This window comes from Pinus tabuliformis, chromosome X (assembly GCF_031772625.1).
Source record: "Pinus tabuliformis cultivar Carrire ecotype Pingquan chromosome X, CPIR1, whole genome shotgun sequence".
NCBI classification, from domain to species: domain Eukaryota; kingdom Viridiplantae; phylum Streptophyta; class Pinopsida; order Pinales; family Pinaceae; genus Pinus; species Pinus tabuliformis.
In genome coordinates, this window is record NC_142308.1 from 164374105 (window position 1) to 164950820 (window position 576716).

The 576716-nt window shown below is 39.2% G+C and overlaps 3 protein-coding genes across 3 annotated transcripts; all 3 read right to left on the bottom strand.

Moving 5' to 3' along the window:
• Positions 1-27687: 27687 nt before the first annotated feature.
• LOC149138970 (Vacuolar sorting protein 39) lies at positions 27688-313909 on the bottom strand. The gene is made up of 14 exons (XM_089446209.1): positions 312285-313909; positions 311588-311869; positions 311104-311309; positions 310628-310769; positions 310078-310350; positions 309907-309979; positions 237796-237844; positions 194757-195114; positions 122543-122598; positions 122229-122297; positions 122031-122142; positions 114092-114181; positions 28525-28695; positions 27688-28325 (listed from the first exon to the last, which is right to left on the bottom strand). The coding sequence occupies exons 1-14, from the start codon at positions 313599-313601 to the stop codon at positions 28209-28211; spliced, it is 3315 nt and encodes a 1104-aa protein (XP_089302335.1). The 5' UTR covers positions 313602-313909; the 3' UTR covers positions 27688-28208.
• Positions 28744-47423, bottom strand: LOC149138971 (uncharacterized). Its single transcript, XM_089448360.1, has 4 exons — positions 46919-47423; positions 46670-46811; positions 46279-46546; positions 28744-28920 (listed from the first exon to the last, which is right to left on the bottom strand). Exons 1-4 carry the CDS (start codon positions 47421-47423, stop codon positions 28744-28746), a joined length of 1092 nt encoding a protein of 363 aa, XP_089304486.1.
• Positions 313910-364340: 50431 nt separating the features above from the next.
• LOC149138972 (uncharacterized) lies at positions 364341-367782 on the bottom strand. Its single transcript, XM_089450537.1, has 2 exons — positions 366480-367782; positions 364341-365890 (listed from the first exon to the last, which is right to left on the bottom strand). Exons 1-2 carry the CDS (start codon positions 367780-367782, stop codon positions 364341-364343), a joined length of 2853 nt encoding a protein of 950 aa, XP_089306663.1.
• Positions 367783-576716: the final 208934 nt, after the last annotated feature.

The following is a 576716-nucleotide window of genomic DNA, read 5'->3' on the forward strand; positions in this document are numbered from 1 at the left end:
GTCTATGCACTTTGCCTTTTGTTCTTTCATAATCTTCTAACAAAATTTGCAGGTCAAGACAATATCTTTCTAAGCTTGATTAACAGATGGAATATTTTGAAGAATGTAGCAAAGCTCAAAGGCAAGAAGAGAGTATGAAAACAATATTTAAATGAGAAGAAGTTTACCTATCTTAGCTAAGAAGAGGAAGTCGTTAGATCCTGAATATATAGAATACTAGAAGTTTCGAAAAAAATCCAGAGAAGTTTATGTTTAAAAGAAAAGATGACATATAAATGACAAAACTATTTGGTAATAAGTAGACGAATTATGATATCATTGTACCAGTAGTTGATTGGTTCAATTGACAATATCAATGTTGATAGAGATACAAATGATGATTGGAAGTTGATATAATTTGTTGGAAAAGTGTGTGAGTAAATTTTTGTTACGAAGGAAGAAGATGTGAAAGGCTTGTGAAATCAGTTGGAAAGAAGTTTGGCTCCATAAGGTGTTTGAAAAACTACTTGATGACATGTTGACTACGTGAAGATTGACTAAGAACCAGGAAAGTCAAAGCTTGTTATGATGTGATGAAGATAGGAGCTAAGAAGCTACAACAAATCTCCACAGAAGAACATGTAGCTGATGCTTTGATAAGTATTTTTTGAGACAAGCTTAGGTTCATGGTTGTTTCTCCCTATTTGAGACTGAGTAAGGATTACCTTCCTAGTTGAGAGGGAGTGATGGTGGACATTGTATTCTCCAAGTCTCATGCACTATGGCCAGGACTAACATTTGTAAGCCTAATGAAGGCATTGGTAGGGAGAATGGAGGATTTGATAAGCATCTAGGACCGATACTTCTTAATAAATGGTGTCCAAGATAGTAGTCCCAAGGATCGATACTCTTTGAGGATAGGGTATCTTGTTGGAAAATCGAGAGACTTATAGATTATAGTTTATTTTCATTACTTGATAATTACTTGTGATATATGTTGGTTTTTTATTACTTATTATTTCTTGTTCATGAGAAATGACCAAAAACATGAATATTACAAAGAGACAAAGTACACAAGAGAAGGCTCCAAGCTAGGGAAAATCCCCTCTAAGGGGAAAACCCAGAAATAATACTTCTCTTCTTATAGAATCAGTTCAAAATTATACTTCCACGACTTAATGACCAAAGCCAAAAATCCTGCCAAGTACCAATTCATCCCACTAAAAATATCTCTTCGAAACAAACTAAAGAGTCTTCCAAAGTTAGCGAAAGTCAAACTTGGTCCAAGCAACTTCAACTTAGAATCTCGGCCTTGGAACTTCCACCCCTGCAACTTACCTAGAAACCCTAGACAACTTTGCATATGTGGATAAAAAAAGGTGTTTAACCAAGATATTTCCTTCCTTAAACTTCTTCCTCTTCTTGCCTTCCTTGCTCTTCTTCCTTCTTCACTATTGTAGATTAAAATTGAGTGAGTTAGTGCTTCAAGTGAGTCAAAGTCCTTATTTATAGCCTTCTTGAGAGGTCGAATAACCTTCTTTAGGCCAACTTCATCATGACTGGGACAACTTGATCTTGGAGGATAAATTGGCTTTCTTGACTCAAACATAATTATTTTCTTTTGTTACAATGAGTCTAAATGGGACTACAATACATGACAAAAATTCTTCTTTGACCTAGAAATCCCTAGAAGCATGAAAAAATGCTTTGACCTAGAATTGAACATGAAGCCCATGCTTTTACAAATATTTTTTTTTTCCCTTTTTTATATACAAAATATACAATGTCATGTTTACAAAGGTCATTATGAAGACCAAAACTAGTTACATTCTCCAGCACTCCCTCTTAACTAGGGAGGTATTCATAATCCCATCATGAAGAACAAGGAATCTCAAACTTGAAGTATTTTCATAAGAAGAGTTAGATTGATAAGCTAACTTTTAAGCATCTATATTACAACCAATATTGTTGACACAACCTTAACTTGACAAGCTAATATTTTATGAGGGCATCATGCTAGGAGGCTGTTGACAGTAGTGGACCTGCCAACATGTCAGGGGATCTCCCTGGTAAGAAGTACCCACTATACCTCATACTGTTTGGAGTAGGAGTCCCAACAATGGGTAGTAAATATATGCCTTGATTGTGATAGCACACAAAGGTAAGCAAGATATCCTTGTCGGAAGCAAGTGTGTGACCTTGTAGCAAGTCATGAGAGATGCATGGGGAGGTTCTGACACATGGAAGGGGAAAATAAGTGTACCCCTTAGAAGCCTGTAATAGTACACAGCTTGATAGGAGCACACGAGCTGAATAACATCACAAGCTAAAAAGCAGAATAGTCGACAATCCAAAGTGATGAGTTAAACCAACAACACACTTCAATAAGATTCATACAATCACATATGGAATAGTCAAATCAATGCGTAAGTAAAACTACATACATTGCTAAAGTAACTAGAATAGTCGAACTACAATAACAACATATTCATGAAACATGTTGGCTCTGTTATTATATATAAAGTGAAAGTTCCATCCATACATACAACCATGACATCCACTAGCCCTAATAGTGTAATGTTACAGTCAACACTGGCTGCTCCTCGAAAGCGATGTGCTTGCTCTGCGTTGTGGAGAAGCCAAGGCTCGTCACAATACTATCCAAGCTCTCTCTAAGCAATGCCTAGCAAAATATTGGCTCCCAAAATCCCCTTCTAAGAGTTATGAGGTTTTATTTATAACAACGGGTGGGGTGACCCTTGACATTCTCCTTGGTGACTCTTGGACTACCCTCATGACTCTTTACATTACATATAAATGTTTTTATTCCACTAATGACACTTGGAATTTAACTTTACATCATGTTTAAACAAATGATACATTTTCCACATATACCCATGTGGGACAAAATTGGCTTGAGTCAGTGAGACAAAACAATGCTAAGACTCAAATGACCGTGGAAAAACCAGCTCATAAAACTTCTCTCAGTGATCCTCAGTGACGAACTGATGCCATTCTTGATAGTGCGCGATGGTGTCCACATATTCTTTGATGATGTCTTTCTGGAAATGAACTCTTGCCTCCATTTCTTTTGGGTATACTGATTTGGAACCTCGGTCCAACTCATCCTATAACATGCACAACTTAAGGTCGGACTGACGATGTACATTTGCATGTTATCTATGCTGACTTGCAAATCTGCGCTAGTGGCCGTGAGCATCAACTGATCAAAGTACACATCGAGATCTAGTTTGACTTGGTTCTTCTATTTGGCCTCGATGAGTGTACCAATTGACAGGGTGCCATACTTCCTCACCACGACATCCAAACTCCTGTACAACCGCGCATACGAAGCCTCAATACTAGTGATGAGAAGCGGGAGTTCCTTAGTTCCAGATTTGACTTCGGATGCGTGCTTTGTCCAACTCCACCTGTGGCTTCAACATCTTGTGTAAGTGAAGCATGGATCCCTTGTACTTAATTGTCCATGTATGTACATGATCGACTGCGGCATGTATGTCTACAAGTGTTTGCGCTATATTGGTGCAGCACTGTTAATGACCATGTAGGTGGATAACTGCCTTGTGCACGGTGACGAACCTATCATACAGTCTCCGTGTGATTGTCTCAAGAGACGATACTTCAACAAGTATGATCATCTTCATCTCTACTCTAAGGGATCCTCTTGATTGTTCCTCTCTATGCCTGGCTACTTGCAACTCCTTAACCATGCGATCATTTTTTGCTATTAAGAACTTAAACTCGAGCTGGTGGCTTTGACATAAGCCTTTGTAACATCAACCAAGGAAACTGGATGTCTCTGTACATATGACACAATCACCTATTATTCTAAGTGCGTAGGTGACGCACTCTCATCCAGGATACACGCTCTACGTGCTTGTACAAATTTGCGTTGTGACTCATCAAAGGCTATGTTGTACACCTCTATTCCCAGATGGTCCCCAAGGAGAGTGGTATCCCCTTGTTCACTTGGGGCTTGCTCTGTTGTTGGAGATGGTGAAGCCTGTGGAGTGAACTCAGTTTCTTTTGGTATGAGGTTAATATCCTAATCCTATTCCGATTGCTCCATCTCCATCTGTTCTACTATTTGTTCATCCTGTAGAGAAAGTTCCTGTTCCTATGGCTGCACACCCTGTTCCTCATCTGCTGCTAGTTCAGAGTCTTCAACATGTATTGGTGCGATTTGTGTTGTCTGTGCACCTTGTACTTCCTCTTTTTCCTGTTCATTCTCATACTGCGCTTCCTTCTCTCTTCTGTGCAACTCTTGTACTCTTGTTCTTCCTTGAGCTTCTGCTGGAATTCCTACAACATCCTCTTTGTATCTTCCAACTTTTACTTCTCTCTATTTCTTTGCGCTATCCTCTTGTTGCGTTGTTGCCTCCTCACATATATCTCCAAATAAACCTTTTCCATAAGTTGGTCTTCCTTAAACTTGAAGCTTTGCTCCGTCTCTGTACTTTCGAAAATCTTCCTCTTGCCTTTGCCTTGCACAGGTTTGCTGCTTGCTGCTACTGTTGTTGCTATTCCCTGTGGTGTTGCTAGCCACTCCACTGCAATGCTGACTGGTTCATTGAGCCTAGAGGAGTTGTAACAATATCTCCATGGGTCTTTCTCTGGCCAATGACATGCCCTGTGGATCCAAGGATAGTACACTCTCGCACAATTGTCCTTGCATAAACCATCTCCGTACTTTCGACAATCTTCCTCTTGCCTTTGCCTTGCACAAGTTTGCTACTTGTTGCTATTGTTGTTGCTTCTCCCTGTGGTGTTGCTATCCACTCCACTGCAATGCTGACTGGTTCATTGAGCCTAGAGGAGTTGTAACAATATCTCCATGGGTCTTCCTCTGGCTAATGACATGCCTTGTGTATCCAAGGATAGTACACTCTCGTACAGTTGTCCCTGGGTCGTATTGGTTGAAACTCCTAGTGTCGAACTTAAACTTCTTGAAGTATTCCACCTCAGCATTCGTTTCTTTCAAACTTCTGATTGTGTACAACCCAGAAGTGTGGGCCATGGTGCCTTCTTACTCCTGTGCAATCGAGTTGACAACCCTATCGAGATGTGGTATGCAGCTTCCTCATGACCAACTTGTCCATGGTGAACCTTGGAAACACATGCAAAACTTTCTCTGCGTTGTACATCTTGATGAAGGTTCCCTCGGGCGAGGTGTACCAATGTCCAATGTTCAGCAATGCCTCCATTACTGCCTAGGACATGCAGGGTGGATCTTGTTCAAAGATCATCGTGTATAGAGGGGAGATGAAATGGTCACATATTCTAGCCATGACTCCTTGGTAGATGCAATCTAAGAGAAACTTGTAATATATGTTCACATCACTCTCTGAAGGTGTCCATGCCCAATGCATTCCAGGAAACTGTTGATGGGCACAGATTGCATCGAGTAGGTAGGAAGACATGAAGAACTTTTCTTGCCGATTCTTGCGCAGACTCTGAGCATTGGATTGATGCACTTTCAACTGGAGAGCCAACATCTCAGACCAGTTAAATGGTTTTCCTTCACTTGCCAGTTGATCTAACATAACAACCCAACTCTGCGGGAAGGTTTCTGTACTCCCTTGGCCATACAAGCAGTATGCGAAGATGACCAAGAATTGATATGATTTCCAGAGTGTCTTCATCCTATATATTTGGTTGGGTGCCATCCTGATCTGGTTGGAGTGTAGAATGGTGCATCGATCCTGGTCAATGGGAATGGAAAATGATATATCTCCTGATAATCCTCCGTCCTTAAGGAAGAAAGCCTTGCTCCACTGACACTGCTCATTATCATTGTCTGAGGATTAGTGTGTGAGACAATCCAGTGGATCATATATGCACAAGGGAACACAAAAAACCTGCATGCAACCTTGTATAGTCATGACTTATGGATGTTCACATAGACCTGTCGATCCTCTAGATTCTCCTCAGAGATGCATGAGAAGATGGTGTTGATGTCTTGCCATGTGATCTTTATGTCCTTCTCGATGAACATGTGTGTGTCTGTGTACACGGGCAAGCTCACCGAACCCTGTTCAACCATGTCCCCAGTACTGATTTCATCTATTTCTTTTGATCCATCTCTCTTGGAGGCCATGATACTTGTACTGCTGAGAAGCTATTCAAAAACCTATTGTACATGGAGATGAAGAAGACACTCATGGCGAGACAATTTCAGCTAAAAACATCAAACAAATTTGGGAAACATTTAGGCAAAAAACTGGTGACTGCTAGGCAAGATTGCGCATCACTGAATTTGGGAAGCTGGGAGACTGTCAACTGGAACTGCGCATCACGCAGTCCCAGCTACCAGTGAGGTTGACTATTGGCTGGATCTGTAGAATGCGCAGTCCAGCGAGGTTGACGGCTGATTGAAGCTACGAAATGCGCAAAACAATCAAGCCAGTGGGCAGGACTGGGCACTGCCTCCTAGGATTGCGCGGAGCATAGCCTGGAGACAGTGTGTGTAATTCTTGGATGCAAGACAAAGCCTTGACTGCCAGGAATTCGCAGAACTTTCTGGGAGACACAAGATCGGGGTCAGCACAACCCAGATTTACCCAATGGCAACCCAAAAACACGAAGGAGTGAATTTGTGTGCGAATCTGTAGATATGCATGAAATAAACATGCATGAGATTAAAGTGAGTGAAAAAACTAGTTAAACAACAAAACCAAGAATCTCATGAAGCGAGTCACCGTAATGACGACTGTGAGTGCAAAAACAGTGTTATGCGTGCAACACTAAGGAAAGGTAATGAAAAACTTGAAACAACACTTCTACAAGCTAAAATCCATTGAAATGCTAGCGATCGTTCAATAAAACGAAGGAAACATCACTCATACAAACCGAAAACTAAAAAGCGATAAAAAAACGACAAAATACATGAAAAGAAAAACTTTCCCGGAAACGCTACGCCGACTGTGCCGTAGGTTCCTAGATGCCTTGGGAATTCTAGAGCTCCAAGATTCAATGTGAATAATGAGCTCTGAGGCATCGCTTAAATATATTTGGTGAAATTAGGGTTTATGACGACCATGCCAAAAATCTAGGAAAAAGTGACACTTGGCAGGAAGTTTATAAAAACGGTTTTGAATGTAACTCTTGCTGCTAAATAGATCCCTTAAATCTAGGGATATTTTTTCACTGTTTGATTTTTTTTCTTTTTCGAGAAAAGATGCCCGACATGCAAGGAAGAATTGCATAGTTCTGGAGGGAATTGGACAACCTGCCGGCACATGCAATGGAAAGTCAGTGAGGGGAAACTTCTGCATTGTTTCTGGATTGAGAGGCCTTGGGTGAGAGGCCTAGCTCTGTGCAATTTTCTAGAGCAGTGATGTTGGGCTGCTCTGTGCATTTTCGGAGGCAAATAATAAAACTAGTTTTTCAACTTATCTCCCTAAGGTTTTACTCAAATTTCGAGCAATATTACTCATTGAATGCGAAATTTGGTTCCTCATCCAAGGAGTACCCATGTTGCATACTTTTGATGGACCCTGATACACCAAAAATGAGAAATACATGAAAAACATGATTGCAATCATGTTTTTCCATGTATTTCTCATTTTTCATGTAGAAGGGTGCATCAAAAGTATGAAACATGGGTACTCCTTGGACGAGGAACTAAATTTCGCATTCAATGAGTAATATTGCTCGAAATTTGAGTAAAACCTTAGGGAGATAAGTTGAAAAACTAGTTTTATTATTTTATTATTTCTTAATATTTTTACTTTTTTACCCCAAAATTGTTGAATCATCCCCCATGGTTGACATCAACATCTTGAATCCTATTGGTTTTTATAAAGTTTATTTTAGTTGTACATTTTTCCTAGGAGGCCCATTTTAGACCTCAAAAGTTCTCTAATGATGCGAACAACCTGCATATCACATAATCCTCACGAGATTCAATGTTTTCACATAGATTGGAAAAGGCAAGACTATGCCTCTCCCATCCTGTTCCGCCTTCACCTTCATATGTGTTCTGTGACAAGAGATTCCAGAACTCCTTCGGGATTTCAAAGTCATCTCCATAAGATAAACATCTCAGAGGACGAAATGTAACATAAGGCATGATAGATGTGTGAAGATTCAATTTTTTTTTTGGGGAGTCAGCTTGTCATCTAGCCCTCCTTCTAGCGCCAGAAATGTTGATGGTGTTGGACCTGCCAACATGTCAGGGGATATCCCAGGTAAGAAATCCCAACTAGACCTCAGACCGTTTGGAGTAGAAGTCCCAACAATGGGTAGTACAGTTATGCCTTGACCGCAATAGCGCATAGAGGAAAGCAAGATATCCTTGTTGAAAGTAGGTGTGTGACCTTGTAGCAAGTCAAGAGAGATGCATGGGGAGGTTCTAACACACGGAAGGGGAAAATAAATGTATCCCTTAGAAGCCTGTAATAGTACGCAAACTGAAAGGAGCACACGAGTTGAATGACATCACAAGTTGGAAAGCAAAATAGTTGACAATCCAAAGTGATGAGTTAAACCAAGGAAACGCTTCAATATGATTCATACAATCACATACAGAATAGTCCATACATCAATGAAACGTGATGGCTCTGTTATATTATATAAAGTGAAATTTCCATCCATACATACAACTATGACAACCACTAGCCCCAATAGTGGAATGTTACAATCAACACTGCTTGATTCTCCAAAGAGATGTGCTTGCTCTACATTGTGGAGAAGCCAAGGCTCGTCGCAATACTATCCAAGCCCTCTCTAAGCAATGCATAGAAAAATCTTGGCTCCAAAGAGCACCTTTATGAGTTATGTGGTTCTATTTATAACAAAGGGTGGGGTGACCCTTGAAATTCCCCTTTGTGACTCTTGGACTACCCTCATGACTCTTTACATTACATATGACTATTTGTATTCCACTAATGACACTTGGAATTTCACTTTACATAATGTTTAAAAAAATGATACATTTTCCACATATACCCATGTGGGACAAAATTGGCTTGAGTCAGCCAAACAAGACAAAACTAAGACTCAGACGGCTGTGGAAAGACCAGCTTATCAACCTTTTCTCTATGATCCTTGGTGATGAACTGATGCCATGCTTTATAGTGCACGATGGTTTCCACGCATTGATGATGTATTTCTAGAAACAAACTCTTGCCTCCATTGCTTCAGGGTATACTTATTTGGAACCTCGGTCCAAATCATCCTGTAACATGCACAACTTAATCCTGAGCAAGGCCAGACCAACGATGTACATCCACATGTTATCTGCGCTGACTTGCAAATTTGCGCCGGTGGCTGTGAGCATCAATTGATCAAAGTACGCATTGAGCTCCAGTCTGAATTGGTTCTTTTCTTTGGCCTTGGTGAGCATACCAATTGATGGGGTGCCATACTTCCTCACCACGACATCCAAACTCCTGTACAACCGTGCATATGAAGCCTCAATACTAGTGATGAGCGGTGGTATTTCCTCATAGTTCTAGATTTGACTCCAGATGCGTGCTTTGTCCAAATCCACCTGCGGATTCATCATCTCGTGTAAGTGAAGCGGGGATCCCTTGTACCTCATTGTCCATGTCTGTACATGATTGAATGCGGCATGTATGTATGCGAGTGTTCGCATTGTCTTGGTGCAGCGCTGCTAATGACCATGTAGGTGGAAAATTGGCTTGTGCACGGTGACAAACCTGTCATACAGTCTCCGCGTGAATGTCTCAAGAGCTGATGCTTCAACAAGTATGGCCATCTTCATCTATGCTCTAGCGGATCCTGTTGATTGTTCCTCTCTATGCTTCGCTGCTTGCAACTCCTTAGCCATGCACTCATTTTATGCTACCAAGAACTTAACACTCGAGTTGGTGTCTTTGGCATAAGCCTTTGTAGCATTAGCCAAGGCAGCTGGATGTTTTCATACATCTAACGCAATCACCCGTTCTTCTAAGTGCGCAGGTGATGCATGCTCATCCAAGGTGTGCGCTCTACATGCTTGTACAACTCTGTGCTGTGACTCATTAAAGGTTATGTTGTACACCTCTGTCCCCAGATGATCCCTAAGGAGAATGGTATTCCCTTGTTCACTCGAGACTTGCTCTACTATTGGAGATGGTGAAGCTTGTGGAGTGACCTCGATTGATTTTGGCATGAGGTTGGTATCCTGATCTTGTTCGTCTACTCTATCTCCACGTCCATTTGTTCTACTATCAGTTCATCTTGCAGAGCAAGTTCCACTTCCTATGACTGCTTGCCTTGTTCCTCATCTGCTGCTGGTTCAGAGTCTTCAACCTGTATTGGTGCAATTTGCGTTGTATGTGCGCCTTGTACTTCCTCCTGTTCCTGTTCATGCTCACGCTGCACTTCCTTCTCTCTTATGTGCATCTCTTATTCTTCTTTGAGATTCTACTGGACTTCCTACAACATCCTCTCTGTATCTTCCAACCTTTCCTTCTATCTATTTCTTTGCGCTATCCTCCTGTCGGTTGTCGCCTCTTCGCATCTATCTCCAAATCTACCTTTTCCACAAGTGGGTCTTCCTTAAACTTGTAGCTTTGCTTTGTCTCTGTGCTTTCGAAAATCTTCCTCTTGCCTTTTTCTTGCATAGGTTTGATGCTTGCTGCTACTATTGTTGTTGATCCCTGTGGTGTTGCTGCCTTGAGTGCTACTAGCCACTCCACTGCAATGCTAACCGGTTCATTGATCCTAGAGGAGTTATAACAATATCTCCATGGGTCTTCCTCTGGCCAATGACACACCCCATGGATCCAAGGATAGTACACTCTCACACAATGGTCCCTGCATAAACCATGTGGGTCATACGGGTTGAAACTCTTGGTGTCGAACTTAAACTTCTTGAAGTCTTCCACCTCGACATCCGCTTCTTTCAAACTCCCAATCACGTACAACCCAATTCACACAGGAAGTGTGGGCCATGGTGCCTTCTTCTTCATGTGCAATCTAGCTGACAACCTTGTCGAGATGTGGTATGCAACCTCTTGCATGACCAACTTGTCCGTGGCGAACCTTGGAAACACATGCAGAGCTTTCTCCGCGCTGTACATCCTGATGAAGGTTCCCTCGGGTGAGGTGTACCAATATGTAATGTTCAAAAACACCTCCATTGCTGCCTATGACATGCAGGCAGATCTTGTTCAAAGATCATCATGTACCGAGGGGCGATGAAGTGGTCACATATTCTAGCCATGACTCCTCGGTAGATGCAATATGAGAGAAACTTGCAATATATGTTCACATCACTCTCTGAAGGTGTCCATGCCCAACCCATGCCAGGAAATTGTTGACGGGCACAAATTGCATCGAGCAGGTAGGCAGACATGAAGAACTTTTCTTGTTGATCCTTGGGCGGACTTCGAGCATTGGATAGATGCACTTTCAACTGGAGAGCCAACATGTTGAACCAGCTGAACGATTTTACTTCACTTGTCAATTGATCCAACATGCCCAACTTTGCGGGAAGATTTCTATACTCCCTTGGCCATACAAGTGGCATGCGAAGATGACCAAGAACTGGTATGCCTTCCAGAATTTCTTCGTCCTATATATCTGGTTGGGTGTCGTCCTGAACTTTGCTAGCTCCTTTACCCAACGCTTCAAGATATCTCTTGTGTTTGTGCTGTCGTTGGGAGTGTAGAATGATGCATCCATACTGCTCATTGGGAATGGAAAATGATACATCTCCTGATAATCCTCTATCCTAAAGGACGCAAGCCTTGCTCCATTGACATGACTCAGTATCATTGCCTCAGGATCATTGTGTGAGCTAGTCCAGTGGATCAAATTTGCGCAAGGAAACATGAGAAACCTACATGCAACCTTGTATAGTCCTAACTCATGGATGTTCAAATAGACCTGTCGATCCTCCAGATTCTCCTCAAAACTGCCCGAGAAGATGGTGTTGATGTCTTGCCATGTGGTCTTTGTGTCCTTCTCGATGAATAGGTGTGTGTATGTGTACATGGGAAATATCATTGACCCCTGTTCAATATTGTCCCCAATACTGCTTTCAACTGTATCTTTTGATCCAGCTCTCTTGGAGGCCATGATACCTGTACTGCTGAGAAGCTGCTAAAAAACCTATGGTACCTGGAGATGGAGAAGACACTCATGGTGAGAAAATGTCAGCTAAAAACATCAAACAACTTCGGGAAACATTCAGGAAAAAATCTGGTGATTGTTGGGCAAGATTGCACAACACTGACTTCGGGAAGCTAGGAGACTGTTAGCTGGAATTGCACAATCCCAACTACCTATGAGGCTGACTGTTGGATCTACGCAATGTGCAGTCCAGTGAGGCTGACTGCTAATTGAAACTGCACAATGCACAGAACAGTTAGGTTGGGTTGCTGGCTAGAACTGCCTCCCAAGATTTCGTAGAGCACAACCTGGAGATAGTGTGGTTAGCCTCTGCACAATTCCTGGAGGCAAGGCAGAGCCTTGATTGCGAAGAATGCGTAGAACTTGTTGGAAGACACAAGATCGGGGCCGAGACAACTTGGATCTACCCAATGGCAACCCAGAAACATGAAGGAGTGAATGTGTGTGCAAAGATGGTGGAGATCTGAGTGAAATAAGCATGCATGTGATTCAAGTGAGTGAAAAAATAAGTTAAATGACAAAACCAAGGAGCTCATGAAGCGAGTCACCGAAACAACAACTGTGAGTGCAAAAATAGTGTTATGCGTGCGACACTAAGGAAAGGTAATGAAAAAATTGAAACAACACTTCTACAAGCTAAAATACATTAAAACGTCAACAATACTTCAATAAAACCAAGGAAACAACACTCATACAAGCCGAAAACTAAAAAGCGACAGCAAAAGCGACAAAAGGCATGAAAATCAAAACTTACCCGAAAAAGTTGTGTCGACTATGCCGAAGGTTATTGGATGCCTCGGGAATGCTAGAGATCCAAGTTCGAATGTGAATAATGAGCTCTGAGGCATCACTTGAATAGATTTAGCGAAATTAGGGTTTATGACGCGCATGCCACAAATGTAAGAAAAAGCGACACTTGGTGGGAAGTTTCTAAAACTGATTTTGCATGTAATTCCTGTTGCTAAAAATAGATCCCTAAAATATAGGGATGATTTTTCGCTTTTTTTTTTTCTTTTTTTCTGGAAAAGTTTCCCGGCATGCAAGGAAGGATTACACATTTCTGTAGGGAGCCAGACAACCTCTCAACAAATGCGATGAATAGTCAGTGAGGGAAAAATTTTGCATTGTTTCTGGACTGAGAGGCCTTGGCTGATTGGCCAGCTCTGCACAATTTTCCAGAGAAGTGATGCTCGACTGCTTTGTGCATTTCTGGAGGCAAGTGTAGCTAGCCAGTTCTGTGCAATTATGGAGAATAGTGCAACTAGCCTAGGCTACTCTGCGCATTTCCGGAGAGCAGTGTAGCTAGGCTAGTTTCTGCGCAATTATGGATGGCAGTACAGTTGGCTGAAATTGCGCATTTCTGGAGAGTAGTGCCGACTGACTTGCTCTATGAAATTTCCAGAGAAAGGTTTCTTGGCCTACTCTTCACAATTTTTGAGTGTAGGGTAGTTGCTGGGCTACTCTGCACATTCTTGGAGGGGAAGACAAGCTGCCCTCCAGGTTTGCATAGTTTTTCCCGACAACCAGTTAACCAGATGTGAACCAAGTGTTGGGTGTGGTTGTGGTTGAACAACAGAACACATGAGTTAAACACAAACTGTGAAATGATATATGAAATCAAATAAGCACAAGTACTTGATCAGTGTAATATAACTGTGATGATTTCGAGGAGGAAGGCTCCAAAACGAAGCGAAGGAAAATTTTTGGAGGGTGGTTGTAGTCACTACAATAGAGGCTTTACGTGAGATACCACACTACCTATAAAGGAACATACCCATCCAGATGTTCACTATGTATGTCCTTTTAGGACTATTCTTATCTTGGATTCCCAATCCTCAAAGAATATTGGTCCTCTTTGACTACTCTTATCTTGGATTCCCTACCCCATCCTCAAAGAGTATTGGTATATAAGTTCACTTCTATCTTGGATTTTCTAATCCTTAAGAAGTTCCAATCTCAGATACTTATCCAATCCTCCAGACCCCATTCTTTCTTTATGGCCTTCACTAAGACTTACGACTGTTAGTCCTGGTCTAGTGCATGACACATAAAGAGAAGAATATACTGTCCATCATCACTCCCTCTCAATTAAGGAAGAGATATCTAACAAACCAAGCTTGCTTCTCAAGTACTCAAGCTTCTTGTTTGGTAATGCCTCTGTTAGAATATCAACTACCTGTTCATCTGTAGGAATATAATGTAGCTCCACGACCCCATTTTGTACTAGGCTTCTAATATAGTGGTACTTATTATTTATAAGATTTGTCCTAGCTTGAAACATAGGGTCTTCTATTAATATTATACAACTTTCATTGTCACAATGTATACATGTAGGGCTTAGTGGTCCTTCAAATAAATCTGATATCAACTTTGTTGATAGTGGATGTTTAAGACACATGACAGGTGACCAAAAGAAGTTTATCTCATTAAATAAGAAGGATGGAAATGTATATTTTGGAAGTGGATTTGCTAAAATTGTGGGAAAATGGATTGTTGCTCTTGTTAATGGAAATGGAAAAGCTCAAAATGCACTACTGGTGGAAGGGCTCAAACACAATATTTTAAGTGTTAGCCAGATTTGTGACCAAGGACATAATGTTGTCTTCAGTACTAAAAGTTGTGAGATAAGGAATTCCTCCTTAGGAGAACTTGTGGCTAAAGGAGTAAGAACACCAGACAATGTATATATTTTGAGTAAAATTCAAGAAGATAAATGCTATATCGAGCATATGAAAACTGGGTATGGCACAAACGACTGGGGCATCTAAACTTTGGTAACTTGGTTAATATCAATAAAACAAATGCAGTAAGGGACATTCCAAAAATTGTCAAGCCAGATCAAGTTGTGTGTGGCCCGTGTCAACATGGAAAGCAAACTAGAACCTGCTTCAAGACTAAGGCGATCTCAACATCAAAACCTTTGGAGATCATACATGCAAATTTATGTGGACCAACGAGAACTCCAAATCTACAAGGCGAAAGGTACTTTGCTCTATTTGTTGATGATTAAACTAGAATGATGTGGGTATTCTTTATAAAGGTTAAATCCAAAGCATTTGAATTTTTTAATAATTTCAAAGCTCTTGTGGAAAATGAAAAAGAATAAAAAATCAACTGTCTTAGAACAAATAGAGGAGGAGAATTTACTTCAAAGGAATTCAATGATTTCTGTGATCTACATGGAATCAAAAGAGAAATTTTTGTACCTAGAACTCCTAAACAAAATGGAGTAGTGGAAAGAAGAAATAGAACTGTGCAAGAAATGGCAAGAACAATGTTACTAGCAGCTGATTTACAAGCCAACTTTTGGAGAGAAACAGTTGGAGTGGCAGTGTATACCTTGAATAGAGACTAACTAAGACCAAAAATGACAAGACCCAATATGAATTATGGAAAGGAAGACCTACTTCGGCAAAATACTTCAAAATTTTTGGAAGTAAATTCTTTATGAAGATCAAGATGACTCACGAGGCAAGTTTGATTCGAGTTGATGAAGGAATATTTCTTGATATTCTACAAGGACCAAAGCATACAAATGCTACAATAATCGACTACGAAAGATAGTAGAAAGCATTGATGTGAAGATTGATGAGGGACTCCCAGAAAAGGAGATTGAAATATGTGAGGAAGATTCTATTCTTGAAGATTCTGGAGAAGATACAAAAAAGGAAGAAAAAGATCAAGAAAATCAAAAGGAACCATCTCAGACTCCATCAAAAGTTAGATTTGTTCAAAAATACCATCTGGAAGAACAAATTATTGGGAATACAGATGATGGAATACAAACTCGAAGAAGGATGACTAATACACCAAGAAAAGATAATGTTGCCTTACTATCCATGATAGAACCAAAAAAATTTGCTCAAGCTAGTAAGGACCCTCATTGGGTGGAAGCAATGGAAGAAGAAACATTGTAATCGAGAAGAATGAAACACGGGAACTTGTACCTCCTCCAAAAGATAAAAATATAGTTGGAACCAAATGGGTGTTTGAAAACAAAATGAATGAAGATGGAAAAATCATCAGAAATAAGGCAAGGCTTGTATGTAAAGCTTATTCACAAATAGAAGGTATCGAATTTAAAAAAGCCTTTGCACCGGTAGCTCAGATGGAGGCTATAAGGGTGTTTTTAGCATTTGCTTGGTCAAAAGGATTCAAAGTTTCTCAAATGGATGTGAAATCAACATTTCTAAATGGTGATCTAAAAGAAGAAGTTTACATGGAGCAACCGAAAGGGTTTGACCTAGCAGTAGGAAAAGACTTTGTATGCAGGTTGAAAAAGACGCTTTATGAATTGAAACAAGTTCCTAGAGCTTGGTACACAAGATTGGGTCATTATCTACAACAAGAAGGCTTGAAAAAGGGAGTGGCAAGAAGCAATCTCTATAAGAAGACAAGAAAAGACAAACTTCTAGTCACTCTTGTATATGTTGATGATCTAATTTTTACCAGAAATGATGATGGAATGAGCCATGAATTTGCTCAAAATATGTAGAAAGAGTTCGAAATGTCGATGATTGGTGAGTTGTATTACTTCCTTGAACTATAAGTAACTAAAATTACAACATGTATGTTCACATCTCAAGCAAAATACCTTAAAGATATGTGTAAAAGATATGGGATGAAAGAATGTGCACCTATGAGCACATTGATGACCACAGATTGCAAATCGAGCAAAGATGATGAATCCCCCTCGGTAGATGCAAATCTTTACAGGTTAATAATTAGAGCTCTCCTATACTTCACTGCTACAAGACCCAATATTATGCAAGAAGTAGGAATGTTGGGAAGATTTCAATTGGATCCTAAGCAATCCCATTTGCTAGCTGTAAAGAGAATTCTCAGATACTTGAAAGGTACTTCCGATTTTGGTCTATGGTATCCCAAAAGCACAACTCATACCATGATAGATTAAAAGGATGTTGATTGGCTTGGAAGTGTAGATGATCGAAAAAGTACCAGCGGAAATACATTCTTCATGGGAGAGTGTCTAATATATTGGCTCAACAATTTTTTTATTTTTATATCTCTCTCCACAACAGAAGCTGAGTATATAGCTATAGCAGATTATTGTACACAAATGCTATGGATGAATGAAGCATTGAAAGATGTCAATATAGAGACTAATCAACCAATCACCATCTATTGTGACAACATCGACGCCATCAATATTTCAAAGAATCCAGTAATGCACTCAAAGACCAAACATATTCCAATCGAATACCACTTTCTCGTGAACAAGTTGCTGAATAGAATATCAAGTTGGAATATGTCAATAAAAAGGATAAAATTGCATATATCTTTACAAAACCCCTTCCACGAGAAGCATTTGAATATATTCGCTAAAAGATGTGGGTCATTGCTCTTGCGTCACATTAAGAGAATACATTGACAAGAGTAGAAGCACCATGACAAAGGGAGCAACTTGATAGGGGGAGTACTTGGGCACCCCATTTGGCATTGATGCCAAAGGGGGAGAGAATACAGAAAGGAGAGGATCAAGGAAAAGGAGTATATTTCCATCAATAACAAAGGGGGAGATTGTTAAGATGTCAGTGTTGTCATTGATGGAGATATGGATTGAATATATATAATATACAGACATAATCCCAAGAAGCATTGGACCCAAGGAGCAAGAGGAGCAGTACCAAAGAGAAGAGCGAGAATTAGTTCAAAGAGAAGCCACCGAGAGCCAAGAGCAGGAGCTAAGACAAGCCAAGGAGGAGAAAATCCATGAGAAGACCGCATATGCCCAAAAGAAAGAGCCAAAAGTGAAGAATAGTGATATCGAAGAAATATCATATCGGTGTTTTTTACTATCACATCTCCAATTTCCTCTCCAATCTTCGATCTGCGATATGGACCTCCTATGCGATGTGGACCTCCGATCTCCGATGTGCGATATGGAGCTCCGATCTCCGATATATGATATGGAACTCCGATCTCTGACCTTCGATATGTGGACCCAATGGGATTTAAGTTAATGATTTAATTATTAAATCACATCTGCCCTTTATCGAAACTTTTGAATGGAACCTCCAATAAGACCCTCCGATTTCTGATTGCCGATATGATTGCGGACCTAATTTGTTTTATTACAACAGTTCTAATATAATATTGCATCTGCCTTGTCAGAACGTTTTTATATCACAAGTCTTGTAGGCCATGTCATGTTAAAACCTCTAGTACAAACCTCCAATATCCATGTGGGGCCAATGTACGAGAATAAAGTGATGATGTGGCATGTGGGACCTCCCGGCATTCATTATAATATGGTTTTGTGTTATTAATTTAACTAAAAGTCGTCCTCTCCTCTAATGAACGTATCTTTTCATTTATTGGTGAAACTCCTATAAATACAAGTCTAAACCTTCATTTCAACTTATCCAATTCGATGATCTATCGCAGAGAGTAAGACACGGTTCACAACTCGTGAAATTTACAATGCCGAGGAAAAGAAGCTAAAGGTCGAGAAGAGGAAGCAAATTTTGATCGTGTTAAATTGATGAAATTATATCTTAGACTTGTGGACAGTCTCACGTGGAGAGATTGAACCTGGACAGTTATCTGTGGAAGCTCATACTTTGAAAGGCTCGGACCAGTAGCAAAGTTGTGTGACATGTTGGACCATTGAAACCTCTGCGCACTCTTGAATAGTGAAGAACTCGAGGCTTGGAACAATGAAGATTTTAGAGTATTGAACAATGAAGAACACTCCTATTCTGATCTTGGATAGTGCACAAAATTAGGAGTTTGTGGTAGTCTTGTGTAGTGACTGTTTGACTCTTGAAGGAGGTCCTAAAGTTTTTTTTTTTTTTAAAGTAAGTCATCCATACATTATGTTTGTTAATTAAGAAGACTGAAGGGTTAGTGCCCTAGAGGTTGGAGCCTCTAAAAAACAGGGTTGGAGCATTGAGAAGAATAGGGTTGGAGCCTCACAAAGTCCAAGTCGGTGCTTGGAAACAGGTTGGAGCCTTGAGAAGAATAGGGTTGGAGCCTCACAAAGTCCAATTTGGTGCTTGGCAACAGGTTGGAGCCTAGAAGACTGAAGGGTTGGTGCCCTCAAACATCATTGTACTCAAATGTTTGTAAAAGAGGATTGGTGTCCTCACTTTTCTATAATAAAATCCTTATTATTTATTTTCTAATTATAATTGTGAACAATTTTAACTGGTAAATATAACATCTGAAAATAAATACTGATTCACCCCCCTCTCAGTATTTCCAACACATCCATGACATCATGGAAGATCCCAAACTAAAGCATCCACCTGTAGTTCTTCTTCCACCCATCTCACTGCCACCCCAATCAAAATATGTATATCCCATGAGCTGGATTTCAATACTAGCATAACGAAGGCAATGATGTATGGTTCCACATAAATATCTTAGGACGTGTTTGGCTACTATCCAATGGTCATTTTTTTAGCTCCATCTGAAATTGACTGAGGACAATTACTACAAAACAAATGTCAGGCCTAGTATTCACAAGATACATTAACGAGCCAATTGATTGTTTGTCGCAAGTAGGATCCACCGGAATAGAATATGGACTCCTCAACTTATTTAGATTAGTAATCATAGGAGTTGTCATTGGATTTCTATCCATCATGCCAAATTTTTGTAGAATATCGATCACAAATTTTTCTTGACCAAGATATATTTCACCTGGTTTCTGCCAAACTTCTAGTCCTAAATAGTAACACATAATCCCAAGATATTTCATGTCAAATTCGACTGCTAACTACTTCTTACATTCCTGAATTCGATGTTCCACACATGTAACAAGTAGATCATCCACATATAATAGTATGATGACTGGTTCATCCTTGACCACTTTGATGTAGAGGTTAGGATCTGTAGATCTCTAGAAAAATCCAAGTCTCAATATGTATGCGTATATTCTAGCATATCATGCTCTTGGTGCTTGCTTTAAGCCATATAGAGCCTTCTTCAATTTGCAGACATGTGACTCCCTCTGATGGACTTCAAATCCTTGAGGTTGCTCGATGTAAACCTCCTCATCAATGGTCCCATTTAGAAAAATTGTTTTAACATCCATTTGATGGATGTTCCATCCCATAATAGCAACCAAAGAGACAAGTGATCTAATTGTTGTATATCTAGTTATAGGAGCAAAGGTTTCTTCATAATTGATACCTTCTTTATGTGAGAAGCCTCTAGCTACAAATCTTGCCTTGTACTTGTCAATACTCCCATCCACAACATGATTTATCATATATATCCATTTCGAAGTGACTATAGATCAGGGAAAATTTTAAGAACCCCCCCTAAATTTATAAATATAATAAATGGGCGAATCTCCATGGTATATAGGAAAAATGAAAGGCGATTTTATCAATAATATAATATGTATATATAATTTTTTGGCGAATCTCTCACCAGCATGGCGAATATTTTACTCAATTATAAAATCTTGTAAGATCTTGGCGAGTCTTTCACTAAATAATAAAACTTTGTAAAGTCCTAGTGAATCTTAGCATAGGCTACATGTTGGTTTAATTCCCCCATTTAAATAGGCTACATTCCAGGTGAATACCATGGGTCAATACCATGTGCCATTTTGGTGAATACCATGGGTCAATACCATGTGCCATTTTTATTTTTATTAATTCTAATATTAGGGTTAATAATGGTTTTTTGCATGGTATTAATAACAATCTAGTCCATGGTATTTGTCCCATAGTATTTTGGCCATAGGTTTCACCTAAATATAACCCATTTTTTGAGTGTTCGTAAATATAAGGTGACTTATGGAGTAAATATAAAAAAATGTTTTATTTGTTTACCATACCTCTCGTTTATTTATATTTTTATTAATTTACCATACCTCTTTTACAAATATGGTATTTGGCCCATAGGATTCACTTAAATAAAACCTCTTTCTTGAGACTTCATAAATAGAACGAGGGTTATGGACTAAATATAAAAAGAGGTTTTATTTATTTACGATACGTCTAGTTTATTTATATTTTTATTTATTTACCATACCTCTTGAGTAAGTATAAAAAGATGTTTTATTTATTTACCATACCTCCACTTTACTTATATTTTTATTTGTTTACACCCTTACATGTATATAAGGTGACTTATGGAGTAAATATAAAAAATGTTTTATTTATTTACCATACCTCTCATTTATTTATATTTTTATTAATTTACCATACCTCTTTTATAAATATGGTATTTGGCCCATAGGATTCACTTAAAGAAAACCTATTCTTGAAAATGGGCGAATGGATTCACTTAAATAAAACCTATTCTTGAAAATGGGCGAATGGAAGGTTGTAAGTCCTAATTTCAAGGGCTAAATTTACCTTTTTTACCCTCTCCCTTAAAATAAGGTGGGCTATTTGAGGTGATTTGTAAAAAAGTACTATGATACAAAATATTGGCCCACTAAAAATTTAAAACCCCTTAATTTCGCCAAAGGGCGAACATTCGCCCCTAAAATTATCCTTGCTATAGATTTGTCACTTGGTCTGAGAACAATTTCCCAAACATCATTCTTCATAATTGACTAGTATTCTTCCCGCATTGCATTCCTCCATTCTTGATGTTTAGTTGCATCTTCATAGGAGGAGGGTTCAACTTCAATGAGCTTGGTCATATAAAATGCATAACAAAAACACCGTTTAGGTATTTTTCTTTCTCTAAAGGTTCCTTTTGTTGTGTGCTCTGTTTCTTATATAGTTGTTGTCAACCAAGCATACCTCTTACAAATTTTAGGAACAACTTGTTGCACAGATTCATTAGGACCTTTAGCATCTTCTTGAATTGATGTAGGATCTTTAACATTGTTGTCCCTAGAGATATCCTAAAAAATGGGCACCTCTTCTGCATCAGAATCAAATGGAATATCTTTGGATCTCTTGTTAGCTACATTTTCATCAAAGATGACACCCCTACTTAGTTCAATACAATGATCCTCTTTATTGTAGATTATGTACGCCTTTGATGAAGCACTATAACCAACAAATACATCTTTTGTACTGGTATGATCTAACTTCTTTCTCTTGTCCTTTGGAATGTGTATGTAAATAAGACATCCAAATATTCGAAGAGGATTCGCACTAGGCTTCTTTCCTATAAATACTTCTTCCATATTCATGTTGTTGAGAATCTTATGAGGACTTTGATTCTGCAAGTACAAAATTGTTACACACACTTCTCCCCATAAGAATTGAGGGAGATCTTGCTCATGCAATATAGCTCTGACACATTCTTCAAATGTTTTGTTCTTCCTCTAGACCACGTCATTTTGTTCAGGATTATAAGGAACAATTAGCTCCCTCTTAATCCTCGCTTCCTTACAAAATGCTATAAGCTCTTTGGAGGTATATTCTCCACCATTATCAGACATTATGGTCTTGATCTTCCTTTCTGTCAAATTTTCCACTGCATTTTTGAATTCTTGAAATTTCTCAAATACCTCACCTTTGATTTTGAGGAGATATAATAATGTTTTCCTTGAGAAATCACCAATTAATATCACATAATATTGATGTCCTCCAGGATATTTAACTACCATACGACCACACACATCATAGTGTATGAGATCTAAGATTTCCTTTGATCTGATATCACTTCTTGCAAATGGATTCTTCACATTCTTGCCTAGAGCACATCCCTTACAATTTCCTTCATGTTCTTCCTTTAATTTGGGGATGCCATTGGCCATTTGATTCAGAGATGATAAAACTTTGTAGTGAAGGTGTCCATACCTTCTATGCCATAGTTTAGAAGGGCTCACATATAGGTGTGCTAGGGCTTAAGGGAAAGGTGTAAGAAGTCTATATAATGTCCCCTCACGAATCTCAATTACCTTAGCATGATCAATACTAGAGCCTTTTACCCAAACCAAAACTTTGTCGTCAATAAAAGAGATCTTATCACCTTTATCCTCTAGACAAGAAATAGAAAGTAATTTTTTCTTCAAACCTGGAACATATAGTATGTTGTTGAGGTGAATACTTCCACCGGTCTCTAACTACAATGAATTAGACCCAATTCCTTTCACTAGATAGCTCTTCTTGTCTCCAAGTTCCACTGGATGAGAAGAGGTTCCTTTTGACAAAGTTTGGAGTTGACTGCATTTGCCTGTCATATGTCTGGAAGAAACACTGTCAATAACCTGTACATTATCATCCTTGAAATTGTTAGAGAGAGCAGAGAAGAAACTTCCATCCATCACTTCTTTTTGCTAGCTTGGAGATGATCTTCAAGATGCATTCTTTGAAAGTTATAATGAGGTTACCAAGAAACTTGAAACCCTTCTTCATAATCCTTGCCATTAAGAAGAAAGTACCAACTAAGATGTGATCTCCACTCTCCTTCCTACACCTATGCTCTGAACCCATGTTGGAAAATGGAGACTTATAAATTATAGTTGATTTTCCTTGCTTGATAATTACTTGTGATATTAGTTGGCCTTTTATTACTTATTATTTCTTGTTCATCGAAATAGGAGAATTTTGAGGTCTAAAATGGGTCTCCTTGCAAATTATAAAATAATAGTAGAAACAATAAAATAAAATTACATTACATCATCAAATTTTAGAGGAAAAAAAGAAAACAATAAAAAAGAAACTATTTTTTCAACTTATCTTCCTATGGGTTTACTCAAATTTCGAGCAAAAACACTTGTTGGATGCAAAACTTGATTCATCATCCAGGGAGTACCCATGTTGCATACTTTTGATGGACCCTGTTATACGAAAAATGATACATGAAAAACGTGATTGCAATAACGTATTTTCATGTATTTTTCATTTTTTGTGTAGCAAAGTCCATCGAAAGTATGCAACATGGGTACTTCTTGGATGATGAATTAAATTTTGCATTTAACGAGTACTCTCGCTTGAAATTTGAGTAAAACCTTACGAAGATAAGTTGAAAGACATAGTTGAAACAATGGTTTTATTATTTTATTATTTTTTAATCCTGTTATTTTTTTGCTCCAAAAATGGTGAATCATCCCTGATGGTTGACATCACAATATTGAATCATATTGGTTCTTATAAAGTGTATTTTGGTTGTACAATTTTCTTAGGAGGCCCATTTTAAATCTCAAAATTCCCCTAATAAAGCAATTACTAAAACCATGAAGATCACAAAGACACAAAGTACACAAGATAGAGGTTCCAAGCTAGGGCAAAACCCCTCCAAGGGAAAAACCCAGAAATAATACTTCTCTTCTTATAGAATCAATTCAAAATGAGACTTCCATGACTTAAAGACCAAAGCCAAAAATCCTCCCAAGCACCAAGTTAGTGCACTAGCAAGATCTCTTCCAAATGAACCAATTTCTTCCAAAGTCAACAAAAGTAAAACTTGGTCCAAGCAACTTCAACTTAAAATCTCGGCCTTGCAACTTGAGTCTACAATTTCGGCTTGTAACCTCAACCCCTGCAACTTGCCGTGAAACCCTAGACAATGTCGCACGTGTGGACAAAAAAAGGGTGTTTAACCAAGAGATCATCCTTCCTTCGACTTCTTCCTCTTCTTCTTACCTTCCTAGCTCTTCTTCCTTCTTCGCTATTGCACATCAAACTTGAGGGAGTGAGTGCTTCAAATGAGTCAAAGTCCTTATTTATAGCCTTTTCGAGGGGTCAAATAGCCTTCTTTAGGATGACTTCATCATGACTGGGCCAACTTGATCTTGGAGGATAAATTAGCTTTCTTGACTCAAATTTTTTTTTTTCTTTTGTTACAAACAGTCCAAATGGGACTATAATACATGACAAAAAAAAATCTTTGACCTAGAAAGCCCTAGAAGCATGAAGAACATGTTTTAACCTAGATGAAACCCAAGCTTTTACAAATAAAAATTCTTTTTCTTTTTATATAAAAAATATACAATGTCATGTTTGCAAAGGTCATTATAAAGACCTAAACTAGTTACATTCTCCAACATATACAAGATAAGAGTAGTCCTGAGGACCAATATTCTTTGAGGATGGGTGATATCCAAGATAATAATAGTCTTGTGAGGGCATACCTAGTGAACATTTGGATGGGGTATGATGTCCAAATTTATGCTTTCCAACATTGTTCTATGATCTAGTGGAGAGATAAAGCTTGTTTTCAAGGCCTTACTATGTTTGACAATGTTGGTCATGATGATTATGATACTTATCAATCCAAAATCTTCTTATGATAGTATTTCAATTTGAGAGTATCCTGGTATCATGTTTAGTCATTATGAATACCTCCCTAGTTAAAAGGGAGTGTTGAAAATGTAATTAGGTTTGGCCTTCATAATTATCATTATACTCGTATCAATATGTAGTTCATGTAAAAATAAATAAAAAATCTTATTCTTATTATTATTAGTCAAAGCATGTTTTTCACGTTTGTAGGGTTATTTGAGTCAAACAAATGTACTTGAGTCAAAGTCTGATTTGGACTATTTGTAAGAAAAAAATGGGTCAAAAAGAGTCATATTGTCACCCACAAAGCCACGTCAACCTTGCCTAAATAAGTCGCTCTAGTAAGACATCTATTCGACGTCTTGGATGTCTATATATAGAGAGCATTCAACCTCATTAGAGCACTCGACACTTCCATTTCTGCGCCAAGAAAAGAAGAATTTCAACGACGAAGTAAAAAAAGAGAGAGATCAAAGTCTAAGGAAAAAGAAATATTTCTGTTTCTGCCTTAATTTATGTTCACATGTGCGAGTTCCTAAGACAACTATGGTATTGCAGGCCCAAAATTTCAGGGGTTGACCAAATTTCTGAGATTTGACAAACATGGAATGATAGACATGGAATGAAGGAGGGCTGACTTGGGCCTTTGTGGCAGTCTTGGTTTTGATCTTGGATCATGGATATCTCACTTTTCCCTGGCTTGGAGCTTACATCTTTGTGTTCTTTGTTTCTTGTGATTTTCATGTTTTGTACTTTTGGTAATTGCTTGATGAAGAAGAAAACATAAATTTTAATAAAAAGACAACAAACATTCACAAGTAATTATCATGAAAGAGAAATCAACCCTAATTTACAAGCATATTGGTTTCTCAACAGTGACTAGGTTTGATCTTGGGCCTCGCCCAAATTACTTCAATGATTTATTGATCTACCATGGTTAAAAGAAAAAAATGGATTGTTTGGTCATTTGTCTATTTTTTATGTATCACTCGGGTATGTTAAAAAAAATAAAGCATTTGTCTATGTATATCTAAAAATCATTTGTACACTCCACAGTTGATGGCTTGGATGACCTTGAGTCGCAGCTACTCAAGACACAAGTTAGGCATGCCATTCATCTCAAGACTCACATAACCTAGCAAACAAAACAAAACAAAATCATTTTTACATTATAGTGAGTTGAACACTAATGAATTGAGCAAGGTAAATATGACAAGAGAGTAATGATGAAGATTCAAAAGTTACACTATAAAGTTATAGTCGAATTGAAGAGTTTTTACAAATGAAATAATAGTGACACACATTTCATAAGAGGGATCAATTAATGATGAAGGGGCGGATGACAGTAGAAATATCTTTATTGATTTATTTAAAGTGAAGCATTCGAATTAGATGTATGTCCTCTCTGTCTTGTATCTCTAATTCAAATTTTATATATTATTAGACTCGGTTTAACGTAATGGGCATATGATTTGTCTTGTATCTCTAATTCAAATTTTATATATTATTAGACTCAGTTTGACGTAATGGGCATATGATTTTGAGAGACTGGATTATGACTTCCAATTATTACTAATATGAAAAGGATTTATGTCCAGATCCAATATTCCATAAAATACATACTCCAATGGTCCTTCCCATTTATGCTCCTTGCCACTCCAAAGATGGTGTTTTTCTTGTGGTTCCACCAGTGTCATTATCCAAGGCAAAACCAAGAAGAGATTTCATGCCTAACCAGGCATGGTCATACCCACTGGTTGGATTTTCCATTACCCATATATTCCCTTTATGCTTCTCCTCAACATAGTAAATAACAACTAATTAGCCATGCATAAAACATTATAAAAACCACCATAAAGTGTATCAATGAGCCCAAATTATGAAAGAAACATAGCATCCACGAAAATCCATGGATAACATATTCAAAAAACTCTTCTTATAGGCAGTATCTGTATGAGATACATATGTTCATGTGTCAGCAGTCCAGGAAAACTAGAGCTCAACATTGGCTATCAATGTACAGCAAATGTTCACTTCAGTTCACAACTTCACTTTCTCCTCAAGTAATGCATCATTGAAGTCCCGCCCTTGACTTTTTCACCTTATGATCTTAAAATCTGTGCTTATTAGGTCCCTTGTGTGCCCTCCTCCATAAAGATAATGTGAACTCCCTTGTCGAAGTTTAAACTTTAGTTTGTGAAATCAAATATCCTGAAATGTTGAGGTTCTAAAAATAATAAAAAATCTCAAGTACTTATTTGAACAAGATTGATCGAGTTCAATAGGAAAATTTAAGTTACATGAAATTACATAGCAACCCAGAAAGAATTAGCATCGCAATGTTCAGTGCTCGAGGAAATATGATACATAAAGAACATTTGACAATGAAATTAATACAATAGACGGTTCTCTTACATATAATACACTGATATTAACTTTGGATACTGAAATAATGAATTAACGAAAAGTCAGTATGTCAATGTCTTTGAACTTACGTCAGTGTCATATCAGTCTCATTACATATTTGCGGCGATCTACACCAAAACACATATTTTCCAAGAGCTCAAAAGGAAAAGAGAGCTTGATTATGGGTGGCATATGCCATAGAATACATTCAACGTGCATCTCGAAGCACGTAAAATTATTTGTACACGTTTGCACTAATGTGCATGGAACATTCAATATGTTTAAATCATAAGAAACCTCGGACATTTATGCGGGGGGCCTGGGCCTCACTACATCAAGTGCGAACCAAAATTTTTCATACGTTTAATGCTTAGCTCCTTTTGATGTTTTCGATAAATCTGTTATAAATTAAATCTCATACAATTGAACTCTAGCCAAAAAAACACCTGCTGTGACAGATTAGCATGAGCATATGTGACCCCAAAGAACTTATCCATTGTCCGGACAATCTGTTGAACTGTTATTTTACCCGGATGAACTATTTCTTCAAATTCCAGAATTGTTTTCATTCATTCTAACAAGCCAACTTGGCTTGAACATGGCATTCTTCTCGAAATCACGGCCAGTGACAGGGCAAATGTGCTCTCCATAACGCTTGAAACACTATCACCCAAACAGCAGGATCAACAGAAAAGAAGAGCAAAATTGAACACAAAAGGACACGCCAAAAACTGACATCAAAACAAAAAAAGACACGCAAAAAGCACAGTAAAATGAGACGAAACTTAGCCGATTTACAAACTGCAAGGACATACTCTTATTTATTCTGAGAAAGGAAGAGAAAAAAGTTCAATGAAGGCACCTTATAACAGACCACTGAATCATTTGGATACATTGCAAATAACTTGGTACCAAGACGAGAGTGGCAACAGTCACAGAGGCTCTCATCATTGATTTGCACTTGTCTTGATCGCTCCTCAAACCTTGACAGCCTTGCATCCAAATTAACAGCTCGGCAAAGGCAGTGCACAATCTGCAAGAAATGTGAAAGGAAATCAGTCCACTTTTTCGGTTAAACATATTATGGCATCTTCCATATCAAGCAATTGACGTTGAGACGTATGATTCCACATTCAAATGAAAGTGTTCCAATATTCAAAAACTGATAGTAATCTCTGAAGTTAAAATCACAGTAATCAAAGGCAGATGCGCTCTGGAAAGCACAAATTTCTCCTATTGTATTGTTTACTTGTGTATGCTGGTAGACATGATTTGATCTATGTTTGCATGAAACGTCTAGGAACCCGATGTTTCGTGCCGTACCAGTACCCGAAATGCCGCCAAAATGCAACTGAAAGCCCCGAGTGGCATTCCCTGATTTGAAAATGCCACCGAAACTCTGCCTAAATGTTTTGGTGGTGTTTCGATCAAAAACTGCCCCATTTCAGCCCAAATTTGCCCTTTTTTCGGTGACTTTTTGCTTCTTAGGGCTCACTCAAGCACCCAAGAAGGTTGTGGGGCTCTTCTATGGCCATTATTATTATTATTTTGTTTTTAATCACTAAATTTTATCTCTAATCACTCCACAAATTAATTTATCTTTAATCAATCCACGCTCTAGTTCTGTTAAAAATCTGCTAAAAAAGAACCTTGCTCTATTTTTGCTAGTGAAGATGAGGACGAGGGTTATAAGATATGTAATTACACTTGTCATTAGCTCCTGTTTTATTTCTTTTTCAGCACATATAGGCATGTATAAAAACTGATTTTGGATGTAAAGTCTCTTGTATAAAGGCCAGTTTTTGAATCTTGGACGTACAGTCTCATCTATAAAGGATAATTTTGGATTTGAATCATGTAATCATCTATGAGAGTTAATATAGACACAGTTTTCCTTCTAAAATGTCATTTATGTGTCACATTATTATTTTTTTCTTGCAAGATAATGCATTATTAACTTATTTGCAAAAAAAATTACACACACATATATATGATGTTTTGCTGTGTTTATTTCCATTCAGACTTCTTCAGCGAATTTGAGTTTCCTCTTAGTAGACTGTTTTGTTATATCAAATTTCAATATGGAAAAGCTTGTTTTTTTAAGATTTCTGTGGTTGGGATTGTCCACTGATATAGGAAGATCCACTGATTTAGGTATTATAGTCGACATTTCGGAACCACCAGTCAGGTCCATTTTCAAGAGTCAACAAAATGTGAAAAGCATGAAGGGTTATAAATATTGAGAAGAATGAAGGATGCTCCATTCAAAAGCTTGGTTTTGATTTTGGCATTATCCTTATTCCACCCATCCAGATGGCCCCCTCTAGGTTCATTTCCTTCTGCCATTATAGAATAAAAGTCTCTTTTGTCTGCTTGAGCCATGAAAGCCAATGGGGCTTATTACTAAAAGCCTAGGTATATATTAAAGTATGTCACAGGTTTCGCCGGACCCGAACCTTGAGGTTCAAAATTCGACAAACCTCAAAAAATTTCATTAAGTTTGTTCAGATTGGTTGATTCAGTTTAACCGTGTGCACCCCCCAACACACATTTTGATCACAAAATTGCTGTCAAAACTAGTTAATATTGTTTGTCCATCGTGTCAGTTTCGATGATGAAAAGTATCAAAATTGCCGTCAAAACTAGTGAAAAGTATCAATAACCCTCAGTGAACAGGTTTGCACAAACCAATTTGGGTTATGGGCCAAGTCACATGCAAGTTAAGGATCTGCATTACAGGTTACGGTTACAGATTCGGGTTACGTGTCCAAATCACATGTGAGTTACAAATTTGTGTTACAAGTTACGGTTCTAAAATCTCACATATAAATTTATAATATATAATTATAAATTAACAAATCTTGTGTGTGTGTGTATATTGGGTTTATCCTAGTGGTTGGGAGGAAGGAATGGAATGCTCCCACCCAAGTTCAATTCCCGCAAGTGACAAGACATATGTTGATAGTGTACGTATATTCCTCATATAGAATATACATTGTTGCATCTGTGAAATATATATATATATATATATATATAATGAAACCAGACTCGTCCCCCTGGCCCATCGTGTCCCGAATCAGGCAAATCGGACAAGATTCGGTTGGATTCGTGTCCTTCTGATCATGTCCCGATTCTGGGACACGAATCTCGAAATTTGGACCTCTGCGCAGTGTTAAAAGGCCGATTTGGCCATTCTAATTTCACATTCACCTTTTTTGTTTGTTGTGGGTGTGTGAGAGCAAAGAGCAAAGGATGTGTGAGTATTTTCAAGGAGATTCAAGCAACAAGTAAGTGCATTTTCTTTCTATTTCGCTTGCATTTTTATTACAACAGTTTGCATGTGCATTTCTTTTACAAATTTGTGCATTTTTTGTTTTTTTGTTTTTACAGCATTCATGGCTCAATCAAAGGCAATAGGGAAGGGGAAAAGGAAGGGGAAGAATGTCCCCATTGGAGATGGCCCTCCTGTCTCAATTTCATCAGGATCTGCTGCAAGTGTTCCCTCTTTTGCAAGTGGGGTTGCAACAACTTCAAATATTGAGGGAAGAAATCCTCCTCAAGATAACAAATATCTCTTGTGGAAAAATGTCACAAGAGAGCAAGGGCCAAGTAGCAAGGTGAAGGGAGGAGGCAATGTGAGTTGGAAATGCAGCGATTGCAACGCTAATTTCACGAGCACATATTACCAATGTTCCACCAAGACTCCAGTGTGGGGAGACGCGGGTGCGGGGAGACGCACAGGGGGGACGTGTGGGAGTACCCTCAAATTTTAGGGAAATTTCGGGGGTGCGGGGAGTCGTCGAGGTGTATATACTATATATATATATATGTAAAATTCAAGTTCATATTCATTGTTCACTATTCAATAATGAAAGCATAAAAATATTAAATAGACAATTGAAATTTGAATCATTGATCGATCCTCATCATTCATTTTGATACATACATCATTCATATGACATACTCAAGTGACAAGTCTCATTATTGAATTAGTTATTATTCATACATACCATGAGATTCAGAAAACAAAAATAAAAATCAATAATAAAATATTCAAATACATTGATCGATATCATTCACCATTCAATGGTTCATCATTCTACAATCTACATTGATTTAAAAACTAAATTCATCATTCATCATTCTAGAATCTAAATTGAAAGCAAAACATACTAGTATATTTTCAAAGTTTGAACACTAAATCTATATAACTCAAAGTTTCAAAGTTCAAACTCAAAAATAGTTAAGAGTGAAATGGAAATGACTTTGGGTTGAAATGAAATGAGCTTTTAACTTTAAGATTTAGGATTTTAAGTTTTAGTTATTTAGTTTTAATTTTAATTTTTTTTTAGACTTTTAAGTTTTAGTTATTTAGTTTAAAAAAAAAAATTAATGGTTTTGATTTTTGAATTTTTTAGTCTTATTAGACAAATTTAAAGGGGGACGCCCAGGCGCACCCTTTTTGGGGAGTCTAGACTCCCACACTGAAGGGGGACGCCCAGAAGCACCCTTTTTGGGGAGTCTAGACTCCCACACTGGGGAAACGCACCCCCTTGCGTCTCCCCCAGACTCCCCAAAAAGGGTGCGTGGGGAAACGCACCCCCAAGAGACTCCCCGTCCCGGGTGCGTGGGGTGCGAGGGGTGCGCGCACCCGACCCTGGGGGACGCGTCCCCGTGGAACACTGCATATTACTGTGTGAAAGCTCATTTGTTGGCTTTACCAAGTTCTGGAATTGCAGCATGTAAAAAGGTGCCTTTACCAAAGAAGAAAGAAATGGAAAGAGAGGCCAATGTTGGTATGGAAAATGTGGCTACAAAATTTAAAAAAAAAACAAGAATGATGACCCCCTTCCATTCTTGAGGAAAAGTAGCGCCAAATTCCCATTTGAGAGTTCTATTGGGGGACAAGTAGCAAAAAGAAAGGTAATTGCACTTGGTCCAACGGACAAGATTTTTTAGAAAGAGAAACGGAAAAAGCTTGATCTCACCATTACATTTTTTTCTATCAAACTTCATATCCTTTAATGTTGCATGCTCACCTCTATTTATTGAGATGTGCCAAGCTCTAATTCAAGGGGCTCCATCAAGTTATGTGCCTCCTGGGTCAGAGAAGTTTAGAACCACATTGTTGACGAAGATAAAAGAAGAGGTGGTAAACATGCTTGAGCCTATTAAAACAACATGGCCAACATCTGGGGTTAGCATTGTTTTTGATAGATGGACAGATCTAGCACGACACCCACTCATCAACTTCATGGTGTATTCCTTGAACGGTCTAGTTTTCTTGAAAACAATGGTTGCACTTGGACAATACAAGGATGCACAATATATGGGTGAGTTGTTTATTAAAGTTATTAAAGATGTAGGTGTTGATTCTTGTGTGCAAATCATTACTGATAATGCACATGTTTGCAAGGCTACTGGCATGATCATGGAAGCTAAACATCCACAAGTGTTTTGGACACCTTGCATTGTCCATTCATTAAACTTAGCACTTAAATCTATTGCTTCTGATGTGCTTTGGATTGGAAGCATTATTAAGGATGCACTGCATATCCGCAACTTTGTACAAAATCATACAAATGCCCTCACTGTCTACAAGGAGTACACCAATCTATCATTGTTGAAGATTGCGGATCTAAGTTGCACGAAACGAGAAAACAGGTACGAGTTTCCGAAACAGGCACGGGTACGAAACGTGACCCCTCAAATTTTGGAAACAAGGAAACACAATATATATATATATATGGAAATTTAAGAAATATGTGCAATCATAAAAGCATATATGATACATTCTAATTTATTACATTACGATTAAATTGTCAATTGTCAATGTATAAACTACAAGTCTCTAAATTTACATCACATTTACTCATGAATGATCACATAATGAAAATAGCAATATCCAAAATCAGCCACGAGAAATTTCTAATTTCTTGTCTCGTGCTTGATTGGGAGTCTCCTCCTACATAGTCGAATGACCTTAGTGCTCTTGATTAAATACAAGTTCCATGCCCTAGTACCCTACGTGCTCTTGATTATTGGGAGTCTCCCTTGCATAGAGGGCTTGGTTCTCTTGATTAAATACAAGTTCCCTACCCTAGTACATGACAAAATCCAATGGAAACATTGCAATCCCCCCAATCCTCAAATCCTGAAAAACAGATAAGTCTGCTAGATTTTGAGTGAGATCTAAAATTCTACTTTCTCCATATGAAGTCAAATGAGGGTGAAACCACTCTCAAACATCCTGAGTCATTTCATGGTAATGTTAAAAATTCAAGTAAAAGGATAAAAATGAAAAATAAAAGAGAATGTCACTTTTACTTTAAGAATTTAACATTACCATGAACTGCATATCAACACTAGGGCCATAGGCTACCCCACTAAAAAAATCCTCTTTTTTATAACTTGAGAGACATCCAGAAGCATCCAAAAGATATTTTAGTCACCCAATAAAAAATTAGAAGCGAAAAATAAAAAAAAATACAAGAAAAAGTCAAGTTAGAAGAGGAAACTCCGTCATACGACCTGGAAACTCGTTTTCGGCCGTACTGGCCACATTTCCTCCTCGAGAAACGAGCTAGTACAACCAGAAACAAGTTTCCAAGCCGTACAGTACGAGTTTCCTCGTTTCTGTTTCGTTTCCGGCCAGAAACAAACCATTTCCTGCAACTTAGTTGCGGATACACGATTTGCCTCTTCATTCATCATGTTGAAGAGGTTGAGGGAGGTCAAGACCGCTCTTGGGGCCATGGTTATTTCAGAGTTTTAGATGATGCTTGGTGGGAGAGGGTAGATCTACTTATTCAGATCATGGAACCTATCATTTCTTTGCTTCGATATGAAAATACAGACCAACCCATCCCAGGAGAGGTTTATGAGGGATGGGATTCCATGATTGAGTCTGTGAGGAGCATTATTTTACAGAGCGAGTGCCCCGAGTATGAGACATCATCAGAGGCCTTCTTCACCACCATACAGGATATTCTTGTCAGTAGATGGGAAAAGAATTGCACACCTTTACATTGTTTGGCTCACTCATTGAACCTAAAATACTACAACCATGAGTGGTTGAATGGTGGACCTTCCCACAGATTCCCTCCTCACATGGATGGTGAAATCTCACAAGGGAGGATAGATGCATTCAGGCGGATTTTTCAGGATAGAGCATCCCTTGATGAGGTGGAGGAGGACTTTGCAGAGTTTTCCACTGGCACTAGTCGATTTGTGGGATATGATGTGATTAGAGATAGTGGGGCTAAAAATCCCTATTCTTAGTGGGGAACTCATGGGGCAACAAGCCCTTGTCTACATCAGTTAGCCATGAGGCTCCTCTCTCAAGTGACTCCATCCTCTTGTTGCGAGAGGAATTGGAGCACATATGGGAATTTGTATAGTGTCAAGAAGAGCAGTCTTGAGTAGTCCAGGGAAAAAACAATGGTGTATGTGCACACCAACCTTCATCTTATTTACAGGCAAAGCGATGAGTGGTTGAAGGGAAAGACAAATATGTGGGATGTCTTTTCTAATGATATGGGTCTGGACAACAGTGTTGAGTTGGCATTGGCCAACTTGGATCTCAATGATCTAGTGCTAGAGCCTGTCACGTTTGATGATGGTGATACTGTAGAGGGGTCATCCTCCACACCAGCAGATGCAGAGATGACTTTGGATACAAGGGAGGAGGATGCAGCAAAGGAGAACAGTGGTGACCATGATGATGAGTACAATGATGCTGATTTTGATGATGAGGATTGATAACTCATAAGCTACCCACTGCCTTGAGGCTTGTACTTGTTTTGTATTTGTTAGTTCTATTTGCCATTGCCATTACACTACCTATGTAACACATTTTGATTTTGATGACTTAATGAGAAAACTACACTATCTTACTATTTTGTCATTCTCCTATTGGATCATTGAATATGTATTATGATTTATCATTTATGTCCTAAGAAATCGGATTCGTTCAAAACCCTTGACGAATCGCGAATCGGTCGAATCGGACACGATTCTATGCGGATTCGTGTCAGGATTGCAGGGCACATCGTGTCCTATTGTGGCACGTCGTGTCCAATAACGTGCCCGAATTTCCAAATCGTGTCTCGACTTTTTATGACGAGTCCTGGTTTTGCGATTCGTTTTGAGGGTTTGCGATTCGTTTTGAGGGTTCGGAACACCTGCTAGGTTAAAAAGGGGTGTCCCTCTCAGCTCATTCAGTCATTCTGCAAGGTGGTTGGCAAAGGAATGCTTTGTTGCAGCGAGGAGCGGACCACCCAACGTCCACAGTCCGCCCAACGTCCAGTTTAAACTTCAGGTAAGTAGGCACAGCCGCACAGGCATCATTAAAATCACCGGTTGAAAAGATAGCATAAGTTTCTATTAGAATAAAACCTCCGGTTACAACCTTCAATCGCCACCATGAAAGCGCACGTTTTGTCATGCTTCTATATAGATGAGTCGATGCTAAATTTAGTTTCTAAAGTTTTAGTATTTGTAATCATTTTGTAAATAAAAAATCCGTGTTCAACATTTAGACCCCTCATTCATATCCAGTTGATACGATTTGCAAAAATTAAAAACCCGTGTGGTTGTAAACAGTCATAATGCTTTGTTGCAGTGAGGAGCGGACCGCAAACATTTTTATGACTGTTTGAGCGGACAATAATTTAACTTTGTTGTGATTATCTTTAAGTTTAGGTAAATAGTTTCGTAATATATTTAGACTTTTCAAAGTTAAATTATAGATTGAGATACATGAAACTGAAGAGTGTTCATTCATGTTGTAATTTTACAGTTAATGGTAGTAATAGTATTATCTCAGGCTTCAACATTGTCTGTATATAGAGCTTATCTCACAGTATATCGATCTACCTCGGTATATATACATGTTTGTGTGTCAGTGTATCGATCTATATCGATCTACAGCAGTTTGTTCATTTTTTTTTACAGGTTGAGGTAACATGGCTCAATCAAAGGCAGCAAGGAAGGGCAAGAATGTCATGGGTAGAGATGCTCTTCCTCCCCCAATATCATCAGAGTCTGCTGCAAGTAATGTTGAGGGAAGAGGACTTCAAGACAATGAAAAATATCCATTGTGGAAATATGTCACAAGAGAGGATGGGCCAAACAACAAGGGAAAGGGAGGAGGCAATGTGCAATGGAAATGCAACTTTTGTAACATTTCTTTCAAAAGCACATATTACCGTGTGAAATCACATTTGTTGGCTATACCTGGTTGTGGGATTGGATCTTGTAAAGTTATTACTTCACAAAAGATAAAAGAATTGGAAAAGGAGGCCAATGTTGGTATGGAACATGTGGCACTGGCTTCAAAATCAAAAGCACCCAAGGGCAAGAATGAAGACCCCCTTCCATTTTTGAGGAAAGCCACCACCAAATTTCCATTTGAGAGTTCTACTTCTACTGGGGGACAAGCATTAAAAAGAAGATCACTTGGTCCAATGGACAGGATTTTCCAAAAAGAGAGACGGGAAGAGCTTGATCTCACCATTGCCTTCTTCTTCTATCAAAACTTCATATCATTTAATGTTGCACGTTCACCTTTATTTGTTGAGATGTGCCGAGCTCTAACTCAAGGGGCTCCAACAGGGTATGTGCCTCCTGGGTCAGAGAAGCTGAGAACCACATTGTTGACGAAGGCAAAAAAAGAGGTGCAAAAAATGCTCGAGCCTATTATGGCATCATGGCCAACATCTGGGGTTAGCATTGTTTCTGATGGATGGACAGATCCAGCACGACACCCAATCATCAACTTCATGGTGTCTTCCTTGAATGGTCCAGTTTTCCTGAAAGCAGTGGATACACTTGGCGAATACAAGGATGCACAATTTATGGGTGAGTTATTTATTAGAGTTGTTGAAGAGGTAGGTGTTGATTCTTGTGTGCAAATCATTACAGATAATGCACCTGTTTGCAAGGCGGCTGGCATGATTGTGGAAGCTAAATATCCACAAGTGTTTTGGACACCTTGCATTGTCCATTCATTGAACTTAGCACTGAAATCCATTGCTTCTGATGTGCTTTGGATTGGAAGCATTATTGAGGATGCAAGACATATCCGTAACTTTGTGCAAAATCATACAAATGCCCTCACTATCTACAAGGAGTACAACAATCTATCATTGTTGAAGATTGCTGATACACAGTTTGCATCTTCATTCATGATGTTGAAGAGGTTGAGGGAGGTCAAGACTGCTCTTGGGTCCATGGTTATTTCTGAGTTTTGGTCTTTTTGGAGAAAGACAGATCAGGCAGCCTCTAAAAGAGTGAAGGACACGGTACTAGATGATGCTTGGTGGGAGAGGGTAGATCTAATTATTCGGATCATGGACCCTATCATCTCTTTGCTTCGAGTTGCAGATACAGACAAACCCATCCTAGGAGAGGTTTATGAGGGATGGGATTCCATGATTGAGTCTGTGAGGAGCATTATTCTACAGAGTGAGTGCCCCCAGTATGAGACATCACCAGAGGCCTTCTGCGATACCATACATGATATTCTTGTCCGCAGATGGGACAAGAATTGTACACCTTTACATTGTTTGGCTCACTCATTGAACCCCAAATACTACAGCCATGAGTGGCTGAATGGTGGACCTTCCCGCAGATTCCCTCCTCACATGGATGGTGAAATCTCACAGGGGAGGAAAGAGGCATTGAAGCGGATTTATCAGGATAGTGCATTGCTTGCTGAGGTGGAAGATGCCTTTGCAGAGTTTTCCACTGGCACTGGTCGATTTGGAGGTTATGATGTGATTAGAGACAGGGGGCTTAAGAAGCCCTACTCTTGGTGGGCAAATCATGGGGCAACAAGCCCTCCTCTTCAGCAGTTAGCCATGAGGCTCCTCTCTCAGGTGACTTCATCGTCTTGTTGCGAGAGGAATTGGAGCACATATGGGAATTTGCATACTGTGAAGAAGAGCAGGCTTGAGCAGTCCAGGGCAGAGACAATGGTGTATGTGCACACCAACCTTCGTCTTATTTACAGGCAGAGGGAAGAGTGGTTGAGGGGAAAGACAAAGATGTGGGATGTCTTTCCTAATGATATGGGTCTGGACACCACTGTTGAGTTGGCATTGGCCAACATGGATCTCGGTGATCCAATGCTAGACCCTATTAGTTTTGATGACTTAGAGGGGTCAACCTCCATACCAGCAGATGCAGAGGCGACTATGGATACAAGGGAGGAGGAGGATGCAGAGGAGAGCAGTGGGGACCATGATGATGGGGACAGTGATGCTGATTCTGATGCTGATTGATGCCTTGAGGCTTGTATACCTATAGTTGTTTTATATTTTCTATTTCTATTTGCCATTGGCATTGCACCAACACTACCTATGTAACAGATTTTGATTTGATGACTTAATGAGAAAACTACAGTTGTCAGTGTGTTTATCTTACTATCTTGTAGTTGTAAGTTGTCTTTCAGTTATGAATTATGAATCATGATTTAAATTTTTAATAGATTTATCATTTATGTGACCAGTACCACTGACATTTATTTGAATTTTGTATGTACTATGCATGCTAATAGCTATAGATGAAGATCTATGTTTGAAATCAATAAATTTGTATCATTAATTAAAATTTGTGTAAGAAATATGCTAATATCTAATTTTTAATATATATATATATATATATATATATATATATATACTTTTAAATATATATTATATATATAAATATTTTTAATAAAATAATATATAACGTGTCCTAATGTGTCCTGTTCCGGGGGTCAGCGTGTCCCGAATCCGACACCACGAATCCCGAATCCTACGTGTCCCGAATCCCCGTGTCAGGTGACTTAGTTTATGTCACAATTGTATTTGTATACATAATGTTACTTTGTAAAACTTACATCTAGATGAAGATCTATGTTTGAATCAATGAATTTGTATCATGAATGAGAATGAGTAAGAAATATCTAATTTTTAATATATATATAACGTATTTAAACGTGTCATGTTCCGTGGGGTTAACGTGTCTGTGTTTGACACTCGAATCCCTGTGTCCTTCGTGTCCCGTGTCCCTGTGTCAGGTGACTTATATATATATATATATATATATATATAAAAATATATATTAATTATAAATAGATATAAACTATAAATTAATATATAATTAATAATTATAAATATTTTTATATAGTTTGAGAATTTGAAATATGTAAATGGACGAATTTAATGGCAAACCTCATCACCAAATTCGAATTCGAATTGAACATCATTGTTGTCGAACTCGAACTCGAACTCAATCCTGAACCATGTGACATTATCAAATTGTTAAACTGTAGCGGAAGGTAAATGCGGTTGACCTGAAAATTGTGATCCTATAATACATGCCCAAGGTTGTGTACCGATGCTTGGACTTGGCCTTATTAGCCCAAATTTAGAACTAAGCTCTTTCTTGGCCGTTGACAAGGTAAAAATACTTAAAAAAATCCAAATTTAAGTCAACTATGTATATGCGAAGAATTTCAATTAGGTTTCTTGAGTCTCCTCTATGCTTCAATGTAACACTACAAAGAGTAGCATAGACCTGTAAAATTGCAAAATGTGACCAAGATATTAACAGAAACATAGTTCACTATTAGCACTCTAGGGAGAGTTGTAGAAGAATTGTGTTGTTAGATAAAAGACATTGAAGTCATGTTACCAGGTGCATCTTCCCAGGGGCCACTCCTACCTCGGAATTGCACTCCGAACAAAAGAAAAGAGGGAGCATGTGGCACTCCGTAAGATGTTGGAGCAAGAAGTGTGCTTACCAAACACTCTCTAGGTGCTTCTCGGATGCTCCATAGGTGCTTCCTAGACACATTGAACCTTTCGATGCATGATATTGTTAAGCATAAATATTATGGATGGATTAATGCATTGTACAAGAAAGGGAAGAAACTCATCAAATTTGTCATTAGACATACAAGGCTCAATTACTTTCTTATGGCACTCAAGGTTCCAACTACTTAAGATTGCAAAGAATAGATTTGCTAGCTATTTCCTCACCTTTAGGTGCCTATTGAGGGTGACATGGCTTATTTTGTAAGCAAAACTATTTGGCCACGTTGACAGCAATGTTATTGAAATTGGACTGAAACCAGTGGAACTGGCTAGTACGACCATTTTGGGGATCAAATTGGTTTTTACCGAATTAGCCAATTCCATACAATTTGACCAAAGACATTCCAAATGTAATTTTATTTTTTAAAAACAAAAAGATTTGAGTGGGGCGGCCTAATATTCAAGCCTATCTTTCATTTTCATCCTTTTACTTCAATTTTTAACATTACCATGGAATCACTAAGGATGTTTTCGGGTGGTTTTGACCTCATTGGATTTCATATGGAGAAAGTAAAATTTTAGATCTCACTCAAAATCCAATAGACTTAACAATTTTTTAGGATTTTTTCAGGATTGGGGGGATTGCAATGTTTCCAGTGGATATTGTCATGTACGAGGGTATGGAACTAGTATTTAATCAAGAGCACCAAGCCCTATATGCACCTTGACGTTAGTGGCATTGATTATTTCAAACTCCTCTATCAGGACCCTACTAAAAATGTACTCATCATTCAAGCAAAATCTTCACTTGACATGCTACGTTTTTTCTATCATATTTAATGTTTAGACAGTGATATTGATAATAAAGATCCCAATTTAGGCAATGATTTTGATGATATGTAGCTATGTGTTATAGCATGATTTGTTTTAGATGCTAGAGGCCATCTAGAGCATGTTTGTTGATGTATTTTCGGTTCAAAGATGGATTGCACTAGATGTTATTTTGGTTATGTGCACCCGTAGATGCTCTATATAGATGATAACTTTTGCTTATGATTGTATAAATGGTTTGGATTCATATGGATGCACTAATCAATGAATGAATTGAATTAATTTACAATGAGTAATGAAGCTCAATAAATAATACAAATGTATTTACAGAAATAGAAACAACAAGTTTCTACTAAAAAATAGAAACAAGAAGTTTCTTCTAAAAAACTGCTAATAAGATCATAGACGATTTTATCCGAATGAGCATTAAACACTAAAATAGCATTATTCTAATACCCTCCCTTAATGCTCAATCTATTTACAACACCTATAGACCCTCTGAATTTTACAAACTTATCAGGACCAAGGGGCTTGGTGAAGATGTCTGCTAGCTGCTTCGTTGTGGGAACATATAGCGACTGAACAGATCCGTCTTCAACAAGATGTCGAATGTAGTGACAATGGGTTTCCACATGCTTTGTTCGTTCATGGAAGACTGGATTCTTGGCAAGTTTGAGCACTCCCTGATTATCACAGAACAAGGGAGTAGGACCTGCCTGGGAAACATGCATATCCACAAGCATACATCGAAGCCAAACTGCCTCACAAGATGCCTTAACAGCTCTCCGATACTCTGCTTCTGTCGAGGAGAGAGCCATTGCCTGCTGCTTCTTACTAGTCTAGGTGACAGCACCAAATCCCAAACTAAACACATACCCAGCTGTAGATTTACGGTCATCAACCGAACCGACCTAGTCAGAATCTGTGTAACCACTGAGTATAGGTTCTGAACTCTGAGTGTACAGAAGTCCATAATCAGGAGTGCCATGCACATAATGTAGCACATGCTTCGCTGCTATCCAATGATCAGCCTTAGGAGCTGACATGAAGTGTGAAATGTAGCTCACTGCAAAACTGATATCAGGTCTGGTGGTAGTAAGGTAGATGAGGCTGCCCACTAATTGCCTGAATAAAGTTTCATCCACAAGTGGTGAAGATGACTGAGCTGAAAGTTTGAGCCCTAGTTCCATAGGAGTCGTGGTCGGTTTGCCATCCTGCATTCTGAACTTGTCCACAAGATTTCTGGCATACTTGGACTGAGAGAGAAAGATGTTGTTCTCAGTCTGCCAGACTTCAACCCCCAAACAGTAATAAAGAAGTCCCAAATCTGTCATATCAAAAGTGCTGCACAAATCCTGTTTGATCCCATGGATCAAATGTGCTGAATTGCCAATAATGATAAGGTCATCCACATAGACAACCACAAAAAGAATATCATCACTAGTATGCTTGATATACAGGTTTGCATCAGATGGACTCCACTGAAAGCCATGATCTGTTAGGTACTGATCAATTTTCATGTACCAAGCTCGAGGAGCTTGTTTCAGACCATAAAGTGCTTTGACTAATCTACAAACTTTCTATTCTTGATCGGCAACCTTGAATCCTGGAGGCTGTGCCATGTAGACTTCTTCCTATAAATCACCATTCAGAAAAGCACTCTTTACATCCATCTGATGGACTTTCCAACTGAACTGAGCTGCTAAGGCAAGGACGAGCCGTATGGTACTCATCTTGGTTGTAGGAGCAAAGGTCTCCTCATAGTCTATGCCTTCCTTCTGTGAGAACCCTCGAGCAACAAGGCGAGCCTTATACTTGTCTAGGGTTCCGTCAGCTTTGTATTTCACTTTATACACCCATTTGCAGCTAATGGGCTTCTTCCTTGTAGGAAGATCAGAAAGGGTCCAAGTGTGATTCTTCTGAAGACTCTGGAATTCAGCTTCCATAGCCTATTCCCACTCAGGTATACCCTTAGCCTCTGAATAGCTTTGAGGCTCAAAAACACTATGTAGGTTAGCCATAAGAGCAAAATTGACTGTAGGTTGTTGTTTGCTCTTATTTCTGGAAGTTCTACCTTCAAGAAGCTCATTATCCCGGAGATCACCAATAGTTTTAGCCCACCATTTAGGCCGGAGAGTAGAAGAACCAATATCAGGAGTAGGTAGAGGAGGCTTAGGAACAACAGGCGCAACAAGAAGAGGATTATTTTCCGGAGGAAGCTCAGGTAGTGCATCATCAAATACTAATGCTACATCATCCCTCCCATCAGGTGGACCTAACGGAAGAAGAACACTATGAGACTGATCCTCAGAGCACTGCTCAGAAAGGAGGAGACTAAAAGAACCCTCTGTCTTCATCAAATACTATGTCCCTACTGAAGCTAAGACGACCAGTGTTTATATCTATCAGCCTATAGGCCTTGTGGTGATCATTGTACCCTGTCATCATGAGTTTCTGGCTTTTGGAATCCAACTTAGAGCGCTTAGCAGCTGGAATCCAAACATATGCAACCGAGCCAAACACTTTGAGGTGACTGATCTTAGGCTTACGGCCAAACCAAACCTCTTCTGGAGTCTTCCCCTTAATAGCCTAAGTAGGTGATTGGTTAAGAAGATAGACAACAGTAAACATTGCTTCAGCCCAAAATTTGTTCAAAACACTCCTATGTTGTAACATGGAACGAGCCATTTCAACAACGTACGGTTGCGACGTTTGACAACACTGTTCTGCTGAGGAGTGTAGGGTGTGGTTAACTAGCGTTTGATGCCATGGGTATCACAGAAGTTGGAGAAAGTAGAAGAACAAAATTCCCCCCCATTATCTATCCTAAGAGTTATGATATTACAGCCAGACTCTTTTTCAACTAAGGACTTAAACTTCTGAAAAATACTAAATACATCAGATTTATTTTTTAGAAAATACACCCACATCTTTCTACTGAAATCATCTACAATAAGCAAGAAATATTTGCAACTAGTAACTGAAGATGTATTCATAGGACCACAAATATCAGCATGAATTCACTGGAGTACCTTAGATGCGCGCCAAGATTCTCCATCCTTGACTGAAGACCGATGTTGCTTGCCAGTTTGACAGGTGTCGCACACTCCCAACTGCTGAGTCTGAATATCAAGTAACCCTGACACAAGTCTCTCCCGAGATAGCTGAGAAAGATACTGAATTTTTAGATGCCCATATCTCTGATGCCACAGAGTGTTGAAAGGAGAGACATGAGCTGCTAGAGCCACTTCTGGAGAATCACTAGTGTTAAGAAGCCTGTATAGACCATGATCCTCTAGGCCAACAACAACCACAAGACGAGTTTCCCTGTTAATAATGGAACACTTGTGCGCACTGAACACTACATCAAGCTGAGGAGAGTTCCTCATAATCTGGCTGACAGACAACAGATTAATTTCCATACCAAGAACATAGTACACATTCAGGAAGATGAGTGTGCGCCCACCAGACTGGATCTGAACTGTACCTCTGCCAACTACTGTGTACTCCTCACCACCATCGAATACCACGAAATCACTAAACGATGAGAAGTCAATAAACTAGTCACGCCTGTGAGAGAAATGACGTGATGCACCAGAGTCAATGTGCCAGGCAGAAGCCGGGACATGATCTGAGGACCTCTGAGCCATAAAGGCATAAAAGGCAAATTCCGTCTGCTCTGAATGTTCTGCAACATTCACTGTCTGATGAGACCCTCGCTACTTCTTCTGTTCAGAAGCAATTCTCTGTCGCTAATCTTTCTTCATGTGGTTGAACTTGTGACAGTAATTACACTGCACATTTTTCTTCCTAGCCGGACTAGAAGGCTGAGAAGAACCTTTCTGCTAAAAGGACTGAGAGGATTGATATTTGGTAGCAAAAGCATTTTCTGAGGAGGCTGATGAAGCACCACTACCAAACTACTGTTTCCAACGATCTTGTTGCATGAATTTGGTGCATAACTCTGGAGGCAATGTTGAGTGTTTCTATGAAGTGCTCATAAGGTTTTGGTAGACTTTTCAGAGTGATGACTACCATATCTTCTTCCTCCATGGTTTGACCAATGGCTTCGAGCTAATCTCGAATGTCTTTAATTGTGTTAAGATGTTCCTGTAAAGACATATGTTCGTCTATCATGATGGAGAACAACTGATTCTTTAGAAAGAAAGCTCTGCTCTTGTCGAATATTTCATGCAATTCCTTCAAATGTTGCCAGATTTCAGCCGCTGTCTTGCCGGAAGGAATTTGTGGTAACTGATCATCAATCACAGAGAGTTTGAGAAGCATAACAGCCTCTCCATTTCGATCATCAAACTTATCTTGATTGACACCAGCTGTACTAGGACAGAGCTCTTTGACCAAAACGAGTTGGTCAAGACCAATGTTGTTAAAAGCGCGAGCGGGATTAAATCGGCGCCGGGAATAAAGCGGAAAAAATCGGCAAAAGCGGGAAAAAAGCGGAAAAAAGCGGGAAAAAAACGTTTGGCACAAAAATATTCATTTTTTTCATTTTTTTTTCAATTTTTTTAATATCTAAACCATCTACAACATAAAATAAATACATTGACACATAAATATGATAAAAAAACTAATATATAAGATGTTTAATATCATTTCTAGCGCTAAAATCACACATAACATTGAATCATGTCCTGAATAGTAAGTCCTGAGTCCCAACTCAGCCTCAAAATATCAACAAAAAATATGGGAATGTATCTCATCATGTCATAATGACATAATGTCATATACAATAAAATGAAAGTCTAATCCTATTGATTTCCTCTGCCCCTCTTGTGAGAAAATGGCACAGCTTTCTCTTTCCCTCTAGATGTAGACGCTGGTGCCTGTGCTGGTGGAAATGGCAGTGGAGTCTGACGTGCTCTAGAATCTGAAGAACTAGTAGTAGTAGCTACAGGAGGCTGAGGTAGACGGAGACCACGTCCTCTACTGGTGGTAGTGGTAGCCCGGGTAGGCGGTGTCACCTCCTCCTCCTGCTCCTCCTCCTCCACCTGCTCCTCCTCCTGCTCCTGCTCCTGCTCCTCCTCCTCCTCCTCCTCCCCCTCATCCTGCACTAACCAATCATCAGTGGGATCCATGAGAGGCCTCTCGGTCTCAACCCTCCATTCAGCAGTGGTGTCAATCCCATCCAATGAGATGGCTTCCATATCAGGTGTCCTCTCTAGTTGCCTCACCCACAATCGAAGATTGTAGTAGACATAGACCATGTCATTAAGTCTATGGGACTCCAACCTGTACAAAGTTCATGAAATAATAATTAATAATTAATATTATAAAAAAAATATTGTTTAAAACTTTAATGAATTCAAAAATTTATTTGGAAATTTGCAATATTTTAAATGTTTAAGTGTTAACCTATTGCGCTTCTTGTTGTGTATTTTTTCAAATACACTCCAATTGCGCTCACATCCTGAGGAGCTGCATGTTTGGCTGAGGATGCGTACGGCAAGCTTTTGCAAAAGGGGTACTCTGCCACCATACATCTTCCACCATGCGTCTACAACAAAATTACAAATAAAATTTTAAATAAACATAAGAAAAAAATGGAATTTGAAGAGACAATGAAATTTGAAACAAAGTTACAAAGTACAAACTAAAAAATACCTGGCATTTTAATCGTCCTATCAGTGACAGCCATCTCAAAGCCAAATGTGCCACCTGACATCTTATATGTCTCAATTTGTCTAGAGATCTCTATACGTTGTTCTGGAGATCTCACCATCTTCTGGACACAGGTTAATAATCCTTCCACGACCTCAGCATCAAAATCAAACCCACATGCATAAGAAAATGCAGGGTTCAGGAAAAGCCCAGCAGCATGAATGGGACGATGGAGTGTGTTGTTCCATCGCTCATCAATCACTTCCCATAGAAGGAGTTGTTTCTGAAACCCATCATCTCCCTTATCATCATAGTAGGACCGAATGGCTTCTTTGGCCCTGTCCATGGCTTCATACAAATAGCCCATTGCGGGCTTCTCACCATCAACCAACCGAAGAACCTTTACCAAAGGTTCAGTAACGGCGCACACCTCCTGCACTCCCGCCCAGAAGTCTTCCTGGTATGAAACTAGTCTGCATACCGCCTCTCCTTCTGGTTTACGGCTCATTGACGAAGCACGCCACTCCTCTGAAAGAAACATTCTCTTCAAATCCCACATAGAATTCAAAAGGGATTGAAGAGATATGAAACTCGTCGCAAACCGTGTAATGGCGGGGCGCACCAACTCTTTGTTGTTGGTGAATCTTCTCATCAAGCTAAGCACAGATGTATGATTATATATAAATTTTGTGATGCTTTTTGATGAGTCAACAATATCTTTGACAAAGGGAATTTTCCCTATGTCCTCTAACATCAAATCAATACAATGGGCAGCACAAGGTGTCCAAAATAAAGTAGGATGCCTGTCCATAAGCATTCTACCAGCAGCAACATAATTTGCAGCATTGTCCGTTATGACTTGGACAACATTTTCTGCACCCACCTCCAAAATAAACACATCCAGCAAATCACATAAAGTTCTTGCATCTTTGATTTGATGAGTTGCATCAATAGATTTGATAAACATAGTCCCCTTGGGACAACTAACCAAGAAGTTATAATTGGTGCCATTCTCTGTTTCCAGATGTTATAATTGGTGCCATTAAAGCGCTGACTGCCTTCCAACATCAGATTGGTTAGCGAGGCCATCTGCACGTTTCCCAAGACACTGAAGACAACAAAGGAGTCTGGCACGACTTTCAATGTAGATGTCGGCTGACTTGAAAAAACAAGGCACGAAAAACGATGCACCCAGAAAATTCTGATGACTACCCAGTGGAGAGATCACAAAACCCACATCAAATCTGTACTCAGAAAAATTTTTCGACAAATGAAAAAATAAAATACCTTGGCCACGAAAAAATTTCTCCATATTGATAGAACGCTGGTCTGTTCCTCGTGCCCACTACACCTGTCTCAATGTGTACAATAGGAATTTGTTGATATTTCCATACTTTGTCTAGTTAATGCACTGCAAAACTAAACTTCAATGGAGGGAATAATTCTCTGGCACGCAGCCATGATCTAGACCCTCAGTCCGATCTCTGTTGAAATGTCACATCCGGTCAGAATTCTTTCAGAACAAATGGGTGAACTGCGGTAAAGCTTGTTTATTCCCGACTGGAACCTGGGCGGATGGAACCCACAATGTTTGGATCGCTTTTTCCATTAACATATTCCGACACATGATAAAGGAGAGAGCAACTGAGCGTCAGCATCCAATACAGCAATAAATTGAGCCACTTTAGGAACGCAGAACAACAACGCCCAATCTATCCCTTGAATCCACGAACAAAAAAAAAAAAATCCACGTGAAAGATAAACGCGGATTTCACAATCGCTCGCTATTAAAAAAAATTCTACACACTTACGCGGGGACTCGCATGGCGATTTGGACGTTTAAACTTGCAGGAGTTGATGACGTCAAAATAAATGTGCTGGAGAGAGAAGTTGCATTGGCCACAGTGACGCACAAAAAGCAGCCAAGAAGCCTAAGGAAATCGCGAAGGAGGCTGCCAATTTGTCGCTGGAAATCGCCATGGAGACTGCTAGGAAATCGCCATGGAGACTGCTAGGAAATCGCCGAGGCCACCAAGAAAGCCGATCAAATCAAGATCGAGGCCTCCAAGTGAGCGGATCAATGGAAAAATACAGCGTCACGGATGAGCACCGAGAATTCGTCAAAGGACTGACTCTCGACACCTTCAAGGACTTTCCACTTTGATAATTCCGTGTCTTCGCAATGTCTGTCACAAGAGGTTGATTTTGTGCAAATATCTCCTCGGCTGATAAATCCAGCGGGGACTGGTTTTCAAATTACGACTTGAGTCCGGATACGACGAAGAAATGGACAGGGTAATGATGAAACCCTAAGCAGAACCCGTCCTCGAATCTTCGTATCAGCAAAAAAAATATTTTCAGACTTCCTCGCACAAAAAAAAATCCACACAGTAAAAATACAGCCAATCGTGGCCAACCTATACATGGAATATTTTGAAAAGAAGGCTTTGGAATCATATCCGTTAAAACCAGCTTGGTGGAAACGTTTCGTCGACGATACCAATATAAAATGGACTCATGGTAAAGCAGAACTTGAAAAGTTTTTAAATAAAATTTACGATGGAGCTTGAAGAAAACATGAGCATTCCTTTTCTATCATCAGGAAGGAGGATGGCTCGCTAGGCCATAAGGTTTTCAGGAAGTCAACCCACACAGAAAGTTACCTCCATGCTGATTCCCACCACCACCCAGCCCAGAAGTTTGGTGTTCTAAACACTCTTGCCATTAGAGCCCTTCGAATTTCCGACTCAGAGCATCTGATCGATGAAAAGAAGCATTTAGTTTCAACTTTTAAGAATATAGGCTACAAAGAGCAAGAAATTAAAAAAGCCATAGAGAAAGCTGAAAGAAGGTTGTCATCTCATGAGCCCAAAGCTCAGGACCAACCTCAGTATGGTAAGGTTTTTCTTCCTTATATCCATGGGGTTACAGACAAAATCGCAAAAATCCTAAGAAAGAAAAACATTATCACTCATTTCTCAGCCCCTGGTACGATCAGGCAAGGTTTGAAGTCTGTAAAAGATGATATTGACAAGCATCAGCTTAAAGGAGTCTATAAAATAGATTGTTCCTGTGGAAAAAGCTACATAGGTGAAACAGGTCGCTCCCTCCAGACAAGGCTCAAGGAACATGGCGCTGATATTAGAAATGGAAGATCTCGTACTTCAGCCTTGGCAGAGCACTCCTCAAAGACTAAACACCATATCTGCCTAGAAAGCGCATCCATTATCGCAAGGGAAGAGCAGCATCAGAGACGAAAGATCAGAGAAGCACTTGAAATTATCAAGCATCCTCAAAATCTAAACAGAGACAATGGTATGGAGATTAGCGGTAGCTGGCTTCCCTTGATCAGGGAAATCAAAAACGCCAAAGACGCCAACACATCCCCAGGTGAAGCATTCAACAGGTAAGTTATCCCTCTCCTTTTCTATTTTATTAGCCTGTACCTTTTATTAATATCAAGGTTAAAAAGTTAGCATAAAATTCTATAATATTTTGATTTCTATATAACTATGAATTGATATATTAATTATTATATTAATTAATTATAAATATTAATTATTTATAATTGTTAATATAATTTAGTTTAATATATTAGTTTTATTTATATAGAAATTGGCATAGGTTTCCCTAATTTAAAAAAAAAAAAAAAATTTAATTAATCTCTTATTATAAGTATTGGCATTTTGTTGCTTTGATATAATAATTTCAATATAACAATTAATTAATATTTTTTGAGAAGAATCTTCGGCGAAAATCACATAGAGATATTTTGTCCATGCGTTTCGAACCAACAGTGTGGACGACCTCTTCCTGACAGGTGATGACCCTCTCATTCATCAATGTAAGAGGGAGCTTGCTGCTGAGTTCGAGATGAAAGACCTAGGACTGATGCACTATTTCCTAGGCCTGGAGGTCTGGCAGAGACCTGGAGAGATTTTCCTTTCTCAAGGAAAGTATATTGTGAAGCTTCTGGAAAGATTTGGGATGGTGGACTGTAAGTCCGTGTCGACACCAATGGAACTCAACTTTAAGAAGTTGAGTGGCAGCGCTGCAGGGCCTATCTTGGCCAATCCTACTGAGTATCGTCAACTCATAGGAGCTTTGATGTTCTTAGTGAACACCCGTCCGGACATATGTTTTGCAGTGAATACTTTGAGTCAACAGATGGTTGAGCCTCATCATTTTCACTGGGTTGGTGCCAAGAATCTTTTGAGATATCTTCGGGGCACGATAAACCATGGGCTGAGATACACTGCCGGGAGTGTGATACTCCGGGGATATACTGATGCCGATTGGGCTGGCAGTGTGGTGGATCGCAAGAGCACATCTGGATGCTGTTTCAATCTTGGTTCTGCTTCGATCTCATGGATGAGCAGGACGCAGAAGTCGGTGGCTTTGAGCACCGCGGAGGCCGAATACATTGCTGCTAGTATGGCCTGTTGTGAAGCAGTTTGGTTGAGGAAGCTCTTTAGTGAGCTGTTCCAACATGTGCTAGATACCACTGTAATACTCTGTGATAATCAGAGTGGGATTCGTATGACTGAGAATCCTGTGTTCCACGACCGATCCAAGCATATTGATATCAGGTACCACTTTATCCGGGATATGGTACAGCGAGGCGCCGTAAGGCTCGATCATATAGGAACTGATGAGCAGGTCACGGATATTCTCACTAAGCCCCTGGGGAAGGTCAAGTTCCTAACCTTCCGTGAGAGTCTTGGTGTCGTGGAAAGACCCTATGATGTGGGTCCTGTTGGACGATGAGCTCTGGGAGCTCTGGGGGGCTTTGGGGATAGCTTCTCGGAGCTATAAGCACTCATAATGCTTCTGCCCCACCCTTGTGATTATTGAGCTGGTTCGCCACTCATTTAATCTATGCCCCGTATGCATCCTACCCATTGAGTTCAGGGCTCATGGGAAGTACCTCTCATTTGGCCAATGAGGTGTGGAAAAGCTAGAGACTATTAGCAAAGACTGATGGACGCATCAGAGATTGCCGTACTCTCTATCTAGGATGGCATGGTCCAACCACTTGATCTGGGATCAAGATTTGTGAGGTCTGGGACCTCTGGACTGATTATGTCAGTCGGGGAATGATGTCTTTGTGACTGACCCACTTCTGTTCTGAAATAAAGAAGCCAGCAAAGCAAGTTTCGGCGGGATGACTCACGATGTTAATTGCACTAATAGATGGAGTTCTCCCTAGTTGAGAGGGAGTGTTAAATTTGGACAACTAGGTCCAAACTCCATGTTCTGATGCTCAGATTAAATGGCTAATATTTTTGTTGGATTCCTCTTTCTAAGAGGTGTAAAATCCATATAAAAATAATCTTAATCCGATGAGCAGAACTTATATTTTGAATTTATTATTCTTAATAAATTATATGTGCAAGGTCAGCCAGTTTTGTAATGTAGGCTCACATGCCCAACAGATGTGTCACACACCCTCATTGATGGATATATATACAGGAAAAGTTGGAGAGAATTTGACACACAACAAAAACTCACATCTTCCTCTCTCATCCTAAAAGTACGAGCTACCTGGAGGACGAATTTCAGCCACACGTGGGAAGGACGAAGAGGATTTTTCTGCTGCTAGGGTTTCTGCTGCTAGGGTTTCGCAGAAGTTTGACCAGCGTTGACTTTGGTCAACGCTTGGTCCAAATAAGCTGAAAACTTGTGGGAGGTTCGATTTTTGAAGGCCTACTACCTGGCACAAAAATCGAGGTCAAAGGGTTGACCGTTTTGCTGCTGCGTTGACTTTTAGCTTGCTGCCCCTGCGTTGACTTTTCAAGACAGCGTTGACTTTTGTAGAACTGACTTGGGTTGACTCATCTTCTGGTTGGAGGGTTGTTGTGACACATGCTGGGCTGGCTGACCAAAGGAGACTTTGCTGGTTGAAGCATCCTGTTGACCGCCGAAACGAACACATACATTTTTCTTGTTTAGGATTTGTCTTCTGTAAGATCTGCTTATATGTTCTATCTGCATTTTGCTTATCTACTTGTATGATTGCTGTGAGAAAAGTGAAATTGCTCTTAGCATAGAACATTGTGCTGACGATGAACCACACTGTTGGTTCGAAACGCATGGACAAAATATCTCTATGTGATTTTCGCCGAAGATTCTTCTCAAAAAATAAAATAAAAATAATTAATATATTAATTATTATATTAACCAATTATAAATATTTATTATTTATAATTGTTAATATAAAGTAGTTTAATATATTAATTTAATTTACATAGAAATTATTATATTAGTCTTATTTTTCTCTTAGGTTAAAAAGTGAGCATAAAATTCTATTATTTATTCATTTCTATATAACTATGAATTGATATATTAATTATTATATTAATTAATTATAAATATCAATTATTTATAATTATTAATATAATTTGGTTTAATATATTAGTTTTATTTATATAGAAATTAGCATAGGTTTCCCATATATTTTTAATTAACCTCTTATTATAAGAATTGGCATTTTAATGCTTTGATATAATAATTTCGATATAACGATTAATTAATATACTAATTATTATATTAACCAATTATAGATATTCATTATTTATAATTGTTAATATAAAGTAGTTTAATATATTGATTTAATTTATATGGAAATTATTATATTTGTCTTATTTTTTCTTTTCCCTAATTTCATCTTTAGGTTTTGTATTAATTTATTAGCCCTTCTATATAAACTTATTAAATTATAAGTAATTTATATAAATAAAAAGTAAAAATTTTAAATTAAAAATTAGAAATTAATAAAAATCAGATTATTATTCCAAGCCGACAGTATGAGGTTCCCTAAAATTTTTTTCCTCATTATTATTTATTCTCAAAAATTGCTCTTCTTCTATCATCATTCTAAATATCCTGATGATGGATCCCATTTGGGATTTGAAACGTTGGTATAAAAATGTTAATACTGTGGATTCTCCGGTTATTGATTCAAAAAAAAAAATTCAAGTTCGAACAACGTCAAACAGCGTGAAAACAGACACTCAAATGAAACAATGGCATCTGCAATGATGCAACAAATTCAAACCCCTAGAGAGCAATTTCGAAATGAAACACAACATTTTTCACACAACGAAAAATTATTTCGAAAAAATATCCTAACTCTGATACCATAATCAATGAATGAATTGAATTAATTTACAATGAGCAATGAAGCTCAATAAATAATACAAATGTATTTACAGAAATAGAAACAACAAGTTTCTACTAAGAAATAGAAACAAGAAGTTTCTTCTAAGAAACTGCTAATAAGATCACAGACGATCTTATCCGAATGAGCATTAAACACTAAAATAGCATTATTCTAATATGCACATGAATATATTTGTTTTTCTTTCAAATTTGAAAATTTATGTATTTTTGATAGATCAATTTTTGGGTCCAATTTTTTTAACAATTCCCAGTTTAGAGGGTTTTCTGGTTCGACCACCAGTTCGGTTCTGATAACATTGGTTGATAGTTGCTACATAACCTATTGTATTCCATAAGTTAATGGTCTATTATTTTATGGCTTAGAAATTTGTATGTTTGTTTGTAATTTCTAGATGGTTGATGCTTGAATGATTTATCATTAATGTATAATGGATGGCACTTCTAGCTTCATAATAATGTAATATTCATATACAAGTAGCATAATGTGCATGTTCTTATATATTATGCAACTAAATTAGCATTTTGCCTATTTTTTTTCCTTTAAAAACGCACACACACACACATAAAACAATCCCAAGATGCTCTACCTCTAAGGCTATTTGGGAAATTGTGATCCTAACGCTCCCACTCTCACTCTCACTCCCAAGCTAGTGTAGACTATCTAGACAAAAGGACAAACAATAAATATGAACATGAGTGAACTAAGGCACCTAGGTTCATGTACCCTAGAGCCTCCTCTTATGTGACAGTCATTTTGGAATTAGGCGTCTTATCAATATTAAGAACAAAACAATCCTTGTACTCAAAGGCTTACTGCTGAGTCCTAAGATTTTTAGAAGGTCCCTAACTATCAAAATCCTTGATTGCTTCTTTGTATAATACACACACATTTACACGCGCACACACATATATAGAGAGAGAGAGAGATGAAAAGACAAAAGCATACAAGTATATACAAGATGAAACATATCTTCTTTCTCAGCATTACTAGTGCTAAAATAAAATCAAGGTAGGCTGAAATATTTGTCTTAGCATCTTGGATTAGAAGATATCCCTTAGCAAGAAGTTGCATACACACCTCCCACCAAACCCAATAAAAAGATTGAAACTAATTGACCTCAATGGCAAAGACATGTTTGTATCTTAACCTCCAAATGACAAATAGTGGACAATGCAATGACTCTTAGGCATGTTCAGAAATCTAGGGGCAGCTAGATTATGTTATTTCTCTTTGATAACTACTTGTGATGTATTTTTGCTTATCTTGATTAGATTCTTTTTCACCTTAATTATTATTGTGTTCTTTTCATCAAACAATTGCCAAACCATAAAGAACAATGAGACAAAAAGGACAAGATATAAGGGATCAACCAAGGCCAAAACCTCTCCACTTGAGAGGAAAACCCACAAGAATTCTTCTCTTCTTATAGAATCTTCAATTGATGAATTTCAAGACCTATGACCCTTGACCAAGACCCTCCAAGACCAAGTCAACCTTCCTTCTTGATTTGCACAGCTTCCAACAACAAACTTTGACCTTCCAACAACTTCTTCTGCAACTTCGACCCTCAGCAACAATTTCTACAACTTTGACCTAGTAGATTCATAGCTTTGACCTTGATGCAGCTTCAAAACTTCATCCTTGCGGCTTCACAACTTCGACTTAGAAGCAACTTCATAGCTTCAACCTAGAAGCAACTTCACATCTTTGACCTTGCAACTTCACAACTTTGACCTAGAAGCAACTTCACAACTTCGACCTTGCAGCTTCAAAATTTCGACCTAGCATCTTCAAAATTTCAACTTGCCCAGAAATTGTAGAAACCCTAACACAAGAGAGAGAGAGAGAGAGGCCCAAAACTTTCGATCTTGCTCTTCTTCTTTTTCGTCCCACTTCCAGCGTCTATCTTGGGAGATCGAACTTGCTTGAGTGCGTCTACAATTGAGGTTGAGTTTCTTCTTATATATAGGCTTTTGAGGGGTATGAATTGTTATCCTTAGGCCAACTTGTCCCCTCATGTAGGCCGACTTGATCTTTGTGCCATGACGAGGTCTTGGCGGGTCTTTTGACTCAAATAAATTTTCTTTACAATATGTAACATGCCCAAAAGGGTCTTTCATACATGACAATGACTCAATTGACTTGTAGACTCAATGACAAACCCTATAAACACTCAATGGGTGCTTAACCTAAAAATAAATTTCCCTTGAGCATGAAACCCATGCCTCAAGAATAACAATAATAAATTTGTTTTTCTCTTTTTATTAAATACATAAAATCATGATTACACGTCATTATGAAGACCGAACCTAGTTACATATTTCAACACTCCCTCTTAATTAGGGAGGTATAAATAATCCATACAAGGTACTTGGACATTCTCAATCTGAAGAATTCTTATAAGAAGAGTCAGACTGGTAAGCATCATATCATCTAGCATTGTCACATAACGAGGCCTTGCCTAATAACTCTATCTCTCCACAAGATCAGAGCATAATGCTGGCGAAAACAATGACTTATAGACATCATCATCATTGTATCTCAAGGTACATACCCCAATCGGGTGTTCACAGAGTATGTTCTTCCAAGACTATTCTTATCTTGGATTCTCAGTCCTCAAAGAATATCGGTCCTCTACGACTACTCTTATCTTGGATGCCCTACCTCATCTTCAAAGAGTATTGAATGCCAGATGCTTACCCAATCCTCCATCCTTTCTTCCCAAAGTGAAAACAAGAATGATGTGTCTATCTCTCCCTCTCAACTAGGGAAAATGTACCCATTCCTATAAAGAAATGTACCCATTCCTACAAAACGAATGTACCCAAGTTCCTCCCATCCCGAAACTTGTCCAAGTTCTCTTTTAACCAGGGACTTGCTTTCAAGCTCCCTCTTAATCAGGGTCTTGTGTTCCAACAACAGTTCTTTGGTGGAGATCATGGCACTATTAGCTGCTAGAAGAGCTCCTCCTTTTGATGTCATGAATTTTATCTTTATCATTATGGTTCCTTCAACTCTTGGGACTTCTTTGTAGGGCATTGACCATCCATCACTTTCATTCACGAACCACATCAGTCATGTCATCCTTTCTTACATCGAAAAGTGATCTACTAGTCCATATCTAGCTTTATTTCATACAACTACCTTTTCCACATCATGTTTCCTTTAGGATCTTCCATCCCTCCACATGAGTACTAGTTGTAGGTGACATTCACAACTCTCCTTCGGTATCCCTATATTAGCCCATCTAGATATTGTTCAAAAATAAAAACTGCACATCAAATCAAAATTACCTTTTGTGATGGTCCTTCATCACGACATCAAATTGTAACAACATCAACATCTTGCATACATATTAACCATAGTTTTAAAAAACGACTGTTTCGAAACGGAAACGACCGAGTTGGTCCGTTCCATTGCCCTTCGGAGTGACTCGGTACAAAAACGGCTCGGTTGGCCGAGTCAGCCATGACTCGGCCGAGTCATGGCTGACTCAGCCAACTCGGCCGTTTCCCGTACTGACTCGGCCGAGTCACAAACTGTGGCCCGTAATCCACTAAAACAACGATTTAACATTATTTTATTGAAATTTTAAGGGGTTTGCTGATTGGTTTGGACTTCAAGGTGTTTTATGAATTAGCTAAATGTTATTTGGGGTCCATTTCCCCCTCCCAAACCTTATTTAACACACTCAAATGCTCTCTACTATTGATATGCTATTCAAATTTCATGGTAAAAGTGACATTCTCCTTAATCTTCATTTTCATCCTTTTACTTAAATTTTTAACATTACCATGAAATGACTCAGGATGTTTGAGAGTGGTTTTGGCCTCATTGGATTTCATATGGAGAAAGTAGAATTTTAGATTTCATTCAAAATCCAGCAAACTTATTAGTTTTTCAGGATTGGAGGATTGCAATGTTTCCATTGAATTTTGTCATGTATTAGGGTATGGAACTCGTATTTAATCAAGAGCACCAATCCCTCTATGTACCTTGATGTTAGTGACATTGGTTGTCGAACTCCTCTGGGATTCGCTCCCAAACCAGGAGCTTCTAAAAATGTCGCTCCCGCTCCCGTTTTCGCTCCTGCTCCCAAGTAACACAAAGAAGAGAAACCGTTTGGATCAAAAACGGTTAAATGATCTAGTTTATGTCCAATACAACCTCCGGCTCAGACGAAACCATTTGCTAAACAAAAGACCTGATTCAGATCCCATTGTGTTGGAAGACATTGATCCAACATCAGATTGGGTAGTGGAGAGTCGTCCAACAGAGTTTGATCTTGATGAGGATCTTGATTTAGATTTAGATATCGAGACATCAGTTGAACTTGAACACGTTGTTCAGTTGAATGTAGATCCCAATCCACCAACCTCAGTCTCACAGCCAGCAAGGGCTCTAGCTGTAGGTGCTTCCTCTGCTCAGCCACGACAGAAGTACAGCCACATATCTACTCTATCTCAGCTTGCATCTGCTGCAGTTGCACAGCCTGCTAGTGGTACCACTTCTACAGCTGCAGTTGGAGATGATGATGATGATGAGGAGCCATGGGGCCCCCTGTCTAACTCTGATGATGATCCAGAGATTGATCGACATGATCTTGGCTCCTCTGGCAGTAGCTACTAGCCAGTAGCTGTAGTACTAGTACTGGAGTTTGGTCACAGTTTACTTTTGTTGTAGAGGCCATTTCTAGCCTCCTTGGTTATGTGTTTTTTGTTTTGAGTCTTTGATCATGTATGACAGTTGACTATGTATTGCCATTGGGTACCATTTTGATATAATGGATTGGTTCATGAGCCTACTTTGATCATATGTTGTCTTCCATCTATATTATAATGCTGTGTGTTTGGAAACATGAATGAAAATCTTTAAAATTATGTTTAAAATTTTTAAAATTATGTTTTTTTATAAAAAAAAAAAAAAATTAACGTATTTTTTACAACAACTGAGTCATTGAAATCAAGTCGGCCGAGTCATTACCATTTCGGAGTCGGAGTAGGAGTCGATCCTCGGCCGAGTCAGAGTCGGAGTCGGAGTTTTAAAACTATGATATTAACACATCTCTAAGATATTCAATGTCAAAGGTCTTTGTTTACAGACCTTATTAGGGTCTTCATGCCTCTCTATGGAGATGTCATGGCCAATTCTTCTAGTTATTGGATGTTGATTTCTTTTTCTATGTGACCACAATTTCATCTTTCACGATCTCCTTTCTTTCTTCACATATTTCTCCCAAGGAACTTCCATCCATAGTTCCTTCATTTTTGTCAACCACCTCACATTCCATATGAGGACATATTATATTGATTTCATCTTTTCAATATGTGAGCCATGCATTTATGCATTTTTCCAAAGGAGGAGATCCTTTTTCTTTGATCATGCTCATGAGATAGAGCATTTACCCATGCAACCATATGATGACATGACTCAATTAAATACATGCATACATACCTCTTTCCTTCTTTTGGTCGTCTAGGTTCCCTTCAATAACTTCCTTTGATTGAGAGTACTTCAACCATCTTGTCATGTTGTATTACCTTGTCATCATACAATCATCCTCCAAAACAATGAATCCCCTACAAGGTGGAATTCTCACGAGACACACTTGCTTCCTTCAAGAGAGGTGAATGAAGATTCCAACAGACAATCTAGATTATCCTCATCTAGTAGAAGATCCTTTCTCATGATGATGTATGATGAATTCCTTCTATCATGCTAGATGAGTTTCTTTCAACCATATGCACTACACATGCTTGCAATGAGGTTACCAAAAGCTACTTCCTTTATATGATGATTGCTACATTCATGTAGGCTTCTACTTCAACTATTCTTTCAAGCTTTTCTAATGATATCATCAGCTCTTGTTTCAACGATATGCTACTATGATGCCATCTCCTAAAATGATGCATCCTATCATGCTTCCAATGTTTCCTACCATGACAACTATACTTTACAAAAAACTGAAAACTAGGTGGAAGAGATTATCTCAATCATAGTAGAGATCTTTTACTTCCTCTTTCTTTGACTTCTTTTCAACTTCTTCCACATTTTCAGTGATAAGGGCCTCTTCACTTACTCTTTTGTTATTGTCCTTCTTGAGTTTAGGGAAATATCCCTTGAAGCGCCCATATTCATGACAACCATAGCATTGAATCTTTGACATATTCTTTTGTTCTTTTTCCGAGGACCAAATTTTCCTTTCTTCCTAGCCATGGAAGCAAATGTTTGAACTTGCTCATTTGATCCTACATCACTTTTTGCATTTAATCGAGTTTCTTCGATCTTACATAATGACCATAGTTCATTAAAAGGGGTAGTTTCCTTCTTTCCATAGATGCTTGATGTAAAGTTGCCCCATTCCTCTAGAAGTGCATTGAGTACCATGGTGGTTATTTCTTTGTTGGACATTATTTCTCCCGACTCTTGTAGTTGGTCCCTTATTTCTGACACCCTCATAAAATATGAGGCCATTCCTTCTTCCTTGGATATTTTCATCTTGTAGGGATCTTGTCTTAATGATATCACTTCTCCAACAGTACTTACAGAGAATAATTCTACTAGTTTATTGTATATTTCTTTTGATGTCTCCAACTTGTATACATAGGGTATGAGGGGATCTTTGATGGATTCTATCAGGATCCTTTGAGCCCTTACTTCCCTTTCATATACTTTGCAAGAGCTTGAGTTTCTTCTGTTGGAGGTTTAGCGATTGAACCCTAAACATGATCAATGACTTCGTTTTCTATGAGGATCAAATATGACCTCTTCTTCCATGCAAGAAAGTTTGTTGACCCAACCAATTTGTTGCTTTCCTTGCAAAATGAAGTCATTTTGATAGATTCAGATGTGGACATAAAGATACTTACTTGTGAAGATACTCCTTGATGACAATATCTTCAACTTGTTGCCTTCTTGATTTTAATGATGATGATAATGATAAAATATGTCTTCTTGATGAAGATGTCTTCCTTCAAAAGTGATCCTTCAAACAGAGGGAGATCACCTTGATTCCTTGACAATGATGACAATGCCTCTTCTTGATTTCTTTGAATGTAGAGACCTTGAGATGCTTCAAAGCAGTGTTGATAATATCGGTATCGACAAAATATTGGCGAAAATATCGGCAAATATCAGCAAGCATTAAAAAATGCATAATATATTCATTTTTTTCTTCAGATTTTTAAACATATAAAGCAATAACAACATGAACTAAACACATTTGACAAATAAATATGAAGAAAGCACTGATATATATGATGTCAAATAGAAATGATACATCAAATTTCAAAGGCGATACCAAATCCTGTTGATCCCTGATAATTGTCCAATCAAGGACTCAAACAAAATAACATCACAAATCCTGCTAATCCCTGATAATTGTCCAATCAAGAACTCAAACAAAATAACATTACATATATAAAAGTATTTCATCATCATGAGTTATAAACTTATATGTAGCAAAACAAATAAAACTAGCAATTATCTTTCTGTCTTGTTCAGCGATTGCTTCAAGAGCTTTTTGTATAACCTCCGCACTAGAAAACATACAAGGCATTAAATTTGTATCATGTGCAAGGAGTCTAGCCAGATGGTATTTCAATCGCATAACCCCTCCCGACATCTTGGTCCCACACAATTTGCATGATATATAAGCCCGATTTGCCCCACCAACACGCTCCCCATACTCCCAAAATGGGTCCAAGGCTTTTGGCATATTTGACATTTGTAGTTAACTAATTCAAACCTAAGGCACAAAAAGAAAACAAAAATTGCATTAAACCCCCCAACACAAAAAATAAGTAATAGCCACCTCATTTTAAAAAAATTACTACATTATTTGTATTTTGCAATGTGAATGAAAAATGGCACTAAGAGGGTGCATAAGAAAGTTGAAAAACAAATGAAGCTTGTTGTCCAAATATGGAAAAAAAACCCTTGCATTGGCTCACGGGCATGAAAATCATAGCAAACGGAAAAAAAACAAAGAAACAAAATGTTGGTAGGCAAAGAGGCAAGCAAGCATAACCCTAAATCTATGAAAAAATCATTAACATAGGGGTTTTTAAGAACATACCTATTAATGGAAGAAATGAAGTTTGTCTCATTATTCTTCAATCTTTGATCCACAAAAAAATCTTACTTGGTGGTGATAATCGTTGTTTGATTCTCAATCCCTCCTTGACAACCACCACAAAACTCTTCCCCTTCCTTCTCCAACACTCAGAAACAAAAATGAAGAAAAAAAAGACGATTTTCCCTTTTTCTAGCCGCGGCATAACCTACCCAACGATATTTTCTATCGTTTCACGATATTTTGCCAAGATATCGGCGATATCTAAGAAATATCGCGATATTTTTGGGGCCAAATATCGCAATATTTCAGCTCGCCAAAAATATCACGATATTTTTGATTATCGGCGATATCTCGCCGATATTATCATCACTACTTCAAAGTGTAGTCCTTCTAGATAGGGTCCTTGAGATCTTCTTTGATGATGATGTGTGAGCTTCCCAACAATGCTTCAAGTGAGAAACCCTTCTTTTGATAAGCTAGGGTTTTGAGGTCTTCTTTACTTATACTTGGTCCTTGTGAATGTCTTCTTGATGGTACGATGTCAATTTTTTTATCTTTATTGTACTACTTTTGATAGTCCTTCTAGCGCTTCGGCCTTTGAGCATCCTTCTTTTAGCTACCTTTCCTTGTCTTGTCATTGATTTGAAAATGAGATCTTAAAACAATATTAAGGTATTACAAACTCGTCCAGGAATGCCTATATTACTTAGTGTAACGGATCGAAAAGATTGCGAATAATATAGACAATCAACAGTTAGAAAAACATAACCGGCACATATATCAACACAACAAATAATCAAGGAGTTCACCAGACTTCCTGGCTACGTCTCCTGGTCCAGCTTTTAGTGGTAACCTCTCTATTATGTCTTCAAGAGCAGATTATTAGAAGTGTGAGCTCAAATCTAGTTTCAACACAACAAGGATATACTTGAAATCCTCAAGTCTACAAGAGTACATAGACTCTCCCTCTCGCTCTCTATCTTCTACTTTCTCTCTGTCTCAGCAACTGCCTGCCCTGTCTCTGACATTGAGTGGCTTGTAAGCCTATTGGCGCTTGTCTGTTCGTCTCCCCTTTCGGGCTCTCTAGCTCAATGTTGCACGAAGCGGGAGCGAAGCGGAAGCGGAAGCGGGAGCGCGGAAGCGTCATTTTCCAAAAATCTAGGAAGCGAAGCGTCCGCGGAAGCGTCTGCTATATATATATATATTTTTATATTTTTTTGCATTTATACTCAAAACAAACATCCCAAATACCAAATTAATTGTAGAAGACATGAAAACATGCATATTTTTGCATAAATCAAGATAGATATGGCATCCATGATTCCATTGTAGTTACTAGTATGTACAACAATCATCTATATTCTAGCTATTACAAACATACATCAAATTTTTAAGCATATTATAAAACATAAAACATTTAAGCATATTATAAAACATAAAACATAGAGCATATTATGATTTATCTAGCAAGTGAGCAACTGTCAACATTTGTCATGTCCAAAATTCAAATAATAATGTTTACAAAATATGTCACTTGGTCACCGCCAAGCCAAAAAGGTTCAAAATTCAAATTCACAAGTCTACAAGTCTAATGAGTAATCTATGACAAAAAGTAGTAGATTGTGAATATATCTACTAATCTCTCCTCCTTCCACCACGAATAGAACGTGATGGCGGGCCTCCACATGGTGGCAATGAAGAAGATGGTCCCTGTGTAAGTCGTGGCACTGAAACTGATGAAGAAGAACCCCCTGCTGTTGGTGTTGAACCATGGAACCTAGGAACCAAGGGACCAGATGGGGGTGGGGGTGGTGGCATATCAACACGGTCATCATCATCCTAGAATCGCTCAAAAAATTCATGCAAAAAAAAAAAAACACTAGTTAACAAAAAAATTAAAAACATAAATTAGAGAAATGCTTTATAAGGGAAAATTGGAAAATTCATACCACAATGGACATACCTGGATAAGAGCATCCTCTAATTGCTCTAGTCGCAACACTCCATCCTCCAAATTGGGCTCCTCTGGATTCTTGTCCCAAATCAACAAGTCTTTATTAGACTTTGCATCTTCACAGTAATGGGACAACAATCGCAAGTTGTAATGAACATAAACCAAGCTCTCTGCCCGGTCTAAATTCAACCTGTTCCTTTTAACACTGTGGATGAAAGAATAAGAGCTCCAACACCTCTCTGCAGAAGAAGTGTTTACCACCTGTGATAGCACCCGCAATGCCAAACTCTGTAGAAGTGGAGTACCCCCTCCATGCATGTTCCACCACTCAAGAGCAGAAAAAGTCTCTCGATCTTGAATTGCATGCATGCTCCCAAATGGACCAGTGTTGAGCGTATAGTTGCTCACCTGTCTCCGTACCAATGCAGCCTCCTCCTCATCAGGGATTAATTTACTCAATGCAGCCATATATTTTTCGTGAACCTCTCTATCTTGGTGTGGTTTTTTCCTGCTTCCCCCCCCAGGTGCTGGTGTTGAAAGCCATGATGGATGATAGTATTTAGGTGTCAAAACATATGCTAATGCATGCAATGGAATATTTAGCATTTCCCATCGGTTTTTGCACCTCTACACGAATATAATTGTACAAGGTGGCATCTCTAGGCTCAACAATGTCTTTAATCTGCCCCAACATGCTATCCATTTGCTCATACACCTCCCCAATTACTGGTCGATCTGAATCTGCAAACTTGATCATGTAATAAATTGGTTTGGTGAATTGCAAAACATATTTAACCTGTGACCAAAAGTAACTGTCAAGAACAGTGTCCTTGACTGCATTAGCACCATCTGTGTCAGTGTTAATTTCATCCCATGTTTCAGCACACACCAGATTAGTTAAAGCTTGTCTCACCCTCACTAGCCGCCTAAAGGTGAGGTAATAACTAGCAAATCTTGTCTTTGCAATTTTAAGCAATTGCAACTTGGAGTAAGTGCCATAGAAGTAGTTTACCCTTGTATGCCCTGTGATGAATTTAATGAGCTGCTTCCCTTTCCTGTAAACCTCAGCAATCCACCCACAATCTTTGTGTTTCACAATATCATGCATCAAAAGGTTCAATGTGTGAACCAGGCACCCAGACCAAAAGATGTGTGGATGAGTACGCTCAATAATTTTTCCTGCTGCCTTACAATTTGCTGCATTATCTGTGATCACTTGAACCACATTATTCGGACCAACATCTTTGATTGATTTCAATAGGAGATCTGCAATGTTTTGTGCAGTTGCACTGATGGAGGAGGAGTCATGACATGCAATAAATACTGCACCACTAGAAGAAACACCAAGAACATTTATCAAATGTTGGTTTCTAATATTTGTCCACCCATCTGATACAATGGATACCCCAGAATCCACCCACTCATGTGTAAAACGTGTCAAAGCTCTTTGAACCTTAGCTTTTTCTCTTTCTAATAACACTGTTCTAGCTTTCTCATAGTTGGGGGCCTTGTATCCTTTTGGGGCTTCATTGATGGCCTTTACCATGTCATGCCAATAGGGAGAGCGAAGCACATTGAATGGTACACCGCAAGCACAAAGAAAACGGACTATCTTTCCATCCACATCATCCCTCCCAGCAACATTAAGGAAATCCCCTATTGTTCTTCTACCTCCAGAGGTTGCAGAAGTACCATGAGGAGATGGGCAACTACCAAATTTAGAGGTTGCACTTGATTCAGAATGAGTTTTTTGTTTCTTGTTTTTTTGTTGTGCAGCCATCTCTATTTGGATGTATTTTCTTCTTTCTTCAGTTGAAATGTTTGGGCAAATTTGTACCCCCACAGAACCCTTTTTTTCATCACTGTCCAGCACCCCACAAAGATGCCTCCTCAGACGGGTATATGAACCACAATATGGTTTTCCTCCATGACAACCATGAGGGCACACAAATTTGTAAGATCCACCACCCTTTCCCCCATCAAGTTTGGTCACATAGTTCCACAAGGGTGTTGATGTACCTTTCCCATCTTGTGCTTCAGTGTCCCCTTCAAGTTCATCCCCTTCCTCTTCAAACCCTTCCTCCTCATCATACATTGGGTCACTACTATTAGGACCAAGTTCATCCCCTTCCTCTTCCCTTCTATTCCTCACCCTTGCCATCATTAAAACCAAGAGTGGAATGATACATAGAAGCCAAAAGAACACCATCTTGGAATATGGATATAGGTGGTGGACAACCTGTAAATAAAGGAGCAAGTAGAAACAATGGGAAAGAGTAGGAGAGGGAGGAGAAAAATACAATTTTTTTTTCAAAAAAACAAGGGAGTTTGGGGTTTGAACTTACCTCTTTAGCTCTTGTAGATGAAGTCCTCCAAGCTCCTCCTCCTTCTCCTAGCTCCTCCTTCTTCACTCCTCCAAGCTCTCCTCTCTTCTCCTCTCCTTTCCTCTCTTCTCTTCTCCTCTCCTCTCTTCTCTTCTCCAACTCTCATAAACTCAAAGTGAGAAAATGAGGAATGAATGGGAGCTTTATGCTTTTCATTCCTCACCCTAAACTCACCCTAACCCACCCCCTCATTGCTAAGTTAAGTTAACTTTAAAAAAAAATTAAAAAAAATGAAGTTTTTTTCCTTGGCCCGCGCGGTTTTTTCGGAAGCGCTCGTGAAGCGTACGCTTCCGGGCCCGAAGCGTGGTGCTTCCGGAGGCCCGAAGCGCCCTCCGAAGCGCGCTTCGGGGCCCACGCTTCTCAAAAACCAGGGAGCGCATAAAAAATTAGGAATCGCGCTTCGGAAAAGTTGGAATCGCGCTTCCTTTGGCGCTTCCGGAACGCTTCCGTACGGGACGCGATTCCGCCCTAGGATCCGGGGGGGGGGGGGGGGGGGGGCGCTTCCTGCAACACTGCTCTAGCTCCTGGCCTCTGTCCATTCAAATCTCCTCTGAGCATTAAACAATCATTGTAAAATGCCTTCAAGTATGGTGGCCACCTGTTTTTAAACGAAAAGGACCACTAGTGAGGTTGAAATTCCCAAAAAGTCGATTCTTTGTCTACACAGAGAAATAAACAGAAAAAACTAAAAAATCCGACAAAACACTTTCTATCGGACCTCAAATAATATTAAATCCGCCTTATAATCCTATCGGGTCTGCGTTTGGTCGCTATCACAAGCCCACCATTGATCTGCATGATCTCCGATCCAACGGTTGATATCCATTTCGGGCGGCTTATGCGTACGGAGATCACCCGCCCAAAAAGGCGATTTTCTCTCTCCAGCGCATCCTTCTTTTAGCTACCTTTCCTTGTCTTGTCATTGATCTGAAAATGAGATCTTAAAACAATATTAAGGTATTACAAACTCGTCCAGGAATGCCTATATTACTTAGTGTAACGGATCGAAAAGATTGCGAATAATATAGACAATCAGCAGTTAGAAAAACATAATCGGCACATATATCAACACAACAAATAATCAAGGAGTTCACCAGACTTCCTGGCTACGTCTCCTGGTCCAGCTTTTAGTGGTAACCTCTCTATTATGTCTTCAAGAGCAGATTATTAGAAGTGTGAGCTCAAATCTAGTTTCAACACAACAATGACAAAACAACAAGGATATACTTGAAATCCTCAAGTCTACAAGAGTACATAGACTCTCCCTCTCGCTCTCTATCTTCTGCTTTCTCTCTGTCTCAGCAACTGCCTGCCCTGTCTCTGACATTGAGTGGCTTGTAAGCCTATTGGCGCTTGTCTGTTCGTCTCCCCTTTCGAGCTCTCTAGCTCCTGGCCTCTGTCCATTCAAATCTCCTCTGAGCATTAAACAATCATTGTAAAATGCCTTCAAGTATGGTGGCCACCTGTTTTTAAACGGAAAGGACGACTAGTGAGGTTGAAATTCCCAAAAAGTCGATTCTTTGTTTACACAGAGAAATAAACAGAAAAAACTAAAAAATCCGACAAAACGCTTTCTATCGGACCTCAAATAATATTAAATCCACCTTATAATCCTATCGGGTCTACCTTTGGTCGCTATCACAAGCCCACCATTGATCTGCATGATCTCCGATCCAACGGTTGATATCCATTTCGGGCGGCTTATGCGTACGGAGATCACCCGCCCAAAAAGGCGATTTTCTCTCTCCAGCGCCAAGCCACATGTCAACCTGTGTATGGGATCGGGCGAAGCCCGTCCAATACCACTTACCGCCTTAGGCCCGCCCAAAATCCTGCTTTCCACGGAACTCAAATAATATAGCGTTGCATTTATAAACCTTTCGGGTCCAGTTTTATCGCTTTGGGCGCATTTCCTTTGTATTTCAGTTTTATAATGAAAATGCGTAAATACATAGAAAAACCCTTTTTACCGGAACTCAAAATATATTACTTCGCATCCATAAACCCCGTCGGGTCCAGCTTATCACAAGTCGCATATTGTATCGGCCCCGCTCCTTTGAATCGCTGCGATGCGATATATCGCAATCGCATATCACATATCGCATGGTCTTCGAGCTTTTGGTAAGTCTTCCCTTGTGTTTTAGCGATGCAATATTGCGATTTGATCTGAGTCGTTGATCTGCGCGCTTTAAATCGTGCTAATCGCTATTGCGATTTCCATAGGGTTGTCTCCGATGTATTCTGCCGACTTCTCCCGATTGCGATATTCTGATTAGATCTGGACCGTTGATCAATCCAATCCGACGACTCCTGGGCATCCTGTTTGAACCTTCCCTTTCCTCTGTTTTTCGCCATTTCTTAATGTTTTTCCATTGCAATAGTGTTTCTGATAGTTAAGTATATGAAGACTTAGAGATTTTTAAGATCCATTTTGGATTACACTTTCCTACTGAAAAGCTTTTGGACCACCAAAAGTTGGTTTTTAGGCATCGATCAAGTGAGGATACAACTCCCTCACTTGTTTAACTTCTATCCATCGTGCTTTGCTTAGATTTTAACCTTTGAGCCCTATTCTCAGGTACTCAACATTCCCTCGACACGTAGTTCTTACCTTCTTGTCCAGAATTGTGTCTTCCTACAACTCATTGAGATATTCAAGCAACAGATCCTCAATAGAAGGCAACTGACTTCGCTCTTCAGGATCTTCAATCATTGATGGTTCATACAATCTCAAGTTTTTTGCATTAATGACTGAATAGATCTGCATATAAGCTGGTAAATCAAGGGGAAAAGCATTTTCACCAATTTTATCAAGTACCTTGAAAGGTCCATACCTTATTAGTTTCAGCTTCTTACCTTCACCTTGCATTCTATCTTTGCTGATGTATAGTCAAACTTGCTCACCAACTTGGAAACTATGCTCAACCCGATGTTTGTCATGTCTTGCCTTCTACTTGGGCTGACTTCTCTCCAGCTGTTCCTGCACTACCTGGTGAATTTCTTGGATTTGTTCAATGAACTTGGTTGCTTTGTTCACATCACTGTGTCCATCAACTGCTATGTCTTTACCAAAGACAAAATCCAAAGGAGACTTTGGTATAAAACCAAAACAAGTCTCAAAAGGAGATCTCTGAGTAGAAGAGTGCTTGGCACGGTTGTAAGGATGTTGCACATGACACAAATGCTCATCCCAAAGCTTGGGATGCTTGCTGCAATAGCCTCTGAGCAACTGGATCACTGTCCTATTGACTACCTCTGTCTGACCATCTGTTTGTGGATGAAATGTTGTGCTCTTCTTCAATCTGGTGTCCATCAACTCCCATAAACTTGACCAAAACTTCCCAACAAATCAAGAAACTCGATCAGATACTATAGAAGTGGATAAACCAAAATGAACCCATACATTCTGAAAGAACAACTTTGTTGTTTGTTCAGCTGTAACCTGCTTGTTACAACATATCAAAATACACATTTCACTGAACCTATCCACAACAACATACAAATAATCATGACCTTTTCTAGATTTTGGCAATCCCCCAACAAAGTCCATGGAAACACTTTCCCAAGAATGAGAAGGAACTGGAAGTGGAGTGTACAAGCCTAATTTTCTATTACTGGGCTTGCTTGTAGCACACATAGTACACCCTTTAATATATCTAGAAATTGTTTCATGCATTCTTGGCCAATAACATAACCTTTGCAATTGTTTTACTTACACCAAAATGACCTGATATGAGAGAAGTATGTGCTTCTTGGATTATGCTAACTCTTTCAGTTTGAAGAGTGCATAATTTTCCCAAATGATATAAGAGTTGGTCCCAATTCTTCTACTTGTTTGCTATGACTTAAAGTTGCATATACATCTTTAAAATCTACATCTTGAGCATATTGTTCAATGTAACTTTCATGCATTATTGAGTTATGCTTAAGTATAGTAGTTGCATTTATGATTGGTCTTGATAACATATCTGCAACCTTACTGTGTATGCCCTTCTTATATCTGATGACAAGATGAAATTGCTGTAGAAAACCCATCCACCTATAATGTCTTGATTGCTGCAATTTAGTTTGTGAGTGCAAATATTGAAGTGGTTGATGGTCTATGTGTATGATTGTTTCCTTCCCCATTAGGTAATGTTTCCACTTTTTCACACTTTGCACTAATGCATACAATTTTTTATCATATGTGGGATAATTAACTACTGCAATAGTAAATATCTCAGAATGATAGCATATGGGTTTACTATGTTGCATCAACACTGCTCCCATGGCATAGTCACTGGCATCTGTTTCAATCTCAAATGGATGTTGAAGATCTGGCAGTGCTAGTATTGGTGTTGTATTAATTTTTTCTTTTAAGGTGTCGAAGGCTTTCTGTTGTTTGCCTCTCCACTGAAACACTTATTTCAATCTTGTTAAAGCATGTAATGGAGCTGCAATCAAAGAAAAGTTAGCAATAAACTTTCTCTAGTATTGTGCTGCTCCTAGGAAACTCCTAACCTCTGTAGCAGATTTGGGTTTAGGCCAGTTCACAATGACTTCAACCTTAGAGGGATCTATCTTCAATTCACCACCCCCTACAATATGACCCAAATAATATAAAGATGTCTTGCCAAATTCACATTTTGACAGCTTCACATAGAGATTTTTTCTTTTTAAAACATCTAAAGTCTGCTTTACATGGTCTTCCCATGTCTTACTAAAAACAAGAATGTCATCTAAATAAACAATTACAACATCATCGATAAAAAGTCTGAGTACATCATTCATAACTCTCATAAACGTAGCAGGAGCATTAGTTAAGCCAAAAGGCATAACCAGCCATTCATACTGCCCTTGCTTTGTCTTGAAAGCAGTGTTCCATGCATCTTGTTCTGTAACTCTGACCTGATGATAGCCACTTCGCAAGTCTAACTTAGAAAAGTAAACTACTTCTTTCAATTGATCTAATAGATCATCAATACGAGGAAGAGGATAACAATTCTCGATCGTTATTTTATTCAGTGCTCTATAATCAATGCACATTCTCCACAAACCATCTTTCTTTCTCACCAGCACGATTAGAGATCCACATGGTGATGTGCTTGGTCTTATGAACCCTTTATCGAGCAACTCCTATACCTGCTTCTTTATCTCTGCATTCTCTAAAGCTGATAACCTGTACATTCCGATGTTAGGTAATGGAGCATCTTGCTACAAATGAATATCATGTACTATTTCCCTTTTGGGTGGCAGACCTTTAGGTTCTTGAAATAGGATATCATATTCTGAAACAACTTTAACTAAATCAGCTTTCTGTTTAGCATCACAACCTTCAAATATATTGGTTTTATCAGGGTTCTTTTCCTTTACAACCATTAGTAAAAATTGCTTACTTGAATTCACAATTCTTTTCATCTGCCCTGAGTTTATGAGATAATAGTTACTTGAGTTTATGAGCTCTTATAATATATTCTATTCCATCTTTCGTGAGTTGATACTTATTTTCAGCTCTTGATCTGAAAATCACTCATGAGTGATCTCAGTTAAATAATTAATGAATGAAGGTATTACAGAGTCATGTGCTAGTGTCTGTCTATGTTATTTTAGGCAACGAATCGATCAGATTGAAAAATACACAGACACTGGAAAATGGAAGACAGCAAGAGAAACATAGTAAGCAAATACAAGAATACAACAAATTAATAAAGAGTTCACCCTATTCTCCAGGGCTACGTCTCTGGTCTAGTTTTAAGTGGTGACCTCCTTTTATTATGTCTTTAAAGCAGGGTTTTTATAGCGAGGAGCTCAACTTGAGTCTCCTGAAACAGATAATGCTTGGTAGGGTGGTTCTTGGATTCCCCAAGCTGTTAGAGTGTACAAACTCTTTCCTTACCAGATCTTGACCTCTATGGTCTTTAATGGGAGGAGCCCAATGTGGTACTCAATTCCCGACAGATCCTCACAGGGATTGCTTGAACCTCTCAAGCCTTTTGTCTGCTCGATGCTGCCTTAGGTCAGTTCGGTTCTCTATTTTCTGCTTCTTGCTTCACTGTCTCTTTCGCCTTTTCTTTTACTGTTTTTCTTCTCTGGTTCTCCCTCTTCATCTCCTGTTCTGTTCTTTGTCTGTTCATGGCTTAAAACCAATTTGTCCTTGATTGTTTGCTTCCTCTTCAGCCCCTTCGGATCGCCTGCTGTTGTTCGCTTGGAGTTCCCTGCCTCTGCATCATCGCTAACGTCTCACAAGGAGGTGGCCACTTGTCCTCTCACGAACTGTGCCATCTCTTCCTCAATGGTTCGGTATTTCAGTTACACTGTGGAATGACTCACCCGCCATCTCAGCGGTCAAATCGGACTTCAAACTTTTATATGTCGCGGCTTAATTCCCCCATCAAATCCGGTTTCCCATCGGGCGCAATCTCCGTCGTCAGATCTGGAGCCCCCAGATCCTATGGTGTTTTCTCCTATCGCGTGGTTGACTTGCTCGACCGTTAGCCCGCGATGAGAGGCGATTTTCTCTCTCATCTGCTGGACACGCGTCGTGCGATGAATGGAATTGCTTGTTCTCTGCCCAAATCCGCTTACCGCCCAATATGCCTCCGATATTCCGCCACTTTTGGAGTGCGAGACCCGCCTTTCGCCTTAGTGCTTTCCCTACGGTTTTCCCGGCTTCCCATGCAACCGAGCGCTGGGGACCTTTCATTCTCGAGGGGTTTTGCCCAGTGATGCGCAGCTAGTGCTAATCGTGCATCAGAAATGGCCTCCGTTTCCCGATCTGGGCTTCCTAACTGCCAGTTTGCCTCCTGCGCAGTCTCCATGGGCCTCGGTCAGCGCGCTTTGACCAAGGTCCGCGTCATTCCTTGCTGGCTGCACACTGCCACTATCCAGAGGTCTTCCTGATAGCGCTTTGTTCATAAATTCGAAGTTTGTCCTGATTCGATACAGTCATGGCACTCTGATAATTTTCATGGATCCAATTCGGATTACGACTTTCCCGCTGAAAAAGCTTTTGGACCACCAAAAGTTGGTTTTCAAGCATTGATTAAGTGAAGGTACAATTGTCTCACTTGTCCAATCTCTATCCACTTTGCACTTCTCGGCTTTGAACCCTTGAGCCCAATTCTGAGGAACTCAATATCTCCCCTGCACGTCGTCCTCACCTTCCTGTCCAAAACTGTGTCTTCCTGCAATTCATTAAGATATTCAGGTAGCAACTCCAATAGAAGGCAATTGACTATGCTCTTCGGGATCTTCAATTAGTGAAGGTTCAAACAGCCTCAAGCAATTTGCATTTACGACTGAGTAGATTTGCATGTAAGCTTGGTAGATCAAGGCGAAAAGCATTCTCACCAATCTTCTCAAGTATCTTGAAGGGTCCATAACTGATAGGCTTTAGCTTTTTACCTTTACCTTGCATCCTGTCCTTGCTGATATACAGCTAGACTTGGTCACCAACTTGGAAACTATGCTCCATCCGATGCTTGTCATGCCTTGCCTTGTATTTGGCTTGGCTCTTTTCGAGTTGTTCCTGTATTGCCTGGTGGATCTCTTGGATTTGTTCAATGAACCTAGTTGCCCTGTCCACATCACTGTGTCCCTCAACTGTGGTGTCTTTACCAAAGACAAAATCCAAACGAGACCTTGGGGTGAAACCAAAACAGGTGTCAAAAGGAGATCTCTGTGTAGAAGAATGTTTTGCTCTAATGTAAGCATGCTGCACATAACATAAATGTTCATCCCAAAGCTTAGGATGCTTGCTGCAATATCCTCTGAGTAACTGGATCATTGTCCTATTAACTACTTCTGTCTGGCCATCAGTTTGTGGATGAAAAGTTGTGCTTTTCTTCAGTTTGGTGTCCATCAGTTCCCACAGACTTGACCAAAACTTCCCCACAAATCGGGTGTCTTGATCAGATACAATGGAAGTGGGTAATCCAAAATGAACCCATACATGTTCAAAGAACAATTTTGCAGTTTGTTCAGCTGTAATCTGTTTATTACAAGGTATCAAAATACACATTTTGCTGAACCTATCCACAACAACATACAGATAATCATGACCTTTCCTAGATTTAGGCAGTCCTCCAACAAAATCCATGGAAACACTTTCCCAAGGGTGAGAAGGAACTGGTAATGGAGTGTACAAGCCTAGTTTTCTATTGTTGGGCTTGCTTTTAGCACACATAGTACACCCTCTTACATATCTAGAAACTATCTCGTTCATTTTTGGCCAATAACAAAATCTTTGCAGTTGTGCAACTATTTTACTTATCCCAAAGTGACCTGATATTAGAGAAGTGTGTGCTTCTCGAATTATCTTCACTCTTTCAGTTTGTGGAATGCATAACTTCCCACAATGGTATAAAAGTCTGTCCGTTACATGATAATCCAATTCTTCTACTCGTTTGCCTTGACTTAAAGTTGCATATACATCTTTAAAGTCTATATCTTGAGCATATTGTTCAATGTAGCTCTCATGTAACACAGAATTATGCTTAAGTATAGTAGATGCACTTATAATGGGTCTAGATAACATATCTGCAACTTTATTATATATGCCCTTTTTATATCTGATGACTAAATGAAAATGTTGTAGAAAACCCATCCATCTATAGTGTCTTGATTGCTGCAACTTAGTTTGTGAGTGTAGATACACAGAATTATGCTTAAGTATAGTAGATGCACTTATAATAGGTCTAAATAACATATCTGCAATTTTATTATGTATGCCCTTTTTATATCTGATGACTAAATGAAACTGTTGTAGAAAACCCATCCATCTATAGTGTCTTGATTGTTGCAACTTAGTTTGGGAGTGTAGATAATGAAGTGGTTGATGATCAGTATGTATCACTGTCTCTTTGCCCATTAAGTAATGTTTCCACTTTTTCACACTCTATACTAGTTCATAAATTCTTTATCAGATGTCGGATAGTTAACTACTGCAGAATTAAATGTCTTAGAATGATAACATATGGGTTTACCGTGCTATGTCAACACTGCTCCCATGGCATAGTCACTGGCATTCGTTTGGATCTCAAATGGTCTTTGAAGATCAGGCAGTGCTAGTACAGGTGTTGTACTAATCTTTTCTTTCAAAGTGTCGAACGTTTTCTACTATTTGCCTCCTCACTGAAACACCTTGTTCAACCTTGTTAAAGCATGTAAGGGAGCTGCAATTAAGGAAAAGTTAAAAATGAAACTTTCTCCAATATTTTGTTGCTCTTAAGAAGCTTCTAACTTCTGTAGCAAATTTGGGTTTAGGCCAGTTTACAATGACTGCCAACTTAGAGAGATCTATCTTCAATTCACCACCCTCTACTATGTGACCCAAATAATTCAAAGATGTTTTGCCAAATTCACATTTTGAGAGTTTAACATAAAGTTTTTCTCTTTTCAAAACATCTAGTGTCTGCTTAACATGCTTTAAGTGTTTTTCCCACGTTTTGCTAAATATCAGAATGTCATCCAGATACACAATAACAAAATCATCAAGAAAAGGTCTGAGTACATCATTCATTAATCTCATGAAAGTAGCAGGAGCATTAGTTAAGCCAAAAGGCATAACCAACCACTCATAAAATCCCTACTTTGTTTTGAAAGCAGTCTTCCATGAATCTTTCTCTTCAACTCTGACCTGATGCAAGTCTAGCTTGGAGAAATAAACAACTTCTTTCAATTGATCTAAAAGATCATCTATGTGAAGAAGGGGATAACGATTTGTGATTGTTATCTTATTTAGTGCTCGGTAATCAATGCACATTCTCCACGAGCCATCTTTCTTTCTCACCAAAACGATTGGTGACCCACATGGTGATGTGCTAGGTCTGATGAACCCTTTCTCGAGCAACTCCTGCACCTGCTTCTTGATTTCAACATTTTCTAAAGCAGGCAACTTGTACATTCCAATGTTAGGCAATGGAGCATCTTGTTGCAAAATAATATCATGCACTATTTCCTTTTTGGGTGGCAAACCTTTAGGTTCTTGAAACAAGATATCATTCTCTGAAACAACCTTTTCTAAATCAGCTTGTTGTTTAGCATTACAGCCTTCAAATACATCGGTTTTATCAGGTTTCTTTTTCTTTACAACCATCAGTAAGAATTGTTTGCATGAATTTATCATTCGTTTCATCTGCCCTGAGTTGATGAGAGTATAATTATTCTTGAGCTTATGAGCTCTTACAAAGTATTCGATTCCATCTTTAACAAGTAGATACTTGTTCTCAACGCTATAGAAAATAGTTTTTCTGTCATACAAGTAAGTACTTCCTAAAACAATTCCACATATATCCAAAAGAATTATGTCTAACTCAACCTCATCTACAAATGCTGACCCAAAAGAAAACTTGAGTTTGCATTGTCTAGTCACTTGTAGTTGTGCTTTATCATTCAACCATCCTAATGGGTATGGTTTCTTGTGAGGTGTAGTTACTAATCCCAACCTCTTTACAATTGCTTCAGAAATTAAATTTACTTGTGAGCCATTATCAAACAAAGTATCAAGCTTTTGATGTTTGGAAATAACTCGAATATGGAAAAGCTCATGTCTTTTTCTCTCATTATCTTCGTCAATAGTAGATTGTGCAGAATTACTAGTAGATGCTTCAAAATTCTTACCTTTTATACCTGTGGCTGCAATGGTTGTTTCTTCTCCTGAGTCTGACCCCAAATCTTTCTAAATAGCTGCAACAGTCTTCTTCTTCTTGCCCTCGAACTTCTTAGGTCTCAGCTCTGGATGCAAAATCCAACAGTGCTCATCATCATGCCCATCCTTTTTACAGTGAGTGCATAAAGCCTTTATTTTCTGTGCAGTGTTAGCCTTCCTTGCTTTCCATTTCTACTTTCTTTTCTCCTTATTCTTGTTTGCAATGGGTTGGGATGATCCCCCAACTTCTGGACTCCCATTCTTTCCTCTACCTTCTAGATGAGTAGCTTGTACAGATACCTCATCTATACTAGTGGGATTAAACATGAAGATAGTGTGCCTCATGTAGCTGTGTAGACCACCAATGTACTTCAACAGTGTCAGGTGAGTCTAATGAGATTCTTAGAATCAATACTCTCTTTCTAAATTCTTGAGTGTACCCTTGCACACTTTGCCCTTTCAACTGTCGAAGAGTTTGCCAACTCATCATGGCTTGCTGCATGTAGGCCAATGGATAGAACTGCTTTTTTATTGCAGAAACAAATTCACTCTAGACAGAGATAGTCTTACCATGTCTTTTCATGTCAGCTTGGGTCCTGCCTTCCCACCAAACCAAGGCAGTGCCTCCAAAGCGTAGGCTTGCCAGCTGAATCTTGCTTTTGTCTGAATCGATATTCTGTACTCTGCAATATACATTAATTTGTCTAATCCAATTGTCTAGCTTTTCTGCATTCAACTCTCCATCATATATAGGTAAATCAAATTTAACATCTAGTTTGATCAAAGATGCTTTCTTTTTATGTTCAAGGCTATTAGGAGGTGTGAGAAAGCTTTCTTCTTTCCCTTTGCCTTTTGAGCGGTCATGGAAGAGAGACTCATCTTCTCCTTTGTCTTGTTTGGAGCCTGATGAATCTTCATCCTTGTGTTTTCTAAAGTCCCTATACATTTCCTCTACCATGGACTTTATGGCTAGGAAACTATCTATGAATTGAGAGTCTAGCCCCATAGGACCCTCCTTTGACATTTTCTTCCGAGGATAGACTCTTCCAATTTAAGGATTAGTTTCGACCAACTCTCATTCTCTTAATTTGAGCTTTGATCTAGTTAGCATTCAACAACTAAATCCAACACAAGCTTGTCTAACCTTAATAGCCTAGAGCTCTAATACCACTTGATCTGAAAATCACTCGTTAGTGATCTCAGTTAAATAATTAATGAATGAAGGTATTACAGACTCATGTGCTGGTGTGTGTCTCTGTTATTTTAGGCAACGGATCGATCAGATTACAAAATACACAGACACTGGAAAATGGAAGACAACAAGAGAAACATAGTAAGCAAATACAAGAACACAACAAATTAATAAGGAGTTCACCCTATTCTCCAGGGCTACGTCTCCGGTCCAACTTTCAATGGTGGCCTTATTTTATTGTGTCTTTAAAGCAGGGTTTTTACAGTGAGGAGCTCAACTTGAGTCTCCTGAAACAGATAATGCTTGGTAGGGTGGTTTTTGGATTCCCCAAGCCACTAGAGTGCACAGACTCTTTCCTTACCAGATCTTGACCTCTCTAGTCTTTAATGGGAGGAGCCCAATGTGGTACTCAATTCCCAACAGATCCTCACAGGGATTGCTTGAACCTCTCAAGCCTTTTGTCTGCTTGATGTTGCCTTAAGTCGGCTTGGCTCTCTGTTTTCTGCTTCTTGCTTCACTGTCTCTTTCGCCTTTTCTTTCACTGCTTTTCTTCTTTGGTTCTCCCTCTTCTTCTCCTGTTCTGTTCTCTCTCTATTCATGGCTTAAAGCCAATTTGTCCTTGATTGTTCGCTTCCTCTTCCACCCCTTCGGATCGCCTGTTGCTAATCGCTTGGAGTTCCCTGCCTCTACGTCATCACCAATGTCTCACAGGGAGGTGGCCACTTGTCCTCTCACGAACTGTGCCAGCTCTTCCTCAACGGTTCGGTATTTTAGTTACGCTGTGGAATGACTCATCCGCCATCTCAGTGGTCAAATCGGACTTCAGACTTTTATATGCCGCAGCTTAATTCCCCCATCAAATCCGGTTTTCCATCAGGCACAATCTCCGTCGTCAGATCTGGAGCCCCCAAATCCTACGGTGCAATGTTGCACGAAGCGGGGACAAAGCAGAGACGTTTTTTGGAAGAGGGAACGCGGAAGCGTCATTTTCCAAAAATCTAGGAAGCAAAGCGTCTGCTATATATATATATATATATATATATATTTTTTTTTTTGCATTTATACTCAAAACAAACATCCCAAATACCAAATTAATTGTAGAAGACATGAAAACATGCATATTTTTGCATAAATCAAGATAGATATAACATCCATTGTACATTAATGATTAATTATTCGAGCATCAACCATTTAGATGCATCAACCATCTAGAATCTAGATTCTTCTCCTCTTGTCTAGCCTTTGCCTCTACCTTGATTGTCTAGGGATATTAGTCAACATTGCCCAATTTTGATCAAACTACCTAATTCAAGACTCGAAATATGGTAGAAAAAGCTTAACATGCTTGATCGATGATTTTGACTTGATTGAAAGATAATTTTTTGCTAAGGGCATGCCGCGTGACAAAGGAGTTCAACAATTAACACCACCAACACTAGGGTACATATAGGGCTTGGTGCTCTTGATTAAATGCTAATCGCATACCTTCATACTTGATATAATCTAATGAAATGCCACAATCCCATTGACCCTGAATTCCTCAAAACTGTTAAGTCTGTTGAATTTTGAATAGGATATGAAATTCTATTTTCCCCATATGAAGTCCAATGAGGCTGGAACCACTCTCAAACATCCTGAGTCATTTCATGGTAATGTTAAAAATTTAAGTAAAAGGATGAAAATGAAAAATAAAGGAGAATGTCACTTTTACTTTAAGAATTTAACATTACCATGAGGGAGCATCTGCTATATTTATATTTTTTGCCTTCATTCCTCACCCTAACCCAAGGTGGACCCACCCCCAACAAGCAAACTCACCTAAAAAAAACCGATTTTCTAAACAGCGCAATGCTTTTCCGAAATCGTACGGGAAGCGTGCGCTTTGCCCTCCGAAGCACCACGCTTCGTACTGCCAAAGCGCCATACGAAGAGCGCTTTGGAGGAAAGCTTCTGAAATTTCCAGGAAGCGTCCAAAACAAGCGGAAGTGCGCTTCCGGGGACGTTGCCTGGACGCATTCGCACGGGATGTGCTTCAGGCCGTGGAACGGGGGGGGACGCTTCCTGCAACATTTCTACGGTGTTCGCTCTTATCGCACGGTTGATTTGCTCGACCGTTAGCCCACGATGAGAGGCGGTTTTCTCTCTCATCTGCCAGACACGCGTAGTGCAATGAATGGAATTGCTCATTCTGTGCCCAAATCCGCTTACCGCCCAATATGCCTCCGATATTCCGTCGGTTTTGGAGCGCAGGACCCGCCTTTCACCTTAGCGTTTTCCCTACGGTTTTCCCGGCTTCCCATGCGACCGAGCACTCGGGGCCATTCCTTCTCGAGGGGTTTTGCCCAGATTGCGCATCAGAAATGGCCTCCGTTTCCCGATCCAGGCTTCCTAACTGCCAATTTGCCTCCTGCGCGGTCTCCATGGGCCCCGGTCAGCGCGCTTTAACCGAGGTCCTCGTCGTTTTTTTCTGGCTGCAAACTTCCACTGTCCAGAGGTCTTCCTGATAGCTCTTTGTTCATAAATTCAAAGTTTGTCTTGATTCAATACAGTCATGGCACTTTCATAATTTTCATCGATCCAATTCGGATCAGCTCTATAGAAAATAGCTTTCCTATCATACAAGTAAGGACTTCCAAAAACAATACCACAAATATCCAATGGAACTATATCTAACTCAACCTCATCTACAAATGTTGACCGAATAGCAAACCTAAGTTTACATTGTTTTGTTACTTGTAGCTTTGTTTTATCACATACCCAACCTAATGGATATGGCTTCTCGTGAGGTTTTGTTAGTAATCCCAACTTCTTTACAATTGTTTCAGAAATCAAGTTTACTTGTGATCCACTATCAAATAAAGTATCAATCTTTTGGTGCTTGGAAATAACTCTAATACGAAAAATCTCATGCCTTTTCCTCTCATTATTTTCATTATCAATAGATTGTGCAGAATTACTTGTGGATGCTTTAGAATTTTTACCTTTTATACCTGTGGTTGTGACTGTTGTTTCATCACCTGAGTTTGACCCCAAGTCTTTCTGAATAGAAGCAACAGTGCTTTTCTTCTTACCACCGAACTTTTTAGGTTTCAGCTCTGGATGCAAAGATCAGCAATGTGCCTCATCGTGTCAGTCCTTCTTGCAATGATTGCATGAAGGTTTGTCCTTTTGTACAGTGTTTGTTTTACTCTCCTTCCATTTCAATTTCTTCTTTTCCTTGTTCTTGCTTACAGAGGGTTTAGATGATCCCCCAACCTCTGGGTTCACATTCTTGCCTCTAGCTTCTAGATGTGTAGCCTGAACTGATACATCATCTAAGCTAGTTGGATTAAACATGAGAATGGTATGCTTCAAATAGCTATGCAAACCACCTACATACTTCAACAAAGTTTCAGGTGAGTCTAGAGATATGCCTAGAGTTAAAGCTCTTTTTCTAAATTCCTGAGTATAACTTTGTACACTTTGACCCTTTAACTGGCGAAGAGTTTGCCAACTCATCATTGCCTACTGCATATAAGCTAAAGGATAGAATTGTTTTTTGATGGTAGAAACAAATTCATTCCAGGTGGAAAGGATTTTACCATATTTTTTTAAATCAGCTTGTGTCTTGCCTTCCCACCACACTAGTGCAATTCCTCCAAGTCAAAGGCTAGCCAGCTGAATCTTTCTCCTTTCTGAATCAATGTTCTGCACCCTGCAATATACATCAATCTGTCTTATCCAGTTATCTAGCTTTTCTGCATTTAGTTCTCCATCATAAATTGGCAAATCAAACTTCACATCTAATTTAATCAAAGAAGTTTTCTTCTTTTTCTTATTAGGGCTAGGAGATGAGGATGATGAAGGTGATGGTGGAGGAGATGAGGGAGGAGGCTTTTCCCCTTTCCCTTTGCCCTCTGGAGGGGCAACTAGAGAAGGTTCCTCTGCTCCTTTGTCTGGTTTGGGTGTTGAAGTGCTTTCACCTCGACCCTTCTTAAATTCCCGATACATCTCTTCCACCATGGCTCGCATGGCCATAAAACTGTCCATGAACTGAGATTCTGATTCCAATGGAGCTTCTTCTGCCATTCTCCTCTGAGAATAGACTCTTCCAATCTCTGGATTAGCCTCAACAAGTTCTCCTTCTCCTAATCTGAGCTTTAATCTAGTTAGCATTCAAAATCCAGCACAAGCTTGTCTAACCTTAACAAAACCTAAAGCTCTGATACCACTTGATCTGAAAATGAGATCTTAAAACAATATTAAGGTATTACAGACTCATGTGTAGGAATGCCTATATTACTTAGTGCAATGGATTGAAAAGATTGCGAATAATATAGACAATGAGCAGTTAGAAAAACATAACAGGCACACACATCAACACAACAAATAATCAAGGAGTTCACCAGACTTCCTGGCTACGTCTCTTGGTCCAACTTTCAGTGGTGACCTCTCTATTATGTCTTCAAGAGCAGATTATTACAAGTGTGAGCTCAAATCGAGTCTCAACACAACAGTGACAAAACAACAGGGATTTACTTGAAATCCTCAAGTCTACAAGAGTACACAAACTCTCCCTCTTGCTCTTTGTCTTCTGCTTTCTCTCTGTCTCAGCAACTGCCTGCCCTGTCTCTGACATTGAGTGGCTTTTAAGCCTATCGACGCTTGTTTGTTCGTCTCCCCTTTCGGGCTCTCTAGCTCCCAACCTCTGTCTGTTCAAATCCCTTTTGAGCGTTAAACAATCATTGTAAAATGCCTTCATGTATGGTGGCCACTTGTTTTTAAACAGAAAGGACCACTGGCATGGTTGAAATCCCCAAAAAGTCGATTCTCTGTTTACACAGAGAAATACAAAGAAAACACAGAAAAATCCGACAAAACGCTTTCTATTGGACCTCAAATAATATTAAATCCACCTTATAATCCTATCGAGTTTGCCTTTGGTCGCTATCGCAAGCCCACCGTTGATCTGTGTGATCTTCGATCCAACAGTTGATATCCATTTCGGGTGGCTTATGCGTACACAGATTACTCGCTCGGAAAGGTGGTTTTCTCTCTTCGGTGCCAAGCCACGTGTTTGCGAGTGTATGGGATCGGGCGAAGCCCGTCCAATACCACTTACCGTCTGAGGCCCGCCCGAAATCCCGCTTTCCATGGAACTCAAATAATATAGCACTGCATTTATAAACCTTTCGGGTCCGGTTTTATCGCTTTGGGCGCACTTCCTTTGTATTTCGGTTTTATATTGGAAATGCGTAAATACATAGAAAAACCCTTTTTACCGAAACTCAAAATATATTAATTCGCATCCATAAACCCTGTCGGGTCCGGCTTATCACAAGTCGCATAGTGTATCGGCCCCGCTCCTTTGTATCGTTGCGATGCGATATATTGCAATTGCATATCGCATGGTCTTCGGGCCTCCGGTAAGTCTTCCCTTGTGTTTTAGCGATGCGATATTGCGATTTGATCTAGGTCGTTGATATGTGCGCTTGATCAACAATCCTCGTTAAATCGCGCTGATCGCTATCGCGATTTCCATAGGGTTGTCTCTGATGTATTCTGTTGACTTCTCCCAATTGCAATATTTTGATTAGATCTGGACCATTGATCGGTCCGATCCGATGGCTCCTGGGCATCCTATTTGAACCTTCGCTTTACTTTGTTTTTCGCCTTTTCTTAATGTTTTTCCATTGCGATAGTATTTCCGATAGTTAAGTATATGAAGACTTAGAGGCTTTTAGGATCCATTTTGGATCAGTCACCTTAGCTCTGATACCATGTTGAGAAATCTAAGGGCAGCTAGATTATGCTATTTCTCTTAATTGATAACTACTTGTGATGTATTTTTGCTTAGCTTGATTAATTTCCTTTTCACCTTAATTATTATTGTGTTCTTTTCATCAAACAGCTACCAAACTATAAAGAACAATGAGACAAAAAGGACACAGGACATACGAGATCAGCCACGGCCAAAACCTCTCCACTAGAGAGGAAAACCCACAAGAATTTTTCTCTTCTTATAAGATCTTCAATTGACGAATTCCAAGACCTATGACCGTTGACCAAGACCATCCAAGACCAAGTCAACCTTCCTTCTTGATTTGCACAGCTTCCAGCAGCAAAGTTCGACCTTCCAACAACTTCTTTTGCAACTTCGACCCCCAACAACAATTTCTACAACTTCGACCTAGAAGATTCACAACTTCGACCTTGATGCAGCTTCACAAGTTCGACCTTGCAGCTTAACAACTTTGACCTAGAAGCAGTGCCACATCTTCGACCTTGCAGCTTCACAACTTTGACCTAGAAGCAGTGCCACATCTTCGACCTTGCACCTTCACAACTTCGACCTTGCAGCTTTAGAATTTCAACCTAGCAACGTTTGAATTTCAACTTGCCCAGAAATTGTAGAAACCCTAACACGAGAGAGAGAGAGGCCCAAAACTTTCGATCTTGCTCTTCTTCTTCTTTTTCGTCCCTTTTCCAACTTCTATCTTAGGAGATCAAACTTGCTTGACTGTGTCTCCAAATGAGGTCGAGTTCCTTCTTATAAGGCTTTTGAGGGGTGCGAATTGCTATCTTTTGGCCGACTTGTCCCTTCATGTAGGCTGACTTGATCTTTGTGCCATGACAAGGTCTTAGAGGGTCTTTTGACTCAAATAAATTTTCTTTACAATATGTAACATGCCCAAAAGGGTCTTTCATACATGAAAAAATGACTCAATTGACTTGTAGACTCAATGAAAATCCCTAGAAGCACTCAATGGGTGTTTAACCTAAAAAATAAATTTCCCTTGAGCATGAAATTTGTGCCTCAAGAATAACAACAATAAATCTATTTTTCTCTTTTCATTAAATACATAAAATCATGATTACATGTGTCATTATGAAGACCAAACCTAGTTACATATTTCAACAAGGCAATGCTAGATTCTTAAAAAAGGAGAAAGCACTAGGTAGCAAAAGTCTATGTTATTAACATAAATATATATAAAATAATATAAATAGTAATTAATTAATAGTTAATTAAGAGACACGTAATGAAAGGGTACTCCCACCTAGTATATATATGGGACCAATCATTGTACAATCAATTATATATCATTTGTACTCAAAACATTTATATATAGTATTCTTCATAATCATGGAAAATTCCATATTTCAAATATTCTGAATATTTTGTGTGAGTGCAAATTTTGTTTGTCCCATTTGGTATTAAAGCATCATCCCTGATCCCAGCCATTGGCCATATAGGCTATTAATCCACATTGAAAACAAATTTAGAGTTTCTTTGGTTGCAATCCTTAACCACCACTAGCCTTTGGCCATCTTTAAATTCCAAATTTTGCGATAACCTTGTATGATTGGCTGATGAAGAAAGATGTAGGGTATGAGCATACTATCTATTAGCCTTTTGCACCGGATCAAATTTAATATTCAATAAAGTTTCTCAAAACAAAAATAAAATTAATTTCTTTAGATCTGAGATTTTATAGCAAGCATACTCTAGCTTCCTAACTCAGTATGCATAGAAAAAATAAACAAACAGTAAACCAAGAAAATAAAAATATTTGATACAATTTGTACACTGGAAATACCAATATGAGAAAAAATAGAAAATTGGGGCTCTTATTCAGCTTCAGAAAATTGATTACAACAAATATTTTCATAGGAATTCACAGTAGCAATTTACCCAAAAAATTTCAGCACTTCGACCCAACAAATTAGTTGTACGGCCCAGTGGAACTTGGCCTATACGGCCCAACCAAATCAATTTGTACAACTCACTAGAAAATCGTCTGAGAAATCGTGAAGTCCTCTCAAACCTAAGATATCATGACAACGGAAATGGCTGCATGGATGGACGACTACAGAGATTTATCAAAAGGACGAGACATAGACCATGACAGAGAGACAAGGTATGGCGGGAGTAGATGAAACAAAAGGCAGTGAAACGGGGGAAGGTAAAATGACAACTAAAACAGAGAGTATGTGCAGCGGCGATCGAAGACTGCAAGTGAATAGGAGGATTTTGTGAAGTGGGTGTGGAGCTGGAATCACGTGGTTATGATACCACTGTTAGAAGCAGAGACACCAATACACAATAGATAATTGTGTGTAGACTGTGTATGTAAATAAGTAATTGTTTTATTGAATAAGAACTAAATGGTGATTACAAGCCTTCGTGGCAGTGTGTCTATATAGGCATTGACTGGCCATGAAGGTGAATGGTCACATTATTTGACCTTTCATAAAATAGTGTTAATAATTAATTATTTAATTCTTTTTATTATTATTTTCATTATTTATTTAATTAATATTTTTATGAATATTTTATTCATAACAAAGACCAACTTGCCTTTTATGCTTTTAATCCACATACCACAAGTAGTGTACCTTTCATAGGTAAAACATCATCTCCTTATGAGAATGTTGGTGTGGGAATACTTAAAGGTTCATCGCTTATAGGAACATTTTCGCTCCCACCACCCAACATTTCTCCCTCAGTCGCTCCAATCAATATTATTTCATCAAGAACTTTTGATTCCCATAAATCATATGATCCTTGGGTAGCACCTAGCCAATCAAAATTTGCAATTTATGGAGATCAAATGCCAATTAGTCCAATTGAGTCAACTTATGAAGCTATTCACTTGGCCTTTGTGGCCACTTTCGAATCAAATGACAGAATGAATGCGGTCTTGAATGAGTACTCTCAATCTTCTTAGTTGATCTCTATTTCATCTCTTGATCCTTTCAATGATGTTTTCCCTACTAATGAGAGCATTGTGGAGACTGTCATTAGAATAAATGCCATGGGACAATAGCCATCATCGTTCCTCCTTTCTTCCAAAACTTGAAACCATTAAGAATAACTTTGACAATTTGTTTCTACCTAAGATATTCGATAACCCTGAAACTCCTATTTCAATTTACAATACTACATCTGAATGGAACTTAGGGAATATATCTACAGCTATTCCAACTGACATCTCAGTAAAACCTGGAATCGTGGAAAACATTCATATAGGTGCCTCTTGCTCTTTTGAAGAAATTTGAACATATAAGGCCCTATTTCAAGAATTTTGTGATATATTTGCTTGGAAATATGAAGAAATGCTTGGAATTGACCCACGGATTGTAATTCATGAAATTAAGACTTATTTGGATGCAAATTTGTTTGGCAAAGACTACGTCTAGTGCATCCGAGAAAAGTTGTCGTTATTAAAGTCGAGGTTGAAAAACTTCTAAAAGTTGGTTTTATTTATCTCGTTCCCTTCACTGACTGGGTTTCCAACATTGTTTTGGTCTCAAAGAAATTGGGTACTATTAGGGTATGTGTTGATTATAGGGACATAAATAGGGCTTGCCCCAAAGATAATTATCCAACCCCATTCATTGACCAAATCGTCGATCACTGTGCCAGGAATGAAATCTTCTCTTTCATGGATGAATTTTCTGGTTATAATCAAATCAACATGCTTCTGGCAGATTGGCATAAAAATGCTTTCATTTGTCCTTGGGGAACCTTCGCTTACTGAAAGCTTCCATTTGGACTCAAGAATGTTGGTGCAACTTTTCAAAGAGCCATGTCTTATGCATTTCATGATATCAAACATATCGTACAACCGTACCTTGACGATTTACCTGCACACCCTATGAGGCGTTAAGATCATCCTATACATTTACGAGCTATCTTTCTACGGTGTAGGCATTACAATATTTCTTTGAATGCACATAAATGTGTTTGTTGTGTGGAATCTGGCCATCTACTACGCTTTATTGTTTCTAAGCAAGGGATTTGAGTCGATCCACTCAAGGTAGAGGTTATTTTGAATCAGCCTCCTCTCAATCTACACCAACTCCAATATTTGCAAGGGAAGGCAAACATTTTACATCGTTTCGTTCCTAACTATGCTAAGCCTACCAAAGGTTTCACTCGAGTATTGAAAAAAAAGGTGTTCCTTTCGTATGGGATGACATCACCTAAAGAGCCTTCATTGCTTTAAAGGATGTGTTGACCCACACGTCTTATCCCGCTAATTATCACTGGGATTACTTCTTGTATCTAGTTGTGTCAGATGGTACTATTGATATGGTACTTGTACAGGAAGACGATTCGAATGATGAACATGTGATCTACTATCTTAGTAGGAATCTTACCACTTCTGAAATCAAGTATTCACATGTGGAAAAATTGGCCTTGGCGATTGTTCAAGTTGTCCACCATTTCCGTCACTACATTTTGTTACACAAAACCACAATGGTTTTTTTGTAACCCCATTCTCACTCAAGAATTACTTGGGGGTAAATATTCCAAATGGATTGTAATTCTTCAAGAATTTGATTTTGAATTCATCGACTCCAAATCTAAGAAATCTTTGGGTATTGCCGAACTAATATGTGATCTTCCCTACATTGATACATAAACGGTGGCAGAAGATTCTATCCCTAATGAATCTTTGTTTTTGATCAGTTCCTCAGATCCATGGTATGGAAATATTATTGTTTATCTCCAGACTCAAAACTTTAGCCCTGATTTACCTTGTACTAAACATCATCCGATCTACCAAACCCAACAATATCTTATTGTCTGCAATACCCTTTATCATTGTGGTGTCAATCTAGTGTTTCGACGATGTTTAACACACAAAGACACTGAAAAAAATTGAATCACTGCCACGCTAGAGCATGTGGTGGTCATATGTTTGGGTATGTCACTACCTAAAAGATTTTGCGTGTCAGATATTTTTGGCCTTCTCTCTTCAAAGATTGCATTGTTGGAAGTCCAAAAATGTCATACTTGTCAGATATACAATCATAAAATGTGCGCACCCCCTACTCCACTCCATCTTGTAGTTACTATTGTCCCTTTTGCAAAATGGGGTTGATTTCATGACACATAACCCTCACTCGACCAGGGGCATGGGTATATTATCATTACAATCGATTATTTTACCAAATGGGTGGAGGTGATGCCTACATCCAATAATGACGAAAAAACTACAACGTTATTCATATTCAACCATGTAATCGCTAGATTAGGTGTCCCTCAAGCCACAAAGTATTCTCTACCATGATTCAATAGATGAGAGGGACTTATAAAATGAATTGGCATCTCATGCTTTTTCGGCATTATGGGCATATCGTGCCTTAGCGAAAATAGCTACCAAATTTACACATTTTCAACTTGTATACGGTTTGAAACTTGTCTTACCAATTGAATGTGAAATTCCTGTTGATTTCTATAGCATCGGATGTGCTCTTGCCTCCAGATTTTGCAGAGAGGCTAAGACACATGCATTCTCAAATACCCATAAATCGCTTGAGAAAATTCCACCTGGAGATGATTTAATTAAATTTTTTAAATGGTTGCCTAAGTCTAAACTTAAGAAATCTAGTTAATTAAAGGGTATTAATTAAATCAAGTGTGAATCATCTAGAAGAAGACGAGGATCAACTCCTAGTTAATTTTAGTCATTGATTATGTTTTAATCTTGGTCGTTGGAGCTCCAATGAGAGATTATAAGGAGTTCGATGGGCACTTGGAGAACACATCGAATGAGAGATCAGAGATCGAATTTCTCAAGAGTAGCAGCGTTGTGTTGCCGGAGTAAGATCGAGTGATCTTCTTGAAGTGAGGGGCAAGGATAGTAGTCCAAAGCAGTGTTGCGAACATCGCGATCGAGATTAAATAGGCGAGGGGAAAAAATCGGCAAAACATCGGCAACATTAAAAAAAAAAAAATAGTTCATTTTTTTCAAATTTTTAAGTATCTAAAGCATCCACGATTTTTTGGCGATTTTTTCAAAATGAAAAAATTGCTGATTAAATCGCCATGCCAAAAAAAGCATGATTTTCGCAACACTGGTCCAAAGGAAAGTTTTCTAGATCTGGAGAGTGCAAGCCAAAGAAGGCAAAGAGTAGTTTAGTGAGGCATCATAGAGCTTCAGAGGGAGTTCAAAATTCACTTGGGAGAGTCGAGATCTGGTGCCAGAAGCTGGGGTGTGAAACTGGAGGAATAGAGGGTCGAATTTCCAAACAACAGGAAATCAGAAGAGGAGGTGACGCAGAGCCCAGCAAGTGAGACAGAGAGTTGCGTAGGATTGGCATAGAAGTTGCGAAGAGGTAGCGTGGGGATAGCAAGCCTGTCCCTGATCAGTATCAGATCTCTCGAATCAGTGTGTAATTTTTCTCACTAACTTTTTGCCAGCATTTCTCTGTATCGGAGAGCTAGTTTGGGCATCCAATGATTTTTACTCAGATTTACTATTGCATAATAATTAAACCCTCAGTTGCTGCTCCCGAGTTGGGTTTTTCCGAGGACATTGTCCAAAAACAACTGTGTTGAATGTGTGTGCTTATTTCTCTCCAGTGCAGTATTAGTTTCTGCAGTATTTTATTTTGTATAGGTTGCAGTGTATGTATTTCAGTATTTACCATAGAAAACTACAGGTAACTTGCTCAAGTAATTTAACAAGTAGGTGAAATATTATCAGTTTGTTGCAGTAGGAATCGGGTAACCAATTCTTCACATGGTATCAGAGGATAGATTGTGAGCAAAAGAGCTCAGTTGCAGAAAGGAAGAGGGAATTCGAAATTACTGCAGAGGCAGCAATTCGAAACCCCAAATCAACACAATCCTTGGACCAAGGAGATCGAAGTTTTGAGGAGAAACCGATTTCTTTGAGTGAGACGACAAAGAAATTTGATCTCCAGATCAAAGCTTTCCAGAGGCAAAAGGGAGCAACGTATTTTCATTACAGAGCAGATCTTCATCTGGGATGCAGATATTTTGCAGCAATTGCTAGCAGAATAGCATCAGAAGGAGAAAAGAGCACATATTTAGGGAATCCCTTCCTCAGAGGGCTTCCAGCCAAGAAGCCGAATTTTTCTAGCAAAGCAGCAGTAGATTTGTGCGATATTTCAAACTCCAGAAGAGAGTTCGGCAGCAGCTGTGCGGAAAAGAAGAGAGAGCAATTTGAATTTTTCTAAGAGATGGCATCCGTTGGGTTGAGAGATCAAGATCAGTTGGAGGGAGCCTCCAACTATGTGATATGCAAGGCTAGGATCTCCTGCCTTCTAGATGAGCATGATCTCAAAGCCTATGTCAATAGTGTGGTACCTGTGCACGTCGATGCAGATCCACTCAAGAAGTACAAGGTAGAGATGGTGAAGACTAAGAGGATCATTCTCGTCAGAGTTCGAGATCATGTAGTATCCCATATAGCTGGCAAGGACACTGCCCGACAAATGTGGAAGCCTTAGCTACACTATACAAAGGATCTTTCGAGCAGCGAAATATGTACTTAGAAGAGAAGTTGAGATGCACAAGGATGTAGAAAGGGGAGCGAATAGACCCCTTCCTTAAGAGGCTTCAGGAAGTCTGGGATCAAATGGCTTCAATTGGGTCAGGGCCCCAACCTACAAAGTTTGTTGGATTAGCAATGAATAGCATTTCTGAAGATTGGCAAGTTTTCGTCCAAAGCATCCTGGGCTGAGAACACCTACCAGATTAGGAACGTGTATGGGTTGATCTACAGCAGAAGGAGATGATGTGTGATTTGGTGAAGGCCACAATCAGTGGCAGAAGCAGCAGTGGGACAAAAGGTGTGAAGGAAGAGGAGAACGTGGCCCTTGCTTCAAAGGGGCAGTAGGAGCAGCGCAGGAGAAAGGATGTTTCAAATATCAAGTGCTTCATGTGTGGTGAGATGGGCCACGACAACACTCAGTGTCCTCTCAGAAAAAGGGACAAGGAGGAGAAGCAAGATCAACAAGCTGCATCCACAGAGATCGACAGGCTATCCTCCAGATTAGACGAAGAATTTGCAATGATTGTCGAGATGCCTACAGGGGTGAGGTGGAGTGATCTAGAGTTGTAGCCTCAGAGAGCTACAGGATGGGTAGGATCCTTGAGGAGTCCACCTCTTGGATCAAGACCTTGCTACGGGAGCCCATAGTCAACAGTAGTAGAATGGACCAGTGTCAGGTGGTGCAGTCAAGTCCCAAATTGACAAATGTAGTGGATAGCAACAATCAGATACAGCGCAACGCAGAGTAGAGTTGGCAGCAGTGCAGTTAGGATAGAGCAAAGTCAGCAGCAGCGCAGAGGCTTTTGTCACAGCGCAGAGGCTAGCAACAGTGAAAACTCGGACGACAGATGCATCATACTGAACACAATTAGTTCAGTATTTTGGATGCTTTTCCATTGCATTTGCAACAACAGCAGATGGAGAGAGGGTTACAGTGCAGATGTAGTAGTTGACAACAGTTCAACAAGGTTAGCAGCAACACAGATGCAGCTCATATCAGAGTTGCGCAGTAGTTGGTGGGCAATAGAGCCAGACATCAGCAGCGCAGCAGGAGATGGTGCAGAGACAAAGTGATGCTTCAACAAGTCACAACACTAGACCTCATTCCTCGCTAAGAGGGAGTATTGATTTTTGTAGCATTGGAAGTGCTCTTGCATCAAGATTTTGCAGAGAGGCTAAGATACATGTATTCTCCAGTACCCAAAAATCGTTTGAGAAAATTCCACCTAGAGATGATTTAATTAAAATAATTAACTTTTTTAAATGGTTCCCTAAGTCTAAACTAGGATAATCTGGCTAATTAAGGAGTATTAATTAAATCACGTGTGAATCTTCTAGAAGAAGACAAGGATCAACTCCTAGTTAATCTTAGTCGTTGATTATGTTTTAATCTTGGCCGTTGGAGCTCCAACGAGAGATTATAAGGAGTTCAATGAGCACTTGGAGAACACATCGAATGAGAGATCAGAGATCGAATTCCTCAAGAGTAGCAGCGTTGTGTTGTCGGAGTAAGATTGAGTGATCTTCTTGCATTGAAGGGCAGGGATAGTAGTCTGGAGGAGAGTTTTCCAAATCCGAAGAGTGCAAGGTAGAGAAGGCAGAGAGCAGTTCAGTGAGGTAGCACAGTGCCACGTAGAGGCAGCGCAAAGCTTCGGAGGGAGTTCAAAATTCAGTTGGGAGAGTCGAGATCTAATGCCAGAAGTCGAGGTGTGAGATCAGAGAGCCAGAGGGTCAAATTTCCAGACAACGGGAGATCAGAAAAGGAGGTGACACAGAGCCCATCAAGTGAGACAAAGAGTTGTGTAGGATTGACGCAGAAGCTGCATAGAGGCAACGTGGGGCCAACCAATATACCCCTGATCACTGTCAGATCTCCTGAATTAGTGTGAGATTTTTCTCACTAACTTTTTGCCAGCATTTCTCTGTGTCAGATAGCCAGTTTGGGCATCCAATGATATGTACTTAGATTTATTACTGCATAATAATTAAAACCCTCAATTGTTGCACCGGTTTTCCCAAGTTGGGTTTTCCCAAGTTGGGTTTTCCTGGGGACATTGTCCAAAAACCACTGTGTTGATGTGTGTGTTTATTTCTCTCCAGTGTAGTAGTCATGCTGAAATATTTACTGTGATTAGAATAGATTCTTGAACAGAAAGTTGGTTCTTGTGCAGAGCTTAGTGCAGCTAATAGTAGACTCACTAAAGTTGTGTGGAGACATTATCAGAGATCATGATGCCTACTGCAGACTCTGTGTGGACAGTATGAAGAGTTGTAAAGACTCCTTCATAAGAAGACTGGTTGCCATTGATGCTGTAGCATGAAAACTACAGTGAAGTTGTAAACAGACAGAACTCAGTAAAGAAGAGTTCTGAGAGCAGAACATTACTATCAAACATGCCTTGATAAGATTGGGTCGGAGCCCTTGGGATTGGTGCCTCAGAAACTGGAAGGATTGGTGTCCTTGGGATTGGTGCCTCAGAAACTGGAAGGATTGGTGTCCTTGAGGTTGGTGCCTCAGAACTGGAAGGATTGGTGTCCTGGGAGTTGGTGCTCCTAAGTCCAAGGTTGGTGCCTTGACAAAACAGAGTTGGTGCTCTGGAGGTTGGATCCTCACAAAAGTCCAAGTTGGTGCTTGGCAACAGATTGGAATTATATATATATATTGTATCTATTTTATTGTAAAGATTATATTAATAAAAGCATTTATTCTTGTTGTTCATCTTGTGTTCTGAATATAAATGTTTTAACTAGTAAAATAACAATTGAAAAAGAAACACTGATTCACCCCCCCAGTATTTCCAACATGGTGAAAGTTTGTAAAGAGCAAGGGACATTGACTGAGGTGATTGTGGTTCTTTGTCCTATTGTTGTCATTTGGTCTACTAGTCGTCCCTTAGGTACCCCTCCTAGGACCCTTGCTAGATTGTGTGGCAACATTTTTGGCACTGGTGTCAGGGAGGAAGCAAGTCTTCCTCCCCTGTTAATCACTGAGGAATTGATTCATTAACGACATTATAAGTATTCCTCTAGTGACTCCATTCATTGTCAAAACCCCTAGTTTGCTTGAAGAAGACACCGTTCCTCCTATAACTATAGTTGTCGCAAGAAGAGGGGAGAGAACTCTGTCACCCGTTAGAACTAATCTTCTCCCTGAGTTTGAAAAGGTTGGTAACATAACTACCAAAATATGGATGCGAATATCAATGCCAACCAAAACCAAAACAAACCCAAGATCCCAAGAAGCAAATGGTTACTTGCTAGTGCCTTTAGACCTTTGATGTTGAGTGACAACCTCGATGCTCTACCCGATAATTATCATGAGTGGTTACCCAAGTTCAAAAGGAGTGTTGATCAAAATGCTCGTAATCATGTTGACGATTACTTTTGGGCACTTTCCCTGAGGGGAATTAAGGATGATGACGTAATTATGATGCTTTTTGCTCCATCATTTAAGGGACATGTGAGGGAATAGTATCTTAGTCTCCCTCCTAGTAGCATAAATGACTTTGACAAATTTGAAGATGCCTTTGTAAAGAGATGGTCATCTAATGCTGAAGGGGCTTTTAACCTTGAGATGTTTTACCACACAGTTAAGGCTAGGGAAGACATTAGGGAGTTTATCCAAAAGTTTGATAAGATTGTGTTGACGGTGCTGGACCTGCCAACATGTCAAGGGGATCTCCCCGGTAAGAAGTCCCAATTAGACCTCAGACCATTTGGTGTAGGAGTCCCATCAGTGGGTCGTAAGTTAATGCCTTGACCACAATGTTGCACAGAGGCAAGTAAGATAACTCTGTCAGTAGCAAGGGTGTGACCGCTGCAGTGAGTTAAGGAAGGTGAATGAGAGGTTCTAACACATGGGGGAGTGAGATGAGTGCACCCCTTAGCAACCTGTAGCAGTACTCCGCTGAGAAGGGAACACACGAGCGAAGATGCATCACAAGATGGAAAGCAGATCATTCGACAATCCAAAGTGATGATTAAACCAACAACACATCTATACAAGATTCATATAATCGCATATAAAGCAGTTCATACACAAATACGTATGTTAAACAACATATATCGCTAAGCAACCGCAGCAGTCCAACTACAATAACAACATATGCATGAATGTGTTGGTTCTTATTATATAAAGAAGTGTAAGTCCTAATCATACAACACATCCATGTAAACCTGCTAGCCCTAACAATGGAACGTTACAGCCACATCCGCCTGCTCCTCCAAAGAGATGAACTAGCTCCATGTAGTGGAGAAGCCAAGGCGCGTCACAATATTGTCCAAGGTTTCTTCAAGAGGCTTGGCTGACCAAAAGCCTTTACAATGAGTTATGAGGGACTATTTATAACAAAGGGTGGAGTGGCCCTTGACATTCCCCTTTGTGACTGTTCAACTACCCTCATGACTCTTCACCTACTCTATGATTGTTACATCCACTATTGACACTTGACTTACACTTGACATGACTCAATGTTACAATGCACATGTATACATGTGAACACAATGGCTTGAGCAGGCCAAACTAGGATCACTCTGACTTAAACAACTATAGAAGTCCAACTGCTCAACATCCTCATGTTTATCAACAGTAACATGTTGATGCCAAGCTTTGTAGTCTTTGAGAGTGTCTGTGTGTTCCACAGTGACATCTGTCTGAAACCTGACCTTCGCCTCCATAGCATCCGGGTACACTACTCGGGCTCCTCTGTCCAACTCGTCTGAAAGCATGTGCATCATTGTCTTCAATGTGGTCGGACCAGCAACATACTTGTGCATGATGTCTGCACTTGATAGGCAAGTCTGGGTTGGTGGCGATGCGCATCAACTTGTCGAAGTATAAGTCAAGCTCTAGTCGGACCTGCTTCTTGGTCTTCGCCTGGGTGAGAGTCCCAAGTGATGGGATCGCATGTGTGCACACCACAACATCCATGCTCTTGAATACTCGTGCATGGGAAGCTTGTATGCTAGTGATGAGTTGCGGGAGGTCCTCATAGTTCTGGATCTGACTCCGGATACGTGCTTTCAACTCGAGCGCATTTGGCCTCATCATCTTTGCCAAGTGAAATGGGGCTCCCTTGTACTTCATTGTCCATGTTTGCATGTCATCAACAACAGCATGTATGTTCGTCAAGATGCGTGCTCTCCTAGCACATCGTCGCTGCCATCAGTTGAGATGGAGAACCGCCTTGTGTTGGAGTACAATGCTCGCATAATTGTGTCAAGGGACAATACTTCATCTATTATTGCCTTCTTTAGTTCCGCTCGGGCAGACATTGTCACCAAGTCTCCTCCTTGCTTGGTTGTTTGTAGTTCCTTTGCCATTCACTCATTCTCGGCTATTAGGAAGCGAACACTTGAGCTAGTGGCTTTGGCATACACTCTGGTTGCATCGGCCAAGGCAATTGGATGTTTGCGCACATCAATCACGATCACTCGTTCTTCAACTTGCGCAGGAGATGTTTGATCCTTCGGAGTTGACACTCTGCGAGACTGCATAACTCTATGTTGGGATTCAACAAACGAGATGTTGTGCATCTCTTCTTCTAGTTGATCACCAAGGATCTCAATGTCTCCTTGGTCATCCGAGACTTTCTCCTCTTCTGGATGTATTGAAGCGGGTGAGTCAACCTCTTTGTGATGAGGCATGAGGTCGGTGTCCTGTTCCAACTCCTGCTGCTCCATGTCTGCATCCAACTGTTGAAGTCTCTGTTCTATCTCATGAGCAAAGTCTTGCCCTTGCGATGGTTCACCCTGTTCGCCTGATGCCAGTTGTTCAGGTGAATCAACTACTTGTACGAGTGTTGCTTCGTCTGTTGGCACATGTTGTGCCCCCTGTTGTATCTATTGTTGTTGCACTTCCCTCTCCTATTTGCGCAACTCTTGTTCCTTTTATAGTTGCTCCCTCAGCTCATGCAACTCCTTCTCTGCTTCTTCCATTCTCTTTTTATCCTTCTGCCTTCGTGTGATTCGCTTGTCGCGTTGGTGCCTCTTTGCCTCTATAGCCATACTTGCTTTCTCTACAAGTGGATCTGCTCGAAACTTGCAGCTTTTCTCCTCCTGCAATCGACAATCTTCCTATTCTCTTTATCGCGCAATGGTATGCTTGACTCTGCTGCCACTGCTGCTACTGCTGGTGTTCTCTGTGATGTTGTTTCACACTGCTTCGCTAGCCACTCCACAGCGAATCTGACCGGTTCATTGGGTCTGGAGAAACTATAACAATATCTCCATGGGTCCTCCTCGGCCCAATGAAATGCCCCTTAGATCCAATTGAACTGAACTCTCGTGCAATGACTCTTCACAATGCAATGTGGGTCATACGGATTATAGCTTCGGAGGTCGAATGGATACTTCTTCATCAGTTCTGCTTCGACATCCGCTTGCTTGATACTCCGGATCTCATATAACCCAATCCGCAACAGAAGAGTGGGCCAAGGTGCCTTCTTATTCCGTTGCAGTCTAGTTGTCAATCCTGTCGAGCTGTGATAGGCTACTTCCTGCATGACCAGTACGTCCAAGGCAAACTTTGGCAGAACATGCAGAGGCTTCTCCGCACTGAACATTTGGATGAAAGTGTCAGGCAGTGAGGCATACCAATCTACAATACCTATTAATGCCTCCATTGTTTCCTTTGACATGTTGGGTGGATCTTGTTCGAATATCATCTTGTACAAAGGGACGACAAAGTGATCGGACAGCCATGTGATTACTCCTTTGAAGTTGCATTCGAACAACAACTTGAAATATGTGTTCATAGTAGTCTCCGCCGATGACCATGCCCACTCCAAGCCTAGGAACTCGTGTCGAGCACAAAATGCATCTGGAATGTATGCAGACCTGTAAATCTCTGCATGCATACCTCTAGGTGACGGTCGAGCCTTCATGACTTGTTCGTTCAACTGATGAGCCAGTGTGCCAGACCAATTACATGGTTTTCCTTCTCTAGCCACTTGGTCCAATGCAACTACCCAACTCTGTGGGAAGGTTTCCGTGCTTGCTTGGCCATACAGTCGACAAGCAAATATGATCAAGTATTGGTACGCCTTCCTCAGTATCTTTGTCTTGTAGACCTGGTTGGGTGTCATCCTGAAACGAGCTGGCTCCTTTACCCAATCCTTCAGAATGTCTCTAGAGTTAGCACTACTGTTGGGTAAGCTGAATGGAGTCTCCATGACAGTCACAGGCTTTGACATCTGATACATCTCATCATAATCATGTTCCCAAAAGGTCGCAAGGTTTGTCCCACTGACACTGCTCAAGGTCATCGTCTTGGGATCAGTGTGAGAGGCAATCCAGTGTATTCTGTCCGCGCATGGGAACACGGGATATCTGCATGCAACCCGGTACAAGTCGGACTTGTGAATGTTCACGTACACCTGATGGTCTTCAAGATGTTCCCCAAAAGTGCCTGCAAATGTTTCATTGACCTCTTGCCACTTCAGCATGATGTCCTTGTCTAGATACAATTTTGTCTTCACATAATGGATAACAGCATAAGTACTCCAATTCCTCTCGGAAGATGAGGAACTAGCTACTTGGAATGTTAGGGAAAACCCATTAAATTAATTAAAAAAATTAAAAATCAAAACTAAAATGAAAATTTAATATAGAAACAGAGAAATAAGATGAGGAACTCGAAACTAGCGACTTGTCCAAATAACTACATGGCAAATTGCTACAACTCGGGAACATCAACACCATGAAGCCACCACCAATCAATTGGATCCTTCTTCTTGCATCTATCAACCAAAGTTGCATGTGAACCAAAGACACCTCGGCCACATGAAAATTAGGCAAATTGAGATCGTATGTCAGAGGCTTCTTTTGTACAACCATAAATTTTCTTGACAATGATCAAGAATCCTTTGAACACCTCTCTATCTTGGGAAGGAGGCCTCCTTCCTGTTGTGGGATCATGCCATTTAGGATTAACTACAGAAGATGCCATATGAAGAGGGGTGTTTAGTTTATTCCACCGCCCATGTATAAACTCTTTCAGTTGTGGACATAAAGTAGGATCCTTCCTATTTGTGATGGTTTAGATTCTCTCACCCATGGAGTCCATGTTCTCATAGACAGTTTGTGTCTGCATGGCGGATCATATCACATATTAGTTCTATAAATTCCACAACAAATTTGGTATCAACCCAAAAATGATCATCCAAAATCAACCTCTTCACCTCCAAAGTTGCATCTGACGTAGATAACCTCCACTAGTCCCACATGTCATGAACAACTATGACAGATAAAGCCTCCTTCATCTCCACAAGCCACCAAAGTAAAATGTGGTAAGTTGCAAATTTGGTATCTTTTGGTTTAAGAAAATCCATTTTGGCATGCTTATGGTAAATGGCTCGTGATTGATATGGTTGCATATAAACATTTAAATTTTGCGCCCATTTTCAATTAATGCTCGAATCCATTCAATTTTCAAAATGTCCTTCAATGCATTATTCAAATAATGCACTGCACATGGTGTCCAAAAAATATGCCTAGGTACATCAAGGACAAAATTAAAATATTAATAAATCAAAATGTTTATTGTTAAAAATTAGAAAACAAATCAAACTTGTAATCAAAATTAAAAATGTAATTCATGTAATTTAAATATAAAATAAATCAAACTTGAAAGTTCAAACTTGTCACTAACCTGTAATCCTAAACCATTGCCCACTTCTTTGCACATTGGAATTGCATCAGTAATAACTTGAACAACATTGGATGGCCCCACCTCTGCAATGGCATCACATAATTGGTCTTTCAATAACATAGTGTTGTTTTTTTTACCAAAACAATCAATGGCCCTAAGAAACTAAGGACCAGACAGGGAAGAGACAATGATGTTTATCAACGGACGATTCTTACAATCAGTCCATCCATCTATGACAATTGAGCATCCACCTACACTCCAATATGCTTTCAAAGGTGCCATTTTCTTCTCAAGGCAAGTTTTCTCCATATCCACCAACACAGTTCAGAGCTTCTCATAATCAGGCACTTTCTACCCTGCAGATCCATAATTAATAGGACAAATCATTTGCTCAAAATAGGGTGAACGAGTTGCATTGAAGGGAATACCACATGCAAGAAAAAATCTTGTTATTACAAGATCAACACCCTCCCTACCTTTCACATCAAACATGTCATAAATGCCACCAAATTTAGGCTTCTTGTGTGCATAACTGGTAGTGTTTTGTGATGCTCTACATGGCACATGGTTATCACCAACTTGAACTTCATCATCAAATGGTAATTCTTCCTCATTGGAGTCATCATCTTCATCAACATTACGACATGGCTTGGTGATTGGCTTTCCAGCCTTACTATCAGCGCCTTTTTTCTCTCTTTGTGCACTAGGGAGTCTAGTGGGATCATCCAAGTCTCCAGTGGAAGGATCACCACCTTTCCTTGTTATCTTGATAAAATATGGTCCTAAATTCCTAATTCCCAACAGGTTCAAGAAACTATAAGCATAATTTTCTTTTTAAGCTGTCAGTGCTCGTGTAATGTGAGAAATGTATTAGTGAATAAGGAAACTTCTTGTTGCATCTTGCAGTTATCAATAGTACAGTACAACATCCATGTGGTTGCTCACATTCTTTATTCATATCTAGCATGGAACATTGTGTAAATGTATTACCTCTTATTATTTGTTGAACTTTTGGATGGTAAAAGGATTCGTGATCATAAACTTGGTGAAGAGAGTGAGCTTGATGTTTGTAAATATTGCATTTATAAGACAGAATACTGTAAAGACTTAGTACTCGTAGACCATCTGGTGGGAATAGGTGAGAAAAGTAGGTAATTTATGTGGAAAAAATTTAGTCGAAATCTGAGATAGCATCAAATTAACCAATTAAATTGGATGAGTTGATAACAGTGAACTTTAGTTACACGGGTGGGTCTTTTAAGTTTTTAACAAGTTTGTAAAGTAGCTAGGGGTTTATGGTTTACCGTGGTGCAAACGATTACTAAGTTCTCCAAAGACCTGTGCAATCACCAAACTTTGCGTTGTCCTGAGAGACGGTAGACCTGTGTGAATGACCAAAACGTTGCCTTCGTGACAAACCTATGTCGATGAAACAATTGCAATATGGGTCGCCGGGTCGGGTTATAAGCCAAAGCAATGATTTTTTAATTAATAAAAAAAACATGTTTTTATTGCCTCTCTCCACCGAAGAACTCGCCACACACCCAAACGCGGGCTTCAATGCGCCCATTTCAATGTAAGAACCCATCGCGTGATTATGGAGTACCGAGTTCTTATGTGAAGAACTCGGTTCTTGAGGGTTCATTTGGGATGTCCACGGGTGGGTTATGTGTAACTCAGTGCAGGAGCAGAGATGTCCCAAACGAACCCTCAAGAACTGGATTATTCTCATAAGAACTTGGTACTCCATAATTGTGTGATGGGTTCTTTCGTTGAAATGGGTGCATTGAACCCCGCGTTTGGGTGCATGGCAGGTTCTTTGGGGGTGGGAGGCAATAAAAAACATTTTTTATTAATTTAAAAATCATTGTTTTGACTTATAACCCAACCCGACGACCCATATTACAATTGTTTCTGTGAAAATTCTATCACTGCAACAACTGATTTACTTATACCACTTATTTCATCATAAGTTATTCATGAAATTACTTCAACAAACATTAAAATAAATACGGCTGCAGATATCACACTGTAATACAGAAACAAACATATGCACACATTGACACAGCTATTTTGGACTAATGTCCCCGGAAAAACCCAATGTACGAAAACCAATGCAGCAAGGGAGAATTTTATTATTCAACAATTTTCTAGTACAACAGGGTGCTAAACTGGCTTACCCATAGATAGATAAGATAAGATAAGATAAGATAATTTTATTAATGTCCAACAAATGACCATAATAGATCAACGGGACTGTTAGTTACAATGATTACATCATGCCAAGTCGGTGGACCAAACGGTCCCCTTTAACATTTCTTAAAAAGCAGAAATACATCTATAATCTAAGTAAATGTAAATGTAGAAGCTAGAAGCTCTCGGCTTTGAAACAAAGCACTGCGATGAAGCAGAGAAGGAGAAGAAGGAGAAAGGGGGAAGGAGTCTCCTGCCCAATTCCTACTCCTAACATCCGAGGTCGAGAGAAGAAAACTGAGAGAAGCTTGTCAAACTTTGTTGTCTTGTGGGCATACTGGGTTGTCGCTGCTGTCGCCTGGAGGTTCTAGGGCGCCTCCCAGGGGTGGATCCAATCCTGGAGCGCTGGTGCAGTCTGGTGGGTCGGCCCCCCCGGGACCGCACTAATCTGGTCTCAATGTCTGTGGGTCAGTCAATGGTTCTTTTGGTGCCCCGCGCTGATGGTAGCGCCCTAAAGAAGTCTGTGATCTTCTGCGTGGTGTCCAATCTAATGGGGGGTTGAAGAAAACGGGCCTGAAATCTTAAGGCCTCCTGGAGATAAAGTGCAAGGCATCTCTGATCAACATATCTAAGGAAGCTAGTCAAAGTCTGAGAAGACCTGAAGAGACAATGGAAACGACCTCGAATCTCGTAGTAAGCAGGGCATCCGAAGATGAAGTGTGTCTCTGTCTCTATCTCCTGTAAGTGACAGAGCTGGCAAATTCTATCTGCCCTATCGATGTGGTGATTTGTCTCCACCCGGAGTCTGTGAGACCCAACTCTGAGTTGCCTGAGGGGGATTCTAAGGGCATGCATCCAATGTTGGAACGTGTACTGGGGTCTGATGATGAGCCCATCCCTGATCTCCAGGCAATGCTCCGCGTAGAAGGCCATTTTTGGACGCAACCCATTGGGAGGATTGGTCCATGTGTTCTGAATGTATCGTCTGTAAATATCCTCCTTAATGATTTTATTCAACTCTTGCTGATTGGGAAGGAGGTGGCCTGGAGCATTCAGAGAGTACTAAAAAGGAGGGGGATGGTCAATCTAGATTCCTGAAGCCTCCAGAAGCTCTGTCACACCGGTGTACCAACATTTGGATCGGCCTGTCTACGTACGGGCGATGTTCTCCGAGGAGCAATATGCTAAATATGGGTATCTGTCACGACCCTTCCTCGTGTCTGCCAGGCCTCGAAGCCTGTGCAGGAGCGACACTACCCTGAATATCACCTCTAGGCGGAAAGGTTGAGCTCCAAACTCTGCTAGAATGATGTGCTGAGGAACTGTCTGCTTGCACCTTATGAAACGGCGCAAAAGGAGGGTCTGGACCTGCTCCGCTAAAGCCCAATCTGACTCTAAGAGAGAGGGACCCCAAATCTCTAAGTCGTAAAGCACTGTGGGGCGAATCAAAGTGTCCATGATGCTCATTTTGGACGAGATGTCCAAGAAATGGTGCCGGAAAAACTGCCTCTCCAGAAGGGCTAGGGAGCCATACCCTTTGTTGATCCGAGGCTGAAGGGCTTGCCGCACGCTGAAGCAAGGCCCTGAAAACTGAACTCCCAAATATGTATAGGTGCCGATAATCTCGATCTCTTCTCCTCTAAATAGGAAGTGGAAGTCCGAGGTTTTCTTGACTCCATTGAAGATAATCACTTTGGTTTTACCCAAGTTCACAGTTAGATGCCTCCGGTCACAAAAAGCTGCAAGAGCATCCAACTGTCTCTGAAGGCCTTCTTCGGAGGAGGCAATAAGGGCAATATCGTCTGCAAAGAGGATGGAAATTAGGACCTGGTGAAGAAGACACCCATCTATATCCTAGATATGCTCCCGGAGGAAAGACTTAAGCTCATCGATATAGATCCCGAGTAAAGTAGGAGAAAGGGGGCATCCTTGCTTGACTCCAATGGTGCTTCGGATGAAATCCAACATTCCACCGACTGTGCGGAGACGGCCAAGGACAACCTCATAGAGGCGCATGGTCGTTGTTAGGAGAGTCAAGGAAAATGCCAATCTCTCTTGGCCTCTGGAAAAGATCTTCCCTCAGGATTGACTCAAAGGCCTTCCGGAAGTCTACAAAGCAGTAGTACACTTTAGAGGATCGATGCCTAGCTTCCTCGATAGACAAATTTCCAGCAATTCTTCTGATCCAGCATAGGCCCTACTAACGTCTATGTTAGCCTCAAACCCTCTGCGTCAGCCTCAAACCTTCTGCATCAGCCTACTGAGGCTCTGCGCAACCTCTTTGGCCTTTTGCATCACTCCTGCAGCCTCTACGTGGATGACGCAGGCCCTTCTGGCTCTACGCAGTCTCTGTTGCCTCTATGTGGCTTCCTCTGGCTCTGCATCTGCCTCTTCTGCCTCTGCGTTGATCTACCATCTCTTTGCTCCGTACTTGTGGCCTCCTGGCTGCTCTCCAGACCACTAGCTCAATTTTTCAACAAACCTCGCTCCATAAATTGAACTGACTAGTCTCCCTCAATGTATTCTCCAAGTTCCCCTCAAGCCTCCTCTTATACTTTTCCTATTGACATCTCAGCGGCCGGGATGAAGTCCCTAATCAACGGCTGAGATTAGATCTGGCTTGATCCATGTCTTTTGGACCACTCTAACACAAGTTTATATTAATACACATTAATATTTTATTTTCCCTGAGTTTAGATTCAGGGACTCCATTAAATATATTTTATTTTATTTTCTCCTGATCTGTTTAGAATCTACCCAAACCATTTCTGGGTATTGAAGATCTTATGTGCCCCAACCTCTCCACCAAATTTCGTGGCTAGAGCACATCCGATGCTACCCCAAATCAACAGTTTCATTGGCACAGGTCTCTCAAGGCGACGCAGTGGCACAGGTCTCTCACAGCGGCAGCGGTTTGGTGATTCACACAGGTCTACTGTCTCTCAACACGACACAGAGTTTGGTGATTGCATAGGTCTTTAGAGAACTCAATAAGCATTTGGACCACGATAAACCATAAACCCCCAAGTGCTTTGCAAACTTGTTAAAAACTTAAAAGATCCACCAGTGTAACTGAAGTTCACTGTTATGAACTCATTCAATTTAATTGGTTGATTTGATGCTATCTCAAATTTCGACTAACTTTTCTCCACAGAAATTACCAACTTTTCCCACTTAGTCCCACCAGATGGTCTACGAGTACTAAGTCTCTAAAGTATTGTCTTTTATCTTGCAATGTTTACAAGCATCAAGCTCATTGTCTTCATCAAGTTCATGATCAGGGTAGGAATGATCACGAATCCTTTTACCATCCAAAAGTTCAACAAATAATAAGAGGCAATACATTTACACAATGTTGCATGCTAGATATGAATAAAAAATGTGAGCAACTGCATGGATGTTGTACAGTGTTGTTGATAACTGCAAGATGCAACAACGGGTTTCCTAATTCACTAACACATTTTTCACATTATACAAGCACTTAAGTTTAAAAAGAAAATTGTGCTTACAGTTTCTCATTTTCTTGACCCTGTTGGGAATTAGGAATTTAGGACCATATTATGCCCTTATTAGCATTGTTGGGACCACTTGCTAAATTTATCCTAGATGTATTGGCAGCTAATTATCCCAGACTCTAATCCAAGTTTATATAATTTTTGATACAGTGAACTGTGTACACTATACATTGCAACATTTTGATTAAATTTTAAGTTTTAACTAATCTTTAAAAAATGAATTTAAATTTTAAACATTCAGTGAACTACATCAATAGAATGTATGCAGCCTGAGTTTACAAGTTTTATGTGGCAGATTTTGTTCATGTTGACAGTTGCAACTTAAGATATATAGCTTTGTGTCTTTCAGATTTTTAATTTTCTAATGTCCTTATTTTGAAATTTTCAGATTTGGCAATTTGGTTAATTTCCAAAATCAAGAATGTCTTCATCAAATCCACAATATCCACTCTAGAAATATGTGGAAAGGCAAAAACCTCCAAAGGGTGTTGGGGGGACAACAACAATAAAATGCAATTTATGTCAGCTTGAATGGAAAGGAAGTTATACCAGAGCTAAAGCTCATTTTATTAAGATACCAAGGAAGAGTGTTGATACTTGCACTGGAGACCCAGATGATCCCACTAGACTCTCTAGTGCACAAAGAGAGCAACAAAGGGTTGATGGTAAGGTAGGCAAGGCAATCTCCAAGCCATATCATAATGTTGATGAAGATGATGACTCCAATGAGGAAGAATTACCATTTGATGATGAAGTTCAAGTTGGTGATGAGCATGTGCCATCTAGAGCATCAAAAAGAACTATCAATCATGCATGCAAGAAATCTAAACTTGATGGCATTTATGACATGTTTGATGTGAAAGGTAGAGAGGGTGTTGATCTTGCAATAACAAAAAATTTCTTACATGTGGCATTCCCTTCAATGCAGCTCATTCACCTTATTTTGAACAAATGGTTCGTGCTATTAATGATAGACCTTCAGGATATAAAATGTCTGGTTATGAGAAGCTCCGAACTGTGTTAGTGGATAAGGAGAAGACAATGGCACCCTTGAAGGCATCTTAGAGTATAAATGGATGCTCAATTGCTATGGGTGAATGGACTGATTATAGGAATCGTCCATTGATAAACACCATTGTCTCTTCCATGTCTGGTCCTTATTTTCTCAAGACCATTGATTGTTCTGGTCAAGAAAAGAACACTATGTTCTTGAAAGACCAATTATGTGATGCCATTGCAAAGGCGAGCTATTCAATGTTGTTCAAGTTATCACTGATGCAGCTCCAGTGTGCAAAGAAGTGGGCAATGGTTTAGGAGTACAGATTAGTGACAAGTTTGAACTTTCAAGTTTGAGTTATTTTATATTTAAATTACATGAATTACATTTTTAATTTTGATTACAAGTTTGATTGTTTTCTAATTTTTTACAATAAACATTTTGATTTATTAATATTTTAATTTTGTCCTCGATGTACCTAGACATATTTTTTTGACACCATGTGCAGTGCATTCTTTGAATAATGCATTGAAAGACGTTGGGAAAATTGAATGGATTCGAGCATTAATTGAAAATGGCCACAAAATTTAAATGTTTATATGCAACCATCATCAATCACAAGCCATTTACCGCAAGCATGCCAAAATGGAGCTTCTTAAACCAAACGATACCAAATTTGCAACTTACAACATTTTACTTAGGCGGCTTCTGAAGATGAAGGAGGTTTTATCTGCCATAGTTGTCAGTAACATGTGTAACCAGTGGAAGTTATTTACCTCAGATGCAGCTTTGGAGGTGAAGAGGTTGATTTCGGATGATCTTTATTTTTCCCGTGGAAAAAGTCGTAATTTTATTCATATGAAAAAATTACATTTTGTAGATGCATTACGCATATGGAGATGGTTGTCCCTGTAATCACAGGAGAACAGAGATTACGATATAGAAAAAAAGAAATACATCTTGGCCTATACTTTCCTGCCCTTCATCTTCTCCACCCTTCGCCAACCTTCAAAGTTGGGAGTGGGTGCAGTTATAGCAAGCTGGTTTTCCATCGTGTTTATTAGTTGTTCTTTGTCAAATTTTGATCCTTCAGATCCATGAGTTCATTTGGTGCCACTTACTTCTAGCTGAAAATCTTGTTGCTATTTCATATTGTCAGGCCCCAAATGTGTATCTGGGGTATTTTCTTCCTGTGTATATTTCTGTCCCATTTGTATGTCAGGTTCTGATTGGTTCCCTGTAGGTTCTGTCTGCATGTCCTCTTCTTCCCACCAATCGGTATGCTGCCATCCTTTGGGCTTTTTTTGTTGTTTCTTATTCCCTTTGGGGTCCTTCCTGGCCAGTGGACAGGTGTTTTGAAGATGCCCTATTTGCATGCAACTACGGCATCTGAATGTTTGTATTTTCATAGTCAAGCGGTTGTGTCCTCATTGAATTATTATAGTTCAATGTAATGTGATCAGGTAGCCCCTGACTCAGGTCCACTTCTACACATATTCTGGCAAATGTGAAAATTCCCTAGTTAACTCTATCTTTATCTATTTTTAGGAATTTCCAATGGCTATTAAAATTTTGTGATGCCAGAAGTGTAGAGGGAGGTTATGTAGTCTCACCCAAACAGGTGTTGTTGAGACTTTCATAGTACTTGCATCAAAATCAGAAAACCAAGGGGTGGTGATGAGGTCGGCATTGCCCCAAAACCAAGGTCCCTGATTGATAATATTGTCACGTTCTTGTTCTGTGTTGAATCTAACTATGAAAAAACCTTTTGAGCATAGGTGAATTTCACAGTCAGGTGACCATGTTGTGAGGATCCATTGATGCAAGGCATCGGATTTCGGCCAGAATCCATTAAATCTACAGATAACAACATTTGTAGATAGATCAGAGTGTAGATTAGTTACCTCCGGCAAAGTTACTTGGATTATTGGAGATTCCAATTGTTGTTCCACAATATAGGGACCTTGTAGCTCTGGTGTTGGTGTTGGTGTTGGTTTCTGTTGTATTTTTTCCTTCCCTTTGTATTTTTTGAATTGGCTCCATTGCATCCGCCATGCAGTCTCAGATTAAGAATGATAGTTGAATCGTTGCTGATACCATATTCCTGAAGTGTATGGATATCCTGTAGACTACGACCTGTATATATCAGATTTTGGTATTTCGTAGGGGTTCCAAATTAAATCTAGATTTCCTTCTTTAATCCTTGAATATTCAGCCCCTTTCTGAGCCGCATACAGTGATGTCCGCCCCCTATCGATTTGATGAAGATTTGTATCCAATCTTCACCCATACTGTTTGGATTTCTCTGTTTCCCACTCCGTTCTATGATCTGGGGTTGTGATCCAGAGCTTGAAGGAGACTTTTTGTTATCAAGCATCCAGATTTGGGTTTGGTGTAGACTGTTCTGTTTATTGAGCATCAAAACCATTTGGCCTGTGGTGGATATGAGGTTCTTCATTGCATTCTGTTTACCATTTTGTTCTTCTTCAGCACATTTGGCTATTTGGGCAATTATATACCCCCAAAATTATGCTGCATGTTGTGATCCATGGCCGAAAGGAGGTTGTTGCCAAGTTATTGATATCAAATGAGATTCAATTAAACCATCTGTCAATTTCTTGTGGAGGCTTCGTTCTATAACATTATAGCCCCATTCTTGGGTTGCCCGTGCTTCTATGACGCCAATCTCTGTTTCAGAAACCCACATAAAGAGGGAAAAATCGTAATCAGGGCAGGGTATTTATCTACATAACTTTGCAGCAGCTTCTTTATCCCCAAAAGGCCAGTGTTTTCGTCTTCATCATTGGCTGCCTCAGAGCCCATTGTCGAGGCCGAGATCCGCAGCCGTCTCAAAGGCAGAGCCAACCTATTTGAGCCGATCGATGCTTTACCAGCTATAAGCTCCGAAAGAGGGGCCATGGCATGCAGCAGAGCCAACCAGTTTTCCACCACCAAGCTTCTTAGAAACCCTATCTTTAGCAAAGAAAAAGAAAACGCTACTCTTGACGGAGCAGCATAAACCAGTGATAGTCGTGTGGATTTAGGCTGTTGGTTTAAGGACTCACCAGAAGTTTTTCAAGCGCAGAAAGATCGGATCGAAGCCATTGTCGTCGCACGTCCTTCAGCCTTGCTCATATCTCCGATAGATCTACCCATCCGCTCTGCTTTAGTCGTTGATTGTTATTATGCAGTGTTTCCTCAGCAAATCATCGATCTTGGATGATCATTTTCAGGTTGATGTCAAATTTGTTATGGAATTTATATAACAAATTTGTGATATGATCCGCTATGCAAACACAGATGGTCCATGTTTACATGAAATTTATGAGAACATGGACTCCATGTGTGAGAGGATCTACATCATCACAGATAGGAAGGATCCTACTTTATGGCCACAACTAAAAGAGTTTATACATGGGTGGTGGAATAAACTGAACAGCCCTCTTCATATGGCAGCTTATGCAATTAATCCCAAATGGTATGATCCCACAACAAGGAGACCTCCTTCCCAAGATAGATAGGAGTTCAAAGGATTCTTGACTATTGTTAAGAGAATTTATGGTTGTAGAAAAGAAGCCTCTGACATACGATCTCAATTTGTCAAATTTTCACGTGGTCGAGGTGTATTTGGTTCACATGAAACTTTGGTCGATAGACGCAAGAAGAAGAATCCAATTGATTGGTGGTGGCTTCATGATGTTGATGCTCCTGAGTTGCAGCAATTTGCCATTTATTTACTTGGACGGGTAGCTAGTTTGGAGTTCCTCATCTTATTTCTCAAATTTTGTATTAAATTTTTCATTTTAGTTTTTTATTTTAAACTTTTAATTAATTTAATGGGCTTCCCCTAACATTCCAGGTAACTAGTTCCTCGTCTTGCGAGAGAAATTGGAGTACTTGTGTCTTTATCCATTCAGTGAAGAGAAATAGGTTGGGCTCAAACAAGGCAGAGAACTTAGTGTACATTATAGCACACTTCGTTTCAAACTCAAAAAGACCCTGGGTACAAGGAGGGTCCTTTCAAGAGATAGGACCAATACACAAATGATGCTATGTGTATGGACGAGGAGATACAACCAGATGTCCTTATTGAGCTACCTCCAATTGCTATGGGTGAGCAAGAGTGTCAAGATGAGAGTGATTCCTACCTAGAGAGCATGTTGACTAAAGATCAAAGTGATGCTGATGACATGGCTTGAGGAAGCCATTGTTCACTATTTTGAAATTTCTTAGTTCATGTTTGGAGATGCCTTAAGGCAAATTTTGAATGTAGTATGACAATGGACATAGATCATGATTCTCATTAATATGTAAACTCAAATTTGCACTTGATATCAAACTAGAAATTTTGAAATTTCAATGTGAATGTTTAATGATGTGCATGTTTAAATCTTTATCATTTAAATCATAAATATTTTATTTTTCTTGTTTGAAGTTGGAAAATATACAAATTCATATATATTATAATTTATAAAATATAATATACCCCCGACAAACCCACACACCCTGTTTCAAAAAGTGACATACCCTTCCCTGAATCCACGTTTCCTGGCAACATAGGTGTAAACTTTGTGTGAGCTTGTGTTATTTCTTCCTTATCAGCTGAAAATTAAATGGAGTAGAATAGTCTTGTATGTTTCGAGTTAATTAGCATTATCAGTTTTTATATCAGCTAACACTTTGGGGCTGTGGGCATTAAACATTATGCTAAGACCTTGAAACTAGGTGGGCTACAAATTTTAAAAAAAATTCTACATCAACTAGCATTTAATCAAGAGCAGCAATCCCTCTATGTATCTTGATGTTAATGGCATTCACTATTGAACTCCTCTATCATGATTCTACTAAAAATGTAGCCTTCGCTCAAACAAAATCTTGAATTTACATGCTAAGCATTTTTTTATCTTATTTTAATGCTTAAAGGGTGAAATTGATGACAAGATCCCAATATAGGCATAGGTTTTGATGATATGTAGGTATTTGTTGTAGCATGAATTTTTTTGGATGCTAAAGGCCATCTAGGTCTTGTTTTTTATGTATTTTTTATTCAAAGATGATTGCACCCAATGTTATTTTTGTTATGTGTAAACTTACATGCTTTATAAATGAGAACTTTTGCTTATTTGTGTATAAATGGGTTTGGATTCATATCAATGCACATGAATATATGTGGTTTTTTTTTAAATCTGAATATTTGTGTGTTTTTGGTTGACCGTTTTTTGGTCTGATTTTTTTATCGATTCCTGGTCCAGGGGGTCTACCAATTCAATGACAGGTCCGGTTCAGATAACATTGCTTTAAACCCCATTGAATAAGGTTCCACCGACATATCAAAAACTTGTCACCTTAAAAATAGAAAACACTTAAAGTCCACACCCTAATATTTGCATGCTAAACAATCTTTTGGGTGTATAATATAGGCATCAATCTCTTAAGAATGGAGTAAAATGAAGGGCCATATGAGGTTCATAGTTTAGTGAATGCCAACATATTTGGGCTCCTAAACAACAATAATAACGGATTTTCCGTTTAAACCTCAAAATAATGTGAAATGGCTCATGATGTTCAATTTTACCTCTTTAATTGAGCAACATCACTTTAGTTAAAGTCTCCCTATAAAAGTACACCTATTTCAGATTTTTTAATTGGTCAATTTTTTTACTAAATCATTTATCTGCAGATATATTCTGTATTAGCCTTTGATAACAACCTATCATCGATATAGTTTGTTTACAATAAAAAATGTGTGTAGTATGGACCCATGGAAAATTATTAAAATTATATCAATTCATCAACAACTATAAATATTTTATATTTATGTAATACGTTTCAAAATAATTTTGTTATGATATTAATATTTTTATAAATATATTATTTTTGTCCAAATATTTAGCGAAGAACATGTCATGCCATGGTGTAAAGCTAATTGAGGCCCCAAATTTTCCTATATGGTTATCTCTAGCAATAAATTTGCAAGATATGACATTTTCAAATTTATTCCATAGTCTATGCCACATTGCATGCACACATGTAGGCAAGAAAGCTATGACATTCCCTAATCTCTCATTGCTTTCTTAATAGAAGTTGTGACAAAATAGACTTAGTTTTAACCTAGGTTACCAATATGGGGAAACATGTACGAATTAGAAATGCAACCCCCCAAAATATGGAACCTGGGAAACACAGCGTTAAAAAATATTAAAAATATAAATATTCCAAAAATTAGCTTCCTTTTAAAAATGGTACATTACATGAAATAAGGAATATAATTTCTAGAAGTTTTGTTGGTTTTTTACTATTGTCATTAATGTCAAATTAGTGTCTAAGCATCATTATCAAAGGTCTAATAAAACATTCAGCTCTTTGAGTGGGTCCCAGTGTTCATTTCCCTCACAGAAATGCAGTTTTTTGGAGGCTGAAACATGGGCCTTAAGAGGACAAACAAATCCAAAATGCCTTGCAGCATTCCCCTTGGCATTTCTAAACCTTGAAACACTAGAGTAAAGGTTTCACCATGCTTCAAGCGCATTTGTCACACATTCCCTAGCATTTTAGGGGGGTCAAACAGCACAGTAATCATATGTTTGCTGCAACATAGGTTTGACCTTACACTAGGGTTTCTACACAAGACAGACTAACTTTAAAAGTTCTTCAATACAATAAAATTAAAAGCCCGTTTGATAATTTTTGTACAGAGATCTCTTTGTTTAAATTAAGAAATGAATCACACAAATATGAAGTTAATTGTGGTCTACTGCTAATTCTCAAGCAGCAGCCTCTGCCTAACAATGAAGGTAGTAGATACTTCAATCTTGCCAAAGCTGTTTCTTCATGTAATTGGCATCATTCACATGGAAACCAATAATCCAAAGTCAGTTACACACTTGCGTTTTGAACGAATAATTTTCCTAGGTTACTAATGTCTCATAATTTATATAGCTGGTTGTTTTATGTGAAAAGCAGATGACTATCGGTCCTCATTTTTTTGGTTACTTGAACATACCAGCCTCAGCTAAGATTGACTAATTTTATCCATCTCTAACTTGGGCATTCTTAAAATCAACCTATGTTAACCTAAAAATAATTCAAAATGGAAAAGATGTGGGTACCTGTCCTTGGCGAAGGTGATGAACCCGAGCCCGTAACATTCTAGAAAGTGTTTCAGATGCAAGTTGAAGAGGCATGTCAGGAGATAGGGCCTGAAGAATCACACAAAAGTTATGAGATTTAATATAAAGATTAAAAAAAACGCCTCGTGCGAAAATAATGTTCAGAAGAAAAAGATTTAGGTTTAGGATAACAAGAAGATGCATCCTCCCACCAAAGGAGCCTCCATGCCTGTGACATTGTAAACCAAAATTCAAATTGCCTAGGAAGCACAAGCAAGAACATATTAACTATTTCTGTGCATACTGCTAAAAAGAATTAATCATTTCAAAAACTAACAGATTTAGCATTGGGTCAGCATAGAAACAAGAAACTTATACCTGCTAACTGTTCATGAAGGATTTTAACCCACAACAGCAAATATAGAGATTTCAGATTCTCAACATCATTGGGAAATGAGAAGGGAGAACATGTTTGAGAAGAAACAGATGGTAAAGAAGCTCTCAGTACAATGTACCAAGACTACTAGAGAAAGATCAAGGAGGGAAGAGTACAAGGCTCTAATATTAACTCATACGAGCCAAGATGCAAACAAGATTTGAAGTACGCAGAATTTAATTTGGAGAAGTGTATGTGTCATAGCCCCAAAAGTACCATGTTATATTTTGTCGTATAATGTATTTTGTCTTTTGTTAACTTACCCGTGGTCAATGACACCATTGTTATATGATACCGATGTAGTTACTTTATTACATACAAGTGGGACATGACCTAAGTCACATGGTTATTATTAAGATACCATTATGAATCCTTGATAGCAATTGATGATTAGTTCAGTAAACAATTGTGCCCTTTAACTGCCGTGTTTGTTGACATCTTTATGTTCCTGAAGAGTCTCCCTATTTTGAATTGGGTAAACATCATAAGACAACAACATTATGTACTGTATCAGACCACCATCTCCGTTGATTAGATGTATAATGTACATATGACTATCTGTTGAATGAAAGGCTTCAATGACATTTACTCTTTTCTCCTGAATAATCTTCTAATTTTTATTTCTTTTGTTGATGATGATAGCTCACACACGTGCTTCTGCATAGCCTAAGTGTCAAGCATGCAGAAGATGTCCAAAATCCTTTTTGGGTATTTGCACATGCTGAGTATGTGACTTTTATGATCTCTTTCCTAAGTCTAACTTAGGAAAAGCACATTGATTAATTTGTTAGTTAATGTTGGCTTATGTTCTAAGGTTTTCCAGTAAAAAGGAAATTAATTTATTTTAGTGAGATAAATCTAATGTCTACCGTTGATCTCAAGTAAGGCTTAGGATCTAATCTTAGCCATCTATCACTTAGGAGATCAAGTTTTAAATCTAGCTCAATGAGAAATTATATAAAAGAAGCCTAAGGGAGAGGTGAAAGCGACATTGATTTCAGTGGGAGAGGAATATCTCAAAAGGAGTGAGAGACTCAAGACTGAAGATAAAGAAAAGTGTGCAGCAAGGAGATTCTACTAAGAAAAATTCTAAGAGGCCAAGATCTTGGAGAGAGGAGGCTGAGATTTGTAACAAAGCAAAGACTTCTAGCTAGAAGTTGTTGAGAAATCTATAGGGCAATGATTAGAGTGATTTTTCTTTTCTTGATAACTGCTTGTGATGTCTTTTTACCTTTTCTTACTTATTAGCTTCTTTACTTATTATTATGTTTGCATATCATCAAACAGCTCCAAAACAAGGAGAACAATAGTACACAAGAACACAAAATGTAGGCTGCAAGCCAGGGCCAAAATCTCTCCACATGAGAGGAAAACTCCTAGAATCTCTTCTCTTCTTATAGATTCTTCAATAGAAGAATTCCAAGACCTCCACATGAGAGGAAAACTCCTAAAATCTCTTCTCTTCTTACAGATTCTTCAATTGACGAATTCCAAGACCTCTAGACGAAGACCAATACCCTCCAAGACCAAGTCTAACCATTGACGAATTCCAAGACCTCTAGACAAAGACCAATACCCTCCAAGACCAAGTCTAACCTTTCTAAGTGATGTGCTTCCCTTGTCCAAGTCAAACCCAGTCAAATCTCTTCCAACAGCACAACTTCGGCTCCTAGCTTCAGAATTTCGTCCTCTACTGCAGGTCTGAAATTGTCAGGCCCCTGCCACTGCTACTGCATCCACGCGTGTGAACCGAATTAGCCTTCCAAGGCCTACCAAAAACATTGCTTGCCTTGCTTCCTTGTCTAGGGCTAGTAGGAGACTTAATAGACCCTTCTTCCAGCATATAGAGAATTTCAACCTTGCAGTTGCAAAACCTAGCTTCTCTTCTTCGCACGTGTGAGAGAGAATTAGCCCAAAAACAAACTGTCTTTGTCCTCTTCCTTCTTCGCTTTCTTGCTCTACTCCTTTGCTTGAATGAGTGAGTTATGAATGTGTCTCAAGGAGGTCGAGTTTCCTCCTCTATATAGGCTCTTCAAGGTGGACATGGCTCCTCAAAATAGGCCGACTTCCAAGCAGCCAGGCCGACTTGGTCTTGAAGGGTATTTTGACATTTTTAATGACAAATAATTTCCTTTACATGTTACAATCTGCTCAATGGGGTCTTCAACTTATGACAATGACTCTTTTGACTTCTTGACCTAGGACGAACCCTAGAAGCACTCAATGGATGCTTGACCTATAAAATAAAAGACCTCGAGCATGAAACCCATGCTCCAAAAATAATAATAATAATTTTCTTTCATTTTGCAATATACAAGAATCAAAAGTACATTTCATATTTATGAAGACCAAACCTAGTTACACATTTTTCAACAAACACTTGCACAAGGGGGGCATATGGCTTAGGCTTAGGTAAAAGGCAAGTTTCTTCCAATGCGCAGGGGGGCATACAGGGCTAGGATAAAGGAGCTGATTTACGAGTTGGAGAAACCAAAATTCCATAGGCTGAGAATTTCTAATGAGCAGAATTTTTCAAGATGCCAAAATTTCTAGGGGCTGAAAATTCCGGTTTCTATTTCACTGTATTTTCAGTGTATTCTCTGAGGGTCATTTTTCCTGATAAGGAGCTTTTAATTTTTCTGAGTAATGAAAGTGAAGGAGAATTTGGACAAAAAAAATGTTTGTGTTTGTGATTGATTTTCTATTTAAGTTTCCGATGCAATTTATTTAAATTTAAATTCCAGTGTATTTTTATTCAGCAGTGTTTTCAGAAAAATAATTTACTGAGTGAATATATTTTGTGGGCATAAAATAAATTGTTAGGAATTTAAATCAGAACTGGTATTATATAATTAACATGGTATCAAAGCAATAAACTCTTAGGAGAAGAAAGATCAATTTTGTCACAAGGGTTTCAGCAAAATAATTATCTTCTAGCAGTTATATATTTCGGGATTGAGTATTTGATATGGAGGTTGTGAGCATGGCCACAGCCTATGTCATGTTTCGGGTTCAAGTTTGGATTTGATAATGATTAGATTAAGTTTGAGTTCGAACTCTTTTACGAGGTTCGTCTATATATATATATATATATATATATATATATATATATATATATATATATATATATATATATATATATATATCCTTTGAAATGAAATATAGCACAAAATAGTAAGATATCAACATCAATAAACATGAAAAATGTTATCATGGACTTGGGAATTGCACAGATAGATTACGAAATTGAGTTGTGACATAACATTATGAGTTTTGAACTATGGACTTGGCCAATGGCTATGAGGTTCGTCGAACCTCATAGCCATATTAGGTTCGCTAAATTTCGAACCTGAAGGTTGAAGTTCTGCACACCTTGTGACATAAGCTACAAATGGGATGAGGTTTGAAGACCGGTTGGAGGGTGCATCCAACTACAGTCCTTGGAATGAGAGGACAGCATTGTTGTTGATGGAGAATGTGATATGGGAGTTGAAGATCACAACTCACCTTTTCTATAGATGCAGCACAATTTGTTGCCCCATAACCAAAAGGACGCGAAAGCCAAGAGGATTATTCTGGATGAAGGATCATGTGATCTCTCATCTTTCTGGAAAGAAAATAACCAAGGAAATGTGGAGGGTCTAACAAATTTGTACCAGTACAATAATCACAATAGGAAAATGGTATTGAGTGATAAGCTTATGAGTAACACGATGTTCAGATCAGTTACAGTGGTGTCTTATCTCACTAGAATTACATAGGGTCATGATGAGTTGGCTGCAGTTAGGGGAGGTCATGCCAGAAGAGGAGTTGGTGAGGACGGCCCCGAATGGCTTCACAAAGCCATGGCTCCCTTTGTCAAGAGTATTGTGACAAGAGACAAGCTTCCAGACTGGCAGAGGTTGTGGGATGATTTCATCCAGGATGAGATCAGGAGGAAGCTCTCCATGGTGGCCAACAAGAAAGTGATGATGTGAACCTTGCAAGGGGAAGACCAACAAGAATTCTGGAGATGTTACCTTAGGAGCTAAAAACAAAGACATGATTAAAGTGATAGGGAGCAGAAAAGGGAACTTGTATATGTCAAAGAGTCAGCCTTTACGTGCCTTGGTTCTGTTGATTTTTTGGTAGCTGAGGTTGGTATTCCCCAGCTACAAGTCAACCCATAAAAAGGAGGGAAAATTAAAATTTTAAATTCAAATTCAAATGGTCCGGTCAGGCCCAAGGTATAGGTCGGCCCAGCACAACGAGACATGCCCCCTTGGGCACCTCATGACCACTATAAATACAAACTCAATCTCCTTCATTTGGCACCAATTCCAGATCATCATCACAACATTTATTCTTATGTTCACATGTGCAAGAGAAGGAAGTCTTCTACAGTTTAACCGAGTTTTTGGAAATCGATTTGACCAGCATTGACTGAGATTCTTCTGATCTATTTGACCGAGTTCTAGGCAATGTTTGACTGCAGGTTTACCAGTTGCAGGAAAGTCGAATTTCGCCCTGTTCGAACGTGGGTTGACTAGTTGCAGGAGGGCCAAATTTTGTACTGTTTGATAGCAGGTTGACCTGTTGTAGGAGGGCTGAATTTCGCCCTGTTTGACCGCAAGTTGACCAGTAGCAGGAGGGTGAGATTTTTCCCTGTTTGACCACAGGTTGACCAGTTGCAGGAGGGCCAAACTTCGCCCTGTTTGACTCAGTTTGATCTGGGTGGATTCTGTGGTCAGTTTCACCAAGTTTGATTGGAAAACCATATTGTACTTTTGCTGAATTGAACAGTTTCTCTAAAGAGAAGATTGTTGGGTTTTTCCCGAGTTTGGATTTTCCTAGGGTAAATTTGTCTCTCTTTTGTGCTTCGTTGTCTCCTTATGATCCTACTGTCATTATTGCATTACTGTTGAGATTTTCTATGTATAATTGCTTAATGATGTATGTGACACAAGTGAAATTGGTTAAAGAAATTATTGGAAAGCAATTATCAGTTTAGAAGATCAGATAGTTTTGTTAGTTATGGCATAGGAGGGTCACTTGCACCACAAAGCCTTACATATATTGATAGAGATTCTCATTGGTCTTTTGGAGTTCAATGTTGAGAAGCAGGGTGTGTGCAAGGGTTTTGCAGAGTGCTAATGATGATAGCTCAGGCAGATGCTTCTGCATAGGCTAGGTGTCAAGCATGCAGAAGATGTCCAAAATCCTCTTTATGTACTTGCTCATGTTGAGAAAGTGACCTTGTGATCTATTTCCTAAGTTTAACATAGGAAAAGCACATCGATTAATTTATTGATTAATGTTGGCTATTTGGCTAAGGTTTTTAAATGAAAAGTAAATTAATTATGAGATCATCACTTAGAAGTTAGGAGATATATTAGGAGATCATCACTTAGGATATCTTAGGAGAAACTCAAGATTGAAGAGAAAAAAAAGTATGGAGCAAGGAGGTTCTGATCAGAAAAATTCGAAGAGGCCGAGACTTACAGCTAAAGCTTTGTGCAAGGGGGGCAGACGACCTAGGTGAAGGGCTAGTTTCTTCCAATGTGCAGGGGATGTGTACAGGGCTAGGATAAAGAAAGCTGATTTACAGGTTGGAGAAGCTGAGTTTATAGAAGCCAAAAATTCCTAAGGGACCGAATTTTTCAGAAGGCTGAAATTTTCAAGGGGCCTAAAATCCCAGTTCTATTTTGCAATATTTTCTGTGTATTCTATGAGGTCATTTTCGCTGTTAAGGGAGCCCATAATTTTCCTAAGTAATAAAAAATGAAGGAGAATTTGGAGGGAGAAATGTTTTCCTGTGTTTGTGGCTGATTTTCTATTTAAGTTTCCTCTGCAAATTATTTAAGTTAAAATACCACTGTACTTTTATTCAGCAGTTTTTACAGGAAATTAATCTGCTCAATGAATATATTTTCTGGGCATAAAATAAATTGCTAGGAATTTAAATAAGAAATGGTATTGGAAAATTAACATCTTTTAGCATCAATTCAAGTCATGTACACAAATATGTTTTCTTAATTAACTTTGATGCATTGTCATTACTGCAAAGCTGTAACTTCATATTGGATTCATGATCATGATAACCATCCACTGAGAAAATTTTGGTTTATTAGAGTGATAAATTAATTAAATAGATTTATCAAGTTGATTCGAGGATTGAATTACTTGGAAATGAAATTTTCAAGTTCCCTCTGATTTTTATGAGTTAACAAGTAATAGAGTTTGGTTCTATTACAAATGTTTCGAAAATTAAATCTAATGTCTTTGTATGTTGGGCATTAAAAAATAAAGTGCTTTTCATCCTTCACAATATTAGTCTCACAGATTTTGCAGATTATTTCATGCCAAGGTGTTTTAGCTTTGGAATTTGACAAGGGAGAATCCCAAATCAGTTAGTTGTGACAATTCAAAATTTCACAATGTCTCAGGTTTGCAGTTCGACAAGGGAGGATCCCAATCTCGCTGGTGATAGCAACCAAGCCAACATAGGCTTTTTGAAAACATGAAAATGCATGTTTGGCCAATTGATAGCTCTTGGAACTAAGGAGATGAATCAAGGAGAAGGGCAAGACATCTACTATTTTAAGCAAGATAGAAGGCACATAACTTCAAGAACATTAGGAAACACTAAACATGGTTGCAAAACGCAGGAATAATTCAAGCGTGTGGTGATGATATTTTCATTGCTTGTTTTCATTTGTTGATGCCTTTCTAGATATGATGATGCAGTAAATCATATGTCCAGAAGGGAAGCCCAGCAAGACAAGGGATCACAAAGTCCAATGTCAAGAAATTCAGCACAGATTACATCACATCAAGGAGTCACGACCTCTGATATTTGAAGGGAAAAAATTTCTGTATGTAATTTGGAGATTGGTTTCCTGTGACTTCTGCTGATTCTTTATTTCCTGTTAAATTTCCAGCAAGCGTATTCTATTCTATGAGCTGTAAAATTCAATCTAAATTAATTTTTCAGTATGGAAATTGTAAGGGATTAATTTACCTAGGATGCTAGAATAGAGATTTCAACTGCTAAATTCTCAACTCAATATTTAAATGCAAGTAACTCGTTGATGACTAATCACCAGTGAACACTAGTCTATAAATATAACTGCTACAAGAAGTGCCTAAATATAGGAAATGAAAGACACAGACGGTTAATGGAGAGCACAGTCGAAACAATATAAAGACTAGCATTTATCAATATATCTTTTGATGTCAATATGTTGTAAACATGCAAAATTAGAAAAGGAAATGCACCATGGCAAACAGCACCAACACACAAGATTTCTGTTTGCTTACAAATGAAATTGAATATCCCAATTTTAGGTCAACCAGCTACTGAGCAGAATGAACACAAAAAAATGCAATAGTGCAATGATTATATAAACTAAATTATGCTATACTATCAGCGCACGTCTACATCAAAGTATCAGATTGTTAATGTGTATCCTCCTTTATGATGCATAATCAAGAAGTGAAAGAAGCCAAGTAATTTGCTAATACCTCTAGTACTTGGAGAGGATCTAAAGATTCTCCATGACAATGGAGCAGGCGTACGGCAGCCTTGTACATGGGTTCTTTGCCATCTCCAGGTTCCAGATACATGTCAAGTAACCTGGAACAAAGGTAACAACAGCTATTACATTCCTGAATTTCTAAAATGATAACTGTCATCCAAGACTCCTAAAACATCAAACTTACTGCATGTAAGCATCAGGTCTACCAAGCTCTGCACAATACTGTTCTGCTGCTTCACTATCTTCCAGCTTCCTGAAATTTGAAGGCATTGGAGGACATAGAACATATTTGAATAACATAATAATAGACTGAAAGATAAAATTCAACAAAGCAACCTCAAAAGTGATTACGATACTAACTGAGAATTTCTCCTTGGAACTTCTTTGCAATTTCAACAATGTGCAAGGCTAACACACATCCATCTGTTAAATCATATACCTACACATATAACTTGGATCTCTATTCATGCATTACAGTCTCGATGGATTTTGACTTACAAGGCTAGTATTTGAAGCACCAAGGTTTCTTCTCCAAGTTTCCGGTACAGTATTGCCTGTTGGATAATAAGAACGAAAATGCTGAAGTTCCAAAATACATACATCACATTCTCAAAAGGCCATAACATAAGTACCAAGCAAATAACTCATATGTTACATAGCACAAAGAAACCAACATAAGGGGTAAATATTGTACAGATATGAGAAAAATATGACTTAGCCTATAAACATTCAGTGCATTTCATCTCTATTGCCAATCAGACCTCCAAAACATTTTGAAAATCTGGATGTGGTTTGGCCATTTAAAGTTTTGGACAGAAAAGTTGTCTTTGATTATAACAAGAATACAAAGTACACAAAAATGGCCTTCACAGAGCAGAGCTTCATCTTGCCGCACAATCAAGGACGGCAGACATGTTGAATTGGGCTGTCATATCAAAAGAAAACATGTACGTCCTAATTAAAAAGCAAGGTAGCCAAGTTGCATTGGTGTGACTATATATGAGTGCAAGTGTGGATAGATGGGGGGGTGCACCAGATTTGAAATCCAGGTGTGCTGGGCTATGTACAGGGATGGTTCATCACATATTATATATGTTGGTGTTACACCAATAATCTTGTCTTGGTGACACTCGTGACCATGTAGTGTTCATTATCCCATTGTGTTGGATTAATCATTAAATTAGTGTCCATCTTCTGTTAGGTTTGGGCTACTTAACACTTACGATAGATAATGTTATGAAGATTTTCACAGTTATTCATACTGTAACAATGAATTTTTGGAAAAGAAACGGTTCGCGAATTTAGCTTGTCGCATTTTCACGCCCTTTCTCATCATCAACCTTCCTATAAATCTGGTCTTCTTAAGACCCTTATTTCTTGAGCCCTTAGAATTCTGATCCTCAGTTCCTTAACAGAGAAAAAGCCCACCTAATGCAAGCCTTCAAATCCAATGGATACACCACCTCTCAAATAAATAGAGTGTTTCATAATGCCAAAAACCCTAAACCTAAAGACTTGGAACCATCTCATTGCTTTACCTTATATTAAAGGGACTACAGATCGGATTGCTAAGACTTTATCTAGGAAAAATATAAAAGTCATCTTTAAACCCTACAAAATCGTTAAACACTTACTCTGGTCAGCCAAGGATAATCAAACCCCTTTCAGTCGTCTCGTGTTTACCAGGTTCCCTATTCCTGCGGTAGATCCTAAATTGCTCAAACTGGTTGATCCTTCCGTGCCCACCTCAAAGAGCACATAGCAGATACTGCCCATAATTGCATCTCGAAGTCAGTGATTGCCGAGCACTCATTTGAAACTCACATCTTAACCTGTTTTGATCAAGCTAAGATTTTAGCATCTGATCCTCATCATAATCCTCGAATCATTCGGGAAGCTCTCGAACTCAAAAAGCACCTTAACAATTTCAATAGGGAAGATGAAGCTTGCTATCCATCGCCTATCCCAATAATTCCTCTCTTTGGTTTGTCGCCCTTTTGTGTGCTCCCTTTATCCAAACCTAGTTAACTTTCTCTTTAATTTCAATTGTTAATCATTTTTCTATTTCCTTTTAACTATTGTATTTATTATATTTCTCCTTTTTGTTCCCTTTTTTATTATTGCTCTCAAAAAAAAATTTCAAAATGTAAATATTTAAATAAATAAATAAAATTTTAGTTCTACTGTCTACATTCTAATTTTAATTGTTAATTTAAAATTTTTATTTTAATTCTACATTCTAATTTTAATTTATCAATTTTAAATTTTTTTAATTCCTGAATTTTGATTCTCTATTTAAATATTTTTAACTTCATTATTATCTCTAATTCATTTTTTTGTTTTTAAATTAATTTAATTGTCAAGTCCCACTAGCACAACTGGTTGAGGATGGGCCTCGTCAGCAAAGCAACCCAAGATCAAACCTCATGGGGGGTGCTTGTGCCCTGTGTTAGGAGGGGGAGTGTTAAAATTGGCAACTAGGGCCAAACTCCACCTAGGTCATCTTATTTATGACAGCTGATATTTTTCTTGGATTCCTCTCTCCAAGAGGTGTAGGATTGATCTAAAGATCATCCGATTCCGACATGTACAAATGAAGTTATGAATTTATTTTGATTGTGATCAAATTATCTAGGTCGGCCTATTCTATATGTCGGCTCACCTAATCCAATAGTCATGTCTCTTGACCCCCACCGATTAGTATATATAGAGGTGCTTTCTCCCTCACTCAAAACACATTCAAGAAGAGCATCAAAACGTTAAGAACACCTCTGCGTTTGAAGTGCAGATCTGAGGCAAGGATGGGGAGAGGGCAGCCAAGTTTAGGGGAGGTTCTTCTCTGCGTTTTGGTGCGGATTTCTCTGTGGAGAAAGTCGCAGCTAGAAGGTACCTAAAGAGACGACTTGTGGGCAGTTTGTGGCATGTCTCCCTTGCTAAACAAAACTACAGATCAGAGGAAAGGTTAAAGGGTTTTCTGTGCTTAATTACAGTGTTTGGGTATTCTGTTTCGGGCCGCAGGTGATGATGTTACAGCAGCACGCGTGGAGGTTTGTTGAGAGGCCGAGAGACCTAGTAAGGGTCCTCTCACCTAGCCGCAGCTCCTAAGGAGGCACCGCAGCCCAGACTGAAGGTGTAAACCCTTGTCTATGTGTCAAACTCTTTTCTGTAACAAATCCGAGATTTGTAGGGTGCCTTGAGGTGGTTTCTTAGGGACATACAACAGTAGATTGGAAGCCTAGAAGGACAGCAAAGGGTGACAAGGGAACACAGTGATTGGAGGACTGTTGTGGTAGATTTTTAGAGGGTTTTTGGATACCCTAACCTGAGATAAATAGCTACAGCAGTAAAGCAGAGAAATCATGACAAGGAGGCAACAGCAAGGTGGTTGTAGATGACTCCTTGGTAATGTTTTGATTGATGGATCAATCAGCGTGGAGGATAGGAGCTTATAAAAAGGAGGCCGCAATAGAACAAGGATTTTCTATGACAGTTATGGCTGGGAAGGAGAGTGAGTTCTCAGATGTGATAAAGGGAAGGAAGCCACATCAAATTATGTAGTGGGCTGCTGTAGGTTTCAGTTGAAGCCCTAACCTGTAATCAAAACTCAGTCCATGAACAACAGTGACAGGTATTCAGAATTGCAGTCTTCAGTCCTTGGTGACAGAATTGCAATTTCATTGAGTCAACTTCATGATTAAGATCTTTGATGTCAGATCTCCTATTTGGCAAGTCAGTATTGACTTTAAATCATTGTACTCTATCTCTCTCTCTCTGCTGAACTATCGAAGAATATATAAGACGATTGATCAAGGGTTTCCCCACATTGGGGTTTGTCCCTGGCTGGTGCCACATCTTGTGTCCTCTTTTCTTGGCTTGTCTTCTACTGTTTATGTTTATGTCCTATCTGCATTTTACTATCATGTTGATGTGATTGCTAATCTGGATATGGATATTGGGTTTATAGAGAAATTGAAATAAAAATGCTCTAAAGCATAGAACATACCATTGTTTCCTAAATTTTACATGGTATCAGAGCTCAGGTGAGGACAAGCCCAAGCATAAGAAATTGCAAACACCAAGAAGCATCTGAGGAAGCCCTCCGTGGTAAATCTGAGTTCAAGAATGACAAATCTGTGACATTCTCTTAAGGTCATGGGCACCAATCTAGGAACTACTCGATTATCACAAGCAAAGGTTGGATGTCATCAAAAATCTTTGAGCATTTGAAGCCAAGTTGTTAAAGGGTATATTGAAGTCAATCCAGTTTGAGCATGAGAACTGGATCTTTGCTGAGAACAGTCATATTCTACTCTAGGCATATACCCTTTGTAGGGTTTATTGACAACTTGGAATATAAGTCTCACCCTTGATTATCCTTTGCGACATAAATTCTGGGAAATCTTTCAGATCAAGGAGCAATATTGGATCAATGACCGAATTGCTCTAACTATTGCAGCAGTCTCTTGGGGATATATGTATATCGACACATCTATCAGTCATAATCCGACAGTTGAGCAAAAGTCTGCGAAGGCACTATGGGAGATGTATTGATCGCTTGATATTTCAAGGCAATATGTCCTTTCTTCTTAATACCAACTCTAAGGTTTTGAGTGACCTTGCCCTGAGCTTGATTTGAATCTTGATCTCTAATGATGATGTAATTCTGGTAACGTTTGATTGGTGGTCTTCAAGAAGGTATCTCAGCTCAGTAAACCCTGACAGCTATATACATCCGTCTGAAAAGAATTCTGGGCTATATATTATTGTTGTTGGTAAGTAAGGCAGCCCATACTCTGTGCTAAGGGTTCAGTGCATTAATTTGAAGTTTAAAGTCCAGCACTCAGAACTTTTCTATTTTGAAATGTGACTCTTGGTTGATAGATCTATTTTGAAATACTGAAATTATTCAAAGTTCAGTTTAGAATGAAACATCTCCATGAGCAAAGTCGAAGGGCAGAGGTATCAGCTTGATGGAAAGTCAGTTTGAAATCATCCACTGAATTAAGCCAGTTTTTCTGGAGATATAGATTTGGGTTGAAAATTGGCTGCTTGCAGAAGTTATCACAGCAACATGATCGCAGAATGTTGCAGTGACCTTGTCAGAGGCTGTGCCTGTATCATTCAGATCAAGAATAGACCTTGCTTCACAGCATAAACAGAATAGGGCAATGTTATACTATTATCTGACGGATAATGCTAAGAAGCCTTGTTTGTATGGACCATGATGATTACCTACCGTATTGGGTAATGTTGGGGTCATCCTGAAAGTATGTAGATCTGTAGCTATCAAGGACAGTATCTTGTGCAGTAAAGTTTCGTGTTTATATGATATCAATGGCACTATCACAGCTCGACATCCTTTATGTTCTCTTGTCAGCCCAACATTTTGTATGATATCATTACAAGAATAGTAGCAACGGTGTCATATTATAGGCACAGCATGTTGATGCCTGTGCGATCATTGGAAAGACTATCCGTTGAATCATCATCTTCTATGAAGAGGCTACAGAGATATTCCAGTAATGAAACTGAATCACCTTTGACTCTGATAAGAGGTGCTGCAACTGAAGCTTTCATTCTTAAGGATCAGAATGGTCTTTGTTGAAATAATCTCAAAGCAAGATGTCTTCTCCTGCTTAAAGAAGAACCTTGTCAATTCTTCAGCATGTTCCTATCTGACCTATATAGGGAGAGCTCAGAAGATTAATCAAAACTAGGCTCCAGTGGGAGTTATAAAATCTCAGGAGTTATAACTGGCTGAAGACAGACTGATGAATATGATTTGAATTAGAAGGAGCTATGATACAACTATCAATAACATCTGTCATCTGTCCAACAGATGTTAACCCTCTCCTTTATCAAAGTAAGAGGGAGCTTTTCTTAAGGTGCAGACCCTCTCACTCAAATGTAAGAGGGAGTTGGCTTCTGAATTTGAGATGAAGGACCTAGAGAGAGTTGGCTTCTAAATTTGAGATGAAGGACCTAGGTCTGATGCACTACTTCCTAGGGTTGGACGTCTAGCAAAAGCCAGGAGAAATTTTCCTATCTCAGTTGGCTTCTAAATTTGAGATGAAGCACCTAGGTCTGATGCACTACTTCCTAGGGTTGGACGTCTAGCAAAAGCCAAGAGAAATTTTCCTATCTCAAGGAAAAATGTTGTAAAGATATTGGAAAGATTTGGATGGTGGACTACAAGCCTATGACTATCCTGTTGGAACTTAACTTCAAGAAGTTATAGTGCTGAATTGGGAAATGCTTCTGAGTATCGTCAACTGGTAGGAGCACTTATGTTCTTGGCGAACTCTCAATTTGTAGTTAATACGTTGAGCCTCATCGTTTACATTGGATTGGTGCCAAGAATCTTCTGAGATATCTTTGAGGCAAATCACTCATGGACTGAGATACACTATCGTAGATGTGAGGCTGCATGGTTATTCGGATGTTGATTGGGTCGGTAATGAGGAGGATCGCAAGAGCACTTCTGGGTGTTATTTCTCTTTGGGTCCTGCTTCGATATCCTTGATGAGCAGGTGGCAGAAGTCGGTTGCCTTGAGCACTGCTGAGGCCGAATACATAGCTGCGAGTATGGCCTCTTGTAAAGTTGTCTGGTTGAGGAAGCTCTTCATTGAGCTGTTTGAACATGTGTTGGATACCACCGTGATCCTCTGAGACAACCAGAGTGGGATCCGGTTATCAGAGAATCTCGTACTTCATGATCACTCCAAGCACATAGATATCAGGTACCACTCTATCCGGGATATGCTACAACGAGGAGCAATAAGGCTCCATCACATTGCGACTAATGAGCAGGTCACCGACATTCTGACAAAGCCCCTCGGAAAGGTCAAATTCTTGACTTTCCGAGAACGACTAGGTGATCCAGGTGGATATTGGTGGCTATGTTGCGGGGGAGCGCCCCCCCGCCCTTCGAACCTGCTACCAATTCGTGCTCCGGGCGGGAGTGGGTCGGGAGCGCGCTCCTGGAAAAAAAAATTCACTCCCTGCCAATTTAGGAAGCGTTGTCGGGAGGGTCGCTCCTGGAGCGAAAATTACAGCCCCGGAGCGATCGCTCCCGACCGCTCCCGAACTATAAATTTTCGCTCCGGGAGCGAATCGAGCGGCACCGGGAGCAATCCGGCAGGAAAAAAATCTGCAGACCCAAAAAAAATCAAATTTATAGAGAAAAAAATTAAAAATAAAAAAATAAAAATTGTTTTAAAAGCCCAATGGGGCTAAAAATATTTCATTATCACTTGAATGAGTTGAGTTAGAGCTGGAGAGCAAGAGCAAAGGAGCGAGGAGAGCGAGGAGCAAGCGCCGAGGAGCAAGGAGCAAGCCTGCAAAGAGGTAAGTAACTTAGTAATTTAGTTAGTTTAGTTAGTTTAGTTTAGTTAGGTAGTAATTTAGTTAGTTTAATCTAGTTTATTTAGTTTATTAATTTTATTTAGTTTAAAAATCATGAATCTAAATTAAATTAATTTGCAGATTCAAAAGCCTACAAATATCAAACGCCATGGACCTAGCTATATTTCTTGGCATTTTCCTCTTCTTGGTCCCTTTTATGGTTATTATGGTGCTGGAGAGTAGGAAACGGAGGGGCCAAAATGAAGAGGGGGATGAAGAAGCTGGAGAAAGTCGAATTGATGAAAACCCCAGTGAGGAGGAGCTGGAGGAGGGTGAACATGACTCTCAAAAAACTAAACAAGACCAAACCCCATTGTGGAAATATGTTAACAGGGCTGAAACAGGGAGAGGGGGTGGAACCACTAAATTTCATTGCCCCCATTGCAACAATGATTACACAGGTTCATACACCCGTGCCAGAAAACACCTCTGCGAGAAAAGGCCATGGGATGGAGACAAACAAATAGGAATCAAAACTTGTCCAGCGGTGTTAGCAATGGATAGAGCCAAATACATAAGGGAAGAGGAGGAAGCCCAATACAAATCAAAAAAATCAAGGGGTTTCTTTGAACCAAGCTCACAACCACAAGCACAAAGAACTTCAGCATCCTCCCAAGGCAATGGATATGGAGGCACAGGGTCATCATCTTTAAGGCGTAGAACCATATCAGATTTCCTTGATGAGGGGTGTAGGAATGATGTGGATTCAAAGGTTTACAGGTTTCTCTATGCATGTGGGATACCATTCAATGTTGTTCGCTCACCCTATTGGCACGAAATGGTTTCTGCCATAAATGATACGCCTAAAGGATACAAGAGCCCTGGGTATGACAAGGCAAGAACCGTTGGACTTGATCATGAAAAAGCAAAAATATCACATTCTTTGAATAGAATGACAAGTTCTTGGACTGACCATGGGGTGTCCATTCTATCTGATGGATGGAAAAATGTAAAAGGCAAGCCATTGATACGTGTTCTTGCTGTGTCTGTTAGTGGTGCCATCTTTCTAACTACACATGATTACTCAGACAAGTTCAGGACTGCCATCAACATTCCAGAAGCATTACTTGAAACAATTGACCGTAATGGGCCATACAATGTCATCCAAGTCATCACTGATAATGCTGCTAATTGTAAGGCAGCGGGAGCAATTATTGAGGATAAATACCCCAACATATTTTGGTCTGGATGTTTGGTTCACACATTGAACCTTCTGATGCATGATATTGTCAAGAACAAAAATGCACAATACAAATAGAATGGTGATTTGTACAAGAAAGGCAAACAAATGATAAAATTTATTACAAATCATAGCAATACCCATGGCCTTTTCCGCAATCACTCGAGATTGGAGTTGTTGAAGATTGCGAAGACCAGATTTGGTAGCTATTACCTCACCTTCAGGCGCCTTTTGAAGGTAAGAGAGTCATTGGCTAGCATGGTATCAAGTCCACATTGGCAGGTATTAAAGGAAAGGGCTACAAATGCAACTGACAGGCGAGGTTTTGAACTGGTGGAGGAGACCGCTCTTGATGGTCAGTTTTGGACAAGTGTGAGGCATGTATTGGATTTCACCAAGCCCATTTATCACATGATTCGGTTTACAGATACAGAGAAACCAGTGATTGGCGAGGTGTATGAGCAGATGGATACCATGTTGGGGCAAATAAAAGATATTGTTCATAATATAGATCCCAACTTCTACAAACTGATTCATGATTGTGTGTGTGAACGGTGGAATAGACTTAATCTTCCACTACATTGTTTGGCTTATATCCTTACGCCAAAATACTACTCTACATCTTGGTTGGGCCAACCTGCACCAGGGGGTGGATTAGGACCAAACCCCATTTAGATCCAGAGGTAACTAGTGGATATTTGCAAGCATTAGAAAAGTTGATACCTGACAGGGAGGAATGTGCAGTTGTGCGCCTTGAAATAGGCAAATACTTCAGTGGCACTGGTTTGTTTGGTAACTTCCATGCAATGGACGATAGAGATAGATTTGATTCTCTCACATGGTGGGAAACATATGGCGGCCAGGGACTTTTGCCAAAATTGGCAAAAAAAGTTCTTTCGCAGGTTGTAAATACTTCTTCTGCAGAGAGGTGTTGGAGCACCTACAGCTACATACATAATGTTAAAAGAAACAGACTCAATGAAAACCGAGCAGAAAGCTTGGTTTATGTGCACTACAACTTGAGGTTGTTGAGTCATTACTGTGATCGGGCTTATGAGGATCCCACATATAAAATTTGGGACAATCACCCAGAGGATGACAATTTGGAGGATGGCATTGTACATCTTGAAGAACTGGAAGAGGAACTTATAAGGGATGAAGATGAAGCAGCTGCAGCAGCCATGCCACCTCCACCTCCACCATCCAGTAGTTGTGCTCGAGGTCCGAGTCTTGTTCCTTTGCTGTCGCCACCTCCATCTACACCCTCACATGGAGGGCATGTGCCTTCTAGTTCTAGTCGTCGGTCTGTGCGGGAAACTCCTAGAAGACCATCACGACCTGCTTATACTCCTGGAGACTCTCGTGGCAAGGGCCACATGTAGTACTTGTCTTTTCTAGTTTCTATTAGACTTTAGTTTTCATAACTGTTGAGTTTTGAGTCCTTGACTCTTGACTCTTTCATATCATAATGATATTTTTTGTAAACAATATATGATTGTGACAATGAAAATTTGAAGTTTGAAGTTGGCAATTATAACTCATTGGTAATGATTGTGAATTATGAATATGATGCTTCGAGAAAGACTAAAGTTGTTTCATTTCATTTCACTATTCATGTTTCATTTTATAACATTTCATTTCATGTTAACAGTTAGAAGTTAGGACTTAGAAATATCTAAGATATTACTTCTTGTAATGGTTAAACTTAGCTTGCAAGTAAAACTTTGGTGATCAATGATGATAAATGTTATATATTGAATTTTCAATTTTGAAAGCTTGAAGTTGAAACTTTAAGATTGAATATGATGAATCATGATTCATGAGACTCAATATGTTGCAGTTGTAACATGTATTTTACTAACTTGTGGACATGGTTGATGAAGATTATAATTTCTAGATGATTGATCATTGATGTGATATGGTTCAATGATCAATCTATGTTTTTTTATGTTTTTTATGTCTAATTCATCATTCTACATGTTTTTGTTGACATATATGTATCAAAAATTAAAAAATATAAAAAATATATATATTTTTACAAAATCGCTCCAGGATTCGCTCCCAAACCGAGAGCTTCTGAAAATGGTCGCTCTCGCCCCCGTTTCTGCTCCCGCTCCCAAGTAACATACATTGGTGGCCACCCGCCAATTCCACTTGGACACCAACCATTGTTTCTTTCAGTTTTTCAATTTCCTTAATTGTAGCACAGTTACTATTTTTAGCAGTTTTTCGGGTCCTGAACTTCCGGAGCCGTTTTGAGGCCCTAAACAACGTTTCTTGGGAAAATTGGGAGCAATATGGGTCCATGGACCGATGTTGCTCTTCCCAAAGTTGTAGTCCTCAAATAGATCTTACTAACGAGGTATTGTGCGCGTCAAACGGAGATCATATGCCAAAGTTATGACCCCAGGAAGTTGATGTACCAATTTACACAAAATAACTTAGTTCAAAGGCATGTAGCCGCCACATCTCTTCTCAGAGATAAGCTTACCATCGCCCTAGCTAGTTTATTTCCATTTTTGTTTGTAAGCGTATTTCTGTATTTTACAGTAATGAAATGAAGTATTATTTTTGCTGCATCTCTATATGTATGGTTATATCTGTAATTTGTTGCATTCTTGTTTAAAGTTGGATCAGTAGTATCAGAGCGGTCTGCTCTTTCTCTATCTTTCTTTGCATGTCCCCAACGAGGTCGGGATATAAGGAGTTAGGGCTTGAACTGGTCAAACCTTTGCAAGAGCAGCCTCACAAATCCCAATGACCTTCCATGGCAGATGAAAATAAAGATGAGGGGCAGGAGGTTGTATCAAAATCTTGCTCGAAGAGGCCCTCGAGTGACAAAGGAACGCGATGATAGACAACTTTGTCCAGATCCTTCAACGGCTACCCAGGGGCGACACATCTACTTCCAATAGCTACTCTGGAAGCACCACACCCTTTAAGGTACAAGTTAACTTTGACATTCCCATATTTGAGGGTTAGATAGATGCAAACGCCATAGATAAATGGTTAAATCTGCTAGAAGGGTATTTTTCTGTTCATGATTTTTCCAGCTGGGAAAAGATTACTTTCGCTCTTCTCAAAGCCGCCCCCCACGTCAAGGACTGGTGGGAAAGCTATTGTGAGCAGAAGGATGAAAGTACGGCCTCACTGTTTTCAACCGCACCCACTTGGAATTCATTCTCGACTACCATCAAGGGGCAGTACTACCCTGTCGGAAGCTATGAGAATCAATACATAAAGTGGACCACGCTACGACAGGGAAGGGACCAAGACGTGCCGAAGTTTACCAATATTTTCCATACCATTCGCACAAAATTGGGTATTAAGGATTCAGAGCAGCATTTTGTACTCAAATACTGCGGCTGTCTGCACAGGTACATCCAGGACGAAAAAGAATTCCTGAACATCTCCTCGCTCGACGCGGCATACTGATATGCCATCAAGATCAAGCAAAAGTTTAAACAGAAGAAGCGAGACTTTGGATCAGCGAATCCGAAGCAAGGGAAAGGTGCCCCCAAACTGCAGAACAAAGAACAGAGCCAAGGCGGGGCATCCCAAGACAACCCGCCAAAGCTGCAAGCAAAGAACAGCGCCACGAAGCCGAAAAAGGACACAGGAAAGTGGTGTGAGTTCCATAAGAGCTCCACTCACAACACAAGCGAGTGTCGAGCCAAGCAGTCACTAGTGGCCGAGCTAAAGGTTTCAGAATCAGATGCATGTTTCGACTCTGAGTCAGAACCCGACAAGGGGAATGACAAAGGGAAGCAAATTATCGATGCAGAGCCTAATGCCATCGCTGCCACCACAAAGATCCAGAAGAAGGAACCCGAAGATCCAGAGGAGGAGGAGCACCTCTTCCACTCACAGATGTAGGTAAAGGGCTCCCCGCTACAGTTCATTGTCGCTAGCGGAAGCCAAAAGAACCACATTTCGGCAAAGGTTGGGAAGCGGCTAGGCTTACCGACCACAGCACATCCACAACTGTACACCATCGGGTGGCTTCACCAAGGACAGGATCTTCGCGTGAGCCAGTAGTGTCACCTTCCATACAACATCAAGCCCTTCACGGATGAGGTATTGTTCTTGATGTTTGTGATGTATTATTAGGCCAACCATACTTGTGGAAGCGACATGTTGTGTATGAATCAAGGCCTTGTGCTGTTATTATTACTTTGGGAGCTAAGTTGTACAGGATACTGGAGGTAGCACCATCTACTGCCATCTCTTTGGTTACTGCAAAACAATGCAGTAAGCTTGTTTCCAAAACCGGGAAATTTGTTTTCCTGATGATATGCCCTCAAGGAAAGAAGAAGACGATGGCCACGACCTCCACACAGGGCCCCTCCGCACAACTGCAGATGGACAAGGTCATGGAGGAGTACGAGGACATCTTCACCTCCTCCACAGGGGTTCCTCTGCACTGTCAGGTCAAGCACTCCATTGATCTGACCCCAGGTGCGCCGCTGCCCAATGGACCAATTTATCGGTTCTCTGTTCTAGAGAACAATGAAATCAAGAGGCAAATTCAGGAGCTGCTGCAGAAAGGTCACATCCATCCGATTTCATCACCCTGTGGGAGCCCAATCGTGTTGGTATAAAGGAAGGATGGGACTTGGAGACTTTGTATTGACTTCGGGCGCTAAACAAGATCACTATCTGAAATAGGTACTCGATCCCACGGATTGATGACCTCCTAGACCAACTAAAGGGAGCAAAATATTTCAACAAGATCAACTTGAAATCAGGATATCACCAGATACCAATCGAACCCTCCGATGTGTGGAAGACTACCTTCAAAGCTAGGGAGGGCCTTTTCAAATGGTTGGCTATGCCTTTCAAGTTGACGAATGCTCCTGCAACCTTCATGAGGCTGATGGATGACATCTTGCGGCCATTCACCAACTCATTTCTAGTGGTATACTTGGATGACATCCCGATCTTCAACCAGAGTTGGGAAGACCACCTCCACCACATCCGACAGGTTCTCCAAACACTGGGGCAACACAAGTTATGTGCCAATTTGGAGAAATGCACTTTTGGCATGACCCAGGTTCAGTATCTGGGATACATTATTGATGAACGGGGGGTGCATGTGGATCCAACTAAGATCCAAGTCATTCGGGATTGGCCATCTCCAACCACTCTAACAGAGCTCCGCAGCTTTCTGGGTCTTCCCAACTTCTACCACAGGTTCGTGTTGGGATTTTCTCATATCACTTGGCCATTGAGTCAAGTCACTAAGGGAAGAGCAAAAGCAAAATTCTTTTGGTCTGAATCTCAACAGAAGGCATTCACAGAGTTGAAACATCGCCTCTACTTGGCACTAGTGCTTGCATTACCAAACTTGCAACAACCATTTGAAGTCGAGACAAACACCTCTGACTATGCTATTGGGGCAGTCCTTACCCAACACGGGCATCCAGTCGCATATCACAGTGAGACACTTTCAAACACAGTCCGGAAGTATCCCACTTATGACAGAGTTGTATTCCATTGTGCAGGCCTGCCGACAATGGAAGCATTACATTTTGGGGAAGGAAACGGTCATCCCCACAGACCACCAACCCCTACAGTTCATATAGACCCAAGGGAAATTGCAAAATGATCGCCATCAGAAGTCCACATACCTGCAACAGTTCCATTTCAATATCAAGTATAAGAAGGGCAGCACCAATAATGTTGCAAATTGCCTCAGTCGACCACCAATCATGGCATTAACCACCGTGCTCGACTCTTGTGGGCACGAGACTTCTGATTGGCCATTTCTCTACAAAAGCGACCCAGAATTCGGCCACACATACCAGACACTCTTGGAGGATCAACATGTTCCAGATTTTCACCTCTAGGATACCCTGCTATGCCACCTGGGTCACCTTTGTGAACCTTCAAGCGAGTGTGCCAAGATAATTTGGGAAGCACACTACAGTCGGGCTGCTGGGCATTTCGGGGTCCAGAAAATGATGGCAGTGCCGCAGAAGTATTTCTATTGGCCGAATCTTCGACAGGATGTCGGGAAGTACATCAGATCATGCACTGCCTGTGCCATTGTCAAAGCAACCATCAAGAAGCAAGGCCTCTATACCCCGCTACCTACCCCTAGTCGACCTTGGGAATCCATCTCCATGGATTACATGTCGAGCCTTCCTTCTACTAAACATGGAAACGACTGTGTTTTTGTGGTCGTCGACAGGTTTTCGAAGATGGCCATTATGGTGACCTGCAAGAAGAATATCACAGCAGAAGCCACTGCTAAACTCTTCTTTGAACGAGTGTGGGTACACTTTGGGATCCCACAGTTTATCATCTCAGATTGGGACAGCAGATTGCTCAGTACATTTTGGTCTAGTCTCTGGTCGATGTTGGACACCAAACTCACTAAGTCCACAGCCTTCCATCCCCAAACTGATGGACAGACAGAGGTTGTCAACAGGATGATCATACACATTCTGCGCATGTACAACTCAAAGCATCCACGCACATGGGATGAGAGCCTCCCCTATGTTCAGCACAGCTATAACCGGGCTCTCCACAGCTCGACTAACCACAGCGCTTTTCAGGTGGGCTTGGGATTCCAACCACTATGTCCCATTGATATGGCAGATTCAGCTCATGTCCAGTCCGAAACAGATAAGGCAAACAACTTCATTGAGCACATCCAACATATTCGCTAGCAAGTCCATGACATTCTGGAGAAATCAAATGCTAAGTACAAGAAGCGACATGATCAACATCGGGTGCCACACAAGTTTCAGGTGGGCGACAAAGTTTGGTTGCATTTCCAAAAGAAACGCCTTACTGGAGCCTATCGGAAACTCAGACCACTCCGATATGGTCCTTACACCATTACCAAGGTTGTGGGAGACAATGCATTTGAACTCACCATTCCCCCATTCCTTGGCCTGCACCCAGTGTTCAATGTGGACTGCCTTCAGCCATACTTTCCACCATTACTAGACACATCCGACATTGCAGAACAACTCACACCCACAGAGTTAAATCCAGATTGCATGGAACAAGCTGCAATTGATCAGATCATGGACACACAGATCAAGCACACTCACCAGCAAAAGATCCAACTTGTATTAAGTTGTCAAAGTAGACTAACTCCTTCACCAGGGCAAGTGGCTCACCAGGGACCAAGTTCAGCAGAAGTTTCCTCATCTCATGGAGGAACTCAACGCAATGGGGACCACTGCTTCCTAAAGGGGGGAGGGGGGGAATGATCCAGGTGGATATTGGTAGCCACCCGCCAATTCCAATTGGACCCCCACCATTGTTTCTTTCAGCTTTTCAGTTTCCTTAATTGTAGCACAATTTACTATTTTTAGCAATTTTTCAGGTACTAATCCGAATTGGATCCATAAAGAATGATTAACAGAACCATGGTTGTACCAGGTCGGGACAAACTTCAAAGAATTTAAAACAGCGATCAAAAACACCTCTAAACCAGTGGCAGTGGCAGCCAGCATGGAACGACGAGGACCTCGGTCAAAGCACGCTGACCGAGGCCCATGGAGACTGCGCGGGAGGCGAAATTAGCCCCTTGGAGCAATGTTGCACGAAGCGGGAGCGAAGCGGAAGCGGAAGCGGAAGCGCGGAAGCGTCATTTTCCAAAAATCTAGGAAGCGAAGCGTCCGCGGAAGCGTCTGCTATATATATATATATATATATTTATATTTTTTTGCATTTATACACAAAACAAACATCCCAAATACCAAATTAATTGTAGAAGACATGAAAACATGCATATTTTTGCATAAATCAAGATAGATATGGCATCCATGATTCCATTGTAGTTACTAGTATGTACAACAATCATCTATATTCTAGCTATTACAAACATACATCAAATTTTTAAGCATATTATAAAACATAAAACATTTAAGCATATTATAAAACATAAAACATAGAGCATATTATGATTTATCTAGCAAGTGAGCAACTGTCAACGTTTGTCATGTCCAACATTCAAATAATAATGTTTACAAAATATGTCACTTGGTCACCGCCAAGCCAAAAAGGTTCAAAATTCAAATTCACAAGTCTACAAGTCTAATGAGTAATCTATGACAAAAAGTAGTAGATTGTGAATATATCTACTAATCTCTCCTCCTTCCACCACGAATAGAACGTGGTGGCGGGCCTCCACGTGGTGGCAATGAAGAAGATGGTGCCTGTGGAAGTCGTGGCACTGAAACTGATGAAGAAGAACCCCCTGCTGTTGGTGTTGAACCATGGAACCTAGGAACCAAGGGACCAGATGGGGGTGGGGGTGGTGGCATATCAACACGATCATCATCATCCTAGAATCGCTCAAAAAATTCATGCAAAAAAAAAACACTAGTTAACAAAAAAATTAAAAACATGAATTAGAGAAATACTTTATAAGGGAAAATTGGAAAATTCATACCACAATGGACATACCTGGATAAGAGCATCCTCTAATTGCTCTAGTCGCAACACTCCATCCTCCAAATTGGGCTCCTCCGGATTCTTGTCCCAAATCAACAAGTCTTTATTAGACTTTGCATCTTCACAGTAATGGGACAACAATCGCCAGTTGTAATGAACATAAACCAAGCTCTCTGCCCGGTCTAAACTCAACCTGTTCCTTTTAACACTGTGGATGAAAGAATAAGAGCTCCAACACCTCTCTGCAGAAGAAGTGTTTACCACCTGTGATAGCACCCGCAATGCCAAACTCTGTAGAAGTGGAGTACCCCCTCCATGCATGTTCCACCACTCAAGAGCAGAAAAAGTCTCTCGATCTTTAATTGCATGCATGCTCCCAAATGGACCAGTGTTGAGCGTATAGTTGCTCACCTATCTCCGTACCAATGCAGCGTCCTCCTCATCAGGGATTAATTTACTCAATGCAGCCATATATTTTTCGTGAACCTCTTTATCTTGGTGTGGTTTTCTCCTGCTTCCCCCCCCAGGTGCTGGTGTTGAAAGCCATGATGGATGATAGTATTTAGGTGTCAAAACATATGCTAATGCATGCAATGGAATATTTAGCATTTCCCATCGGTTTTGCACCTCTACACGAATATAATTGTACAAGGTGGTATCTCTAGGCTCAACAATGTCTTTAATCTGCCCCAACATGCTATCCATTTGCTCATACACCTCCCCAATTACTGGTCGATCTGAATCTGCAAACTTGATCATGTAATAAATTGGTTTGGTGAATTGCAAAACATATTTAACCTGTGACCAAAAGTAACTGTCAAGAACAGTGTCCTTGACTGCATTAGCACCATCTGTGTCAGTGTTAATTTCATCCCATGTTTCAGCACACACCAGATTAGTTAAAGCTTGTCTCACCTTCACTAGCCGCCTAAAGGTGAGGTAATAACTAGGAAATCTTGTCTTTGCAATTTTAAGCAATTGCAACTTGGAGTAAGTGCCATAGAAGTAGTTTACCCTTGTATGCCCTGTGATGAATTTAATGAGCTACTTCCCTTTCCTGTAAACCTCAGCAATCCACCCACATTCTTTGTGTTTCACAATATCATGCATCAAAAGGTTCAATGTGTGAACCAGGCACCCAGACCAAAAGATGTGTGGATGAGTACGCTCAATAATTTTTCCTGCTGCCTTACAATTTGCTGCATTATCTGTGATCACTTGAACCACATTATTCGGACCAACATCTTTGATTGATTTCAATAGGAGATCTGCAATGTTTTGTGCAGATGCAGTGATGGAGGAGGAGTCATGACATGCAATAAATACTGCACCACTAGAAGAAACACCAAGAACATTTATCAAATGTTGGTTTCTAATATTTGTCCACCCATCTGATACAATGGATACCCCAGAATCTACCCACTCATTTGTAAAACGTGTCAAAGCTCTTTGAACCTTAGCTTTTTCTCTTTCTAATAACACTGTTCTAGCTTTCTCATAGTTGGGGGCCTTGTATCCTTTTGGGGCTTCATTGATGGCCTTTACCATTTCATGCCAATAGGGAGAGCGAAGCACATTGAATGGTACACCGCAAGCACAAAGAAAACGGACTATCTTTCCATCCACATCATCCCTCCCAGCAACATTAAGGAAATCCCCTATTGTTCTTCTACCTCCAGAGCTTGCAGAAGTACCATAAGGAGATGAGCAACTACCAAATTTAGAGGTTGCACTTGATTCAGAATGAGTTTCTTGTTTCTTGTTTTTTTGTTGTGCAGCCATCTCTATTTGGATGTATTTTCTTCTTTCTTCAGTTGAAATGTTTGGGCAAATTTGTACCCCCACAGAACCCTTTTTTTCATCACTGTCCAGCACCCCACAAAGATGCCTCCTCAGACGGGTATATGAACCACAATATGGTTTTCCTCCATGACAACCATGAGGGCACACAAATTTGTAAGATCCACCACCCTTTCCCCCATCAAGTTTGGTCACATAGTTCCACAAGGGTGTTGATGTAGCTTTCCCATCTTGTGTTTCAGTGTCCCCTTCAAGTTCATCCCCTTCCTCTTCAAACCCTTCCTCCTCATCATACATTGGGTCACTCATATTGGTACCATCACCACTGCCCTCTTCTGTTTCTTCCCTTCTATTCCTATTCACCTTTGCCATCATTAGAACCAAGAGTGGAATGATACATAGAAGCCAAAAGAACACCATCTTGGAATATGGATATAGGTGGTGGACAACCTGTAAATAAAGGAGCAAGTAGAAACAATGGGAAAGAGTAGGAGAGGGAGGAGAAAAATACAAAAAAATTGTCACAAAAAATAAGGGAGTTTGGGGTTTGAACTTACCTCTTTAGCTCTTGTAGATGAAGTCCTCCAAGCTCTTGCTCCAAGCTCCTCCTCCTTCTCCTTGCTCTTCCTTCTTCACTCCTCCAAGCTCTCCTCTCTTCTCCTCTCTTTTCCTCTCTTCTCTTCTCCTCTCCTCTCTTCTCTTCTCCAACTCTCATAAACTCAAAGTGAGAAAATGAGGAATGAATGGGGGCTTTATTCTTTTCATTCCTCACATTAACCTCACTCTAACCTCACCCTAACCCACCCCCTCAATGCTAACTTAAGTTAACTTTAAAAAAAAATTAAAAAATGAGGTTTTTTTCCCTTGGGCGCGCGGTTTTGGAGGAAGCGCTGCGTGAAGCGCACGCTTCCTGGCCCGAAGCGCTGCGCTTCGGAGGCCCGAAGCGCCATCCGAAGCGCGCTTCGGGGCCGGCGCTTCCTAATTTCCAGGAAGCGCATTAAAAAGGCCGAAGCGCGCTTCGCCATTTTCGGAAGCGCGCTTCCGGGGGCGCTTCTTGGGCGCTTCCGTACGGGGCGCGCTTCGGGCCTAGGATCCGGGGGGAGCGCTTCCTGCAACATTGCCTTGGAGGCCCAGATCGAGAAACAGAGCGAGTTTTTGATGCAATTAGCGCTCGTTGGGCGAAAACCCTCAAAATGGAGAAGCCCTGAGCACTCGGTCGCGTGGGAGCCGAGAAAACTGTGGGACAAAAGGCTAAGCACTAAAGGCAAGACCCACTCCAAAACCAGCGGTATTGATGGAGGGCATCCGTGGGCGGTAAGCAGTTTTGATGAAAAAGGAGCGATTCCACTCAGCACCCGACGTGTGGCAAGCGGAGGAGAGAGAAAACCACCGCTCATCGCGCGCTAATGATCAAGCTAGTCAACCGCGCGGGACGAGCGAATGGCGTCGGATCTGGGGGCTCCAAATCTAACAGCTGAGATCGCGCCCGATGGAGAAGACGGAATTGACGGAGGGTTAAGCCGTGATTTAGAAGAACTTGAGGTCCGCTTTGATCACCAAGGTGGCGGAAGACTCATTCCATGACGTAACCGAAGAATTGAACCAACGAAGCAAGGTGGCACAGTTCGCAAGAGGACAAGTGGCCATCCCTGTGAGTCTAATGATGATGCCGAAAACAGGGAACTCCAAGCGTAGCTACAAGCAGGCGATCTGATGGAGGCGGAAGAGGAAGCGAACCGCCATGAGCTCGAATGGCTTTAAATCCATGTACAGAAAGAGGACAGAGGGCATGAGACAGGAACCGAAAGACGGAACACTGAAGACAGGGGACAGAGAAGAGAAGAACCAGTAAGGCAAAAAGCAAAAAGAGGACAGAGGGCCGAGCTGACCAAAGGCAGTGTCAAGCACCAGAGAGCTTGGGAGACTCAAGCCATCCTTGAGAGGATCTGTCAAACCAGAGAGGTCAAAGAGCTGGCAAAGAAAAGAGTCTGTGTACTCTAGTGGTTTGGGGAATCCAAGAACCACCCTGCCAAGCCAATCTGTTTCAGGAGACTCATATTGAGCTCCTTCATTGTAATTCTCTGCTTCAAGACACAATAAAAAGAAGGCCACCATTGAGAGCTGGACCGAAGATGTAGCCCTGGAGGATAGGGTGAACTCCTTATTAATTTCTTGTGTTCTTGTATTTGCTTATTGTATTTCTCTGTTGTTTTCCATTTCAAGTGTCTGTGTATTTGCAATCTGATCGATCCGTTGCTTAAATAACATAGACACACACCAGCACATGAGTCTATAGTACCTTCATTTAATAATTCTTAACTGAGGTCACTCATAGGGTGATTATCAGATCAAATGGTATCAAAGCTTTAGGCTGTAAGGTTAGACAAGCTTGTGCTGGTTTAGCTGTTGAATGGTCACTAGATCAAAGCTCAAATTAGGAGGAGAGTTGGTCGAAACTAATCCTGAAATTGGAAGAGTCTATCCTCGGAAGACAATGGCATAGGAGGTTCTATGGGGCCAGACCCTCTATTCATAGAGAGTTTCCTAGCTATAAAGTCTATGGTAGAAGAAATGTATAGGGACTTTAGAAAGCATAAGCATGAAGATTCATCAGGTTCTAAACCAGATAAAAAAGAAGGTGAATCTCATTCCCATGACCACTCAAAAGGAAAAGGGAAAGAGGAAAACTTTCTCACACCTCCTAATAGCCTTGTGCATAATAAGAAAGCATCTTTGATCAAGCTAGATGTTAAATTTGACTTGCCTATATATGATGGAGAGTTAAATGCTGAAAAGTTTGACAATTGGATTAGACAAATTGATGTGTATTGCAGAGTACAAAACATCGATTCAGACGAGCAAAATTCCGCTAGCAAGCCTACGCCTAGGAGGCATTGCCTTAGTTTGGTGGGAAGGCAGAACCCAAGCTGACATTAAAAGACATGGTAAGACTATCTCTGTCTGGAGTGAATTTGTTTCTGCCATCAAAAAGCAATTCTATCCATTGGCCTACACGCAACAAGCCATGATGAGTTGGCAAACTCTTCGGCAGTTGAAATGGCAAAGTGTGCAAGGGTACACTCAAGAATTTAGAAAGAGAGCATTGATTCTAGGGATCTCATTAGACTCACCAGAGATCTTTTGAAGTACATTGGTGGTCTACACAGCTACATGAGGCATACCATCCTCATGTTTAATTCCAGTAGTATAGATGAGGTATCTATACAAGCTACTCATCTAAAGGCTAGAGGAAAGAATGGAAATCCAGAAGTTGGGGGACAATCCCAACCCTCTGCAAACAAGAGCAAGGAGAAAAGAAAGCAGAAGTGGAAAGCAAAGAAGGCGAACACTGCACAGAAAAGCAAAGCTTCATGCACTCACTGTAAAAAGGATGGGCATGATGATGAGCATTACTGGATTCTGCATCCAGAGCTGAGACCTAAGAAGTCCGAGGGCAAGAAGAAGAAGACTGTTGCAGCGATTCAGAAAGATTTGGGGTCAAACTCGAGAGATGAAACAATCATTGCAGCCACAGGTGTAAAAGGTAAGAATTTTGAAGCATCTACTAGTAATTCTGCTCAATCTGTTATTGATGAAGAACATGAAAGAAAAAGACATGAGCGTTTCCATATTCGAGTTATTTCCAAACATCAAAAGATTGATACTTTGTTTGATAGTGGCTCACAAGAAAATTTGATTTCTGAAGCAATTGTAAAGAAATTGAGATTAGCAACTACATCTCACAAGAAACCCTACCCATTAGGATGGTTGAATGATAAAACACAACTACAAGTGACTAGACAGTGCAAACTCAAGTTTTCTTTTGGGTCAGCATTTGTAGATGAGGTTGAGTTAGACATAATTCCTTTGGATATATGTGGAATTGTTTTAAGGAGTCCTTACTTGTATGATAGAAAAGCCATTTTCTATAGAGCTGAGGACAAGTATCTACTTGTTAAAGATGGAATCGAACACTTTGTAAGAGCTCACAAACTCAAGAATAATTATACTCTCATAAACTCAGGGCAGATGAAAAGAATGATAAATTCATGCAAACAATTCTTACTAATGGTTGTAAGGGAAAAGAAACCTGATAAAACCAATGTATTTGAGGGATGTAATGCTAAGCAGCACGTTGATATAGAAAAGATTGTTTCAGGGTATGATGTTCTGTTTCAAGAACCTAAAGGTCTGCCACCCAAAAAGGAAATAGTACATGATATTATTTTGCAGCAAGATGTTCCATTGCCTAACATTGGAATGTACAGGTTGTCTGCTTTAAAGAATGTTGAAATCAAGAAGCAGGTGCAGGAGTTGCTCGAGAAGGGGTTTATTAGGCCTAGCACATCACCATGTGGGTCACCAATCGTTTTGGTGAGAAAGAAAGATGGCTCGTGGAGAATGTGCATTGACTACCGAGCACTGAATAAGATAACAATCAAAAATCGTTATCCCCTTCCTCGCATAAATGATCTTTTAGATCAACTGAAGGAAGCTATTTATTTCACCAAGCTGGACTTGCACAGTGGATACCATCAGGTCAGAGTTGCAGAGCAAGATGCATGGAAGACTGCTTTCAAAACAAAGCAGGGATTGTATGAGTGGCTGGTTATGCCTTTTGGCTTGACCAATGCCCCTGCTACTTTCATGAGATTAATGAATGATGTACTCAGACCTTTTCTTGATGATTTTGTTATTGTATATCTGAATGACATTCTAAATTTTGGTAAAACGTGGGAAGAACGCTTAAAGGATGTTGAGCAAACATTAGATGTTTTGTAAAGAGAAAAACTTTATGTTAAACTCTCAAAATGAGAATTTGGCAAAACATCTCTAAATTATTTGGGTCATTTAGTAGGGGGTGGTGAGTTGAAAATAGATCCCTCTAAAGTGGCAGTCATTGTAAACTGGCCTAAACCCAAGTCTGCTACAGAAGTGAGAAGCTTCTTAGGAGCAGCACAATATTGGAGGAAGTTCACCTCTAAATTTTCCTCAATTGCAGCTCCCTTACATGCTTTGACAGGATTGAACAAGGTGTTTCAGTGGAGAGGCAAACATCAGAAAGCCTTCAACACCTTGAAAGAAAAGACTAGTACAGCACCTTTACTAGCACTGCCTGATCTACAAAGACCATTTGAGATCCAAACAGATACCACTGACTATGCCATGGGAGCAGCGTTGACACAGCACGGTAAACCCATATGTTATCATTCTGAGACTTTTAATTCTGCAGTAGTTAACTATCCTACATCTGATAAAGAATTGTATGCATTAGTTCAGAGTGTGAAAAAGTGGAAACATTACTTAATGGGAAAAGAGACAGTAATACATACTGAGCATCAACCACTTCAATATCTACACTCCCAAACTAAGTTGCAGCAATCAAGACATTACAGGTGGATGGGTTTTCTACAACAGTTTCATTTAGTCATCAAATATAAAAAGGGCATACGTAACAAAGTTGCAGACATGTTATCTAGACCCATTATAAATGCATCCACTATACTTAAGCATAATTTTGTACTACATGAAAGCTACACTAAACAATATGCTCAAGATATAGACTTTAAAGATGTATATGCAATTTTGAGTCAAGGCAAAAAGGTACAAGAATTGGATTATCATGTGAAGGACCAACTCTTACATCATTGTGGGAAACTCTGCATTCCACAAACAGAGAGAGTAAAGATAATTAGAGAGGCATACACTTCTCTAATATCAGGTCACTATGGGGTAACTAAAACAGTTGCACAGTTGCAAAGATTTTGTTATTGGCCAAAAATGAATGAGACAGTTCCTAGATATGTGAGAGGGTGTATTATGTGTGCCAAAAACAAGCCCAGCAATAGAAAACTAGGCTTGTACACCCCATCACCAATTCCTTCTCACCCTTGGGAAAGTGTTTCCATGGATTTTGTTGGAGGACTGCCTAAATCTAGGAAAGGTCATGATTATCTGTATGTGGTTGTGGATAGGTTCAGCAAAATGTGCATTTTGATACCTTGTAATCAACAGATTACAGTTGAACGAACTGCAAAACTATTCTTTGAACATTTATGGGTTCATTTTGGATTACCCACTTCTATTGTATCTGATCGAGACACCCAATTTGTGGGGAAGTTTTGGTCAAGTCTGTGGGAGCTGATGGACACCCAACTGAAGAAAAGCACAACTTTTCATCCACAAACCGATGGCCAGACAGAAGTAGTTAACAGGACAGTGATCCAGTTACTCAGAGGATATTGCAGCAAACATCCTAAGCTTTGGGATGAACATTTGTGTTATGTGCAGCATGCTTAGAACAAAGCAAAACAATATTCTACATAGGGATCTCCTTTTGAGGCCTGTTTTGGTTTCATACCAAGGTCTCATTTGGATTTTGTTTTTGGTAAAGATACCACAGTTGATGGACACAGTGATGTGGACAAGACAAATAGGTTCATTGAACAGATCTAGGAGATCCACCAAGCAGTACAGGAACAGCTGGAAAAGAGCGAAGCCAAATACAAGGCAAGGCATGACAAGCATCGGATGGAGCATAGTTTTCAAGTCGGAGACCAGGTTTGGCTGTATATCAGCAAGGACAGGATGCAAGGTGAAGGTAAAATGCTAAAGCCTATCACGTATGGACCTTTTAGGATACTTAAGAAGATTGGTGAAAATGCTTTTCGCCTTGATCTACCAACTTACATGCACATCTACTCAGCCGTAAATGCGGATTGCTTGAGATTGTTTGAACCTTTGATGACTGAGGCTCCTGAAGAGCAAAGTCAATTGCCTTCTATTTATGACCTGCTACCTGAATATCTGAATGAATTGCAGGAAGACACAGTCTTGGACAAGAAGGTGAGGACAACGCGCAGAGGAAACGTTGAGTACCTCAGAATCGGACTCAAAGGTTCGAAGCCGAGCATGGCAAAGTGGATTGAGATTGGGCAAGTGAGACAACAATACCCTCACTTAGTCGATGCTTGAAAGAAAACCAACTTTTGGTGGTCCAAAAGCTTTTCAATGGGAAGGCCATGATTCGAATTGGATCCATAAAGAATGATTAACAGAGCCATGGTTGTACCAGATCGGGACAAATTTCAAACAATTTAAAACAGCGACCAAAAGAACCTCTAAACCAGTGGTAGTGGCAGCCAGCGTGGAACGATGAGGACCTCGGTCAAAGCGCGTTGACCGAGGCCCATGGAGACTGCGCGGGAGGCAAGCAGAGGAGAGAGAAAACCACCGCTCATCGCGCGCTAACGGTCGAGCTAGTCAACTGCACGGGACGAGCAAATGGCATCAGATCTGGGGGCTCCAGATCTAACGACTGAGATCGCGCCCGATGGAGAAGACGGAATTGACGGAGGGTTAAGCCACGATTTAGAAGAACTTGAGGTCCGCTTTGACCGCCAAGGTGGCGGAAGACTCATTCCACGACGTAACCGAAGAATTGAACCGACAAAGCAGGCTGGCGCAATTCGCAGGAGGACAAGTGGCCATCCCTGTGAGTCTGATGATGACGCCGAAAACAGGGAACTCCAAGCGCAGCTGCAAGCTGGCGATCCGACGGAGGCGGAAGAGAAAGCGAACTGCCATGAGCTCGAATGGCTTTAAAGCCATGTACAGAAAGAGGATAGAGGGCATGAGACGGGAACCGAAAGATGGAACACCGAAGACAAAAGACAGAGAAGAGAAGAACCAGTAAGGCAAAAAGCAGAAAGAGGACAAAGGGCCGAGCTGACCAAAGGCAACGTCGAGCACCAGAGAGCTTGAGAGACTCAAGCCATCCCTGAGAGGATCTGTCAGACCAGAGAGGTCAAAGAGCTGGCAAAGAAAAGAGTCTGTGTACTCTAGTGGTTTGGGGAATCCAAGAACCACCTTGCCAAGCCAATCTGTTTCAGGAGACTCATATTGAGCTCCTTCATTGTAATTCTCTGCTTCAAGACACAATATAAAGAAGGCCACCACTAAGAGCTGGACCAGAGATGTAGCCCTGGAGGATAGGGTGAACTCTTTATTAATTTCTTGTGTTCTTGTATTTGCTTACTGTATTTCTCTGTTGTTTTCCATTTCAAGTGTCTGTGTATTTGCAATCTGATCGATCTGTTGCCTAAATAACATAGACACACACCAGCACATGAGTCTATAATACCTTCATTTAATAATTCTTAACTGAGGTCACTCGTGATTATCAGATTAGGTACTAAACTTCCGGAGTCATTTTGAGGCCCTAAACGATGTTTCTTGGGAAAACTGAGAGCAACATGGGTCCATGGACCGATGTTGCTCTTCCAAAAGTTGTAGTCCTCAAATAGATCTTTCTAACAAGGTATTGTGTGCGTCAAACGGAGATCATATGCCAAAGTTACGACCCCGGGAAGTTGATGTACCAATTTACCCAAAACAGGGCCCATAGTTTAGCGCTTCATCTCCTAGGGTTAGGCTTTTGGATGTTTAGAGTTTTCCATTGTTTCTCAACAATAAATAGGCCTTCGAGCCTCATTGTAACTGAGTTCAGAGGCATGTAGCCGCCACATCTCTTCTCAGAGATAAGCTATCATCGCCCTAGCTAGTTTATTTCCATTTATGTTTGTAAGCATATTTCAGTATTTTACAGTAATGAAATGAAGTATTATTTCTGCTACATCTCTGTATGTATGGTTATATATGTAATTTGTTGCGTTCTTGTTTAAATCCGGATTACTAGGAGTCATGGAGAAACCCTCTTATGAGGGTCCTGTATGATATGGACATTGAGATCTGGGAGCTTCGAGGGGCTTGGGGTACTTCTTGGAGCGATGAGCAACCATAGGGTGAGTGGTTCAGCCTTCCCCTAGTGGTTTGCTATGTATAGGGTGAGTGGTTCAGCTTTCCCCTATGATACCCCATGGCGACATGTAGGGAGGATGAGTGGTTCATCCTTCTTCTGTTGAGACATCCTACCCATGCAGTTTGGGACTCACAGGAAGTACCTCTTATCTGGCCAATGAGTAGGGAAATGAGGATAGGGACCATAGTACTACCGAAGGATGTATCATGCACTATTGTACTCCCTATGCTAGGATGATATTGATCTGGGATCAATTGGAACTGACTTCAATTCAGTAAGAGTGGTATGACACTCTCTTTTGATTGGAATTGTCTTCGGGTCAGTAAGAGTGGTATGAGACACTCTTTTATCTAGGACTGACTTCGGGTTAATAGAGAATGGTATGATGCATTCTCGATCACTTCTTCTTCATAGTTCAGCAGAGTAGAGCAGAGCAGAGCAGTGCATTGATGGCAGAGATAGTATTGGTTGGCAGATGAATGCTCATCTAATCCAATAGTCACGTCTCTTGACCCACACCAATTAGTATATATAGAGGTGCTTTCTCCCTCACTCAACACACATTCAAGAAGAGCATCAAAACGTTAAGTACACCTTTACGTTTGAAGTGCAGATCTGAGGCAAGGATAAGGAGAGGGTAGCCAAGTTTAGGAGAGGTTCTTCTCTGCGTTTTGGTGCAGATTTCTCTGTGGAGAAAGTCGCAGCTAGAAGGTACCTAAAGAGCAGACTTGTGGGTAGTTTGTGGCATGTCTCCCTTACTAAACAAAACCGCAGATCAGATGAAAGGTTAAAGGGTTTTTTGTGCTTAATTACAGTGTCTGGGTATTCTGTTTTGGGCCGCAAGTGATGATGTTACAACAACATGTGTGGAGGTTTGTTGAGAGGCCGAGAGACCTAGTAAGGGTCCTCTCACCTAGCCGCAGCTCCTAAGGAGACACCGCAGCCCAAACTGAAGGTGTAAACCCTTGAGGTCCTTTCTTAGGGACATACAACAATGGATTGGAAGCCTAGAAGGACAGCAAAGGGTGACAAGGGAACACAGTGATTGGAGGACTATTGTGGTAGATTTTTGGAGGGTTTTTGGATGCCCTAACCTGAGATAAGAAGCTATAGCACTAAAGCACAGAAATCATGACAAGGAGGCAACAGCAAGGTGGTTGTAGATGACTCCTTGGTAATGTTTTGATTGATAGATCAATCAGCGTGGAGGATAGGAGCTTATAAAAAGGAGACCGCAATAGAAGAAGGATTTTCTGGGATAGTTATGGCTGGGAAGGAGAGTGAGCTCCCAGATGTGACAAAGGGAAGGAAGCCGCATCAAATTATGTAGTGGGTTGTTGTAGGTTTCAGTTGAAGCCCTAACCTAGAATCAAAACTCAGTCCATGAACAACAGTGACATATATTCAGAATTGCAGTCTTCAATCCTTAGTGTCAGAATTGCAATTTCATTGAGTCAATTTCATGATTAAGATCTTTGATGTCAGATCTCCTATTTGGCAAATCAGTGTTGACTTTAAATCATTGTACTCTATCTCTCTCTACTGAACCATCGAAGAATATATAAGACGAATTGCTCAAGGGTTTCCTCACATTGGGGTTTGTCCCTGGCTGGTGACACATCTTATGTCCTCTTGTCTTGGCTTGCCTTCTACTATTTATGTTTATGTTTATGTTATATCTGCATTTTACTATCATGTTGATGTGATTCCTAATCTGGACATGGATATTGGGTTTATAGAGAAAGTGAAGTAAAAATGCTCTAAAGCATAGAACATACCATTGTTTCCTAAATTTAACAAGGAGACATGCTACAAAATACAGTCTGCTAGGTCCTAGTGTGGCTCAGGCAGCGTGCAATCCCCTAGTGACTTTGACGGCTTAGATGCCCCTGGGTCGTGGCTCCTCAAGCCACAGGTCAAGCCTAGAGGATCACAGACAACTTGACAAACAAACAAAAAAAATTAAGAGTTCAATTTTTTTAATTTATAAATCTCTTTAAAATCTTAATTTTAGGACATTTTACCCCACCTTATCGTGTCTTTGATATTTTCTTCTCTTCACCAATTCCTTCCTCCCCTTTGATTTTTGTTTCCTTTCTTCAAGAAATTTAACTCTAATAATTTTTAATAACTAATTCAATTTTTTCATAACAACAAATTTCTTCCCCATTTTATTTATTCTCCTTGCAGGCCCCATTCACATCATCTCAAAACCTTTATGAATTTCAATTCTCTATTTAAATATTTATTCACTATTATTAGCCCCAAAGGTTAGCTCAACCGGTCGAGTCCCTGATGTTAAGTGCCTCACCGATCGGGAGGTCACAGGGTCAATTCTCCTTGACGCCCTTAGGGTTAGGCCCTGATAGTCTGGCCGAAGGGATTTGATTCCCTTGGGGATGGATCTACCCAGATTTTCCTATGTGAAATTAATTCACTATTATTTTCTAATTCTTCTATTTTTAATTAAATTAAAGTTTAATTTTTAATATTTGCAAGTATCTCTATAATCTTAATTTTAGGACCTTTTACCCCACCCTATCATATCTTTAACATTTTGTTCTCCTATAATTCTTGACCAATTCCTTCCTCGTCTTCCTTTGATTTTGTTTTTTTTCCAAGGAATTTAACTCATTTTTAATGATTAATTCAATTTCTTCATAATGGTTCACATCATCTCAAAGCTTTTATGTCCCTGATGATGGGTGGAGTGTTCACCCGAAATGTTGGACAAACCAAATACATCAATACAGTGTTTTTCCAAAAATTCACCTTACAATTTATGATAAAGCCAACCCAAAATTATCTCCCACTCCCAAGACATATATGTTAGTTTTCAATCCTAGGTCTGTTTTATTTTTTTCCACAATTATTTTATACCCAAAAATTATTTATGCTCAAATACTTCTGAAATTGCTGAAAAATAAATACATTGTTATTTATAACTATTGAAGAATGTAACTAGGTTCGGTCTTCATAATTGTATAATGTAATTTATTTGTCAAACAGAAATTTTATAATGACTTATCAAAGCATGGGTTTCATGCTTGGGTCATCATTTTTATAGGTCAAAGCGTCCATTGTAGGCTTTTAGGTTTTATGTTGAGTCAATAGTCATTGTAAATCTTATTAGACCCTTCTTGGGCAAAAGTAAAAGGAATTATTTTTTAGTCAAATAGGTCATTTGACACCTCCACACCAAGTCAACATTATGAAGATGAAATCAGCCTAAATTAGGGCAATTCGACCCCAAAAGAGGCTATATATAGACAAGCAATTCAATCTATTTGCTCACTCACTCAACAAGTTCGATATACAAGAAAGAGGGTTTGAAAAAGGTGCAAAATTCCAAGAGGAGGAAGATTTAAGGAGAAGACAAAGTTGAAGTTTTGGGCCATCTTTTCCTGACACGTGAAGTTACTAAGCAATTGTCAGGGCCGAAATTTTGAAATCCACTGCAGGTTGAAGTTCTGTTGCTCGGGTCGAAGTTTTGTTGTTGGGGTCGAAGTTCTGCTACTGGGGAGGCCGAACTTCTGCTGCTGCCAGGTCAAAGTTGCTATTGGGAGAACATCACTTGAAGAATTAATGGTTGACTTGGTGATTGGAGGAAGTTTGTGTCTAGGTCAAAAGAGCCTTGGACTTTCTCATCTTGTCTTTGAATCTACTGAAGGAAGCGTTCTGATTAGTTTTTCCCCTTATAGGGATTTTTCCAGCGTTGTCTGCCTACATCTTGTGTGTCTTATTCTTGTGATCTTCATATACACATATATTGGTAATTTCTTGATGAAACATAATATAATAAAGAAGTAAAAGAAGCCAACATAATTCACAAGTAATTATCAAAGAAGAGGAATAAAACCCTAATTACTACTAGCATTGATTTCTCAACATGGTATCAGAGCTAAGGTCAAAGAAGGTTGGAGATCACTTTGTTGGCTTAAGAAGAAAGGATACTCCCTCTATGGCAAGTTACTTGAAGATGGGATTCAATATCATAAGAATTGCAAGAAGCTGGATTGGAAGGATCTTCTACAACCTATCTAAGAAGGTCAAAAGTGAAGGACTCCTGGCAAAACGTACATGTACTCTTGATAATGACAATGTATGGATCATTAATAGTGGAGCACCAAGACATATGACAGGAGAAAGCGGACAACGTCATACTCTATCAAAAGAACAATGATCTCATGCAGTGGAGCTAGGAGACAATAACAGCTATGCAGTCAAGGGCCTTGGATCTACATCTTTGAAGCTAGAGAATGGAGCAAAGCTACACCTCAACAATATACCCTATGTTCCAGGATTGAAAAAGAATTTACTTTCAATTTCCTATTTAGAAGATAAAGGAGATAGGGTTGCTTTTGTAGATGGTGAAGTCTTGGTGTGGGGAAAGGATTCAAGCATTGAAAGGGAAAAATTTATTGGAGTTCGTGAAGGAAGACAATATAGAGTTATAACACCATCTCCTTAAGCTCTAGTTCACATGGAAATCAATCCCATCAAACTATGGCATAGAAGATATAGGCATATACACTACAAGATCATTCCTTCTCTCAATCAAATGGTAAATGGCATCCATAACATCAAAGAAAATCATGGAGGAGTATGTAAGGGATGCGCTTTGGGAAAGAATACAAGGAAGCCTTTCACAAGCAATGATACAAGGTCTAAAGAAATATTAGACCTCATTCATTCCGATGTGTGTGGACCTATGTCTAACAAATCACTTGGAGGCCATCTTTATTATGTGACCTTCATTGATGATCACTCTAGAAAGACATGGCTCTACCTTCTCAAGACAAAGGATGAAGTATTTGAAAAATTCAAGGAGTTTAGATCTGAAGTAGAGACCTTAACTGAAAGAAAGATAAAAACCTTGAGATCCAACAATGGTGGGGAATACACTTCAAAAGAATTGGTTGCATATTGTAAAGAAGCAAGGATTAAGAGGGAGCTCATTGTTCCCTACAATCCCAAACAAAATGGAGTTGCAAAAAGGAAAAATAGAACAATTGAAGAATGCATACAAACTATGATATTTGATCAAGATCTTCCAAAGTTTCTATGGGGTGAAGCAGCTATGACAACAGTATATATACAAAATAGAAGTCCTCATAGAATTCTTGAGAATATGACACCTAAAGAAGCATTTACAGGGAAGAATCCATGTGTGGACCATCTTCGAATCTTTGGGTGTCCCGCATACATCCATGTTCCAAAGGACAAACAAAAGAAACTAGATTCTACAAGCATCAAAGGGATCTTCGTTGGCCATAGTCTTTCTTCAAAGGCATATAGAATCTACATAAAGGAAGGAAGACAAATTGAAGTTAGTAGGGATGTTATATTCGATGAGAATCATGCCTACAAGAGATCCAAGGATATTCCAATTGATTTTGATGACGAAGATAAGCCACTATTTGAAGAAGAAAAACATCATGATGAGACAACTCCTAACCAAGAAGAAGAAGATGAAGGACCAAGTGAACCGATTCAACCTATGATCATACCTGAAACAAGGAAGAGGGCAAATTGGTTGAATGCCACTCTTAAAGATGCCGAAGAACATGGAGTTGCTAAAGGTACTTTTAGAGAAAGCAAAAAACCAAAAAGATACTCAGGATATGCAACGTACATAACAATATTGATAAAAGTTGAACCAACTACTTTTGAAGAAGTTTCTCATCAAGAAGAATGGAAGAAAGCAATGCAAGAAGAATATCAATCCATCATGAAGAATGGAGTCTGGGAAATCATTCTTAGGCCAAAGGACAAATCAGTTGTCACTTCAAAATGGATTTACAAAATCAAACATGCAATTGATGGAAGTATAGATAAATACAAAACTAGATTTGTTGCAAGGGGTTTCTCTCAAAAGGAAGGTACAAACTATGAAGAAACCTTTGCACCTACTACTAGGTATACTACTATAATATCTTTCATTTAGCTAGCTGCTACAATGGGATGGAATATTCATCAAATGGACGTAAAACAACTTTTCTGAATGGGGCCATCGATTAAAAAGTATACATTAAACAACCAGAAGGCTTTGAAATAAATAGCAAGGAAAAACATGTTTGTATAATGTAATTTATTTGTCAAAAGGAAATTTTATGACTTCTTAAAGCGTGGGTTTCATGCTTGGGTCATCATGTTTATAGGTCAAAGCTATGTTGCAGGAAACGTGGGGGGGGGGGGGGGGGGCCGTTTCCGGCTGGAAACTGGGACGAAACGCGGAAACGCGTTTGGTACGGCCAGGAAACGCGTTTCCGGCCGTACTGCCACGTTTCCCGAAACAGAAAAGTGGCAGTACGACCGGAAACGCGTTTCCCGGCCGTACAGCCCGCGTTTCCCAATTGAATTGTGTTTTTTTAATTTATTTTTTTTCAAATTTGTTTTTTAATTTTCTAGATGTGTGTCTAAAGTTATAAAAGTGAATTTTTGCCCTAGTGTTGATATGCAGTTCATGGTAATGTTAAATTCTTAAAGTAAAAGTGATATTCTCCTTTATTTTTCATTTTCATCCTTTTACTTAAATTTTTAACATTACCATGAAATGACTCAGGATGTTTGAGAGTGGTTTCGCCCTCATTGGATTTCATATGGAGAAAGTAGAATTTTAGATCTCACTCAAAATCCAGCAGACTTATTTGTTTTTCAGGATTTCAGGATTGGATTATTGCAATGTTTCCATTGGATTTTATCATGTACTAGGGTATGGAACTTGTATTTAATCAAGAGAACCAAGCCCTCTATGCAGGGGAAACTCCCAATAATCAAGATCATGTAGGGTACTAGGGTATGAAACGTGTATTTAATCAAGAGCACTAAGGTCGTTCGACTATGTAGGAGGAGACTCCCAATACAACAGTGGTCCTTCTAAAGAATGGGATGTGGATGCAGAAAATCTTGATTTGGATCTCTCTCTTGCAGCCTTATAGTCTTTATTGTACTTGCAGCCTCATATATTAATATAAATAAAGGCTGATTTTGAGATTTGGATATCTAATAAAGGTTGCTTTTGGATATTCCGATATTTTTATTTTCATTATGTGATCATTCATGAGTAAATGTGATGTAAATTAAATCTTAATGTTTAAGTGTAATAAATAATAATGTATCATTTATGCTTTATGATTGCACACACACACACACACACATATATATATAGATATATTTAAATATTTTCTATATATATATATATATATATATATATATATATATATATATATATATATATATATATATATATATATTTAAATATTTTCTATATATATATATATATATATATATATATTCGCGTTTCCCCGTTTCCAAAATTTGGGGAGGTCGCGTTTCGTATCGCTTCCCGTTTCGGAAACTCGTACCCGTTTCCCCGTTTCGTGCAACTTAGGGTCAAAGCCTCCATTGTAGGCTTCTAGGTTATATGTTGAGTCAACAAAGTCATTGTAAATCTTATTAGACCCTTCATGGGCATTTGTATCATGTAAACAGAATTAGTTTTTAGTCAAATAGGTCATTTGACACCTCCACACCAAGTCGGCCCTATGAAGATCAAGTTGACCTACATTAGGTTAATTCGACCCCCACAAGAGGCTATATATAGACAGGCAGTTTGATCCATTTGCTCATTACTCAACAAGTTCAGGATACAAGGAAGAGAGGCAAAAAAAGGTGTGAAATTCCAAGAGAAGGAAGAAGATTGAAGGAGAAGACAAAGTCAAAGTTTTGGGCCATCTCTCTCTCTCACGTGTGAAGTTACTGAGTTATTGTAAGGGCTAAAATTCCAAAATCTACTGCTTCGCGAAGTTCTGTTGCTAGGGAGGCCGAAATTCTGTTGTTGCCAGGTCGAAGTTGCTATTGGGAGAACATCACTTGAAGAAGAAGGAAGCATTGAATTGGTGTTTGGAGGAAGTCTGTGTCTAGTCAAAAGAGTCTTGAACTATCTCATCTTGTCTTTGAATCTACTGAAGAAAGAGTTTTGACGGCGTTTTCCCCTTATAGGGTTTTACCCTAGCTGTTCGCCTACATCTTGTTTCTCTTGTTCTTGTGATCTTCATGTACACATATATTGGTATTTGCTTGATGAAACATAATATAATAAGGAAGTAAAAGAAGCCAACATAATTCACAAGTAATTATGAAAGAAGAGGAATCAAACTCTAATTACTACTATCATTGATTTCTCAGCAGTAACTTCACAATAAAATATATGCAGTAGAAATTACTAGGAAAATCAACCACAAGACAAGAAATTTTATGCCCAACAAATATTCCTTCACTTTTATTAATCTCGAAAATTAGGGCCTTGACCCAGAGTAAAATACACAGGAATTACAAAAAATAAATTAATCCTGGAAATGGACGTCATTGTCAGCCTAAGGGAAATTTCGCCTCTAGAAATCAGATGCTCTGGAAGATAAATCAGCCACGTCAAATCTTGGCCCTCTACAAAACTCGGCCTCCACACTACCTAGCTAGAAAAACTCAGTCTTCAACCAAAGTCTTGGTCTGCAAAAGAATTTCGGCCTTTCTCCTCCAAGTCCCAACCTCTCTCTCTCTCCAGGAACTCTACCTCCTCTAACTTCCCTTCTGAAAAACCCTTGTTGCACTCTTTTATCTTCTCTTCAGTCCCTGAATCTCTTGCTTCTTGAGAAAAGCACTACCTCAATCACAATGTGTCTTCACCTCTCCCTTAGGCTTGTTTTATAATATCATTAAGCCAAAATCCTTAACCCTAATCTCCTAAATGATTAATGGCTAGGATTAGATCTTAAGCCTCACTTGAGATCAATGGTTGAGATTATATCAAAGTCACTTAAATAATTAAATTATTTATGCTTAGAAACTTGGCTTGCTAGTCAACAATAATTAATTAACTTAATTATTGTACTTTTCCTAAATTAGACTTAGGAAGAAATCATAATAACACTTACTCCTCCCAAACAAGCACCTAAAGAGGCAACTCTTACAACTTCTGCATGCTAGCCAATGTAGAAGCACTTGTTCGAGCTATTACCAACAACACTATATATATGAGGTCCCTTAACCCCATTTTATACATCAATCATCAATCAGATCATATAATAATATCATAGGCATTAGTGTAATGCCTTGGGTTTCGGATTTCTTTGAGTATCAAGTACCCATTCATATTATGTTCTTGGGTTTTGCCATTATTGATACTGATTGACTTGATATCAAAGCAAATGAGCCCTGCCTTGTGATTTTGTTATATTTGTCTATTATTGAGATGATTGTTTATATTTGGAGTAGTGTTTTAAAACTAGGTCGGTCCGAGTCAGATTTGCCCTGGTAGACCGAGCCAGACACCTACCCAGGTCGGCTAGGTAGAAAAAGTGGTCCATTACCGAACCGGTCGAGCTAGATACTGATTCGTCCGGTTCAGTAACAGCTGGCCAGTTCGGCCGAGCCTGTCTTAAATCGATCAAGGTAGTCTGCGGGGAAAAAAGGTGGCAACTCGGACTTCAAACTCGATATTTTTTTGGTTTTTTTTTCCTAATGCTTCTACCCCTCTCCCAAGCCTATATAAGTGACCCACCCCACTCCCATTTACTCAGAGCAATCTCAGTGCATTTTTGTGAGCATTTGTGAGGAGTTTGTGAAGAGTTGAAGTTGGTTTTTGGAGCAGTACTGAGGACGAGCCATGGGTTTCCCCATCTGAATCTGATTCAGAGTCTGAGCCAAATTATCTTGCCTTGTTTAGCAGTAGTGACTAGTGATGTTTTGTTGTAGAGGCCATTTAGATCCTCCTTGGTTCTGTGTATTTGTTCTAATCTCTATATATTACATGTATTGCACAGTGCACTGGGTGTCATTTTGATATAATAGATATATTCATGAACATACTTTGATCATATGTTGTCTTCTCTCTATATATCTTTAAAAATATGTTTTTTCATTAAAAAAAAAAATATATATATATATATATTTAATGTATTTTTTACAACGACCGAGTCATTGAAATCAACTAGGCCGAGTCGATACCGAGTCAGAGTTTTAAAACTATGACTTGGAGGGCAATCCAACAATGTTTCTGAAGGTGTGCATGAGAACCAAATGTAGATGCAGGTGTCTTCCGATTCTTTCAGATCCAACCAACACACAAACCTTTCACTGTCTCTGCAAGATTGACACAGCTTTCATTAGTGAATCCATTGCCCTTACACTCCAGAGGAGTGTGTTTCATAGAGATATTAAGAGTGGTTTTGCGCCTCAGTCTGCCCCACAACCTTGACCTTCCATTTGGAGTGACTCAATATGGTTTGAGCTGTGCATTTCAGACTGTGTTTTCAAATTGCGGCCTTTCAGGCATGTTTAAGGTCTATAGTGATTACAACCTCATTGGTGTGCTGCATGAATCTTTCAGAACTGTCTGGGTTATTATTGAGCTTTCAGACAACCACATCACTCTGATGGTTCACACAGTCTTCATGGTACATGTTTCAGCTTAACCCTCCCATCGACAGGCATTTACAGCAAGTTGGCGCTAGTCTTTCAGGCTAATTGCAACATCTTGAGCCCAAGTGCACCTCTCCTACAATCTTTCATTGAGCCCTAGCGCGATTGTAGAGCACAATTTTCTTGTCGGTGTATTTCTCAGCTTGGCCCTGTAGAAATTAAATGCCCTGCACCCTTAACCCAATTTACTTAGGCCCAACCCATATGTTTTGACATGCTGATATAAATTTCAGAATGCATTTATTGCAAACATAAAAAGTGCTTCTACTCTTTTTCACTTTCCTGACAGCTGATAATTAATGCAAGCATTCACACATATGAGACACTTGTTTTTGGTCAAGCTGACCCCAGAAATCCCCCACAACCTCTTAGGGAAAACCAGTCTTCAAAGTAAGATTATATTGCTTGAGAAAATTACTAATAAGTACATAAAAACACAGTACTTATCTCCCTTTCTGTTGTAGCATTAAATGTACAAATTCTGGAAATTTGTGCCCACTGAACAAATCAGATTTTCACAGATTTTTGTGCCCAGAATTTCTGCATTTTTCCTCTGCTCAGCTCCTCGATTTTAGTGCCCAGAATCTCTTGATTTCTGTGCTGAAATGCTGATTGTGCGGCCTCAAAATTCGTGTCAAAATGCAGTTGAACAGCTCCTCGAAAATTGTGCCTCCTGTAGCTGCTGTCCCAAAATTCATGCCTCGAATTTTGGGCTTGAACAGCATTGTTTCCTCCCTCAAATTTTGTGCCTGCTGCCTCAAAATTCGTGCTGAGTATTTGTTGTTGTTCCCTCAACTTTCATGTTGTTGTTCCCTTGAAATTCATGTTGCTGCTCCTCGATTTTCGTGATGCCTCTTCCTCCTAGAAAATCAAGCTGCTGCTTGTACAGTCTCCTTGGGATTCGAACTCTTTTCTCTTGGTTGCAAATTCTCCTCCTCAAAGATTTCTCCTGATCTCTCTTCTCATGCTCTCTCAAGTGTGAAGTGAAGAATGATTTCCGTTTTCCCTCTTTTGTCTCGTTGGAAAAAAATGAATCCCGAAACCTAGGATCCAATGGTTAAGATTTCATCCTCAAATCTCAAGATGTGTGGTTGAGATCATTTCTCCCAAATGACCCCCTTATACATTGGCCCCATCACTTAAAAGTCTCCTAGTATCTTTTTCAAGTTGTGTACATTTTCTAATTTTTCTCATAAAGTGATTTTTCACCTCACTTTAATATTAGAAAAGTACACTTAGTACATTTCACATAAAGTCACTTTATAAACTACAAGTGACTTTAATAATAGATAAAGTACATGGTACAACAATTCTAAGAACCTTTTCCATCCACGACATTAACATAACTCATAAATGTCACTAAGACGAAAGTAATTAATGTGCTCACTAGGCTAGAAGAGATAAAAACCAAGTAACACCTCTCCTTGGTACTATGTTCAACGCTCCCTCTTACTGAGGAAGGTGTTTCTCACCACTCACTTCCTGTCTTTAAAAAATACATGCTTTCCCCTTGGCAATGATTTGGTGAGAATGTTTGCTACTTGATAATCAATGGATATATACTCAAGCTTCATTGCCCCTCGCTGAACCCAATCCCTAATGAAGTGGTATCTGATCTCTATATGCTTTGACCTATCATGAAATATTGGATTCTTTGAGAGTTTGATACAACTTTGATTATCACTTAAATCATAGTTGGTCTCAATATCTGACCAAATAAACCATAAAGCATCTGGCGAAGCCACAATGCCTCGAACCTTGCTTGACTAGCTGCCATATACTCTGCCTCTGCGCTACTCAATGCCATTGATCTTTGTTTCCTGTTGAACTATGACACAATTGTTGAGCCCAACAAGAAACAACATCTGGAAGTACTATTCCGGTCACTGACACTGTCAGCCCAATCTAAGTCTATGCAATTGATCAATCTAAGTCCATCACATCTGACATAATCCAAACCATAATCCACTGTGCCTCGTAAGTACCTCAACACATGTTTTGCAGCCACCTAGTGTACTCTCTTGGGCTCCATCATAAACTGTGTACTCAATGTGTTGACTGCAAAACAATTATCTAATCTAGTGTTGCCCAGATAAAACAATGAACCAATTAGCTATTGATACAAAGTGGGGTTCACCAACTCGAAATCTAAAGCATGCAACTTCTTCCAGTTGGTGATCATAGGAGTAGCCATAGGCCTGCAACCCTCCATATAGAATCTCCTCAAGATATCACCTAAATACCTGCCCTGACCCAGGAAGATATGCCCATCCTCCTGCCAAACCTCCAACCCGAGAAAATAATGCATCAACCCCATATCAATCATATCAGACTCTGAAGCAAGATCTCTCTGGCAGTGTTGGATGACTCTGTCCTCCCCTGTAATAAACAAGTCATCCATATACAAAACCAGAATGATTGGACCATCGCCTACCAAGATAAAGTATTGGTTCGGATCTGCATCACTCTTCTGGAAACCCATCTGCTGCAAGCAGGCACCTATCCTATCGTAGCATGCCCTTGGTGCCTGCTTCAGTCCATACAAGGCTTTCTTAAGCCTACACACATGAGACTCCCTCCCATGCAACTCAAAGCCCTCAGGCTACTCAATGTACACCTCCTATTGTATAACACCATTAAGAAAGGCCGCCTTCACATCCATCTGGTGAATACTCCAACCCACCTCAGTTGTTATAAATATCACTGCTCTAATGGAAATATAACGAGAAATTGGTGCAAAGGTCTCCTCATAGTCAACTCCCTCTACTTGTGAGAACCCCCGCGCCACAAAAAGAGCTTTGAACTTCTCCACGCTGCCATCTGCAGCATGTTTGATCTTGTAGAGCCACCTGGAAGTCACCATTGACTTCCCCTCAGGACGTGGCACTACCTCCCAGTCATCGTTCTTCATGATAGAGGCATACTCCACCATGGCATCCCTCCAGATCTACAAACTGGCGGCCTCCTCAAAACTAGTTGGCTCTGTCTCCACAACATCTGCCAGAAAGCCACCCAACCTCTCTAGTGGTTTGTTCTCCCTCACTGACCACTTGGGTCTCCCCACTGCCTCCAGAGCATCCTTCAGCGTCTCTCGCAGCCATCTTGGCTTCCTCTTCCCTGCAGTTGTCTCTTGTGGTGGTAAGGAAAAATCCTCAATTGGTGCCTCTCCTCTTGATGAGGAAGGTTGGGCTATAACCAATGGAGATCCTGGACTCTAAGATATTGTGCCTGATGAACCTGCACCAAGTTATCTTGAACCAGGGGAAACTGTACTCGGTGAACTTGTCACCCCTGATGAATGTGAGACTCTTAATCCTAATGTACCACCTGATGCACCTGAAACTTGTAGTGTGGCCTCCTGTTGAGGAGCATGCTGCTCTACCTGATCAACCTCCTGAGACCTCCTCAAAGCACTCTCCTCCTCAAATGTCACATCTTGCCTCAAGGAAATCTTCCCTTGTGTAGGAAGATATATACGATCGGCTCTGTTGGTCTCACTGTAACCCACTAGGATACCCTTCTCTGCAATGGGTTCCAACTTCATCCTCTTCTCCTCATGGACGTGTGAATATGTAAGGCACCCAAATATCCTGATGTGCAGAACTTCCGACTTCTTGTAGGTAAACACCTCCTCAGGAGTCTTGCTCCCCAAGACTCCGCATGGGCTCCTATTCTACAAATAAACAACAATGTTACACGCCTCATCCCACAAGAATAAAGGTAAACTCTGATCATGCAACATCGCTCTAGCTGCACCCACAATGGTCCTATTCTTCCTCTTTGCCACCCCATTCTTTTGATGGTTGTAAGGCACAATGAGCTCCCTCTTGATACCAACACTCCCACAAAATCCTTCATCTCCATGGAAGTATACTCGCCCCCATTGTTTGATCTCAACACCTTGATTTTCCTCCCTGTCTGGTTCTCCACAAGAACCTTAAACTCTTGGAATCTCTAGAAGACCTCATCCTTGGTCTTCAGGAAGTGAATACAGGTCTTCTTAGAGTGGTCATCACTGAAGGTCACAATACTCGTAGCCACACAATGAAACATGGGACATAGGACCACATACGTCAGAATGAATCAAATCAATAATACCAGCAGCTCTGTTGTCACTACTCTGGAAAGGTGTATTGGTGTACTTTCCCAAAGCACACCCCCTGAACACATCATGATGCTCTATGTTGATGTCAGGCAAACCTATAACCATCTCCCTCAACATCCTGAAAGCTCCATGGTGCAAGTGGGTCATCCTCCTGTGCCATAGCTCACATAACTCACTACTACTGGTCTGCGCTATCATAGCTCTCAGAGGCTAAAACATAAGTCTGTATAGTCTCCCACTACGAACACCAATCACACGAGCAGAGTTGATATCGGATCCTCTGGGATATATCAACACTTGTGCCTTTAGGAATAATACCTCAAACCCCCTTTCCTCCAAGCTAGAGACTAATATCAAATTCTTCTTCAACCCTAGAACATAAAGAACATTTGTCACCTTCAGAGGAGGTAATGACTCCCTTTGAAATGAAATTGTCCCCATTCCAGCTGCTTTGAATTTGGAGATGTCTCCAAGCACAACTTCCAAGTCAATATCATCCTCTAAAAAGCTAGTGAAGTGCTCTCTAACTTTTGTCATATGGCAGGATGCTCCACTGTCAATGAACCATGCATGGGAAAATGTGACATGAGTGACCAAATTCACCACCAAAGCACACATTGAATCAAATATAGTCAAAAAAAAATCCACATATGTTGAAACCGCAACTCCCTGTTGCTTCTTATCCTTCTTGTTGGGACAATGAACAGCATAGTGACCCATCTTCCCACAAGCAAAGCATTTCACTTCGCTCATGTCCTTCTCCTTAGCCTTCTGCTTCCCCTTCTCCTGCTCTACTCCACTAGAAGACCCCTTCTTGACCTTCTTACCCTTTGGTGCAAGAGCAACATTCTCCTCTTCACCTCCCCCACCACTCTTGCTACCCCTGTTTGCACTCCTCCTGATCTCCTCCTGGATGAAATCGTCCCACATCCTCCTCCAACTAGGAAAGTGCTCTCTGGCTACGAAGTCGTAGATAAAGCCATCCCACTTCTCAAAATTGTTCCTCTGGAACAACCTCTCCAATGGCATCTAATTCATCCTGAACCTGTCAGACCCTGGTGAGATATGAGGTCATAGTCGGTCTTGGTCATCTTGGTGCTGCATAGCTTTTGTCTCAACACAATCTTTCTATTCTTATTAAAACTTTGGTGTAAGGAGACCAAGGGCTCCCACATATGATAGGCATATCTCATCCCTGAAACATGCAGTAATATATGGTCCTTGATGGCATCTAGAAAGATCCTCTTTGCCTTCACATTATTCTTGTTGAACTCCACCAATTGAGCTAGATCAGTGGGTGCTTGTACTGTTGCTTCAACAACATCCCACACTTCAACTTCCTCCAGTAAAAGCATAATTCTCTCCTTCAATGGGCCAAAATTTTCAGCCCCTGCCAATCTGTCCTCTACTCTCAACCCAATAGCCATGACCCCACAACCACCAATATGGAGCAAATCTAAGAGCTAGAACCTTCCTCCCTCTGAACTGCCGAAGTCTTTGGGTTTTTGGCAAAGTTTCAAAGGTTTTGGTTCACTGTAGCAGAAATTTATGCTTGCTACCCTCTTTATCAGCTGCACGAAATTGGAGATCTGAGCCTCAACTTTGCTCCCATACCATGTAGAAATTAAATGCCCCGCATTCTTAACCTAGTTTACAATTTTACATGTGTTTGTTTAGGCCCAACCCACAAGTTTTGACATGCTGATCTAAATTTCAGAATGCATTTATTGCAAACATAAATAGTGCTTCTATTCTTTTTTATTTTCCTAACAACTGATAATTAATGCAAAAACTAATGCAAGCATTCACACATATGAGACACTTGTTTTTGGTCAAGCTAACCCCGAAAAAATCCCACAGCCTCTTTGGGAAAACCGGTCCTCAAAGGAGGATTTTATTGCCTTAGAAAATTATTAAGTACATAAAAACACAGTACTTGTCTCCCGTTCGGCTCTAGCATTAAATGTAGAAATTCTGGAAATTTGTGCCCACTGAACAAATCATATTTCACAGATTTTTGTGCCCAAAATTTCTGCATTATTCCTCTGCTCAACTCCTCGATTTTAGTGCTCAAAATCTGCCTCGATTTCTGTGTTGAAATGTGGACTGTGTTGTGTCAAAATTAATGCCAAAATGCAACTGAACGCTCCTCAAAAACCGTGCCTCATGTAGTTGTTGTCCTGAAATTCGTGCCTCGAATTTTGGGTCTGAACAACATTGTTTCCTCCCTCTAATTTTGTGCCTCCTGCCATAAAATTCATGTTGAGTGTTTGTTGTTGTTCCCTTGATTTTCGTGTTGTTGTTCCCTTGAAATTTGTGCTACTGCTTCTCGATTTTGGTGTTGCCTCTTCCTCCTAGAAAATCAAGTTGTTGCTTGTACAGTCTCCTTGGGATTAAAGCTCCTTTCTCTTAGCTGCAAATTCTTCTCCTTGAAGTTTTCTCCTTAGCTCTCTTCTCCTCATGCTCTCTCAAGTGTGAAGTGAAGAATGATTTCCCTTTTCCCTTTTTGTCTCCTTGGAAAAGATTGAAACCCTAAACCTAAGATCCAATGGTTGAGATTTCATCCTCAAATCTCAAAATGTGTGGTTGAAATCGTTTCTCCCAAATGACCACCCTCATACATTTGCCCTATCACTTAAAAGTCTCCTTGTACCTTTTTCAAGTTGTGTACATTTTCTAATTTTTCTCATAAAGTGATTTTTCACCTCACTTTAACATTAGAAAAGTACAATTCACATAGTCACTTTATAAAGTACAAGTGACTTTAATATTAGAAAAAAAACATGGTACAATTCTAAGTACCTTTTCCGCCCATGACATTAATATAACTCATAAATGTCACCAAGACAAAAGTAATTAATGTGTTCACTAGGCTAAAACGGATAAAACCCCAGTAACACCTTTCTTTGGTACTATTTTCAACAGGCCCTCCCAAGACATGCAACCTCCCACTGTATATTTTGAAACTCAGTTCTCCCTAGACCTAGCTCACCTCCCTCCTATTACAAAGAACGCGTGTATGCCAAGATTTGTTCTTCTTTTTCTATTTTGGGTATTCTTAAGAAACACTGAAAATATATATAATTTGTATTATTTATCAAGCAAAGTCCATAATTTTTTGTTTTCTTCAAATGGTTGATTTTGATGAGGAAGAAGAATTGTTTCTACAGAAAAGCATTGAAGAACAAGATCTATGCCTGAAAACATTGCGAGAAGATAACTTAACTGCGGGATACTAATAACAAGCTACAAGATGAGGCTATTTGAGTATAGGCTACTAATGGCAAACTTCATGATGAAATTACTTCAATACTTACTTAGGTAAACCCTAGAAACAGATATTACTACATCAAAGTTAGATACACAACAATCTTGATCCAGTTAGGATTTCGATTGAGCAAAAGCACACATTCCCAGGGTTTCATTCAGAGGATCTTCTTTTACAAGGGTTTTTCTTATAAAAACTAATTGGCCACACCCTAAGAAACTACGATTCTGACTTATCAGCAACAAACCCTAACTTATCACAACCTTAATGGTCTAAGGTTTCAGTTTATAACAAATACTAGGATTTTGTCATAGCAATACAAAAACCCTAAATATTATAAGAAAGGACTTTTCTTTATTAGACCTTTTACTAATAACCCTAGAGGACTAGGGATTCAACACCATTGTTAGCATATCTTAAACAAGGATAAGATTTCATTATACAAACCCTAAGTAAACTAGGGTTTCATCGATATACCCTTAGGTTAGAAGTTTTACAGTGAACCCTAAGATTAGGGTTTCATAAACAAAATATGATGAGGGTAGATTTAATCAACAGATTAATTACCCTAACAAGAATCCTTATGATTTGAAAACCTAGACATGAAATAGTTAGTAATATCACGAAGAGAATTCAAAATGATCATACTTTCAATGAAGAAGACTTTTTTTACATACCTTGAACTACTTCTTTACAAGCCTTGTAGGGTTTTCTTGAAGTGTTCCCTTTGAATTTAGCTATAATCTTTACACCTACTCTCCTAATTGACAAATATAACCCAACAAAATGTTTGATACCAAAAGTATGATGTCAAATTGACAATCTAGGGTTTTCATGGAATAATAGAGGATGTAATCCTAGGGCTTCCAAGCATAATCAAATTATCTTCTTCTCCAAATCAACACTAGAGTTCATTTGACACCCTAGATTACTTACAAACCCTAGAAGTCAAGAGTACTAAATGATTACGGTTAGGGTTACTATATAACTAGAGTTTTCATGTACTCCTAGGGTTTACAATCTTAGACATCAATACTAATATCAACGATTTTTTATAATGAAAACAACAAATCTTATATAAGTCGCTAATCCTAAAACATTTTATGTTAGATGAATACATTATACTATTGAAATTTGGTACCGGAGGACAGGTGGTTCCCTTAGGCTTTGATCTTTGGCCTAGGGAAAAGTGTCCCAAAGAATTTAATTTTTCTCCTAAAGTGACTTTATAATTTTATAAAGTTAAATTTAATTTAAAAGTGACTTTAAGTGATAAAGTTACTAAGTCTAATTTTAAAGTAACTTTTATAAAGTAAATGAAAAATTAGAAAGGAAAAGTGACTTTGGAAATAAATGACTAGGTGGGTCTTTATTAAAGTGGGGTGAATTAAAAAATAGAAAGTGAGATTTAAATGAGCATTTAATCTCAGCCATTGATCTAAATCTATTTCAGCCATTGGATTTGGAGATCACCCAAAAGTCACTTGGATCACCCAAAAGTCACTTGGAGTTATATTAAAGGAGGAAAAAGAGGAAAAGGTCATTCATTCTTTCATGAGCAGATTGGGAGAAGGAGAGCAAGAGAGCAAGAGAGATTTCTGAGCAGGGAGGAGAAGGAGACAGCAGCTTGGCACACATTCCAAGGCAGCAGTTGAGCAGATTTGTACAGCTGATTCAGCACATAGTGAAAGGCAGATTTTTGCACAAAAATCGAGAAGCAGTTTGCTGATTTTTCTGCACACAAAACGGAGGTCGTACAGCATTTATTGCTGTCCTGTTTGCTATAATTTCCAGATTGTTGTGAGGCACAGGAAAGGAGATAAGTTGTAAATTTGCTTGCTGATTTTTTTGCTGAATAATTCTCACTGTAAAAAGGCAATTTTCAGAAATAAAGAAGAGCTCTCAAACTGGTTTTCCCCAAGAGTTGTAGGGGGTTTTTCCAGGGTCAAGTTGACCAAAAATATCAGTGTTTTAATGTGTTTTAATGGCTGTTTATGATTGCTGATTTTTATTTCTGCAATTTCCAGCATTCTGTAAAATTTCCAAAATTTGTGTTTTCAGCAATATTTATTTTTTCAGCTTGTTAAATGTATGGTTATGGGAATGGGCATTTAACTACATGGGAGAAATAAGGTGAAACTGAAAACCGGGGTGGGAAAACAGAAATTTCTACATGGTATCAGAGCTTGAGTGCTGAAGGGCAGTTTGGGACAGCAAAAGGAAAAATTACAGTTGCTGATTTTTCACTCAGAAAATTCCAGCAAGCTGATTTTTTCATAAACAGCAGTTTTATCTTTACTACAGCAGTGCTATTTTTCAGTTTTAGGACAGCAGTATGTCATTGGGATTGAAGGTGGAGGATAGGTTGGATGGGCATACAAATTACAGTGTTTGGAAAGAGAGAATGCAGAGTATCTTTGAGGAGGCAGAAGTCTGGGATATCATGGTGCATACCGCACAGAACCCTGTTGTTGTGCCCACTGATGTTACTCAGTTGGCTGAGTATAAAAAGAAGAACAATAAGGGTAAGAGGCTGATTCTAGACGGAACCAAAGACCATTGCATTCCTCATGTGAGAGGAAAGAGCAATGCCCATGAGATGTGGACAGCATTGTCCAATCTCTACCAGAGTACCAATGAGAACCGGAAGATGGTCCTGAAGGAGAAGCTGAAGAACATTAAGATGGGGAATGATAGTGCAGCTGGATATCTCACAAAGATTACCAATGTGAGAGATGAGTTGGCAGCGATTGGAGAGGCCATTCCATCCACTGAGTTGGTGCGTATTGCAGTGAATGGCCTCCCCCGTTCATGGTTGAACTTTGCTGATGGGGTTTGTGCACGTGAGACCCTTCCCACATGGGAGAGGTTTTGGGATGATTGTATTCAGACAGAGATCAGGAAAGGACAGCTTGGGGCAGCCAAGCCAGTTGAGCAGGATGAGGACGTAGCACTGGTGGCAGGAGGCAAGAAAGGCAAAGGGAAGAAGCAGGCTTCCACAAGCAGTGGTGGGGGCAAAGGCAAAGGTAAAGGTAAACAGGGGAACACACAGAAGGACTATTCCAAGGTGAAGTGTTGGAATTGTCAAAAGATGGGACACTATGCAGTTGTGTGTCCGGAGAAGAAGAAGAAGAAGGGGAAGAACCAGGACGTGGCAGCTTCAGCAGAGATTGAGGACTTTGCTGGTCGTTTTGACCGAGAGTTTGCGTTCACTACGTGTGAGTCCTCTAGTGCAGGATCACCTGCCACACAGGTTCAGAGGGAGCATGCTTTTCCCTCGATTAGCGGAGCATCTTCAGGTATCTGGTATGTGGACAGTGGGGCTTCACGTCACATGACAGGAGTCCGGGAGTACTTCTCAGAGCTTTCAGAGAGTGGCACTAATATTGAGGTAGTACTCGGTGATGACAGAGTTGTTAGAGCAGTCGGGGTGGGGACAGTGACATTTCAGAGGGAGTCCAAACCTCCCTTGAAAGTGTCAGATGTTCTTTATGTGACAGGGTTGAGGAAGAACCTCATATCCGTCTCAGCTTTGGAGGACAGAGGATATGAGGTACTGTTCAGGGGAGAACAAGTGTTGATGTATCCCAGGGGCGCTCCAGCTGATTCAGCTAGAGTGATAGGTGTACGCCATGCAAAGGTGTACAAGTTTGCATTTCAGCCCCTTTTGGCATTGAGCAGTAGTACCAACAGCAGAGCTAGTAGTTCTGAGCTGTGTGAGATTTGGCACCGCAGGATGGGACACATGTATCATGGAGCCTTGAGGACATTGCGGGAGATCACTACAGGTGTGCCAGATTTCAGTACTGATCACTTTGATACTTGCAGAGGTTGTGCGATGGGCAAGTTTGCCAAATCCCCTTTTCCCAGCAGTGACAGCAGAGCGACGGGGATACTTGATTTGATTCATTCTGATGTGAGCGGTCGGATGTCTCATGTTTCCTTGAGTGGATATGAGTACTATGTCTTATTCATTGATGATCACTCCAGGAGGACCTGGATTTATTTCTTGAAGACCAAGAGTGAGGTCTTCAAGCGGTTTCAGGAGTTCAGAGCTCATGTGGAGACTCAGACAGGTCGAAAGATCAAGTCCCTGAGGTCGGACAATGGAGGAGAGTACACCCTTGGAGAGTTTGTTGATTATTGTGCGGAGGCAGGCATTAGGAGGGAGTTCACTGTTCCTTACAACCCCCAGCAGAACGGGGTTGCGGAGAGGAAGAACAGATCCATCATAGGGGATGCCAAAGCCATGATACATGATCAGGGGTTGTCATTGTTCTTGTGGGCAGAGACCTGCAACACAGCTGTTTACTTGCAGAACAGGAGTCCGCATCGTGCCTTGGGGCACATGACTCCGGAGGAGGCTTTCTCTGGGAAGAAGCCTGATCTTGGTCATCTTCATATCTTTGGATGCATTGCATACTCCTATATACCCAAGGAGAAGAGGACCAAACTAGAGCCCACCGCAGAGAAGGGTATCTTTGTGGGCTACAGTGAGACCTCAAAGGCCTTTCGGATTTACATCCCTGCACAGAGGAGAGTTGTTGTCAGACGGGATGTGAAGTTCGAGGAGGACAGGGCCTTTAGGAGGTCACGGGAGTTAGAGTATCTGGATCAGCCAGACCCTCAGCAGCAGTTGAGTCAGTCACAGCCTACAGGGATCCAGTGGGCAAGGATCACGAGGATCCGGAGGTACATCTATGAGGATGTCAGGTCCATCAGTGAGCAGTGGCTCGCCGAGCTAGAGGGGTGGTGCTCCGGGCAGCATGCAGCGCAGTTCACTAGGGAGTCCACTGATGGACAGTTCACACGGTACCTCAGCTTCTACAGGTTCAGGTGCAGGCAGGAGGACAGCAGACAGACAGTCAGGAGTTCACGCTACTGATGATGATGAGGAGGAGGAGTTTCATTCTCCAGTGGGAGAAGTGCGCTCAGGGAAGAGGAAGCCCAAGTGGCTTCAGGACACCTTGAGAGATGCCACATCTGTTGCTGAGCCGAAGAGGCCGGTCAGAGAGAGTAGACCACCTGAGAGGTTTTGTAGCTATATGGCGATGGTTACCAGCATCCTTGACTCTAAGCCTTCTAGCTATGAGGAGGCAGCTAGCCAGCAGGTCTGGAGAGAGGCCATGCAGGAGTATTCTTCTATCATGAAGAATGATGTTTGGGAGGTGGTGCCGAGGCCTGAGGGCAAATCCGTGGTTACTTCCAGATGGCTTTACAAGGTAAAGCATGCTGCAGATGGCAGCATTGAGAAATTTAAAGCGAGGTTTGTGGCTAGAGGGTTCTCCCAGGTAGAGGGAGTTGATTATGAGGAGACCTTCGCTCCCGTGGCTCGATATACTTCGATCCGCTCCATTATATCGATAGCAGCAGAGATGGGTTGGAAGATCCACCAGATGGATGTGAAGACCGCATTTCTCAATGGCTTCATACAGGAGGAGGTGTACATTGAGCAGCCACAGGGCTTTGAGGTGCATGGGAAGGAGTCCCATGTGTGTGGATTGAAGAAGGCCCTTTATGGCCTGAAGCAAGCTCCCAGAGCTTGGTACTCCAGGATAGATGCATACTTGCAGGGGATGGGTTTCACAAAGAGTGAGACAGATCCGAACCTTTACTTTATTGTGATTGGTGAGGAGCCTCTCATTCTGGTGCTGTATGTGGATGACTTGATCATTACAAGTGCAGAGAGACTCATAGAGCACTGCAAGAGAGATCTTGCGGCGGAGTTTGAGATGAAGGACATCGGCTTGATGCATTACTTTTTGGGTTTGGAGGTGTGGCAGGAGGAGGGGCATTTCTTCTTGGGGCAGGGGAAGTATATTGTGGACATCCTTAGCAGATTCCACATGGAGGATTGTAGACCCATGTCGACACCAATGATCACCAACTGGAAGAAGCTTCATGCTTCGGATTCCGAGTTGGTGGATCCCACATTGTACAGGCAGCTGATTGGTTCCTTGATGTATTTGGTAAACACTAGACCAGATATCTGTTTTGCAGTGAACACGATGAGTCAGTTTATGTGTAAGCCTAGGAAGGTTCACTGGGTGGCTGCAAAACACATTTTGCGGTACTTGCAGGGGACAGTGGATTATGGTCTGGACTACAGGCAGGGAGATGGAGTGAGATTGGCAGGATACACTGATTCTGATTGGGCAGGTTGTGCTTCTGATAGGAAGAGCACTTCAGGGTGCTGTTTTGGGTTGGGCTCAGCAGTAGTGTCATGGTTCAACCGGAAGCAGCAGTCAGTAGCACTGAGTTCAGCGGAAGCAGAGTATATGGCAGCCAGTCTAGCTAGTTGTGAGGCTATCTGGCTTCGCAAGATGTTGTTTGGCTTATTTGGTCAGCCGTTGAGACCTTCAGTGATTTACTGTGATAATCAGAGTTGCATTAAACTCACGGAGAATCCAGTATTTCATGACAGGTCAAAGCATATCGGGATCAGATATCATTTCATCAGAGACTATGTTCAGAAGGGAGTTGTGAAGCTTGAGTATATTTCCACTGATGAGCAGGTTGCAGATATTCTTACCAAAGCCTTACCACGGGGCAAGCATGTCTACTTCAGGGACAAGATGGGTGTGGTGAGGAACACCTTCCTCGGTAAGAGGGAGTGTTGAAATTTGGTACCGGAGGACAAGTGGTTCCCTTAGGCTTTGATCTTTGGCCTAGGGAAAAGTGTCCCAAAGAATTTAATTTTTCTCCTAAAGTGACTTTATAATTTTATAAAGTTAAATTTAATTTAAAAGTGATTTTAAGTGATAAAGTTACTAAGTCTAATTTTAAAGTAACTTTTATAAAGTAAATGAAAAATTAGAAAGGAAAAGTGACTTTGGAAATAAATGACTAAGTGGGTCTTTATTAAAGTGGGGTGAATTAAAAAATAGAAAGTGAGATTTAAATGAGCATTTAATCTCAGCCATTGATCTAAATCTATTTCAGCCATTGGATTTAGAGATCACCCAAAAGTCACTTGGAGTTATATTAAAGGAGGAAAAGGAGGAAAAGGTCATTCATTCTTTCATGAGCAGATTGGGAGAAGGAGAGCAAGAGAGATTTCTTAGCAGGGAGGAGAAGGAGACAGCAGCTTGGCACACATTCCAAGGCAGCAGTTGAGCAGATTTGTACAGCTGATTCAGCACATAGTGAAAGGCAGATTTTTGCACAAAAATCGAGGAGCAGTTTGCTAATTTTTCTGCACACAAAACGGAGGTCGTACAGCATTTATTGCTGTCCTGTTTGCTATAATTTCCAGATTGTTGTGAGGCACGGGAAAGGAGATAAGTTGTAAATTTGCTCGCTGATTTTTTTGCTGAATAATTCTCACTGTAAAAAGGCAATTTCAGAAATAAAGAAGAGCTCTCAAACTGGTTTTCCCCAAGAGTTGTAGGGGGTTTTTCCAGGGTCAAGTTGACCAAAAATATCAGTGTTTTAATGTGTTTTAATGGCTGTTTATGATTGCTGATTTTTATTTCTGCAATTTCCAGCATTCTGTAAAATTTCCAAAATTTGTGTTTTCAGCAATATTTATTTTTTCAGCTTGTTAAATGTATGGTTATGGGAATGGGCATTTAACTACATGGGAGAAATAAGGTGAAACTGAAAACCGGGGTGGGAAAACAGAAATTTCTACATATACATACCTCATGATTGCGTACCTTTATCCTTCATGATTATAGAAGTTGATATAAGACTTTTTTGGGTGCAAAGATGGAGAAATGTTTCTTTTGAGACCTTGACTTGTTTCAGGTTTGCTTCTTCCAAATAACAATGTTGTTGTCCTTGATTTTATGACTCCTTCCAGGGGGTTTATTCTTTCTCAAAATATCTTCTTCTTTCTATTACTGATATCTTTCAAAATGTCTTCAATAGTCTCTTAGTTCTGATATAGATTTCCAAGATATGATTTGACAAGAAAACAGACTTGTCGTTGTTGCATTCCTTCACTGCTTGTAGCTTCTTAATATATATGATGATTTGGTTCTTGGAGAACCTTCTTTCGATGTGAAAGAGATCATATAATATTCTTCCAAAATCGACTTTCCTTTAGGATACAGTTCAGGCTTTGATCTACATAATTGTTGGCTTCACGCTGGATCTTTCAATGGATATTTGTGCCCAAAACTTTGTAATAGTTACGTTGGCTTTCCTTTTTTATTTTTGATAAGACCATAGTGTTTGGATTTCAGAGAAATTGCAGAATTTGGATCATAAATTCATATCATGACAAATGTAACCATGACTATATTCTTTTCAATGATTTCACCCTTATTGGGAGGGCTATTTTCTCACTTATTTGGGCATATCAAAGACTTGAAACTCCTTAAGATGAGACACTTTAATTTTCGGTCACCCATACAAAATTTTGAGGTTAGGTTTTCTAAGAGAAACCCAGAGAATTTGTATCACTTCAAAGGTGATTTCAGACCTTTCATTTTTATGCTAAGATCCTCGTTTTCTTTTGCAATGGGCTCAACCTGGACTAGACTGTATGCCTAGCCTTGCGATCCTAAGAGAGAGATTCTAGGTTCTTCTTTGTGATATTTCAAATTTCCAAGACTGTCATCAAACTGCAAAGGAAATGTCTTATAGTCAAGCCCACAAGTAAGTTTGGTCTTCCTTCTATATGCTTCGATCTTCAATTGTAGATGTGAAACCCTTTTCTCTTGAGACAGAAGTGATCTTTAGCTGCCTTGATTTACTGACCTTAGCTCTGATACCATGTTGAGAAATCTATCGCAGCCTTGCTTAATTCGATTTCTCCATTATTTGACAATTTCTTGTTAATTATTTTCTTCTTCTTTGTAGTTATGTAATTATCATCAAGACAATTGCCGATAACACAAAAACACAAGAGAAAACATGATCTAGGCGCTCAACCAGGGAAAAACCCCTATCTAGGGGAAAACCTAGTCAATAACTCTTCCTTCAGTAGATTCAAATCACAGTGAGACAACCTAGACTTTTGACCCAAACCTCCATCCATCAAGTCAGCCTGTTGATATGGTCTTCTTCCAAAACTGATCTTCTTTAATCATCAAAACTTTGATTCTTGTGATCATGGAAAACTTCAGTCCTGCAATTTTACATAACTTCTTCCTTGTAATAGTACACAATTTCTTCCTGCAACAATAGATGTCTTTGGCCCTGTAATGGATAGACTCTCTATTTTGTAGTGATCTAAATAACCTTGTAATAGATAGACTCTCGGACCTGTATTTCACTCTGTAATTGTTGTCATCTTCGGTTCTATAATCATGGAAAAACTTCAGTCCCTTTAGGCATTCATCTTCTTCTTCATTTGTAGACGTCAAACACTCTTACTTACTGCCCTTCGCATCTCTTGCTTTCTGTCTGAATTGCAAACACTTTTCATCATCGAATTGCACCAAGATAGGTCAAGTAGCTTTGCTATATATAGTGGTTGGAACCTGCGATTTGAGGCCGACGTGATGAAATGGAGGCCAACTTGTAAGGTGACCATGGCTGACTTGATGGAGGAGATGTAAGGCTAAAATATTTTTGTTTCTTGACCTTAAGGAGCCCAAGAACAGTCTCTTACAAAAATTCTTTTGACTGTGACTCAATGAAAATCCTAGACCACTCAATGGGTGCTTTGACCTATAGACTTGTTGACCCAAGCATGAAACCCATGCTTAAATAAGTCAAATTGATAATAATAAATTTATTTTGACAAATATATTACATCATGACTTAAGTACAATTATGAAGATGGACACTAGTGACATTTTTCAACAGAATGATCTAATCATCCCAAATCAATCTCCTGTGGAATGTTACGCTTCTAGGTATTGATATTATCATGAGACTTGATGGTACTGATATCAGTATTCTTCGAAAGATATGTTGATAATTTTCCTCATGATTGAAGTTGATGCACTAACTGATTAATGTACTTGTTTTTGTGATTAGGATGTCAATAAGGAGTTTTTTTGACCTGCTTTCCTTTTAATGTACCTGTAGCATTTTCTTGACTTATTTTTCGCATATGATCTTCATCGCTTACTGGTGTTGTTGGTTTGATCACTGAATCTTCACTTGGAATTCTCACCGTCTAAATCGTTGCATCTGCGTATGTCTTCATTTCATTTGGAGTAGAATCTTTCTGAATCGTGATACTATCTGGACCAGAGTTTGTTCCCTTTTCTTCAGTTTCCGATAAGCTTCCATTGAGTTTCTTCTTGAGAGCTTCATTTTCTTGTTCTAATTTGTGCCTCGTAGCTTTCTACTTCTTGACTTCTGCGAGCAATTTCTGACTATGATCTTTTAAGCAAGGAATTTCTTCATTTTTATTGGAGATCACTTCTCCAAGTTCTTTCTACTTCTTTGATAATGCTTTTTTTATTCTCTTGAAACATCCATTTCAAAATATCTTTAATGTCTTTTGATGAAGGTATTATCGATTCTCATTTCATTGACATGTCCTGGAAAGTCATCATCTTCTTCTTATAGGAAAACATCAAAAACTTTTTCTCCGTGTTCAACATGAAGGTACCCAATTCTTTACACCAAGGTAAATTGCGAATTATATCATCAATGTCTTCGTTAAACATAGTTATGACACTAAATTGAGATATACATTCATAATCATCAATAATTACTTGCAAGTTCTTAACTTTGTATTCTACTTCGAAATAAGAGGCATCTTTATTCTCAATTATATTCTAGGATTAATAATTGATATGCCAAATTAATCTTAATGCAATTTCCTCATGGTTCTCATTGACAACGATATCCCCTTTAATGTACATAATCCGACAAGAGATCATGAAGCCTTTATAAGAGAATCTTCTTTCTGTCATTTTCAAATTTCCCTTTTATAATTCAAATTCCTAAATATTCTTATATGAGTAATTTTTCAATATCCCTTGAATCCCTTTTTAATTTTTTAAAATATATATTCATTTATATGATATAAATAAACAAAATCTTTTCATATACCCCTTATCACTCCTTTCATCATTTAAATTAAAGTGTGCTCCTTTTTTTTAATGACCTTAAGCTTACAATAACTCTTCTCAAGATCTTATTCTTATACACTTTAACATATGATTTTATCCAATTTTATTCGTAAATCAAATTAAAGCAACCTATCTCAAGAGTCACAATGCTTCCCAGTCAATGGAGGCTTTTACCTCTAATTTCACCACTATGTGCAAGGAATCAAAACGGCTTTGTACAAATGATTGTTGGAGAGACAGTGCGTTGTACAACCGACAATTTTGTGCCGATCATTATTTATTGGTAACTTTTCTGCAATTCCTCACAGAACACTTTTGTAGTCGAAGAAAATTTCTACTAGAAGGAATGCATATGGATGATGGTGACTGGAATTTATACTAGCAGCGGCGGAATAAGATGTACGGTAGCAGCGATTTGCAAGTAGGTGGCATAAATCATAAGGGCAGACAACAAGAAAGTATGACGACGACAGGCGAAAGGTTGCAACATAGAACGTGGCAGAAGGTGGAGCTCGGGCGGTGGGATGGAATCTAGCATTGGCGGGATAGTGATGTTAGGCAGCGTGAGGGAATCTAACAGTGGCAGCAACGCTAGTTCATGAACGGTTCATACAACGGTAGTAGCGATGGATTGATGGCGGCAACAAAGGAGCAGTCAACAACGATGAGTAGTGCAAATGTACCAATATGGTTGCAGGTGTTGTTTTTTAATATATATATAGATATATAGATATATATATAGATATATAGATATATATAGAATATATATATATATATAAATTCAATTTTTTTTATTTTTTTTATAATTTCTATATTTTTAAATGTTATTTATACCTTTCTTTTAATATCTTTGACTTTTTTCTTTTTCTAATGGCCAAGGCCTTTTCTTTTGCTTCGTCATGGACTTCGGCACTGGAGAAACTCCAAAAAAATTGAGAGTGTAGCTAAAACCTGACCAAAGGCCTAGCGATCAAAAAATGTAGCTTTGATACTAATGTAACGAACAGAGTTAGTTCATGAGTTAATTAATCTAAAGTACTTGTAATATGGTAAATAAGTCCATATAGGAGTAAATAATATATTGAACATTATGTGAATGAATGATATTGTTTGAATATAATGAGGGCCCTTGTTTATATACTAGGTGAGAAGTCCCTTTTCATAAGAGTCATGTCTGTAAATGGGGTAATGTCCTTTCATATGTGCCCCTTCATTAATAATAAAATTATTATTATTTAAAATATATATTTCTGCTCATAATGTTAAATTTCTAATACCAACCAGATTTATTTTATCACAACAATTTAATTTATCCCTAGTTTATTATTTATTTACCCAAATAATAACTGAATCACTGAAAAATAAAATCATTGGTATCTTTAACTTCTAGAATTAAAAATATGCAACGGAAATAAACTAGAGAGATCAATCACACATTGCAAAAATTAATTAACCCACAAACAACTTTTCATCATTTCATTATTTGGAAAATCTGGGTTTTTCAACCCACAGAGATACAAGGTGAAATACAATCTTGAACCTACAACTCGGTTCCCTTAGAATGAATTTGACCCAAGTAAATCAGCCTCATTTAAATCTACCTCTAGATGAAACCGCTCTAAGGAAATTGGCCTCCAACAATTAGATTTGCGCCCTCCAGCAACTCAATCTGCGCCCTGCCAGTAATGCGCACTGGAAAAACCTCAGCACTCCAACAACTCGACCTCCTCTAAACAAACTCAATATCCTTCCAGCAATTCGGCCCTCTTGGATTCACTCAAACCCATTCACACTTCTCCTCCTCTGTGTGTTGGTCACTAAGCCAATTGCATTGCAAAGAAAATCACTCTCTCTCGTGATGACTCGTTCACACACTTGTGCTCTTTCTTGTGTCTTCACTGCTATCGCTAGCCTCTATTTATAATCTTCATTGAGTCCAAATCTCTAACCCCAATCTCCCCTATAGGAACGCCTTGAATCTTCCTTCTAGAAACATCTTGAAGATCAAAGGTTGAGATTATTTCTAAGACACTTATTTAATTGAATTATTCATCATTAGAAAATAACCCAATAATCCACAATAATTAATTGACTTTAATTATTGTACTTCTCCCAAGTTAAACTTAGGAAAGAAGACATAAATAACTAGAAGAGGCAAATAATCTCTTCCACGTGCTTAAGATACCAAGCAATTGTAGAAGACCTTTCGATGTTACTCACATTAACACTCCCTCCTAGCAAGGAAGGGATTCTCCACCACTTCTAGCTTATCTCGGTACTTCATAAACTTTCCCTTCACTAGAGGCTCTATGAGAACATCTAACACTTGCCACTTTGTAGAAATGCACTACAATTTCATAGCACCCTTTTGGACCCTGTCTTTGATGAAGTGATATTTGATTTCGATATCCTTGGACTGATCATGTAACACAGAATTTTCAGAGAGCTTAATGCAACTCTAATCATCATAGTGTATCATCCTTGGCCCCATCTACAGACCAAATAATCTTGCATGTATCTTGCGAAGCCGCACTGCCTCACAACTCCCCATACTCGTTGCCATGTACTCTACCTCTGTTGAACTGAATGCCACTGATTACTGCTTCCTACTGAACCATGAGACAATGGTTGATCCCAAGCTAAAACAACATCCAAATGTTGACTTTCTGTCCACCACACTACCTGCCCAATGAAAATTTGTGTACCCATGCAGCTCCACTCCTCCAGCTCTAACATACCTCAGTCCAAAATTTATTGTCCCATGCATGTATTTTAACACATGCTTCACTGCCACCCAATGAATCTATCTCAACTCCACCATGAACTGGCTAAGTGTGTTCACAACAAAACATATATTTGGTCTAGTGTTGACTAGATACATCAAGGAACCTATCAGTCGCCTATACAGTGTGGGATCCACTAATTCACCTTCAAAAGCACTCAACTTCTTCAAATTGGCGATGATGGGTGTAGACATAGGCCTGCAATCCTCCATCCTGAATCTCCTCAAGATCTCCATTGCATACTTGCCCTACCTAAGAAAAATCTCTCCTCGTTGTTGCCACACATCCAATCCCAAAAATTAATGCATCAAGTCGATGTCCTTCATGTCAAACTCCAAAGCAAGGTGCTCCTTGCACATCTCTATGAGCTTCTCTGATCTTGTTAAGAAGAGATCACCCACATACAATACCAAGATGAGTCATTTACCCTCAACGAGTACATAATACAAGTTAGGATCTGCCTCACTCTTGGTGAATCCCAAACCAAAAAGATATCCATCAATCCCGCGCCCTGGCATACCATGCAGGCGGAGCCTACTTTAACCCGTAAAGGGCCTTCTTCAACCTACCTACATGGGAATCTCTCCCACGCACCTCAAAACCCTGAGGTTGCTCAATACACACTTCTTCTTCAACCAATTCATTAAGGAAAGTAGTTTTCACATCCATCTGATGTATCCTCCACCCCATCTCTAAAGCAATGAACATAACTGCCCTAATAGACGCATATCTGGCAACAGGTGCAAATGTCTCCTTGTAATCCACTCCCCCCTCTGGGAGAACCCTCTCAGCACAAACCTTGCTTTATACTTCTCAATATGGCCATCTGCCTCATGTTTGATCTTGTAGATCCATTGAGAAGTGACCACAGACTTCCCCTCCAGTCACAACACTATATCTCAAACATCATTACTCATGACAGAGCTATACTCCTTTATCACGGCATCTCTCCAGATCTACTCACCTATAGCCTCCTCAAAAGTGGAAACCTCAGACAATGCTCGAGAGTGCCAAATAACTAGAATATATGGTCGGTGGTCTACTCTGCCTGAAGGTGTTGCTAAGAGCCTACACATGCTCTTCAGCATCCCTCAATGTTTGTTCGGCACATCTAGGCCTTCTCCTAGTAGAAGTCGAAGGAATATCTAACTCATCCTCGGAATCTGCTAGTTGTATCCCTGTTGGTGTTGTCAGTCCCTGCTTAGCCTTAGGAGCCTCTTGCTCCTCCTCTACCGTTGCTAGCTCTCACTCGTGAGATCTCCTAAGAGTCGTGTCCTCATCAAATCTGACATCCCAACTCAAGATCACCTTCCTATCCTGGAATGTCAACTCGGTAGCACTTTGAGACCTCACTGTAGCCAACAAGCACACCCCTCTCACATAAGGGCTCTAAGTTAGTCCTCTTCCTTGTAGGCAAATGGGCATAATCTGGATTACTGAATATGCGCAAGTGACTCACATCCAGTTTCACTCTTCCAAACAACTCCTCAAGAGTCACATCCTCCAACACCCAAAGAGTACTCTTGTTCTGCACATACACAGTTGTATTGCAAGCCTTTGCTTGTAAAAACATAGTCAACTCCTAATCACAGATCATTGCCCCTGTTGCCTCCATGATGATCCTATTTTTACTCTCAACAACCCCATTATGCTGAGGGTTGTAAGATATTGTGAGCTCCTTCTTGATTCATGTTTGCTTGCAAAAGTCCAAGAACTCATTGGAGGTGTACATGCCCCCATTATCTAATCTCAACTCCTTAATCTTTTTTCTTGTCTAGTTTTCCATAAGAACCTTAAACTCCTAAAACCGATTGAAGACCTCATCCCTCGTGTTTAGGAAGTAGATCCAAGTCTTCTTGGAACAATCATCCATGATAGTCGCAAAATAGAAGGATCTTGCGATGGACGTCACATAGGACCACATATATCAAAATGTGCCAAGTCTAGCACACCTTTAGACCTAATCTGATCATGAGGATACACATTCTTGGCATCCTTACCAAGCGCACATTCTTTACACACTCCATCCCACTCAACTTGAATCTATAGAAAAGCAGTAACCATCCTCTGCACCATCGAAAGAGCTCTGTAGTGTAGATGTCCCATCCTCTTATGCAAAATCTCGCTCTGGATGTCACTCTCATGGATGAGAACCTTCACCAGTTGTCCTCTCAATAGATAGAGATCTCTCCCCCTCCCACCAATCAACAGCTTCCTACTGAAACAGGTCCCCTTCAGCCCAACGGCCACTTCACCTCCCGTAAAGCTGACCTCTAGTGCTTTGTCTTCCATGGCTGAAACTGAAAGGACATTCTTCTCCAAACCTAGTACATATAATACTTCGTTCACCTTCATGATGCAACGTGAGTCCATCTGGAACTCAATACTCCCAGTGCCCTCAACTACATATTAGCCTTGTTACCAAGCTCCACATTTACATCTCTAGGACCCTTGGTCATCCTAGTGAATAAGTCTCGTGATCCTATCATGTGACAAGATGCTCCATTATCCAAGAAACAAACACCTCTCCTGAAGGTTCCAGAAAGGCAAGATACTAGGGCGAAGCTTTTATCAGGCTTCTCCGCCATCTCCTCCATCTGCGTAGTAGTTGTTGTAGCAGTCTTTCCCTTTCCCTTCTTTCTGTTACAACATTGACTGACAAAATGTTTTAACTTATGAAAGCAAAGCATTTAAATATGCTCATGTCATTTTCCTTCTTGCTCTATGAAGATGCTCCTCCACCCTAGTTCTACTTGGCCTTTGCTTTTCCCTTTCTCACTTGTGCAGCAAGAGCAACTTCGCCCTTCTCCTCACTGCCCTTTCATTGTCCTTCGATCAATAAATTTTCCCATATCTCCTTTTGGGTGAAATCGTCCCATAGCCTGCTCCAATCAAGAAGTTGTTGAGAAGCAAGAATCCCTTCCACAAAAGTGGGCCACTGCTTCACACACCCCTTCAGAGCAACTTTGACAAACTCTGAATCATGCATAGTTTCCCCCATAGTTGCAAGCTCGTCATGAACCTATTTGACCCTCGTGAGATAAGGAGTTACAATTCCGATCTGCCCATTTTAATGGTGTTTAACTTTTCCTGCAGCACCATTTTTCATTTGTGTTTGTACTCTGATAAGACCAATTAGAGTTACCCACATTTTTCTACTGATATCCTTCCTTGGTATGTAAGGAATTATATGATCCCTCACACCATCCAAAATTATGCAGCTCACCTTCATATCTTTGGTTCTGTGTTCTGCTAGTGGTACCATATCTGAAGGAACCCACACATCTCTGCTTACCAAAATCGAAATATCATTCATTTTCAAAATCTAGGTAATTCACTCTTTCCAAAGGCTAAAATTTGATCCCCCATGCAACCTATCTTCATATCTCAAACTGTTTAATGGTGCCAACTGCGCAAATCAACCATAGCCACAAAACTTTGCTGCAAAATTATTAAAAATAATCTTGTTGTTGCAAAAAGGAAAATTTGTTGTTGCAAACCCTCGTGATCTCAAATCTCTCTTTCAAAGTCTTCTAGATTGCTTTGATACCATGTTAAATTTCCAATACCAACCAAATTTATTTTCTCACGGCAATTTAATTTATCCCCAGTTTATTATATATTTACCCAAATAAAAATTGAATCACCAAAAAATAAAATCATTGGTATCTTTAACTTCTAGAATTAAAAATATGCAGCGGAAATAAACCAGAGAGATTAATCACACATGGAAAAAATTAATTAACCCACAAACAATTGTCCATCATTTCATTATCTAGAAAATTTGGGTTTTACAACCCACAGAGATACAAGGAGAAACACAATCTAGAACCTACAACTTGGCTCCCTCAAAATGAATTCGGCCCAAGTAAATCAGCATCAAGGAAATCTTCCTCCAGATGAAATCGCTCTGAGGAAACCGACCTCCACAATCAAATTTGTGCCCTCCAGCAATTCAATCTGCGCCATGCCACTGATGCACACTGGAAAAACCCCAACACTCCAACAACTCAGCCTCCTCTAGACAAAATCGATCTCCTTCTAGCAACTCGACCCTCGAATCTCCTCCAACTCGGCCCTCCTAGATTCACTCAAACCCAGTCGCACTTCTCCTCCTCTGTGCATTGTTCACTAAGCCACTCACACTACAGAGAAAATCACTCCCTCGTGATGACTCGCTCCTACACTTTTGCTCTTTGTTGTGTCTTCATCTCCATCGCTGGCCTCTATTTATAATCTTTATTGAGTCCAAATCTCTAACCCCAATCTCCCTCTAGAAACGTCTTGAATCTTCCTTCTAGAAACATCTTGAAGATCAAAGGTTGAAATTTTTTCAGAGTCACTTAAATAATTAAATTATTTATCCTTAGAAAATAACCCAATAGTCCACAATAATTAATTGACTTCAATTATTGTACTTTTCCTAAGTTAAACTTAGGAAAGAAGACATAAATCGCTAGAAGAGAAAAATAATGCCTTCCACATGCTTAAGACACCAAGCAATTGTAGAAAACCTTACGATGCTACTCACATCAACACTTAACAATGTAACGAACAAAGTTCGTACAAACACGAATATTAAGAATATCTAGAATACGAGAATATCCATCATAGGACAAGTAATATATTATATCAAAATGTTTGAATGTATAATTCATATGGTTAGTTACAAATGAGGGCCCTATTTATATACTAGGGGTCACCCTTCAATATGCTAATTATTATTAATTATTAATAGGACATGCTCCTTCAATATGCTAATTATTATTAATTATTAATTATATATTTATGTTCATAACAACCAACTAATATGAGTAACTGACAACAACAAATCAAAAGATAGGATAACATAATGAGAGGAATGATGACAAGCGTAAGTATGAATAACATGGAACATTGCCATTATCACAACCTCCCATTTGTGCCCCTCCTTGAAAAGAAAAAAGAGATCCTAAGGAATGTCACACTAGACTAGGGGCAAATGATAACCATTGAGATGAAATAAGGGAACAAGTACACAACTAAGAGTGGTCTATAATCCAATTTCAACTTGTGATTTTTACTAGATTGCCTTAAACATTGAATGAAAGCACTTGAATGCAAAAATGGTTGATGTACCTCACAATAGATGACTCACTTTCATTGGATGAGTAGGCTAGATCAAGGAATGTACCAACCAAAGAATGGGTGAGAGGCATATGAGGCTTGCTATATGTGGATCCTAGTAGGAGCTCTTGGATGGCAAGCTACATCATAGGAGAAAAAAATTCCCCTAGGGTTACCCATGTATGTGGATCAGTAACACATCTCGTGAAAGTGGTAGGAGCATTAGCAAGGTCGAATGGCCTCACCAACCACTCATACAAGCCAAACTTAGTCTTAAAAGTTGTTTTCCAAATGTCATTGGAATTCATGTGAACCTTATGGTAGCATGCAGTCAAGTCGTTCTTGGTAAAGAATTTGGCACCTTTACCTGGTCCAACAAATAATCTATACATTGAAAAGGATTGCAATTTTGGACAGTGATCTTATTGACAACATAATATTGTGACAAGACAACATATTATTGAACTTATTTCTTAGGAATTGTTACCCGCCATTTTGTGGGTGATATCCCTAGGAGTATTTTTTTTCTCCAAGATGGTCTTCAGTCGGCAGCCACCAACCCCTTGCATCCACCAGCGAGCTCATTGTGTCATTTATCCGCCACCTGAGCCAACCATGTGGTCCCTCGCCCATCTGCCATGATCGTATGTTTGAAGGTGGGTCTCCCAAACCTAAAGGTATGCCTTGCCATTTGATAATTGAATAGTATTTTGCTTAATATGGACACTTCTAGGCATGGATTAATGGGGGGATTCGAAAGAAAGAATGGGTAAGGTCTGTGCCCTTGTCCCCTAGACCCCTTTTGGATATTAACCTTGCATTCTAGTCCCATGGGATCTCTTTTACTAACCATTTGGCTTTAGGGATGGTATTTCACCGGAAATCTTGACTTTGGTTGTGTGGTCCTGCCCTCTTAACCGCTTATATTACCCTCTTTCCACTCACTATTACCCCATTCATCATTTCTCCCACTTGGGTCCACATTCCTCCACTGGGCCCACATAGGGTTAGCTCGCCCCTTCCCCTCGCCTACACCTTGGGGCAGGCCTAGAATGATGCCCCGGAGGTTGACATAGCTAAAAAGAAAGACAAAAGCATATTTGGCCACATTCAATAGGAAAATGTACCACAAAATGCAAAAGATGGTCGAGACAAACACATTTAGCAAGTTGGCAAAAGCCAATACATGAGCTCTACCCCATCATCATGGCCATCACCCCGGTTCCTACAGGTTCTACGAGCCTCCTTCGTCATATAGGAACCCATGATTTCCCAACCCCTAGTGGGCAATGAACTACCCTACCTTAAAGGGGGGTATTCACTGCTATATATTATGCATCATGCTCTTACCCCTTGATCCTCGAGCAATTAATCAAAGAAAATCATAAAAAGGCGAAAAGCATATAAAGATGGGTGGAAAAATCAAGGTTGGGGCACCTCATGTACCACGATTGCTCCCTCTTATACATTCTAAACCCAAGTGTGGGCTTCCCTTTTATTAGCTACCCTTGCACCCCACCATGTGGCCCAAGGTTGTCCCTTTTCAATCCCTACTTCATACACCTATCTGTCACATGCCACCACCTTTTAAAGGATGTACCTTGAAAATATTATCCCCTTTAGAAGTAGAAACCACCTAATAGGATACTTGGTTAACCCCATTTGGATTTTAGGAGACATTGGCACATTCCGAAGCCCATTATGGAAGGGCAGGCCATTATGAAGTCCCCACCTGTGGTCCATGGTTGGTAAGCTCATTTACTCGATTTCCCTAATGACTTGTTGTATTGGAAGGTTAAGGGATGCATTGGATCTTATGCAGGATTGCAAATGGTCCCCACCTTGCGTTTGGTCTCCCTATACAGGGTCCTAATCCTCCAGAGGTCTACATTGGCACATGTAGGGTGTGTGTTGAGAGTCATGGACCTCCACAGTAGTAGACAGCCCACAGATGTACCATGCATGTGGCAGCTAACCCAGGACTTGTGGGACGATGTGGCACCCCCTACACCATCATTAGAGCCCTTGCAAACGATCTACAGGCATCTTCGACTCATTTGGAAACCCATTAAGTTATTATTGTGCCTCCACATCCATTGGGAGCACCACATGGTTTATTGTCTGGAGAACAAGGGGCCAACCCCTTGTCCGTCACCTTTGAGTGGCCTACTCTTCATTATGGCAACCATGGACCTCATCAGGCCTCTTAGAGGACTCTAAAACATGCATATATTATTATTTGACCTCTTGAGAGGCTTATTCTTTCATTTGTGAGCTAGTTTGGTGGGCTTGTCACCAAAAGTTAGATTATTAGAACATTATTTTATTTTTGGGGCTTATGTAGGCCAAGGAAGCTAATTTGAACCCCTCACTAGTGTATAAATATAAGTGAGATGAGTTCATTTTCTCATCATCACTTTGGATTGGATCTCTTCTCTCTCTTGAGAATTTCGCACTTTTTCTTGGAGGATGAATTGGAGCTTTATGGATGAATTTTGATGTGTGGATTTGGTTTATCTTGTCTTGGAGCTTCTCTATTGTCAAATTGTGGATGGTTGGATATATGCTATTACATGTAAGTACATGTTTTTAATGTTATTCTTGTTTACTTTGTCATATACATTGTACTGGGATTTTCACTTTTTTAGGGCTAATTGTTACATGCATTCACTGCTTAAATTATGGAATTTTGTCTCTATATAGCATCTCTCAATGTATGGGTCATGTAATTGGAACGAAATCTCCTAGGGGTAATTATATCAACAAATTCATCTTGATAAGCCATCATCTTTTGCACATCAAAGTATAAAAGCTGTAAGATTGCTTCTCTTTGACCTAGAAGTCTAGCGAAGTGATCTTGGGGCCTCCTTGACCAAGAACCAAAGGTCCTCATTCATATTTATCATACACTGCATTCTCCCAAGACTAAAGCACTGATCTACCAATAGGTGGTCAGCTAAAATCAACTCTTTTCACCTTTTCCTAGGTCTAGTCCAGTTGGGTCATTTAGGGCATCATTTTCCCGACAAAATAGACCTCCAAAAAGTTCAATCTCCTAGCTTCTCCTGTGTTGTGTCTCCTCAATGCCTCATCCAATTTTGAAGCCATTCTGATGGTGGAGGTGTGAGAAAAGCCAAGCCCTAGCTCCAAGATCAAACTTTTCCTTAGTATCCCCAAGGCTTGTGCCTCATAAGATCAATTAAATACCTTTGAGTGAATACTATTTCTTTGATCCTTTCCCCCACCTTGTCTAGGTCAAGAACATCATTGGTTGCTAAACTCTTACCTCCTGACCTAGGTTGGGTCCACTTGGTCCCATGTGGTCTCGTTCTTTTGAAAAGACAATACTTCAAGAACCATCTGGGATACCAATTTCAATAAGGATTTTAGGGATTGGAAAACCCTTTCACAAATCATATCCCCTAAACCTAACCCTCAAATCCTCCCATTCCTCTCCTAGAAGACATTGTACCTTGCTTAAAGAACAAGCACGCTCTATCCTTCAACCTCTTTGGGAAAAGGATCATTTGGGTCACTCCACATCCACTCATTGATTTATCCTTCATTGGTGACTCCATAATATATCGGGTCTCCTCCCATTGGTGAAAGTCCGTAAATAGTAAGGATTCTTAGCTGAGGTGACAGTGGGTTAAGTCTCCATTTGTTGCCCTTGGTCTAGCATTTGCCCTTTAGGGATCCCCTTTAGGTCCCCTGCTAGTTTGAGCGATAACAGAAATAACAAAGGTATGGAAGCCACAAGGTGATTGAATTGTAAACACAAGGAGGGTTGCAGACAGAGCGGTTACTACAGTACTGTTGCAAAATTGACTAAGGGTTGCCATCATGACAAAGGGGGAGATTGTTGGAATATTGTTGTCATTGACGTCAAAGATAAGAGGAGACTACAGATGTATAAGATAAAGATTGCAAGATGAAGATTGGTGAAAATATTGTTTAGATTCCTAGTTTTTTTTTTGGATACTCTAAATTTGAAGGCCTTTTTATTCTAAAGACCCGGCTCAAATGGGAGCATAGGAATAAAAGCTTATTCCGAGACCTTTCCAACAACATATGGTATTCCCTCTAACTCCACAAGAATGGGGAGATATGAGAATGTAGAGACACTATAAATAAAATATAGATGAGCGCAATTGAAGATCATCAAAGCAAGAAGAGATATGAGGTACACAAGAGATGTTGGGGGATACTCTTGGGGTTTTAGAAGTGGAGCAAAAATGCAATTTGTGGAGTGAATGAGCTATCTTAGCATTTTTGTTTTTCAAACTCTGAAATCTTGAGGAGTTAGAGGTGAGATCTTCGCGTACATGTAGTCTAAATTTCAGATTTTGGTTTGCTATAATTTCAAAGATATGCCCTGTGGAAGTTGGGGTTTATATGTAATCCTTAAATCAGTTTCAAATGGGTCAATTTCGCATTCTCGCTATAACTTATTTTATAGGAAGTTTTAGACTATGAAATTTTCATACCTGTGGAGACATGTAGCAATACCTCAGGGAAAAATTTCAAACTTTAGTTCGCTATATTTTCGGAGATATTCCTTGTGGAAGTTAGAGTTTCTGAATGATCCTGAAATCAATTTCAAACAGGTCAACTAGATTGGTTTTACAATAGATTGTGACGCTAGCTACATGAGTCAATTAGTTCTCCCTACATTATGCCACCAGACATGGCAAGAGATATCTATGTATTCCACTATAAATAGAAGAAAGCCTAAGCTTAGAGCACACAATATCTTTGATAGCAAGGATGAGCTAATTGCAAGGCAATCAAAAGAGTGGAAAATATTAAAAAGCAAAGGATCTAAGTGAGCACAAGTGACAAATGGAACCAAAACAATTTGGGTGGAGTATAAAAAAAGCTCTAGGTGGGCATACAAGCAAAAGGTACAAGACCCAAGGACAACAATTGTTCATGGTGGAGGAGAAGACCTCTAATAAACCTAGGGAATCAAAGAGAAAGGGCTCTAGGTGGGCATGGGTCCCAAATGAACCAAAACTTGAGAGAAATAGTTGTTCGGGTGGAAGAGCAAGCCTAAAGAAACCCCAAAGATAGACTAAACTATGGGTTAGGTTGTGGGAAAATAAATCAAATTTGTGTGAAGGAGGCCTTGATCAAAGGCTCTAATACCAAGATGGACTTGACTACAAGCTATCATCAAATTCGCATGAATTGTAGTGACACTTGGAGAATAGCTTCCAAGAATAAGTTTGGCTTGTGTGAGTAGTCGATGATGACATTTGGCCTCTGCTACTTTCATGAGGCTCATTAATAAAAATTTTCATCCACACTTAGGGCACTTCATTATGAACTATCTAGATGACATTCTAATATGCAGCAGAATGTGGGATAAGCACCTACAGCATGTGCACTTGGTGTTGCAGTTGCTTCCCACCTGGAGCAAACCTCTATTAAAATATAAGGTTTGTTTTCCAACATTCAGATCCTGCCAAGGTCAAAGCTCTTGCTGAATGGCACATCCCCTCCACTATTGTTGCCTTGGAGAGATTTCTTGAGGAACTTAATTTTGATAAGCAATTTATACGTATTCTCTCATACTGCTCAACCCCTAGATCAGCTCTCCAATCGGCATGTGTTTGCCTAGACAAAGGCACCAGATGAGAGTTTTCCAAAATTAAAGGAAGTGTTATGTACAAAACCAAATCTCCATCTTCCAAATTTGAGCAGTCATTTGAGAACAAAATGGTTGCTTCTCAATAAGCTATCAATGCCATGCATAAACAAGGTCATCTCGTGGCCTATCATTTTGATACTATTAAGTCTTGACAGATGCCAAGCTAAAGTATACAACCAATGATAAAGAATTCTATGCGCTTCTGCAAGCCTTGAAGCAATGGCACCACCATTACATTCTTAGTAAAGGAACCACTTTGAATAGTAATCATCATCCAAATATAAACTTCAGGAGCAGTACCATCTCAAATGGGCCTCTTACCTACCTCAGTTTCACTATGTCATTAAATATAAGTAGAGTTTAAATTGGATGACAACATGATAAGTAGCCCTCCAACTCCTGTGCTCCAAATTTGAATGTCCATTTTGCTGCCTGTGAAGCTTGTCAACAACTCTATGATACCATCTTTCTTTGGTCCAATATGATTGGCCTTGCATCATCCCACCAAGATTAATTCAACACCCTTCCCAGGTTATTTGGTTCAAGGAAGGTTGGTTGTATAAGCTTAATCAATGTTGTGTTCACAGCACTCCCAACCACCAAGTTACCATTCAAGAAGCCATGTCTCGTCATATGGTGGACATTTTGGCACATTTAAAACTTTATAGCTCCTTCAGCACCAGTTCTTCAGGCCCTTTATGCAATGCCAGGTTGAGACTTGTTCATCATTTCCTGCTTTGTAGCTAAGATAAACCAACAAATTGCAAAGAAGGCCATTACCAGCCCCTACCCATTCCTTTTCGGCCTTGCAAAATTCCTCTCCATGGATTTTCTTAGTGGCTTGATCATGATCTTTCGGAAACATGATTGCATTTTTGTGATGGTATGTCATTTCTCCAAAATGATCATATTTATGGCCTGCACCAAGATAACCTCTACACAGCAGGTAGCTAAGGTTTTTTACACCCACATCTGGCCTCATTTTGGCCTTCCCTTGCCATTGTGTCTAATAGAAATCCCCACTTCATTGCCACCTTTTAGAAGACCTTTTAGCAGTTGCTCAGGTGCCAGTTGCAATTTTCTACAGCCTTTCATTTACAAACCAATGGGCAAAATGAAGTGGTCAGTTGCAGTCTGGTCCATGCCCTTTGTACTTACAACTCTCAGAACAAACAATGGCATCCTTATTTACAAGTTCCTGACATTCACCATATGAGGTTTGTTATGGTTAGCAGCACTTGGAACCTTATGAATGCCTAGTCACCCTTCCTCCCACTGCCTCCCCACACCAGCACAATGAGCAACAGCAGCATCCTCCTTTGTTCAGAAGCTTGCTCCTATTCATTCTCAGGCTTTTTACACCCTGCAAACCTCCTAGGTTCATTAAAAATCCCTCTAGGAATGTCAGCATATGCCCATACAGTTTCAGACTGGAGACTGAGCCCAATTGTATCTGGAAAAACAACATTTTAAGGAGCAGTCCTCTGACCAGTTCAAGCCTATTCACTATGTTCCATATGTCATTCTGCAACAGATCAATGACAGTGCATATCACTGGGATTTGTCTTCTCAATTGGGTATTCATAATATTATTATTGTCAATCATCTGAAGCTCTATGAACCGCCTCTTTTGGAAGATGAAATTCGGGTGTCCCACCCAGCCAACAGTATTCCAGAATCCAGATACTCAACTGCCTGTTGAGGTTGAAAGGCTACTAGACATAGGTACCTGCTCTGCTCATCATTAGCAGCACACTTTTCATCTCATTGGGTACCAGTGGCAACTTCCTATTCAGGCCAAATGATTTCACACACTGCTTTTCAAACCACATTTCCCCATCTTGTTGAGAAAGTGGGGCCCTTTCTGCTAAAATAGGAACTGATGTACCACATAGGGTGCACATTACAAAAGCATAATAATAAATAGTACATGAATGCACAATGAGTCTTGAGCTGCGTGCATTTTTTGTTTAAATAGTAACTGTGCACTTAAAGCTGACTATGTCAAATAAACATCAGATTGATACTACATAAATCTCTAAAACTATTGCTGGATAAATAAAGGATAAAAACATTGTTTTGGGTTCTATTTCAGGCTGACTTTTCCTTCTCAAGTGTTTCTTCTCCTTTGCTGCAATGTGTGCCTCATCATTTTGGGTTGTTGTATTACATTGAATATTCGCGTACAATGGTAATCTTTCATGTCAGGTGTTCTTGTGTTTTGCCTTATTGATTATTACCTAACTCTAATATATATATATATATATATATATATATATATATATATATATTAAAAATTAATGTTGGAGAATGGTAAAACACAAAACCCTTAAGGGACTGAGGATAGGTGCCAGTCTTGTCTTCTTCTATGTAAATCAAGGTAAATATTTTTACCTTGATTCTTAAAATTAAATTGGAAAATAGTAAAATACAAAACTAATAAGCATTTGCGGGTAGGTGCCAGTCATGGGTTGTTGTAAGTAAATAAATGTGCGTCGTTTCACACGAGAAACAATTTGCAATCTCATACTTACCATGAGTAAAACATTTTCAAAAATTATATAAAAAGCCATGTTTCAATGACAAAGCCATGCAGAACATTTGCCATTAAGGTTGACATTCTTGGCCAATTTGTTGTCAGATTGTTGTATAGGTCCTAGGAACACAAATAGCCATATGGTATGCATTAAGGAGTTTACGGAAAAGATCAAACCTGTTCTGGCCAGAGCTCCGAGGCTTTTACAAGTTCAAGAACTGCTTCTGCATCATATTTGTCTGAAGATAGTAAAAAGGCTTGCAGCCTCTCTCTGATAGACCTGCAGATAAGTTGCTTGTCATTCTGCTCATCTGTTTCTTGGACCTCTTCATCTATATCGCTATGATCTTTCGAAAACTTATTTTTTTCATTCAATATACAGCCTGCAGTAATCTCAGCAGCCTCTTCATGTGAAGTTACATCTTCAGAGATACTTTCAGTGCCATCAATGGCTGCTTTTGCAAGCAAAAGAGCATACAGCGTATGAAACCGAACATCCTCTGATCCTTGATCCTCTATCAACCATTGCAAGTATCTGAGAAAATGAAATGATTTTAGAAAACTTCTAATAAAACATAATAGATGGACGAAAAGTTTGACGAAGTTCACAAAACATCAGCCAGCAAATTTGTGAGTAAAATATTTATTATTATGAAGCTATAGTCCTGCAGTTATCACAAAGATGTTAAAAATTAAATACTAAGATTTTATGCATTGCCAGCTGAAGTACAGCCCTTGGATTACTGTTTCTGACAAAAATTAAAGAGAATTTTTTTAAGTGATGAAATATGTAATGCAAACTCGATATAACTGGCTTGGTGCCTGACCCATTGGCCAAAGGGTCAAAGTTGACCCATCACCCAGCATGGCATCAAGAATCAACCGTGCAACAATTTGACAAATAGAAAAATAGAAAAACTACATATAATTTCCAGAACAAAAAAAATCTCAACCATCTAGGAATAAACTTTTGAAAAAGAAGACTAGGATGAGAAAAATATAAGGGAAAATGCGGAAATGCCACAACCAACTCTTAGGAGATCTACATGGGCCAGAAATCCTCCTAAGAGGTATGAAGTATATATTCAATCTGCTACTTTAATTTCTAACGATGGGGAACATTCTTGTTATTAGGAAGCAATGGTTACTATTGCAAGGGATAAAATAAAGAATAGCAATGAATGAAGAAATGGATACCTTGGAGAAGAATAAAACATGGACCCTGGAAGAACTCCCAATGGGCAGGAAAGTTGTTGACTGAAAATGGTTTTACAAACTATAAAATGATAGTGATGATAAAGTTCAAAGGTACAAACCAAGACTGGTAGCAAGACAGTATTAACAAAAGGAAGATATTGATTTCCATGAAATATTTTCACTAATTGTTACGCTTGTTCCTAGTTGTGTAGTATTAAAACTAGTTGATTTACCTAGAGCAGCTGGATGTTCAAACAACATTTTTACATGGAGATTTCGATGGGGAAATATAAATGAAATGACCATAAGGGTTTGTTCAAGATCGCAAAAGAAGAATTGTTTGCAAACTCAAGAAGAAATTATATGACCTGAAGAAGTCTCCCAGGTGTTGAAGGAAATGTAACTAGCTTGGATCTTCGTAAACGTACTTTTGATATTTGTATTTATTCAAGAAAAGAAATATTATTTTTATAATATATATCAATGAGTTTCTTGTTCATTGAAATAGGTCTAGCACAAGCCAAAGTGCTATAGGTGAGTCATATAGTCAAAAGAAAATGTTGAAGACCTTAAAGGCATGTTACACTATGCATATAATTGTATTACAGTCAAAAGGAATACCTCCAAGCAAAGTCAAGTCCTCTCCATGCAACGACATCCTTCAAGAAGCAAAAACGATGAAGAACCTTCAAGTCAGCCTAAAGGAGGGACAGACCTCTATATATAGAGGCTGTCCACTCCCTCAAACGACAAGCACTTACCTCTGAAATCAGCGAAGAAGGATAGCCGAGAAAAGGTGAAGAGAAGACGAGTTTGAGGAGCCTCTAGTGCAACGAAGAAGGAGAAGTCAAGACTGAAGTCAAAAGGACTGTTTTTAAGGTGAAAAACAGTCACACGTGCGAGAAACAGAGTCATCTCTGTGGTCATAACAGCAGTCTCCCATATCTATCATTGTTTGGGCTAGTAAGTTAGGCCTATAAGACCTACTACTCTATAGAAGGAAAGACTCATCTAAGCGAAGATCAAAAGATCATAATATACAAGTAAACCATCCACACGTGCGAAGAACTAGGACTGTTGTACAGCCACACCAAGTCTACATCTACATCTCAAGAATGAGCTCGTTTGGTTGAAAGAAGGAAAGTATCTACATAAGTAAAGGATATCATTGAGTATAGAAGAGAATCATCTCATCTAGAGCTCACATAAACAAGGTCTATGTACAGCTGGAAGGAGGAGGATGAAGTGCTGGGGAGTAAAGTGCCCGACAAAGAAAGACTAAGTGCCGAGGAACAAAGTGCAGACACAAGGAAGGACTTGACTAGTGCTTGGAGGATATTCTAGTCAGAGGTCTAGGGTTTGGCATCAATCAATAAAGAAGCTTCAATAAGAGAAAACTTACCGAAGGGTTTTCCTCTCAAGAGGAGAGAGGTTTTGGCCCTTACTGAGAGCCAACATCTTGTGTTCTTGTTCTTATGTTTTTGGTAGCAGTTTGATGAAGTGCACACCATTGTTTTAAAAAATGGCCGAGTCAGAGTCAAGTCAAATCGAGCCAATGCTTGGTCGGGTCGGCTTGGTGGCCGAAACAAAATGGTTGGCCAGGTTGATACTGATCCAGTCATTGACTCGGTCGACTTGGTAACAACTCGACTGACTCGGTAATGACTCGATTGGCTTGGTAACAACTCGGCCGGCTCGGCTCTTTGACAAAAATCCTGAAACACATTTGTCAAAAGTTGTTCCGACTCCTACATATCAATGGTTGGGTTGTTGTTTATTGCATATTTATAGCCCTAAAGTGATCTATCACTGTGAGAAAGTTTTGAAAATTACAAGGCCGAAGTATGGTTATCCTAGTGGCATGAATTAGAAAACTTAAACAATGCATTGCGCCATACAATGTTTTTAAAAAGGAAAACATTCTAGCAATGGACTAATAAATCCATATTTAACTCTGATTGTTTTGGAGCTTGACCAGAATTAAATCAAAGGTTTTGAGACTTCAATAGGGGCAGAGAATTTGTATTATTATTGTTGTAGTCTAGTGATTGTCCTTAGGCTGAGGCAAAAAAGAATCCTGGCATTGGTGGCTAAGTATGAACTTTGTATTGGACAGTGCACTAGGTGCCATTTTATTATAATGGATATCTTAATGAGCCTACTTTGATCATATGTTGTCTTCTCTCTATATTCTAAAGCTTTGTGTTTGGAAACATGAATGAAAACCTTTAAAATTATGTTTTTTACCAAAAAAAAAAAAAAATTGATGTAATTTTTACAACGACCGAGTCATTGAAATCAAACCAGCCGAGTCGATACCGAGTCAGAGTTGGAGTCGGAATCGACCCTTGGCCGTTTCCGAGTCGAAGTCGGAGTTTTAAAACATTGGTACACACACATGCATTAATAAGAAGAAGAAGAAGATTAAGCTAACAAGAAAAAGTAAAAAGACTCCACAAATTGTTATCAAGTCAAGAAGAATCACACTACACCTAATTTCCCTAGATTCTTCAACATAGTATCAGAGCTAAGGTGACACATCAAGGAAAGGGCAACTCAAGAACACTCATCAAGGAAAGGCATCTACAAGGTTGAAACATCAAGCCAAATATACTCAAACAAAATAAGGCCTACCATCTATCATTCATCAAGGAAGACTACATATAGCAAGAAGAAGACCCTTACACAAAGGAACCTACAAAGAAGAGCAGATCAAAAAGGGACCTACACCATCTACAAGTTACCAAGAAAATCTCTTCATCAAGCAAGTACACTTGGAGAAGGCAACTTGAAGAACATCAAGATCCTAGGAAGGCAAGCCATCAAGCCTTCAAGGCGGAAGCAAATCCATTACATCTCAAAATCTATCAAGTAAGTATATGTCCCCTTCTGAATATACATCAATGTCTTTTTGAAAGGAAAGCAACAAATTGGTCGGTACGAATAACTTTCTTGCATGGAAGAAGAGGACTGATTTACTTCTCAAGGAGAATGAACTTCTAGAACATGTCAAAGGGAATATCATTGTCCCTGCTAAAGAACAAACACAAGCCTTAGCCAAGTACAATAAGGATGAGACAAGAACTCAAAGGATTCTAATAGAATCTATCAAGGACTCTCTCATTCCTTATATCTCCAAATTTGAAACATCAAAAGAAATTTATGATAAGCTAGTAGAGCTATTCTCGGTATCCACAGCCAGAGAAGTGATATCTCTACGAAATGAATTGTACAAGATGAAGATATCAAAGGAAGGAATAGCTCCCTACTTCATGAAGATCTCTGAGATGAGGGATCAACTTCAAGAGCTAGGAAAAGTCATGTCTGACAGAGAAATGTCAATTGTAGTACTCAATGCTCTACCTGAGGATTGCGGCAACTTCACATCAAGCATATATGCCAAAAAGGAAGCAACCACACTCAGTGAAATGTGGTCTCTGTGCAAGACAGAGGAAGCCAAACTTGAAGCAAAGGAAGATGTGGGATCAAAGGAGCAAGCATTTGCTACCATGGCCAAGAGAAAGGGAAAATTTGGCAAATTTGGTCCACGAAGAACAAACAACAAAGACATGTCCAAAATCCAATGCTATGGATGCCAAGAATATGGACACTACAAAAGGAATTGTCCTAAGCTTAAGAAGGACAACAACAACAAAAGAAAGAGGGAAGAAGCTCACATGACTCGAGGTGAAAGAAGAAGAAAAGAAGGAAGATCCTCTGAATCTCTACTATGACTAAGTCAAACTCTTTACTTCAAGTCTTCTTTCAAGGTTTTGAGTAGGATAGGAGCATGTAGGAATAAAATAAAAATTGCATGGCTAGAAACATCTTCTAGAATCTAGAAGCATGAAGTACATAGAGTTCTAGATACTCATGAAGAAATAGCATTTATAATGAGAAGAAAATGCATGGTTAGGAATATCTTCTAGAATATAGGAGCATGGTAGATATAGCTCAAGATATTCATGTAGAAGGAGCATACCTAGTATAGGACCTCATCCACGATGAAAGAAAATTGATCGTAATTAAGAATCTTAGAAGACCTTCATCATCAAAGGAAAAGAAACATTTGCAAGGCAAGGGTCTTTAAGATCCTATGATGGAATCTTCAAAAGAAGGTTCATGAACCAAAGCAGATGTCTCATTGGGAATCCTACTCATGAGGTTCAAGAAAAGGATGATATGTAGGCAAGCTAAGATGAAGCAAGAAGGGCCACTCCAGGGACAACCTAATGAAGCTAAGGTGATCAAAGGAGAATCAAGATGAGGTATGTATGCATCAAATTTTAGTCATGTTATCATGTGTATATTATTGAGTCATGGGAATAGTTCTATAACATGATCAAATATGAAAGAATCTCTTTCACCAAGGACATGCTCGAAGGCATGTACTATAAAGCAATAAAGGTCAACAAAAGGATATGCTCACATAAGGAGTATAAAATCGTTGACTAGGAAGCAAGAAGAAATGATGACTAGTCCAGGAACCAAGCAATGAATAAGTGCTCTCAAAAGGAGCATAAGGTGGTTGACCAATCTATCTAAGAAGAAGCAAATGAAGAAAGAGATCAAGCATGTGAAGAACACCATGATCACAAAGAATCACTATCTAACAAAGAACCATAGAAGATATCTCCCAAAAAAAGGCAGGACAACTCTGACAAAGGAAAGAAGGACCCTTGATACCTATGAAGGCCTTGGAGATATGAAAGATGCAGATAACTAATTCTACTCTACGAAGATGTCATGATGAAGAAGTCATCCAGCATAAGAAAAAGCAATGTTGAAGCAATATCAGGATGAAGTCATGATGGGCCACTAGGTCGAAGCGTGTATACAAGCAAGTAGACGAAGCATCCATGGGAAGAGTATTCTGAAGCATGGACAGATGACAAAGAAGTAGACGAAGCATCCATGGGAAGAGTATTCTGAAGCATGGGCAGATGACAAAGGAGTAGCCAGATGACAAGAAAACCTGATGTATGACAAGAAAGCCAATTTCCACAAAGGAAGAAATGACATGACAAATCAGGAAGGAAAGTGATAGATGGATGGTGCCCTACCTAGAAGAAGTTTAAACAAAGACTTCATGACATCAAAGAAAGGAAGGAGATCAAGCAGCTGAAGGACCCACGAAGAAGAAGTTGTTTATGAATGAAAAAGTGCCTAGTAAAGAGAAAGCTCTAACAGGTCCCTGCTCAAGAGGGAGTTTTGGATCACCCCTGATTACAAAGGAGTGACAATTGTGTTTTTCCATTTCATGTATCATGCACTAGATGAGGACTAACAACTATAAGTCTAGATGAAGGCCATGAATGGAAATGCAGATGCAACATAGACAAAACATTCTTGTCTTCACTTGGAAGAAAGAAAGGGAGGATTAGGTAATCATCTGGCATCCAATACTACTTGAGGATGTGTAGGGAATCCAAGACAAGTGTAAGCAAAAGGACCGATATTCTTTGAGGGCTAGGAACCCAAGATAAGAATAGTCCTAGAAGGTCATACTCAGAGAACACCCGAATGGGCATGTACCTTGAGAGACAATGATGAAGGTCTCTATAAACCAATGTTGCAATTATCCTTATCGAGATATTATCAGCAAGGGAAATAATCGAGAAAAAACGTAAAATACAACAATATTCATTTTTTTCAATTTTTTTAATATCTAAAGCATCTATAACATAAAATAAATACATTGACACATAAATATGATAAAAGAACTAATATATAAGATGTGTAATATCATTTCTAGTGCTACATCACACATAATTGTGAATCATGTCCTGAATAGTAAGTGCTGACTCCTGAGTCCTGAGTCCCAACTCAGCTTCAAAATATCAACAAAAAATATAAATAATGTATCTCATATCACGAGTCATAATGTCATATACAATGAAATGAACAAAATAACTAAAGTCTAATAGAATAATAATACTGATTCCTCTGCCCCTTTTGCGAGAAAATGCAATAGCTTTCCCTTTCCCTCTAGATGCAGATGCCGGTGGAGTTGGAAGTGGACTCTGTTGTGTTCTAGAAGCTGAAGAACTAGGAGCTATAGGAGGTATACCACATCCTCTACTAGTGGCAGGGGTAGCCCAGGTAGGTGGTGTTACCTCCTCCTCCTGTTGCTCCTCCTCCTCCTCCTCCTCCTCCCCCTCTACGCCTTCCACTACCTCCTGCTCTAACCAATCATCGGCAGACTCCATGAGAGACCTCTCGGCCTCAACCCTCCATGCAGCAGTGGTGTCAATCCCATCCAATGAGATGACCTCCATATCCGGTGTCCTCTCAAGTTGTCTCGCCTACAATCGAAGATTGTAGTAGACGTAGACCATGTCATTAAGTCACTAGGACTCCAACCTATACAAAGATCATGAAATAATAATTATAAAAAAATATTGTTTAATGAATTCAAAAAAATATTTGGAAATTTGCAATATTTTAAGTTTTAAATTTAACCCGTTGCACTTCGTGTTGTGTATTTTTTCAAATACACTCCAGTTGCGCTCGCATCCTGAGGAGCTACATGTTTCGTTGAGGATTCGAATGGCAAGCTTTTGCAAATGGGGTACCCTGAAACCATACATTCTCCACCATGCATCTACAACAAAATTACAAATAAAATTTTAAATAAACATAAGAAAAAAATGAAATTTGGAAGTTGAAGCAAAGTATGAAGTTATGAACTTGAAGAGAATGAAATTTGAAACAAACTAAAAAATAACTGGCATTTTAGTCGTCCTATCAGTCACAGCCATCTCAAATGTGCCACCTGCCACCCTGTATGTCTCCATTTCTTTGGAGATTTCTGTACGTTCTGTTGGAGATCGTTCCATTCTCTGAACACAGGTTAAGAATCCATCCATGATCTCAGCATCAAATACGAACCCACATGGGTAAGAAAATGCAGGGTTCAGGTAGATCCCTACAGCATGAATGGGACGATGGAGTGTGTTGTTCCATCATTCATCAATCACTTCCCATAGGAGGAGTTGTTTCTGAAACCCATCATCTCCCTTATCATCATAGTAGGCCCGAATGGATTCTTTGGCCCTGTCCATGGCCTCATACAAATAGCCCATCGCGGGCTTCTCACCATCAACTAATCGAAGACCCTTTACCAAAGGTTCAGTGATGGTACACACCTCATGCACTCCCGCCCAGAAGTCTTCCTGGTATGAAACTAATCTGCATATGGCCTCTCCCTTTGGTTTGCGGCTCATTGTCAAAGCACACCACTCCTCTAAAAGAAACATTCTCTTCACATCCCACATAGAATTCAAGAAGGATTGAAGAGATATTAAACTAATGGCAAACCATGTAATGGCGGGGCGCACCAACTCTTTATTGTTGGTGAATTTTCTCATCAAGCTACGCACAGTTGTATGATTATATATAAATTTTGTAATGCTTTTTGATGACTCAACAATATCTTTGACAAAGGAAAATTTCCTATGTCCTCCAACATCAAATCAATACAATGTGCAGCACAAGGTGCCCAAAATAAAGTAGGATGTCTCTCCATAAGCATCCTGCCAACAACAACATAATTTGCAGCATTGTCTATTATGACTTGGACAACATGTTCTGCACCCACCTCCAAAATAAACACATCCAACAAATCAAATAAAGTTTTTGCATCTTTGATATGTGAAGACGCATCAATAGATTTCATAAAAATTGTCCCCTTGGAACAACTAACCAAGAAGTTTATAAGGTTCTCCCCTTTTAGTCGGTCCAACCATCTGACATCACAATGCATCCTGTTTGTGTCCATGATGCCCTAAACTCCTCCAATCTTTTGGTGCAGTCAACCTTTTCATTTTGAAGAATCCGACCTCTAAAGTCATCATAAGAAGGGATTTTGTACCCTAGGCCAACAGTTGCCATAACATCAAGAGCATGCTGGAAAAATGGATTATTCCTTGCAATGCTAAAAGGAATATCACTCCAAAGGAGAAATTTGGCCAACAACTTGTCATCTTGTTCTTTCTCAGTTTTTTTAAGCATTAAAGTGATAGATGGTTGTGAACCAAGCGTGGTTCTAGGAACAAAAAATGATGAGGCAGCTACCGGGTTGGTTGTAGATATGGATGCTGATGTAGAACTAGTGCCACTTCCTTCACCTGAACCTAATACCCTCTTTGCTAGTTGCCCCTTCATTTCTGCTTTGGCCTCTCTATCGTGCTCTAATTCTTCCAATGATCTCATGGCTTTTCGGATGATTTCCGGATTTGTATTTGTGCAAGGCCCTACATCAAATCCAGGGATTTGTGCAAGGTGATACTTCAATCTATAACCCCCCCTGACATATGATGCCCACACAACTTGCAACTCAAGTTCATTCTATCAAACTCTCAATCAGGTTCACCAAATTCCCACAGAGGGTCCAATTTCCTTGGCATGTTTGTAACTTGGTTGAACTCTTGACTCTTGAGTTTTAAATTTGTAAGATGAAGTTTGAACTTTGAACTTTGAAGTTGAATGGTGAACCTATGGCAAAATAATGATTGCAAGTTACAAAAATTTAAAAAAAATTACATATATGAGTAACATGACAGAACACATGGAATCTTTGACAATTTAACAAACAAAAACCCCATCAAATCAATTCAAAAATATTTGATAAATAATGGGTTATCCAAACCCAACCAAAAACATAAAAAAAAACCAAAACAAAACACATAAATTTGGTGCCCATACCGGTTTGCTAGAGAAAATTGATCCTCTCCTCCTCAGCTCTCAATCCACCAAGGTTTTTGACTCGTTTTTCTCCTCCAATCAATGCCCAATCGACAAGTTTTTTCTCCTAGGACACTCCTAATCCACTGCTGCCCCTAACTGTCGAAATGAAACAAAAAAATCGTTTTTTGTTAATATAAACCCGTTGTCAACTGGCCCAACAATTTTTACTGATCGAATCGCGATTTTTTAGGTTGTTATCAAGAGTATTTTAAAAAATCGCGATTTTTTCAGGAAAAAAAAATAAATGAAAGAAAATATAAATATAAAAATAAAATATAAATATAAAAATATAAAATAATAAAAATAAAAATAAATTAATTAAATTAAATTAAAAAAAAAAATAACACCAAAAAAAAAAAATCGGTTTAATAATCGAGCAATTATATCGGGAAAAAATAAAAATCACGAAAATCCGATTTCATAGCGATTTTCGCATCACTGCTATAAACCATTGGTTTCGCCAACGTTGTAGCTCATGGTCTCATGAAGAGATGGAGTTGTTAGTCAAGGCCTTGCACTATGACAACGCTGATTGATATGATGCACTAACAAATGGATTGCAAATCCGGTTTCTCTTAGGTGAATTCTTCAAGATTGAAACATAGCCAAACACCTTGTAATGTTGTATGAATACCTCCCTAGTTAAGAGGGAGTGTTGAAGGAAATGTAACTAGGTTCGGTCTTCGTAAATGTACTTCTGATATTTGTATTTATTCAAGAAAAGAAATATTATTTTTATAATATACATCAATGAGTTTCTTGCTTATTGAAATAGGTCTAACACAAGTCAAAGTGCTATAGGTGAGTCAAATAGTCAAAAGAAAATGTTGAAGACCTTAAAGGCATGTTACACTATGCATATAATTGTGTTACAGTCAAAAGGAATACCTCCAAGCAAAGTCAAATCCTCTCCATGCAATGACATCCTTCAAGAAGCAAAAACGATGAAGAATCTTCAAGTCGGCCTAAAGGAGTGACAGACCTCTATATATAGAGGTTGTCCACTCCCTCAAATGACAAGCACTTACCTCTGAAATCAACGACGAAGGATAGCCGAGAAAAGGTGAAGATAAGATAGAGTTTGAGGAGCCTCTACTGCAACGAAGAAGGAGAAGTCAAGACCGAAGTCAAAAGGATTATTTTTAGGGTGAAAAACAGTCACCCGTGCAAGAAGCAGAGTCATCCCTGTGGTCATAACAGCAGCAATATAGCAATCCCATATCTATCATTGTTTGGGCTAGTAAGTTAGGCCTATAAGGCCTTCTACTCTAATGAAGGAAAGACTCATCTAAGCGAAGATCAAAGGAGCATAATATACAAGTAAACCATCCACACATGTGAAGAACTAGGACTATTGTACAGCCACACCAAGTCTACATCTACATCTCAAGAATAAGCTCGTTTGGTTGAAAGAAGGAAAGTATCTACATAAGTAAAGGATATCATTGAGTATAGAAGAGAACCATCTCATCTAGAGCTCACATAAACAAGTTCTATGAACAGCTAGAAGAAGGAAGACGAAGTGCCGACCAGTGAAGTGTCGAAAGAAGAGAGACTATGTGTCGAGGAACAAAGTATAGACATAAGGAAGGACTTGACTTGTGCTTGGAGGATATTCTAGTCAGGGTTCTAGGGTTTGGAATTGATCAACAAAGAAGCTTCAATAAGAGAAAACATACCAAAGGGTTTTCCTCTCAAGAGAAGACAGGTTTTGGCCCCGGCAGAGAGCCAACATCTTGTGTTCTTGTTCTTATGTTTTTGGTAGCAGTTTGCTGAAGTACACACACATGCATTAATAAGAAGATTAAGCTAACAAGAAAAAGTAAAAAGACTCCACAAATTGTTATCAAGTCAAGATGAATCACACTACACCTAATTGCCCTAGATTCTTCAACACCAGGCAATCCTACAAGTGCTAATTTGGCAACTCAGTGGAAAATTTCAATCATGGGACTAAATTCCTCTTTCCGAGAGGAACAAATTTGACCTTTGAAGCACTTGAATCGGATATGGGAAAGTGTATTTTTTGAAGTGATGCTCACAATGTCAAAATTGTCAAGGTCGGGCTAAGGACAAATTAGCCCTCCTCCTACACATATAAATACAAGTGACCTCAATCTCATTTGGACAGCACACATCACACTTCTCTCTCTCTTCTTGCGTTCAATACATCTGAAATTGCAGGAGCTTCTCTTCACACATGCGAGCTAGAGAAAGGAGGAATTGTAGGGAGCCCGAATTTTGATTTTGGCCAAAACTTTGACTTGGGTTAACTTTTGGAGTTTGGGACTGTTTTGACTCATTTTGACTTGGGTTCTTGGACTGTATTGGAGGGCTGAATTTTTGGGCGCACAAATAGAGATTTTCTAGGCACTTTGACTGTGGTTGACTTCAAATCTACAACTAGGGTTTCTACAGCCCTTGAATTTGACTTTGACCAAGATTGGAGGTGAATTTTGGGATTGCTTTGGAGCACTTTGACCAGCGAATCAGGCCACATTTTTTTACTGTTGATCAAGCCATTTTGGAGGACTGTTGATTGCTGACCATTTGTTGTTGCTTTCGTTGACTTTGACCATATTTGACTATTGTTTGATATTTTGGATTTTGGCTAGTTGTTTTCTTGGATAAGTCAAACTTTCACTTGAATTATTATTTGTGGATTTAGGCTCATTATACTCTCTACTGAACATTTTATGACAATCTAATAGAAGAAGAATTTCAAAGGGTTTTCCCCCTTGTGGGGCTTTTCCCTTGTCTTTCGCCAAATCAGTGTCTCTTGTTGATGTGTTGATTGTCTCCTATTGCCATTGCATTTACTGTTCTATCATCATTTACTATTGATTATTGGAAGAATTAATTATTGTTGAAAATATTGCTTCTTGAAGAAGTTAGTTGGGCTAAAAGTCTCTGACATAGCACAGAGCAGTGTAAAAACTAACATGGTTTCAAAGCTAAGGTGAAGGACAAGCCCAAAGGAGACAAAGTTGAAGCAATCATCTTTGGAAAAGTTGAAGGAGCCTATCTAATCGAGTCAAGATGTCTACCTCTTACGTCAAGGAAAATGAGAAACTGGGTGATTCATCTATGTTTGCTACATGAAAGATCAGGTTGGAAATCATATCGGAGGACAACGATGTTTAGGAATACATTCAAGGAAAAGTTCCTAATCCCCCAGAAAGTGCTCTCGCTGCTGCCAAGAACAAGTACAAGAAAGATGAGTTAAAAGCAAAGAAAATTATGGTTGATGGCTTACAAGATCATTTACTTGCTTATGTTGGAAATTTGAAGCAGTCTAAGGAGATGTATGATAAGCTAGTTGGCATGTATGAAGTCAACAATTTGAATGAAATCATCTCCTTCAAAGGTCAACTTAAAGACATGAAGAGGAATAAAGTAGAGTCTATGCAATTCTACATTATAAGGATATCTTGTCTTAGACATCAATTGCAGAGAGTTGGGGAAATTGTGGCAGACAGGGACCTAGTGGTGGTTAACCCTTAGAGGTCTCCCTCCTATTTGGGAAACCTTCATTACCACTATAAGCAATAATAATAGTTTCCCGTCATTTGATGAGATCGTTGGAAAACTCACTCAAGAAGAATCAAGGATGATCTTAAGAGGCAAGATACAAAAGCATGAAGAAGGAGAGCCCACTGCTTTTGTCACTCATAACAAGAAAAACAAACAAAAAGGAGGTTCATCAAGTTCAAGAAAGCCTCCTCCTTGAAATTCAAATAAAAGAAATGGAAGAGACAAGGAATCGTCGCACATTGAATGCTACAATTGTCACAAGAAAGGCCATTATGCTCGAGATTGCCCTGAGAAGAATAATGGTCCACAATACAACACTAGAGGCAATCAAAACAAGTCCAATAATCAAAGAAGAGGAGATGTTCGAAGGAATGATCATAACAAAATAGATGATAGAAGAAGAAGAGATGATCCAAGTGATCATGAAGAAGACCATCGTCATCAAAAGAAGTCAAGAAATACCAAGTATGAAACTAATGCTACAATCAATCTGAATATATCCTTATTTATGAACTTTCAAACTCTGAGTACTTGGGATAGTTGGTTGGTTGATAGTGGGGCCTCTCATCATTTCTCTGGGTATAAAGAAGTTCTCTCTAATTTGGTAGAGAGGGAGTCAAATTTGAAAATTATTCTTGGAGATAACTCCACTCATCCCGTTAAAGGTTTTGGGTATGTAAAATTTCATTTGGATTCTAGGGAATTAGTTTTGCTCCATGATGTGATGTATGTGCCAAAATTGAAGAACAATTTGGTATTTATATATGCTCTGGAAGACAAAGGAATAAGTGTTGCTTTCATCGAAGGAAAAAGTACTTGCTTGGCCTATTGGATCCTCTATGAGAGATGCTTTCACATTGGGATCTAGATTTGAAGGACTCTATAGAGTCACTGGAAGACCTCTTCTAGAGATGGTCCATGATACAAATCATCAAAGCAAGCTATGGCACCGAAGATTGGCCCATCTCCACTATGAAGCCCTTCCAAAATTGAAGAAGTTGGTCTCTGGGATCCCCGATGTTCAATCTCAACATGATGGAGTATGTCCTAGATGTGCCAATGGAAAGAAAACAAGCGAACCATTCCCCTCTAGCAAGAACAAGATGAAGGCCATCCTCCAACTCATTCACTCTGACATATGTGGTTTGATGCCCGTACATTCACTTGGTGGCCATCTCTATTACATAACCTTCATCGATGATTTCTCAAGGAAGGCATGGACATATTATTTGAAGCACAAGGATGAGGCCTTCGAAATGTTCAAAGAGCTCCAGGCCTTGATCGAAAATCTAACAAGGAAGAAAATTAATATCTTCAGGTCTGACAACTGTGGAGAATACATTTCAAATAAATTCATAGATTTTTGTGAGAAGGCATCAAGGAGGAGACGATTGTGCCCTATAATCTCAAGCAAAGAGGAAGAACATGGAAGCTTCACGATCCATGCTCCATGATCAAAAAGCTAACAAAGTTCCTTTGGGGTGAAGCAAAGAATACTGCAGTATATGTTCAAAACAATTCTCCTCATCAAGCATTGGACAAGAAGACCCCCGAAGAAGTATTCAAAGGTGTCCAGCACGATGTTGGTCACCTTTGTATATTTGGTTTCCTTGTATATTTCCATGTGCAGAAGGACAAAAGAAACAAGTTGGAAGCCACGGGAAGAAAAGGTACATTTTGTTGGGTATTTGTAAGATTCTAAAGCATTTAGAATATATATTCTTGGTCAAAGGAAGGTTGAAATCAGTAGGGATGTAACGTTCGATGAAGCTGTTTCCCTTGGGAAAGCAAGCGACCTTCTTCAGCCTCCACCTGAAAAGAAGAGTGATGATATGGATATTCTAGAAGGTCCCTCTGTGCCTAAATCCGAGAGAGACATTGTTGATGATCCCATGGAGCCAATGGACCCTTTGGATCCTCCTCCATGTGATCCTCCTACCAAAAATAGGCCACTTTGGCTTCATGACACATTACAAGATGCCGAGAGACATGTTGTTGCCCATGGAACATTTAGAGAGAGCAAGAAGCCATGCAGGTACTAGGGATATGTTGTAGTGATGAGTAATATGATTCAAGTTGAACCTCACACGTTTAAAGAAGCCATGAAAGAACAAGTCTGGAAGGATACTATGGTCGGAGAATATGAATCAATTATGAATAACGATGTATGGGATGTTGTGCCGAGACCAAAGCAAAAATTTGTCGTGACTGCAAAATGGCTATTCAAGATCAAACAAGAAGTCAATGGAAGCATTGAAAAATATAAGGCAAGGTTCGTAGCAAGAGGATTCTCCCAGAAAGTGGGATAAGATTACGATGATATATTTGCTTCTATGGCACAATATACAAACATTCATTCAATAGTTGCCCTTGGTACAAGTTAGGGATGGACCCTTCATCAAATGGATGTGAAGACCACATTCCTTCATGGCATGTTACAAGAAAAAGTCTGCGTTGAGAAGCCACAAGGATTTGAAGTAAAGAACCGAAAGACACATGTTTGCAGGTTGAAGAAGGAATTGTATGGTTTGAAATAGGCCCCCAGAGCATGGTATGCCTACATAGATAGTTACTTGGTGAAGATGGATTCACAAGCAATGTAGATCCCAACCTCTACTTCAAGGTGGTCCAAGGTATGTCATTGATTTTGGTGTTATGTTGACGATCTATTCTTGACAGGTAGTGAGCCCCTGATGATTGATTGTAAGAGGGAGTTAGCCTTTGAATTCGAGATGAAGGACCTTGCACTCATGCACTACTTCCTAGGCCTTGAGGTGTGGCAAAGGCCCAGTGAGATTTTCCCTTCATAGGGAAAATATGTCGTGAAGTTGTTGGAAAGATTTGGAATGACAGAATGCAACTCCCTACCCACTCTGATGGAAATGAATTTCAAGAAGCTATGTGGAGAAGTTGCAAGACCCAATTTGGCGAATCCATCCGAGTATAGACAGTTGATTGGGGCTCTGATGTTCTTAGTGAACACCCGTCCAGACATATGCTATGCATTGAATACATTGAGTCAATTCATGACCGAGCCTATCCATGCACATTGGATTGTTGCTAAACACATTTTGAGATATTTGCATGGGACAATTATCCTTGGTCTAAGATATTTTGCTGGAGATTTTTGACTTCATGGATATACTGATGTTGACTGGGCAAGAAACATTGTCAACAAGAGTACTTATGGATGTTGTTTTAGCCTTGGATCTGCCATGATATCTTGGATGAGTCGAAAACAAAAGCTTGTAGCATTGAGTACAGTCAAGGCAGAGTATTGTCGCTAGCATGGCTAGCTGCGAAGCAGTTTGGTTGAGGAAGCTCTTTGGAGAGCTATTTGAGCAGGGCCTGGACACTATAGTGATATATTGCGACAAGAGTGGGATCCGATTAGCAAGGAATCTCGTATTTCATGACAAGTCCAAGCACATAGAGATTCGATATCATCACATTCGAGACATGTTGTTGAGAGGAGCCATTAGACTCCATCACATATCAACAGATGAGCAGATTGTAGATATTCTTACCAAGGCTTTATCAAAAGAGAAGTTCTTGGTCATCAGAGAGCAGCTTGGACCAATATGGGGCATCATTGATTGAGAAAACTGAGCATAGCTCTTCCCCCTTGGTTGAGCTCCCCAAGGAGGGAATGGAGCATTAAGGGCTCTTGGGGTTGAGGGATCTGGTCAACAGGGTATCTCCCCTATTCGTCACCCATAGGGTGTGTGTGATCCTTGTTCGTTTTGACAAGTCTGGTATCTCCCCTATCTTAGTCTAGCAAAGTATGCACTAGCTCACAACATACCCACAAGCAAGGTTTGTTGGGATTGTCCCTCCCTATCTGGCCAACGGGTTAAGGAGTCTTGGGGGTGTGTGATTCTTACCTTTGGTAAGTCCGATATCTCACCCAAGCTCGATTATGATGCAGTTGTTCTACCACATGACTCTTGAGGGTCATTGCTAAGTGGTATCTCGCCCATTGATTGCATAATGGGATGGTTGTGATCCAGCTTGGTACGTTGTATCTCGCCTATTGCTCGATATAGGGTGGAAGCCGTATGCTCCCCTATGAGATGACTTGGGGTGAGAGTGTCCCATAGGACCATCCCCACTATCATAGACATGAGGTGAGAGTGTCCCATAGGACCACCTTCATTGCCCTGAGAGGGTGGTAGTTGTAGCTCCCCATGATTCTTCTTCTTTAGATTCGAGAATGCTTCAATAAATAGAGTCGAGCAGAGATGGGACATGATATGACAACAGGATACATGCGATGATTACACGATGCAATTGGAATCTCTCCCTAGCTGAGAGGGGGAGTTAATTTGGCAGCTCAGTGACAAATTCCAATCACATGACTAAATTCCTCTTTCCGAGAGGAACAAATATGACCTTTGAAGCACTTGATTCAAATATGAGTAAGTGTATATTTTGAAGTGAAGCCCACAATGTCAAAATTGTCAAGGTCCGCCTAAGGACGAATTAGCCCTCCTCCAACACATAAATACAAGTGACTTCAAGCTCATTTGGACGTCACGCATCACGCTTCTCTCTCTTCTTGGGTTCGATACATCTAAAATTGCAAGAGCTTCTCTTCACATGTGCGAGCTAGAGAAAGGAGGAATTGCAGGGAGGTCGAATTCTGATTTTGACTAGCACTTTGACTTGGGTTGACTTTTGGAGTTTGGGAATGTTTTGACTCATTTTGACTTGGGTTCTTGGACTGTTTTGGAGGGCTGAATTTTTGGGCACACAAATCGAGATTTTTTGGGCACTTTGACCAGTTGATCAGGTCGCAATTTTGTACTATTGACCAGGACATTTTGGAGGAATGTTGACTGTTGACTATTGACCATTGACTGTTGTTGTTGCCTTTGACTTTGACCAAATTTGAATATTGATTGATATTTTGAATTTTGGTTGGTTACTCTCTTGGATAAGTGAAACTTTGACTTAAATTATTATTTGTGGATTTGGGCTCAATGTGCTCTTTGCTGAACATTTTATGACAATCTAATAGAAGAAGAATTTCATAGGGTTTTCCCCCTTGTGGGGTTTTTCGCCGGTCTTTCACCAAATCGGTGTCTCTTGTTAATGTATTGATTGCCTCCTATTCTCATTGCATTTATTGTTGTATCGTCATTTACTGTTGATTATTGTAAGAATTAATTATTGTTGAAAAGATTGCTTATTGAAGAAGTTAATTGGGTTAAAACTCTCTGACATAGCATAGAGCAATGTAAAAATTAACAAGAAGTTTGATTCCTTCATGGTGAGCCAAAATTTTACAAAAATGAATATAACAATTGTGCTTACTTCAATAGTTTAAAAAATGATACGTTCATTATCTTGGTGTTATATGTTGATAGTATGCTTGTAGCAAGAAAAAGCATGGTTGAGATCAACAAGCTAAAGGCTTAGTTGGCTATGACTTTTGATATTAACGATCTAGAGGTCGCAAAACAATTTTGTGCATCGAAACACAGAGAGACAAGAAACATTGTAAGCTTTGGTTGTCACAATAGAAGTATGTGGAGAAGATACTCATGAGATTCGATATGAATAATGTGAAATCAATAAATATCCCTTTAGCTTCCCATTTAAGCTTACTTCACGTTTAAGTCCTATTAATAAAAAAGAAAAAGGATTATATGTCTTATGTATCACATGTTAACATAGTAGGAATTTTAATGTATGTGATGGTATGTATAAGGCCAGATATTTCACATGTGCTTTGTGTTGTCGGTAAATAAATGGAAAATCAAAGTAGAGAGCACTAGGCAATGATAAAATAGGTGCTTTGGTACCTTAGAGGCACAAGTGATTATTGTATCACCTATGATGGTTGCAATAATTAATTTCGTGATTATATCAATTCAAATTTTGTAGGTGATTTGGGAAAAAGGAGAGCTACTTCAGATTATATCTTTACTCTTGCAGGAGGACCTTTTATTTAGATGTCAAAGATTCCAAAAAGTCTCTTTATCCACTACTAAGGCAAAAATATATAACCATCTCACATGCATGCAAGGAGTCAATTTGGTTGAAGGGACGATTGGGTGAGTTTGGAAAAGTGCAAGACAAGATGAATGTATTATGTGATAGACAAAGTGATATACATTTCGCTACTTCAAATTATATCTTTACTCTTGCAGGAAGACCTTTTATTTGGATGTCAAAGATTCCAAAAAGTTTCTTTATCCACTACTAAGGAAAAAATATATAGCTATCTCACATGCATGCAAGGAGTCAATTTGGTTGAAGGGACGCTTGGGTGAGTTTGGAAAAATGCAAGACAAGATGAATGTATTATGTGATAGACAAAGTGATATACATTTCGCTATCAATCTAGCTTATCACAGCAAAACCAACCACGTTGCTATGAAATTTTTCTATTTAAAGGCCATACTCAAGAAAATTATGCAAACGTGTTGATAAAACAAGTAATGTTAGAGAAGCTAAAGTGGATTTTGGCTTCTCTTGGCTTGCAGAAAAGGCGATGAACGAGATTGGTCAAGGCATTAGGTAAATTGTTGTCAAGATGGAGATTGTTGGAACTGTGATAACAATCAAAAGAAGCAAAAAAATTATGGTAAAACAAAATTTACTTTAAGAGAAAATTTGGTGGTTCATGTAACAATCACAATTATGCTGACAATATATATCTATGTAGCCCTAAGAGGCATATGTAATTTTAAAATGGTTGTTGTGGGAAGATTGTAATCTTTACCTCTAAGCGATAAGAATACCAATACCTTGTCAAGTTCCACTAGCACAATCGGTTGAGGATGGGCCTTGTTTGCAAGGCAACCTAGGATCAAACCTCATAGAGGCTCTTCCGACCATGCTAGGGGGAGGAGACAGGCTAAAATCCAGTCAGCTTAGGGCTAGTGTGGCCCAAGCCGGGTGCAATTCCCGAGTGACTTTGACAGCTTAGATGCCCCTGGGTCACAGTTTCTCAAGCCACAGGTCAAGCCTAGAGGAACATAGACAACTTAACAAAAAAACAAACAAAAAATAAGAATGTCAATACCTCGCCCCATGGATGTTTCCATGGCATAAAGTTAAGGTTTTAACAAGCACATTTATGTCTTGTTGAATGTTGTTTTGTTATTTTGTTTTATCTTTACCATTGTTTTGTTTTATCTTTACCTCTTATTCTAAGCACTTTTTGGAGGTGGGAGATGGCCTCCTTGTCTGACCACTGTCTACATCCATATATTTGATGCATGCCTAACCCCCCTCAACTTTTTGGGTGGAATCTTACCCACTTTGGGTTGAGATTGATTACCACATCCTACAATTGACAAGGTTTTCCAATTAAGCCACTTATAGGAGCCAAAGACACAAGATCATCTCATTCTTTGATGCCTAGCTATTATGAAATCAGAGGGGCATATTAGACTTTCGTAACTATTTTTGTTGATTTGGGGTAGCATCGGATGTGCTCTAGCCACGATAATTGGTGGAGAGGCTAAGGCACATGAGATCTCCAATACCCAGAAAGGGTTTTGGCAGATCCTAAACAGTTTGAGAGATATTAAAATAATTAGTATTTGTAATGGAGTCCCTAAGTCTAAACTTAGGGAAATCAAAATATTAATGTGAATTAATATAAAACTGTGTTAGAATGGTCCAAAAGTCATGGATCAAACCAGATCTAATCTTAGCCATTGATTAGGGACTTAATCTCAGTCGTTGATTTTTCAACGAGAAAAGTATAAGAGGAGGCTTGAGGGTCACTTAGAGAACACACCAAGAGATCAAGATTTCAACTTTCTGGGGCTGGGTTTGCTGAGAAAGTTGAGAGAATGATCAGAGTTGCAGCTGAGGGGCAGTGAATACAGAAGCAGAGAGGCAGAGATAGCACCGGGAGGATCAGCACAGTAGCCAGAGAGAGGGACGCTAAAGTAGCCAAGGGTTGACGCAAAGCCAGCCAGGGCTCAAGCAGAGGCAGCCAGGCGCTGCGCAGTGCCTCAGAGGGCTAGCATGGTTTACGCAGAGGGCCGGAGGACTGACGCAGTGCCTCCAGAGGTTGACGCAAGCCAAGCCAAAGTGACATTGGGCTAACGCTGGGCCAGAGAGAGGTTGACGCAGTCCCAGAGGCTAACGCTGGGGTTTAGGAGGCTATGGGTAAGTTGCAGAGTGGAGCTGGTGGGGTACTGTAGTCAGAATAGTACCTAACAGGGCAAGACCAAGGTAGAGGGAGTTGTTGCCGAGGTGGATTTCTAGCCAAGGAATCCAGATCAGTGTTGTAGTTGCACAGACGATTGGAGAGGGGCATCTTGACATTGGCAGAAGGGTTTCTAGGAGGGAAATCGAGGCTCAGAGGAGTCATACTGAGAACTTCCAGGAGGGAAGTAGAGGAGCAGCAAAATGGCACTACACGGAGTAAGAGACCAGGACAAACTGGACGGAGCCTCAAACTTCGTAGTCTGGAAGACCAAAATCTTATCCATACTAGACAGGAATCGTGTCAAGCACTGCGCCTTGAGGACGATAGTTATCCCGGTTGACCTGGCTGATAACGACAAGTACGAGGATGCAATGGCAAGGGATAAGAGTATCATCCTTGACGGGGTCAAGGATCATATACTACCACATATTGCCGAGAAGAATACGGCACAGGAGATGTGGGAGACCCTAACCAAGTTGTATCAGGCTTCAGCATACTTCCGTGCAGAGGAAGATGCTACTAGAAAACCAGTTGCGATCATACCAGATGCAGAAGGAAGAACAAATCGACCCATTCCTCGGTCGATTGGAGGAGATCTGGGATCAGCTGACTTCCATAGGGGCAATGTCGGATCCAAAATTGATGGTGAGAACAACCTTGAACGCAGTCTCAGAAGACTAGGAGGTGTTTGGCCAGAGCATACTGGGCAAGGCAACCCTTCCAGATTGGGAGGAAATGTGGGTTTCTCTTTGCCAAGAAGAGATTAAAAGGCTGAGCAAGGCGGGAAGCAGGGGCAAGGGGATCAGAATCAAAAAGGAGGAGGAGGAAGATGTTGCCCTAGCATCTGAAGGAAAGCAGGAGAAACAGAAGAAGGACCTCTCCAAGGTCAAATGCTTCCACTGTGGGGAGTTGGGTCATTATGCGACCCAGTGTCCAAGGAAGAAGAGTAACGAAGAGGCCTCCAAGACCAAGGCAGTGCAAGATTTCGACTTGAGGGTTACTTGGAGAACACACCAAGAGATCAAGATTTTGACTTTCTGGGGCTTGGTTTGCTGAGAAAGTTGAGAGAATGATCAGAGTTGCCGCTGAGGGGCAGTGAATATAGAAGTAGAGAGGCAGAGATAGCACCGGGAGGATCAGCGCAATAGCCAGAGAGAGGGATGCAGAAGCAGCCAAGGGTTCACGCAGAGCCATCCAAGAGCTGCACAGTGCCTCAGAGGGCCAACATGGGTGACACAAAGGGCCAGAGGACTGACGCAGTGCCTCCAGAGGCTAACACAGGCCAAGCCAGAGTGACGTTGGGCTAACGTTGGGCCAGAGAGAGGCTGACGCAGTCCCTAGAGGTTAACGTTGGGGTTTCATGGGGCAGATTGGCGTTGTGGAGCTGCCGAAGTTTTTATGTAGGGTTTCAGCAGGAATATCTGCTTCCGAGTAGAGAGGTACTACTGCCGAGATTTTTCTCTGTTGGGTGAGCCGGATTTGGCACCCAGATTGTATTCTGAAATTGCTTAATAAATCAAACCCTCAAATAGTTGCACCGATTTTCCCGCATTGGTTTTTCCCGAGGACATTATTCCAAAAACAACGATGTCACTTGTGTGCTTGTTTCTATTTCCTTTAGTTGATGATCTGTAACGTGTTGAGAATGCATTTGTATTTATTTCCAGTATTTACATGATAAATAACTAGTTAATTAACAGAACAAGTACGTAGGAATAAATCAGTAAAGTGCATGAAGGGTTTCTAACGTGTCAGACTTAGAAATTCCAACAATTTTCGCACTCGAGGAGCTCCCTTTCCACTTTCTCTTGTTAATCCCCTAGAGATGCTTTTCTCTCTTCATGAATGAATTGTTTGAACAAAAATCTCAATGTTTCCATGCCCCATCTTGATTAATGACCTTCAGGAAAATCACAATTTACTTCCCAGTTGTTTCATATGATCAACGCAACAAGCAATAGGTAGAGATCCATGCTACATCAAATTCCAAATCTATGAGGCCTCAAGTTTCTTCTCTCTACCCCACCAAATGGAGTGATTGACCTCCTCAAGACCCACATGGACATTTTGCTCTTGGCGTGAGACAAACACCAACAATCCAGTACATAGATCATCTCTATGAGATCCCAGAGCTAGGTTCCCCCCATCTGGCCAACTACTTCTTAAGTTTGGTCTAGTAGCAAGGCTTCCATGCAAGTTTTTTGTCCCATGGATTTGAATGCTAGGAAATTTGGAGTTCGTTGCTATTATGCTCCCACCAAAATCATGCACCTAGGCCCCCTCAATGATGATTACTGCCTGGAGAATATCACCCACCAATGCATTGACTCCTTCACAATTATAAATGACTCATAGGAGAACTTACCTCTCAATGTGCTCACTCGTCCTCAATGGCTAGTACTAGCATGACTTGACATCCTCTCTTTTATTTATCATCGAGTTACTTTAGTTTCTAGCACATTTCTTATACGCACCTTCTTTTATATTCTCTCCTAACTAGATACTCAAATATCTATATTTTTCTCTTCTAAAATCAACATATTAGTCCTATTAACCTACTTTTGAGGTCATTTGTTGGACATTAATAAAAATTGTTTTATTTTATCTTACCTTGACTACTGACAATAGGAATGACAACTTTTGGATAGTTGAACAATAATTTGCAAACTTTTTTTGTAAATACCCCAACCAAAAAGAAGACTACATTAGGGCAGTGAGATAGTATACTTCCTCTTCTTTTGAGGGATGACCCACTCAAACAAGCCCATAGAGACGTAGCCACTCCAGTTTGTTCCAACTCAAGTGTGCTCAGCCACCCATTACTAAAAAAATTATTCAATCTCGAATGTTAGGAAAGTTTCATTAATCATTCATGGGCTCCTCCCATGATTACCCATTTCAAACCTCTCAAATAAAGGCACTCCCGAAAGAACATAATCAACATTTGCATCAATAGTTTCACATTTATTGATGACAAGATTGTTCTCTCTTTCCCCTTTACATCTACTTCTACTTCCAATAGAGTACAATGTCTTGCTGCCTATTAGGATTTGCCCCCTTGGTACACCCCTTCTTACTCACTAATTTAATTTTCTTTTCTCTATTTTCCCTTGCTACTTAAGATTTGATGTTATACTCCCACATCATTGTTATGACTTGATGTACATTTTTGTTATGCCCTATCTTGTTGCTTGTGGACATCAATCAAATTATCTTAGCTAGTAGCAATGAGAATAAAGAGGTGCAATATAAAGATTAAATTATTTACTCTCTTCATCCTTTTTCTTTGAATTTGCTTACTGAAACACTCCCCAAGGGATGCATCATATAAAACCAACTTCATTAGGAATAGATATCTAAAGGGTATTTATTATGCCATATTAATGGAATTACAACTAGTTGAATCCCTTTTTAACAAGCCATTTAGGTGAGCCAACCATAGTGAAAGTGATACACCTATGGATGTCATAATACTCACTTTAACCACATCAGTGAACCAAGCTCCAATTGGTTCTTCATCCTTTTTTTCTTACACTTGACACTTTTATTATTTGCCATGTCATAAATTCCCACTATTCATTTGAAATATGCTACCTTAAAATTTCAGGCAAATTTCGTCCAATGTTGCTAACATCATGAAAAAATCACCAAAGGTCTAAAACAGAAAAATACTATAAAAATTGAGAAAATATTGAAACAAAATAAGCAGAAAACAAAGAAAAAAAACATTTTTTTGCTTTTTCTTTGAATCCAAAACAACACAAACAACAAATAAATCTTTTTCCATATAAAATGTCTAATGCTACATCATGCCTCAATATTGAATCATGTCCTAACACCCAAGTCCTAACTCAGTGTCAAAATATCAGCAAAAAAAATATAATAAATGTATCTCATCAACATGAGTCATCCATAATGAAATCAGATACATCAACTAGTATTTTCCTCTACCCCTTCTATGGGAAAAGGTAATGACTTTAGAAATCACTTTTCCTCTAAAGGAAGAAGGCCCTGACACTAGTGTTGGACTTTGACGTTGCCTACAAAAAGTAGGAGGCAGACTTTGATGTTCTCTATTGTTGTTATTGCTAAGTCCAACTCTCTCTAGTTGACTCCTTGAAGATGATGGCAATGGCTCACTACCAGTCTCAATAGTCGCTTTTGTTCAAAAGCCAAACACTACGTAGTTTATTGCTTGATTTCTCTTCCTCGCTAATTACTCGTGAATATTAGCAGTCTTCTTACTTATTTTATGTTCTCGTCATCAAGCAATTATACAAATGTTCAAAATACAAAGATCACAAAGAGACAAAGAACACCAAAAATTAGGCTCCAAGTTAGGGCAAAGCCACACAAGGGGGAAACCCACAAATCCTTCTCTTATAGGATCAGATCAAAATGAGATTTCCAAGACCAAGAACAAGACCAAAAATACTGCCACAAAGATCTCAAGTCAGCCCTCCTCCAATCAAGTCAAAGTCATCAAAAGCCAGCATTGGTCAATCCTCTAAAATTAGTAAAATATGGTCAAATCACAGAAATGTTCAGCCCTATAGAAGGGGACGATTTTCAGCACTATAGTACCTCTAAAATTCCATAGAAATTTCGCACATGTGACAAGAAACTAGACAGAAAATGTCAATTATCTCTCTCCTTTGACTTTGTTCTCTCTCCTTTGACTTTAGATGATTTTTCTTCTATCTTTGGCACAAAAATCAATGTGATATTTGAATGATGACTCACTCTCCAAGTGGTCGAGTTGACTTGTATTTATAGTTGCCCAGGAGGGTCAAAAATGTGCCACATATGCCGACTAGTCAAGGAGGGCCAACTTCGTCTTTGTGATGATATTTTGACTTTTTGACTCAAAATAGCAATTATTTTTTTATTTTTCTTTATAAATTCCAAATGGGACTTGACTCAATTAAAATTCTTTTGATTCAATATAAACTTATTTTGACACTTTTAACTCTTTGAGCATGAAGAACATGCTTTGACCATAATAATAATAATAATGAATATGATGAATACATTAATGATAAAATCATATTACATTATGAAGACCTACACAAATTACATTTTCAACAGTCCCTCTTAACTAGGGAGGTATTCATAATGACCAATAGGACAATCTAAAGTTGAAATATTCAATTAAGAAAGGATCCAGATAAATAAACATCAATGATGATTTGCATCATCATAACCAGCATCGTCAAAATACCAGGGCCTTGACAAGTAAGCTCTATCTCTCCACAAGATCAGAGAAGAATGTTGGGAGACATGGACACCACAACCTCTTAAGCACATACCCCACCTAGGTCTTCCCAGAATATGTCCTCACAGGACCATTTCCTTCTCATCCGGAGGAAAAGTTTGTCCTCCAGACCATTCTTACCAAGTCTATGTATCCAACTTAGGATGTTAATCCTAGTCACATGACTCAAGAATGTACGTCCCTGATGCTTATCCAATCCACCATTCTCCCTACCAGTGTTCTTTACTAGGTTTACAGTTGTTAGTCCTGGCCATAGTACATGACACATGGAGAATAAGGTGTCCATCATCACTCCCTCTCAATCTTAGAGGAGCTATCCACAAGCCCAAGAATGTCTTGAAATTATTCAAGCTTCTTGTTCGGAAGGGGATTCATCAAAATATCTACTACCTAGTCGTCTGTGGAGATGTACTATAGCCTCACGGCTCCATCTTGCACCATTGTTTGAATGTAGTGATATTTGATGTTAATGTGCTTCAACCTTACATGAAATATCGGGTTCTCTAATAACTTTATGCAACTTTGATTGTCACAACATATGATGGCAGAATCCAAAGGTCCTTCAAACAAATCAACAAGTAATTTACGGAGCCAAACTACTTCACAACTAACTTCACTGTTTTCTGCTCATCCATCAAATCATAGTGGATCCCAAACAAAAACAGCTATTAGTAGTACTTTTCCCATCTTCACCACTTCTATAATTAGTGTATCCTAACAATTGTATCTCACTACATGCAACATACTTCAAACAAATATGTATGATTCCACGAAGATATCTCAAGATGTGTTTTGTTGCTATCCAATGGTCATGTCTAGGCTCCATCTAAAATTGGCTAAGAGTATTTGTTGCAAAACATATATCTGGTCGAGTATTCACGAGATACATCAGAGAACCAATCAGCTGCCGTTAAGATGATGGATCAACAAAATTTGAATCTGAACTTCTTAGCTTCTTCAAACTAGTGATCATAGGTGTTGTCATGGGTTTACAATCCATCACCCCAAACTTTTGTAGAATCTTGATCACATATTTTCATTGATCAAGAAATATTTTTCCAAGCTTCTGCCAAACTTCAAGTCCCAGGTAGTAGTGCATTATTCCAAGATCTTCCATGTCAAATATTGTAGCTAGTTCCCTCTTGCATTAACGAAGAAGATGCTCCACAATTGTTATTGACAAGTCATCCACATATAGTAATATAATCATGGGCTCATTCTTCACTACCTTGATGTAGAGGTTCGAATCTGCAGAACCTTTAATGAAACTAAGTCTTGTTAGATAAGCATCCATTCGAGCATACCATGCTCTAGGGGCTTATTTTAAGCCATATATAGACATTTCTTCAACCTGCATACATGTGTTTCCTTTCCATGGACTTCAAATCCTTGAGGTTGCTCAATATAAACTACTTCATTAATTGTACCATTCAGAAAAGTTGTCTTTACATCCATTTGATGCATATTCTATCCCATAGTAGCCGCAAAAAATATGAGAGATCTAATAGTTGTGTACATAGCTATAGGAGCAAAGGTTTCATCATAATCAATTCCTTGTTGAGAGAATCCTCTAGCCACAAATCTTGCCTTGTACTTGTCAATACTCCCATCAGCTGCATGCTTGATTTTGTACACCCATTTGGAAGTTACAATTGATTTATCCTTTGTTCTTAGAACATTTTCCCAAACATCATTCTTCAATATTGACTGGTATTCTTCCATCATTGCTTTCTTCCATTCTTGATGTTCAGTTGCCTCTTTATAAGTAGTAGGTTCTGCATCAATAAGCTTGGTCATATATGCAGCATAACCATTATATATTTTGGGTTTCCTACTTTCTCTGAAAGTTCCTTTTGCAATTGTATGACCTTCAGCTTCTTATAGTGTGGCTCTAAGCCAAGCAAGTCTCTTACGAGTTCCTGGAATGATGATAGGTTGTACAGGTTCACTTGGTCCTTTTAGTTCTTCATGATGTTCGACTATAGGTTTTGGAGGATTGACTTGCCTTGGCCTCTCTTCATTGGGAATGATAAGTGCTCCTTCTTCATCGAAGTCAATGGGGATATCTTTGGACTTCTTGTATGCAACACTTCCATCAAATGTGACATCCCTACTTACTTCATACGACATTATTCCTTGATGTAGATTGTATATGCTTTGTATGAGGTGTTATAACCAATAAAGATTCCTTTCATACTTGTAGGGTCCAGCTTCTTTCTTTTATCCTTAGGAATATGAACATAAATAGGACATCCAAAAATTCTGAGGTGATCAACATTAGGGTTCTTCCCAGTAAATACTTCTTTCAAAGTTATGTTGCCAAGACTTATGTGAGGGCTTCTATTTTGAATGTAGACTATTGTCATAGAGGATTCTCCCTATTAGAATTTGGGAAGGTCTCGGTCATGTAGCACGGCTCTAACACATTCTTCAATAGATCGATTCTTCCTTTCGGCTACACCATTTTGTTGAGGATTGTAAGGAACTATTAGCTCCCTCTTAATCTCAACTTCCTTGCAAAAGGCCACCAATTCTTTAGCTGTATATTCCCCTCCATTATCTGAACTTAAGGTTTTGATTTTCTTTTCTCTCAAATTTTCAACTTCGTCTCTCAACTCTAGGAATTTGCCAAACACTTCATCTTAGACTTTAGGAAATATATCCAAGTCTTTCTAGAGTAGTCATCAATGAAGGTTACATAGTATTGATGAGCACCAAGTGATTTTTCTAAACATAAGGCCACAAATATTAGAGTGGATTAGGTCCAAAATTTCCTTGGATCTTGAGTCACTGCTAGGGAAAGGCTTTTTCACATTTTTACCTAGGACACACCCTTTACAGACTCCTTCATGTTCTTCCTTCAATTGAGGTATGCCAGTAACCATTTGATTTAAGGATGGCAATATCTTGAAATGGAGATGGCGATATCTTCTATGCCACAACTTACATGGATTGATGTCCAAGTGTACTAAAGCTTGAGGGGGAGTTGTTAGGAGTTTATACAACATCCCCTCACGAATCCCAATAGTCTTTGCATTTTCTATACTAGATCCCTTGGCCTAAACAACTACTTTTCCATCAAGAAATGCTATTTTGTCTCCTTTATCTTCTAAACAAGAAATAGAAAGTAAATTATTTTTCAAACCTGGAACATAGAGGATGTTAAGATGAATGTTCCCACCATATTCCAGCTCGATAGAAGTAGATCCAATTCCTTTCATCGAATAGTTATTCTTGTCTCCAAGCTCGATTGTGTGAGTAGAAATTCCTTTTGATAGAGCGCTGAGTTGTCCACATTCACCTGTCATATGCCTTGAAGCTTCACTATTGATTACCCAAGTATTGTCATCTTCAAATGAACATATATGGGCAGAATAAAGCTTCCATCCTTGACTTCTCTAGATAGCATGGAAGCAAACTTGATGATGTATCCTTTGATAGATTCAATGAGAGGCTCAAGACCATCCTTCATGAACTTTTTCATTGAGAATGAGGGAGAGAGTTGCTACAAAAATTCTTCAATCAAGAATGCCAATATATTGTGATCTTCAAGCTTCTTTCCTTCACCTTAGCTCTGATACCATGTTGAGAAACCAAGGACTATGTAGTTTAATGCTTGATTTCTCTTTCTTGATAATTACTTGTGAATATTAGCAATCTTCTTACTTCTTTTATGTTCTCTTCATCAAGTAATTATACAAATTTTCAAAATACAAAGATCACAAAGAGACAAAGAATACCAGAAATTAAGCACCAAGCCAGGGCAAAACCCCACAAGGGGGAAAAACCCACAAATCCTCCTCTTATAGAATCATATCAAAATGTGATTGTCAAGACCAAGACCAAAAAAACTGCCACAAAGATCCCAAGTCAGCCCTCCTCCAAGTCTCCTCTAATAAAGTCAAAGTCATCAAAAGTCAATGTTGGTCAAGCCTCTGAAATCTGGTCAAATCACAGAAATTTTTGGCCCTGCAATAGAGGCTGAATTTCGACCATGTAATACCTCTAAAATTGCACAGAAATTTAATGTGCTAGCAGAAACTAAGTAGAAAAAGTGAATTCTCTCTCTCTCCTTCGACTTCATTCTCTCTCCTTTGATTTCAGCTGATTTTTCTTCTATCTTTGGCACACAAATTGATGTGATATGTTGAGTGATGATTGGTTCTCCAAGTGGTCGAGTTGACTTATATTTATAGTTGTCCGGAAGGGTCGAAAAGATGCCACATAGGTTGACTAGTCAAGGAGGGCCGACTTGGTCTTTCTGATGACATGTTGACTTTTTGACTCGAAAAAAAAATTCCTTTTTCTTTCAAAACTCCAAACGGGACTTAACTCAATTACAAATTCTTTTGACTCATAAAAAAATTATTTTCTCCTTTTGACTCTTTGAGCATGAAGAACATGCTTTGACCAAAATAATAATAATAATGAATATGATGAATACATTAATGATAAAATTATATTACATTATGAAGACCGACACTAGTTACATTTTCAACAGTGCCCTCCTCCACCTCTCTCTCTCTCCCCTACTACCTCCTTTGTTACCCCATCCTCTAATCAATCAAGGACCAATTCCATGACAAACCTCTCCATCTCAACCCTCCATGCAACAATAGTGTCAATTCCATCCAAAAAGATAGCATCCACATCAGGTGTTTTTGTAAAGTTGTCTCACCCACAATGAGAGATTGTAGTAGACATAGACCATGCCATTAAGTCATTGGGACTCCAACATGTATGAGAGTCATAAATTATTAACTAATAATTACAATGCATAATTTAGAGGGTGATGGAGCATAAAATAATAAATTATAATTTATAATAAATTCAAAATTTAATTTGAAAATGTTTACCTATTGCACTTCTTGGTGTGTATTTTTTCAAATACACTCCAGTCACGATTGCATCAGAGGAGCCACATGTTTGGCTAGGCACCCAAATAGCAAGTGTTTGTTGATTGGGTACTCATGTGTCATAGCTTGTGCACCAAACATCTACAACAAATAAAAGAAACATAAGAAAAACATTAAAATTTGAAAGTTGAGAATATGAAGAGACAATGAAATTTGAAATATAAGCTTATCTGACATTTTCATCTTCATATCATGGATAGCCATGTCAAAGTAAAATGTCCCATTTGCCATCTTATTTATCTCCATTTTTTCATAAATCTCCATACATTCTACTAGAGATGGCACCTTCCTTTAAACACAAGTGAAGAATCCATCCATTGCCTCAGTATCAAATCTGAAACCATATGATTAAGAAAATGCAAAGGTTGAGGCAAATCCTTGCAGCATGAATAGCGTGATGGAGTGCATTGTTCCATTGCTCATCAATCACGTTCCATATTAATAGTCATTTCTCAAACCCAACAACACCATTATCCTCATAATAATTATAGATGGCTTCTTTGGCCCTATCCATGGCCTCATAGACATAGCCCATAGTGGGCTTGTCTCCATCAACTAACCCAAAAACCTTTATTAAAGGTTTCATATTAGCACACACCTCCTCCACTCCTACCCAAAAAACTCTTCTAATATGAAAATAGCCTGCATATGGCATTCCCCTCAAGTTTACTACTAAATGGTTAAGCACATCACTTGTCTAAAATAAGCATTCTCTTCACATCCCAAATAGAACTCAAGAGAGACTATAGAGATATGTCTGCATATGGCATTCCACTCAGGTTTACAATTAAATGGTTAAGCACATCACTTGTCTAAAAGAAAGATTCTCTTCGCATCCCAAATAGAATTCAAGAGATATTGTAGATATATGAAGCTAGTATCAAAAGATGTAACGGCAGGATGCACTAGATCCTTGTTATTAGTGAATCTTCTCATCAAGTTAAGCACAAATGCAGGATTATAAATAAATTTTGTTATGCTCTTAGATGATTCAACAACATCCCTAATATAAGGAATTTTCTCTGTGTCTACTAACATCAAATCAATACAATGTACAACACAATTGGTCCAAAACAAGGTAAGGTACCTTAGCATAAGAAACCTGCTAGCAAGACATAATTCTCAGTATTGTCCATTATGCCTTGGAAAACGACTTGGACAACATTCTGTGAACCTGCCTCCTAAATGAACACATCCAATAACTCACATAATTATTGTTTATTTTTAATATGTGCAAATGCATCAAGAAATTTAATAAACATTGTCCCCTTGCGACAATTAACCAAGAAATTAAGGGTTCCACACTTCTAATCAATCCAACCATCTGGCATCACAATGCATCCAATGTGTTCCCATGATGCACTAAATACCTCCAATCTAGTATTGTAATTAACCTTTTCATTTTGAAGAGTAGGCCTTGTATCCGAGACAAAAACAGCAACAACATCAAACATAGGCTAGTAGAATATATTGTTCTTGGCACTATTGACGGGATTGTGACTCCATAGAAAACACCTACCCACCAACTTGTCAACTTTTTCTTTCTCATTTTTTTGAAGCACCGACCTAGTAGAAGGTTGTGCACCAAGTGTGGTTCTAAGAACAAAGAAAAACAAGGTCGATAAGGGGTCAGCCATTATGGAAGGTGATGTTGAAGAAACATTGTCAATTCTTCCCTAACTCTTCTTGCAACCAAATTTTCACAACTTACCTGTTCCCTCTTGTTGCATCCTAATATACAAGTCATTTGTTGGAAACATGGATGATCCTAAAGCTTGCTTTTGAAAAGATTTCCATATCATATCTTGGAATTTGCGCAAGGTGGTATTTCAATCAAGAGATTCCCCCTATCATATGCTTCCCAAACATCTTGCAATTCAAACTTTGTCTATTGAACACTTCCTCAATTTCACCATATTCGCATATAAGGACTAGATGTCTCGGCATTTTCAGTCATCAATGTAATGAATAAACCTAGTGCACAAAAAAAATTGAAAAGAAAATTAAAATCAACATCGCTGGAATCAAACCCCCTGGAAGTGTAGATAAGTTGACAATAGAGTATAATGTTAAAGAACTCCTTGCAATGTCGTTGACTCAAACCACACCTAATACCTGTGTCGTGCCTCGGGGTGTGCGATGCACCTAAAGGTTATAATGGTAGTGGTCAAAATCAACCCCATGTTGCACGAGTACAAGCTTCGCCTAGTTGTTGAATCCTTTTAACGCCCAAATGAAAAACAAAACAAAATATTAAAAACAAGAAATATATATTTAAATAAATTAAACAAAAAAACATTATTGGAACCAAAAGTAAAATTGCATAAAAAATACGAATCTAAGTGATACATAAACTGTAAATCCCCTATAGTCCAATAAAATTTTAAGAAAAAAGACAGAAAAATGATAGGCATGCAAAACCTATCAAAAAATTGTAAAAACAAAAAGAAAGTGGACATACCTACAAAAACACCACCAAATGTGGTGTTGATTTGTTTATAGGATCTTCTTATCTGATAATTACTTCTTATGATATGTTACATTAATCCTTTATTGCGTTCCAATGCATCATAAAGCAATTACACAAATCTCAACAATAGAAACAAAATGTCAATAAGATCATAGAGAGACAGTCAATCAAGAGACACAAGAGTTTACCCTGGGAAAACCCAACAACCTTTTCTTTAGAGAAATTATTAAGTTCAACAGAGATACATTCAATCACATACTATGTCAAACCGACCAACAAAATAGCTAGGTCAAACCTGGTCAACTGCCCTCCAAACAAGACAACCTATTGTCTAACAAATTCAACCTTCTTCTCTCAAAAAAACTTGGTTCTGTTGTCGAGATGCTCTACCATAGATTCTATCTTTCTCCATGCCTCAGATTTGTCTTTGCCTTAGATTCGTTCCTTCCTTTTCCTCGGATTCATCCCTTCCTGCTCCTCAAATTCATCCTTATTCTTTCCAAGGATGGTCCGAATTTCTTCCATTTGCTTGCTCAGATTCGTCCTCATTTTCTTGCCTCAGACTTGTCCCTTTTGCTTGCCTTAGACAGACTGAATTTCTTGTGCCTGGAGGAGGATGAAATGGGTGCATGTAAATATTCTTGAGAGGCTGAATGGGTGCCTCTAGAATCTGGACCGAATTGTCTTTGTAGGAGGACCAAATAGGTTATTTTTGGTGCCAAAATTCAAATTCAAAAATTCCCAACTTTTCTCTTTTAAATCTGACATGAAAAACATGTCTTATATTTTAACCTAAGTTGCAGGAAACGTGGGCAAGGGTCCGTTTCGGTACGGAAACGAAACTAAAACGGGGAAACCCGTACAGTACAGCCAGAAACAATGGCCCGTTTCTCGAGGAGGAAACATGGCCAGTACGACCGGAAACGAGTTTCTGGGCCGTACGGCAGAGTTACCCCACACAGATTGACTTTTTCTTAATTTTTTTATTTTGTTTTCTATTTTTTAATTGGGTGACTAAAGTGGCTTCTAGTTGCTTCTAGATGCCTCTCTCAAGTTATAAAAGTGACCTTCGCCTCATTCTCTCATCATACAGTTGAGCAAGCCGTTTCTCTTTGAGACTAACGATTTTAGCAAAGGAGAAGAGAGGAAGAGAGCAGTGGTTTCAGCTAGGGTTTTTTCAACACTGAGCAAAGGAGATTTCAGTAGCAAGAGAAAGAGATTTCAACAGCAGATTTGGAGTGCAGAGTTTCCGGCTACGGCATTCTTGGTTTTTTGGCTCAGCTACAACCATATTTCTCTTGTCTTTTCTAGCATTTTGTGGTAGCTTCAGCTACAGAAAATTAATTTGGGTAAGCAACATTCATTTTCTTAACTTTTTCCTACTATTTCTTCAATTTTTTGAGGGTTTATGCTGCCAAAAATATGAAAAACGTTTTTTATTTACAGATTTGTTTTTTTAATTTATTTTTGCAGCAATGGCTTCCAACGAAAGTGCAGCTACAAGTTCAAGCCCTAGGACCAACCCAAGCGCTGAATATTATCCTCTTTGGAGACATGTTCAGAAGCTTCAAAAATGTGGAGGTGGTGGCTCATGGGAATGGCGATGTAATCTTTGCAATAATTTGTACAAGGGCTCCTACCCAAGAGTGAAGGCACATCTTTTGCATGGAGGAGGATAGGGGGTTGTGGGTTGCACAAAAACAGCAGCTCCATTGGCAAGGAGGGCGTATCAAAGAGAGCAAGATGAGGCGAATGTTATTAAGAGAAGGCATGATAAGCTTACTCAACCTACTCCTCAAGCTCCATCTAACATTGAGCCAAGGATTATAGTTGAAGCAAGAAAGAGGAGAGTCGATGCCACTCAACAACATGAACAACCAGCACCCAAAAATACCAGAGGGGCATCCCCTTCACTTCAGAATAGCAGAATTGCTAAATTGGTGAATGTGCAAGCAAGAGAAGAAACTGATTAGCTAGGTGCATTTATGTATGTGGTATCCCATTCAATGTTGTTCGCTCTCCTTACTGGCAAGATATGATAAGGGCAATTAACAAAGCTCCTCAAGGGTACAAGGGGCCCAACTATGAGAAAGTCAGAACTCAGCTTCTCAAAAATGAGAAGGAGCTTGCGGAGGATATTTTATCACCAATTCGTTCTTCGTGGAATAGCTCTGGGGTTACCATAGTCTTAGATGGATGGACAGATACAAGGCGCAGACCACTGATAAATATCATTGCCACTTCCCCCAAAGGAGCAATGTTTATCAAGGCGGAAGACTACTCAAGAGAGGTAAAAGATGCACAATTCATTGTTGATGTTATTATAAAAGCTATTGAACAAATACGGCCTAACAAGGTGGTGCAAGTTATCACGGATAATGCACCAATTTGCAAAGCTGCAGATTTAATTATTGAGGGGAGGTATGGCATTGTCCATTATCTGAATCTGATCTTAGAGGAGATCGACAACAAAGTTTCCTAGATAAAGGACATCACACGGGAAGCAAGGGAGATTGTCAAATTCATCACCATCCACCACCAATCTCAGGCCATATTTCGAGAGTACTCCAAATTGGAGTTGTTAAAAGTTGTTGAGACAAGATATGCCTCAAACTTCCTGATGTTGCGTCGCCTTATTGAGGTTAAGCATGCATTAGTTTCTATGGTGGTAAGCAACTTTGGATTGAGTGGAGACAAGCAGATCCAGAGCGGGGATATATGGTGCGTAGATTGTGCCTTGATGAGGATTGGTGGAGCAAGGTAGATTTCTTGCTAAAGTTCACAACCCCTGCATTTGAGCTTCTTCGGAGTGCTAACACTGACCAACCTTTCTTAGGAGAGGTATATGATGGCATGGATTCCATGGTTGAAAAAACTATGGAAATCATTTCGCAAGAGTCTCCACAATTTTTGTTTGCTGATGATCATTTTGCTGGTTTAGTCAAGAAAATCATTGTTGATAGGTGGAACAATTTCAACACTCCATTGCACACTTTAGCACATGCCTTGAACCCCAAATGTTATGATGAGGAGCTTATTGCTCGAAGCAATGGGAAGAGGAAGGCACCCCATAAGGATAAAGAGGTGGCTAATAAGGTGAAAAAAGCCCTTATGAGAATGTTTCCTTCTCATCTACACAGGGAGGTAAAGGAAGAACTTGCCAGTTTTCTTGCAGGAATAGATGATTATGCAGATATATCAACTTTGGAGGAGAGAAGCACCATCAATCCAGTTAGGTGATGGAATTTTCATGGAGCAAATGGTGTACATTTGCAAAACCTTGCCATTCGTATTCTTTCACAAGTGGCAAGCTCTTCATTAGCAGAAAGGAATTGGAGCACTTATGGTTTTATTCATTCTATGAAGTGCAATAGCTTGGGCTCACAGAAGCCAAAGGATCTTGTTTATGTGCACTCCAACCTTCGCCTTGCATCTCGTAGGGGTCCAGAATACAACAGTGGTCCTTCTAAAGAATGGGATGTGGATGCAAAAAAACCTGATTTGGATCTCTCTCTTGCTGCCCTGAATATTGAGGTCCAGACTGGAAGTGGAATTGGCCCATCATATTCTTCAGCACCACCATCCATTGTTGAACATTGTTCTGCTTCTATTTTTGATGAGGATTATGATGATGAGGATTAGTCTTTTGTCTCTATAGCAATGTTTTAAAACTCCGACTCCGACTCCTACTCGGCCGAGGATCGACTCCGACTCCGACTCCGAAACGGTAATGACTCGGCCGGCTCGATTTCAATGACTCGGTCGTTGTAAAAAATACATTAAATATTTATTTTTTTTATTAAAAAACATAATTTTAAATATTTTAAACATAATTTTAAAGATTTTCATTCATGTTTCCAGAATCCAAACACACAGCATTATAATATAGATGGAAGACAACATATGATCAAAGTAGGCTCATGAACCAATCCATTATATCAAAATGGTACCCAATGGCAATACATAGTCAACTGTCATACATGATCAAAGACTCAAAACAAAATACAAATAACCAAGGAGGCTAGAAATGGCCTCTACAACAAAAGTAAATTGTGATGGTGACCAGACTCCAATACTAGTACTACTGCAGCACTGGTAGCAGCTACACTACTACTGGCTAGTAGCTACTGCCAGAGGAGCCAAGATCATCTCGACCAATCTCTGGATCATCATCATCAGAGTCAGACAAGGGGCCCCATGGCTCCTCCTCATCATCATCGTTTCCAACTGCAATTGTAGAAGTGGTACCAGTACCACTAGCAGGCTGTGCAGCAGATGCAAGCTGAGATAGAGTAGATATGCGGCTGCGCAGGCACTTCTGTCGTGGCTGAGCAGAGGAAGCACCTACAACTGGAGTCCTTGTTGGCTGTGAGACTGAGGCTGGTGGATTGGGATCTGCATTCAACTGAACAGGCTGAAGTTGAACAACATGTTCAAGTTCAACTGATGTCTCCATATCTATATCTACATCAAGATCCTCATCAGGATCAAACTCTGGTGGACGACTCTCCACTACCCAATCTGATGTTGGATCAATATCTTCCAACACAATAGGATCTGAATCAGGTCTTTTGTTCAGCAAATGGTTTCGTCTGAGCCGAAGGTTGTATTGGACATAAACTAGATCATTCAACCGTTTTTGATCCAAACGGTTTCTCTTCTTTGTGTGAATCCTCTCAAAGACAGACAAATTGCGCTCACACCCATATGCACTACAAGTTTGACTCAAAATACGAATTGCAAACCTTTGCAATTCAGGGCAATGGCCACCAAAGGCCTCCCACCATTGTGCTACAAAAAACATAGGAGTGTAATGAATTATGAGTTAGTTGAAGCTCAACAAAATTACAAATTATATCTAACTTTCAAATTATAAATGATTTAACAAACTTTAATAAAAAAAGTAAAACCATTAAGAAATTGAAAATTGAAATTTTTGTTTACCTGGCTCATCTGCTTCTCTTGCAATCTTTGCTAGGTTCTTCCCAAAGGTACCTGATGCATTGCTGAAGGTTGTGACCTGTCGATGTATCTCCAGCTGATCAGACTCCAATGGGATCATGCGATCAATGCAATCAATCAGTCCATCTCTGACCTCCCCCCTCAAACCTCCTGACTCCTTAGCTTTATAATGATACCGTGGGTTCAAAAAATACCCAGCTGCATGTATAGGGCGATGGAGTTGATTGTTCCATCTTTCATCAATGATTGCCCAAATGGGCCCATACTTTGCCACTCTATCCTTGTATGTTGTCTTTATTTGCTCCTTTGCTTGATCCATAGCCTCATAAATGAAGCCCATAGCCAACCTTTCCCCATCCACCAACCGCAACACCTTAACTAGTGGCTCAGCAAGCTTCACAATCTCTGCTGCCTTTCTCCAAAAAGTTCCTTCATGGACTTTCCTTTTCAATTCTTTGCCTTCTGGTTTGTTAGACCAATTGTTTTGATTCCATTCATCACTGGAAAACATCTTTTGCAAGTTTCTATGTTGGGAAAGCATAGATTGCAATGTCAAAAAATGTGTAGCAAATCTAGTGATGGCAGGCCTAATAATATCCTTGCCTCCAATGTGTTTCCTCATGAGACTCAAAACCAGTGTATGATTGTAGATAAATTTTGTTATGCTTTTGGCATGATCTACAGTGTTTTTGACCCAATCTAATTTTCCAATATCCTCAAGCATGAGGTCTATGCAATGTGCAGCGCATGGGGTCCAAAAGATGGTCTTGTGTTTTTCCTCTAACAGTTTACCAGCAAGAACATAGTTAGAGGCATTATCTGTGATGATTTGAACAACATTAGCCACCCCCACCTCCTCAACAACCTGATCCAATAGCTGAAACAACAAGTGGCCATCTTTTACCTTATCAGATGCATCAACTGATTTTAAAAACATGGTTCCCTGTGGGCAGAAGACAAGAAAGTTTATGATGGTACGGTTTCTTTGATCAGTCCATCCATCTGACATGATGGTACACCCTGTTCTTGCCCATGAGTCCCTGAACTCTTGCAAATACTCATTAATGGATTGAATTTCTTTCTGCAAACGAAACCCCCTTAGCTCATGCATAGTAGGGCCTTTGAAGCCTTTTCCAGTAGCATGTATGGCATCAAACATAGGCTCATAATATGGTGAACGAGCAACATTAAAGGGGATATCAGCATCATACCACCATCTAGCTATGTACTCACAAGCAGTCTCCCTCAATTCTTTCTTCCAATGGTCATCTAAAGTGGGCTGAATTTGACCTTTACTAACTTCAGGACCATGTGCATCTGATGGAGAGGAGGGAGTGAAATAACTTTTGATAGTCACATCACCCTTTTTCAAATTCGTTCTACCCTTTCCCTTATCTTGAATAGAACCAATAGAGGGAGGAACATATCGGAAAGGGTTGGATGCCTCAGTTTGAGGGATAGAGGAAGAACCCTCAAAATCATAGTGGGGGTTGGTAGCCATCATTTTTTGTATCTCCCTCTTCCTCCCAATTTCAGCCTGTATGTCTTTTTGCCTAGCCTTCTCTTCTTTAAATTTCTCAAAGCTGGCCAACAAATTCTTTCTAATCTCCCCAATTTCTGGTGAGGTACATGGGGTAATTTGGCCTCTAATCCCTGCCAAGTGTTGTTTCAGCCTATGAATGCCCCCAGGACCTTCCTTAATTTTCCTATGGCAAAATTTGCAATGCATTTGACTATCAACCATTTCAACATATGCCCAAGCAGGATCTCTTGCCCTAGGTGCCATTTTTTGACTAGGAAAACAATCTGAAAATGAAAAAAAAAAAAACATTGATTCAATGTTCATTTACTTGACAAAAAACACTCTCTAAGCTTTCTAGATATGCACCTAAAATTTACTAAGCAAAAACAGATTTATAGAGGTGGAAAAAAATACCTCCAGGCACAAACTGCCTCCTCAAGCTTGCTCCAAGAATCAGCTCCTCAATGCTGCTCCAAATGGCTACCCAAGAAGCTCCTCACTCCAGCGACAATGCTCCTCCAAGACTCCTCACTGCTGCTCCAAAACAAGCTCAAGAACTGCTCACTAACTCTCAAAGAAGACTCTCACTCAAATGCATAAGACTGCTGTGAGTGAATGAGAGCACTTGGGTGTGTTAAATAGGGTTTGGGAGGGGGAAATGGACCCCAAAAATCATTTAGCATATTGGTATAACAGTTTGAGATCCAAAACAAACATTAAACAATTTAAAAATCCCAAAAAAATCAATTTTTTAATGTTGTTTACGTGTGGAGGGCCGTCCCATTGTGACTCGGCCGAGTCATATCGGAAACGGCCGGGTTGGCCGAGTCACCCATGACTCGGCCAACCGGACCGTTTCCAAGGCCGGGTCACTCCCAACTGCTTCAACTCGGATCAACTCGGCCGTTTCGGTTTCGAAACGGCCGGTTTTTAAAACAATGCTCTATAGTTCTTGCAGCCTTATAGTCTTTATTGTACTTGCATCCTCATATCTTAATATATAATAAAGGCTAATTTTGAGATTTGGATATATAATAAAGGTTGTTTTTGGATATTCCAATATTTTTATTTCATTATGTGATCATTCATAAGTAAATGTGATGTAAATTTAATCATAATGTTTAAATGTAATAAATTATAATGTATCATGTATGCTTTATGATTGCACATATATATATATAGATATTCGCGTTTCCCCATTTCCAAAATTTGGGGAGGTCGCGTTTCGTACCCGTGCCCGTTTCGGAAACTCGTACATGTTTCCCCGTTTCGTGCAATTTAGATTTTATCTTTTGACGACAGCATGAAGAACATGCTTTATATTTAACATTATAAATACATCAAAGGCTAAAATGTTGATTAGGAAGACTGACCATAGCTACGAAATTCAACATGTGGGAATCCCTCCCTGATCCACAATATATTGATAGTGGCAAACAAAACACACTCTCTCCCTAGCAAGATGGGGAAAAACTAATTGGTAAAGGAAGCCCTATGAAAAATCTTAATATACCTGCAAATGCATCCATGGTTAAGAGAAATTAATCCCCACTCCAAAAACAAACACATTGATGGCAAACGAAATGGTATCCTCCTCATCCTTGGCTCAAGAAAAACCAGTCTCCTCCTTTGCTCTCCAAACCTGTCTTTTTGTTTGCAAAGTGAGTCTAAAAAACCCAAAAGAAACCACTTAAAGCACCTTTCCCTGCGACCCAATGATTTTTTGGATTGTTGTGCAATATTATTGTGATTTTTGCGATAATATCACAATATTATCAATGGCGAAAATATCACCAAGTTTTACCAGCAATAATATCATTGAGTGGTAAATTTATTCATATCATGAATAACTGCCCATGGCTACAACTGCAGGGAGTGATAAAAATCAAATGGATTTTACAAACAAGAAAGGAAGAGAAAAAAATAGCATGAATTTTAGAAAAGAAAAGAAAAAAAAAAGATAAAGAGAAAGAAATAAATTAATATTATAATTATTAGACAATATAAATGGTCAAAAGCAATATGAATAAGGCCAGTAAAAGATAGGGAGGACCTGACTAAGTTTTCAATAACGGCTACCTCAAAATTAAATTACAATTTCAAATGGTATAGGGGAACCATGAAATCATCTGTATTAAAAGACAGGTTTCAAATAGCACATCAGAAAAAGTACCATTAAAAATACCTAAGATACAGGAGGAAGAAAGTTGCCAAAATTTGATTGGCAATGACAAGAAAAATAAATAAAATTTACTGCATAAATCTAAAATCATGAGTAAAGTTGACTTAATAACATTAACTGAAATGGCGCTGATTGTATTATACAAATAATAGTTGGCAGCACTACAGCTATAAAATCTCCATATCTCATTATCATCAAGTTGCATAACATGACAGAGGTGAAACAGAATATTACCTTTGATGGACATCAATTGCATTTGCATCTACAGATGAAAACACCTCATCTGCAGGCCCAAAAGAAACATTCAAAACAGAGAAAATATAATTCAACAAAATTGATTAAATAAAATAACACAATTACTTTGTTTCCATCTGTGCATTTTAAATTTTAACCCATTGTGTACTAGTAGCTTACACTATTATTTTCCTATGGCTGTTACATAGGAAAATACTGTTTCACTGGTAGTAGCCAAAAATAATCCAAGCAATCTATTTCCTCTGGTTGACCAAAGTCGTGTCAATATAAGAAACATGTAAATATATAACTACCGATTGACATGTTCATGAAGAGACAAGGTATAATTGCCCCTCTTCACTAATATACCGTTTCAGTTGCACTATATACGTCAGGAACTACAATGAATTATGTTAGTGTCCACTAATGACCAAGACACGTCAATGGGACCAGAGGTACATTAGTAGGCAATAATGGCAGTGTCAAAAATCAAGTGCAGCCTAAATAATGAACAACAAAAATATGGACCACATACAATATAAAATGTCAAAGGGGCAATGAATAGAGGCAGAGTTAGAATACCCAATATATATATAGATTCAACCCTGCTATGAGTATAATCCACAATAACATCCACAATCTGACCACCAAGAACCTTCTAAAGAATACCAACTAGAGAAAGACCTGAATCTTAGTAAGTTTTGTTGGGTGATTCTCAGTTACAACAATGATCGCTAAAAAATATTGAAGATGTAACACTCCTAACATCAGATTCAAAAGATCCCCAGGAAAAGATAGCGGGACTTGCTAGTACAACCCCAAACATTATAAGATTTTAAAAATATAGATGCACATGAAAAGAAACACAAGATATGGTGGAGATAAGAATAAGTGCCATATCTTATTATAGTGAACCAGCAATACAACACAGAGTTATCCAAAGGTAGGTTTCCTAGAGACACCAGCAAGTGTACCACTCTCTCACCTATCTCGTCGCACACTATATCATGTATAGTACCCTAGGACAGTTAAATTGGTCTGAACATCTAAGCTACCTTAACACTGATCGTTAACATTATCTTTAATGTCCTGTTATAACTAACATGTTACTAAGGAAATGAATAGAAATATCAGCATTTGGTTTAGAACCAGAGCACCCTATATCTGCTGCAACAAGTTTTGAACTGTATTACCCCTTACATAGCATAAGGATTTTGATCCAGTTTAAAGACCCTACCCAAGCAGGTTTTGTTGGAGTATGTTGGCTTTTGAGGCATATTTTTGCCGCTTATGATGCATATGTACTATTGATTATCATTCAGTTAACGTTCTCATCTCACATTTCAAAAAAAAAAGAACAGGTTGATGTGATGGATTCATTGGGCTTGATGAATAGGATACCAATTGTGTACACCTTCCTAAACACTTCCATTGTGAGAGTTTATCTATTGACCACTGACATTCTAGTGAGGGTTGTCCACTGGGCTATTTGTTCATCTTCTGTTTGGTTACTAGAGCATGTGGATGATATGCTATGCCTCATTACTAAGCCTATGGTGGATCACATTGACTGGAGGAGATTTGCTGGTTGCATCTGTAGATTATTGATCTTGATCTATTGTTCATTTGATGTAACACTCCCTTGCTCATGGCTTTTGACACATTCATTGACGCACAACTTCTTCCATACACACTCGTCTAGAGCGCATTTGTCATCTTGTGCAGGTTTTGTTATGAGTTCACATGATGGTAGGTGGTTTCAGGGCATTTCATTGTTTGTATTGGAGGATGTTGGAAAATGTAACTAGTATTAGTCTTCATAATTGTTATTGTACTCATTTCAATATGTATATCTTACAAACAAAAGAAGAAAGAAAAGTTATTATTTTAAAGCATGGGTTTCATGCTTCTTAATGATGGTCTTCTAGGTAAAAGAATGTTCTTCATGCTTCTAGGGTTTGTTAAGTCATAGGATTTATTGTCATGAGTCAAAAGAGTCAACATCATGATTATAAGACCATTTTAGGCAAGATGTACCTTGTAAAAGAATTTATTTTGAGTCTAGAAAATTCTAGAAACCTCCAAAATACATGTCGGCCCTGGCAGCTACAATTCAGCCTGAAGGAGGGGAATTTGACCCCTTGGAAAGGCTATAAATACAAGCAATTTCGACCTCATTAGTCACTCATTCGATCTTTCTCATAAGAAGTTTGATTTGAAGCTAGAAGCTAGAAAAAAGGAAAAGAGAAGGTCTAGAAGGCAAGGAGAATCCAAGAAGAAGAAGTAAAGTTTTTTTGGGGCTCTATTTCTCACACACATGCGAAAACTAGGGTTTCATCAACTTCAAAGAAGGCCAAAATTGCAAATCTGAATTGCAAGAGATCAAATTGCATAATCAAGTTGCTAGAAGAGCGAATATTCTGATTTGACTTCACTAACCTTGGGAGACGTTATCTTGCTCAAAGAAGGATCTCATGAAGAACTGTCTTGTGCCAGAATTAGGGTTTTTGTAGCAACTACAAGATCAAAGTTGCAAGGTTGAAGCTGGGGGTCAAAGTTGAAGTTGGAAGCTAGTTGAAGCAGAATCAAACCATGTTGACCTAATCTACTTGGAAGAGCTTCTTGGAGGGTTGACTTGGTACTTGGAGGAGGACTTGCTCTAGGGTTTGGGTCTTGGTTGTCTCATTTGAAGCAAATTCTATAAGAGAAGAGATTTTTTTGGGTTTTCCCCTTGGAAGGATTTTGCCCTAGCTTGGAGCCTAATTTTGTGTCCACTGTCTTTAATATTTCTCTTGATAGCTGTTTGATGAAGAACTAATAAAGAAAACAATTGAAGATAAATAAAGTTCACAAGAGATTATTAAGCTTAAGGAAAATATGAATTAATAGCTACTGCATTTTCCAACGTCGAATCAAAGCTAATGTGAACAAGAGAAGGCCACTGAAAAGATCATCTTGTGGACACAAAGAAGGGTTTGCTAAGGGGAATCACTTGCAAAAGAATCAAACAATTACTAAAGAAAGAAAGAAGACCACATCAGCTCTCATCAAAGGAAGGCTTGAAAGAGGAAGATTACAAGAAGGTTGTTGATCTCTCTTGGAAGAAGATCTATTTAAAGGCTCATTGGAAGACATCTTTGAAGGAAGCATCAAAGGATCTTGGTATCATTCATCACTCTTGGAAGTTGTTGTTGAAGGAACCATATTTCAAGGACATCATTGAAGTCTCTTTGAAGATCTTGAAAGCATCAAGATAGTTGGAGACATCATCAAAGAAGAGAAGACTCTTGGTTGACAAGTACCATATTGTTACGTTATGTTTGAATCTATAGGTCATATGGGTTCTTTCTGCAAGGAAAGAAATAAGCTCATTGGCTCAACAAATTTCCTAGCATGGAAGAAAAGGATTGATCTAGCACTTACAGAACATGAAGTAATGGAATATGTCCTCAGTGAAGTTGTTGAACCTAGCAAAGACAAGACTCAAGAGTTAGCAAAATACAAGAAAGGAGAAGTGAGGGCACAAAGGATCATTGTTGAATCCATTAAGGATCATCTTGTTCCCTTTGTTGTTGATTTGAAGACTTCTAAGGCTATGTATGATAAGCTAGTAAAGTTGTACTCTATAAGTACATCAGGTCAAAAGATTTCCTTGAGAAACCAACTATACAGAATAAGGAAATCAAAGGATGAAGACATGGCCTCCTATCTGATGAAGATTTCACAAATAAGAGATCAATTGCATGGGCTTGGGGAGACAATTTTTGACTCTAAAATGACCATCTGTGTACTAAATGCTTTGCCACCAGAATGGAGCAATTTTGCAACTAGCATCTACTCTAAGAAAGATACTACTTTTGATGAGTTGTGGGCTCAATGCATCTTGGAAGAGACTAGGATCAAGGCAAAGGATGACATTGAATCAAATGAACAATCTCAAGCCTTTATTGCAAGAACCAAGAAGCTGAAGAAGGGAAAGTTTGGAAAGTCCAAGAAGAAGCCAGATATGTCCAAGGTTCAATGCTTTGGATGCAATGAATATGGACACTTTAAAAGGGATTGTCCAATCAAGCAGAACAACAAAAGAAAGGAAAGAAGTGAAGCTCACACAACTGAAGAGAAGGGAGAACCTGAGAATAATTTGAAGAGAGAAGATATCAAAGATATTTACTATTGAAGAAGCATCCTCTCTATTAGGCTATTTATGAAGTGAAGCTCACACAATTAAAGAGAAGGGAGAACCTGAGAAGAAGTCGAAGAGAGAAGATATCAAAGATCTTTACTATTGAAGAAGGCATCCTCTCTATCAGGTTCTTTATGAAGTTTGTCTTTCCTTCATTTAGAATAACATGCATTGTTGTTTACTCTAGAAGAGTTTTTTTTTTTGTAGAAGCATGGCATCTAAGAAAGTAGCATGCTTAGAGTCTACTTGATTGAGTTGCTTTGGTAAGAATCATCTAGTCTTTCAAAATTGTGTTTGGTTAATCAAAGGCTCATAATGGGAAGCACTCTACTTAATCTTCCTATTTTCAGCAAGAAAGCCTACATTAATGATTGAGCACATTATTTGATGGAGCACTCTAGTAGAGAAGGTTACATGTGGACCCTTGGAGGAATCTGCATGGTGAAATAAGATCATCTCAAGGAGATGTCCTTGTTTAAGGAGAGGACAAGTAGCATATCCATTCAACATCTCTCATTTTATTAATCATTGTTGACTTGTCCATTAGGAGTGGGTTAAAGGATAATATTTCCTTATGCTTTCCTAGGAGACATCATGGACCTGGCTTTGAATGTTATTATTTTGTTTGGTGAAAATTCCAGCACTGGTCTATACAGTAGAAGTTGACTAACCTTGTAATGGTTGTTGGAGAATTGCAGAAAGAACTCTTGTGCTTAGCCTGATCTTAGTGTTCTTATGAAGGTTATGTGGATTGAGGGGGTGTGTTGCACTAGAAGAAGGGGACTAAATGAGGTGTTATCTGTTTATTCCCCTTGAAGTTTTTATTTTCAAGTTGGAACCTATATTTATTGCATTTCAATGTCTTCACATGTGTATGAGTAGTGCACCTTGTAAGGGCCTACAAAACCTATAATTCCAACAATCCAATTAGCAGACAAAGTTAAAGTTTGCATTTTTATAACAATACTTTTCCCATCCCATGTCCATCTATTTTTCAGTCCTCTTAGTCACTTTGTAACTCCATATGCCCAAGTTGGTTATAGACACTAATCATTCATCTCCAACCACCTTAAAAGATAGACCTAACCAATCAATCTAGATTCTATTTTACTAAGGCAACACTTCACATCACCATGAGCCTTCTTTGTATAAGCCTTAGTAATCCTAACCCTAGGGATACCCCCTTGTGCCAAAGGAGAGTCATCCATAAGTGAGAAGAGGCGTTATTCTCAAATACTAATAGCCTTCTTTAGTTTCCTTTAGGCTTCCACTTGCTATTGGAACTTTGTAACTTAAGCGCAAGGTCAATCAATTAAAAAAATGGATTATCTCCAATCAATTGTGATCAGTTTTGAATCAGATTACCCCAAACCATTTATTGTTGGGTTTTAAACTGAATATCCCCAAACCACACATATTCTTGCAAATTGTTGTGCAATCTAGCATGAACTACTTATAAGTGAGAGAATGATGACCACACATTTTTTTGAAAGGGATTCAATGCCCAATGTTGGGATTATTGATCTCAACAACAAAAATTCTAAGGTATCATTATGCCCAAACCACAATCAATATTGAACAATCCTTGTGACAAAATCAACATATTCTTTGGGAATTCCAAAATCCAAGTGACTAGAAAATTGAATCCTTTTATTACAGTTTCGTCTCCATGTGACATTCTCACGTCTGCCTTGTCCTCTTCTATTATTATGCGACCCTTTGTTATGACCGCATCCTGGAAATTATGTGATTTCCTCTCCACTATTCAAAATACGTAAAAATATTCAAATTGAAAGTAAAAATTCAGCACTGATTAGAACTATGCGTTAATTTAAACTCAACCTTGATTTTATAAAATTTCCTTGAAACTCTACAACTACTTAGATGAATAACTGAAAATTGAAACATAGTCTACTTTCACCAAGATACAAAGTTTCTTAACGACTCATAAGCAGTAGAATAAAAACTTATCAGACAAATTGACACTTATTTTTCTCAGGAAACCCAATAGGGAAAACCTGCTTGCTTGACGTGGTATTTTATTGATTGTCTTGGAGGAATTGAATCTATGATAAAGCAATTTTTCTCTCTTGAGAAAGCATTTTCTTCTCTCACAAATCTCAGCTAATATAGTTGATCTCGGCCTACCTTGATCACTGCTTGTTCTTGGCCCTCTAGCTCGAAATCAATCTTTTGTTGCCTCCTTGACTTGCTCTACAAATTCAATGATCCCTTGCTCGATCCTGCTCCTCCTTCCTTGTGCACTTGGAAACCATATTCCTTGTGCAGATTCCCTATTTCCTAGTGCACTTCAGATCCTATTTTCTAGCACACTTTATGCCTCCTATTTCTTAGGAAACAAGTTTTGCGCTCTCCACAATCAAAGACTCTCTCACAAAATCATGAGTTGTCTTGTATCACGAGCCTTGTGCACAAAACTATAAATTCTTTGTGCCTTTGTCCTCCTCTTTATAGACCCAATTCGAACACACAAGGAGACCCAATTCAAATTTAGAACTCGAGTTCTTGATTGAGGAGTTAACAAAGAGTTCTTCTTGTCCTTTCTCCAATCAACACTACAACTCTTAACTCATTCTCTCTCCAATCAACACTGGAGACTAGCTCGTTCTAACTGAACTTGTAACTGCCACCCCATTCTGTAGTCAAACTAATTAAGAATCCACTTAACTGAAGCTCTAAGTCTACACATGCTAACTTGATGATTATTCCAGTAAACTATAAATAACACATCCTAACTGAAGTCTAACTTATGAGGACAATTCAAGGTCTTCATTGGCTAAGGCACAAGCCAGAAGACATTGCTCGTTGCGTTTTCAACACTCCCTCTTAATGAGGAATGTAATTTTGGAAGAACCTCGTCCACCTGGATCTGTCTTCAATATCACCACGTTATCCACTGTTGCATTTTCTCCCTCTGAACTAGAAGACTTCCTTGCTTACTGTTGCAAAATCTGATCTGAAGACTTGTTCTTTCCAACCGTGCTTTTATGATCATAGTCTATCACCTTAGTCATAAGTACCATATACCCTGTGTATCTTTGTGATTGCTTACTTTGCCTGAATAGGGTACTGGGGAATCCAACTTTCTCCTGATCCCCCCTAAACAGCTTGTTTGCCCACCTGGATCAAACTCTCTTTGTATTGGGAGTCACTGATTGAGTGGTTGCCTCCACTTGTCCTGGTCTCTTCTCCTCATCATCCTGTTGGTTGGCCCACTTGCCAACTACCCAAGACTTAAGCTGTGATACTAATTGAGGCTCCCCCTTGGGAGCTCTATCCTGCTCTTGCTCTAAGGATTCCCTCCTCTTCTCTCCACCACCCTCATGTCTCAACTTTGTGCACTTTTGGCCTTGTTGCTCAAGGTTGTGCCTATCTCAACCTGTAGCAGGTACAGATTATTCTTCCTTAAATCTATATGCTCCTTACATCCAGAAGCTAAGCGCTTGAGGTAAGCCTTACCTCAGTTGAAGATGACATCATAACCCTTGTCCTCAAGGGCAGCTACTGAAACAAGGTTTTGCTTCAGGCCTACAACATAGAGAACATCTCTGAGGTGGAGAGAGCTACCTAACTCCCTCTCAAAACTGACAATACCAACTGCCTTAATTGAGTACTTGCTAGCATCTCCTAGCTCAATCTGAAGTTGCATGTCCTTCTCCTTCAAGTCACTGATATACTCCTTATTCCCAGTCATGTGGAAGGATGCTCTTGTATCAATATACCGTACACCGTTGTCTGTTGAGATTGTCATGCAAGCTATCAAGGAGAAAACGCATCTATCTCAATTGATTCAGCGATATGATCCATACTGGAATTCTTCCAATTAGGGCACCTAGTGGCATAGTGCCCAAACTCATGGCATTGGAAGCAATTGATCTTGCTCAGATCCCTTCTTCTTCTTCTCGCCTTTCTGACTGGACTCGGCCTCTTCTTGGCCCCTCTTTCCCTTGTCTTTGCTACCTTTTCCTGCCAAGGCAAAGATCTCCTCTAGAGTTGATCTCCCAGCTCTCATCCCTCTTCGGATCTCTTCTTATACACAGTCACTCCATAGTCTTCCCAACTGGGAATATTCTCTTTGCCACTTACTGCATCCTGGAAATTCTCCCAAGACTTATGAAGTTCCAGAAGCGCAAGACTCAGAAGGTCATTGTCTGCTACAGTCACACCTACACCACCTACCTCATCCTAAACCTGAGTAAACATTGAAAGATATGTAATGATAGGCTCTCCTTTGCTCATCCGGATACTTCTTAGCTTCTCTTTGACGGCAAGCTTCCTCGCATCACTAGAACCCTGATACATATCTAAGATGGCTTTAAACATCTCATATGTTGTCTTCTTCTCATGGAGATGAAGGATAATATGATCTCTAATCCCCTCAAGGATGATCCTCCTTGCCTTGGTGTCATTCTTGTTGTGTTGGATCAATTGTTGGGCATCTTGAGGTGGAGCTATTTCCTGTTTCACACACTTGAGCACTCCATTATTTTCCAACACTACTAAGATTTTCTCCTTCCATGAGCAGAATTTTGAGGCTCCCTCTAAATTGTGATCTGACCTTAGTCCTTGGAACGCCATACTACTATCCAAAGAAATGCTCTTCTCTTCAAACTCTAGCACAAGCCTTTTGCTTGATATGTGTTCTCCACTAACTGGCCAATCTTGTGTTGGTCTTTATATTGATCTCTACTCTGATACCATGTTAAATTTCCTTGAAACTCTACAACTACTTAGATGAATAGCTGAAAACCAAAATACAGAGTTTATTAACAATTCATAAGCAATGGAATAAAAACACATCATACAAATTGACACGCTTATTTTTCTCAAGAAACCAACAGGTAAAACCTGCTCGCATGATGTGGTATTTTATTGATTGTCTTGGAGCAATTGAATCTATTACAAAGTAACCTGTCTATCTTGAGAAAGTGTAATGCTTCTCTCACAAATCTCAGTTGTTATAGTTGATCTCAGCTTGCCTTGATCACTACTTCATCTTGACCCTCAAGCTTGCAACCAATCCTCTGTTGCCTCCTTGACTTGCTCTACAAATTCACTGATCTCTTGCTCAAACCTGCTCCTCCTTCCTTCCACACATTCCCTATTTCCTAGCACATTTCAGGTCCTATTTTCTAGCGCACTTTCTACCTCCTATTTCTTAGGAACCCAACTTCTTAGCCCTGCACACAATCAATCTCTTATTTTCGAGCGCACTCGTGATCTCCTATTACTTAGGACACAAGTTCTGCTCTCCACAATCAAAGACTCTCTCACAAACTCACGAGCATCTTGTCTCACAAACCTTGTGCACAAAACTACAAATTTTTTGTGCCTTCTTCCTCCTCTCTGTAGTCCCAATTCAAACATGCAAGGAGGCCCAATTCAAATTTAGAACTCGAGTTCTTGATTGATGAGTTAACTAACAATTTTCTCGTCCTTTCTCCAATCAACACTACAATTCTTAAGTCGTTCTCTCTCCAATCAACACTAGAGACTAGCTCGCTCTAACTGAACTTGTAATTGCCACCTTGTTCTATAGTCAAGCTGATGAAGACTCCACTTAACTGAAGCTCCAACTCTTTGCATACTAACTTCATGATTATTCAGTAAACTGGAAAAAACTCATCTTAACTAAAGTCAAACTTGTTGAGAAATCAATAGGGTTTAAATTGAAGTGTTTTCTCTTTAACTCAATAATTGGTTGTGATATTCTTTTACTTTTCTTTATGATTAGTTTCTTCTTCTTTTATTATTATAGTATTCTTATCATCAAACATCTACCAAAGCATGAAGATCAATAGAACAAATGGACACAAGATGTAGGTTGCAGAGCAGGGCCAAAACCTCTCCTAGAGAAGAAAACCCACAACAATCTCTTCTCTTCTTATAGAATCTTCAAATGACGAATTCCAAGACCCTTACACTTAGGACCAAGACCCTTCCAAGACAAAGTCAACCTTCTTGAGGATGTGCTTCTCTTCACCACGTAAAACCAAATCAAATCTCTTCCAAGTGCTCTACTTCGACCCCCAGCGACAAACTTCGTTCTTCACTGTAGTTCTGCAACTCCGGCCCTCCTGCAATTTGTTGCTTAGGTTGACTTATGCTTCCTCCTTCCTTCGCTTAGGTTGCTTCTTGTATAAAGGCTTGTAGATGATTAACTTGACTTATTTACTTCAGATTTCGCCCCTTCTCTTGTAGTTTTGAAATTTCATCCTTGTCGCTGCCAAAACCCTAGTCTCCTTCGCATGGGTGAGAGATAGAGAGAAAAAATCGAAATTTTGTCTTTCCTTCTTTCTTCTAGACCTTCGCTTGCCTTCTTGCTTCTTGTCCTTGCTTCCTTGATTGAATGAGTGAGTGAGTCTCCAAATGAGGTCGAATGGTCTCTTATATATAGGCTTTCAAGGAGGACGAATAGCCCTAATTAGGCCCACTTCTTCACTGTCAAGCTGACTTGATCTTGGAGGGGTATTTTGACACTTTTGACTCAAAGCTAGATTATTTTGACTTGTTACAAAATGCCTAGTAATATCTAATACATATCATAATGACTCTTTTGACTTCTTGACTCTACGACAAAACCTAAAAGCACACAATGGGTGCTACCTAGAATAAATTAAACTTGGGCATGAAACCCATGCTATAAAATAATAATAATAATTTTTTTCTTTTTCTTTTACGTCGCATATATAAAATCAAGAGTACATGAAATATTACAAAGGTCGAACCTAGTTATAAATTTCAACATAACTAATGAGGATAATTCAAGGTCTTCACTGCCTACCTTACTGGCTACATTTTCAACAAATTTCATTTCACTCATCAACTTAACAATACCCAGAAAAATATTTTACCAAATAAATTTCAAAACTGTTGAAAACTAAACATGTTGATAATTAACAGGTAAATTTGCAACGGAAATAAGTGAGAAATCAATGACAAGTCCAGCGGAAAAATTCACGCACAAAACCGTTTTGAAAATTTTATAACTCATAAAATATGGATCAGACCCACAGAGAAATACACAGGAATATATAGCTCATAAGAAGACTTGTTGCTCGATCTCCTTCCTCCAATTCAACCTCTAGATTTCCTCCTAAAATCTCCTCAGCATCCTCCTAAATCTCCTTGGTCAAGTCGAACCTTCTCACTCAGCAAATCACTCACTCAAGCACTCAACAATGGTTGTTACTAAACATAAGTCAATTATATTAAGTAACTTACTTTTTTAGGCATTCTTTTCCTAAACATAAGAAAGAAGTTATAAATAGCTTGCAAGTCATGCATGTCCCATGCAACCCTCATGTCTCATGCAAACTTCATGCATACCTTGCATGTCACATTGAAGCTCCTAAAAAGGCAAAACAAGGATCTTCCTAGCTAAGACACCAGGATAAAAAACCTTTGTAGCCATAGAATTCAACACTCCCTCCTAGCCAGGAAAGGATTCTCCACTGCCCCCAGCATGTCCCTGTTAAACACAAACTTCCCCTTCACTAGAGACTTTATAAGAACATCTACAACCTGTTCCCTTGTGAGCATGTACTACAATCTCACAACACCTCTCTGCACCATGTCTCTGTTGAAGTGGTCCCTGATCTTTATGTGCTTGGACTAATCATGAAACATTGGATTCTCTGAAAGCTTGATGCAACTTTCGTTATCACAATGTATCATAGTCGGTCCAATCTCAAGATCAAATAAACCTGTGAGCATCTTGTGAAGCCAGATGATCTCACAACTCGCTAGTCTAGTTGCCATGTACTTCGCGTCTTCTATGCTAAGTGACACTGAGTGTTACTCCCTGCTGAACCACGAGATCATCTTTGACCCCAAGCAAAAACAACATCTAGAAGCGGATTTCCTATCAACTGCATTCCCTGCGCAATCAAAATTTGTGTACCACTACAACTATACTCCACCAACTCTGGCATACCTTCGTCGAAAGTCTATTGTACCACAATGGTACCTCAACACATGCTTTGTTGCCACCAAATGAACATGCCTCCACTCCACCATAAACTAGTTGTGTTCACTACAAAGAAAATATTTGGCTTAATGTTAACCAGATACATCAAGGGCCCAATAAGTTATCTACACGAAGTGGGATCCACCAACTCATTCTCAGAAGCATCAATCTCCCTCAAGTTGGTAATCATAGGTGTAGACATATGCCTGCAATCCTCCATCCTGAATCTCCTTAGGATCTCAATTGCATACTTTCCCTGCCCAAGGAAGATCTCTCCTAGTTGTTGCCACACCTCCAATCCCAAAAAGTAGTGCATAAGCCCAATGTCCTTCATCTCAAACTCGAACGCAAGGTCCTCCTTGAACATCCCAACGAGCCTCTCCAATCCTATCAAGAATAGACCATCCACATATAGCACCAAGTCCTCAACCAATACATAGTACAAGTTGGAGTTTGCCTCATTCTTGGTGAAGCTCAAACCAAGAAGGTAACCATTGATCCTAGAGTACCATGTGTGCAAAGTCTACTTGATCCCATAAAGGGCCTTCTTCAATCTGCATACATGGGACTCCCTCACATGCACCTCAAATCCCTAAGGCTGCTCAACATGCACCTCCTCCTCAATCACCCCATTGAGGAAGGCAATCTTCACATCCATCTGAAATATCCTCCACCCAATCTCTAGGGCAATAGATACGACTACCACGTTAGATGCATATGTAGCAACATGTGCAAAGGTCTACTCGTAGTTCACTCCCTCCTTTTGAGAGAACCCTGTTACCACAAACCTCACCTTGTACTTCTCAACATTGTCATCTGTTGCATGCTTGATCTTATAGATCCATCGAGAAGTGACCACAGGCTTCCCTCCAACCTTGGTACTATGTCCCAGACATCGTTCCTCATGATGGAACTGTACTATTCCACTGTGGCATCCCTCCACACCTACTAATATGTTGCCTCCTCAAAAGTAGAAGGATGGGAATCACTTATGCTACTCATCAAGGCCATAGAGCTAGAAAATCTAGTTGCTAGTCTACTATGTCTAAACATCATGTTAGGAGCCGACACATGCTCCTCTACATCTCTCAATGTCTTCTCAGCCCATCTCAGCCTCCTCCTAGTAGAGCTAGAAGGAACATCTTGCTCCTCCTCCTGAACTGAAGGTTGTGTCCCTACTGTCGGTGTTGTTGGATCCTCCTCAACCTTTAGAACCTCTCACTCCCTCTCCTCTACCATTATTCGTTTTGTGTCATGATACCTTCTAAAGGTCCTACCATCCTCAAATCTGACATCTCAACTAAAGATGACATATCAACTAAGGTTCTACTGTCCTCAAATCTGATAACTATGGTCTTGCTCTTCCTTTCCGAACCCCATTTTGATGAGGGTAGTAAGACACTATGAATTCTTTCTTAATTCCTACCTCCCTGCAAAAGCCCTTGAACTCATTGGAGGTTTGTCCACCCTCATTATCTGATCTCAAATCCTTGCTCTTCTTCCTGATCTAGCTCTCCACAAGAGCTTTGAACTCTTGGAACCGACTGAAGACCTCACCCTTGGTCTTCAAGAAGTAGATACAGGGCCTCTTATATAGTTATCTATGAAGGTCACAAAGTAGCTAAACACTGTGATAGACTCTACTGACATAGAACCACATACTATTGAATGCAACAAGTCCAACACTCCCTTTGACCTGGTCTCACTATGAGGAAAGGTTGCCTTGGCATGCTTGCCAAGCACACATCCTTTACACACACCCTCCTGCTCCACCTTGATCTTTGAAAAACCAATGACCATCTCCCACAACAATGATAAGGCCCTATAGTGTAGATGTCCCATCCTCGTGTGCCAAAGCTCACTCTGACTGTCATGGTCATGCACCAGGGCCTTCACAAGTTGTCCTCTCAACAGATATAGGTTTCCCTTCCTAATCCCTATCACACACCTCACGTTGGGATCTCCTACTCTCGACCTCAAGAAAAATTCATCTCCCGTGAAGTTGGCCTCAAGTCCCCCGTCCACCATGGCTGAAACAGAGAGCAAGACCTTAACCTCCATAAGACTCCCTAAGTCCAACTGTAATGGTATATTGCCAATACCCTCCACTGCATATCTTGCATTATCTCCAAGCTCTACACAAAGATCTCAAAGCTTCTTAGCAATGTTGGTAAAGAGGTTTTCAGATCCCGTCATATGATGAGAAGCTCCATTGTCCACAAACTACGCACCGCGAGATATGGTGCCAAAAAAGCAAGATACCAAGGCAAACTCTTTATCAAACTTCTCAAAAAGCTCATCCATTTTTGTTGTTGTTGTTGTAGAAGTTTTCCTTTTGCCCTTCTTGTTTGGACATTGTCCAGCATAGTGATCGAACTTGTGACATGCAAAGCACTTAAATTTGCTCAACTTCTTACCCTATGAAGAACCACCTCCACCCTGGTTCTGCTTGGCCTTTCCCTCCACTTCTTCGTTTTCCCAACAAGAGCAAGATCCACCTCATCTTCTTCCCCGTGTTGTCCACAAGTGATAGAACTTTCCTAAATCTACTTTTGAGTAAAGTCAACCCACAATTGGTTCCAATCTGGAGCTACTATCTTGCAAGGATCCCCTCCACAAAAGCAGTCCATTGCTTAGCACACCCCATCAAAACTACTTTTACAAGCACCAAATCAACCACAACTTCTCCCACAATCGATAGCTCATCACGAGCCTCTTGAATCCTAGTGAGATATGAGGTCATACTCTCAGATGTGTTCATGCGAATATTGTTCAGCTTCTCTTGCAGCACCATCTTCCTGTTCTCGTTAGTACCCCGGTATAAACTAGTCAAGGTCGTCCACATCTTGTGTGTTGTGTCCTTCCCTACTATGTGAGGGATCACATGATCCTTCACACCAACCATATTAATTTCCCTTGGTTTCACATCCTTCAACTTATGATCGGTTGCTTCTGCAGGGTCTATAGTAACCTGGACCTGTGTGCTTGCAAATTACCACAAACTTTTCATATTTTGAACAATGGAGATTTGTTCCTTCCATGAACTGAAATTACTGGCCCCTTCTAACTTGTCTTCATACCTCAAACCTGATGATACCATATTAAACAAATGAACTTGGCCACAAAAAACAGTAAATAATTTTAAATCTACCATCCAAAAACATAATTTACCATCAAATTTGTGATCTCTCCTTTCACTAATTTAGGGCTCTGATACCATGTTAATTTAAACTCTTAATAGCCTCGATTTAATTTCACTCAGCAATTTAACAATACCCAAAAGAAAAAATACCAGATAAATTTCAGAACTGCTGAAAACTAAATACATTGATAATTAAAAGGTAAATTTGCAGTGGAAATAAGTGAGAAATAAATGACAAGTACAGCGAAAAAATTCACTCATAAAGCCGCTTTAAAAATTTTAGTGACTCAGAAAATATCAGTCAGACCCACAGAGAAATACACGGGAAATTATAGCTCATAAGAAAACTTACTACTCGGGCTCCTTTCTCCAATTCGATCTCTAGATTTCCTCCCAAAAACTCCTCGGCATCCTCCTGAATCTCCTTGGTCAAGTTGAACCTTCTCACTCGGCAAATCCCTTGCCCAAGTGCTCAGCAATGATTGAGTGTCTTAGCCTCTTGCCTTAGGCTCAATTTATAACTCAATTAAGGCTTAGATCGACGGCTGAGATTAAATAGTCAAGTTACTAAAAATAAGTCATTTAAATAAAGTAACTTTCTTTTCTTAAGCCTTCTCTTAGCTTGCATGTCATACATGTCTCATGCAACCATCATGCATATCTCATGTCTCATGCAACCCTCATGCATACCTTGCATGTCACATACAACCCTCATGCATACCTCACACATCATATGAAAGCTCCTAAAGAGGCAAAACAAGGTCTTCCTAGCTAAGACACCAAGCTAGATGACCTTCCGCACCTACAAAATTCAACACTATGTACCCCACATCTCTTATTAATGGAGGAAAATTTGTCTAGTTTGTGAGGACAAGGCATTTTAATTCGTAAAAATTTATTGCTGATGTTTCTTTCTTTCCACCTTTTTCTATCACTTGCCTAGATTAGGCACCGGATATATAAACATCAGATCTAATGATTACATTTTATGCAGTTTATTTTCTGACTTCTGAAGATAAATTTCAGGATTTGAAGAATCTAACTAGAGATACCCCCCAGATTAGCATGCACTAACTTCAAAGTAAGAGATTTATTATTCATGACAAGGACAGCAAATCTATATGTTCTCACACCCAGGTGACATTGGTTTCCCCAAGGGATACTTCTAAGTGATAACAAGTCTAAGGACAAAATATAAATTAAGAAATGTTGAATGATATGAGTTGATTCATGCAAGTAAAAAATAATAATATCGAATACAGATTTAGGTTTAGGTCCTTATGAAGGAGTAATAACCATTGAGACTACCTATTAGTTAGTATGACATAACTGTAATAACCTTGGGGAATTTTTTCCCTTAGGGTTATAAATTCACAAGAAAAATTTGACTAGTTTTCATAGACAGATATGATGTAAAACACCCAATAATGTAATCAAGCGTAATTTTCACCAGTGTTGATAATATTGGCGATATTTGAAAATATCACGATATTTTCCCCAAAATGATATATCGCCGAGAAAATATCACAATATTTTTGGTTTTGAAAATATCACAATATATTCAAAATATCATCAATATATTGCCAAAAAATCACACGACGACCCAAAATATCGTCGGGCAAGTTGGGTCGTGGGTACAAAAGCAATTTTTTGACTTTTATTTGCTCATTTTGCTTTGTTGGCCTTGGAGAAGGAAGGAAAAGAGCTTTGTGGAAATTTTTAAGGAGGGATTGAGGATCAAACAGCCATTATCATCACCAACCAAAATCTTTTTGCGGATCAAAGATTCAACAGCAGTGAGACAAACTTCATTTCTTCCATTAACAAGTATGTTCTTAAAAACCTTTATGTTAAAGATTTTTTCCATAGGTTTAGGGTTATGCTTGTTTGCCTCTTTGCCTACCAACATTTTGCTTCTTTGTTTTTTTCCATTTGCTATGATTTTCATGCCCATGAGCCAATGCAAGGATTTTCTCCGTATTTGGACAGCAAGCTTCATTTTTCTTTTTTAACTTTCTTATGCACCCTCTTATTGCCATTTTTCATTGCAACTAATGTGGTAAAAACATTATTTTTTTAAATGAGGTGGTTGTTTAGTTTTTTTGTGTGCGAGTTTAATGCCAATTTTTTGTTTTTTTGGTGTCCTAGGTTTGAATTAATCCACTACAAATATGCCAAATCCCTTGGACCCATTTTGGGAGTACGGGGAACCTGATGATGTAAGAAATCGGGCATATCTAACATGCAAATTATGTGGCAACAAGATGATGGGAGCGGTTACGGGATTGAAATACCATCTGGCTAGACTCCCAAGACATGAAGTTGGCCTTTGTAAGGAATCTAGTGCGGAGCTTATACAAAAAGCTCTTCAAGCAAATGAGGAAAAAGACAGAAAGAAAGATGAGACAGAAAGAAACAAGGCTAAACCTGCAGGTAAATCTTTTGGGATATCTTCTTCTGATTTTGAGGCTAAGGGTAGTGGGAGGGGCTCCACAACGTCACCTGCTAGTGCTAATGTTACTGGGAGTGGGAGGTCATCCTTTTTTGTTCCACGAATCGGACATGGAGCACAACCTTCCATAAAATCAGTTGTTAAAAAAAAGGAGAAGCAAGAAGCAGATAGAGTTATGGGGAGGTGTCTTTTCTGGAGCAACTTACCTCTCAGCATCACCAAAACCAATCCATTTTGGCAGCCAACGTGTGATGCTATTACTATTGTGGGCCCAGGGTCCTTCATGCAAAAAAGCAAGACATCAACCTATATTGCCAAAGTTGAAATAGACATGGGAGGTGTCTGGATGCACAGTGATGTCTGATGGTTGGACAGATAGGAAGGGTATGACCCTTCTAAATTTCTTGGTACATTGTCCAAAAGGTACAATGTTTATTAAATCAGTAGATGCATCAACACATAAAAGATGCAGCATTAATATGTGAGTTGTTAGATGGGTTCATCGGGGAGATTGGTGTGCAAAATGTGGTGCAAGTCATAACCTATGTCACAGGGTTCGGCGAACCTGAAAAATATTTGAAATTCGTTCAGGTTCGCCGAACCTGAAAGTCGAAACTGAATGGCGAACCTGAATGAATTCGAACCTAATCGAACCTTAAAATTCGAACCTGTACGTATTTTAACGCGAATTTCAACGGTTTTTTTTAGGTTCGATGGTTTTTTTGGCAGTTTTATCGAACATCTGCATCTGCATGCTCAGATTTTCTGCATGATTTGAATAATGGATCGATTTTTACCTATGAACATTCCTGCACTACTGCTGAAATCGAGGAACTATCTTTTTTGAAGTTCCTATGAAATTTACCATCAGGCCAAAAGCCACATGACTCCCGCATTCGATGTGCAGTGAATGCTACAAAATTATCTTACTGAGAAACGCCTTTGGTGCATACCTGAAATGATGTGACATTCCTACAATAAACTCCGCTGAATCTATTGGTATAGCAATGATGGATATCCATATTAAATGGAAAATCAACACTTGTACTAAATTGTTTTCAAATTGGTTTTGGCTCATTGTTCTCATGTAAAATCTATGTGTACAATTTGTCATCTAGAAGTTCCAAACCCTTAGCTTTCATCTATGTGAAAAGATGGCGTGCTTCTTCCTCTAGGCCTACTTTGTGACAAATCCTGATCAAATACTCATAGTCTACTGAATCCAAATTGGGATTCGTTCCACTCTGTTGAATCAGGAATGAATATGCTTCCTCAAAATCTCTATCGAAGAGGATTCCCTTAAGGAGATGAGCATAAGTACCATACAAAGGCTTAATCCCTTCCTCTTTCATTTTATCCAAGAACTAAAGTGTGCCTCCAAGCTTCCTTGTCTTGCAAGCATAATTAATCATTATATCATATGTAAATGCATCCGGTTGGTAGCCACTGTACAGTGTCATAATACATCTAACAGTGGCCTAAAAACTAATCAGTCGTCATCTTATATAATTGGAAGGTTATTTGCATTGTTCAAACTTTAACTTAGTACATTGTTTGGCATTTTATTAAAATTTGGAGGACTGCTAAACTAATTAAAGGTCTGATATAAATACTGAAAAGTTTGGTAATAAACATAGCACTAAGCAGTGGTATGATTCACCTATTGTTCAAACTTTAACTTAGTACATTGTTTGGCATTTTATTAAAATTTGGAGGACTGCTAAACTAATTAAAGGTCTGATATAAATACTGAAAAGTCTAGTAATAAACATATCACTGAGCAGTGGTATGATTCGCCCATTTTTGTTTATATTTGAATTTCACTATTTTATCATTTATTTAAATTCGAATCTTAATATGCCATTGCCAACAAAAACACAGACATATTTGTATTCATGTGTTTATTGATCGATTTTAAATTTTCTATTATTTTGTCATATATAGATATATATATAAATATATATATTGAAAAATATGTATAGTCAAACCTAATGCCGAACCTCATTCGAACCTGATCGGAAAATTCGAATTCGAATCGAACTTAATTGCTGTCGAACTCGAATTCGAACTCGAACCGTGTGACATAGGTCATAACTGATAATGCAGCTAATTAAGTGTCTGCCAGCAAGATGCTTATGGAGAGGCACCGCACATTGTTCTGGACTCCATGTGCAATACATTGTATCGATTTGTTGCTTGAGGATATGGGGAAACTCTCCTTCATCAAGAAGGTGATTGATATGGCTAGGAGCATCCCCAAGTTTATATATAACCATGCTTTTGTTCTTATCCTCATGAGGAGATACGCTAGAAACAAGGAGTTGTGGCGTCCTGCAATTACATGTTTTTCCACCAACTTTATTACTCTTTAGTCTTTGCTCCGATGCCAGTTTGAGTTGAAGCAAATGTTTATTTCTGATAAGTGGCGTGATTGTAGATACAGCTGGAGACAAGATGGGAAAGCCATTGCAAAAATGGTGTACACTAATACCGGGAGTAGAAGAAGTGTGCTCAGTTAGTGAACCTAAAGTAAAGGTTCAAAGATTGGTAAATGGGGAGAAACCTGCAATGGCTTATTTGTATGAGGCCATGGATAGGACCAAGGAAGCCATTCATGCTTACTATGCAGACAAGGGTTCTGTAGGGCATATTAGACAAATGATGTTATGGAATGTGATTGATAGTCAGTGGACAAGGATGCTTGTTAAATTATGGTATGTTCTATGCTTAGCGCAGTTTACTTATTTTTTCTTCTTATTAGCCACAGATTAGCAATCACATATACATCAAGTAAAGTGCAGATAGAACATTAAATGATCAACAGAAAACAAGCCAAAACAAGAGACACAAGATGTGGCGGCTAGCCAGGGACAAACCCCAATGCGGGGAAACCCTTTGATCAAATCTTCTTTTATCTTCAATAGTGCAGCATAGAGAAATAGTACAAAATCTGAATTCTGTAATTTTATATCAGCAGTAGAAAACCCTAGATCAGCAAAGTCAAACTTGGTCAAACTAGCTGAAATTGACTTCTAAAATACTTGGTCAATTTCCGGTCAGCTTGTCCTCAAACAGCCTGAAGAAACAACCCTTGAACAGCCCCAAAAGTTCAGTCAATTTGCAGATTTCTGAAGTCAACTTGCAGCCCTAAACTAGGGCAGTCAACACCGGTCAAACCAGAGGTCATATCACCTCGATTTTCATGCCAAAAATTGTGGCTTGCCTAGGAGAGGCAACCACACCCAATCCGCACTTCTGGAAGGTCAATGCTTGGTCAACGTTGGTCAAAGAGATGACCTGTTGCCTTAGCGTCCTTCTTTTTGCATCTTCCTTGCCCTAGGACGTCTTCCTTTTAGCAACACGTGTGAGAGAGAGAGAGGCTCCTTTTATGCATAGGAGAGAGAGAGAAGATGAGTGAATTGAATTGTCCAAATGAGGAGAATGCTCCTTGTATTTATATGCAAACGTCGAGGTTGAATAGACATGACTGTTGGGCTTCTGAGCCTACATAAGTTTGTTGGCCGACCTTGACAATTTGTCCATAATCAAAATAAATTCATATCTCCATAAATACTTATCGAAATCAGATGATCTTTAGATTAATCCTACACTTCTCGATGAGAGGAATCTAGGAAAATTATCAGAAGTCATAAATAAGGTGATCCACATGGAGTTTGGCCCTAGTTGCCAATTTTAACAATGCTTCGTCGACCCATTCATACAACAACACTCTTCCTTAACCCTGCATTTTCATACAAATGCAGCTTTGATTCTGATGGCGAGGTGATGGAAGGGCTCCATTCCTATATTCATAGGATAGTATCTGATCCAGAGCTTCGTAGCAAAATCAATCACAAGATACAGTTTTATCAGGATTGTGTTGGCCTATTTGGCTTTGATGATGTTATTAGGGAAAGGACCCTCTTCATGCCACGTAAGTGACAAGTCCTGACTCATTAGAATTTTCAACTTAGAATTTACTTATTTATAATTATAGATTTTTAAAATTCAATTATGTTTTATTTGAAATTCAATCATGTTTTAAGTTTTTAAATTTTTTATTTCTTTAATTTGTTGTAGACATTTGGTGGCAAAGCTATGGTGCAAGGCCACCAAAATTGCAGAAATTGGCCATAAGAATCCAAAATCAAACATGTAGCTCTTCAAGGTTTGAGCACAATTGGAGTGTACTTGAGAAAATACACTCAAAAAAGTGCAACGGGTATAACTTTGAGCTTCAGCATTCAGTTGAACAATTACATTTATTGTAATTTTAATTTTAATTTATGACCCTCAAGTGTCAAGAGTCAAGACTCACTACTTTTTTTGACACTCTTACAAGTTGGAGTTCTCATGCTCAATGATCTAGTGTATGTGCATTACAATCTCTGACTTCGAGTGAAGCAAATAGAAACACCGATGGATCCAGATGCCATTTCCTTAGACAATATTGATGTATTGTCTCAGTAGAGGGTGGAGTCTGAGGTGCCATCTTGAAGGAGTTATCTACATGGTTAGAGAAACCATTAGAACAAGGGCAGCAAAAGGAGGACTCGGGGGAGGAGAAATACGAGGAGGAGATTATGGGAGCATCAGCGTCAACACCATCTGTTATAGATATAGGAGAGCATAGCTCCATACCCAGCAGTGATTATTTGACATTAGGTGCAGGGTCAAGGCCTTCTACTGATAGGGTCTGGCTTGACAAACAACCCATCATGTTTCCCTGTAAAAGGGGGAGAGGACATTAATATCATATAGCTAGCTGCTAGTTTTATTTGTTTTGCTACATATTACTCATGATGATGAGATACTTTTATATATGTGATGTTATTTTGTATTGGTTCTCCACATTTGAGTCCTTGATTGGACAATTCTCAGGGATCAGCAGGATTTGATATCACCTTTGATGTATCATTTTTATTTTACATCCACTACATCCTATATATTAGTGTTTTCTTCATATTTATGTGCCAATGTGTTTATTTCATGTTGTTATTGCTTTCAAGACCCTCACCGATATTTTGCCAATACCGCTATTTTCAACATTGATTTTCACCATACATCAATAGATCATATCAATCTCATTGTCCTTACAAAGTTGTACCTAATAATGTAAAATTGTAAATATCGTTGAAACAACAGCGAGACCCTGATTACCAATTTATCCAGTATTCAACTTACAAGGTTGATGGTAAGCTACGAAATTGCTCAAACCAGCACCTTTTTAGTGATGCCCTACCAGGTTGGCTGATTGTTGTCACTGCGGTTTCAACTACTCCAAGTCTTGGTGCAGCAATCTAACTAGAATCCTCGTTGCCCCGGTTCCTCCTTGCTGCCTCAGTAGTTGGGTTGTTACCCAACCAAACCCCAAAAGGTAGGTTGCAGCTACCTCAAATCCCTTTGCAATTGCACTATGTTGCCACAAGAGAACAAGAACAATGTGTCTAGATTTATATCTCCACAAACCTAATCAGGTGAGTCACATGCTCTGGGACGTCTGCTCTAGTGGTTGTTTCCCATAGGAGGCACGAATGATCAAAGTGAGGGATGTGGTGCCCTAATTTGTTCGAGTTAAAACCCTAAGACATAACCTAGGATGTCCCAGCCAGGCATTGGAGCCACAAATCCACTAAAAAATGTGGCCAGAACTTCAATGGTCAACTAGGGACTACACAGTGATAATCTTCGCTGCCAGAATTTCAGTGACCACAAAATACCACAGAGATAGCCCTCATTGTCGTTGAAACATAACTCAGAGACCAAGAAAACCACAGAAAAAACACTTCTTGCTTGCCAAACCTAATAAGAATTTGCCTCAGAATATTATGCTTCAACAGGATAGAAAAAGAGAGAAGACTAGCTAGGGTGGAATCATCACCACTAAAACTAATCAATAGAAAAAGGGGTCTTAAAACCCTCAAAGCCTTAGTGGAAAGAAAGAGAGATATTCCAATCCAATCAGTGATGATAAAATGATTCCATTTCTCTACTATTCATAGATTCCTTATGAGGTCCCTCCTCCTCCTTTTAGTGTGAGGGTTTAAAAGTTTAGCCCCTAAATTTGGCTTTTTGCCCTAGTTACGCCAAATTTGCCCAATGTTGCCCCAAAATATTGGATAATGGGTTTCACCCTTATCATTGACTATAGACTCAATGGGGAACATTACAGTCCCCCCTTCCTGATTTTGCTTGTCCTCAAACAATTGTATGTTCGGGTGCTGCACAATTTGTCGTTTTATTTTCAAGAATGAAAAACTTCCTTTAATTCTTACAGCTTCCTTTGCAGCTGCGCAAATACCAGCACCCTTCTTTATTTCTTTACAGCCCAATAATCATAATGCTGGTTGAAAATGCCACCATGCAATAGTCACTGCTTTCATTCATTGATTTATAGATCAAGTCTGGGTCAAGAGTACAAATATGTGCTACTGCTAAAACAATTTCTGCTTTTGGCCATGCATTTTCAACCTCTATTCCACTTGTCCCAATGGCTTTTTCACTGTCATACCCTTCAACAATCTTCTAGGGTTCATATTTTGTACCAGCCTTAATAGAACCTCCTTCCTTTGGAACTGCATGATAGCTAATGTTGGACCCGATTGCGTTTTTTATCTCTTGATAATGATCACCCTTAGGCAGCAACCCTACCAAGGCCCTTGTAGTCAAGTGCTTCAGATTACCAAAATTAATGTCGATCATATTTGTGTCAAAATAGGCTATATTAAGTTTTAACAATACCCCGCCTCTGTCAAATAACCCCACAGATGCTATGCCACCCTGAGGAATATATGCAAGCAAATGTTTTAGAAGCTGTCCTGTCTGATCACTTTAGTTTCCATAATTCTTGTACCCTGGCTTGCCTACCTTGTATGTAGTTTTGTCAAAACCTTCCTCCCAACAATTTCTGCAAGGCAGTTCAAATGTGCAAAATCAATTCCGTGAACCAATTCGAGCTCAGCAGAAATCTCATTGTGATGATCTATGCCTTCATTGAAAGCCAATAGTTGGAAACGTGCATCCCTTATGCCATACTAAGGGAATGACACCTGTTGCATGCTTCTATGGACACACATAGTCTTATCATGTTTCTCTGCATGGCAAACAGTCCGAAAAATTTAACAATGTGTGGCTGCATACTTCCATTTTTGGTGGGTAACTTATGTCATGAATATGATGCTAGGACCATCAATATGTCCTGCGCTCTCTCCCTTTATGAGATTGCCATGACCTTCAGGAAAATCTGCTCCTGCAATCTTATTTTCTAGGGGGTTAGCAGTCTCCAAATTGCTTTCACAAGATTCTTGCTCCGTATTCAAGGTTGTACATTCCTTGATTGACTGCATGACTCCAATGTGACTTCAGTTGATCTGTCACGCGTGGCTATAAAGAACCTCTCCCTAAGTGCAGATTCAGGGACAAAATATATCTGATCTTTAAATAGTTTCATCTTCCACCATGTACCTGTCATCTTGGATAGTTGGAAACATACATCCCTTATGCCATACTAAGGGAATGAAACCTGTTGCATGCTTGTATGGACACACAAAGTCTTATCATGTTCCTCTGCCTGGCAACAGACAAAAAAATTAAACAATGTGTGGCTGCCTACTTCCATTTTTGGCGAGTAACTTCTGTCATGAATATGATGCTAGGACCCTGGATATGTCCTGCACTCTCTCCCTTCATGAGATTGCCATAACCTTCAGGAAAATCTGCTCCTGCAATCTTATTTTCGAGGGGATAAGCAGTCTCCAAACTGCTTTCACAAAATTCTTGCTCCGTATTCAAGGTTGTACATTCCTTGATTGACTGCAGGACTCCAATGTGACTTCAGTTGATCTGTCACATGTGGCTATAAAGAACCTCTCCCTAAGTGCATGTTGACCATTACATGTCAACTACCCATAGCAGTACACCCCCTTTTTTCGCAAAAGGGATAGCGCTTAATCGACATGTCCGTGCCATTTGACAGTCATCGTCGACCTGATCATGTTATGTTGTTAGGATATTCCGACACATAGGAAATAGTTAAGTACAACTTGGTCTAGTATAAAGTTAGATATAGAGTTAGGTAAAGTGTGTTTCTTTACCGTTGTACATTTTGTAACTTACAATCCGACAGTCACGATATGTAGTGATCCGACGGTTCATTCTCTCCTTAGTATTACCGACACTTGATCCGTGGCTTGACACCCGATTGGTCCATGATTTCTATTTAAAGCGCATGGAGGGTCATTTGTAGGGTAATCCGTGCATGAGAGAAGCATATGTAAATTTTCATTCTTTTATTAATAAATTGCCTGAAGTGGCCGCGTTGGCTCAGGCCGTGGACTGTTTCCCTCTTTGAGGGTTTTAACCACGTCAAAAATACTGGTGTAAATTCCTACATGGTATCAGAGCTATTTGAGGACCGCGTCCGTTGGTGATCCAAATCTGAAGCCGGTAGAACTGCATCAGACTGCTGTTTCCTAGATCTGTTGTTTCTGACTGCTTTCGGGCCAAGAGGACTGCTCTGTTGTGTTGGGAGCATCTGTTCCAGTGAGGAACCCCTTTCGTTTCACGCGAAAAGGTTTCTGGTAGCCCTAGTTGCGTCATTTTTAAGATCTGGAGGTATACAGTGTTTATTTGCAATTTACTGTTATTTTCTCTCTGTTTATTTCGGTTTCGGTTTATTTAGCTTTTTTTATTACCAGATCTATACCTTTCATTTCTACGTATGCTCTTTGCCCTGCGACTCTGTGCGATCTGGGCAAATCAGAAACAAAAAGGAAGGATTTTTCTCATGCGTATGCTCTTTTCCCTGCGCCTTAGGGTGATCTCGGAAAATCAGAAAGATTAAGGAAAATATTTAGTTTCCGGCCAAAGCCAACTTTGAGCCGCAAGGTTCATTTTTGAAAATATTTAGTTTTTCGGCTAAAGCTAACTTCGAGCCGCAAAGTTCGTTTTCTTTGCATGTCCGTGTTGAGTTTTGTGTTTTTTTGTTTTGTAGGGAAAAAGAGCCTTCTCAAAGCAAGCACGCAACCCAAAGCATCAACCCCCCCCCCCCTCTCTCTCTCTCTCAAATTTTTTGTATAGCTCAATTGGTACAAAGCTATTCTAAGAGAGTAGAGGTCTTGGGTTCAAGTCTCCATTTTTTGGGGGCGGATTTTTTCATTTCCGCACATTCCCGCACTTCGTCGGCGACTTCATCAACTTTTTTCAAAAAGCCATAACTTCTTCATCCGGAAGCCGTTTTCAGAGCCGTTTTTTTTAAACCAACCTAATTTTTCGAGATCTATCCATTGGAACACTTATTTTCAGCATCTTTAGGTTCAGTTTCCGTTGAAATGGAAAGTCAATACCAAGTTACCCTTGACAGCACCAACTACTTCCAATGGTTGTCCTACATTGAGGATTTACTTAGAAGTAAAGGTCTCTACTGAATAGCCTCAGCCCAAAAAAAGAAACCAAAGGATGAAGATAAGGCTGCTAAATGGGAAAATAGGCAAGATCAAACACGTGGATTGATAGGGATGTCTATTTCTCCAGATCTTAGATTCCATATTGCAGAACTTGATACTCCTGATGAAGCAATGAAACAAATCAATAAAGTTTTTGGGATTAAAAATGAACTTAGAGCCCATCAACTTGAAAATGAGTTGCTTACATTGGACCCTAATAATTTTTCTTGCATTGAAGATTTCTTGTCCAAATTCAAGACCCTTAGATATCTCTTGGAAGGTGTTAAAGTTAAGAAAGAAGATAGTAACCTTATCTATTCCATTCTTACTAAGTTGGGACCGGCCTACTCTGTGTTTGTTTCCACCTTCCATTCTACAAGAGAAGCCTTCATTTCTCAAGGAACAGACTACAAGCCCCCTTCCTTTGACTCTTTTTGTGATTCTTTAATAAGAGAACAAGAAAAACTCTTACACCTTGGTCTTCTTAATCTTGGAAACTCTTCCAAGAAAGCATTAGCCGCCCAACAGCAACCAAACTCAAAGAATCCTAAGAAGTCATATCCTAAAAAGAATGGTCTTAAACCAAACAAGGGTCCTAAGCAATTTCAGCCCCAAAATGAAAAATCATTTCAACAAAATGATAAGACAAATAAAAACAAAGGGAAGAAGACTGATAGACATTGCAATTTTTGTAATCGAGATGGCCACTTAGAATCAAAATGCTTTAAGAAGATGGAAGCCTTGGAAGCAGCAATGAAGAAGCATAACATCCATTTGGGGCAATCTTCAACTTCAACTTCATCTTCAGGAATGGCACTTTCTGCATGTGGTTGTCAAGCATCTCCGTCTGGCTATGCATTAAATGTATCTTCTTCTTCTCATTCTCATGAGTGGTTCATTGATTCTGGAGCTTCTTATCACATGGCCAAAAACAAAGCCATGTTTTCTTCTTTAAATGATTGTAACACCAAAAATATATATGTTGGTGATGATAGATCTCTTAGTGTTGTAGGGACTGGAACTGTTCATCTAGACAATGGTCAGTTTAATGATGTATTATGTGTTCCAACCTTATCCTGCAACCTTCTATCTGTATATCAGATAACTCATTCAGGTGAAGGTAAAATCGTTGAATTTTCACCTCATGATGTTGTAATCAAGGACCTAAGAGATCCTAAAAAGATTTTAGCTACTGGCATTGTTGATGATTCTACAAGGTTGTAGAAGTTTCACAACTTTGGGTCATCAAATCTTCCCTCAGTATTTGTTGCTCATAACGATGAAGTGAGCAAACTTTGGCATGAGCGATTTGGTCACTTAAACTATCGCTCCCTTCAGCATCTATGTAAAGAAAATATGGTGACAGGTCTTCCTATGGTATCTTGCAGAGATGGTGTTTGTTCCGGATGTGTACTCGGAAAACATCATCGGGACAGTTTTGAAAAACGTGCCTCTTGGCACGCCTCAGCCCCTTTACAGCTTGTGCATAGTGATTTATGTGGTCCACTTCCTGTTGTTTCATTCTCTGCTGCAAGTATTTCTTAACTTTCATTGATGATTTCTCCAGACGCACTTGGGTATACTTCGTAAAACTCAAGAGTGAAGTATTTAACACATTCTTGGCCTTCAAAGCCTTTGTTGAAAAACAATCTGGATATCAAATTCTTAAGCTAAGATCTGATAATGGCGGAGAATATGTTAAAAACACATTCATCAACTTTTGCCTTGTATGTCGACTTAAGAAATCCCTTTATGGTCTCAAGCAAGCTCCTCGGGCTTGGTATGCCAAAATGGATAGCTTTCTTTTAGAATCTGGCTTTTCTAGGTGTCATTCTGACAATACTGTCTACACCAAGAAAGTGGGCAACTCTCTTATCATCCTTGTTCTTTATGTTGATGATCTTATCCTTACTGGTAGTGATCCCAACCTTATAAACCATGTGAAGTCTAGCCTTAAAAGGAAATTTGAAATGACAGACTTAGGACACTTACACTATTTTCTCGGTCTTCAAGTCTTGCAATCCAAGGAGGGTATTTCCCTTTCCCAGTCCAAGTATGCTTGTGATATTCTACGTCATTTTCACATGGAAGACTGTAAGCCAGCCCCTTCTCCCTTTCAGTCTGGAGTCAAACTTTCAGTCACTTGTACTTCTCCTGAAGTTGATGCTACCTTATACCGTCAACTTGTAGGAAAACTCTTCTATCTAACTCATACTCGTCCTGACCTTTCCTTTGTTGTTGGTCTTGTTGCTCGGTTTATGCAAAACCCATGTGAAAGTCATTGGAAAGCAGCTAAAAGAATATTTTGTTATGTTTGAGGTACAGTTCAGTTTGGGATTCATTACAGTGCCGAAGCAGCTCCTCTATTGGTTGGTTTCACTGATTCTGATTGGGCTGGTGACCCTGATGATCGGAGGTCTACTGCCGATTATGTGTTCACTCTTGGTTCAGGACCTATTACATGGGCTTGTAAGAAACAAGCTGCCATTTCTCTTTCATCAGCAGAAGCAGAGTATCGTGGTGCCGTAGAAGCTAGTAAGGAAGCCTTGTGGCTTCGTCAGATCCTGTCAGAGTTTGGCTTTCAGCAGCAGCATCCGACTACACTTTGGTGTGATAATCAAAGTGCCATTCAGCTATGCAAAGATCCAGTCCAACATCAGCACAGCAAACATTGAACTGCACATGCACTTCATCAGAAAGCTCATCCATGACCATGTTCTTGAAGTGCAATATTGTTCTACAGATGATCAAGTTGCAGACATCTTTACAAAGGCTCTCACAGAGGCGAAGTTCACTAAACTTCGATTTATGGTTGGAGTTCAGGAAGTTGTCACTAAGGGGGGATAGGCTCTAGTGCCTCCTTCCTTCTCCTATTGTGTCATATTTGTAAATCCTTCAATCCTATCCCAAGTTGTTCTTAAGGGGGGATGTTAGGATATTCCAACACATAGGAAATAGTTAAGAACAACTTGGTCTAGTATAGAGTTAGGTATAGAGTTAGGTAAAGTGTGTTTCTTTACCGTTGTACATTTTGTAACTTACAATCCGACGGTCACGATATGTAGTGATCCGACGGTTCATTCTCTCCTCAGTATTACCGACACTTGATCCGTGGCTTGACACCCGATTGGTCAATGATTTCTATTTAAAGCGCATGGAGGGTCATTTGTAGGGTAATCCGTGCATGAGAGAAGCATATGTAAATTTTCATTCTTTTATTAATAAATTGCCTGAAGTGGCCGCGTTGGCTCAGGCCCTGGACTGTTTCCCTCTTTGAGGGTTTTAACCACGTCAAAAATACTGGTGTATTGATCTGCGATCTGGTTGTGAGCGGTGTCCTTTGGTGTTCTGTCTGAGGAACTTCCCCTGTAAATTCCTACATATGTTGTAAACCCAGTCTGCATGTGTAAATTGTAAATAATCTTAGCAAATCTGAGTCATGTATGTAAACTGCCTAGGCAAACCTAATTTTCTGGTGATAATCTATGTTCCGGAAGGTTTTTTGTCTCACTGATCCATGATCGGCAAAGTTTTCCTTCAGCCTAACCCCAAAGCCGGAATGAATTTTGTCAATGGAATCTTAGGTGAATCCTAGTGCGCTTCGAGTCTATGTAAAAGTAATTTGGAAATAATTCTAACTAATTGGTTTGGTTATTACAAATTGTTTGATCTACTAGATTATAGTTGTGTCGCAAAACTGGGTGGTCTATGAAGGTCTATGTCAAATGGGTTTTTCCCCCTTAAGATGTAAAATTGTAAAGGTCATGATGTAAAGTGTCTTAAGGGTTAGAAAATGTTTGAATCCCCTCATAAGTCCTATGTCCTAGGTCCTAGATGATTTTTCCAAAGGCTAAGTTCGAGGATCCAACAATAAAAAAAATAATAAAAAGATATAAATAATAAATAAAAAAAATTAGATAAAAACAATAATAAAATTAAAAAAGTTAAAAAATAAAAAATTTTGAAAAAATAAAATAAAATAATAATAAGTCAAAGTTTTGAGTAAATAAACGCAGAATTTCAATTTTTTAATAGATTAAAATACATTTAAAAATTCGACGGATGAGATTAAAAGGGATTTTGATCTTCATCGACGGTCGAGATCATTTTGACATGGATCACTCGAACTAGCCATTGGGAATTTTTCCTTTAAATAGGGTGTTCGAGGTCATTTGAGATCATTCGATCTGTGAGTCTTGTGCTGAAGAAAGCTCTCTTGTAATCTTTTTCTTGTGCAATAAAGAAAGACTTTGGGGTTGAAATCTTGTTGGTGTTACTCTTCTAAAATGCTGTAAGTTGTTTCATTTTTTGCATAAATTTATCTTCAACCATTGGTAATAGCTTAATGAAGAGTGATGTTGAACACAGGTATCTTGTTCACTCACTAGGGTTTTAATGGTAGTAGAATTTCTGGAAATAATGGCAAGTATCTCCATTGGATTTGGAATTTAGTGTTGTTTTTTCACTCTTTATTGATAGTTGAAGTGAGTTGTGCAAGAAATCTAGATTGAGAAGATCAACGGGCATTTGGGGAAGTTCTCAGCTGAACCAGCCAACTCTCGGAAAGCATTTTCTTGAAGAGCCCAGCCAGTTTTGATTCTGGGTCTACCATTTAAATTTATCTTTTGAATGCATGAAAGATTTTCTGAAGTATCTCATAGTAAATCTAACATTCTGAAAATATTTCTGTGGATTATTAACAAATCTGGCTGCTTAGAGTCATAAATCTATGAATATCTATGAATGTTGTAATTTAGCTGGTTCTTAGGGTTTTTAGAGTTTCATTTATCCTTTTACATTTTCAGGTTCTGGTTGTTTGTTTTCATTGTTTCCAGGTTGCAGGTACAGGTTTTCAATTTTTCTGAAGAGGGTTAGCTATCTGCTTGCTGGGGTTTCATTTCCGCAGGAAAATTTTCGAAATTTTTTTTTAGAGAGCCCCCGCATTGCTACCAAGTTTCAGCACTGACATCTTTCAGCTCAGCTTTCTATCTATCAGCTCTTGCAGAAAAATCTAAAACAGAGAATTTAAATCTCTTTGACTTTATGGAAAGTTTCAGGGGTTTTCCAGGGCAATTTGTTTGATGCTGCCTGGGTCATCAATTTTTTTTGGGAAAAATTTCGAAATTTCTTTTCTTCAAGTGTCCAAACCCTTGGACCTGCATTTCTCCATATTTACGTTGGTTCCCATTCCTGTGGCTTCCAAACCTGGGTGTTATCAATCAGAATCTGCGTCCATTTCAACTGTTACTCTCTCACGCAGCTGCCATCCTTACATTGCAACATTCAAACATACTGCGTCCCTCTTCGTTGTTGCTCAACCTTCATTCACGCCAGACATGCAAACACACATATTTGTTGTCCGTTAAGCATCCTTTGCTCCACAGCTTCTCCCTTAGACGCGTTTTTCCTTCTAGGATTTTCCTTACACAGCCCCACTCTCATGCAAAAACACCTACGTTGCTGTTGTCTAGCCCCCATCTCATCTCCGTTTTGGCTTTCCCTCATTGCAGAAATCCTTCGTCCTCCCATTGCCAATTCTCTCACACTGCCCGCGTCTATCTTCTCTCCCTCCTCATCCCTCACTGCAGCAGCTCCCACGCAGTCATCCACACGCTCTCGCTCCATACGCCCAATCCCCTGCTCCCCTCGTTGTTGCCCATCCTCAAACCCGCAAAGCTGCTGGCTGCCAACTTCCAAGCTTCCACGCTGTCGTCGAAGCACCATCACGCAACATTCCTTGCGTGGCTGCTCTCTTCAGATCCCGCCGTCACAAAACTGCAGTAAAAAACAATACGTTTGCTTACGAATATTTCAATTAGGGTAGGATAGCGTATTTATTTTTATTTTTTCTTTTTTGAATATTTAGTTTTGAATTTCATGAAGTAGCGTTAGATTTTAGATTCAGATTAAATTTAAGTTTTATTTGTGGTTTAGCTTTTAGTTTGTTTGAGTTTAATTTTTAATTTAGCTTTGGTTTTGTTTCAAAATCAAATATAAAAAACTAAAACTAAAAAAGGTATAACAAAAAATTAAAAAAAATCATAAAAAAGTTAATTTTAGTTTTCTTTTATTAGTTCTTAGTTTAGATCAGTTTCTTTAATTTTAGATACTTTAGATTTTAGCTTTGTTCTATATTTGATTTTAAATCTAGAATTTTAAAATCATAAAAATAAAAATAAAAATAAAAAAATAAAAATTTATAAAAACATAAAAGTTGTTTGAAATATTTTGTGTCGCATTTAGTCTTAGCATATTTTTGTCACGTTTCCAAATTTTGGTATATTTCGCTAAGGCTACTAGATTTTTGATGTGGGATTAATGTTTATAATTTTTATGTGGTTAAACATGCTTAAATGTTCGTTTGAAGATTAGCTATCTGAAAGTGATCTCTTATTAGCATTTAAAATTTGCGTGGTTATTTAAAGCATTTATCTTTTGAAATTTTAATTGCTGGATCATTATTAAGGCGTTATACGTTGGTTGAATATCTTGCATTTTGCTTGGGTTATTTGATGATAAATGATTGTTAATGGTGGAATTACAAAGTTCATATTTTGCAGCATTTGATGAACAATTATTTAATCATTAAATCCATAAGGCATTGGTACATTAACTTCTAAAATCAATCAAGTGCTAATTTGCCTTGCTGTGTCTCCCAACCCAACTGGTCCATAGTTGGTCATCCTTTATCCCATAGGGTGTACCCATCTTAGCCGCAGGAGACGGCTTAAACGGAGAGATAAGGGATCAGGGTGACAACCCCCAATCTGAGCGTTGTCGCAACAATCTGTGCGACAACATTTTTTGGCACCGCTGCTAGGGATAGAGTTTTTTCTATCCTTGGTCCTTTCCTTTCGAGCTTTTCCATGTTTCACTTCCTATCTGGGTGGCGACTCCACTTCATATATCATCTGCAAGAGTGTATACTAGAAGGCATCCAAGCAGTTTGTGCAATCCTACTCCTGATCCTGAAAGGGCTCTCAGGGTACGATTACACAAACTCTCTTCTCGTACACTTCTTGTTAACCTCGGACAAGAAGCCCTCTCTGATATCCATTTGCTTTTTACCAGTCCGGTTGGGCACGACATCATGAATATATATGCTCCTTGCGATTTTTCTAACATTCAAGGTTATCCCAATGATCTTCCAACGCTTGGGATAGATAAGCTGCCTAGCTTTCATGGAGATAACGCTATTAGTGCTAATTCACATCTGAGAGCTTTTAGTATATGGATGGCTAAGTATCTAAGGTCTGCTGATTTCGATCATGAAGATGTTAGAATGACTCTTTTTGTTATAACTTTGGAGGGCGATGCTCATGACTGGTTTGCAGAAAGGCCTCGGAATTCATTTAATTCCTTACAATCGATCATTGATGCCTTTAAGGAAAAGTATGGGGATAAGAGAGAAGGAAGACACCTCGTGAAAGCTATTAGCATAATAAAAAAAGAGAGAATGAAACTGTTGAAGAATTTAACAAAAGGTTTAATGATATTGTTAGAGAATTACTTCAAGACTATAAACCTACCAACAAATCTCTTCGAGATTTTTACATTGATGTCTTTCGTCCTGAGCCCTCTTATGAATTGAGGCGTGCTAGACTTAATGATTATAGAGATTGCCAAGCCTTAGCTATAGAGCTTGAAAAGCACAAGGCAGCATCTAGGAAGTCTAAGATCCCAGGTTTCGATAGGGCTACTACGAAACTAAAAGAACCTAAAGGAAAAGCAGTTCAAGAGTCTGAAAGCGAGCTTGTTCAGTGTTATGAATATAATTCATAACAAATGAAATAAATAAAATTAATGTAAATATGAAACAATTAAATATTACTTAAGTTAAATAGTCATTAAGTTAGGTGAAAAGGCATGTCTAAAAAGACATGCCCTTTCATGAAAGGTCACCTGCAGAGGTATAAAAGCAGGGCCTCATTGTAACCTTCAAATCATCTTGTACATTTTTTTATATAATAATAAATAATTATTTTAAATACCTTTTGTGTATTTTAACATTCAAGTTACAAGCTATCAAGTTTTTGTGCTACAGCATAAGTTTTTATGCTACAATGGTATCAGAGCCATGGCACACGATATAATCATGCAGGCCTTTGAACATAGTTCTCAGCACAGTGTGCCATTACGTTCACATCTTGATTACGTTGAACAGTTTAGTATTCAAGAAGCATTTCAACAATTAGAAAAATGATTTACAAAAGTTAAAGAATGTCGAAAGGAAATTGATGATCTAGATGAGCATTCAAATCAAGCTTATATTGATGAGAATGAGGATTATCTAGACCAAGATGAGGTTTCTGATGAAGCTGATATAGATCAAGAAGATTATAATGTTGAAAATCCAGAAGAAAAAGCAGCAGTTGTTGATGATGAAGAAGAGGAAGCTTTCGATAATTATGCCAGGCAGTCTGAAATAACAAAAATTGATGATCGGAATGACGAACGATCAGAGTCAGAGAAATTATTCATCGAAAAGTACGAAATACTGGAGAAAATCGGACAGGAAACATACGGGAAAGTTTACAGGGGAAGAAAGAGAGGAACGGGTAAGTATGTGGCCATTAAGAAATCCAACATTGAGAACGCCAGTGAAGAAGGAATTCCTGCCTGCGCTCTCAGAGAAATCTCTAATGTCAAGATCCTGAATCGCTGTGACGAGCACATTGTCAAGTTGTTGGGTGTGGAATGTGTAGAGAAAAAACGTGCTTTAGGAGGGTGGGTGGTGTATCTTGTGTTTGAATACATGGACTGTGATCTTATACAGGTGTACCGCGAGCACCAATGCCTCGGACAGCCAATCTCTCCGCTCACCATCAAGAGCTATATGTATCAGCTGCTTAAGGGAGTTGAACACTGCCATAGGAATGGAATCTTGCACAGAGACCTAAAACCCGGCAACTTGTTGGTAAATGAGAATATAGCGCTGTTAAAGGTTGCTCACTAGGGGCTTGGACGACTTATTGTTGGAACCAAAGGCTGCTTTAGCAACATTCATGGGATTCTTTTTTACACTGCTCCAGAGCAGCTCTTAGGAGACCCTCAACAGACTTTTGCACGTGATATGCGGGCTGTTGGGTGCATTTTTGGTGAGAATGTACTTTTGGAAATGGGCGTGGTTAATGTTGAGGAATTTTCACATTTCTGTGAACTACCAAATGATTTCACTGAAGAGATATTAGCGTGGCTTCCAGTTGATTATCTCTATGCTGTTGACTACCATCGTGAGTGTGATTGCTTCGCATACTCCTCCTTCACACAGAGTTGGAAGAGCTACCCTTTATCCCTTCCCTTTATGGACCCAAGAGAAGGCACAGCTTCCCGAAATCCCTCTCTCTTCCTTTACATCGCATCAGGCGCCGGCTTGATCTTGGTCGGTAGCAGGTTCACTGACTCCATCTATGTCTGCAATCCTTTCACAGGGAAGCATTTCACACTTTCACACCTGACATTCAGAAAACATTATTTAAACGGCGAGTTAGGGATCGTGCAGGAAGGGAAAAATGGGTACAAAGTGGTGGCGGTGCACACACCCAAAACTCTGGGACAGCAGATAGTGGAAATCTACGAGTCCAGAGACAAGGTCTGGAAGACTGCGGGAGCCTTTCGGGAGAATTTGACGTTACATTCGAGTGTGACAGAGCGTGACGGGTTAGTTTTTTCCGGACTTGGTTTTTTCTATAGTTTAGCGGCGTCAGATAGCGTGGAAGGCATTGTAAGTTTCAATATGCTAGACAGGAATTACCTATTTGTGCCATTGCCCCCACCTACAAACAATCACATCGTTTTGTTCAATTACCTGGTTAGCTGCGCCTCGCGTATTCTTTTGGTTGCGGAGATGAATAGTGAAATAGAATTAGACGGTGATAGACGAGTGGTTATATGGGAGAATATACACAACGCAGAACCAACGTGGCAATTGATTGCGACGATGCCTCCAACGACTTTTCCGCGGAGGCTATGTGTGAGGGAGTTGTTGACACTTGTTGATTCTGTCGGAATGGAGGATTGCATCTATTTCAGAGTCCATGGAGTTGGATCGAAGCAGATCACAGTTTACAACTTGACCCAGAATTCATGAAGTGTGGTTCCAAACTGTTCCCTCTGCATTGTTGTTTTCTTGCTGGCATTAAAAAAAAAACGCCGCACAACACTGCCTCAACGTTCCCGTTCGCATTCTATCTGTTGTGTCGAAGCCGACGAGCCATTTACAACTATTTACAAGAATCCATCGACATGAAGCATCGTTGGGTCAAACAACATGACCACCAACACATCTGTTGACCATGGTCATATGTTGTAAACAACACGAATTAACCCATTCAACCACGTTTCTTAAAAAAATAATAAATATATATATATATATATATATTAAAAACTATATTATTAATATAGTTTGTTAAAAACTGTATTCTATAATTTTAATATAGTTGTATATTAAAATATATATATATATATTATTAAAAATATATATATATATATATATATTATTAAAAATATATATATAATAATAATAATTTAGAATTATTTAAAAAAAAAATAGTAGAAAAGATAAACAAACAAACAAACAAAACATTATTAATTAAAATATATATATATATATTATTATTATTATTAAAAAAAAAAATCCAAGGGAATGTTACTGACGAGCTATAAGACGCCAGACTATATACGTCGAGATGACAAACACTAGTTGAAGAAAACCCCCAGCGTTAAAGCTTTGAGGATAAAGCTTCTGAAAGAAGGGGCTATGTTATGAATATAATTCATAACAAATGACATAAATAAAATTAATGTAAATATTAAATAATGAAATATTAATTAAGTTAAATAGTCATTAAATTAGGTGAAAAGGCATGTCTTTTACGAAAGGTCACCTGCTGAGGTATAAAAGCAGGGCCTCATTGTAACCTTCAAATCATGTTATACATTTTTTATATAATAATAAATAATTATTTTAAATATCTTTTGTGTATTTTAACATTCAAGTTACAAGCTATCAAGTTTTCGTGCTACAGCATAAGTTTTTATGCTACATTCAGAAATTGCTCCAAAAGATCGAAAGCATGGAAATTAATCATAATAAGGAGATAGCTACTTTGCAGAATAGGTTGGTCTAAATGGAAGAGCACAAACGCAAAATTCCCAACCTCGAAATAATAATAACAGAAATAACAATTGGCAAAAGAAGGGTCAATATAGTGAGCAGAGACCTCCTAATCCGTTTACTAATTTGGTCGATAACACTCCGCCTTACTGTCGGGTTTGTGATGCTCTTCATGAAGAGGCCACTTGTCCCATCGTTAGAAGAATTTTAGATAATGGAATGTTTGAGGCAGGTGATCAAATAAATGTAGTGGGTAACAAGTTTCCCGTGTCTATGGATGATTGGATGGAGGTCAAGGAAAATAGTCGTGACGTTATGAATCCTTCATCAGCTTTTAGTATAAATAACCTTGAAAATGAAGATAACATTTTGGCTAAGTTATATGGTGAAAACCCCTCTCCAGAGCAAATCATGGAATTTGCTAGAGATAAAGGTTTAACCTATCAGAGAAGGGATAAAGATCAAAGCAGGAATCAAATTCCCCCTCGAACTTTTAACCCTGGTTTAAACTCTGGATTAGATATCGATTTGGGAAGTTGGTTTAACAATGCGAAAATCTGGGTTCTTATCTCGGAGATTGCTAAAATCCCTTCCCAAAGAGATAAGTTACTAAAAGCTATTCAGGGTCCTCAAGTAAATATTTCTCAACAGAAGACCCAGGAAGTTGACTATCACGATGCTCCCCTATATTTGCAAAGCTTAGATGCGGATAACAAAGATCACCAGCCTTTCTTTATCACCTTGTTGGTTAATGGATATAAATTGAATAATTGCACGTTGGATTGTGGTGCAGCAGCTTGTGTCATCACTAAAAGGGTCATGGAACAGCTTAACTTAAGAGTTTCTAGACCCTACTATAATATATCTGCCATGGATTCTAAAAAAATTGAAGTGCATGGTTTGATCAAAGATTTACAAGTTCATCTATCAATTTACCCAGACATCATGATTGTTATGGATATTGTTGTTGTTGATGTCATTGATGCCTGGGGTATGCTTTTATCCAGAAAGTGGGCCTCTGATCTAGGAGGTAGTAATCAAATGAATTGGTCATATGCTATGATTCCTTCTCCTAGAGGTGATGGTTTTGTAACACTTAATAGAGAGCCCGAAAGAAAATTCCAGGTCGAAGATCCTAAGAGACCTCACAAGGAGATAATTAAAGAACAATCTGACACTGGGAATTACGCTATCATGTCAAATTTCATAATTCCTCCTGATGATAAGATTAAGGATCTCAATGATAGAGTTTGGTACATGTACTTTGATGGTGCATCTTCTAGGCATGGTAAAGGTGCTAGAATAGTGCTTAAATCTCCCCTTGGTCACATTTTCAAGTTTGCCTATCGATTAGAATTTGAAGCAACCAACAATGTCACTGAATATGAGGCTTTATTGTTGGGTCTAGAATTGGCAAAGTCTGAAAATTAAGTTGCTTAGCATTAAGGGGGATTCTGATTTAATTATCATGCAACTTGTTAGCGCTTGAAATTTCACCTCAGGCTGAGAAAGGTAAACTCCAAGGCAACATCAAACCACTTAGCCTCGTAGCTAGCCCTACGGGGCAGGAGAGGGCTCTCTCCGGTCTATCTCAGTAAAGATCTTCAATGGGCGAGATGACCAATAGGGAAACACTGATTTTAGGCTAGTAAACTGATCAAGAGGTTTAATTTGGGATTTTTAAAAGTTTTGGTGGAAAATTGGGGAATGGCAATTTCGGGTGCGGGGATTGGACACAGTTTTCGCAGGGGGTTCTTTGAGGCGAGGTAGGAAACAGTATTGATGCCTTTGATTGAGATGGATGGATGAGAATGACTGGTGAGGAGTTAGGGAGAGCAAGCAATAACCTTGAATTCCCCTTAAACAGTTGAAAACATTGATATCAAACAAACTTAAATGCAGAGCATGACAGTCATGAATTCTACTTTAACACTTCATTTGCCTAATTTGCAGAAGGAAAAGTAAGGAAATGATTCACATAACACACTTACAAGTACAAAGAGAAACACACCATCAATACATGTGACCACAAGAATCCCAAAAAGGACTGCAAAACCCTGGTCTTCCTTTGCCAAAAATTGCAGAGATACAATGAATAATACAATAAGAGCTTCTCCCTCAAGAGTCCAACCATGAAAATGAGCAAGAGTGTACATAATATAGATCATCTAACATCTTTCCCTGCCTCTAGGGGTCGAGCTCACTATCCTAGGAGCTGTTTCAACCAATTCTCAACTAAGCACTGAAAACTAGGCAGTCAAAACAACTTGCCTCTATAAGCTAGGAAACCAATTCATTCATTTAATTTTCACCTATCTCATGAATGAATCTTCTAGAAGAGATACATAAGTGTAAAAGTGTCATAAAATTACATCATTTACAACAAGGAGGATAAAAATCAACTCCAAAAAGTCAAACACAGTCAAAACTGCGTTTTGCTGAGCTGTAGGCTGAAATCCTGAGCAATTTGCCTGACGGGTCGCGCGCCAAATCCTGACGGGTCGCGCACCTTTGAGAGCACTTTTGGGGCACTTTCAGGTGTCCAAATGAGGCAAGAGTAGGCTTGTTGGAAAGGTCTGTGAGTCTACTTTCCAACCCAACTGGAATTTCTGAATTTGGTTGTCATTTGCCCCTCCAAAATTGCAATCTCCCAAGACTGCTTTCTGTGTGTCAAAAATGTGGCAGAAAGTCATTTTTTGCTTGTTTTTTTACTTTCAGGAGGCCCAAAACTTCATAAAATCTCTTGGCAATGGGTGAGCATCTGTAACTTTTCATGCCAAATCCAGAAATGCTAAGTTTCTTGAAAATAGAGTTGCCAAGTGAAAGAGTCGCGCGGGGGGGGAGACCCGTCAAGCGGAAAAACCTGTTTTTTGCCTTAAAAACCAAAAATAACCCAAAATGCTCAAAATTTCTTGGAATTTGTGCTGGGGCTGAGCTATTTAGTGCCATGCTCCTTCAAGGAAGCCTCGGCCAAGATGTGGAGGGGGTCGGACCTTTTTCTTCGTTTTAGTGCCTTGGCCAACCTCCTTGGATCTGGCGATTGCAATTTTGACATTTCTCTAAAACCATGACACCTGTGCAAAAAGTGAAGGAGGTTTTTCTTCTTGTGGCATGTTATGGACAAAACCTCTCTCAGTTTTCCAAAATTCATCTTTTATTGCTCTGGAACATCATTTGAGTGCGACTTGTCCCGATGTGTGAAACAAGGAATTTTGTCGAAATGGAGCGAAATGAAGGGGATAGGGGGCTTCTAAATTCTTGGGGAAATTTTTGGGAGTGGGGAGGGATGTTAGGAAGCAGGGGAAAGTGGAATCTCAGAGATTGAGTAAGGGGAAGGAGTCCAAAAGGGCAAAACACAGGCCCAACCTAGAAAATTGCCAGGTTGTAGCTAGAAACTAGGGTTTGTGCAAAAATGAGGAATTTGGGGGATCTCAGTGATGGAAAGTGTTTGATAAGGTACATGAAGGATAGGGGAAGGTGTATGAACATCTGGATACAAGTTTTGCTAATGATTTGACCATTCAAGAGAAATTAGCTTTCAAAACCCTAGGAGAGGGAAATGACCTTGCCTAGGTGCAACTGAAGCATGAACAAGATGTAAAATGACTCATTAGACACTGAAATGATAATGACAACCCTATGAATGATGATAAACTCAGCAGAATGATGACATGGACTGACATTTGGACAACTTTAGAAGGAGTGAAGGCAAACCCTAGACCTAATGCCTAGTGACCAAATTTTGCTTGAAGACTCTTTGAAATGACAAAATTTGACCTTGACACTTCAAAATCACTTTGTAAGAGCATGTTTGATCACTGGAGGAAGGCTGGAAAGACTGACACTAACATTGGCTCCAACGGGGATGGTAGCTCCTTGGAGGTACCAAGAACCTTAGACCTCTGGGAGAGCAGACCAGTGCTTTATAATCATTGGGCAATGGAGTCATTATTTGACAAACAACACAAGACTTTGACTCATTTATTGACTGAAACCTGACTCAAGCCGACACAATTATGAAACCTACATGACTGAAAACTGATGACTTGACAACACAAATTGACTCTCACTCAACTGAAAACTGACTCAATACTTAAACACAACCGACAAACTGAAAATGATGCTCAAAGGGGAGCTTATTCATCACAACCTACCCTAACAGTTTCATTCATCACCTGATCAAGTGAAACGAAACAACCAATGCAACCAAGTAAGTATCCCGTCTGTTGTTTGAATTCTCCGCAAGTGCTCGCTTATGATCAACAAGAGAGAACTACTGAACGGCAACTCGCATGACAACTTAGAAACAGATCCGTTGAATGATATGGATTCACTATCCACCTCCAAAAACACTGCATAAGGATCTTGAAATTCAAGCACACTGAAACTTAGCTCATCCAATGGATTACTTCTCGTTTCCTCATACCATGAATGCAAACTTTGATCTAAGCCTTGTGATGAGACCTCTGCTGAAAATGACAAAGAAACCGGCTGCTGGATCAAATTCATATCAGCACATGTTTCAAGCTCACCTGTAATCAATGGAGAAAGACTTTGACTGCAAACCTCATTCAAAACATCAGCTATTGGATCATGAAAAACTTGAAAAGACTGTTGTAATGTATCTATTGAAAATGTATGACATCCTTCTAGCTGTTCATCTTTTTCTTGAGAGATTTTACAAAGATTCTGCCTTATAAACTGAAATGTTTTGAAACAAAAGGGTATAGAATCTTCCTGCATCATCAAATCATGTATTTTGTCTTCCACAACTTCATTTGTAATCTGCCCTTCAATTTCATTTGGTGGCTGCAAATCTGATGCTACAGGCTGCTCAAGAATTTTGTTATCTGTCTCATCCTCAACATTAACACTGAGAGATTGTTGATTTGTTATAGGCTGTTCATTTGAAGATCTACTATGCAATCTACCCTTCAAAAACTGAAATGATTCAAAACAGAATGGTATGGAGTCACCTTGAATCATTAAATCATGTGTGTCCATTTCCAAGTTTTCAGCTGCAACTTGACAATCAATGGCTTTCGGGGGTTGCAAATCTGAATATGAGAAGTCTTGAACAAAATTTTCATTGCTCTCAAGATGATTCAAATCAAGACTTGTTGACATTTGATTTCTGATAGCATGGTAGTTATCTCTGATGAACTGAAACGAATCAAAACAAAAAGGCAAATATCCTTCACTTACTTCAAACTTTGATGCACTTTCCTCAGCAATGTCATAGCTGATATGTGATGGCTGAACATTGTATTCAAGCTGCTGAAAATGAACTTTTTCCTCCCACAAACTAGCTGCTTGTTTGATTGCAAGATTAGCTTCTGTTTGGAGAACATAATCATCATCATACTGATCAAACTGAGGCAAATCATCAGTATAAAACATATCATCAATCATGCAGGTCATATCAACAATTCTTTCTTCGCCAAAGTGATCTACAAAACAATCATTATCAGATTTATGACAACTAGGATAAGAAACAAAATGTTTTGGATCAGCAACTTGTTTTTCTTCACTCAGCGAGCCATGAGCTTGAACATCATAATCATTCCTTGTGTTGATCTTGTCCATCATCTTTTCCACTGCACTTACCAAAATGGGAAGCTTCACCTCTAGAGATGTTGATTCGGTCGGATCTATGTTTTTCATCTCTTCTTCTTTCAACCTTGCTCTTCGAATCAGCAAATGAGCCTCTACATTTATTGCATTGTTTTGCATCTCGTGAAGTGTTGCAATATTCCTTTCTCTCAGCTGAAACTCCATCTCCGGATCAAAGGCACCCAGATAGTGCAAGAGAACAGATCTAGGAGAAGGTCTAATATCAACTGGCATCGAATAATAAACTTGGTTAAATCTGGCTGAAAACTGTTGTACTGTCTCCCCTGGCAATCTTTTCAGCTGGTTATACTCTTCTACAATCAAGAAAAGGTTATGCCCGATCATCCACCTATCGAGAAAAACTTTGACGAACTGCTGGAAATCTGAGATGCTCGCATCAGGCAGGGTTTTGAACCAACTCTTCACTTTGGCTTGCAAAGAAAGAGCAAAAAGCCTAATACTAACATCTTCATCATCAACTTCAAAAAGATCTAGAAAAGTCTCAACATTCTGCACATGTTGCTCAGCGTTGACATTCTTACTTTCGCCATCAAACCTTGGCAAGTATAGATCATAGTTTTTAGGGAAAGCATGGAGAACAGAAGGTAAAATAAGAGGTTTATACCGATCTGGAATTTTACAAGGTGTAGGGGTATGTACAGCAGGTATAGAATCAGTCTTGGTCTCTTGAGACTCATCAATTTGAAGATGGTCATCACAAGATTTAGAAGAAAGGTCTTGATCAAGCTCAAAGGCATGCAAATCTTTGGTATTTACAATCTTCAAAGGGAAAGAATCAACTGCAGGCCGAGGATCTTTTCTCAAGCATAGTATACTTTGCAAAGCTTTCTTGACATTCTGGGAAAAGAGAAGAAATAATTTATGACAAAGAACAAAATGTCTTGGATGAAATTCCAACTTGAATACCTGATCTGTCCATGTTGTCCTTTCATGTTTTTGCTGGTCGGGATCATCCTCCAGTGGAGTCTTTGGATCTGATCTCGAAACTGATTTAGAGTCGCCAAGTGAATGATTTCAGCCTTTCAAGTGTCTGATCGTTGTCCACCATCAACAATCAGATCTGAACTTGATACATGTACTGGGGTGAAATGCAAATGAAGTGCTGTATTCACAAGCTCACGGAGATGGACTGAAGCAGCGTTTATCTACTTCCGCTTATGCAAAGCAAAAGCGTTTCGAAGGCTACCTGGCATAACTTCAGGCTCCGTCTAAGACTTATGAAACAAACACATCAACCCACAAACAAGTTTGTTCTCCCCAGTATGGTCGCCAATATGTTAGCGCTTGAAATTTCACCTCAGGCTGAGAAAGGTAAACTCCAAGGCAACATCAAACCACTTAGCCTCGTAGCTAGCCCTACGGGGCAGGAGAGGGCTCTCTCCGGTCTATCTCAGTAAAGATCTTCAATGGGCGAGATGACCAATAGGGAAACACTGATTTTAGGCTAGTAAACTGATCAAGAGGTTTAATTTGGGATTTTTAAAAGTTTTGGTGGAAAATTGGGGAATGGCAATTTCGGGTGCGGGGATTGGACACAGTTTTCGCAGGGGGTTCTTTGGGGCGAGGTAGGAAACAGTATTGATGCCTTTGATTGAGATGGATGGATGAGAATGACTGGTGAGGAATTAAGGAGAGCAAGCAATAACCTTGAATTCCCCTTAAACAGTTGAAAACATTGATATCAAGCAAACTTAAAAGCAGAGCATGACAGTCATGAATTCTACTTTAACACTTCATTTGCCTAATTTGCAGAAGGAAAAGTAAGGAAATGATTCACATAACACACTTACAAGTACAAAGAGAAACACACCATCAATACATGTGACCACAAGAATCCCAAAAAGGACTGCAAAACCCTGGTCTTCCTTTGCCAAAAATTGCAGAGATACAATGACTAATACAATAAGAGCTTCTCCCTCAAGAGTCCAACCATGAAAATGAGCAAGAGTGTACATAATATAGATCATCTAACATCTTTCCCTGCCTCTAGGGGTCGAGCTCACTATCCTAGGAGCTGTTTCAACCAATTCTAAACTAAGCACTGAAAACTAGGCAGTCAAAACAACTTGCCTCTATAAGCTAGGAAACCAATTCATTCATTTAATTTTCACCTATCTCATGAATGAATCTTCTAGAAGAGATACATAAGTGTAAAAGTGTCATAAAATTACATCATTTACAACAAGGAGGATAAAAATCAACTCCAAAAAGTCAAACACCGTCAAAACTGCGTTTTGCTGAGCTGTAGGCTGAAATCCTGAGCAATTTGCCTGACGGGTTGCGCGCCAAATCCTGACGGGTCGCGCACCTTTGAGAGCACTTTTGGGGCACTTTCAGGTGTCCAAATGAGGCAAGAGTAGGCTTGTTGGAAAGGTCTGTGAGTCTACTTTCCAACCCAACTGGAATTTCTGAATTTGGTTGTCATTTGCCCCTCCAAAATTGCAATCTCCCAAGGCTGCTTTTTGTGTGTCAAAAATGTGGCAGAAAGTCATTTTTTGCTTGTTTTTTGACTTTCAAGAGGCCCAAAACTTCATAAAATCTCTTGGCAATAGGTGAGCATCTGTAACTTTTCATGCCAAATCCAGAAATGCTGAGTTTTTTGAAAATAGAGTTGCCAAGTGCAAGGGTCGCGCGGGGGGTGAGACTCGTCAAGCGGAAAAACCTATTTTTTGCCTTAAAAACCAAAAATCACTCAAAATGCTCAAAATTTCTTGGAATTTGTGTTGGGGCTGAGCTATTTAGTGCCATGCTCCTTCAAGGAAGCCTCGGCCAAGATGTGGAGGGGGTCGGACCTTTTTCTTCGTTTTAGTGCCTTGGCCAACCTCCTTGGATCTGGCGATTGCAATTTTGACATTTCTCTAAAACCATGACACCTGTGCAAAAAGTGAAAGAGGTTTTTCTTCTTGTGGCATGTTATGGACAAAAACCTCTCTCAGTTTTCCAAAATTCATCTTTTATTGCTCTGGAACATCATTTGAGTGCGACTTGTCCCGATGTGTGAAACAAGGAATTTTGTCGAAATGGAGCGAAATGAAGGGGATAGGGGGCTTCTAAATTCTTGGGGAAATTTTTGGGAGTGGGGAAGGATGTTAGGAAGCAGGGGAAAGTGGAATCTCAGAGATTGAGTGAGGGGAAGGAGTCCAAAAGGGCAAAACACAGGCCCAACCTAGAAAATTGCCAGGTTGTAGCTAGAAACTAGGGTTTGTGCAAAAATGAGGAATTTGGGGGATCTCAGTGATGGAAAGTGTTTGATAAGGTACATGAAGGATAGGGGAAGGTGTATGAACATCTGGATACAAGTTTTGCTAATGATTTGACCATTCAAGAGAAATTAGCTTTCAAAACCCTAGGAGAGGGAAATGACCTTGCCTAGGTGCAACTGAAGCATGAACAAGATGTAAAATGACTCATTAGACACTGAAATGATAATGACAACCCTATGAATGATGATAAACTCAGCAGAATGATGACATGGACTGACATTTGGACAACTTTAGAAGGAGTGAAGGCAAACCCTAGACCTAATGCCTAGTGACCAAATTTTGCTTGAAGACTCTTTGAAATGACAAAATTTGACCTTGACACTTCAAAATCACTTTGTAAGAGCATGTTTGATCACTGGAGGAAGGCTGGAAAGACTGACACTAACACAACTTAAAAATAAATTCACATGTAAAAATCAAAGATTAAGGAATTATCGTAATGCTGTGTGGGATACTATGGAACACTTTGATGCCCTTGACCTCAAAGCTATCCCAAGAGAGCAAAATAGTTTGGCAGATGAACTTGTCGTAGCTGCTACTACCTTCTAGTTATCTGATGAGCTAATTAAGGATAAGATCAAAATGGAAGTAATACTTAGACCATCTGTTCTAGATAACTCAGAGCATTGGCAAGTCTTTAATGATGAAGAGCAAGTCATTCGTTTTCTTAATAGTCTGAATGAGTTTGAAGATTTCCGGATAGATTCTGAGGAGGATGGATCTTTTAATCATGAGCATATCATAAATCCTACTCCTAGGAATGTGGTTGCCTTAGAGCAACACTTTGATCGTCATGATGCCACGAAGTTGAGAGAGGAAAATAAAATGGACCCAGGCGAATATCTCGATTTAAACATTGGTACTCCTAAGAACCCAAAGATTGTTAAAATTGGTAAAGGTACTAGTGTGGACGAAAGAAAAAGGTTAACTAATTTACTTCGCGAATATCGAGATGTTTTAGCTTTTTCTTATGATGAATTAAAGGGCTATAGGGAAGATGTCATGGAACATACTATCCCCTTAAAAGATGAAAATGCTAAACCCTTTCGCCAGAAGCTTAGGCAGATTAATCCTAAGTTAGCCCCTTTGGTTCAGAAAGAGCTTGCAAAAATGCTTGCGACAAGAATTATCGCTCAAACAAGGCATTTGACATGGTGTTCAAATATGGTGATCGTTAGGAAAAAAACGGTATGATAAGGTGTGTCGATTTTCGAAATCTTAATCTAGCATGCAAGAAAAATAATTACCCTTTGCCAAACATGGAGACTTTGTTGCAAATAGTAACCGGTTCTGGAATGATGTCGTTGCTACACGGTTTTTCTAGGTACAATCAGGTATGGGTTAAAAAGGAAGATCATCATAAAACCACATTCACCACACCATGGGGTACTTTTGAATACATTAGAATGCCGTTTGGATTAACCAACGTTGGAGCTACATTTCAGAGGGCTATGGATTACGCCTTGAAGTGGTTAATTGGGAAATTTATTGAAATTTACCAAGATGATCTTACTGTATTTTCTAAAAATGGTATCAGTCATATAAATCACCTTAGGTTGGTTTTCAATAGATGTAGAGAATACGGGATTTCTTTGAATCCAGCTAAGTCTGTTTTTGGAGTAACTGAAGGGAAATTACTTGGCAATATCATTTCTAAAGATGGAATCAAGATTGATCCTGAGAGAATTGAAGCAATCCAAAAGATTCTTCTTCCTCATAATCTTAAATCCCTTCAGTGTTTCCTTGGAAAGACAAATTTCCTTAGAAAGTTTATTCCAAATTACGCAGAAGTAGCTAAGCTTATTCAAAGTCTTCTGAAGAAAGACGTAAAATTTGTTTGGCAAGAAGACAGCAAAAAGGCTTTTCAGGAAATCAAATGCGCTATTGCAAGAGCCCCTGTTTTAGTTAGTCCCGATTATTCCAAGGATTTCATGATTTTTTCTTTTGCTTCCAAAGATACCATTGCTAGTGTCCTGTTACAAAAGAAAAAAGATGGTCACGAGAAACCTATTGCTTTCATGAGTAGAGCGCTTCAAAATTCCGAATTAAAGTACAATACCATGGAAAAGCAAGCTTATGCCCTGGTCAAGTCTCTTAAGCATTTCAAAACTTATGTGGGTTATTCTAAAGTCATTGCTTTCGTCCCACATTCTGTTGTTAAAGATATATTAACTCAAACTGATTGCTTAGGGACTTGCGCTAGGTGGGTTACTAAAATACAAAAATATGATTTAGAGATCAGACCCACCAAGCTAGTCAAAGGTCAAGGCTTGGCTCAAATGTTGACTGAAGGTAATGAAAAGACTCTTGGTTTGTTTTGTCTTAGCGATCTATCTTCGCCTAAGTTGCAAAGATTAGGAGAGCATGAGTGGTACAAGGACATTATTTATTATTTGATAAATCTTACATGTCCTAACCATTTAGTTGCTCATAAGAGAAGGGCTCTTAAGCCACTAAGTATTGCCTTATGAAGGATTGCCTTGGATGGAGAAATCCTGAGGGCATAGTACATAGGTGTGTTGATGAAATTGAATCCAAAAAATTAACCTCTGAGTTTCATTCAGGATTTTGTGGTGGTCACTATGCTGCTAGAACTACCGCCCACAAAATTTTGAGAGCTGGTTATTATTGGCCTTCAATTTTTTCTTATGTGCATAAGTTTGTTAGAACTTGTCAAGCCTGTCAACTATTCACTGGGAAACAGAAGCTTGCTGCCCAGTCTGGACTTCATCGGGAAGTTCCATGAAAATTCTAGCAATGGCTACTCGTGGATTTTGACTACTACTGATTATTTCACTAAATGGGTTGAAGCCATTCCTGCTAAGAATGCCACTGAAAAGTTTATTATAGATTTCATCGAAAATAATATCATTACTAGATTTGGTGTCCCTGCCAAGATCACTACTCACAATGCCAAAGCTTTTAGTTCCTCAGAGTTTTCGTCTTTCTGTTTCAAGTACGGCATCGTCTTATCTCATTCATCAAATTACTATTCTCAGGGTAATGGTCTCACTGAATCAAGTAACAAGAATCTCATAACAATTATCAAGAAGATAGTAGGAGATAATAAGAGATCATGGGATAGCAAAATAAAGAATGCTTTATGGGCAGATAGGATCACTAAGAAGAAAGCTACTGGTAAATCTCCCTTTGAATTAATTTATGGCTTGGATTTAACCTTACCTATGCACCTGAAATTGCCAGCTTATCAACTCCTTCAGCGTTTTTCTACTAATAAAGATGTTGTTTAGAATAGAATAGATCAGATTGTGGAGTTAGATGAAGCTCGTAGGACAGCTTTTGAGGCTATATGTAAAAATCAATCTAACGTTAAGAAAAGCTTTGATAAATCCTCTCGATCTAGATCTTTGCAGGTGGGAGATATGGTACTTCTTTGGGATCGTAAGAATGGAAAACTAGGAAAACATAAGAAATTCGACAGTTTGTGGTTGGGACCGTACATCATTCGAGATATAGTTGGACCAAACTCATTCCACTTGAGCAGATTGGATGGCGAACCACTTGATCTACCTACAAATGGCCAAATGCTCAAGCTGTTCTTCAAAGATGATATCTGATGCCAAGGGGCATCCTCTGTATTGTATTTCTAACCTTACTCCTTGTCATTTCAGCGTTTTATTTCTATTTTGGGATTAGATTTACTTTTCATGTTACTAAATAGTTAATAAATGAAGAGCTTATATCTTTCATGTGCTTAATGTTATATGATGATTTTTGGATGGACACTACTTATTTTTGGTTGTGTGTTGCGTGGATGCAGATTCTAGATTCTCACATTCATACAGTGCAGCAATGTGTCCCCAAGTAGAGCCAAATGCTGACCATTACGTGTCAACTACCCATAGCAGTACACCCCCTTTTTTCACAAAAGGGATAGCGCTTAATCGACATGTCTGTGTCATACGACAGTCATCGTTGACCTGATCATGTTATGTTATAAACCTAATTTGCATGTGTAAATTGTAAATAATCTTAACAGATCTGAGTCATGTATGCAAACTGCCTAGACAAACCTAATTTTCTGGTGATAATCTACGTTCCGAAAGGTTTTGTCTCACCGATCCATGATCGGCAGAGTTTTCCTTTAGCCTAACCCCAAAGCCTGAATGAATTTTGTCATTGGAATCTTAGGTGAATCCTAGTGTGCTTCGAGTCTATGTAAAAGTAATTTGGAAATAATACTAAATATTTGGTTGGGTTACTACAAATTGCTTGATCTGCTAGATTATAGTTGTGTCGCAGAACTGGGTGGTCTATGAGGGTCTATGTCAAATGGGCTTTTCCCCCTTGAGATGTAAAATTGTAAAGGTCATGATGTAAAGTGTCTTGAGGGTTAGAAAATGTTTTAATCCCCTCATAAGTCCTAAGTCCTAGGTCCTAGGTGATTTTTCCAAAGGCTAAGTTCGAGAATCCAACAATAAAAAATAATAAAAAGATATAAACAATAAAAATTAAAATTAAAAAATTAAAAAAATTTAAAAATAGATAAAGATAATAAATAAATTTAAAAGTCAAAGATTTGAGTAAATAAATGCAGAATTTCAATTTTTTAATAGATTAAAATGCATTTAAAAATTCGACGGATGAGATTAAAAGGGATTTTGATCCTCATCGACAGTCGAGATCATTTCGACATGGATCACTCGAACTAGCCGTTGGGAATTTTTCCTTTAAATAGGGTGTTAGGGGTCATTTGAGATCATTCGATCTGTGAGTCTTATGCTGAAGAAAGCTCTCTTGTAATCTTTTTCTTGTGCAATAAAAAAAGACTTTGGGGTTGAAATCTTGCTGGTGTTACTCTTCTAAAATGTTGTAAACTGTTTCATTTTCTGCATAAATTTATCTTCAACCATTGCTAATAGCTTGATGAAGAGTGATGTTGAACACAGGTATCTTGTTCACTCATTAGGGTTTTAATGGTAGTAGATTTTCTGGAAATAATGGCAGGTACCGCCATTGGATTTGGAATTTAGTACTGTTTTTTCTCTCTTTATTGATAGTTGAAGTGAGTTGTGCAGGAAATCTAGGTTGAGAAGATCAACGAGCGTTTGGGGAAGTTCTCGGCTGAACTAGCCAACTCCAGGAAAGCATTTTCTTGAAAAGCCCAGCCAGTTTTGATTCTCAGTCTACCATTTAAATTTATCTTTTGAATGCATGAAAGATTTTCTGAAGTATCTCATAGTAAATCTAACATTCTGAAAATATTTCTATGGATTATTGACAAATCTGGCTGCTTAGAGTCATAAATCTGTGAATGTTGTAATTTATCTGGTTCTTAGGGTTTTTAGGGTTTCATTTATCTTTTTACATTTTCAGGTTCTGGTTGTTTGTTTTCATTGTTTCCAGGTTGTAGGTACAGGTTTTCAATTTTTCTGAAGAGGGTCAGCTGCTTGTACGGGTTTCATTTCCGCAGGAAAATTTTCGAAATTTTTTTTTAGAGGGCCTCTTGGATTGCTGCCAAGTTTCAGCGCTGACATCTTTCAGCTCAGCTTTCTATCTATCAGCTCTTGCAGAAAAATCTAAAACAGAGAATTTAAATCTCTGACTTTGTGGAAAGTTCCAGGGGTTTTCCAAGGCAGTTTGTTTGCTGCTCCCTGGGGTCGTCAAATTTTTTTGGGAAAAAATTCGAAATTTCTTTTCTTCAAGTGTCCAAACCCTTGGACCTGCATTTCTCCAAATTTACGCTGGTTCCCATTCCTGTGGCTCCCAAACCTGGGTGTTATCAATCAGAATCTGTGTCCATTTCAACTGTTACTCTCTCACGCAGCTGCCATCCTTAGATTGCAACATTCAAACATACTGCATCCCTCTTCATTGTTGCTCAACCTTCATTCACGCTACACCTGCCAACACACATATTTGTTGTCTGTTAAGCGTCCTTTGCTCCGCAGCTTCTCTCTCAAACGCATTTTTCCTTCTGCGATTTTCCTTACGCAACCCCACTCTCATGCAAAAACACCTACGTTGCTGCTATCTAGCCCCCGTCTCATCTTCGTTTTGGCTTTCCCTCATCACAGAAATCCTCCGTCCTCCCATTGCCAATTCTCTAACGTTGCCCGCGTCTATCTTCTCTCCCTCCTCGTCCCTCACTGCAGTCATCCACACGCTCTCGTTCCATAAGCCCAATCCCCAGCTCCCCTCGCTGTTGCCCATCCTCAAACCCGCAGAGTTGCTGGTTGCCAACTTCCAAGCTTCCACGCTGCCATCGAAGCACCATCACACAGCATTCCTTGCGTGGCTGCTCTCTTCAGATCCCACCGTCACAAACCTGCAGTAAAAAACAACAATACGTTTGCTTATGAATATTTCGATTAGGGTAGGATAGCGTATTTATTTTTATTTCTTCTTTTTTGAATATTTAGTTTTGAATTCCATGAAGTAGCTTTAGATTTTAGATTCAGATTAAATTTAAGTTTTATTTGTGGTTTAGCTTTTAGTTTGTTTTAGTTTAATTTTTTATTTAGTTTTGGTTTTGTTTCAAAATCAAATATAAAAAACTAAAAATAAAAAAGGTATAATAAAAAATTAAAAAATCATAAAAAAGTTAATTTTAGTTTTCTTTTATTAGTTCTTAGTTTAGATCAGTTTCTTTAATTTTAGATACTTTAGATTTTAGCTTTGTTTTATATTTGATTTTAAATCTAGAATTTTAAAATCATAGAAAAAAATAAAAAATAAAAAATTTATAAAAACATAAAATTTGTTTGAAATATTTTGTGTTGCATTTAGTCTTAGCATATTTTTGTCACGTTTCCAAATTTTGGTATATTTCGCTAAGGTTAATAGATTTTTGATGTGGGATTAATGTTTATGTGGTTAAACATGCTTAAATGTTCGTTTGAAAATTAGCTATATGAAAGTGATCTGATTAGCATTTAAAATTTGCGTGGTTATTTAAAGCATTATCTATTTTTGAAATTTTAATTGCTAGATCATTATTAAGGCGTTATACTTTGGTTGAATATCTTGCATTTTGCTTGGGTTATTTAATGATAAATGATTGTTAATGGTGGAATTACAAAGTTCATATTTTCGCAGCATTTGATGAACAATTATTTAATCATTAAATCCATAAGGCACTGTACATTAACTTCTAAAATCAATCAAGTGCTAATTTGCCTCCTTGTGTCTTCCAACCCAACTGGTCCACAATTGGTCATCCTTTATCCCAAAGGGTCTACCCCCCTTAGCCACGGAGACGGCTTAAATGGAGAGATCGAGGATCAGGGTGACAATCCCCAGTCTGAGCGTTGTCGTGACAATTTGTGTGACAACTGTGCAAATTCAGGGACAAAATATATCTGATCTTTATAGAAAATGATTTCATCTTCTACCATGTACCTGTCATCTTGGATGAGACCGTCCATCACTCGCAAGCAAACTTATTTTTGGAATACTCTACTTAGAGGTGGGCTCTCCAATCTTTCATGAGCATGCATATGTCAGATCCAACATTCTTCTTGCATTTTGTACCTAACTCATAAGCTTGTAGGCTACAACTTGACGACTTGGGGTCTGCACTCATGCAAGTTGCCATGTAAGTTACCTCATCCTGCTTAAGTATGACCTCCATTTGCTTTGTTGTTACAACTCACGGGCCACCATTGGTCATGCCTCTTAATACTACCTTGCTGCCATTTCAGTCTTGGAATTCCATTTCCATCACTTGGTAGTTCATTATGAATCTTCCTATCGAGTACAACCATTGTACTCTTTGCCCCACATTGGTATTTGTCAATTCTATCACATAAAAATCATCAATGAATGTATAATTACCCAATGTTACCCTCAAATGTGGAACCACTTGTGTGCATGTCATGTTATACCCATCAGCTGCCCTTACTTCAAAGCCTTCAAATTCTTTTGTAGGGATGCCTCTCCTTACCACCACAATTGCATCAATGAAGTTGTATGTCACTCCACCATCAACCAATGCTATGATTCGTTGTCCTCGTATGACACCCTTGATCTTGATGGTGTAATATTTAGGAACCCTAGAGAGAGAGGAATTCTTGGACATGGCTTCTTGTCTCCCTTAGCCTTCTCCAAGGACGATTCTTCTCCAGAAATGCTAGGTCCTTGATTGGTTTCGATGTTGTATCATCTTCATTGTCGTTGTCAAACACTACTTCAATGTAGTGAATCTTTCCCTTCCCCAAACATCTATGACCAAGTTCACAAGGTTCCTTGCAAGTGAAACAGAGGTTTCTTCTCAACTCGTTTCCAATCTCTTCATCCAACCAATCCTTCCTGGTCCCATCTCTCTGAAATGACTTCTTGTCCTTGTCCTTCAGAGGGATTAGTGGTCCGGTTGGAGACTTCACTTTTGGTGTTGCATCTCCCATATCTCATGTCATGATGATGACATCATGCAATGTGGTAGGTTTAAAATCCTTGACCCACCCATGCAATGGTTAGGCTAAACCCTCTATGAAGAGCATAACTAACCTTTGCTCAAATATCTCTGTAACCATGATTGCCAACTGCTAGAATTTTGAAATATAGGATCCGGGTGTCCGAGTTGCTTGAGTTATGCTAGCTCTCTGAAGTGTTTGTCAGGATCCTTCCAATCGAAATGATCTACCAATCTTTGAGTGAAGTCCACATATGAAGTTATGTTGGAGTGTCCTAAGGTGACCAATTTGATAGCGTTTGCTTCCAACATGGGATTAAGTTGGAAGTAGGTATCCAACTTTTGTACCCAAGCCATTGTTGAGCACTTAGATGATCCATCAAAAGAGGGAATGGAAAGTTTACCCACCTTGCCCATCATATCATGATTATGTTGTCCCTTGGGTCTATTCTTGTATTTGATGTTGTTGCACCCTTGAAAAATCATGGTCGCATGTACATTTTCCCCTAGTGTTGCATACTATTGAAAGTATTCTTCAAAGAGTCCATTCTATTGTGATGTTCCCTGGGTTGTCATTGTCAAACTATATGAGGAAGTAAGGGTTTATGCTTTCCTCCATTGGTTGTCTGTGTTACTATGTGAAAAGATATTAAAAGAGCCATGATTATGGTCATTGCTCTCCTCAGTATAAGACATGTTACCAATATTCAGTCCATTAGTTGCATTGTTACCTATGTTGTTTATGACTTGGGCAAGCGTCATTTGTTGCTACCCTTGGGCTATCTGTTGTTGCCCTTGCATTAGCAATTGGGGTATTTGTTGTTGTCCTTGGATTAGCACATTCAAGAGGTTACCTGGATCTTGTTCTCCTTGTCCTCCCCTACAAGGAGAACTGTGGGTATTCCCTTTCCTTCTGACTGTAACATTATTCCTATCTTCTGGAAGAGTACAATGCTCATATACTCACAAGTTGGCAGAATGCACAATTTTGATACCATTGTAATAACCTTAGGGAATTTTTGCACTTAGGGTTATAAATTCACAAGATAAATTCTACTAATTTTCATAGAGATATATTATGTAAAACACCTAATAATGTAATCAAGCAGTAATTTTCACCATACATCAATTGATTACATCAATCTTATTGTACCTAGGGCTACTGTACCAAGTAGACCTGGTGTATACACAACAACAGTCCTTGCAAAGTTGTATCTAATAATGTAAATATGGTTGCAGCAACAGGTAAGTCCTAATTAGCCAATTTATCCAATATTCAACTTACAAGGTTGATGGTAAACTGCGAAATTGCTCAAATCGGTACCTTTTTAGTGATGCCCTACCAAGCTAGCTTATTGTTGTCACTACAGTTTCAGCTGCTCCAAGTCTTGGTGCGGTTATCCAATTGGAACCCTCGCTGCCCTAGTTCCTACTTACTGCCTCAGAGATTGGGTTGTTACCCAACCGAACTCCATAAGGTAGGTTGCGGCCACTTCAAATCCCTCCGCAATTACAGTCTGCTACCACAAGAGAATAAGAACAATGTGCCTAGATTTTTCCTTCGCAACCTTGATCAGGTGAGTCGCGTGCCCTACGTCATCTATCCCAATGGCTATTTCCCACAAGACAGGCATAGATGATCAAAGTGAGGGATGTGGTGCCCTAATTTGTTCAAGTTGAAACCCTAAAACACAGCAAATAAGGGCCTCGTTGACCTAGGATGGCCCAACCAAGCTTTGGTGCCACAAATCCACTAAAAAACGTAGCTAGAACTTCAGTGGTTGAGTAGGAACTACACAGTGATAACCTTCACTACTAGAATTTCGGTGACCACAAAATACCACAAAGATAGCCCTCGTTGTCCTTGAAATAGAACTTGGTGACCAAGTAAACCACAGAAAAAACCACTTCTTGCTTACCAAACCAGATAAGATTTTGCCTCAGAATATTATGTTTCAACATGATAGAGAAAGGGAGAAGACTAGCTAGGGTGGAATCATCACCACCAAAACTAATCAAGAGAAAAAGGGGTCTTAAAACCCTCACAACCTCAGCGCAAAGAAACAACAACATTCCAAACCAATCAATGATGATAAAATGTATCCATCTCTCTCCTATTTATAGATTCCTTATAGGGTCCCTCCTTATTTTAGTGTGAGGGAGTTACAAGTTTAGACCCTAATTATGGCTTTTTGCCCAAATTACCCCAAATTTACCCAATGTTGCCCCAAAACATTGGATAATGGGTTTGCCCCTTTATCATTCAATATAGCCTATGGGGTTGGATAGGCTACGCCACCCTCCCCTAGGCAATTAATAAATAGGGAACATCACAATAACTAAGGTTCAATAATCATACTTAATATGCATCTATATATATATATATATATATATATATATCCCTGAGGGTTAGCTCAAGCAATCATAAACTGGATAAGAGATCTCACACAAAAAGTCGAAGAGGTCATGGGTTTCACTCTCTTGATCCCCTTACTACAAAGTGCTTGGAAACTAGGCACCAATGGTTTACCCTGATTACCACCTATCGACGGTGGTGAAGTCTCCGAGGTTCCCCGTGCTTATCGATAAGGAGAAAAAATATGCAACATTTACATACAATGAAATCTTCTTTTAATTTCTTTAATCCAGTGTTATAAGAATAGGACCGCACCAGAGTGAATCAGCTGGCCTGACTGCATTTTAGGGAAAATTTGTTTGAACCATTGTCAGGCACTCGAAAAGGCCAATTCAGTATCAAACTAGCCAATTTCGTACAATGCTACAAAGGACTCTTTGAATGCAATTTTTTTTAAAAATCAATAATTTATGAGTGGTAAAGTCTAGTATTTGACCATATTGCCCTAATAATGCTATGCAATTAATGGTAATGTTAAATTCTTAAATTAAAAGGATGAATCCCTTTACTTAAATTTTTAACATTACCATTAATTGTCTTTGGAGGTTTAAGAGTGGAGAAAGTAGAATTTTAGATCCCACGCAAAAAAACAGTGAACTTAACAGTTTTCAGGATTAAGGGGATTGCAACATTTCCATTGGATTTTGTCATGTACATGCATATGGAACTAGCATTTAATCAAGAGAATCAAGCCCCCTATGTACCTTGATGTTAGTGGCATTGATTGTTGAACTCTATCATGACGCTACTAATAATATAACCATGACTCAAATAAAATCTTGACTTGACATGCTAAGATTTTTCTATGTAATTTTAATGTTTAGTGGATGATATTGATAATGAAGATTCCAAATTAGGCAATGATTTTTGACGATATGTAGGTATTTGTTGTGGCGTGGTTTCTTTGGATGCTAGAGGCCATCTACATCTTGTTTGTTGATGCATTCAATTTAGAGATGAATTGCACTCAATGCTATTTTGGTTATGTGCACCCTTACATGCTATATAAAAGAAAAAAAATTCTTATTTGTGTATATAAGGTTTGGAATCATATGGATGCACATGAATATATAATGTTTTTCTTTAAAATTTGAATATTTTAAGTGCTTTTGGTTGACAGGTTTTTGGTCTGATTTTTTTTACCAGTTTCGGTCCTATTCTAACAGGTTCCTAGTTCGGAGGATCTACCAGTTCATTGAATGATTCGGTTATGATAACATTGCTTTAATCTTTCCATCATATATAGAGAGAATTAAATTTCAAAGTGGATAACTTCTCTCTCTCTCTCTCTCTCTCTCTCTCTCTCTCCAAGTGTTTTCATTTTAGAGCTATGTTGCGGGAAACAACCCCCAACCTTGCATACCTATACCCAAAACACTGAAACGCCTGGGTGGCGTTTTCCTAATTTGGAAACACCGCCAAAACATTTCGACGGCATATTGGCCCAAAATTGCCCTACTTCTGGGACTTTTTTGCTTTTGCAGGCTCACTAAAGCACCCAATAAGGGTGTGGGGCCCTTCTATGGCCAAAAAAGATTTAATCTACCAATAAATTTTATCTCTAGTTACTCCACAAACTTAATCAATCCACACTCTAGTTCTACTAAAAAAGCACCTTGTTCTATTTTTGTTAATGAAGATGAGGATGACGATTATAAGATATGTAGCTGTACTTGTTATTAGTTCATGTAGTATTTTATTTTTAGCACATATAGCCACGTACAAAGGTTGATTTTGGATGTAAAGCCTCATGTATAAAGGTTGATTTTCGAATCTTGGATGTACAAATGAAAAATTAAAATTAACCCAGTGCTTTATGCTGAATTGGTTACATGGCTTAAAAATGTAAAGCATTTGAGCTCTTAAAGAGAAAAATGTGGATAGACATTTCAGTCAACCAAGTGACTAAGGCCCCCCTATCTAATGTTCAATTTCTTAGTACTCACATAATTATTGACCACTTTTCTTTTAAATTGTTTCTGTGTTTTTTGTAATTTGTTATGTCCTTAATTAGAATATAATATTTTGAATCAAAATTTAAAAATACTGTTAAACACACATGGGCAGCAAGAGAATCTGAAGGATAAAACATGAGAATTCCAATTTTATTAACAAGTGATATACATTTATAATACATATTGTGACCGTTGGGTTCCACATCCCAAGGTCTCTTGGACTCCTTTTGTCTATTCGGCTTCCACACTAACCCATTGAGGATTAGGTGTCCAACATTCCCCCCCTTAATCTGAAGGGTTATGTATGAGTCCAAGAAGAGAGCTGTAATACAAAATGTGCAAAAATGCATGGCAACACTAAACTGAATGTGCTCTCTGAAATGTTGGTATAAAGGGCAATGGTTTAAGGATGACCACCAACACTAGAACGCTTAGTGCAGTTCCCGGAACTCTTTCAAAACTGGCAAGAAGCTGAAGTCTTCTGCTAGAGGAAGTGCTCCTATTGTTTTGAAGAGGGAAACCTTGAACCATGAAAGGGAGGTCTCACCCCGCATAAAAGGGAGAACTTCAACCTGAAAAGGGAAGTCTCACCCTGTGATGGTTTAAGGATGACCAACAACTCTAGAATGCTTAATGCAATTCCTGGAACTCTTCCAAATCTGGCAAGAAGATGAAGTCTTCTGCTAGAGGAAGTGTCCTCAATTTTGTTCCTGGAATTCTTCCGAAACTGGCAAGAAACTAAAGTCTTCTGCTAGAGGAAGTATCCCAGATTACCAACTGAAGGCATGCTCAAAGCCATCTTTGTCTCTGGCTACAACTCTGAATCTAGTATGGCAGGTTGTGGCTCAGGCTCGCTTGATGTGACTTTGAAGCTTGTAGATGACCATCATTTCCCCCCCTGCCAGATACAAGGTGAGATGATGGAAAAAACTCAACTGCAAGACTGTTCAATACTCTGGAAGAAGTTCTGACATGTGATTGGAATATCTTCTTGGCTGTTGATGCCCATTGCCAAGAAGCGATCCATCCAAGATGAATTTTTGTTCTTGCAGGACATTTGTTTCTGAAGCACCTGTGTGAAGAATGGGTGGTTTTATGACAGTGCTTACATGGATGAAGATTAAAACAGTGATCTTTCAGATGGCCAACTCGATCACAGTGTTGGCATTTCACAATCTCTTGTTGTTGTTGTTGCTGTGGAAGAGGAGCAGAATCTGGAACAGCTGGATGTGAACTGTCATGAATGAATCTAGCACTCTGAAACTGAATGGGCTTTGAGTAGTCTGGAATATGAAAGGACAAGTCCTTGTCATATCCAAGACCGGTTTTGTGCTTGTTGTGGACAAGCTGTTCCCAAGGTCTGATGATGGGCTTGGGAAGTGCAGACTGAGTTTCTGCATCTGCATGTACAATTGCTGCTTTATTGGGTACTAAATCTGAACCAACTGTAACATTATTGACTTGCTTCTGATGGGTTGCAGTCTCAATGTTCTGAACAAAAACATGTTCAGAATGATGACTCCTCTGTTTTAATTCTTCTTGTTGTAGCTGAGTTTCAAGCTGCAAAAAATCAATTTTCTCTTGTGCATTTTGTAGACAGACTTGAATGTCTGTGAGAGAAACTTTGCTGACTTTTAATGTATCATGATTAGTAGACAATATCAGAGTTTTAAGGAACTCTAATACTTCACTGATTCTGGCCATTTAATGTCTGATTTACACCTTAAAAACTGATCACAACTACTACTCAGTGCAGAAAAGTAATACCCACTCACAGTACACAGCAATATCCTTTATAAATGTGCAGCAAATGAATCAAGGAATCAATGCATATATATGTAGACAGAGACTATAATGAGTTTTAATACCACAACTGGGGCAGCAGCAACTGCAAACTTGCTTGGATCCTTCAAATACTCCTTCCCTTTTGAATCAGAAATGATGGCTAACAAAACTTCAACAATTATAACACCATGTCATGGACAGGACTTGAATGCTCATATGCTTTGACTGGGGTACGAATCAATATTCTCTGATCTTGCCACTTTCTTCAAAGAAAACAATAGTCCACTTCAATATTTGAGATACCAGATTTGCATGAAAACAATAGTCCACTTCAACTTTATGTAATAATTGCATGAAGATATTTGTAGTGATGTACACTGCTACCAGAGGTGCCACTCTGCAACTAGTTCATGATTCGCTATAGGACAAGTCCACGTCCCTTTATCAATAATCCCCTTGACTCCAAATGAACTACTGGACAGACAATGTCCTCTTTTCCTCAACTTGAGATCTTGATCAATTTGCCCAAAGTTACCAGCGATTCCAAGCCTATAGGTGAAGTCCTGTAGCAATGAAGGACTGGAAACTTGGAGCAACTATAGCTATAGTGATAGCTCGTGTCTCTGCCCTGTGTAGATTCCTTTACCAAAATTTAAATGATTTTCTGCAAATAGCTGCTATGCAGGCTCCTGGGATTCGCTCCAATTTTTTAGAGAAGACAAAAATGATCTTTATAAACTTGCTGATAGCGCTTAATGCTATGCTGGAAACAATGCGTCCCTCTTATCTAGCAGAGAAAGATGACCAGGAAAGCAATATGAACTTGGTCTGGAAGCTAAGTTGGCCTTCAAGGTTTGATATGTCCAGCACGACCCGATTTTGGAAGTGTTGCTTCAAAGATTAAATTCTGGAATTTACGTACTTGAAGAATGGCCTGTCCATTCAGACATGTTCAAAAATTCAATCTCCAGTGGTAGTCCGAACTTGGTCTCCGAGTGTTGTTGACATCTCAGAACTCAACCAATTTAACATAAGCTCGGCCTCTTCAGAGAAATATTCTATAAGGAATGTTTGCACCCACAATCAAAAGTAGATTTCGTCCATCTTCTGGGACTGATATTCAGTGTGATTCTACCTTCTTGATATTAGAAATTCATTCCCCTATCTACAATCTGGGAAAGGGATTCAATCTGGTTGTTGAGGGAAGAATTCGACTTTAGATTCAACTACCTTTCGTTTCTCGACTAATAATAATGAATCTTAACTTGCCCACTGCTGATAGAAATGCCAAAATTCCAAGGGATATCCACCTGTACAAGACAATGAGAATCTCGGCCCTAGATGCCACAATTCTGGAATTCGTTGCTCCAAGGGACAATAACAATCCTTAACAGCCGCTCCTTCTGAAACAAGAATAGCATTCGACCTAGTTCATCTCCAATACAGCACTCACAAAACCAATCACCAAAGTTGACCACACTTCAAACAGTGATTCAACGTTGGAGGAAGGTAACGTCTAACGATTTCAGGATTGTGGGTGTGCCAAAAAGGTATAGAGAAATCTGAATGGTGCGCAGAATTTTAAGAGGAACCCAGTGATCAGACTATGATTCAATGTAACGCATAGGTTAAAACGACATGTAGATGGACCCCCAATCGACCTCATACAGTATATGCACAGAGAAACAACCACATTAATTAACAATAATACACTAACACGAAAATTGGTGTAGAGAAGCAACGCAGCATTCAACAAAAGACTGAATCAACCGGCGGACTCTGGTATGGCAGTTCAACGTATGGACAGTGAGTCAGAGACCAAAAATAGAGACCTGCGGATTTCAGAGGTCAGGAATGTCAGGGATGGCAGGATAATGGCTAAAATTGGTCTTTCTTCAACGTAGAATACAACTGCAACAACCGACTATGTTTTTTTTTTTCATATGACTGACAGTAGAACTGGCCACAGAAAACAATCACTCATATCAAGAATTACACATGGAGATCACCAGGCACAGGGACGTTCAAAACGTTTAGAATTCCTTTAACCGGCAAGAGACACAACACAAGGAAAAACACACATGGGCAGCAAGATAATCTGAAGGATAAAACATGAGAATTCCAATTTTATTAACAAGTGATATACATTTATAGTACATATTGTGACCGTTGGGTTCCACATCCCAAGGTCTCTTGGACTCCTTTTGTCTATTCGGCTTCCACACTAACCCATTGAGGATTAGGTGTCCAACAAATACCAAGTGAAAAGTTGGCTTAGAATTAAGATCCAATCTAAAATAGTACACACCTTATTGAAATAGCTCATAACTTTCTACAAAATCATTATTTAACTACTCAAATCAAGCATACGAGTCCTTGTTGAATTATTTCAATGACATCTATATTATTTCCTCGAGATTGAAGACGTAACTATAACATGACGACTTTCTAAATCTCATATGGCTTCTAGAATTCCTTTTTAAGCATAGGCATTAAGAAAATAAATTCAATCAGCAAAACAGATTTTGGGTTGGTATCAAAGATCCCAAAAGAATAAAAAGAGGCTGGATCATGATGTTCCGACAATAAATAATGAGGGTACACACATAGAGATGCAAGGGGCTAAAGAAAAAGCATAAAACTAAATAAAAGACATTAACTCAACAAAGAGAAAAAACATCCCCAAACGGAAGGAAAGTAACAACCCGCTTGAGTTAAGAAGAACATGAGGATGATTAAGCATTCAACATAACCCCTAGTAGAGGCCAAATTGGATTTAGACCAAGACATAAACTTTGACTGAGCAAATCTATAACTCCCATAGACATTATAGATAAATTGGCATTGAAAGGAATCTTACAACCATAAAGAATTCAAAACATTGGGCATCTTAGCTCACTGGTTCAAATCAATTTAGAATCATATTTCCAAAAGGGATGTCGCATGGCTCAATTCAAAAGTGGGGGAAGGAGGTGCACTTTTCATATACATGACGATTGGGTTACACATTTATTCACCCAACTATTCACAACTTCCTAAGAAGGAATTCATAATGATGTGTCCAGTTAACTAACAACCCGTTGATACGTAATGAAGTGATATTAAATCATCATATGTCAATAGTTCCATATTGGACATAAGTTTCTAAATAATCAAAAACATTATACGAGGAGGCTGGAGCAAGAGGGGTGCTTTTAAACCTCGAAGAAAAGACTGAATTAAAGTTCGCATGGGGACTCGGCAAAGCCACGAACAATCAAGCCAAAGCGCTCTCTCTTTGGCAAGGCTTGAAAATCAGCGTCTCCAAGGGCATCAGGAATCTGATCATTGTTGGTGATTCAATGGTGGTTATCCAAAAATGTTTGAGTCTTGCCAAGCATGAGAACCTCATTGAGTCTAAAACCTCTCCAATTCTTATAAGGATAATGTATCTCCTTAGAAAATTGAAAAATTCAAAATTTTCCATGTTAAAACAGCCAACAACCAATTGGCGGATGCTCAAGCAAACATTGGAGCAGAGTTAGAGCAAGGATGCATAAGAATTAACAACATTAGTGATATACGTCATAAACCATAAAGTTGTTTTATAACACAAGCCCTTTGGAGTACAGCTAGAGTATGAGACCTCGTAAGAATACACATGCAGTTAAGATGGGACAACATTCTGAGGTTTCGTTGGAGAGCATTGGGAGAGGGGATGGTAGATTGAAAGTTAATGCATAGGTGGGAACACAGTAGAAAGGTGGCCATGAACCATGACAAGTGGGCATTTTGCCATTGGTTATTTTCTTGGTTAATAAATATGACTTCAATCGAGGGCAAGTTTGGTACCATCGCATTTCAAACCAAGCAAGATTTGGCGGTGATGGAGATGGAAGAAAGTGGCTTCGCCATGTTGCAGAGACGATATTCATTTATGGTTGATAAGATTGGAAGGAATGTTGAGAAGGACCAGGCACTTATTTATAGTTGTTGGTTGAGGCAAATTAACCATCAGATATCTCCGGTGCAAGGGAGAATAGCCAGGAAAATGGCCTCAGTGAGCAATGGAAGTGCCAACAATGCAGCGGAGTCTGGGCGCAGTGGGAGTATAGGGGATATAGTTGATAGTTCCTATAAGCAAGTTGTCAAGGAAATTGAAGGAAATCAATGAAAATATGGCAGTCTTGTATGCTCAACTGTTTGGTCTCGGAAAGGATATGGAATTTCTCCAAAAATCGATGGAACTCCTGACGATAGATGTTATGAACCTACGTCATAAGTTGAAGAATATTGAAATGCAAATGGAGAGAGCCACCATGGGTGTGCTGAAAGAAGTTTTCGGTTTCGGTGATGACTCTGCTCCTCCATCAAAGGGTTTCGCTGGTGCTGCAGCTCGTGGCTTGGATCTTGAGGCAGGCAGAAACAAGGAACTAGGTATGCTTCTTGAAGAGGCTCTGGGAGAAGTCAACCCTGGAATTTGTGGGTGGCAGTTGTCTTTTCTTTTAAATCTATGTTTTGTCGAATAGTATTGGACTATGGAGTTTTTTGGAAGATTTACAGTTGTCAGTATATAATATGTAAAGAGTATATATGTGAATAACATAGGTAGTAATGGGGTCTCTTTGCTTGTTAATTTGCTGAATAATTATGAGAGTAATCTCTCTATGATTGTAACAGACCTGGCCCGTTTACAGCTTCATTAATGAAAATTGCTACCTGTTCTATTGAAAAAAAAATCAAATACATTATAAAAATATAACATAGTGACTATTTAGTATTTTAGGGCTAACAATTTATTCTAATGTCCTCTCTTTGAGGAACCATTCAAGCTCAACAATGCAAAACCCAAATATGGTTGGAGAATGATGGCATCCCCACTTTGCCCCAATAGTACTCTCAACATCAAAGAAAAGGGCCAAGTGCCATGCGAAAGCAACCAACGTCTTTCTCATATACCATGATCTAGAGGCTATAAAGAACACTAATTCTTATAGCTCAATCAATCACCACCATAGTTTCAGAATGTTCACAAAACATTGAAGTTCTTAGAGGTCAAAAGTATGAAGGATTCTAAACACTTGTTAAATTGTGCAAAACATTAGTATAACATTGAGTTGAGGACTAGGGTATTTTTTTGTAATTTAGGAAGTAATATTTTATTGAAGAAACCTGCTTACTTTCTACAAAGACCCTTATTCTTATATCTTTTTTGGATTATCCTTCAACAATGTTGGTATTTTGGCAGGAAAAGGAAGCAATATGAATGAAGAGTGCAGCAGCTAAGTTAGGAGGATATTTTTCTGCAAATCTTAGCATTTATACCTATATTTTTATCTTGAAAAAACAAACAAGTTGGTACAATGCCCTACACCGTTCATGCAGGACCATGAAGATAAGAAAAAGGAAACAATTTGACAAATTTCAACTCCTGGAGTGCAGTGACAAAATTTAGAGAGTGACTTGAACAAGATTAGCATATTCAATTTGACACCTTTTCTAACTAGTTTGACCTCGTAGATGAGAGATTTGTAATGACTTATTTAGCTGGAACTCACATTAGATCTGAGAATTTCTGTCTATTTGGAATCTGGATATATATACCATGTTTATCGTCCATGACCTAATGGTTGAACTATGTTGTTTACATGTTGCATATGCCTACTTACATTTCATATACTTGTGATAACAGAGTGGCTACTACCTCATCATCAGCCGAGGTGAAATATATCTTTGTGGTGATATGTTGACTTGGATTATGTGGTAGGTGTTGAAGAATGTAACTAGGTTCGGTCTTCATAAATTGTATTTGAGCCACAATGAAATGTATTTATCAAAAGAAAGAAAAATAAATTTTTATTATTATTAATATGATTTATTAAAGCATGGGTTTCATGCCTGGGTCACCATGTTTTAGGTCAAAGTCCGCATTGAGGACTTCTAGGATTTATTCCAAGTCATTAAAGTCATTGTCCATTTAAAGAGACCCTTCTTGGACTTTTGAATCGTGTAAAAAGATTTATTATTGAATCAAATAAGTCATTTGTCACCTCCACACCAAGTTGGCCTCAAACTGGGTAATTTGACCTCACCAGAAGCCTATATATACAGGCAGTTTGAATTCATTTGGAGACATCTCTCGCACAAGTTTGATATCCAAGAGAAGGAGGCAGAAAAGTGCGAAATTCCAAGAGAAGAAGGAGAATTGCTGGAAATGACAGGTCATCTCTTTCTCACACATGTGGATTTTCTGGTCTACCACAAGAGGGTCAAAGTGCTGTTGCTGGATCAAAGTCTTTCTGCTGGGTTGAAGTATTTTCTAGGCTGCTACTGGGTCGAAATCCTGCTGGATCAAAGTTGCTGCTGCCAGTTGCCGCTACTAGGTCAAAGTTGCTGCTGCCAGTTGCTGATACTAGGTCGAAGTTGCTGCTGAAAGAGTTATCATCTACAGAAGAAAGAAAGGGCTGACTTGGTGTGGAGGAAGTTTATGTCTAGGTCAAGAGTCTTGGATTATCTCGTGAAATTATTAAGGAAGAGTTGTTGACTAGGTTTTCCCCTAGATAGGGGTTTTCCCCTAGATAGGGGTTTTGCCCTAGGTGTCCGACTACATTTGGTGTCTGTGACCTTTGTGTTATTGTTGTTTTGGTAATTACTTTATGAACTAAAAGATAAAAGAGGAACATAAGAAAAACCATAAGAATATCACAAGTAATTATCTATATAAAGAAAATCCTTTTGCCTTTCTGATTTTCTAACAGTAGGACATTATGAGTCATAATGAACCGCTAAGATCATATGACATCAAAACTAATTGAATTGGTGCACCCATGAAAATTTCTCAGTGTTGCACCAGGATAAAATAGTCATAAGCCTATGCCACTTAATTACTCAACTTTATTTAGAGAAAGCAGGAAATAGTAAAATACAACAAATGAGGGAAGAGTTATGCCCCATGTACATTTTTTTTTAGGAAAGTGTCGCAGTTTCACCCCTTAAATGGAGTGTGTCTCAACCACCAACCACAATAGCAGCCGGTAACGCCAAGGGACCAAGCCATATTTGAACCTATGACCTAAGACCTCCACGTCAGCAACATAACTTGGGCTAACCTTTGTGGGCTACTATGTCCCTTGCTGCTTATCATTCACGTGAGAACCTCCAAGAGACTACGGTATAGTCTTTTGATCCACGACATATGATGAAGGGATGAATTCATTTGAGAGCTATTGACTTAGGCTTTGGATGATCACACAGCACCAACCATTGGGGTAAGGCCTTCACTGAATATTTGGTTGTCCATATCGTGTCTCCCTAGTCACATGACTACCTAGAGTGCACACAACATTTAACTTGATCATCACATGCCTTAAAAACTTAAGTAGAGCACTCCTTTTTTGCTTCTTGTCTTTTCATGTTCAAGTAACTTCGCTACAGGTAGAAATTATTAATTCTAAAAACTTGGCAAAAAAAAGTAGATTTTCAAAAAGAATAAGCAAAGTGTTCAAAAAACATTACATACTCTAAAATAATTTAAGAGTGATATTGATGATGTTTTCAGGGCAGTTTTTTGCCATACATGCAACCATGGCAGATGATTAATTGAAAGGCACCTGGCAAATCATTGCCCTGATAATTGAAATGCACCTTGCAAGCATACACAGCCTTGGAAGTTGGGATATGTGTAGCGTTAGCAAAGTGCATGATTGTTGTCTGCCTAAACACAACAATCCTGTTACGATAAAATCATAGGTAAATGAGTTACTTTCTTATAAGCTAATAAAATGTGATGTAAAATTATAAAGCTATAGTCCTAGGTCCTTAAGATATTTAGTTGTATCACCGTTCAAGGCCACTTCTGTTAAATAAGGCCTAAAAAATTTCCTAGAGCTCTTATACTCTTTACGATTTTTCCAAGACAATTAAAAAAGATTAAGGCCTGATTAGAGTGATTATTATTAATAAGGGGATGATAAAGGTAGTTTGACTCTGGAACACAAATTAGGGCTTCACTATCTTTTTGTATAAAATAGGGGTTCCCCCCTCTTTTATTGATTCTATCAATCTCTCAACCAGAAATCTACTTTTATCTCTTTACAGAGATACTCTTTCAGAAGTCTTACTCCAACAATTTGGATTTACAGGTGAAATAAATATCTCTCTTTTTTTTTGCTATGTCATTGTAATGTCCTCTACAAATTGAGGACAAATGGGACTTACTAGCCTGTCCGTCACCATAGGCTATAGTCCACCAAAAAGGGGAAAACCCCCAAAATTCCCATTGTTGGGCAAGTTTTGGGGCAGCTAGGATGAACAACCCAGAATTGGGGGTTTTGAGTAAGATTTACTCAACCATTTAACAAGACGAAACCCCTCAAGAAAATCTATAAATATAGGAGGATTAAATTCATTTTGGGCATCAAGTGTGGATCAAATCATTTGTTATTGGGCAGTGGTTCTGAGGGTTTTAAGACCCCTTTTTTCTTTGTCAATTTCGGTGGTGAAAGATTCCACCCTAATTGGCATTCTTCTATTTCTCTCTGTTTGGCACAGGACTACTTCTGGAAGAGTACGAAATTTTTGGAATAATCTCTTGTTCTTGGGCATAAGGTTACTATTGGGCTAGCGAAACTCTCTGGGTTAAGGCTCTTTGTTTGGTACAGATTGAAGGGTTTGGTTCTGGACACAGAGACATCAGTTCTGGACTCTGAGGCATCATTAGGATGGGAGCGAAGTTTCTTTATCCCTGGAAGTGGCTCTGGTACAGCAGGAAACTTCATGCGCTGAAGCGGACGTGTTGAATCAGAGTCTATCTCTGACCGACAGCAAGAAAAGCCATCTGCAAATCCTCTGTGGCATTCTCACAAAGATTCTGGGAAAAGCTAGGGTTTGGGTTCCGTGAAAGGATTGCGATCTGTGGCTTAAACACATACTTGAAGGCGGATTCCAAATTCGGAAATCTATTGCTTGAAATCGGGTCCTGTGGAGGGGTCATTGACTGTCTGAAAGTCACCAAGTTCTGAGGTCAGGGGAAAGCCTCCCGAATCAAGGTTTTTCAGACCCTTGTGCAGGACAGGAGCTCTCTGTGGCAAAGCAACACTCTGCGTCAACCCTGCAATGACTACCAAGTTCCTTTTTGGAAGCCGAAGCATTTTCTAAAGCTCAGAAGGATAATATATGACTCCATCAGCAGCTCCAGGGCCAACATAGAGGCCTGAAAGAGTATGTGAATTATTAATTAGGTTAGTTGTTACACAGAACATTGTTAGGGTATTTTATGGTGAATTGTTGCCGTGTTAAGGCATCCCTGGACGTTAAACTGATCTTCACTGTTGGATACAACCTATAATTGCACCAGTGGAAATTATTGAACTGTGGTTTGAATTGCTTGTTTACTGGACTTATTGGATATGGCTGAATGTGGCATTATTTACTTTACTGTACTATCAACAGAGACAACAAACTGAGAAAAAAAAATTGTAACCCCTAGTATCCCTAACAAATCTAGGGCAAAAATTGATCTAGTATATTACAGTCATGCTTCTTTCTACTGCCATTTTCAGATTTATCAATATTTGGTGTGCCTGCATCCCAATTTTGCACTTATTAATTAGAGTTATTATTATTAAAAACCTATTAATAAGTAGCCAATTATATCAATAAAGGCAGTTTTGAATACAAATTAGGGCTTAACTATCTTTCTGCATAAATAGGGGTTCCCCCAAATTTTAAGTTTTAACCATTCTATCAATCTCTCAATCAATGAAATCTTCATTTATCTCCTTACAGAGATCTTGTTTGAGAATTCTTCCTCCAACAATTTCGATTTGCAGGTGAAATACACTTTGGTGTGCAAGCGCTTTCTACCAGTTTGTGATTTATGTGCATTTTATAGATCTCTCTTTTAGTTTTGCTTTGCCATGTATCTTTCTACTGTCATTTTCAAATTTCATCAATATTTGGTGTGCCAGTGTTCCTATTTTGCACGTTAAAGATGCTACAATGAGTTAGTTTTTTTTTTTTTTTTAAATTAAAGAGGGCAAAAGATAATCTAGAATTTAGATACCAGTTGATTAGAAATGGTCCAATGGATGAATGGTATATTTTTTTCAGTTCCCCCTTTTTTCCTGAATATCAAAAAGAAATCGGGCATAGAAGCATCATGACATGGATATTTCTTTATATGGGGGGCATGATGACTCATACATTGTTCTTCTCCTGATTCTATAATGCAAATGGCAATTTCTCAATTGGTAGAGTTGGTGATAAGCATAACATGAGAATTCAGCCATGTGTCTATTTACATGGGATGTGACTACTCATTTATATGTTGTCAATAATTCAAGACATTATAAAATACAAACTTGAATCCAATGAAGTACCTGGTGGAAGAGGACTAGATCTTTTGGATGATGTTAAAACGTTAACAACCAGATCTTGGTCCATTTCTATGATCTGCACTTAAAAATATAAGGAACAACAATTAAAATTTCATTTCTTATTGTATAATAAACAGAAATTATAATAAAGGTGACTGAGATTATATGACAAACCCAAGTCAAATGTTCCAAGACAAGCTTGTGATCAGATGATTCTTCTAGAAGTCTTGCTGCCTCTACAGCAGCTGCCAGCTGATCATGTGTCAGACCACTTGACTCCTTCCCTCTTTTCCGCATAACAGAAGACCCTTGCAAAGGTATTGTCAAATTTCTCTGTGCTATGATTCGCCATATGTCCAATGCTCGTTGTTGTAATCCTTTACTTGCATACAAGAATGCAAGTGTTCGTAAATGCCCAGACTCTTCTAGCAAAGCTTCTAGTTCCTCCTGCACTGTCCATTCAAGCCACAGGGTCATCCTTCTTATAATAGTCTCCATGCCTTTGCAGCATGCATGGTTTCTAAATTCTAGAACCCCACTGCTTTCCAAGGTATGCACAGGACACGTGATCTTAAGGCCTCTAGTCACTAAGCTGGACTACAAAACTAGAATGCAAGATGACATACATTGGCCTCTGTTGACAACGTGCAAATGAATACATATTTAACCTGAAAAAATATTATGTATTAAAGCAGCATAATACATTACAATGAAAGTTACATACCACAACACAACTGTTTTCAGAGGATGCAAGTTGCTCCATTTCATCTGTAAGTCCAAGAACTCTGTAAAGGTACATCAAAAGTGTATCAACACCCTCCTTCATTAAAGGAGCCAGATCCTTGTTTCGGGAAGCCTTGAGATACCTGGAGTTGTATAAACAACACAATATTGCATATAAAAAGAAATTGTGTCAGAAAAATGCTTAGCTTTGGGGGAAAGAAAATCAGAAACTCGGATTATTGTGTTTGGTAGGCATAGACAACAGGAATATATTCCCATGCTACTAGAAAGTCTATGCCAAAAGCAACAGGGACTATTGCTGACAAATTGATACACAAGCGCTTCACATTTTTCTAAGTCTCTATCAATAGCATTGATATATTTCAACGACTTGAAAAGCAAGTCCATTGCCTAGCCTTGTGTGCTTCGGGATATATCAGCAATATTGTGTCGAGACAAGAAGAAAAAGAAAGGGACCTGATAATATTTTGAATCGCCAACTCCAGTAAGATACTTCTACTCGAAGAACTTGGAAGCATGGTTTCACACACAGTAAATGGCCCAGTTGCAACACCTGCCTTTTTCAAAAGAGCTTCTCTTTGAATAGTTGATAACCCATTTTCAACAACTTCCTCCAGAGGTCGAGGAGGTGGATGTAGACCCCAATAACGGTTTCTAGGCACCTGACACAGTACATAAATACAAATTTAGCATAAACCATGGGATAACGCTGCCAAAGAACAACTCCGATGCGGTAGGAAGAGTAAAGGGAAAAAAAATGAATGGAGCTATTTGACAAGAACCGTGTCTTATCATTGTATCAACAACCACTTCTCAAAATCAGATTATCCCAGAGAAGTTTCCCACTCCAAAATGTTATTGAAAGTTAAAACTGAAATATTCATAAACATGGAAAAACCTAACCAATAGTAAGAAAAATCATAAGAGAAAGCATACATACCAAAGGTGACCAGCGATTTGGATCAGGCATTATAAATGGAAAAATCTCTGACGGCTGCATCACTTCTGATTGCAAGAAATGGTCTACTGCTTTCTCAAACTGCAGATCAAATAGCAACAGAAAACCAGCCTGTGCATGGACAAAAGCAAGCCTCTCCTTGGCATGCTCCTCTTCCCCCCTATTTATGCACTCCTCTGCTAGATAGACTGCCTCATCATAGCTCTTTTTCCTCAAGAGTTCCTTTAATTGTTCTTCTATAGATACTTGTTGCAAGCAACTTACCTGATAAAAGCTTCAATTAGCACTGCGTTGCGAGGAATTATGCAGGAAAACTACACTATTTTGGAGTCATCAATCCACAGCATAACAATGGCTAGGTTGCAAAGGATGCTTTCTCGAGTGAATTACTGAACTACATCCAATCATGTGTGTTTTCACGTATAGTCGACCTGATTTCAGAAACATGTTTAAGAAAGGATTCCTCTCGAGCAGCAGACGAGATAGGTTAAGATAATTTTATTCATATCCATCAAAGGTCCACAAAAGCAGGACAATGGGACTAAAAACGATAAATCGAGTGTAAATTCAATATGGGAGAGATATGACAAACCTGGCCCCAATTTTGATATTGCTTATGTTAACTGTATTCTTGTTCCAGCATAATGTTTTCCAGAAGTAAACATAAAAAAACAAGTACCTTTAATTCAGTGGCGACAATTACAAAGTTCCCCCCGTTCTCATCTGCAATAATAGAATGCCCTGTTGTTGCGAGAGAAATGGACTGAACTCGGAAGCCGGTCGCCTTGTGGTAAAGCTCCAACTTCCCATGTTTAGCCACAACCACATACGAACCACTTTGCCCAACCGAATCCGGATAGTATTTGAAAAGTAGACTCCCCGCAGTTGGCTGCCCCGCTCCATTCACAACAATCCCGACACCGTCGACGAGAAGAAGAACCTCGGCATCTCTAGGGATACATTTCAACAAGGGGGGGCTCGACGAATCCGGAAGTAAAAAAACCGGTGTCGGATTCCCATCTGCGAGAGAAATTACTGAATAGCCATTAACCGTACCAACTATTATCGAATTGTCAAGCCATGTCATGGTCAGCACACCTTCTATCCCTGGAAGCTCTTTGACTTTCATGTTGCCGGAAAGACCGAACTCATTCATGGCCATGTTTGATTGTTTATGCCTAATTACTTCTTTCATTTTGCTATCTGTACCAGTTGAAAGGATCTCACATAGAAATAATCTTTTTCCCACGGCAACAGCCCATTGCGCGTTCCGCACTCTTTTATTCCCTGCATTCCCAATTCGTTCCTTCGCCAAATCAGGCGCTAGAAGAGAACTTTTATTTGTCCTACCAAAGCCTCCAATCTTCTGAACAAGACCCTGCCCTGTGCTCCAACTCGATGGCTCCCCCGAGAGTCTTCTGTGCAATCCAGATCTCAATTCAGATCCTATAACCCCCTTTCTTGTCAATCCAGCTGCCAAATCAACCCCCGAAACCCTCTCATCTGATATTTTCATATTAGGGCTAATCATTCTTTTGGCCATGGCCGAAGCTCCTTTAGTAAAAATTAACTGGTTGACGGACTCCATTAAATACACATCGAACAGGAAAATAAAGCTGCCCGCGATCACAGCCACTTTATTCGACTCCTGCAGTGTGCATATGCCCTCGATTGCATGGCGCCCCAGACTTTTGGATCCTAGTAAAACAATGTCGTTCGAGGTGTTTAGAGAATTTGATGAACCAACGCCATTTGCTTTTGCAGACGAAGGCATGGGCGATGAATTCGAAGGATTCCATGAGAGTAAGAGAATCTTCCCGTCTGCGGTGCCGAGGTATAGAAGAATTTGAGTTTGCGATATGGTTAGTATTGCTGCCGACTGAAATCGGGATGATTGAGAAGAGAATTCAGGACGTGTGGAGAAATCGGTCTCTGCGGCCACCGTGAGCGCAGTTCGATCCCTCGTTCCCTGGTTGTCCATTTCCATTGAAATCATTTCTGAGACGCCCACATCATAGCGGTTTCGGCTCACAGTGTATAATAAGTACCATTAATGGATGACAAGATGTCAGTGAAGGGGATCCCTTCAATGAGACGTCAACTGCGAAAATCGTGTCTGTACAAAATGGAGAGGGCAAAAGGAAGCTGTACCTTCTTTTACAATCGGTTTCATTACTTCATGCTATGTCCCCCATATTCAGAAGAGTGCATCTTCCATGAAGGAAATCGGGCGTTGTTGTTTACCCGGAAATTGGTGAGAGTAATTGAGGCTAGTGTGGGTGTAAAAGTGAAATTTGTTGATGAAAGAAAGTTTTCTTGCTACCATCAAGGTTCTTGGTTTTTTTTCCTATGTAAGTAGAAGTGAAATGGGCTTTGGATATAGAATATATTATAGATAAATTGTGTGCAATAAATATTTATTTTTGTTTAAGACTTGGATTGAGTTGAGGTGGGGGTTAATTTCAAATTTTATGTTTTTTTTAACATATATAGAAAATTTTGGAGATTTTCTGCAAATTCTAGTCAAAAGTGGTGTGTCTTTCGTGGTGAAGTTGGAGGAATTGCACCCCTTCACACCTCCCTTCTAGGTGCTAGTGAAATACTCAATCCATAATTCAAATTTTGCACTTTTTATTTTGTTTAAGTGCTTGGAAGAAATCTCTAAGGTTGAGTTGTAGATCTCTATTCCTAAAGAAAAAGCAATAGCATTTTTTGAGTGAGGGTTGAGCTGACAATTCACATGTATACAACCTCCCCCAAAACTATTGTATCATGGATTCAAAAGACGTGGAAACCCCATTTGAAAGGGAAAATTCAACATTTTCTCGATGGCAGAGGATTCTATGCTTTTTTATTTGAACTAAAAGGAGATTGGGATTTAATCTTTAGAAGTGGTTCGTACTTTCTCAAGGCAAGAGGAATGTACCTAAATAAAAGGAATTCATATTTTTATCCAAAAAATGATATCCCCTCAATAGTCTCAATCTGGATTTAAGTCCCTCATTTATCTTTGCGTTGTTGGAATGATAAAGCTTTAAGGTGCATTGGAAACTCTCTTGAAAGACATGTCGACCATATGGCGAGGGTGCAAGTGTTGTTAATTATGTCCTCACTAACCATAACTTCTCCCTTTTATTCGTCATTTCTCGATCTCCCCCATCCCCCTTACTGATCATGCACTTCTTTCCTTCTCTCTCTAGTTTGACCCTCCCCTTCCACCCAATCCCTCCCCTCGGGGCCCACCCTGAACTACCTTCCGATTTGATGAAGGAGACCATGACATCTTCTCCTCTACCCTGTGCAAGATGCTCCCATTGGAGACCCAGTTCTCCTTGCTTGATTTTGCTTCTACTAAATACTCATGTCTTTCATCTGCCATTTGGGAAGCAACACTCAAATCCTTCCCCCACTCCACTCGTTCCACTTCCATCTCCCCTAAAGTTGGATCTTGCCCCGTGAACAAGTGGTACAATGATGAATGCAAGACTCTACATTGAGAACTTCGTTATGCTTTCACCCACTCTCAACCCTTCTACTTTGATGTCAAAGCTTATTATCGTCTTCTCCTTCGTTGCAAGAAACGACTCTTTGTCTCTCATAGAAGACGAGAACTTTCTGCACTACTTGCTCACTCCCCTAAACAATTATGGCATACCATCCTTCCCCAACGCTCCCGTCTTCCACCTGACCTCGACCCTACATCCATGTTCTCTCACACTTCCAACCTTTATGATATTCCCAGGCAGGCCCAAATTCATGCTACATCCCCACCTTCTTCCTATTACCTATTCTCATACAGAGATATTAGAGAGGTCATTTGGGTGATGAACAACAGCAAAGCAGCCGATGAGGAAGGCTACCAAGCATAGTTCTTTAAGCATGGTTTTCGTGCTTTGGTTAGCTACTCGGTTGATCTCTTCAACCATGTAGTCCATGAAGTTTTTCCACCGACATGGTCACACCACATCATCCATCTAATCCAAAAATCAAGTTCCAACTCAAATCCCAATAACTATAGAACGATCATGGTGGGCCACATGTTCTCGAAGTTGTATGCTATTGTTCCACATAGGAAGCTCTCCAGTGACCTTGAGCATAGACAACTCAGAGCTAGAAGATAGGAAGGTTTTCGACTGACTCATCAAACCATTCACCACATCTTTACCCTTCACATCGTGATTGAGGAGGCACGACACCGCTCTTTGAAAGTCTATTGTTGTTTCGTAGATTTCCTTAAAGCTTTTGACTTTGTTATGAGGGAGGCCTTGCTCCAAAGACTCAGAGACATTGGCATCTTTGCAACCCTATTGACTGTTATTATGTGCCTATATGAGTTTGTTCTTGGTCGTCTTCACGCGACTCATGGGATGTCTGATTTCATCTGAAGCACTGTTGTGGTTAAATAGGGTTGTCCATTATCCCCTACCTTGTTTGGGATCTATATTAATGAGATGAAGGCATTTTTACACGAGCATATCCAAGACATTGATGGTTGCCTTCTTCACGAGGTTTCGATGTCTATTCTACTCTTTGTTGGTGACGTGGTCCTCCTCTCCTCATCCGCAGAAGGATTACAGAGGCAGTTGGATGCCTTAGCTTTATTTTGTGATCATCGACAGTTGACAGTCAACCTAGGTAAAACCAAGGTTATGACCTTCAATGGGGTGAAGAAAACCCCATACCTTCACTTCCTATTCAGAGGGGAGGAGATTGAGATCACCAGCACGTATACTCACTTGGGGGTGCAATTCTCAAGTCCCCGCTTCAGTTTGTAACCAGTGCTTCAACGTCAGATCAACAAAGGATATGGATCCTTAGCCCTTCTCGAGAGAAAGTGCTTTCGACACCACTTCCAGGACATCTCGTCCAAGATGAGTCTCATGGACACCTTGTTCTATCCCACTATTCTATATGGCTCAAAGATTTGGGGACTGTCTTTACTTGAGTCAGATTGGGCTTCAACTGAGAGAGTCCAAATTCTTCCTGTTCACCACATCCTTAGATGCAAACTGACAGTACCGCAGCACATCATTCTTGCAGAGTTTGGGGCTCAACCCTTTCGACTTGAGACGGTCTTCATATTGGTTTCATTCTTACATCGTGTCCAGGGCTTTGCAGACTTGATAAAGAGTAGGGACCAATATCCTTACTTGGCATATTGCTCTTCTAAGACTATTGCCCGTTCTACTCCCTCAGGCCAAGCCAGATGTTGGTTTACAGGAGTTTCAAATCTCTTAGATTCAATGGGAATTTAGTTGGATCGTATCCCTCCTTTCTAATATTCCTTAGATGCTCTTGGTCACCTTTTACCTAGTAGATAGGATCTAAACAAGATCATCAGGGAGGACATCTACAGGTAGTTTTTCCAAGTCACCTAGGTCAATCCTCCGAGAGGGTTGCGCCCGAAGATGGCCTTCTACGCTGAGCACTTCTTGGAGTTGAGAGACGGGCTCATTGTTCGACCCCAGTATACGTTTCATCATTGGATGCATGCTCTTCGCATTCCTCTAGGCTAGTTCATAGTAGGTTCTCATAGGCTTCGGGTAGAGATGACCACCAGGTAGATAGACCAAACAAAATCTATTAGGTACGACATTTACAATAAGTGGAGACCGAGGTGCACTTCATTCTTGAATTCCCTGTCTACTACGAGATCAAAGGAAGGTTTCATTGCTTGTTTAGAGATTCTCGGACCCTCACTGACTTTTTCAGGTATCCCGATCAGAGATGTTTGGCCCTATATATGCAGGAGGCTCTCAAGTTCCAAGCACATATTCTTCAGCCTCCCATCAAACCAGACCCCACGCAGAGGACCACGACACTTTTCAGGGTACTACCTTCAAACAGGGGCACCAAGAGACCGATTGATACCAGTACGTATCTAGACTCTAGATCAGTGAGGATCCGTGGGACCTCACCCCACCACACAAGATCTCAGCAGCAGATTCGTTCCTGGGAGACGGACTAGGTCCTCCAGACCTCAGCAGCGCATGAACCCCCCCAGGCGACGATTTAGTGGACAGTCTTCACTTTCCACCGGCTCTTCATCAGGGCAACAGACTTTGTTGAGTTTCTTCAGTTCTCTTCATTCAACCTCGGATGTTAGGAGAGATGGGTCTGATCCTCATACTTATTAGCTCCTGGATCTTCTCCGTTAGGGCCAAATGTTGATTTATTTCATGCATTGCATCTTTTTTTAGGAGACAGTTTGGTTCTCCCGCTTTGTATGGACATCATTGTACTCAACAGTCCCTTTGACCTACTTTGTGGTCATTAGTTGGACATAAATATAATTATCTTATCTTATCTTATGTACTCTTGCGCACAAATTTGCATGAAGACGAACTAGAAAAAGGGATTCAAGGGGCGATAATAATCTCATTAGACAACTAGAAATGTCTACAACAGCTTGATTATGAATAGCTCCTATTTAAATGCAAACTTTGCCATGAATGCAAGCATTTTGCCGAAAATTGCAAGAAAGTTGAGGCACAACAATATTCACATTTGACTTAAAAGGAACAATGGAATCAAGTAAATATGAAGGCACCTCCTTCCAGAAATATGGGAGCAAGAAAAAAAACAAAACAAAACAAAAACAAAAAAACTTTGTCCAAGTTAGGTTATACAATCCGTATAGGGGCAGTGCAAGGAGGATACACAAAAGGACAATCTTCCAAGCAAATCAACAAGTCATCAAACTTTGGGAAAGATGAGGGAATCTATGGAATGAATCAATTGAAATTTTAAGCCTAGAGAAATTAGATCCAAGTGATTTCCAAGGCAATCCTCCTCAATCTCCTCAAAGTCTCACCAAAGTCAAGGAGCCACCTTTAGTCCAAACCCCTTTTGAGGAGACTCCAATTATTGCCCAACCCTCAAACATTGTGTTGATTAAAAGCAAGGAGGAAGGCAACTCTCACATTGGAGGAGAGGAAGGGGAAAACCCCAAAGACATAGAAGGCTATTTGTCATAATAGTCAATCAAAGAATCAAATTTGAAAGCATCTTCAAATGATGGGAAAGAAGAAGAGACATCAAAGGAACAAAATCCATTGAAATCTAAGAGGAAAACATAGTGAAAAAAGGAGAGAAAAAAAAAAATCATGAAGGGACATAGCAATGGGCCCTTAGAAAATAATATCAATTATGATGTCCACTAGAACAAAAGAGGCCAATATGAACTCCATGCAAGTACCTCGAAAGGAGGTTCTTCTAAGCTATCAACCAAATAATGATATTGGTCTCTTGGAACTGCAGAGGTCTAGGCAATCCAGTTAAATTGGCAATAATTAGAGATATAGTAAGACCTTAAAATCCTACAATCATTCTACTCCAAGAGGCAAAAATGAAAGCATGTGAGGTTGTTAAAGTTTGTTGTTAATTTTGGAAGCAAGCAAGAAGTATTGTGAAAGATTCAAAGGGAGCATCTAGAGGCCTAAGCACACATCGAGACAAGAATGAGGTAGAGCTAAGTTTTCATTGAAAATTGCAAATTAGATTCTCACCGAACTCCAATGTTTATGGATGGATAAAACCACCATTGGGATTAATGTATATGTGCCTTCATACTTACAAAGACAAGGAAATATGTTGGAATTCAAATCAAAACATTGGGGTATAGAATTTTCCAAGGATCATATAGTAGTTAGAGATCTTAATGTCACCTTGCACCTCTGTAAAAAAAGGGGGTTCCATTGTTCATGATCCATTTGGAGAAAATTTTGAAGTGTTAATGGTAGTTTCAGACTTGTTGAACATAATACCTATCAAAGGGAAGTGTGCATGGTTTAATAGAAGAGTTGACCCTAAATATGTTACAGTTAGGCTTAATAGATTTTCAATATGCAACAATTTGTTGCTATCAAACCAAACGCTCAAATCACAAATCCTCCCTCTATTGCCTAAGACCACAAACCCATCTCCCTCTCTCTTCATCCCCCACTTGATCATGGACCCCTCCCTTTATGGTATAAAACAATGTGGGTTGGCTCCCTAAATGTTGTTAACATTATCCAAAATTCTTAGACTTATTGGACCCCTCGTGCCCCAACATATAGCTCGGAGCAAAAGCTTAATTTGGGCAATCAAAACCTCAAGCAATGAGCAAAATAATATTTCACTCGTTCATATGTGGAAAAAAAAATCTAAAGTAAGATACAAGTTTTACAAATGAATATGGAGATAGAAATTATTATAGTAGAGCTATTGGAGAAATCGTTAAAAAAAAACAAAACAAAACAAACAAAAAAAAACTTTTTCATCTGGCACTCTGGAAAAAAGAAGAAAGTTGGAGGCTACAATCAAGAAGCCTATGGCTTAAAACAAGAGATAGAAATACAAGCTTTTCCCACAAACAAGTGACAATGAGATAATCTAAGAACTCAGTAATTTTTTTTTTACGTTGGAAGGTTGTTTAAAGGTTACACGATTTTTTAATGAAGCATCCTAGCATTATTTCAAACATTTGTCTACTCAACAAGATCATGCTCTACATATGAATATGGAGGAGTTTCTTTATCACATTCTAAACAAGATCTCTAATGAAATGGATGAAAATCTTAAGCGCCCAATAGAGGAAGTAGAAATAAAAGTAGCCATATGGGTCCTTAACCTTGACAAAGCCCCAAGTCTAAATGGAATTTCAATCTCCTTCTATAGAAAATTTTGGGATCTCATTAAATATGATCAACAACATATGTTATAATATGCCCATCAGTCCCCCAGATGTGGGTGACACAAACAAATTAAATGATATTCATGACAGATTGTAAGACCAGGTACTGCCAGCTGCAGGGCAACGTGGCTTCCCAGGTTCTCACCTCGCGCAAGAGGGATAGTCTTATTAAGGATGGATATGGCAGGATTTTTGCATTAATGGCGTGCACTGTTCAAAGCAAAATTGTGGTTGTTATAATCATGGCGATCCTGTTTATTCTCTTCACACCTCGCGTTCAGTCTTATTGTTCCGGGCCTTGGTTTGATGCGGTTTTTGGTGACAGGCAGAACTCTGCAAACAGAGGCAAGCTCCAGGCCGGCTCTCTGTTTTTCTGGAAGAGGTACTATTATGCTAAGGTTCCCCACGGCAGGATTAGCACGGCTTTAAGGGGTAAGCTTTCTAAAGCTCTAGAATTTAGAATTGGACGAGTTTCTTCTCCTTCTCAGGCATACTCTGTGCGCTTGATTCGGTCTCTGTTTCAGTCCTTTTGTCCTCCTGTCGTTGTATCTGGTTACTCTGTGCCTTCCCCTTCGCTCTTCATAATGGTTCGCCAGGGTGGGAGGAATCGTTCCGGGGGGCGACGTGGTAGCGGCAAACGTTCGATGGCTAGTCATTCTGTGGACCCTGAACAGTCTCCTATCAATCTTCCCTCCTCTCATGTGGATGTGCCTCCTCCGAGCCCTGTGCGCAAGCCAACTCCAAATAGTGCTTTCCAAACCACGCATTTCAAATTCCAAAGCAATCTGAATAGGCCTCTGATCACTGCTCATATCACTATAATCCTTTCGGAAGAAGAAAATCAGATCTCTCCTCTGTCATGCATGGCTCCTGATCCTTCTCAAAGCAGTGAGCAATTAATGGATGAGGGAAGCCAGGAGAATCGTATGAATGATAAGCTTGGTCAGGATGAAGTTCCCAGAATCATTCCGCCTCTTGAAGACATAACTCCAGTGGCCGGGGAAGGGACTTTTGGAGCTACTAGTCATTCCTTGGCGAACCCAGCGAGTGAGAAGGATGGCAATGAAAATTTGAGGATTGGCAGCACGTGTCTGGTAGCGGAGAAGACTCCTGGTGAGGATGTGGAAGTTTAAAGCCACCTGGGTCTGTTTTTTCTCTCTTTTTGGTTTTGATATCGCTCAGATGACTACTTCCAGGCCACTCTGTTTACAGTCATGGTTCAGCATCTTCAACCTGTTGTTTTTGTTTCCCTTCAGGGCAGTGGCTGTTTAATTACCGTCTGGTTTGCCAAGTACTTAGGCTTTCTTGCTGTCATGTTTCTTCCTACGTTCTACGGGTCTATCTCTGGGTTCTATATCTGTCTTCTAGCTCTTTGTAACTGGTCTCCCCAGGTTCCTTCTATACTGGGGCAGTTTTGCTGTGTTGAGTGCTCTCAGGTACTGTTATCTGAGGCCTCAACTCCTTGTAAAATTATTCCTCTTTTCAGTTAATAGATTTTAGTCTTTGCAGAGAAAAAAAAAATGCCCATTAGTCTATGAAAATAGTGAGCAATGCCTCTTCCTTTTTAGCCCTCATCCCAAAGGAAGTTGGCCCATCATATTTTTCTAGATTTTGGCCTATTTCATTATGCAATCCCTCCTACAAAATAATGATCAAAATCACTGCCTCTCATCCTAAGCCAATTTTAGGTAAAATCATTTTGGATCACCAATGAGGCTTTCTACAAAAAAGGTGGGCTTTTTGTAATATTATGTTGGTGTAGGAGGCTCTTCATCTTTTCAACAAAGGAGAAACGTATGATTATTAACTTAGACATGGTTAACACATTTGACAAGCTTTTCCACTCCTTCATCTTCAAGGTTTTGGCTCAAATTGGCTTTGGCTTCAGCTTCATAAAATGGATTGCTACTTGCATTAGTTTCCCATGGATTGTGTCGCTTTTCAATGCCTATTGAACCTCCTTTTTTCAAATTAGTATGGGATTAAGGCAAGGATGCCCCTTTCTCCATTGTTATATGCAATCATGGCATAAATCCTTGGCAAAAAATTAGGAGCGGAAAGAATAGGGGATCTATTTCGAGAATTCAAATTATCAAAAGAATAAAGAGTATAAACCGCTCTTGATTTGCTAATGACGCCCTCCTGCTAGGGGGCATCTCCATCCCCATTGCATCTTGATTTAAAGATATGTTAGACTCTTACCTAGATATCTCAAATGGAGCTCTAAAGTACAAAAAGTCTAAAATTTGTGGCTAGAATGTCACTCTTTTAGTTATGCATGCAATCTCTCATATCCTCCAATTCCATGCTATGGAAAAATGGTCCTCAATCAAATACCTCATAATCACATTTTCAATCAAACAATCTCCCCTTCAAGCTTGGAAAGGGATCATAGAGAAATTGAAAAATAAACTCCAGCAATGGAGTTCACAATTGATCAACCTAATAGGGAGAATCACTCTTATCAAGTTAGTGTTGGTATCTTCCTATCTATCAAGGATCAGTGCTATGAGCACCGAGATATATATCCAATCAATTGTCCCAAATTATCTGAAGAAAAAAATAATGGAAAGGGGGTTGATCAAACGAAAAGAGATACCGTCACATAAATTGGAAAATAATGCACCATGAGAAGGCTAAAGGAGGTTTCGGTATGTTGAAAATAGCAACAAGAAATGCTAAAAATAGAATTGCTAAAAATAGCAGTTCAGCCAGTGTTGATCTTAGCAACAATGGATGGAAAAATGGAAGTGCTAAAAATAACATTCTATAAATAGCATTTTAGGATACCTTCCTATTTTAGTCAATCCCTATACTAAAATAGTGAAGTAAAATTCAGATTTGATCTTAAAACAGTTTCTCCATTAATTGAGGAATTTATCCATCAATTAAAGAGATAAGGATGAGTTGTAATATTGAGTTGTAATTAGTTGACTCAGTTAACTAAGTCAAGTCCAGTTAGATTGATTTAAACAGTTTGTTTAAATTAATGAGAGTTCAGTTAGTTAATGCTTGCATGCATGTAACTACTGCACTTCAGATAACTAAGTATTCTCTCATAAATAACTCATGCATGTCAGTTCAGACAGAGACCTAGTTGAGATCAGATGGAGGGGCAGTGTACTATCAGTTGCTAGAATATTCCATTGTGAATATTCCTTGCATGCAGAAGGAATTCTTTCCTTGAGGATTGCATAATTACTTCTTCAAGTTTAGTTCATGTGACATCATTGGACCCCAAGAAAAATTGCGCAAGGAAATAGGAGGCTTAGAGGGCTTGAGGAGGACATATACAATGTCTATTCAATTTGTGAGCTGTATTGTTTGACTGCAGAGAGATCAGAATAGCTTGAGAGTTCATTCTTTTTGTAACTTGAACAAGATTTCCACTTGTATGATAATACAAAGTTGGGGTTTTAGGCTGAGGCTTTCCCTGTGATATTTCTTCTGTGTTATGTGTGATTGATTTCTCATTCTCGGTTATATGTGTTCTCTTGATCTTTCTCAATTTGATTAAGCTTCCACAAAGTGTTGTAGAAGTAGATCTTGTATTGTGTTTTAGTATATTGCATAATCTATTGATCTACAGTGGGAATTTCTACATGGTATCAGAGCAAAGGTGATCAAGGCGAAGAACAATATACAAGAAGGAGAAGTTCAAGTTTGGTTCCTGAATATAGAAATCGAGTTCTTATCACATCTCTATTTCACCTATGGCGTTCAGTGGTTTAAGACTCGAGTATGCCCTTGATGGCAGCTCGAATTATATAGCCTGTAAGGATCGCATGAAGGTAGTGTTAGAGGATAATGGTGTAAAGGACTTCATTGATCAAGAAGTCCCCAAGCCGAATGATGCTACTCAACTAGCAGAATGGAAGAAATGTGTGGCTAGAGCAAGGAGAATCCTCCTGGAGGGAGTTCGAGATCACATTGTCTCGAGCCTCCATGGGAAGGAGACACCATTTTCGATGTGGAAAACATTGAAAGATTTATATCAGAACAACAACGATCAGAGGAAGCTGGCGCTGAAAGACAAGCTTCGTAAGATCAAGTGTGAAAAGGGTGACACGATCTCTACATATCTGAACAAGCTCACCACCTACAAGGATGAGCTTGGAAGTGTAGGGATCACGATCGCTGATGATGACATGGTGAGTCTTGCACTCCTCGGTCTCCCTAAGAGCTGGCATAGCTACCAAGACTCGGTTAATGGGAGAGAAAAACTGCCAAATTGGGAACGACTTTGGTCGAATTTGATGCAGGAGGAAATCAGAAGAAGCACCAGAGATGGATCCTCATCAAAGCAAGATGATGAGGAAAATATAGCCTTAGCGAGTAAGGCGAGGAAAGGGAAAGGGAAGGCGTCCCATCCCAAATCCGGTTCTTCCCATGGTGGGAAGAAGATTGACAAATCGAAAGTGTGATGCTTTCATTGTCATGAAGTGGGCCATTATGCTACGAATTGTCCACAGAAGAAATCCAAGAAGGGTTCCTCAAAGGGATCTGATGGTGAGGCACTGGCCTCACAGTTTGAGCTGGATTTCTCACTTATTGCATGCATGGTTTCATCCATGGTGGGATGTGTGTGGTACCTGGACAGTGGAGCTTCATTCCACATGTCAGGTGACAAGAATCTTTTCAGTACCTTAGAGGAGAAGGATCTCCAGATGCGGATCGAGATGGGCAATGATGGAAAGTACCGTGTTTCAGGTGAAGGTACAGTTGTGTTTTAAAGGGAGCATGGGGCTCCCCTCACCCTGACTGATGTAAAGTATGTACCAGGTCTAAAGAAAAATCTTGTGTCTGTCGCTATGCTAGAAAATAAAGGCTATGATGTAGTCTTTAGTCAAGGAAAGGTATTCCTGAGGCATATCGATACTGGACAGACAAAGAGAGTAGGGATTCGAGTTAAGAATCTCTACAAGCTGGAGGTAGACGACTGTGTTGCTTTGAGTTCCAAAACTAAGATGGTGCAGAGCCAAGATGTTGGCGAGCTATGGCATAAAATACTGGGCCACTTGCACCATGGAGCCCTGAAGATCATGCAACAGATTTCTATCTGATTACCCAAGGGAAAACTTGAGCAGACCATTACGTGCAAAGGTTGTACCTTGGGTAAGTATGCGAAATCTTCCTTTCCGGATCGAGACAGTAGAGTTGGAGCAATCTTGGAGTGAGTTCACTCATATGTTTGTGGACTTTTCTCTATAGCCTCCACCGCTAAACAAAGGTACTATGTTATTTTTATTGATGATTTTTCTCATAGATGTTGGATCTACTTTATGCAAAAGAAGGATCAGACCTTCTTGAGGTTTTGTGAGTTTAAAGCCTTGGCAGAGAAAGAATATGGAAAGAAAATAAAATCCTTGCGTAGCGACAATGGTGGAGAGTATGTCTCCCAACAGTTTAAAGACTTCTGTGCTGCAGAAGGTATTAAACGGGAATTGACGGCACCCCATAACCCACAACAGAATGGGGTGGCCGAAAGGAAGAACAGATCGATTGTGGGAGCAGCTTGAGTGATGTTGCATGACCAAAGCCTACCACTGCATTTGTGGGCTGAGGCATGCAATACAGTAGTATACTTGCAGAACAGAAGCCCGCACTGTATACTGGGAATGAAGACACCTATGGAGGCCTATTCCGGGAAGCGACCTAATTTAAGTTACTTCTGAATCTCTGAATCATCAGTTTACTGTCATGTGACCAAAGATGCCAGGAAGAAGCTAGACCCAACAACTAAGTTGGGAATACTTGTGGGGTACACTGATACACCCCACAACTATCGCATGTACCTTCCTTCCACTCAGAGCACTGTGGTACGCAGGGCTCTGAAGTTTGACGAGCAGAAAGCCATGCGCTTATCACTTGAGAGGGAGCTCGAGTTGCATGCAGATGAGGAACTTTCAGTTCCTAAGGATGAGGAGCCTCAGATTGATGCGGAGCAGCCGCATGCAGAGGATCCGGGAGTGGAGACATCCACTCATGTTGATACTTCCAAAGATGGGCATAAATGCTCAAGGGAAGTTGACAGGTTGATGTTGGATGCGTGGGAGAATGTGGGACAACCATCTTCTCAACGCAGAAAGAGGAGATCACTCGAGCGGTACATTGGGTACATGGCCCTGGTTTGGGAGTATGTAGATATCGAACCTTCTTCATTCGAGGAGGCAGTGCAGCAACCAGTCTAGGTTGATACAATGGTAGAGGAGTATGACTCTATCATTCGGAATAATGTGTGGGATGTTGTCCCAAGGCCTCAGGGCAAGTCAGTGGTGAGTTCCAGATGGCTTTACAAGGTAAAGCAGGCAGCTGATGGTAGTGTTTCGAAACATAGGGCAAGGTTTGTTGCCCAGGGTTTCTCACAGGTCGAGGGGATCGACTATGATGAAACTTTTTCTCCCGTAGCAAGGTACTCATTGATTAGATCAATGTTGGCACTATCAACTCAGATGGGGTGGAAGATCCACGAGATGGATGCGAAGACATCATTCCTCAATGGGAAGATTGAGGAGGAGGTGTACATTGAGAAGCTAGAAGGTTTCGAAACCTTCGATCGTGAGTCGCATGTGTGCAGACTCAAGAAGGCTTTGTATGGGTTGAAGCAAGCACCCCGTGTTTGGTACACCAGGATTGACAACTATTTCACTGGTTTGGGCTTCACCAAGAGTGAAGCAGATGCGAACCTTTACCACATCATGGTAGAAAGTAAACCATTGATAATAGTTCTTTATGTCGATGATCTGATTTTGACAGGTGATGATCAGCTGATACAGTCTTGCAAGGAGGACCTTACAAGAGTGTTCGAGATGAAGGACATGGGCCTTATGCACTACTTTCTAGGCATGGAGGTGTGGCAGAAAAATGGGGAAGTATTTGTGTCTCAAGGCAAGTATGCCAATGAGATACTTAGGTGCTTTCACATGGAGAAGTGCAAGCCCATGCAGACTCCTCTAGCTGGGAACTGGAGGAAGGAGGATGCTACTTCAGGTGAGGTAGTAGTTGCTACTGTTTATCGGCAGCTGGTGGGTTCACTTATGTATCTCATGAACACACGACTTGACTTATGCTTTGCGGTGAACCAGCTGAGTCAAGCTATGGTTCAGCCTACCAAGTTGTTTTGGAAGGCAGCGAAGCATGTGTTAGATACCTCAAAGGCACATCTCAGTTCGGATTGTGGTACAGACGGACAAAGGGAGTGAAGCTTTAGGGCTTCATAGATGCGATTGGGCAGGGAGTCCAACAAACCGGAAGAGCACTTCTGGAGGAATCTTCAACCTTGGTTCAACTGCAGTTTCCTGGTACAACAGGAAACAGAGATCAGTTGCACTTAGCTCAGCAGAGGCTGAATACATGGTTGCTAGTCAAGCTGCATGTGAGGCCATTTGGATGCGAAAGATTCTAGTGGGATTGTTTGGTCAGATGATGGATCCTACAATGATCTACTGCAATAACCAGAGTTATATCAAACTCTCAGAGAATTCGGTTTTTCATGACAAGTCCAAGCACATAGATATCCGGTATGACCATCTTCGAGATTGTGTGGTCAAGAGGATCATGTTGTTGCTGTATGTTTCGACCGAGGAACAGGATGCAGATATCTTGACTAAGGCATTGTCAAGATGCAAGTTCGAGTTCCACAGAGACAGGATTGGGGTTACTGATAATCCCTTTCTTGTTGAGAGGGAGTGTTGAAAATAGCAACAAGAAATGCTAAAAATAGAATTGCTAAAAATAGCACTACTATAAATAGTAGTTCAGCCAGTGTTGATCTTAGAAACAATGGATGGAAAAAAGGAAGTGCTAAAAATAGCATGCTATAAATAGCATTTCAGGATACCTTCCTATTTTAGTCAGTCCCTATACTAAAATAGTGAAGTAAAATTTGAATTTGATCTTAGTAGTAGTTTGTAAAAGAATTAATTAATTCATCTTGAGTTAATTAGTTAAGGAAAATCAAACTTGAAGTCTACGTGGGGACATGCAATAGTTTCTCCATTAATTGAGGAATTTATCCATCAGTTAAAGAGATAAGGATGAGTTGTAATATTGAGTTGTAATTAGTTGACTTAGTTAACTGAGTCAAGTCCAGTTAGATTGATTTAAATAGTTTGTTTAAATTAATGAGAGTTCAATTAGTTAATGCTTGAATGCATGTAACTACTGCACTTCAGATAATTGAGTATTCTCTTATAAATAACTCATGCATGTCAGTTCAGACAGAGACCCTGTTGAGATCAGATGGAGGGGCAGTGTACTATCAGTTGCTAAAATATTCCATTGTGAATATTCCTTACATGCAAAAGGAATTCTTTCCTTGAGGATTGCACAGTTACTTCTTCAGGTTTAGTGAGTGTGATGAGGCCAATTCACACATGTGACATCATTGGACCCCAAGAAAAATTGCGCAAGGAAATAGGAGGCTTGGAGGGCTTGAAGAGGACATATACAGTGTCTATTTAGTCTGTGAGTTGTATTGTTTGATTGCAGAGAGATCAGGATAGCTTGAGAGCTGATTCTTTTTGTAACTTGAACAAGATTTCCACTTGTATGATAATACAGAGTTGGGGTTTTAGGCTGAAGCTTTCCCCGTGATATTTCTTCTGTGTTATGTGTGATTGATTTCTCATTCTCAGTTATATGTGTTCTCTTGATATTTCTCAATTCGATTAAGCTTCCGCAAAGTGTTGTAGAAGTAGATCTTGTATTGTGTTTTAGTATATTGCGTAATCTGTTGATCTACAGTGGGAATTTATACACAATATTCATGATCTAGATTTGATAATTAAGATTTGGGGTCTTAATTGATGTGGAGATTAATTACTAGAAATTCAAAATGGTGGAAAAGAGTCACTTGGAAAAAAAATACTTAAAAGGATCGAGACTCAAAAGTGTGGACATGAAAACAAAGAAGCTCGGGGTTCTCCTATCTTCTATCTTCTAAAATCGACCATTTCAATCATCTAGTAGAAGCTCACTTGGATCCTTGGGAATGGTATATTCATTAAATTATGGGATGATGACATTATGGGAAAAGAAAAATTAATTAACAGAGTGGATTTATCTCCACTAGCTAAATTGCTTCATGCACGATGTAAAACAACATTATTGATCTTCTAGTTTGGAATGAAGGCTCAACTATTTAGCTTTGTTGGAATCTTGGGAACATTACAACCCATATCAATGCTTTGGCTCATCTCCTCTTATATGATCCTAGTTGGTGCACTCCTAAAATTTTAGACATTAAATAGCAAATAGGTTGGGATTCATCCTTTTATTCTGTCAAACTTGGTTACAATTCCTTGCTTAAGGAACTTCAAGCTCCTGCAAGATCCACAAATGGAAAAAGGTGTTGGATGTTGATGACTTCGCAAAAATTAACTCCTCCTTTTTTATTCTAGTTCATGGGAAAACCTTAACAATGGAAGATTTAAAGAAAAAGGGTAATATGGTACCCTCCATTGCATCATGTGTAAACAAAATGAGGAAATTATTCCCCATCTCTTTTTGCAATGTGAAATTGCCAAACAACTATTGGAATGCGCAAACCAGGGTCTTTATCTAAGAATTCAATGGTTGTAGTGGTGGAAGGACTTCTTGTGGAAATGGTGAAGCTTATACATAGATCATTCAAGGACAAAACAAATATCAAAGGAATATGGGAGACACTTCCTAAATATGTTTGTCAGAATATCTAGTTAGTTATGAGCACAGAAATCTTCAACAATGAAAAAAGTCATCCTAATCAATAGTTTGGTCCATATCACTCATTTCAAAATATATGCAACATGGAATTTTGAAGCAAGATACAACTTTGAATGATAATGAGAAAATATGGTTGCACCAATTAAAAATTAATTATTCTAACTACAACAATCAAAATTCCCCCATGTGTTGATTAGATGATAAGGAAGACTTTTGCATAATTTAAAGTGTGGATGTTTCAACAATCAATGCCTACAAAAACAACCCAGGGATGGGATTCTTCAAGATCCCATAGGAAACAAAGTAACACATTATTCTTGGGGCCTCGACCAATACCCAAACAATCAAGCAAAATGCTTATCTCTTTAGCAAGGTCAGTTGTTGGCCATAATCCAATATTAAGGGGTCTTCTTTGGGAGACTTCAAATTATATCCCCTCTTAAAATGAATTAAATCTCTATAAAAAATATTCCACAAATTGGGTTTTTAATATTGAGTGGGAGCACAATGAAGAGGGAAATTATTAGGAAAAACATGGCACAACACTTGAAGAAGGCATCTTTCTTGTTAATCAAGGAACTAGCATATACTAGAACCTATGAGAGAATGTATTATTGTCACAGTTTCACAAGCATGCATTGGTTTAAGGGGTTGAATTTGCCATGATAGGAAGGAAGAGGAGATCAAAGACTATTGGCAATGTTATGGCTAGATGGACTCCACTTGGTTTGGTCTCATCATCTTAGTATCCCTCACATGTGATGGTTGGATGATATTTCAAATCATGAATGAGGTTTTTCACGAGTTGAACGATTGACTCACTCACACCATCTACACCAGTGCATGGGTTTGATGGGCGATGCATCCAGCTACCACTGTGTAATCCAAGTGGCAACATCTCATATCATAATGTGCTTTGGTGTGATGGTAGGAATTATTAATGATAAGAGGAAGGATTTCCTACTTCAATTTGTGATCGCAAATTTACCAGGCGAGAGGAAGCATCGCTTTCCCTTGGTTTATAGGGTGGAGGGACATTGAGAAGAGTTTTCTTTGTATAAATCCAACTCCTTCATTCAAATCATTAGGTTTATGTATGCCAAACATCCATTGAATTCATGAGTTCTATTCATAGTCAAGATGGAAAACGTTGTAGCACTTCTCAGTTGTTGCGTTCTTCTCATAACAACACAACTAGGAGGGAGAGAAACTTTATTTTCAACCTTGGTCTAGTATGGTATATCCACTATAGTTTTACTTGGCTTAGGTATACTTCACCCCATATCTCACTCTATGTTGGGGTGTCGGTGGATAAATAGAGGTCAAAGAAATTAAAAGGGTCTTATGGAGACAAGAAGAAGCCATTTAGGCAATTTTGATCAAACTTGTTGAGATTAAGCAAAACACGGTAGCTCACAACACCAATGCCATGAACCTTATACAAATGTAAAGTCACTGAGATGACAACATTGAAGCATAATGTTGAAGGCTAAGATCCTTGTTATTGGCTTAAAGGATGGAAGCCTTAATGTGGCCTCCAACAACATAGAGACCGGTCATTCAACAAATGCAGGATAGCAAGTTGAATCAATGCATTAATCAAAGGGTCTAATGGACATTGAGGACTAGGAATCTCCTCAATATATTGGGATTACAAGTCTAGGGCAGTCTTAAAAATCTTCACATTGTTATATGTGTTTCTTTATTGCTTATATTTTGGGCACTTTTGTAAAAGTTGCAACCGATAAACAATTGTGGAACACAATATTGCTTAGTAACTTTGCAAGCATAGATGGTAGCTTGGTCATTAAGTTTATGTTTAATCATGTGAATTTCATCTCAGCTTTATGTGAAATGTATGCATTTATATTAGCTTTGATGCAAACATTTCGATTAATAGAAATTATATTTTGGTAAAAAGAAAAAACAAGTTAAACCTCGTTGTTGGATAAAAAAATGTTTACCCAACTATGGAATGTTGTTATTAAGAAAATATTCCACTTACAATCATTGACTGATGTTTATTTGTAATCAATTTTTTTTAATGGAAAAATGTCCTTGTTTATAAGGAATATGTTTTTGTATTAAATAAGGTGTCACTCATCAAGCAATTTTTTTAAACAAAAATATTGTGAACTAGGTTCAATTTCAAAATAACACTTTTTGGTTTTTGGTTGTTGTGTACAAAGTCATGCTACTATTGTGGTTAGGATATATGTTCACATTAATACTTCTGTAATTTTGTGTGTTATATGAATAATCATGTATGTATCACAATTATAAGACAACTATTATAACAATTTATTATCATTGCAATAAACTTTGTTGGTTTAAGAGTTAGTTTTCATGTGCAAGTCCCTAGGTTAATACAATAACACCCTCCTTAGCTTTGGTCTCTGGTGGTTTGGTCTCTGGAATTCCTCGATGGTTTTGATTGATGTGTTTTATGAGATCCCGCATTCATGCTTGGAATATGGCACGAGGGTGTTTGGCTGAAGAGAGACTTGGCTCAGCTAATCTACGGTCAGGTGGAACGTGGTAGTTCCATACCGGATTGGCTTTTGCATCATTAATATGAGTTTATTTCTCCTTGTTATTTCATGAGCATTGTATTGGTTTATATGTGTATTATATGGTTGTTGTTTCCTTGGTATTTATGTTGTTATTATGTTGGTTATGAACATGTATTATGACAGTGGCTATGTATGGATCTCCGCATGTTTTTACTTGTAAATGAATGAACATTGTAGCTATGGCATAATAGATGAAATGGAAGTTAATGTGTTGAGGTATCAATGCTTCTTAGCGATTCTCAGATAAGTATGAGACCCCTATGCTCAGATTTGTTGTTTAAACCTGTAGATTACATAATTATGACTTGTTTGACGAAATGTTTGTCATGACTAGTAAGGGTCCAGTTAAGTCCTTGTTCAAGTAATTGCATTTGTGTCATTTTGTTGTTATCTTTCAGTTCTGAAAGTGTCATTGAGTTCTGGGTAGTGACTTGGGCTCTGGGCCTGAAAAAGTGGCACAAATCCCAGAGTCACAAGCAAAGGTTTGAGGAGAAAAGTCCCCAGACACATGCATACCCATATTGCGGGAGCATTTGGAGCCTCATGGATGCATGCTTGTCCATATCAAGGGAGCGTCCAGGGGATTAATGGTCTAAAAACTCAGTGGGGCCCAGGAGCTGGTTACTGAGTAGTTGGGATGGCTCGTGGGAGTTCTGTGGCTAATGTGGAAGGTCTGTGTGATGTGTTTTTCTGGTTCCACTTCCATAACTGACACATAGGGAGTTGAATCATATCATAGTATCTTCTCGTCACATGTTTACCCTGGTTGGTTGGTTACTTGGGTAAATGTGGTAGGAGGGTGTTACAGAGTGGTATCAGAGTGGGTTACGCTCTCTTTGGGTCATATCTGATACCACAGAGTGGTATTAGAGTGGATTTCATTCTCTTTGGGTGGTGTCTGGTTTCTGTTCTTTTTGGGTGATATCTGATACCACAGAGTGGTATTAGAGCATGGTTCACCCCTTGGACTGGATGGGCAGAATGTGTTTGTCATGCATGCATGTAGGTTGTATATGTGCTTGTTATGTATGCATGGTAGTGGTCATTGTTACAATTGTGTTTCCATGTAGGAGTTGATGATGTTGTTGTTGGGATGCATTTGTCATGAATGCATGTTGGTTGTATATGCATTTGTTATGCATGTCAATGTATATATGTTGTTATGCATGCATTGTCATGGTTATGGTTATGCATGTATGGTAGGTCAGACATTCATTGTGAAGTCATTGTATGCAATTAGGTCATCATGATGATATTGGTATGTTATGATGCTAATGTGTTGGTTGAGACAGAGAAGGAGATGCAAACCACCAAAGTGAAGTTGCAGCGTTGGACCTTGAGGCAAGAGGATGTCATCATACAAGTTTGTATGTTGGGCATGCAGGTATGTAGGTTAAGGATTATTATATGCATTATGGTTATGTGTATACCTTTCATTTTATTGATGTTATGGTTACATACATGATAGATGCTAGTTGATTAGTGTAGTCATATGCACATGTGTCGAATAGTCATGAATGATAGTAACATGTGGTTGTATGCATTGCTATTGTTGTTGGTTATATAACTTGATGATTATGTTATATGTTGTTGATGAGTGTGTTATAGGTTAAATTGTTGTTGTTATATGCTAGTAACTTGATCATTAGGGTTATTAAATTAAGACCTTGATGTTATATGTATCATACTAAATTGGATTGGCTTATGCAAATGGTGAGGGTTATGATATTCAGGTATGAATCGACTTATTTGTGACATGGTGTCATACTAATCTAGATTGATCGTACATATGTGATTGTTATGCATAAATGATAATTGTTTATGAGCTTATGATGTGAACATGTTAGTTAGTTACTGTTATGGATATCAAGATCTTATGTATGTTTGAGTTGATGTGTTGTGAAATTATATCGTGCTAATCTAGATGGATTGTGCAGACAAGATAGCCTCCCCTGAGATACATCAAGGTATGGGTTTGCTTATGTGTATAATTGGTGCTTGACTGTTTGATTATGTCGTCTATTTAGTGTTTGAGTGTTTGATTATGTCATCTAGTTGAATTATTTAACATGGTACATTTACAATCTATTTAAATGTTTGATTAATTACATGATATGATTATGTGTCTGTAAGATTACATGAAGAATGATCTTGTTTCAAGATGGTTGTTCTAATATATATGTGTTGAGACAACTGATATGTACTTGAGTGTAAGTAGGTGATAATTTTAGCATTATGTGTTATGACTGATGAATGTGAGTTGATTGTTGAGTATGACATGACTGTTAGATTTGGTAAAGGTTGATTTCAAATTAACATACATGATGTCTTGATCTTTGGAACGTGAGGCTGACATGTGTGAGAAGTTGCAAGGAAACATGCTTGGTATTAGCTTGATAAGGTAATAGTTGATGTGTTTATATAACTAACAGTTGGGTGATGTGACAATGCATAGTAAAACTCAATTGCAGCAAGGAAAAGCGTAAAAGAAAGGAATTGGATGAAAATTCCTTTGGCTATGTTTGGAAACCGCAATTCCAAGCGAATGAGTGCTTTGCATACAAATTAGAGTCAAAGGATTGGAGTCCCTTGAGAAATGGCGTGGATGTGTTCAGTTGCAAGCAACGTGCTTAGCACAACAAAGTAAGGTAACTGGTGTATTGTTATGTTTATTTATGCACTAACAATTATGTGTTTATGGCAATATGATGCAGGGGATTGCATGGCAAAAATACTGCCGTGAAATTATGAAGAAGGATCAGGTTGAGCTTTCCTTTAGAAGAAATGGGAACCATGGGGATTGAGTCATGGTGTTTGTTTCCAGTCTTGTGGTTTTGGTCTTTTGTGATTTGTTTGAGCTTGATTTATGGGTTTTAATTGCGTCTGGTGTAAGGCCTTGCCACTTTGTTTGTGATGACATATTGTTATTGGTTTTCCGTGGTTTTCTTCTTGGTTGCTTTCGGCTCTTGCCTTTTTATGTCTTGAGGGAATTGGTTGGGAAAGAGGAAAGTTAATGGAGCTCAGGGAGAGTTGAATGAAACCTAGCAGGTAATGTAAGACTTGAATGAAGCTCGGTGAATGAGTAAGGGAAGTTGAAGGTAAGAATATGACAATCGGTTGGATTGGTTTGGTCCATTGGTGTAAATGGACAGTGGCAGTACAGTCATGAGAAAGGTAACATGAAAGGTGAAGTAAATGGATCTGAGGTGTCAGATTCCTTGGCTATGTTGGGAATGATTGTTCTCAATGTTATGCATGGTGTGCACAGATAAAGGGAGTTCTCGTAACCTTGACCTTATGATATCTGGTAATTATGTTATGATCATCATTATGTTGATGTTCATATACGTATGTATGTGTGTATGTATGACGTTGTCTAACATGATCATTATTGTTTTATGCTAATGTTCATGTATATGTATCTACGTATCTATGTATCTATGTCACTATTCGACAATGTTGTTAGTGATCATTCTTATGGAGAAATGATTACTTATGCAAGTGAGTGGCATGACGAGGTTCCTGGTCTTATGGGAATCAAGTGGGGAGAGTAGTCATAACAAATATATGAGGTTAGTACCATGTGGATATGAATTGATATTGTATGCTTGTATTATGCCTATGTTTATGTTATGGACAGACAATGCTGAGGGATACATGAGCGAAATGAAAGCAGTATGATCGGTGGCATGCTAGGATAAGCATGGATGGAGGAGAGACACTGGAAGCAAGGTTGATTGGTAGAGGTAATATGGTTTTGGATGTGTAGTGCTATTGTGGTGTATATGTTGTATATTCAGGGATTGTACCAGTGGTGATGTGTAATGTTATATGTAGTATTGTGTACATATGATGTTGTGTGCCTATTATATGTATGTTCTTGTGTGTACATTGCATGTGCAGTGATGGATATAGATGGTGCTATATAGATGTCGGATATGCGGTGTCATGTACATATTGTACTGTGCGCATGATGGATATGCGGTGTTGTGTGCATATGGTGTTGTGTGCATGTTGGATATGCAATGTTGTGTAAATAGGGTACTATGTACATGTTGTATATGCAATGCTATGTACATATGGTGTTGTGTGCATGTTGTACATGTGGTGCTATGTACATATGGTGTTGTGTGCATGATTGTACAAGTGATGCTATGAGCATGTGGTGCTGTGTACATGTCATACATGTGGTGCTATGTGCAAGTGGTGTTGTATACATGTTGTGCATGTGGTGTTGTGTACATGTCGTGCATGTGGTGTTGTGTGCGTCTGGCGTTGTGTACAAATGGTATGATGTACATGTGGCGTTGTGTACACGTTGTGCAGGTGGTGCCTTGTACATGTGATGTTGTGCACACGTTGTACATGTGGTGCTTTGTACATGTGGTATTGTGTACGTGTTATACATATGGTACTGGTGTACATGTGGTATCTTATGCATGTCGTACATGTTGTGTTGCGAGCATGTAGTATTATGTATGTGCATTGTGTAGTGGTGGTATCGTGACATGTGAATTCGTTGTGTTGTACTCTATGTACATATATGTGTTGTGTTGTACATCGAGTGTAGGTGTATGTATTGTGTTGTGGTGTACACCAGATGTAGGAGTATGTATTGTGTTGTGTTGTACATTGGGTGTAGATGTATGTGTGGTATGTCAGGTGTAGGTGCATGTATTGCATGGTGTTGTATGTCGTGTGTGGTTTTATGTGTGTGATGCACACTGTGTGTATGCGCACATGGTTGAGGAGAAGGCACTGGGTGTTTATCGGGTGTGGCAAACGATCCAATGTGCGTACGGAATAAGTACAAAGGTAGAAGCTAAGGATTGATTAAAGAATAAGTATTAATATTTTATTTCAGTTTTATTATGCATGTGATTTATGATTCTAGTCTATGATGATTGCATGTGATCTATGATTTTGGTTTATGATGGTTACATGTGATTTATGATTTTGATCTATGATGGTTGTGTTTTGAGCTAACCTGATGTGATATGTTTATACATGATGATTTGGTTAAAGATGCTACTTTGACTTGTTGTGATAGGAAGTAAACAGGATTTCAAGTGTACCTTATTGACAAGCTACCAATGAGGTGTGTTGTGAATTTATTTCAGTTTATCTTAAATCTAATGGCAGTTATGTGCTTGGTACAGGAAGGCATGGGAAATGCCCGGGATGGGTGGTTGAAACCGACTGAAAGAATTAGCAGCAACAATGAAAGAAATTGGAACATGTAGCAATATGTTGGTAAAGCACTTCAGGAGTAGGGCCATTGTGGGACATTGGTACCCAACAGTGTCCACTGATTTCCATGAGCATTCTATGACTGGTATGATGGTTTTAAGGTAGGTATATGCCTTGGTTTTTGGACCTTTCGATGCGAGGAAACGTTGTTGAGGGATGGACTACCCGAGATGGAAGGTGTGTGACTGCACAGAAGGGGGTGAATGGATTGCCCGAGGGATTGTGTAGCAGAGAAGGAAGGTCGGGGATATATTTTGTTTTGGTCATTAGCATTGCCAGATGGAATCAAATGCACATTGGGAGTGTGCCCTAGAACAATGAGTCGATAACTGTTCACTGAGAGGACAAGTGGCGCAAGATTATAATGTTGGACATTGGATGCAACTTTGACTTTGCAGTGGATTCTGGACTTCCTGGGAAGGAGGTGAATCTTGGTATTACTTTGAGGGTGGAGGTGTGAGCCTCTGGATTCCCTTGTTGCAGATGCAGGCATTGTATCCTTTTATTTGTTGGTTGAGAAAATATGAATATGTGTGTATTATTCTAAATACTATATCGAGTTGAATTTATAAAGCTTCATAGAAATTATGATTATTTGTTGGGTGAAGCAAATGTGTATGTGCGTATATGTGGTTATTGTAAATACCATAATGGGTTACGTTATAAAGCTCCAACAAACGGTATGTTGTCATGTTTTCAGCAAGTGGTCATTGTAAATACTACAACGAGTTGTGTTACAAAGCTCCATGGGCAGTATGCTTTGTTTTCAGCTGTCTTGTTGGTTATAGGTGTCATTGAACACTGAGGACGGTGTTCCCCCAAGGGGGAGGGTTTTGTAACAACCCTGGTTAAAAACTCATGTAAAAAAATATAAGACCAAGGTCATGAGACACGTATTCCAAGTTGAATGGTGGGAAAAAACATCATAGTGGGGTATCACTTCGGTTTATTATGGCTAAGGGAATTGGAAAAGGCAATAGCAAAAACTTTGGAAAGACATGAGGCATTAATTGACATTTTATTTATGAAAACAATGGAAAGTAGGAGAAAAGGAAGGTGAAAAGTCACAAGTTGCATGTGAGGAGGAAAATGAAGGAAAATAATGGAAAATGAAGAAAATAGAGGCCTCATTGATAAAAAGGCTTTGAGGATCAGTTGACAAGCTTTTGCTCATGATTTTTACATGTTTTGGTGGCACTCTCTTCTATTCTCCCTCTCTCTCTCATACTATTGGAAACTTAGAGTTTTCTTGGAGCACTCTTGGAGGAGTGTGGCATACTTGGAATTTGGAGCAAGAAGGAAAAGGAAAAGTAGGAAAGCACAAGAGGACATCGGGATCAACAACTATAGTGGGTTTTTCTTGCAGGTACCGAGTTGCATGTATGTTTTCCTCACTAGTGTTGGCATGCATGACATATGCATGTGGTTTATTGGTCATGATCTGTCATTGGCATGGAGGATTGCCTGGATTGACAGTGGATTTGCCTAGCCTAGCCATTTCCTAGATAAGCATGGTGTCGTTGGTTCATTTCTTTGTTTTTCTGGTTGGTTCTCATGTTTCCTTTAGCTTGGGTTGAGTTACTAGTTCCTAGAAGCCCGAGTAGGACAAAAGTTCTGGAAGCTGTGTAACAACTTGGGTTGAGCTACTAGTCCTGGAAGCCTTGGTTGGACAGACACTCTAGAAGCCCTTGGTGGGTTGAGTTACTAGTCCTGGAAGCCCTCTTTGGACAAACGCTCTAGAAGCCCAAAGAAAGCTATGGGTTGAGTTACTAGTCCTGAAAGACTTGGTTGGAACAAACGCTCTGGAGCCTTGGAAGGCTTAGTCCCATACTGAGTTGGCTTTTGCATCTTTAATATGAGTTTATTTCTCCTTGTTATTTCATGAGTATTGTACTACTTTATATGTGGATTATATGGCTGTTGTTTCCTTGGTAATTTTGTTGTTATTGTGTTGGTTATGAACATGTATTATGACAGTGGCTATGTATGGCTCTCACCATGTTTTTACTTGTAAATGAATGAACAATTTATCTATGGCCTAATAGATTAAATGAAAGCTAATGTGTTGAGGCATCAATGCTTCTTAGCGATTCTTAGATAAGTATGAGACCCTTATGCTCAGATCTGTTGTTTAAACCTGTAGATTACATAATTGTGACATGTTTGACGAAATGCCTGTCATGGCTAGTAGTGGACCAATCAAGTCCTTGTTCAATTAATTGCATTTGTATCATTATTTTGTTTTTATCTTTCAGTTCTGAAAGTGTCATTGAGTTCTAGGCCACTAGTGACCTAGGATCTGGGCCTGAAAAAGTGGCACAAATCTCGGAGTTGCAGGCATAGGTCTGAGGAGAAAAGTCCCTAGACGCATGGATACCCATGTTGTGGGAGCATCTCGAGCCTCTTAGATGCATGCTTGTCCATATCAAGGGAGCGTCCAAGGGATTAATGGTCTAAAAACTCAGTGGGACCCAGGGGTTGGTTACCTAAGTGGTTGGGATGGCTCTTGGGAGTTTTGTTGTTGATGTGGAAGGTCTATATGATGTACTCCGCTGGTTCCACTTCCATAACCGACACATAGGGAGTCGAATCATATCATAGTAACTTCTCGTCACATGCTTACCCCTGTTGGTTGGTTACTTGGGTAGATGTGGGAGGAGGGTGTTACAATTGCATTGAAAAATCTTGTATATATGTGTTAAATAATTCGTTTAATTTATGAGTATATATAAATGTATATGAGAATAATTAATTACACAAATGCAAAACATGTGTATAAAGATTCATGTATGGGGTGGTAAGTCATATCCTTTGGAAAAGGGCATGACTTATCATTGTTACAACATTAATGCAATATGTAGCCCATGACTATATTGTATAATAATTAGTTCATTATAGATATAGTTGTAATATACCATAGCTACATTACAATTCTTCCCTCGTTAAAAATGTTTAGTCCTCATAGCATGTGAAGAGAACATTTCATCTAATAGAATGATTCATCTTCTTGTAACTTTTCCTGTTTTATAAGGTCAACGACGCAACCCAATATGATTTTCAAAGCCTTGAACAACTTTGTCACATCAAAAAATGATCAATCCAACCTAAATGATTCTTTCTAGATTTCTCAAGTGACAAGTGTCCTCATTCAATCTTCTTTGTTGTTGAATTTTACATGTAATGATTTTCATATGCTTTAAAATGTAAGCACAATGTTGGCATTGGTATGTTGATTCTAGCATGCCACTTCTATGTAATTTCGATGCTAATATGGTACCCTAATATGGTTCTTTTGAAGCTCTGGTTTAATATTTTTCATGATATACTTGAGCCATCGCACTGCCATATGATACTTTTATACTCACAAGTACATCAACTACTTTATCAGTGGTGATTGGTGGGAAATCAATCATCACTGAGTCTATGGATGTCACATGGATGTTCACTTGCCATTGAATTGTAGCATCAAAAATTAGCCAATCCAACCTAAATGGATTCTTTTTGGAACTCTCCAATGATAAGAGTATTGTTTTTTTCTTTTTTATTGACTTTGAGATGTATTAATTTTTGGATGCTTCAAGATTTCTCAAGGTTTCTTTATTTGTCACCTTAACTTCTGAAGGCTTCCTTTATTCACTCACATATGTGGAAGTCTCTTTATCTACTTTCAGAATTGGTATATCCTTATGTTTTAAATTTTTTACTTCCACAAGTAGGTTTCATAAAGATCCTCTAGAGAATTATTTATGTATCTTTATCTCACAAGATGTTGTCAAATGTTGATTGGCATTCTTCTTCTCTTGTGATTCTTGATCACGGTAGACTACAACATCTTATTAAATCAACAGTTTATCATTTTAATTGCAAGGCATGAATTTTTTCTCTAATGCTCATAATTGTTTTTGAATTCTTCCATCTTGTTGACCTATTATTCTAATTTGCATAAAAGGATATTCACTTCATGAGGGTCTTCTGCAACATCTCCAAGATCCTTAATTTGTGTGATCAATGCTACTCTATGATTATTGAGGCAATAAAATTTCTTATCTTGGTTAGCGACAACCTTGTCAATTTCTCCCTCGCAATCATGTATTTTTTTGTATTGACTTATGGTTATTTGCAAGGGTCGCTTTTGATACATCATTCAAGACCTTTTATGTGAATGCTATTAAACATATTTCAAGCGTAACATCTTACTAAATTGCTATACTCTTCTTATGGAGGATGTCAAAAGATTTTCTTTAGATATAAGGTATAGCCAAAGTTAATCATTAAAACTAGCTAAAGTCATAAAGATAACATTTAAGGTAAAGACTTATATTCCTCTTTTTATATAGGTGGTACTCTTCTTCTCAAAAAGAATAAAAATCATAATGATACATAAAGTAAAAGATTACATATAAGTTCACAATGGCATTTACAATGTAAGGTTGTAAATAAAAAAGAGTGAAATTAAGATGTTTGTTTCTAACATAACAATAAACAGAACAAACCATATCATCGAGTAAGATGAAAGAAAACAAACCACATTCACAAAGAAGTTAACATGATATTTCCATTGATCTCAATAGGATGAAAAGGAGACACACACTATAAGTCCCTCGCTTCAAATCAAAGTCTTGAGATTGCAATAGATATGAATTCCCATGAGTTTTTTATGAACCTTTGATAGACAAAAGTAATAAGGCTATAGATGTTTAGGAAATAAAAATGTGTTCATTCAAATGGACTTGAATGGGGTTCCAATGGTTTGCGTACATGAAAAGGCTTAGAAAGATAAGGAGAAGGTAGTAAAAAACAATCTTTAGGTTTAGACTAACTCTAAAACAAAAGGTAAATGAATGTAGACTAAGAAAAAGGCATGGGAGGACTCAATTAAGGGATCTATTACTCCAATACTAGAAAACAAAACCTCTCTCCCTTTCTCCACCAAATGAAATCTCTATTTAGTGTTGTGCCCTTGGAAGAAGAACTAATTGCTTCAACTATCTTTGTGCTATTGAAATCAACTAGCCATCAAGTATCTTTTGTATAGCACTTTTTAACCATTTCTTGTTGAAGTCTAAAAAAAATGCTACAATTACTTTATGCTTAACTCATATATTATAGAATTCATTTTTGACTTCATTTGATTCAACCCTTGATATAATATGTTTTCTTAGTCACCATTCTTATTGACATAATTTATTGACCATTTTTAAATATCTCCTTTTGAAAAATTTGTAATTGTTTTAAATATTTTGGCCCAAGAGATGCATATTTCATCTATGTTTTCTTTCATTATTTATTTGATTTGTGCGGCATCCACCACCATTTGTCAGCCATCTAGTTCCTTTGCCATGTCAACAGGTCTAAAGAATACATAAGTTTGTCATATAACAACGTTGTCACAATCAATAATAAATAATTTGAGAGATTTAATTCTCTTTTCAAGCAAGTCTTCATGTGTTTTGAGCTATGTCTTTAAGGACAATTTATGTTCTTTGTTTTGAATTTCATTCATATAAGAGACTAGAGAAATAAAAGCACTTGAAGCATCTTTAACAAAATACTCATTAGCTTGCAAATATTTTTGTAAAACATCTTTATAAGAAGTAATTTTGGAAGCAATAATAAGTGCACCCTCTATTAGTTCTTGTGACTGCAAGATTATAACAAGTCTTTTATTAATATTTTCAACCACACATTTAATGATTCTTGATTGCAAACTTAATTCTCTTTTCATTTTTGCACTTGGTTCAAAAAATTCTTAAATGGGTCTCAATGTATTCAATAATTATGCAAATAATGGTCTTGGACATAAAGTGATTTATAGTTCATTAATTCTTGAAGGTAATGATTTCCTTCTCTTGCTTATTTATGGAATACTCAAGAGCATCCCCTATTTCTTGGAAAAACTTTAAAGTTCATGAACCTTTGATTTCTGTAATGTTAATGTCATAATTCCATTGTTGCACTACTTTCCTCTTTTTCACATAGACCTTTCCAATTTGTAATGTATTTGAATGCATATAAAACCCAACACTATGTAATGTTAGTGATTGCTCTTCAAAAATAATGAAGCCATGAGTGGCGAGTTCTTCAAGAAGCATTCTATTTTATAATATTTATTTTTCAACCTAACTAGGGACTTCAACAACAACATTGATCTCCATTGTTTGAGAGTCAATTTGTTCTTCTCAGTGTTCCTTGGTAGCTCTCCCTTTTTCTTTTTATCTTTCTTTTGGAACTAGTAGAAACAATATGAGGTCTTTTAGTTAATTGTCTTGGAGGGGCTTCACCTCCTCCACGACCAACAATTTATATTGCAATCCTTTTCTCCTTGAATGTATTTGCCTATGCTTGACTTTTAGAAATTGAAGAGCTTTTATGAGAATTATTGGGGGAATTATGGTTAGTATTGATTGAAGGTTGTCCCCATTGCTTCTATTTTTCCTTTGTACTAATCAAAGTATTAACACCATCGAAATATCTCTCAGAGTACTACAACATTTGCGGTAGGCCCTTTCATATGGCTATGGGCTTGCTTTGGACCTAAAAAAACGTCGTTTAGGGGGTCAAAACAAATTTTAAAGTTCAAGACCCGAAAAATAGCTAAAAATAGTAAATTGTGATATAAACAAGGAAATTGAAGAAACCAACTGGAGGTCCAGGGGGAATAGGTGGGTGGCCACCAATATCCACTTGGATCAATTGTTTACCTAACACAAAAGGGTCTATGGACTTGTACACAACCACTACAAGAACCCGGTATTTGTGCACAAAGTGCATATTTACTTGCATGCTAGCGTCACAAAAATTTCAAATTAACACATACAACAAGGGAATTGAGAAATAATTCACAAGAGACAAGGCAAAAGATGAAAACATAATTTCATTCTTATTCACATGCATAAAAAATTGCTCTTATAGATCTGAGTACAAGTTTATTCCATGCTAAGCCTCAACATGTGGCCCATTTATTCCAAACTAGACTCAAGCAATTGTTCTCTCTCCCATGTTCCATCTTTTCCTAGCTTCATGAGCTCCTTTTTATCCAAGTCTCATGAATTCCTTTGGTTTTATGTTGCTTTACTTTCTCCTTATCTCTTCTTGTTTATCGATTTTATTCCCTACTCATAGCTACTGATCTTCAACAATAGTTAGAAGGTTGAACCAGTACAACAATTCAATTTCCTCAATCATTTCCTAGTCCCCATGATTCCTCAGATGTTGAACAACCATGATGGTTTGACTCCTTATCCAATCATCACTTATTTGTTTGGTTTCCCATCTAACCATTAGTCCTTTGTTTGGTTTCACAACCAATCATTGCTTATGTACATAGGCAGTCCACCAATTCATCACAAGCATGTTGATACATGTGGAATCATCATAAGTCATGCTTCACAATAATTTAGTAGAAATGAAGCACATAAATAGCATCATGTTTGCAGCAACATAACCACAACAACGGTGTTGTAACAACATAATAGCAAGGCAATGTTGTAGCATATGTGCTACTACAATGGTGTTGTAGTAATGTACGAGCAAGGCGATATTGCAATAATGTAATAGCAAGGCAATGTTACAGTAGATATGTTACAACAATGGAACATCAAGATATTGTTGCAAGAGAGGTGTTACAACAACATTGTTGCAAAATAGGTGGTACAACAATTTGTTGCAAAATAGGTAAATCACAATTCCACACAGGTTGTTGCGTCTCATAAGGTTTTTTTATTGTCTTCTATTTAGTCATAGTCACTACACCCATGTGTGTCTCTATTTCTCTTTTCACGAATTGTCTTTGATTCATATGCACACCCTTCTCTCTATTATCCTTGTTGCCAACCACTCTCACACTCTCTATCAACAATCTCCTCTCCTTTTATCTAACCACACTTCGCTTGCATGAGAATTTTGTGTCCCTGCCTTAGTTAATGTGGTTAATTCAAAAGTCTCCAAATGGGTTCCTTACCCATACCTATAGAGAAATCCTCTACCACTCCCACTCTTTCTTGTAACTAATGGTGGTTGGTAGCTCAACTACCAAATCTAAATTTCAGTAAAAAATAAAATTGGACATTAAATTCAGCATACACAAAGAACTTTCCAATTCCCCCGTAGAGCTTCCTCTTAAGTTTTAGGATTCGTGTAGGCTTTTCCCTTATTTAGATTTAGCAATAAATTAAAAATTATATATGCATAATACATCGAATAAAGTTTATCGAGATATTCATGTTCGTTATTTCCAATACTATTAGTCTTAATTACAATTACAAAATTTGGGGCTTAAAAAGGGATGTTACATGCACACTAACCCATTAGCTAGTTTTTAATGCCACGATGTGTTTCAACCATTTTTTCCTTCATTTTGTTTGTGTTATGCATTTTTGAAACATGTTCTATGCATTCCCTTAAATTCATTGACTATATTGTTTTTTTAGGTTTAAAGAAAAACATATTAGCTAGGAAAGGGGTCCATGAATTTCTAATACTTGCAACTTTTAGGGTTTATCTTGTTTTCTCTATGGTTTCATTTCAACATGTTGATGGGTCTAAATGCCCAATTATTAACAATAGAGATTAAACCTAGTGGAGCGACCCAATTAGACTCTTCTCTGTTTGGAGTGGAATAATCCTTTGGATTAAAGGCTCGATAACCTTTCATTGAGCTTTATTGTACAATTTATTTTTCTTTTTAGTTTTATGGAAACAAAAGAACAATAAAATATAAATGTTATCTATGAGTGTTTTAAATCAAGAAAACATTGGCTTGAGAGTTCACACTCATAATAATAGAAAGAGACCTTGTTTAGTTCTCTAATTTCTAAGATATAGTTGTACATAAACTTGAAATAATGCAATATAACCTCCTATAACAAAAAATAAACATATATAGAATATTGATTTTGAAGATTACTATAGGAAATTATTTGCAAGAAGTTCTATAATCCATCAAGATAGCTTGTAAACAACGAGAAAGATCTTATACAACATATATGCTAAAAATAAAATCGTAGAGTATTTTATAGCACTCAACTTTGCACCAATGATCTTCAAAAATGTTATTGGCAAGAGAATGGATTCTTCATAATATGGGTAGGAGAAAGTATTATAATACAATATATTTATGAGTTGTCAAGAGCCCAAAAGTGCAAATAACTCACTAGACTTTGATATTTATATAATTCAAAAATTGGTTATGCTAATCACTTTGATTCAAACCTCCGCTAAACTTGAGGTTGAGTCCCTAATTATTTTCTTAAGCATATTTTTCTCATTTTCCAAAAGATTTATTACATAATTCTTAATGGGGGAAATATGTTGCTTTTTAGGGGACTTTAAAATAGGGCAACAATCTATTAGATATTTTCATATACTTCTCCATTCCGGGAAAACAACATTTTACCTAGGTAGCCTTTCTCACTTCATCTATGAGATACTTTTGAAGATTCTCTTTCTCTATAACCACTATGCTTCAAACCTGCCAATCATGCTATTGAATATAACTTGTACTATGTAGTGATGTCCTCTATGCAATCCAAAATCTTGATACATGCTAGCGATTCATTTTCTATCTCCTTTTGTGATCCATGTGTAATCTTACCCTGGTAGCATGTATCTTGCTCTATCTCATACAACTTAGATTTACTCAACCTTTTGATTTAACAATCCTTACTGTCCTTGACTTTTTACAATTGTTTATTAAAATCCATTTGATCTTGAATCTTCCCTTGTTGCTCTTTTTAAATTAGATTTTCTTTATACAAAATAGATAATTGCATACTCAACTCCTAAGATTTTCATGCTTTTGAGTAAAAGTCTTTTTATTTATTTGGTCCTTTTCTTTTACTTGCTCAACAAATATATATATTAATCCCTATGTATTTTATAGTAGTTTACTTCATTTTCAAGCAAAGATATTTTCTCTCCAATTTTTTGACATTAGCTACTTCTAATATAGCCTTATAATTTTTTGCATGGGATATAACCAAGCCAACAAAAGTAGATCATTTAATCTTGCCCCCTTTGTGTTAATGACTTTCACTTTGTAGTATGCATAATAGTGTTGTCAAGATCACTTATTTTCCTCTTCCATGTTTGTTACACTATGGCTTACCTTCTTTTGTTATAAGCTATCAACTCAAGGTCAACCACATCCTCCACAGGGTCTAGAATGTTATGTTCACCCCAAGATAAGATGTTTTCATGCTTCTTGGTGTAATTATTTGTTGCATATTTGTAGTTGTGTCTTTAATCCATTTTCCCTTAATTGCACCCTTGTTGTGTCTAACTGGGGTTTTGGTCAAGTGGTTGTTTTTCTCGAGTATTTTCTATACTACCTATGTCAATTCCTTAATCTTTTTCTAAGCTTGATTTTTCTTGTTACTATTTCTTTTTAAGATCCTCTTTATAGTCTAGCCTTTTCTTGATTTCTAGATTCTTATTTTAGTTTTTGTTCTTCTCCCTTTGTGATTCTTTTTGTCTCAACTTGTAGCTTATGTTCATGTTCTTTTTTTACCTTTCTCAATTTCAACCAGGTGTATTTCACCTTCCTCTTTCTTTATCTTTCCTATTTAACTCTTGTCCTCAATTCCTCCTCTTGCTTGATTCTTTATTCTTTGACACTTTTCTTTTCTTCTTCCTCATTCTATGGAAATTTCTCTATTTCAACAATATTTTGTTTTATCTTCTCCATTTTCTTATCAAAAGACACATTGTGAATAGTTGGGGGCGGGGAGGGGGGGGTGGGGGGGGGGGTTTATTTAGATTTAAGTCTTAGTTAGACCTCCTCCCAAGTATAACATTTCACAAGGTAATTCATCATCGCATTTCTCATCTGCATAGGGCCATGTGATTGATATCATTATTCTATGTTTTTTTGCTAAGCCTAAAGGGTCATGTCTTTTTAATTAGCTTTATGAAAAATTGTATTCCAGGATGGCACTTGTAACACCCTCCTCCCAAATATACCCAAGTGACCATGCCAACCGGGGTAAACATGAGACGAGAGGCTACGATGATCAGATTTGACCTCCTATGTGACCTTAAGGAAGTTGAATTGATGGAACATCACACACAGTCATCCAACATCAGCAACATAACCCTTAGGAGACATGTCGGCCACTCAGACAGCTTGTCCCTGGGTCCCACTGTTGTCTTGGATATCTTAGGCCATAGTCATTCTCATGCTATGGAGAAGGGAGCGACCAACAACCTAAAGTCACTCTTACAGGCTTTCCTGCCAGCGACCAGAAACCAAAATTGCCAGTTCTGTGCCAACGACCCCGAGATTTAAGCCACTTTTTCAGGCCTAGAGCCTAGGCCACTGCCCATAATGGAGTGATAACTTTGAAATCAGTAAAATTACAGGGAAATAATGATGCAAAAGCAATAAGTTGAACAACACCATAACCGGACCCCTACTAGCCATGACAGACATTTCGTCAAACATGTCATCAACATGTAACCTATAGGTTGAAACAACAAAATTAAGTGTAGGGATCTCATACTTATATGAGGATCGCTATGAACCATTGTTCCCTCATGTCAATTGCTGCATTATCCTCTATTAGGTCATAAACACATTATCCATTCATATACAAGTAAAAACATGTTGAGAGCCATACATATTTGTTGTCATAAAATATACATATAACCAACATAATAGGAACATAAATACCATAAACATATCAGCCATAAAAATCCACATATACATCAATACATTTTCACATGAAAATCAAGGGAATGAATTTCTCATTAATGAATGCAGTGAACCAACCGAAGATGGGACTACCACGTTCCACTGGACCGTAGATTGGCTGAGCCAAGTCTCTCTTCAGCCAATCACCCCCTGTGCCATATTCCAAGAATGAATGTGGGACTCAAACCAAAAGAAATCAACCAGGGCATACCGAGGTTAAACCACCTAACCCTCATCAACATAAAAAAGGCTTTACCGTAGTCCATCCCGGATCACTAGGCCAACATAATGAACACATCATAACAGGATTTACTGTGATCTCCACCCGATCAGTAGGCCAAACAAGCATGGATGCCATCAGATTTCTCCACCTACACTATGAGGAATTTTCCTATCTCCTAGTCTCTTAGGCTTTACCACAATCTAAACCCGGATCACTAGGCCCTAAATCAAGACCCACTCTCTAGGATTTACCGCATATCCCAAACCCAGGACTACTAGGCCCAACGGAAAGCAAACCACCTCTTGGCTTTACCATATATCTTGCCATTCACCGGTAAGGTTTCCTAGGCCCACTGAAGCAACACAATCCTGGTTTAACTGCAACCCACAGTCTAGCTCAGCAGTCACTATGCTAGTGGCTTTACTGTGATCTATAGTGTGGTTCAAGGACCACTAGGTCATGTGCTCTATCATTCAGAGATCCACCCCACTCAGCTTCGAATCCATTCGGAAATTTAGCTCAACCTAAACATGAGAATCCCATCACACCATGGCTATTTGAAAATGGCAAGGCTAGGCTGAAAACATTGTTACTGTCAAAACCCAATTCATGGTAGAAAAGAACCACATACAATACCATGCATGCCAAATCTAGCAAGGAAAATACACATGCAAGTTGATACCTGCAATGAATCTTGTTGTAGCTACTTGATCCTCCCTTTCCCTGCTTGATCTTTGCTTTCTCTTGCCTTCTTTTCTTGCTCCAATGCGAAAGTGCTCCAAGAAACTCTAAGTGTCCAAGAGTGAGAGAGAGAGAGAATAATGAGAAAACTCCAAAACTCAACTGACAAAAGGTTACATTGACTAAGCCTTGCCTAGATCCTTAAAAGCCTTTTTATGAATGAGGCCTCTATTTTCTTCATTTTCCATTATTTTACTTCAATTTCCTCCTCACATGCAATCTGTGACCTCTAACCTCCTTTTTCTCATAATTTCCTTTATTTTCATAAATAAATGTGCCAAAATGCCATTTTTCCTTTCCAAATCCTTAGCCATTGCCTTTGCCAATTTCCTTAGCCATAAACAACCAAATGAACACCCCCTAGGATGTCCTACCCAACATTCAGCTTGGAATACATGTCCCATAAACTATGGTCTTATATATTTTTACATGGAATTTTCACTAGGGCTACTACAAAATGCTCCCCCTTGGGGGAACACCATCCTCGGTGTTCAATTACACCCATAACCAATATGACTATTGAAATCAAAATATACTACCCATGGAGCTTTATAACATAGCTCATTACAGTATTTACAATGAATGACCCGCTCAAAAGCAAAATATCATGACAACATGACCATATAACAACCATACCGCATACTGGAGCTTTATAACACAACTCATTACGATATTTACAATTAACCACATATACACATATGCATATATGCTAAACCAACAAATAAGAGAATACAATACCCTTATCAATCAACAAGAGAGTCTAGAGGATCACACCTCCATCCTCAAAGTAATACCATGATTCACCTCCTTCCTAGGAAGTCAAGAATCCACTGCAAAGTCAAATTTGCATCCAGTATCCAACGCTATAATCCTATGCAACTTGTCCTCTCAATGAACACTTATTAGCTCATTGTTCCAGGGCACACTCCCAATATGCATTTGATTCCATCTAGAAATGCTAATGGCCAAAACAAATCCATCCTCGACCTTCCCTTCTTTGCTACATAGTCCCTCGGGCAATCCGGTCAATCCCTTTCGTGCAGTCACTCACCTTCCAAGTTCTGTTGTCACCCCCATCCCGGGCAGTCCATCCCTTGGCAAGAATTCCTCGCATTGGAAGATACACAAATCAAGGCATATCCTTACCTCAAAACCATCATACCGGTCATAGCATGCTCATGGAAATCAATGGACACTATTGGGTACCAATGTCCCACAATGGCCCTGTTCCTTAATGCTTTAACATGATACTACTGCATTTTCCAATTCCTTTTGTTGTTGCAAATTTTTTTAGTCTATTTCAACCACCCAACTGGGCATGATTGTGTTTTCATGTACCAAGCACATAACTTCCATTAGATTTAAAATAATTTGAAATAAATTCACATCATACCTCATTGGTAGCTCGTCAATAAGGTACATTTGAAATCCTGTTCGCTTCTTGTCACAACAAGTCAAACTAGCATATTTGACCAAATCAACATGTATAAAAATATCTCATCAGGTTAGCTCAAAACACAACCATCATAGGTTAACATCATAAATCACATGTAACCATCATAAACCAGAATCATAAATCGCATGCATAAGAAAGCTGAAATAAAATACCGATACTTATCCTTCATCGATCCTTACTTTTGCCTTTGTTCTTTCTGTACACACACCGAATCGGTTGCCACACTCAACAAACACCCAATGCCTTCTCCTCAACCATGTGCACACACACATAGTGTACATCCCACACATACAACCACACACAACATACCACACCATGCAATACATGCATCTACCCCTGACATACAACACATACACCTACACCTAGTGTACAACACAACACAATACATACTCCTACGTTCGTTGTTTGATGCAACACAACACGTATACGTACACAATGTACATCACAAGGCATACATCTGCACATAACGTGCAACACCACACATTGCATACATATACACCTGGTATACAACACAACTCATACATCTATACTTGATGTACAATGCCACACAATACATGCACCTACACAATGCACATACCTAGTACCACGTGCCCTCAAAATAGCATGTACGACATGCACTCATTCCCACACATATGCCAATGCCACGTGTACCAAGCACCACCTGCACAACGTGTGCACAACATCACATGTACACGACACCACCTGCACAACGTGTACACAACGCCATATGTACACTGCACCACTGTACAACGTGTACACAATACCACATGTACATAGTACCACACGCATGACATGTACGCGACACCACATGTACACAACGCCACATGCACGACATTTACACAACACCACCTACACACAGGCCACTTGTACAACATGTACACAACACCACCTACACACAGGCCACTTGTACAACATGTACACAACACCACGTGCACACAACACCACTTGTACAATCAGGCACATCACACCATATGTACATAGCATCACATGTACAACATGCACACAACACCACATGTACATAACACTGCATATCCAACACGTACATAACATCATCTATACATAGCACCGCATACCCCGCACACGCATAGCACCATATGCATACAACACCGCATATCCATCATGCACACATTACAATATATATACAACATCGTATATCCAAATGTACATAGCACCATCTATACCCAACACTAAATATGCAACATTCATACAACATTATCTGTACTAAAACCCTGTACATAACATTGCATAAACAATAGGTACACACACTAAATATATACCACATCACATGCACACAACATCACAAACGCAACATGTACAACATATGCACAACAATAGTACCACACATCCAAAACCACACTGACTCTACCAAGCAAACCTGCTTCTAGTGTCTTATCCATGCTTGTCCTAGTATGTCGCAAACCACACTGCTTTGATTTCACTGTTGTATCCCTCGGTATAACCTGTCCATAACATAAACATAGTCATGCTACAAGCATACAATATAAATTCATATTGATATGATATTGACCTCATATATTTGTCATGACTATACTACCACTGTCCATTTACACCAATGGACCAAACCAATCTAATCGATCGTCATAGTCTTACCTTCCGCTGTGCTTATCATGCACAAAGCTTCATCTGAATCTTACATTACCTATAGGGTACCACTCAACTCTCCCTGAGCTCCATTAATTTTCCTTTTTCCCAACCAAATCCCAAGACTCCAAACATAAAAGGCAAGACAAGAAACAAACAAGGGAAAAACCATGGTAAACCAATCAACAATACGACACCACAGACAAAGTGGCATGGCCATGCACAAGACGCAAACAAAACCGCAATCAAGCACAACAAATCACCAAAAGACCAAAAGCGATCAATAGACACCATGACTCAATCCCCATGGTTCCTAGGGAAAGCTCAACCCGAGCCTTCTTCAATATTTCATGGCAGTCTCTTGCCATGTAATCCCCTGCATCGTACCGCCATAAACACATAACTCTCAATGCATAAATAAACATAATAATACACCAGATACCTTACCTTGTTGTGCCAATCACATTTCCTTGTAGCTGAACACGTCCATGTCATCTCTCAAGTGAGTCCAATCCCTTGACAAATCCACCTGTAACTAGAGACTAGTTAATATACCTGTCAAGTACATGTTCATGACTATAACACATATCCACATAATGTCAGACAAAATCAAGGTTAAGAAGACTTCCTGTATGCAAGGCACTCATTCATTTGGAATTAGGGTTTCCAAACATAGCCAAAGGAATTCTTGTCCAATTCCTTTCTTTTACCCTTTTTACCTTGTTGCAATCGAGGCTTACTATGTACTATCACATCACCCAATTGTTAGTTATATAAACACATCAAGTGTTACCTTGTCATGCTAATACCTAACATGTTACCCTGCAACTGCTCACACATGTCAACCACATGTTCCAAATATCAAGACAATCATATCTATCAATTTGAAATCAACCTTTACCAAGACTAACAATCATGTCATAATTCATAGTCAACTCATAGTCCTTAGACACAATGCTACAACTATCACCTACTATACTCAAGTACATATCAACTGTCTCAACACATATGTGTTAGTACAATCCTCTTAAAACAAGGTCATTTCGACAAAAAATCTTATAAACACGTACTCATATTATGCAATTCATCAAACATTCAACCAACTTGCAAGCATACCATGTTAAATAAATCAACTAGACGACATAATAGACACCAAGCACTCAAACACCAAATAGACGACATAAGAAAGCTCGTACCTTAATGTATCTCAGGGGAAGCTATCTTGTCTACGCAATCAATCTAGTTAGCAAGATATAACTTTACAAAATGTCAACTCAAACATAAATATGATCATGATACCCATAACACTAACTAACTAACATGTTCACATCATAAACTCATAAGCATTTATCATTTATGCATAGCAATCACATATGTGCAATCAGTCTAAATTAGTAACACACAATGCAACATAATAAGTCAACTCATACTTGAATGTCATAACCCTGACCATCTGCATATGCCAATCCAATTTAGCATGATACATATGACATCAAGATCTTAATGAAATAACCCTAATCATCAAGTTACTATCATATAACAACCATAAGCTATATATCATGCTCATTGACAACATATAACCTAATCATGAAGGTAACTGTCTTCTAACAACAACAAGTTAACCTATAACATACTCATCATAAACATATAACATAATCATGATGTTATATAATATAAAATAACAATAGCAATTCATACAACTACATGTTACTATCATTCTTGACTATCATACACAAGTGCATATAACTACACTAATCAACTAACATCTATCATGAATGTAACCATAACATCAAAAGACATCTACATAAACCTAATGCATATGACAATCCTTAGCTTACATACCTGCATGCCCAACATACAATACATGTATGATGATCCACTCTTCCCTCGAGGTCCAATGTTGCAACTTCACTTTAATGACTGCATCTCCTGTTCTATCTCAACCAACACATTAGCATCATAACAACCAATAGCACCATGATGACATAAATTTGCATATAATGACTTCACAAGGCATTTTTGACCTACTATTCATGCATAACTATAACCAAGACTATACACGCATAACAACTACATATAGACATATAACACATGAGTACAAAACCATATACATATCATTCTAGCTAGAGTCCAATCATCAATGCATGACCATATCAACTACACAAACCATGATCTCATGCATGACAACAACAACCACATCACGTGCACTTGATAACACGTGAACACTGACGTGCATAACAATTGCATATACAACCATACACTCATGACAACGTACTCAGTGACAACACTTTCAACCTTCACATGGCGACATCACTACAACCATGATCAATATAATGCAAATGCAACAAGCACATGGAATGCAAGTGTAAAAGACACACATGCAACTGACATACATGCATGATCAACACACATTGCCCATCCAGTCTGAGGGTTGAACCATGCTCTCATACCATTGTGTAATACCCTCCTCCCACATATACCCAAGTAACCATGCCAACTGGGGTAAACATGAGATGAGAGGCTACTATGATCATATTCGACCTCCTATGTGACCTTAAGGAAGTGGAATCGACGAAACATCACACACAATCATCCAACATTAGCAACAGAACCCTCAAGAGACATGTCAGCCACTCAGATAGCTTGTCCCTGGGTCCTACTGTTCTTATGGATCTCTTAGGCCATAGTTGCTCTCATGATATGGGCAAGGGAGTGACCAACAACCTAAATTCTCTCTCACAGGCTTGCCTGCCAGTGACCAGAGACCAAAATTGCCAGTTTGTGCCAGCAACCCCGGGATTTAAGCCACTTTTTCAGGCCCAGAGCCCAGGCCACTGCCCATAATGGAGTGATAGCTTGAAATCAGTAAAAGTACAGGGAAACAATGATGCAAAAGAAATAATTTGAACAAGACCATAACTAGACCCCTACTAGCCATGACAGGAATTTCGTCAAACATGTAACCAACACGTGTAAACAACATAATTAAGTGTAGGGATCTCATACTTATCTGAGAATCGCTATGAACTATTGTTCCCTCATGTCAATTTCTGCATTATCCTCTATTAGGCCGTAGACACATTATCCATTCATATACAAGTAAAAACATTCTGAGAGCCATACATAGTTGTTGTCATAAAATATACATATAACCAACATAATAGGAATAGAAATACCATAAACATATCAGCGATCAAAATCCACATATACATCAATACATTTGCACATGAAAATCAAGGGAATGAATTTCTCATTAATGAATGCAATGAACCAACCGGAGATGGGACTACCACGTTCTACCTAACCATAGGTTGGTTGAGCCAAGTCTCTCTTCAGCCAATCACCCCCATGCCATATTTCAAGCATGAATGTGGGACTCAAACCAAAATAACTCAACCAGGACATACCGAGGCTAAACCACCTCACCCTCATGAATAAAAACCAAGCTTTACCGTAATCCATCCCGGATCACTAGGCCAACACAATGAACACATCATAACAAGCTTTATCGTGATATCAACCCAATCAGTAGGCCAAACAAACATGGATGACATCGTATTTCTCCACTTACACTGTGAGGAATTTTCCTTTCCCCTAGTCTCTTAGGCTTTACTGCAATACAAATCCAGATCACTAGGACCTAAACCGAGACCCACTCTCCAAGCTTTATCGCAAATCCCAAACTCGAGATTACTAGGCCCAACGGAGAGCAAACCACCTCTTGGATTTACCATATATCATGCCATTCATAGGAAAGGATTCCTAGGCCCACTGAGGCAACACAATCCTGGCTTTATTGCAACCCACAGTCTGGCTCAGGGGTCACTAGGCTAGTGGCTTTACCGCAATCCACAGTCTGGTTCAGGGACCACTAGGTCATGTGATCTATCATTCGAAGGTCCACCCCACTCATCTTGGAATCCATTCAGAAATCCATCTCAACCAAAACATGAGAACCCCATCACACCATGGTTATCCATAAATGGCAAGGCTAGGCTGAAAACACTGTTACACCCAGCAAAACCCATGCCATGATAGAAAAGAACCACATGCAATACCATACATGCCAAATCTAGCAAGGAAAATACACATGCAAGTTGATACCTGCAATGAAGCCTGTTGTAGTTGCTTGATCCTGCCTTTCCTTGCTTGATCTTTGCTTTCTCTTGCCTTCTTTTCCTTTCTTGCTCCAATGTGAGAGAGAGAGAATAATGATAGAGTTCCAAAACTCAATTGACAAAAGGTTACACTGACCAAGCCTTGCCCACTGATCCTTAGAAGCCTTTCTATGAATGGGGCCTCTATTTTCTTCTTTTCCATTATTTTCCTTCAATTTCCTCCTCACATGCAACCTATGACCTTTCGCCTCCTTTTTCTCCCAATTTTGTTTATTTTCATAAATAAATGTGCCAAAATGCCATTTTGCCTTTCCAAATCCTTAGCCATTGCCTTTGCAAATATCCTTAGCCATAAACAACCAAATGAACACCCCCTAGGATGTCTTACCCAACATTCAGCTTGGAATACGTGTCCCATCAACCATGGTCTTATATATTTTTACATGGAATTTTCACTATGGTTATTACAACACTTGCTTCTTGCCTAGCTTGCTTGGAATTCAGTAGACCATAATGGTCAATGTACATATTACAAAGGATGAAGGTTAATTTTGTTGCATCACTTGCTATTGGAGAATTAAACCTTATAAAATTGTTTAGTAGGATATCTCGTATGAGATTAACAATTTGCAACATACTTGGGTAGAAGATGGGGAGGAGCAGTTGCTTCATATATTCTCAAATAGGTATAATACTTACACAAGTACTAGTTCCCAATATTTCTTATTAATCTAATTGCTTCCCTACTAAGCTTAAGACATTCCTTACAAAAAATTAGTTTGTACAAGGGGTGCAAGGAAATGGTCATACAACTAGGCATAATTATTCTTATGTTTTTTGCAACATTTCTTAGCAAAAGACATGCACATGTGTCTATGCCACATGCCAACTCCAACTTAACCTAGCAAAAGGGTTGGTATCAAATATAATGTCCATCATATAAGAGGTCATGTAAACCGTAGGTAAAACTTCAATTTTAGATTTGGCCTTTTGTGCCCTCTTGATGGCCCTATTTAAGAAATGGAAGAGAATTGAATGCAATTGAAAACACTTATTGTAGTTATAATTGTAAAAACTAGAGGTAGCCATGCATCCTTAAAGTGCACATAATCATTATCTTCATAAAGCTTACAAATCAATGTCGTCATATAGATGTATGGCGTTGAATATTGTGTTGTCATTGATGTAAAAGATAGGGGGGGACTGAGGTGAATGCCTAATTAAAGGTCAGGGAGCACTACCATATTGTTACATAATTAACTAGGGGTTTTAATCAATAATAAAGGAGGAGATTGTTGGAAATATCATTGCCATTGATGTAAAATATAGGGGGAGACTACATATGTCCAAGATAAAGTTTGCAAGATGAATATTGTTGGAAATATTGTTTGGATGCCCGATTAGTTCCTTGATTCCCAGTTTGGATACCCTATCTTTGAAGGAATTTTTTCTTTAAATACCTAGCTCAAATGGGAGCATAAGTGAATAGATTATTGAGATAGCTTTCAAATGGTGTATAACACTCCCTTTAGCTCCACAAGAATGAGGAGATGTGAAAGATTATGTCAGATTGGTCTAGTTAGAAAGTACAAGTCAACCTAACCAGTTTTACAAGTCATCCAAATAAGTGAAAATAGAAACACTATAAATAAAGGACAGGTTAGTACATTTAAATACCATCCAAGCAAGAAGAGATTTGAGGTGCGCAACAAAAGATAGGGAATACACTTGCCTAGATGATATTTAAAAGCAGTCACCTAGCCTTTATTTATAGTTTTTCTACGTTCACTTATGGGGTTGACTTGTAAAACTGGTTGGGATGATTGTAATTTATAGAGTGAACAAGTTCTCTTGAAATTATTGTTATAATTTGTCTTGTTGAATTTTTTAGACCATCAATTTTGAAAGAGATGGAGGTGAGATCCTCATGTACCTATGGTAGAAATTTTAGACTTTGGTTCTTTATAATGTAAGAGATATGCTCTAAGGAAGTTAGGGTTCTTTAATGCTCCTAAAATCTTCTTCAAAAAGGTTAGCTTCACATTTTCACTATACATTTTTTTTATGAGATGTTTCAAACTATGAAATATGGATGAGACAGAGGAGAGATCTCTAAGTACCAATGGTAGGAATTTCAGGCCTTGGTTCACTATAATTTCGAATATATGCTTTGAGGAAGTTAGATTTCTTCAATGCTCTTGAAATATTCTTCAAACATGTCAGCTTGGCAATTTCGCTATAAATTTCTTACATATATGTTTTAGACTGTGAAATCTATAAGAGATTAAGGAGATGTATTTAGGTAACTATGGTAGAAAGTTCAAACCTTGTTTCGCTATACTTTCATAGATATGCTCTGAGTAATTTAGGGTTCCTAAATGATCCTAAAATATGCTTTAAATAGGTAAGCTTGGCATTTACTCTATAAGTTTCTTTCTGAGATGTTTTAGATTGTGAAATCTAGAGGAGACATTGGAGAGACCTCTAGGTACCTATGATGAAAATTTTAGACCTTGGTTCGCTATAATTTCAAAGATATGCTTTGAGGAAGTTGGGGTTCCTAAATGCTTTTAAAATATGTTTCAAACAGGTCAACTTAGCATTTCTGCTATAACTTTATTCTAAGATGTATCAAAATGTAAAATCTAGTGGAGAAAGAGGAGAGGTCTCTAGGTACTTGCGATCGAAATTTCAAACCTTGGTTCACTATAGCTTTGGATACATGCCTTATGGAAGTTAAGGTTAAAGAACAATACTAAAATCAACTTCAAATAGGTTAGTTTGGAATTTATGCTATAACTTATTTTTTGTGATTTTTTAGACTGTAAAAATCTAAGAGATCTAATGAGACATGCAAAAACAAATCATGTGAAAATTTCAAAATCATATTGGAAAAAATAGATACGTAGCATGCTACACAATTTTTTTCTTGGGAAGAGGCCAAAAGCAACATGTCTTGAGATTGGCAGAACTAGTAAAGGCATAAGTAGCAAGAAGACTTGGTGAAGGTAGAAGAAACAAGTATGTCTGGTGAAGGTAGAAGTAGCTAACATACTTGTTGAAGGTAGAAGTAGTTGAAAGACATGTTGAAGGTAGAAGCAACAAGAAAAACAAGTAAGTTAGTGCCTATAAATATTTGTAGCGGAGTCGATTGGTGTCTCTTACAGGTTGGTGCCTACAAATCTTGAAGTAGAGGGGATTGATGTCTCCTATAGGTTGGTGCCTACAAATCTTGCTACCAGGGGGATTGGTTTCTCATATAGGTTGTTGCTTACAAATATTGTAGCAAAGGGGATTGATGTATTTTATAGGTTGGTGCCTACAAATCATTCAGTAGAGGGGATTGGTGTCTCTTGTAGGTTGGTGCCTACAAATCTTGCAACAGAGCGGATTGGTGTTTCCTGTGGGTCGGTTCCTATAAATCTTGTAGCAGGGGGGGTCGGTGTCTTATGTAGGTTGGTGCCTACAAATATTGTAGCAAGGGGGATTGGTGTCTCGATAGGTTGATGCCTACAACACTTGCAACATAGGGGGATTGGTATCATATGTGGGTTGGTGCCTACAAAGTTTGTATCAATAGGTTGGTGCCTACAAATAACTAATATACATAATTTTTTATTTATATATTTTTGTTCCATATATGAGATTGTTTGGTTTTGATTCATGAATATTTAAATAGTTAAGAAATTGTCTTAGACTGATTCACACCCCTACCCCTCAATATAATTGTGAACCCAACATATGGGTCTCTCAAGTACACCATGGTATATACTTTACTAGTCTTTCAAAATAATCTCTTCTCCTCAACCCACTAGATTTTCAAGATTTTCTTTATATCAAGCTATTTGTGAAACTATTCAAGAAAACTAGTGATCTTGTGTTTTGTTGGTTAATGTAATCTATAATATTTCTCAAACTTAGAGTTTTATATATATTTTTTTCCCCTGGAAAAACCTGTAAAGTTTTCATTAATATGAAAAGATTACATATGTAGATGCTGTTTAGCATATGCCATGATCGCTGTGGATCTGTACAGTGATACAAAAAATTTACATTGTTCATCTTCAGATATAATCATTTTGCATTTTGTTTAGTCTGTAAAGAGTTGTTGCCTTTCGGCAACCTTCAGTCTGGTCAAAAATGTGAGTAAAATACTATACAAAAATGCTGTGATCTGTAGTGCTGTTGCCGAGTCAATATATTAAGTAGTTGGTCGACCCGCTGTGGGATATCCCGGGTCTATATAAGGACGGTGGTAGAATTTTCGTTCCTGCTGATCCAAAATTTCAATGATCTCCCATAATCCACGATCCATCAGCGTGGCCTCCTTGGACAGTTTGTCAGCCTCCATATTGTGTTCCCTGTATATGTGAGCAACATAGATATGATTAAATGCCTCTTTGAGCTGCCGAACTTCATCAAAAATGACTCTGAGTGTGTGCAAGTGACATATAGAAATCTCATTGAACCAGTTTGTAATAATCTGTGAGTCCCTGAAAATGTTGATACGAGTGCAATGATGACTTAGTGCAAAATGAAGGAGGTGTCGCAAAGAAATAAGCTCCGTGAAATTGTTAGTGCCAGCCCCCAAGCCTGCTTTGATATGATATGAGTGATTTGAGTTTATGTGCAGGATGAAACCACCCCCACAGCTTTGAGCATTTGCAGCTCCATCGAAAAATGCCCAAGGGGTACTCTGATCAATGATGGGTGGTGGATTTGGTCGACGGGACTTTGGGGGTGGCGGCTCAGGCAGTTCTTTGTATGCCGAGATTATGCCAGCTTCAATGAGAGGCCAGACAGGGACCTTGTCGTCAAAGATCACACGGTTTCTAACTTTCCAGATGATCCAATTTACAATAATGGGAAGGTTTGCCTCTTTCTTGCCCTTGTGTCGATTTTCCGAATCATTCCAAGCACTGATAGTATCGGGGCCATTCCAATCCCCGATGGAGGGTATGTGTGGCTTTATATTGTTCCAAACTTGCTGTACAGTATTGCACTTCAGAAATAGATGAACAGTGGATTCGGACTCTGCTTTGCATAGTGCACATCTCGTCGGGCCATGAAGTTCTCGTCGCATTAGAAAATCACCCGTGGGTACCCTGTTCCGGAGGACACACCAGGTGAATAATTTTGATCTGGGCGAGGCAGAGAGTTTCCAAATTTTCTGCCACCATCTGTCAAGTACCTCGAGTTTCTTCTGTATGATAAGCTGCGTGTAACCTTCCTTGGGAGAATACATCCCACTATCCGCCAGATACCAAATCAGCTCGTCTGGTCCCTCAGTTATTCGAATATGGGATTCCATCAGGGCAGCACAGTACTCTTGCCAGATAGTGTGCCATCTCAGAGGGATATTTAGGTGAGCCGCAGACTTCCAAGCCTGATGAAAAATGTCAGAATGATCCTGGTCAGCTATCTGAGCAATCGACTTTATGCCCTGGGCTGAGAGAAAGTCCACCAATTCTTGTGGGAGCCTGTGTCGTCCTCCATTGCCGCTCCAAGGGTCAAGACCAATTCGAGCTCTGTCCCTGCTTTTTATTCTCCATACAATGTTATTCCTGATGAGCGGAAGGGCATGAAGCAGAGCCTTCCAGATAGATGAGATTCCTACTTTGTTCCAATTTGGCTGTCTGAGCCAATCCATGGCATTTTGGGGCCAGATGTATTTGTGGTATACAATAGAAGTCCATAAGCTGTGGGTAGTCATCAGAGCCCAGCCCATCTTTGCGGCCAACACACATGCAAAGGAGGGGAGGTCCTTGAGTCCCCACCCACCCCATTTCTTTGGGAGAGCAATCGAGTTCCATCCCACCCAAGCGAAGGTGCGCTTTTCTTGTTTTCCAGCCCAAAGGTATCTGTTACAGATCCTCTGCAGCTTTGATAAGATATTTCGGGGTATCCAAGCAAGCGCCATCCAAAAAACTGGAGTTGCCTCCAACACAGATTTGATCAATGTTAATCGGCCCGCCCTGGATAGATAACAGAAACTCCAGCATGTGATCCTTTTCTCAACCTTTGCCACCAGCCATACCCAGTCCGCGATCTTTTGTGAGGTGGGTTTTAGCCAATATCCCAGGTATTTGAGCCCCCTATCCAGAGGTAGGGTAGCGAAGGGAAAAGCTTGGCTAGCAGTGTATGATTCATTTACTGAGGTGCCGACCAGAGTGATGGAAGATTTTGACCGATTTAGCATGTGCAAATAGCTTTAAAATTCTGTTGAGAGTGGAGGAATCCTGTATGCTTCCATCTAGCATGATAAGCACATCGTCCACGAAAAGCAGGTGGGTAAGATAACACTCCTCAGTTATTTTAAGACCGCTGATGGATCCTTCCCTTTTCGCAGAGGTGATTAGACGACTCAGGGCTTCCATAACCAGAAGGAAGAGAAGAGGTGACAAAGGGCAGCCCTGGCGGAGGCCTCTTTCGGAGTGGAAGAAATGGGAAGCAGCCCCGTTAATAAGAATGCTGAAAGTAGGGGAAGTAATGCAGGCCATAATCCAGTTGATAAAGGGGAGGGGAAAACCCAGATGTATGAGAATCATCTTGATGTAGAACCAGCTTACACGATCAAAGGCCTTTGATAGGTCAATCTTAAGAAGAATGCATTTGAGTCGTTTGGTCCAGATGGAGTGAATAGCTTCCTGGGCGGATCCAATTGCTTCATGGATCTGTCTGTCTTCGAGGAAGGCAAACTGCTAAGGGGCGATATGCTTGGACAGAATGGGCCGGATCCTATTTGCGATGATTTTCGAGATGATTTTGTAGAGGACATTGCACAGAGAGATAGGCCGGAAGTCATCGAATGATGATGGAGAATCTGATTTGGGGATAAGGGCAATGAAGGTGGAGTTTATAGCATGATAGATCTGTCCCGTAGTTCTGCTCTCCTCAACCAGCTTCAAAATGTCTCCGCCAATGAGATCGAAGAATGCTATATAAAACTCAATAGTCCATCCGTCGGGCCCAGGACTCTTTTCCTTCTGAAACCACTTCATCGTGTGCTCCAGCTCTTCCATTGTGACAGGATCAGTAAGCGGATTATAATCCTCCTCCTCCACAAATCTGGGAAAATGTGAAGCCACCCTGATGATTTCCGCCAGATTTGTGCCCACTGGACTTTTGTATATGCCTCTGAAATGTGAGGTACCTAGATGGGAGAGCTTGTTGAAGGTGTCCGCCAATCCTCCATCAGGAAGAGGAATATTCCATACAGTGTTGGCCATTTTCCTTCCTTTTGCATAGTTATGGAAAAATCTAGAATTCTCATCCCCTGCTTTGAGCCAGATTGCCCTGCTTCTAAGTCTGAGAGATTCCTCCCTGAGCTTTAGAATGTTCTGCTTTTGGTTCTCTAACTCGATGAGATGAGACTTGTCCTCCATGGAACCAAAAGCCAAATTCCTGTCATCCAGTAGGGTTTTGAGCTCTTCTTCCACTCTGATGAGAAGTTCGTCCTCTCTTTTCTTCTTTGCTTTAGCCCATTCAATTACCAAGTGCTTGAGTTCTATCAAATTTTTGACAAAGCCTCTTGCCATCGATGCTTCCCGGTCGATGGGATGGGATTTCCAGAAATCCGACACAAGTTTTGTGAAGCTTTGATCCTGAAGCCAAAGATGATTAAATTTGAATGGTGCTTTTGGCTTAGGGAGGGGTCCCATAATCTCCAATATGATTGGGGAGTGATCTGAGATCCCTCCTTGCCCTATCCATTGTTTATACCTGTGGAGATGGTGTATCAGAGGTTCTTTCATCAGGAAACGATCAAGCCTGCGGGCGAGTGCTGCTGGTCCAATCCTTCTATTCCTCCATGTTGGGAGGGCCTTCTGCATAGGGATGTCAATATAGTCATATTGCTCCAATAGAATTCTCATGAAGTCCGATATGGGATCAATCTGCGCCCTAGAGCCCCATGATTCCCGAAATCCCATCGAAAAATTCAGGTCACCCCCCAAAATAATGTGGTCCAGGGACATCAGACTGCTGCTGAGAAGCTGTCTCCAAAATGTTTCCCGCTGGTGGCAGGGCCCGTATACATTGACAATGCGTAGATTATGCCCTAGTTCAGCAGAGAATATGTCAATCCCCAAGAAACCTGGACCGCCCCAGGATGAATCCATTCTGATGGATTTTGGGTTGTAACCAATTGCCAGGCCCCCAGATCTTCCATTTGCATCCAGGGCGATATAGTTCCAACGAGGCGAGATGTGGCTGAGAGTGTGTGAGATATTTTCAGCGGATCCCAAAGTTTCTTGAAGGAGAATGATATCAGGGTTTTCGACCTCAAAAAGTCGTTTAATGGCTAGTTTTTTGGGGGGACTGGCCAGACCCCTGCAGTTGAAAGAGAGACACTTCATGAGGGACCCCGCTTGTGGGGGTTTGAAGCTCTAAGGACCCCATCAATTGTGGACTGTCGCCCAGAAGCGACTTCAGCACCGACTCGTTTTATAGCTTTGATGAGGTCGGATTTTCTACCCCTAGTAGAGATAGATCCCATCCCCGGAGTGACAATGCCCAACCCAATCTGAGAGTCAGAGTGTTCCACGTGAGAGGGCCGAGGGCGAAGAGAGTAAGGGTGGGGAGGAAGAGTCCGGGGGGATGAGGCGGATGGGGGCGAGGGAGATCGAGTCAAGGAGGGAGGGGCAGTGGAGGTTTCCAAAGGAGGTGAAGGCATGATGCAATGCGCCATGGAACATGAAACAGAGTTGATAATTCTGATGAAAACTCATGCGAGGAAGGGAAAGATGAGGGAATATTGCAATGCGCCAAGGAACAAGATACTGAATTTAAAAATTCAATTGATTCCTCATATGGGATAGGGGAAGAGTTATGATTAATACCTGATACCAGAGCGGCTGCAGCTGCTGCCCGAGCCCGAGTCATAGGAGGAGAGGGCACGTCCATCTTGTTATGCTCAGGTTCCTCCCTGTCGCTAGAAGTTTCTGCATGCTTCTGGGCCGCTTGAGGAGTGAGTGGAGAGCTCCTTTTGGGTGGGATGGGCGTGACCTTTGGAGAGCTGACAGGGCTGATAATCAAAGGGCATTCCTTGTAGAGATGTCCCACTTTATGGCATCGATTGCAGCGGAAAGGGACGCCTTCATAATCCAGAATCTGTGAATGCCTGAACATCCCCGACTTGAGAGTGATTTTCTCTTCCAAACCTTCTCTGGTGTCCAGGTGCACCAGGATACGAGCCATCGACTTCTTGCCAGAGTCAATATAGGATCGATCGTGGTCCAGGTATGTGCCTAATGCATTACCGATCTTGGAGAATGCTTCATCTCTCCAGTATTGCAGAGGTAGTCCTGGCAACCTAACCCACAGAGGCCCTGCTGCAATTTGTTCTCGTTCGGGATCAAAGAGCGGACTCCATCGCTTCAATAGAACCGGTGCAGTTTCTATGTGCCAAAATTTCTCTAGAACCGTATCCGTGTGCTCCTCGTGTGCGAAGTGTAGAGAGAACCATCCTCTTTGGAGTACCTGGACAGCTGGCATCTGTGAGAACATATCACCCCATATTTCCTTGACCCATCGCTTCAACCTGTCCATTGTGTATGTGCGCCCTCGCACATGTCCAACCAACACCGTGCGAGCTATCCTCAAGGTTTCTTCGAAATCCATCGGGCTGTCGAAGTCTACAGTGATATCTTTTGAGGTTGCCCTTACACACCTTAATTTCCTTTTCTTCGAGCGAGGAGCAGACGGATGATCGACCAACGGATTTGTAACCCTAATCTGAATAGGGGGTTTCGAAGGGTTTACATTTACCGTGGGAGTACCAAAGAACCCAGAAGATTTTACCCCAGTGATCAGGCTAGGGTTTTGCGCATTTACCTCTAGGTTTGCATGAACTTCTGGCAAACCTGACAGCGAGGGGGAGATAGGGCCGAAAAGCAGAGCATCGGACGAAAGATTAGACAGCAGGTGTGCAGTGCCTGGGGAGAGAGGTGGTGCCTCCAGACCGATGGCAGAAGTTGTGGGTTCCGGCAATGAGACCACCGGAAAAACGTCCTGAGCGCGTGACTCTTCAGCGAATGGTGGAGAGAAACCCGGCGCAGATATGCTAGGGTTTCGAAAAATTTGCTGTCCATCCAACGGGTCCTCGGTGAAATCCACGAGGTCCGTTACCTGTTGACCTTCCATGACGGTTAATTCCTGCTCCCCTGTCGCTCTCTGCGGTTGATCTGTCACCGTGACGCTATCCTGCTCCCGATACCGTTAACAGACTGTGGTCCCGCGGCTGCGATCTGCAGCTAACCTAAACCCTTTCGAAACGCCGTTAGAGCCTCCATCCTCCTCCCCGGTCTTGCTACCTAATGGAGGAGGTTTGAAATCTTCCAACTTAGAGTTTAATATGAACATATACACCTGACAATTCTTATTTCAAGATTTGCATGCATGATTATCCACTCTACTTCTTTACAACATGGCATTATTGGTGTCCTAGTTGCAATGGATTGAAGGTGCTATTTCTTCATGCTAAATGGAAACCATATCATCAACATTCCTTGTTGTTAAATACACTTGAAGGAAATACATATGGCTATTTCTCCTCTACAATCCTCTTATGGATATCACCCCAACCAGGGAAAATAAATTGAGGATTAATTTGGGTTTGTATATCTTTATAAGCGGGATGCACTAGTTCAACATGAGGTCTATATAACTAAATAATGAAAGCAAGCTATTTGATATTGACCGCCATGTCATTATAAATTTACTTGAGTGGTTCAAAGATTGGTTTCTTTCCCTTGGATGACTTATTTGGAGTTTTGGTTAAAGTTCTTTAAGGAGCAATGTTGTTTGTGTTTTTAAATGAAATTTGAAATTAACATTTTCATTTTTTTTTCATTATTCTATAATATAAAAATATTGTCAGTAATTAACCAAGAAAATCTATGACATGGACAACAATAATGTTCCTACTTCAAATTTCAGCAAATCAAAAAAGAGTTTCACTGAGAAAACAAAAGAAGAAAGCTTGAGCACTGACCTGGTGAATTTTAAGCTTTAATGACCAAACATTGAAATTACATTTTAATGAAAACTTTGAGAACCAAGTTATGTTGAGAACATTGGGAGTGCATCATTCGAAATCAAAGTGGAAAAACAACTTCGATTGTAAATACGAGAAATAATTTGGTAAGGCGATACAAATCTAAAATGATTTAGATTAGATCATGTCAGGCCAGGAGGTAACTCCTCAAGTGATTTGTGTTTATTCATTAAGATTACTCATGGTTATATACATGAGGGAATGACTCTTGGGCTTCACCTCCCGATGGGTCTTTATTTTCCATTATTTACTATTTACATTGTTTACAAGTGTTCACCCAATCCCAATGATTAGGTATCAACATCCCCCCCTTAATCTGAAGGATGTTGGTGAGTCCAAGCATCGTTCTGAATCTTTCAAACTTTTCTCTTCCAAGCACTTTGGTGAAGATGTCTGCAATCTTCTCGTTAGTGGAACAATGGCGTAGATGGATTGTCTTGGCCTCAACATGATGTCGAATCAAATGGTATTTTGTATTGATGTGCTTCATTCGATCACGAAACTTTGGGTTCTTGGCCAACTTTATTGCAGAGTTGTTGTCAATCATGAGTGGAGTTGAATGTACTTGTTTTACCTGCAAATCTTCCAGAATTTTCCGGAGCCATACTATTTATTTTGTTGCCTCAGTTGTTGCCACATATTCTGCCTCTGTTGTGGAATATACTGGAACTACTTGTTTGTGTGATCTCCAGGAGACAGCTCCCGATCCAAGAGTCATATCATAACTTGAAGTAGATACCCCAATTTCTTTGTCTCCATCGAAGTCTGAATCAGAGTATCCAATCAAGCTGAAGTCGCCGACATGTGTATACTTGAGTCCAAAGTCTTGGGTTCCCTTTAAGTAGTTTAGAACTCTTTTTGAAACATACCAATGTCCCTCATAAGGCTTTTGCATAAATTTGGAGAGGATTCCAACAACAAATGAAAATTTCTGGTTTAGTAGTAGTCAAGTAGTTGAGACTTCCTACAAGCTATCTATACTTTGTTGCATCCTCAAATTCTTTTCCTTCAATGGATGTGAGCTTTAAGTTTTGTTCCATTGGAGTAGTTAGAAGATTGCACTAAGCCATGCCAAACCTGTTCAACAAATCTCTAATGTACTTCTTTTGAGAGAGGAATATAGACTTCAGATGTTGAGTTACTTCAATACCAAGATAGTAGTGAACATAGCCCAATTCAGTCATTTCGAAGCCTTTCCTCAATTCCTTCTTTATGGATTCAATGTAGCTCTCATTGTTTCCTGTCATCAAAAGATCATCTACATATACCACAAGATATACAACTGTTTTTCCAACTTTATTGACAAACAAAGTTGCATCATCAAGATCATAATGTTTGAAGTTGAGTTTCAGAAGATGCTCAGTTAACTTTTCATATTCGGATCACGGTGTTTGCTTGAGGCCATACAAGGATTTCACAAGTTTGCATACTTTATGTTCATGTCCCTTCATAAAAAATCCTTCGGGCTGGGACATAAGAACATTATCTTTCAGATCTCCATTCAAGAAAGCAGTTTTTACATCCATTTGATGGAATTTCCAACCGTTCTGAGCTGCTAAGGAAAAGAGTGTCCGGATGGTAGCCCATTTTTCCGTGGGGGCAAAAGTCTCCTCATAATCGATCCCTTCCTTCTGTGCAAAACCTTTTGCCACAAGCTTGGCTTTTTGCTTGTCAAGTGATCCATAAGCTTTATGCTTGTTCTTGTAGACCCACTCACAACCAATTGGTTTGGTTCCCAATGGAGGATCAACCAGCTTCCAAGTGGCATTCTTTATCAAGGCATCATACTCCTTTTGCGTCACTTCTTTCCATTCATCATGAGAAGCAACTTCTTTGAAGGAAGTTGGTTCAAAATCTGTAGACAAATTCAGTTCACAATCATAAGAAACATCCATATCAATAGGTGAATCAGAATTATCTACATCACCTCCATTTTGCCTGGTTGAATTTATTGTTCATGTCTTTCCAACCTCATCAGGATGAGCACTTTCAAGTGTCTTTGTCATCCACTTTGGGGGACCTTTATGAGATGGTCCAGGCTGCTCAATTGACTGATTTGGGACTGAATCAAATTTGAGTCTCCCAATACTATCAATCACATCACTCAAGGTATCATCAGTGGTTGGAGTTTCATGTGGGGGAGAGAGTGCTTCAGAATAAGATTCCACATTTTGATCCAGTATGGGAATCCCCCCTTCAAGATGTGGAATCTAATTATCAAATTCTTGTAATGATTTTGCATGTACGAATCTATCCAAGAGATCAAGTTGTTGCTCAACAACATTGTCAACTTTGGAATATTCAAGAAAGATTACATCTTTAGATACAACAAAATTTCTATTAACTTCATTATAGAGACGATATGACTCCTTGCATCAAGTTTGTTTTTATGTACCTTTGGTATCAAGGCATAACAGGTGGAACCAAAGAACCGAAGATGCTTTACCGAAGGAATGTGGTCATACCACATTTCATAAGGAGTCTTGTTTCTAATAGCATTAGATGGACATCTATTCTTTACATATACAACACACAGAACTTCATCTGCCCAAAACATCAATTTTACATTCTTGAAGAACATCATGGAACGTACCATATTTAAGATTGTCCTATTCATTCTTTCAGCTACTCCGTTTTGTTGGGGATTATAAGGCATAGTTGTTTGATGTTTGATCCCATGTTGAGGAAGATAGTTTTCAAATTCATTTGAAGTGTATTCTTTTCCATTATTAGTGCGAATAGAACTAATATGAGATTGTGCATCATTTTCAATCCATGTATGAAAATTCTTGAATGTTTGAAAAGCATTAGATTTGTTCTTCAATAAATAAACCCAACACATTCTGGTGTAGTCATCAATAAATGTCATCATATATTTATTTCCATTTGTAGAAGGAGCAGGCATTGGACCACATAAATCTGAATTAATGAGTTCAAGTTTTCTATGTGCTCTAGAATGTGAATCATGAAAAGATTGTTTGCTATGCTTTCCTAGAATGCAAGCATCAGATTGCTTAAGTTTCCTAGGAATTGTGGCAAACCAGTAACACCATTTTTCTTCAACAAGCGAAGGTTGTCATAGTTCAAGTGTCCAAATCAGCATGCCATAAAAGACTTGATGTAAATGTACCTTCATCATAATGAGAAGTGTATGAGAAATTTTGTGCATGAGCATAGGTACCTTGCAGCTTGAGAAGTCTTTCTTCTTCTATCCTCATCATGACAAGTGAGTGATTTGATGCTTTTATCACCTCAACCTTGACATCAAACATATGAATGGAGTGTCCTTACTGGCGAATGTGGATCAAGGACAACAAGTTTCTCCTCAGCTGTGGGAGATATAAAACATCATGTAGAAGAAAGTCTGGAAGACCAGGCAATTTGAGCCTGATTGTGCCAAGCCCTCATGGCTTCAGTTTTGATTTGTTTGCAAAGTATACTGCTCCATCAACATTGTCAGTAAATTCTTCAAAAAAATCTCTTCTAAAAGTCATGTGGCAAGTTACTCATGAATCAAGCAACCAATCATTTTTCCAAGAAGCAACTGAAGCATTAAACAAGTCTTCATTTACTCCAATATTAAAATGTGCCACAACATAGTGAGCGGATTCAGGTGCTTTACCTTTCTCTTTGTCATTTGTTTTACCTTTAGCTTGATTTCTTTCCTGCTCAGTTTTTTCCCAAGGCAACTTGCATGTGGATTCATCATGTGATCCATCTCTATTGCAATGTATGCAATGAAGATCAAACTTTTCTCCTTGAGAGTGTCTGCCTCTGAAATTTCTTCTTCCTCTTCCTCTTCGAACACCTCTTCCTCTGGAAGAATTTTGAGCAGGATTCTTTTCTGTATGTGTAAGACACATAGATTCTTCATAAGACCGAGGAGTTGTCTTCTTCCCAAAAGCTTTCTCTCTCTCAACAAATTTATTCACAAGGGAATCAAAGGTAATCTCTTTGAGGTTTCCGTTTAGTTGCAATGACTCAAGATAATTTGAATGAGTGGGATAAAGTTCCTTGACAAAAGTTATAAGAGGAATGTCTAGTTCAACATTAGTGAATTTGATATCATGCATAATAGATTTTACTTCTGATGCTAGAGCAAGAGGATCATCATTTTGTAATTCAAGACTGAACATTTTAATCATCAATTGGACAACTTCAAGTGCAGAGTGTGAATCGTAGAGTTCCTTCAACTTCTGTAAGGCTTCAAAAGCATTTGAAAATAGTAAAATATGGCGACTCACCTCTTCATTTATAGATGTTGCAATCAAGGCATAGGCCTTGCTATTTTTGTTTTCCCAAATGACGAATTCCTTGTCTGAGGTAGGTTTTGTAGGTTCATTATCTCCTTCTCCTACACAAACTCCTTTCCACAACTCATTGAAAATGAGAGTGTGTTTGATCTTTTGAGACCACTCGGGATAGTTCTCCTTCCCGGTGAGAACCACTCCCACAATAGATATCAATGAATGCATTTTAAAATTTGTATTATGTAAAAAAAAATGTACTTCTGGTGGCAAAAAAATGCAGTTTTGGTGGCTAAAAATGCACTTCTGGTGTAAAAAATGTAATTTGATATTTGAGGACAAAGGTATTATATGGGGTAGTTGTTATATGGGAGAGGGATTATGTGGGGGAGGGAGTATTTGGGGGAGGGGGTTTATGGGGGAGTCAACATATGGGGGGAGGTATTACCACGGGAGGAGGAGTATTACCATAGTGTGATGTTGCGGGGAAGAGGAAGCAGTGTAACACACAACACACAACGTTAAAAGAGTCGCGGGGAGGTAATGACTGGTGATTTGAGGGAGGTAGGTGGGGTATTAAACAATGCAGCGTTTTGGAAGCCATGTTTGGAAGCAGAGAGGATGGGAGGTCTGCGTATGGGAGCAACGTATCAGTGAAAAATAACAGATGTGAACTGAGTTGTATGGAGGGGGTGTGAACCAAACAACGCAGTATAGCCAAACGACACAACATATAGAGTTAAATAAGCTCAAATTCTCAGGTTTACCCGAGATGATCTACTGCCCACGAGAAATTTCTAAATCAGTGTAAGCACAAGTAACTCTTCTAAAATGCAAACAATCTTATCTAGAAACCCATCAAATCAGAGGAAACAAAACTGGAAATCTCAACTTTACATTTTAGTGAAAAGATGATTTAGAATTTGAAGGACCATTCAAGAGCTTCAAGCTCATTTGTAGCAGTTGCTGCATAGTTTTGGAGAGGCGTAATGGAAGCCCGAGAAGTCCCAATAGCTGCTTGGTCGTTGTCCTGGCAGTACCGATGCATATGCAGTTGCCAAAATACGTTGGAGTATCCTAGGTATGGAGGTATAGACCAACAACGTTTAGGCCAACATTCAGGCAACGTTCAGGCTTGGAATAAAAAACACATATGAAAGTGTATGAAAGGTGGGTTCAAGCCTCAGGAGCATGGCAGAGGTGCCAGTTCTACAAAATAGTCAGAACATAGGTATGAGGGAGTTACACGGGTAGAGAGGGAAGCCAAAAATGGAGCTAGCTCTGATACCATGTGAGGACAGGAGGTAACTCCTCAAATGAATTGTGTTTATTCATTAAGATTACTCATGGTTATATACATGAGGGAGTGACTCTTGGGATTCAGCTCCTAATGGTTATTTATTTTCCATTATCTACTATTTACATTATTTACAAGTGTTCACCCAATCCCAATGATTAGGTGTCAACAAATCATTATATTATTTCTCATTTGTCTTGATCTTTTAGACTGGAAAAAGTGGATGAATCAACTCACAGGACCATTTTCACCGACAAGTCCTAGTTTGGAAAATTGGGGTTTGAAACCTTTCGGAAATAGTTAAGGTATCAAATGACGTTTTTGGGGTAAAACATTTGTTGGGTAATTTAATTGTGAGTTAAATTACTTGTCATTAAATTGTCAAAACCAAGGTTTGTGAACTTGTGAAGTATACTTGCACAATATATGCTAGGAATCAAGTTTTAATTTCGAAAGGGAATCCTAATCTATTGAAAGAAATGGCAAAACTAAAATAAAACCTCTTCATGAAAAATTTCTAAGATGACTCACACACTTATTTTTCAAAAGTCTCAAATTCGAAACTTGTGAAGAAATATTTTAATCTATGAAATTGAGATGACAATTGACATGAAAGTAAACTTACTCTATTGACATGAAAATAAATCTATTCTAGTGACATGAAAGTAAATCTATTCTAATGACTTGAAAGTAAATTTAATCTAGAAAGCAACAAATCCTATACTAAGAAAGCATTGAATTCTTAAACTATTAAATTTAAATACAATCTATTCTAAAAAGCAGTGAGAGATTAATTGAAATTACTAATGTGTGCATTGTCAAATTAGAATAATTCATGAGTATCTATCAAACAAATTGAAAAGAAAAGAATCTATGAAATGAGAGAAATAATGCTTAATTTGCAAAAGAACATAAATGGAATGAGCATGAAAGAATGTAAACAATGCATCTAATTAAAAGACTTAAAATGAACATAAAGAAACTAAAAAATAAATAAAACATTAGAATACATCCCATACTCATTAGGTGGCCATCCCAAAGTGCATGAGAGGTTGAAAGTTGAGAAAACTCTTGATCAAACACCACATTAAGACATGACCATATCAAAGTGAACTATAATGGTATTCATTACATCAATCATAAACATAGTGCCAATCCTTAACATCCAAAACTCTATATTGAAGCATGAGAATAGCTCCCAAACTTTTCACACTTTTTGAGAGGAGAAGACACTCTTATTTATACAAAAACTAAGATAACTAATTCATAAATGTCAATCCACAAATCTCTCCTAGATCTACAAATATCTCATGTGGTTACAACCATATGTTAACATCTAGCAATTAGCATCTCTTCACATCCTCTCATAAATCTCTCCTAGCTTTGATAGGAGGCAATTATGAAAACTTCCGTGATATCTCTCCATGAAATGTGCTTGACCAATGATCTCAAATCTTCCTCAAATCTTCAAGAGTTTGAAGAGGAAATTCGAATTTGAGCCTTGGAGGTCAAATATGATTGTCCTGGAATCTTCAAATATGCTTACACATGTCACAAAACTCATCCAACTTTTATATATAAATGTGTAAATGTTATTTTTCTAATATTTAACTATAAATTCACTAAAAATACCAAAATAAATGTATTGAAAAATCATATCTTTAAACCCATATTTGATCATGAAGATGGTCTTACTGCATGGTTATGGAGCTGCAAAATATGGAAAATTATGAAGCAACGTGAAAAAAGAGAGGATGAAATAAATAACATTTTAGAGACCCAACATTCCCCCAACTAGAGATGTTGCATGTCCTCATGCAACTTCGCATTGATTTTCTTAAATTGTATCCTTTTGTAGAATAGAAGATTAAGTCATTTTGTGACTTTGAGATATTTTTGCAAGAATTGCATCTTTTGAAAAGCCTTCTTTATGTAGAAGATATCCAAGTGGCAACTCTTATGGTTGGTTCTTGTGTGACAACCATAACTATTTCAAGTGTTGGTTCTTGTGTGACAACACTTTTCTTTTATTCTTCTTGTTGCAACAAAGAATACTTAAGAATGCATTCAAAATGAAGACCTATTCATATACATATCAATTAATCCTTGCTCATAATTTGAATCTTTTACAAAACATATCCATCTTTAGAGAAACAAAAATAGCAACAACATTCAGTTGGGAGAAGCATGTTGGTCAATAATGTATGAGGTTATAGAATATGGAAATATAAAATGGCAATGAATATCCCCCCCCCCCCCCCCCCCAACTAAAGGTGTTTTTGTCTTTTGGGGAAAACAATGTCACATGGGAAAATTTTCAAATACATGTCTTTTAACATTCAAGGAATTAATGATTAAAGGTTATAAAATAACATACCTTTACCTACCTGAAAAGTCAATAAGCTATGCATGTGTGAGATCTGGGTTGTTACTGCTAGATCATGGAATGTGAAGTGAAAGAATATAATCTGCTTCTTCTTCTCTTGGTTGTATGAATAGTGGATGAAATCTGAAATTGGAATCTTTGTGCCTTCTTGTTGCTGGAACTAATGCTACTCTTAATTTATTAGAACATTGTTGCAGGTTGTTGAAATCATATAGTCTTCATTCATATTTGAATCGTAGCATAATTATTTTCTATGTGAATAACTTTTGCTGATGTCTAATATAGAAAAAAATTGTTGCATTATCGACCATTAATGAATGTCGTTAACCAACACGAGACTACTCACCATTAATGTCAATGAGAGTCAATATTCCCAAGTACATCTTATTAGGTATGAATAAATGAGTTGAAGTTGAGTCACCTAGAAGATTCAACAAATAGGGGACATTGATGTATTCCCATTGTTCATTGGCGATAGAACTTGTCATTAAGGCATGCAAGCCTCAAGGTACTAAAAATAACTCTAGTCTCAAACCCAGATAATGTGCTGAAGTCGATGGGTCAAGACTTGCTAGAAGGAGGGCCTTAATGAATCCCTCATCATCTAACATAAGCATAAAGTAATGATTTAGAGGACCATAGATGAAAGATTTTCATTTATGAAGCAAGTTTTATTTGGCAAAAAGGAAAAGGACAACGAGGTAACTCAACATTGTAAGTGAGCTAAATGAATTTATTCATGGGTTAGGGATGAAATGTAAGTGAGGTAGGAAAGTGTGAAATTTGCAAAGGGAAAATGGTTTTGCAGTCATGATCTAGTAGTAGGAAGATGGAAATTCATGGATGGACTGTAAGCTTAGAAAGAGGAAAATGAATGAGTAGCAATTGCATTATGGATGTGATTTGATATGGACTTGACTTCTTCATGTTCTTGTTGAAAAATAAATTGGTCTTTCAGAACCACTTTTGCATAAATTGATCTTCTTTGATCATCCTGGAACCTGCAAAAGCTTAGCACTAATTTGCAATAAAATGTAAGATTCTCGAAAGAGAGAGGTGATTGGTCTCCCTTCATATTATATTATATGCAACAAATTCATAATAGTGATAATAATACAAATTCAGGGAATACAAATAACAATGAAATGCACTTTTTACCTATTAGGAAGTGGTACCTTGAACAACCTGTCAGTGTTTTGTTGATGATTTCTTTGTTTGATGCCCAATTTCAATGATTCAAAAACCAGGTTAAAAGAAATTTAAACCAGGTTAATGATTTGATGATGTTTTACCTGGACTAATCTTGGATTTCTAATATGCATACTAATTTAAATATGCACAATAATTTAAACATCAACCTCTTTTGTTGCAGGTTTCAAATAGTTTCAAGCCGGAGCACTGGAGCAAAACCTGCAATTCAACGTCTCATGTTTTCTCATGCGCGTTGTGCCCATCATACATGTGTAAAAAACTGAAGTCTTTTATTTTTATCACTGTCAGAGTAATGACAATAACATCTAGTGAAAATTTTGTTTTCGAAACGAATAACGTCTCAGCGCGACATGGTTTAGAGGGCGTTAACCTTGAATGGAATGAATATAAAATCAAAATTTGATAACACTACTTTTATAATTCAAGCAAAGGTATTGGATATTTTATTTGAAGTTAAATACTTTTACAATTCAAGGAAAATATTGGATATTTTATTTGAAGTTAAATAAGTTTGGTATGGTTGTAAGAAGAACTTCGGCGTAAATCATGTGAGGAAAGACTTTTGTCGACGCGTTTCGAAACGCGTCAACAAAGGTCTTTCCTCATGTGATTTACGCCGAAGTTCTTCTTACAATTATTATGGATCACAGAAGCTTCAATTCAATAATAAGTTTGGTATATTTATTTTCGTTTTGAGTATAAGATTAATGTGTAATTCAATAATATTTGATTTTTTTGATAGAAAACTTAAATTAAATGTTAAAAATAAGATGATCTATAATTTTATTTATGCTTATTAAAAATATTATTTTTTCATTGTTTATACATTTACCAAAGGAAAAAATATACCTTTATTTTTTAATTAAAATTTAAAATAATTTTTAATTTGCTAATTTTAATATTTTTTAAATATAAAAATAAATTAATTAATAAAAATTTAAATATTATAAATTATTAAAAAAATATTTACAATATAATAAATTTTTAAATAATAAATATAATTAACAAACATTTATAATAGCTACTCTATAATTCAATCAAAATAAAATATAACATACATTTAAAAACAATATATATATATATATTTTTTGACGAAAACGGGTATGGGGTATTTATATTCCTCTTGGGCTGAATGCCAATAATCTGATTACATAGAGGTCTTCTTTATTCTGATGCGGGTCACATTTGTGTGTGAATATGCATCTTATTCTTACAGAAATCTTCTTTGATCTGGTGTTCATGCTTTTAAGCGTTTCCCCCCATTTGAAGATACAAACATATTGCTTTAAGAGAAGACAGTAAATCATTTGATCCTGTATCTTAAGGTATGGGATCCCATGTTTCTTCTTTGTCTTTCTGCTTGGTTCCTATTGAGAGTAGAGTGGCTTTGTTGGCCTTTTTGTCTGCCTCTTTGTTAAAGACTCTCAGCACATGAAAATAGTTTAATCTCTGGAAGCGTTTTCCAAGCCCCTTGATTCTGGATATCAGTCTAGTGAGCTTGAGATCTGTCACAGTGGTGCTGGAAGCCATTGCATCTATTATGATCTGAGAATCCCCGATAACATTGGCTGTTTCAACATTTGTGTCTTGGAGGATCTTGAGTCCTTGATATAAAGCAAGAGCTTCAGCTTGCACGCTGGTTGTATGCCCAAGCCCCCATGCGAAGGAGTGAATTATTTCCCCATTTTGATTTACTATGACCCCTCCTGCGCCAGCTTTGCCCGGATTTCCCTTTGCTGCCCCATCAAAGAAAAGAGTATGTCCTGAAAGCGCATTGAGCCATTCTTTAAAGTCGCCTTCAGATTTTCTTATGTGCCAATTTTTATGAGAAGGGACAGCTCTGTTTGCTGGATGGAATTGCAAGCCAATGAGTGTACCCCAGGTGATGTCTTGTTGACTGAGGTTTGAGTCGTCTTTAATGTCAGCTAGGCATTCCCTGAGTTGGCTTTTAACTTTGCTCTCTAATACCTTGTTGTTCTGTTTTATGTCTCTAAATATTCTTCTATTACGTTCAAGCCAGATTTGCCAGCATATTATCTTTGGAAGAATGTCCCAGGCTGTTTTTACTACCTGATTTTTTGAAGGCTGTCCTGGATAGTTGGCTGTCCATTTTGAAAACAGCTCCACAATGGAGCTTGGCAATAAGAGATTGGGATTCAAATTCTGAACAAAGTATTCCCAGATTCTTTTGGAGAATGAACATTCCAACATAATATGCGCTGTTGTCTCTGATTTTTCTTTGCACAACGGGCATATAGAAGGCCCCTGTATTCCTTTCCTCTGCAGTATATCGTGGGTGAGTATTTTTCCATGACAGAGCTGCCAGGCGAAGTGATCTGTCTTCGGCCATGAGGGGGTGCGCCATACTCCATGCCACGGCGCTGGATCTGGAGGAACGTGCGGTTTCTCCATTAATTTTCTGTAGCCGATGGCCACGGTGTAACCTCTGCTTTGCGCTCCCCATCCCTTGCGATCCTGACTTCTCCTCTGCGTGGGGGCCAGGCCATGTAGATGCTCAGTCAACACGGTCCATTCCCTGCGCAGATGATCCGGCACTTCCACTGCTTTCTAGCTCGTCCAGGTTTCGTTATGCCACAGCGATATGTCCCATAACGTGCGCAGGCCATTGTTGTTCATCCACGATCGCAAGTCCCTTGTGACGATTTTATTTTCAAGAGGCTCCCTGTTCATAATGCGATCGGACCAGATGTTTATCCTCTTGCCATTCCCGGGGATCCAGTATGAATGATCTCTGATTAGGGGGCCTGCTTTGATGCAGAGTTTTAGGAATGATGAATTCTGCTTAATGAGAGGCGAATTCTGAGCCTGAAATTCGTTCTCTAAGCATCTTAGTCGGGATCCCCTGAGATACTTTTTCCATAAGGCTAGCTGAGCCCATCCAGGTTTGGGCGCAATGATCCTCCAGATGGTCTTTGCTGCCATGGCCACGTTCTGATGACCTATATTTTTGAAGTTTAGGCCACCTTCCATCAACGGTTTGCCAATGGTTTCCCAACTGATAAGGGGGATTTTCCTTTCATTTTTCTTTCCGCCCCTCCAAAAGAACCTGCGCATAAACTCATCCATCTTGCTGAGGATGGTTGAAGGAGCAAGGAGACCTGCAAAGTGGAAAATTGGGAGGTTGGATAGCACAGATTTTACAAGAATTGACTTGCCAGCAGCGTTGAGCCAACGAAAACCCTAGGACTGAATTCTAGATTTGAACTTTTCAAGCTGAGGATGCCAGTTTTTTACTGAGAGTCTTTTGAGGCAGATAGGGAGGCCCAGGTATTTAAAAGTGGTCCAATAGGATGAAGCAGCAAAATCCAGGCATCTAGAGATAGCAGATAGAGTTCTTGGCGAAGTATTCCAGGAGTAGATATGGCATTTATTCTTGTTAAGGGCGCTGCCAGAAGCCTTGATAGAAACATCTAAGGCAGCTTTGAACTTGGAAGCTGAGGAGAGGGTGGCGCTACCTAACAGCAAGGTATCATCCGCAAATAAGGCGTGGTTTAAGCTTTTGACCCCTCTGGCTATACAAAGGCCATTGATCTCTTGGTCTTGCAATTTTCTCTCTAACAGGAAACTGAGGACAGAGGCTTGAATGACAAAAAGCAGAGGGGAAAGAGGACATCCCTGCCTGAGGCCTCTCGAGGCTTTGAAAAAATCAGTGGCTCTTCCGTTTACTAGGGGAGCAATCCAAGGCTCTGAGATGCAGGCCCGGACCCACTTTATAAAATTTGCTCCAAAACCAAATTTACACATTACTTTTAACAGAAATCTATGATTGACTCGATCAAAAGCATTTGCTAAGTCTAGTTTGATCACCATACCTTGTTCCTTTCGGTGGAGACTTGAGTGTATTTCCTCCTAAACGAGAGTGTAGTTATCCACGATTTGCCTTCCCTGAATGAAGCCTCCTTGATTTTCTGGAATTATTTTTGGTAGGATGGACTTCAGCCTGTTTGCGATGACCTTGGTAATTAATTTGTACCCAGTGTTACAAAGCGAGATCGGGAAAAATCTGCTGAAGTTGCTGGCTACTTTTTCCTTTGGAATGAGAGCTAAGAAAGCAGAGTTTGTGTTGCCTCCTATTTTCTGAGAATTTTGAGTTTTTTGTACCATTTTAAGAAGATCCTTTTCCACAATCGGCCAGCAAACTTGGAAGAATCTGGCAGAGAAGCTGTCTGGTCTCGGGGCCTTGTTGGGCTCCATGTCAAAGAGGGCTTTTTTAATTTCCTCTTTTGTGATTTTGGCCTCTAGGATCCTGTTCATACGGGGAGAGATTGCTTGAGGAATAATGTCTAGCAGCTCTTGATGAAGAAGAGTCTTCTGGTCTTCAGTGAATAGATTTTGGAAATGCGTGTAGGCTGCTTTCTTGATGTCTGCAAATTCCTTGTGCGTGACATTATTTTCCTTGATCTCAGAGATAGTATTGAAACTTTTCCTAGCCTGGGCTTGCTTGTGGAAGAAGCCCGTATTCCTATCTCCAGCTTTCAGCCAGAGATTTCTCGATTTTAATCTCCAGTATTCTTCTTCTGCCAAGCAGGCCTTATGATAGTTCTGCTGTAGATGGGTTTCCTGGTCAATCAACTCCTCTGTGATTATGGCGCTCTCCATGCAAGTTTGATGAGAGGCAAGGGAGGATTTGATGACTTTCCTTTCAGTTGCTGGATTTGGGAGAGTTTTTGCCCAGCGTTTCAAAACTCTTTTTGTCCTTCTGAGTTTTTCCTCCCAAATGTAAAAAGGTGAGCCATTGACAGGTTGGCTCCAGCAATCTTTGATTGTTTGCATGAATAGGGGTTCCTTTACCCAGAGTGGACTGAAGCGGAAAGGAATGGGTCCCAGATCTGGGTGGGCAAGCAGCTCTAGCTTTATCGGCTTGTGGTCCGAGATGCTAAATGGGAGAATGTGCATTCTGGATTCTAGCCCAAGAAGCAGGAAAGAACTTTGGATGAAAAATCTATCTAGCCTGGCAGCTATATGCCCAGGACCTATTCTTTTGTTAGACCATGAAAACTTACCGGTTGAGGGTTTGATGTCTATCAAGTCCCATTCTTGCAGAAGATCCTCCGCCCATTCTCTTGCCGGGTCTCAGACTGTGCTTCCTCCCCTTTTCTCAGATGAGTGGAGAGTGAGATTGAGATCTCCAGCAATGATTACATTTTCCAGAGTTGTCAGATCTGCCTGTTGTTTTATGGTGTCCCAGCACTCCTTTTTCTCTCTTATGTTGACTGGAGAGTATACATTGAAGATAGTGATGGTTTCCTTTGTGTCAAGGTTCTGCATCTTTAACATCAACCAATGAGTGTTGGTTGCTTCAGAGGTGAGTGCATATTTGTTGGAGTTCCATAGAGTACCGATTCCTCCTGAGGCGCCCCTGGCTGAGTTAGCTCTTGCTTCGCTTTTGGGCCACAACTTTTTGCTTATTTGCAGGAAGAGTTTTTCTTCCATTTTGGTCTCCTGGATGAGAAGTATATCTGGGGCTTCTGTTCTTATTAGGTTTCTTATGCCTTCTTCCTTAACTTTGCTCCCCATACCTCTACAGTTCCAGGAGATAGCTTTCATTATTTATGCTTCTGCTGGGCTCCCTTCGAGCCTTGGGGCTGATTTTTCCCCATTTTGGGCTTTGAGGCCAGGAGCTTTTCCAGCGTTGGTTGGCTGCCCTGTAGCTTATATTTGTAGGTCTGTTGCTCTCTTTTCTCTTTGTCTGTTTTGCGACCCCTTGCTGATCATCTCACCGAAGTTTGGGATTCACCTATTTCTCCTTCTTCTTCTGACTCCTCAGTTTCTTGTTCTTCTTCTTCCTCTTCTTGGAACGTGTCTTTAGGATTCTCAGCTTCTTTGGGGGAAGCTGGAGGTGTGCTTTTCCTTGAGGATTCTGGCTTTTGTATCTCTGCTTCTGGAACATCTTCTGTCGGTTGACTTAGAAGGACAAATTTATTTTCTTGCGTCTTTTTTGTAGGGGGTTTCTGAGCGTTGCTCTGAGGGTTGCCTTTGCCCTGTTGTCCTCCCTGTTTTTGTCCCTTTTGATTGGCTCTGGTTCGCCTTACTTGATTCCAGCCCTCTTCATTTCCTTTCTCTGGCTCTGGGTTGGTCGGACAGTTTCTGGCGAAGTGTCCATACACGTGGCATTTCCTGCATTTGAAAGGCAGCTGTTCATAATCCAAGATCTGCACATGGGACCAGCTGCCGACTTTGATTTTGATTGCTTCTGGTAAGCCTTCTTCTAAGTCTACCTCAACGCAGATCCTGGCACAATCATACTGGTCCTTGTTGCTTGCCCGATCTATGAATTTTCCTAGGGAGTTGCCGATGTGCTTCAAGGAGTCCCAGTTCCAGCAGTGAACCGGCAGATTTGGGAGGCGAACCCATACTGGAACAGCCTTGGGGACATCTACCGCCGGGTCGAAATCCGGTGTCCATTTATTTAGATAGAGGCCCTGAGGGCCCATGAAGTACGGTCCGTTTCTAAAGATCAGGTCTTTGTCTTCTCTGGAGGTAAATTCGAAGAGAAAAAAACCTCGCCCTAGAAAGTATGAGGTAACACTTTGGCTGATCAGAGGCGCCCAGTTCCTGTTGACCCATTGCTCTGTAGTTTTCGGGGATGGCCAAAGTCCTGTGAATTGGCCAATGAGTCCCCGATCCGCCAGCGACAAAGCTACCTGCATGGGGGTCTCCGGAGGCAAACAGATCTCTGGAATTTCATCTATTTTCTTGACAAATTTAGAGGCTTCGTTTCTTTTCTTTGGAGGCAAGCCTGCGAGAAGTTGATGGAATGCCTCTGCGGCAGGACCAGAGGGAGGATCATGACCCTGAGTCTCCATTAGGCTTAATGCCGGCCACCACCGAGGTAGCACAGCAGAGATCTCTCCCTAGCCAGAGGGGCGACAAGCTGTCAAGATCCGAATAGTTCTGGATTCGAAGAGCTGTCTGGATCGGTGAGCTAGATCCGATCAGCTCTGATTTCTTGAGACAGAGGATGCTAGTCGGTGATAGGCGCAGGGCTTAGAGCCCGCGAGTGCAGATCGAGGAGAGCTGAGACCTGGTCGCAAACCCTCGCAGCGCAGCTCCAGTTTCAAGTACCTCCTTTTTTTATTTAAAAACAATATTTTATTACATCAAATTATTTATATTTAATTTTATATTCATATTCGCATATGGTTAAATTTTTGAATGTGGGAAAATGACATGTCAAACAAAGCTATTTGAGAACTTTAACCAATTAGTCATGTTGATAGACATAGGTTTTATGAAGCTAACTTCCAGATAAGGGACCCCAAATCCTTAGAAACCATAGGCAATAAACTCGGCAAATACATCAATCGAGCAGAAAGGAGGGACCTAGAGGAAGGCCTCCCTGAAGCTATAAAGCTCACGGTGGTTGATTGGTCTCACATTCAAGTGTTAGATTACGAGCAACTCCCATTTAAATGCCGACATTGCCATGGCTATGGGCACTTTGCTAAGCATTGTAAAAAGAAATTAGAGGAGGGGGTCGAGACCTCGAAAGGAGAACAATGGATTTAGGTCCAGAAATCAGCATCAACTAAGCAAAACAACAGAATCAAAGGGAAAGGAGTGTCCATGGGGAGCGGTGCTCCACCCATAGTACAAGGGGAGGGGAGCACAGTCCCTCCAAGAGCAGACACATCCACCAATCCCTTTGAAATACTCAGTACATCAAAAAAACTCCTACATCCAACAGAAGAAGAGGTTAAACAACAGGCCATTACTATGGAAGAAGATAAAAGACAGGAGGAAACAGGCCCTCTCCAAACTGGAACTCCAAGAGGTGTCTCTAGCCCCCCATCCTATGCAGAGATGACAAGGAAGAAGACTCCAGAGATTTCTGGATCCTCGGAAGATGAGACAATCGAGAGGCTGTCGAAAAGAGTTGGGAGGAAATCTCACAGAGAGGCAAGAGAAGAAGAGACAGAGAGACAAAAAATGTAAGGCAACCAGCCCATGATTGAGATGTCCATTGACAGAAATACTAGAAACAAGCCTCCCAAGGGAGGACTCCCCCCCCCCCCTCACTAGTAAATAATGCGATTAGTCTCTTGGAACTGCAGAGGTCTGGGGAATCCCTTAAAAGCTGAAGCAGTGAAGAACCTTCTAAAATCAAAATTTCCCGAGATCCTCATGCTCCAAGAGACTAAAATAGAAGGGGATGCCCTTCCTGAGCTCAGCAAAGTAAAATGGAAAACAAAAGCCAAAAAAGCAGTAAGTGCAAGGGGTACATGCGGTGGGCTTGCCACCCTTTGGAGGAAGACAAATTTCAACTTGAGAGCTCTTTCCAAATGCAGCATTGGATTTACACTGAAATCCTGCACCTTGCTAGTAAGATTACCTTTGCACTCTTTAATATTTACGTCCCTGTCCTCTATGTAGAAAAGAAAGATCGCTGACAAACCTTGTCCGATTTCCTTGACACTTACTCCCCCAAGAATATAATTCTAGCAGGAGACTACAATCTAATCTTTGACCCAAAGGAAAAAAGAGGAGGAATCAGCAGCAGGGACCACTTCCTTCCCTTTGTGGAAGACTTGATTCAACAATGGGATTTGCTGGACTTTAAGCCAAAAACAAGGCTCTACACTTGGTCAAACAACAGAGCTGGGGCAGAGCACATATAAGCCCGGTTGGACATATTTTACTTCAAAGAACCTTCCTCTCCGAAAAGAAGATCATCTCCACTAAAATTCTGCCAAAGTTGACTTCAGATCATAAACCCATTCTTTTGTTGTTTGAAGAAGAGGAAAATTTGGGGCCCATCCCCTTCCGATTCAGCCCTTTCTGGTCAGACAGGGAAGGGTTTATGGACACAATCATGAAGGCATGGTCCATCCCTGTTCTTGGATCGCCCAGCTATGTGTGGGAACAAAAGCTAAAGGCCACCAAAACAGCCTTGAAAGAATGGATAAAAAATCCCTCAGACTCCCCCACGAGGCATAGAAAGCAGAACATCAAGAAGTTGCTCGATTTGCAAATGGACATGGAGTTGCAAGACATTACTTGCTCAGAAATTGAGAATGAGCAAGAACTCCAACTCAGCACTCTTCGTTCATTCAGAGAGGAGGAAGAATCCTTGAGGCTCAAATCGCGTAATCTTTGGCATGTGTCTGTGTTGTGACCATCAACAACCCCCCTTTTATTAGTGTTAGCAATAACATTGATAAATGGGGACCCTTCCAAAAAATCAAAACTTAGCACTTAATAATGCTTTTTGTTTAAAATAAAACAAGATATCAAAGAAAAACTTGCCAAAGGGGTGAATTTACCTTTTCCATACCCAAGTGCTATATAACCACAAAAGCTAGGAAAACCCTTGTAAGCGGAAAGTCGAGTACTAAGCAAAACTTTAATAAACCCGCTTTTTAAGGATAGCATCGCATCGCAAAAAAGGTCATGGCGGGCATCCCTTACATAAGTAACTCTTCGAAAATGCGAGAATGCGAAATCGTAAGCCTTACAAACTCATTGCATATCGCAGATTTCAAATACCGCAGTGCCACTTAATGTAAAACGCCCAAATTTTGCGAAATGCGATAAGCTTCTCACAAATCGCAGCCGCCCGATGAAACAATGGTTGTTAAAGATAATAGGTTTTGCGATATCGCGATCTGCGATATTGCGAAGCAAATCGCAAAATCGCTTTATCACAAATCTAAGGGCTCAGAGTTCAATGACAGTACTTTCCGTCGTTCGATGCAGAGTTATGAGCATTAAATTTTAGCTTAACGGTCCATTGATGGTTATTTATTAAAAACGATTCAGATCTGGTTTAAAGGACCATCTCACGTAAGGTGATATCTTTGATATGATTTTAAAAATTTAAAAGCTTTCCCGTCACCTTATTATTGTTCATTATTCACCATCATCCTTATTGTGTCTTTGTTCTCTGCTTACAATTTTCAGGAACAATATGTAGAAAAGCACATAGAGCGTAATGGGAAAGAAAGGCAAAGCTCTCGCATCTGAAAAATCAAAGATGACTCCATTATTTACAAACACCACTTGTACCAAGGAAGCAGGGATATCTACTTGGGAAGGTATGTACCGATTATTAGAAGAAGAAAACTCAAGAATTATGAAGGTTACAGTTATGGTAGATGGACGTGGCTCATCTGAAGCATCACTAACAGAGCTTGCATGCTCGTTTCTGCACCGTATTGCTGCAAGGCCAAAGATACTCCCTTACATGGATATGGTAAAATGGATTATAGACCACGCTGATATATCCGATAGGAAATTCAAGACACAGAGCCAGGAGGTCATGGGGTCATTTACCCCAAGTAATTTAAGGCGTATGTATCACCTGCCAGAACCCCAGGCCAGTTATAACAAACAGTTTGTGGAAAAATTCGCCAAAGAGAACGAGGATTTAGTAGACTGCACAAAAAGCTGGTCTGCAAAGGAGGAACCATTAAAGAAGGATAAAAATGGTATGTACGCCACTGGCTCCCTCTCTTCTCCCTATTGTTTTGCCGCTGCAATGTTATGTAGACTATTTGGGAAGCCAGATATCAATAAGTTTTCATCAGAATGGTTGCCTTTATTGGATGCGGCCACCAATGCCACCATAATGGATTGGGCCCAAATTTTATCAGATAATTTAGCTTCTGCTATTTTAAGTTATCAAACTAAAAGAAGTTTTGCTCAGAGGTTTTACCCTCCATTCTTTTTAAGTGCCTACGTCATGGATGCCATTTGTTTTGTCTCCGATTTTCCCATCATGGGGTGGAAATGGATAGTACAAAACCCTCTTCCTATTCAGGTTTATCACAAAGAACTGTGGGAATCCAATTTCATCCCACATTTCTACAAGATTTGTCATGGAGTGATGCTTCCTATTCATAAAATGCTTTTCTACAAAGACGCCCCAAGATTATCCCCAGAAGTTGAAATTGACATGGTGGTTCGGGGAGGAGTTATTCACATACATTAGGGTATTTGGGAGCATTTCTTCGCCTCACGTACTTCCTCTGTATGTCCCCGAAAAACTAATGGCCCGAGAAATAGCTTACCAGACCTGTGGTGTTGGGGGAATGAGCAGAGAACTCAAGAATTCTAAGAAGGCCATCTGGCCTCAATTCCCTGTAGTCTGCGGGGCTTTTGCATTATTTGATTTAGGGCATGCTTTTAAAGAGGTTGATAATATGCTATGTTTACAGCTACCCAAGTTCCTAGGGAGGCAGTACGATCCCTTTGATATTATAAAGAATTTTACAACGATGGTCAAAATAAAAGTGTTTACTAAAGAAGACGATCTCTTCGATGATGTCTTTCAGCAGAAGAGCACTCTCAGAGAGATTCTACATATGGCACAAATTCAGTTTGACCAAGGAAAACTTCAAGAGTTTAACCATTACAGAGAACAGAGGTTGGCAAATGTCCCATTGGACAAATTGCGCATTGAACCAATAAGGGAGCCCACTCCTAGTATTAGCATAAGTGGAAGTTCAAGAGAAGAGAAGTCTAAATCAAAGTCCAAAAGGGAATCAGCTGAAAAATCCAGTAAGCAGTCAAAGAGTGAACATAGTAGAAGTGAAGGGTCAATTAAAGATACAACTCAGTCTATAGAAAAGCGTGACCAGCAGGTTTTGTCCCTAAAACAGGCCGAGACTCCCGCTCCCCTCGCAAAGCCAACAAAGCCACTTGTAGTGGATCTAGAAAAGGAATGGGAGAATTTTAATGAGTTAATCAACACTGAGGAACAGAGCGCAGAGCCACTGACAAACCTAGGAGAAACAACCACAGAAATGGTGGTGGAAGGGGCTACTAATACTTAAGAGACAAAACATATTCCTGTTGCTGCATCATCCGAAATTGTAATGAAAATAGAGGAGATTCCTCCTCTGGATGTATTTTATAGCCTGCAACATAAGGCTGTCGTCAGGAGGCAAAGGAAGAAATGAAAAATAGATACTGTACTCTCTCCATAGGCTGAACCTTTAGATGTCCTTTGGCAAGACCCAACTAGGCTCTCTCAGATCGCAGGCGCATAAGCTTCTGCAACAATTGATAAAGCAACTGAAGTTCAAATGCTATTAAAAGAAAAGGAGGATAAGATCCTATTTTTAGAACAATAAAAAAGCAGAGATACAATTGGCAAAGCTCCAGCAAGACTTCCAACAAATGCAATTGAACTATCAAAGCAGTCTGGCTGATAAAGAAGAACAATTACAGGCCACGATAGGATTGCATAAGAATGATCCTAAAACTGAAGAATTCATCACAGAAGCCCTTGCTCTCAATGACCAACTCCTGCAACATGAAGAAACACTCTGCCAAAGGATCTCGCAATGGAATTCCCATTGCGAAAAAAGCGACAACATTACAAATCAAGTCGTAGATTGACGACTTGATTATGATTCAGTTTTTAAGAAAGTTTCTGACTTTTTCAGCTGGCAAAAATCAAATGAAGGAAAAAGAGTGGAATTGCCTAGAATTGATGAATATCATAAAGAAATGTTATTCGCAAAATGGGATTCCCAGCTTAAAGATGTAGAGCAAGCGATGGAGGAAGCAGCGACAACAACAAACAACGTTATTGAGTGCATCAATGAAAATCTACGCAAGGAAAATTTGATATTAGAGACCATTCTAGGATTCCTCTCGAAGGCACAACAGCTTCAAACAAAGTGGAAACAAACAACAGAGGAAAAGGCAAAGTCAATTAAACAGATAAGCAAGTTAAACTGGGACACTTACTGACAGTTCCTGGTAAAGCCACATAGCCAATGGATGACTTTGAAATGCCTCATAACGTCCACCTAGAAAATAGCGTCAGCACTTGCAAATTCCGTATTCGCAGGACAATTAAAATCTGAGATCGGCCAATCGACGCTCTTGAAGCCAATGCTGGATATTTGCAACTTAAAAGAACATATGCATAATTTAGCATAGATACAATTTTAGTTTTATTTTTAGTTCATTTTTGCTTAAAATGAGGAAGGTGGTTTAAACCTCCTCATCTATTTTTGTAATATTTATTTTTAGTTTTCATTAGAGTAGTATTTAAACCCCTCTCATGCATTTAGAGAGGGGTCCAAAATTTTATCAAAAACAATTCTTCAGAACGTGCAGTTTGCCCCCCACTGAGGAGGTTTTGATAAATGAATGGAACGAGATTTATTTATATCTGAGTTTGATGTCTGCTACTGAAATGCACTTTTGTACTCTTAGTGGATATTGAATTATTTGAAGATAAATCTATATCGCTAAAGCTCATGAGTAGAACCTATTACCAATGGTATTTTTATCTCCTAATACTTTTTGCTTATGTGCTAAGTGATAAATTATTTTCAGTTATTGATATATGAAAGTCTGAATGTTCAGTTGTCATTATTGCACTTTTGTACGGTGATAACTATTCTTTTTATGCTGAGTATATGAATAACTCTTATGTGATGTGTTTATCATAATTGTTTTGGCTAATTTCTTATACGAAACAATCATTTTTAATGGATTCTTTTCTCGTAGTGATTGAATGATCTTTATTACCAATTGTTGTTGGAAATTACTTTAGATCGCATAAGCGAAACGTTACTCCCGGGATAGTTTAGAGTTAGATGTTTTCCTTTATTAGAATAAAATTGCATATGTTAGTTAATAGATAGATTAGATTTAGAATAAGCATTCATCCCATAAACCTTAAAAAATAAAAACATCATCCCATTAGTAAACCATCATAAACAAATTGGGAAACTGGTCCCATCATCCCCAGTCGGAGCCACTATTCCAAACGGAAAAGGAGCTGCTTTCAAGGTTCGGACTGGGTGGTTATCCCCCTTGTTGTAGACTCGATTTTCATGTCTTCAACTGTCTGGAGACAAAAATTCAGCCTTCTTCCACAAGCAAATTAGAACTTGACTTTCTAGAAACCACATCGCTGAAATCACCTCACTGGATGGGGTTGTTCTCAAAGACACAACCCTGTTAAAAGAGGCTGCAACCTCTCATTTCCAGCAGATGTACAAAGAAGAAGGCGCGGATGATGATGATGAATTACAAGACTTCCTCACTCATGTTCCAAGACTGGTTAACGAGGAGGATAACTCAAGACTCTTGAAACCCTTCACTGAAGACGAAATCAACAATGTCATTTGGAAGATGGAACCAGACAAAGCTCCAGGACCCAACGGGTTCTCTATTCATTTCTATAGAATCTGTTGGGATATCATCAAGGCTAATTTGTTTCGAATGATCAAAGGCTTCCTCCAAAAAGCCAAAATGGGAGGAAGCACAAACTCCACTTTCCTAGCGCTATTCCCAAAAGAAGCGAATCCGGTGATGTTTAATCGCTTTAGGCCAATCTTGCTATGTAACGCATCCTACAAAATTCTCACCAAGTTACTTGCAAATAGAATAAAGCTGCCGTTGGAAAAACTCATCCCTCCCAACCAAGGTGGGTTTGTTAAAGGTAGGCATATCCTGGACAATGTGATTTTGGTGAAGGAAATCATTCATTCTAGCCACCAACGCCAAGAGCAAGGCATGCTAATTAAGCTGGACATGGCAAACACCTTTGACCGAGTAAGGCATTCTTTCCTCGTCCAAGCCCTTTCCGCTTTTGGTTTTAGTTCTGATTTTATAAAATTGATTAAAGCATGTATAGGAGAGCCTTGGATATCCCCTTTAGTAAATGGTAGGATGGCTAACTACTTCAAAGCTTCGAGGGGCATAAGGCAAGGCTGCCCACTGTCCCCATTCATGTACATTTTGATGGCAAATTCCCTAAGTTGAACGCTGACAGCACAAAAGTTAAATGGGACACTTCCAGGCATCAGGGCGATAAAAGGAACAATACTAATCAACCACACCTTGTTTGCCGATGACTCTCTCCTTATGGGAGGTGCCTCCATTAAAATTGCAAGGGATTTCAATGATGTTATCCAAAGCTTCTACAGAGTTTCCATAGCTCTGGTCAATAGGAGGAAAAGCATTGTGTATGGCTGGGCGGTAGATCAACAAACTATTCTTCAGATTGCTCAAGCCTTGGGCTTCACAGGCTACACCTCTTGGGACAAATTCAAGTAACTAGGCCTACCTTAATGCAAAAAAGATAGCGTGGGGTGGCCAGTGGCTTACCTCAGCCGGGAGTCTTATCCTTATAAAAAAATTTCACTCCTCCCTTCCAATCTATCAAGCTTCTTTTCTTTTAGCTCCAAAAATGATCATCGAAAAACTATCTAAGATTATTCAAAATTTCCAGTGGCAAGGAAGAAAGGGAAATAAAAAAGAAAATCACCTAGTACGTTGGGACATTGTGAAAATGCCACTATTAGAAGGCGGACTTCAGGTAAGAGACCCTAGGTTGGCCAATCTGGCTCTGGGAGGAAAGATTCTCTGGAAAATATTCTCAAATCAACGACATCTTGCAAGTCAAGTTCTAATTAAAAAGTACTTGCATGGGCTCTCAATAAATAATATGGATGCAGGAGCTTCCTACAAAGGAATCACTCTATGGAAGCTATGTAATCGAGGTTGGGAGTTCTTTAAATACCATCTACACAGAATCCCTGGAAATGAAAAAATCATTGGGCTGTGGGAAGACAAGATCATGGGCCTTCAACCCCTAAAATTGGCCCCTAAAATTTCAGATTTGCGTGACTGGCTCATTCAGAATGGCATCCACAAGCTGGTTGATATTTCCTCTTGGGACTCTAGTGGGAATTGGAGCGACTAGGCTTTCCATCGCCTTTCTGACAGGTTGCTTCCTCAACTTCACCTCTTCCTAGCTGCGATCTCAGGTCTGGCTCTTGTGCACCTCCATTCAAGGGACAAGTGGGGTTGGGGGAAGACCGGAGCTTACTCAGCATCACAGGGCTTTGTAGCTCTCCAAGAACATCATCCACAGATCCACTCTCCTTCGCTTTGGCAGCATGTATGGGACCCCTTTGGCCTCCCAAAGATTAACTTCTTTTGTTGGATTCTCATGCACAAAAGGGTCCTCACTGGAGATAACTTAGTGAAATGTGGAATTATTGGACCCCATAGATGCCCTCTCTGCTGCTCGGCTCAGGAAATGATTGAACATCTGTTCATTGACTGCCCCTTCACTCAAGAAGTATGGGCGCAAGCAATGCTCAGGCTCAATGCTCAAATACCAGTGCAGCTCTTAGTAGTTAGTCTATTCACCTCCTGGAAAGAGCGCTCCCCTCACGCATTGAAGAGAAAATCAATGTGGGCCAAAATCTGGTATGCAATCCCAAAATACATCTGTTGGGAAGTGTGGTTAGCTAGGAATGAAGCCATCTTCAATAACAGATTACAATCTCCCAATGTAGTGGTTGCCAAAGCCAAAGCACTGTTGTTGGAAACTTACGAGAATCGGCCTCATAAGCCAGACAATGCACTCCTCCCTGAAGAGATCAACTGGCTCAGTGAGTCCCTGAGGCATGCCAACAATAAAAAGAACCCCTCTCGGCCTTGCCCCAATCCAAAGTGGCGGCTTCGGATCTCTGAATTGGATTTTCAAAAGTGGTGGAAAAATTAGGGCAAAGTTACGATATTCTTCGACGGAGCCTCCAAAGGAAACCCAGAGATATCAGGAGCAAGGGGTGTAATCTACTCCCCGGACGGGCACAAAAAAGATAGCTATAGTTGGGGCTTAGGACAGAGCACTAACAACCAGGCAGAGATTCTTGGACTACTCAAAGCATGCCAGCTTGCTCAGGGGAACAGAGGAAAAAACCTTCAAGTCTTCGGGGATTCGGAAATCCTGATAAAAATCCTAAACACAGGTGATCATCTCAATAACTCAGCACTCAACAAGACCCTTGAGAGACTCAGGAAAGTGCTGCAGAACTTCGCTACCAGTTCATTCTACCACATCCTCCGAAGTCTAAACAAGGAAGCCAACACAAGGGAAAACATGGGATGTCTCTTAGCCCAAGGTGCTCTGTCAAAGAATGATGAAGCATCAGTATGGCATCCTATTCCTTAACATAGAAGTCTGAGTTGTGCAATAACAGGGCATTGGTGAAAATTCCTTGTTACGCCCTTCATATGCAAAGCTTCAGTCTCCATGATTGTCCAAAATCCGATGCAGGCATCGAGCTACACCTGATCGCTAATGAATGCACGACCTTGACACATCTCTGCTCCAGCATCACAGACAAAACCTCATATCGTGCTTGTCACATTCAACGCGACCAATACTCACGCATTCAACATACAAGCAACGTGATAAAGAAGCGGCTCAGCAAATTTTCCATAAACAGAGGATTCAGATCTGACATGTTGCAGGATTCGTTTATGGGTACCACCGGGTCTCACCTTATCCTATCAGAGAGAATCGAAATTGGAATATATGTTGTCTCCCCCTTTTTTTTAGGCTTCTATGCATTGATCAAGGAACTCTATGTAATTACACCAAAAACTATTGTTTAAGTTGGTTTTTCTTCGAATGGCCAATGGATCCAGTCAGATTATGTTGATGCTGAGTCGCCTGAAATCAAATTGCTGAAGCACTATGTAATAGTGGTTGTTAGACTCCAGCCCAACCTTTCTTCTTCGAATAAAATTCAACAGTTCTTGTTAAAAAAAAAGAATGAATGCAACTAAAAAAAATGAGATTGAAGCTAAAAAAGAATTCTAGATTGAAATTTAACCCCTATGTATAATTCTCTGGCAACGACGCCAAAAATGTTGGGTAATTGAATTGTTAGTTAAATTACTTGTCATTAAATTGTCAAACTCAAGGTTTGTGAACTTGCGAAGTATACTTGCACAGGGTATTCTAGGAATCAACTTTCAATTTCGAAAGAGAATCCTAATCTATTGAAAGAAATGGAAAAACTGAAATAAAACCTCTTCATGAAAAATTTCCAAGATGACTATGCACACACTTTCTTTTTCAAAAGTCTCAAATTCGAAGCTTGGGAAGAAATCTTTTAATCTATGAAATTGAGATGACAATTGACATGAAAGTAAACTTACTCTATTGACATGAAAACAAATCTTTTCTAGTGACATGAAAGTAAATATATTCTAATGACTTGAAAGTAAATTTAATCTAGAAAGCACCAAATCATATACTAAGAAAACATTGAATTCTTAAACTATGACATTTAAAGACAACCTATTCTGAAAAGCATTGAGAGATTAATTAAGATTAAAAATGTGTGCATTGTCAAATTATAATCATTCATGAGTATCTATTAAACAAATTGAAAAGAAAAGAATATATGAAATGAGAGTAATAATGCTTAACCTGCAAAATAACATAAATGGAATGAGCATGAAAGAATGTAAACAATGCATCTAATTAAAAGACTTAAAATGGACATAAAGAAACAAAAATAATAATAAAACATTAGAATACATCCCATACTCATTAGGTGGCCATCCCAAAGTGCATGAGAGGTGGAAATTTCAGAAAACTCTTGATCAAACATCAAATGAAGGCACGATCATATCAAAGTGAACTACAATGATATTCATTATATCAATCATAAGCATAGTGTCAATCCTTAACATCCAAAACTCTATATTGAAGCATGAGCATAGCTCCCAAACTTTTCACACATTTTTAGACGAGAAGGCACTCCTATTTATACAAAAACTAAGATAACTAATTCATAATGCAAATCCACAAATCTCTCCTAGATCCACAAATATCTCATGTGGTTACAACCATGTGCTGACATCTAGCAATTAGCATCTCTTCATATCCTCTCACAAATCTCTCCTAACTTTGATAGGAGACACTTATGAAAACTTCCATGATATCTCTCCATGAAATGTGTTTGACCAATAATTTCAAATCTTCCTCAAATCTTCAAGATTTTGAAGAGGAAATTCGAATTTGAATGTTGGAGGTAAAATTTGAATGTCTTGGAATCTTCAAATATGCATACACATGTCACAAAAAACATCCAACTTTAATATATAAATGATTACATGCTATTTTTATATTATTTAACCATAAATTCACTCAAAATACCAAAATAAATATATTAGAAAATCATATGTCTAAACCCATATTTGATCGTGAAGATGGCCTTAGTGCATGCTTATGGAGTTGCTGAATATGAGAAATTATGAATAAAAGTGAAATAAAAGAGGATGAAATGAATGGAATTTTAGAGACCCAACAACATTATTATTTAAATGTGCACCCCGAAGAGATATTATAGACACATAAACCTTTCCAACAACGAAGGGGTCATCTGAATCAGACTCTGTATGCAAAAGTTATGCCACTTGAAAGTTGACCTTCTTGTTTGACCACCATGATTCGAGAGGATGCCACACCAATGCCCATTGTCCATGGAAAAGGGGATAGCCATGTGAAGACCCTAGAAGAGTCGAAATTGTAACTTTAGTCAAGAGTTAAAGGAGTTAAACTTAATCACTAGTAAGCAATTGACCTGTGTTATAACTGGGCCACTAGGAGAAAAAAAGGTTTCATTCTATTCAAGTGCATTTTGTTCCATAAATGAGAATAGTAGATGACAGTGGATAGAGAGAGTGAAAATAGATTTGGTTTTTGGAATGTAGTAGCCCACGAGCCATAGGTATCTCTCCTTTGTACTTACATCCTTTTTCCATTCAAAGAAAGAGAGAGCATAACAACCTCACCTTTTAGATAGGTTTTCTATCGTAAGGATTTTCAAGATCATATTTTGTTTTCATGTGGTTTGCGAGGTTTATTTCACTGTTCTATATGTTCCACATTTTATCTATTACATACATAAGCATAACACAATAATTAACCAATCCAAAAATATAAGGAATAATTAACCCTCATAGTGTAGATTTCATATTTTCAAATATATTTTAGTAGGTTTATCATGACAAACTGTCCAGTAGAATATCTGCAGTAGTTTACAAATCATATTGTTATTAGAGTAGGTTTCTTTGGGTATTTAGTGGGAATTTGCAGGAGATGTAGATCGGTTTAAGCAGAAAGTCATAAAACCCCAGCCATGGCTGATGAATTATTTAATATCCTTCTAGATCTAGTAGAGGAGAGGCTCTTAACACTGGAAGAATAGGTCATAGACATATGTTGTAACATTAATTTCCTTATGGAATCTCTAATGAACAAGTTTGGAGTCATAGAATATGGGGGCGCTAACTCAGGAAGTCAGACTAAAGAGGAATCTAGGGGACCGACAATAACCATAGAGGGAATCTAAGAAAAAACCTAAAAAGGAATAACCCAGTTCAAGTGCTATGAGCCATCCATACTCCCTGTTCAAGATGGAAGCAAAGGTTGATATCAAGTTATACCAAGGTGATATTGACAATTTAAAGTTAAATAATTGGCTGCAGTAGTTAGAGGTTTATTTTAGTGTTCATCGCATACAAGAAAAACAAAGAAATTTATTTGCTTAACTGAAATTAGAGGGCAATTCCTTCACCTAATGGAAAGAAACCATATGTACTCTTGAAGTATATAGGGTTTTGCACAGCCATTTATGAAAGCAGGTGATGTTGTTAAAACCCATAATGATGGTTGAGGCTTGTGTACAAGCACAATATCCGAAGATCATGGGATAGAAGAAAGGGAAATCAAGTGGGTCACAACAAAAGGAGCACGAGGAAGGGAGGGGAAGAAGAAGGGGAGAAGGGGAAAAGATAAAAGACCACAACCATAACACACTAATGAAAATACCCTAACAACCACCATAACATTGATGGTTATACAAAGAAGAAGTGTTGGGAGTTGCATCTAGAGCTCAACTCGAAGAACCAAAAGAAAGATATTAGGAAGAAAAACGTCATGGCCACATATTTGAGTAATCAGGTGGATATCAACTTAGATGTGGATGAGAATTTGTACTTCAATGTAAAAGGGGGTGACTTTGAGTAGCCTATAGCAATAGGAGGAGAAGGAAATGACCAAATTCTTCCATATTAAGATACAAGTCAAGAAGACAAAAATTGATACTCTATTCGACTCAAGATCACAGGAAAATCTCATAGCAAAATATATGATCAAGATGTTGGGATTGGAAACCCATGACCACCTAGCCCATATCTATTGGGATGGGTCAATAAGGAGGTAGAGATAAAGGTAACCAAACAATGTAGAACCAAATTTGCTATGAGTGTTGATTTTATTGGTGAAGTAGGGTTGTATGTAATTCCATTTGATGTATGTGGAGTTGTATGTGGGAGTCCTTATATGTATAGGCGAGATACGATCTTCATGTGGAGATCCAACCGATAACACCTCATCAAGGACAAAAAATCCCTCATCATCAATGCCTACTAAAGAAATTCAACGATCTTGTTCGTAAGTGCTAACCAGGCTAAAAAGTGGATCAATTATTTTAAAATGTATGTTTTGTTATCTGTAAGAAAAAATTGGTTTATAGAAGAGTCCATAAGAGCTAAGTCATCCCTAGATGGGTTTACCAAGGAACATAAACAATAATTGCAAGATTTTTATATTGGCATATACAGGCGTATTCTAGGGACCTAAAGGGATACCACCAAAGAGAGAGGTGGAGCACGAGATCCAACTGTGGCAGGACTCTCTGTTGCCAAACATTGGGATGTACTAATTTCCTCACCATGTGGGTCACCCATCATCGTTGTGCCAAAGAAGGATGGGACTTGGTGGAGTGTACTAATTTAGGGCATTAAACAAAATCAAGCTCAAGAACAAGTACCCCTTTCCTAGGACAAATGATCTGCTGGACCAGTTGCAAAAAGTAGTATACTTCACAAAACTAGACTTAAAGTTAGGGTATCATCGAGTTTGAATCAGAGAAGAAGATAGTTATAAAACCACCTTCAAAACTAGAGAAGGTTTGTAGGGGCAGTTGGTTATGTCATTTGTCTTATGCAATGTACCAAATGCATTCATGAGGTTAAAGAATGATCTATTGTGCCCTTTTATAGATTCATTTGTTATTGTTTATTTAGATGATATATTGGTATACAGTGCTACCTAGGAGGAGCACATCTCACATTTGATGCAAGTGGCAGAGAAGTTGAAGAAGCATTATGTTAAATTGGCAACTAGGGCCAAACTCCATGTGGGTCAGCTTATTTATGGCAGCTGATATTTTTAATGGATCCCTCTCATCGAGAGGTGTAGGATTGATCCAAAGATCATCTGATTCCGATATGTATTTATGGAGACATGAATTTATTTAGATTATGGTTTTATTATCTAGCCGACCAGCTCTTACGTAGGCTCAAGAAGCCCAAACGTCATGACTATTCATCATATAAGTTTTAGTATAAATTGAAGAGGACTTGAGGTCATTTGAATATACACATTCTTCATGTGTTCTCCTCTCCACGTCTTGGGTTTTTGGAGAAGGAGATACACTGTGATCTACGCTGTCCTAAAGTCTGCCCTAAATCTAAGCACAACTAAGGAGGAGAAGCCACGTTCATCTATACACAATCATAAAGGAATATAGAACCACGTACATATATTCGCAGTCATGAAGGACCATGAAGCCACGTTCATCTATGAAGCTATATGCAGTCATGGAGGAATAAAATACACACTCATCAAAAGACCTAACACACAGGTGTGGCAGCGCAACGTGAACACATATATACCCATCATCAAAAACCTAACACGTAGGTCTGGCAGCGTAACGTGGACATATATATACACATCAAAAAAATATCTAACACTCATTTCTGGTAGCGTAATGAAGACATATATCTGGCAGCGTAATGAAGACATATATCTGGCAGCGTAGTGGAAACATATACATACGCATCAATAGAAGATAGTACACGCAATATTATATGGATTTCACGCTGATATTACAGTCCAGATATATATACATTGGGCATAGATACGCTGGTCATAGAAATATATACACTGGGCATAGAGATTGATACGCATAGCATGGATAGAGGCACATGATTCAATGAATATATATACGCATAGTAATCTACAGTACAATGCCCTAATTATACGCACAGCAATGAAACAGTTAAGTTAGACGTTGTCAGGGAAACACAGTCAAGGCATGGACCACAGAATCAATACAATGTTCAGATACACTGGAGGTGATATACCGTTCATATATATATGCAGTCAGATGAGGAATATGGAATCAAGTTCAATATATGGAATGCAGTCACAAGAGATGGAACGTAGACAATGCAACAAGGTAAGAAGGAACACGGGAATACGATGTTCAGTTCAATGTATGGAACGCAGTCACATTCATATTTATGGAACGCAGTCAAGGCAACAAGGTAAGAAGGTACACGCTGTAATGTAAGGAATACGCTGTCTAGTTCAATGTATGGAATACAATCACATAGACAGTCATATCCCTGAGCAAACCCTATACGGAAATAATGGAACTGCGTGAAGTATTGCGTGGAACTATAGCCTAGTTGCTTTGCTAGGCTGTAAGCCATAGCAAGCAGCTAAGGCTCATATGTGTATGAACTCCATAGTGAAGCAACAGAAGGATAACATGGGCAGCCTTATGAGCAGCATGATGTATGATACATGGAGCATGGACAGTATCATGATAAATGTAATTACAAGTATGGGTTGTATGATGAAATCATGAAACAGCACGACACATGGGCATCATGAAGTATGAAGTCATGGACAACTTGATGTATGGGCAGCACAATGATCGTGAGAAACATGAAGATGCATGATGCAACATGATGGTGCTACACGGTAAGGTGCAGCAGATGAACGAAATGGATAGGTGAAGCCGTCACCTAGGAGATTCAGTTGAATCAGAATGTCTTCAACTGATCTCATCGTTATAGGAAATGATCTATGCTCAGATCCAGATAAGTCAAAGTGTTGACTTTTGTTGTAAATGTATTATCTCTCTCTCTCTCTCTCTTTCTTTGCTGAACTTTGAAGATAAAAGAAGATTTGATCAAAGGGTTTCCCCACACATTGTGGGGTTTGTCCCTGGCTCGCGCCACATCTTGTGTCCTCTTGTCTTGGCTTGTCTTTTGCAATTTATATTTATGTTCTATCTGTAGTTTACTTTATGCTGATGTGATTGCTAATATGGAAAAGAAATTAAATAAATTTCTCTAGCATAGAACATACCTAAAATTAACATGGGATCAGAGCTGAGTTGAAGACAATGCCCAAGCAAGAGTGAAAGAGCAATCACCAAAGACAGTTGGGACAAGACAAAAGGATCAATGGGTTCTTCACAATTCACTTAGGGTGAAGATGAAGCAGAGCATATTATCATAATGGCGCAACAGAACTTCTGATGGCATACCTAAAGATCACTTCATTGGGAAGTTCAGATCTAAGGGTGGAAGGTGTTAGCGCTTGAAATTTCACCTCAGGCTGAGAAAGGTAAACCTCAAGGCAACATCAAACCACTTAGCCTCGTAGCTAGCCCTACGGGGCAGGAGAGGGCTCTCTCCGGTCTATCTCGGTAAAGATCTTCAGTGGGCGAGATAACCAATAGGGAAACACTGATTTTAGGCTAGTAAACTGATCAAGAGGTCTGATTTGGGATTTTTTTGGGTTTTGGTGGAAAATTGGGGAATGGCAATTTTGGGTGCGGGGATTGGACACAGTTTTCGCAGGGGGTTCTTTGGGGCGAGGTAGGAGACAGTATTGATGCCTTTGATAGAGGTGGATGGATGAGAATGACCGGTGAGGAGTTAAGGAGAGCAAGCAATAACCTTGAATTCCCCTTAAACAGTTGAAAACATTGATATTAAGCAAACTTAAAAGCAGAGCATGACAGTCATGAATTCTACTTTAACACTTCATTTGCCTAATTTGCAGAAGGAATAGTAAGGAAATGATTCACATAACACACTTACAAGTACAAAGAGAAACACACCATCAATACATGTGACCACAAGAATCCCAAAAAGAACTGCAAAACCCTGGTCTTCCTTTGCCAAAAATTGCAGAGATACAGTGAGTAATACAATAAGAGCTTCTCCCTCCAGAGTCGAACCATGAAAATGAGCAAGAAAGTACATAATATAGGCCATCTAACATCTTTCCCTGCCTCTAGGGGTCGAGCTCACTATCCTAGGAGCTGTTTCAACCAATTCTAAACTAAGCACTGAAAATTAGGCAATCAAAACAACTTGCCTCTATAAGCTAGGAAACCAATTCATTCATTAAATGCATGCTATTTCATGAATGAATCTTCTAGAGTAGGTAAATAAGTGTCATATCAACATGAAAATACATAAATTACATCAAAGAGGGTGAAAAATCCCATCAAAAGTCAAAACTAGTAAAAGCTGGGCGAATCCATGAGCTGTAGGTGAAAAATTGTGAAAATTGCCTGATGGGTCGCGCGCATTTCCTGAATGGGTCGCGCGCCTTTGTAGGCACTTTTGAGGCACTTCCAGGTGTCCAAATGAGGCAAAAGTGGGCTTGTTGGAAACATCTGGATGTCTACTTTCCAACCCAAGTGGAATTTCTGAATTTGGTGATCATTTGCCCCTCCAAAATTGCAATCTCCCAATACTGCTTCCTGTGTGTAAAAAATGTGGCAGAAAGTCATTTTTTGCTTGTTTTTTTGACTTTCTGGAGGCCCAAAACTTGGTGAAATTTCTTAGTAATGGCTGAGCAAGTGTAACTTTCCATAACAAATACAGAAATGCTGAGTTTTTCCAAAATGGAGTTTCCAAACGAAAGGGTCGCGCGCGGCGCGCGACCCGTCAGGGAGGAAAACCTGTTTTTTGCCAGAAAAATAAAAAATGACCCAAAATACTCAATTTTTTTTGGAATTTGTGCTGGAGTTGAGTTATCTAGTATCATGCTCCTTCAAAGAAGCCTCAGCCAAGATGTGGAGGGGGTCGGGCCTTTTCCGTCGTTTTTGTGCTTTGGCCAACTTCTTTTGGAGCACTTTCATTTCGCCTTGCATACATGCATCCGCGCCCAATAGTGATTTTTCATGTTCCTGAGCAAGTCCTTATCCTGGTTGGCCTTGGCCAGCAACCTCTCCAAATGAGCATTAACCTGGAGAAGCATAGCCTCTCGCTCAACGGGTACCAAATCGTCGGGTCTCCTTCGAGCCCAGTTGCGGTCCTCACGAATCCTCTGCAACTCATCAAGAATGTGCTCATCCTCCAACTGCTTGTTGCGGTGCTCCAAATATGTGATTGTCCATTGTGCCCCTTCTAATCTCTTCTGCAATGCATCATTTTCAGCTCTAAGGTGCTGAATGATCTCCTTTGACTCTAGGCTAGGAGAGCTGACATCAAGATCAACAAGCTCTATATCTGGAACACCTGATGGCCCCTCATCAATCCTGGGCTGTTTGCCCCTCTCTGATACCTGTGCTGCTGTCGGAGACGAGGCCCCTTCCACCTGGTGTGGAGATAACACTCGTGGTGCTAATGAAGAAGGCGAGACCCCTTCCACCTAGTGTGGAGATAATACTCGCCTAGCTGCTGCAAATAAGGCCCTCTGGCCTCTCTGATAAGTGACCAATGGAGGAGAGCTGACATGTCTAGTCTCAGGAATATCATACTGCTGTGATGGTCCTCCCTCCTCATAAACAATCTCAGGATGTGGTAGTGGTGCTGTGAAGAACTCACGAGAGATAAACTCCTCCCATGGGATGCCATGCTGAGCCAACTGATGTATGACCACAAGCTGAATCAAACCATAATGGTAGAGGCTCCTATATTGTTGTGCTGGGCTCTTTCTCTGGATCAAAGGCACCATCCTCTTAATATTCTGGCACAAGAAAACCGGGATGTTCATCATCCGTACCCATGTGAAATGCATCAATAAGCGAATATGGTATGAATACACAAGTGAAAGTCTGCCCTCACAGGTGAAATAGCGCATGATAAGCCTCATCAAAGGAGCATACTCATTCCTCAAAAATCTGAAAGGAAATACACCCGTCACTTGTCTCATAAATGCAGGTTTAATGTAAGGCTCAAACTGAACACTGTCCAATATTTTGCGCTTGTTCCACACTTCTCCAACATTTGGTATCCCTGTTGCTTGAGCAATCATCTCAGGTGTCAATGTAAAATCCACCCCTGCAAGGTTCACATGCCCATCATGCAAATGCAAAACAAACAAGCGAGCCAACTCCCTGTGATGCTGAATCTGAGAGATACTCTCGCAAAACTCATAACATGACATATAACGGAAACATGTGACTGCAATTGGACAAGCCTGCAAATCGGTCAAAGAGGTGGGCTCCTCTCTCTTATGGTGACCGCTCTTACCACCCCTGTGAGGCCTTCTATGTACCTCAAACTCTGAATCTGACTCATGGTCATCACTTTGCGCATAATCAGTTTCAGTTTCTGACATGGTTTCAGGAGCAAAGTGGCTGAAATGTACTGCTGCTTCTGCTTTGAAATCTGCTGTTTTAACTGTTTTGAAATGCTGTTTCAAGGGGACAAGTAGCACAGGGGAAATGGTAGGGAGGGGAGACTTGGAAGGGAAATTGGGAAAAATATATGAAACAGGGAGTTTTGGGGAAGAATCATGACATATACATCATCATATAATTTCATTTGCAAGGATGTTATGGGAGGTAGGGTTTAGGATTTGATTTTTTGATTTCTTAATATTTTTAGTAAGGAAATTAAAAAACAGTGATAAGGGAGTAAGAGATGGGAGGTGGGAAAATATAGGAACAATAGGAATGCAAAGGAATACTTTAAAACAGCAAAACAAACAGTAGCAACTTTGATATTTTCAAGCAAAAGCATATGGAGTCTTTACTTGCAAATGAAGGCCTTTAAAAATATTATCATGATCTTCTCAAGCTTTTGTAAACCATAATTTACATGATTGAAGGCCTACCTGACAAACTTGAACAATTTGAGGTCGCTTGGCAGCTTGCTGGTAATTTTCTGTGGAGGAAACCCTGATGGGTCGCGTGCACTGCCCAACAGGTCGCACGCGCCTGACGGGTCGCGCCCGTATAAAATTTGCACTGGCGGAGGTGCCCTGACGGGTCGCGCTCGCCTGACGGGTCGCGCGCCAGTCTCGACGGGTCGCGCGCCTTCACACTCTACCAAATTCGCCCAAATGCTCTTGAAAACAATTGCTCAATTGCTTGAAGGCACAATGAAGCTTAATGGAGGGAAAGAGAGACTTTATAACCTTGTTTTGAATTAATTTCATGTCAAAACCCTCTTTCTAATGTTTTTCATGACACTTTTTAAACTTTGAATGCTGCTGACTTTTTTGGTTTCCTTTTATCCTGAAATTGGTTGAATTGATGTTTTTCCTTGATAAATTTTGCAGGGATAGCTTCTGAGGAGTCTTGACAAAGGGGACCAGGGTTTTGTGTTGCCTTTCAAAGAATTTTGAATTTTTACAATTTTTACAAAATTTTGGGAAATGACCTTGGCTTTAAAAACATGGTTTTTAAATCCAAGGTAAAAATTAACTGTACAAGATGAAATCTTTTAAAGAAACACTTTAATAATCATCCCTCTGGCTTGCTGGGCATTTATTGACTTTTGGAGACATGACCTTGAAGACAAACTGGACCTAAACCCTAGACCTAAGACTTTTGACCTCAAGACAAGACAAACAACTTTGAAATAGTTTATTGACTGAAACAACTTAATCCAGCAGTACCAAGAGGGGAATAAAGACACCAGCTCCTCCATCAGGGTTATGGCATGCCTAATGGAATGCAATAAGATGACATTGATGAGACACCTACTTATGCAAATGCAAAGAGCTTTGATCGCTGATGGAGGGCTACTAGACCGACTCTAACAGAAGGAAAGGTAGATTTCTTGGTTATGAGTTCGGCCCTTATGCGAAGGAGTGTCGGAATGACAGAAATGCAGGTCATCAAGGACATGGACAACTCTCAAAGGAAGCAAGGAACCCTAGGAATGGAAGTCGAAGGTTTTAAGGCGGCATTCATCAATGGAAAGGTACGTGTTTGAAAATAGAATTTTCAAAGATACTTTTGAGTTCAGGGATGTATTAAGATACATGAAGTCCACTGGGGACCATGTCCATTGACACATATCACCGGAGGTCTGTAAGTCAGACGGTGACAGGGAAGCCTGAATTCAAAAGGAGCATGAAGGTACATGTCTGAGATGTACTGAAGAAAAATCTTAAAAGGGGACCATCCCCCTCATGCCACAGGTCCTCAGGTTTGGAACAACCCAAGGAGTTTGATTCATGATTGGGAATCTCATGCATGCAGGTGATAGAAAGACCTCTATGGCTTGAGGAAAGACACCCCGAGCATAGTATGAGAGGTCAGTAGTTGTCTGATGAAGCTGAGATTCACTAGGAGTGAAATCGATCCAAACCATCTGAAGGTTGTGGATGACAGACCTCTCATACCAACACCTATGTCTGATAGGTGCAAACCATCTCATTTGTAGAAGACAGAGGGAGTTGGATTTCGAATGTGGAAAGATAAACTGCTAGCCTGTGACTACCTCGAGGATCTTAACTTTCAGAAGTTATATGGTAGTGATGATGGACCAGATTTGGGAAATGCCTCTGAGTTTCAAAAACTCATTCGCATTGATGTTCTTGGTGAACCTCCGTCTGAACATATGTTTGGCAGTTAGCATTGTGAGCTCATATTTGGTTGAGCCTCACTATATTGGTGCCAAGAATCTTTTAAGATGTCTTCAGGACACAATATCTCATGGATTGAGATACATTGTCGGAAATATAAAATTACATTCGAATGCTGATTAGGCAGGTAGTGTGGAGGATCACTGGAACACTTCTTAGTGTTGTTTCTATTTGGATTCTGCTTCGATACAATGGATGAGTAGGAAGCAGAAGTTGGTTGCCATAAGCACCACTGAGAATGGATACATATCTAAGAGTATGATCTCGTATGAAGCTTCCTGGTTGGGGAAGCTCTTCAGTGAGCTGTTTGAACACATACCACTGTGATTCTCCGTAACAACCAGAGGTGGGATTCGATTATTGAGGAATCCCGTATTCGTCAGCAGATAGACATCATCTGGGATATGGTAAGTCGATGAGCAAGGAGGCTCCATCACATTAAGATGATGTACAGGTCACTACACTTTGTCAGAGCCCCGGGGAAAGATCAAATTTGTGATTTTCTCGAACGACTTGGAGTTGTCGAGAGACCTTTGTAAAAGGGTCCTGCATGTTGCATACATTGAGCTCTGGGAGAACTGGGGGCTTGCGGTTCTTAATGGAGCAACATATGACCATAGGGTGACTCACCCTTCCTTGGTGGTGCGCACTGGAACAAGATGATTCGCTCTCTTGTGGGACAAGATGATTCGCTCTCCTGTGGAACAAGATGATTCACTCTCATGTGTAGCAGGATTGGTGTGTTCTCCTGTGAGGCCTGGATTGATGTGTTCTCCATGACGATTGTAGCAGGATTGATGTGTTCTCATGTGAGGCCTGGATTGATGTGTTCTCCATGGCGATTGTAGTAGGATTGATGTGTTCTCCTGTGAGGTCTGGATTTATGTGTTCTCCATGGTGATTGTAGTAGGATTGATGTGTTCTCTTGTGAGGCCTATATTGATGTGTTCTCCATGGCGATTGTAGCAGGATTAATGTGTTCTCCTGTGAGGCCTAGATTGATGTGTTCTCCATGGCGATTGTAGCAGGATTGATGTGTTCTCTTGTGAGTACGGGATTGATTAAATTCTCCTGTTGAGACATCCTACCCATGCAGTCTGGGACTCATGGGAAGTACCTCTCATCTGATCAATGAGCAAGGAAATGAAGTTAGGGACCATAGTAGTATCGATGGACGCATTATTGTATCTACCGTACTCCCTACGCTAGGATGACCTCCATTGATCTGGGATCAATCATATTGGTCTGGGACCATTGGTAGGAGTTGTACCATACAATGACGCTGACTTCGGGTCAGTTGAGACTGGTCTGGGACTAGTGGTACACTCTTTGAGACTGCGATACTGGTCTGGGACCAGTGGTAGGAGTGGTACCTACTATGAAGCTGACTTCGGGTCAGTTGAGATTGATCTAGGACCAGTGGTACGCACTCTGAGACTGACTTCAGGTTAGTAGAGAATGGCATGATACATTCTCGATCAATTTTTCTTCTTCATCGTTCAATAGAGCTAAGTTGAGCAGAGCATAACAGAGCCAGCAGAGCAGAGCAGAGCCAGTAGAGCCAGCAGAGCTGAGCAGAGCAAGCAGAGTTGAGCAGAGCTGGGCAGAGCAGTGCAGGGCACTGATGGCAAAGGCAGTACAGTCAAACTTATGGATCAGCGGATGGAGTTCTCCCTAGTTGAGAGGGAGTGTTAAATTGGAAACTAGGGCCAAACTCCATGTGGGTCAGCTTATTTATGGCAGCTAATATTTTTATTGGATCCCTCTCGTCGAGAGGTGTAGGATTGATCCAAAGATCATTCGATTTCGATATGTATTTATGGAGATATGAATTTATTTAGATTATGGTTTTATTATCTAGTCGACCAGCTCTTACGTAGGCTCAAGAAGCCCAAACGTCATGACTATTCATCATATACGTTTTAGTATAAATTGAAGAGGACTTGAGGTCATTTGAATATACACATTCTTCATGTGTTCTCCTCTTCATTCTGGCAGCATAATGAAGATATATATCTGGCAGCGTATTGGAAACATATACATATGCATCAACAAAAGATAGTACACGCAATATTACATGGATTTCACGCTGATATTACACTTTAGATATATATACGCTAGGCATAGATACGCTGGTCATAGAAATATATACGTTGGGCATAGAGATTGATACGCATAGCATGGATAGAGGCACAAGATTCAATGAATATATATACGCATAGTAATCTATAGTATGATGCCCTAATTATACGCACAAAAATGAAACAATTAAGTTAGACGCTGTCAGGGAAACACAGTCAAGGCATGGACCACACAATCAATATGATGTTCAGATACACTAGAGGTGATATACCGTTGATATATATACGCAGTCATATGAGGAATATGGAACCAAGTTCAATATATGGAACACAGTCACAAGAGATGGAATGCAGACAAGGCAGCAAGGTAAGAAGGAACACGGGAATACGCTATTTAGTTCAATGTATGGAACGCAGTCACATTCATATATATGAAACGCAGTCAAGGCAACAAGGTAAGAAGGTACACGCTGTAATGTAAGGAATACACTGTCCAGTTCAATGTATGGAATACAATCACATAGACAGTCATATCCCTGAGCAACCCCTATACGGAAATAATGGAACTGCGTGAAGTATTGCGTGGAACTATAGCCTAGATGCTTTGCTAGGTTGCAAGCCATAACAAGCAACTAAGGCTGATATGTGTATGAACTCCATAATGAAGCAACAGAAGGATAACATGGGTAGCCTTATGAGCAGCATGATGTATGATACATGAAGCATGGACAGTATCATGATAAATGTAATCACAAGTATGGGTTGTATGATGAAATCATGAAGCAGCACGACACATGGGCAGCATGAAGTATGAAGTCATGGACAACTTGATGTATGGGAAACACAGTGACCATGAGCAGCATGAAGATGCATGATGCAACATGATGGTGCTACATGGTAAGGTGCAGCAGATGAACAAAATGGATAGGTGAAGCTGCCACCTAGGAGATTCAGTTGAAGCAGAATGTCTTCAACTGATCTCATTGTTATAGGAAATGATCTATGCTCAGATCCAGATAAGTCAAAGTGTTGACTTCTGTTGTAAATTTATTATCTCTCTCTCTCTCTCTTTCTCTTATGAACTTTGAAGATAAAAGAAGATTTGATCAAAGGGTTTCCCCACACGTTGTGGGGTTTGTCCCTAGCTCGTGCCACATCTGATGTCCTCTTGTCTTGGCTTGTCTTCTGCGATTTATATTTATGTTCTATCTGTAGTTTACTTTATGCTGATGTGATTGCTAATATGGAAAAGAAATTAAATAAATTGCTCTAGCATAAAACATACCTAAGATTAACACATTAATTATTGGAAAATGTCAATAAGTGTGAATTTACACAATTGTCTTTGGTGTATTTAGGATATGTGATTGGTGGAGGAGGGATGAAAATAGATCCTACCAAGATGGAGGCGATGATGAAGTGGTCGATGCCTATTAATGTTTCAGTGTTCAAGACTTTGTTGGGGAAGCACAATACTTGAGAAAATTCATAGGCTTAGTTTAAAAAATAATAGCACCGCTCAATGCCATAACAATGAATGGAATGAGTTTCCATTGGGGGAAGGGTCAATAGGAAATATTTGAGGATTTAAAGGAAAAAATTAGTAAAGCATTGGTTTTTGCATTACTTAACTTGCAATAACCCTTTGCAATGGAGATATGCAAGTGGATATGGTATGGCAGTGGTCTTCATAAGGGGAAGAAGGCATGTATGGTACCATTATGAAGCATTTCATGGAACGGTTCTCAACTAACTTATGTAAGACAAGGAGGTTTGTGTTGTGGTGTAAGTTGTGAATAAGTGGAAACACTATCTGATGGGAAAGGAGACAATAATACACACATATCACTAGCACTAAAATACCTACATGACTAGATTTAGCTAGACTAGACTAGGTATTACAAGTGGATGGGGTTTCTACAACTGTCTCATTTACTGATCAAGTATAATAATGGAAGCACAAACAAATTAGCCAACATGCTTCTAAGGCCACCCACATCAAATATCATAGCTTTTGAAATTTTGACACACATGGAGCCTTTCACCCATGGTGCACACAGAGGAGCATATACAAGGGATGTGGACTTTAAGGAGGTGTTTTCGTAGCTGAAAAGCCATAATCATGTGCATGATGGTAATAGTATTGTAACAAACATAAATATATGTTAAATAATAATTAGTTATCGAAGAGTCATGTCCTTTACTATTTGTGAAGGGGCACCTTGCCTAATATATAAAGTAGGTGTAACAACCTCGGTTACATTACACGCTTATTTAAGCATTGTAAAATTAATTAAATTAAATGTGCTAAGTCGAAGACACGAATTCTAGAGCTGAGGTGGAGGGGGAAGATTACTTGGGATGTTAACTTGTTTGGTGGCAAACATGGAGGTTGACATGTATGCATAAGGGGCTAGTTGCAAAAATATTAAGGACAAAGGATTAAGTGGCACCATGATGATTTCCCTACAAGATTCTAGTAGGTGGACACAAATAGACCAAGGATGAAAAATCAAACAAACAAAAAGATTAGAAAGACAGGGGGAAACTAGCATGATTTCATGGGCTGAAGAGAGCCTAGCAAAGCTGGAAAAAAGGAGGGAGGAAATAGAATGTGGGGGGATGCATACATGATTGAGAAAAGGGAAGATGGAATCATACGGGTGATGCAAGGAAGAGAGAAGAAAAAGGAGGGGGTATTCTTCGATATGTTTCGAGGGGAATTTGAAGTGTGCCCTAAGATTTCTTGGAGCTCAGAGTGATCAATTTTTTGTGAGGTAAATTGCGACTATATTATGGTGGGACTTAAAATCTGTCCCAACCCTCGATATTTGTTTTGGGTGCTCAAATTTCAGTCCAAACTCAATTCTTGCAATTGTATTTATTCTCAAGGTTGAGCCATTTCTGTTGATGAGTACTCATCATTGCCTCCTTATTCCTCTAAATAATTTGTTTACATCTGATGATCTTGATTTCCCACTTGAAAAAAAATATGTCGAGTGGTTATACAAACAAGGCTACTTCTACTTCACTATTTACTGATCTTGTTAATGCAAAATGCACTCACTACCCTGTGTATTTGAAATTGGGTTCTCATTATTCAACAAAATTTTTCCTTAGGACCCTTGTTCTTTGCCTTAAGAATCGAAAAAACTAAATTGCAATCCCTTCCTTGGATACCAAAAGAAGTATTCTTAATGTTGGCATTAGTTACTCTTGTTGTTTTTATACGTCTCCTTCATGTTTAAAATTGCCTCCTAATGGTTTTTCACATATTATGAGAAGAACCCAACTGAATATTTAAAATCGTTACTTGCACTCAACATGTGAATGCCAATGTCTAAGGCTAAAAAGTCTTCAAGGATCCTCTAAAATATTAGTTGGCTGAAATACTTTACCATACCTTAGATCACCAACATTCAACTATTTTTCCCATTATTTTCTCTGGCATCATATTATACCTTTTATTCGTCTCTTTATACTATTCAAAGCAACAGATTTCATGTATGGCAGTCCCTTGATGGGGATGGCTACGAGAAGGGAGGTTTTGTTTTAGATAGGAAACTTGTTGTAATGTTTGTTGTACTAAGATGGTTGGGTTCCAAACAAAAGCATTTGAAGAATATGTAGATTAGGTACATGACTAGAGGTATTCATGATGTGATCTTTGATATCCCCATGGAGGAGATCCTAAGCTCCAAACCGGGTGAAATAGTGGAGCACGACATAGAGATAGTAGTACATGAACTAGTTTGTCGGTTGTCTAGAAAGGAGAATGATGGTAGAGACAAAGGCCTTGTGTTTTATACATTCAACAATCTAGGTTTGCTCTCGTGGAGCTTGGAGGTTCAAAACTCAAGTTGTTGGGCATGCCTGTCACTAGGCATTACAGATTTAGCTGGAGGGTGGAGGTGGTCGACCCTCTTAAGACTGTGTTCTGACCAAGAAATCCACAAGTAGAACCCTCACTAATGCTCTGGAATCCAAATTGGGGGATGATTGGGTTGTAAGAAAGACCACCGTGCAACCCAATATATGGTTGGGTGGAGAGTTGTAGTCTCCGACTAAATTGGCTAGTCCCTAATTTGAGATAAGTATTTGTCACAACTTGAATGTTAGTGTTGGGATTTCATATGCATACATGGTGTTAGATGACACGTATCAGGACACATACAATTTGTGTTATGTTGATTTAATTTGTGTTATAATTATGACCATGTTAAAATCTTAAAATGGTTTAAAACTTTTGAATATAAACTCTCCTGCCTTTCTTACCATATGAAATCCACAAGTATCAAAGTCCACCATGTTCACTAAGTTGGCACATTCTATAATCATATTGTTTGCAGTATGTTTAATGTGACTTCTTTTGACAAGACTGATTAAATCATCCCATTAAATGGTCTATGACTAAACATACAAAGGCTTTTCTCAAAGTTGGGTTTGGAAAGGATTTACTTAAAGTTGATTCTTGTATCCCATATTTTGTAGCCCTATGTTCTTCGTTATCACAATCAATATGGTCTCGGAACTAGGAGGATCAACAAAAACCAAGTGTAAGTTTTTCCCCTGTTCTTTTTAAATCCAATGGTGAGTTATGATCCAAGTAGTACCAGGTTTCTATCACACCAAAATTGGAGGCAGGGCAACTTATTTTTTAGAAAGATTAGGTACATAGTTTGTTTACCATTTTCTTCAGTATTGAGGGCCTTGTCATGGCTGCCATCAATATTTTGGTCATATGACTGGTCCTCTGAAGGAGTAAAGATACCATCACTTGACCAATGTGGTAGGTAGTGACTAGTAGAAAACTAGATAGACCTTTCATTTATGACCACATGACTTTTAATGTTAAGGGCTTCTAAATCTGTTCTCTGTACGTCATTACAACTATAAATAAATGCACCATTACACACCTAGTTTTTGGCAGTGGTATGTCTCTTGTTGTTAGACCAAGAGTGACAAAGTGCTTTTCATATGCTCTATCTAAGTGGATGTTGAGATTTGCATCCATGCTCTCACTGGAAACCCAAGACTAATTTATATTTAAGTTTGGCATGCGCCACCCGTTCATAATTTTTTTTCATGATGTCTTGATTGTGCCTCATTTCTTCTTTTATAAAGAGTTATCTAACATGAGGAACTAACATACTAGAAAAGAGAATTATGGGGTCAGATATGTGTTGGCATGAAGTAAAGGTGACAACTGACACCTAAAAAGGGGTTACAATACAATATTGAAAGTGCTCCTAATCATCCTTGTCAACATGTGGGCATCTATGTCCTATGGATACATCCTTCCCTTCTCAACACTCATTTATGCCCCAATATCGCCACTCATGAATTTCCAAATATAAAGTACAAAACCTTCAACAATTCTAACACAACATAGCTTGGATCTCTAGTCGTTATATATTTGATGTTTATCGGTGATCTTCTCTAAAGTTGAGTGGGAATATATGTTATCTCATCAAAAGCTCAATGAGCATACATTTCAATTCTTGAGCATCCCATACCTTGTTGGGCTCGTGTATTTTGGCTTGAATTCACAAGATTTGATATAGCATCAAATAGTATAAACTTAAAATTGGGATCTAACATTTATTTTTTCGATATCATAAACACCTAAAATTTGGGTCACACAAAAGTGACATTATGTGGTATTGAAAAATTATAGGCTTGGATTCATGATAGAGATTTTCGCACCTTTCTACTATCTACGACGTAAGGATTTTAAGCATATTTGACTAAGCTCCTAGTTCAACTTAAAAGAGATATTTCACAATAAGGTGGAGCTTAAAAACAAACTTTCGTTGGTAGGCAATCACGAAACAATGTGGATCTAGATTACAAAATTATTTCCTTCACCAACATAAGTCACCCAACATGTTCTTGAAAAAAGGAGGGAAATAACTTTACGCCAGATAATGAACCATAACCTCCAAGCCACGTTCTTATTGCAATGGGCCTAATAGTGCTTTGATAGCCCTGGAACATTATTTAATCTTATTTATTGATTGTTTCTTGTGAATATTGGATGATTTCATTGAGATATCTTGTTAATAATGGCATCTAGGTGGTTGTGAATTCCATATAATGAAAAATGCACTTCCTAAAATGTATTTGATATGATCCATTTTCGCTTTTATGCATAAATTGTATCTATTAAGTCAATTTTGACAAGCCGTTATTGATTGAGCATCATTTGTAGACAATCAACGAGCTATTCCCCCTCACTTTAATGGATGATGAGTGCAATAATTAATGCCTCTCAACCATAAGACTCAAAATGAAGCACTCTTGAGCACAAGCATACTTGCTTTGCAGGGAAAATTATAAATTTCATAACCAGAATATGAAGTGTTGTTATCACATCAAATGCCTTTCTAGCAAAAATTTAAGATATTTAGTCACAATCTAACATGGTTGTCATAGATTATACAGAAGCAACCTCAGAAAATGTAGGATTAATAAATTTTCATTTGTGTAATCTTCTCACAAGAGCAACCAAAATCTAGAAGAAAACTACCTAGAAATAGAAATGCATCCAATCTGAAGAACTTGAAGTAGCATTACGATTAGAGATAGATCGAGAATAAACTTTGGCTAATATCAACACCTGAGGCATCAAGGTTTGTACTATAGCTAGTGTATTCCCTTACCCACATAGGTCCTCGAATGTGTTAACATGTAGTGTAGCCTTCTGTTGATGGTGCTGGACCCGCCAACATGTCAAGGGGATCTCCCCGGTAAGAAGTCCCAATTAGACCTTAGACCATTTGGTGTAGGAGTCCCAGCAGTGGGTCGTAAGGTAATGCCTTGACCGCGATGTGGCACAGAGGCAAGTAGAATAACTCTGTCACTAGCAAGGGTGTGACTGATGCAGTGAGTCAAGGAAGGTGTATGATAGGTTCCAACACTTCGAAACGGGAAGGAGGTGAAGGTGAGTTCCAGGTTGAAAGGGATCAGTCCCAACTCGATTAGGAACACACAAGATAAGGGACATGCACAGCTTCCGGCGGAGCAATCTACTTGGATGCGGAATTCACACCATACAAGGTAAGATAACGCATACAACACTCATGGATTAGTTCGAGATGAGTTCAATGGTTTTTATGGAAAGGTTCAATGGAAAGGTCTGTCTGATGTCTGATAGAGCAGTCGACACAGACGGTGACAGAATTAACAACATATGCAACACATTAACAACAAGATTCATATAATTGCATGTGAATCAGTTCATACACAAGTACGTAAGTTAAACAACACATATCCTTAAAGCAACTGGAGCAGTCCCACTACAATAACAACATATGCATAAAAATGTGTTGGCTCTTATTATATAAAGAAGTCTAAGTCACAATCATACAATACATCCATGTAAACCTGCTAGCCCCTATAGTGGAACGTTATAGCCACATCCGCCTGCTCCTCCAAAGAGATGTACTAGCTTCGTGTAGTGGAGAAGCCAAGGTGCGTTACAATACTGTCCAAGCCTTCTTCAAAATAGTCTTAGTAGAAGCTTGGCTGACCAAAAGCCCTTACAATTAGTTATGAGGTACTATTTATAGCAAAGGGTGGGGTGACCCTTGACATTCCCCTATGTGATAGTTCAACTACCCTCATGACTCTTCACCTACTCTATGATTGTTACATCCAACCATTGACACTTGACTTACACTTAACATGACTCAACATTACAATGAAAATGTACTCATGTGAGACAACATGGCTTGAGAAGGCCTTGCAAGACATCACTGACACTCGTTCCGATGTGATGAGACCAACTCTTCGACATGCTTATGATGGTGAAGGTGGTGAGCTGATGCCAAGCTTGGTCGTCCGTGATGGTGTGCATGCACCTCATGGCGACATCTTGCTGAAGCAAACTCTTGCCTCAGTTGCAACCATTGCATTGGTTCGACCCCTTCATCCAACTCGTCTGCTAACATGTGCATGGTCCTCTTAGGTGTGGCTGAACCGACAACACACTGATGCATGGTGTCTGTGATGATCTTCAAGTGTGCACTCGTGGTCATGCACATCAACTTGTTGAAGTATATGTTCAGCTCTAGTTGGAATTGCTTCTTGTCTTCGCCTTGGTGAGTGTGTTGAATGGGTTGGATTGCATGCGCACGCTCAATCACATGCATGCTGCCTAATCCCTTGCATGCGATCAAAAACACTGCTCACCATGTCTACTCTATGTTAGCTGTTGCGATGGATCCTTAACTTGTACGGGCGCAATTTCATCCGTGAGTGCAAGTTGTGCCCACTGTTGTTCCTGTTCCTGCTGCAACTCATTTGTCTATCTATGCAACTTCATGTTCTTCCTGATTTGCTGCTTCAACACATGCAACTCCTTCTTTGTTCCATCTTCTGCCTTCGCACGATCTTCATGTCGTGTCGTCACTTCATAGCCGACGTCACCAAAGTTGCTTTCATCATCAATGGACCTGCTTGAGCTTGCAACCTTGTTCTGCCTCTGTGTTGTCAACAACCCTCTTGCATTTGTTGCATTTGGTATGCTGTCTTCAACTGCTACTCATGATGCTGCTTGTTGTGATGTTGTTGCTGTCATATCTTGATGTCATTGTCTACGAACAACTTGATGTCTTCGTGGGTAGGCAAGCCCATGGACACTTGATCATCTGCATCCCCAGGCGTGCTCTGAATGGTGTCTTCGTCTCTGCTCTCCTGGAAGCCATTGTACCTATACTACTGAGAAGCAGATGAACACTTGCGATACCTAGAGACATGAAAACACTAATGGCAAGCAATCTATTAGTTGAAAACCAAAATGAGCATGAGCACTGACTTGTATCATACCTGGGTGAATGATCATGAAGGTTGCGCAATTTCGGTCGGGAGGTCGGTAGACCGACTGCCAAGACTGCACAAGGCACAGTCTGGGCTACTGGGAGACTGACTGACTGCTGGAACTGCGCAATGCATAATCCAGTCTGGCTGCTGACTGCTGGGATTGCGCAATTCCAGCTGGGAAGGACTACTAGCCCAGGGACAAATTTGTGCAATTTATTGGGTCAAGCAACCACTATCCTCCAAGAATGCGTAAAACAATCCTAGAGGCCAGTGTCGGGAAAAAATGCACAAATCTGGAGAGGAAGGTGAGCCTTCCTTTCCCAGATTGCGCAATGCAGCCTTAGTGAAGGCAGAGCTCGGGCCAAGGTTGGCCTGACTCGCCGCCAGGCAACTGAAAGCAAGTAATTCAGTGAATGCATGGTGACACTAAGTGATAGCAGAAGTCATCGACAGTGCATATGAAATATGAATGAAAGATTCAACAAACAAATCAACATGCATGTGGGTGAAGCAGTTCGTTGGTTGGGCGAATGTCCGTGCAAAATAGTTTCATGCATGTGACAACAGTGGACAAGCTAGTATACATGTAAATGACAACAAGCGTTTAAAGAAATCAAGCAAATAGACTCACACAAGCGAGAACACAAAAAGTGACAAAAATGCAGCGCACGGCATGGGAAGCGGGCTTACCCCAAAACAACTGAGCTGAATGTGCCAACTGCTCCTAGATGTGATGTGGGATGTCAGGGCTTCAAGGTTGATGTGAGAAATGAGCTCTGCAGCGTCCAACTGATGAGTTTCGATAACATCGAGGTTGTGATGTGCATGCCACAAATCTAGGGGAAGCGACACTTGGTGGGAGGTTTCTGAATTGCTCCTTGCATGTAACCTCCAACTGCTAAACATAGATCCCTGAGACAAGGGATGCCTTTGCATGTTGCCTTGGGAGAAGTAGCCTATGCATGCAAGTCTATTTTGCTCAGTCCTAGAGGGAACCGGTCAACTCAGCTACACATGCAAGAGGTTGTTCGACTGCTTGAAGGAAATGCACATTTCTGGCTGGGAGCTGGGCTGAATGCCTAGGATATTTGTGCAATTTCTGGGCAGAGCAGCTAACTACTGCCCAGATTTGTGCAAATTCTGGGCTGAACAACCTGTTGCTGGGAAAATTTGCGCAAATCTTGCTGGGAAGGTTGGCTGGCAGGATTGCACAATCCTGGAGCCCAGCAGGCTGTCAGAGAGGATTGCAAAATTTCTGGAGGGAAGGTTGGTTGCCCTCCAAAAATGCACAATTTTCAAGGGGAAGTTGCTCAGCCTGCAGCTGGACCAAGTCCGGGTGAGCAGCCTGTGAAAGGAAAAGATCAAACTATGATCGACAGGCTTCCTTTGAGTAAGAAAGACAATGAAGCTTGAGGACTGGATGAAGAAGGCAAGCTGCTATGAAGGTTGGTAGGGAGGCTCCAAAATAGGCTAAGGAAAAAATTTGGAGGGTGGTTGTAGCCGCTACAACACTTTCACTGTTCTATCCTCATATCATTCCATATAAACAAAATTGAACCATAGATCCCCTTTAGTAGTAACAAGTGAAGGGCTAGTTTGAAATGAGATACCAAATTTTCAACACACCTAGGAGGAAACATTAACAAGCCTATTTGCTACCGTAAAGGGAAATTAGCATATTTTGAAGATGTGCCTATTACTCTCTTATCAACTTTCCATGTGGTTGTTTTTGGTTTAGCAGTATTTTGTGATGGAAACTCCAAGAAAGCTTCTCTCTAAGAGAAAGTAAGTAGCCTTTGAGGAGTTCCATTGATTGGTTCTTTTCCACCCATCTCTTATTTCTACCATTATCTTGGAAATCTTTTATTTTCATAATTGAATAGTATAATGGATTTTTGAAGATCTTTCAAAGGTCTCGATTGCAAGTACCAAATGGATGATTTCTTAGGAGATGAGTATATTATTTGGTATCCATCATAGAGAGTTAATGTGTAGTGTTAGATATCCAAGTGTGAGGCCACGCTTAGAAAATCCCTTACATTCCATTTTGATATAGAACTGTATACCTTGTTCATGATATTGATGGTTGTAACATTGTAAAAAAAAGGAAAAAAGAAAAAAAACAATTACCCCATTCTTATAACCATGCAACAAGAGTCAAATAACCTATTAACTACCTCTATCTAGACAAGGGGTTGCGTTATAATAAGGCCCTCATTATAACAATACTCATTCTAACATTTATCAATATATATTATTTACAATACATTGTGTACAAATACACTTTAAGTCTAAAGAAACATTTTTTGTTTGTTACAGTGGTATCAAAGTCATTCAACCCTCTCGTCAAAATCATTGCATAGTTCGTCCCACTATATTCTTACGTCTTGAAACATGGACACATATTTCAAGGAATTAAGTGAGATTCTATAATTGTTGCAGGAAATGAAAAAGGAAATTATAAAAGCATTGGAGAATATTAAAACACTAGATTAAACACCTACAATAGAAGTTGACCTTAATGTCAACAAGGATGAAATCATGGAACAAAGGGGTGGATTTATGCAAAATACTGGAGAAGAATTACAACATTTTGCAGAAGATTATGATAATGAAGTTAAGGAGGATGATGCCGAGGAACAACACAAGCACACTACAATGGAAAATAAGATTGCTAATGAAAGTGGGTATATGACAACTCAGGATGAAATGAGGAAGGAAGAAAATGAATCTTAAAAAATTATTGACAAAGAATCACTACATTTTGTAGAAGATCAGGAAGAGGTTATGTTAAATACACATTATAATGATAATGAAGATAATCTTAAAGATGCAGATGACCTAGATTATGATAATGGTAAAGATAACTATTTCAAAATTGGTGTGTGGTATATGATGTCGATTAATGGATCCCCACAAATCTAATCTTCTCATTCATAAATTCATGACACATACGTGTAGGCATCTCAAGTTCTAAAGGAAAATAATAAGTGGGTTAACACTAGAAAATAAATTGTGGGTCCTATTCTTGGAGTTGAAGTTGGATATGAATTTCATTACAGGAACGAGCTTTGTCTTGTAAGTCTTCATCGAAAAATTCATGTTGTGAAAATCGAAGTTCAAACAAAAACAAATATGGAAATAGTAGTTGAGGATATACAGGAAGCAGTACCCGAGATGTATATAGTCGTTATCAACAGAGAACTTGTTGATGATCTTGTCCACTTATCGTTTGAACAAGATTCCACTCAACTTCTCTATAACAAAAAATCTTTGCAGACCATTTGGGAAATTGAATGGCATGCTCGAAACCCACTTACTAGACAATGGGTTGACATTAAAAGCACCATTCCATAGACATAATTGAGAAAATAAGTGAAGCATTTCACTAAACCTCACAAACTTCCACCAAATCATGTAATTGTTGAGTACTAAAAAATTCTTGGGCCAAGGAGAGATGAAGCGACATTTACTACATATATATGTTGAAGTGAAATTGGTCACAAAGAAGAAATGGGAGAAATTATGGAAGAGAATGAATGTAGTACGCTTGTTTTGTGAGTATCGTTTTTAGAAAATAAAATCAATCATATCTATGGAAGGTGTCAAATATTTCAAGAAAGTCATTGAGCAAATCGTAACATAAAATGATGCGAAGGAAGTTCATCTAAATGCGATCAAGGAAATAGTGAGGGCATTTTACATCATAATAAATGGAATCATATCACGTGGAGAAAATCCCAAGCGAATTCTTAGTAACATACAAGAAAATTCCACGGAATGATTTTTTTAAAATAAAGCATTAATCTGCGAGCATTTTCTACTATTTTTTATGATATTGTTGGCGATGATAGTGAATGGAACTGACAATATGTCAATTTTTATTCTTCTCTTCCAAAAACCTTGCGCCTTGATATCTCTGAGAGGCTCCCATTATGTGTTGAATTTCACGAACACCATGGGGACAAGGTTTGGTCTCATTTTTTTTACTGGAGATTTCCACTCCTTGAATGCACTCTAACATATTTTCATATAGAGTTACGTGCACTAGAAAAAAAATAGGTTGCTTTCTAGATTGTGCCAAAACAATGTTGAATGTTGATTATGGTTGCTTGTGTGCAAATTGTGTTTATTTTTAGGTCATCCTCTAAACTGATAATTGTTTCTTATGTTTTTACATTAGGTTAATCATTTTCTTGTAGCATTTTGTTAAAATTGGCAACCAGGGCAAAACTTCATGTGGGTCATCTTATTCATGGCTAATAATATTTTTATTAGATTCCTCTCGTCGAGAGGTGTAGGATTGATATAAAGATCATCCAATTTCGATAAGTATTCATGGAGATATGAATTTATTTTGATTATGGAATTATTATCAAGCCGACCTACAACTCATGTAGGCTCAGAAGCCCAACAATCGCATCTATTCACCCACCAACGTTGTGTATAAATATAAGAGGACTTTTCCTCATTTGGACTCACTCATCTCATCACATCTCTCTCTCTCTACTGCGCAGATATGAGTCTCTTCTCTACTGCGCTGAAATGGGTCTCTCTCTCTCACACATGTGAAGCCGGAAGCTGTTGAATTTGAAGCTACAACTGCAGAAGTAAAGATTGACTTGCGTGGCCTAGAAGATCTCCTCTTTGGAACTGCGTTGTAGGTTCATCTGAACCTCCTTTGAAAGCCGCAACTTTTGGTGGTGGAATGAAGTCAATCCGACGAACGGTTTGCAAGATATCGACTGCCCTAGTTTGAAGCCGGAAACTGCTGAAACTGAAGCTGCAACTGCAGAAGTAAAGATTGACATGCGTGGCCTAGAAGATATCCTCATCTGAACTGCGCTGTAGGTTCATCTGAACCTCCTCTGGAAGCCGAAACTTTTGGTGGTGGAATGAAGTCAATCCGACTGTCGGTTTGTGAGATATGGTCTGCCCTAGTTTGATAATGAAGCCGCTAATGCTGATGCTATTGATCTAGGGTTTGCTACTGCTGATATGAATCAGATTTGTTGTACTATTTCTCTCTGCTGAATTATTGAAGATAAAAGAAGATTTGATCAAAGGGTTTCCCCACACATTGTGGGGTTTGTCCCTGGCTAGCCGCCACATCTTGTGTCTCTTGTCTTGGCTTGTTTTCTGTCGATCGTTTAATGTTCTATCTGCACTTTACTTTATGTACATGTGATTGCTAATCGGTGGAATATAATAAGAAAAAGAAGTAAACTGTTATAAGCATAGAACATACCATAACTTAACATGGTATCGAAGTTGAGGTGAAGACAAAGCCCGAGCAAGAGCAAGAGAAATCATTGAAGAGAAGATTGGCAAGGCTATCCTAAAAGAACTATGGGGTCCTCAACACTCCTTCCTGCCGAAGACAAGCTCCGTGAGAAAGCTGACTATCACGGATGGAAGATGTCTATCGATCTAACCCTCGAAGATCAAGGAGTGCTGGACCATGTAAGAGGCAATATTGTTGAGCCTTCATCAAATGCATCTGCTACTGCCTGGAACAAATGGAAAAATGGAGAAGTCAAAACAAAGAAGATCATCCAGGACTCTATCGACAAGTGCTTGGTGGCCTACATCTCTGATCTAGACACCTCCAAGGAAATCTACGACAGACTGGTGAGTTTATTTAAAGTTAATGATGCAAATCAAGTTTTGTTTCTTAGAAATAAGTTGAGGGAAATCAAGAAGGGTAAAGATGAAAGTATGCAAGAATACTTCTTAAGAATCACCGAGATCAAGAACGATCTCCTATCTATTGGGGAAACCATTACTGACAGAGAAATGGCACTCACAACTCTCGGAGGATTACCATATGAATCGTATGTGTTCAGGACTACTCTTCTGAACAATAATGTAATTCCTAGTTTCGAGGAATTAATGGCTAGATGCATTCAAGAACAAACAAGGGTAGAAGAGCAGGAAATGCCCTTGCCTAAAGGTCCTCCTGCTACTTTTTCTTCTCATGCTAAGAAAAGAAATAATTCTAGGTCTAAATCGAAAAGAAAGGCTGGATTTAAGGGTGGAAGAAAAGGACGATGTTTCATTTGCAATAAAGCAGGTCACTATGCAAGGGAATGCCCTGATGGAAAGGACTCTCACCGTGACGATGATCAAAATCCCTCTCTTGGTAATCGAAGGAATGGAAAATTCAACAACAAAGGAAAAAGGAATGTGGGAAATCAAGGAAGAGGGCAACCATTCAAGAAGGCTAGAAATTCCAGGTATGAATCTAACACTGTTGACGATAAGCAGGCTGAATATTATCTACCAACTGCTCTATCTACCTCCGCTCCTTCGGACTCAATGGGAATTTGGCTCATTGATAGTGGTGCCTCAAGACACTTCACTGGTAACAAAGAAGTACTCTATAATCTGGTAGAGAAAGAAACTAACCTGGAAATTATCCTTGGAGATGACATGAAATACCCAGTGAAAGGTGTAGGCAATGTTTCTCTTAAACTGAATCAAGGTAATACGATTCACTTACAAGATGTATTATATGTACCTGATCTCAAAAAGAACCTGGTATCCATCTCGGCAATGGAAGACAAAGGCTATAAGGTAACCTTCAACGATGGTAAGGTACGCATATGGAAAAATAATGTTAAAGATGCTTTCACTCTTGGGTTTCGAGTTGATTCTTTATATCAAGTCGGTGGAAGTCCGCTAGGTGTCATGTCTTGTGACACAACGCTTCAGTCCGAACTTTGGCATCGGAGGTTTGCCCACCTTCATTACAAAGCTCTACCTGATGTAAGACAGATGGTAACAGGGATGCCTGAATTCCAAGTAGAGAAAGAAGGTGTATGTCCGGGATGTGCCGAAGGAAAGCTCAAAAGGGGACCATTCCCTTCAAGTCAAAGCAAGACCTCCGATATATTACAACTAGTTCACTCAGACATATCAGGTATGATGCCTGTGAACTCCTTGGGAGGATACTCATATTATCTCACTTTTACAAATGACCATTCTCGAAAGACCTGGATATACTTCTCGAAAAAGAAGGATGAAGTGTTCCCTTGGTTCTGACACTTCAAAGCCCTAATCGAGAATCAAACCGAAAAGAAGATCTAGATCTTAAGAACTGACAATGGGACTGAATATGAATCTAATGAGTTCCATGTTTTTTGTAAAGAGGCTGGCATCAAGAGGGAGACTACTATACTCTTGAACAAAATGGTGTGGCAGAAAGGAAGAACCACACAATTATGGAAGCTGTCCGGGCCATGCTACATGATCAAAGTCTTCCTAAGTTTCTATGGGCTGAAGCTACAAACACTGCCGTATATGTACAAAATCGATGCCCTCATCAAGCATTGGGTTCCAAGACTCCTGAAGAAAAATTCACTGGTAAGAAACCTGACGTTTCTCATTTTAAAATTTTTGGAAGCCCTATATACTTTCATGTGCCGAAAGAGAAAAGAAATAAATTGGGAGCATCTGGAAAGAAGGGAATTTTCATGGGCTATGGTGAAAATACTAAAGGCTATAGAATCTATGTAGCCGGTCAAAGGGAAGTCATAATTATTCATGATGTCACCTTTGACGAAGATATGGCTCTCAGCAAGGTGATCAATCTTCCAACTTTGAGGAGCTCTCAAGAAGCCGACTCCAGGGAACCGAAAGAAAAGGATGATGAATTAATGCTTGATGTAGAAGAACCCATGGATCCGATTGATCCTCCTCCATATGAGCCTTCCTCTTCTAGGAAGAGGCCTTCATGGCTTAAGGGGTTACTTGATGATGCTAAAGGACATGCTGCACCCCGAGGAACCTTTCGTGAAAGTAAGAAACCTAATAGGTATCAAGGATACCTGACCATCATGAGCACGATCATACAAAATGAGCCTTCGTCATTCTCAGATGTCGTCAAGCATCAAGTATGGAAGGATGCTATGACCGAAGAATATGAGTCTATCATAAAGAATGATGTTTGGGAAGTAGTTCCCAGACCCCAGGACAAGACTGTTGTTACTTCCAAATGGCTTTACAAGATAAATCATGCAGCAGATGGAAGCACGGAAAAGTATAAGGCTCGTTTTGTTGCTCGAGGTTTCTCCCAAAAGGAAGGTATAGACTATGATGAGATATTTGCACCTGTTGCCAGATATACGACCATCCGCTCGATCATAGCCCTTGCCGCTTCACAAGGATGGAACCTACATCAGATGGATGTCAAGACTGCGTTCTTGCATGGCTCGATCAAAGAAGAGGTCTACGTGGAGCAACCCGAAGGATTTGAGATTTATGATCGAAAATCTCATGTATGCAGGTTGAAGAAAGCTCTCTATGGGCTGAAGCAAGCACCCCGAGCATGGTATGAGAGGATCGATAGCTACTTGATGAAGCTGGGATTCACTAGGAGTGAAGCCGATCCTAACCTTTACTTTAAGGTTGAAGATGACAAGCCTCTCATACTGGTGTTGTATGTGGATGACCTCTTTCTAACAGGTGCAGACCCTCTCATTCACAAATGTAAGAGGGAGCTGGCCTCTGAATTTGAAATGAAAGACCTAGGACTGATGCACTACTTCCTAGGACTTGAAGTGTGGCAAAAGCTAGGATAAATTTTCCTATCTCAAGGAAAATATGTGGTGAAGATATTGGAAAGATTCGAAATGGTGGACTGCAAGCCTGTAACTACTCCGATGAAGCTTGACTTCAAGAAGTTAAGCGGTAGTGCTGCTGGACCTGTTTTACGAAATGCTACCGAGTATCGGCAACTCGTCGGAGCATTAATGTTCTTAGTGAACTCCCGTCCAGATATATGCTTTGCAGTCAACACGTTGAGCCAGCATATGGTTGAACCCCACCACATACACTGGATTGGTGCCAAGAATCTTCTGAGATATCTTCATGGCACTATCACTTATGGGTTAAGATACATTGCCAGAGATGTGAGACTATTTGGATACACAGATGCTGACTGGGCAGGCAATGTGGAGGACCGTAAGAGCACTTCCGGGTGTTGTTTCTCCTTGGGATCTGCTTCGATATCCTGGATGAGCAGGACAAAAGTCGGTGGCTTTGAGCACCACCGAAGCAGAGTATATTGTTGCTAGCATGGCTTCTTATGAGGCAGTTTGGTTGCGAAAGCTCTTCAGTGAGTTGTTTGGATTCACATTGGATACCACTGTGATCCTTTGTGACAACCAAAGTGGGATTCGTTTGTCAAAGAATCCCGTATTCCATGATCGCTCCAAGAATATTGATATCAGATACCATTATATTCGAGATATGGTGCTACGGGGAGCTATAAGGCTCCATCATATCGGTACAGATGAACAGCTCGCCGACATTCTGACAAAACCCCTTGGGAAAGTAAAATTTCTGACTTTCTGTGAACAAATTGGAGTTGTTCAAAGACCCTCCAATGAGGGCATTGAGCTTTGAGAGCTCCAGGGGGGTGCGGGGTGCTTCTTGGAGCAGCATATGACCACATGATTATTCACTATCCCCTGGTGGTATACATGTACACCCCGTGGCGACATTGTAGCAGGATTGATGTGTTCCACTGTGAGGCCTGGATTGATGTGTTCTCCATGGCAGCCTGGATTGATGTGTTCTCCATGGAAATTGTAGCAGGATTGATGTGTTATCCTGTGAGGACAGGATTGATTAGTTCTCCTGTCGAGGCATCCTACCCATGCAGTCTGGGACTCATGGGAAGTACCTCTCATCTGATCAATGAGCAGGGAAATGAAGTTAGGGACCATAGTAGTACCGATGGACGCATCGTTGTAACTACCGTACTCCCTACGCTAGGATGACCTCCATTGATCTGGGATCAATGATACTGGTCCGGGACCAGTGGTAGGAGTTGTACCATACTATGACGCTGACTTCGGGTCAGTTGAGACTGGTCTGGGATCAATGGTACATACTCTGAGACTGACTTTGAGTCAGTGGAGGATGATATTGGTCTGGGACCATTGGAGTTGTACTCACTATGACGCTGACTTTGGGTTGGTTGAGACTGGTCTGGGACCAGTGGTACATACTCTGAGACTGACTTTGAGTCAGTATGATACATCCTCGATCATTTCTTCTTCTTCATAATTCGGACAAAAGCAGAGTAGAACAGAACAATGCAAGAGCAGAGCAGAACAGAACAAAATAGTACAGATCAATGCAGGCAGAACAAGACAAAGCAGAACAGGCAAAATAGAGCAGAGCAGGGCAAGGGTCAGGCTGTACAAGGTAGTGCATTTGATGGATGAATAGTAACGACCGATAGACAGATTGTAGATGAAGTTTTCCATGGTTGAGAGGGAGTGTTAAAATTGGCAACCAGGGCAAAACTTCATGTGGGTCATCTTATTCATGGTTAATAATATTTTTATTAGATTCCTCTCGTCGAGAGGTGTAGGATTGATATAAATATCATCCAATTCTGATAAGTATTCATGGAGATATGAATTTATTTTGATTATGGAATTATTATCAAGCCGACTTACAACTCATGTAGGCTCAGAAGCCCAACAGTCGCATCTATTCACCCACCAACGTTGTGTATAAATATAAGAGGACTTTTCCTCATTTGGACTCACTCATCTCATCACATCTCTCTCTCTCTACTGCGCAGATATGAGTCTCTTCTCTACTGCGCTGAAATGGGTCTCTCTCTCTCACACATGTGAAGCCGGAAGCTGTTGAATTTGAAGCTGCAACTGCAGAAGTAAAGATTGACTTGCGTGGCCTAGAAGATCTCCTCTTTGGAACTGCGTTGTAGGTTCATCTGAACCTCCTTTGAAAGCCGCAACTTTTGGTGGTGGAATGAAGTCAATCCGACAAACGGTTTGCAAGATATCGACTGCCCTAGTTTGAAGCCGGAAACTACTGAAACTGAAGCTGCAACTGCAGAAGTAAAGATTGACTTGCGTGGCCTAGAAGATCTCCTCATCTGAACTGCGCTGTAGGTTCATCTGAACCTCCTCTGGAAGCCGAAACTTTTGGTGGTGGAATGAAGTCAATCCGATTGTCGGTTTGTGAGATATGGTCTGCCCTAGTTTGATAATGAATCCGCTAATGTTGATGCTACTGATCTAGGGTTTGCTACTGCTGATATGAATCAGATTTATTGTACTATTTCTCTCTGCTGAATTATTGAAGATAAAAGAAGATTTGATCAAAGGGTTTCCCCACACATTGTGGGGTTTGTCCCTGGCTAGCCGCCACATCTTGTGTCTCTTGTCTTGGCTTGTTTTCTATCGATCGTTTAATGTTCTATCTGCACTTTACTTTATGTACATGTGATTGCTAATCGGTGGAATATAATAAGAAAAAGAAGTAAACTGTTATAAGCATAGAACATAACATAACTTAACACATTTTCATAATAAAAAAATTACATAGAGGAGCTCAACAGTAAAACAAAAATACCATAATGGTCATAAAGAGACAACCACACAATAACACAAGCATTTACAATGGGAAAACCCACATGGGGGAATAACCAAACAAACTTTTCCTTAGAGAATTACTTTAATTCAATAAATATATATCTAAGTCAAACACTAGGTCAAACCTGGTCCATCCTCCTAGTCAAGTCATAGGTATGCCCAATAAATTTGCTCTGGTCTATTTTCTTAGGGCAAAACATCGACCTCCCTCTTCATCCATAGATTTCGTCCTACAACTTTGCTCCACCACAAAAAATCGTCCTTCAACATAAATAACAATTTCGGTCTTCCTCAAAATGATTTGATTCAGTTTGTGCACTTTACTGTCCTCAAAATTTCCCTTCGCTAGCCTTAGACTTGCCCCTCGTTGTCCTTAGAAGACTTGAACTTGCTTCCATAGAAAATATCTAAGTTGTGTGTCAAATGTGGGAGGATGAGTGTCCTTATATAGTCACTTTTCATATCCAATGGGTGCCATCATAGGTTAGGGCCAACTTGACTAAGAGGAGGTCGACTTGGCTACTTTGGAGCCAAAAAATTCTCTCTCTCTTTTTTTTTTGAAAAGAGCATGAAGAACATGCTTTATAATATTTTTATTTTGACCCAAACATGAAGAAAGTGCTTTACAAATGCATCAAGGGTAAATATAATAATCATGAAGACCGACCATAGTTACAAAATTCAACACTCCCTCTTAACTAGGGTGGTATTCATAATGATTATCTAGATGTTCCCATGTTGATAGATTTCTCTAAGAAAAGGTTATAACAAATAATTACCATAATCGAATCACAACTTTCGCACATGATAAACCAATAGCATCAATCAATTACCGTAATTAGGTTAGTACTTCAGACACATGGTAAATCAACAACATCAATAGGCTACCATAATTATGGTCGGTATCTCTGACACATGGTGCATTCTCACCATAATTTTGGTCAGTACTCATGAAGCATGGTAGATCAGCCATAAGTTTGGTCGGTACAACTAACACATGGCCCATCATTAGCATCAACTAGTCACCATAACTCTAGTCTATTAGTCATGTAATATACAAACTAGTCTTGGTTCACTATTATTATGGTCGGTACCAAACACATGGTGAATCCCCAAAAACCACACTATATCTGAGTAATTCTAGGCCTCTAGGACCATTCTTCCTAATTCTAGTCAATATAATTGACATGGGAAGAAATTTTGTCCTCTGGCAGACCATTATTCCTAATTTTGGTCAATGCACGTGACATAGGAAGAATGGTTGTCCTTTGTTGGACCATTCTCCCTAATTTTGGTGAACATTTATGACACAGGAAGAATAATTGTCCTCTGTTGGACTAGTCTCCCTAATTCTGGTGAACATATATGACACAGGAAGAATTTTAGTCAATGATGTTATCTCATCAACACTCCCTCTCAATGAGAAAAGCATTATCAACAAGTTAAAGCTTGTCCCTGAAGTATATATGTAGACTTCACCTCGGGAAAAAGGCTTTGTCAACAATCTACTATAGTGTTGAATAATACTGAAGCCATACTGCTTCCTTATGTGTCACGTCTTGACATTATATCTCACTGTGCTTCGACATGTTGTCATGGTCGTTAGTTGCACTTGATTAAGACAATCTGACAAGTAGGCTTTGAATTCATATGACTTTTCAACTTGCCAGTCCAGTTGTAATATACTTGTCCTCTGCAACAACTGAGTGTGACAAATGTTTGCTTCATGCTCATCCAAGAAATTATAATAGATCCCAAACTAAAGTGATATCCTTACAAACTCTTTCTGTCTTCAACACTCTTTTCCCAATCTTGAACTTGTAGCTATACTTCACAAATTTTAAGTCATAATTGACTTTCTTGTTATCACTCTGTAATTTTCTTGGCTATAGGAGAGTATTACCAATGCAACTTCAAACCGGTCTTTAGGATTGAAAGTTGGCCTTTCCAATCTAGAGAGGGATCTCTCTTTGACTCCGCTACACAAGGTCACTACATCAACAGGTCATTCATATGCCCAGTGGCCAACTCAAATGTAAATGGCAACAAATTTGGTTGGAGAATGCGAAAATGTACCATTGGGCATGGAGTCATAAGGTTGATTTCAATGAGAGTTTCCAAGAGATGGTGAAAAGACAAATGTGGATCAAAGGCATAAATACAATGTTCACTTAGACTTCAAAATATCTAGTTGGTAAGTTGAAAGAGAAAACAATCCATTACATAAGGCATACAAGTGAATTTTGTGTAACTTTACAGGAAAAAAGGCCGAATATTTGAAATCGAAAATAGTAAAGCATTTGAGTACAAATGAATTCTATTGTTTTAGAAACCTTGTTCAAACATGAAGAACCAATAATCATAAAATTTACAAAGGAAAAGAACAACACCAAGAAAATCACTAGTAAACACTGTAAAATAATCTGAGATATGCAAGTCTATAAACTTTTGTCTTGGAAATTTCATTAATATCAAATCAGATATGCATAATAGAGTCTTTTTTTTGCCAAAAAACTAACCCTTGGTCCTCCTTTTACATGTCTTTTATAAGAAAAAATATACAAACTTTAGATCCATAATATTTGGGAAAGTTCAACCGACAAAATATTACAATGATTTACATGACTAAAACCAATAATAGAAACTAATATTTTATTTATAATCTAAAAACTTCTCACATATATTATCTTTGAACCCCGACACAACATTGTAGAAATCTGTTGAAAATTGCATTGAGTTGTCTGTTGATCCCTTGGAGAAAATCTTGGAATCAAATCACTAAAATCAAGGTTCTCTAGAAAATTGCTTCCTGGATTCTGGATGTTTCCTATCTCAAAATAGAAACTCTGACATGTCTTTGTGTTATGATGGATTTCTAAATCATGAAGTTGATCTTGGACTGAAGTGTTTATAGTCTTTAACCGTCTTGCCCATATTTCTTGTTTCCAGGTACTAAATTTTCGGATTCACAGAATATGCTAGCCGGTGCTATGAAAAAACCCAACAACGTGATTTTTTTACCAAAACTGAGGAATTAACCATTGAAGTGATCAATAATCTGTCAAAGAGCTCATTCCACCTTTCCTTTTCATCCAAAAAACACAAAAATTAGTGATCCTTATCTTCTTTCTTATGTCTTTAAGGGAAAATGTTTATTCTACCTCAAATAAATCTTGAATTTTGTTCATTTTGGGATAGATTTTGCAAGAAGGTTCAATATATCATGCTTTGTCATTGATATGATTGCTATTTTTCCCTTCTCTCAAATAGTCACTATAGCTCCTAGGGCTTCTTTGTCTTTCCCAACTTTCTACGCAAATTTTGTTTTAACCTTCTTGGCAAGTGTTTCCTCAGAAGTTTCAGTGGGCTCTACTCCTTCATCATCAATGACAACAAGCTCTCTAAGCTTAGGATTAAACTTAGCTTTGAAATTCAACCACAACTTATTCATGGGTCTGATGTGTGGACCTCTTAAATGCTTTGTTCTCTGCTCTGTTTTTTCATAGTGTTTGCTTTTATCCTTGACAGGCTCTGTTTTTTCAGCTAATTGAGTTTCCTTTTGATATCTTTGGGATATTATATGATAAACTTTTATTTCTTCACCATTTTTTGTGCTTTTTTCAAGCTCTTCAATGAGAAACTTTTGACTAGTATCAGTTTCAGTTTCTAGGGCTTTTGAAGATTTCCCAACTTCAACTTTTTTTTTGCCTCTAAGGGAAAGGGTTTCTTAGACTGCTCCTTTTGGGATGTCTATTTTTCTTATTAAGTTCATGAGTGTACATGATCTTAATTAATAGATGGTGATAAACAACTTGTGGTGGCATGACTGTTCTAACCCTAGCTTTAGTAACCATCCTTAACAAACTTTGATGTAAAAAGAAAGGCATACTCATTAAATTAAAACCATCTAGATGAACTAGAAATATCATATGATAGAGGTAAACCTTTGAGTACTTTTCCTCGCATGTGAAGAACATTTGCACCATTCTTACCCAAATATTCCATTCAGGTTTCAACAGGTTGTGATGAATGTCACTGCTCCAACAAGGGTTCTTCAAAAAGAAATTTAGGTTAACCCCCTGAATCATCTTCTTCTTGAACCATTCTAGCCATCAGAAGGTGTTCTTGTTGCTTTTGAAATGGTCTCTTCTGTCACCTTGAAACGTAACTCTCGAACCCTAACATGAGTGTCATCAAATGTACATATGAATTCAGTAGTCAAATTCAGATCATAACCACTGAACAGGAAAATCATTTGATCCCATCTTTCATATCATAAAAGGGACAAAACTTCATCATAAGCTTTTAACCATTTGGTCCCATCAGGCTCATAGCGTCTGACATGTCCACTTTCCCCATTTCTCAGCTGAGGACAACATTCACACTAGTCTATCTTGGAAACACTAACAAAACCCTCCAGCGTTGCACAATGATGCTTATGTGTCAAGCCACCGCCAAAAAGACCGCCTTAAAACTGCCTATTGATTTGTCACACGTGTCCTAATGTAGCTTGAACAAGATCCTCCTTTCAAACAATTGCCTTTAGAATCTGAGCATTGGATTTCAAAAACTGATTTTTCTGATCCAATTTCATAGCGCTAGTTTGTCGCAGTGAAAACATTTCGTAGCACCCCTTTTGTAAGGTGCTACTAAATCCTTCTCACTTAACTTCTGAACCACATTGAGACCTTACGTTGGTTGCCACTTGAACACAAAACTCCATGTACTTTGCTACTTCATGTTGCAGGGTTTATTTTTTCTTTTATCTATAAAAAAAATATTGTTTTTTGACTCTAAATCCAAAAAGAAAAACATCATGATGATTGGATAGAAACTGTGACTCAACTAATTTTTTATACCTTAAGGCTCTCTTCACATAACCCTCACCTTAGGCTCAAAAGTAACTTAATCAAGACTTAAAGCATATTTGACCTTTCCAATAAATTTTCAATTTTTGTAAATGCAAAAGACAATGCTAACATTTCCATGACCAATTGTACCATGTTGGTACTTAAACCCATGTTGAGAAACATGCCTTGGCTCATAAAATTGATTAACTTCCTTCCACTAGGTTTATCATCACTACTGCTTTCCTATCGTCCTCACTGGGCGTTCCTTCTCATACTGAAACATTTGGTAGTTTTGGTTTCTCCCTCTGCCACTGTTTCCTTCCAACATATCAACTATCTAGCCTGAAAATGTCAACGACAATATATCATTTCGAACTTAGATATAAACCCCCTCTGAAGCTAAAATAAGGCTCCCTGGCAACTCCCTTTGTTACAAAAGCAATTTTTTTTGCCACAGTTGCTCATTCTGACACATGAGTACTTCTACTTTTTTCAGAGACAAGTCATCTAGGATCAACCTTTATCCACCAATCCAAGTGTATCAAGTTTGGGGAGATTGTACAAATACTTCTTATGTTTTGCAAGTATAAGACTTCTTCATGTCCCTCACAAGATTGAGGTATCTCTTAGGTACCCTTCTTATTTCATCGAGGAGCACAATTTCTACATCCATTTGATGTAATTTTCAATAGAAATTATAAAGATAATAAAATTTTAACAAAAGTGTACCTGACCTCATAGTCTTCTCCCTCTTACTTAGATAATCCTTTGCTTTGTACCTATTCTTAAGTTTCCATTTATTGCATACTTCATCTTAGAAGTCACCATTGACAGGGCATGCTTCAATCTTGTTGATTTTTTTTCTCCCATTGAGTCCAGATCTCATCTAGTACACTATATCTCAACACAAGTCCTCTTGTCACAAGCTTTGCTTTGTTTTTCCATTCTTTTCACTTACTGCCATAACCTTTGAAACTTTCATTATGTACCTTCACTCCTCACTAGGAGGGCATGGAAGGACAATTACAACCAAGAAAATGATACAAAGACAAGAGACTAACTACTAGTAAAAACAACAATAATAGTAATGATTAAAGAAGATAGATATAAAATACTTAACTTTTGAGAAAGTTAGCTCCCTCTTGATCTTAACCTTATTTCATCCATTTTTCAAATCAACCTTATCTGTATCATTAATATGATGTGATTCCTTCATTGCTTGTGCTAGGGTTTTCTTCTTTTAGCAAAAACGACCAATCCTAAGGTTTTGCCCATGGACCCTAGGTCTTTCTTATCCAATCCCTTTTTACTTGCCAGAGTTTACAAACAGCTAACTAGGGTTTTGAATTCAAGCCCTAGATATTCACAAACCTTCAAAATTAACCTTTGGTTTGCAAACCCTATCCTTTGTAATATTCCTTTTGCAAGGTCCGTCAAACTTTGCAAATTCTCTTTTCCATATCTAAATGTCCAAATAGAGTCTTCAAGCTTGAGAAACAAAGATGTTCCATCTTGATGTCAGTCAGAGATCTTTCAATAGTTTGTCTTCATCGCAAGATGTAATATGATAGATCTTCTTGGTCTAGACAATGCTACCAAAAATCTATATACGCTCAAGATTCCCAAAAAAATTATTTCTCATCATACCTATTATGTGGTTGTCAATCTTTTAGTAGTAATCTCTTTCTATATCAAACCATTATGCAATACAAGATTGAATCCAAATGTACCTTATTACTGCAACACACATATGGTCATCAAACAATATACATCAAACATGGTGTGTCAATATCTACATACTTATAATCTTTCTTCAATTAACTCGTTCAAGAGACTAACAAGCATCCTCATTTCATCCCATTCTTTAGAATTTAAGTACCCTATTAGTAATCAATGTTAGTAGCATATTCAATACATTTTCAATGTGGAGTTTATGGCAGGATAACATCTTGCACATGATCACATACAAAGTAGTGCCTTCAACGAATGTTCAACACATATATATGTACCACATATTTCCCTTACTCCCCTTGTCTTGTCTTAAGCCATAATCTAAAAACTTCTTACTATGTTTAGTGATTGTGACATTGTTCTGAAGCATCAAGGATTTATGAATAACAATGGCAATATCCTCATCTCCCAACATCTCTTGGCACCATATAAATATGATTATATCTTAATATAATTTAGAATAAGTGGATTCATCAAAGATTCAATAGATATCATCTTAGTAAGAATTAATAGTCATGTATGCTCAGAGTCTACTACGAAACATATCTCCAATTTACAAGTGTGAATGATCACAAGTTTAGAAACCGATTCCACAAAAGATTGAGCAATTCAAACACATTAGATGAAACAATATAGAATATCTTTGTCAAACTAGGAAATTTTTCATCGCTATATTCACCATGGCTCAGGCATATAGAAATGAATCATAACTTCATGTAAGATCATATGGAAGTCAAAATATTTATTTCAAGTTACCATGCAAACATCATTTACATAAAATGTCTAGATATTTATTCAAAATCACTCATAGGTTCTGGCACACCATTACAATCTACCTCTTTAGATGAATGACTGGATGCAGATGAAGATGATCCATATTCTTCTCTTTCATCAACTAGTGCCCCATTTGAGTCAACATCCATGCCCACCATTTCAGGTTTCAAAAGTCTTCTAGATCTATGACTAGGTTCAGTAAACTCCCATCTCAACAACATTTCTTTTGGTAACAAAATTTTCAAAATCTATATGGTCTTCAAGCAAAGAGTTCATCTCTTTGTTAAATTGAAGACATACACAAGTATGTCAACATCCTCCAGTTTTACGAGGTTTGTGCAACGATGATTTATATTTGTACCCTTTCTGTTTATCTTTCTGCCAATTTGTTTATCAACTACCATCTCTGGCTTGTACACACCATTGAATGGGTGGGTATTTGTGGCATACCAATGTACTTCAACAGCTGTAATATCTTCATTTTCTTTAATGACCTTTATAACCTTGACAACTCATAATGGATAGCCAAGTGGATCTCCATCTGCTAACATTGTTATCATGCAACCCTCCTTAACATCCTGCACAAAACCCCTGTAAAGGTCTTCCATGGCTTCACGTTGTGCATGCAATCTTCTAGAACCAATATAGATTTCTCTTTCCTCTACCTATGGAGAATTAATAATACCTTGATATTGTTGTTGTTCAACAATGTGTCTTTCCTCATGTTCATTTGACATATTTTGTGGCCAAATAAATGGAGTCTTCAAAAGTGTATCTTCATTTATTGATCTTGAAATCATATCACTTTGATTATTGAAAAAAGACTCCCACCAAACTGAATTAGCAACATCAAAGTACTCATATGTATCTCTAATACATCTTTTGATTTCTTCCAGGCATTCAAAATAATTGATATCTCTCTTATGCCTTCATGCATTATGGAGTTCAACAACTGATTGTAATAACAATATCTTTGATGCAAATATTGGATGCTCTGGAATGAACTTCAAAAATGCTAAACTTGATGATGACCCCCATTCTGCAACAATTGAATAGTTCTTGCCCCATATAAGTGTTTTTCCATCAATTTTTTTAATACAAAATTGATGTTGGAAGCTAATATCATTAAGTTGTTCAATGCATTTCTCCTCACCATGCGATCCCAGAATAAACCTTCGCATGTCAATAGTTTCTTCTAACACATGAAAAACAAGCTCTTGAATGTATGATTTTTTAATACATTCAATTAATGATGGCAGTCTCCCAACATCTTTCTTTCTTAATGTTACTGAAAAATGACTGAAAATTTGATCAATATGGTCATGAGTATGCCCAATAAGAAGGAAACCAACCTTTACCTTTTTAAAAATTCACAATTCAACAAGCATGTCTAGATACCCCAAAAGATCTTGATTTTTGTTTTCTCGTCTTATACTCTAATTGCAGATACAAAACTTCAGGAAGAATACCAGACCAATGAGAAACCACATCATGAATTATAGTTATGGTCATATTTACATCATTATGAATATTTGGAGATGTGAAGTAAAACCTTGGCAACATCTTCCCATTAAAGACCATACAACCAACCAAGTGAAACTGAATAAAATTTTCTTCCTGTAAATTTTTTGGTGTGCTGACAAAATGTGGCATAAGTGTTTTCTTTTGGTCCATGCCATCAATTATCAAACCCAAATATTTATTTGGATTATCGTAACACTTCTTTTGATGTTTATACAATTTGTGTCTTTCACTTGTTTGCCAATTGTGATGTTCTTGAAGTGCATTGACAATAGAATTTGCACATAAAATAAAAGAAACCTATTAATAAATACATTTTCATAGTTGATAATGATCCAATTTTTAAAAATAATGTTATGAATGCATACCTCTTTCTGCCCCTTGACATTTATCTCTTTTTGCTTTAAGAGAATTTGATCAGTTGCTCAAAAAATAACTCAAATTTCAAAGTTGTCGGATTGGTGTGGAACCTAAACGACTGTGTAGTGCTAGTCATCTTGAATCTGGTGCAACTCATTTCGCATGAAATGGAGTCCGTATGACTCCAGAAACGAGTTATGTCCACTTTCTCAAACATGCAAATTTTCAAAAAAAAAGGACAACCCAGTTAGTAGTCTGTACTGTTGACGTGGCACTGACTAGGTAGGTGATGTAGATGTTGACTTGGTCAAATCACTTCTCGGTTAATGAAATCGTGCCAAGTGGCACATCTTGACTGGTCAGAATTTGGTGGTTTTTCATTGGTTGGAATGATGGCCAACCATGTGCTGACACATGGCCCAGTCGGAGGCCGCCACATTGTAGCCCGGGAGGCCACAAAAGACATTGCCATAGTCCAAATGAAGGCAGCAGGGGTCGAACCCACGACCTCCAAATACACAACACAACCAATTACCATTCCACCACACCATTGTCGCTTAACCATTATGTATGTGTGTGTTATTTAAAGATTAATGCCACATAGTTTGGGAGGTGGGTGCGGAATTAAATGCCCCATGCGAACACCATTCTCAAGCCGCCAACATTTATGTCTAATCACCGGGGAAAAACCGCAATTGCTTGATTGTCGGGGTAACTGCCCCATGTGAACATGGCTTCCGTTAACTGTGAGGGTTTTGTGACCACCGGAGGAAAGGGGCCAACATCGGGCACTAGCCCCTAGGTGCATGCCCCCCCCCCATATGACCCTAAATTTCCGCATTTTAGGCCTCAGTGGCCAAATTAACTGTCTGAAAAATCCTCCCTGGCCCGTTTGTGAAATTTGGGCGAATTGGAGAGTTCGATGCTGGATTTTGGGCATTTTGTGGAGTGAATAATGGAGAAACTGGGAGAGGTCATAACTTCTCCAGTTTTCAACCAAATTGGGTGCAGAAAGAGGCTAGGTAACCATTTTTGGACATTATTGACTCATTGGAGTAGGTTTCAGAATCATTTGAGCATTGTAAACACATCTTTTTACACATTTTAGCATAATAGAGAGGCTCGAGCGATTGGAAGCTAGACCAAGGAGACATAGCCCAGGAGCGGTGAACTCCTTCATCATGTTCCTGTTGTGATTTGTTTTTGGTGACGTTCTGTACATTTATATGCTACTGTTCAATTTATATTTTATGTTAATTTTCTCATAAAAATAACATAAAAACTCATTTTCACTTGCAATAAACTCATGAATCTTTAAGCACATGAATAGCATTTTGTTTATAATATAAGGAGGATCTTAGCACCGCAAAACTAATATTCTTAATTATATCATATTCTTAATTATATCAGAATCACATGTATTGCAAACCCCCATCCTTGTCTTCTTAGGAATACGAACATTCTTGAATTTGTTCTTCCATATCCTTGAAAAATACGAACATGTAATAAAATTACCAACTCCTTCAGCACCTTCTGCATATTCTTTGTATAAGTTGTAGATTTCTTGTCTCGAGAAATTATCTGGAATATCTATTGTTTCTTTATTTGGCATACACTCTCCATGCTTTTAAAACAAGTCTTTCAACCATGACATTGCAGTATTTTCTAACGGCCCAACCTCTCGTTTATAACGTACTTTTGAATAATATGTGGGATCCTTTTCTAGTCTTTCTTCAATTCTTGACAAACAAAAATTACCAATTGAATGCAACATTTCGAAAGCCTTTCTACATTCCCAATATGATAATCATAACCTGCTAGTGTCGACTGCACGCAACCCACTAAATATGAATTTTGCATGCTTTTATTTGCCTTTTCTCCATAGCAAACTTGAAATCCATACATTTCAAGCAATCCTTTCGACAACATTCACTTGAAAGCAGATCACCAATAGAACTTCTGCTTGTGAGATTTGCTGCACTAAGCCTTGTATCATTGGAATATTTTGGATTGATATGAAAATGTCTACTCTTGCTCCTAGATACAATATTTGCTTGCAACATCTTCATCATTTCATTATCCTGTGTAGAAGCATTTTCATCACTATTAGGAGGAATATTATCCATCCTCACTTGAAGAAAATTCTTCGCTACCATCATCTGCGCTTTTCAAATCCTAACTCGGACAAAATTCTTCACCATCTTCATCCATGCTTTTGAAATCTTCCCTTGGAGGATTCAATTCTTCATCATCCCCTTCATAACTGGTGCTTTCATAATCATTGGGATTATGGCTAATTGGAAAATATGACTCTCTTTTTCTAGTCAAATTATCATTTGCAGGAAATTCTTCATCCTCCCCTTCATCAGTAGTGGTGGTCGCATAATCCTTAGGATTAGGACTAAGTGGAAACATTGAATCTCTATTTAATGGAAATTCTTCATCTTCCCCTTTGTCAGTGCTGCCTTCACAATCCTTAGGATTAGGACTAAGTGGAAATTTTGACTCTGGAACTTCTTCATCATGCCCTTTATCACTGGTGCTCTCATAATCCTTAGGATTAGGACTAAGTGGAATAATTGACTCTCGATTTACATAAATTTATTTTTGTTGCCCTTCATCAATGCTCCTCTCATCATCCTTAGGATTAGGACCAAGTGGAAAATTTGACTCTCTATTCATAGTGAATGAATTCCTGTTATGTTCATCAATATGAATAGAGTTGTTGTGTGACGAAGATGTTGATGCTGCAGAAAGAAAAACTTCACTATCAGAAGAATCCATGAATTTCAAACAGAAGATGTTGAATGATACAAATGCACTCTCTCCCAATGACAATATATAGCTTAAAGATTGAAAATTTCCCTCTAAAATTCCCCCCCAAAAAAATTCGTTAAAACTTTTCCCTCCAAATTCCCCCGCCCCCCCCCCCCCAATTTTTTCACTAAAATTTTTCCCTCCAAAATTTTCGTTTGAAATATTTCCCTCCAAATTTTTTGTCTAAAATGTATTTGAAAACATTTTACTAAACTTTTGGGATCAAAAAATTTCACCCTACTTTCTATTCAAAATATCCACAAAAATATTCCTTTAATGCATTCCTTCGAAACTAAAATAATTTTTTTATTTAAATTGTTTAACATTGATTGTGTAACTAAATTAATTTTTATAATTTATATTTTATTTTTTAGTCGACATTGAATAAAAGTTAATGTAAACCTATAATATTAACTACATATTATTTTTCTTAATTTTAATTTTAATCCCACATTCGAGAAACGCTAAAGCAATCCCACAATCTTCGCTATATAATAACAATCATTGTTTCTATTCATCACATCACATCAAGTCTTTTGGGTTTTGTTAAAACGTTTGGAGCAATTTTGCAGAGTTGTTGCATTGGCATTGATAACACATTGAACAAGAGTTTTTTGCATTTGAAAGGTTAGTTTCCCTTCTATTTTGACCTTTTAAAGATGATTTTGGGGAAAATCTATTCTTGTATGGTTTTCATGATGCAAATTTAATATTTTTTATTGTACTTTTTTTTTGCAATATCATATTTTACAAAAAAAACCACATAAAAAATCCTTTTTATATTATTTATTTTTGTAGAGAAGAAGATGAAAAAAAAACTCAAATTTATAAGATTTTTTTTTTTTTTTTTGAGGGTTGTTGGGCTCTTCTACATAAAAAATAAAAATAAATAATAAATATATATATATATATATATATATATATATTCTCAAACATGAAAAAATAGTGTTAATGTTTTTTAATTAATATATATATATATATATATATATATATATATATTTTAAATTAAATAAAAAAATATATATATATATATATATATTTTTGTTTGTTTTAATTATTATTATTTTATTTATTTATTTTTTTGTTAGGCACGCTCGCGTGCCAGCCTTTGTCCCCCAACTGGGCCGAGGGATCGATTCTCGGCCCAGCTGGGGGCAAGAGGTCGGTTAGCAAGCTTGTCGGGCCAGGGTTGGGCCGAGGGGTCGATTCCAGGAATCGACCCCTCGATCTCGTCGAGGGCACAACAACCCCGCCTGTCGCCCCCTTGCTAGGTCGAGGGGTCAATTCCCAGAATCAACCCCTCGGCCTAGCCTGGGGGTGGAGGTCGATAGGCGGGGCTGTCGAGCCCGGGCGACCTCGCTTGCCTTGCCTCCGACCCCCGGCTGGGCCGAGAGGTCGATTCCCAGAATCGACCCCTTCGCCCAGCCAAGGGTTAGGCCCGACAGCCCTCCCCGCCGACCCCCGGCTGGACCGAGGGGTTGATTCCAAGAATCAACCCCTCGGCCTAGTCGGGGGCCAGAGGCAAGGCGAGAGGGGTCGCCCAGGCCCGACAGCCTAGCCCGGGGGTTGGAGGCAAGGTGAGTGGGGCCGCCCGAGCCCTACAACCCAGCTCGGGGGCCGAAAGTAACCCCACCTGTCGGCCTCTGGCCCCAGGTTAAAAAAAAAATGTAAACAATTTAAATATTAAAATAAAAATATTTATAATTTATTATAATTTTAAATATTTTTTATATATATTTTTTAAAAATGGCATTTGTTTAAAAAAAAATTGCAATTGTTTTTTTTTTAACTATATAATTATTTTTTAACTATATAATTATTTAAAAAAAATATATATATATATATATATATATATATATATATATAGATATAGTTAGTTTTTTTTTTTTTTTTTTTTTAATTTTAATTTATAAAGTTAATATATATATATATATATATATTTTTTTTTTTCACACTTCAAATTATATAATTTTAATTTGGATTTAACACACACACACATATATATATATACATTTTTTTAAAATTGTAATTTAAATTGATTTTTTTTTTGTTCATTTAAAAAAAATCGTCTAATTAAGATATGTGTTTTTAATTATATAACACACACACACACACACATATATATGTCGAGAAGATGGCATTAAAGAAGATCTCAGTGAATGTTTCTGGACCAAGGGTAGTAATTGCATCATCTAAAGTTGCAGTTAGACGCACTATGGATACTGTTGAACACACTCGAACTAAGAAACGTAATAAAAGTCAAGTGGGTATAATCAAACTTATTTCAGAATGGAAGAATACACGAGAAATAAATAAAATAAGTTTTTCATGGCATCTTAGAGACAATGAAATCAGTGATGGATTACATATCTATTTGTATTGTGGTATGATTAACTTTGGTGAATCATATGAGGTGATGGGTAGAGTACGAGACATATGTTTGGTGTCGAATACAGACACTGTTTATGTTCTTGCAAGATTGGCCAATACACGTGAAAATGTTAGATATCATCTCTCAAAGGTCCAGTATGACACATATGAAGAATCTACACAGTTGTGTGAAGAAATCACAAGCAACATTGCAAATAACATTGTAAGTATGCTTATTTATATTTATGTGTTATGCATTATTGTAAGGATCATTAATTTTGTTTTATAAATTATTGATCATTGACATATTATATTTTGTTTCACGGGATTTTGCTAAGAGTCTTTCAATCATGTTGGAAGGTATTTATTATATGGAGCCACATATTATGATCGTGATTAGCAGTTTCCACACAGAGACAGAAGAAGAAAGGAGAAGCAAGCAAAGAGTAATAAATCGTGACACTGCAATAGTACATACAAAGGATACATAAAGAATCATTAAGGTAGGTCAATCTGGTAAAGGTAAACATGTTGCTTTTGAAGATGTGGAAGTTGAAGCTGAAAAATATGTTACCATTAGTGAGGAGGAGGTTAGAGTTGTTGTTGCAAAGGAGAAAAGAAATAAGACACCAAAAAGAAAAATGGCCATGGATATCTCTCTTCCAGCTGATGATGAAGAGCTTGTTTATCAAGAAGAAGATATGTTAACCGGTAAGAAGAATAAATCAAATGTTGGTTAATCTGTAAAAATCATGGGCAACAATGAAGAACAAAGTGAAAGATCCAAAGGAAGCAGATAAATCATAACATTGGGTAGTGAGTTAGAGGATGGCATTATTAAAACAAAACAAAATGCCATTTGAGATCACTCGAGGAAGAATAATTTAATTAATGGTGGCCAAACATTTCAGCTTAATGTCATCCAATTCTATAGGCAAAATGAGGGACAATTTCAATATCAAATTATAAAGGCACATCACCTACATGTGCATAATCTGAAATCATTGTGCAGGTTCAATCCATATGCGCATGTGGTGGATTATATTGTTATTGTGGATCCAAATGAAGTTCCCAAGATACAGGCATTTGATAGACGCAATGTTTTGAATATAAATATTATGTAATTGGAGGGAACCATTCAATAGAGGAAAAAATAAAATTGAATGAGGAATATCCGAATAACTCTCTTTTTAAAACAGTGAGATGCATCATTTACGCTAGTTTAACAGAGACAAAAGCAAAGTTATTGGCATGGGATCATAATGTAGATAGTGAGTATAGAATGTCTATGACTTTCATCCAAAGGGTTAGATTTATTCATAATGAATTTGTAGAAAAATGTGGTGGGGATAAGACAAAAGTCAATCTAATATTTCAGAAGGAATGTTTAATGGAGATAAAATCAATTCAAAAGGTGGCAAAGTAAATTCACATTTATTCATAGGCATGGATAACATTTTTCAGTTGGCATTTAGAACTCGGGAGATATGGGAATTGATTGATGATATTTTTTAGCAATGGGAGAATATTTCTATAAAAAATGAGAAGATTAAAAAGTGTAAACCCATAATATATACCAACAATAAGACAAGTCCTGAAATGAAGCAACTTCCAGATGATATGACTATCACACCTTGGAGAATAATGCAATGAGTGAAACATAAGAAACTAATCAAATCAATACTATGCCGTGTAAAGTCGGGTGAATTATCAATGGATGAAATGTGCACAAAATTTCAAAAGTAAGTTTGTTGAATTTTTTTTATTTTTATTTTTATTTTTTTTTTTTTTTTTTTCGATTATAATTTTCTTTTAAATATAGCATATGGTTGTTGGTAGTATTTGTTTTACATATCACTATATTAACAATTTTTACTTAATTTATTCAGTGAGAAGATTTATATGAAAATACAAGAACATATGGTTAAAACGTTGAATGAAGAGAGTTGGGATGATGTTGTGTGCAACTACCCAAAATCAAGTTCTACAACAATACTTAAAGTTTTTTTTTTATATTGCATTCAAAAAGGTATGTGGATTTATACATTTATTTTATTGATATGTAAACTATTTTTATTTTATTTTATTTTATTACTTATACATATACATTTTTTTATTTCATTAAAGATGTCGAATAATGATGCAGATGGAGTACCAAGTACTTTCAAAACCTTTATTGAAAAAATTAAGATGGAATGGTTGAGAAAGCAGCGTCTTAGAATGTTTCACTTGATCCTACTCTTAATCATTTCATTTGGAATGGGCTTGACACTATCCAATATCCAATAATACAATATGATTGTGAAGACATTGCAAAACTCATACCTAAAAGAGAATATGCCCTAGTTATTGCAGATATTCCTCATGCTTTCAATTTCCCAGACATTGGATATGATAGTCAACCTTATACTTATCAAGATTTTAGTAAAGTGGTTACGGGATTTCAAGAAGTCACAACATTACCACTTTGGAGATTTGTAACATTTCATTCAGACACACAATTTTCAATGTTATTAACAAGCTTCAAGGGAAAAGCAAACTCAAGGATCAACTTACATGGTGTCGATGGTGTTGGACCCGCCAACATGTCAAGCAGATCTTCCCATTAAGAAGTCTCAATTAGACCTCAGGCTGTTTGGTGTAGGAGTCACAACAATGGGTCGTAAGGTAATGCCTTGACTGCGATAGCACACAGAGGCAAGTAAGATAACTCTGTCAGTAGCAAGGGTGTGACTGATACAGTCAGTCAAGGAAGGTGTATGAGAGGTTCTAACACTTCGAAGGGGGAAGGAGGTGAAGGTGAGTTTCAGGTTGAAAGGCATCAGTCCCAACTCAGCTAGGAACATACAACACAAAAGGACATGCAAAGATTCCGACGGAGCAATCCACTCGGATGTGGCAGTCACATCATACAAGGTAAGATAACACATACAACACTCACATATCAGTCTAAGACGAGTGTGACGGTTGTTACAGCAAGGTTCATGTGAAAGGTCTGTCTGATGTCCGGCAGAGAAGTCGACATGGACGGTGACAACATTAACAACATATACAACACATTAACAACAAGATTCATATAATTGCATGTGAATCATTTCATACACAAGTACGTAAGTTAAACAACATATATCATTAAGGCAACCGAAGCAGTCCAACTACAATAACAACATATGCATGAAAATGTGTTGGATCTTATTATATAAAGAAGTGTAAGTCTCAATCATACAATACATCCATTTAAACCTACTAGCTCCAATAGTGGAACGTTACAGCCACATCCACCTGATCCTCAATTGAAATGTACTAGCTCCGTGCAGTGGAGAAGCCAAGGTGCATTACAATACTGTCCAAGCCTTCTTCAAGATAGTCTTAGTAGAAGCTTGGCTGACCAAAAGCCTATACAATGAGTTATGAGGGACTATTTATAGCAAAGGGTGGGGTGACCCTTGAAATTCCCCTTTGTGACAGTTCAAATACCCTCATGACTCTTCACCTACTCTATGACTGTTACATCCAACTGTTGACACTTGACTTACACTTGACATGACTCAACATTACAATGCACATGTACTCATGTGAGACAACATGGCTTGAGCAAGCCTTGCAAGACATCACTGACACTCGATCCACTATGGTGAGACCAACTCTTTGACATGCTTGTGATGGTGAAGCTGGTGAGCTGATGCCAAGCTTGGTCGTTCGTGATGGTGTGCATGCACCTCATGGTGACATCTTGTTGAAGCAAACTCTTGCTTCTGTTGCAACCAGTGCATTGGTTCGGCCCCTTCATCTGACTCGTATGCTAACATGCACATGGTCTTCTTAGGTGCGGTTGAACCGAAAGCACATTGATGCATAGTGTCTGTGCTGATCTTCAAGTGTGTGCTGGTGGTCATGCACATCAACTTACCAAAGTAACCGTTCAGCTCCAGTTGGACTTGCTTCTTGTCTTCGCCTTGGTGAGTGTGTTGAATGGGTTGGATAGCATGTGTGCGCGCAATGACATGCATGTAGCTGAATCCCTTGCATGCGATCAACCACACTGCTCACCATGTCTGTTCTGTGTTAGTTGTTGGGATGGATCTTTAACTTGTACGGGTGCAGCTTCATCCGTGAGTGCACGTTGCGCCCATTATTGTTCCTGATCCTGCTGCAACTCATTTGTATGTCTGCGCAACTTCATGTTCTTCCCAAGTTGTTGCTTCAGCACATGCAACTCCTTCTTTGTTACATATTTTGCCTTCGCGTGATCTTCATGTCGCGCCGTCACTCCATAGCTGGAGTCTCCAAAGTTTCTTTCATCATCAATGGACCTACTTGAGCTTGCAACCTTGTTCTGCCTCCATCTTGTCAACAACCCTCCTCTTGCATTCGTTGCATTTGGTATGCTTTCTTCAGTTGTTGTTCATGATGTTGCTTACTGTGATGTTGCCACTTGATGTCCTTGTCTACGAATAACTTGATGTCTTCGTGAGTAGGCAAGCTCATAGACACTTGATCGACTGCATCCCCAAGTGTGCTATGAATGGTGTCCTCGTCTTTGCTCTCTTGGAAAAAATTGTACTTGTACTGCTAAGAGGCAGATGAACACCTGCGATACCTGGAGACATGGCAACACTCATAGCAAGCAATCTGTCAGTTGAAAACCAAAATGAACATGAGAACTGACTTGCAACATACCTAGGTGAATGATCATGAAGGTTGCGCAATTTCGGCTGGGACCTCATAGGATCGACTGCCAAGACTACTCAAGGTACAGTCTGGGATGCTCAGAGACTGGCTGACTGTTAGAACTGCACAATGCATAGCCAATTCTGGCTGCTGACTGTTGGGATTGTGCAATGCGCAATTCTAGCTGGGAAGGATTGCTGGCCTAGGGACATATCTGCACAATTTCTTAGGCCAAGCAGCCATTGTCCTCTAGAAATGTGAAAAACAGTCCTGGAGGCCAGTGCCGGGCAAAAATGCACAAATCTGGAGAGGAAAGTGAGCCTTCCTTTCCGAGATTGCGCAATGCAGCTTTGGTGAAGGCAGAGCATGGGCCAAGGTTGGCCCGACTCGCTAACGGGCGACTGAAAGCAAGTAAGTCAGTGAATGCATGGCGCAACTAAGTGATAGCAGAAGTGATTGACAGTGCATGCAAAACATGAATGAAAGATTCAGCAAATAGATCATCATGCATGTGGGTGAGGCAGTTCACCAGTTGGGCGAATGTTCATGCAAAACAGTTTCATGCATGCGACAATAGTGAGATAGCAACGAAAACTGAAACAGAGCTAGGACAAGCTAGTATATATGTAAATGACAGAAAGCGTTCAAAGAAATCAAGCAAACAATACTTCTACAAGCAAAAACACAAAAAGCAACTAAAATACAACACAAGACATGGGAAGCGGGCTTACCCAAAACAACTGAGCTGAATGTGCCCACTGCTCCTAGATGTGATGTGGGAGGTCAGAGATGCAAGGTTGATGTGAGGAATGAGCTTTGCAGTGTCCAGTTGATGAGTTTTGATAACATCGAGGTTGTGACGCACATGCCACGAATCTAGGGGAAGTGACACTTGGTGGGAGGTTTCAGAATTTCTCCTTGCATGTAACCTCCAACTGCTAAACATAGATCCCTGAAATAAGGGATGCCTTTGCATGTTGCCTTGGGAGAAAATTCCCATGCATGCAAGTCTGTTTCGTTCAATCCTGAAGGGAACCGGTCAACTTAGCTGCACATGCAAGAGACTGCTCGACTGCTAGAGAAAAATGCGCATTTTTGGCTGGGAGCTGGGCTGGTTGCCTAGGAGATTTGCCCAATTTTTGGGTAGAGTAGCTGATTGCTACCCAGATTTGCATAAATCATGGGCCGAACAACCTATTGCTGGGAAAATTTACGCAAATCCTGCAGGGAGGGTTGGCTGGCAAAATTGTGCAATCCTGGAGTCCAACAAGCTGTCAGAGAGGATTGCGTAATTCCTGGAGGGAAGGCTAGTTTCCCTCCATAAATGCACAATTTTCAAGGGGAAGTTGCTTAGCCTGCAGCTGGACCAAGTCCGAGTGAGAAGCCTGTGAGGGGAATGGATCAATTGTGATCGACAGGCTACCTTTGTGCGAGGAAAACACTGAAGCTTGAGTAATTGTCGAAGCAAGACAAAGTGTTGTGTAAGGTTCATAAGGAGGCTCCAAAATAGGCTAAGGAAAAATTTTGGAGGGTGGTTGTAGTTGCTACAACACATGGTAGGACATTAAATTGTATGTTTGGTTAATGTTAACAAAATTTATTTATGTACAAGTTAATTAAACTTTTATTATGTCATTGATCCAGATTTAAATAGGAACGCAATAAATTACAGATATAACCATAAATATAGAGATGCAGTAGAAATAATACTTCATTTCATTAATGTAAAATACTGAAATATGCCTAGTAACAGAAATGGAAATAAACTAGCTCGGGCGATGGTAGCTTATCCCTAAGAAGAGATGTGGTGGATACATGCCTCTGAACTGCCGTACAATGAAGCTCAAGGGCCTTTCTATTATTGAACAATAAGATCAAACCCTAAACAACCAAAACCCTAACCCGAGAAGATGTAACACCAAGAGTTTATGGGCCTTGTTGGGGTTAGTTGGACAGTAAACTTCCTGGGGTCGTGACTTGGTCATATTATCTCTGTTTGATGCACATGATACCTCATTGGAAAGATCTCTCTGAGGACTATGACAGGAAAGGCAATCTTAAGAAAAGATTGCTAGTAGTAGATTGCCAAAAAACGTCGTTTAGGGCCTCAAAACGGCTCCAGAAGTTTAGGACCTGAAAAACTGCTAAAAATAGTAAACTCTGCTACAATTAAGGAAACTGAAAGACTGAAAGTAACAATGTTTGGGGTCCAAGTGGAATTGGTGGGTGGCCACCAATATCGACCTTGACCATTCCTCTCCCCTTAGGAAGCAATGGTCCCCATTGTGTTGAGTTCCTCCATGAGATGAGGAAACTTCTGTTGAACTTGGTCCCTGGTGAGCCACTTGCCCTAGTGAAGGAGTTGGCATGCTTTGACAACTCGATACAATTGTATCTTCTGCTGGTGAGTGTGCTTGACTTGCACGTCCATGATCCGATCAGTTGCAACTTGTTCCATGCAATTTGGATTTAACTCTGTTGGTGTGAGTTGTTCTGCAATGTCGGATGTGTCTAGTAATGGTGGAAAGTATGGCCGAAGGCGGTCCACATTGAACATTGGGTGAAGGCCAAGGAATAGGAGAATGCTTAGCTCAAATGCTTTGTCTCCCAAAGCCTTGGTAATGGTGTAAGGACCATATCGGAGTGGTCTGAGTTTTTGATAAGCTTCGGTAAGGCGTTCCTTTTGCAAATGCAACCAGACTTTGTCGCCCACTTGAAACTTGTATGGCACCTGATGTTGATCATTTCGCTACTTGTATTTGGAATTTGATTTATCCAGAATGTCGTGGACTTACTAGCAGATATGTTGAATGTGCTCAATGAAGTTGTTTGCCTTATCTATTTCGGATTGGACATGATCGAATCTTCCTGAGTAGCTACAAATGGCATGGCCACATTAATGGGACATAGTGGTTGGAATTCCAAGCCCACCTGAAAAGGGTTGTGGCCAGTGGAGCTGTGGAGAGCCCGGTTATAGCTATGTTGGACATAGGGGAGGCTCTCATCCCATGTGTGTGGATGCTTTGAGTTGTACCTGCACGGAATGTGTACGATCATCCTGTTGACAACCTTTGTTTGGCCATCAGTTTGGGGATGGAAGCCTGTGGACTTAGTGAGTTTGGTGTCTAGCATCGACCAGAGACTAGACAAAAATGTACTAAAGAACCTGTTGTCCCAATTTAAGATGATAGACTATGAGATCCCAAAGTGTACCTGTTAGTGTCGGTATCTTCATCCCTCCGGAAGAGATCAAATCCTCTTGTTGCATTTCATATTAGGTGTCCCGCCCAGTCAGTTGCATTCCATTAGGCGCATGGATCATCTGATGGTAGTGGCTTTCCTACAGTTTCCCTCATGTCATTTACCTGCTAGCTCATGTTTGTTCATTAAAAAGCATATACAGTCTTCTTTTTGTTCAAAAGATTGCAAAGGTCTTTTAGGGTTTCATTGTCAAATAGGTCTAGGGTTTCATTAGGGTTTTTGTCAAAAAATGTTCCAAAGTGTCCAATAACAACCAGCAGGCCATGAGGAGGTTTCAACATCAGTCAATTTCATCATCAAGTGTTCGAAAATGTGTTTTTCCTCAAAACGAGTATTTTGCCTTTATTGTACAAAAATCATGAAATTTTGTTTTCTTCATTGTATATCACTCCATCTGCAACCCTGGTTTCTTTCCTTAGCCCCAGTAGTTCCAACACCTGCAAAACAAGCAAAGCTCAGGTCATTTAGTTCATCACAAAACTCAAATGAAGTGAAAAAGTCCAAAAACAGAGTTTGAAAATAAAGTCATTTTCAAAACATTATGAAAATGGGTTTTATGAGCCAAAAATTTAAAAGCTCCTTGTTTATAAGCCATTTCTTCATTTCAAGAGTTCATTTGCAAAATAGAAGCAAGGCAAAGTGATTTTGGTGAGCAAGTGAGGATATTTGGTGAAAATCGCTCCAAGTCACCGGCGCGACACACTAGGCAGGAGGCGCGCGCATTGGGCCGCATTTCACAGTGTAAAAAAGCACAGGCGCAACGCATTGGGTTGGATGCGCGACGCACATAGCCAGAGAGCCCGAAAACTGCCAGAACTTGCTCCAATCGCCCAAAACGCATGAATTCTCACTGGTCCAAGTAGGTTCACCCTTTTTCATTGCTCTTCGTCCAAATTTGATGGTTGTTTGATTGTGTTTGTTACATGGTGAATGTTTAAAGGAAAACAAACCCTATGTCTTCAAAATTTCAAAGGAGATTGCTGCTAGGGTTTTGTATTGGCTGTTTTGCTACCAAGTATCCCCTCACCTCATCACTCCCTTATTTCATATTTTCCTTGCTTTCCTTATTCCCCAAATTCACATACCCCTAATTCACTAATCCCCTAATCCCCAATCCCAAGTTCCCTTTCCCAAATCCCAAATGCACCAAACCCTAGTTTCATACTTAAAACTTCCAAACTACAATCTAATTCCCTGTTCCCTTAACTAACCCTACCCCAACAGTCCCTAACTCCCTATTTCCCTAAATTTCCCCTCCACAGTCCCTCATTTCACTGTTTTCCCTTGGTGGCAGAGGTCAAACACATCATCAAAAACAATTCAAGACAGTTTAACACATCAGTGCCTATTTCTCCAAGACAGTTTATCTACCAGCAGACATGGCATTTGATCCTTCATATGATTATGAAGAGGAGACCCAAAGTGACTCACCTACAGAGGGACATGCACCCAGGAGGCCTCATAGAGGTGGCAAACACATTAGAGAATAACCAACCACTCTTGCTGAATTATAGGCTTGCCCTCTTGCCATCTTTTGTTTCCAGCATCAGTCATGTTATGAATTTTGTGAGAAGGTTGCTAGCATTCAGTTTCATCATGAGTTGGCTCGTTTGTTTGTGTTGCATTTACATGGTGATCAAGCCACTCTAGCTGGTGTCACTTTCACATTAACACCAAAATCCATTTCACTAGCAACTGGTATTCCCAACATTGGAGAGCAATGGAACAAGAGGCAGAAAATTGATCGGCAAAATTATGAACCGTACATCAAGCCCGACCTTTTGAGACAGCTCAAGAGAGTGTTTCCTTTTCGGTACCTCAAAGATGAATATGCTCCTTTAATAAAATTGATCATGAAGTATTTCAGCTGTGAGGGCCGGTTCTCCCGTTTGTATGCTTATCATATCAGGTTGTTGATGCACTTTACCCGAGTATGGATGATGAACATCCCTTACTTCATGTGCCGAAACATATAGAAGATGACCACCCTGGTGCAGCACAAGACTCCTCAACAACAGTTCAACAGTATTTACCATTTTGCTCTCATCAAAATTGTGGTCGTTCATCAGCTTGGCTTACAGGGCATCACTTGGGAGGACTTCATCTCTCGTGAGTTTTTCAGAGCTCAACAGGGACCTTCAGAGGCTTTGCATGAGATAGGTGGACCTTCTTATCAGCATGAGGGCCATGAGACATAAACCGCTAACATGCCGGTGTTCATCACCTATCAGAAGGGCACTAGACGGTTGTTTGCAACAGAAAAGTGAGTGTTATCTCCACCCGGGGTGGAAGGGGCCTCGCTTCCATCATCAGCATAGCAGGTTCAGGATAGAGGCAAGAGGCCACTGCAGGAGGAAGGACCATCCAGTGAGCAGGAGACTGATTTCATTCTCATTGAGGGTGATGATGCTGATATGGGGCCGCAAAGCACTAATCTTAGAGAAATCATTCAAGAGCAGCAGGCAGACATTGAAGCCTTGTCTACTAACTTGGATAGAGCCCAATGGACAATATAGTACATGGAACAAAGGAATAAGCAACTGGAGGACCAGCAGGTGATTACGGAGTTGCAAAACATTCGGGAGAATCGCCAAGCTGCCCAAAGGAGGAGGGTGGAGTTCACTTCACTTGAGCAAGAGATTAATGCCGATAGGGAGTCATGGCTTGAAAGAGTCAATATCCACTTGGAGAGGAAGCTATAGAAAGCCATCAATGAGAAGAATATGCTTAGAAACCTGTCATATCATTACTTGTCAAGGAACTTGGTGTGCCAAGCGAAAATCAGGAGTTTAAAAGTAAAGTTGAAAAGAGCATCAAGGAGGCAAAAAGAGGATGAAGGACTTCAGATATTGGCTGAGGCTTCCTTGGCCCAACATCATGCTTGATAGGAAGACTCAGCCCAAATTTCAAAAAATTTGGAGCATTTTTCAAATTTTTCAAATTTTTGGCACAAAAAACAAGTTTTTCTGCCCTATGCACCGCGCCACGTGGCACTCGCTTTTGCTAGGAGCCTCCAAATCACAAAAACTCAGCATTTTTGGATTTGGCATGAAGAATTACACTTGCCTACCTATGGCCAAGAAGTTTGGGCAGGTTTTGAGTCCTCAAAAAGGTCAAAAACACTCAAAAAATGACCTCACTGCCCCTATTTTGACACACAGGAAGTAGTGTTGGGAGAACTGACTTTTAGAGGGGAAAATGGAGGCCAAATTGAAAAATTCCACTTGGGCTAGAAAGTAGACAGGCAGACCTTTCTAGCAAGCACACTTGGAGCTCATTTGGACACAAGAAAGGCCTCCAAAAGTGGGTCCAAACAGGCGCTACGCATAGAGAATTAGGCGCAATGCATAAAGGAAAAATTGCCAGTTTGACCAAGTTTTGCTCTGTTTTTCGCCGAGCTTTGCCTAGTTTGACTTTTTGACTTTCCTAATGGCAAATTTTTGATGTAATTTGATGTATATTGATGGATCATGATGTAAATATGTTAGATTTTCACTTGTAGAGGTAGATTCATCAGTTTAAAGGTTGTTTGAAACTGAATGAATCAGTGCCCTTATTTCTAGAGGCATGCTGTTATGTTGCCTAATTTCCAGTTCTCAGTTTAGAATTAGTTGAAACAACTCCTAAACATGTGAGATCGAACCCTAGAGGCAAGGATGAGCTATGTTTGTCTATATTATGTTGTTTTTCAGTCATTAGCATGGTTGGACTCTTGAGAAAGCATTGAGCTTCATTGTACACTCATATTTTCATTTTGGCTAAGGAATTGAGACCAGGATTTGCAGCACTCTTTGGGATTCATGTGGAAATTTGTCTTGGTACAGTGCTTCTCTTTGTAATTGTGAATTTGCTTATATGTTATGTATGTCATTCTCTTTCTTGTTTCTTCTGAACTAAACAAACAAGAGTGTAAGTAGAATACATTGAAAGTGCAGTGCTCTACTTGAAGTTTGCTTTAGTTTTTTTATGTTTTCAGCTGTTTGGGGAGGATCCATGATTTCTCTTGCCCTCTTCAACACCTCACCTGTCTATTCCTTCCATCTCACTCAAATTTAAGTGCCAAAACGATTGCCTACCTTGCCCCATTGAGATCTCTGCAGAACTGAGCCTCAATCCCCGCACCCCAAAATTTGCCTTTCCCTCTGAGCCAACAAAATCATCATTTTATCAAATCAAATTCTCTTGCACTTATACCTAGCCTAAGATCAGTAGATATTTCAGTCATCTCAAGCCCTCATCGATCATAATTTGCTGAGATTGACCCGGAGAGAGCCCTCTCCTAACTTGGTAAGGCTAGCTACCAGGCTGAGCGTGGTTTGATGTTGGCCCTGGATCCTACCTTCCTCAGCCTAAGGTAAATCTAGGCACTAACAGTAGCCACACTCGTTCAAAGAAGAGTTTAGCAGTGGCTTATGCTGTGATATTCTTCTTGCAGACCGCCATAATGGCCATCTTCGAGAACCTGTCGACGACCATAAAAACACATTCATTTCCATGCCTAGTAGAAGGAAGGCCCGACATGTAATCCATGGAGATGGATTCCCAAGGTCGACTAGGGGTAGGCAGATGAGTATATAGCCTTACTTCTTGATGGTCGATTTGGCAATGGCGCGGGCAGTGCAGGATTTGATATACTTCTCAACATCATGTCGAAGATTCGGTGAATAAAAATACTTCTGTAGTACTACAACCATTTTCTCAACCTCGAAATGCCCTGCAGCCTGACTATAGTGTGCTTCCCAAATCATCTTGGCACGCTCGCTTGAAGGAACACAAAGGTGACCCAGGTGGCATAACAAGGGATCCTAGAGGTGAAAATATGGAACATACTGACCCTCCAAGAGTGCCTGGTATGTGTGGCTGAATTCTGGGTCACTTTTGTAGAGAAGTGGCCAATCAAAAGTCGCATGCCCACAAGAGTTGAGCACAGTGGTTAACGCCATGATTGGTGGTCGACTGAGGCAATCAACAACATTATTGGTGCTACCCTTTTTATACTTGATATTCAAATGGAATTGTTGCAGGTATGTGGACCACTTCTGATGGCGATCATTCTGCAACTTCCCTTGCATCTGTTAGGTTTCTATAATAATAGGATTCATAATTTTGAATTAGATATGGTTAATCTTGTAATATTGTACATACTTTTGCTTTCTACAAAATGTTTTCCCATATTAAAAATAATAAATGTAAAGAGGGTAAGTTTTAAAAGAATAATCAAAGGACTAAAAGAAAGAAAAAGATAAAAATAAAAATAAAAATAAAAATAAAAAAAATCAATAAATAAATATGAACCCCCCCCAAAAAAAAAACATAGAGATAAGAATAGATCATGAAAGTGTGAAAATTCAAATGCCACTACTTTTTACTTTACTTTGTAAAATAAGATTGTGTGCAGCTTGTCAAAAAATGCCACAATCCATGATGGTCAAATAGTTTAATCTTGATTCATTCATGCTTTAAATTTCATGTTGATAGATAGAGAAGAAAGATCTAGCCAAACTGTTTAATCTTGGCAGATCAGTAGTTAGGTAGAGAATAATAATGAGCTCATCAGTTTAATCTGAGCCATTGGAAGTTATAAGGTTAGAATTAGATAGTTTACTTATCAAAGAAAAAGAAATAAAGGGTTAGCAAGCTCAAATGCACCCAATGAATGAAGAGAAAATGCTAGGGTAAATAAAGGGTAGGTAGAAGAAGTTTTGCAAGTGCACAAGGTTGCTAAGTCAAAAGCACCTTCATCATGCTTAATCCCATGTTTCATGTGCGGGAGGACATGTCAAAGAGAAAGGACATTCACTAAAGCTTATTTACTAATTTCCCCTCATTTCACTAGACCCCCACATACTTAGTTTATTAATTTCCCCTCATTATCCCTTCATTAATTGTCATCCCCTAATGTTGTCCCATTTTTGGTTCCAAAGCACCCCTTCCCTCTTCATTTCCCCTTGTAGAAACCCGTTCCCTTCATTTTAACCTTTTTTCCCTTTGTTTCACACATTTCCCTAGACATTACCCTTTAAAAATCATTCCCCCTTCCTAAAACCCCTTTCCCTAGTGTGAAACCCATTCCCATCACAAATAATACATTCCCCCCTTATTAATTTCCCTTTTTTCCCTTAAAAACCCACTAAACCCTTTATCCTAAGTTATTTCCTAAAGTCCCGCTTTATATATTTAAACCCCCACTATAATTTCCCAACCCTCACTAAACCTTAGAAAGTATTAAACCCACCGTATTCTTTAACCCCAGGCCCCACCAACCACATCCCAACTCCATCTATGCAAATTTGTCGCGCGATAGCCCTCCGATCTCCAACCTCTAGATCCAATGGCGCATATCTATATCGCTCAGTTTCATCATCTAACAGTTAAAGGTCCAAAAGCACGCGAGATTCGCGGTTTTGGGCGAGCACTATTTCGCTATGTGGCAACATTAGGTTATATCGTGTGCTCACGAAAAATATCACCCTCCACCCAAAAGCAGTGCGATATGGCATAAAACTGCCTCCACATGTAAAAGAAAACTACCCACTATTCATTTACCCAATCTCACGCCAAAATGTGTAGAAATTTTGAATAATATGACACATATTCACAGAGATTATCCTGATTATACACTTATAAGCGGAACATGCATAATACATAACCTACTCTACGTTGATCATCAATTTACAGAAGCAGAAACATTCACAGGCGCACATAGAAGCATCAATCAAACTCTTTAACACAGTATGTATCCCGGGGAAAGCATCTCGCTAAAAACCCCACACTATCTGTATATTATATTGATTGAATCATGTAAAATTACATAGTACAATACTCATCCCAAGTACTCAGTACTATCTCCTCATGCTACACACAATACAGCTCAGATCTGATCTCCAAATCTCCCCCGCTGCTTGCCTGCCTCCACAGCTCAATACTTGCTCAAGAATTGATGAGAATGGCTTACCAAACTCGTATTTGACCTGAAAATAATCACTCACACTCTGTTGGACGTGAGCACAAGCTACAATTCTTGATATTGGCCAATTCATTGGCATACTCAATCCCTCTGATTGTGCAAATCATCATGCACAGCTATAGTCACAACTGATAGCAATCTGATCCTCTAACACTTGTCCCTGCTGAACTGAACATGCACTGACATGCAACTGAGTTAACTGATGTATTCTATAGTTTCATTATGAGTTAATAACTTGTGAATTAATTAATAACTAATTCACCCAACTCATCTCTAGTCTATTGATCAGTTAGACTAAATACAACTAGTTTAACAAGGCTAAACTGAACACAACTCCATCAACTGCACCTCCAGTCCACTAAACTCAACTCACTCGAGTTCTAACTGAAGTCCTGCATGAAAATATTAGTCATCCCATAGGTAACCACGTATTTCCCTCTGGGATCTGCATGTACCACATCCGTAGCTCATCCTGAAGTGCTCCAAGAGAATAAGATCTAGTTTATAGTCCAAATATTATTATGAGACAATAATATTTGACTTTTCTATTTTTGACAGCCAGTCTAAAAATAGACTTTGATCACCCACACTGTGATCACTCACACTGTGGTCACCCACCTGTGGTCACCCACACTGTGATCACCCACACTGTGATCACTCATACTGTGATCATCCACACTATGATCAAAAATAGAACTTGCGCCATAATTTGCCTGCGGGCCTACTTAGTGAAGGCGACTCTTTTCACTAAGCTCCATCATCTTGTTGCCCTAAAGTGCTCCAAGAGAATAAGATCAAGTTTATAGTCCAAATATTATTATGAGACAATAATATTTGACTTTTCTATTTTTGACAGCCAGTCTAAAAATAGACTTTGATCACCCACACTGTGATCACTCACACTGTGGTCACCCACACTGTGGTCACCCACACTGTGATCACTCATACTGTGATCATCCACACTGTGATCAAAAATAGAACTTGTGCCATAATTTGCCTGCGGGCCTACTTAGTGAAGGCGACTCTTTTCACTAAGCTCCATCATCTTGTTGCAATCTCAACAAGCATTTCTTGTTGCACACTTTTCAACACTCCCTCTCAACAAGAAAGGCTTCCTCTCAAAAACGATCCTGAAACTCTGGAATGTTCTCCATGCAACACATCTGGCTGGTCCACTTGCTCTGTCATCAAAGTCTTTGACTGCTATTGCCTCTGTCGACTGAAGACTCTGCATCTCTGTGCTCTTCAGTATCTGACTGCTCTAGCCTCTGTCACTTTGATCTCTGACTGCATCCGTGCTGCTGCTGGTTCTATCTCCCAGCATTGCATCCACACTGCACCTCCCAACTGACCTCCCTGTTGGGTTAAAAACACCCTCTGATGCTGAAGCTCTACCTGCTGCTGACAAGTGCTCCCTCTCTGACATCTGCGCTACTGCAACATCTCCATGCATCTCGCACCATTGCACACTTCTCTGTGCCACCTAGCACTGTGCAAAACACTTGTGCCTCTCGCATTGCTGCAGCCTGCTAGCTATGCGTTGTCCTGGGATTCCCTGCACTGTCGCTCTCTCTGCCGCTCCATCCACATTTGTCTCTACCCAATCAGTCAGTTCCTGCTACTACGCATCTGGGGCTCCCGTAGCAAGGTCTCATCCAAGAGGTTGGGTACCTCAAGGATCTTTCCCCTCCTCCTTGGGACGATCAATCCACATCACCCCACCTCCTACCTGGAGGTATGGCTGCATGCGATCCCTCAGCCCACCTGGCTCGAAGTTTCCCCCTACTGGAGGTCTCTGGATGAGTAGATGTCTCTACTCAATCTCCTCTCAGCTTCCTCTGTTGTGGCTCCTCCACAACCTCCTTAAGTTGCTGCACCAATCGTGGCTCCTCCACAATCGTCTGAGACTTCTTCTAGCTCTGCATGTTGAGAGGTAATATACGCTCCCTCTCAACCACCAAGTCTCCATCAGTTGCCTTGCTTCTCAAGGCTTTGCATGCATCTTGAACCTCAAGAGCATACAGGTTCTTGACCCGTGAACCAATCTGATTCACCTGTCTAGTGATGATGTGTCTAAGGAAAACCTTTCCCTTACTGAAGACTACATCATAGCCTTTGTCTTCCAGCATCGCGATCAACACCAAGTTTCTCTTCAGTCCTGGTACATACTTAACATCAGTCAAGGTAAGGCGAGCTCCATGCTCCCTTTGAAAAATAACTGTGCCTACACCTGAGACACTATACTTCTCATCATTACCCATCCCTATGAGTATCTGGAGATCTTTCTCCTCCAAAGTACTGAACAAACTTTTGTCACCGGTCATGTGGAAAGAAGCTCCACTGTCAAGAAACCAACCACTTCCCATCATGGATGAAACCATGCATGCGAAGAGTGTGAAATCCAACTCAAACTGTGAAGCAAGTGAGGCTGCCTCACCTTCAGATCCTTCCCCGGATCCCTTCTTGGACTTCTTCTTTGGGCAATTAGTAGCATAATGGCCCAACTCATGACAACGAAAGCATCTCACCTTTGACTTGTCAACCTTCTTCCCATCATTGGAAGAACTGGATTCGGAAAGAGAAACCTTCCCCTTCCCCTTCTTCACCTTACTCGCTAAGGCATAATTCTCCTCATCCTTCATGGATGAAGAACCGTCTCTGGTGCTCCGTCTGATCTCCTCCTGCACAAGATCCAACCAAAGTCTCTACCATCCTGGCAGTTTCTCACTTCCATTCACCGAGTCCTGGTAGCTATGCCAACTCTTAGGAAGGTCAAGGAGTGCTTGACTCACCATCCTCATCCGACAATCACCCCCACACTTCCCAGCTCATCATGGCATTGGGTGAACTTCGTGAGATACTGGGGCATACTATCTCCATTCTCTCACTTAATGTTTCTGAGTTTTTCTCTTGCTTTGGAATTAAATTCGAATTCCACCAGCTCAAAACTCAACCGCTTCCGATCTAAGATTCATGAGAACAAAGTATTTCTTGTACAGAGATTGACTGTCTGGGCATTCACCGGATATCTCACCTTCCAAAAGAAGGATGAATCCAGAGGCTACCTGGCCCGATTACAGACCCTGCCTGAAGAAATAAAATGTAAACACTACCTGAATAATAGATTTAATGATCAATCCTCGCTTGATATCCTGTAAAAATCTCTTCTACAAATCAAGCAGCTCTGATACTATGTAGAAAAATTTTCTACAAATCATCTAGCTTGATACCATGTAGAAATTTTGAATAATATGACACATATTCACAGAGATTATCCTGATTATACACTTATAAGCGGAACATGCAAAATACATAACCTCCTCTACGTTGATCATCAATTTACAGAAGCAGAAACATTCACAGGCGCACATAGAAGCATCAATCAAACTCTTTAACACAGTATGTATCCCGGGGAAAGCATCTTGCTAAAAACCCCACACTATCTGTATATTATATTGATTGAATCATGTAAAATTACATAGTACAATACTCATCCCAAGTACTCAGTACTATCTCCTCATGCTACACACAATACAGCTCAGATCTGATCTCCAAATCTCCCCCGCTGCTTGCCTGCCTCCACAGCTCAATACTTGCTCAAGAATTGATGAGAATGGCTTACCAAACTCGTATTTGACCTGAAAATAATCACTCACACTCTGTTGGACGTGAGCACAAGCTACAATTCTTGATATTGGCCAATTCATTGGCATACTCAATCCCTCTGATTGTGCAAATCATCATGCACAACTATAGTCACAACTGATAGCAATCTGATCCTCTAACACCTGTCCCTGCTGAACTGAACATGCACTGACATGCAACTGAGTTAACTGATGTATTCTATAGTTGCATTATGAGTTAATAACTTGTGAATTAATTAATAACTAATTCACCCAACTCATCTCTAGTCTATTGATCAGTTAGACTAAATACAACTAGTTTAACAAGGCTAAACTGAACACAACTCCATCAACTGCACCTCCAGTCCACTAAACTCAACTCACTCGAGTTCTAACTGAAGTCCTGCATGCAAATATTAGTCATCCCATAGGTAACCACGTATTTCCCTCTGGGATCTGCATGTACCACATCCGTAGCTCATCCTGAAGTGCTCCAAGAGAATAAGATCAAGTTTATAGTCCAAATATTATTATGAGACAATAATATTTGACTTTTCTATTTTTGACAGCCAGTCTAAAAATAGACTTTGATCACCCACACTGTGATCACTCACACTGTGGTCACCCACACTGTGGTCATCCACACTGTGATCAAAAATAGAACTTGCGCCATAATTTGCCTGCGGGCCTACTTAGTGAAGGCGACTCTTTTCACTAAGCTCCATCATCTTGTTGCAATCTCAACAAGCATTTCTTGTTGCATACTTTTCAACAAAATGTAACCGTTGTTGGTTAAAAAGCCGAAAAAAAACCGTTTCACTCTTTTCACTCATTTTCGCTACAAAAACCCTCTGTTAACCAATTCTAAAACCTTGAACCTCTAGGCAACCATTTTAACCATCTTTTGCAACCAGAAGACGCTGTAGACACCAAATTTAAGCAGCAAATATACAATTGAAGCCTTAGAATCCTCTGCTGCTACCACAGAACCCTGTCTGCGCACCAAATCGTCATTTTCCAGGTATTCTTGAAAGAACCAGAACAACCCTGTAATTTAAGCTATGCACAGTAATTATCAAAAGGTTAGTTAATTAAAAAACCTTACTCTGCATCTAAAAGCCCTTTTCTACAGACTGTAATTACCCTCCCCACTATTCCAAAGATTTTGACCTTACTCCTAAAGCCAGAGAAAAAGTAATTCAGTTGAATAAACCAAATTATGGATTCCCAAAGCACTCTGGATGTAAGACCCCTGCAAACCCCTCACCTGGATATTGACCACCTCCCATTGGCTGACAAAGATTTTCAAATTAAAGACATTGTTTCCCCTAGCCATATACTGAAACTCCAATGTTGGAGTAAAGATAAATTCCTGAACCAGAATGATGACATTCACCTATGGGAATCAAATTTTCCCAAATACTTGTTCCCACAAGTATACCTATTCCCATAAATCATCCACTTCTGCCAAGCTTGCTATGTCCCAAGTCAAAGAGCCATAGTCTCTCCTGACCAACAAATTTTATTCACCATTACTGCAGAGTCAATAAATCAAATGTTGCAGATCTAGCCAAACCCAAATGAGACCCCACTTTCCATTGAAGCCTTACTTGAACTCTACACAAAGTTGGACCTTCCCAAGAGAGCTCAAATCTTTCAGACTTTCATCATAGAAGAGTCTCATACTCCTACAGATAGTCCTCCATATGCTGCCACCATTTTCTCTAAGAGAGCCAGACAAATTATAACCATGCTCTCTTGTATTCTAGGATACACCACTGATGAGCATGTAGATGAGGCTATACTAGCTTTCCTTTCTATTTTTTGTCCAGTCAGGCCTCCAGCTACAATTTTTAACTTTGCTCAGTTCTTGGCAGACAAAATCCAATGAGCATTTTATCAGATTGCCAAACGGAAGAGTATTCAAATAATCTTCAGTATTGTTTCACATGTTCCTATATTCAGTCAGACAAGTTTCCAATCAGCATCCAAAAGTTAGACACTAAGGGCCATCCAAGATCTGTCATCTTTTGGACACCATTAATCCAAAGATATTCCATTGTTTTTAATTATAAAGAGTTCATTGATTCCTTTGTTCATCCAATTGTAAACATGCTAACCAGTAGCAATCAACCCAGGATCAATGATGAGATTAAGAGAGTTTTACAGTTGTCTAAAAATAGTAGAGTGGGAGACTGGTATCTATACCAGGACCACACAGAAATCAGGATATATGGATGCCATCTCACTCCCTACAAGCTGCCCAAATACCTCCCCATGAGGATATTTGCATTAGAGTATTTCAGGCAGATCATAAACTCAGATGAGGTCAATTTTCTATCAGCTAGGAAGAAAACACAATTCAAAATCAAAAACCAACTGGGCCCTTTTATTTGTAATAATAGGGAAGTTGGACAAGAAGCAGAGAAAATTTTATAGCAAATGAAGTTCAGTAGCAGTTTCATGTGGCAGTATGACCCTAATGGAGTCATAAACAAATTAAGGCTCAAGTTCAAATTAAGCCCTTTTATGCATGAGTCCAGGCCAGATATTGAAAGATATGCCAACCAGTCAGAGTGGTTGGAAAATACCTTAATAGATGTGGAAAATACCTTATTAGATGTGGAAAAGCAGATAGATACTAGTTCCTTTCTGCAGGTTCCAACCCTACAGGAACAAATGGGTATTAGTCCCATTCTACAGACTCCAGCCATGTAGGACAGAAATGTAAAAAGAACCAGGGAAGAAGGTTCTAGCTCTGGAATGGATACTACAGATGACAGGTTTGAAATCAGTTACAGGAAGAAGCCCAAGCTTAATCCTGTAACTGAGCAAGAGGACACCATTGAGACAATTGAAATCATTGATACTAACACAATGGTTGAAAAGAGTAAAGGTCCAGCAGTTCTAGAGGAAACTCATCAACCTTCTACCCCAAATACTCAAATTATTGAAAAACTGCTTAGTATTGAAGTCTCTTCGTCCAGCAAACCAGTGGATAAAGAGAAAGATATAAAAGAGAAGTACAAAGAAATTAAATTGAGGAATGAGGCATTAAAGGCTGAAACATATGCCCAGTACTTCAAACAGACACCTGCCAATCAGAGTAGATTAATGTCAGCCTTTGACATTAAAACTGGTAAAATGCAAATGACCTTTATGCAGCCTATAGTCCAACAACCTAGATCGTCAGCAAATTATAGGAAGAAAGAGTTTGAAGTTTTGGCCAGGGATGTTCACCCTATTGATCAAATTGAATTCCATAAGCAGGTAGGTGAAATGATATACTCAACAATGACCAACAAGGCCATGAGTGTCCAGAAGCTTTAAAACTCTGTAAACAACATCACAACACAGTTTGAGCTAGAGAAGGCATCATCACAGGAAAAACATAACAGAATCAAGTCATTAGAAGACTTTGTAATTGATATTGGATATAATCCAAATGATATCAAGGCTGCTTTAAAGAAGCAACTGAAGTTGCGTCCTTCTGAACACCACAGACCAAGGAGGTCCTAGAGAGCCAAACCCAGCAGGAGGAAATGATGGATCTCATTCTTCAATTAAATGCTCAATTGAAAGAAATGGAGAATGAATTAGACAGTTTAATATAGCTGAAACAAGCGAACCTTGAGAAAGTTGCTGCCACTGTTATCCCTACAATTACTACAGTAGTTCCTTCAACTTTGGCAGCTTCATTCGCCCCAACAGCTCCACTAGCTACAACAACAACTACATCAGCAATAGGTTCAACAACAGCAGCAGCTCATCCAAGTGATGAAGCAAGTAAACTGGTCAAAGACATGGAGGACATGTCCATTCAGACCACTGAAATAAAAAGACTTAAAGAATAGATAAGAAGTCTAATGGACGAGAAGAAACTGGCTCAAATTATGCATAAAATGAAGTCAAATAGGTTGACTGAGAGGATAAAGAACTTGGAAAAAGATTTAACATTGAAGGAGCCACTTTCCCAAGCAAAAGAGCAGCTATGGGCCAATATCATTGACTTTGTCAATGATATTTGACGATCTATACAAGTTATCTTTGAACAAAATGATTTAGTCAAAGAGGCTAGTGAAGCAATTCAAAGAGTTAAGGCCGGACTTGGAAATATGCCACAAGAAGCCTCAAGAATAATCCAATTCCTTAACTCAAAGAATAAATATGAATTGCAGGAGCTTGACATAGTTGACAGGATTGGCACTATACTAGAGGTGAAGAAAGTAATCACCAAGAGGAACTTGATGATGCAACTTAAGGACAAATGTCGAACCATGGAGCTAGCTATAGGCAGGTTCATGGTCAAATTTGATGCTCAGAGGCAAAAAGGTCTGCCAAATCCATTCGTAATAAATGACAGGTTAATGCTACATGAAGACTATAACAAGAAAATCAGAGAAGTGGCAAGGGAGCAAGCCAATAGTTCCTCTATGAAAGGGATGCCTACAGGAAAGGTTCTGTTATGAACTAAAATCATAACAAATTAAATAAAATATTAAAATATTAAAGTATTATTTAAATAAATAAATTATTAATGATAATCAATTAATTAACAAATAATTAGTTAAATGAAGAGACATCAGTCCCCAAGGGACATGTCTCTCTGATTAGGTGTGGCCAGTCAACTCCTATTTAAGGAGCACCGCCTCAGCCTTGTAATCATCATTCAATTTTTATCAATATATATATAGATATATATATATATATATATATATATATATATATATATATATATATTACATTCAGAATCTTATCTGAAGTCTTATTATCAGTTTTCAGCAAATTAAATAATAATATTGCTAACAGGTTCTTTACCAGACTTTTGAGAACCTATTTTACCTCTAGCATGAAGTAAAACATCTTTTTGTAAACAAGCCCACCTTTGCAAAATACACAAAAGTTGATGAAGTCTATAGAAGAATGGTAAATATTAAATTACCAGATACAGAGACTTGGGAAAAATTAAATGATTTACTGTGAAAATACAAGGTAAACAGTGGATACAGAGCAGTGAAAGAAAAGCAGCAGGTCAACTAAGTCAAAGAGTATCAGATGAAAGAGTATTAGTCAAAAGGCAAAGTAAAAGAACAGTCAGCATGGAAGACAAACAACAAAGGAGAAAAGGCAGTAAAAGATCTGACAGCAAAGCCAAATAAGCAGGGACAACTTGCAGTAGTTACATATCTGTCTCTATCTTCTTGCATGAAGATGTTTCTTTTTCCCTGAATAAATCCTAAAAAACAATTTAGGATATTTTGTAACTATTTTTGGATAAATACTTCATAATTCGAAGTAAAAAGTGTGGATTACTTAACATTTCTATAGTTGTATTGATCTGAAACCTAAGGGTTCACTGTACCATTTTTTTAAGTCAGCAGACCAGACTGAGTAATAAATGCATTGCATTACAGGATTCATGTGTTGGGCCACTTCAGTGAAGTATTTTCTGTCTGTCAAATTGTTATCTACTTAAGTGTTTCACATACTTGCATGTTATCTAAATTGAATGAAATAACTGGAATATTATTATAGAATTTGTTTAAGTACACTCTGTCGTGAACATTTATTCATTTTAATGTTTTCTTCTGATATCCAGAGTAGGGAATCCTTCATTTCCCCTAGTTTTGATTGACCTCTATCATTTCCCTCAGTATCTGGTTTGAGGAACCATTAAGTACTCCTTGACCCCGATTAAAAACCACTTCACCCTCCAGCCTAAAAGATCTGCATTTACTCAGCTACCTTGCCTTGTAAACACTATCTTTAGAACTTGATTCAGTCATGTTTTCTTGACACTTGACCCCATAGCCCAATGGTAAAGGACATCCCTCTATCCATCTAAGTCAGTGATTCCACCACCAAATCAAAATCAAAACCCAATCAAAAGCTTAAATAACTAGCCTAAAATCAATTAACTCAACAAAGTTAAATCATAAAGAGAGAGCCCTCTCTGAGCATTAGGAAGGCTAGATCCTGATCTCAAAAGTAGGTTTGTGGTTACCTCTAATATTTCTTTTGACACAAGATAACAACTCTAGGGAAATTTTAGAGTGATAACATAGTGGCGACCATACTGGGGACAGTCCTCAGTCTGATAAACCTTAAAGAAAATCTTAAAATCTAATCTCTTCACCTTAAGGTCATTTTAGAGTTGTTAAAAAGTTTCATTAAAAAATTAAAATTCTGGCTTCCAAAAGAACACACTATACTAGGGCACATCCAGATCCAAACCCTGCTATAATAGTTGATGATCCTGACAGAATTTTAAGAAAACCAAAAAAGGTAGAAACTCAAGGAAGTAGTAGTTAGTTAATTAAAGCAAATTCACTCCCTAAAGAGTTATCAAGTTTAGAGGATATTCAATTTGATTTATCATTTGAGCTTTCTTTGTTTCATGCCAAATCTGAAAATTCAATTCATGATACTGTAATAGACCCCAATTTTATTCAATTTATTGAATCAGAAAAGGTTCCTATACATCCTGATTTAGATCAACATGTTTTGGATACTTTCGATAAGCTAGAAGCTTTAACCTCAACTTTTATAGGGCATATAAACGAAGCCTATCTTCAAAAATCAGTTGAATTAGGTGCCCTAACTATTGCTACCCCTAAAATTTCTACGGAGTCTTCAAAAACTATAAATACAACTTCATTTACTACCACCCCCCCATAATATCCACTACAGTTCATTCCACAAAACCATTCATACCTCAAATTCCTCTCCAACCAAACATCTCAAGTTCATCTACAACATCTCAAGTTTTTCTTCAAGCACCACTACTGTACCCCCTATCAAACCAAAGCCTTAGCCATGGCAGACAGATATGCACCTTTGGTCTTACCAGCTCAACTACATGCCATGCCCCAAGAATACCAAAGTAAAATCTTTCTATTTGATGCTACTGGTCAGTATACTGCCCAACAACATGTGAATAAAATGAATGATTATTTTGAGTTACATGAGATTGATAAGTCTGATGTGAAAATAAGGTTATTTGCCCAAACACTAGCAGGAGATGTCAAAAAATGGTTTAAAGGTTTACCTGCTAATGATATTGTTTATTTAGTTGCTTTCCATATATTGTTTATCAATAGATGGGAAAGAAAGAAAAACCATTTACAAATATTGTCTGAATATGAAAACATTAGAAGTGCTCCTAATGAATATGTTCAGGACTATTTTACTAGGTTCAACAATATCTATAATGCAATCCCTGCAAATATCAAACCTCCACCAGACTTGGCACTAATCAAATTTCCCAATGGTTTTGACACTGATATGTCTTACCAATTGAGAGAAAGAAACCCTGAAACATTGGAACAGATGCAAAGTAATGTTGTTAGTGTATAAGCCAATTTATTAGCTAAGAGAGCTAGGATGAGAAATGAGAAAATAGTTACCATTAAAGAGGAACCATCGAGTTTAGATGGTAAGATAGACAGTTTAGCTAAAAGTGTAGAAAGGATAATGGATAGATTAGAAAATATGGAAAGAAAATCTCAGTGGGAAAATCAACAAGGACCCCCAATAAGAAACCCCAACTTTAGGAAAAATCCTAATACTGGAAAAACAAGAGATGTTATACCTAATCAACAAGTTAGACCACCTTTCCAGGAAAATTATGTTGAAGGTTCACAAAACCATGAAGAAGAGGAGGACACCCAGATAAACCTATTGGGGATTAAAAACGAAGATGTTGTTTTTCTTACTCAGGAAGAACAAGAATTGTACATGTTACAACAATTACAATTAGAATCTGGAGAGTCCTTTGACTACAAACAAGGCTATGAATCTGCTATCTATGAAGTTCACAAGCAGTATAGCCTTAGAAGCAAAAAGAATACAGAAGTTCCCACTAAGAAATCAGTCCAAACCCAAACTAAAAAAATAGCAGAAGCTCCTGTGACCAAAGTTCTACAAATTCTCCCTAGAGGAACTCAGGAGACTTCCAGCCCAAAAATTGTAGACATAACTTCAGCTGAAACTCAAACTTCAACTGTTACTCAAACTATTCCAAATAAGAAAATTCAAAACAAAACTATTGGTACACAAACTGAGTTGCCAAGTGCTGATAAAGAAGATAAAAGTACACAGACCACAATTGCTAAGGAAGATCTCATACAATCAGGAAAAACTCAATTTCCATTCAACATTAAGACTGAGATAACCAAATTGAAAATATCAGTTCCTTTGACAAAGCTAGTGAAAAATGAATCATACAAAGCATAAATCACTGAAACACTAAACATAGGTGAAGGCGAAGATGCTGTAAACCTTAATGATGATCAACCTGAGTTATTATTTGGTCCAGAAGTAAATGGCAAACATCAACAAGGGGGTATCCCTCCATTCTACATTAGCTTAAATGTTCATGATAAAATCTTACATAATGCTATGTAACTCTAGTAGAGTGCCTAGCAAAGAGTATTGTTATGGACATAGTAGTTGTTGATATCCCACCCAAGTATGGAATGCTATTATCTCGCTCATGGGGAGAAAAATTGCAGGGATCTCTATAGTTAGACATGTCATATGCTACCATCTCTGTATTTGGTCAGCAAAGAAATCTTTACAGAGAAACCTTGATGAAATACATGGTAAGTAGTTCATAAAAACCACATAATTACCCTATATACTCCATGCATTCTGATATGGACTCATTTATCTTGTATAATTCAAACAATGGAAAAAATGAAATCATAGTTGTAGAAGAAAAATACAAAGCACCTGATAGTGAAAACATAACACATGAGTCTCTATGGCATTTAGATTTTGATGGCTCTGTAAATATATTAGGGGCAGGTGCAGGAGTTTGGATTCATAACATGGAAAATAATCATTCTGAAGGTCATGCCTTTAGATTAAAATTTAAATGCACAAACAACATGGCAGAGTATGAAGCTTTAATCTTAGGACTACAAATTGTAAGAAAACTTGGAGCCAAGAGAGTTTCTATCATGGGAGACTTGGAATTGATCATAAAAAAATTAAAGGAGAGTATTCTGTGAATAATCCTAGACTTAGCCAATACAAAGAAATTGTTCTAGATCTGATTAAGGAACTTCTTGAAACTAATTTTGCTGCTATTCCTAGGAAACAGAACATGCAAACTCATAGTTTGGCTACTTTTGCTAGCACTTGCATATTACATTTTCAGCTCAACCACCAGTACACTGTTGAAGTAAGACATGGACCTGTTATACCTGATAATCTGAAATATTGGCAGATTTTTTCACAAGATTCTCAAATCTATGATTTCATGAATGCTAAGGGAGAATTCCAAAACTGTAACATAGATACTGATTGTATAGTAGATAACATCATAAATAGTGAGATAGATATAAATGCTTTAGATGTAGATAAACCCACTAAATTCACTAAAGTAGAAATAGATGACTTAAAAAAAGTAGAAATAGAAGAAATAATCAATGATGATTCTGAGATTTTAAACCTTAAAAATAACATTTTGCCTAAGGTATTAGCCCCATTAGAAGATTTGTTTGATTCAAATGATGTAGCCAAAAAACAAAAAATGGAGCCTTTAAGATCAGACATAGAGGAATGTAACATAGGAAAAAAAAAACCCAAGCTTATCAAAATATCCAAAGCATTACCTCCAGATGAAAAGTTGAAATACATAAGTCTGTTTAAAGAATTCCAAGATGTCTCTGCTTGGAGTTATGAATACCTCCAATCTTATGATACCAACATTATTCAACATAAGATACCCATCAAAGAAGATCATAAACCCTTTAAACAAAAGCTTAGGAGAATTAATCCAGTTCTTATGCCATTAATTGAAAAAGAAGTAAAAAGGATGTATAATGCACAAATCATAGCACCAATTAGATATTCAGATTGGGTCTCTAATTTAGTCACCACAAGAAAGAAAACAGGAGAAATCAGACTTTGTGTTGATTTCAGAAACTTGAACAAAGTATCACTAAAAGATAACTATCCCCTCCCTAAAATGGACCACATTCTCTAGAGGATAGTAGGGTCATCCAGAATTTCATTACTTGATGGATTTTCTGGATACAACCAAATCTTAGTTCAACCAAAGGATCAAGCAAAGACTGCATTTACCACTCCCTGGGGTACTTTCATGTATTTAAAGATGCCTTTTGGATTAATGAATGTTGGAGCAACATTCCAAAGAGCAATGGACATAGCTTTTGCAAAATAAATCCATGACTTTCTAGTTGTTTACCAAGATGACATCATAGTGTTTTCCAAATCAGATAATGAACATCTAGATCACCTAAGAAGAGTTTTTATTAAATGTAGAAAATTTGGTATTTCCTTGAATCCCAAAAAGACACTCTTTGGGCTAGAAGAAGGTAAACTCTTGGGACACATAATATCAAAATATGGAATTAGAATAGATATAGCTAGAATAGAGGCAATCCTAAACATCATTCATCCTAGGAACATTAAAGAATTGCAATCATTTTTAGGTAAAATAATTTTCTTAGAAGATTCATTTCTAACTTGGCAGAATTAATCAGAGAATTAAATAATATGTTAAATAAATATTCAACACTTAAGTGGACAGTAGAGGCTAAACAACCTTTTGAGGCAATCAAAGAAGCCCTTACTAAAACTGCAGTCCTCATAAGTCCTGATTTCAAAAAAAAATTATAATTTTTATTTTTTTTTTTTTTTGCTTCAGAACATACTATTGCAGCAGTCTTGTTGCAAAAGACTGATAAAGGTTATGAGCAGCTTATTGCATTTTTCAGCAAATCTTTGATAAATTCTACACTAAAGTATAACATAATGGAAAAACAAGCACTTGCTTTAGTGAAAGTTATTAAAGATTTCAGAGTGTAAATCTTATACTCACACATCATTGCATATGTACCAAATTGTAGTAAAGGATATCTTAACACGAAATGGGCCTGAAGGAAAGAGAAGCAAATGGATTGCCACCATTTTGGAATATGACATTGAAATAAAGCCTACAAAACTTATCAAAGGCCAAAGTTTCGCTAAACTCATGGCTGAATCGAACTCTGAGGCCTTATATATAAATTTCATTGGTGCCCTAGATGATTAGGAAGAGATGGCGACTCCACAGATCAATGAAGCTTTCATAGATTCACCTTGGTATGCAAATATCATATTTGTTTTACTAAACCTACAAGATCCTCCTGGTTTATCTAGAACTAAAGGTATATTTTTGAAAATGAAATCAATGAAATATTGTATCATAGACAATGCTTTATTTTGGAAAGATAATGGTGGCATTTTATTGAATTGTTTATTAAAAGATGAAGTTGACAAAGTTATGCAAGAATTTCATGCAAGAGATTGTGGAGGACACCTATACTGGAAAACAACTGCTGATAAGATTTTAAGGGCAGGTTTTTACTGGCCCACCCTTTTTGCAGATGTTAAGAAATATGTGACCTCCTGTCACAAGTGCCAAATATTTGAAGGAAAAAAGAAACTCTTAACATTACCTCTCAAACCCATCTCCACATAAATGCTTTTTCAACAATGGGGTTTGGACTTCATTGGGGAAATTCACCCATCCTCCTCAGCCCAGCATAAATGGATTTTGACAACCACTGACTACTTTAATAAATGGATAGAAGTCATCCCTTCTAGACAAGCCACAGACTCTGTCATCATTTCATTCCTTGAGAACAACATCCTTTCTAAGTTTGGATGCCTACAAAATATCATTACTGATAATGCAGTTGCTTTCAAATCCAAGAAAATGGTAGACTTTTGTAACAGATATCACATTACCCTTGGCCATTCCACTGCCTATTACCCTCAAGGTAATGGACTTGCAGAATCCTCAAACAAAAGCCTTGTTAATATCATCAAGAAACTACTAGAAGACAATAAGAAGACCTGGAACAAAAAGTTGGTTAATGCCTTATGGGCAGACATACTAACTACCAAAAAATCCATTGGTACATCTCCTTACCAACTAGTATATGGAATGGATGTTGTTTTCCCATCTTCTTTAGGAGTACTAGTGATGAAAATGATTCAAGAACTGTAGGTAGAGTCCAATGATATCCAAAGGAGGATAAATCAGACAATACATTTGCAGCAAACCAAAGAAGAAGTCTATGTCAAATCACAAGTGATCTAGGATAAAATCAAAAAGATTTTTGACAAGAAAACCAAAGCTGATGATTTTTACATAGGTGATAAAGTACTCAAATGGGATTCTAGAAGAGAAGAAAAGGGTAAACATGGTAAATTTGATTTCCTATGGCAAGGCCCTTATATCATTTATGGTTACAGAGGTAACAATGCATTTTTCTTGAGACAGTTAGATGGAACAGATCTACCAGGTGGACCAGTCAATGGTAGAATGTTGAAGCATTACTTGTCCCTAGATTAACATTAGTTCATTTGTTTACTTTTCTCATTGTACATAACATTGCAAAGTTTAGATTGGATTGGATGATAATCTTTTGAGGTTGAAGCCCAAAGAGAAGGCCCTGAGCTTTGAAAGGTGTACCATCATATGTATGAATAAAGCAGATCACAGAGGAGCAGTTACAAGGCAACCACAGTCAAAGTTTCAAAGGCTACTGATCTTAAAGTTCTTGACATTTCACTAGGAAATGCCATCCCCATGTGGAGCCACTGTTAGGGTCCTATAATAATAGGATTCATAATTTTGAATTGGCTATGGTTAGTCTTGTAATATTGTACATACTTTTGCTTTCTGTAAAATGTTTTCCCATATTAAAAATAAAATATGTAAAGAGGGTAAGTCCTAAAAGAATAATCAAAGGACTAAACGAAAGAAAAAGATATAAAAAAATATGAACCCAAAAAAAAAGGAAAAAAAAAAAGATAAGAATAGATCATGAAAGTGTGCAAATTCAAATGCCACTACTTTTTACTTTACTTTGTAAAATAAGATTGTGTGCAGCTGGTCAAAAAATGCCACAATCCATGATGGTCTGGTCAAATAGTTTAATCTTGATTCATTCATGCTTTAAATTTCATGTTGATAGATAGAGAAGAAATATATAGCCAAACTGTTTAATCTTGGCAGATCAGTAGTTAGGTAGAGTATAATAATGAGCTCATCAGCTTAATCTGAGCCATTGGAAGTTATAAGGTTAGTCAAAGAAAAAGAAATAAAGGGTTAGCAAGCTCAAATGCACCCAATGAATGAAGAGAAAATGCTAGGGTAAATAAAGGGTAGGTAGAAGAAGTTTTGCAAGTGCACAAGGTTGCTAAGTCAAAAGCACCTTCATCATGCTTAATCCTATGTTTCATGTGCAAGAGGAATTGTCAAAGAGAAAAGACATTCACTAAAGCTTATTTACTAATTTCCCCTCATTTCACTAGACCCCCACATACTTAGTTTATTAATTTCCCCTCATTATCCCTTCATTACTTTTCATCCCCTAATGTTGTCCCCTTTTTGGTTCCAAAGCACCCCTTCCCTCTTCATTTCCCCTTGTAAAAACCCTTTCCCTTCATTTTGACCTTTTTTCCCTTTGTTTCACACATTTCCCTAGACATTACCCTTTAAAAATCATTCCCCCTTCCCAAAACCCCTTTCCCTAGTGTGAAACCCATTCCCATCACAAATAATACATTCCCCCCTTATTAATTTCCCTTTTTTCCCTTAAAAACCCACTAAACCCTTTATCCTAAGTTATTTCCTAAAGTCTCGCTTTATATATTTAAACCCCCACTATAATTTCCCGACCCTCACTAAACCTTAGAAAGTATTAAACCCGTCATATTATTTAACCCCGGGCCCCGCCAACCACATCCCAACTCCGTCCGTGCAACTTCGCCACGCGATAGCCCTCCGATCTCCCACCTCCAGATCCAACGGTGCATATCCATATCGTGCAGTTTCATCATCTAATAGTTAAAGGTCCAAAAGCACGCGAGATTTGTGGTTTTGGCTGAGCACTATTTCGCTACGTGGCGGCACCAGGTTATATCGCGTGCTCGTGAAAAATATCGCCCTCCACCCAAAAGCAGTGCGATATGGCATAAAACTGCCTCCCCGCATAAAAGAAAACTACCCACTGTTCATTTACCAAATCTCGCGCCAAAATGTAACCGTTGTTGGTTAAAAAGCCAAAAAAGCCCCCTTTCACTCTTTTCACTCATTTTCCCTACAAAAAACCTCTGTTAACCAATTCTGAAACCTTGAACCTCTACACAACCATTTTAACCACCTTTTGCAACCAGAAGACGCTGCAGACACCAAATTGAAGTAGCAAATAGACAATTGAAGCCTCAGAAACCTCTGCTGCTACCACAGAACCCTGTCTACGCACCAAATCGTCATTTTCTAGGTATTCTTGAAAGAACTAGAACAACCCTGTAATTTAAGCTATGCACAGTAATTTTCAAAAGGTTAATTAATTAAAAACCTTGCTAGACTGAAGAAAACCTTACTGTACATCCAAAATCCCTTTTCTACATATTGTAATTACCCTCCCCAGTATTCCAGAGCTTTTGACCTTACTCCTAAAACCAGAGAAAAAGTAATTCAGTTGAATAAACCAAATTATGGCTTCCCAAAGCACTCTGGATGTAAGACCCCTACAAACCCCTCACCTGGATATTGACCACCTCCCATTGGCCGACAGAGATTTTCAAATTAAAGACACTGTTTCCCCTAGCCATCTACTGAAACTCCACTGCTGGAGTAAAGATAAATTCCTGAACCAAAATGATGACATTCACCTATGGGAATCAAATTTGCCCAAATACTTGTTCCCACAGGTATACCTATTCCCAGAAATCATCCACTTCTACCAAGCTTGCTATGTCCCAAGTCAAAGAGCCATAGTCTCTCCTGACCAACAGATTTTATTCACCATTACTGCAGAGTCAATAAATCAAATGTTGTAGATCCAGCCAAACCCAAATGAGACCCCACTTTCCATTGAAGCCTTACTTGAACTCTACACAAAGTTGGACCTTCCCAAGAGAGCTCAAATCTTTCAAACTTTCATCATAGAAGAGTCTCATACTCCTACAGATAGTCCTCCATATGCTGCCACCATTTTCTCTAAGAGAGCCAGACAAATTATAACCATGCTCTCTTGTATTTTAGGATACACCACTGATGAGCATGTAGATGAGGCTATACTGGGTTTCCTTTCTATTTTTTGCCCAGGAAAACCTTCAGCTACAGTTTTTAACTTTTCTCAGTTCTTGGCAAACAGAATCCATGAGCATTTTATCAGATTGCCAAATGAAAGAGTATTCAAATACTCTTCAGTATTGTTTCACATGTTCCTATATTTTTAGTCAGACAAGTTTCTAGTCAGCATCCAAAAGTTAGACACTAAGGGCCATCCAAGATCTGTCATCTTTTGGACACCATTAATCCAAAGATATTCCACTGTTTTTAGTTATAAAAGGTTCATTGATTCCTTTGTTCATCCAGTTGTAAACATGCTAACTAGTAGCAATCAACACAGGATCAATGTTGAGATTAAGAGAGTTTACAGTTGTCTAAAAATAGTAGAGTAGGAGACTAGTATCTATACCAAGACCACACAGAAATCAGGATATATGGATGCCATCTCACTCCCTACAAGCTGCCCAAATACCTCCCCATGAGGATATTTGCATTAGAGTATTTCAGGCAGATCATAAACTCAGATGAGGTCAATTTTCTGTCAGCTAGGAAGAAAACATAGTTCAAAATCAAAAACCAACTGGGCCCTTTTATTTGTAATAATAGGGAAGCTAGACAAGAAGCAGAGAAAATTTTACAGCAGATGAAGTTCAATAGCAGTTTCATGTGGCAGTATGACCCTAATGGAGTCATAAACAAATTAAGGCTCAAGTTCAAATTAAACCCTTTTATGCATGAGTCCAGGCCATATATTGAAAGATATGCCAACTAGTCAGAGTGGTTGGAAAATACCTTAATAGATGTGGAAAATACCTTATTAGATGTGGAAAAGCATATAGATACTAGTTCCTTTCTGCAGGTTCCAACCCTACAGGAACAAATGGGTATTAGTCCCATTCTACAGACTCTAGCCATGCAAGACAAAAATGTAAAAAGAACCAAGGAAGAAGGTTCTAGCTCTAGAATGGATACTACAAATGACAGGTTTGAAATCAGTTACAGGAAGAAGCCCAAGCTTAATCTTGTAACTGAGCAAGAGGACACCATTGAGACAGTTGAAATCATTGATACTGACACAATGGTTGAAAAGAGTAAAGGTCCAACAGTTTCAGAGGAAACTCATCAACCTTCTACCTCAAATACTCAAATTATTGAAAAACAGCTTAGTATTGAAGTCTCTTCATCCAGCAAACCAGTGGATAAAGAGAAATATATAAAAGAGAAGTACAAAGAAATAAAGTTGAGGAATGAGGCATTAAATGCTAAAACATATGCCCAGTACTTTAAACAAACAACTGCCAATCAGAATAGATTAATGTTAGCCTTTGACATTAAAACTGGTAAAATGCAAATGACCTTTATGCAGCCTACAATCCAGCAGCATAGATTTTCAGCAGATTACAAGAAGACAGAGTTTGAATTTTTAGCTAGGGATGTTCACCCTATTAATCAAATTGAATTCCATAAGCAGGTAGGTAAAATGAGATACTCAACAATGACCAACAAGGCCATGAGTGTTCAGAAGCTTTAAAACTCTCTAGACAACATCACAACATAGTTTAAGCTAGAGAAGGCATCACCATAGGCAAAACATAATAGAATCAAGTCATTAGAAGACTTGGTAATTGAAATTGGATATAATCCAAATCATATCAAGGCTGCAGAAAAACTAATAAAGGAGAAAAATGAGGATACTACTGCTTTAAATAAGAAACTAAAGTTGCCTCCTTCTGAACATCCACAGACCAAGGAGGTCCTAGAGAGCCAAACCCAGCAGGAAGAAATAATGGGTCTCATTCTTCAACTAAATGCTCAATTGAAAGAAATGGAGAATGAATTGGACAGTTTAATACAGCTGAAACAAGCCAACCTTAAGACAACTACTGCCACTGCTATCCCTACAGTTACTACAACAGTTCCTTCAACTTTGGCAGCTTCATTGGCCCCAACAGCTCCACTAGCTACAACACTTCCAGCTACAACAGCAACTACATCAGCAACAGGTTCAACAACAACAGCAACTCATCCAAGTGATGAAGCAAGTAAACTGGTCAAAGCCATGGAGGACATGTCCATTCAGACCATTGAAATAAATAGACTTAAAGAACAGATAAGAAGTCTAGAGGATGAGAAGAAACTGGCTCAAATTATGCATAAAAATGAAGTACAGAAGTCAAACAGGTTGACTGAGAGGATAAAGAACTTGGAAAAAGAATTAACATTGAAGGAGCCACTTTCCCAAGCAAAAGAGCAGCTATGGGCCAATATCATTGACTCTGTCAATGATATTTGGCCATCTATACAAGTTATCTTTGAACAAAATGATTTAGTCAAAGAGGCTAGTGAAGCAATTCAAAGAGTTAAGGCCGAACTTGGAAATATGCTAGAAGAAGCCTCAAGAATAATCCAATTCCTTAACTCAAAGAATAAATATGAATTGCATGAGCTTGACATAGCTGATAGGACTGGCACTATACTAGAGGTGAAGAAAGTAATTGCCAAGAGGAACTTGATGATGCAGCATAAGGACGAATGCCAAACCATGGAGCTAGCTATAGGCAGATTCATGGTCAAATTTGATGCTCTGAGGCAGAAAGGTCTGCCAAATCCATTGGTAATAAATGACAGGTTAATGCCACATGAAGACTATAACCAGAAAATCAAAGAAGTGGCAAGGAAGCAAGCCAATAGCTCCTCTATGAAAGGGATGCCTACAGGAAAGGTTCTTTACCAGACTTTTGAGAACCTCTTTTACCTCTAGCATGAGGTAAAACATCTTTTTGTAAACAAGCGCACCTTTGCAAAATACATAGAAGCTGATGAAGTCTACAGAAGAATGGTAAATATTAAATTACCAAATACAGAGACTTGGGAAAAATTAAATGATTTACTGTGAAAATACAAGGTAAACAATGGATACAGAGCAGTGAAAGAAAAGCTGCAGGTCAGTTAAGTCAAAGAGTATTAGTCAAAAGGCAAAGTAAAAGAACAGCGAGCGTGGAAGGCAAACAGTAAAGGAGAAAAGGCAGCAAAAGATCTGACAGCAAAGCTAAATAAGCAGGGACTACTTGCAGCAGTTACATATCTGTCTCTATCTTCTTGCATGAAGATATTTCTTTTTCCTTGAATAAATCCTAAAAAATAGTTTAGGATATTTTGTAACTATTTTTGTATAAATACTTCATAATTCGAAGTAAAGAGTGTGGATTGCTTAACATTTCTATAGTTGTATTGATCTGAAATCTAAGGGTTCACTGTACCATTTTTTCAAGTCAGCAGACTAAACTGAGTAATAAAGGCATTGCATTACAGGATTCATGTGTTGGGCCACTTCAATGAAGTATTTTCTGTTTGTCAAATTGTTATCTACTTAAGTGTTTCACATACTTGCATGTTATCTAAATTGAATGAAATAACTGGAATATTATTACAAAATTTGTTTAAGTACACTCTGTCCTGAACAGTTATTCATTTTAATGTTTTCTTCTGATATCCAGAGTAGGGAATCCTTCATTGCTCCCTAGTTTCAATTGACCTCTATCATTTCCCTCATTATCCGGTTTGAGGAACCCTTAACTGCTCCTTGACCCCAATTGAAAACCACTTCACCCTCTAGCCTAAAAGATCTGAATTTACTCAGCTACCTTGCCCTGTAAACACTATCTTTAGAACTTGATTCAGTCATGTTTTCTTGACACTTGACCCCATAGCCCAATGGTAAAGGACATCCCTCTATCCATCTAAGTCAGTGATTCCACCACCAAATCAAAATCAAAACCCAATCTAAAGCTTAAATAACTAGCCTAAAATCAAATAACTCAACAAAGTTAAATCATAAAGAGAGAACCCTCTCTTAGCATTAGGAAGGCTAGATCGTGATCTCAAAAGTAGGTTTGTGCTTACCTGTAATATTTCTTTTGACACAAGATAACAACTCTAGGTATATTTTAGAGTGATAACAACATTTGTATGAACTGTAGGGGCCAGTGGTCTGTGTGGATGACCGTTTCCTTCCCCAAAATGTAATGCTTCCATTATCGGCAGGCCTGCACAATGGAATACATCTCTTTGTCATAAGTGGGATACTTCCGGACTGTGTCTGAAAGTGTCTCACTGTGATATGCCACTAGATGTCCGTGTTGAGTAAGGATTGCCCCAATACCACAGTCAAAGGCATATGTTTCAACTCTGTGAATGCCTTCTGTTGAGATTTAGACCAAAGTAATTTTGCTTTCACTCCTCCCTTGGTGACTTGACTCAAGGGCCAAGTGATATGAGAAAATCCCAACACAAACCTACAGTAGAAATTGGCAAGACCCAGAAAGTTGCAGAGCTCTGTCAGAGTGGTTGGAGATGGCCAATCCTGAATGACTTTGATCTTGGCTGGATCCACATGCACCCCTTGTTCATCAATAATGTATACCAGATACTGAACTTGGGTCATGCTAAAAGTGCATTTCTCGAAATTGGCACATAGCTTGTGTTGCAACAGTGTTTGGAGAACCTGTGGGATGTGGTGGAGGTGCTCTTCCCAAATATGGATGAAGATTAGGATGTCATCCAAGTATGCCACTACAAATGAGTTGGTGAATGGCCACAAGATGTCATCCATCAGCCTCATCAAGGTTGCAGGAGCATTCGTCAACCTGAAAGGCATAACTAACCATTCGAAAAGGCCCTCCTTGGCTTTGAAGGCAGTCTTTCACACATCGGGGTTCGATTGGTACCTGGTGATATCCTGACTTCAAGTCGATCTTGCTAAAATATTTTGCCCCCTTCAGTTGGTCTAGAAGGTCATCAACCCATGGGATCGGGTACTTATTCCGGACAGTGATCTTGTTCAGTGCTCGATAGTCAATACAGAGTCTCCAAGTCCCATCCTTCTTCTGTACGAACACGATCGAGCTCCCATAGGGCGATGAACTCGGTCGGATGTGACCTTTCTGCAGCAGCTCCTGAATTTGCCTCTTGATTTCATCGTTCTCTAGAACGAAGCGCCAATAGATTGGTCCATTGAGCAGCGACGCACCTGGGGTCAGATCAATGGAGTGCTTGACATGGTAGTGCAGAGGAACCCCTGCTGGGAAGGTGAAGATGTCCTCGTACTCCTCCACCAACTTGTCCATTTGTAGTTGTCATGCTGAAGGGCCCTGTCTGGAGGTCGTGGCCACCGTCTTCTTCTTTCCCTGAGAGCGTATCATTAGGAAAACAAATTTCCCAGTTTTGGAAATGAGCTTACTGCATTGTTTTGTAGTAACCAAAGAGATGGTGGTAGGCGGTGCTACCTCTGCAATCTTGTACAACTTATTTCCCAAAGTAACAATAACAGCGCGAGGCCTTGATTCATACACAACATGTCGCTTCCACAAGTATGGTTGGCCTAATAATACATCACAAACATCAAGGGGAGCAACGTCACATAATACCTCATCCGTGAAGGGCTTGATGTTGTATGGAAGGCGACACTGTTGGCTCACGCGAAGATCCCGTCCTTGGTGAAGCCACCCGATGGTGTACGGTTGGGGATGTGTTGTGGTTGGTAAGCCTAGCCGCTTCACGACCTTTGCCAAAATGAGGTTCTTTTGGCTCCTGCTGTCGACAATGAACTATAGTGGGGAACCCTTTACCCACATCTGGGAGTGGAAGAGGCGCTCCTCCTCCTCTGGATCTTCGGGTTCCTCCTTCTGGATCTTCGTGGTGGAAACGGTGGCGTTGGGCTCCACATCAATAATCTGTTTCCCTTTGTCATTCCCCTTGTCGGGTTCTGACTCGGAGTCAAAACATGCATCAAATTCTGAAGCCTTTAGCTCGGCCACCAGTGGACTTCTTGGCCCGACACTCACTTGTATTATGAGTGGAGCTCTTATGGAACTCACACCACTTTTCGGTGTCCTTCTTCGGCTTCGCGGTGTTGTTCTTTGGTTGCGGCTTTTGCGGGTTGTCCTGGGCCACCTCGCCTTGTCTTTGTCCTTTGTTCTGCAATTCAGGGTCACCTTTCCCTTGCTTTGGATTCGCAGATCCAAAGTCTTGCTTCTTCTGTTTAAACTTCTGCTCTATCTTGGCAGCGTATCGGTACGCCGTGCCGAGCGAGGAGATGTCCCAGAAGTCTATCTCGTCCTGGATGTAGTTGTGTAGGCAGTCGCGGTATTTTAGTACCAAATGCTGCTCAGTATCCTTGATACCCAACTTTGTGTGAAGGGTATGAAAAATATTGGTAAACTCTGGCACGTCTTGGTCCCTTCCCTGCCGCAACGTGGTCCACTTTATGTATTTATCCTCATAGCTTCCGATAGGGTAGTACTACTCCTTGATGGCATCCCGGAATGAATTCCAAGTGGGTGCAGCTGAAAACAGTGAGGCCGTACTTTCATCCTTCTGCTCGCAGTAGGTTTCCCACCAGTCCTTGACGTGGGGGGCGACTTTGAGAAGAGAGAAAGTAATATTTTCCCATCTGGAAAAAATCATGAATAGAAAAATACCCTTCTAGCATATTTAACCATTTATCTACAATGTCTACATCTATCTGACCCTCAAATGTGGGAATGTCAAAGTTAACTTGTACCTTAAAGGGTGTGGCACTTCCAGAGTAGCTGTTGGAAGTAGATGTGTCGCCCTTGGGTAGCCGCTGAATGATCTGGGCAAAGTTGTCCATCATCGCGTTCTTTTGTCGCTCGAGGGCCTCTTCGAGCAAGATTTTGATAGACTCTCCTTCCCCCCCCGACTTTCTTTTCATCTACCATGGGAGGTCGTCAGGATTTGCGGGGCTGGTCTTGCAAAGGTTCAACCTGTTCAAGCCCTAACTCCTTATATTCCGACCTTGTTGGGGACATGTAAAGAAAAACAGAGAATGAGCAGACCGCTTTGATACCACTGATCCGGATTTAAATAGGAACTCAACAAATTAGATATAACCAAGAATACAGAGATGCAGTAGAAATAACACTTCATTTCATTAATGTAAAATACTGAAATGTGCCTAGTAGCATAAATGGAAATAAACTAGCTCAAGCGATGGTAGCTTATCCCTGAGAAGAGATGTGGTGGTTATTGCCTATGAACTACCGTACAATGAGGCTCAAGGGCCTTTTTATTATTGAACAATAAGAGCAAACCTTAAACAACCAAATCCCTAACCCGAGGAGATGTAACACCAAGAGTTTATGGGCCCCGTTGGGGTTAGTTGGACAACCAACTTCCCGTGGTCGTGACTTGGTCATATTATCTTTGTTTAATGCACATGATACCCCGTTGGAAAGATCTCTCCAAGGACTACGACAAAAGAGATGATTTTATTTAAAAATCATTGGCAGTAGATTGCCAAAAATTGTCGTTTAGGGCCTCAAAATGGCTTCGGAAGTTTAGGACCCGAAAAACTGCTAAAAATAGTCAATTGTGCTACAATTAAAGAAACTGAAAAACTGAAAGAAACAATGTTGGGCGTCCAAGTGAAATTGGCGAGTGGCCACCAATATCCACCTGGATCAGTCATGTTATAGGCAAAAGTCAAATCTTGTTTCTTTCGAAGATCAAGCTATTATAAATGACTGTGAGTTCATCCATGTTGAATGTTGGACAAAAGATGATAGTTATAAGTCTATTCTTCTGAATCAAATATATGGAAAGAGTCATAGTCAAGTACTGGTTCATGATGTTGTCATAAGAAAACTAAAATATGAGGATAATATTCAAAAGGAGAGATAGTTAACATTTATCAAAAACCGCAAACATTGATTAACTATCTTAATTTAGGATTAGGACTTTCCTCAGAGGAAAAGGAGGCATTCATTAAACTGTTAAAGAAAAATAAACAGGTTTTTGCTTGGAAATATGATGACCTGAAGACATATGATACATCTGTTATCCAGCATACCATTCCGGTGCTTCCCGATCAGAAACCAATTTAGCAGAAGTTAAGAAAAATACATCCAAGCCTAGAGAGTCAGATAAAAACTGAACTTAACAAACTCTTGAAGGCAAATATTATTTTTCCAATCCGACACTCAAATTGGGTTTCCAATATGGTGCCTGTCAGAAAGAAAAATGGCGACATTCGGATTTGTATTGATTTCAGAAATTTAAATAAAGGAAGCTTGAAAGATAACTTCCCATTGCCTACGATGGAGCAGATACTCCAATCAGTAGCAGGCTCTGAATTAATGTCCTTTCTAGACGGTTTCTCAGGATATAACCAAGTTTTGGTTCATCCTGATGACCAGCTTAAAACCACATTCAGAACAAAATGGGGGACATATGCATACCAGAAAATGCCTTTCGGCCTCATTAATGCAGGAGCGACGTTCCAAAGAGCGATGGACACAGCTTTTAAAGGGTTGATTAATAGAACAGTAGTCGTCTATCTAGACGATATTACTGTATTCTCAAAAGAGAGGTCCAGTCATTTGCAAGACCTAAATCAAATTTTTCAACGTTGCAAAAGATATGGTATTTCTCTTAACCCCAAAAAATCTTTCTTTGCTCTTGACCAAGGAAAACTCTTAGGCTTTATTGTATCTAAAGATGGCATTTATATTGATCCTGATCGGATCAAAGAAATCTCTGAAATCCCTTTCCCACATAATAAGAAATCCAATCATTCATTTTTAGGCCAAATCAATTTTGTTAAAAGATTTGTTCCAGATTTTTCTCAAATTATTTTGCCACTTCAAACTATGATCAAGAAAAATTCAGCCTTTAAGTGGGGATCAGCAGAAAAAGAGGCTTTTAAGTTAATCAAACAGTCAATAGTCAATGCCCCAGCCTTAAATACTCCCAATTTTTCTAATCATTTTACATTGTATACTATTACGTCCAACTCGTCTTATGCAGCAATTCTCACACAACTTAACGATCACAATTTGGAAGCACCCATTTCATTCTTTAGTTCAAATCTTCAGGGTGCCGAATTGAATTACTCCGAAGTAGAAAAACAAGCCTTTGCTGTATTTAAAGCAGTCAAACATTATAGACCCTTCCTTTTGAAAACCCACACAAAAGTAATAGTTCCCTTCCCTGCAGTTAGGCAACTATTAGTCCAAAGAGAATTGGGTGAAAAAAGGGAAAATTGGGTCACAGCGCTTCAAGAATATGACTTAGAAATTAAATCAGCAAAGATTGTTAGAGGTCAAGGTTTTTGCAGGTTGTTGGCAGGAGCATCCAATATTCCAGAATCTGGTGATACAGATCAAATTGAAGAAATCAACCAGATAAGTGTTACTGATTCTAAGTCACAATATGCTGACTTAATCTTTTATTTGAAAAATGGATACGCACCTCCTAACCTATCTTACAAAAACAAAAGGGCCATTCGGTTGAACGTGAAAAATTTCACAATTATTGATGATGTGCTTTTTAGGCAGAACTATGATTCAATCTTGTTAAGATGCCTTGAGAAACCTGAAGCACAAAAGGTTTTGCAGGAGTTACATGATGGACCAGCAGGAGGACATTTTGGAGCTGACACAACAGCCCACAAAATTATTCATGCTGGATACTATTGGCCCACTCTGTTTAGAGATGCCCACGAGTATGTAAGGAAATGTCATAATTGCCAAACTTCTAGTGGAAGACAACGAAAACCGGCTTTCCCTTTGCAACCAGTCAACATTGAACAGCCATTTGAGCAATGGGGATTGGACATCATTGGGGAGATTACTCCACCTTCTTCCAAACAGCATAAGTATATCCTTACTGCTACCGATTATTTTACTAAATGGGTTGAAGCAATTCCTTTGAAGACAGCAAATTCTGAAGCAATCATTGAATTCATAGATCAATTCATCATTACCAGGTTTGGTGTCCCAAATGCTCTTGTTTTTGATAATGCATCTTACTTCTCAGGCAATGCTATGTTTGATTTCGCTATTAGAAGAGGATTTAAATTGAAATATTCTGCTAATTACTATCCCCAGGGTAATGGTTTAGCAGAGTCTACCAATAAAAACCTGATCAAAATCATTAAGCGAACTATTGAACAAAATCGTAGAAATTGGCATAAAACCTTAATGTTTGCATTATGGGCTGATAGGATAACACAGAAAGCTTCTATAGGAACTTCTCCATTCAATCTTGTGTATGGAAAAGAAGCAGTATTACCTACAAATCTTGTTCTTCCTTCTTTAGCCCTAGTTCAGTTCATTGAGCAAAGTCCTTCTTCTTCTATTCAACTTAGACACGATCAAATTCTAAAATTAGAAGAGGAAAGGGAAAAAGCCAAAGTTATTCATGCCAAGCATCAGCAAATCATCAAGGCAGCTTTTGATTCAGTCTCATCCGGTTCAAAACAATTTCAAGTCGGTGATTTAGTTCTGAAATGGGACAAAGCCCATGAGGACAATGGAAAACATACCAAGTTCCAGAAGATGTGGCTTGGACCATTTCAGATCTGTGAGAAGATAGGCCATTCGACCTTTATATTGCAAGATTTATCAGGTTTGAGAGATTCTCTCCCTGTTAATGGCCTTATCTTGAAGAAATTCTTTAATTGAGGAGGTAACCCCTTCTCCTTTCATTTTAGTAGGATTTTGTAGTTTGTAGGACTTTCAAAAATAAAGGTTGTAAGGGATCTCATTGACCTTTGCTGTGTTTGAAAGTTTATCCACAGAAGTTGTAGAATATCTGCTTTTAAAATAATAGAAGTCTTAACCAAAAAGGAATAATTTCTAGGAAATTAGGTATCATTGTATTCTGAAACCACACTTCAAGTTTTGTGAACTCCTCTCAAAATATAGAAGTATTATAAATCATTTTCTGTTTTCAAATTGGTCAAAAAAGGTTATCAATATCAAGATAGAAGCTAATCCAACTTCAGCATCTTCAACTCTTACTCTGTCATCCATCTACTCTTAAGGAGAAAATTGTCCATCCCATTCACCAAAGTTTATGGTTACTCAGAGTGTAATTCTAAAATATCTTATATTAAAGATAAGAGGTCTTATCACAAGCCTGCTTACCATGTTCATAGGGAAATAGTCTAACCGACATTACCAAGACTGCATACCATAACAGGGTAATGGCTTAGAATTATAAGACAAGGGGTCTCATCACGAGCCAACTTGTTCGGTTAGATTACTACTAGTGAATGGCATTGTCAATAGCTGGCTACCAAACCAGGACAATGGCTTTTTGTCTTATCAATAACAGCAAAATAAAGAAATACAAAATATGAAAACATATTTTGAATTCATTCTGTTAATCACACTCTCAAATTGGATGGGACAATGGACAATAATATGGTTAAAAGGTATCCCTGTCGAAACTATGAACGTTTGCTGGCAGCAGAGGCTCTACCTATGACAGACGAGTTCATTATAAAAGCTGATTTGGAAAAGTTTTCTGTTTTATCAATATAAACCAATAAAGGCCTATTTAAAACTTAGAATGTATCTATTTTCTTAAAAAAGAGAGGAAATTAGCAAAAATAGATTCATTTTACTTGGAATGCATATATACCTAGTTATATTAGAATTTTCCCCTTTGATTAGAACTCTATTTTGCAAAAGTTTAAGTATTTCTATGCTTTTCAGAGATAACTGGTTCTTCCAGCGAATCGCCAATTGTTGTGCTCTACAACAACCCCCCATTTCATATCATTTTTATTTACAAAATTATCATATGAAATGGGTCCCTTTAGAATTTAATTGGTATCAATATTGTTTTGTTCAAAAAGGTCCGAAAACCAAAGGAAATATTATAAAAAACCTTTTCGAAAAACCCATTTTCACCAAATAAATCAATTCTTAATCATTGCGATAAAGCGATCGCAAGATCGCATATCGCAATGACATGGAAAACACAAATAAGTGGCACATTGGTTTCCGTCGATGCGATATCGCAATCGGCAGTCGGCAATACTCTATGCACGTTTAAGAAAAAATGCCCTAAGCCTTTCACCCCGATGCGATGAGATATCGCAATCGGCAATCGGCAATATCCTATGCACATTGTTAAGGCGCCCAGGCGATGCAGCCCGATGCGATGCGATATCGCAATCGGCAAATCGACGATATGCTGTCCATGTCATATATAATCCCTAGTCTCCCGACGTGATGTGATATCGGCTATCGGCGATCGGGGGTTTTAAATGGTGTCAATATAAGAGGTTAAAGCTCTCCCCGATGGCCGATTGCGATAAAGCGCAGTTTTCAAAAAAGCCGTTAAAAGGAGGGATATTATGATCAAATCATATTTAAAGCATTAATCTGCTAAGTAATGATGCACCTGCGCCCAACCGCCAAAACGTCCATAGCACGCTTAAACGGGTCATTCGGTCGAATAATGATATAATGGGCATTTAAGGATTGGCAGGTTTTAAACGGCCATTTAATGTAATTGTAAGATCTTCCCATGGATGGTATCCGCGGCCATTTTTAGAGTTAATCTCTTACATTTAATGTAATTGTAAGATCTTCCCATGGATGGTATCTGCGGCCATTTTTAGAGTTAATCTCTTAGCACGCTTTGATCAATATATCTTTACCATATTGGATTTTCATTGTCATCTCTCTGTGTTACGTGTATTTTCGCCTCTGTGCAGAATTCATCCAAAGGAGAAAGCTCAGGCAAAATGGGAAAGAAATCCAAGAAGACCACAGGCGCTTCCGCGGCGCCAGCTGCAGGACAAGTCGTCGCTAATCCCTCAAACAAAAAGAAGGGATTAATCTCGGATACTACCTGTTCTGGTCTCGTCAGAACAACTTGGCAAGGCACCTACAACCTGATTGAAGCCGAAGAACCAGCGGCAATAGTAGTACAGGCCACTGTGGATTTAACTCAGAAATCTGATGGCACTCTTAAGGACTTGGCTGACTCTTTCCTGCATAGGATAGCAGCTAGGGAACAAATTCTCCCATACACAGATGTAGTGCGGTGGGCAATTGAAGAAATCCCAATCCTGGATAGAACCTTCAACACTAGAGACGGGAGGATTTTCGGGTCATTCAGGGCTGAAGATTTGAGGCAAATGTATCATTTGCCTGAGCCAGAAAAGATATATAATAAGGCGTTCCTGGAGAAATTTGCAAACGAAAATGAAGTTGAATCCGAACCCATCCGGGATTGGAGACAAAATCCGGCGAAGCACAAACATGAGTCTTCTGGTAAGTACTCAGTTGATTCCCTAGCTTCTCCTTATTGCTATGCTGGAATAATGATGTGTAGATTGTGGGGATTGCATGACTCTGCTAATTTTACCATAGAAATGGTTCCCCTAATGGAAGCAGCATGCAACAGTGTAATTATGGATTGGGCTACTATTCTATCAGATAAACTAGCCTCAGCTCTTCTCGAATTTAGAAATAAAACCCGCATTTCTGAAAGGATAATTCCCACATTCTATTACAGTGCCTACATTTTAGATACCTTGTGTTTTAATTCTGAGTTTCCTGTACTCAGCTGGAGGTGGAAGCCACAAGACCCCATGCCTATTCACATATACCATCAGAAATTATGGAAATCCTCTTACAAGCACCATTTGTACCAAGTCTGCAATGGCTTTATGTTACCTGTTCATTACTCTATTTTTGATAAACCTGCTCCCAAGATTTCTTATCAAGCCGAAATTGACTTAACCTCAATAGGAAGATGGTTCGGGGAGGAGAACTTCACTTATGTAAGGATTTTTGGTAGTCAAACTGAACCCCATGTCCTCCCTTTATACATACCTGATAAACTGCTGGCAAGGGAAATCGCTTACCAGATTATGGCTGAGAGTGTTACACAGACTCTCAAGAAGGAAAAGAAGAAGGGCTGGCCCTCTTTTCCCTTGAGGTGTGGTGTCTATACTCTGCATGATCTCAAACATGCAGAAAAGGAAGCCACAAAGATCAAATCATTAACTCTGGCGACTCTTCCAAATAGGCCATTTGATCCAAATAAAGTTGTTTATAATGCCCTAGAGCAGGCCAAATTGTCGAAATTTGATCATAAGGAAGATATGTTTGATGACCTGTTCTCCTCCGCTGAGTCAATAAGGCAGGTTAAAGCACTCGCTAAAATGAAATATAATGATGAAGGGTTGACTGAATTTAATAAACTTAGAGAACAGAGGTTGCAAACTCTGCCTCTAGATTTACTAGCGACAACCCCAGCGACATCGTCAAACGAGCCTGGTCGGGAACAGTCAAAGGAACCTCCAGTTATAACGAAAGAACAGGAGGAAAATCGGAAGAAAGAACAGGAGGAAAAGCAGAGAAGAGAAAAAGAGGAAAAGCAGAAGAGAGAGCAGGAGGAAAGGCAGAAGAAAGAGCAGGAAAGAGTGCGGGAGGAGACCCAAGCTGAAAAGGAAAAACAAACCACCATTGATGTCAATATAGATACTCATATTGACCCTAAATTTCTCCAGGAATGGAAGCAATTTGATTCCATTATCAGTGGTTTGGAATGTTCAAAGGACACCGACACTTCTAAGGTAACGGACACACAGGATATCACTTCACCACAGGTTCTAAGCGGAACCAGCGGCCCACCCATTTCTAAAGAGATAGAGGTAATACCAAAGGACCCCTCTGACCAAATCATTTTGCAAGTAGAAGATATTCCTCCCCTGGATGTCTTCTACAGCCCAAGGCATAAAGCGGTGGTTAAACGACAAAGGAAAAGAAGAAGGACTGATCAACCTTCCCTTTTCCCAGAGCAAACTGTCACGGGCAATATAGTTTGGAAGGAGGAATTTGACCCCTCCGATGACCTGACAAAACTGTCACAGTATGCAGGAGCTTATTCGACAGCGACAATAGACAAGGCATCGGAGGTAAGCCTTTTACTGAAAGCAAAGGATCAGGAGATTTTCTCATTACAGGCACAATTAACTGAAGCACAGTAGAAAGCGGAGCAGGCAGAGCAGCAATTGTTGACGCAGCAGCAAGTGAACAGTCAACTAACACAACAATTGCAGGCAGAAAAACAAAGGATTGACCAAAGCGCAATCCAGAAACAGAAAGAATTATTAGAGGCATTGGCACAATTGAAGGTAGCGAACGATCAAATGATGAAAACAAAAGACGAGAAAATTGCTCAATTATCATCACAGCTCGAGAAAACAAAGGGCGTTCCACAAGTGGCTGAATTTAGAGCAGAAGCATTACAAATAAATACTGCATTAATATCTCAAATTAAGCTTCTGTGTCAACAAATTTCCCAGGCAGAGCCACTATGTGAATTAACGACATCTATAAGTAAGCAAGTAGACAAAGCCAGGACTGAATTAGATCAAGCTGAAGAAACTATAGCTGCATTTCTCGACTGGCAAGATTCTGACCAAGGACAAGCGGCCAATTTACCCAGGATCTTAAAATCACACAAAGATATACTCTTCACAGAATGGCAGTCCCAGTTATTGAAAGTAGAGAGGGCGATTTCAAGATGTAAATCAACTTCTAGCAATTTAGTTGAATTGGTCAATAACACTCTTTACTTATCAACATGATTTCCCAGTGCACACCAGGAAAGATGACAACAATGAAAACATTGGAACAATCATGTTATCCATATCTAGAAGAAAAGGGGAGGTTAATCGCTGGGATTAACAGTTTAACCTGGGACACATATTGGTTTTTCCTGGTAAAGCCGCACACACACAGAGCCGCCCTCAAGTGCCTAACAGATGCAATCGGGTATATTATCCCCGATATTCAGGATGCCACATATGTTGCCCAGCTCAGCTCGCGCCTCAACAAACCACCTGAAGTAGAGCCAATGCTTGTGATAAGTCAGCTCAGATTTAAAGGCAAGCAGCCTACTTGATGAATCATGCCGCCGATTGCCAGATCGCTGAGGAAAATAGGATCAAGATTTATGGATACCAATTAAGTAGGATTTCTGTTTATTAGATATTTAGATTAATTTAGTATTTATAGACCCTTTCATTGTTTTGGAAAGGGTCGTAAAGTTTTGTACTTGACTCTAAGGCTGAAGTTACACTATTGTGCTTCAGTCATATTTTCTTGATAAAGAAGCTTTTCATGCAATTGTGCACTATTGTCTTTGTATGAAAAATGTTTCTGCGTTGAAGGAAGAACTACAAGTAACGATTGATATTGGGAGTGTTAAAGCAGCTCATATGGTATTTCTATCTATGTCTGAATTCATTCCTTTCATGTGAATTGTTATTTGAATATCCTTGCTATTATTGATTATATGCATGTGCTTTAACAGCAGTTCTATATTCCTTCCACTATTGGATGTTTTATGGTATGCTTTTCTTTTAATCATGTATGTGTCAATGATATAAATGATGAGTGTAGTAATATCGCTTTAATCGCTTTGCTTAACTATTTAGGCACAGTAATCTTAAATGAAATAATATCCATGTCTGTTAGATAGAGTCATCTATATGCCTATCTATAGACATAGACCATCAAGCGCTACACTTTAAAGCTCAATAGGTTCCCGGGATAGGTTATAGTTCTTGTATTCTTGTCAATAGATTTAGTTATTCGCCCATCGCTATTTAGTTAACAGATCATCCATTCATCCCGTTTATCCATTTTTGGGAAACTGGTCCCATTATCCCCAGTCGGAGCCACTATTCCAAACGGAAAAGGAGTTGTACTAAGGTCCGGACCGGGTGGTTATCCCCCAATGTTGTTGCAGCGATTTTCGAGGCATCAACACAACATTAAACCCTGTCCAAAATTTAAAGAGGTTTATTGCTATCCATCTAGCATCACTGTTTTGACTGTCTATACTATTGTTTCTAGAAAGCAAATTAAACAAGTAAGTGCATTTCATCAAAAGAAAATTTTTGAATTCAAACTAGACCACTGCGTCAATCCTCATCCGAGGATATTACTGGGGCTGGCGCCTTGGCACTGGAGCCTGGCATCTCGCTCCTCTGCTCGATTCTCCACTTCAACTCTTTTAGAGTCTGTTCAATTCTTCCCAGGGCCAGGTTATTTCTGTAGGTCTGTATCTGAATTGTCGCTATCTCCCTGAGTAATTCCACCCTGACTGGGTCCTTTTCCTTGTTTTTCTCCTGTGCCTCTACTCCGTCACCCGTCGTTTGCTCTCGATGCAGGGTCATGGCCCGTGCCACCACGTTCTTCATTACCCAGTACTGTTGTATGGTTTGCCTGAATAGGGAATGCCTTCCACGAGAATTCCTTGGATCAGGCACCATGCTTTCCCACTCCTCCATGGGGATGTCCCAGTGCTTGATACTGTCATTCAGTTCCCTCTCCCAACTCGTAATTTGGGCTCTAATGTCCGGCGGATTCCCTGCCATGTAAGCGTCAATAATTGTCTTCATATGTTCACTGCCTGGTTTCCTTCCTCTTTTCCTGGTCGGCCCACTTGTTCCTTCTTCCGTCTTGTTTTCTCTCTTTCCTCTCTTGGGGGCCATATTACTCCCTGCCTGTCTACAACTTTCTTCTTCCTGATGTTCTCTGTTCTCCTCATTTCATTTATCAGAGTTATAATATTGAATCAAAACTATTTCCCATTTGCCCGTTTTCTTTCCCTTTCCAGGGTTTGTTACCTTCGGGTTTTTTGTCAGAATGGGTTTAGAGCCAGTCATTTTTTTGATAAGGGTTTGGACTTTGCTTGGGTTTCTTCCCATTTTCCTCCCATGGCAGCAGTCTATGCCTTGCCTTTCCATTTTGGTCAACCTCATGGGTTCCTCCCCATATGAGATCAGTTTTTTGTTCCACCTTTCCTAGGATATCCCTGGCTTGTCAACAGGTTTCCTCTTGGAGCCGGCTCTACATCCCTCCCCCCAAGGTTGCTTGATTCCTGGTTCACTATAATCCTTGGGTTTTTTCCCCCAGGTTTCTTCCATTTTGCCTACTGGATCACTCCCATCAATTCCTACAGGGCTAACTAGGGTCATGTTCTGTCAGGGAATACTACAAGCTTTTATCGCAGGATGGCCCTCTCCCTTCCTGGGTACGAGACCCTCCCTCCCAATCTCCCTGCACAGGAAATTCAAATGCACTGCGAAATTGGTTTTAACAGTGTCACGGGGGGTTCTGTTATCCTTTTTTATAGACTTATGCATGTTCCATTTCAGATTTCCTATTTTCCCCCTGAAAACAATCCTAAGCCTAGCAGGGATGGGGAGCATAAGGACTACATACCGACTTGCCGATCTGTTGCGTCTTTTGTACGTCGTCTGATTCTTCGTTCTTCGGCCACCTTCCCTCTCGCCAGCTCTTCTCGCCTACGTCTGCATGTATTTTGCTATATTCTGATTTTCGTTAAGTTTTATTCCTCTCTCCCTCCGGTCCCTTGCCTTTGCTGCCACTTGTCTGTCATTATTACCTGCACGGATCCCTACACCCTCCTCTTGGGATGCTACCCCTCTGTCCTTACTGCCATCTCCTCTCATTAATCTGCACTTTCTCCCGGCTGCTCTTGCCGTGTACCTGTTGTCCTTGTCCTGCCACTTGTTATCATTCTTATGCCCGCCCTCCTGCTCTCTGCCCTGCCCTCCTCTATGTCATTCTCTTCCATCACCGCCCTTGTACTCTCGTGTTAAAATTGGCAACTAGGGCCAAACTCCATGTGGGTCATATTATTTATGGCAGCTGATATTTTTATTGGATCCTTCTCATTGAGAGGTGTAGGATTGATCTAAAGATCATCTGATTCCGATAAGTATTTATGAAGTTATGAATTTATTTATGTTATGGAAAAATTGTTAAGTCGGCCAACAACTTATGTAGGCTCAGAAGCCCAACAGTGATGTCTATTCAACCTCTATGTTTTAGTGTAAATAGAAGAGGACTTCAAGTCATTTCTACACACACTTGGATCTCTTCCTATCTCTACTTGTCTTTGGGTTTTAGTAGGAGGAGAGATCCTAAGGAAAAGCCGAAAACGCCGGAACTGCCGAAAAAGTCAGAAAAGCCAGAACTGTCGGAAAAGCTGGAACTGCCGAAAAGTCAGAATTGCCGGAAAAGTCGGAACTTCCGGAAAAATCAGAACTGCCAGAAAAGTCGGAAACACTGGAAAAGTCGAAAACGCCAGAAAAGCTGGAAATACTGGAAAATCCGAAAATGCCGGAACTGTCGGAATTGCTGGAAAAGTCGAAACTGCCGGAAAAGTCGAAACTACCAGGAACTGCCAAAACAACCGGAGCATCTGTCTCCGAAGGAAGGCAACATGATGTATGAGATCATGGGCAACATAATAAGCAGCATGATGATATGAGCATGGGCAGCATAATGATGCATTATAATATGAGTATGGGCAGCATAATAAGCAGCATAATGATGCATGATGATATGAGCATGGGCAGCATAATGATGAATGAGATCATCAACATGAGCAGCTTGATGATGAATAAGACCATGGAAGATGCAGCATGATGAGCAGCATGAAGATGAGAGAAGCTCAGTCATCAAGGTTCAACACATGTGACAATACAGCAAGGTGTCACACGGTAATCTGCAGAAAATAGACGAGATGTAGCACTATGATAGATGACCGAGTCACCTTAGAGAATCAGTTGAAGCAATATGTCTTCAACTGATCTCATGCCGATATCAAAAGTCAAAGTGATTGACATCTATTGTAAATGTACTATCTCTCTCACTTTCTCTGCTAAACTTTGAAGAACATATAAGAAGAATTGATCAAGGGTTTCCCCACATTGGGGTTTGTCCCTGGCTAGCGCCACATCTTGTGTCCTCTTGTCTTGGCTTGTCTTCTACGATTTATATTTATGTTCTATCTGCAGTTTACTTTATGCTGATGTGATTACTAATGTGGAAAAGAAATTGAATAAATTGCTCTAGCATAGAACATACCTAAAATTAACATCTCAGGAGTTGTACCTTCCCTTCCTTGCTTCGTCACCTGCCAGATTACCTATCTACTCACTTCATTCTCCGCATCTGTCCTTTCCCCCACTTGTCCTCTTCCTCCCCCTTCCTGACCGCGTCTCCCCGATCTCTCTAGATTTCCTATGATGTTCCCTTATCTGGGGTTCCTCTCTCCTCCTTTCTCTTATGCGAGGAGTTGCACTAAGTTTGCCATCTCCTCCATCTGGACTAGCTCTGCCTCGCTTGCATCCAGAGTTCTTCCACCATGCCTGCACCCCCAGTTTGCCAGGTTGTCTGCTGGTTCGTTGCCTTTCCTTCTCACATGGGTGGGAAGGATGTAGGCTACCTGTCTTATGAGTTTTCTTATCTCCTGCACCAGCCAGGCAGTTCTCCAGCTACAGCTGATTTTCTTCACTTTGGTTCCTTGCTGTAGTTGTTTGACTATATCAACTACCATTTTCGAGTCTCCTTCAACCTGTAGATTTTGGTATTCCTCCCTTATGGCAATTTCCAGCCCTTTTTTCAGTGCATGGAGCTCTGCTTCATTGTTTGTAGCATTACTGCAGTCCATCGCGTAGATTCTAAGCGTCCTTCCCCTGTCGTCTCTGAATAATTCGCCAGTCCCTGCCTCGTTTGGGTTTCCTTTCGCAACCCTGTTGAAATTCAACTTAATAAACCCCTGTTGAGGATTTCTATAGTGATTGACTTCCTCCACCTCGTTACTTTGGTGTATCCTTACTGTCTTGTGCATCATACTTGGCTTTAGTTTCAGGCGTGACATTATTCTTGTTTCTGTTGGGTGAGTTTTCCAATCCTCCTCGTACCACCTCTCTGTGAGAATGGTCTCTCTGATATTCTGTATGATTTGGTTCCATATCTCTGTATTTTCTCTACCAGACTCCTTGAAAATCAGGTGGTTCCGCTCTTTCCACATATTCCATAGAAAAAATCCTATCAAGAGTCTCCATGCCCTGTTCAGAATCATATTTTGGTAAGGTTTTTTCCTCCAGTTCTCTATAATTGTTTTCATGTTGTTTATATCTTTGTCACTGATTTCAAAAAGTTGTTGATGTTGTTTCCACAGGTTTACGCTAACTTTGCAGGCGTTGGTTAAATTCTCCATGGTCTCTTCCTGTTCTCTGCAGAGGGCACATCTCGATGGGCCTTGCATTCCTTTTTTCCTCAGTTGGTCCCATGTTAGTGCTCTCTTGTGGCTCAGGATCCAAGTAAAGAATGCTACCTTCGGCCATGTTTTTGCTTTCCATATGCTTTCCCATTTTTTTTGTTTCTGGATGTTTGTTGTATCTTGATTTTAGATGGTATCCTTATGTTATTGTGAACATGCCTTTGATTCTATGTCGCCATCTGAGAGTGTCCGTCCCTTCTTTGATCGCTACTTTCCTTCTTGCCATTTCCTTTCATAGATTTCCCATTGGGTTGTTACAAGCTCTTCTGGCCAGTTTTCCTTTTGTTTCCACTTTCTCCAATATCCATCAGATTCCAGGCACCAGTAGTTTCGTATTGTGTCGCCCTCATTTAGGCTGGTGAATTGGTGGATCTCTTGGAGTAGCAGCTGGTTGTTGAGCTTTTCTCTATGTTTCCACGCTTCTTCACAGAATTTGGCTTTATCCCCTCCTCTGACTTCCCAGGAGCTATGCTCCCTGATCAAATCCCTATTGGCACTTGCCAAATTCCAAATTGCAAAGCCTTTCTTCTCAGTTTGACTTCTCAGCTTTCCTTCTGGAGACCTAGGAATCTCATATTTTCTCTCCCATAGTTTTTCCCACAGGTCTTCCCCTCCCTATGTCCATTGCCACCACAACTTTGCCCCCATTACCTGGTTCAGGATGAAGGGGTCTCTCAGACCTAATCCTCCTTCTTTTAGGCATTTACTTAGCCAACTCTAGGATAGAAATGCCCATTTTTTTTTTATCTTACTAGACCCTTTCCATAGGAATTTTTTAAACATATCTACCATTTTCTGGAAGATTGTTTTAAGTGTGGCTTGGCTGGTAAGTTGATAGATCGGGATGGATTGGAGCACTTTTAGCAGAATGATGCGGCTCGGGATATTCAATGCCCTGAATGTCCAGTTTTGCATTCTTCGTTGAATCTTTCCCATCAGGGTACTCCAATTGGCTACTCTGTTTTGCTTGTCATTTAACAGGATGCCAAAGTACTTAGTAGGGAAATTCCCAATTCTAAATCCCATGGTTCTTGCTAGGAAGGCTTGGGAGGAAGGTTGGGTATTGAAGAAATAAATTTCCGATTTCTCTTCGCTTATCTCTGCCCCAGAGGCCCCTGTGAAATCTGCGAGAATTTCCATTATTTTTTTTTGCTTCTTTGAGTGTTTCCTGTCCATATAGCATAATTTCATCGACAAATTGTTGGTGGGTTAGAGGTAGGCCATTTCCCCAAAGTCTTAAGCCCTTCAGTTGGTCGCTATTAAATTTAGCTTTTATTAGTCTTCCTAGTCTTTCTGCTGCGAGGATAAACAGGAACGGGGATATTGGGTTGCCCTGCCTGAGCCCTCTTGAGGGATTGAAAGCTTCTGTTGGTGACCCGTTTAGTAGCACCGACATAATTGGCGCAGTTATCATTAACATTACCCAGTTTATCCACATGTCGTCAAAGTCATATGCCTTTAAGATTTTTTGGAGGTATCCCCAACTAAGTCTGTCATAAGCTTTGGCTAGGTCTAATTTTATCAGCATCCCTTTGGTTTTTGAATTTTTCAGTGAGTGAATTGCTTCTTGTGCTACCACTATGCCATCTGTTATTTGTCTGCCTTTGACAAACCCCGTCTGCTCCTGGGATATCAACTCTGGTAATATTAGTTTTAGTCTATTCACCATAATTGTAGCTAGGATTTTGTATATAACGTTGCAAAGCGTTATAGGTCGGAATCCTTGTGGTTCTTCTGAGTTCTCCATCTTTGGTATCAGGGCTAGGAATGTAGCGTTCAAGGCCGGATGCATTCTTTTGGTGCATCTGGATTCTTCTACTGCATTCACTATGTCTTGGCTCATGAAGTTCCATGTAGCTTGATAAATTTCTAAAGTAAATGCATCAGGCCTAGGTGCTTTATTCTTTGCCATCTTTTTTATTACCTCCTCCACCTCCGCTTTCGTTATGAGCCTTAAGAGAGCCAAGTTCTAATCTCTAGTCACTATTTTAGGGATATGTTGACTAATTTTACTGATTTCGTCCTCCCTTTTGATATTGGGTTCTGTTAGGAGTTCTTTAAAATGTTGTACCAGCAGATTCTCCATTTCAGCTTTCTGTGTTAGCCTGTTGCCTTAGTGGTCTCTTAGGAAGAATATTCTATTTTGTTGTCGATGTTGTACCATTGCCTTATGGAAGAATTTCGTGTTTCTTTCTCCTTCTTTTAGCCATTGGATTCTCGATTTTTGTTTCCATAAGATTTCCTCTTGTTTTCTTCTTTCTTCTAGTTTATTTAGCACCAGTCCTTCTTCTTCTACCAGCTCTTCATTTCTTCCTTCATCTATGATTTTCTGTTGTATTCATTTCATCTTTATTTGGAGCGTTTCTTGTTCCTTTTGAATGTTTCCAAATTCTTCTCTGTTCCACTTCTTTATCCTTCCTTTTAAGTCTTTTAATCTGAGTTGGAAGGTGTGCATTTTGTTTCTTCCTTCCATCCCACTCTCCGTCTCCTTCCACCAATTCTTCATTTTATCTATGAAGGTGGGTTCTCTTAACCAGAATGCCTCAAACCTAAAGGGTCTATTCTGGTTCTGTTGATTCATAGCTATTTCTAATTTAATGGGCTAGTGATCCGACCCTAAACACGGGAGGATTGTTGCTTCATAGAAGATATCTTTTCCAATGAAGTGTTCTGTTGCTAGGAACCTGTCTAACCTGGATGCTATTTGTTTTCTCCCTCCTCTTCGATTGTTCCACGTATATTTTCGATTTATGGTTGGGATATCTACCATTTTCAGTTCTGCTTGAAGATCCCTGAACCTCTCCATCTCTGGCTCTTCTCTTTGCAGTCCACGTTTCTTCTCATCTTTTGATGTTGCCATGTTAAATTCTCTTGCTATCATCCACAGTTTTTCTTCATGAAGGTTTCCAAGCTGCTGAAGCTGGAGGAGAAAGCTTCCTCTTTCTGTTGGAGTATGAGGGCAGTATACTGCCGAAACTAGAAACCATTCTCTGTTTTTGATTAATCGGAACTTCCCCGTGAGTATTCTTTTCATGCCTATCAAGTAATCTGCTATGATTTCTGCAGGGTTCCATAGTATTTCTATGCCTCCTGCATTGTCTTTTGCATCTATGGTCATACATTCATATTTTGGTTTTATTTTATTTAGGATTTCCTCCATTTTCCTTCCTGATATTTTTGTTTCCTATAACAACATTAGTTGGGGTTTTTCTTTTCTTAGCCTTTCCGCTAAGTGTCTATGTTTGCCTTTACTATTAAGGCCTCTTATATTCCAAGATGTGATTATCATTGGGGTGCTTGGCTTGTCTAGTGGAATACCGCTGATAATGGTACTACTCTCCCGGTGTTCACTAACATTTCTCCCATGATCTGTATTGATTCCTGTAGATTTCTTCGACCTCTTTTCTTCCCACCTTTTGCTTTGCTTTGATGGTCTTGAGTATTATCCTATTGAAGGCCTAGTTGTTCTACCATTTCCATTTTTCCCTGTCCCTGTTTTGCTTGGTACTGTTGAAAAGTTTCTCTGTATAATCTTTTTTGCTCTTCTGGAATGAATATTTCGTCCAGGTGTCTCCATTCATTTAGTAGTTTCCGCAAAAATTCTTATTCTGAGCTTAATTCTTCTCCTTTGCTTTTGTCACTTTCCATTATTGTGTTGTCCATCTTCTCCCTCACTTCCTTTTCCTCCTTCTTTGTTGTTTCACTTTGTGCCTTCCTCTTGGTATGTGATTTGCCTTGGCTTGTGCTGCTTTCCTTTCCTTTTTCCCCCTGATAGTCCATTGTTTGGGTCTCGTTGTTATCTTCTTCTTCTTCTTGTAGGATTTCAAAGCTATTTGTATTACTTGGTTGGGATTGTTGTTCTTTCCTTCCTTCGTTGAGGTTCTCTCTTATGTGTCTTCTTTTTCTTTTTACTTCTTGAAACCCTTCCTTGTCTTCTCAATTTTTTCTCTGCTATTTGTTCCTGCGCTCCTCTTCTTCTGTATTGAGTGGGCATTCCTTAAACAGATGTCCATACTCATGACATCTTCTGCATCTGAATGGAATATGCTCGTAGTCAAGGGTTTGTTGCCATACCTCCTCGTGATACTCTAGCTCGACTGTATCTGGAATAGGGTCAGCTATATTCATGTAAACACAAATTCTAGCATATGAGGTGTATCTTCCTTTTTTTGTAGTTTCAGCTATTTTAACAAAACTGCCTATTGTGTTTCCTATTCCCTCTAGGATCTCCGGATCCCAGAAGTCCATTAGTAGCCCGAATAACCTAACCCATACCGGGGCTGCCAAGAATTTTTCCTTATCGGGGTTATAACATTCTTCCCAGTATCTCATGAACAGTCCAGCATTATAATGAAAGTAAGGACCATTTTCAAACACTTTTTCTTTATCTTGTAGGTTCTAGAAGATTACCGTGAAGAAGCCTCTTGCTCCCAACTTTAGCTCGATGTGGCCTCGGGGTTGCCATTTTTGCTAGATCCATCTGGTGAGGTCCTTTTCCGTTGGCCATACTCCGATGAACTTGCAAATTAGTGCATGGTCTTTCATGTAGCTTCTATATCGCTCTAGTTTTTTCATCAGGATTATAAATCTTGGTTTCTCTATCGCACATGGTAAACACTTGCCTCTGCTGCCTACCTACCATCGTGCTCCAAGGACAGGTCCCGGTTTTCTTGTTTCTTCCACCTGGTTGCTGGTGTTCTGGCCTTCTCCTGCCGCCGCATCTCGATAGGAGGGGATCTCTCCCCTCCTCTCCTCCTCTGTCATTTCTTCTGGTTCTTGGTTTCTATGTCTGTCGCTTGTTGTAGTCTTTGGTTTTTCCCCGCACCGCCTAACTCATGGCCGCCTAACCATTAGGATTGCAGAGCCATTTCTATTCCCCTACGATTATAATAATCATGTGCATTGAAATATTAATTAACAATGCATAAACATAAAGAAAATCCTAACTTTAAAATAATGACCATTTTTTTTTTAATTTCTTTAACTATTTGAAAAATTGAAGATTTTCTTACAAAAAAAAATGAAAAGAAAAATTAAAAAAACACAAATACAGAAACACACTTAAAAATAAATATCTCAAGGAAGAAGAAGACATTACAAAATGTAAAGTGTCAAAAATAAACCCTCTAAAAAAAGGGGGTCGACGATGCATCAACACTTTTCAAAATCAACATGAAAATCACTCACATCTAAAAAAAAACGTTCATAAGAAAATTTGAAGTGCCAAAAATATGCTCCGGTAAAAAAATAAATAATAATAATAATAATGTATTGTAAATAACCACTTTTCAAAATTGGGTGCTTTTTTTGCTACCTTAAAAAACGGGTACTAGGTAATTTTCTCGTTTGATTGGTAACTATGTTGTTAGATCAGGAAGAGAAACAAGTCCTGCATTATGTTGAGGATTTCACACCAAATGCTTGTTTAAATTCAAATTCAAGATAAAATATATGAACATTATAATTACTTGTGGTTGTTCATATAAGTTTTATTCAACATTCTCTTACTTTAATTATGTCATCAAGCGATTATGCATTTAGCTATGGAGATCACAGTGCACAAAAAGACAATAGACACTAGAAGTTAGGCTAGAGGCTATGAAAAAACCCACAAGGAGAAAACCCATTAATCCTTTCCTTATAGATTCTTCGTCAACAAGAGAAATCCAAGTCACATCTAATTGACTAAAAGATCTAAATTCAAAGTCAACCCTCCACCAAATATGAACAAGAATTTTGCCATAAGATAGTCCATAAGTCATAGAAGATAGGTGTCTCAAATAGTTTGCATATCGTAGAGTATTGGTCCCTCAAATAGCTTGCAATGACATAAGTCTGGTCCCTTAATTAGCTCGCATATCATAGAAGAAGGTGCCTCATAAAAATTTGCATTATCACATAGAAGATGCCTAAAAAACACCTGCATTGTCACAAAGAAAAGATGCCACAGGAAGCTTGCTTTATCTCATAAGAATGTGCCTCAAATTTCGTGCCACAGACCCGAATTACTCTTCCATAGATGATCACTGAATTGCTTGCCAAATGGTGGAGAATAGGTGCTAATATATAGAGCCGACTTGATGGGTAGGAGGGCCGACTTGACAAATTGGAGGGACAAATGACATTTTAAAAATTCAAATTTTGCTTCTTTTACAAGGGTCATGAAGAACATGCCCTTTTATATTTTCTTTTGACCAAAACAAAGCATGAAGAACATGCTAAAAATAATAATAATTTTTTTTCTTTTGTTTTTACATAAAATACATATTGATACAAGTATAATGACAATTATGAAGACCGAACCTAGTTACAATTTCAACACTCCCTCTTAACTAGGGAGGTATTCATAATGACTCATCGGGATATTCTCAAGTTGAAGACTTCTATAAGAAAGGATCTAGATTGATAAGCATCATTGATGATAACATCATCATAACCAACATTTTCAAAATACCAAGGCCTTGACAAGTAAGCTTTATATCTCCAGTAGATCAAAGCACAATGTTGGGAGGCATTCCATAGGACAACACCACCTCTCTGAGGCACATACTCCACCTAGGCTCACCAAAGTATGTCTTCATAAGACCATTTCCTAATCCATTGTCACAATACTTAACACAATGAAATATCAACCCTTTAGACCATTTTTATATTAGATCAATGTAGTTGACTTACGACTATTAGTCGTAGTCAAAATACAGATCTCAAGAATGTATGTCCCTGATGCTTATCCAATCCACCATTCTCCCCATCCATGTTCATGTACTAGATTTATAATTGTTAGTCCTGGCCATAACACATAACACATGGAGAACGAGGTTTCCATCTTCATTCCCTCTCAAACTAGGATGAAGGGACTTCATCAATACATCGACTACCTATTCATCGGTGGATATATATTGTAACTTCATGGCTCTATCATGTCGCAAATCCTAATGTTCTTCGACCTTCTTGGTTCTCTGGCAATCTTCATATATAGTATCACGATTGAATTCATCACGTCGTCAAATAGTCCATTAAATGTTTTATGGAGCCAAACTGCTTCACAACTAATTGTACAAACTGCCATATCTTCTGCCTTCGTAGTATAACAAAATCTTGCTTCCTGATATTACAAGAAAACATACCAAATCCCAACCATCAGTAGTGTCTCTACTCATTATCAGCATTGCCAACCCAACTTGATCAAGTCTCAAGTTGTAGCGTAAGATCTCTCATGTCAAATTATTCTTCCAACTAACTCTGAAGTCAAAAATCATTCCTTTGACTCATGAGTCCTCCTTTCCCAAAATACGAGGTCTTCTTTAATCATGAGGCTCCTTCAAAAATATGGAGTAACTCTTCTAACTGACACAATTGTCTTAACATGTTCCTCTCCCTCTTATTGGGAGAACCTTCTTGCTTTAATGTTGTCATTTGTTGCATTCTATAAAAATCAAGGCTTACTCTAAGTATGTTAGATCCTTGGTTCTTCTTCTAGACTGCATATGAAAAGTCCTCTTGGCTATGCTTCATTCATTCTTCTGTTACCAAAGCCTAGTTCATCTTAGTTATTTTCCTACAATCCTCATTGGGAGGATATGGGAGAACAAATATAACCAAGAAGAGAATACATAGACAAGAGACCAACCAAAACTCAAAGACAATAACAATAGTCTTAATCAATGAGAAAAGGTATAGAATACTTATCTTTTGAGAATAGTCAACTCCCTCTTAATCTTGGATATTTTGTAATTTTCACCATCCTTGTCCTTGCATCAGTATGATGTCATTTATGTTACTTCGAAGATCTAGGGCTTCTTCTTGTCAACGAAAATGATGAGTCCTAGGGTTGATCCCTAGGGTTTTTAAATTAAAAGTTTATCTAAGGGTTACAAATCCTGGATGCTTCAATATCCAAAGTCGTCAAGACCTGCCATACTTCAAATTTGCAAATTCTACAAGTATACATATGTGTTAGCTACAAACCCTATAAATGTTATTGACAAGCCTTCTATAGATTAGGTGGAGTTTCTTGATGTTAGGTTTTCTAGATTATCTAACCTTACGAGAAAGGGATCAGAGTACTAACATATTGAAGGAGACATAACTTCTTATACAATATGTTTATACAAACCCTTTTATAATCTTTTAGGGGAGCATTAATATTGCTAGCTGACTATTCATGTTAATTCCTAGATGTGATTTCACCATGACCTATAATACTAGTAGCATTATATGCAATCTAATTGACATAGGTCATTGGTTGAAAGAAAACTTTTAAATGAACAAAAATAAGATATACATACATCTTCAACCTTACCTGTCAATATTTACAACCTTTTTATCACAAAGATATGGTCCTTTGCAACATATATTATTTTACTTTTCTTCAGCTGATATATATCATCTTCCTTCAATAGAGGTACCTTAGGCCTTCATACATCAAACTAGGATACAAACCAAAAATATTTATTTTAGTTGTTTTCAATGTCCTGTGTCTTGGTTCATAGAATTCGTACATACATTGTCTATAGAAGAGTCTGAGTCTCTGCATAATCTTCAAATCCTTTTAATTATACATTTCAGACTTCATTGTAATAGGGAAATATCAAACATGTCAACTTATTTGGTGTAATTTGTCCTTCTTTTATATATAGGAAAGAAGTCTTGATATCATGGCTTGTGCCACAAAGATGAGCTCGATATAGCTCGTATTGCCACACACTTCATAAATATTTGGATTCCTTATAACCAGGATCACAATCCTTCTTACAAGGAGATATAACATTGTTTCTTAATTTGCATAGATCTTCAGGCTTTGCATCATTCTCAATGCTAAAGTGTTACGGGTAGCTTGTTCCATAGAAACATAATGGCTCAGGATTTTGAACCAGACTTTGATGTTTGCCTCGTAGAGACAATTTGGATGTCATACATGTGTTCGAAATTTGAGGCATGGTCTTCTTCATAAGCCTCAAATTCATCATTAATAAAACATGTCTTACTCAAACTTGTCTACTCATGAAATTTAGATGCCTTGGATAATATGGACCTTAGAGATCACTTTGCTCTGAGGTAACTAAGACCTCTCCACATGGTTCCATAGAGATGAATTTACTTCTACAATGATTACATAGTTCGGATGCTTGTTGTCATGGTTGGTAGATTATAAGCACAAAGATTGTATAGAAGACTTATCTCTCTTTTTCACAAAGATGTACCTTAGAAATTTCGACCCTCTGTAACAAGTGTATACTTTAGAAGTTTGAACCTTTGTCATAGGACCAAATTACAGATTTTGGGCTCGTTTCTTAGGTTATGATCCACAGGATTCAAACCTCTATTACCAATACCAAACCATAGTCTTTGGTCTTCTAGCGTTGAATATTAATCACAAAACTCGACTCACTAGAAGAGGTTATACATCACAAAATTCGACCCTTTACACAAGGTACAAATTACAAAGGTTTTGATCTTCTGGAACAAAGATGGATCACAAAAGCAATTTTCTCTAAGAGATTGGATCACATACTTCCTCCATGGACATTGGACCACCTTGGTTCAAATTGATTTTTAATTCCTAGCTCTAATACCATGTTGAAATTTGAATGCAAGATAGACTTTTTGAGTATGATAAATACTTATCATTGTTTATATATGTTTTATTTAGCATTCTCTTACTTTAATTATGTCATCAATCAATTATACATTTAATTATGGATATCATAGAGCACAAAAAGACAATAGACACCAAAAGTTAGGCCAGAGGCCATGGCAAAACCCACAAGGGAAAAACCCATGAATCCTTCCCTTATATATTCTTCGTCAACAAGATAAATCCAAGTCACACCTAACAGACTAGAAGATCCAATTGCCAAGTCATCCCTCCACCAAATATGAACAAGAAGTTTGTCATAAGGTAGTCCATAAGTCACGGAAGATAGGTGTCTCGAATAGCTCACATATCATAGAATATTGGTCCCTCAAATGGATTTCATATCACATAACTCTAGTCCCTTTATTAGCTCACATATCACAGAGGAAGGTGCCTCAGAAAAATTCCCATTGTCACAGAGAAGATGCCTCAGAAAAAACTCGCATTGTCACAAAGGAAGGATGCCACAAGAAGATTTATTTATCTCATAAGTGTGCCTCGAATTCCATGCCACAAACCAGAATTAATCTTCCATAGATGATCAGCAAATTTCTTGCTGGAAAAGGTGCCTCTAAGAGTAGAGTTGACGTGATGGGTAGGAGGGCCGACTTAACATATTGAAGGGACAAATGACATTTTAAAACATTCAAATTTTTCTTCTTTTACAAGGGTCACGAAGAACATGCCCTCTTACATTTTCTTTTGAAAAAACAAAGCATGAAGAACATGATAGAAAATAATAATAATGTTTTTTCTTTTGTTTTTACATAAAATACATATTGATGCAAGTACAGTGACAATTATGAAGACCGAACCTAGTTACAATTTCAACAATGCTCAAGTTGAACTGAGAGAACATATAATTTTACAGAATAGGTCAAGGATTACAAAACAAGTGAAGCATGACCTTTGGGGAATTGGGATGAAATAATACCTTCCAGGCAAGGGAAAATGGCACACTAGAGAGAAGGTGCAGGAAAATTCCTCACCTCATTCAATAAAATATTTTCAGGACCAAAACCTTCCAAAATGGGATGGTATGATATAGATTTGATCATTGTATTATTTTTCATCCATCTTTATGCTTTTAGAGTGGAAAAAATGGAGGAATAAACTCATAGGACCATTTTTACCAAAGGGTGCCAATTTGGCGAATTGGGGCCTTAAACATTTAGAAAATATTTTGATGCATTAAATTGCATTTTATTTGGGTAAAACTTTGTTGCTTGAGTGTAGGACCCTCTAGTGCTACTCTATACACAATTACCTTCTAGTGATGCAAAATTAACCTCAAATGGAGTCCATATGCAAAACTTATGCCACCCAAAAGTTGACCTTCCTTTTTTACCACCATGATTTGACATGATGTCACGTTAGCCCCATTATTCATGGAAATGGAGCTAGACATGTGATCATGATGAAGAAGATGCTAGAAGAGTTGAAATTGTAACTCTAGTTAAGAGGAGAAGGAGTCAAATTGAACCACTAGTAGGCTATTGATTTGTGTTATAGTTGAACCACTAGGAGGAAAAGGGGTTCCATTCTATTTTAGTACTTTTTGAGAGTGGATATAGAGAGAGAAAACATAAATCTTTTTGTGCATTCTAGAAACCCATAGGCCACAAGTCTAACTCATTTGTACTTGCATCCATTTCCACTAAGAGAAAGAGAGAGTAGATCAACCTCACCTTCTAGCTGGGTTTTCTCCCATGGGGATTTCCTAGATCATATCTTGTGTTATTTCGGTTGTAGGTGATTGCATTTTTGTCTATTATATATTTTCTGCATATTCTATCTATTTCATGCATAAGCATAACATAATAATTAATTAACAAATCTAGAAATCTAAGGAAAAATTAACTCTCATTGAGTAGATTTCATATTTTCAATTTTTTTTTAGTATATTTGTTTTGACGAAGTGTCCACTAGAATATCCATGATATTTTACATATCATGTGAAGTGGGGAAGGAAAAAAGGGCAACATCCATAACATACCATTTTAAATATATTTGCAACCACTGTAACATCAACGATCCTCCATAAGAAAAGTGTTGTAAATTGCATCTAGAACTAAGCCCGTAGAACCTGAATAAGGACAAAGAGAAGAAAATTTCATGGCCACAGATTTGAGTACTCAAGTATAAAGCATTTTGGACGTTGATTATAAGATTGTCTACAATTAAATTTAGAAGGGAGTGAAACTGAGTAGCCTACAACAATAGGAAGAGGGGGAGATAACCAAACTCTACCATCCAAAGATACACGTCAAGAAGATTTAAATTGATGCCTTTTTGACTCGGAATCACATGCGAATCTCATTGCAACAAAGTTGGTCAACAAATTGCGATGGAAAGTTTGTGACCATCCAAGCCCATATCCATAGGGATGGGTGAATAAGGATGCATAAATAAAGGTAATGAAATAGTTCAAAAATAGATTTTCTATTAGTGATGATTCTATTGGTCGAGTAGAACTAGACATATTTCCACTTAATGTATGTGGAGCGGTGTTTGGAAGTCCCTGAATGCATATGTGGGATTTATTTTTCATGCGAATATCCAGCCTATATGACCTCATCAAGGGCAGAAAATCCCTCACCATCAACACACACAAAGACAATTCCATAATTTTGTCAGTGAGTGTCAACCAAGCCAAGAAATTGATCAGTTCTAACAAGAAGCATGTTTTATTATTTTTGAGAGAAAATCAGTTTGTAGAAGAGTCGGTGAGAGAAAAGTCATCCCTACAGGGGTCTACTAAGGAACACAAATAACAATTATAACAATTGCTACAAACATACAAGAGTGAGAGCAAAGTCATCCCTAGAGGGGTGTACTAAGGAACACAAACAATGACTCGAACAATTGCTATAGACATACAATGGTGCATTATAGGAAAATAAAGCGGTACCACCCAATAGGGAAGTGGAGCATGAGATCCAACTGCTACTGGACTTTGTAACACCCTCCTCCCACATCTACCTATGTAACCGACCAACCAGGGTAAACATGTGACGAGAGGATACTATGATGGGATTCAACCTCCTATGTGACCTTAAGGAAGTGGAATCGAAGAACACACAACATACATACCTTCCACATCAACATGAGGACTCCCACGAACCATCCCAACCTTTCCGGCAACCAGCCCTTGGGTCCCACTAAGTTTTTAGACCAATTAACCCCTAGACTCTCCCATGATATGGGCATGCCTATGTCTAGAGGGCTTTGGACACTCCCACAACATGGCATGCCAGCATCCAGGGACTATTTTTCTCAATGTTGTGCTAGCGTCCCTGGGATTTGAGCCACTTTTTCAGGCCCAGAGCCCATGTCACTGCCCATAATTAAATGACACCTTCAGAACATAAAGATAATAAGGTAATGATGATACAAATGCAATTACTTGAACAAGGGCTTGATTGGACCCCTACTAGCCATGACAGGCATTTCGTCAAACATATCACAAATATGTAATCTATAGGTGTAAACAACATATTTAAGCATAGGGGTCTCATACTTATCTGAGAATCGCTAAGAACCATTGTTCCCTTATATCATTAGTTGCATTATCATTTATTATTATCATCTATTAGGTCATAGATACATTGTTCATTCATTTACCAATCAAAACATGAGGAAATCCATACATCATCACTCTCATAATACATGCTTATAACCAGCATAATAACAATAGAAATGTCAAGGATACATCAACCATAAAATCCACATATAAACCAGTAAATTTATACCTAAGATATCAAGGAAAGAACCTCTTATTAACGAATGCAAAATCCAACCCGAGATGGGACTACCACGTTCCACCCAACCATAGAATGACTGAGCCAAATCTCTCTTCAACCATTCACCCCCGTGCCATATTCCAAGCATGAATGTGGGACTCAAACCAAAGAACGAATCAGGGCATCCTGAGGCTAAACCACCTCACCCTCATCAATAGAAACCGTGCTTTACCATAATCCATCCCAATAATAAACAAGCATGGATGCCACCAGATTTCTCCACCTACACCATGAGGAATTTTCTTGTCTCCTAGTCTCCTAGGATTTACTGCAATCCATAGTCCGATCTAGGGATCACTAAGCCCTAAACTGAGACTCCACCCTCTAGCCTTTACCGTATATCTCGCAATTCACCGGCAAGGATTCCTAGGCATAATCAAGGGGAAACACCTCTATTATTTACTATATATCCCGCCATTAACCGGTTGAGGATTCCTAGGCCCATCAAGACACACAATCCCTGGCTTTACCACAACCCACAGTCTGATTCAGGGCTCACTAAGCTAGTGACTTTACCGCAATCCATAGTATGGTTAAGGGATCACTAGGCCATGTGTTATTTCTTTCGGAGATCCGTCTCACTTAGCTTTGAATCCATTGGGAAATCCAGCTCAACCAAAACATGAGAACCCCATCGCACCATGGCTATCCAGAAATGGAAAGGCTAGGCTGAAAACATTGTCGAACCTAGAAAAACCCATGCCATAGAAACAAAGAACCGCATGCAATACCACGCATGCCAAATCTAGCAAGGAAATCACACATGCAAATCGATACTTGCAAGAATCTTGTTGTAGCTTCTTGATCTTGCTCTTCCTTGCTTGATCTTTGCTTCCTCTTTGCCTCCTTTTACTTTTTTGATCCAATGTTGAGGAAAAGCTTGCCAACTGATCCTTGGAAGCCTTTTTATGAATGATGCCTCTATTCTCTTCAATTTCCATTATTTTCCTTCATTCTCCTCCTCACATGCAACCTGTGACCTTTCACCTTCATTTTCTCCTAATTTCCATTGTTTTCATAAATAAATGAGCCAAAAATGCCATTTGCCTTTCCAAATCCTTTGTCATTCCTTAGCCATAATAAACCAAATGAACACCCACTAGGATGTTTTGCCCACCATTCGTCTTGGAATACATGTCCCATCAACCATGGTTATTATTTTGCCTTTATTAACTTTTATTGCATGGAATTTTGACCAGGGCTATTAAAGACTTGTCGTTGTCAAACATTAGGAGATACACATAGTCTATTATAGAAGCAAAGAGGTGAAGAAGTAGTTGCAAAAATTGTAAGAACAAGGTTTTATTTGCCCAAGTACATCACCATGTGGGTCACCCATTCTAATTGTTCCAAATAAAGATGGGACTTGGCAGATGTGTATTGGTTACAGGGTGTTAAACAAAATTATACTCAAGAATAGGTACCCCTTACATAGGATAGATGATTTGGTGAACATGTTATAACAAGCAAAATACTTCACCAAGTTGGACATAAATTCAGGGTATCACCAAATTTGAGTGAGATAAGAATATACTTGGAAGATCACCTTCAAAACTATGCAACGCTTGCACCAATGGTTAGTTATGCCATTTGGATTATGCAATGGACTATCTACATTCACAAGATTAATAAATGATAGATTGCGCCCTTTCATAGATTCATTTGTTATTGTTTATTTGGATGATATATTCATACACAATTCTACTTGGGAAAAGTACATCTCACATTCGATGCTTGTGTATGTGAAGGATGAGAATATTTTTGAGAAATCCATTAAGGCAACATTAGAGTTTCTCCTTTAATTTACAATTCCTTGTGATTGGTTACTAGTTCTTCTTCTTCATTATATTTTCATCATCAAGATAATTGCCAAAACTTCAAAGACAACAAGAGAACACAAGATGTAGGCACTCAACCAAGGAAAAACCCCTATGAAGGGGAAAACCTAATCAAAGTCTTTTATTAGTATAACCAAATCAAGATGAGACAAACTAAGACCTTTTTTACCATGACACGGTCTTCCATCCATCAAGTTAGTCTCTTATCAGCATACATATGCTCCTCAGCTCTATAATTGTGTTGCTCCAATATAGACTTGATTCTACAATTCCAGTACTTGTAGAAATTTCTCTACAGATCAGCTAGCTCTGATACTATGTAGAAATTCTGCAAATTCTCTACAAATCTACCCCTGAGATCTCTATATAAAACCTGACTATAGATTAACTCCATAATGCAAGATACCAAAGCAAAATACTATAACCTACTTCTACTATCAATTTTCGGAAGATTAAAGGTTGAGCAAGATCGAGCTGAACACATATAACCAGAAGAAGAAGAATCAATGCACATGAAACACAGAAAATACTCAGGGGAAAGCCTCAGCTAAAAACCCCACAATTTGTATTATCATACAAGGTGGAAATACATCAGAATTATACAAAGCCTTAGCTCTCACAGCTAGCCAGCTCTCAGTACAATCCTCCTAGATGCTCACAAGCAATCAAAGCTTCTCACAGGCCTTCTACTTTGCCCTCCAAGCTCCTATTTCCTTGCACAATTACCTCTGGGATGATCTCCTTCACCCAGTGTAACACTGCTCTAACACACTATCAGAACTACGTAATCCTCAAGGAACCTTAATCCTTTTGCATGCATGATTTTCCTTTATAGGAGAAAACATGCAACTGATAGTACACTGTCCTTGACTTTTAGCTCAACTGGGTCTTTCTCAGAATAGACATGCATGAGTTTCTGATGAGGGAATCTTCAGTTATCTGGAGTACACTAGTTGAGTGCATGCACGCATCAACTGACTGATAACTCACAATTAGTTCCTCAAATAGTTTGGAACTAATTTAACTGGACTTAACTCAGTAAACTGAGCTAACTAATTACAACTCAAATATAACTCAATAATATCTCCTTAATTTAAGGGATAACTGTTGCATGACTTCAGAAAGACTTCTAACTTGAATTTCTCCAACTAATTAATCCATAATGAATTAATTAATTTTTTTCAAGCAGCTGGTGAGACTAAATTCGAATTTTAATTCACAATTTTAATTCAAGGACAAATTAAAATTGGAATATTCTGGATTCTATTTTTATCATTTCTTGTTTCTATTTTCAACACTCCCTCTCAATAAGAAAGGAATTCAACTCGATCCCGATCGTGAACCTTTGGAATGTTCTCAAGCAACACTTCTCTCTAGTGTTTTTGCTCCAATAACTCCAGAAACAAAAAACATCCAACCTGAATCAGTATGATGCATCTATGATCAAAGTCTCTGATTGTTATTGCCTCTATCAACTGAAACCTTTGCGCTTCGGCTAACTCTGCCTTTCTTCACTATTTTCAATCCTTCTCTGCACTCTTCAGTATCTTACTACTCTAGCCTCTGTCACTTTGATCTCTGACTACATCAATCCCACTGATTCCTCTCACTACTATGTACTTTGGGCTCCCGCAGCAAGGTACGATCCATGAGATAAAACCTCTCAATGGACCCTGCCGAATTTCAGCCTTCTAGAGACTATCACTTCACATCGCCCCACGTCACACCTAGAGGTATGGCTGCATGTGATCCCTCTACCCACTTCTCCAATTGTGGCTCCTGGACAATTGTCTGAGACTTCTTCTGGGGCTGAATGTTGAGAGGTAATTTACTCTCCCTCTCAACCACCAAGTCTATAACATTTGCCTTTCTCCTCAAGACTTTGCATGCATCTTGAACCTCAAGAGCATACAGGTTATTGACTCGTGAAACGATCTATTTCACCTGTCTCGTGGTGATGTGTGTAAGGAACACCTTTCCTTTATTGAAGACAATCGTAGCCTTTGTCCTCCAACATCGCGACCGATACCAAGTTCTTCTTCATTCCAAGCACATACTTCACATTTGTCAAGGTGATAGGAGGTCCATGCTCCCTCTTAAAAGAAACCATGCCCACTCTTGAAACATTATACCTTTCATTGTTGGTGAGCACCAATATTGCAGCAATAATGCTGCAACTCCTAGGCTGCCTACTTTACTCTTATCAACCCGGTAGTTCGTAACAAACTTGGAAGCGATGGTGTTGTATGCACAAGTACTAGTTCTTACTGAAGGCTGTCATTTGGTCAGCTGGCGCAAGATCACTAGGAGCTCAATTCAACTTCTATGGATTCCAGAAGAAGCTCTATATGTGATGAAAGAAAGGAACGCTTACTCTACAGAGATTACTCTAATTGCATAAATGAAAAAGACTGAAATGTAAAGTAAACCTGGCAAACCCTACTTAACCAACTAATCCTACTTTTGCATAAAGCACTATGAAAACCATGAAATGAATTCCATTACCTACTTAAGGAAGTAAACAACATCTAATCAAGCCATTTCTAGAAGTAAATGAGCAAAAAACATCTTTTTGGATTTTTATGTGAGATTGACATGCATGTATTTTATTGTGTGTGAAGGTGGAAGCGAATAGGTGGTGTCGAAGGGCGAATTTTGGGTTTGAGGAGATGTAGGATGGTGTAGATGGGTCCTAGGAGGTCTCGAGTGGCCTTCTGGAGGCTTTTCCCACACTCGGCCTTCAAAAGAAAGCCTATAGGAAAATCTACAGGAGGACACAGGGGATCTATAGGAGGTCTACAGGAGGATGCCGAGAGTAGTTTTGAAGGTTTTGAAGGTGTGAGAGTGGGTGGAAAAGGTAGATGAAGGTTGGGATGATGTTTTAGGGTGCCTAGGGTCCACCAAGGATCACTCGTAGAGGGAAGGATGATTGGGAGAGAGGAAGAAATCCTATGGAAAAATGCAGAAAACTAAGGCAGATTTGAGGTGAAATTTGGGCAACCTGTAGGGCATGGATCAGGGAGAGAATGTGATGGCTGATAGGCTGACCTGCTGTGAGAAGAGATCTGTTACAAAAGAACTAACAGTCAACCAATGAGATCAAGCAAGCAAGGAAATGAGTACATAAAAAAAAAAAAAAGAAAAAAAAAAAAGAAAAAAAAACAAAACAAACAAACAAACAAACAAACAAACAAACAAACAAACAAAATTTTGCATCAAGCTAGTATAAATTATGAGCTATGGAAGTAAATGCTGAAAAATGCTACAAGGAGAGAAAGCATGGAAGAAGACTTATTGCAAAGATAGAAATGAGCATGGTGGAAGAGATCTAAAGAAAAGCATTAACCTTCTAACAAACTGCAAACACTAGAAATCCTATGGAGAAGGAAAATCTGTGTTTTTGGGGCAAAAAGAGGGGCTTTGCCTCAGTTCATGGTCCTAAAGAGAGGAAAAGAGGCCAAGGCACTGTTGCTAGCCTTTTGAATCTTCTTTCTATTGCTGCTTAACCTGTTGTAGAAAACACAAATGGAAACAACCTTCTAAATCACCAAAAGCAACCTATTCTTAACCAAGAAAGAAATTCATCTAACAACAACTAATCCATAAATTGAAACAAAGCATATAAATACAAACAAGAGGAGCTTGGCTGCTTGGATTAGGCCCTAACCCAAGAGCTTCAGCCCTTTGAGGTAACTCAGTGCTAGCTCAAAAAGGATCTCATCTTTATTATCAAAATAATAATAGGATTACATGAAACTGTCACCAAAAGTAAGCTTGAAGTTGAGCAGAGTTTTACAATAGCAAAAGTACAACAAAAATCCGAAAAAATTCGACCCTAGTGAGGCCCTAAGCCTCTCTACTTATACAACTGAAGCTCCTAACAGCTTCCTTAAAATCAGGGAGGCTTGGCTCCCCAAACTCGAGATAAACATAAGTTATCCTCCACTTTCTCGGCTACCTCCTAGTGCATTGATTTGGCTATTTGTACTCCGAGCTGCATGAAGGGGAATTCGAAGTGGGGAGTAATAAATGAGGGGGATTCCCTCCTATAAATCCTCTCCTTTTTCCACTTCGAATTATTGCTGCCAATTTTCCATTGAGTATTTGACTTTGTCTTGAAAATTCAATAAAGATCTACATTAAACACATATTAGACCTCATGGCATCATAACTAACTCAACTCACTCCATAAGCATAAATATAATCGAAAAACATGCAATAAGCTAAGAGAATGGTTGATTTAACTATGTTAGGAGGCAAAATGAGCCCATATAATTACCTATTTATGGGGCTCATCATCACCCCCCTACTGAAGGTGTTGCTCATCCTCTGAGAAACTTAGTCCATCTCCTCATCTTTGATAGCCCTGGTGGCCTCTCTAGCATCCCAAGCTTCTGATGTTGTTTCCTTTTCCTTGTCATAGAAGCCTGCTTTTCTGTCTATCTCTTCCCATGGCCTCTGCTCTTCTTCTTCGGTTCTCCCTTCTAGCATGCCTAACAGCAGTGGTGGACTCAGTTTGAGGCCAACCCAATTGACCTGCAGCCTCTACATTGAGTGCTTGTACATTGGCACCCTCCTTAGTGCCTCCTTCATCCTCATTGGGGAATGATATTCCCCGATCTTCAAACTGTGTGGTAAGGTGTTCCATCTCCTCGAACATGCATGCACACAGTCATCCCCAAGTAACCTTTCCATGTCCTCAAAATGTGCAATTTCTTGTGCTTGATCACTTATATATCTAGGGGAAATTTGAGGATTATTTGCAAGCAGCTGGTGTGTGCTGATGAGAGCCATGGGATCTGATGGCTTAGCTCTGATCATTAGTGGCTCATTCTGCTCTCTAATCATCAACCTTTTTACTTCAGTTGCCCTTAACTCCTCATGGTTCATCCAGGAAGCCATGGCCATTAGTTGTAACTACCCTAGCCTAGCATTGGGGTCCCACACATTCATGTCTATGAGGGCCATATTATGTAGGTAAAATTCTATCATTTTTGCCTTATTTTCTGTTGTGCTTTGGTCACACAGGTCCATAAATTGTCTGTAATCTTGAAAAGGCATTGTGCCTCTTTATGCCAAAGTCTTTATCTGAAACTGTATCCATTGGTCCTTGAGGTATAATCCATAGGATTTTGTTGGTGTTCTACATTGCAGTGCCTCCATGGATAAGCCAACCATACATGCCAGTTGGGTTTCTTTCTCCTTTAGCTACCTTCTTAGCAATTCATTTTCAGTTTGGAGTTGGCTTCTTGCAATTGCCTCCCTATGTCTAACAGCACTTAACTCCCTGCCCATTTCTCTAAGCTTGTTCTCCATGTGGCCAACATCCTCAACTCCCTTGGATTTGCCTATTTGCATCCACCTATGTGTTCTTATTCTTTCTTTTTCTAATTCAAAGAATAGTGGGATTTTAAATGTTTGTGAAATTTTCCTTCCTCCTTCAAGGAGATGGTAATAGGAGGCAAGGCTAGGTTGGGGATCAGGTTCTTGTGGCTCTGTAGCTTCCTCCTTCCCCTTTGGCTGCTCTTTCATTATTTTCTCAAACTGTTGGGTCTCCTGTAGCCTTGACAGTGTCTCCTGTAGAACTATCTGTGCCTCCTGTAGGATTGTTTTTGGGTCCTGTAGTTGCACTTTTTACTTCCAAGTGGAAGATATAGGAGTCCCTCTTTCATATGTGATAGGTGTTTTAGAGGGAGATTCTTCCCCTTTGACAGTGGGTGAATCTTCAATTGTAATGGGCACTGTTGAAGATGGCTGGGGTTTTCCTGTCTTTATCCTTGTGCTTTTCCTGGCCTTGAAATACATGGAGGCATGCCTTTTTCTCTTTTCTTTTGGTTTAACTGGTGTGCTCAGGGTAGTGAGGGCAGTTGCTTCCTCTCTTTCCTGGGTCTCAGGGGACCCTTCTCTTTGTTTTGCCTCTGCTACCTCTTTTTCTCCTCCTTCTGCCTCCTTTTTTATATATGTTTGCTTTGTTTCTTCATGTTCTGTTTCTTCCCCCTTCTCCTCTTCTATCTTAGTTTCTTCCTCCTTTTCTTGTCCTGTTGAGTCATCAGTTGCTTCCCCTTCTCCCCCTTTCTTCTTTTCTTCCTCACTGTCAGAAGGACTGATATCATAGGTGAGGCCCTTTATGTCATCTTTTGTTGTCATGTTCCTAAAGACTTCCCATGTTATAGGGAGTGTGAATGTATGGAGGGCTTCTTCCACTAAAATTTTGATTAACCCATGGTGAGCCAGGTGATCTGGACTCCCTACCTTAAACTTAATCCTGGAGTCTATGAGGGACTGCAGGAGGAATTAGGGGATGCTGAGTTTCTCAGGTGTTGGAGTGTCCATGCCATATCTCAACTCATGAAGGATTCTAAAATGGTAGCCATAGACTATGCTATACCTCCTCTCACATGAAATATATTTGATGATTTGGTAACTAGCCTCATCCCAAGGGTAGGGTATGCTGGTCCTTCTAATGCCATTTTTATCTTCTACAGGATTTTCATTATTTTGGAAGAAGTTTTTCTTGGCAGCCTGTCCAATTGGTTTTTCATCTTTACTCCAAGGTAATCCAAGAGGAAGGGTAGTAACCCTACTGATAAATTCTGGGGTTATTTCCATGGAAAGACCTATAAAATTGACAGTGGCATGGGTTCTTGAGTGAGGGACTAAAGAAAGGGCAACTTCCTGAGCAATTTCCTCATCAAACCCTCAGAATTTCTCAAAAAAGGTCATCCAATTTGCCATTGTGAATATGGCTACTACTTGGGAATGTTCATGGAGCTTGGTTGAATTAGTGGGATCCTTCCTCATGAATCCTCCTGTCATTGTGCTTATACCCCTTTTGAACACCAAATGTAGAGATGGAGACAAGAATTTTGAAGAAAACAGGAAAACAGAGGAAAACTGTATTTTTTTTTTAAACAAGCAGAATTTTTTTTTATGTAATTCCTCTCCTTCCATGGACTCGATTCCTCCTTAAAATGATATCATTCCTTGCACATATTGATAATCAAGGTGGGTATGCATGGAACCTACCTCCTCAAGCCAGAAATCGAGCAAAAAACTCGTGTTTTTTTCTTAAAAACAGCTCACTGCCCCTCCTGTAGAACTGCCTGTAGGTGCTCCTGTAGAACTACCTGTAGGTGCTCATGTAGAACCTGTAAGTGCTCCTTAGCAGGAGGATGGGTGAGAGCGATGGAGAATGATGGTTTCGAGGCTATGGGGTGACAAGGAGCTTGCTACAGCTAAGTTGACGAGGATAGAATGAAAGAAAAGGTGGTGAGAGTGCTCGAGGAGGAGTACTTATTACCTCTTTTAGATATTTCTGGTGATGGGGGTGAGCTGGAAAAAATGTACGTTGGCCATATTTGGACCATTCGTCCCCACCTGCCTTGTCATCATGGTTTCTTCCCGCAATCACCTCTCATTATTGCATCAGAGTTTGCATACCCTCCACTACCTGTCCTTGGTATCTTTCTCTGAGTTGACTATGCGCACGTGTGGGTGACATCTTTGGATGAGTGCAGTCAACTAAATGAATGTGGCCAAGTTAACTAGCCACCTTTTCCTCATTCAACCTCAACCATCTCATTTGCTCATGCATTGTTACACAAAATATTGTCACCATGACTCTCTGCAGTCAGTGTGAGTCTATCACCACTCATACTGTCCTCCTTTGCAAGTCTCAAACCTCAACTCTTCATGTCAAGTCTTAAAAATGAGAGAAAGTCCTTGAAAAGCTCTAAAACTCTGGTTCCGAACTTTCTCTTACCATTACCTGCGGTCCTGCACCCCTTGGTCATGTTACCTGCGGACCTGCCCGCTCTGTCTCTAAAGGAGTGGGTGCGGACCCCTGTAAAAGTCAAAAAGGCGCAAGTTTATTATTAAAAACTCACTTTGGATTAATTCTGGACGCTTCTAGAAGGAATCTTGAGGTGGCAAGTTCGCTCCTAGGTGGTTCATGCATCCCATGACTAAAGGAGCTAACCCCTTGATGAGAGGAGCTTATCCCTTTGAAGGAGGACTCTATCCCTTTGAAGGTGGACCTAGTAACTTCCTTCCTCTGCACTATAAAATGAGGCATTGGGCTGGTTGCTAGAGAGGTTGAAAGCTGAACATTTTTTAGGGTAAATGCTATTGGAATTGAGCACTTCCTAGTTGAATTTGAGAGGTGAGATTACATACCTTTTGGATTCTTTGGGAAGAGAGTGAAACTTGTCAAAGTAGAGGAGATTCTTGCTGGACCCTGAGAGGAGCTTGTACAGCATCAAGGCACCAAAGTTGTAAAGTTCTTCTTTGATTAAAGTTAATACAATCAGATTCATTTTTCTCAATAAATTGTCTTCTATGGTTTATTTCATGAATTCCTTGATCATCATGATAAATATCGTTTATTATATTGGCTATGCAGGTGGTATTTGATGTGTGCGCCTGTTTGTGTTTGCAGATTCTTTAAAAGGGAGCTCATTTGGACAAACGGAGCATGGCTTCCACAAACTAGCACTAGACCTGAAGTAGGCCTAAAACATCTATTGGCCTTTATTTATAAATTGCATATTTAGATAAAGATAGAATTTGTTTGTTTTGCTTGTCGCTAGATATCCATAGATACTAGGGAGATCGGTCTTGTCCGCAAAAACAATTTATCTACCCGACAAAATGGTGACCATACTGGGAACTTGAATTTTTGGTTTTTGCCTTTGCTTTTACTTTGACTTGAGAAACTATTCCTCTGTTTCTGGTTTTTTCTTACTGTGTGTGGGATTGGGTAGGTTTTTAGATTCTGAATTGTTTTTTGTTTTTTCATGTTTTTGAGAGTGGACCGCACCTGCTGTTTGTAACACAGTGCGGACATACCCGCACTGTTTCTTTACTACACAGTGCGGTACCGCACCTGGTTATACCGGGAGGATGCGGACCCTGTCAAATTTTTGAAAAAACTAAAATCTTTTCATCCAGTTAAGCTTAGGATTTGTTTATGTTGTTTAGCCTCTGCCCAGATCTACACGTGTCTTGTCAGAAACTTTTTGTGAGTGAATTCCATTGGCATTTAGGTTTTAGGTGAATTTCTAGAAGTTTTGTGTGCCTGGCTTGATTTTCGTTTGGTCTTTGTAGTAACTCAGAGCTTAGAAGCCTTAGAAACCTCAGATCACCCTAGTTTTTGCTGGTCTTCTTTATGAGTCTGACTGATTTGTAAAATCTGCCTTTGGTGAGGAATACATCTCGTTTTTCTCTTTGCGAAGCTTCGAAAGAACTTGTTTTGAAAGTTTTGGATTTCATTTTTAAAAAGAAAACAAAAGCTGGTTGTTTTTTGATTAATTTGTTATTCTGAACAAGTTAGTCCTTAGTTTGCTAATAACTAAGTAAAACATCCTTGAAAATAAATTTTCTAAGCTTTTACTTCAATTAGGTTTTAGAATTTGTAGATCTCAAGATTATATTTTTAAATAGTTTTGAGTGTTTTATAAAAATTTAAAAAAAAAAACTCTTTTGAAAAGGATTTGTTTTTGTAGTTTTTGATTGTTGAAAAAGAAAAAGGATTTTTTCGTGAGCATAATTAGTAGTCTCGTTTTTGAGTTTATTGAAAAAGACAAAAAGTTTTTCTTTTCATTTGTTTGTTAAGGAAAGATTTGTTTTTCAAGCATTTGCATTCTCAACTCTTTCTTTAGCTAGAAATTCATTGAAGAAAAAGGATTGTTTATCATCTTAGGTGCATTTTTTAGTGTTTTGGAGTCGAGTCTTCACACCATAAAGTTTCATCTCCGCACCTTTTGACTTAAGAAAAAACCAATAAAAATAACGCTTAAAGTAAAATTTATCTAGCAATATTTTTATTTCTAGGGCTCTTTATCACCAACATAGCTTAGGCTAGTATCTTGGAGTAGGGAGTAATTAACTTTCCAAGATAGTAAAAACAAATAAGTAGTTGTATCTTGTGGTAAGAGATAAATTCCAATTGTTACATCTATGCTCTGGGAAGCTCCTCTAAAAGGAGTTAAGCACGAGGTCATATCCGAACCAGTGGGGTAATCAATCCTTCCTCATTGGGAACGATAGCAGATATACACATATTAAAAACGGTAAACCTCGGATTAACCATTGTCAAGGAGCCTGGGGTCACTTTTTGGTAAAGCTTGGATTATGTCAAGGAGCCTTCAAGGGGATTGAGCTTTGCTATTCTGCCCTTGCGTGTGTATCGGATCACAGACTGTTCCCCCAGGTATATTTGTTTCCGTTGGTAACCATAGTGACCATAATCTATAGGATTCTTTCCTAAGGTGATGGTGGAGGGAAAATCCCACTATACCTGGAGCAGACTTCGACTAGACTCACTTGGATTTTCTGGGGGGTTCTCTTCACTCGAGACGGTTTAGTGGAGAAACTTGTGCCAGTCTTTTCATTAAGTAGGTTTTCGGGGTAACTGTTCCAACCGCCATTTCTGTATTGAATTCTGCAACGTTGGATTTCATCACCAACTAGTGTTTTCGGTACGGAAAGTTATTGTTTGTGTGTGGTTTGACCTCCTAGATTCTTTAGGTGTGTGATTCAAATTGTTTGGTTCTTTAGAGACTTTAGGTGGTATTCATTGAGATTTTTCTTTGTTTGCGTGTGAAGTAATTAAAATATTTAATCGTGGCTGAATTATCGAGGCAGTCCCGTAGACTTCGGGGTCAACCTCCGGAGTTTTCACCAAGCCAGCTTGAAGGGCTACGAGCTCTTGTAACTCATAGTGACAGTAGAGTTGGGTCACCCGAAGAAGGAGAATATTCTTTAGTTGTGCATCCTGATTATCAAGTCCAAGCACCAGAGTATATTTTTGAACCTGTTTCATTTTCCGAAGTTACTGGTAGTTTTTTTTCTACTAGTGAATTAGCCGAGGAACCTGAAATTTCTGAACCTGAAACTGAACCTGCTGCTACTCCATCATCAGGATTTGCCTCTCCAACTTCCAATGGTCCTGGTTCACCCAGGGTAGAAAGAGTCATTACCCAAAATCTTCCTTCTGGACTTATTGATATTGAAGAACTTGTTACTCCGGAAGAAGGTATATCTATCCCTAAAAATCAACTAGCTATAGAACTTAGAGAGCGTGAATCAATCTTTTACAGTCCACCTAGGAGGGACGCTTGGTATCTTTCATTGACCAACTTTTTGGAAAACCCGGGACTAAGTTTTTCACCACCTCGCATTCATTTTCATCCAACACCTAGAGGTTATTATCCTCCTTTGAATATGTCGAGACAGTCATCCATGTTTTCTCAATCTCCAGAAACATTTTTATATGGCGGTCCTTCTTTTCCCTCTGGGTATCAGTCACTTACTGGTACTTTTTCGAGAGCATCTCCTCAACCTGTTGAACAAGGGTTATTAACTTGTAATAACGGAACTAAGCCTTTGAGTGTAGAAGATATTCTTATGATGTCGGGTACCATTCCAAATCCGCAACCTCAAGGTAGTCAGTTACCGCCTAGGGGGCAACCTCAAGGTCCTCAATTATTGCCTGCGGGGAAACCTCAAGGTACCCAATTACCACCTGGGGGGAAACCTCAAGGACAGTACATACCTTCGAGACAGTACATTCCTCAAGTAAACCCCAGACTCAGTATGTACCTCAAGGTCAACCCCAGTATCAATATGTACCTCAAGGTCAACCCTAGTATCAGTACGTGCCTCAAGGTTATCAACCTCAAGGTCAGTACCCAACCCAAGGTTTCCAACCACCTTCAGGTCAACCATTTGTCCAAGGAGCTGGAAATGTACCTTTGAATTATCAACCCTACCCTCAACCTGGTTATGGTCCTCAATATGGTCAACCTTCTATGGGTCCATACCCCGGAATGAACATAGTGTGGGATCCATCTCAATCTCAACAGATCTTGCAACCGAATGTGCAATTGTCATCTCAATCTGGACAACCCTTGGTTTCTGGTTCAACCCAACAACCTGTCCAGCCTACTATTCAAACTTCTGCACCTTCTGTAGTTTCTCAGCTTGGGCCTAGTTCACCTCGAACTCCGCCTCAAACGACTGCTGCAACATATATTCCATCTACCCCACCTACTTCTGGAGTATCGACAGCTCCGGTTTCTACTGTCCATGCATCAATTCCTCAAGCATCTTTACCTCAGTCTAGACCTACAATTCAGACTTCGGTTCAAATGCCTGTAGGACAACCTGGTCCAAGTACGGTTGTCACAAGTCAACCTCAATTTACTTATCAACCGTACCAGGGACAGTACCAATTCGGTCCTGCTGTACAGAACCCAGTCTATCAGTATCAATTGTACCCTGGATATACTTATCAACAACCCCAGTACGGTCCGGCTAATCCTGGTTTTGCGGGAGCATATAATATCCCAAATGCAATTCCAATTCCTAGTTATCCTGGATATCCTCCTCCTGGGGCTGGTCTCATGACCCAAGGTTTTCGAGACCCTAATCGTCAGTTACCATTCATTACAACTTTGGACTTGCTTGACTTGTTCCGCCTTACGAACAATCCGATTAATTATCTTCTGTTTTGGCCGCAAATGCCGAATAAGTTGACCAGTGACATCCCTAAGTTTGAAGGTAAATTAGGAGAGGATCCGTCGAACCATGTGATGACTTATCACCTTTGGTGTGCATCTAACTCCATTTCAGATGATTCAATCGTTTACGTCTTTTTCAACGCACTCTAATTGGTCTTGCGGCCAAGTGGTACATTGAGTTACCGCGAGCCTCTTTTTATAACTTTAGTCAACTAGCCACTTTGTTCTTAAATCATTTTCAGTTGCCTGTCAAATATGACAATGGCACAGAATTATTAACTTCATTAAAACAATCAACGTCCACTTACATTTCAGATCACATTCATGAATGGAGACGTTGACGACGTTTAGTGAAAGTTTTTATTCCGGATCAGATCTTAGCAAAATGGTTTGTTAAATCATTATTACCTAAAATCACTGAGGATGTAGCCAAGGCAGGAGTAGTTACTGAAGAGCAAGTAATTGCTCAAGCTCAGTACCTTGACCTCGTTTATACGCAGTCAGGTACGTTACATGAGAAAATCCCCGACCTTCCTAAACAAAATCAAATAACTGCAGCTCCTTTAGGGTCTCATGCCGTTGATGGTATGATTGGTACAGTTAACACCAAGAGTAAGAAAAAATCTTCCAAGAATTCTTCTCCTATCATAACTTTACCAGATTCCCTGACAGGAGACTCTCTCGCGGAAATTTCTACCGATATTCATGTCATAGAGTCATCTATGGCCAAATCAGAATCCGGCGGTAAGAAAAAGGGGAAGAAGAAAAATAAATCAGATAAAAATTCAAAAGAGAAACCAGAAAAAAACGGAATCTACTGATGAGAAATGCAAACCTCGTTATTCTTATCTCATTTGTGACGAAGAGAATTTTACAAGAGACTGCCCTCATCACGCTGAGGTTGCGAAAATCGTCAAAGGTTCTCAAACGCCTGCTATCTTGAAGGATCTATTTCCTAGTCAAGACAGTAAAATGATAGGTTCTTCCTCAAATTCCTCAAAAGAACCCATAATGATGATGTCCCACGTTAGGATTGCGACGCGATCACAAGATTATGGAAGTAAAAGTATTGTTGGTGGTAAGGAATCAGAATCTTCTAATTCGAACCCACAACTTCAACTCCTGGTTCCGATCCGCTATAGATCGAGAAACCCAACCCAGACTTAGTAATCAAACCGCCCGCTAAGGGTATACTTCGAAAGTCAGCGTTCAATCCACATGCGAGAGCTGCTCAGAACTATAACATTGTTGAAGATTTGGCTAATTCAGCAATGTCGGCTTTGGAGGTGCTGCAATCATGTCCAGCACAGCGTAAATTGCTATTGTCGGCTATAGGAGCTGTTGATATTCAGGAATCGAACCTTATAATCTTCGATTTAGAAAATAGTACACCTCGCTTACCTCATCAAATGGCTTTCCAGATACCAGTGTTAGTCAAAAACAGACCTTGCTATAGGACTGTGATTGATGAGGGAGCTTCAACGTGTATTATGTCGATCCAGTGTTGGAGATCTCTTGGTTCTCCTACACTTAACCATTCCCCGACGATTCTAAAGGATTTTGATGGCCGTGGGTTCCATCCTTTTGGCATTCTACAGGATTTACCTATAGGGGTTGAAGGCAAAACTGTTAATCTAGATGTGGAAGTGGTTGATGCCCCTCTAGATTACAACCTTCTCTTGGGTCGTAGTTGGTCTTACGCTATGACTGTTGTTGTTTCATCGGTCTTTCAGCTTATAAAGTTTCCTCATAATGGAAAGATCATAACTATAGACCAGCTAACTTACTTTTCATCCGACCCAGCCTCTTCTGAAAGTATCCAGCATGTCGGCAAAACAACTATCCCTTATAAGGATGTTGGAGTAGGACTAGTTAAAGATTCTGGTTTACTAGGAACTTTTGCTTTTCCTCCTCCTAACGTATCACCTTCTACTACAACCATTCATATGATTTCATCAAACACTATTGTTTATGATGATCCTTGGATCGTACCTTCCGAATCTGAGATGGATTCATTTGGTGATGCTATGCCTTTGAGTCCTTATGAAATTGCGTATCAGGCCGTACAGTAATTTTTCGACTCTTCTTCAACCGAAATTGACTTAATGAATGTGGTCCATGAAGAGTCACTTTCAACATCAAACTCAGACTCAACAACATTTTCCGAACTTGTTCATACTGATGAGCAGATCCGTGAAATCTTGTCAGTTGATGATTTACCATGGGAAGATATTCATCATAGATCTTCGTTCTTACCTGAGATTGATCATTTTGAAAATGATTTTTCATCTATTTTTACGGCTGATTATGTGAAGGAACCTCAGAATCCATTGCAAAATCCTGATTCTGAATTAAATTTGGGCAATATTTCTCGGAAAGTTCCTATTAACATTTCAATTAAACCTGGAATTGTTGAAAACATTCATATAGGTGCCTCTTGTACGGAAAATGAACTTCAAACATATAAGGCCCTATTTCAAGAATTTCGCGACATGTTTGCCTGGTCATATGAGGAAATGCCAGGAATTGATCCTGCAATTGTTGTTCATGAAATCAAAACTTACCCAGATGCTAAACCCATCCAGCAACATTTGCGTCAGATCCACCCGCGAAAAGTTGTTGCTATTAAAGCAGAAGTTGAAAAATTACTTAAAGCGGGTTTCATTTATCCAATTCCCTTAACGGATTGGGTATCGAATATCGTTCCTGTTAATAAAAAGCAAGGGACGATAAGAATATGTATCGATTATAGGGACATTAATAGAGCCTGTCCAAAAGACAATTATCCAACTCCCTATATCGATCAAATAATTGATGATTGTGCCGGCAGTGAAATATTCTCCTTTATGGATGGTTTTTCCAGTTATAATCAAATCAATATTCTACCTGCTGATCAACCAAAAACGGTTTTAATTTGTCCATGGGGGACGTCTGCTTATTGCAAATTGACTTTTGTGCTTAAGAACACTGGTGCAACTTTTCAAAGAGCCATGTCTTACGCATTTCATGACATCAAGCACATTATGTAACCTTATCTCGATGATTTACCTGCTCATTCATTACGTAGAGCCGATCATCTCATTCATTTACGAGCAATCTTTATGAGGTGTAGGCATTATCGAATTAGGTTGAATCCACACAAGTGTGTTTTCTGTATAGAAACGGGTCAGTTACTGGGATTTGTTGTTTCGAAAGCCTGCATTCGTGTCGATTCCTCGAAAGTTGAAGCTATTGTCAAATTGCCTCCTCCTTCGACTCTTTTCCAACTCCGAAGTTTGCAAGGGAAAGCAAACTTTTTACGTCGATTCATTCCTAACTACGCCGAGATAACAAAGGGTTTTACCAGGTTGTTGAAACAGAATACTCCATTCTTTTGGGATGAGATAGCTGACAAATCTTTTGATGCACTAAAACATGCATTGACCCATGCACGTTATTGCATCCTCCCAACTACAACCAGGACTACTTCTTATATCTCGCCGCCTCTCATTCCACCATCGGAATGGTGTTAGTTCAGGAAGATGAATTCGGTAGTGAACATGTGATTTATTACCTTAGTCGCACTTTAAATCCAACTGAGCTAAATGTAGAAATTTTGAATAATATGACACTTATTCATAGAGATTATCCTGATTATACACTATTGCGGAATACATGCATAATACATAACCTCCTCTACGTTGATCATCAATATAGCAGCATTAAAAACAATGAAACATCAATCACATGCACACATTAACACAGTATGTAACACAGGGAAAGCATACAGCTGAAAACCGCCAACTATCTGTATATTATATTGATGGAGAACATGTAACAATACATAGTACAATACTCCTCACAAGTACTCAGTACTATCTCCACCTGTTACACACAAAACTAGCTCAGATCTGATCAATCACAGCTCAAATCTCCTCCACTGCTTTGCCTGCCTCCACTGCGCAATCCTGCAAGAGAATGAATTGAATCTAAACTTGTTCCAAGTTCTATTTACCTTGGAGAATCACTCACACTGGAAATCACGTGAGCACAGGCTATATCACTGGGCATATGCAATTCTCATGGGCATACTCATTCCTTTGATTGTGCAAGATCTCATGCACAACTATAGTCACAACTGATAGCAATCTCAACCTCTAACACCTGTCTCCACTGAACTGTACATGCACTGAGTTAACTGATGTATTCTTCAGTTGCATTATGAGTTAATAATTAGTGAATTAATTAATAACTAATTCACACAACTCATCACTTAGTCTATTGGCCAGTTAGACTAAATACAACTAGTTCAACTAAGTCAAACTGAACACAACTCCATTAACTGCTTATCCAACTCCACATAACTCAACCACATGAGTTCTAACTGATGTCCTACATGCAATAGCTCAACTGACCCACAAAGAAAGCGTATTTCCTTCTGACAACTGCATGTGCCACATCTGTAGCTCAAACTGAAGTGCTCCAAGAGGATAAGATAAAGTTTATAGTCTAAATATTATTATGAGACAATAATATTTGACTTTTCTAATTTTGACTAGCAGCCTAAAAATAGACTCTGATCACTCCTGCTGTGATCCAAAAATAGAAGTCCATCTATTTTTCCCAACATGACCAATCATCCATACACAGCAAACTGCAACTCATAGACCATGATCCATATGTCTAAAAATAGAATTTGCGCCAAAACTTGCCTGTGGGACCACTTAGTGAAGGCGACTCCTTTCCACTAAGCTCCATCATCTTATTGCATTCTCAACAAGCATTTCTTGTTGCACACTTTTCAACGCTAAAATATTCACATGTGGAGAAATTGGCCTTGGCAGCTGTTCAAGCTGTCCAACGATTTCGTCATTACATTTTACTACGCAAAACCACTGTAATTCCTGACTGTAACCCTATGATCTATATTTTGACAAAACAATTGCTAGGGAGCAAGTATTCCAAATGGATTGTAATCCTGCAGGAATTTGACTTGGAGTTTGAAAAATCTAAGTCAAAGAAATCTTTAGTTTTTGCGGAGTTGATGTGTGACTTCTCGCGTGCTGATACTGAAACTATGGTGGAAGAGCCCATTGCGGACGAATCCTTGTTTCTAATCAACACTCTTGATCCATGTATGGAGATATCATCGTTTATCTCCAAACCCAATCCTTTCGTCCTGAAATTTCAAGATCTCAGCGTCGGAAAATATGATTCCAATCCCAACAATATAAAATCATTGGAGATACACTTTATCATTGTGGGGCGGACTCTGTTTTCCGACATTGTTTAATTCATGAGGAAGCTGAAAGGGTTCTAAATGACTATCACTCTGGAGCATGTGGCAGTCATATGTCTGGGTTTGCCACAGCCCAAAAGATATTGTGCGCTGGCTATTTCTGGCCGCCTTTGTTTAAAGATTGTATTGACGCGGTCCGAAAATGCCACAACTGCCAAATTTTTTATCGAAAGATGCGCGCTCCACCTGCTCCTCTCCACCCTATAATTGTCATTGGTCCTTTTGCGAAATGGGCTATCGATTTTATTACATGTAACCCTCACTCGGTCGGGGGGCATGCGTATATCATCCTTGCGGTAGATTATTTTACCAAGTGGGCCGAGGCGATGCCTACATTTTCGGCAGACGGCAAAACTGTTTTGATTTTTGTTTTCAATCATATAATTGCTAGGTTCGGTGTTCCACAAGCGATTATCACTGATCATGGGCGTCACTTTCGAAACATTATGATGACTGAACTAACAGATCAACTTGGCCTGCGTCACGATAGTTCTACTCCATATTACCCATAGGCTAATGGTCTGGTTGAAGCCATCAACAAAGTTCTAGTCATTATGATCCGACAAATCATTGGGATTCATAGGTCGAATTGGCATAACATGTTATTTTCAGCGCTTTGGGCGTATCGAACCTCAGTAAAAACATCAACTGGTTTCACTCCTTTCCAACTAGTTTACGGTTTGGAAGCTGTGTTACCCATTGGATGCAAAATCTCGTCATTGCAAATGGCCATAGAATTACTTCCAGCCACTTCCGAAGAGGAGAAACGTTTATTGTACTTGGCTTAGCTAGATGAGAATCGATGTGATGCTGCACTAGCAATCGAAACTCATGTCAAACGTATTAAAGCTCAGTATGATCGAAATGTTACACCTCGTAATTTTTCGAAAGGAGACCTAGTCTTACTGTACAATCAAGCAAATGATAAGCTGGGCGCCGGAAAATTCGTACCCATGTGGCATGGTCCTTATGTTGTTAAGCGAAAGCTGGCAAAAGGGACCTATGAATTGGTAGATTTTGACGGAGTTTCTTTAGGTAAGCCCATAAATGGTCTTTACCTGAAGAGAAATTATGCTTAAATCTGGGTGTGGAGATTTTAGTTAGGTTAGTTTTCTTTCTAGCTGGTATGTTTTAGATTAGAAAAGTGTGCCTATTCCTGCTTATCTTGATTTTACTCTTGATATTGTAGATGTCGACGTCTCTTCAAACATACATTGGTTTCGCTGATGGTGCTTGTCGTAATACACGGAACATTTCTTCCGCAGCTTGGGTTATCTATTCACCCTCTGATGAGTTAGTATTTATGCATGGGGTAAGCCTTGGTCAAACAACGAATAAAATTACAAAGTATAGTGCATTGATTGAGTTATTATCTGAATCCATCTCATTTGGGATTCGGAGTTTGATTGTGAGGTTAGATTCTGAACTCGTTGTGTTACAGCTTAATAGAGTTTATGCCATTAGAAATCCAGTGTTATTGAGATTATTTTTGAGAGTTCGTCTCTTGGAACGTGAATTTGACTATATTGAATATCAACATATTCCAAGATATTTAAATACATTAGCAGACACAATTGCTTCTTGAATGTTAAGTAGACATTTGCAATAATCAAACAGTAAATTTAAAAACATTCCATAACATGTTTTACAAGATAGTCAGTAATAGTGATATAGCATAGCATAGAAGAGTGTCATATATACATTGTCTTCGATCATAGGTTGAAAAACACCTTATGATCGGCAAAAATGATAGTACAAAAAGCAAAAAATGTCATATGAGTCTACAACAGGCGATCATCCTATCACTGGTGATGATCACAATAAGAAACCACTGTACGGGCCACCCTACAAAGGAACCTCCTGAAAGGTCCTAGGACCCCAATCACATGGCGTTGTAGCCTAAGAGGAATGTCATCTATGCTAGTCTTTGGAATGTCTGCTGTCAAACGCTCTAGATGGTTTTCCAATTCGGCCAGGGTCTCTGTAGATTCGTCCCGTGGGGCTGGTGTTGCTGCAGCTCGTTGTTTCCTCTCATAGGGCCGAAAAGTGGTTGGTCGTCGTGGACATACATCTGCATTTGAACTTTTTTACTATCAGTTTTGAGACGATTTAAAAAAAAAAAAAAAAAAAAAAAAAAAAAAAAAAAAAAAAAAAAATTAATTAGAAATGTTGAAAATGATTTTACCTGAGTCATCCCATTGCTCTCCTGGTGGAAGAGCCATGTCTGGGTCACCACGATAATCCATCCCAGCATAAGGAAAATCCTGAATAGCGAAAACTTGGTTCTCTAACCAATGAAAATACTCAGGAGGAAATCGAACAACCTCTGAACCCTCCTAAGGATAACGGGCCATATCTGCAACCCAACGCATCAGCTTGGGCTCTTAGGGAAGTCCAGCTTCAACAAAAAGATGTTGTGGGACCAACATTGGGACCCTCTCTAGACCAAAGCTCACAACTAAGAAACCATATCCAAAGTTTTTCAGTTGTCCGTTCTTTGCTCTAGTCAGTTGGCCTTTTACATTAGCCAACACAGCTTCATACCAGTTGAAGACGGTGCCTCGAAAACAGTCCACTGCCATCCGCATTTGGGATCCGGTGGCCATATGTAGTGCTGCACTTCCGCAGAGTCTGGTGACAGTAAATGCAATCACTTTGAGTTCAGGACGGGAGATGGTTTTGATGTCAATCCCTTTGTCCTTGGTTTGGTCATTACAAAACTCTAGCCGGAGGCTATCGACAGACTGGCCACCTGGCCTAGTCCCGAATAGAGTCAATTGTTCACCTCTCTTGGGAAAACCAGTCAAAAATTAAATGTCCTCTGGCTCCATTTCGAGCTGGTGGCCACCAATAATGAAACACTGGTCCTGCACATTCCACCTGCCCACCAGCCACTGCAAAAAGTCTACTTGAGCCCTCATGCCAGGTATGGCCCAAAATTTATATAGCCCGCATGCCCTCAATGCATCTATTGAGGGTTGATGATTTAGTGCGGCAGCATCCACATCTTCGTGCTCCCATTCCCGCCAGCTAAGCATGATGTATACCCTACATTGAAAGAAAAAGAGGATTACAATATTTTAAATCGAAGTTTTTGGACAAATTTTGAAAATTTTGAAATTTTAGAACATATGTCGCGGGGACCACAACCTCTAAGTTAGAAACAGTGCATAGGTCTGTACTCTGCCTATACAGCGGGTGCGGGCCCCTGGCTTTTTCCTGCATACGAAAAAGTCGGGGTCCGCAGGTTTCGTGTGTTGTGCCTGCGGACCCCTGCGAACGAACTTTTAAACAAAATTCTTCCTAAAATATCAAAATAAAACCCTAAAAACAAATTTCAAACGGTTGAAATACAAGACTAAGGTGATGTGGATTACCTGGAGGTGACGGTGTTCGATTCCAATGGACGGATTTTCCGCAATCTTCACGGGAAGTTTCTTACCCAAAAGCTCTCTTTCTCACTCTGAAGTCAAACGGTAAAAATGAATTTACAAAAGCCCTTTTTATAAGCTTTTTTGAATAAATGAACTTTTAAATTTGTTTATTTTTCACTTTAAAGAGGTAACTTTTGAAGCATTTTTATTTATTTTAAACAGGTATGAGTAATATTTGATTTTTTGTGCAGAATATCGGATTTTTCAGGCAAAATTGATCATTTTCAACAAAAAACATTAGAGTCGTCTTTAAGCTCTTTTCTGACTCCTAAAATATGAATAGATTGCCGAGTTTTTCTTTTTAAGCTCGTTAAAACGGAATTAAAAAGACGGTCCACTTACAGCTCTTTTCTGACCGTATAAACATGAAAAGATTGTCGGATTTTTGTCGTTTCAAATTCGATATTGGTTATAAAATGACGTGTCCTTGATCACTTTTTTTACTTTTTCAGGTTAGAAACACTAATTATGAAAAGTACTCATTGATCGTAATGGTCAAGCGGTTCTCTCAAGTATTATTTTATACTTTTTCGGGCTTGGGAGACACAAATTTACGAAAAAGGACAACCATGGAGTTTTCTTAAGTTTTTTCAGACTCCCTAAAATTGAAAAACATCGAGTTTCTCCTATATTGAACTCGTTAAAATTTAACAGTAAAGGACCTGTTCAATTAAAAACAGGAATGGACCACTCCTTCTTAGGGTTCGAATTTAAACTAAGTTGGACTCATCTGAAGGATGAGCTTATAATCAAGCAAATGTTATCCTCCTCAAGCTTGTCAAAAATAAAGAGGTACTTGGCAGAAATGGTGGGGGAAAGAGAGAAAAATGAACCTGTTTGTCATACTTTGTGTCTCAGAAAAACATTTAACCACTCTTTAACACGACACTTTTTGTTCACTTGGGTTGGGAAATCCTTTGCCTAACAGTTAATCAAACCATATTGAAAGTCTTCAGCTGGTTTCTGGGTATTAGCTTTGGGTCAATTGTCACCAAACCATCTGCAGTGTCGTTATGTGTTCAAGAGGTCAGTGCAAATAAACCATTCATCTACGAAATGTCTGTCATCCATCTTGACCATCCCTGAGTCAGTGCTTGCAACTATATTTCTTCAAACTTGATCTATGATTTCATGTTGTGGGCTTGCCTATGACGGATCACTTTCTATCGACTTCAACTCATTATCTAGAAAGATGATCTAGAAATCGTCAGTATCTTGGGATCTGCATGCCTTAATGGCAGGTTTATCGCCTTCGACGATAGGTTGCATCATTGACCTTCGATCAAAGGATTCCGTGACATGTTCGACATCAACACATCTATTCACATTTCATGGATTGTACTGAGTACTTTGAGAGCCATTAACATTACTGGTGGTTTCTCTCACACTTGTTAACAATTTACATCATTGACTGGTAATCAAGTGGTTTCTACCATATTCGACTTCGACACATTCATTCACATGGATAGAATCGTACTATTTTGGGAAGTAGAAATCAAGACCCTGGATCTAGTTTCCACCATCCAAGCTGCGAGGAATTTTTGTATTCACTATACAGTAGACTATTCACAAATAGATGGCTGCGTCCATACTGTGTCTACATATGTCTATACTTGTGATGTATTACAAGATCATTCCTATATCAGAGTAGTTTAGTTAGTTTTCTAGTCAGTTTTGATCTGAGTATGGGAATGCCTACCTCAGCGATGATATGATCTCATATATATATTTTGTATTGAATGTTTTTACAGGTTCCAACCAGGCTCTCCACAAGATGATCCTCGAAATGATAAAGTACTTCACTCTTCTTAGATAATAAATGAAATCCTCATCTACTATAGACTTCGCACTTTAGGGGGCAATCTGTTACACAAAATATTGTCACCATGACTTTCTGCAGTCACTGTGAGTCTATCACCACTCATACTGTCCTCCTTTGCAAGTCTCAAACCTCAGCTCTTCATGTCAAGCCTTAAAAATGAGAGAAAGTCCTTGAAAAGCTCTAAAACTCTGGTTCCGCACTTTCTCTTACCATTACTTGCGGTCCCGCACCCCTTGGTCATGTTACCTGCGGACCTGCCCGCTCTGTCTCTAAAGGAGTGGGTGCGGACCCCTGTAAAAGTAAAAAAGGCGCAAGTTTATTATTAAAAACTCACTTTGGATTAATTCTGGATGCTTCTAGAAGGAATCTTGAGGTGGCAAGTTCGCTCCTAGGTGGTTCATGCATCCCATGACTAAAGGAGCTAACCCCTTGATGAGAGGAGCTTATCCCTTTGAAGGAGGACTCTATCCCTTTGAAGGTGGACCTAGTAACTTCCTTCCTCTGCACTATAAAATGAGGCATTGGGCTGGTTGCTAGAGAGGTTGAAAGCTGAACATTCTTGAGGGTAAATGTTGTTGGAATTGAGACTTCCTAGTTGAGCTTGAGAGGAGAGATTACATACCTTTTGGCTTCTTTGGGAAGAGAGTGAAACTTGTCAAAGTAGAGGAGATTATTGCTAGACCCTGGGAGGAGCTTGTACAGCATCAAGGCACCAAGGCTGTAAAGTTCTTCTTTGATTAAAGTTAATACAATCATATTCATTTTTCTCAATAAATTGTCTTCTATGGTTTATTTCATGAATTCCTTGATCATCATGATAAATATGGTTTATTATATTGGCTATGCAGGTGGTATTTGATGTGTGTGCCTGTTTGTGTTTGCAGATTCTTTAAAAGGGAGCTCATTTGGACAAACGGAGCGTGGCTTCCACAAACTAGCACTGGACCTGAGGTAGGCCTAAAACATCTGTTGGCCTTTATTTATAAATTGCATATTTAGAGAAAGATAGAATTTGTTTGGTTTGCTTATCGCTAGATAGCCATAGATACTAGGGAGATCAATCTTGTTCGCAAGAATGATTTATCCGCCCGACATGCATATCTTTCAATTACACAAATGCAAACAAAGGAGCGGGTTATTCACTTACTTGTGAGTCAAATGTATGTGCTGTGAGGTATTTTGGCTCCTTTTATTGTTGCATGCTTGTATTTCCTTTGTTGCATGCTATCTACTTTCTGATGTGTGGTTGTTTGCCTTGTGTAGGTTTCCTATGGCTAGATCTAAGCTTCAGATGTCTCCTTCAATCCTCATGGCTGCACTTCTTTTACTGTTGTAGCTTGATTTTAATGGGATCAGCAGCTACAGGAGCTCCTCTAGCTGCTTCTCCCTTTGAAATTTCAGCTTATTTCTATGCTGGGAGTTGTGAGGATGATGCCAGAGATGTAGATGGAGATGGAGAGATACTAGGTAAGCTGCAGGTGAGATTTGAGGTGCTGCTTCCTCTCTTATTTTTGTTTTTTTCTTTTTCTTTTTACTAAAACTGGTTTTCTGTGACAAGAAGGAAAAAAATGATGATGATGATGTGATGCAGGTGTGGAATGGATGGCAAGGAGGGTTGATAGCTGTAGGAGGGTTTACATGTCCTTTATAAAGCTTCCCTGCCCCTCAAACTGCTTTTTGGAACCATTTCTGGCTCTCTGTAATCCCTACAGGAGCCTCCTGTAGAAAACACAGGGCCTCCTGTAGAACACACAGTTTCTGAAAAAAGAGCACAATGGGGTGGAAGAAAGGTCAGAAATGAGGGAGAAGAGTGTGGAGGAGATGAAATAGGTGTTGGTGTGAGTGTCAGGGCTCTGTGGCATCTTCTCTTGCTCCCTGTGGTCCTCCTACAAACCTGCAATGCACATTAAAATTCAATTTTCTTTTTCTTCTTTTTCTCTTTTTTTTTTTTTAAACAACTAGGGTGCCTCAAGGAGGTTTTCACCCTAATTGCCTGCCCTGGGTGCCTCCAAGGGAGGTTTTCACCCAGGGATCTTATTCTCTTTTTCTTTTTTCTTTTTGTTTTTTGTTTTTGGCATCACTAGGCCGCCTCAGAAGAGGTTTTCAACCCAATGATGGGACTCAAGCGCCTCATGGAGGTTTTCACTGGAGTCCTTATTCTTTTATTTCTCTTTTTTGATTCTTCATTGAGTGGGTGAAGTGGAGGCTAAGACATGCTCCACTACCATCACTGTCTTATTCAGATCTGCAATGAACTCTTGCTTGGAGAGGGGCTTCTTGTAAATTTTCAACGTATGCCCATTGACAAGCATGGGGATGGCCTCCTCATTAATGGTTCTGATCGAACCATTTTCATTGCATTTTTCCACAATGTAGGGTCCCGGCCATCTTGTCCTCAGCTTGTCTTTGAAGTCTTTATACCTTGAATCATAGAGCAGTGCCCAATCTCCCTCTTGGAATTGCTTCTCCTTGATATTTTTGTCATGCCATATCTTTCTCTGAAGCTAAACTACCTCTTTGTGGAGAAGGGCCTGCAATATTTGTTCATCCAATCCATTGAGTTGGAGTAATATTTCCTTCTGTGCATGGCTGATGTCTAGGTCCAGCTGAGCTGCCATCCTTAGTGTATTGAATTCAAATTCTATTGACAACAAATCCTTCTTCCCATAGACTAGTTCATAGGGTGTGAACCCTGTGGTGGTCTTCCATGTTGTGTTGTAGGCCCAGGTGGCCTCAACTAATCTATCCGCCCAATCTTTTCTGCTGTTGCTCACTACCTTGGTCAGAATTCCTTCCAAAGCTCTGTTAGTGACTTCCACCTTCCCATTGGCTTGTGGATGGTAAGGGGTGGAAGTCATGTGCTTGATTTTATGATGTGTGAGCAGGTCTTCAATCAAATTGGAAGTGAACTGATTGCCTTGATCTGTGACCAATTCTCTTGGATACCCGAACTTGTAGAATATGTTTTCCCTAAAAAACTCAACTACTTTTTCCTATGTTGTTGCTTTGATTGTTTTTATTTCTACCCACTTTGAGAGGTAATCGGTGCACACAATGATGTATTTCTTATGTTTTGAAGGAGGGTTGATAGGACCCACAAAGTCCATGCCCCACTTCTCAAATGGCTCAAAGGTCACTTGAGGTTGCATGGGCATCTCATCCTTTGGAGTAGGTTTCCCCATCCTTTGACACCGATCACATTAGCTGGTGTATCTCCTCACATCTTGATGAAGAGTGGGCCAATAGTAGCCTGCTTGCAATATTTTGAAGGTAGTTCTCTTTGCTGCAAAATGACCTCCACAAGGCCCGTCATGACAGGTCAGGAGAATGTCAAAGACTTCCTCCTCCCTGACACATCTTCTCAAGATCTGATCTAGGCCAAGTTTGAAGAGATTACCCCCAATCCAGGTGAAAGGGGCGCTTTTCCTTACTATCTTGCTCTTCGCTTTTGAGGACAGGTGTGGTGGAAACTGTGCTGAAACCAAGTAGTTTGTTATATCAGCAAACCATGGAGAGAGTACTGAAATAGCAAACAGATGTTCATCTGGCATTTGGTCATCCACCATTCCTTCTTCACCTGCAGGCAAATTTACTCTAAACAAAAAGTCAACAACAACATTTTCTTTACCAGGCTTATCAATAATGGTTAGATCAAACTACTGTAATAGAAGCAACCATCTAATAATGCGAGCATTTACATCTGGTTTGTTCATTAAATATCTAATTGCAACATGATCAATGTGCACGAAGGTTTGATAGCCTGTGATATAATGTCTGAATTTGTTTAAAGAATGCACAACAACTAGGAGTTCCTTCTCGGTCACTGTGTAGTTTAACTCTGCCTTTGACAAATTTTTGCTTATAAAGTATATGGCATAAGGTAACTTTTCATCAATTTGTCCTAAGGCTGCTCCTATTGCTTTGTTTGAGGCATCTGTGTGAATGTGAAAGGGTAGGGCCCAGTTTGGGCCTCTGAGAATTGGGGCAGTTACTAACTTGCTCTTCAGGGTATCTAGGGCTTCTTGACAGTTTTCGGACCATATGAACTCAACATCTTTGCCTAAAAGGCCAAACAAAGGAGAGGCTAGCTTACTGAAATCTTTAATGAATCTTTTGTAATATCCAACTAAGCCTAGGAAACTTCTGACATCTCTCACCTTTTGAGGAGGTGGGACCCTTTGGATGATGGCAATCTTGTTGGGGTCCACCTACAGTCCTTGTTGAGATATTGCATGACCTAACACGGTCCCTTCGGTCATCAAAAATTCGTATTTTTCCGGATAGAGGGATAGGTTCATCTTGATACACTTGTCTAGAACTTTTCCTAGTTTAGATAAAGCTTCCTGAAAGTCAAAACCATAAGGAGTAAAATCATCCATATATATTTCCACTGCATCATGAACCAATTCAGAAAATGTACTCATTACCGCTCTCTAGAAAGTGGCTGGAGCATTGCACAAACCAAAAGGAAGGACCCGGTATGCAAAGGCACCCCAAGGAAAAGTGAAAGTGGCCTTATCTTGGTCTTCCGGGCTAATTTGAATTTGATTGTGCCCGCTAAACCCATCTAGGAAGGAGAAAAACTTTTTCCCGCCAAACCATCTAACACTTGATCTATGAAAGGCAAAGGAAAATGGTCCCTTTTAGTGGCTTTGTTCAATTCCCAATAGTCAACACAAATTCTCCACTTGCCATTTTTCTTTGGCACTAGCACTAAAGGAGAGACCCATTCACTGTCAGAGATGGGGTAGATGAATCCTGCATCAAGTAATTTTTGCGATTCTTCCTTAACAATGTCTTTAAGTGTTGGATTCATCCTCCTTTGAGGCTGCCTGACTAGTTTGCAATCTTCCTTAATGTACATATGATGAGTACATATTGAAGGGTGCACTCCCTTCATCTCCTTATAACTCTAGGCGAAGGCATCTAAATGTTTTCTCAATAAGCTGCACAACTCCTTCTCCTGGGAAATGGATAGGGATGGATTGATTTTCAAGGTTCTTTCTAGGCCAAACTCTATATTCTTAACACGGAGAGAGGTCGGGTCACCCACACAGAGATCAGTTAAGGGGTTGTTTTGGGTTTCTCTCACTATGTCCTCTAATGGTAAGATACTGAGGGGTGGATTCTCATCTTGCGATTTTCCCCCCATGGCGGTTTCTAATGCACAAAGTGATGCAGAATAGACTTCATCCTCATCCTCCTCCTCCAACCAGAGAAGTAGATCATGTTCTAGCAAGGGTTGGGCAGGAGGGTATAGGATTAACTGCTTGGACATATGCTCGTTCTTGATGGTCATGTTCCCAGCTCGACAGCTGATGTAGGCATCAGCAGTAGCCAACCAGGGTCTTCCCAGGATGAGAGGATACCCAGTGAGCTTTGCCTTTGGCTAGAGAACTAAGAAATCAGTAGGGTACTCCCAAGAATCAATGGAGACCATCACATCTTCCACAATCCCTTCAAGGGTCACGGTGGAGCGGTTTGCTAGTTGCAGTACTGTCGTGGTCTTCCTCAAGGAGCCCTGGAGGTTAAGTTTGAGCATTGTGTCCTTTGTCATCACATTAATGGCAGCTCCCAAATCAATCAAGGTATGTGGGATCATGGTGCCATTGATGTGGACATCAACTACTGGGCTTCCAGGGTCTAGATATTTCAAACAGATTACCTGCCCCAACATCAGGTCAGACAGTTGTCCTATGACATTGATGGTTGGGGCATCTCTCTTGCACCTTCCTAGATGCCTAAAGCACTTCTCTTTGATCAACCTATTGTAGATAGGCACATCTTTTATGGCTTGGAGAAGTGGTATCTTCACACATAACTGTTTCAATTCTCCCAGAAGTTCAGTTTCTTCTGGGGTAGGCTGTGTTGTCCCAGATAGTCTCTCAGGAAAGGGTGGAATTGCTTTAGGTTCACTTTCCTCTTTATCTTCCTCAACCTCCCTGGGTGGAGGTTGGCTATCTGGGAGAACCTTCCCAGATCGCAAGTTAATCTCCTGAATCTCCACAACATAAGTTGGGCATGATGGTTCCCCACTATATACTTGTTGAGCCTGTCTGTTGTTCGGGTTCGGGTTCGGCTGGGCAAGCATTTGGGGTTGCCTTGGTGGAGCAGGAGGCAATGGTTGTGGTTGAGCAGGTGGTGGAGGCAAAAGAGTGGGAGGAGAGTTGTACTAGGGCCTCCACCCCTGATGAGATGCATTCCATTGAGGTTGCGGCTGAGCATAGGATTGAAATGAATGAGCAGTTGGTTGGGCATGATATTGAGATGGAAAGGACCAAGGAGGAGGCATGGACCAGGAAGGATGAGCAGGAGGGCCCCAAGAAGGTATGGAAGTGACTTGGTTGGGGTTGTAGTATGCCTAAGATGTCCCTTGCATCCCCTGCTGGTATGGTCTAGGTCCATGCGGTCTCCTTTGGTTCATGAAATAGAGTGGTTTAGTGGCTCCTTCGGCCCCTTGGTATACAACTTTAAGTCCGGGCAAGGAAGGGAACTTATCTGTAGAATGATCTTCTTCACAGACTGAACAAACCTCTATAGATTTCAATGGACATTTGTTCCTAGGATGCCTCTTGGTGCATCTAGGACAAAAGATGGCCAAAGCCCTCTCTGCTTCCTCTTGTTTTCTTTTGATATGCAAGGTATCCATTTGCATGGAAAGAGTCTACAACATCCCACTCTTAAAGTCTTCCAGCGTGTTTCCGAGTTCACCTTTGATGGATGAATTGGAAGAGGAGGTACTGGCTATGGGTTGACTCCCCCTACCTTTCTTTCTGGCTGCTCTAGAATGGTTTCTAAAAATAGTCTTTATGTCCTCATAAGATAGTTGGTAGATGTCTCCCTCGGCCAGTAGATGGAGGGTGTCTAGAAGGTCTTCCGGAATTCCCCTTAGCAGGACCAACTTCAGAGATTCAGGGTCAAGTGTGCACCTGGCCCTTTTGTAACTGAGTTGGAACCTCTCTTCATAATCTTCCAAGGATTCATCACTTCCCATGGTCATTCGGAAGATTTCTTCTTTGGTATATTTTGACCTACAGTAGTCTCGATATTTGTCATTAAAGGCCTACTGCATCTAAGCCCAAGTTGTGATGCTATTGCCAGGTAACCCCATGAACCAGCGCAATGCTACATCCTTGAGAGTAGAAGGGAATAGTTTCAACTTTTGCTCATCTTCTGCATAGTCATAGGTTCGACAGATGACAACAAACTCAAACAAGAAGGTGTCAGGATCTTCTGTAGTCAAACCATGGAAGTGAGGTAGGGTTGAAGGACTTATATTCTTCATTTTGGTGTCCCCATTGGTCTCCCGAATGGGAAAGGTACCCTCTATTCTCTCTCCATTTCCCCTAGCATTTTTGTTTTCAGCCATTGGCTCAGGAGGGATGTTTTCTTCTTCTTCTTCCCCTATAGGTTCTTCAAATATCTCTGGTTGTTCACCTAAAGGTTCTTCTTGATCACTGCCACCGAAGAAGAGAGAAGGTTGGCTGTGTGATGTAGTGGGGGTGTTGGGCAAGAATTTTCTTGAATTATCTCTATTCCTATGAGGCATGAAAGGAAATCTTTTTATTTGGTTTTTGTTTTTTTCATTGATTGTACCAGCAAAACTGAAATGGATTGAACAACACAGATTGCAACTAACTGAAATGAACTTGTTGAAATGAAATTTGTAGAATTGAAAAGGAAAGCAAGGAAATGTAGAGACGGAAAGAAATGACTAGTCTACTCTTGCTGAAATGAAATTTGCAGAATTGAAAAGGAAAGCAAGGAAATGCAGAAACTGAAAGAAACAACTATTCTATTTTTGCTGAAATAAACTACTTAGCAGAATGTTGTGATAGAAAATAGAAGAAAGCAGTAATCACAAAATACTCTGACACTTCCCTGGCAATGGCGCCAAAAATTGATGAGCAACAGTATCGTAGCAATAATGTTGTAACTCCTAGGCTACCTACTTTACTCTTATCAACCCGGTAGTTCATAACAAACTTGGAAGCGACGGTGTTGTATGCACAAGTACTAATTCTTACTACAGGTTGTCACTTGGTCAGCTGGCGCAAGGTCACTAGGAGCTCAAGCCAACTTCTATGGATTCCAAAAGAAGCTCTATATGTAATGAAAGAAAGGGAAGCTTACTCTAAAGAGACTACTCTAATTGCAGAAAGGAAAAAGACTGAAATGTAAAGTAAACCTAGCAAATCCTACTTAACAAACTAATCTTACTTTTGCAGAAAGCACTATGAAAACCATGAAATGAATGCCATTACCTACTCAACGAAGTAAACAACATCTACTCAAGCTATTTCTAGAATTAAATGAGCAAAAAACATCTTTTTGGATTTTTATGTGAAATTGACATGCATGTATTTTATTGTGTGAAGGTGGAAGTGAATAGGTGGTGTTGAAGGGCGACTTTGGGGTTTTAGGAGATGTATGATGGTGTAGATGGGTCCTAGGAGGTCTCGAGTGGCCTTCTGGAGGCTTTTCCCACACTCGGCCTTCAAAAGAAAGCCTACAGGAAAATCTACAGGAGGACACAAGGGATCTACAGGAGGTCTATAGGAGGATGCCGAGAGCAGTTTTGAAGGTGTGAGAGTGGGTGGAAAAGGTAGATGAAGGTTGGGATGATGTGTTAGGGTGCCTAGGGTCCACCAAGGATCACTAGGAGAGGGAAAGATGATTGGGAGAGAGGAAGAAATCCTATGGAAAAATGCAGAAAACTAAGGCAGATTTGAGGTGAACTTTGGGCAACCTGTAGGGCATGGATCAGGGAGAGAATGTGATGGCTAATAGGCTGACCTGCTGTGAGAAGAGATCTGTTGCAAAAGAACTAACAGTCAACCAATGAGATCAAGCAAGCAAGGAAATGAGTACATAAAAAAAAAATAGAATTTTGCATCAAGCTAGTCTAAATTATGAGCTATGGAAGTAAATGTTGAAAAATGCTACAGGGAGAGAAAGCATGGAAGAAGACTTATTGCAAAGATAGAAATGAGCATGGTGGAAGAGATCTAAAGTAAAGCATTAACATTCTAACAAACTGCAAACACTAGAAATCCTATGGAGCAGGAAAATCTATGTTTTTGGGGCAGCAAGAGGGCCTTTGCCTCAGTTCATGGTCCCAAAGGGAGGAAAAGAGACCAAGGCACTGTTGCTAGCCTTTTGAATCTTCTTTCTATCACTGCTTAACTTGCTATAGAAATCACAAATGGAAACAACCTTCTAAATCACCAAAAGCAACCTATTCCTAAATTCATCTAACAGCAACTAATCCATAAACTGAAACAAAGCATATAAATACAAACACGAGGAGCTTGGCTGCTTGGATTGGGCCCTAACCCAAGAGCTTCAGCCCTCTGAGGTAACTTAGTGCTAGCTCAAAAAGGACCTCATATTTATTATCAAAATAGTAATAGGGTTACATGAAACTGTCACCAAAAGTAAGCTCGAAGTTGAGCAGAGTTTTACAATAGCAAAAGTACAACAAAAATTCGAAAAAAAATTCGACCTTAGTGAGGCCCTGGGCCTCTCTACTTATACAACTGAAGCTTCGAACAGCTTCCTTAAAATCGGGGAGGCTTGGCTTCCAAAACTCGAGATAAACATAAGTTATCCTCCACTTGCTCAGCTGCCTCCTAGTGCATTGATTTGGTTGTTTGTACTCCGAGCTACATGAAGGGGAATTCGAAGTGGGGAGTAATAAATGAGGGGGATTCCCTCCTATAAATCCTCTCATTTGTCCACTTCGAATTATTGATGCCAATTGTCCATTGGATCTTTGACTTTGTCTTCAAAATTCAACAAAAATCTGCATTAAACACATATTAGGCCTCATGGCATCATAACTAACTCAACTTACTCCATAAGCATAAATATAATCGAAAAACATGAAATAAGCTAAGAGAATGGTTTATTTAACTATGTTAGGAGGAAAAATGAGCCCATATAATTACCCATTTATGAGGCTCATCAGTCATCACACATCTCTATGCGCATCTTGAGGTCTTTCTCCTCCAAGGTATTGAATAAACTTTTATCGCCAGTCATGTGGAATGAGGCTCCACTGTCAATATACCAGACACAACCCATCATCGATGAGACCATGCATGCGATGAGGGTAAAGTCCATTTCCAATCCGCTCCTTCTGAGGATCCCTTCTTGGACTTCTTCGATGGGCAATTAGTCTCATAATGACCCTTCTCATGACAATTAAAGCATCTCACTTTAGACTTGTCAACCTTCTTCCCTCCATGAGAAGAATTCAATTCGGAATGGGACGCCTTCCCCTTCCCTTTCCTTGTCTTACTTGTTAAGGCCAGATTTTCTTCATCATCATCCTTGGTTGAAGAACCATCTCGTGTGCTCCTCCTGATCTCCTCCTGCATGAGATCTAACCACAGTCGTTCCCAATACGACAGTTTCTCCCTTCCATTCACAGAGTCCTGGTAGTTATTCAATCTCTTTGCAAGGCCAAGGAGAGCGAGACTCACCATATCATCATCAGTAGTAGTTATTCCCACACTTCCATGCTCATCTCTGCAAGTGGTGAGCTTGTTCAGATATGTGGAAATAGTATCGTCATTCTCCATCTTGATTCTTCGAAGCTTATCCTTGAGTGCCAATTTCCTCTGGTCGCTACTATTCTGGTAGAGGTCCTTCAATGTCTTCCACATTGAATATGGAGTATCCTTCCCATGGAGACTCGAGACAATATGGTCTCAAACTCCCTCAAGGATGATTCATCTTGCCCTTGCCACACAATTCTTCCATTCAACCAATTCTTGTGCCTTAGCTGACCCTGGCTTTTGGGATTTCTTGATCAATGAAATCCTTCAAGTCGTTATCTTCTAATACAGCCTCCATGCGATCTTTCCATTCCATGTAATTTGAGTTGCCTTCCAAGGCATACTTGAGTCTCAAGCCATAGAACGCCATTGGCCAACCTTGAAGTATGATATGAATTCGATTTGCACCTGCAACCCCGAACTTCAAACTTCGAATTCTCTTCTCTGTATACTGTTCACAGCTCCGATAAGCTTAGCTTCGATAAACTTGGCTTCGATACCATGTAGAAATTTCTCTATAGATCAGCTAGCTTTGATACCATGTATAAATTCTGCAAATTCTCTACAAATCTACCTCTGAGATCTTTATAGAAAATCTGGCTGTAGATTAAATCGATAATGCAATATACCAAACCAAAATACTATAACCTACTTCTATTATCAATTTGCAGAAGCTTATAGATTGAGCAAGATCGAGCTGAACACATATAACCAGAAGAAGAAGAATCAATGCACATGAAACACATAAAATACTCAGGGGAAAGCCTCAGCTAAAAACCCCACAATCTGTATTATCATACAAGGTGGAAATACATCAGAATTATACAAAACCTTAGCTCTCACAACTAGCCAGCTCTCAGTACAAACCTCCTGGATGCTTACAGGCTATCAAAGCTTCTCACAAGCCTTCTCCTCTACCCTCCAAGCTCCTATTTCCTTGCGCAGTTACCTCTAGGATAATCTCTTTCACCCAGTGTAACACTGCTCTAACACACTGTCAGAACTGCACAATCCTCAAGGAACCTTAATCCTTCTACATGCATGCATTTCCTTTATAGGAGAAAACATGCAACTAATAGTACATCGTCCTTGACTTTTAGCTCAACTGGGTCTTTCTCAGAATGGACATGCATGTGTTTATGATTGGGGAATCTTCAGTTATCTAGAGTACACTAGTTAAGTGCATGCATGCATCAACTGATTGATAACTCACAAGTAGTTCCTCAAACAGTTTGGAACTAATTTAACTGGACTTAACTCAGCAAACTGAGCTAACTAATTACAACTCAAATATAACTCAATCTTATCTCGTTAATTTAAGGGATAACTGTTGCATGACTTCAGAAAGACTTCTAACTTGAATTTCTCCTACTAATTAATCCATAATGAATTCATTAATTATTTTCAAGCAGCTGGTGAGACTAAATTCGAATTTTAATTCACAATTTTAATTCAAGGACAAATTAAAATTGGAATATTTTAGATTCTATTTTTATCATTTCTTGTTGCCATTTTCAACAATATTGTACCTTCGTCCCCTGCAATCTTGTTGATCCTATTACAGACTTCGACCTTTGCATTTTTGTTCCTCCTCTTACAGACTTCGACCTTTGCATTTTCGTTGCTCCTCTTACAGACTTCAACCTTGTAGTTTTTTTGTTCTCTTACAGACTTTGACCCTATAGTTTTGCTGTTCTCTTACATACTTCGACCTTGTAATCCCTCTGTCCTCTCATAGACTTTAACCTTGTAATCTCACTGTCCTGTTACAGACTTCGACCTGTAATATGTTCTTCTTCATTATATTTTCATCATCAAGATAATTTCCAAAACTTCAAAGACAACAAGAGAACACAAGATGTAGGCACTCAGCTAAGGAAAAACCCCTATGAATGGGAAAACCCAGTCAAAGTATTTATTAGTAGAACCAAATCAAGATGAGATAAACCAAGACCTTTTTTACCATGACACGATCTTCGATCCATCAAGTTGGTCTCTTATCAGCACACATATTCTCCTTAGCTCTGTAATTTTGTTGCTCCAATATAGACTTGATTCTACAATTCCATTATTGTACCTTTGTCCCTTATAATCTTGTTGATCCTATTACAGACTTCGACCTTTGCATTTTTAGTGCTCCTCTTACAGAGTTCGACCTTGTAGTTTTGTTGTTCTCTTACAGACTTCGACCCTGTAGTTTTTTTGTTCTCTTACAAACTTCAACCTTGTAATCCCTATGTCCTCTTATAGACTTCAACCTTGTAATCTCACTGTCCTCTTACAGACTTTGACCTGTAATCTTGCTTTCCAATTGCAGATACAAACTTCATCTTCCTTCACAAGTTGGGACGAGTTCATAGGCTATATATAGTTGTTCTTGTCCATTATTTTGAGGCCAACATGAAGTAGTAGAAGAGACCGACTTGTAATGAGGCTTGTTCGACTTGAATAATTTGAATAATATGACTTGATGGAGGAAGGAAATACATACTTTAACATTTAAAAAATAAATAAATAAATAAATTCTTTGACATAATGAGCCCAAGGAGGGATCTCTTACATAATGACTTTTACTTTGACTCAACAAAAATCCTAGAAGCTTACAATGGAGGCTTGACCTATTAAGCATTGACCCAAGCATGAAACCCATGCTTTAATAAGTAAATTTCTTTTAATAATAAAATTTATTTTTCTTTCTTTTGACCAATACAATTATGAAGACCGACACTAGTTACATTCTTCAACACTCCCTCTTACTTAGGGAGGTATTCATAATTACATATATAAATAGGTACATGGAATATCTCAAAATGATATGTTCTACAAAGAGTTACATCACACGCAGTGCTACAAATTAGATGCCTGATGAGGGTATTCTAATCGGGTGGGACTAAGGTGTGTTCCAAGCTTTAGCCTCTATAGGTACCATCAGGCTTTAGCTCTAACACCAACCCAGGGCTCTAGGTGCATATCCAAGGTCGGAGCTCCAAGGCCAACACCACCCTCCTTACTTAGGGATCTAGACATCAACGCATAGGTTGTCCATGTGTCCTCCCAAGCATCTTGTCGCCACAAGATGCTTCATCTCTCCCTAAATCGGATATATCCACCAATACAAGCATGCTTCAAATGTTCAACCTTCTTATGGAGAGATCATGTACAATCATAATCCCAATTAGCAACAAACTTTTAAATATATATACAAGTTAACACAAATCTATGGGATCTTCAAATATACTGATGCTACTTAGGTCATCATTATAGTATCCAAACACATCTTTGTTGGAAGCTATCTTCTTCAACTTTTCTAGCATCACCAAACTCAACCTCAACACTTCTCTCGAAAACATAAAAGTCTTTTACACAATGAATAACGATAAGTATTGCTCTAGCTATTCTTTGATTTCAAACATCCTCATGTCCTGTTCATCAAGTTATTCACTTCTCTTCAAGCTCCCTCTTAATAAGGTAAATATATGTTTTCCTTTATCCAAGGACAAGTCCATCAACTATCTTATTCTTATTGTCATATAGACTCTTCCTTTTGCAACAACAATTCATTAGAGAATTTAGATCTTTACAAAACTTCATTATTCCTTAACAAGATCATCTATCAAACATTAATGTCATCGAGGTTCTCATAACTCCCTCTTTCCATCATCATCATCAAATTATCATCAAATATGAGGTAAGCATCTTCATCATCTTCAAGACTATATACCTATAAATCTTTAACAACAAATATGTATAGAGCATGAAGTCAAGTATATCATAATAAATCAGATTTTAGATATTCAAGACCTAAACCTAGTTAGTTTTTTTAACCAATAAAGAGTTTCATCCACTATACTTCTAGGATTTCATTATCATGCCCTAAAATATCAATCTCTACTAGGGTTTTGTTACAAACCCTAAATTTCAAAAACTAAATCATGAACCTCAACAATTAAGTTAGCATACGAGCATTCCATCTCTAGGGTTTCATTATTATTTCCTACATACTTATGTCATTCTCACACTAGGGTTTTATTGTACACCTTAGATGTAAACATCAGACTCCAAAATTAGATATACAACAATTTTGACCAGGCTAGGGTTTCAATTATACAGAAGCACATATACCCAGAGATCCATTTCTAGGATTTTATATTGACTATTACAAGGGTTTATTCATAATCCCTAATATACCAAACCATGAGAAAAACTAGGGTTTCTAGACATCAACAACAAACCCTAAACGACTAGGGTTTCATAACATTAACAAATGATAAACATCAGGTGTATAATTTTATTTCTAGACTTTATCAACAAACCCTAAGCATAAAAAAGGGTTAGGGAACCCTAGAGATTAGGGTTTCACCTAAATGACCAAACAAGAGATAGTATGATAAGGGTATATTTAATCTAACGGTTAATCACCCTAACATGAATCTTTATGATTCAAGACCCTAAGCACAAGAGAATTAGTAATATGAAGCAAATTTCAAAACGACTGTACTCTCTAAATGAAAAGGATTAACTACCAAATCTTGTGGTCTTAAGCATACTTGGAGTTGCTCCGTTTACAAACCTTGTAGGGCTTCCTTGTTGAAAGGCTCCCTTTAAGCATCTTCATGGTAAATGTCTGAGGATCCAACTTTATTTACCAAGTCTTTATTCTTAAGATCAACATATCTATCTACAATATTGACAAGCACAACCAATATACAAGTAGAATAGTGTGATAATTATCTAAGGTTTCCATTACCGTTTTGAAGGATGGATTCCAAGGGATTTTTAAGTATAATATCTTACTAAATTTCAATAAACATTATTCAATTTTGTTTTCTAAAGGATTATCATATATATTTATACACCCTAGGTATTATGAGATAAGATTTATAATAAGGAACAAACGAATGAGGTTTTTAAATTTATACTATGTAGATTTACAATCCTAGATATTCAAAACCTTTAACGCTATGAGAACTTGCCAACCTAAAAAACTAAACATTTTATGTTAGACTCTTTAAATATACATACCTAAAGATTCCATACATTTGTTTTGATATTCCATTGAGCTTGACATTCTTTCTTGCAAATTGAAAACATGTTGTTAGATGATTGAGACATAAAGAACAAAACAATACTTAATTGAATTGGAAGATGACGTCAGGGTGGTCCGCTTTCTCTTAACTATTATTGTAGCTTTTATTTCCTCGATCTAGAACTTCCACCTTAGATCTTACTACCTTCCAAGAGACGAGGATAAGCCTTGTGATGGATTGTTCTTCTAGTTAGGCTTCTTTAAACTCAAATACCGATCACTTACACAAGTGTGGTTCTGCTTCAAAAGTCATCTTCCTTTATCACTGTTGTGCCTTGATTTATCAATACAAAACTGTGTCCAAAATCTTTGTTCTTATACCACTGATTAGGCTTTGTATTTGAATGATTATTCTTGGGTTTTTTTTTGGGTACACAATTATGCAAAGGAATTCGTCCTTTCTCAACATAAGTCTCGACTATATCTACCAGGTGGTTGTAGCTTCGAGTTTCACCTTCCAGCTAGACTTGTAAGACTTCTAAACAATTCGATCTTGATTAGTCAACAAGTGGACTTTTATGCTACCTTGAAAAGGCTTATTCTAGTTTAAAATGAGATATTCCACTCCTTGAATTAATCACCCATAGACATGTATAGATTTATGAGCTTTTTGGATCTCTGCGATGGCATAATGTTCGGGTTTTAATGCATATTTCAGACCTTTATTCTTGAGCACAAAACTACGATTTTCCTTCCAAGGATTTCAGCCTACTTTAGACTAGAGATCCAACCTTTCAGTTCAAGAAATAGGTTCTTAAAAAATTCTTCGCTATTCTTGTTCAAGCCTATAGCCTAGACACAAAGATTTACTTGAAAAAGTGTGCCCATAATTTTGTTCTTGATCTTGATACTTACTTTGGATAATTCGGTTTTCAAAGAGCATATTTGGAACCCTTAATTCTTGTACAATAATGATATTCTAGCTACCATTAAAATGTCCTTAACCCTGATAGCATGTTGAAAAATCCATTAGGGAAACCTTAGAGTTTCTTATTCATTAGATTTCTCCTTTACTTGGCAATTCCTTGTGATTGGTTATTATTTCTTCTTCTTCATTATATTTTCATCATCAAGATAATTTCCAAAACTTCAAAGACAACAAGAGAACACAAGATGTAGGCACTCAGACAAGGCAGAACCCCTATGAAGGGGAAAACCCAACCAAACTCTTTTATTAGTAGAACCAAATCAAGATGAGACAGACCAAGACCTTTTTTACCATGACACAATCTTCCATCCATCAAGTCAACCTCTTATCAACACACATCTGCTCCTTAGCTTTGTAATTTTGTTGCTCCAATATAGAGTTGATTCTACAATTACATTAATGTACCTTCATTGCAATCTTGTTGATCCTATTACAAACTTCGACCTTTGCATTTTTGTTGCTCCTCTTTCAAACTTTGACCCTGTAGTTTTGTTGTTCTCTTACTGATTTTGACCTTGTAATCTCACTGTCCTCTTAAAGATTTCGACCTGTGATCTTTCTTTCCAATTGTAGATACAAACTTCATCTTCCTTCACAAGTTGGGTCAAGTTCATAGGCTATATATAGATGTTTCTATTTATTGTATTGAGGCCAACATGAAGTAGTAGAAGAGGTTGACTTAAATAGTTTGAATAGGCTGACTTGATGGATCTATATATATATATATATATATATATATATATATATATTTATTTGACACAGTGAGCCCAAGAAGGGATCTCTTACATAATGATTTTGACTTTGACTCAAGAAAAATCCCATAAGCCTATAATGGAGGCTTGATCTATTGACCATTGACACAAGCATGAAACCCATGCTTCAATAAATTAATTAATTTTAATAATAATAACTTTCTTTTGACAAATACAATTAGGAAGACCGACATAATTACATTCTTCAACAAATATGCCCTCCAAGTTTAAACTTTTCATTTTTGAAGCCTTTAATGTAGCTAACTCTCCCATTTGCAAGTTGCTTAACCCCGAGATTTATGTCTTTCGTAGAAAAAACTTTATCCTTTATGGGGTCATTGGAATGATGTCCATGGCGTTAGAAAATTCATGCAAAATATTAACGTATGAATTATAGTCCTTCAAGGGAATCATATTATTTTATTTAGCTTTACAAATTAGTATTACCTTAGGATCAAGTTTAAATAGGTTTAAAACCTTCTCTTGCTTTTTATTTATATAATACATTTTTTTCCCTTTTAAGTATGCCTTTGTATGTATTTATCTTATAAGTTTAAAGGACTCATTAGAAGCATCCCTAATTACTCTCTTGGCAGTGTTACATTGCTATCATATCAATGGTTGGTTTGGTTGGTTTGGTATTCTTTTTACATGACATCTTGAAAGAGAACCTGTTAGTGCAGGTAAAAATGGTTGTTGTAAAATTATGATAAAGGTCTTCAATGTTTTCAATATGAGTTGGGATATTTAATTCACTATTTAAATCCTTTGAGAAAATACCAACTTCACCTTTTGTGTACACACACACACACACAGTCATGGTTCACTAGGTACATAAAACATTTATAAATACACATGATAGGTGAGAGGTTGTGTTCTTCGTAAAGGACATGTCTTATCATTATTACACATCTAAGGTTAGATAATAATGGTTTTATGATCATTATTTATCGCATAATATCACTATATCATAATCATAATTGTAATATACCCTAGGCATAATACAAAAACAAATTACCTACTTTATAAATTATATACAAATATATATAACTTTGCATCTAATCTTCTTCTTTTTTTCAGACAACAATACTATAATGCACACCATCTTTCATTACTTTGGCATTCACATTCACCAACCTAGCGAGTATGCTAGTTACAAAGACGATATTCAGTGTAAATTGAGTTTTGGTGCCAAATCATTATTCTGAGGATAATTTTCAACGTAAATTGACTTGGCACAATTTTGGCACCTAATATGACAAGGACAATAAGTGAGGACCACTTAAACAAAGACATCCAACTTGAGATTCAACCTGAGATCTTTGCATGTTATTCATGACTCTCTACCACTTAACTAACCCCTCAAAAAACATATTGTATGATGGAAATCACATATCTGACGGAGCGAAGTGGAAGAAAAAAAATTTCGCCACTGGTCTCTAGGGTTTTTTCACTACGCGGGGGCAAGGAGGTTGACCCTAGCCGCCTCTGCCCCGGTTTCACCTCTGCTTATCTGGCTAGGACCGGATGGGTTTCTCGTTGTTGCAGATGGTGCTTGTTGGTCGTGCGTTGGCCTATCTTCTATTGTTTTGGAGCGTTGAGGGAACATGGGTGTGGAGGTTGACTATCTCTGCATTTTTGTTTCGTGCCGCTGCAACATGGTTGGGTGTGCTAGGGTTTCTGTAGGCTGGTGTGGAAGTTTGGGGGCAACTGTTTTTACTTCTAGTTCGTCTGTTTCAGGAGGAGAGTTTTGAGGGGGCGGGGGAGGAGTGGCTACCCTGGCCGCTTTCTTCCTCATTTTGTGCCTCTCTTTCTTGTCCGAGCTACCAGGGTCAAAGCTTCCTGTCTCGGTTTCTCTCCTCAGGAGTTTATCTTCCACTTGTGGTGGTTCGGTGCTGGGTCTGAGCTGATCGGCTGGCTTTGCCGCCTCTCTCTTGGTGCTGCACCACTGCTTTCTTTGCTGTTTTTTTTGTTATGGGTATGGTTTACCCTCTACAGGTCTGCTCCGGGACTCAATATTGGCCCTTTGGGGTTTTTTGGGCTCCTGTTTTTTATGTAGGTTTGAAGGGGTTTACATACCATTCTTTTTTGTTTATTTTCCCTGTCCGAGGGCTATTTCAGGTATACTTCATTTGGAGTATTTTTTTGTAAGTGGCTCTGCCCACATTTCTGCATATGCTCTTAGCATCTACAACATGTAATCTTCTGAAATCAATGAAAATTACGCTATTTATCCCTGGGAAAAAACTAACCCCTCAAATTAGTACAAATACTATACTAAGTATAAACACACTTACTATAAAGGATGGAGATTTCAACCTTACATTTATATTGTTCATTAATTGATATGGAATTAAAAATGTGAATATTTCTTGTAAAATTTTGCAAGCTAGTTGATCTCTTATGGGCAATGGATCGATATTACAAAAGCACACAAACTAAGTTAAATTTTGCATATTTAAACAATGAAAAATAGACAACATGCAACGTGCAACATCACAAAACAATAATTTGCTGACGAAGTTCACCCCTCCTAGGCTACATCTTTGGGTCCAACTTGTAATATTGTCCCTTTAAATTATATGCTCAAATGTAAAATTACATCAACATACAATGCTCAAATTGAAAAAAAAAGCATTGCCATTGTGTCCAAGACACCCAAAAACCCCTATGTAAGCTCTTCTTGTGGTAAAAAAGGCTAAAAAAATGGCAAAGTTAGGCCTACTTCTTCATTTCCCTGCTAATTGTTCTGTCAAAACTGGCAACGAAATTCCTCTTTGGCAGGTATGCAAGGCGACAATTTCATGCGAATTTGGCTACAAATCCTTCCATGTCAAGTGTAATTTTTCGGATAGTTAATTAGCCCCCGCGCCCTATACTTCGCCCTTTGGTTGGTAATGTAGCATCAATGTGACCGTGGGGCGTGGCCCAGAGACCATGCGCCCGCCGAACCCTGATACTAGTCGCATTATGGATACAAAGACCACGGGTAGGGTGCCACACACCCCACCCCTCTCCGTACCTTCTGTCGTTGGTTACCTGGTAATCAATGGAACCTAGGGCTAGGGCCTTATGCCCTGCCCACGCCTTGGCTCTTTGTCATGCGATATGTCATGTAACTTAGGGTTGGGCCGGTTGGGCGAGCACGTTGGCCCTCCCCCCCCACACCCTCCTCCCCCCCTGAAACCGCTAAATGGTACTATCTTAAATAAAATTTTGCTACATAGCTCTAACAAGACCCATCGTTGGCGCAGTGATGGAGCGTCAGTTTGTGTTGCCGAAGGGCACGAGGTTGAACCCCAACGAGGTCAGTCGGTCCAACAAACAAAATTTTAACCAATGAACCAGAGCCCATGGCAAATTTATAAAAGGGCACGTGTTAACCATTGATTTGGACACATGGTTGCCTGTAATTGGCCCAACCAAAATCACCACCAACCAATCAATTCGTGCCAAATGCCTTTGTACTGTCAAGCCACGTGCCCAATTCTGATTGGCTATGTGCTACATAGTCACCCTGCTTATGACACGTCAGTTACAAACTGCGACATGGAATCCGTACACTGCCTAGTCAACCTTGCAATTTAATTTTTGTATTGTTTGCCAAAAACTTCAGAATGTGATAACTTCCTCATACGATGTCTAATTGAGGTGATTTAAGCATCGTTAGAATTAAAGCGACAAGATCTATGATTTGGCACCAGTTTTGGGAGATATTGAGCACTTTTATTTTTTAGCATATTGTTTATCCCCTAGATCATTCCTCCCCACTGGAAGCTTTTGGACAACCAAAAATCTATTTTTAATCAATAAGAAAGTGAGGGTACAATTCCCTTACTTTTCCAATCTCAATCCACCTTGCTTTACTTGGATTGGTACCTTTGAGCCCTACTCAAAGATACTCCACATTGCTTCGGTGTGAAGTTCTTATCCTCCTGTCAAGATTTGAGTCTTCCCGCAACTCATTTAAATATTCATGAGAAAAATATCCTATATATGGAATATGAACATTCTCTTCTTGATCATCAACCATTGGAGGATCGTACAATCTCAAGTTTTCCACATTCACAACAGAATAAAATTGCATGTAAGATGGAAAATCTAATCGGAATGCATTATTACCAATCTTTTCCAAGATTTTGAAAGGACCATATATGATTGGATTGAAATTTTTACATTCACCTTGTAGTCTTTCCTTACTAATGTACAACCAAACCTGATCTCCCACTTGGAAATCATGATCAACCTGATGCTTGTCATGTCTTGCTTTGTACTTGGCTTTGCTTTTCTCTAGTTGTTCTTGTGCCCTTTGATGCACTAGGTTAATTTGTTCAATGAAATGTTTGGCCTTGTCCACATCACTATGTCCATCTACTACAATATTTTTACCAAAGATGAAATCCAAAGGAGACTTCGGGAAATATCTAAAACAAGCTTCAAATGGAGTTACTTGTGTAGATGAGTGCTTGGCATGATTGTAGGCATGCTAGATGTAATGCAAATGCTCATCCCAAAGTTTAGGATGCTTACCATAATATCCTCGAAGGAGATGCACTACTGTTCTGTTCACTACTTATGTTTGGCCATCGGTTTGTGGATGAAATTTTGTGCTCTTCTTCAACTTTGTGTCCATGAGTTCCCATAAACTTGACCAAAACTTCTTGACAAATCGAGAATCTCGAACAAAAATAATATAAATGGGTAACCCAAAGTGAACCCACACATTTTGGAAGAACATCTTTGCTATTTGTTTACCTGTAACATGTTTCTTATGTGGAATCAATACACACATTTTGCTGAAACGATCCACGACAACATATAGATAATCATGACCTTTCCTAGACATTGGTAGTCCCCCAAGAAAATCCATAGAAATACTTTCCCAAGGACATGAAGGAATAGGAAGTATAGTGTACAACCTTAATTTCCTATCACTTGGCGTACTAGTAGCACACATGGAACATCCTTTCACATATCTTGAAACAATTTCATTCATGTGAGGCCAATATCAATACCTCTAAATTTGAGAAACTGCTTTACCTACACCAAAGTAACCAAAAACAAGCGAAGTGTGGGCTTCCCTTATGACATTGACTCTTTCACCTTGTGAAACACATAACTTGCCAAGATGATACAACAACTTGTTATGAACATGATAATCCAACTCTTCAACATGATCTCCTTGACTCAAAATTGCATAAACATCTTTAAAATCGTCATTTTGAGCATATTGTTCAATATCATTTTCATGCATGATTGAGTTATGCTTAAGAATAACATATGCATTAAGAATAGGTCTTGATAGCATAACTGCAACTTTGTTGTATAAACCTTTCTTATACTTGGTTACCAAATGAAATTGTTGTAGAAATCCCATCCACCTGAAATGTCTAGCTTGTTGTAGCTTGGTTTGTGATTGTAAATATTGCAAAGGTTGATGGTCAATATGAATAATCATTTCTTATTTTTTTAACAAGGTCAAGTACTTTTATATTATAAAAAGAGGAAGGACTAGGTCCTTGTACATTTCGAAGGCGAAAGGTCTATTTTGGAGGTGCCAAAATGGGAACGCAGTCCCTACCTCGACATAATAGCCTTTGTTTCTAACAAACTAACAAAAAAAAAAAAGAAAGAAAAAAGATACTTATATTGAATAATCATTTCTTTTCTTTTTTTAACAAGGTCGAGTACTTTTATATTATAAAAAGAGGAAGGACTAGGTCCTTGTACATTTCGAAGGCAAAAGGTCTATTTTGGAGGTGCCAAAATGGGAACGCAGTCCCTACCTCGACATAATAGCCTTTGTTTCTAGCAAAAAAAAAAACTTATATTGACGAACATACTGGCCAAGAAGAAAACAGAAAGTACAAAACATAGAAGAAAGAGAGGCAAACTGATCACCAAAATTGATTTACAGATTCCTCCGGGTAGTGACCCTTCTTTTTGTTGTAACGGGAGGAAGTTTCTCCCTGCTCACTTTGGTTCAGAGAGTTTATGTATTCCACGACATCCTCGAGATGTTTGCACTTGTCTTTCAAAGCTTCGATCTCAGCTCTTTGTTTATCTATCTCCATTTGTTTATAATTATTCACACTCTTCATTTCTGTGTGGAGGTCTTTAAGAGTTTGGATGAATCGGCCGATCATGAACCTATTGGCACGACACAGGGCGCAGCTGTCGTTTTTCTCTACCTTTTCTAGAGGATTGCAAGACATTTTGACAAGCCTGATAGCAATGCAACTCTTCTGATCACTAATCGTTTGTTGAATGTCTCTATTCTTGTTGTTAGGATGGTCTGCTTGACTTTTTCTATGAGCTCTATTTTTCCTTCTTACAAAGGTCCTTTTGAAATACCAACTAGTCTGTAATCTCTTGTTGATGATGAAATGAGAGCTGGACTGCTTTTGAGGGGAAAACGGGCAGAAACAGAGGCTATTACTCACACAGGGAAAGAAGTTGGGGAAGACAATGAAGGTCGGGCAGTAACAGGCAGAGGTGAGGCCCTGATATTTTGGAGCAAATCACAAACAGAGAGATTAAGGGGAATGAGGATTCTGACCAGGGCCATGAAGAGAAAAGGATGAGAAGCAGTCAGCTGGAAGCGGAAAAGAGAAACCAGAGCAGTGACTAAAGGCCAAAATGAAGGGCGAGGGGATTGCCAAAGGTTGAGGGGCACGAGGTCCTCAGAATGTGATCCTGTCATGATGAGGAAGCTGCAAGTAAGCACAAAAGAGAGAGTGTTGTCAGATAAATTATCACTAACATAAAAAACCTTGCTTTTACCTCCTTTCGAAACCTGCAAGTTGAAGTTGCTGCAAGCGTATCTAGCCACTCCAAACTCTGGAAACTGAGAATTTGTGCGCTTAGAGAGATCTCTTGCCTTAGCTACACCAAGACTTTTCCGCTGATGAGTCCTGTTGTCCGAGTGCTGCTTATAATCTCGGTTGAGCACACTCTTCTCGTGCCTCTGATCACTGTTCTCGAGAGTGTTCCTACCAATAGCATCATTGCACCACTGACCAGTGAGGGCGCCTCTGCTATTGATTTGACTAAAACCAAACTTATGCTGATCCCTGGGACAGATTTTTCTCCAAACCGAGAACCTATGCAAATCATTCTTCCTGCTGAGGATTTTCCACACTGCTCTAGGAGGATAAGCTGGGATTTTATTGTCAGACCTGCGCTGGGCAATCGCTTGTTGATTATGCGTTTGAGATGTTGTCACCATTTGTTTGATTTGATTGACTGTGCATTGAAACTTAATCCCATCCAAAGGGGAAGAAAAATCAAGGGATAGCTTTTTCATATATGTCTTGGTTTTCTTTTACAAGCCCAGCCCTCCTATTCACTGCCTTGTTGGCAAGCGAATCAGCTTCTTGATTGTGAGCTCTTAAAACGTGCTTAAAGTTGATATTTCCCAAAGATTTGGTGTTGTCTAATATTCTTTGTCTGATTCTGTTTAGAGCCTGATTTTTGAATTCTCCACCTGTTTCCATAGCAGCAATAATTATTGCTGAGTCGCCAATTACAATGGGGTCTTTAACCTGGAGTTTTTTTAGGATGTTGGAGCCTAGTAACAGACTATAAGCCTCTGCTTTATTATTTGACATGTTACCAAGCCCCCATTCATAGGAGGAGATGACTTCTCCTTTCTGATCATGAATTACCCCGCCGGCTCCTGCTCTGCTAGGATTATTTTTGAAGCACCATCAAAGCGGAGGGTGTATTTGTTTTGATTTTTGATCCAGTTTTCAATCTCCTTTTCGTTTCCCCGGAGCTTCCAGCCTCTAGCTCTTCCACCAATATTTGCTGACAGTTGATTCCTTACTGAGCAAACCAATGGGATTTTGTTATACCACACCTTTTCTTCATGCTGCCAATTATTTTGATCCACACTAAACACAACATTGGCACTAATCATCTCCACAACTAGCCCCCAAGTTTTGGCTAGAATGAAACCTGAGTTTGGTTTTTGACCTTTGAAGATGCAATTGTTCCTTGCAAGCCAAATTTGCCAGCAGAGGACAGAGGGAAGACACTTCCAGATGCGGATTATGGCAGATTTGTTTTGCTTTGTGTATGGATAACTTTGCTCCCAGTTCTTATTTAGAGTTGTGAGCTGATCGAAGAAGACACTGGTCATCTCCAAAGGACTTGTAATTTGATTCCAACAGTGCCTTGTGTAGAAATTTCACCTGTAGATTAAACAGATATATGCAATGTCCTAAAGCATAATACTTGTTCTACTTCTACAAAACATTAAGCGGAAGCATAATCGAATTCATGAGCAACATCAAGTAGAAAAATGCATAACTGATCAAGAGAAATAATCACACATAACACAAGATATATCCAAGGGAAAGCACCAGCATAAAACCCCAACCATGTATTATCAATCAAGAGGAAATCCTCTTCACAATACAAAAAGAATTAGCTCTCAAGCTATTCAGTTCTCAATGAACTATGAAGATATATCTCATGAACCAACCAAGCCCTGTATATAAAGGCTTTACCTATGGTCCAATCCCTATTTCCTTGTGCAGTTTGCTTAGGAAATAATAGCAAAAGCATATGCAATTAATTCCAAACATACCAAGTCAACCAATGGTCCAACTACGCAATCCTTGAGGACACTAGTTCCTCAACCATGCAAAAACTACTTACTAGAAATAGTCAAGCATCTGATAGTACACTATCCCACATCTGATCTCAACTGGATCTCTGACAGAACTGACATGCAACAGTTATGCACGAGTGAATTCTCAGTTATCTAAAATAATAGTTGTCACATGCATGCAAGCATTAACAAACTATATTTTATTAGTTTAACAACTTGTTAAAATAATCTAACTGGACTTGACTAGTTAGAACTAAGTCAACTGATTCTCTCATTATAGAACTCATACTTATTCCCTCAATCAGTGGAGGAAATTAAGGATAAATTCCTCAATCAGTGGGACAACTCATGTGCATGCTCACAAAGACTTCAAATTCGAATTTCCTTAACTAATTAACTCAATTGAATTAATTTATTAATATTTCCAACTGTTGTTAAGACCAAAATTAATTTTACTTCCTATAGATAGACTAGGGACTGTTATAAAGAGGAAGGGACCCAGAAATGCTATTTTTAGAACTTTCTGTTTTTAGTAGTGTCACCTCTTACCCACTGTGGCCAATGACCTCACTGGCCAAACTACTATTTTTAGACATGCTATTTTTAGCAGGTTTATTTTTAGCACATTCTAAGTTTAACATTTCTTGTTGCACATTTTTCAACACCTTGCAGTGGCACAGCTTAGGAAGAGATGTTGACTGCTTTCTTCATCATTTTGGCATAAAACGCACATGGAAGGCCCTTGGATACCTTTTTTTCTAAGATTTTCCACAGTGAGGATCTTACCTTTCAGAAGAGTCCAAGCGAAAAAATTGATTTTAGGCAGACACTCGTTCTTCCAAACAGTTGGCCAGAGACTCCAGTTCTCTTGATTGTTGTGGGTTTGGAGGAAATTATAGCCAGATTTCACCATGAACTTTCCTCCACTAGGGTCCCAAACATAGTTATCTTAGGTCCTTTTGTTTATAGGGTCGGCACTATCTAGAGTGATCTTCATATCATCCCACTGTTTTTTCAATCTGTTTGGGAGAGGCAACTCTCTCCAGGTAGTCCAACTGTTTTGTTCCCAATCTGAAATAGCATAAAGAGAGGTTATGCCTTTGTTAACCATCCAATCTTTCAGAGTTCTTAAGTGTTGGCTTTGATTCAAGGGATCCCATGATTCTATCATTCCAAATGGCAGTATCTTTCCCATTCCCCGAACTCTTCGAAATATGATCTTTGATTTGTGGGATGACTTTTTTTTATAAGTTTCCACACTTGAGTGCACGGTCGATCTGAGATCATTTCGGTGAGGATCTTTGAATGCTGGCCATTGAGATATTTTTTTATTAGAGCCTCTACCCACCAATTGTCTTTCTCATTTAACATTCGCAAACAAGCTTGATGCCCAGAGCCTTATTTGTCGAGCTCGGGATCCTAATAGAGATTCCTCCTTTTTCGAAAGGGAGGGTCACTTGATCCCAGCGGACAAGGCTGAATTTTTTGGAGTCTTGTTTCCCTCCTTGCCAAAGGAAGCCTCTCATGATTAACTCCATTTGCTTATGAATGCTGGCAGGAGCCAAGATTATGGCATACTGATAGATAGGCAAGGCTGAGAGGAGAGCTTTGATGAGAATAGTTCTGCCTGCTAGGTTTAACCACATCATCCCCCAACTTTGAAGTTTCCCTCTCATCTTTTCAATTTGTTTGTTCCAAACCTCTGTCTTGACCCCTTCTTTAGCCAGTGGTAACCCGAGATAAGTGAAGTGACCCCATTTCCGCTAAACCGGAATGTCCATGATTTGAGAAATCCTCTGCATTATGTTTATTGAAACATTCCAGGTGTATATTCTGCATTTTTTGTTATTTAGCAGCCCTCCTGAGACAGCAAGAAAGGCATCTAAGACTTTCTTGAACCTCCTAGCAATAATACTAGAGGCTCCTCCAATGAGAAGAGTATCATCCGCAAAAAGCGAGTGGTTGATTTCTTTAACCCCTCGGGCTATACTAATGCCAGTGATTTCCCTTTTTTTCCTTTGGCTTTCAAGCTGGATACTTAAAGTTTCCGCCATAAGGATGTAGAGGAACGGAGAGAGCGGGCATCCTTGTCTCAAACCCCTAGTGCTGCGAAAGTAACGACTAGGCCTCTCGTTGATCAACGGGGCAGTCCATGGATTTGAGATGCATTCCATAATAATGTTGATGAACTTGATGGAGATTCCGAACTTTTGAAGAACTGCCACGAGGTAATGATGGTTAACTCTATCAAAGGCATTGGCCATATCCAACTTAATGACCATGCCTTTTTCATTTCTTTGGATACTGCTATGGATGGCTTCCTGAACAAGAATTACATTATCCGTTATCTGTCTTTTGGGAACGAAACCGCCTTGGTTTTCAGAGATGAGACTGGGAAGAATCTTTTTTCAGTCTATTTGCCAAAATTTTTGTAATGATTTTATAGGAGGTGTTACATAGAGAAATGGGCCTGAATCTATCAAAAGAGAGAGGATTTGGCTCTTTGGGGATGAGATCCAAGTGTGAGGCTTTAGTGTTTTCTCCCATTTTGTTTTTTTTGAAAACATTTTTTACCATTCTAACAAAATCTTTTTTTATTATGTCCCAATGGTTCTTGTAGAAAGCGATGGTGAAACCATCTGGCCCAGGAGCTTTATCTGGGTGCATGCTCCAAGTTGCCTCTCTTATTTCCCCCTCTGTCACCTCCTTCTCGAGTTCACTATTTTGCTATTCATTGATTTTGTTGTTGACTTGCTGAAGGAACTCAACACTGTCCACTTGCTAATCTCCTGCTGTTAGGAGGTTTTTGTAATAGCTATGGGTTGCTTCTTTAATTTCCTCCCTCTCCTTTATTTCCTTTCCTTCAACTTGGATCTTGTCTATTTGGTTGCCCACTCTTCTTAACTTAAGGTTATTGTGAAAAAAGGAGGTATTTTTGTCCCCCGCTTTTAGCCAGAGACATCTGGACTTTTGCCTCAATTCCTCCTCCTCTTGTCTATTTTGCTTGTAGAGTTCCAAAAATATTTCTTTTTCATGAGCATGTTCTTGCTCAGTAATTTGCTGATTTTCATTTTCCTTGCTCCATTTCTCAAGTTTCTTTTGCAGCTCAACTTTTTTGTTTTTCTCTTTAAGAGCATTCTCTCTTGCCCAGATTTTTATTTTTGCTCTTAAATTTTTAAGTTTGGTTTCCCAAACATAGTGAGGGGAGCCTATGACATCTGTTTCCCAACTTTCCTTTATAATCTTGCTGAACTCTTCCTTGTTGTCCCAGTTTTTGTTATATTTAAAAGGGATCGGCCCATAGTTCTCCAACCTGTCCAAAATCAAAACCACTGGCTTGTGGTCGGAGGCTGAAGCATGTACTATCTTGCTTTTGATGGACGGGAATCCTGCTGCTATACTCTCTTGGATCAGAATCCTATCAAGTCTTTCCTTAATGTTTTGAGTACCTGCTCTTTTATTGCTCCAAGTGAATTTCCCGTTACTTGGAGGTATGTCTAGAAGTTTGTGAACTTCAATGAGGTCTTCCAAGGCTGCTCTTGAAGGGTCATTGAAGTAATTTCCTCCCAACTTCTCTTCTATGTTTCGAATCAAGTTTAGATCACCTCCTATAACTAACTTGTTTCTTTGACATTATTGCACTTCTTTTACTAATTCCCAGCATAGTGCTTTGTCTTTGTTGTGATTTGGAGAGTAAATATTTAAAAAAGTGTACTCTTCATTTGTGCTTTTGTTTTTAAGGTTTGTCCTGACCCACCAATTGTTGAGTTCTTGGTTGGTGAGTTCCCACTTCCATTTGTTCCATAACGTGCCAATACCTCCTAAGGCTCCAATGGAGTTTGTGGCTATTCCTTAAAAAAAAATTGATTCTTCATTAATTTTTGAAAATCTTGACTGGTCACTTTGGTCTCTTGGATCATGAGAATGTTTGGTTGCTCTTGCTTTATTAAGTCTCGGGCTGCATTGATTTTGAGAGTGGAGCCCAAACCCCTACTATTCCAAGAGACTAGAATCATTATTTACTTGATTTATGGTGAGCTCCGACCTTCTCCTTCTACTTTTCCCTGCTTCCTTTTTGTTTGGCCAGGAAAGAATCCATTGGTTGTTGGGTGCTGATAGCCATTTCCTTTGCTGTTGCCTCATCTCTAATCTCTTTGTTAGATTTCCTTCCTGCTTTTTTTGGCTACTCTGAAGCGTTATTGGATTCTTTGACTTTATTTCTTGTGAGGATTCGGTCTATGGTGGGTGGGGGGGATGGCAAGTTTTGGATGGGGGATGTGATGATGGCTAGAGTTTTGTCTTGAGTAGGGGAGCGTGGGGATGTTGGTTCTTCTTCCAGGAGTTCAAATGGGTTAGGTGTCGAGGATACTGGCTGAGCCTTGTTTGGGGAAGGGGTAGAAGTTGCAGCAGTATTTCCATGGGGCTGTGGAGGGTTTGGGGCAGCTTGTTTATTGTTGGTTTTCTTCCTCTTTACTTGTTCCCAAGTGTCTTCATGTGCTTCTACATTCTCGGCGGTCTCTACTTCTTTTAGTTTGCTGCATCTATTTGCAAAATGACCGTATTCATGACATACCTTGCATTTGAACGGGATTTGCTCGTAGTCCAGCTGCTGAATGTGAGTCCACTAGTCCACCTTGATTTTTATTGCCTCCGGCAGTCCTTTCCCCAAGTCCACTTCCACGCAGATTCTAGCGCATGCATGCATATTTTCTTTTGGTTTGCATCTGTCTATGTCCTTGCCTACTGCGTTTCCAATTGCTTTGACCGATTCGTCACCCCAACAATGAAGGGGGAGGTGAGGCAATCTGACCCAGACTAGTACAACACTTGAAGGTCCATCTCAGGGTCGAAATCTGGAGACCATCTGTTCAAATACAAGCCTCTTGAATCCATAAAGTGTGGTCTGTTTCTGAATATTAGGTTCCAATCTTCTTTGGTTTCGAATAGGAACGTGTAATATCCCCTTCCACATAATCTGATAGCTATTTTCCCTTGAATATTGGCGCTCTAGTTTCTCTCCACCCATTTTTGGACCGCTCTGGGGGAGGGCCACAATCCTGTGAATTGTCCAACCAATCCTCTTTCAGATAAAGAAATAGTAGCTTTCCTGGGGAGACTTGGAGGTAAAGAGATCTCTGGTATGTCTGCCAATTTTTTTACGAATTTACTTGCAGTTGGCTTGATTTTTGGAGCTCCATTCTCAGAGATTAGTGAAGCAAAGGCTGTTGCTTGATCCTCAAAGCCATGCAGAGAGGAAGGGTCTTCCCCTACCATGAGAGGCGAAAGGAGGAGAGGCCCTGTAGCAGGAGGCTACCAGGGGAAGGAACGGGGGCAAACGGAAATCCAGGCTATCGAGGAACTGCGAGAGGGTCGAGTATGAGCTTGTGAGGCCTAGCAGCAGGAGGCCACTAGGTAGGGAAGCTGCAGGAGGCAGCGGAATCGGGGAGGGGCAGTTAGGTCAAAACCTGCGCGCGCTCGCGTTTTTCCAATCCTCAATCCATAAACTTTATACAAAGAGAGAAGATGAATAATCATTTCTTTACCCATCAAATAATGTTTCCATTTCTTCACACTTTGTACCAAAGCATGCAACTCTTTATCATAAGTTGGATAGTTAATTACTACATTGGTAAAGGTTTCAGAATGATAACAATTTGGCTTACCATGCTGCATCAAAACTGCTCCCATAACATATTCACTTGCATCAGTTTGAATTTAAAATGGCTGCTTAAGATTTGGAAGTGCTAGAATTGGTGCTATACTAATTTTCTCTTTCAAAGTGTCGAAGGCTTTCTGTTGCTTGCCTTCCCAATGAAAGAAATGTTTCACACTTGTCAAAGCATGTAATGGTGCTGCAATGAGTGAGAAGTTACCAATAAATTTTCTTCAATATTAGGTTGCTCCCAAAAAGCTCCTGACTTTTGTTTCATTGTTGCGTTTAGGCCAATTCACAATAACATCATATTTTGAGGGATCAATCTTTAATTCACCCGCTCCTACAATATGACCCAAATAAACCAAAGAGGTTTTCCCAAATTCACATTTAGACATCTTCAAATACAACTTTTCCTTTTTCAAAACATCTAGAACTTTTTTCACATGTTTGACATGCTCTTCATGATTCTTATTGAAAATTATAATATCATCTAAGTAGACTATGAAAAAATCATCAAGGAATGGTCGCAACACATCATTCATAACTCTCATGAATGTTGCAGGTGCATTGCAAAGCCCAAACAACATAACTAACCATTCAAACAAACCTTATTTTGCCTTGAAATAATTTTTCCAAATATCTTCTTCAATAATCCTTATCTGATCATAACCACTTCTCAAATATAACTTAGTGAAGTAAACAACTTCCTTTAACTGATCTAGCAAATCATCAATGCGAGGAAGAGGATAACGTTTCTTTATCGTGATCTTGTTAAAAGCTCGGAAAATCCACACACATGCGCCATGTACCATCTTTTTTGGAACCAAGACAATAGGAGACCTGCAAGGAGATGTTCTAAGCTTGATGACCCCTTTGTCAAGCAACTCTTGAATTTGATTCTTGACCTCTGTGTTCTCTAAAACTAACATTCTATACATGCCAATATTTGGAAGTGGTGCATCCTGCTGCAAGTGAATCTCATTTTGGATTCCTCTTTGAGGAGGCAACCCTTCAGGTTCTTGAAACATCTTGTCATAAGTGTTAACAACTTCAACCAATTCATGTTTGAGTTTTGAATCACATCTCGTGAAAGCTTTAGATTCAACAATATCTTTAGCTTTAATCATCAACAACACAAAGTTATTATTAGCATTTACAAGCCTTTTCGTTTGACCAACACTAACAAGAGATAAGCTCATCTTCTTGCGATGTGCTCTAACAATATACTCAACTCCATCTTTAAAAGATGATATTTGTTCTCATGACGATAAAATATGGCTTTTCGATCATACAATTATGGACTCCCTAAAACAATCCCGCAAATATCAAGTGGCACAACATCAAGCTCTACCTCATCTATAAACATAGCAGTGATGACAAATTTAAGTTTACATTTTCTTGTCACTTGTAATTTTGCATCATCACATACCCAACCCAAAGGTTAAGGTTTAGTATGAGGTGTAGTTTCTAGATTAAGTTTCCTCATAATTGCTTCAGAGATAAGATTGACTTGGGATCCACTATCAAACAATGTATCAACTTTTTCATGTTTTATAATGACCTTGATATGGAAAATCTCACTTCTTTCTTTATCATTTTTAGATTCAATAGGCTTACTAGAAGAACTAGTACTTGCATTAGAAGCTATATCTTTCATTCCCATGGCTGTGATTTTAGTTTCATCACCTGAATTAGATCCTAGATCTTTTTGAGTTGTAGCAACAATATTTTGTTTCCCCTTGTTATTAAACTTATTTGGTCTCACTTCTGGATGTGATTTCCAATAGTCGTCTTCATCATGGCCTTCTTTTGAAAAATGTTTACAAGCAAATTTGTCTCCCTCTTTCCTAACAGTGGCATTCTTTTTGCCTTTGCCTTTAAACTTCCCCTTTCCTTTGTCTTTAGATTTGGAAGGTTTCTTGCTAGTCTCTTGAGGAACATTCTTACCTCTTGATTCTAAATAAGTTTCCTGAACACATACTTCATCTAAATTGGTGGGATCAAACATAAGTATTGTATGTCTCAAATAACTATGCAATCCACCTATATATTTAAGGAGAGTATCTTGTGAAGACAAATCAACACCCAAGATTAAAGCTCTTCTTCTAAATTATTGTGTGTAACTTTGGACACTCTAGACCTTTAGCTTGTCTAAAATTTTGCCAATCGCAATTTCTTTTTGCATGTAAGTTAATGGCTAAAATTGTCTTCTTAATGCAACTATAAAATCATTCCAAGAAGAGATAATTTTACCACTTTTCTTCAAATCTTCTTGAGTTATGGCCTCCCACCAAACGAGGGTTGCACTTTCCAAGCGAAGAGAAGCAAGCTAGATCTTTGTGACATCATCATAAATATTTTGAATCATGTAATAGGCTTCAATTTGACGAACCCAACTATCCAACTTTTTAGCATTTACTTCCCCATTGTACATAGACAATTCAAACTTGACATGAAGTTGAAGCAAAGGAGACTTAGCATGTCCTTTTGGAGATGGAGGAGGAGTAGGTCTATGAGATGGAGGAGGTGAAGAAGGAGGTGAGCATGGAGGTGTAGATGGAGGTGAAGGAGGAGGTGGAGATGGAGGCTTGCTCCCATCACCACCATTACCTTTTGGATGATTATAACTTTCTCATTGCAACCTTGTTGTCCTCTCATTGTACAAATGATATGAAAATCACTCTTGAGTGACCTCATTTAAATAATTATTGAATGAAGGTATTACAGACTCATGTGCTGGTGTGTCTATGTTATTTTAGGCAAGGGATTGGTCAGATTGCAAAATACACAAACACTGGAAAATGGAAAACAGCAAGAGAAACACAGTAAGCTAATACAAGAACACAACAATTAATAAGGAGTTCACCCTATCCTCCATGGCTACGTCTCCAGTCCAGCTTTCTCTGTCTTTGTCTCTTTCTTCCTCTGTCCTATGTTCTCTGTCTGTTCATGGCTTAAAGCCAATCGATCTCATGATTGTTCGCTTCCTCTTCCTCCCCCGTCGGATCGCCTACTGCTGCTCGCCTGGAGTTCCCTGTCTCAGCGTCATCATCAACGGCTCACAGGGAGTGGCCACTTGTCCTCTTACGAACTGCACCAGCTCTTCTTTATCGATTCAGTTTTTCAGTTACATTGTGGAATGAATCATCCGCCAACTCAGCAGTCAATTCGGACGTCAAACTTCTTTCTGCTGCAGCTAAATCCCCTATCAAATCCGATTCCTCCATCGGGTGCGATCTTCGCCATCAAATCTGGAGACCGCAGATCCTACAACATTCGCTCATTTCGCGTGGTTGACTTGCTCGACCATTAGCGCGCGATGAGCGGTGTTTTTCTCTCTCATCTGCTTGCCACGCATCGGGCGTTGAATGGAATCTCTCATTTTTCTCCAAATCTGCTTACCACCCAAGGGTGCCCCTGATATATTGCTGGTTTTGGAGTGCAGGACCCGCCTTTCGCCTTAGCGCTTTCCCCATGGTTTTCCTGGCTTCCATGCGACCGAGCGCTTCGGGGCCTTTCCTTCTCGAGGGGTTTTTCCTAGCGATGCGCGATTAGCGCTAATCGCGCATCAAAAATGCCCTCTGTTTCCCGATCCGGGCTTCCCAATGGCCAGTTTTGCCTCCTGCATGGACTCCATGGGCCTCGGTCAGCGCGCTTTGACCGAGGTCCTCGTCGTTCCTTGCTGGCTGCAAACTGCCACTGTCCAGAGGTCTTCCTAATTTCTCTATGCTCTTAAATTTGCAGTTTTTGTCCTGATTTGATACAATCATGGTACTGTGATAATCTTCATGGATCCAATTCGAATCACGGCCTTCCCACTGAAAAATCTTTTGGACCACCAAAAGTTGGTTTCAAAGCATCGACTAAGTGGGGGTACAATTGTCTCACTTGTCTAATCTCTATCCACTTTGCACTGCTCGACTTTGAACCCTTGAGCCCAATTCTGAGGTACTCAACATCTCCCCTGCACGTCGTCTTCACCTTCCTGTCCAAAACTGTGTCTTCCTGTAATTCATAAAGATATTCAGGTAGCAGGTCATCAATAGAAGACAATTGACTCTGCTCTTCGGGATCCTCAATTAGTGAGGGTTCAAACAATCTCAAGCAATCTGCATTCACGACTGAGTAGATGTGCATGTAAGCTGGTAGATCAAGGCGAAAAGCATTTTCACCAATCTTCTCAAGTATCTTGAAAGGCCCATACCTGATAGGCTTTAGCTTTTTACCTTCACCTTGCATCTTGTGCTTGCTGATATACAGCCAGACTTGGTCACCAACTTGGAAACTATGCTCCATTCCATGCTTGTCATGCCTTGCCTTGTATTTGGCTTGGCTCTTTTCCAGCTGTTCCTGTATTGCCTGGTGGATCTCTTGGATTTTTTTCAATGAACCTAGTTTCCCTATCCACATCACTGTGTCCCTCAATTGTGGTATCTTTACCAAAGACAAAATCCAAAGGAGACCTTGGGGTGAAACCAAAACAGGTCTCAAAAGGAGATCTCTGTGTATAAGAATATTTTTCTCTGTTGTAAGCATGCAACAAATAACACAAATGTTCATCCCAAAGCTTAGGATGTTTGCTGCAATATCCTCTGAGTAACTGGATCACTGTCCTGTTAACTACTTTTGTCTGTCCATCAATTTGTGGATGAAAAGCTGTGCTTTTCTTCAGTTTGGTGTCCATCAGTTCCCACAGACTTGACCAAAACTTCCCCACAAATCGGATGTCTCGATCAGATACAATGGAAGTAGGTAATTAAAAATGAACCCATACATGTTCAAAAAACAATTTTGCAGTTTGTTCAGCTATAATCTGTTTATTACAAGGTATCAAAATGCACATTTTGTTGAACCTATCCACAACAACATATAGATAATCATGACCTTTCCTAGATTTAGGTAGTCCTCCAACAAAATCCATGGAAACACTTTCCCAAGGGTGAGAAGGAACTAGTAATGGAGTGTACAAGCCTAGTTTTCTATTGTTGGGCTTGCTTTTAGTACACATAGTACACCCTCTTACATATCTAGAAACTGTCTCATTCATTTTTGGCCAATAACAAAATCTTTGCAACTGTGCAACTGTTTTACTTAACCCAAAGTGACCTGATATCAGAGAAGTGTGTGCTTCTAAAATTATCTTTACTCTCTCAGTTTGTGGAATGCATAACTTTCCCACAATGGTATAAGAGTCAGTCCTTCACATGATAATCCTTCTTCTACCTGTTTGCCTTGACTTAAAGTTGCATATACATCTTTAAAGTCTATATCTTGAGCATATTGTTCAATGTAGCTTTCATGTAGCACAAATTATGCTTGAGTATAGCGGATGCATTTATAATGGGTCTAGATAACATATCTACAACTTCATTATGTATGCCCTTTTTATATCTGATGACTAAATGAAACTGTTGTAGAAAACCCATCCATCTGTAGTGTCTTGATTGCTGCAACTTAGTTTGGGAGTGTAGATATTGAAGTGGTTGATGATCAGTATGTATTACTGTCTCTTTGCCCGTTAAGTAATGTTTCCACTTTTTCACACTCTATACTAATGCATACAATTATTTATCATATGTAGTATAGTTAACTACTGCATGATTAAAAGTCTCAGAATGATAACATATGGGTTTACCGTGTTGTGTCAACATTGCTTCCATGGCATAGTCACTGGCATCTGTTTGGATCTCGAATGGTCTTTGAAGATCAGGTAGTGCTAGTATAGGTGTTGTACTAATCTTTTCTTTCAAGGTGTCGAAGGCTTTCTGCTATTTGCCTCCCCACTGAAACACCTTGTTCAATCCTATTAAAGCATGTAAGGGAGCTGCAATTGAGGAAAAGTTAGAAATGAACTTCCTCCAATATTGTGTTGCTCCTAAGAAGCTTCTAACTTCTGTAGCAGATTTGGGTTTAGGCCAGTTTACAATGACTGCCCCCTTAGAGGGATCTATCTTCAATTCACCATCCCCTACTATATGACCCGAATAATTCAGAGATGTTTTGCCAAATTCACATTTTGAGAGTTTAACATGAAGTTTTTCTCTTTTCAAAACATCTACTGTCTGCTTAACATGATTTAGGTGTTCTTCCCACATTTTACTAAATATCAGAATGTCATCCAGATACACAATAACAAAATCATCAAGAAAAGGTCTGAGTACATCATTCATTAATCTCATGAAAGTAGCAGGAGCATTAGTTAAGCCAAAAGGCATAACCAGCCACTCATACAATCCCTGCTTTTTTTTGAAAGCAGTCTTCCATGCATCTTGTTCTGCAACTCTGACCTGATGGTATCCACTGTGCAAGTCTAGCTTGGAGAAATAAACAGCTTCCTTCAATTGATCTAAAAGATCATCTATGCGAGGAAGGGGATAACGATTTTTTATTGTTATCTTATTCAGTGCTCGGTAGTCAATGCACATTCTCCACGAGCCATCTTTCTTTCTCACCAAAACGATTGGTGACCCACATGGTGATGTGCTAGGCCTGATGAACCCCTTCTCGAGCAACTCCTGCACCTGCTTCTTGATTTCAGCATTCTCTAAAGCAAACAACCTGTACATTCCAATGTTAGGCAATGGAGCATCTTGCTGCAAAATAATATCATGTACTATTTCCCTTTTGGGTGGCAGACCTTTAGGTTCTTGAAACAAGATATCATACTCTGAAACAACCTTTTCTAAATCAGCTTGTTGTTTAGCATTATAGTCCTCAAATACATTGGTTTTATCAGGTTTCTTTTCCTTTACAACCATCAGCAAGAATTGTTTGCATGAATTTATCATTCTTTTCATCTGCCCTGAGTTTATGAAAGTATAATTATTCTTGCGCATATGAGCTCTTACAAAGTATTTGATTCCATCTTTAACAAGTAGATACTTGTTCTCAGCTCTATAGAAAATAGCTTTCCTATCATACAAGTAAGGACTTCCTAAAACAATTCCACATATATCCAAAGGAATTATGTCTAACTCAACCTCATCTACAAATGTTGACCCAAAAGAAAACTTGAGTTTGCACTGTCTAGTCACTTGTAGTTGTGCTTTATCATTCAACCATCCTAATGGGTATGGTTTCTTGTGAGGTGTAGTTGCTAATCCCAATTTCTTTACAATTGCTTCAGAAATTAAATTTACTTGTGAGCCACTATCAAACAAAGTATCAATCTTTTGATGTTTGGAAATAACTCGAATATGGAAAAGCTCATGTCTTTTTCTCTCATTTTCTTCATCAGTAATAGATTGTGCAGAATTACTAGTAGATGCTTCAGAATTCTTACCTTTTATACCTGTGGCTGCAATGGTTGTTTCATCTCCCGAGTCTGACCCCAAATCTTTTTGAATAGCTGCAACAATCTTCTTCTTCTTGCCCTCGAACTTCTTAGGTCTCAAATCCGGATGCAGAATCCAACAGTGCTCATCATCATGCCCATCCTTTTTACAGTGAGTGCATGAGGCTTTGCTTTTCTGTGCAGTGTTAGATTTCCTTGCTTTCCACTTCTGATTTCTTTTCTCCTTGTTCTTGCTTGTAGTGGGTTGGGATGATCCCCCAACTTCTGTATTTCCATTCTTTCCTCTAGCTTCTAGATGAGTAGCTTGTACAGATACCTCATCTATACTAGTGGGATTAAACATGAGGATGGTGTGCCTCATGTAGCTGTGTAGACCACCAATGTACTTCAACAGAGTCTCTAGTGAGTCTAATGAGATTCCTAGAATTAATGCTCTCTTTCTAAATTCTTGAGTGTACCCTTGCATACTTTGCCCTTTCAACCATTGAAGAGTATGCCAACTCATCATGGCTTGTTGCATATAGGCCAATGGATAGAACTGCTTTTTGATTGCAAAAACAAATTCACTCCAGATAGAGATAGTCTTACCATGTCTTTTCATGTCAGCTTGGGTTCTGCCTTCCCACCAAACCAAGGCAGTGCCTCCAAGGCGTAGGCTTGCTAGCTGAATCTTGCTCTTGTCTGAGTCGATATTCTGCACTCTGCAATAAACATCAATTTGTCTAATCCAATTGTCCAACTTTTATGCATTTAACTCTCCATCATATATAGGTAGATCAAATTTAACATCTAGTTTGATCAAAGATGCTTTCTTTTTAGGGCTATCAGGAGGT

Bases quoted from the DNA above. Each gene is read 5' to 3' on its own strand.
- LOC149138971 (XM_089448360.1), bottom strand. From the start codon at position 47,423: ATGAGCCGTAAACCAGAAGGAGAGGCGGTATGCAGACTAGTTTCATAC. The intron at 46,547-46,669 runs GTTAACACTTAA...AACTTTGTACAG, and splicing joins CACAACAAGAAGCGCAATAG to GTTGGAGTCCCATAGACTTA. The intron at 28,921-46,278 runs GTGACACCGCCT...CATGTCTACCAG, and splicing joins AGGAGGAGCAGGAGGAGGAG to CATACACAAGTAAACAATAC.
- LOC149138970 (XM_089446209.1), bottom strand. From the start codon at position 313,601: ATGATTTCAATGGAAATGGACAACCAGGGAACGAGGGATCGAACTGCG. The intron at 311,870-312,284 runs GTACTTGTTTTT...AGCTTTTATCAG, and splicing joins TTGTCGCCACTGAATTAAAG to GTAAGTTGCTTGCAACAAGT. The intron at 311,310-311,587 runs GTATGTATGCTT...GTACTGTGTCAG, and splicing joins CAAATCGCTGGTCACCTTTG to GTGCCTAGAAACCGTTATTG.
- LOC149138972 (XM_089450537.1), bottom strand. From the start codon at position 367,782: ATGGAAGGTCAACAGGTAACGGACCTCGTGGATTTCACCGAGGACCCG. The intron at 365,891-366,479 runs GTATTAATCATA...TTCTCCTTCAAG, and splicing joins TGCAGCCGCTCTGGTATCAG to AAACTTTGGGATCCGCTGAA.